At 37.1% G+C, this 565,000-nt stretch overlaps 17 protein-coding genes across 36 annotated transcripts in view; 8 read left to right on the forward strand and 9 right to left on the reverse strand.

Moving 5' to 3' along the window:
* Nucleotides 1-3,070, reverse strand: part of LOC137020960 (uncharacterized) — a 4,479-nt gene extending 1,409 nt beyond the window's left edge. Inside the window, exons 1-4 of one of the 2 annotated variants that reach the window (XM_067387109.1) lie at nt 2,883-3,070; nt 1,799-1,868; nt 1,031-1,188; nt 1-553 (exon numbers count right to left, since the gene is read on the reverse strand). The exon at nt 1-553 is cut by the window's left edge and continues 1,409 nt beyond it. In XM_067387109.1, coding sequence (XP_067243210.1) covers nt 1-553; nt 1,031-1,181 — 704 coding nt within the window. In that variant the 5' untranslated portion in view covers nt 1,182-1,188; nt 1,799-1,868; nt 2,883-3,070. Of the gene's footprint in view, nt 554-1,030; nt 1,263-1,798; nt 1,869-2,882 lie in introns of those variants that run through there. The other variant, XM_067387110.1, reaches the window with a different exon arrangement.
* A 3,004-nt stretch (nt 3,071-6,074) lies between these two features.
* On the forward strand, nt 6,075-25,229 carry znf362a (zinc finger protein 362a). 4 transcript variants are annotated; one of them, XM_067387764.1, is made up of 10 exons: nt 6,550-6,882; nt 10,841-10,904; nt 11,812-12,058; nt 12,136-12,261; nt 13,896-14,241; nt 14,614-14,838; nt 14,994-15,072; nt 15,421-15,579; nt 15,705-15,837; nt 24,677-25,229. In XM_067387764.1, the coding sequence occupies exons 1-9, from the start codon at nt 6,809-6,811 to the stop codon at nt 15,819-15,821; spliced, it is 1,437 nt and encodes a 478-aa protein (XP_067243865.1). In that variant the 5' UTR covers nt 6,550-6,808; the 3' UTR covers nt 15,822-15,837; nt 24,677-25,229. The 4 variants fall into 4 exon arrangements, with proteins under 4 accessions (XP_067243866.1, XP_067243867.1, XP_067243865.1 ...); XM_067387765.1 differs by lacking the exons at nt 6,550-6,882; nt 24,677-25,229 and adding an exon at nt 6,075-6,173 and having other exon boundaries at nt 15,705-18,646; XM_067387766.1 differs by lacking the exons at nt 6,550-6,882; nt 24,677-25,229 and adding an exon at nt 6,512-6,522 and having other exon boundaries at nt 15,705-18,646.
* Nucleotides 19,653-26,374, reverse strand: si:dkey-264d12.5 (coiled-coil domain-containing protein 30). The gene is made up of 13 exons (XM_067388822.1): nt 26,149-26,374; nt 25,988-26,059; nt 25,772-25,887; nt 25,078-25,139; nt 24,684-24,918; nt 24,528-24,605; nt 24,332-24,454; nt 21,292-21,483; nt 21,085-21,197; nt 20,213-20,354; nt 20,009-20,145; nt 19,812-19,914; nt 19,653-19,712 (listed from the first exon to the last, which is right to left on the reverse strand). The coding sequence occupies exons 1-13, from the start codon at nt 26,279-26,281 to the stop codon at nt 19,653-19,655; spliced, it is 1,566 nt and encodes a 521-aa protein (XP_067244923.1). The 5' UTR covers nt 26,282-26,374.
* A 7,565-nt stretch (nt 26,375-33,939) lies between these two features.
* On the forward strand, nt 33,940-39,114 carry emp3a (epithelial membrane protein 3a (MAM blood group)). Its single transcript, XM_067387111.1, has 5 exons — nt 33,940-34,050; nt 37,182-37,270; nt 37,461-37,563; nt 37,750-37,890; nt 38,064-39,114. The coding sequence occupies exons 2-5, from the start codon at nt 37,193-37,195 to the stop codon at nt 38,237-38,239; spliced, it is 498 nt and encodes a 165-aa protein (XP_067243212.1). The 5' UTR covers nt 33,940-34,050; nt 37,182-37,192; the 3' UTR covers nt 38,240-39,114.
* A 2,122-nt stretch (nt 39,115-41,236) lies between these two features.
* Nucleotides 41,237-53,224, forward strand: fam83e (family with sequence similarity 83 member E). The gene is made up of 9 exons (XM_067388823.1): nt 41,237-41,704; nt 44,286-44,432; nt 44,955-45,079; nt 46,425-46,859; nt 47,946-47,999; nt 48,103-48,150; nt 48,257-48,455; nt 49,286-49,468; nt 53,033-53,224. Exons 1-9 carry the CDS (start codon nt 41,237-41,239, stop codon nt 53,222-53,224), a joined length of 1,851 nt encoding a protein of 616 aa, XP_067244924.1.
* A 2,934-nt stretch (nt 53,225-56,158) lies between these two features.
* On the forward strand, nt 56,159-62,975 carry tnfrsf9b (tumor necrosis factor receptor superfamily, member 9b). Of its 2 annotated transcripts, XM_067387112.1 has the most exons (7): nt 56,159-56,431; nt 58,345-58,479; nt 61,346-61,483; nt 61,572-61,641; nt 61,752-61,864; nt 62,483-62,599; nt 62,699-62,975. In XM_067387112.1, the coding sequence occupies exons 1-7, from the start codon at nt 56,296-56,298 to the stop codon at nt 62,827-62,829; spliced, it is 840 nt and encodes a 279-aa protein (XP_067243213.1). In that variant the 5' UTR covers nt 56,159-56,295; the 3' UTR covers nt 62,830-62,975. The 2 variants fall into 2 exon arrangements, with proteins under 2 accessions (XP_067243213.1, XP_067243215.1); XM_067387114.1 differs by lacking the exons at nt 56,159-56,431; nt 58,345-58,479 and adding an exon at nt 60,406-61,082.
* A 776-nt stretch (nt 62,976-63,751) lies between these two features.
* Nucleotides 63,752-86,805, reverse strand: ccdc50b (coiled-coil domain containing 50b). Of its 2 annotated transcripts, none has more exons than XM_067387116.1 (12): nt 86,532-86,805; nt 85,565-85,660; nt 78,540-78,602; nt 78,316-78,439; nt 77,425-77,515; nt 69,337-69,439; nt 69,151-69,236; nt 68,128-68,187; nt 67,797-67,913; nt 66,822-66,931; nt 66,627-66,721; nt 63,752-66,543 (listed from the first exon to the last, which is right to left on the reverse strand). In XM_067387116.1, the coding sequence occupies exons 2-12, from the start codon at nt 85,611-85,613 to the stop codon at nt 66,398-66,400; spliced, it is 1,044 nt and encodes a 347-aa protein (XP_067243217.1). In that variant the 5' UTR covers nt 85,614-85,660; nt 86,532-86,805; the 3' UTR covers nt 63,752-66,397. The 2 variants fall into 2 exon arrangements, with proteins under 2 accessions (XP_067243217.1, XP_067243216.1); XM_067387115.1 differs by having other exon boundaries at nt 63,752-66,546.
* A 2,534-nt stretch (nt 86,806-89,339) lies between these two features.
* uts2b (urotensin 2, beta) lies at nt 89,340-93,458 on the forward strand. Its single transcript, XM_067387117.1, has 4 exons — nt 89,340-89,583; nt 90,812-90,937; nt 93,204-93,247; nt 93,348-93,458. Exons 1-4 carry the CDS (start codon nt 89,478-89,480, stop codon nt 93,456-93,458), a joined length of 387 nt encoding a protein of 128 aa, XP_067243218.1. The 5' UTR covers nt 89,340-89,477.
* Nucleotides 93,459-93,749: 291 nt separating this feature from the next.
* Nucleotides 93,750-117,220, reverse strand: per3 (period circadian clock 3). 5 transcript variants are annotated; one of them, XM_067387768.1, is made up of 24 exons: nt 117,150-117,204; nt 116,551-116,725; nt 113,222-113,736; nt 112,922-112,984; nt 111,842-111,999; nt 108,760-108,878; nt 107,231-107,432; nt 106,778-106,829; nt 106,212-106,351; nt 106,012-106,090; nt 104,272-104,378; nt 104,032-104,188; nt 103,838-103,946; nt 103,573-103,701; nt 103,385-103,493; nt 102,989-103,130; nt 102,021-102,157; nt 101,762-101,947; nt 101,365-101,622; nt 100,408-101,111; nt 98,877-99,069; nt 98,004-98,190; nt 97,437-97,587; nt 93,750-95,661 (listed from the first exon to the last, which is right to left on the reverse strand). In XM_067387768.1, the coding sequence occupies exons 3-24, from the start codon at nt 113,563-113,565 to the stop codon at nt 95,545-95,547; spliced, it is 3,843 nt and encodes a 1,280-aa protein (XP_067243869.1). In that variant the 5' UTR covers nt 113,566-113,736; nt 116,551-116,725; nt 117,150-117,204; the 3' UTR covers nt 93,750-95,544. The 5 variants fall into 5 exon arrangements, with proteins under 5 accessions (XP_067243869.1, XP_067243870.1, XP_067243871.1 ...); XM_067387769.1 differs by lacking the exon at nt 116,551-116,725 and having other exon boundaries at nt 102,989-103,127; nt 117,150-117,220; XM_067387770.1 differs by lacking the exon at nt 116,551-116,725 and having other exon boundaries at nt 101,762-101,944; nt 117,150-117,220.
* Nucleotides 117,221-118,791: 1,571 nt separating this feature from the next.
* vamp3 (vesicle-associated membrane protein 3 (cellubrevin)) lies at nt 118,792-131,979 on the reverse strand. Its single transcript, XM_067387772.1, has 5 exons — nt 131,896-131,979; nt 127,824-127,902; nt 120,786-120,944; nt 119,961-120,012; nt 118,792-119,809 (listed from the first exon to the last, which is right to left on the reverse strand). Coding segments are annotated over exons 1-5 (312 nt in total). The 5' UTR covers nt 131,898-131,979; the 3' UTR covers nt 118,792-119,789.
* Nucleotides 131,980-136,591: 4,612 nt separating this feature from the next.
* On the reverse strand, nt 136,592-377,344 carry camta1b (calmodulin binding transcription activator 1b). 8 transcript variants are annotated; one of them, XM_067387775.1, is made up of 21 exons: nt 310,323-310,408; nt 300,199-300,266; nt 246,502-246,637; nt 186,078-186,149; nt 160,674-160,827; nt 153,304-155,585; nt 152,391-152,517; nt 151,781-151,915; nt 143,970-144,139; nt 143,663-143,877; nt 143,484-143,562; nt 143,029-143,356; nt 142,384-142,808; nt 142,035-142,189; nt 141,697-141,943; nt 141,027-141,098; nt 140,917-140,937; nt 139,820-140,019; nt 138,989-139,063; nt 138,660-138,690; nt 136,592-137,088 (listed from the first exon to the last, which is right to left on the reverse strand). In XM_067387775.1, the coding sequence occupies exons 3-21, from the start codon at nt 246,619-246,621 to the stop codon at nt 137,056-137,058; spliced, it is 4,941 nt and encodes a 1,646-aa protein (XP_067243876.1). In that variant the 5' UTR covers nt 246,622-246,637; nt 300,199-300,266; nt 310,323-310,408; the 3' UTR covers nt 136,592-137,055. The 8 variants fall into 8 exon arrangements, with proteins under 8 accessions (XP_067243876.1, XP_067243875.1, XP_067243880.1 ...); XM_067387774.1 differs by lacking the exons at nt 138,660-138,690; nt 310,323-310,408 and adding an exon at nt 377,325-377,344; XM_067387779.1 differs by lacking the exon at nt 140,917-140,937.
* A 20,255-nt stretch (nt 377,345-397,599) lies between these two features.
* On the reverse strand, nt 397,600-457,513 carry LOC137021403 (uncharacterized). 2 transcript variants are annotated; one of them, XM_067387783.1, is made up of 5 exons: nt 457,429-457,513; nt 455,535-455,636; nt 440,904-441,007; nt 404,276-404,355; nt 397,600-397,680 (listed from the first exon to the last, which is right to left on the reverse strand). In XM_067387783.1, the coding sequence occupies exons 1-4, from the start codon at nt 457,445-457,447 to the stop codon at nt 404,293-404,295; spliced, it is 288 nt and encodes a 95-aa protein (XP_067243884.1). In that variant the 5' UTR covers nt 457,448-457,513; the 3' UTR covers nt 397,600-397,680; nt 404,276-404,292. The 2 variants fall into 2 exon arrangements, with proteins under 2 accessions (XP_067243884.1, XP_067243883.1); XM_067387782.1 differs by lacking the exon at nt 397,600-397,680 and having other exon boundaries at nt 404,219-404,355.
* Nucleotides 457,514-461,186: 3,673 nt separating this feature from the next.
* On the forward strand, nt 461,187-473,442 carry dnajc11b (DnaJ (Hsp40) homolog, subfamily C, member 11b). Its single transcript, XM_067387118.1, has 16 exons — nt 461,187-461,274; nt 461,949-462,078; nt 465,771-465,844; nt 465,955-466,056; nt 466,935-467,063; nt 467,146-467,268; nt 467,344-467,417; nt 467,490-467,679; nt 467,784-467,869; nt 469,294-469,410; nt 469,523-469,678; nt 469,791-469,860; nt 469,975-470,032; nt 471,198-471,340; nt 471,439-471,568; nt 471,643-473,442. The coding sequence occupies exons 1-16, from the start codon at nt 461,200-461,202 to the stop codon at nt 471,666-471,668; spliced, it is 1,683 nt and encodes a 560-aa protein (XP_067243219.1). The 5' UTR covers nt 461,187-461,199; the 3' UTR covers nt 471,669-473,442.
* Nucleotides 473,443-473,577: 135 nt separating this feature from the next.
* Nucleotides 473,578-483,730, reverse strand: phf13 (PHD finger protein 13). Of its 2 annotated transcripts, XM_067387784.1 has the most exons (5): nt 483,574-483,730; nt 482,818-482,858; nt 480,329-480,430; nt 476,196-476,886; nt 473,578-475,962 (listed from the first exon to the last, which is right to left on the reverse strand). In XM_067387784.1, exons 2-5 carry the CDS (start codon nt 482,854-482,856, stop codon nt 475,736-475,738), a joined length of 1,059 nt encoding a protein of 352 aa, XP_067243885.1. In that variant the 5' UTR covers nt 482,857-482,858; nt 483,574-483,730; the 3' UTR covers nt 473,578-475,735. The 2 variants fall into 2 exon arrangements, 1 of the variants encoding a protein (XP_067243885.1); XR_010895315.1 differs by lacking the exons at nt 473,578-475,962; nt 483,574-483,730 and having other exon boundaries at nt 476,749-476,886; nt 479,977-480,430; nt 482,818-482,855.
* A 2,075-nt stretch (nt 483,731-485,805) lies between these two features.
* On the forward strand, nt 485,806-489,435 carry fbxo2 (F-box protein 2). Its single transcript, XM_067387119.1, has 6 exons — nt 485,806-485,893; nt 486,394-486,458; nt 488,075-488,201; nt 488,407-488,502; nt 488,589-488,727; nt 488,955-489,435. The coding sequence occupies exons 2-6, from the start codon at nt 486,422-486,424 to the stop codon at nt 489,087-489,089; spliced, it is 534 nt and encodes a 177-aa protein (XP_067243220.1). The 5' UTR covers nt 485,806-485,893; nt 486,394-486,421; the 3' UTR covers nt 489,090-489,435.
* Nucleotides 489,436-490,487: 1,052 nt separating this feature from the next.
* Nucleotides 490,488-494,381, reverse strand: svbp (small vasohibin binding protein). The gene is made up of 3 exons (XM_067387120.1): nt 494,276-494,381; nt 493,538-493,670; nt 490,488-491,502 (listed from the first exon to the last, which is right to left on the reverse strand). The coding sequence occupies exons 2-3, from the start codon at nt 493,646-493,648 to the stop codon at nt 491,416-491,418; spliced, it is 198 nt and encodes a 65-aa protein (XP_067243221.1). The 5' UTR covers nt 493,649-493,670; nt 494,276-494,381; the 3' UTR covers nt 490,488-491,415.
* Nucleotides 494,382-504,212: 9,831 nt separating this feature from the next.
* The window catches only part of LOC137021845 (E3 SUMO-protein ligase ZBED1-like), a 125,116-nt gene continuing 64,328 nt past the window's right edge, over nt 504,213-565,000 (forward strand). Inside the window, exons 1-2 of the mRNA XM_067388824.1 lie at nt 504,213-504,269; nt 509,608-509,758. Coding sequence (XP_067244925.1) covers nt 504,213-504,269; nt 509,608-509,758 — 208 coding nt within the window. The remainder of the gene's footprint in view (nt 504,270-509,607; nt 509,759-565,000) is intronic.

Below are 565,000 nucleotides of genomic sequence, written 5' to 3' on the forward strand. Positions count from 1 at the left end.
CCAGCCCTGTGAACGCCACAGCTGTTGGGTGCTTTTTCTGACTCAACCAGACTTAGTGACATATGCATTCGCCCGAGGACAACATAGTCCGTTTTCTGTGTATCAGGTGGACTTCGAGACTTGAGCCGACCCAAACTCCCCGTCAAACTCAACAGAACCACCATTGCAGGAAGAACCCAGGATAACTCATCCATGTCGGGAATGCATGTAACAAGGCATCCGCCTCTTTTCAAACAGGCTTCCACAGAGAACCGCTCCACCGTCCAGTCATGGCTGCCGCATATTCCGCTCACAATCCATGCTAGAAGACATCCAAAACATCCGACTGTCCTTGAGAGACAATTTTCATTTTGCTCCAAGCGTCCCTCCGTTCGCCTGTCTTGAGGACGCAGCAGATTAACCAGCAACTCCACAGCAATCAGAGGCGGCGTCAGCAGCAGCACGACTCCATAGGCCTGGCAAAGAAAGAGCAGGAATCGAAGGGCGATGACATCCGAGGAAACGTAAAAAGGCGTCATCCAGGACTCCGTGAGCCAGATGTAGAGCAGAAACACTGGAGGAACAGAAAAGAGGCATCAAACTGATGAATTAAAGGGTTGGTTCACCCAAAAATTAAATTTGTCATTAATTACTCACCCTCATGTCGTTCCACACCCGTAGACCTTCGTTCATCTTCAGAACACAAATTAAGATATTTTTGATGAAATCCAATAATGAGTCCGCGTTCTGACGTAGAACCTAGAAGCTCTCGACATAAACGGTGTATGAGAATGCTGAAAACTGCAAAAGGAGATGGCTGATCTGTCAATGTCCATGCAAACTCATTTGAAGGTTCGTCTATGCACGCATATCACAGCAAAATCTGATCGGATTTCATCAAAATATCTTAATTTGTGTTCCGAAGATGAATGAAGGCGTTACAGGTGTGGAACGACATGAGAATTAATGAGAATTAATGACAGAATTTTCATTTTTGGGTGAACTAACCCTCTAAGTGGAAAAAGAGGACAATATTTGGGGTTCTGCTTACAGGTGACGGCGAGGTCTGTGAATAACAACAGGCAGCAGCAGCAAAGGCTGACCGCAGTGATGGTGTGTGTGACTACGGACGGACACAACAGCATGCTGCTCATGAGTTTGCACACACACAGACGGAGCGTAGCATCCAGAACACCCTCCATCTTCACACTTAGAAGACAGACATTAAAAACCCAGTGTCAGTTGATGTTTCATTAAAGAGTCATAATGTACATTCTCTTGAAGGAAGCTGATGATAAATGCACAAGTAGATTTTAAAAAGAAAGTCACATTGTACAGGACTATGTTTGAGGCCCAACATACATTAAAGTCAATATGAAATCAGATCTGTTTTCCTAATACATGGTACTGGTCTTATTGTGGAGGATTTATAATGGCATCTTATCTTTTTCCCCTCCAAAAGTGTTTAAAATGTCTTTGTAATGTTTCATCAGAAGTAACTTGTTCTGCCAACCAAGAGCGCCAACCAACAGGTGGCTGCATTTTGGGCTGGAACACCCATTTTTCACAATCCAATCAATTCCCAATAAGTAAAATCTCATTATATATATATATATATATATATACATGAATGACCCTGGACCACAAATCCAGTCATAAGTCGCATAGGTATATTTGTAGCAATAGCCAACAATACATTGTATGGGTCAAAATTATTAGTTTTTTTTTCATGGCAAAAATCATTAGGATATTAGATCAAAATTATGGGATGAGTTCAATCAATCCTACCACCACAGGAAATTATTAAAAAACAACTTACCTCTGATGAAGGATGACCTCTCAGTCCCCAGTCCCGTGTTTCTTGGGAATATCCCGGACGAGCCCCCAAACTGTTAGATCAAAATCTCAATAATAATAATAATAATAATAATAATAATAGGTAGAATATTTGTAATCCCAGTCATCAGTTAAGAAACAGTCGCCTCAACCCCTGCAATGTGTGGCAGCAGCAGCGCGAGGCCTCGGGAGAATGACCAAGCAGACACAGATCAAGTGTGGTACAAAGCATTCTCAGATTTATTCAGGAAGAAGGGTCATATTTAGATATAGGTAAAACAACAATCTCCAGGATGGCATGAGCATCCAATCATATGTCTTAAGAATCAAACCTTACCATGTATGGCATGTCAAGAAATATAATAACAAATAAGTAATGTATGTGCGTAAATGTGTGTGTGTCTACATCTTCTGGTTGTGTGTGAGAGTGTCAGTGTGTCCAAGGACTACTACTATTTGTTTTGTCTAGGTAGGTACATGAGCTGCACAATGGAAAAATCCCAAGACAAGAAATAAGAAATTATTTAACAGATATTAAGTAAAGATCATGTTCCATGAAGATATTTTGTACATTTCCTACCATAAATATAAATATATCTAACATTTATTTTTGTGTGTGGATATGCATTGCTAAGGACTTAATTTGGACAACTTTAAAGGTGATTTTCTCAATATTTAGATTTTTTTTAGACCCTCAGATTCCAGATTTTCAAAGTTGTATCTCGACCAAATATTGTCATATCATAACATACATCAAAAGCTTATTTATTCAGCTTTCAGATGATGTAAAATCGAAATTTCAAAAAATTGACCCCGATTGGTTTTGTGGTCCAGTGTCATTAAACTTTGACCAAAAAATGTGATATACATATGTGTGTGTGTGTGTGTGTATGTGTAATATATATATATATATATATATATATATATATATATATATATATATATATATATATATATATATATATATTCACACACATAACATAAAAGCATGCATATCAACATAATTTGGTTAATTGCACAGCAATGCTATAATTACAGGGCCAGTCCAAGCTGATTGTCTCACTCACCAGAAACCAGAGATGAAGTGATGTGGTAAAGCTTCTGACATCAGAGGTGCTTCAAGTGATGAAAAGCTGAAAGCTGCAGGTCCACAGTCAGACCTCCAGTGAAGAGAAGCTGGATGAACATTAGTCAAGGCAGTTAGGAGACACGGATCCCTACCTCAACACTTCAGCAGTCAGTCATTCTTTGTGAGTTTTTTTCACAGAGTGTGTGTGCATTTCTCTTTACCCTCCCCCAGTGGGACGTGTCTAAACATTCAAGCCCTTTTTCTTGTCTCACCTGGACTCAAAGCACGTGTCTGTGGAGAGGGAGTGTCAGTGTTTGGCTAGATCTCACAGAAACCAGTCCATCTGCTTCCTTCTGAAACACTTGTGTGCATGCTTCTTCATAATGCAGATCTCGTGTCTCTGACAGCACACATCACGCTTCATTGAACTTTATTTGACTGACAGCGTGGCAAACTCTAAAGAGCTCCTTCAAGAACGCTGTGTGTGGGTCCACGCACTCGTTTAAAAACACTTGAATCCTGGAACAGCCTGACTTAAACAGAATGGGCGCGTGCTGCCATCTATTGTTCAGATAGGAGAATGACAATCAACTAAGATACTAAAGAAGAGAGGAAATTATCAGAAACTAGGAATGTATTCACGATACGATTTGCTCACGAATTTTTAACAAAATGAGATTTAAGACAAATTATAAATGAGAAAGTGTCTTTTTATTATTTCTCAGACTAAATGTTGCATATTTCTTTGTGAAATTATGCTACAAAACTTAATAACTGCAGACAGGCTGCATGAGAATGCAAATCACTGTCTGACAGCAGGTGGCGATTATGGAACAGCTGCAATTCAGCGCTTCCTTGGTTACCGCCGTAAACAAAGCAGCGCTGCGCGCTTATAAACACTACTTTAAAATGCATTGTATGGAGGCAAGATGAAAAGAAAATACCATCTAAACTTTTCTGAACACAGTCAGTTCCTCTCAGATATACATTAATTAAACAGAATATTATTAATGTCACATACTATTTCTAGGATGGATAGTATGCCTATAGGCAACTTTCTCAAAAACGACAAATATTACCCAGAATGCAATGTTTTACGGTATATTACTCCTGTTTATTGCAATGCATTCTGTAAATTACAATGCATTCTGGGTAATATTATTTGTTGTTTTCAAGAAAGTGGCCTATAAGCTAGGCCACTTTCTTGAAAACAACAAATATTACCCAGGATGCATTGTTTTTACAGTATATTACTGTTTCAATCAAAAACTCTATTTTATTGTCAAAAACGACAAATATTACCCAGAATGCATAGTTTACGGTATATTACTACTGTTTATTACAATGCATTCTGTAAATTACAATGCATTCTGGGTAATATTATTTGTCATTTTTGAGAAAGTGGCCTATAAGCTAGGCCACTTTCTTGAAAACGACAAATATTACCCAGGATGCATTGTTTTTACAGTATATTACAGTTTCAATTAAAAACTGTATTTTATTGTCAAAAACGACAAATATTACCCAGAATGCATAGTTTACGGTACATTACTACTGTTTATTACAATGCATTCTGGGTAATATTATTTGTCGATTTTGAGAAAGTGGCCTATAAGCTTAGCTACTTTCTCGAAAATGACAAATATTACCCAGAATGCATTGTTTTACAGTATATTACTCCTGTTTATTACAACGCATTCTGTATGTTGCATTGCATTCTGGGTAATATTATTTGTTGTTTTTGAAAAAGTGGCCTATAAGCTTAGCTACTTATTCGAAAATGACAAATATTACCCAAAATGCATTGTTTTACAGTATATTACTCCTGTTTATTACAACACATTCTGTATATTACATTGCTTTCTGGGTAATATTATTTGTCGTTTTTGAGAAAGTGGCCAATAAGATTGGCTACTTTCTCGAAAACGACAAATATTACCCAGGATGCATTGTTTTTACAGTATATTACTGTTTCAATCAAAAACTATATTTTATTGTCAAAAACGACAAATATTACCCAGAATGCATTGTTTTATGGTATATTACTCCTGTTTATTACAATGCGTTTTGCAAATTGCAATGCATTTTGGGTTATATTATTTGCCGTTTTCCAGAAAGTGGCCTATAAGCTTAGCTACTTTCTCGAAAACGACAAATATTACCCAGAATGTATATTACTCCTGTTTATTACAATGCATTCTGTAAATTATAATGTATTTTGGGTAATATTATTTGTTGTTTTTGAGAAAGTGGCCTATAAGCTAGGTTACTTTCTTGAAAACGACAAATATTACCCAGAATGCATTGTTTTACGGTATATTACTCCTGTTATTACAATGCATTCTGTAAATTACAGTGCATTCTGGGTAATATTAACTGTAGTTTTTGAGAAAGTGGCCTATAAGCTAAGCTACTTTCTCGAAAACGACAAATATTACCCAGAATGCATTGTTTTACGGTATATTACTCCTGTTTATTACAATGCATTCTGTAAATTACAGTGCATTCTGGGTAATATTATTTGTCGTTTTCGAGAAAGTGGCCTATAAGCAACAAATACTACCCAGAATGCATTGTTTTTAAGGTATATTACTGTTTCAATAGGAAACGGTATTTTACCGTGTAAATTTGTTTTGTTTTTTACAGCTATCTTGAGACAGAAGCTCAGATACATTTTTTGTGTTGCTGTTTGTTTCATATATTGAGGTCACTGCATATCTCATAATACCATTTCTAGTATTTCAAGACAAAATAGCAGACTAAATAAAAACTAGTAAATGTGTTCAAACTTTTGTCTGGTAGTATTAGTGTATATTGTGTTGTTTTTTTTTTGCACATAGTATAACTACTCTATTCTATTCCTACCCAAATCAGATCTGTTTACATTCAGAAATAAGACATGTATAAATGGATGCAATTCGTCAGTGTTGCTACAAAAACAGTTCATGTCGTATTAATAGAAAATGCATATTAGATGTTCTTCGTGACTGTCTGTGATCTGTTAATCCATATCTCAGTGTCTTCATTTGAACTCCATACCCTGTAAATCACTTCCCTGACCTTCTCAGAGGAATTACAGTAACCCAAAATGATAACAAGTCATGGTTTTGAAGGATTTTCTGTTGAGGGCTCTGCTGTATGTTTGATCATATATGGTTTCGCTGTGCCTGCAGCACCCAGAAGTGAACGGCAGGCGACCCGGAAGGTCTGAACTCCCTCTGAAGGCAAAGCCGAAAGAACATCTGAACCTTTCATTAAATCTAATAAATCCAGCGTCGAGGGCTGTAAGGTATGTCTGTCGCTCTCTTTTCATCTTCACGAATGCATATAATTTTTTTGACATTTGCAGGATGCAGTGAAACGATGCTAGTTATCACAGTCATTCGAGTGAGCAAAAAAGTTCAAATAAAAGAAAAAAATCAAAAGCAGACGCGTGTTGCAACAATATTACCATCTGCACTCTTGTGCATAATTGCGTCATGATAGAAATGTTATATTTTCGCGGGAGGGATGCGCGTCTGTTTCCATCTGCGTGGTTTGTTCGCATCGCATGATTGTTGTAGGAAGTCTCTCGTTTTTTTTTCCTCCCGTTTTTTTTTTCTCTCCTCCAGCCGGGCTATTCAAACCTGCAGATCTAAGTAAACAATCATTCGCTCACTTAATGCAAATAATGCGGCGTTTTACGCGTCGCTCCTTTCATCTGAAATCACGCGCTTTATTTTTGTCGCTAAAAAAATTGGGATCTGCAGAATATGGCGCCCTGTCCTTATAAAAATAAGACAGGCTGCCATTTTTGTTTTCCTTTTGTCTGAAATTTTTAATAAAACTGTCTGAGAATGTGGGAGAGGCAGACACCGGGGACCTGCACTCTCAGAAGCCTCGAAATGCGTCCGTTCGCCTTATTGCGCGAGAGTTTTTAATTTGATGTTTGATCAAAGACGACGTGCTTTAATTGGGAATGATTTCAAGGATGCCGATAGAATAAAAGAAAAAGTTGAGTAAGTTTGATCTCAGTTTATATCGAGACTCAGAAACGGGTCATTCCTCGCTGAAATGTTTGTTTTGATATGTACATGTTGTTTAAAACGGTGCTGGGCGAATTTATATGCGTGTGAAATAGTTTTAAATGTCATAGGAGGCTTCACAGATTTCATATAAAAAAATAAAAAAAAAAAACTAGGGAGAAGTCTTTGTAGTTTCAGAGATTTAGACTAACTTATATATTTGTAATGCACCTCTATATGCACCACTTATATGGTACTTTCATGTTTTTGTGTGTTTGTTTGTTTCTTGAGGGACATTTACTATGGTAGTACCATAGAAATACTACCAGTGTACATGAATTTCAGTGGCACATTAGTTGATGAGATCTTCATAATAATTTGAGATACCCTGCAATGTTTATTTTTAGTGTGGATAAGCTATTTTGTAAATTTCAATGTGTTCATACTAGTATTTGGGTCATTGACGAATAAGGTTTTTAAACGTGTAAAAAAATATAATGGAGATATAATTAATTTTGAAGTTTTATTAAGTGTTAACAATGAGATTATGTGGTTTTTATAATAAATTAACACTGCTTTTGTCATTTTTTTACAAGATGGACAAAATTTGTCATAAAAAGTCATTTGGTTTAACCAAAATTTCGGTTTTACCGAATGACACTTTTGGTTATACCGAATGACAATATTTTCATAAAATGCTAACATATCAAATATTTTATATTTAGTACAAGTTTTTAAAATATTACAACATTTTCCATGTTTTATAGCGGTTGCACCGAATGACCTGATGTTTCGGGACATGCATATGAAAACATGAATTTTTCAAATAGTTAAGAGCGAGTTAGTTAATTTGCTTCCTGACCATGTGGTCCTTGGCAGGTGTCTGAATGATGCCACATCCTGTCACATGACTTGATCAAAAATGGTCCCTTTATATCGGTTACTCCGAATGACATCAATGAAATTCATTTTTCCGGATATTCTTTCTCATAACAAAGCAACGACTTCTACACATAATTTTAATAGCATTTTGCACTATGTTGATATATGATGCTATAAAATCATGCCAGAATAAAAAAAATATACATTCATTACATTTTAAGATATTTTAATCACTAATGAAATGGCTGTATTGGCCTTTGGACGGTTAAACCAAATGACCTTTTGACACTTTACAATCTTTAAAATGTTGCAAAATATAATTAAAACCTTTTGGATTCAATCTAGTTGTACTACCTTACATACTTTGGATGTCATATCTTTGTTTTCTATTATTATTAAGGGCTCTGGACAAAAAAAAAAAAAAAAAGACTCATCATGTCACTGACCCATTCATACAACTTTGCAAGTCTAAACAGTTCAGCACTGTACCTTGTTTTCACCTCAGTACTTTTTTATTAAATAGTAAATGATTCATTGAAGTGGTTGTATTGAACAAACAGGAACAATGACGCCGGATCCTTCCGCCCTTCTAATCTTTACCTGCTCGGTTGGGAGCGCTGGACCTTTAGAAACGTTTCCATACGGTGTGATTACTTTAGGCGTATCATTTTCATACATTATGTCTATGACACTGCGCTATGAATGTGTTGGCAGTGCTTATGGGTCTTGAGAGTGTTTGACTAAGGGGCCTTGCAGAGAAGTTCATTTACCGGAGCCAAAAATAATAAAAGCGATACGTCCAAATATATGAGCCCAGACCCTGCTGAATATTTCCTTAATGATGCTGAAAGGGTGTCTGTTTCACTTCCTGCTAAAACTGTGGGGTAGAGTTTTCACTTTTCCATATGAATCTGATGCTTTTACATGCAGTTGACATTTTTAGCTTCATATACTCAAATATTGCAATTTCCTTTTCTCTTTGTGACTTTCCAGTCAACATAGTTTTCAGATCGATTTAATAAAGTGCTTTCTGTTTATAAGCTTTCCGGTGTAAAAAATGATATGATCAATATGTCAAGGCAAGGTGTTAAGTAATTTCAGCTTCATTTTATAAGTTATATGAGTCCCAACTTTAGGTCAGTTTAATATAAATTTTAATATAATTTGAAATGACTTGACCAGCTATTTTGATTGCTTAAAAATATAAGGCAGCAACAGAACTTAAGTTTTAAAGTTGAAATAGGTGGAAATTTTCTTACAGTGTTGTGATAAGACCAACATAATTTGAAGCAGTTTGCACAGCACAGCAAAGCATGTTTACTCAATGTTTTTAAGCATTTGTATTTTGCCATAACAATGCAACAAGCAAAGTGCACTCAAAGTGTCTTGCATTAAGAAGTTGTTTGATTTTCCCAACGGGTGTCATGTTGGCATTTTTTAATAACCTTCTGTAGGTGTGTGAACAAACAGTGTGAGTTTGCTTGAAATACTTGTTCTGCGTTGTATCATATTCATACCACTGTGTCACGAATAACATGCCAATGCATTTAAAGTCACAGTCCTCAATTAATAAGTATTTGTGCAACAACAAAATCTTCTGAACAACGGCAGTGATTCTATGTCACTGTAATAAAGCTTTACTGTAGTGTTTGATCCGTTTGATTAAATCAGAATTATACCTTTTAAAGTGGAAATTAATCCTAACTGGTCATGTTGTGCATGAATGATCAGTGCATGCTTTTTAAAGAAAACTATTCTGTTAAATGGATAGTTCACCCAAAAATGAAAATTATCCCTTCATTTACTCAGCCTCAAGCCATCCTAGGTGTATATGATCAGAGATATGTTTAAAAATATTCTGGCTCTTCCAAGCTTTATCATGGTATTAGATTGAGATTTTGAAGCCCAAAAAATGCATCCATCCATCATAAAAATAATCCATACAGCTCCAATGGGTTAATAAAGGCCCTCTGAAGCGAAGCAATTGGTTTTTGTAAGAAAAATATCCATAGTTAGAAGATAGTCACATACACCTAGGATGGCTTGAGGGTGAGTAAATCATGGGATAAATTTCATTTTGGGTGAACTATCCCGTTAAAGGTACAATTTGTGATATTTTTTTCCGCTAGAGGTCGCTAGAAGCCTATTCAAAACAAAGGCGTAGTTTGATGACGTATTAACGTTACTGTAGTATGAAGTAGAGCAGGAGCGAGTGTTGCGGGAGCTGAACGAGGAGCTGGAGCGATTGATCAACACACGCCTCACGAGCAGCGGGACTTTTATTATGACACAGTCGCCGGCGCCGCTTCCGCTTTTCCGGTCATGAGTTTACGGGAGCTGTCCTTGTCGACAGAACCAGCGGCAGATGGTAAATAGTAATTATGTTCCATAAATAATTAACACAATGCACCATAAAACGTGCAAGAAGTAAATAAGGAACTGCTTGAAGCAAGCTAGTGGTTTGCTGGACGCTAGACTCTACTTCCGCATTTGTCCACGGCACTGTTGTCATGTGGTTTCTACGTCAGTAAAGGCGGTAACAAAGGTAACTGCGTCATTTACAGGCGACTGCACTGCCCCGTGTCACTGTTTAGAATGGGAATTTTCTCATGATTTACAGGTAGTTGAAAACATTAGAGATATTGTTAGTAATCAGCTGGACAAAATATATAACACTAGCCTAGTGGTTTTTGGATATTTTACTGCAAAAATTTTACAAATTGTACCTTTAAGCCTTAACATTTGTTTTTTTTTTCAATCTTTGAGCATTTTCTTGAATATAGTGTTTTATTCTTAAATATGGCACTTTTTGAAAATTAAATTGGTTGTGAATGTCATTTCTCAACATGTACTGCCATGAGCTGCTGTTTAATTTAAGTCACCTCCTTAGATTAGATCTGCATTTCTGATCGATAAATAATCCAAGGAGATCAGACCTAATCTATGCTTCTTTTTTCATTCATTCACACATGAGCCCAGAGCCTTTAGTGAGAATTTGGATGTTTTTACTTAACAGCGAATGATCTGAAAATAAAGCATCATTAATCAAGCATGACTGTGTGTGTTTCAGAATGGCAGAACCTAGATTTAATAATCCATACTTCTGGCCTCCTCCACCTTCTATTCCTGGTCAGGTAAGGAACACAAACATGCATCAATAGACAGACATAATTAATCATTGTCTCTTATCTAAAAAGAATCTTCATAGTAACACAATCAATAGTTTACTTTAGTTCTAGACAACCAGTCCTCAGAATCATTGCTGTTTAGTAACAGATAAGGGCGCAAACACTCGAAAGATTAGAGTTCTTCAAACAGTCAGATCTTTCTCTAGTCCATAAACACTCTTATCCCTGGAAAGTAAAGTAATATTCAGAAAAAAAATCTCATTTTTGTTCAGTATCATGTTTGATATACAAGAGCTTTTGTAATATAGTTTGATATACTGTATTATCATATAGTGTGATATAGTAGAATATGGAGCTCATAAAAGGAAAAATGTCTGAATTTTATTCAAAAGCCCAAACTGAGCAAAAATATGCAATTGCCGATATTTATATATCCAAAAAGAAAGAAAGATGAAATTCTGATAGCTTGATAGTCTTCATCACATTATAACAGATTACTTGTATAAATGCATATAAATATCATTTGTCACTCTGCAATGCTAAGTTTTTCTTGTGGGTGGAAACATGCAACACATTGATGATTAAGAACTGTACAAATATACATTCCTCAAAAGCCTGATGAATCATATTTGATATTCACATTTTAACATGAATTTTCTAAATGCATGGAAAATCAAGTAAACCTAAGGTGCTTCAGTCCAGCAATGTGCATCTTAAAATATTACTAGCAATATAAAAGTTATTTTTACGTTTACTTTGTAAGAATCAGTAAAAATTTCACAGAAATATTTTTAGAATTATACTATCAATCAAGGCATGAAGTCTTTAAAAAAAACCATGCTGGCTTTATAGGGTTAAACACAACTTCTGCTCATCATGTCAGAACCATCTGGTTGATCTTACTTTTTCCCAGTTGGATAACCTCGTGCTGATCAACAAGATCAAAGAGCAGCTCATGGCGGAGAAAATCAGACCTCCACACCTGCCGCCCACTTCTGTCCCTTCCCAGCAGCCCTTGCTGGTTCCACCCACATCCACAGAAGGCGGGCAGCACAATATATCAACGCCTAAGCTGCAGCAGATGCCAGGGCTCCATGTGCACAGCACCTCCCAGCCCGACATCGCCCTACACGCACGACCCGCCTCCAGCAGCGTCGCAGGTAAACCTTCTGCTGCATGAAACAAATCTGCTCACTGAGACACATGAATAATGCTAATTGTGCAATAACATGGGCAGGTCGTATTCTGGGTGACGTGAACTTGAATCTGGATGATAAGACTGCCATTAAAGCAAGAGGATTGTGGGAAGACTGGCATTTACGACAAATCATAGACCAGCCATCCAGAGTGAATCATCTGTCAGGTACGAGCATGTAAATTATTGTTATTGTTTAAAAGGGTGGTTGATTTATAATTTCACTTTTTTAACTTTAGTTAGTGTGTAATGTTGCAGTTTGAGCAGAAACAACATCTGCAAAGTTACGACGCTCAAAGTTCAATGCAAAGAGAGATATTTTCTTTTAAAGAATTTGCTGTTTAAGGACTACAACTAATGGCTGGTAGGGACTACAATGAGCTTCTTCCCGGGTTGGTGACATCACAAACCCCAAAATTTACATAAACCCCGCCCCCGAGAACACACAACAAAGGGTGTGAGGCCATGTTGCTTTAGAGAAGAGGAAGAGTTGTTGTAGTAGAGTGTTGTTGTCATGCCGTCATTTAACGCCGGACTGCTTCACAAATGAGGATCAATTCAACACTGGATTTGCACAAAAGATTAACATGATGACACATGCTAGTGGATGAGTTGAATCAACTCCACAGCAACTACATAAATTTATCCACTAACCATTCAGAAACGTCTAAAACTTGTAACTTCTTCCTGAGTCTCTCCATCAGTGTCGACTTCGGTTTGAACAATGTAAGGCTGAACACCGTTACTGACAATCCTCATTTTGGCTGCGTGAGATTCTCCAGCTTTGTTGATGTTGAGCAACCAAATCGTGAGCTGTTAAAGCTCCGCCCTCTTCTGGAAAGGGGGCGGGGAGCAGCAGCTAATTTGCATTTAAAGGGACACACACAAAAACTGTGTGTTTTTGCTCACACCCAAATAGGGGCAAATTTGACACGCTATAATAAATGATCTGTGGAGGATTTTGAGCTGAAACTTCACAGACACATTTTGGAGACTCCAGAGACTTATGTTACATCTTGTAAAAGGGGCATTATAGGTCTCCTTTAATGCAATTATTTTTTTCCACGGTATACTTAGAGGACCTATTATGCCTTTTTACAAGTTCATCTTTCTTTAGTGTGTAATGGTGCTGTCACAATATTCCTCATTTAAATAATTCCCGCCCAAGGCATATGCAAAATAAAGGGGCGGAGCCTGGTTTATCCCAAATGGCACCCTAAACCCTCACGGCCTTCCTCTGAGTCTGCACTTTCATGAAGTAATGTCATGGGTAAAGTCCTCTGCGTAGCTTGTACACATGCGGGCTCAGCTGAAGTGCGCATCGAGGGCGCATAGCGGCCGCAAAGGGGGGCGCTCGCAAGCAACCTTCTGAAACCTAAAATGATTAAAGGGACACCATATGGTCTTGTGGACTTAACAGACATGTGTACGCGGCAGCCATTGTAAGTCCACAAGACCGAAAGTGCATAGAAGTGTGCCATTTGGGATTCAGCCATAGTGTGTTGAAACTTGCGGTTATGTTAAGGGGCGAGACATTTCTCAAACATGCTTGAAGCGGTTGACCAATCACAACACACTGGTCCAGCTGACCAGTCAGAGCACATTGTGCTTTTCAGAAGGCGGGGCTTCATAGAAACAGGAACTAAACAGAGCGTTACTGACAGAATGGGAAGAGAGGAGCTGCAACAATGTCATATATGTGAAAAATAATGAATAAAACCTGTTCTAGTAGAGCCTAAAAACAACATCAAGACTTTGTTAAAGGGCATAATATAGCCTCTCTAATTGAGGTGTGTTTTCAGGACTGTCACTGGCGTCTTCTCGAACTGCCAACCACAACACGTCAGAGAGCGTGACACCGACCACCCCAACCACTCCAACCACCAGCAGTCAGACGCGTCAGGGCGGCGCTCCTTCCCCAAACCTCATCTCAGGACTGGCTTGCGGGCCGGGGATGGAGGCTTTCAAAAACAGCGGAGGACTAGCAGGACTGCTGGGTCCACCTCCCAAGAGCATAGGACGAGGTCGCAAAAAGATCAAAGCTGAAAACCCTTCTGGGCCGCTCTTAGTCGTTCCTTACCCAATCCTGGCCTCTGGAGCCGACCAATCACCTGTCAGCATCACTGCCAAAGAGGGCAAAACATACAGGTATAAATTGCATTTCATAATGATTTATGTTTAAAGGAACACTTCTCCCCAAAATTAAAATATTCTCCTCTAGTATTGCTCTCATATTTCATGACATTTATTACATGCATTTTATTTGCGTACAAATATGGTGTGTTAAGACAATATAGCATGGTCTACGCATCTTGATCTCTTGGTCCAAATCCAAATTGAATTATCTTTTCACTGTTATATTTGGCTTCAAACTGCAGTATATGTCATCTATATAGGTTTGCATCCACAAATTTCTTTTATACCATATACAAACAGTACTAACCACATAATAAACCATACTCCCGACTCCCAACCCCCATTTTCAAAATAAAAACAATAAAGATTTTTTACATTTTGCAGATGTAAAGTGTGTCCGCTGACGTTCTTCTCCAAGTCGGACATGCAGATACACTCCAAGTCTCACACGGAAGCAAAGCCACACAAGTGCCCTCACTGCACCAAGTCCTTCGCCAACGCGTCCTACCTGTCGCAGCACCTGCGCATTCACCTGGGTGTGAAGCCGTATCACTGCTCCTACTGCGAGAAATCCTTCCGCCAGCTCTCCCACTTACAGCAGCACACCAGGTACTTCTTCAGCCTCAGTTATATTTGATTTTTAAGAGCTCGTGTCGACAAACGTGCCGTGTACGAACACAAATGGCGATGACATGGTATTACCAGAATGAACTAGGATATTTTGAGATTGTAAGACATTTAATCTTGCTTTTTGCATTCAACAGAATCCACACAGGTGATCGGCCGTATAAATGTCTCCATCCAGGCTGTGAAAAGGCCTTCACGCAGCTCTCCAATCTGCAAGTAAGACCCAAATATCTCTTCTTTTGTAATCGTTCACATACTTCTTTCCCCGCCATAGACGGAATTTTCCGGCTTTCTGTGTTTTCACTGTTATACGGTAGGGGGTGCTATTTCTCATCTTCTGAAAGAGTACAGAAGCTCCGAATCAAAACACAGGCAAAAAAGGAGCAGAATCAAGTGATAAAAGCATTGCTTTTGCACATTGTAGTCTTTAGTTTTTGTTCAAAATCGTGCTTTTTTTTTATTGAAACTTAGCTTTACTTGCATTTAAGTGTTGATAAAAAAAGAAAGCATCTGCTGTCATCTGTCTGTCTGTGTGTATAATGAGATCTTTGTGTGTTTTTGCAGTCTCACCAGAGATCACATAATAAAGACAAGCCTTACAAGTGCTCCAACTGTTACCGCGCTTACTCAGACTCCGCCTCCCTCCAAATCCACATGTCGGCTCACGCAATCAAAAACGCCAAGGCGTATTGCTGCAGCATGTGCGGTCGAGCCTACACCTCTGTAAGTACTAGAGCTTTCATCGTCTTATCGCCCTGTGGAATATACCACTTTAGTGAACATATTCATGCAGTTTCTTAGCAGTATATGCAATATCTTTAATCTTGTCATATAATGTCACTTCCCAGGAGACCTACCTAATGAAGCACATGTCTAAGCACACGGTGGTAGAACATCTAGTGAGTCAACACTCGCCGCAAAGGACCGAATCCCCCAACGTTCCCGTTCGCATTTCCCTCATCTGAGATCCCCGGTCCTGCGGTCAGTCTTTCCCAACCTTGGCATAAGCAAGCGAAATCGCCTGTTCTTGGTGGTTTGACATTACTATTTTTTTTTGTGTGTGTGTGTGTTTGTTTGTTTGTTTTACTTTTTGAGAACATTCCAAAAGGTATTAGACTGTGTGGATAGAGGCTCAAAACACAGCAGCGATTTGGGAAGGTTCTGTTACACGCGTTCCTCTTCTGGAACTCATTGTTGAGTTGAGAGGGAACAGTCGGGAAATCCAAAGATGGTTTCACAGCACTTTCAGGCCACACAGGTTTGGCTTTAAACGTTTCTGGTCTGTTATGACAATAAAGGCATTGCTCTTGGCAGCTAAACGTTTGGGACTGTAGGTATTATGCATTATAAAATCAGAAGACATACGTTGTATGTTTTAAGCTTGGACCAAGTCCAGTACCTCCTCTCATATTTTTCTATAGTGTCTGGGAAAAATCCCCTTCTTTTGGGCAACTCAAAGTTGGTTTAGAGACCAATGGTCTTGTGTTTTGATAATGTCAATCGTAAAATGTTTTCATTTCCTTGCTTGTAGGGAAATTGTACAAAAAATAGCTTTAGCATTAAAGTAAACTTCTCAAGAGGACTGTTACAAATCTGCAGAGGACTTTATAGACAAATCTTAGTGCTTTACCAATTTGTTTAGTGGTCTGGTGCCAAAAAATGGAATATGAAAATGGCAGAAAATTCGGATGCTTCAGAATGAATACGTACAGCATTTGAATTTACACTTTATAAAAGTGTAAACCTGCGACATCTCAAACCCCGCGTTATGTTACGCATTTGTCAGCATGCATTTGACGTTGTAAATCGGTGAAAACTGCCAAGAAATGTCCGCAATCTTATATTTTGAATAAATAAAATGAAAGTTAAGATTTTTTGCATTAAAGCCATTATTTTCGTCCTCCCCCTTATTATTTAAATTGTGGAGTGCATTTGTAAGTATTGTAGAATTTGTTAGTATCTGTTGTAACACTTCACAAAAAGGTCTCATTTGTTAACAACTATTAACTAACATGAACTAACAGTGAGCAATGCATTACTTACAACATTCATTGATCTTTGTTAGGGGTCGACCATTATGTGTTTTTCAGGGCCAATGCCGATTATTACAGATCAAGTAGCGCGATAACCGATATTTTGAACCGATATATATATGTCTGGTGTAAAAATGAAAATGAATGTCAAATTTAAGAATAACAATGACGCTGTGTGAGTGCAAAACTTTCAGTGCCTTCAGCCCTCTGCGTTGATTGGCCGGACTTGTGACTCCCAACAAATCAGATGGGCGGTGGGCGGAGCTTGCTCTAGGCCACAGAGTGGTGAGTTCCGACAGAGGTGGCTGCATCAGAGCCAAATAGTTCATTTAAAAATTAATTATTTTATCTGAAAATTGGTTTTGAAAATGAACGACAACCATAAAAATGCTTAATATCGGCGCCGATAATCGGTCAACCTCTAATCTTTATTATACTACTGGCTGGGCTGTTGAATGCTTGAATCTGATTGGTTGACGAACGTTCTAAGGTGTGCAATTATTTTCACAGCTAAAGTAGTTCCAGGCAGGTCTTGACCGCATTACAGTTCCATATCACTTCGCCAAATGATTTCAGTTATTTCAAAAGTCCTTACAGCCTACAACCGCAATATATATATATATATATATATAAGCACAAACTTTTATTTTAGATGTGATTAATCAATTTGACAGCACTAAAATATAATAAATAAGATAAAAACAACAAATTATTCCCATGTTTTTTGCCACAAAATTACGTTTTATTATGTAAAGAAAGCACATGCTGTCTTTTTCTGCTCCCATGCAATCAAATTCACACACTTTATGTTAGTTAATAAAAATACAGTTGTTCATTGTTTATGTTAGTTCATGGCCCATTAACAAATACAACTTTTGCTAACATTAGCTCAGAATAATAAATGTTGTAGAAGTATTGTTCATTGTTAGTTAGTGTAGTTAACTAATGTTAACAAATGAAACCTTATTGTAAAGTGTTACAGTTATATTAAGCTTTTATTTTAATATTAAATATTAATATTAATTTGGAATAAAAAAATGAGGTCCTGTCCAGACAGTATTTATTACTGTATTACAGAAATGAGATTTATTTTATTTTCATTTATTTTTTCTTTTGGTTTGGGGGAATTTTTTGGGAAAATGCTCTTAATTGTCATAATGCAAACAACGGTCCTACAAACAGGCTTCATTTTCAGTTATTCAAAATACAATTTAGTATTTTTCATTTGATTTTCGGGGTGAAATGTAACGATTCAGCCATATGCCGTTCTAAATTTCACACAGGACAGAACAATATTGGGGGGAAAGAGCTGGATTATAATGTGGAGTTGCCCATGAGATTTGTGTAGCTGCATCGATGTCTAGAATACCTCCTTGGCTTATTATACATGTTTATACTTATTATCATGTTTAAATATTAACAACTAACATGTTAATTTTACACATTTTAAGCCTTAACCATTTTATCACTAGTTGTTTACCATCACATTTTATATATTTTATACCATATTGGTGTTTACTTGTGTACTCCGTACTTTTATGTAATTTTATTTCCTAGCATGAACATGCTGTAAATAAACTATACAGTACTTAAGTGTTAACCAGTTTATATAAAATGACTACATGTCTAGTTATTATAAAATATACCTTTTTAATTGTCTTGAAATGTGGTACTCTATAAGATTTGCCTTGGCTGCTACATGCAAAGTCAAGACACGGAGAGGGAACGGACTTTGTAAAAGTAAGCAAATAAATATATGAGAAAATTCTGTGTCGGTGTGTGCGTTTATGCATGCTAGGTTATCACAAATACTTATGATTATGAAGCGAATGCATTGATGTTGGTGAGACTTGAAATAGTTTTTCTGATGAAAACAAGCCGACAGGATATCAGTGTTAAACTGATCTTCATGTCACTGTCTGTATTATGACAAATAAGCAAAGCTTCTGTCCAATTAGAGCAGTCCACACTTCCTGTTTGTGAAATGCTGCTGATATACTCTCAGGTAAGCCAATAACTGGTATTCCCCAACCTTTGTTAAAAAGTGACTAATAATATCATAATAATGCTTAGTGATTTCTAGTATGTAGATAATCTAGAGTTACACATTTGTGACCCTGGAACACACAACCAGTCATAAGGGTCAATTTTTTGAAATTGAGATTAATACGTCATCTGAAAACTGAATAATAAGCTTTCCATTGATGTATGGTTTGTTAGGACAATATTTGGTCGAGATACAACTATTTGAAAATCTGGAATCTGAGGATGCAAAAAAATCAAAATATTGAGAAAATCAGCTTTAAAGTTGTCCAAATGAAGTCCTTAGCAATGCATATCCACTCACAAAAATACATTTTTGATATATTCACAGTAGGAAATTTATAACATGATCTTTACTTAATATCCTAATGATTTTAAAGAAAAATCGATAATTTTGACCCATACAATGTATTGTTGGCTATCAATACAAATGTACCTGTGCAACTTATGACTGGATTTGTGGTCCAGAGTCACATTTGTGTTCTGGTGTTGGTGAAAGGGAACTTAGTCAAATGTCAACCTAGTCACATATGAGCAAAAACAATCAGATTTGGACCACATTTACCTGCAGTCTGAGCATGTCAATGTTTTCACATGAGGAAAAGGCAAGGTTTTTTGAGATAATGAAGAAATAAAAGTTGTTGAGATCTTTATTTTAGAAATATTTATGTTTACAAAAATAATTTAAACAATTTACACTGTGAAGAAAAATGAAGTTGTTTATGTAGGAAGAGTGGTTTGGTCCTCGCCCTCTATGACCCGACTCTCAGCAGTGACGTCCTGCAGTAACATATGAACACTGATCATACACAACCTAAACCATTGATTGTTACTTTGTAAACCTGTAAAATGGATTTAAATGAATGTACTTGTACTTACATCACAACTCGTCTCGGCCAGTATCGTCAGGCATTCGATGTGCTCGGACATTTGTGCTGTTGCCTGTTGTAGCTGACCGTTTTCTTCTTCAAGGAAATTTATCCTGAGGAAGTAAAACAAGAAATGCAGTATGGATGGATGCATTGGAAAAATCCTTTCTATGAACAGTAGTCATGTACATATTCAACTAAAAGTACCTAATTTGCATAGAGGAAACTGTATCCAAAGCATTTTTCTGTGCCTCTTCAAAGTCGTGCAGCTGTAAAAGAAGATCTCTGTTCTTCTGAAGCAGACTCTCATTTTCTGATGTGACCATTGTCATCATGCGTGACGTCTGATGAGGAGCAAAGATCATCGTTTAAAAGTCACACACAATTTTTGAATATTTGAATATATGTTACCTTCTCCTCCTGTTTCCTGAGAATAAAAATCTCTTTCTCCAGCTCTTTTATTTTTTCATCACGCCACCCCGTCTCTCTCAGGTAAACCCCTCTGGCCCGGCTCAGCTTGTTTTTGTAGTGGATTCGCTTGTCGTTGTATTTACTGGAAATATAAAGCAGATAAATAAATAAATTGCACACTTTAAATCACTCGTTAAGGATGAGGCTCTCTGCAGTGTTGTTTTAGTGTCACTGAGATGCTAACTAAAAACTGCTTTTATTAAGATATTAAATGTTTTAATTTTAGTTACATTTTAGTATTTTTGCTGTGTTTCTTGACATTATTATTATTTTTTGTTTTTTAAAAAATATATTTATATATATTTTTAGTTATTCTAGTACATCACATTAAACTAAACGAAAATGAGAAATGTTTCATTGGCAACTAGCTAAAACAAAATAAGTTTAAGGATTTTTAAAATTTTATTTCAGTTAACATTTATTTTTTCAAATAACACTTTTTTATGGTTTTCATTTGACTTGGTCACCATGAAATCAAAATGGACCATTCTTGTTTTTTTTTTTTATGGAATATTGCAGTATTTATTATATTTGATTTATCTGAGCCAATTATTATTTATTTTTTTAATTATTGTGCCCTTATATTAGTTAATCAAAATAACCTTTTTACATTTCAACTTTTTACATCTCTTTTTACAGGGCGGGGCAACCTGTCAGTCATATGAGATCCACCAATAGCACCCTAATCAATTCCTCATTAACAAAATCAAGTCCCGCCCTACATTTTTCTTGTTTGAGAAGCTGTTTCACTTAGATATACATCACAATAGAGAAGACTATCGCAACTTCCGTTTCATGTCGACTCTCTGTACCTCTTCTCAGCGTCCACGCTAACTAGAGCTAGCTGAAGTTCGGTCCTCAGAGCGTCCGTCTCCTGTTGACTGCTGGTTAGTCTGTTCCTCAAGTCGTTAATGTCTTGTTGGAGCTGCTCTTACAGCAAACAAAAGATTCAGAGTTAGTATGCGAGTTAAAATTGGTTTATAAAACTAAACCAATCAATGTCAGATCTGCATCAGTACCCTGAGGTTTTCCTGCTCCACGTCACTGATGCTGTTCTGAAGCTGCGTGTTGTTTCTCCGCTGGGACAGCAGCTCTTGTTCGGTGGTGCTGAGGATGTTCTGGATGCCCTGGAGCTCCTTAAGCAGACTCTTCTGCTCCTCTGCGTCCTGCTGAAGCTGGACCTCCTGTGACTGGTGTAAAAGTGCGAAGACCTGAAGTGTGTGTTCAATGTCATAGCAGGGGTCCCCAAACTTTTTTATCAACGGACCCCATAAAATATTTACTCAAAGTACCTAATGAGAGTTTAAGTTCATATTTAAATAATTTAGCAACATATTTAGGGTTCTCTGATGTTTTATTTGGATTGCTTTTATTTTAAAGGTGCCGTAGAACGTCTTTTCAAAAGATGTAATATAAGTCTAAGGTGTCCCCTGAATGTGTCTGTGAAGTTTCGGCTCAAAATACCCCATAGATTTTTTTTTATTAATTTTTTTAACTGCCTATTTTGCGGCATCATTAAATATGCGCCGATTCAGGTTGCGGCCCCTTTAATTCTCGTGCTCCCCGCCCCCGGAGCTCCCGCTTGCCTTGAACAGCATAAACACAGTTCACACAGCTAATATAACCCTCAAAATGGATCTTTACAAAGTGTTCGTCATGCAACATGTCTAATCGCGTAAGTATAGTATTTATTTGGATGTTTACATTTGATTCTGAATGAGTTTGATGGTGCTCCGTGGCTAAAGCTAACATTACACACTGTTGGAGAGATTTATAAAGAATGAAGTTGTGTTTATGAATTATACAGACTGCAAAAGTTTTAAAAATGAAAATAGCGACAGCTCTCGTCTCCGTGAATACAGTAATAAACGACGGTAACTTTAACCACATTTAACAGTACATTAGCAACATGCTAACGAAACATTTAGAAAGACAATTCACAAATATCACAAAAAATATCATGTTATCATGGATCATGTCAGTTATTATTGCTCCATTTGCCATTTTTCGCTATTGTCCTTGCTTACCTAGTCTGATGATTCAGCTGTGCAGAATTCGACTGTTACGTAACAGTCGGTGTTATGTTGAGATTCGCCTGTTCTTTTAAACAAATGAGATTTATATAATAAGGAGGAAACAATGGAGTTTGAGACTCACTGTATGTCATTTCCATGTACAATTTCTCTTGTTATTCAACTATGCCAAGGTAAATTCAATTTTTAATTCTAGGGCACCTTTAAAGTTATTTAAAGGATTAGTTCACTTTTAAATAATTTTTTCCTGATAATTTACTCACCCCCATGTCATCCAAGATGTCCATGTTTTTTCTTTTTTTCAGTCGAAAAGAAATTAAAGTTTTTGATGAAAACATTCCAGGATTTTTCTTCTTATAGTGGACTTCAATGGGGACCAAACAGTTGAAGGTCATAATTAGTTTCAGTGCAGCTTCAAATTGTTCAACACGATCCCAGACGAGAAATAAGGGAATAACGTTTAGTGTCAACACTACTGGAATTATAATTGAGGTGAAGAAGAAGAAGGTGAAGAAGAAGAGAGCTAGTTCAAGATGAGCATTTCTGGTTAAAACTTAATTTTCAATTTTTTTCAGAAAATGAGTGATGGTTTCACTAGATAAGACCCTTATTCCTTGTCTGGGATCGTGTTGAACAATTTGAAGCTGCACTGAATCTAATTATGACCTTCAACTGTTTGGTGCCCATTGAAGTCTACTATAAGGAGAAAAATCCTGGAATGTTTTCATCAAAAACTTTAATTTCTTTTCGACTGAAGAAAGAAAGACATGAACATCTTGGATGACATGGGGGTGAGTAAATTATCAGGAAAATTTTATTTAAAAGTGAACTAATCCTTTAATATGTATGTATTAGGGATCTACAAACGTCTCATATTGCTGATTCTGAAACCAACTAAGACCTCTTTCAGGGTCTTTATTATTAACAAATTACTAGTTTTAACTCTAATTATAAAAATGAAGACATAACTATATTACTATTGTAAATTACAGTTGTACTGTAAATTTTTTTTTTTTTTTAAAGAATAACTTTATTTTATACTACGTTACCATCATTTATAGCTTAAATTCTTCACTTTTAAACATTCAAACCCTCAAGCTTTTAACATTTCAAATCCTCAAACTTTTATTTTGGCGGAGTGAAATGCTGTAAACTTTCTCAGAAATGATGCAAATGTGTAAAAGTGAACCAAGCACACATTGCACACTTATATAATTAAATAACAGCCTTTGATTTAAATATAATAGCACTCAGCTATATCGCAATTTCTAATTTGTTTTGATCAATTGTGCAGCCCGCTTTATTCATTTTAATTCACATTCAATTTAATCATTAGTTTTTTTTTTTAACTCACAAATTCCCTGTCATTCCCTTACGAACCCCCATTAGGGAACCCTGGGTCAGAAAATAGAGTGCAACAGTCAGGTTCTGTAAGTAAAAACTCTATTCATTTACTCCATAGGAAATGGATTTTTAATGATAACTTATAAGCCTTTAAAGACAGCCTTACTGTGAGTTATGGGGAGGTTAACTGCACTATTTGCTTCTGTTGAAGTCGTTAGCCCACATTATTTCAATGTAGTTTTAATATAATCGTGTTCAAAAACTACATTACCCATGATGCTGTACAGAAAACTCCACCAATCAGAGAGTTGAAAGAAGCAAAATGTCTCCCTACGCTCTGAAAATACTTTATTTATTATAATATATATGCATATTTTGCTATAAACTTAAAATATATAGCATTTCATACATATAATCAATATTTTTAACCGACAAGTTTTGTATTTCTTCATCGTTTTCTATTGTTTTAAGTACACAGTCTTGTACCTTTGTATGATTTTCAAATACTTTCAAATACAAAATATTATAAATCACCTCAAAGCTGGTTGGCTTGGTTCATGGCTAAACACTTGAAGACTTTTTTGAAATCCCTATGGGGAAAATTAATAGAAAAAATACTTCCGGAACCAAAGCTGCTGAAAAAGAAGGTGGGCATTAATGCACTCTATAGATGTTCCTTTACCTGGACCAAAGCTCTGGCCTGATCAATTTCCATCTGCGTGGTCTTTGTCAGCTGCTTGGTCTTCTGCTGCTCCTCCTGGAGGTCAAACTTCAGCCGGCGAACTTCATCGTCCAGAGATGACAACTAAAAAAGTCAGTGATTTAGTCCCTTAGCATTACTAGTGACCAAATCAAAGTTAAATCGCTCTGGTTGGTACCTGCTTCAGGTGTTTATCACACTGTCTTTCCACATCCTGCACCTCCAGCTCTCGTACCTTAGATACTAAATCTCTGATCTGTGAATGCACAAGACTCATGCATGAATGCATTAGCTATATTAAACTTGTGTATTTGTTTGCCTTCTCAGTCCTCACCTCCACCTGAAGGCTGCCGACGGAGGTCCTGTAATCGTCCGCCTGCTTCTCACAGAGGTTCTGGAAGTCTCGCACTAGCTGCTCTGCGTCCGTCCTCTTCCTCTTCTGCTCTTCACATTCGTCCACTGCCCTCCTCCGCAGGTCCGCCTCCATCTCAAACTCCATCCGCAGCTTCAGTGTGACCTGTGTCAGATCTTGCAGCATGATCAGCCTCTCCTGCATCTCGTCGAGACACCTGTAAATACATGAGACCTGAGCTTTCCAGAGGTTTGTCAATGATTTGATTGATGCCCAGGTGCACAACAACTGTCTTTATTCACATAAATTATATATATAAATAAGGTCCATTAGCATGAGTATGTTTATCGATTATATAGTCAAACTGAGGCCAAACCGTTTATGAATATCCACTTCCTGCAGCTTTTTGCCTTTGGATGTGCTGTCAGGAGCTTCTTCCTGTTAAAGTAAAACAAGATGAATGGTGCTTTGGTCATTTTTGTGGCATAATTTACTCAAGATGAATTTAAGTGTGCAAATGTTTTATAGTTTTATATATATTTATACACTACCATTCAACATTTTAGAATATGTAAAAAATGTTTATGTTTTTGAAGAAAAAAAAAAGTATCTTCTCACCATCATTTATTTGATCGAAAATACAGTAAAAACAGTAAATTGGTCATATTATTGCAATTAAAAAGAACTTTTTTCTATTTTAATATCATGTAAAATGTAATGTATTCCTGTGATCAAAGATGAATTTTCAGCATCATTACTCCAGTCTTCAGTGTCACATGATCCTTCAGAAATCATTCTAATATGCTGCTCAAAAAATTTCTGATTTCTTTATTATTATCAATGTTGAAAACAGTTGTGCTGTTTAATATTTTTGTGGGAAGTATGATACATTTTTTGTAAGAACAGTGTTTATTTGAAATCAAAATCTTTTGCGACATTATAAATGTTTTTACTGTCACTTTTGATCAGTTTAATGCATCCTTTCTAAATAAAAGTTTCTTTCAATGTGTGTGTGTATGTTTCCGGAATAATTATTTATTCACGTATCTTTAAATAGATGATTATCTTACCATTTCAAGCAAACTCGCACGCTCTTCCTGTAGTCTTTTCACAGCCAGCCTAAGGTGACACAATTCTTCTTCCTGTTTCTCATTTATCTCTTTTGTTTTTCGCAGTTCAGCAACTTCTAAAAAGAAAGCAAGCGCTCTGACTAAAAGAATTCAGACTAAAGGTGAATTCAGCTGAGAGGTCAATACTACTAAAGAGAAATGGGGACTTAATTATACCACAGCGTTTCAGTTTCTCCACTTCGTGTCGAAGGTGCTCAACTTCCATTTGAGCTTCTTGCAGCTCTGGTTCTAAAACAAAAGCACGATTTTGATGTCAGTATGTTCATGAGTGTCTCCCACTTTATCATCCCTAGTGTGAGATCAGTGAATTGATTTACCATAAGCCTTCTGCGTCAAGTGAGCAGACTCCAGCTCATCTGTGAGTCTGCGGATCTCCTTGTGGGCCATGGCGAGTCGAGCAGAGGCCTCATCAACATCTCGCTCCAGTTCTTGCAACGTCCGTCCCTTCATCTTGTCGTCCCCACTGCACTGCAGGTCAACCGCCTGCTACAAACACAAACACTCATTTAAGACATTTGACAGTGGGTATTTTGTGTATTTCATTAACCACTGCATGCTTTATAGGCGCTGAGCACGACAGGAACTTCTTCAAGAAATCCTCAACTTGCATGCTTGGAAAAAAAACATTCACAAGAAAAGGAATCAAAGGTTAGTAAAAGTGGTCATTGCGTCAATAAAAAAATTGTATACTGTAAAGGTTAGTAAGTGTAAAGTAAGTAAAAGTGTAAAGTTAGTAAATTGTATTGGTATTAAAAGTGTAAGTAGAAGAAACCAAAGGTTAATAAAAGTGGTCTGTGTGTAAATGAAAGGCTTTGTTCACCCAAAAATGAAATTTTTGCATTAAGTACTCATCTTCATGTCATCCCAAACCCTTAAGACCTTTGTTCATTTGCAGCTTTTTAGGTCCAGAAAGGTACTAAAGTCATCGTTAAAACCATTAACGTGACTACAGTGGTTCAACCTTAATATTAAGAAGCGGCGAGAATACTTTTTGTGCACAAAAACAAAACGAAAATAATGATTTTATTCAACAAATTCATCTCTCCCTTGTCATACTGCTATGCTATTTTCGTTGCAGAGCTTCAGTGTTTATGTCTGAATGCGGGCTCAGCATGGGCCGGTAGGGCTGGGTAAAAAATATTGATTTCTCGATTTTAATCGATTCTCATTTTTCTTAAATCCCAAGAATTGATTAGTCTAGTCTGTTTTCAGTTGATGAATGAACAGAATATGTAATATGCAATAATCTTTGTGCTTTGTTACTTTTTATATGAAGCAAAGTGTCAGATTTCAAATGACATCCATCTTATTATGAGATTCAAAAAATAAATACCGTTTTGGCACTGTTTAATGTGGCGCGACAGATCGCTTTAGCGCCTCAGTTAAAGAGAAGAATGTGAACATCCTCTCCTACGCTTTAATATCAGTTACAGCGCGAAATAAACATGCATGAACATCTGAAGGTATGTTAAAATATACAGTACAACTTACTTAAATCCGTATCATGTCTCGTGTAATCGCTCAATCAGTGCTTCAACCTCGCAAAGACGTCAATAAAACAGCTTATAAACAATGTCACGTAACGTCACATTTACCTCAGAAAAACATATTCAGTGACCATAAACTCATTAGTCAGCTAGAAAAGTGAACTCTAGAGAGCAGCATTCTGATAAATATAACTATGTACCGTTACATATTCATTATAATTTTTAATGCTCTTCAATATTTAATGCATGTTTGAATAAAACAGTTATGACAGCCACGATTTATATGTTTATATTTAAAAAAAACGAATTGGAGTAGAAATATGATTATGTAATTCTAAACTTTATTTATAATAAAATATCATTGAGATTAAGTGTCTGTATATAAATAAGTTAATTTAACCTTCAATATTATTATAGTAGCATCAACTGACTCTCATGTGTAGTTTACAGCATTAGTTGAGAGAGATATTTTTCCTCTAGAAAATTTGCCATATACTGTAACTGAAATACTACATCCAAAATAATCGATATCGAATCGAATCGAAAGCATGTGAATAGTAATCAAATCGAGTCGTGAAAATCTATGGTCAATACCCAGCCCTACTGGCCGGCCAATACTGAGCCACCGTTCAGATGTAAACACTGTTTTAAAGGTGCCCTAGAATCAAAAATTGAATTTATCTTGGCATAGTTGAATAACAAGAGTTCAGTACATGGAAATGACATACAGTGAGTCTCAAACTCCATTGTTTCCTCCTCCTTATATAAATCTCATTTGTTTAAAAGACCTCAGAAGAACAGGCGAATCTCAACATAACACAGACTGTTAATATGTTAATATGCACAATATTTGCATATGCCAGCCCATGTTCAAGGCATTACACAAGGGCAGGCAGTATTAACGTCTGGATCTGTGCCCAGCTGAATCATCAGACTAGGTAAGCAAGCAAGAACAATAGCGAAAAATGGCAGATGGAGCGATGATAACTGACATGATCCATGATATCATGATATTTTTAGTGATATTTGTGAATTGTCTTTCTAAATGTTTCGTTAGCATGTTGCTAATGTACTGTTAAATGTGGTTAAAGTTACCATCGTTTATTACTGTATTCACGGAGACAAGAGCAGTCATTATTTTCATTTTTAAACACTTGCAGTCTGTATAATTCATAAACACAACTTCATTTTTTATAAATCTCTCCAACAGTGTGTAATGTTAGCTTTAGCCATGGAGCACTATCAAACTTGTTCAGAATCAAATGTAAACATCCAAATAAATACTATACTTACGTGATCCGACGCATGCATGCAGTATGCATGACAAACATCTTGTAAAGATCCATTTGAGGGTTATATTAGCTGTGTGAACTTTGTAAATGCACTGTATTATAGTCAATAGTTCGGGGGGCAGGGAGCACAAGATTTAAAGGGGCCATGCGCTGAATCGGTGCATAGTTAACGATGCCCCAAAATAGGCAGTTAAAAAAAATTATTAAAAAAAATCTATGGGGTATTTTGAGCTGAAACTTAACAGACACGTTCAGGGGACACCTTAGACTTATATTACATCTTGTAAAAACTGGTTCTAGGGCACCTTCAACGATGTCTTTAGTACCTTTCTGGACCTCAAAAGGTGCAATGTTGTTGCTGCCTATGTGTGGATCAGATACCCTTGGATTTCATCAAAAATATCTTAATTTGTGTTCTGAAGATAAATGAAGGTCTTACAGGTTTGGGACGACATGAGGGTGAATACCTAATGACAGAAATCTCATTTTTGGGTGAACTAACCCTTTAAACACACAGTATACTGCAAGGTTTGTTAGAATCCACTTGAAATAAGACAACAAGAAGCAATACTAACACCTCTGAAATCACTCCTCCTGCTTTTTGTTGTGCATTTCAGTTACATTAATCAGGTTAATCGTTATAAACATACAGGCGTTAATTTCTGTTTACTCTGAGCTGCCTTTCTGAGTCCTAAGAGCCGCTTCCAAGGGCTCTGAACGTGTAGTGCTGACACCTTGTGGAGAGACGAGGAGGTATTTTTATTAAGTCTCTAATCATACATTTTGTAGTTTCATCAAAAACAGAAAACAATAATTAGGTCTGGATGCAATGTTGAAAAATGTAAAATATATTAAACTATATACAGTATACTCACATAAAGCAATATATACTGTATAGCAAATCTCAACTCCTTCATTGTTTGCATCGTTGCAAAATATAAACTATATTATCGTCCAGCTCCAATCTGCTTAATGATACTAAAAGGTTTAGAATATGATATCATGAATGTTTGTAAACCTGCTTTAAAACATGTATATAAATAAATTTGACTTAACATGTAGGAAAACCTTGGAACTGATTCTCTTACTTTGACCACATTGTCTCCATGATCCTGCAACGTTTGCTCCTTACGGACATCAGGATCACATGCGGTCTTCACATCCACATCATCCTGACTTTGTATTTTCTCCAGCAGGGATGCTCTGTCTGCGAGGAGGTAGGCCACCTGTTCGCTCAAGCTGATGGGAATAATATCAGCCAGACCTTCCTGAAGTAACATCTCCGAGACCTCGCTCCTCTGTGCCTCTGTACATATAGATTCAGATGTTATATGAGTGGTGAAGAGCCAGATTGATAGAGGAGAGAATTGACTGAAACACACCTTGCTGCAGGTGGATGTCATCCAGAGTAGCACGGAGCGTTATGTTTTCTTGTTCGAGATGTAAAGCCACAGAGTCTCGGGTCTTTGTGAGACTCTTAATGTGATTGATGTATTGCTGAACCTGAGAACACACATAGTCTCTATTTATTGTTTTCTATCTACCTAAACCAGGGGCGTTTCCTCTGAGGAGGCAAGGGAAGCAATAGGATGAGAAATTAATCCATATTACATATAAAACAACACAAATATTACAAATGATGACATTAAAAGAGCGCAAGTCACTCGTATTTCTAAAAGAACACTGCCCAACAGCGACACCCGCAGGTGAAGTTACAGCAGGAGTCATGCCTCCCTTTGCTCTCATAGAAAACCATTAGACTCCTAAATCATGCAGTGGATTTTGTGGGGGGTAATTGAGAATGAATGGGGGAAAGTCACGTGAGAGGAGGCAATGTCTCCATCATGCTATGATTGGATGTAATTGGTTATGATTGGCTTGTGCGATAAATCCCACCTCTTGTTTACGTGCACGTTTGAATGAACAAATGATGGCGTCAATGGGAAGACTAATTGAAAAGTAAGTAAACAGATCACCTAGTTAGATATCACCACTTTATATCACGTCAAAATCAAACTTGAAATGGACTGAAAACATGATTTTTAGTGCAATCAGCTTGGTGAAATTAAAAATACATCTCGTGTCTGTGACAGACGGTGTTTATGGAGCATGACTGATGATCCAAAATAGCCTAAGTTGACTATTAAAAAGAAAAACATCAATACACAAATAAAATATATTGTTTAAATTATTATTGCATGTAGTTATTATTTTGGAATGAATGTAGAAATGCTTAAAACACTGACTTGATGAGATTGACTTGGTTTTGATAAATAGAACATTACGTTGTTAATGTAAAATTACAAAATAGAATTGTATTTGGTCTCTTTTTTCGATGCAAGTAATGTTCATTTAACAAGGAAGATGTGTCAGCGTTAAGAGTAATCCACATGAATTTACATTTGATTCATAAAAAATTTAAAAATGTGCCTCCTCTGCACGCCACTAACCTAAACATCTCATTTTGTGTCCCGCAGGCAAATAGACACTCATATGGTTCTGAAACTAAATACAGGTGAGTAAATGATGATTTACCCCAACTCACCTTTTCAATCTCAGCAACACGTTCCTTCTGAAGATCTTGTATCTGTTGGTTGAGGGACTTCACGGTACTTTCACTGCTCTTGTAAAGCTGCCACAGCAGAGACAAGCGCTCATTAACGGAGGCCGAGGGGTCCAAACCTTCCTCCTGCAGCCGCTGCTCCATTTCCTGCAACATCTTCCCATCCTAAAACAGACATAAAGATCCATGTTATGTCTATCTATATGTGCCTGTCTATAACTGTATCCCAGATCTGCGTTTAGAATGTTTGCATCAAACACGTGATCTGCTCATGTTGTTTAAACATCCTTTGACAGCTGTTGTTGGAGATCGGAAGAGGTGGCGCACATGTGTTCGCTGTGAAAAGCTCCTTCTGAACACTTACAGACACACATTTACTAATTCTACCCTCTTTTGCATCTGTGATTATTTGAGACATTTGGTTGCATTATGCAAGAAATGCATCAATGTTGCATTTCACTCATAAAAATCACAATACAGCAAAGCTTATTTTAGTACTATTAAGATTGTGACATTATGTTTATAACAATTAAGCACTTTTTTTATTATTAAATCAGCATTAGGGCTTACAACATAAAGGCCTACTGCAATGATACAATAAATATTTATTTATTGCATTACAGTAAACATACAATAAAGAGAATAAGACATTTGTGCATTTGGCATGTTGTTTTAACATCCTTTGACAGCTGTTGTTGGAGATCGGAGGAGGTGGCGCACATGCGCACATCTGTTTTTCTCCTTTTAATCGACTTTGCGGTTTTCTAGCATGGAAACTTTACTACTTTCAGTTACATTTGTTTTTCTGCGAAAATAATAAAGCGAACGCACCAGATAGTACTTATATAACTTATAACAGACTGATATTTACCACAAAGCCAGATCGTGATGTGTTGCCCTTTAAAAAAAATCAGTAAAATGAGCGATTCTCCACGGAAAGGTTTATAAAAACAGATCTTACCTGTGCTGTGCACATCTCCTCCCGTTATTCAAAACCATTGAAGTTGCTTTTTAGCTATTGTTAAGAGTTATTATTGCCTTATAAGAGAATTATCACATCGCCGCTTATCCAAAGTGACTTGACTGAACTGTTTTTCTTTCATAAAACTGTCGCGTCCTTACAGAACTCTCAGATGTTCACTGTCGCATAGAAACCGATGTTAATGTATCACCACCTTCGGTATTTTTCAGAATTTACTTGGAATGTACGTTCATCAGCGACAGCAGACCGTGTGAGTGTCTTTGTGTGGGACGTCCTGCAAAAGAACCCCATAAACTCCGTAATAAGAAACGCGGTTCCCAAACAAGTATAAGGTCCAGTCTGCCTTTTACATGTAGAAAAGGTCATTTTAAGTGCATTTTTATATATATGCATGGTCTTTAGTCATTGAGGGAGGATGCTTTATTTAAAAAAATATATATATAAATATATATATATATATATTTTTTTTTTTTAAAAAATAATAATGCATCCTTCCTCACTAAGTAAAGACCATATATTTATATATATATAAAAATGCACTTTAATATGCATAATGCATAACAACACATAAAAACTGGTGTCAGTTTTTCATTGTTTTTAAAAACATTCATTGACAAAATGCATCCTTTTCATGGAATGACCCAGATATTAAAAGCATGTTGGTACACTCTAAAAAATGCTGGGTTAAAAACAGCCCAGGTTGGGATAAAAATGGACAAACCCAGCAATTGGGTTGTTTTGACCCAGCGGTAGGGTTAAATGTTTGCCCAACCTGCTGGACAGTTTTATTTAAACCAACTATTGTTTAAAAATTACTGTATTGCTTAATTAAAATTAACCCAAAGTATTTTGGAAATTAACATTTATTAATGTTCAATGAATAATTATTAAACAATAAACATTTATTAAATTGCTTATTAATAAATGTATATTAATAAATTATTAAATTTATATTAATAAAATATTAAAGCTTATTAATAAACATTCATCTTTTGTCTATTATTGTTGCCTCTAATTGCATCTGGTTTTTAATTTCCCAACTATTTTGGGTTCATTTTAAGCTAGCCATATCAATTTTTAAACAATAGTTGGTTTAAATAAAACTACCCAGCAGGTTGGGCAAACATTTAACCTAACAGCTGGGTTAAAACAACCCAATCGCTGGGTTTGTCCATTTTCAACCCAACTTGGGTTATTTTTAACCCAGCATTTTGTAGAGTGTACATAATAAAATATTGGATTAAATTACTAAAGATTCCTTTCTTCACATTAGAGTATTTAGCTTATTTAAGCTAACTAAATATAACCTCTTGAATGTACAGGACTAGATAAATTTAGTTTGAAACACTTCACAGGGGATTCATGGGTGTGAACTGATGTTTCTCTGGGTGGTCTGTGTTTCCTCCAACAGGAAACAATTGTCCAGATTGCTCCATGAGTTTTTAATTGCTTTGTAAACAGCACATGACCATCAATGAATTGAACAAGGCGTGAATACAATCATTAATCATCAAAGAAGTGTATAACCTTTGAAAACATATAGGCCTATATGCATTTAATTCAAAAATGCACTTTTTATTGCTAAATCTACTATATCAGAACATCACTGCATTGATTGTTGAGTAATTGTGTAATAGACTCTCTCTGGGTTTGGGCGGACACAAACTCAAGCCCATTTTTAGTTTGCAGAAACTACGTTTTTCTGGAGCTGTGAAGGAAACTCCTCCTCTAACCGAGCCCGCATTCCTTCCTGGACCGTTTTTTTCCCAAACGTGGGAGGCTGTGGAGAGAGTGAGTGTGTGGAGGAGAGAAGACAGGAGGAGACCAGCTGAGAAACTACACAGGACTTCTTGAGACGAACGTTTTCAGAAGATCTGTTGGTACGAGGACACAAGGTAAGCTGCATTTTTATTTCTTCAACAACAGACAGTATTTCCACACTTAAAAATAATCATTATAGAGCCTGATGTGCCATGGTTCTTCAGAAAACTTTGGATGTACTGCTGATGGTCTTCACTTTTACTTTAATGCATGAGACTATGAACCAATATTCTCATCAAGAATACTTCATTTCAAAAGAACCCTATAAAATAGTTCATATGCAAATAAATGTAATAAAAAACCTTTATTATTAAGAGTCAAACTCTTTATGTTCTTCTGTTTGTTTGTTCATAGAACAGATGTAGAAATAAGATGCAACCCAAACAGACTTCAAGATTCTGCAATCATACATACAAAATGTGTCTGTCCTGGTCTGTCGGAGGTGTTTCTGTAAGATGTAGCTTTTACGATTGGTAATTACAGCTCTTCTGTAGTTTAAAGAGCATCTCAGTAAAATCTTGCATGGCAGACAGAGTGACTAAAGAGAACGAACTGTCCGAATCGGTGCCAGGAACACATAACGAGCAGCTCCTGCATGTAAACATGGAGAGGTGGGGGCCGATTTAATGAAAACCATGAGTTAGAGAATGTTGACTAAATACGTAATCTTACGGCCACCACAAAGGGCCTCTTGGTCTCTATTTTGGAAAGAGATCTTACATGCAGTGCAAGTTCTTTTCACCGCACAGTAGTGACATAGAGGGTGTGGAATCTTGGGATCTGTGTGTGTTGTTCCTAGTCTTCCTTCCCCATCCCGATCCGTCACACACTCCTTAGTTATGAATGGACGTTTTGTTGAAGTCTACGTTCATCTTATGGATGGAAAAGTCATGGAGCGTTTGTGGTATAGCCGTGTTATGGAAACATGATGATGCAAAAGCGTCTAGCAGTGAGGTGAAAATTCATTTATAGGTATGATGCCAGTGAAGTATTATTACAGTGCTTGAATTAAAGTTCACACGCAAGTCCTACATTTTTTTCCTGGAAAGATGCTGTCAGCAAATGGCATAATTTTGATCAAATAAACCTCATTCAGCCTCTCCATGAGCCAAGAACATTTCCAGAGAGCCTCTATTTGGCATCATACAGTACATGTCAGTACAATTTGTTTTTTTAAATATTTTTATTCAGCAAGGATGCATCAAATGTGACACTAAAAAAACTTTAAAAACAATGATGTTCTTTTGAACTTTCTATTCATCAAAGGATCCTGAAAATCAAATGTATCTCAGTTAACACAAAAATAGGGAGCAGCACAACTGTTTTCAACATTGATAATAATCAGAAATGTTTCTTGAGCAGCAGATCATAATATTAGAATGATTTCTGAAGGATCATGTGACACTGAAGACTGGAGCAATGATGCTGAAAATTCAGCTTTGATCACAGGAATACATTACATTACAATACATTCAGTATTGCAATCTTTCAAAAACCAACCTTTGTACTGGGATGCATATTCTATGGAAGCTTGTGTCTGCCACTAAATAAAACAAAATTAAAAAGTTAATTGTAACTTTTTATCACACAATTCTGGCTTTTTTTCTTGCAATTGCAAGACTTCATCTCACAATTCTGACTTTATGTCTCAGAATTGTGATATAAAGTCACAATTGCGAGTTATAAAGTCAGAATTGTGAGATATAAAGATAGAATTGTGAAGTCAAAATTGCATGACAAAGTCAGAATTGTGAGATATAAAGTCAGAATTGTGAGTTATAAAGTCAGAATTGTGAGTTATAAAGTCAGAATTGCGAGTTATAAAGTCAGAATTGTGAGTTATAAAGTCAGAATTGCGAGTTATAAAGTCAGAATTGCGTGATATAAAGTCAGAATTGCGTGATATAAAGTCAGAATTGCGAGTTATAAAGTCAGAATTGTGAGTTATAAAGTCAGAATTGTGAGTTATAAAGTCAGAATTGTGAGTTATAAAGTCAGAATTGTGAGTTATAAAGTCAGAATTGTGAGTTATAAAGTCAGAATTGCGCGTTATAAAGTCAGAATTGTGAGTTATAAAGTCAGAATTGCGCGTTATAAAGTCAGAATTGTGAGTTATAAAGTCAGAATTGTGAGTTATAAAGTCAGAATTGTGAGTTATAAAGTCAGAATTGTGAGTTATAAAGTCAGAATTGTGAGTTATAAAGTCAGAATTGCGCGTTATAAAGTCAGAATTGTGAGTTATAAAGTCAGAATTGTGAGTTATAAAGTCAGAATTGTGAGTTATAAAGTCAGAATTGTGAGTTATAAAGTCAGAATTGTGAGTTATAAAGTCAGAATTGTGAGTTATAAAGTCAGAATTGCGAGTTATAAAGTCAGAATTGTGAGTTATAAAGTCAGAATTGCTTGATATAAAGTCAGAATTGTGAGTTATAAAGTCAGAATTGCGCGTTATAAAGTCAGAATTGTGAGTTATAAAGTCAGAATTGTGAGTTATAAAGTCAGAATTGCGCGTTATAAAGTCAGAATTGTGAGTTATAAAGTCAGAATTGTGAGTTATAAAGTCAGAATTGTGAGTTATAAAGTCAGAATTGTGAGTTATAAAGTCAGAATTGCTTGATATAAAGTCAGAATTGTGAGTTATAAAGTCAGAATTGCGCGTTATAAAGTCAGAATTGTGAGTTATAAAGTCAGAATTGTGAGTTATAAAGTCAGAATTGTGAGTTATAAAGTCAGAATTGCGAGTTATAAAGTCAGAATTGTGAGTTATAAAGTCAGAATTGTGAGTTATAAAGTCAGAATTGTGAGTTATAAAGTCAGAATTGTGAGTTATAAAGTCAGAATTGAATTGCCCTTTTCGGGCAATTCTGACTTTTTTCTTGCAATTGCGAGTTTTTGTCATGCAATTCTGAGAAAAAATTGTGAGATAAAAAGTTGCAATTACCTTTTTTACTTTTTATTTCATGACGGAAACAAGCCTCCATAGTATTAACATCAGAACAGAAGAAAATGTATCTTTCAGTTTGTGTAATCTCATTCAAGGCTGGAGATCAGACACTGACTGTATGTTTACACAGCACTCCGAATGTCGGCCACATCAGAGGCTTTATAAATCCCAAATGATTCCTCATTTTCCTTTGTGAGTAAATGAGACTGAGATGGAAGCTCTCAAACTGAACTTTTTTTTTGTATTTTCTTTTACCGTCAGAATCTACCAAAATGTCTTTCCTGTTGATGTTTGTGACCCTTCTGCATTTGGTCACCCTGGCCATGCTTTTCATCGCCACCATGGAGAAGGTTAGTCAGAATTCACTGTCACAAACATCAGTAGCTACTGCAATAAAATGTGAAATTCACTTTTATTTTGTAAAAGCATCTTCACATTGTTACATCTAAATTAGCATGTTTGTTTGTTGTTATACAAATGAAATGAATTTATTATTATTATTAATTTTTATGTATTTTATTATTTATTATTCTTTTTTAGTCCTGGTGGTCTTGGGGAGACATAGAGAACACGGATCTCTGGTATAAGTGCATGTATGACAACGCCACAGAAACCTGGTTATGTGCATCTGTCAGCGAGAACGGTGGGTAACTATGATAAATATACAATACTCGCATGAACTGTTAATAAAACACATGGACACTGATACTGATGAATAGAATGAACATGCATGCAGCAAACACAATGTACCAGTTACGTAATTTCATGACTTACTGACAGCATAACTACAACGTTGCATCAGTTTGTGTTGTTTCTTTGACTCTTTCAGAATGGCTGCAGTCAGTCCAGGCCCTCATGATATTATCCGTGGTGCTCTCTTCCATCTCCTTCATGGTGTTCCTTGGACAGCTCTTCACCATGTCCAAAGGGGGACTTTTCTACTTCACTGGCCTGTGCCAGTTTTTTGCAGGTAAGTGTTTTCATCAAATACTTACAAACTAATTAGGCTATATAAACTATAATTTTGTATTTATTTAAGTAGTACATTGATGTCACAATATTATTTCCTATATAGTTCCATATGTGCTGCCCCCTTGTGGCCACTTTCTCTTCTCACTCCATTCACCCTCTCCACTCTCACAGGTTTTGCAGCATTTGCAGCTGTTCTTATCTACACTTTTCAAAGGAGCGAGATTCTTCAAGATGTTCGGGAACTGAAAATGGGTCGTTTTGGCTACTGTTACATTCTAGCCTGGGTCTGTGTGCCCCTTTTACTTATTAGTGGCGCACTTTATGTGCATCTGCGCAAACGGGCCTGATTTTCTGCTTAAAGGGATAGTTCAACCAAAAATGAAATTTTTCCCAAGTTTTACTCACCTTCAAGCTATCCTAGGTGTATAAGACTATCTTCTTTCAAACAAGCACAATCGAAGATATATTTAAAAATATCCTTAGAAATTTTCCAAGCTTTATAATGGTACTGAATTTTTTTGAAGCCACTAGGGGGTTAGTAAAGGCCTTTTGAAGTGAAGCTCTGCATTTTTGTAAGAAAAATATCCATATTTAAAACTCAAATAAGTAGCTTCCGGCGGACTTTCATGATGGATGGATGCATTTTTTAAACAATGTTTTTGCTTCAAAATCATGCCCCCCATTCGTAACTATTATAAAGCTTGGAGAAGGATATTTTTAAATACATCTCTGATTGTGTTTGTCTGAAAGAAGATAGTCATATACATACAGGATGGCTTGAGGGTGAGTAAATCATGATAATTTTCATTTTTAGGTGAACTAACCCTTTAACACCACACATGTACTTTAGTTGTCTAGTCTTCTATGAGATTATATATGCTTATGGCTCTTCTTAGATGAGCCAGTTTATGATATATGGCTTATTGCTCTTTGTAATTTATTATTATCCTACTAGTTCGTAGGATCAAACTCCCAACATCTGTTTTGCAGCTTTTGGGAAGTTGCATCAAAAAATGCTGAATTTCCCATAGTGGGGAAACTGCTGCTTTAAGTTTAGCTGATAGTGGGATTTCAATACCAAATGCTTAAATCATGCTTTAAGAAAACTGGAGTGTAATAAACAGAAAAGGTTTCTAGATCAATTCGTTGGATTTCCAAAGTGAAAATCTCAGAACTGGAAACCTCAAACCCGTCCTTTTGCCCCAAAATTGAATATGTGTCTTTGTATTATTATATGTTTTTATGTATGCAAACTCTATAAATAAAACACATTTTATAAAAATCACCTCAGTAGTTGTTGTTTTAGGTTAGAGTAAACAACACATAGAAAAATATTTCAGCGCAACTATGAATAAACAAAGAATAGTGCTACAAAAATGCTACAGATCAAGTAGGATCAACAGGAACCTATCTTCTAGGAACTTGTAAGTCTTTGTGCTGTTTAAGTAGTTTAATGAGTTTGAATCAGTAATTATTATTAACAATCTTCATTGCTATTTGAAATACTCAAATATTCAATTTAAACTGCTCTAAAAAAAAAGAAGTATATCATTGTGTTTGGTTTTTGTGTACATGACTTACAACAACATACCATCGTACTACACATTATCTGCTTTTAAAAGCACTGCTGATTCTGTCTAAGGGACAAAATGAACGTTAGCATTAGACATGATAGAAGAGGTGATTAAAGAGGAATGTGTGCATTAATGAGTTGCATGGCATTCCAGTTACTTGTTCATGCAGAACCAAAAGGTGAACAAAGGTGAGCTCCCCATACTATCTTCAGGGGATTAAAACACATGTAACTTCTCCACACGTGTCTAAGCATCAATGCTTGAAGTGTATGATGTGAAAAGAGACCACTAGGCAGGTGTTGAGTTCCAGCCTCGCCCCCTTTTGACTGTAGCTGGGAGGGAAGGAAGGTCTCAATCTCTGCTCCCTAGAGAGGACTGGCTCGGCTGGTATAACCAGTCACAATAGAACAGAGAGGCACTCTATGTGTTTACTAAAGACACAAGAAAGACAGAAATCTAACCTTATGAGAGAGGACGAGGGCTGAAGGGAGACCAGAGTGTTTCAGAACATGTTTTGGGGATGGTTGATGATTTGCTGACTCAAGACATGGATTTGCACGGAAGCTAAAAATGGGCAGATCACAGCGATGACTTGTTGCTCGCATTGGCTGGTGACGAGGAGTAATTTAACACCAGACAGAGTGAGGCCATTAAGAATGGGAGGAGATAGCAGAGATATGTCAGAACTTGATGGAAAGAGGCGATGGACTGAGGGTGTGTGAGTGAGACAGGCGCTGACGGGTGAGTCTCAACTTTTAGTACATAGTCTGTTCTTGTTAAGTATTAACATAAAATAGATAAATAGAAATGCATGGATTTTAACACGCCCTTGTGAAAAAGAAGTACACATTTGCATACTTTATAAAGAAAGACTTATTTTTTAATAGTTCTGACACTTAATTGCATGTTAATTGTAATTAAAAGAAAATGTTGTAATAAGTTAAAATTTATGTTAAAATCAGAGTGCTTTTTGGCACTCTTAAGTACATCTTTAAATGTAATTTCATAATTAAATCTATTGTCTTTTGAAGTATGCTTAAAGTGTACTGCCGAATGTAATGTCAAGCATTTATGGTAAACTAAAATTTACTCTAAGGACATTTCTATTGAAACTATTGTCATGTATTTAATTACACATTTGTAGTGATGATGTTGCAATTACAATTACAATATACTGACTATCGAATAACACACTATAAGCTAAAATTATAATCATGTACTTCACAAGTCAACACATCAAAATTAGTGTGCTTCTTTAAAACACGGCAAAGGTTTGGCTTTAAAACTCACCTTTTAAATTGACAAAGTGAACTTTTTAAAATCGCTCTTTAAGTAAGTGGCCTTTTATTTATTTTAAATATGCATTTAAGTTTTGAAGAAGAACACTACAAGTGCACATTCAATACAATTAAGTGCACTTCTTTTCCACAAGGGTGGCCACAAAATCAAATTAAAGAGGTCTGGAAAAGGCTGGGAATGTTCTTAAAATCTGATGTTGCTATTTTCCCTCAAGACTGTCTTCAAGTTCTCCAAATCATGGCGACAATTCCTCCATGGAGTATCCTGCTTTTCTCTTGACTTTTGTTGGCTAAAAAGAGTTAAATGTCTTCAACGCATGAGGAAGAACCTCAGCTATTTGAATAATTCACCAACATCCTCCTCCAAGTAACTTAAGTAAGAGCAGCTGCCAGTTATTGTCTACACATCAACATGCAATTTTCCACGGTCATTTTTTTGTAGAAGATCTCCATCCATCATCGGGTTCCAATCATGTCAAACTCTCAAGAGCAGAGCCTCAATGAGAATGTCATCTTCACTCCATTGACGGAATCCAGTCCGGACTTCTTGCACTGCGAGGAAGAACGCTATTGTGTGGAAAGCCTGGTGAGCTCCGGTCCTGAGGCTTTCTACACCAAACTCCACCGGGAACAAGTCGGATCGTTCTTGTCCACCGGCGAGGTGAACCAGATCTCCAGCTGGGTCGAGGACTATCATCAAAGCGATGCGGTCCTGGAGGATGGAAATGGTGAGGTGGAGGTCGGTTCTGATGGGGACGACTTCTCTGGACATTATTTTCCCACAGAGTCTGACACTCCGGCACCATCCTTGGAACTAGGATGGCCAGAAAGGTACAACTGGATGGACATGGGTCAGGTTCATGTGTATACCAATCCTCCTTCAGAACAGGAGCCCTCCATACGGGTAGTCCTCAGGAGACTCTTACAAGGGGCCACTAGGGTAAGTCAAGTCAGCTTTATTTATATAGCACTTTATAAAATATAAAATACATTGTTAAATAAACAGAAAAATAACAGATGCAAACTTAATCAGATATGAGAAATTCAAATTCTGTTCTAAAAAGACATCAGTGTCATTATTCAGCTCAGTGTTGATTCAGTTCAGTTCAATGACTGTGTAAAGTTTGGCGATTATGAAACATGTTGCAAAATTCATCAATAATGAAACAATGTCAATTCATCAATAAAGCATCTCTAAAGGAGATAGTACACTCTAAAAATGTTAAGACTTTTAAATTTACACAGTTTAATTAATAATAAAATTCCATCAAATAAGGCACGTTCACACCGAGAACGATTGCGTTCACACCAACGAACAATAACGGTCTGTTTATTCTAAGCTCACGGGCTGCGGTTTTAAAGCAGAACTTTTTTACCTTCATAAATAGTTCTCTAAGTCCTTACGATGGTTAACTGACTTGTAGTGGTGTGTTTGAGGCGAGCACTAACCCCTCTGGCACGTCTACGCCAGAAAACAACACTTGCAAGTTGAACTGCGCCGACCCGACACAATCTCGTCTCATGTTCACGTTCACGCGAGAGTGACAAAATGCTTTACGGTAATTCCAAAACAATGTATATATTATGACTTTATAAGACAATTTCGAAAATTACCCACCTCCATCGAGATTTCTTGTACTGTATTTGCAAAACTACTGCGCTTGTGAACGTTGTAGTCATTTACGACAGTGTGATTCACTGAAGGAACCTGTAGGGGGAGCTTCGCAAATCTTACTGAGTTCCGCTTTAAAGTGTCTACAACATATTTTTGTTGCATTTAATCGTTTTTAACCAGCAGATGTCCTCAGCATGTTATGTTCCATGTGAATAGCTAGTGTAATCGATCTAATCTAACAGTGAATTTCGCTGACAAAGTCAAAATAGTTGAAAAAACAACGCCTAGTCTTTTTCACTGCAACTTCAAAGGAAGCAAGACAATGTTGTCGAAACCGGCACTGGATACCTGAGGTCATTTTATTGTTTGATAGCCTGATGATCTCATCTCCGTTAATACTTTTATTCCGAGGGTATGACCGATTGTTTTCAATATATCCATTTTCTTTAAAGTATCCTTCTTGAAAAGTGGATGGTGGCTTTTTCTGGAGCTCGGTGACCTTCTCCGCAATGTCGTCTGCCATTTTAAATACAATAGAATGGATTCTGATTGGCTGTCAGTGTTTTATTCCAACGATATTGTTTCTCTATATCAATATAGCTGTGGTGTGGACTGTGCTATTCTTTTAATACTTTTTAGAACGATTTTTAGAACTATATCTTTATTGTTATCTTTATAGTTATCATTCTTGCCTTTGTAATTGCGTAAGGATTATTCAACTCAATTTGATAGAATTTTACTATTATTTAAATTGCATAAATCTTTAAAAAAAAAAAAAAGGTGTAGGGACCTCACTCAATTTTACAGTCGGATTTGATCCTAAATACCATGGATTTTATCCTACAGTACATCAAAAGTAAGGAACAAATCTGCATTTAGCCTATAAAGGCAGAAACGGACGTGAAAGTGTTCTTATGCATACCCCAACTGAAACTTATTGGCCTCGTATACCAGTTATTCAATTCTTTCATGCATATTGTGATGTGTTTATGTAACATTTTTAACTACGTTTTAATAATTGCATCACTGAAATTAATCAATATTAATGATTTCCTGAAAATAATAATAATATTAACAGAAACCAGGCCATGTGCTCGTACGTTTTCTGATTTCCTTGGATTTCCTCGCCTATTGATGATGAGTGCCATACTTCTGAACTATAAAGAGATATTTGAAGACTTCAGATGCAAAAGCCTCTAAGAGCCGTCTAAAGTTTTCTTCTAAAATGAGCATTTTTATCAAGCTCGTATGTTTAGGTTCAGTTATTCCACTTTAATGGCAGGTCCTTTTCATTGCCATTAAAGTGAAATAAGTGAACATAAACAAACAAGCTTGATAAAAATGCTTATTTTACAAGAAAATTTCAGATGGCACTTAGAGGCTTTTGCATCTGAAGTCTTCATTTGTAGTTGTTCAGTAGAAAATTCAGAAGTTGAAAAAGCCTTTTCTTCTCTATTGTGACGTATATCCGAATGAAATGGCTTTTCGAACAAGAAAAAATGTAGGGCGGGGCTTGGTTTTGTCCATGGGGAATTGATTGGATGGTTTTGGTTTGCTATTGGTGGATCTCATGTGAATGACAGGGTTGCCCCGCCCTTATACCAGTAAATGCATCATCAGAGAAGATTAAAGATTACGAAAAAAACAATGACATGCACAGATAATTAATTTATAATAATTACTGCAATATTCCATTTGTGACTTTAAAATGACTGTGATTTATACAGGGAAATGCATTAAGAACTTTTTTTCTGCATATGGACGTTGTATAAATCATTCATAGGAACATTTCGGAAACTTTAATGTGTCAAAGCTAAAACAAGCCCTTAGTTGGTTGAATGCAAAAAACTAAGCTTAGCGTGAACCTGCAGGAAGTCCACTAGTTTTCTGCATTTGTGTTGGGCAGCTGATCGCCGTGGTAACAGATAAATTGTCGGACAAAGCGGTGATTGGTGACCTCCAAAACGCTGCATCCCGGGGGGTTCCGGTATACATCATCCTCAACAGAAGATCCGCGGAGGAGAACTGCTCTTCACATCAGCTTCAACATCCGGTGAGTGGATAAAATTATTATAGCGATCAATGACTCGAGCATGAGTTTGTGCTGGTTTTCCTGGTCCACTTATTTCTGTTGTGCGAGTTGTGACCTTTAAGCCACAAAACCTCCATGCACACCTTAACAGACTGAACTTTAGGCTGTTCCTCTAAACAAAAGATTTGGACACACCTTAGTGGATAACTCTGCATCTGTTAACACATGTTACTCTTCATCACAGAGTTTCTCTTTCTGTCTCTGTAAGTATGAATAAGAAGAACTCACAAAGCCATGGTGAACAGGTTCAACTACATTCATCCGGTGCAGATGATTGGCGTGTGGTTATGGAATGTTTTTGGCTTGGATAATCACTCCACATCTCTGAAACTGAACTGGAACTGACCTTTGATTGAAAGCTGAAAGTTTAGAATTTTCTGGAAACCAACTGAAAAAACAGTTGAGTTATGCATGGAAGATTGAAGATTGATTTTGCGATGTACTGTAGCTCATGGGAATCTCTTCCTTGATGACATTTTTCAGAATATCATGGTGCGCATTCTTGGAGGTAAAACGTTCCTGACGCATGACACGAAGATGGTTGTTGGAGAACTAAAGGACAACTTTGTGTTGGTGGATCTGGAGACAGTGATGTTGGGGAGCTACAGGTAAAGGATGGTTTCATAAGAGAGCTTGTAAATCAGTCGAGAAACACATTACCTGCAGTTGAACGACTTGCTCAAGGGAATAAGGGTGGGAACATTCTGGGATTTGGACCAACTTTTGGGTTGCCAGCTCATACCTTTAAAGACTATAAACCACACCACCCCTACATTACAGACAATTATTGAAATGAACACTCTGTGGGAACTTTTTTTTGCCTCTTTCACAGTTGTTAAAGTTCACTACTGTTAAAAAGTTTAGGGTCAGTAAGAATTTTTTTTATGCTTTTTTTTTTTTTTTTAAAGAGGTCTTATGCTTAGCAAGTCTGCATTTATTTGATCAGAAATACAGTAAAACTGTAAAATTATTAGGGATACATGATCTGCCACCATAATGGTATCGGCCGATATATGTTCATTTTTAATGTTATCAGCTCAATAAGAAAATTTGACAAATATATTAAAGCTGATAAATAATGGATTTTTTCCTCCATCTGACACTTCAGATGAACACTGTTCACCATGATGCTTTTGAATTGCTTGAAATATGATTGAAATCACTTCAAAAAGGAAAATACAGTTAAGTGAAACATGGGCAAGTCTGTCATATAGGCTGCATAAAATTATAATGAGAACGTTATAATGTGAAACTTTTGTCTTTGTAATCAGGCTCTCAAAAATTAAACAAAAATTTGTATTCAGATTTATCGGCCAATATATCAGTTATCGGCCTTCACATATAAAGAATTATCGGTTATTGGTATCAGCCAAAATTCTCATATCAATGCATCCTTAAAAATTCTGAAATATTATTACAGTTTATAGAACTGTTTTCTATTTGAATATATTTTAAAATATAATTTATTTCTGTGACGCAAATCTTAATTACTCCAGTCTTCAGTGTCACATGATCCCTCAGAAATCATTCTAATCTGCTCTAATTTTGCTGCTCTAAAAAACATGTCTTATTATTATTAATGCTGACAACAGCTGTTTAATATTTTTGTGGAAACAATGATTTTTTTAAATCACTTTATATGAGGAACAAATGTTTTTTTTCTTTGAGACAAGAGATATGAAATATTCAAACATATGCATTAAAACACACATCGCTGTCTGTCACAAGACATATGCATTAATGTTTGAATATGTGCAAGAATTAAATTTGAATGAGATTTTAATTTAATAATAATGTCTTTTCTTTCTAATGGTATCAAGTCTTGGAAATTTTTGCACGAGTCATATTGACTACTTTATTATAGTTGCTACACTTGTCTCTTCTTGGATAGTTACAGTATATCTAAATCCTTTATAATCTCTTGATTTTTTTTTTTTTCATTGTCTTGATCAGTCTTACCTGGAGCGATGCTCACCTGCATCGTCAGCTCGTCACCCTTATGAGCGGCCCAGTCGTGGAATCCTTCGATCGTGAGTTTCGGACCCTCTACGCTGCCTCACTCCCAATCCCAGAAGCATGGAAAACTGGAAAACCAGCAAGTGAACCCAAAATATATAATAAACTCACACCCCTGCACATAAACAGCTACAAAATTGAACTCGCCGAGTACGTCTCCAATCCTCCGCCTCCTCCTATGGACAGCCCTCTGGACTGGGAGGAGATGGGGGTCATCAAGAGATTCCCGGACAGCCCTCTTAGTCCTGCACCTGATGCTGCGGAGATGCAGTTTCATCATCGACACCACCTGGACAGACATCCAGGAGGATGGGAGGTCTCCTACAATGACTTTAACAGCAGACTGCTGCCTGGACATCAAGAGGAGGTTAAGTAAGTACAAAATACAAAGTTATTTGACTTTAGATATAATATTAGACAGTCCTGTGAGGATGACTGTGGTTTTCCTACTTCTTATAAAGCAATCACTACGAGGCTTAAGAGATATAACCGGTTTAGATGGAAATGATTTAAGCTGACTAGCAACTTTTCTCTATTTACAGATATGATACACACATATGTTTGCAATTTCCCACAAAAAGCATCTAAAATATAAACACTTATAATAGGCTTACTGTAGTGAGTATCAGGGTAAGACAAAAATGTGTTTTGGATGATGTATTGACACATTATTTAAAGAGTATTATTTTTTAACAAAAACAAGTAAAGTAGTGTAACTTTATAATAGAAAATGGTTAATGGTTTTTGTAAATTGTAATGTTTCACCATACAGTATTTATTTATGAAGCCTTTGTGAGCATAAGAGACGTCTTTCAAAAATGAACAAAAATCTTTCTAAACCCAAACTTTTGAGCGGTAGTGCATATAAAAGATGATCTCAATTAAAAATTACAACTTTAAACATAATTTGAAAAGATCAATCTGCATTAAACACCACCAATAAAACAAGAAACTACTGTAATTTGAAAGTGTAGTAATTAAAAGCAGAATTTGACTACAATTTTTTGCAATATTACTTTACATATTGCCACAAAATAAAACATAAAATGCAGTGGAGACATCACTTTTGTATAACAAAAATTTTAAATATATAAAATTATTATTGTAAAAGTCTTGTGTTCAATCCAACTTTAATGTGCAGAAGCGTATAACAAAAAAGACAAAAATAACAAAAATAAACATGCTGTAACTGAATGAAAGTTTTGAATGTATTTTGTGTTTTCATGAACGGCTTGTAGAATTGAATATACAGTTTTTTAAATGTGATGATTACTAAACCCCAACATGTATGACTCCATATTTAATATACAGTGTTACGAAATAATATTCTGCAAGCTGTGATAACTTTTAAGAGCACAATCTTAAAGCTGCTGCCTGTTGGATTTCAGAATAAGGTACAATATTTGCCCTTAAAAGGCAGTTTCTGTTTAAACTCACTCTGTCTTATCTGCATTTCAGGTTCAATTCTATGTTTCTGTCAGACTTTAGGCATCCAGAATATCAAAGGCAAAGGTCAGCATTTCTCAGAAGGCTTTTCATGTGAGCTCATAAGTATGGATGTATTGTTAGATGTGTTTGTGCAACATACATGCGCTTTCTCTGTTGTTTTCTATAGGTGGCATTACTCTCCAGGCGAAATGCATAGCAATGACTTGATGAACAGGTAAATACTACAACCGGTCCAAGAGAAAGACAGACAAGAGACAAACAAGAAGGCAATTATTTGAATAGATCTCTTAGAGAGTTGTGCTCATCTCTTTCATCCAAAGGCATCTGCAGACACCTGACAGAATCACGTATCCTCTGCTGAATCCTGAAAATGAGGAGAGGTATCCTGTGTACAAATCCCGCATCCACAGAAATGACATGACATCAGAGGAAGAGATGAGACGAGATTCTTTCCTGAGGAGGGACAGAGTTTTAGGAGATACGATAAACCCAGAAGGAGCCACACAATCCCATCTAAAGGTATGCTGCTATATGCAAGCAAAAAGGCACAACAGGCCTGCTTTAATGTGAATACACTCACAGATAAAGGGCGTTGTTACTTGTGTTAGGCACGAGGCGAAGCAGTGACTGTACTCACATTATACAGCATGGCCTCTCGTACCTTATTGCTTTTATAAAATGATTACCACACAGTATAAATATTAAAGGAACACTATGTAGCTTTTCGCCACTAGAGGTCGCCACTATAGGCGAGATTGAGCGCGGAATCATGGGAGATGTAGTCTTCACCTGAGATTATTAACATACTGTACTATGAAGCAAAGCAGGGCTGAGTGATGTGGGAGTAAAACGAGGCCGCTTGAGCGGTTTCTAATGAGAGAAGAGCGCAAAATGCCTCGAGAGCAGCGGAACTTTTATTATGTCACAGTCGCTACTTCCGGTCAAGCATATGTGGGGTAACGCAGTGCTGTTTATCATATTAGATACATTTAAAGGGTTAGTTCACCCAAAAATGAAAATAATGTAATTTATTACTTACTCTCATGCCGTTCCACACCCGTAAGACCTTCATTAAGATATTTTTGTTGAAATCCGATGGCTCTGCAATGAAATTTCCTCTCTCAAGATCCATAAAGGTACTAAAAATTTAAATCATGTGAGTTCATGTGAGTACAGTGCTTCAATATTAATATTATAAAGCGATGAGAATATTTTTGGTGCGCCAAAAAAACAAAATAGCGACTTATTTAGTGATGGCCGATTTCAAAACACTGCTTCAGGAAGCTTTGGAGCATTATGACCTTTTTTCATTCTTTCTGTTCTCTTTTCTGTTTTGCTTTCTTTCACAGAAGTCATCAGAACTTTCCCGGAGCAAGACTTTCAGCACTTTGAGTGACATTCTTAAACGGGTCAATGCACGTGCCAGTTCCTCAGGACAGACTAGGACAGAAAACCCAGCGCCAGGCATCAGCAAATCCACACTGGAGCTCAATCTACAGCGTTCAGACACGGCATCGACTGCTCGAACCACCGTAAGACAGATTGAGATTTCATATTTACATGCAGCTTATGTGGCAGAAGTTGGAACGAAACATACAATTAGCCCTAAATAGCCATAACTAAATATTTCTCAGCTGACATTTCAAGTCTTTTTCAATAATAATGGAAAATAATGGAAAATGCTTTCCTGTAGCTCAGTGGTTAGAGCATGGCACTAGCAATGCCAAGGTCATGGGTTCGATCCCAGGGATTGCACACATACTCAGATACAAAATGTAAAGTATAATGCAATGTAAGTCGCTTTGGATAAAAGCGTCTGCCAAATGCATAAATGTAAATGTAAATGTAAATGTAATGAATATTTTGAATTTCTATGAACCATATTTGTGCATGTTGTCAGTTATGACATTACTCATTCCTCATTGTGTACAAATGCACATGTTTACAGTAAATCAATGTACAACAGAAGCCTAGAAGAAATGTACTCTACATTTAAAGGTGCAGTGTGTAAATTTTAGCGCCATCTAGCGGTGAGGTTGCGAAATGCAACCAACGGCTCAGTCCACTGTTCACCCTTCCCTTTCAAAGCACATAGAGAAGCTACAGTGGCCGACACAGGACAAAAATGTCATCATCTGAGACAGCAGAGAGTAACCAGTCAAGCAAACATGCTCTGTAGAGCAGTTTGTCCATTTAGGGCTACTGTAGAAACATAGCGGCGCAAAATGGCGAATTCGATGTAAGGGGACCCGCGGTGTATGTAGATAGAAATGCCTCATTCTAAGGTAATAGTTATGAAAGGTCTTTATAGTTATACATAGTTATGTATATTATATTGCATTTCTGTCAATAGATCCTCCAAAATTTTACAAATTGGACCTTTAAGCCAGGATTTAAAATCACACTGTCTCAAATGTACACTACCGTTCAGACTTTATTTAAAGAAGTGAAAACTTGTGTTCATCAAGGCATTTTTTTTTACATTGTTACAAAACATTAATTTAAAATAAATGCTTTCTATTCACAATCCTGAAAAAAAAAAAAAAATGTATCACAGTTTTCACAAAAATATGAAAAACTGTTTCAACATAATAATTAGAAATGTTTCTTATGCAGCAAATCAACATATCAGAATGATTTCTGAAGGATCATGTGACACTGAAGACTGGAGTAATGATGCTGAAAATTCAGCTTTGATCACAGGAATAAATGACATTTTAAAGTAGCCTATATTCAAGTAGAAAACTATTATTTTAAATTGTAATATATGCAGATACATATCAAATAAATGCAGCCTTGGTGAGCATAAAACTTTCAAAAATGTTAACAAAAAATTGTACAGACCCCAAACTTTTGAACAGTTAGCCTGTCTGTGCAAATAATCCTATATTGTCAATGCAGAATCAAAAGTTCATTGTCCTAGAAAATAGCCCCACCCACATTTTACTGAAGAGTTCATCATGTATTCAAGTCAGGCACGTGCACACATAGACAAAAAAGGGGCTTGAGCCCCTGCCCTTTTTCTTCCTCGAGAGAAAGTGCCCTTTTTTCTGGGGTGCTTTTTTTTTTTTTAAATAAATGAATATATATTCCTGTTTGCGCTTAGCTTCCCTGTCAAACAAATATATTTACTGTGTAAAACAAATAATAATAAAAAAATACTATATCAGGTCGGCTTTGTCGAGTTCAGATCCCTCACTCCGCGACACGCCATTCATGCCCGCACGCTCGTGCGCGCGCGCCACGCCCCACTTCACCTCGAGTTTGCTGCTGGTTGATAACTTGTGACAACTATTCCCGCAAAAAAAAAAAAAAATGCAACTGCTGTCTGGCGATGAGAAGCGAAAAAGAAAAAAGCCCTAGATGGATGCATCCCGTGCATTTCTTTCAGGTAGGCTGAAAGAAAGTTTTGAAAGTTTTGTCTATTTAAGGGTTATTTATACATTTAACGCTGCATTAATAATTTGACCACAATCAACACATCTGCCTGATTTGATACTAATGAAATTTATGTCATATTATAATTTCAATCATTTTATTGTGCTATGCATTGCGTTTTGAACCATGGTAAAGATATTGGTTGGGCGTGTCAATACCAGAAGAGGAGCATTCCATGGACGCACATTCATGAACCACATTTTTAGACAGTTTGCTAAAGATGCATGGTTTATTTAAACTATTTAAAATCAAAATAAAGCTGATTCCCAGCTACATAATGCTATTCTTACATCTACACTATACACAGGATAATATGTATCAATAAAAGTTTAAACCCTCGCTCTGTCCATATATTCTTGTTGAAGAAATTACAGTGGCTGTAGCATTTCTATCACAAAGAAGTGGCCGAATATTATTATTTAACTAATAATATATTTTTAATCATGGTGGCTTTGATCGTGCTGTGCTGTCTAACAACAAAAATCAGCAGGCTTTTGTCGTCCTCTGCAGGCATTTGTTATAATATATAACGTATTAACAGTTCAGGAAAAAAAAACAAAAACAAAACTCTTGATGTGCTTAAATATATGCACACAAGTGTTATTTTGTGTAATTCATTTAGAAGAAATCTACAGATGCAAACAGACGGAGGGTAGTAGGCTTAAAACAAACTCCATCTAAATGTGTAGGGCTAGGGTTAAGTTTTCTTTCCATTAGAGTAAAAGACATGGCAGCAAAAATGGACCTTAACATTGTAAAATTGTAAAATCTTAAAATTGTCCACTTCATGAAAGAAGTATTCCAATAACACCAAAAAATTACAACGATTTATTGATTTGTGCAAAATAAACAAATTATTAGTGAAACTATGTCCCTCTCCTTGGTCCAGTCATTTATTCTAAATATATATCTACTTGAAAATAGTTGCTGTTGACTTCTCTTGTGATAAACCTAGTGAAGAAGACCATGGTCTCTGTGTGAACTGATTATTTTGTAGAAATCTGTGGAGTATAAAACAATTGAGTGAGTATCAGGGAAGTCAAAGTTGTCTTAATATATTTAAGGGTTCATTATTTTTTAAATAAATAATTATGAAAAGTGCCCTTTTTTCCACTTGAGCCCCTGCCCCCCAATATGTCTGTGCACGTCCCTGATTCAAGTCAATTGTTGGAAAGATCGTATTTACGAGCTGAACGCACATGAACGCCAACACATGTAGTAAATACGAGTGGGAAGCTGGGGATTTTCTTTAAGCCTAGAGTTTACAAGTTGGTGGCGTCACTGAGAAACATGGTGTAATACAACAATACTTGTGTAGGTATTTAGCAGTGACATTGGGGATTTTTATTTAGCCTACAAAAAAATAACCTGCCAGCACCAAATATAACAATTAATTCATTAATTAATTCATTAAAAACATAAAAAGTAGAAGACACGTGATGCATATTATTTAATCTTCATTTTCTAGAGTAACTTATAAAAGCTTCCCAGGAAGAGGTGGTTGTAACCCTTTATGTTCTACTGTGCATTTACTCATTTCCATTTATTTATGCACACCATATGTCATGATGTCTGTGGAAATCGACAAAAAGGCATGCTGGTGCACTCAACGCTTAATCATGCGATATATCTTTAAAACTTTTTCTGTTGTCTTTCAGAACTGTGACAATCTGCCTCTGACTCCAGCTCTGGCACTTATGAAAAAGAGAAACGATGATGTTAAATCGGGAATGCTGAGGAGCATGCCCAGCGTGTTTACATCTGGATTCAGAACTCCCGGTTTTGGCCTGCAGAGGGAGCCACCGTGGCGGTCCCCTTTCAGAAGCCATAGAAGTGAGGAGGAGCACTGATGTTATGCAGGAAAGCCCAGACAATGACATCAGCAGTGTTACAATAATTCCCACGTATTTAAATATGTAAATATTACTGTAATAAGCAGCGCTGCGTGTTAACAAGGGGAGTTTCCTGCTTAATGAGAATAAATATTCATCAGCAATGATGTCACACTTGAAGAATAAGTCTATTAACATATGCCTGATTTACATGTGTTATTGAAAGATGTGATGGACTCATGACCTATGAACTGTCATATTTTCTCAATGAAAAGGGGATTTTAAGGTCAAATGTTTATGCTGCCTACCTTCATTTATAAAATTGAATACCACAAATATTCTAATATGCACATTAAGTCATCATGAAATTATGTTTGCAGCCTGTTTTACTTCAGTACATCCATCGGCTGCAAAGGAAAGTTGCTTCAGAGGAGCAGATTATTACATTTTGATTAAAGATTACAAAGAAAGACCTTTATATCCTTTGAAATAATGTGCACTGATGAATCATTCCAAATATGACCAGGAAAGCGTAAGGATCAAATTTAATTTCATGTTGATTTTAAATCATTAGACCTTTCTGACTGGACGGGCTGCTAAGATTAAACAAAAAATAGTTTATTTTATGATAATAGAAAAATGTTTCTTAAAGGTACACTATGTAACTTTTTTGTTTAAAATAAATTTCAATGAGTCAAAATCATCAATACTCCTTTCAAAACGTGTTCTGATTCACTATGGTAAGCCTATTATTTTTTGTGTATGTTAGACCTGTTGGGATGGTTTTAGTGGGAAACTGTGTACATACGTCCCTCGTCTTTCGTCATATCCATAAATGGAGAAGTTGCTCTGACTAAATCCGGGGAATCACCCATTTTAACCCTCTGGAATTGTTCATTTGGGAGTCACACTTGTGTTGTTTGAAGTCAAAAGTGACCGAACAACTAAAATATAACTTTTTTTTTATTTTCAGTAAAATCAATGTAATATGTTTTTGTACAATAATATTTTTCCTTTTTTTATTTTGAGTTTTATGTTTTTATGTTACTAATGAATATTTATGCAATAATTATGACCATTTTTTTCCCCCTTGAAAATAATACATTTATTTATTTATTTTTTCAATTAAAGCTGTATTTCATTTTAAAATAGAGAGAAAGCCTTAAAAATCAATTTTTTGAAGGTATATTAGTGTCATAGGCTATTTTATTATGACCATTTAGCTTTTCAAATCAAGTCTTATATCTCAATATTTTTTTTTTTTTTATAAGTCAATATTTTTTTGTGGTCACATGGCAATTGCCGCAAAAGTCACAGAGTATTGTACGGAAGAGGATTAGGGCCAAGCAATAATAAAAAAATAAAACCGTCTCGAGATTAAAATTGTTAAATTTTGAGAAAAAACTTGTTAAATTTCGAGAAAAAAGTCGAAATATAATGTTGAGAATAAACTCGTTAAATTACCAGAAAAAACTTGTTAAATTTCCAAAAAAATGTTGAGATAAAATGTTGAGAATAAAGTAATTAAATTACAAGAAAAAACTCGTTAAATTTTGAGAAAAATGTCGAGATAAAATGTTGAGAATAAAGTCATTAAATTACAAGAAAAAACTTGTTAAATTTCGAGAAAAATGTTGAGATAAAATGTTGAGAATAAAGTAATTAAATTACAAGAAAAAACTCGTTAAATTTCGAGAAAAATGTCAAGATAAAATGTTGAGAATAAAGTAATTAAATTACAAGAAAAAACTCGTTAAATTTCGAGAAAAATGTCGAGATAAAATGTTGAGAATAAAGTCATTAAATTATGAGAAAAAAAGTTGTTAAATTTCGAGAACAAATTCGTTAAATTATGAGAACAATGTCGTTAAATTTCGAGAAAAAATTCGAGATAAAATGTTGAGAATAAACTCATTAAATTATGAGAAAAAAGTCGTTAAATTATGAGAACAAATTCGTTAAATTATTACTTTTTCCTCGTAATTTAATGACGTTATTCTCAAAATTTTATCTCGACTTTTTTCTTGAAATTTAACGACTTTTTCTCTCGAAATTTAAAGACTTTAATCTCGAGATGGTTTTAATTTTTTTATTATTGCTTGGCCCTAATCCTCTTCCGTAGTATTGTACCATTCTGATGAAGTAGCGATTTAAAAAAATTCAAAACATTTTTTTTTTTGGTCTAAAATGACCAAACAACACCAGATAGTTAAATAAATGGTGAGCAGAGGAGCATCTGCTGGTAAAAAGAAACTGCGACAGAGCTTATAATAAAACAAGAATCAACATTGTCTTGGCTTTTTGGAGATGGCGAGAACTGAGCGATTTGAAATGTTGGAAAAGCAACATGGAGATGGTGGCGTTTGTATTACTCAACAGGTGAGTAAGGTATTTAATTGAACAGATAAATTGCCATATTGTGTTCATTGTAAAGCATTATCTACTGTGTCTTTCATTATAGTAGTTTAGCGCTGTACTGGAATTTTTTTCCAAGGAAGTACCGTGTCTATTAATGGGTAAAATTATAGGTCCTTTCCATCTAAACTGGGTAATCTGGTTATATATCAGAGTCAAAGCACAACAAAAACAAAGTTCTTACTTTTTGTTTCATTTTTACTGCTACTTTTTGTTTAATTTTTAGGGCCAAAAGTTACAAATTGTAGTGTACCTTTAAATAATGAAACATACGGTGGATTGTAATTGTAAATGTGTAATCATTATATTATTATCCCTGATATAAAATGTATTTAAAAAATAAATAATAGGCACAGATTGCACAATGGTTGTAGTTCCCCTCTAAAATGAAATTAAAAACATTATTTGATTATTAAACATGAAGGAATATCCCTGCATTTTTGAACTGAATCATCATCATCTATGAAAAAACTGCTGAAATGTGATGAGTCACTTAGACATTTTAAGTATGTGTTTGTGTGTGTGTGTGTGTGTGGGGGTGTCTGACGTTTTGGAACTACAAATTGTGGTTCCTTGTGTGAGCGTTTCAGACTTTGTATAGAAGCAGATCACTTGAAAAGATCTTTATTCTCAGCAGAGAACTGTGTGTGAAACAGACAGACGTGTCGTGGAGGATGAAGCTGCTTCATGGACTGATCCTGGCTGTGGCTGTCCTGGTTCTGGCTGCAGGACACAGTGAGGAATCTGGATGTCAGGACTGGAATATGAGTGATGACCCCAAAATTGTGTGCTGTAAGAAGTGTAAACCAGGTGAGTTTTGCAAAGGGAGATTTAGCTCTGGGATAAAATGACTGATAAAACCCTGAATATAACCTCTGCATTGTCTGCAATAATAATAGTTTCTCAAACTCAACAGGATTGTGTGTGGCAAAAAAAAGGGCAAGTATAGATGTGATAAACCATGGATCTTGACTTTACCTTTGGGTATAAGTATCAAGATACAATATATTATAAGTTTATAGTTAAAAATACAGTGCTCCACAGGAGTGTTTCCATAGTAAGGATTATGATTGTGGATAGGATGAATTTGGAAAAAAAAACTTAAATCACTTATTGTAGATCTGCAAAAAAGCTGGATTTAAATGTGGCCATTGGTTCAGAAAGGTTTGAGAAACAATGGTCTATGCTTATTGTTTAATTGCTCGTTTTTTTTTTTGTTTTTTTTTTAGTAACATTAAGGTTTTGTCTCAACTGAAATTTTGTTAGGCCTACATATTTTATTACTTTGATAATATTAATAACAATGTGTTATCAAGCAACACTACAAATATAAATGGAAATGGAAAACAAATGAGGAAAAAATCATATATAGTATGTAACTTTGCGAACTGACCATTTTTGTCTGTCCATTTAATTTCAGGCATGCATAATTTTTAATGGAATTGTTTTCATAACAGGTTTGTGAAGATCAGATGGCAGAATTGAATATACAGTTATTGATTTGTGCTATTAATAATAATGTTATCAAGTGAACACAACTATGTAAATGTAGTCCACAGTGTTTAGCCTGTATTTAAATACACATGCACACTGATATAATGTGTGTCTTGTTTCCCCTCATGACACAGTGTGATCATGTGATTAAAAAAAACCACAACGCACAGCTGCTTTCCTCATACGCATTACTTTCGCTTTGGTTATCGTGCATCAGAGACGTATAATCTTCACAGGAAGGAAACTCACTCAGATGTAGGGTTAGGGTTAGTAATGTATTAGTATGTTATATATATGTTTAGAAACAGAGTGAGGTTCAAAAGTCCACTAGTGAAAATGCTTGTATGTTGCATTTTCTGTTTAACTGAAAGTAATCAAAATACTTATCATGACTGTTGGTGTGTCCATCTTTTGAATTAATGACTGATGACAGCATGATTAAGAATCTTGTGCTTCACTGCTCAAGGTTCATCTGTACAGTCACATGATCACATGATAGTCACTTAGAAATAGTGCATAATATTAAATATTTCTTGTTCATTTTATAACACAATGTTTCACACACACACACACACACACACACACACACACACACACACACACATGCATTATTTAATGAATTAGGAATCATTAATCTAAGAATACATATACTATTTAAACAACTTAAGTGTTAAAATTAGTAATATATCAGTATATTATTAGTATATGTGGAAAGTACATTAACCTCTATTCATAAATGTATAAAATAATATTGTTTATTGTTACCAAACGCATTAACTAATGTTATAATTTCACTCCCAACTCTTTCCTTTTGGTTATAGGGATAGTTCACCCCAAAATGAAAATGTCGTCCTCATTTACTCATCCTCAAGTTGTACTAAACCTGCAAGTGCTTTCTTCTTTTGAACATAAAAGAAGATATTTTGAAGAATGTTGGTAACCAAAACCCTATTGACCTCCATAGTATTATTTATTTATTTTTTCTATACGATGGAAGTCAGTGGGGTCCATCAACTGTTTGGTGACCAATTTTCTTCAAAATATCATCTTTTGTGTTCAGCAGAAGAAAGGTTTAGAAAAACTTGAGGGTGAGCAAATGATGACAAGGTTTTCATTTTTGGCTGAACTATTTCTTTAAGGTATGAAAAAGAGGACATGTCAGGGAAAAAGAGGACACATGTTGGTTTTCAGACTTCTAATCCCACTGTATGTGTGTGTGTTTGTTGCAGGAAACCGTCTACTCAGTCAATGCAGTTCAGACACAAAGGAACTGTGTACACCCTGTGAAAATGGCACCTTCATGTCCGACACAAATCTTGACAAAAATCCATGGATCTGTCCGAGGTGTGATCAGTGTATAGGAGGTACGGCATTCAGTATATATCTTTTTTTTTTCAACTGAAGCTGAAGACTTCTTCATTTTGTTTTTTTTCTTCAAGTGCTCTGACAATCACGATACAAATGCCAAAAATGCATTTGCTGACTGCAGGGTTGCCAGGTCTGTGTAACAAGACTAGACTATGGTCAGTAAAAACTAGCCCCAAACTAGCCTAATAAAATAAAATATCATAATATGTGCATACTCGCATACCTAAAATACATAATTTGCAGTCGCAAAATAATAGTAATAGTAAACATAAACATAGCCTGTTTTCATAAAGAAACTCGCTAGGTCTCAAAGGCTCCCTACCCTCAAAACACTTAACTTTTTAAGCACAGTTTTATCATTGGTAGAATATAAAATATTTCATCTCAAGCATTTCCGTCAAATATAATTTATACAATATGTCAAACCTTAATCCAGCGGCGGAAAAGCAAACCTCTGCAAGTTTAAAACACCTAATAACTGCAGACTTGGCAACCCTGACTGACCCCAGTATGCTTAGAGGTGTGGGCGGGTCTTAGGGAAAGGACCAATCAGGTAACAGCCTCAACCAAGTGAGTTTAAAGGGATAATTCACCCAAAAATTTAAATGCTGTCATAATTTCCTCACCCTCACTTCGTTCCTGACCCATAAGACTTTCAGTCATTTTCGAAACACAAATGTGGATACTTTAAATGAAATCCGAGAGCTTTCTGTCTCTCCATTGAAAGCTACGCAACTATCTCTGATGGTTCAAAAAGCTCATAAAGAGATCATAAAACTAATCCATATGAATTGAGCGGTTTAGGCCGAAGAGACACAGCTTTTATTTATTAATGTCATAAAAATTAATCAGCAAACAAACAGATGCTCAACCGTACTTGCTTGATGCGCGAGAACAAATGTGATGCGTAACACATGAATTAACCTCATTGGTTCTTGCGTGTCAAGCAAACATGATTAAGCTTCCATGTGTGCGTTGATGAATGTTTATATGTGAATAAAATTCACATTCAATCTGTTCCTAAATTCAATCTGTTCATCATATAAAGCTTTCGTGTGTCTTCAGAAAATTTTGACTAAACCGCTTGATTCATATGGATTAGCTTTACGATCTCTTTATGAACATTTTGAAGCATCAAAATGGCAGTTGTGTGGACTGTCAATGTAGGGACAGAAATCTATCAGATTTCATTAAAATATCTTAATTTGTGTTCCGAAGATGAGCGAAAGTCTTACGACATATGGGTGAGTAAATTATGGCAGAATTTTCATTTTTGGGTGAGCTATTTAATAATTAGGCGGAACTGGCGAGCTCATCGTTGCTTTCAATGATAAACTGTTGGCGTTAATAGACTGATGCAAAGGCCATGGAAATCATAGCTTAAAGGGTTAGTTCACCCAAAAATGAAAATTCTGTCATTTATTACTCACCCTCATGCCGTTTCACACCTGTAAGTAAGACCTTCGTTAATCTTCAGAACACAAATTAAGATATTTTGTTGAAATCCGATGGCTCCGTGAGGCCTCCATAGGAAGCAAAAACACTTCCTCTCTCAAGATCCATAAAGGTACTAAAAACATATTTAAATTAGTTCATGTGAGTACAGTGGTTCAATATTAATATTATAAAGCGACAAGAATATTTTTGGAGCGCCAAAAAAAACAACAAAATAACGACTTATTTTGTGATGGCCGATTTCAAAACAATGCTTCATGAAGATTCGGAGCACAAATGAATCAGTGTATCGAATCACGACTCAGATCGCGTGTCCAACTGCCAACGGCTGAAATCACGTGACTATGGCGCTCCGAACAGCAGATTCGATACACTGATTCATTTATGATCCGATGCTTCCTGAAGCAGTGTTTTGAAATCGGCCATCACTAAATAAGTCTTTGGCTGCGTCCGAAAACCTAGGTAACTGTCTTGCTGCCTCGGTATCTTATAAGAGAATGACTTGTATGGCAGCGTTTGTGCATGAAGGTACCTCACGAAATTGATTTCGGACAGACTTCTGAGGCAGCGTAACAGTTTAATGATCTACAGCAATATAGCGCGAGCTTTGGTGAGAACTAAACAAATATTTAATTACTACAGTAGTAATTTCTCGATAGAAATTATATCAAAATTGAAATATGTTGATCAAAATCATACATTTATACACAAACTGAGCAGCAAACGCAACCTTCGGACGCCATCTTTATTTTTCTAGCTCAACTGTCACAGAATGGAAAGCACAGGATTGTGGGATATCAAAGGCAGCTAAGGATACATCTATGCTTCCTTCAAAAATCGATCTGAGGAAGGTATCTCATGAGAGAGGAAGTGAAGCTAACATTGGATTCGGACGTGCCTTGATGCCTTCTTACCTTGAAATGTGTTCTCAGAAGGCAGCATTTTTCAGTTTTCGGACGCAGCCCGTATTTAGTTTTTTTGGCGCACCAAAAATATTCTCGTCACATGAACCGATTTAAATATGTTTTTACTACCTTTATGAATCTTGAGAGAGGTAATGTCATTGCTCCTTATGAAGGATTAAGGATCTTAATTTGTGTTCCGAAGATTAACAAAGGCCTTACGGGTGTGGAACGGCATGAGGGTAAGTAATAAATAACATTATTTTCATTTTGGGGTGAACTAACCCTTTAATGCAAGTTTGTGTTGGAGTATAATATTTAGGTATGATTTTTAATTTGAACAGCCACGTTAATTTAGACATGCAGCAGTATCGGAGATTAGCAACATTAGCAGTGAGAACGTGTCTGTTTCTGTGCTGTTCACGTCAAGCGTCATCAAAGTTTTGAATGCTGGAACTGTATTGTAAAAGTTGTGATAAAGTCTCGCTCCTCTCCTCTGCTTCAGGTGGCAGGCGGGTGAAGGAGAAATGCACCCCCAGCAGAGACACAGTTTGTGAGTGTTCACAAGGATTTCGATGTGGAAATGATAAATGCTCTAACTGCATTACCGAGTGTGGCAAGGGAGAGCAACCAACTGCAAATGGTACGTCTGGATAAAGATAACTGATCAGTCTTTTGATATTAATAACTAATATGCATCTAACTGCAAGGTCTTTCTTGTATGATTTCAGGCAAGTGTGAGCCATGTCCTTCAGGGATGTACAATGACAAGATCCATCAATACTGCGTGAACTGGACCAAGTATGATGCATTTCACATCTATTCATTGTTTCTGATATAGATCTGTCTGTTAAAAATGTTTTAGAGCTGATGAAACAAGCTATTTAAAAAGATGTTCTCTCAACCCACAGATGTACGCCTGACCATCAAATAATGTTCCCTGGAAGTTCATCTACAGATGTAATCTGTGGCCCTAAACCAGATAACAAACCAACAGCGACGCCGACAACTGATGTAGAAATCAGTACGTATGAAATCTGTGGGCGTGATAGCGACCATACTGATGACCCTGCCTGATATACATTAATTTTATGCCGGACTGCTTCACAAACGAGGGTCAATTCAATGCTGGATTTGCACAAAAGATGAACATGACGACACATGCTACTCGATGAGTTGAATCAACTCCACAGCAACTACATAAATTTATCCACTAACCATTCAGAAACGTCTAAAAGTTGTAACTTCTTCCTGAGTCTCTCCATCAGTGTCGACTCCGGTTTGAACAATGTAAGGCTGAACACTGTTACTGACAATCCTCATTTTGGCTGCGTGAGATTCTCCAGCTTTGTTGTTGTTGAGCTGTTAAAGCTCCGCCCTCTTCTGGAAAGGGAGCGGGAGCAGCAGCTCATTTGCATTTAAAGGGACACACACAAAAACGGCGTGTTTTTGCTCACACCCAAATAGGGGCAAATTTGACAAGCTATAATAAGTGATCTGTGGGGGATTTTGAGGTGCAACTGCACAGAAACATTCTGGGGACACCAGAGACTTATGTTAAATATTGTGAAAAGGTTTAATGTGCAGTATTTCTGACCATGACCTTTTCAAGTGATTCACTCATTGTTGCTCTTTGCTACAGAGGTCACTGCTATCCTTATCAGCTTTGGGTTCCTCTGCATATTAATACCTGTTGCTGTAATCCTCTTCCTGGCATGGAGAAAAAGAAAGGCCATCAATAAAGAAAAAAAGCAACCAGGTAAGCCTCATCAACCGTTTTCTTTAGTTATGCACATTTACCCAGCACAAAGGGTTTCCGTATCCTCATGCAGACATGTTTTTTGTGTCTTGTGATCAGAAGGAGAACAGACTCCAGGATGTCATTCTGAAGCGGGCAGCTTCTGTTTTCCTCAGCAGGAGCACGGCAGCAGCAGTCAGAGTTCGATGGACTCGCTGCTCTCACAGAGCATCGGCCCTTTAGAAGCATGAACATGTATTGTATTGTATGTAATGTATTGTGAACATAATTTGTAATTATCTGAGGATATGTATAGTGTTGCTATGTAATGTATAATTTATTTACTTAATTCTACTAGAATCCTGTTATTGAAACTGTAAATCATGATGTCAGTGACATTTTGTTGCCATTAAAGCAGTATTTTCATATTATGCCCGTGTTCTAGAGTACTTATTTACTTTACCTCTATGGGTCAAAACTTTTCCTTGAGAGTTACATGAACTTAATACTGGGGTTAATTTTTGTTTAATACATTATTGTGATTTTGGCGGTGTTAGGAATTGCATACTTCCATAGTAGGCGGAAAACAGTATGAAAAGTGTCCAAATTCACAGTACTCATAAAACAGTAGGCACTCATACTAGATTGAATTTACTTTTTTTTAGCGCTCGCAAAGTACTTATTCAAAATATGTAGTCGAGAGTATGCGATTTCGGACACAGCCTTTGTCCATCCATGTTCTACAACATGCATTGCGTGAAATGTTTTTTGCTCGAGGATCAAATTTGGCAAACTCATGTCTACTGAGAAAGTTGAACAACTGTTTGTTTTTTAATGACTTTTTTTTTGTGAAACCCTTTGTTGTAAAATGTTTTTTTATATATATTTAAAAAATTTAACAATATATTTGCATGTTTTCTGATGTTGGCCAATGGTCACATGACATGCAGGTTAAGAAATATCTCTTTTTAGTAAGCTTTTTTGTTTTATTTTAGAATTATGTTAATTTTACATTTTTATAATTTAATTTGTTTTGTTTTTTTATCAGCTCACGAAATTCTGATTGAAAACATTATTCTGTTGTGACTCAATAGATAATTTCAACAAGATGATGATAGAAGATTTGATGATAAATCAGCCTGTAACAAAACAAGTACAAAATTATGTGCTCAGATGACTTTTATTATGAAGACACACATGATGTTAACACATATTACGTAAAAAAAAAAGAAATCCTCAAAATATGAGACCTTTAAACTTTGTAGAAGTTCAGTCGCCCTCTAGCCTTTGAGATCAAAGAGGCGTTCAAGCGGCTGATGTCATCGCCACGGTGCACATGCACAAAAGGTTACAGTATGTGTGGGGGGAGCAGAGACCTCGGCACTGAAATACTGTAGGCTGTCAGGATGTGACTGCATTTGATATTTTAATTCAACGCCATCAGAATTCCCCTGCATAGCATTATTTGAAATCCACTGAATTTCCAAGTGCAAATCCCCTGAATCTTCACATTCTGGTAAAAGACTTCTCAGGGTCTTTTCTGACCTCTGACCTTTAGCATCATGTTGCGCAATACCATTAAACACTGCTCTTTTTTTAGAAGTGAAAATGAGGAACATAAATGTACAAAACAAATGTGGACTAAAACCCTTGAAAATGCTGTGAAATAAAGCAATTGTGCGGCACAACACAAATACAGCAGAAATAAGGCATTATATCCCTCATACAAACATAGGTCTATGGCGTATTCCAGTTGACCTGTTTTATTTAACAAAGATGTTATTAAAAGACTCCTATTAACCTGAAGATTAAAAAACTATATATTCAGATTTGTATTTAACCTCAAAAGTCTTGTGCATGATCACAGATTATGCTGCGTTCTATCCAAAATCACATGATATTTCCAACTTTTGACAATAAAGATGATCTATTGAGTGTTATCTTAACAGGTGTTTGATTGTCAACAAAGATGTCTCCTGGATATCTAATTATGAAACTTCACTAATAGGAAGCTGCAGTGATGACGTATTTTTGTAAGGCTCAGTTGACAAAACCCGATGTGATTTTTCCATTGTCTTTTGGGTTAGTACAGAAAATAAGGTCTTTGACCAACAAAAGTTTGTGATTCTTGATCCTTTAAACTTTTATGATTTTGAAGCCTAAATATAATTGGCAGAAGTGAAAAGCTAAACGTGGGCTATAAACAAAAATACACCATGACTTCAATGTTCATGCCATATTGTAATTACCATAATTACAAGATTTCAACTTGTAAAACTCTCTCAAAGTGCCGCATTCACACCATGTCGTAATTACTGTGGCAAAACTAACTATTCATTTGTGCCTAAATGAATCTGCAGTGGTCAGGTGGTACAAATAGGAGCTCTCAGAAAATTCTTGTAAAGTACAAAAAAGTTGTAATTATGATCTCTACGAGGACTTGAATGCTTTTTATAAGTTGAAATCTTGTAATTACGGTATTTATGGCGTGTATGCACCTTTTATTTAAAACATTTTCATCATCATTTAATGAAGGACTCAATGTGACTCATTGTATTTTAAAAGATTAAAAGTGAGTGTTTAAAATTAATTATTTATAATACATTTCCCTCAACAACAGGATGGAATCGCAGCTTTAGAGTCAAAGTTTGAAGACCAACTTCAAGTGTTGTTCCATTTACAAGTTGTACACTTTTAGAAGAAAAGGTTCTATATAGAACTTTAAAGGGTTCTGTCAGGCGCTTCAAGGGTTTCCATCATGGGATCGTTTTATGGATTTAGATTTAATACATTTTGTTTTAATTCCTTCTTTATTTAGATTAAATTTTATGAATTAAACAGCTGGTAAACTAGAAAAAATTGAAATAACACATTAAAGTGGCCCTGTAGTGAATAATTTTATCCCTTAAAACTCATCTTTGATCCCCAAAATGACATATTTAAAAGTTTTTTTCCTGTGAAAAAATGTGTTCATAGCTTGAATGTAATATTTAATATACACGGATCTATGAATATGTTAATTAGCCCCGCCTCCACTCACTCAGAGATCCACTCGGTCAACTTACTGAGGTAAACGCTGCACAATGGTATCGCTTTTTACAACGTCGGACACATAACGGTAATTAATATGATTAGCCTTTTGCTTGACTACGTTATCAAACAGCTAATAATGTGTTGCAAACCATGCTCCCGTTCTTCATCTCAGAGTCGGATAGCTGTCTTCTAAAAATCAGCATCTTTACAAACTTTTTTAAGAACTTAGAAAGGCTTATAGTTCATCATAGCATCGTACTATACATCATACACTCGCTATATTGCTAAATCACCCGATTTTTCATGTTAACAGAAAAATATACCGGGATAACCTTCACTTGAGACTTCCTTGCTTCAGATCGGTCATAGTTAATGATATGCTAAAGCCCGCCGGCACAGTGACGTGATTGGTTACAAGTTAGTTTGTAATGTCAGAAAAACCAGCGATTTCAAACCGCGTCTTTAGATCACTGCAGTTTTAAAGAGAAAATACTCAGCAATGGTGTTGACTTATGAATTTGTCCTAAATCATATTAAAAACACTATAGACATATAAACAACATTAAAAACTTGATTTTTCACCACAGGGGGTCTTTAAACATCTATATAGAACCCCAAAGAACCTTTTTTATCCTAAGAGTGCATGAATGGAACATCAGAGAATCACAGAATGAATCAGAGAATGTCTAACAACAGATTAGTCTGTGTCTATACAATTGATTATATAATACTTGTTTATTCACTCAAAAGACAGAACTGAGAGACTCTACTGAATTAGTCATTTGTTCACTGTTGTTTACAGTTCTCTTTCTTGTCTTTGGCTTTGTGACGTCCCGCTTTGTCGCTCTGCCGCTTAGTTGGTGGTATGAAGGTGGGTTCTGGTAAATAGTCATAAAAGATACTGTGCGGGTTACGAGGGGCCAAGCACAGACCTGCTGAGGAAACAGGAAATGGCTGCTGATGTGGCACAAATACAGTTATTGAACTTTCCTTTTATATAACAATGCATTGGTACCTGACGGGGGGCTGGTGGAAATTTGGCTCTCACGCTTTCTAGCCTTGAACGTTGGGTCCAGTTCCTCTGCAATGTTGTGTAAGTGTTGGTTTCGGCTGAAAAGAGATAAACAGGGCGCAAAGATATAGTAACGGTTGAAATGCGGTCTTGAGGAATGGCAGATTGTGTGTGATAATTAAAGCATGTGTGACTTACAGTGTAGTGCATGATGGGCTTGCTAGATGGTTTTCAATGCTGTAGTCTTCCTCTTCCACAGGCGAATGCAGTCCGTCTGAGTTCAGCCTCTCTCGCAACATCTGAAGAGCCTGAAATTCAAGACAACATGGTCCGGAAAATGTCCATTTACATCAAACGATCATGTGAAAGACACTGCAAATGAAAGGTCTATGCACACCATGAATTAAAGAGGACCTATTGTGCTTTTTTACATCTTTCTTTAGTGTCTAATGTTGCTGTTTGAGCATGAAAAAGGTCACTCCATAGGGAGTCATTCTCTATATCACTGTTTCTGAACTACCAGAAAGTCTTTAGGAAACAAAAACGTCAAAATTTTCTACATTTAAATAATTCCCGCCCATTGCATGACCAATCAGAGAAAAAAGTGCTTTTCGGAAGGAGGGGCTTCATAGAGACAGAAACTAAACAGAGCATTACTGACAGACTGGGAAGAGAGGAGCTGCAACAATGGAGAATATGAGGAAAACAAAGTGTTTTTTGAACATTCAAGCATGAAAATGTTTTAGTAAACAAAATTAAGACAAATTAGGTCCTCTTTAAATGTGAAAGTCAGCAAAATGCACACCAAATGCAAAATAAGCATTCTTGTGGTTTAATGTTAAGATTTCTTTCACCTTAAATACTCAAACTTATATACTGTAAAAAAAAGTTTTTTTTGAAGTTGAATAAAAATGATAGGAGTATGTTTTACAAGAAAATACTACTTCGGTTTTTTTGCTTCAAAATGTCATGTTTAATTCAGTGTGCTACATGCAGTTTCTTTGTAATTGTATACTGAAATTTTTCTGAGTGAAAAATGTTTTTACAACAAATATTTTGTTTGTTTTATGTATATGCATGCATAAAATCAATAAAATGTTTAGGTTGTGTTATCAAGTCCCTCATTTATTATTAGAGCTGTGTTTTCAATAAGCAGATGAGGTTCATTCAGACCTTCCTGGTTGAGGTGTTTCCTTCATCTCTTGGTTCAGCAGGTCTCGTCTGGATCTCTAGGTCTTGTGGCCTGTCTTTGACTCTCCTCTGGTGCCGCTGCATGTAGTGTGCGATCTCCTGATGAGCATTTTAGAGAGTTAGAGAGTTTTAGGGCAACATCACAGATGATATTTCTTTAAACATTTGAGAATCGAGAAGAAGTATGTGATTTGATGTACTTAAGTTATAATCTTCATTACAAGAAACTATGGAATTGTATATTATTTTTTTTTATCAATCTGTTTATCATCTGTACAGTGTAATCTTAGTTATCCTGAAGATATTTTTTTACCTCATCTTGGGCTACTTGAGCAGCAATGAAGTCCACCTCTGATCCAGAGCTGCGGGGAAACTGCAAAACAAAAGACATCATAAAAAATACTGTGTGTTGTTTTAGTAGTAAATGTATAATTTAGTTTTAGTAATTATTTATATACAATTACAATGTTTATTCATATTTAGAAGCTTTTATTTATATATTTTCAGTTTTCATTTTAAAGTTTATTTTAAGTTTTAGTAATTTTTTTTTTGAAATATATATTTAAAATATTTAGTGTTATTTATTTTAGTTTTAGCAATCTTAGTACTTCAACTTATTTAATTTGAGTTCATTTTTGCTTATGTAACAAAAAGACAAAAATTATTACTTTTATTTTTAGTATTATTTATATACTATAATATTATATTATTTATTAATATCTTAAAGTAGCTTTTATGTTTATATTTTCAGTTTTCATTTTAATTGTAGTTTACGTTTTAGTAATTTTGTTATATGATTTTATTATTTTTTATATTTCCATCTAGTTTTAATTTATTTTTAGTTTTAGTAATTTTAGTATTTGAACTTATTTTATTCAAGTGTTGCCAAAGCAACATTTCTAATTCTAATTTCTAAGTTTTTTCAAGGTCAAGTTTTTTTAAATTTAAGTAATCTAATATTTCAATTTTATTTTATTTCAATTACCAAATACATAAATAAACTGGTGAAAGTTAGTTAAGTACTGCATTGGCATTACATTTCAATTTATATTCAAATAAAATTTTAGAATTTAATTTAAAATAAAAATTTAAATTTCATTCAAATACTGTCAAATCCAAAGACTTAGTCCGAATCAAACCTGAAGTCGTCCATGCACTTTCTTTTTATTCTCTCTCAAAGCAGTAGACACAGGCACACATATACTTACAATCTCCAAAAACAAAGTAATACTGGTCCATGAAAACTAACCCCAGCCCGGTTCAAAAGCAGGCTCGGGTAGAGTAGCAGACCTCAAGTGTGCGTGTAAGCAAATAAAATATGTTCAACGTAACGTACATCTCTGCGAGGCAACATGTCCTCTTCCTCCTGAAGTCTACGGGCCAACTCGGCGTCCTGAAGCACCTGCTCCCAGATTCCCAACCCTGACGCAGGGAGAGCAGCTGTTAAAGACCAAAGCCTACCACAGTTGTGCAACATATTATGAATGTACTTACATTAACAACAACAACAAAAAACATTTACCTTCACATAGCGGAGAAACACAGCTGTTTTCATGGTGACCAGCATCAGCCCTCTGCCGTTTCATCTCCATTTCTTCTTCTTCCTGTAGCCGTTTAGCAATTTCCTGTTCAGAAAACAATTCACACCCAAATTCAATGATAAAAACGACTGATTCATGATGTGTTTCATTCATGATGTGCTGCTGTGAAGCAATAGTGTTGTTATTCAGCTCAATTCAGTTCAATGTTGATTCAATTCAGTTCAATAACAGTGTCAAAGTCATTATCCAGAGCAATTCAGTTCAAGTTTTGTTCTCATCTGATGGTGTCAGTGCGGTTAAACTGATAATATTAAACCCTAGCTGACCAAGCCAAAGACAAAATAACAAAACACATGCACCTAGTGGGCATATTTACAAGTAAAAAAGTAAATATTAGAAGTAAATATGAGATGGGATTTGGATTCATCAATTGGGTATGGATTAGATTGTAAAATATTTCTTTAGAATAACATACACAGATGCATAATTCACGACTTAAAGTTTAAGAATTTTGCTATGCACTTTTGTCTTTTTTTTACGGAAGAGGATTAGGGCCAAGCAATAATAAAAAAACAATCTCGAGATGGTTTTAAAGTTGTTAAATTTCGAGAAAAAAGTAGAAATAACATGTTGAGAATAAAGTCACTAAATTGCAAAAAAAATCTTGTTAAATTTCGAGAAAAATGTCGAGATAAAATGTTGAGAATAAACTCATTAAATTATGAAAAAAAGTCGTTAAATTACGACAACAAATTCGTTAAATTACGAATTTATTCTCATAATTTAACGACTTTTTTCTCGTAATTTAAGGATTTTTTCTCTCATAATTTAATGACTTTTTTCTCAACATTTAATCTCGACTTTTTTCTCGTAATTTAACGAGTTTTTTCTCATAATTTAACAAACTTGTTCTCTTAATTTAACGACTTATTTCTCTGAATTTAACGAGTTTATTCTCAACATTTTATCATGACTTTTTTCTTGAAATTTAACGAGTTTTTTCTCATAATCTAACGAGTTTATTCTCAACATTTTATTTAGACTTTTTTTCTCAAAATTTAACAACTTTAATCTCGAGATGGTTTTATTTTTTTATTATTGCTTGGCCCTAATCCATCTTCCGTATGTTTTAATATTTCTATTTAGTTTATTTTTTTAACATGCATTAAAGGGATAGTTCACCCAAAAATGAAAATTCTGTCATCATTTACTCACCCTCAAGTTGTTCTGACCCTGTATGAATTTCTTTCTTCTGCTGAACAAAGAAGAATGTATTTTGAAGAATGTTGGTAACCATACAGTTGATGAACCCCATTGACTTCCATTGACTTGAAAATAAAATAAATAATAATATGGAAGTCAATGGGGACCATCAACTGTCTGGTTACTGACATTTTGAAAAATATCTTCTTTTGTGTTCAGCAGAAGACAGAAATTCATACAGGTTTGGAACAACTTGAGGGTGATAAAATGATGACAGAATTTTCATTTTTGGGAGTACTATCCCTTTAAGAAAGTAAACAGCGTTCATTAACATTTCACACTGAATTTGGGCTACACTGCACAACTGACAGGCCAGAAGCGGCGTAACAGCGGCCAAACTGAATATATCTCTAATGCAAGAGGGTGGAGGAGAGGTGATATTCAGAATAAGACCTCAGACCACGCACACACACACACACACACATACACACACACATCTTGGTCTGAGTTAAAGATCACACAGCAGAGGTGTCAGAGTAGGCCGCGAAAGTTCCATCACGGAGTCACTTGAACAAAAGCACATCATCTTTCAGCGTGAAAAGCCAGTGACACCCCCACAGCAGTAGCAGACCAGACCAGCGGAAAGTACAGCTCACACACAGACACACACCTACACACACACTATACGTGTGACACCCACAGAGACGCTTCTCAGGACAGAGATCTGCTGAGTCCTTCAGTGGCCTCAGACCTCATTTGCACAATGACATCACGGAAGAAATCCACACAACGCATATGAGCACTGAAGCATTTAATGTTGTCAGCAGCTCAGAGAATAACCGTGTGACTGAGGATTTCACTTGATCCTGACCAGTTTCTGGCAAAATACCACATTAACCACAGGGATTGTAACTACAGTAATATTTCATATGGGTTTAAGCAGTTTTCTGAATTTGTTTAAAGTCAACATTAAATCTGAACTGGAGGAAAATTAACTAGTATTTTGGCAGAAACCATGCTTACCATGGTAGATTTTTACTGACACGTATAATGTGACATTGCTGTCCTGGTTTTGTGATCCTTTATGAACTAAATAGAGTAGGAGGCAATTTTATTTTATACACCAACAGCTTAAGCAATAGGAAATGGGCGGCCAAATTAAGGAAAGAAAGACAGGATGTGAGTTAACACATTAAAAATTACTTTTAAAATCCTCACCGTGTTCATTTTAATTTTAAATTTAAGATAATTTTTAGTTTGAAGTTCATTTTATGTGGTTTCCTTAATATTGAGGAAGAAAAAGAGACAAAAAAAAAGCATAAACTATAAAATATATACTTCAGTGGTCCACTAGAGGTCAGTATTGTAAAAAGGAGGTTTGTGCTTTACGGTCACACTATTAAAGGGCCAGTTCACCTAAAAAAAAATCATTTAATCACCCTCATTTGAGTCTTAGAAAACAAAACATGAACCATAAAGCAGACAATGAGGACAAATAATCACCATGACAAAAGATCACCTTAAAAGAAGTAAATATTATTAATTCACTATACTATATTTAATTAGTTTGTGTGCCAAACAGAGTGAAGTTTAAGGTAAATGATGAACGAATTTAAATTTTTGGTTGCACTTACTGTTAACATGTTCTCATTTGACTGTGTTTGCTGATCATCCATCAAGACAGTCCCTATTTTTGACCAACTGGATGTTCCCTAAAAGGGTTTTACCCACTATGAAGCATGTTGCATTTCTTGTAAACAAACAGAGAATTCCCCATGGGAAAGTCAATGTAATGCCTACACAAATAAACACACAACATCAGAGGATGCAGTTGTGTGGGCTCATGGGTATTCCAGTCTTCAAACTGAGGGTTTACAAAACGTGTGTCCTACAGACTGAACAGTTAAAGTATGTGTAGATAAGTTTTAGCAATCAACATGCCCTCAGCACCACGGTGAGGCATTTCTCATTGTGCGGCACCATGGTGAAAGAGTTTCATTCTGATGCCCAGCCTGACTGGCCCACCCTCGACGATACAGGCCTGAAGAACTCATGTGGGAATGTGTGTGTCTAACACACTTTTGTACAATCATACACACACACACGCACAAACACACACGCACACACACACAGTATAATAAGGGCCTCTCTTTGCCATTCAAACAAATGTAACACAAATATTAGATGAAATCGAACACAAAAATTATTGTTTTAATTTTTTTTATTGTGTGTATAATATATATATATATATATATATATATATATATATACACATATATACACACACACACACACTATTATATGGGTCAATGATGTGACAGGTCTTTTTTTTTTTTTTGTCCAAAGGCCTTAATAATAATAATAAACAGAGATATGACATCCAAAGTATGTAAGGTCATACAACTAGATCTCTTTTATTGAATCCAAAAGGTTTTAATTATATTTTGCACATATAAAGGCATTTTAAAGATTTTGAAATGTCAAAATGTCATTTGGTTTAACCGTCCAAAGTCCAATACAGCCATTTCATTTGTGATTAAAATATCTTAAAATGTAATAGATGTATATTTTTTATTCTGGCATGATTTTATAACATCATATATCAACATAGTGCAAAATGCTATTAAAATTATGTGTAGAAGTCGTTGCTTTGTTACGAGAAAGAATGTCCGGAAAAATGAATTTCACTGATGTCATTCGGAGTAACCGATATAAAGGGACCATTTTGGATCAAGTCATGCGGTCAATATCATGTGACAGGATGTGACATCATTCAGACCCCTGTAAAGGGTCACATGGTCATGAAGCAAAGTAACTAACTCTCTCTTAACTATTTGAAAAATTCATGTTTTCACTTGATCATACGCATGTCCCCAAACATCAGGTCATTCGGTACAACTGCTATAAAACATGGAAAATGTTGTAATATTTAAAAAAACTTGTACTAAATATAAAATATTTGACTGCCCTTTTGCCAGCTAGCTAGCTAGATATCAGCCTGAAAATATTGTCATTCGGTATAACCAAAATTTTGATAAAACTGTGTTAATTGACTATAAAAAAACAATAAAATCACATTGTTAACACTTAATAAAACTTCAAAATTAATTAAATCTCCATTATGTTTTTTACACTTATTCATCAATGATACATATTTATATATATTGTGCTAAAAAGCTAAATATAATGATCTAAATAAACTTGCCTTGCCAACAGTTTCTCTTTTGTGCTCTTGAGTGCGATGAGCTTTCTGACTTGAGAAGTTAGCATTGCTTTGAAATAGCTGAAATAGTGTTGACACGGGTCACACAGATAAAGATGTCATTCTAGGAAAATATCACCAGCAGTTATAAGAACAACGAGACACTGCCAAGATACAGATGGATACATTTAGCCACTACTGGAAATCTGATTTTACACCCCGAATAAGAAAAGGCTACAGCTTCACTGGACATTCACACTGCTGGACTTTGTTTACAGGCTGGCAGAAATACAGAAAGTCAATTACCAGTACAAATCTTTTCTAGCTCACTCAACTGCTCTGTTTGCAGTCTAATAATGTCACCGTTAGGCAGAAAGGACAGTCAACACCAGGTGTTCATGCAGAACGACTACAGCCCACACTAGGGAAAAAACACCCCGAGTTAACAAACAGAGCAGGTGCTGATGGACGTTCTCTTCGGTTGAGATACAGAGGCTGCAAACCAAAACAAAACACAAAAACATCACAAGACCTTGCTATTTTCTGTAAGCCTGTCCCAGTTCTTGGTGTCCTATCCCTGGAAATGACCCCGTTTTACAGCAAGTTCAAAATACCTCACAAATAAACTGCAAAAATACACAACCAAAGAAGACTACTGGATTTCCAGAGCAATAGTTAAAAAAAAATAATAAAAAAATCAACTAAACAATTACACTTGTGACAATCATATTTGCAGAAAGCACAAATTTTTATTAAAATGAGCCTAAAAGCACAAACATAAAACAAACATTTGAAAAGTTGTAATTACTGTATACAGTATATTCACAGTTTGTGAAAGTAAAAATATTAAATACAATTAAAAATATTATTTTTTTATTTATTTATTTTGTAATTTTATTTATGTTTTTTTTTTTAATTTAGTTTTTTTTTTTTTCAAATCTGGTCAACTTCATGTAAAAAATATTATTAATATTGCAACAAGTGAGATTAAAGGCAACAGTAGGAGGTTTGTGTTCCTAAAGTTTCTAAATCTGGAACTAGTGGACGAAAAAATCGTTAATTTTCACTTTTTCATTGCATTCAATTAAAAACAGCAAAGCCAAATACATTTCATGCATCACTATGTCTCTTAAAAATTATAATAATTATTAATTATAATAATAGTTCATAGAACCTGCAAATATTAAAAAACAAAACCATACAAAAATGGATTGTCTCCATTTTTTTTTAATACAAAAACAATAACAAGTGATATTCTGAACACTGAACTAGGAAATATCCCCAGTTTCCATTAGAGAAATCTGGTTACCTTCAGACAAAATCATTAATTTTCCATTTTTTCATTGCATTAAATACAAACTATTAAAGCCAACTACATTTCAGCCACTGTAGCTGTGCTTCAATCCACCTATTTGTTGCAAATTTTGGGATATTGCATAAAAAATGCTTTATGAAAACAGCAAGATGCGCATAAATTCAATTGAGGCAGATCATTTTTTTGATCCCATAAGAAGACGTGCATAAACTAGATCATAGATCCCTTGATGTGCAACAAAAACTGCCTCAACAGATGACTGGACTAACCAGTGGACCAATCACATTGCACAGCATCTCAAATGTTGTTTTAGCCATTCTGAAATGCAAAATTCAGAGCCCAAGTCTGTCATCAAAATGGTTGGGAATAATGACCTCCTGGAACTCTTTCATGAGATTGCGTTTCATCCGCATGCAAAGCACAAGTCATTTATGATGTGCGAAAAAAGAGCCACAGTGCAACAACAGATATTTTGTGCCAATTTCTCAGGAAGTGATGCTTTTGTTCTCTTGCACACATGGGATGGAAACAGTGCTTTATTCCCAAATGTTTTATGCCACATTCCAATTTTTGTGCATGAGTTAAATTTGCAACTTTGGATGGAAACAAAGCTAATGTCTCTTTAAATGAGTCCAAGTTCTAGTATAGACCATTACTTCCTCAAGACATTTTTCCAAAGGGCGGAACACAGGGCTCCAGACAGACGGCCTCAGAAAGCTTCTTGTAAATAGACTTTCCACAAATACAGAACCTCACTGTTCATCAAGCGGGACGTGGCCTCCCAGATGAGCGGTCCACCTCCTCAGTGACAAACCACTCATCACCCCGGAAACGCCGCAGACATCACCATGGGAACACTTTCAAAAACCACTCCTGACAACAATGATGACAAAGCTGCTCCTTTAGGCGACAGAAATGTCGCCCAACAGCTAAATAAAGGACACAAAAGAATACTTGAAGCCAGTGGATATCAGAGTGCAGGATCTGGGCCTCAGTCTTGTCAGTCTCTTGTATCTTTTATGTTCTTTATTGTTCTCTGCAAAAGCATCTCTACACAACCGCCGCCTCACACAGGTGTTTTAATCAGCTTAACATGAGTGGACAGATAATTAACAATAGAGCAATGAACAAACGTTTTGGAACTTGCCATTTGTATAGAAATGAATGGGAAAAATCACAAAGTTCAATATGGTGAATGTTTTGTGGTTCGATATGGTGCCAAATCATCTTTCTGATAGAGACGTTGCATGTTTTTTAATCCTAGAATGAGCATGGACCAGGTTTTTAGCATTATTTGAGCTAAATAAGCAACATTTTTTGATATCAAACATCTGATAATCATCAGCGTTGGGGAACGTTACTTTTAAAAGTAATGCATTACAATATTGTGTTACTCCCTAAAAAAGTAACTAATTGCATTAGTTACTTTTTATGAAAAGTAATGCGTTATGTTACTTTTGCATGTTTATGTCTGATTTTTTTTGTTTTTGTAACAAAAAAAGTTCTATTTTTGTCAAATGTGAAGGGCCCTTTCACATCAAAAGTGAAATGAATAAGCCTCAGGCTGAAGGAAATGCAAATTCAGGCCTGTACAGTAGAGGGCGCAGCTCAAATAATCAAACCTGCTGCCATTCTGGAATCCAGAAATATACGGTACAGGAAAAGAAGTAAATGACTAGATATATGCTCAAATTTAGTCTAGAACTAGTTTAGAATAAGCATCATGTTTACACACAGCGCACACATCTCCTCTGTACTCCCGAATTCTCTAAACATGGGAACAGGTGTCAGTCAATAAATGGGAAAACAAAGTAACTTGAGTTACTTATTTGAAAAAGTTGTTGTAAATTAAAAAATAATGCATAATAATGCAAAATTAATGCAAAATAATAACTAATAAAGTAATGCATACTTTACTAGTTACTTGAAAAAAGTAATCTGATTAAATAACCCACGTTACCTGTAATGCATTATCCCCGACACTGATAATCATTGAGTTATCGGAAGTTACCATGAGCATTGAAGCAGATGTAAAATCTTACCTTCATGCTGTGGAAATACAAACCAGAAGACAGAACACAACACGCGTAAAAAGGGGCGTGGCTACATAAGCTCTATATAGTAAGGCTACATAAATGCAATTCAATGTCACTATTAACAGTAAGAAACCACTTAGTTAGATTTATCAAGTGGAATACCAATAGCAACATCCAACCAAAACTCCCTAGCATCATGTCAGTGGGATGTGCATGGGCAAACACCACTCGCATTTACTTCACATAATGTAAGAATCTAGTTTTACAGTCTGGCTTTTTAGGTTTATCTTTGTCATGTGTTGATGAAACACACCTCATCCTCTTCCTCTCGCCTCCTGGCCTCCTCGGCACACCTCTGGAGCTCTTCCTGAATCATCTGTGCATATCTGCAGTCCTCTTCCTCCCTGCAAATGAGAGAGAATGTATTAATGATTCAGTATATGATTTGATATTTATAATATATGCTTTTTGCTTTCCTCTTTTGTGACGGTTGCAATATCATGTACACTAGCATTCAAAAGTGTGCAGTCAGTAAGTAATTAACACTTTTATTCAAATGATGTTTTAATTTGATCAAAAGTGACAGTAATAGCATTTATAATGATACAAAAGGCTTCTATTTCAAATAAATGTTGTTCTTTTGAACTTTCTATTCATCAAAGAATCCTGCACAACTGTTTTCATCATTGATAATAATAATAAATGTTCCTTGAACATCAAAGCAGCATATCAGAATGATTTCTGAAGGATCATGTGACACTGAAGACTGGAGTAATGACGCTGAAAATTCAGCTTTGATCACAGGAATAAATTATATTTTAAAAGTTATTCAAATAGAAAACTGTTATTTTAAATTTTCACAAATTTTACTGCATTTTTGATCAAATAAATGCATCCTTGGATGAGCATTAGAGACTTCTTTCAAAAATGACTCCAAACTTTTGAACAGTATTGTACATAAAAACCCTAAACAAGTCCATGCACCAAGTGGAAAAAGCAACTCTACTGAGTCAGGCTGATTTTACTCTGAATACAAGCATTTTTTCTTGTGTGTTGTTTTATACAAACTAATCAAGTTATCCAACAAGAATGAGTCAAGTCATCTGTTTTCCACAAAGTCATTTGCATATCCTAAATGTCTGTGGTTTTGTGGTGTTGCTGAGTGAGTAATTCGGGGCACGTGTCGAGGCCTGACGATGCTTACAGCTGCCGAATGTCTCGGTGGAGATCCGCTCGCTGTTCCTCTTCCTCCTGCAGCCTCCGGGCCAAACGAACATCATTCTGCACCGCCTGGTTCTTCTGGATGTTGGAGCTGTAAAACTGCTCAACTGAGATAAAAAAGTTGAATCAAATGGCTCATGGCCTATTTTAACCCAGTAAAATAAGGAAGGATGAGCAAGATTACAGGAAGTAGATGCTTATACTCACTTTCCTGCTCTTGAAGACTGTGAGCCAGAGCGCCGTCCTCTAACACAGAGAAACACTGGCACACTGCGCGGGGAAAAGACAAAAATATAGGCAAGAGTGTTAAACTAAATTAACCGGTCATTAAGGGTTCATTATAGTGATTTTACTCCAGTAATCTTTATAACACAGGACAACAGCAATGTAGCTGATACTAATGTTCAGTACATTTATTTGAATAATAAATTCTCTCATCAAGTAAAATGGTTCACTGATATGAAATGTAGTCTAAAATTCAAATAATTTTTTTTATTTTACACATTTGTCAATTTCATTATCATTGTCTATTGTATTTAACAGTTAAAAATGGCTTGTCAAATCATGTATTTTGAGCTAGAAATATCCAGTTTATAAACATTTTATTCTAATTTAGTCCATAATTTCAAGAGTTGTAGCATTTTAACAAGCAAACGTATTAATAAACTACCTGCAAATCTGCTTAAGCAGGCTCTGAATGTGCTGCAAACTGTGCAAAATGTGTTTAAGTCATTCTTTTCAGTGCTCAACTGAAATAATTCAAAATACCTTTATTTAAGAAAAGTCTGCATTATTTGCCTGGCAAAAATAAAATTACCACCAGCTGAAAGCAGGGCTTTTGTATACATTCATCACGGCTAGGGTTGTTATTGTTGACTAAAACTAATACAAATTGTTTTTGATAATTGAAATGAAGCAGAAATATCATAAAATATATATATATTAGATGAAGCTGCCTTTGACAACTCACTGAATTAAAATAGGTTTAAGCACTAAAATTACTAAAACTGAAAATAAAATTACAGCTAAATAGAAATAGAAACAAAAGCTAATAAAAATGAAAGAGAAAAAAAAAATCACAAAAATAAAATTGCTACACTTTAACTAAAATTTGCATATAAAAACAAAAGATAATTCAAAATATTAATAAACACCGTAATAGTATATAAATACTAGTAAAATATCTCTGATCATGGCAGTAGTAATTAATCAAACGATGATCAAATGTTGGAGAAGAGCATGCCATCCATAACGTGCTATAATTTAAAAAGGACCTTTATTGCCCCTTTTACAAGATGTAATATAAGTCTCTGGTGTCTCCAGAATGTGTCTGTGAAGTTTCAGCTCAAAATCCCCCACAGATCATTTATTATAGCTTGTCAAATTTGCCTCTATTTGGGTGTGAGCAAAAACACACCGTTTCTGTGTGTGTCCCTTTAAATGCAAATGAGCTGCTGCTCCCGCCCCCTTTCCAGAAGAGGGCGGAGCTTTAACAACTCTTCCTCTTCTCTAAAGCACCCCAACATGGCCTCACCCCCTTTGTTGTGTGTTCTCGGGGGCGGGTTTAAGTTAATTTAGGGTTAGTGAACCCAGGAAGAAGCTTGTTGTAGTCCTTAAAAAGTGATTTCTCTAAAAGAAAATTCCTCCCTTTGCATTGAACTTTGAGCGTCGTAACTTTGCAGATGTTGTTTATGCTCAAACAGCAACATTACACACTTACTAAAGTTAAAAAAGTGAAATCATAATCAAGGACCCCTTTAAAACACTTTCACCATTTTAATAAATCTGATTTGGATGTGAGGATTGCAGTGATGTTATAAAGCGTATCTTGGTAACTTATCACTCAAAACCGGCCTGCAAGATATTGTGCAAATTAGTCTTATTCCCATTATACCTGCTTGTCAGTTTGCAGCAATAAACAATGTTATCAGTTCATGCAATTCATTCTCTCGGACCGGTTTATGTTTCGGCCCATCTCTGTCTCTGCTCTACTAATAATGCCACACTGAGGCCCAAACAGGAAAACTACTGCCAAGCCAACTGGGTCAACAACTTTAACACAATGGCTCAGAGGAAAAGCACATAATGCCCAATAAGCTTAGAGGGGTGTGTCAATGTGATCGGCCAAAACAGCTCACTCGAATGCCATTTCTGACAGGAGTCCACTAAACGACTATTAAACAATAGAAACCTGAAGAAACACATCCAAGCAAACACACAACAGGCTCTGCTGAAGGTCAAATAAAACCCTGCACATTAAACAGACATAACATAACAACCCTCCGTCTCTCTCTGTCTCGTGTGGAAAAATCAGTGAGCTAATAAAAGCTCATGAACTATCGCACAAGCATGTTAAACATCAGAGTCATAAAATCTGACACTCCATTATTAAAGACAGGCCGTCTAATTACAGATCTGTCAATGCTGTAGCACTTTTAAAAGCTCACAAAGAAGCATATGACAATGTAACACAGCTATGCATTGCAACAAACAATCAGACACATGCAAGATAAACAACTCCGCTATTCTTAAAAAAGTCCTACTCTAAAGATGTGTTTTCTGAATTGGATTTACCGTTTTTAAAAATGCGCCTGCGTCCATTTGTCAAACGCTGTCTACTGTTGTGAAGCACATACACACACGCGTGTGAGCTCATCCTATATGTGGTGAAGATCAGTCCGTCACATTCTTATGTTAGTAAACAGCACTGGAGCTCAAGCAGATGGATTTAAAAAAAAAAAAAGTTAGGAAAAACCCCTCTTGGTTCTGCCGCACCTCCACCCTGATCCAGGATGGAAAAGCTGACATGGGCACTCTCAGGACAGAAGCTTGTTTCATAAAGGTTGGCATACTCATAGTTAAACTAAATGCCATGAAAAGGGTTTTTGTGCATAACAAGAGTCAATGTTGTGCAAGTTAAAATTAGAACCGGTTTTAAACCAGAAATAGTGACGTGCAATTCCTTAAAGAAGAAATGGAAACAGCTTTGATGCCTTTGAATGTAGACATGAACATGGATGATTGATTCAAACACGGTCTCTGATTAGATTTTATCACAGCTGTGAGGATGAGGGAAAAAGTAACAATAGTTATGAAAATAAAATTCAATGACTTTGACCTGAATCCTTAAAAAGCTGCAAGGATGTTTTTCCAAACAAGTTAAAGAATCATTAAAGTGGTCAAACACTTAATGATAAAAAGTTTGTGGTCCGTTATGTTTTTTATGCTTGCTAAAGCTGCATTTATTTTATAAAAAATATTGTAAAAACAGTAATATTGTGAAATATTATTAAAATTTAAATGAACTGTTTTTTATGTGAATATATTTTAAAATGTAATTTATTCCTGTGATGCAAAGCTGAATTTTCAGCATCATTACTCCAGTCTTCAGTGTCACATGATCCTTCAGAAATCATTCTGATTTGCTGATTTGATGCTCAAGAAACATTTCTGATTATTATTAATGTCGAAAACAGTTGTGCTGTTTAATATTTTTGTGGAAACCGTGATGTATATTTTTTCAGTATTCTTTGATGAACAGAAAGTTCAAAAGAACAGCATTTATTTGAAAATAAATCTTCTTTAACATTAAATGTCTTTACTGTCACTTTTGTTCAATTTAATGCATCCTTCTTGAATTAAAGTATTAGTATTTATTATGAATATAGGTAGAATGAATGAAAACCGGATGTGCATCCACCATGATGTTACTGTCACGTGACCAACCGCCGTCAGTTGTGTCACTTCACTGCCATTCATAAACCCTCTCCCATGGCCTCATGGGATAGTAGTAGGTCATCCGGGTACTTTTCACCTTCAAAGTATTCGGACATGTTACTCTTTTGGCATACTGTTTTTCGCATACTATATAGTAGGGAAATATTCGATTTCCGTTTCTGCTTTATATTTTTGCTTTAAAATCAAATATTTCTGACAGCCAAAGAAATTGGTGCCACATAGAGGTGAAAAGTGAAAAATTCGAATTTTGTTAGAATAAATGTTTATGAGGTGTAAGAATAAATAATGTCAGCCCTTAAAGAGACAGAAGACAACAAAGGGTAGTTAAAAGTTAACCACCTTTAAAATTAAAATTAGTTCACTTCAGAATTCAAATTTCCTGATAATTTACTCACCCCCATGTCATCCAAGATGTTCATGTGTTTCTTTCTTCAGTTGAAAAGAAATTAAGGTTTTTGAGCAAAACATTCCAGGATTTTTCTCCATATAGTGGACTTCAACAGGAACCAACAAGTTGAAAGTGCAGATGTCAGTTTCAGTGCAGCTTCAAAGAGCTCTACATGATCCCAGATGAGGAAGAACAGTCTTATCTAGCTAAAAAAAATACAAATTATTATACTTTTTTTAACCACAAATGCTCATCTTGCACTGTTCTGCGATGCGCCATGCAAGACATAATCACGTTGGAAAGGTCACTTGAAATAGGGCAAAAAAAAATCCATCTCATTTTCTCCTCCAACTTCAAAATCATCCAAAGTTTTACCTTTTTTTGTAAAGGTTGTTCGATTTAGTCTTTACACTTTCACTTTGGAAACATTTACTTCCGCCTATGTTACATGTGACTTTTCCAACATGATTACGTAATGCATGGCGCATCGCAGAGCATTTGTGGTTAAAAAGTATATACATTTTTACATTTTTTTTTAGAATATGAGCGATGGTTTCTCTAGATGAGACTCTTATTCCTCATTTGGGATCATGTAGAGCTCTTTGAAGCTGCACTGAAACTGACATTTGGTTGGTCTCTGTTGAAGTCCACTATATGGAGAAAAATCCTGGAATGTTTTCATCAAAAACATTCTTTCTTCAGTTGAAAAGAAATTAAAGAAATGAACATCTTGGATGACATGGAGGTGAGTAAATTATCAGGAAATTTTAATTCTGAAGTGAACTAATCCTTTAAGGGTGCATTTGTTAGGATAAGACAGTGGTCTGCCCCATTCGTTTGACCCCCTCAGCTGAGCGGAGGCCCCCGGGACAAACAGATGGTGTTATTCAGAGTCCACAGAAACAAAGAAAAGAGAGAAAAGACAGTAATCGGGACCCCTGGATGAAACTATCAAGAATTTATCCCTCGTTTTTTCCTGCATGCTGCTCTCCTCTCCCAATAACTCACTTTCTCCTGCAGTTCTTTGTCTATATTTGGCACGAGGAGCCGAAGCAGAAGCAGAAGCTATAAATATCCAACAGCAAAGTTAAGGGAGGTTCACACATGAACTCAGAGAAACAGGCCAGAAGCTCAGGAGCAAATATAAGGCCTTAAAATGCATTATGGGTAGGCATCTCACTGGGTTGGTGTTTATATAGTGTCCCGTTTCATGCACAGACAGTCTGTCTGCTTTCTAGGCCGTGTATAAGTTTATATGAGCAACCAAACAGCGCTTCCCTGTTCCTCCTGCGTTCTTCTTGTTTATAGACGTCTGATGTAAACTGATCTAAATACTCCTGCACTTGAACTCTTCACACCTCTTTCCTTCCTCCAGCTTTAGGCCAAAACGGGAGAAGATTGGAATCTCGACCCAAATCCTGTTGAAGAAACAGGAACACTGGGAAGCTCTTGAGCTCATCCAGGGCAGATAAGAGTGTGCGGACGCTCTCCAGCTCTTATCAACACCACACAACTCTGGCTCACTCGATCTGTCCTGATCTCACATCACATTCCTGAACGCTGATCTCATCTCCTACAACACACAACAGCAGCTCTGCCAAACCACATCTGAGACAACAGCAAACCTGCACAGGAATACTAACCAGCTGCTGATTAAGCATTCAAAAAGTTTTTCCCTTCATTTTCTTCTTTGAATACTGTCACTAAACTGAAAGATTATGGATAATTAGATGTACGTTTGCTGTGAATAAAAGGTTTTTGCAAGAGCATTTTCTTCCTGCATGCAGTAGCTGAGATGAACAGTTTGCAGATTAATCATTTTAGATTTACATGATGCATTTACTCAAAGTGACTGTTATTTTAAATTATTTATATACTTTATTATAGTATTTATCATTTTTTTATGCTTTTTTAAATTTTAGTATTTTTATGTACTTTTGTCATTTTTATTATTTGTTGTTTTTAAAATATTTCTATTAAGCTTAATTAATTATTATTATTATTTTTAATATTTTGTTAGTAATTTTAGTATTTCAACCTAAATGTTTTTATTTCAGTTAGTTGCCATGGTCAAGTTTTTTCATATGTTTTTCATCTAATATTTATGTATGCTTTATTTCAATTAACAATAATGATTTTTAATCATTTTAGGGTCCGTTTACACAAAACCCTATTCAATTAAAAACTTTTTGTACGTTTTGGCCATTGATTTACACGATAAAGGCGTTTTCGGGGCTTGAAAACGAGTTTTAAAGTGCACGTTTTTTTTAAAACGTACCATAATCATCCCTATGTAAACAACAAAAACATGAATTTCTTAAAATGGTGAAATAATGCGTGTTACATGTTCAGTCTAAAAGTGAAATCGCCATCTACTGGCCTGGCAGCAGAATACAGTGTTTCATTTTTAATCATTTCCACGGATCCTTGTGAACGTGGATTGTTTTGACAACGTTGTCGTCTGTATGCTGTATATCATTTTCACAAAACCTTTTAATGGGCCATGGAATATTTTGTTGTTTGAATATCTGAACTATATACAGAGATTCCAGCTTCATGCATTCATTCTTTTTTTTAACACTTGAATGTGGGTCCTTCAACACCCCCAAGACTTGCATAGTCTGATTCCTGGGTCGACATTTAATTTGGTAGCGTTAGGTAGTTTTGATTTATATGCTGCTGTTTAATGTTTCATGGTCGCATTAGTAAAATGCTTCTATCATTTGCTTCTGCTTCTTTTTAGATTGTTTTTGGATCCGGAGACTCTGTACTCTTTCAGAAGATGCGTAATGGCGCCCTCTAGTGAAAACATGGATTGCCAGTGTTGTTTGCCAAATTTCGACCCCCTGCAAAAAAATTACTAACCCCCTGCTTGAAGTTGCTATCTGATTACCTAATCTTAACCCCACCCCTACTCCAAAACCTACCAATACTAGGGGGGTAATAAAAATTCGGCACAACGCCAGAAAATTAAGTCAATGGTGGGGAAAGAGTTAACAACATTGCAACATGGAACAAATTTTTCTCTAATAAAATTACACTTTTAACATGCATACCTGAGGAGAGAGCAAAAGAACTAAGGATGCAAAACAGAAAAAACCCATACCGTCATAAACACCGGGCAGGTGAGATTTGTCGATGTCAATTTCCGCCATAACTGATTCCACACTGAGCTCACAGTCTCATGATGTTGTGAAGAAACCTGTGGCATCAAACAAACATAACTGACATTTATAGTTTTACAGGTTGCTAGTATCACTACTACAATTTCTTAATACTGTAAAACACTGGAAGCGATCAGTACGACTTCTATAACATGCCAACAGCTGTAATCTAATCTCCATAAATCCTGGAACAATAACACACATTGTGTCAAGGATAAATACGTTGGCAAAGTTCTTATTTCCTCTGGAGTTTGTTTCCCGTTTGTGAGACATTAATCTTACTTTGATAAGCTTAGGAAATTATGTTTGTGTATCAATAACAAAGAAATCACAAATATAGCTAATCTAATCAACTCACCAGAATTATCATCAAATATAAAATTAAAATGCATTTAGGGTTGAAATGCATGAAGGTTTAGCATTCAGGTTAGAATGACCTTGAAAGGAATATCTTAATGCAAACTGCTGCCAACACTTAAATTAATGCAAAACAAAACAATACAAAAGCAACATGCAATATTACTGTAATGTTTATACAATGTGAAATTACAGTAGTAAGCAGTAATCTTGAAGTGCATGAATTAAGGGAAGCTGATGTATTTTATCCAAACACATTAAGTAAGTTTTACACCTCAAAACAAAATGATCTGAACAACAAAATAATGTCCTTGAGTATTCTCACATGGAAAACTAGGTCAAACTTTCATTGTTAGTGTTGCAGTTTCTACATTCACTAAGAGTAATGAACCACACACAGTCAACTTAATATAAACATTTATTACATGTTGAATTTCTTCTTTTGTTATTTTGTTGAGTTGCACTTAAATAGACTTTATGCATGCATTGTAAACAACATAAACACTATAATATAAATGTGCTCCAGAAAACATGATTAAAAAACAAACTTACCCTCTTCTGTCACTCTAGACACGCGGAGCAGCTCCGTGAAAGTCTCGTCTCATATACATACACACACACACACACACACACACACACACACGCGCGCTTGAATCAGACGTGACACACAATATTACACAAACACTCGTATGACTGCAGTCTATCACAGGAGCACCTTCTCTCCAGAATGAGCCCTGTGTCTTCTGTTCTTCATGTTTAGGCAGTTTTCCTGACACACAATGACAGTTGGAGTTCGGCTACTACTTTTGTTCTCAGTCAAAACAAAGAGAAGCATGTGGAGTTTCACACGAGCCTTTCGCGCCGCCTGCTGGTCATTTTGAGGAATTGTTTCACTTTGGTTTACAAACATGAAACGGTGTCATTATTTTGGGGCATGTCTGCATACATATTATGCAAGTTTCGGGCCACTAAGGTTTTGTTTTAAAGAAATTAATACTTTTATTCAAAAAGGATGAATTCAATTGATCAAAAGTAAAAGTAAAGACTTTTACATTGTTACAAAACACAATATAATGTACACAAAATTCTATTTCAAATTAATGATGCTGTAACTATATAATCATTAAACAATTCTAATTTCACAAAAATATGAAGCAGCACAACTGTTTTTAAAAGTGGTTACTATTTATTAAAAATATTAAGAACATGCAATTTCATTAAAACTTTATTTTTTCAGCAAATTCATAAAGTGACTAGAAGACAGTCATAAGGCTTCACAGTAACTGGTGAATGAATATTTTATGCCATATTTTGTACATTAAAGTAAGGCATTTATTTCAAATAAGATAGTGCAAGCAAAGTATGCAAAACAACACTTTTACTGAAGGAAGTTTGTTAGAAGAAAGAACAAAAAGAATGGATAGAACTGATTATCCAGAGAGACAGATAGATAGATAGATAGATAGATAGATAGATAGATAGATAGATAGATAGATAGATAGATAGATAGATAGATAGATAGATAGATAGATAGATAGATAGATAGATAGATAGATAGATAGATAGTGGACGGACGGACGGACGGACGGACGGACAGACAGACAGACAGACAGACAGACAGACAGACAGATAGTAGACGGACAAATGACAGACAGACAGACAGACAGACAGACAGACAGACAGACAGACAGATAGATAGATAGATAGATAGATGGTAGACGGACAAATGACAGACAGACAGACAGACAGACAGACAGACAGATAGATAGATGGTAGACGGACAAATGACAGACAGACAGACAGACAGACAGACAGACAGACAGACAGACAGACAGACAGACAGACAGACAGACAGACAGACAGACAGACAGACAGACAGACAGACAGACAGACAGACAGATAGATAGATAGATAGATAGATAGATAGGATAAATGATAGATAGATAGATAGATAGATAGATGACAGACAGATAGACAGACAGATAGACAGACAGACAGATAGATAGATAGATAGATAGATAGATAGATAGATGACAGAAAGACAGATAGATGACAGACAGACAGACAGACAGATAGATAGATAGATAGATAGATAGATAGATAGATAGGATAAATGATAGACAGACAGATAGACTCATAGATAGATAGATAGATAGATAGATAGATAGATAGATAGATAGATAGATAGATAGATAGATAGATAGATAGATAGATAGATAGATAGATAGATAGATAGTCATCTATCTATCTGACAGACAGACAGACAGACAGACAGGTAGATAGGATAAATGATAGACAGACAGATAGACTCATAGATAGATAGATAGATAGATAGATAGATAGATAGATAGATAGATAGATAGATAGATAGATAGATAGATGGACAAATGACAGACAGATAGATAGATAGATAGATAGATAGATAGATAGATAGATAGATAGATAGATAGATAGATAGATGGTAGACGGACAAATGACAGACAGATAGATAGATAGATAGATAGATAGATAGATAGATAGATAGATAGATAGATAGATAGATAGATAGATAGGATAAATGATAGACAGACTCATAGATAGATAGATGGCTAGACAGACAGAGACAGATATATAGACAGATAGAGAGAAAGAACGATAAAAAGATAGAACAATGGATTGAGAAAAAGAAGGAAAGAATGATAGAATGATAGATGATATGACGATAAAAAGAATAAGATAGATAGACAGACAGATGGATAGACGGACAGACAGACAAATGGATGGACAGATAGAGATAGATGGATAGACAGATTAATAGACAGACAGACAGATAGATATAAAGATACACAGACAGAGGCAGATAGACAAACAGACAGACCAATGGATGGATGGATGGAGAGAGAGATGTTCTGGTTGCAGAGTCAGCAGTGTGTCCATCAGTGTCCATAAATTACATTGACGCAGCTCTGAGGCCAGAATAACTCTCACCTTTTTTTATTTACACCATTAAGAATATTGGTCACTCTTTCCGTCTGCCATTTCCAATCTGTCCCGTTTCTGAGTCTCTTAAAATAGAAGCAGCGGGGGTCGTAAGGATGATACACTTGAGTAACTGCAGTGGGCATCATGGGAAATAAATCTTAGCAGCCTCTTAAATAAATGAATTAAGCGGGCAATTTGCCTGCTCGACTCCATCCCGCAAGCTCTAACACAAAGTACCGTTTTCCCACCTGCGTCCGGGTGGGATTTATGAACTCGTCTGGATTACATCCCGTGCTGCCCATCCCTGACGCACAGACCCGCGCCTGTCTTTCAGTTTTATTGATCCATTCATTTATCCTCTGTGAATTTACAAGCACAGAATATGCAAAAGGTGGGAGGAGGTCAGTGATGGAGATGGAGGAGATGACATGGCCAGTGATGGAGGGTATATAAGTCCAGGACAGAAGCAGGACGGACACGTTGAGTCGAGATCTCCTGGCTGAAGTCGCACAAGAAAGAGTTTTTGTAAGTGTCATCATGATGTGTAAACTGTTTCTGTTTTTTGCTCTGCTTCTCATCATCCTTGAACCTCTGCTGGGGCATCCGGGTGTCCATCCGGCAGAGATGACCTACGCCAGGCCAGGTGAGTGCTCTCATCTGCTCTCCTTCAGGCTGATTCAACAACCTGAAAGCTTTTTAGGTTCAAATCTCAGGTTTCTTCAGGAAATTGTGCCTACTGTAACTCACTTTGGATAAAAGTATATGTTAAATGACTAGACTGTAAAAAAAAAACAAAAACATTATTTATGGGGGAAAAAAAAGACTTCATGTGCTAAAATATAAAAAAACAGTATGTAACAATATATAATGCGGTCAGATTTGATCTTTTCAAACTAAATTAATACTTTTATTCAGAAAGGATCCATTAAATTGTTCAAAAGTCTCAGATTTAAGCCTATTTATCAAATAATCATGGAAAAAAATGCATCATGGTTTTCACAAAAAAAATTAAGCAATGTTTTCAATAATAAGCAAGTATATTGTAAGTTTTTAAAAAATATGTTTCCAATTGATTATAATCAGAAATGTTTCTTGAGCAACGAATCAGCATATTAGAATGATTTCTAAAGGATCATGTGACACTGACGAATTCAGCTTTGTTCACAGGAATAAATTCATTTTTTAAAAATATATTCATATAAAAAATATTTAAAAATGTAATAATATTTCACAATATTGCCATTTTTTTACTGCATTTTTTGATCAAATGAATGCAGCCTTGGTGAGCAGAAAAGACTTTTCAAAAATATAAATTTTATCAACCCCCAACTTTTGCATGGTAGTTTATATATATAATATAATATAATATAATATAATATAATATAATATAATATAATATAATATAATATAATATAATATAATATAATATAATATAATATAATATAATATAATATAATATAATATAATATATAATATAATATAATATAATATAATATAATATAATATAATATAATATAATAAATTTAATATAATATAATATAATATAATATAATTTAATATAATATATTTAGTAGTATTTCTTTCATTTAAACCTAGAAATAACACACATATGTTATTTCTAGGTTTAAATTAAAGAAATACTACATTGTCAAATGTTTGCTATAATATATATATATTATAATAATTATATTAAATTAATTATATAGTATATATATATATATCTTAAGGATCAGATCAGGTACAAAAAAAGGTAACAACTGCATGATTTACTAGTCCGAGCAGACAAGATTCACAATCCAACAACTCAGAGCTGCGCATATCATAAACGTTCTTCAAGCCTGAGTTGTGTTCTCTGTCGTATTCATCTGTAGTTCTTGTAGAAGAGGAGCAGGTGGTCAGTCCAGAAGACCTGAGTTACTCGGAACAAGCGTATCTGTCCCAGGGTGCCGCGGGATTCGGTTACCCGTCCCTCATCACTGGAGACATCAGCAGTGATGGTGAGCTGTTGGTTTAAATATGCTCTTTGTTCAAACTTACAGGAAATCCACAGGAAAATTTCATTGCTTAGATTTTGCTCTGTCACAGATGCTTCTCCTGAGGAGAGCTAGTTGGCATACAGTGAGCTCAGATCATCTGATCTTGATGAGAAATGTTTGAGTTCATATTGAAATCCGTATCTTGGCAAATCAGAAAGCAATTTGAGACATTCAGAAACTCCAGCAGAGATACAGGTTACTGGGGTCTTTTTTCATCAGGAGAAATTCATTCATTGAGACACTTTACAATTTAATATGTTAACATGGTTCAGTCATGAGAATTCTCAGGATAGTTTGTAAAACTTTTTTTAATGTAAATAGAATGCATGCGGGTTTAGTCTTGGTCCTGCTGCAAAACAAGACTTCTGCTAAATGCTTGGAACATAAAATGAATGGAAACATATTTCTGCTGCTAGAGTGAGACTCCATAGCATTTCTAGGCAGGTGGAGCTGGGGAGGAGGAGGACAAGAAGAAGAATCTGCATAGTGCACAAAGAGTGCATTCGTTTAGATGCGTCATGGATACGTGAAACTGACTGGCTGAGAATATTACACCGAATTAACCAATCAGAACGCGAACAGAAAATACATAATAAATGTTAATAAATACTAAAATATTTTGCTCATTGTTAGTTCATTACAGGTCACATGAAGGTAAATTTTTCTGGAATAAATTGAAGGGAACTCATTAAGTCAATATGCTCTTTAAATGTAAAAGTCTAGGGAGAAACACATGAGTTTTGTTGGTAACACTTCAGAGTTATATTTTACTGTACCTTCTGATCACACTGCAAAAAAAAAAAGGTTTCTTCATCAGTAGTTTTGAAAATGATTCTTAAAGGAAGATGCATTTACTGGAGATACAAAATGACATAAAATATGAAGTCTATTAATATCTGCCAACAAAGCTCAGAAAATCAACTTAATTCAAATGGAAGTTTTCATAACTCATTGACAGATATTTCCTCTTGTTTTAAGCATTAAAGGGATAGTTCACCCAAAAATGAAAATTTGATGTTTATCTGCTTACCCACAGTGCATCCAAGATGTAGGTAACTTTGTTTCTTCAGTCGAACGCAAATTATGATTTTTAACTGCAACCGCTGCCGTCTGTCAGTCAAATAATAGCAGTAGATGGGAACTTCAACTATAACAGTAAATAAAACTTGCTTAGACAAATCAAAATTAAAACCTACGGCTCGTGAGGACACATTAATGTCCTAAGACACGAAACGATCGGTTTGTGCGAGAAACCGAACAGTATTTATATAATTTTTACCTCTAATACACCACTATGTCCAACTTCGTTCAGCTTCCTGTTAGTGAGGTCAAAAAACGCGTTCTGGTGACGGAAGTGATGTCTCGCCCATATACTTCAATGAGCGCGAGACATCACTTCTGTTGTCAGAGCGCGATCTGACCTCACTAGCCGGAAGCTGAACGAAGTTGGACATAGTGGTGTATTAGAGGTAAAAATTATATAAATACTGTTCGGTTTCTCGCACAAACCGATCGTTTTGTGTCTTAGGACATCAATGTGCCGTCACGAGCCGCAGGGTTTAATTTGGATTTGTTTATGGAAGTTTTTTCGACTCTTATTGTTCAAGTTCCCAATCACTGCTATTATTTGACTGACATACGGCAGCGGTTGCAGTTAAAAATCATAATTTGCGTTCGACTGAAGAAAAAAAGTCACCTACATCTTGGATGCCCTGGGGGTAAGCAGATAAACATCACATTTTCATTTTTGGGTGAACTATCCCTTTAAATAACTTCATTTTGTCCAGTTCTTTAAGATGCCATTTTACATTTGCATCTCAAGTAAATCATCTTGATTTAAGTACATTTAGATATTTGTATTGGAAAACAGGACAAAAATACTGAGGAAGAAAATTTTTTTTAAAATGTTTTTTGCAATGCATGCAAAATTAAATGAGATGACTTTATGAATTTAAGACTTCCTGCTCTGATTTAAGACATCTTTAAGGCCTTTATGTTTAAAGGCATATTAAGACTTTTAAAGAGCTTTTTAAGACCCGCAGAAATCCTGCTTCACGCATTAACTAATGTTAACAAATGAGACCTTACTGTAAAGTGTTACCAAGACATTAAACAGAAAGGGTGTGTTTATTGAAAAGCTTTTCTTATATTGATCCAGCCATTATAGGAACTTAAACACAGATGAGACTGTAACTCACTCTTCTGGCTTTATTCCTCTTCCTCACAGGCCTCAGAACTGCTGGATTTGTCCCGAGTCAAGCTGTAAAAGAAGTGAGTGATTTATTGAAGCCAATGACATCATTCAACATTTTGTCAAGAGAGACAGCGATGAAGTTTGATTTAAATATATTTACTTATGTTTGTCGTTCAGGTCTTGCTGGAAAAGCTGTTGTTGAATCCTCTGAGCCGTTTCCTGGGCGGCAGGAAGCAGTACCGCAAGCGAGGCAGCAACACAGAGTGTTTCTGGAAATACTGTGTCTGAATAAACACTCATGCACTTACATGCTCCTGCATAGCTGAGTGTTCTCATGCGCTTTATGTGTAATTCTCAACACTCGTGCACAAACTTTGTGGGCCTGATGCACTAAATTTGCAAAAAATATATTTATGTTTGTAGGAAAAATAGATGATTATTTATTTGTACATACCTGCTGTTGAGCTTTGATGTAAATAAAGTAAATATGTTTGAGAAAGAAGGGTTTGTTGTGTACACATGAAATACAAAAGTAGATAAATACTGAGAAATATGAGGATCATATCAAAGTCATTGTGTTTCTTTTATTTTTTTATTCATAGTTCTCATATGGTCAAAATATTTCCCTGAATTTGAGACAAAATGGCTTTTTTTTTGTATACATTTCATTGTATTTTGCACCTTTTTTTCTTAAAATACATTTTACTGCTATTTACATGTTTTCTTTCTAAAAACTGTACAAAATTTATCTGATCACAAAACTGAAGTTTGCTGTTGGGTACGGACTGACGGGTCAATAATCGGGCATCTGGCATCTCTTCGTTACTGCAACAACCTACAAAACAAAGGAACTACGTCTAATGTGACATCAGGAAACACGCTCACAATGACACACGTCAGCTCTGACATGTACACCTTTTTGAACACAACAGATCAATAAATTAAAAAAAGATGACAAAAACAAGGTTTGGTGAAAATAGTACGGTACGCTGCAATGAGTTGGTCTTTCTGGATGCTTTGTGATGGATTTGATCTACCAGTGAACCTCAGGAAACATGTTCAGGTCACAATTCACCAGAAATATTGCAAGAAAAAAAATTATATTCTATAAAAAAACATTTTTAGAACCATTAAAATGACATTGCTATTTTTGCATTACAACCAGCAAGCAGATTTTGCTCCGAAACAGACATGAAAATAAATGTCACAATGGCAATAATCATAATGGTCCTAGAATGGTCATAAACATTACATTATATTATATTATATTATAATATAATAAAATATATTATATTATAATAAAATATATTATAATATAATATAATAAAATATATTATAATATATTATATTATTTTTTTTAAATGATTAATTTCACTTTATTTATTTTTTTGGGGAGAAATGTGACCCAGTTATGTTTTTGACACCTATATACGCGTTTAACCATCAACCCAACAGACACAAAAGAAAAATGTCTGTATCTTTAGATTAGACACCATAACTTAAGAGTTTTATACCATAATAAGACATTGCTTGACATCGTTTGGTAGAAAAAATATTTGAAAATGAGAACAGAGACAATGAATAAACACGTAAAACGGATTGTAACAACACTGAAAGAGAAACTAATTTAAGGCCTCATTCAAATTATCCGCGTGAATTGGATGAACTTAATACGTACAGAATCTCATCCCTCTTATTACTGGTTTGCTTAATTGGGGTGTGAATGAACTAAACAGAAGACTAATTTGAGATGAAACGGTTAAGTAAAAGTAAACCTCTGGACAGTAAAACTGGGTCCAAATATCATTCGTTTCCATTCATAGATGCTTTTAGATTTTGGCCTCGAGTGCTAAAGTTCTTTAGGAACTGAACAGGATGCTGCGACATTTGGGATGTTTAATCAGAAACTCATTACAGGTACTTCTGGGAGATCATAAACCCTCCTGAGCCTGCAAGATTCAGTAGAGGACACATCATTAATTAAGAAAAACATTTTTCAGATTCGGGCAACAGCCTGAATACAAACTACACCGGTGAATGTGACATCACTACCAAAGTATAGTCCGATATTCACAGTTGTTGGGTCCATGGACTGTAACGGAGAACGGCATGGTCACGTGATGACCGCCGTTCACATGTGGAACTGTACATCTCCTGCGAGCGCACAAACTCACTCTGACGTGGTTCCTTTGAGTGCAGAGGTCTCGCCTCGTTCCGTGCCTTCAGGCAGGATTATGAGAGAGTGGCACACACATGTGGATGTCTCTCTCTTCCTAGGACTCCCAGCTGAAAGCAGAGGAATCCATGAGTCCCAGAAAGCCGGAGGTCCAGCAGGGCCTGCGGTTGCACTGATTGTCCATGCTGCGGAGAGCGGTCAGGTGTCTGTGTTGGGTCTGGCGTCCTGTGATGGACAGGAGCTGTCAGGAGTCGGAGGGTCAGCCTGAAGATTCAGTTCCTCACCCGATTCCATGGTGTTACAACTCACACAGCCCTAAAAAATGAAAAATAAATCTATGAGATCATGATCAGCACTAGATAAAAACTATGACTCGGGCTGATGCTGATGGTTGATATTATATTGATGTGTAATACAATTAAATAATGGAAACAAGCTAACATCCCTATTCAGCAAGGATGCATACAATTGATCAAAACTGTATTTAATAAGAAATAATAATAATCAGAAATGTTTCTTGAGCATCAAATCATCATATTAGAATGATTTCTGAAGGATCATGTGACACTGAAGACTGGAGTAATGATGCTGAAAATTCAGCTTTGATCACAGGAATAAATTACATCTTAAAATATATTGAAATAGAAAATAGATCTTTTAAATTGTTTCATTCTTTATGTAAAAGTAAAAGTAAACCCTCAGTGGACCTGATAACTGGTAAAAACTCTTGATATTTTGATGAACTTATATTAAATTAATTATAGAAAAACACTCGTAATTATTAATTTCTTTTAACATAAATATTTTGCACTTTTACACATTTACATTTGTTCATTTAACCCGTATTTGGAAATTTTTTTTACATTTTGGTAACAGAGTTGCAAACCAGTTTTTAAATAAATGTAAAATAAAATCATCTCATATATTATGTTTGACCTCCTGGTGAGGAACAAAAACATTTTTTGATGATAAATCATCTCACTGACTCTTTGTAGAGAGAAAAATAGAAATAAATAAAATTCAGATTCAAGTTATTTTCTACCATATTCCCGGAAAGGGTTACATATGGAAAAATTAACGATAAAATAACAATTGGTCTCGAGGCCATTTCATGTAATAAGCATTTAAATATTTAAAAAAATATTTTCAAAATTTATTTTTACTTAAATATTTTAAGTATTTGAATAATTAATAAAGCAACAAATCGGTCTCTTAGGGCCCTTTCAAATTAATTTGCACAAATATATTAATATTTTAAATACATATTTCAAAATAGTACTGTTCACGTCAATTTTTATAAGAATTTTAAGATTCTACTTATACTTTAATAATTAATAAATATAGTAAAATAATTGGTCTTTTATGGCCCTTTCACATTCATTTTTATAAGTATATTAATATTTTAAATAAATATTTCATATAAATTAATATTTTACAGTAAAATATTACCTTTCAAATACATTTTTACAAGTATATTAATATTTTAAATACATATTTCATATAAATTAATATTTTACAGTAAAATATTACCTTTCATATGACCTTTTATAATATTTTACATTAAAATATTACCTTTCACATATTTATTTAAAATGTTTATACTGAAAAATGTATGTGAAAGGTAATATTTTAATGTAAAATATTATAAAAGGTCATATAAAAAGGTAATATTTTACTGTAAAATATTAATTTATATGAAATATTTATTTAAAATGTTAATATACTTGTAAAAATGTATTTCATATAAATTAATATTTTACAGTAAAATATTACCTTTCATAATATTTGACATTAAAATATTACCTTTGAAATACATTTTTACAAGAATTTTAAAAAAGTAATATATATTTTGAATTATATTTTACTATTTAATATGTTACCTTTAATATTTAATATTTTCTTACCATATTCTCAGAAAGTGCTATATAATAATACAAATTTATAACAAAAAATTAAAAAAATTTTTTAAACTCTAAAAGTTTAGAGGAGAAACCCCCTCTTCTTTTAAAGCAGCCAGTTCTCAGTAGATGACTATGGCCAATATATAGATCTGTCATGTTTGATACTGACGTAAATGAGAAGTTCTTGACCTGTGTGTCGATCTCCTGTGGGACCGTGTGCTGATGGATCCAGGGATGAACCTCCGCGAGCTCCTTCTTCTGGTCCTGGGTGAACCAGGGCTGCATGGGCTGCATCAGAACCAGCTTCTCTCGGTCTTCTTGCAGAACCTGGGCCTGATCCCTGCGTGGACATCCACACAAACAAAATGAAACTCACTCACGCTGCCTAAGCACGCTGCTAGATGACACTCAACAGCACACTCATCTAAATACTGTTAAAACATCTTGAACTGGCGTATTCGCCCTCTCCTCCGTCCATAATCAGGTGCTTTTTAAAACGAGCCACCCCGTCAAGCTGCTTAACACGGGTCTCATTGTGTACCGTCACCTGGAGTCACCTACCTCAGGGCTGACGGCGCAATGAGACATTTAGCCTGATCAGAACTACCTCAGCGAGAGAGCCTGGCAGCGCTATCTCTTTCTCCTGTGGAAAGAGATGCTCAGAATGTCACGTTTCCCACAGGTTTCTCAGGGGAATGAGCGGGAACCCGGGAGGGAGAGAAAGACAGGGAGAAGAAGTTCCTCTGGGTCCGTTACCTGGGGCTGATCTGATAGGTCATCATGACGGGCTCTGGCGTCTGCTTGATCATGCTCCACAGTGGGTTGTCCACGTGCTTCTTGAAGGTGGTACGCTCCCTCTCCTGGGCCTCAGCGGACTTGCGCGCCTTTCGCGACGTGTCCGACGAATCGTTGCTTGCGAAGTACTTGCTGCTGTTGCTGCTGCCTGTGAACGTGAAATGTCAGGGGTCAGCTTAATCAAATTTTGTGTTTCACATGAAAAGGGAAGTCAAAGTGATTTTTCGAACAAAGATTATTTAAAATACTATTTCAGTTTGTCTACTTCAAAATGTCATGTTTAACATGTGTAATGTGTTACATGCCATTTCTTTGTAATTGTTTGTGAAATTTACAAGCAATTTGTGAGAGAAAAGACTTATGCAGGCTAGTTGAAACTAGGCAACTAATCCAAAGTCTCTTAAAGGGATAGTTCACCCAAAAATGCAAACGATCATTTTGCTGAAGCTAGTTATTATAGTTTATAAAGTTTCAAATATGGCTATTTTTCTTACAAAAACCCATCGCTTTGCTTCAGAAGGCCTTTATTAACCACCTGGAGCCGTGTGGACTCTTATGACAGATGGATGCAATGTTTTGGGCTTCAAAATCTCCATTATAAAGCTTGGAAGAGCCAGGATATTTTTAAATATATCTCCGATTGTGTTTGTCTGAAAGAAGATAGTCTTATACACCTAGCATGGCTTAAGGGCGAGTAAATTATGGGATAATTTTCATTTTTTGGGTGGACCATCCCTTTAACACCATCCACAGAAAGATGCTATTTTGTGGTAGAAGTGCGTAATTCTCTCCACACAACATTAAGTGTGATAGACGAGTGATTCTGAACAGCACCGGTATGGCTGGTGGACGTTCCATTAGATCCCAGTCCGGATCCGGAGCCCAGTGAGCCTCCCGACTCTCCGGAGCCACTGCCTGAGGCGTTGGAGCCGGTTCCTGAGCGGGCATCCTCCTGTAGCAATTGGTCAAGCATTTCGCTGGAGGTAGAATGGGTGTCCTGGTTACCCGAATCGCTGGGAGCATCTTCCTGTGAGCAGATGAACAGACAGCTGGAGTCAAGTGATTAAACTTCATTCCCACTTCAGCTTCTTAAGTAAAACTTCTTAGCAAAAATATACAATAATCATGAATAACTGGTCTAAGGCCCTTTTACAAATATTTCATATTTATATATTTAATATATATTCTAAATATATTCTACTAAATATTTCATGCATTCTAATAATAACTAAGAAAAAACAATTGGTCTCTTAAGGTCATTTCATATTTCTATTTTACAAATATTTAAATATTCAAATGCTTAAAATTTTAATTACATTTTAAAAATAATTAATAAAACAACAATTGGTCTCTTTCACATTTATTTATAAATGTTAATATTTCAAATATATTTTACTATTTTACCTAAAAATTTCCTTTCACGTTCATTTTTTACAAGTTTTAATATTTTAAATATATATTTTAATTAAATTTTTTCAGATATAATAATAATAATAATTAATAAAATAATTTATGTTATTTCTCTTATGGCACTTTCACATTAATTATATTACGTGAAAAATATACATGAAGTATACTAATATTTAAATTATACATCTATTTTTTATATTTTACATTAAAATATTACCTTTCACATTACATTTTTTAATATTTTTACATTAAAATACCATTCCCTTTTAATATTTTAAATATATATCTTATTTATTTTTCATTTAAATATTTCAGATATTTAAATAATAAAATAATTTATGTTATTTCTCTTATGGCACTTTCACATTAATTATATTAAGAGAAAAATATACATTAAGTATATTAATTTTTAAAGTATATTTTGATATTATATAATTATATTTCTTTTCATATTTTACATTCAATTTTTATTTTTATTAAATTTTTAATTTTTATTTACATTAAATTACATTGCTTTTTAATATTTTTACATTAAAATACCTTTCACTTTTAATATTTTCATATACATTTTAGCTAAATATTTTAAGTATTTTTATAATAATTGGTTTCTTACAGTCCTGTCACATAAATTTTTACATTTTTAAAAAAATATATTTTAAATACATTTTAATATTTTACTTAAATATTGTAAAGTATTTTAATAATAATAATAAATGAGAACAATTTGGACGCTAAAGGCCATTTTTACAAGCATTTTAATATTTAAATATTTTAATAATAATTAATATAATAACTTAATAGGAGGTCATAAAATCTACATGGATAACGATTATAAAAGGTATTAGCCACACACACTTTATAAAATAGATTAAGATGGAGTAAACCATGCCACTCCTCGGGGGATTTCAGCTTCCAAAAAGTATCTACTTCAACCTAGATCTCAACTGGGTCTCACCGCTTTGGCGTGGTGCTCATGCAGACTCTCTGGACCGGTGCTGGTCTGGACTTCAGTGGGTTTGGTCAGCTCCTCCTGGAGTAAGTTCAGCTGGATGGGTGAGCTGGAGCGAGAGCTGGAGAAGAGTGCCGTGGGTTGTGCTGCATCAAGGTCTTCCCCAAACCAAGGAGTGGGAATCGAGTCGACCTCCGCGGAGACATCTGCTGGCATCCCAACACCTGAGATGGTGGATCCTGGAGGATGTCCCTGCAACGGAGACCCATGTGGCATGTGGGGAACAGGTGGGACAAAGCCGCCCATATTGAAGGGAGGCTGGGGAACAACTCCAGGCGCTACAACTGGCATTCCCTGGAGGTACATGCCATTGTTGCCATTGTTGTACATGGGGTAGCTAGGAAGTAGAACAACCATCATGGGCTGCATGGGTTGGAGGTTCTGGACACCTTGGTCAGGCTGGACCCCCATGGGCTGCTGATCCACACCAACAGTGAAGTAAGGGGCCGTTTGCATGGGCACTGCCATGGGCGGCACAAAGCCGATGTTGGATGGCAGGGGCTGAGAGGACTCTGAGGAAGGCCAGGAGGAATGGGGCGCTCCTGTGGGTCCGGGATGTGACCAGTAGTTGCCCGGCTGGGAGCCGTAGCTGTCGGACGAGTCCTCTGGTTTCGGGCGCTTGTGTCTGTTTGGAGGTCGCACGACATCTCCTGAGAGCAAATGGGAAAGGATAATGGATACTGTTAATGGATCTCAACTCAGTATTATGGTGAAAGTGAAGAGATGCGTAGCCAAGTATGGTGCCCCATACTTGGAATTTGTGCTTTACATTTCAACCAGATTAAAAAAAATATAAAATATATAGTTATTTTTATAATATAATAGAATATACATTATCCTCCTTGGACAGTTGGACACCACTTAGACAGCGTTAATATTTGAGCTGTAACCACACACACACACCTCTGTGATGAGAATGGGCCATGCTGCTGTTGTCCTGTTGGAGGTAGGAGCTGTAGGGACTCTGCAGGATGCGATGTCGGAAACGGTCGACGAATTGCTGCTCCTCCTTCTGGGTATGAGCTGACAGCACCTCTTTGGTGAGGCCCAGCACGAGCAACTCCTCGGCTGCTGGGGAGGTGCTGGGGGCGGGGCGTGCAGGGGTGGGGGCGGAGTCTGTTGGCTCGCTACCCATTGGAGCATCTTCTAAGGCAGTGACTTCTGGAGGAAGAGAAGGGGCAGCTACAGTAGGACATTTACAGGAGTTCACTAGTGCTGCTAAAGTACTTCTGGACCTTGTCATCTGTCTATAAATTCAACACTTTTTGGGTCATTGAATGTGGTGTTAGTGTAAACTCACCCGACTCGGGCTGCGGTACATGCACTATAGTGCTGCTGTAGCTGCACTGACTGGTGACAGACACCACGCTCATGGCTTCCGTAGAGATCGTGAGGTCCGTGAGCGGCGCTCCCACTACCGCTGCAGTCGTGACTGAACCCGCAGACACCTGGCTGTCCAGAGCACCAGCGCCCTCTAGCGTAGCTTCTGCAGGAGAAAGACGGTAAGAAACTGTGTGGGGGTTTAGGTGGATACGGAAAGGATTGGAATGGACTCCTACCATCTGTGTTCACAGTGTCTTCATGTGCAGCCGCTGCGGGTTTATCTTCCTCAGACATAGAAGAAGAGGAAGAAGTAACTATGGACAAAGATTTGCTCTTTCGTTTCAGAGCAGATGTTGCACAGCTCTCCAGATATCTAGAGAACGAAAAACACAAACCACCATTAATGGATCATTGACTACACCAAAAATTACCAAAATTACAAAAACAACTTTTTGGATTTTATACATTTTAAAAAAGCTTTAAAAAAATCAATTAATTTGCTGGATTATCTAAAAATAGACACTAAATTGTCATTTAAAATGTAAACTTTCTTTAAATTACAAGAAAATTTTATAATTATATATATACACACACACACAATTTTTTTTTATATATTAAACATCATGGATTGCACTGCATTACTAAATTAAATTATTAGTATAAAAACATTATAGAATTATCATAGAAACAAGTATTTAATTGGATTATCCAATGATAGATATTAACAACACATTGTATTTCAAATATATTTTTTGTTTACAATTTCTATAAAAAATTACTACATAAAATATATAGCTATTTTTATAATCTATTCTTTTTGAATAAAATCTAATCTAATATATAACATTATGGCTTGCATATTTAAATTATTAAATTAAATAAATTATTAAAACAAATTACAAGCAACTATTTATATATATATATATATATATATATATATATATATATATATATATATATATATATATATATATATATATATATATATATATAAAAAATAAAATATATATATATATATATATATATATATATATATATATATATATATATATATAAATTTTTTTTATTTTATTTTTATTATTATTATTATTATTATTATTAATAATATTTTATTATTATTTATATATATATATATATATATAAAAAATAAAAAAATAAAAAAATAAAAATAAAATAAAATAAAATGTGCACCCGAATGCCTCACCTGATGATGCTGTCCACACAGTTGATCTGCTGATATGATGGAATGTGCGGTTGTTTCCGGGCTTCTTGCAGAGACTGCTTCAGATGATTTCTAATTTCCAAACCCCGACTGGAGTTAGGATGAACGCCTGCGCCCGCCACTGCTGGGAACAAATCAACAAATCAAATACAGTTCAAAAACGACTACACCATGATGAATTCACCGGGACTGACCAGTCTGGGTTTATATCTTGTGCTCCTAAATCAGACTTAAATTGAAATTACATTTATTAATTCACCATATATTTTCTCATGCATGTTGTATATTTTGGTTTACATCCATAAAATGCTTCCATTTATGCTCAAACAAACAGAGATGATTGAAGACCATTGTATAAAAGACATATTGTGTCCAGACCTGCAGTGGCTGGTCCTAACGGTGTGAGCTTCCTCCGGGAGTCGAGATACGCCTGCTGGCCCCAGTTTTTCACTTTATTGACATCAGCACAAAACTGCTGCAATGTCATCTACAAGACAAAAGATTCATCGTAAGGTCCCGTGAAACCAACATTCATTTGTCAATATTTCATGCACTTTCAGACGTACTGGTTCTCTGTGCGAGTCCTCCCAGAGGTTTCCGTTACTGTCGCTGGATGACGCCACACTGATGTAGTGCTCGTGAGAGCCGTTACTACCCAGACTGCCATAGCCACTCGATCCATTATTATGAACAGGCTGAGAGAAAGACAAATGCGATCAAAACGCAGACCAGCAGCTCAAATGTGCTTTACAACTGAAGCTGAATGTATTTTTTTTTTTGGCTGTAAAAAGGATTTTGTGTGTGTCTCTTGTGGATTTAGTGATCTCTCACCTGCAGGAAGAGCTTGTAGATCATGGCTTGCAGCTCTTTAACGTCCTCACACATGATTGGCTGCTCGGCGTTACTCCGTGCAGCAAAAACATCCTCATTCAGAGGTCCACTACAGAGAAGACACACATAAACAAGTGATGCTGTATGTGCAAATGTGGATATTTGAATACAGAAACAACGTGTGAATAACGTACGTGCGAACTTTGTGCCTGCCGATGATGAAGGCCACCTTACGGCTCCAAGGGTTGATGAAGCTGGACCAGCTGGAGTCCAGGGTGACGTAGTCGCCGTTCTGACACCGGAACCGGATGGGTGAGTGTTCGAACGGAGGCTGGCCTGCGTACTTCAGAACTGAGGGGATCATGACAAATTATATTAAAGACCATATACAAGACTGATGAAGACTTAAAAAAAAAAAGTCATAATGGATGTACTTTTGCGATGCATGGCCAACATGAGCATGCGATCGTCTGGATGTAGGCAGGTCAGAACTGAGGTACCGATCAGGTCCTGAGGGAGGTAGCCGAGCAAAGGCACCGCACTGCAGACACACACAACCAACTAATGAACAAGGATTAATTTCACAGGAACCGATTAAAGTATCATGTTTGAAAAAAAGTTCAAAACTTCATTATTTGTACAAAAAAGACTTTTAATTTCAGCGAAGAGAGTAACAAGATACTGAATTAATGAGGTCAGCAAAGCTGGAGCTACTTCACAGCCGCGCTGTTATATAAGAGCTGACATACCACCAGCTCATCACTGCAAAATAATCACTAACGTGAAGCTGAACGTTATTTGTTTATTTGGTAAACAGCCAAAGAGAACGTTTCCAACTTATCAACTTACAAAAATAACTTACTTACCTACTTACCAAATAAACAAGTGCATGGATAGAAATATTGGTTAGAGCCTAAATTATTATTATTATTATTATTATTAAATGAATAACTTAAAACTCCAGCCAAGAAAAATAGTCCATTACAACAAAGAAAACCATACATTAGCAACACGACGAACATTGCAATAATTGTACAGCACTATTAATAATAATAATAATAATAATAATAATAATGTTGCTCAGCTTTACTTTTTTCAACTCATAATAAAAATAATTGCTCAAATAATAATAATAAATAATAATAATAATAATGATAAAGATATTACACAGCATATTTTCAAACAATAATACTAATAACATTTGAAAATAATATTCTGTGTAATATTTATTATTATTATTATTATTATTAAATGAATAACTTAAAACTCCAGCCAAGAAAAATAGTCCATTACAACAAAGAAAACCATACATTAGCAACACGACGAACATTGCAATAATTGTACAGCACTATTAATAATAATAATAATAATAATAATGTTGCTCAGCTTTACTTTTTTCAACTCATAATAAAAATAATTGCTCAAATAATAATAATAAATAATAATAATAATGATAAAGATATTACACAGCATATTTTCAAACAATAATACTAATAACATTTGAAAATAATATTCTGTGTAATATTTATTATTATTATTATTATTATTAGAAAATAATGTTGCGCAGAGTATTCTTCTTCTTCTTAATAATAATAATATTAATAATAATAATAATAATAATATATGTGATCCTGGACCAGTCATACCAGACCCAAAACCAGTCATAAGGGTCAATTTTTTTTTTAAATTGAGATTTAAACATCATCTGAAGACTGAATAAAAAGCCTTCCATTGATGTATGGTTTGTTATAATATGACAATATTTGGTCGAGATACAACTATTTGAAAATCTGAAATCTGAGGGTGCAAAAAAAATAAAAAAAATAAATAAAATTTAAATATTGAGAAAATTGCCTTTAAAGTTGTCCAAATGAAGTCCTTAGCAATGCATATCCACTCACAAAAATACATTTTTAATATATTTACATTAGGAAATTTACAAAATATCTTCATGGAACAAGATCTTTACTTAATATCCTAATGATTTTTGGCATAAAAGAAAAATAAATAATAGTTGGCTATTGCTACAAATATACCCGTGCAACTTATGACTGGTTTTGTGGTCCAGGTACACATATTATTATTAATAGTATTATTATTTGAACACATAAGCATTCACCAAAGCTGCCGATTCCTTTAGTTTGGTATTTTGATGAAAGGTCCAAATCACTCACCGGTCATCCACTTCTAGGAACACACAGCCTGGAGAATGAGTTGTGCTGAATATGCGCTTGTCCATGGGAATGCGAGGGGCTGGAGACAAACAAGCAAGCAAACAAACCCAGATAAAAATTATTACATCAGAATTAAACTGAGGTCATGTGACAACCAACCGTTTCAGAATGCGGTGAGGTTAAAGGTCAAAGGCTCGTACCCTCATATCCTGAGATGATGCGTTCAGCGAGCGCCAGGCAGCACGGCTCTTCCTCTCCACTCAATCCCTGAACCTTCAGTAGGTACGGAGTGATCCGGAAAGGACAATACCGCATTTCTCCATCTCTATCTTTCCCCCCTCTGATGACACAAACACACATGTATTTAAAGACAATTAATATTCAGTAATATTACCAATTTGACTGCACTGACAAAACAGGATCAGAACTGGATGAACTACTATCTTCCGTAGAGCTGCTTTATAGCTGAATTGAACTAAACTGAGCTTAATAATGACAGTATTGTCTTTTACAGCTGAAACTGTTTTCTTTTCATAATTTAAGAACTGTGCAACATTAATACTGCTATTTTCTTGTTTATTACAGTGAAGCTGCTTTGAAACAATCTTGTATAACTAAATGAGTCTTGTCATATACTGCACATGTATTAAGGAGACATATCAGATGAGAATGAGTAATAATGCTGTATAAAGCGCAATTAAAAAGTCATCAGAAAGCAGGAATACAGTCATAAATAACTCTGCTATAATAAAGGTGAAAGACTGACCTGATTCGACAGAAGAAGGACTTGACCTGGGCACATTCAAACAGAACGGCCGCTACAGAGAGGACAGAAAGAATCATATTATTATGAGCTGAATACTTCAAAGCTGGTTAAAACGACCAGATTTAAAGGTATAGTTCACCCAAAAATGAAAATTCTGTCCTTTACTCACCCTCATGTTGTTCCAAACCTGTAAGAAATTCTTTCTTCTGTTGAGATATTTTAAAAGAATATGGGTAACAATATGGAAAGTCAATGGGGTTCATCAACTGCTTGGTTACGACATTCTTCAAAATATCTTCTTTTGTGTTCAGCAGAAGAAAGAAACTCATACAGGTTTGGAACAACTTGAGTGTGAGTAAATGATGACAGAACTTTCATTATTGGGTGAACTGTCACTTTAAACTGAAGGTGTGACATCATGACGATGTCACTGGTGGTTCTAGAACGACTCACCGTTGTCCGTTCCCACATTCCAGGGCGGCAGTCGCGGCTGTGCCGTGTGCGAATAAAACACGTTGACGTCCTGATGGTACAGCAGCTCCACAAACTTGGCAGATTCCAGAAACTTCCTCTTGCAGTGAAGCACGCTGGAGGCCTGTTCGGACGCGTAAACCACCTTCCCGGAGGCCAGAGAGAAGACCACCACAAACGTGTCCTGAGAACACCAGAGAACGGTTCGTGAACTCACAGCAAACACGCTCAAAGGGTAAAAAAATAACATTACAGATTTCACCATTCTTCCCCAGTTGAGTGATTACATTAAAAAGAGCAAAAATGTTTGGTATTACAAGTTTTCCAAAATGTTATGTTTAAACATGTAAATGAGGCATTATCTAATAAAATATGTGCTCTTCTGCATACATTTCCAGAACAGAAATCTGAACATTTGATAAAGCAGGTTCAGAAATATTTTCATTTTGTTGACAGAAATATTAGATATTCATATTTCATCACTCCATAAATCAGAAAATACTGTCAACAGTCAAAAAAAAACAAAACAAAAGAGGAAAACATTTTTATGGAAAAAATGTATAAAAATCAGGCAAATGATAAAAGAACAACCCCTTATATACATAGATAGGAATGAAATTGTAAAGTTTGGTATATGTAAGCGCTGCTGAAGTGGAGATTTCTGACTTCTGACAAAATTATTTTGAGTAAACAGCCTTTAAATGCAAGTGTATTTTGGATGTTTTCTTTCCACTAGTCTGAAAAAACACCTTATGACAAGCCAAATAGCCCAAAATCCCAAAATAGACCAGTGCATGAAAAAAATTATATTTTGGCCTTAAAGTCACCATGAAATCAAGATTGACGATTCTTGTTTTTAATAGAATATTGAGCAAAACAGTGTCTGGCCGCACACTGAATCCAAAAAAAAAAACTGAAGTCTAGAAAAATACAAAATGTATTATATTGCTAGCAATCTGCTGAAACGTCTGCTCCTCTGTTTTTAACTCACTTACACTTTGCACTTTATTGCACCATGCAATTGATATAATACATTTTGTATTTTTCTAGACTTCAGTCTTTTTTTGGATTCAGTGTGCGGCCAGTCACTTTTTTCTGTTTTGCTCAAGTTCATCTCACCTGAAGGAAAAAATCATTTTTTAACTGAGAGTGCAACAACTTTCTTTGTTTTAATAGAATAGTGCCATATTTAATATAAATGATTTATCTGTGCATTTTTTAAATTCATGTGCCCTCATAACCTTTAATAAAAATAACTTCCCATTCCTTTTAAAAGCCACATTTCTTCTCTTCTCTGATTACTTGTTTACTGGCACGAGGGCGGGGCAACCTGTCACTCACATGAGATCCACCAATAGCAAACCACAACCATCCAATCAATTCTCAATGGACAAAACCAAGCCCTGCCCTACATTTGTTCTCATTCTGGAAGCTGTTTCACTCAAGTAAAGACTCAACTTTCATTTCAATGTGACTTTAAGGGTGTCAGAGGGAACGCAGCAGGGACGTACCGTGTTTTTCAGCGTGTGTTCTGATGTGATTCCCTCCAGCTCCTCCAGTGTGCACACAGTAGCGTCCCGTCTCTCCTCCAGACCGCTGCTCATTAGTAAGTTGTAGTACTCGCTGTTTGCTGCAGGGGGCGGCAGAGAAAATGTCAAATGAGCTGAGCATGAGAGCCACAATACAGTTAATCAGTGTTTGGCTTAAACTACAGAGCAGGTGGCCAACAAGAGACTAACAGCAGATATTACAACACAAGACAGAAATTTCACATAGCATTACATCATAGACTGATTACAAACATTTATTTCAAGTGATGGCAAACAAAAATGAGCAGAAATCCGTATACATGTATGCACTGAAGAAAGCATATTATTAATGAAGCAAGAGCGTCTCAAGAAAAGGTTATCCCAGTATATTTTCCCATTGATATGAAAAATCTGGTAGATTTAGCAATATAGCGGGTGTATGATGTATATTACAATGTGATGATGAACTATATGCCTTTCTCCACTGACGTTCTAATGTGTTCAAAGCGTTTGTAAGGATACTGATTTTTAGAAGGCAGCTGTCTGACTCTGAGATGAAGAACAGGAACATGGTTTAGGTTACATTAGCAACACATTATTAGGTTGTTTGATAATGTAGTCAAGCAAAAGGCTAATCATATTAATTACTGTTATGTGTTTGACATCGTAAAAAGCGATACCATTGAGTAGCTTTTACCTCAGTAAGTTGACTGAGTGGATCTCTGAGCTCGTGCGAGTGAGTGGAGGCGGGGCTAATTAGCATATTCATAGATCAGCGTATATAAAATGAGGCAAGGGTGTAGAGTTACATTCAAGCTATTTTAAGGCATGAATACTTTTTTTTTTTCCCCACAGGAAAAAAAACGTTTAAATATGTCATTTTGGTGTTCAAGGATGATTTTTAAGGGATAAAATTATTGACTACAGGGGGACTTTAAAGGGGGGGTGTAGTGCTATTTCATGCATTCTGACTTATTTGCACTGTTAAAGAGTTGCATTCTCAAGCTAAACATGGCCAAAGTTTCAAAACACGAGTTGGACTTATGACGGAGTATTTCTGTGCCAAATCCACTACTTCAAGTTTTGATACAGGATTCAGAGAGTTTTTTTCGAGTGTGTCCTGTATGACGTCAAAAGCGAGCGGAATTCCTTGTATACGCACTTCGCCCTGATAAGTGTGCGCACACACACACACACACACACACACACACACACACACACACACACACACACACACACATACACACACACACACACACACACACCACTTGCAAGAGCAAGAGCACGCCCATCAACGCGTTTCATTAGGGACACGGAGGCCGAGAGATATTTCAACAATGGCTGTGTCCCAATTCAGGGGCTGCACCCTTTGAAGGCTGCAAACATCATCAAGGCAGTCTCATTTAAGAAAAATAACCGTTAGATAGCAATGTAAGAAAGAAATGACAGTATTTTACACCTCACAATGAATCAGTCAATTTGATTACGGTTACTTTTCTTAAGTAAGACATCGTTGATGAAGTATTCAGCCTTCAAATGCGATCTCCGGAGGACGCAGCCTCGGAAATGAGACGCAGCTCCTGTAAACAAAGGAGTGTGCTTTTGGTTGTGGGGGAAAGATTACCCTTTTCAGCTTCCCAAAGAACCCAGCATTAAGGAAACAGTGGATGAAGTTTGTTTTTTCGGGGCAGGAACGGAGTTGTGCATGTATGTTTGTTTGTTTCTGGGAATTCGGTGATGAATACTTTGTGAACAAGTCCCAGTTCAGCGCTGGATTTGCAGATCACGGGTGGTGAGTAAAGCTGCATCAGATGTCTGCGTTTTGTTGGCAATCGATGTGGAAGTGCATACAATGTAAACAACACAAACGCTTTCGTTCCCTTTGTATTGTAAGACTGAAGCTGGAATATCTGAACCAATAGAGAGGGCTACTCTTTGAGAAAACATTTGAACTCTCAAAATTAGCACCCCATCCGAGATGCAATCACACCTCAGTATTGCCTTTATCTACATTTCCTTTCCTTCACCCCCTCTTCCTCCATCTTTTCTCTCTACCTGAAATTCACCCAAAATCTATATGGTTTAATGTGAACAATAATCACACAATTAAAGATTAACATCAGATTGGCAGAATCTGCCAATTTCAACTTTTTGTCAACTTTTTGTGATACCCTCCTTTAAAATATTGATAACTCATCGTTTCCACCAAAATATTATACTACAGTTACAGTTTACCCATGCAAAACCATGCATTTACTGCAAACTTGCCATTCATTTATGACAAAATTGCTATAAATAAAACAAATTTTGCAAAAAAAAAACCTTGCATGCGAAAATATGAACTTGCTGCAAAATTTGTGGAAATAGTATAGCAGTATATTTTTGTAAGAGTAACCAAAAATGTATAAAATAACAAATTTTATGACATTTTTTTGTACAGTAGTAACAATTGCTTGGTGTTGTGGCAGAGAGATTTCCTTGCACAATTAACATTTTCAAATCAAACCTTTCCAAGTGAAATCAGGATAAAGACTTCCTTCAAGCATTTCAGAGAATTAGGTGTTTGCATAACCACACATAATATTGGCTGACATTAAGAAGCTACTGACAACAAACGAGTGCTCACAATATATCAGGCATGAGTGATAATATTTGTTTTGATACGGTTGCTACTACAAGGATCTATTCCTCAAAGGACAGGAAATACATCGCAGCTGCATTCTGGCAGGTTGGGTTTCACCATTATTTAACAACATGACGCACACGATGATGAGCTCATGCAGAAACTATCAGAATCCGGACATAATCACATGTATAATACTGTAAAACACATTTAATTCAGAGATAAACAAAACCAGAGCACATGAGAAAGAGCTGAAGAATGCGGACAGATTTAGCAGCGAGCGGCTCAGACCTGGACGCGCCCTTCCTGCAGACGCAGCAGACGGACTGTTACATAATCACAGACGTTCAGCTGCGGATCTAAATGTGTGCTGCCGGCTTTATGCTTTGAGGCACTCACCCAAAACAGTGTGTGTGTGTGTGTGTGTGTTTGTTTGTTTACCTTGCACTTGTTTGACACAGTTGAGCGCATAGTTCAGTGCCTCCACAGTACTGGCTTTACTGCGCATTCTCTTCTCAGACGGCAAGCGCTTCTTCATCTCCTGCACCGTCTGCATCATCTCTCTGTGCGTCTGTTCACGCCCATGCTCTGTCTGCTCACTGCACAAGCACACGTTTTGTTTTCATATCTTTTTGAAGAATTCAGATTCATTATAATATGCTTTATAATACTTAATATACACATACATTATAATACTTACTATAATTTAATCATATATGGAAGCCCACAAATAGTTGAAATTACAGTTATTTTTATTTATAATAAAGTTATTATTAAGTTAAATTACAAGAAGTCATAATTATGAGATACAAACTGATAATTGTTGAAAAAAAGTTGAAAAAAGTAGATATTTTGTTATAATTATGCCTTTTATCTCATTATTTTGACTTTGTCAATTTATTTCATAATGTCTATTGTTTATTAAATGTCATATTTATTTAATTCAATTTTGTGTCACAATTTTGACTTTTTATGAGATAAAAAACACTAATACTAAGACAATAATTATGATAAATTGACAAAAAGTTGAAATTATGAGAGAATAAGTCATAATTATGACTTTTTATCTCATAATTATTAACAAAGCATGATTTTGTTTTCTTATTTGGTGGATTTCAGCCTCCATAACTAGAATAACTATATGGGTATAGAAATTATCTGAAAAGTGGAGGGACTTTTAAAGACGAAATTTTGTAACATTAACATTTGATTTCATAACTAGCTTGTTTCATCCCTACAAACCAAACAAACTTCTTTGTCTGATGTTTTGCATTAAAAAAAAACGCATCTTTGTTTACAATAAATAACAATAACATCTATTTTATATCTAATGCAATGGCATGCAGAGATTTTTAGTATGACTTAAGTGTCCAAATATTTTTTAAGACCACTGTATGATCTTTGATATCAATGCATATCTGCAAATACAAATACAGTTGCATATGCAGAGTTGTGTTACTGTACAATAATTCAGTTTTTGTGTAAATATGTGGTTATGACGGTTTGGGTGGGTTCATTTACCTGCACGCTGTGTGGTGAGAGCTGTGAAAGCTGGAGGATGAGGAGCCGGTGGCAGATTTTGAGCTGAAGACACAAAGTACGAGAAAAAACTTGAGTCTAATTTGCACACAAAAGGACATGATCATGTGATTGCAAACAATAATAGCTGGTCTATTTGACAGTTTAGATTGGAACTGAGCTTTTATAGAACCTATACATGTTATACATCCTCAAATGGACTTGCCAAAGTTTAATTCTCATGGTTAGGGGTTTGTTCTAGTCACTAACCCTCAGTGTGAGCATTAATAAAAGTGATTGTACCTCTTAGTGCTTCCTGATCCCGTAGTGCTTCCAGGGCTGCAATTGGCCGAGGAACGATGACGTCGTGATCCAGCGACGCTATCGTTCCCGCTGCTGGAGTCATGACCACTGTTCATGTCCACATCCTCGTGCGTTTGCTCTCCTCCGCTCTCCTCACATCCCGGCGAGCTTTCCCCTCCGCTGGCCCTTCCTCGCTGCTCCTCGGCTTCCTCCTCTTCTCCTGAGCCAGATCTGGTTCCGCTGGTCCCAGGATCCTGCCTGCTGTTGGTTTGGGCTGCCTGCATGCGGGAGTCTGGAGGAGGGTTCTCCTCTTCTCCATCGGGAAAGCCGTCTCCTCCCGGCATTCCCTGCTGCAAGTTCACCTCCGACCGCTGCCCACCTCTACTGAAGCTCTGACACAGAATCTAGATGCTCCGCTGCTTTTGTCCACATTAACAATGATGGTCTATAGAGAAATCCATGATGACATTTCACTAGGGTAATTGGTGGTTATGTAGAGTCTTTCATTGAAAGAACTGCAAGAGAAACACACAGAAATATCAAATCCATGGAAAAATATATAGGTATCACCAAAGTGTTTTTATTATATTATATTAAATTATGTTATGTTATATTATGTTATATTTATTATATATATATATATATATATATATATATATATATATATATATATATATATATATATATATATATATATATATATATATATATATATATATATATATATATAAAAAAGTAAATATTTTCTATATGTAAATATATTTAAAAATTAAAATAAAATTACAAATTTCACTTTTTTTTGTGCCTATTTTAAATAATATATTTTAATCTAAAGACATTTACACTGTCCAAAATATGTATTAAAGAATACAATTTAGATTTACCCTAAAATGCATTTTAAGAGTGGAAATGTATGAGCATTTGAAGCTCTTAACATTTCATTTTCAATTTAGAAAATGTGTTTTCTTGAGCCGTGCTTTTTACAAATGTATATTTAGGATATATTTTAAATATAATTTGGCCATGGTACATCAATATGATGTTTTTTTTTTTTTTACGCAGTTCTGGATGTAAGCGGGAGGTTCATTTTGCCTCTGCCTACACTGTCTGGGAGAAAATAGTCAAGAAAACAACTTGTTGATTTCATCACATTACATCTCATTAACTGATAAATTTGGCATTATCGTATTATGAACATGAAATGTTGTTTTGCACATGCAGCACAAGATGGTTGGGCGTCATATCAGCTTTCACGCTCAAAAAACAACACAGTCCGCGAAGATTCATAACACATATTACACAACCGTCTGACTACATTCAGGATGCTTATGAGTGTTGCTTACACACCCGGTCCTAACAGTTAGGGTTAGTCCAACAATAAACATTTTTATATACTTCAATTGGATTGTCCAAAGTGCCTCACAGTAATCTTTGAATTTTTCAAATTTGTATATTTTATGCATAAAATGTGAGTGGTGTCTCATGCAAAACACGTCGACATGATGCGGTTACCATATTGTCAGAGTGTTGCTATATCTGATTTAAGTCTTTAAGTCTGATTACTTATAAGTATGCATCAGGCTTTAATACTTAGTGGTTTGTTCTTAGTTCTGATTTAACAAACACCACTCAATACCAAGCCAGAACATTGTAATTTTACTCTTGTCTGCACAGCAAAAAATATTTTTCAAAGTTGTCAGTAAAACAAAAATTAATGAATAAAATACTATTTCAGCTTATCTACTTTAAGATTTCACATTTAATTCAATGTGTCAGTGTTACTTGGCTAATTCAATTTACGGCACGCGGTTCTGACGTCTCACTTTCTGTATTTTAGAGTCATGACCCGTCTGTGTAATGACTGCTGCTTTTCGTACGGCGACTCTGACGCAGCCATTCTCAAAATAGGCAGAGTCAGAGTAGAACTAGGTCAGGTTTTAAAACTTGTGTTGGAAAAAAATAAATAAATACAAAGTACACAGTTAGAGTATTAAATAAACTGACCTCTCCGCTTATTTTAAGACAGACCGCTGCTAAAAATGGCCCACAATGACAGCGAATTGCTGAAATATGTCTATAATAAACTGTATAAAAATGTGTAACCCTAATATTTGGGACATTTAAAATAAACTAAAATATGAAACTCGATGAGAAAGAACAAGGAAGCAGTTGATGCTTTTAGTACATGTGAACATGATCACATGTGTGGTTATGTAATACCGGAAACATATACACATACATTTCTTTATCATTTGCATTTATGCACATATCTTTACAGTAAAAAAGCGGTAATGGATCTTTTACAACAGGTGATAATCTTTATGGATACTGCATACTACCGCGAACCATAAAGCTCTATATGTATCTTCATGAGTTATTGACTTTTTTCTTACATAATAAAAAACTAAGATAAACCTATATGTGTTCCATAGGACAGACAAAGTTAATTAACTGTATGGCAATTAACACTGGAACCTCTAAAAGGAGTAGACAGATTAGAAGATTTTAATCTGAAGTGTGTCATTTGTGCAACACTAGAAAAATAAAGACAGGTTTTTGAACAGGTTTCTGCTCCAAACTCACATCACTGGTTGAGTCAGTGTTGCGATATTGGGCTGTTTGAGATGCCAAAACTACCTAAAAGACTCAATATTTATAGAGATTTTTGTTTTTCCTCAGTGAAATCATCCAATGAATAGTTTGGACACTATTAGAGAAAGTATTTTACCATCAAAAAATAACTAAACACACCTTTAAAATGTTATAATTAGTGTACAAATGTCTCTGAAACTCAGACCCTCAATTGACAACTGATGGTTTGCGGTAAAGTTTTACTGTACAAAAGCATGTATAAACAGCAATATCTAGCTGATGAAAGAGTAAAAGAACAATTTTTAATTTATTATAGAAGCTTCCATGACTTTTCCAGATTTGTCAAAACTGTCTGATATTTCTAGCAGAAATAAACTTATGTCATTTTGAGACTATCAGCATTGGCTGATAACCAAATATTAAATTTCAGTAAATGTTGCACAAAATATTTGTTGCAAAAGCTGTACTATATCTGCTTCATTGCCTTCTAATTATAGGCATAATCCATTGAAAAAAATCCATAACAGTTGATTGCACATTTCCATGACTGAAACACTGACTGATATCATAAACCTTACTACACCTCATGCTGAAATAGGTTATTTATTCACAATAAACATCAATACACACTAATAAAACACTTTGTTGGCTCATTCATAAAACTCAAGTTCTTATGAATCACTTAAAGAAATAATAATGCAAATGTACATCATTTAAGATATAAGGCAACTACAGACCTCTGATTTCCCCACCATCACTCGTGGCCTATCCAAACATCCTTTGGGATGTACTGGAAGAACAAGCATCCTCCATAGGTCCCACATTCATAACTCACTTAACGAAAGCAATAGATAAAATGTTACTTTGTTACACTAATGCGCGCCTCCGGCATGCACATGCACGGCCACGAGTCTGCAGAGAGAAAGATATCATGCTAAAACCTTCAACCTGAGCCGTGCATCTCACACATACCTACCAACATCTCAAAAACAGAAGCATTTAAATGAGACATAAGTCATACAATTTAGTAGCTATATAGCCCAACAAGGCGAATGGGCAGTGCGCATGCGCACAGCTACACGCATAATCCAACGCGATGTTTCACTAAAAAACACAAACAGGTTAAGACTCATTTAATGTATCAGACGTGAGTGCTGATGATTGTATGATATAGTTCATTAATAATGTAATTATAATGTGATATACGTAGAAGATAACAGTAGAAGACTTGAACGCTGCGTTTCGTGTCTTATTAAACTCTCTTGAACATCACAGCACTGTTATATCACTAAATCTCTTCCGTGATTGAGATCAGTAAAAAACAATAAGCACTTACTTGATGTTTATTTCAATTTTCACTTGCTCCAGTTTGTCGTGCGTCCCTCCATTACTCCTCCGGAAAGCAACACAGCACCCACGTGAGTTTAGCCGCCCGGAGCCACGCCTACTCGACTCCCATTGGAGGGAGCGTTTCCCTTCGATTGGTCGAGGGGCGTGATATGACGTCACCCTAGCCGAGGATGCGGCTGGACTCACGTGTATTACCATGTTATACAACAGATGAAAACAATGGCGTGGCGGTGGAGATCTCGCGTGGTAACGAACCGATATAACACCGCCTTTCAGGGTTAAAATGTGTCATACATATAATATTTGGGCTTTATAATTTTGTTAAAAACTGCATTGAGGCGTGATATGCCATACGTTACGTCACGGGCTGGGAACTTTAAAGGAAATAGATCAGATGGCACATAGTCTACTTTTCTCAACCTCGTTTCGTTCATCTTCAGGACACAAACTGAGATATTTTTAATGAAGTCCAAGAGTTTTTTTTTTTAACATTTTTTATATCTACCATAGAAAGCAACTAAATTACCACATTCAAAGAAGTATTAAAGACATTGTTAAATAGTCAACATGACTGCAGTGGTTCAACCTTAATGTTATGAAGCGACGAGAATACTTTTTGTGTACAAAAACATTTTTTTTTTTTTTTACTTTACTCAACATTCTTTCCACTTCGTCAGTCTCCTACGCATTTGACATCGTGAATGCAGTGCAGCGCTTCCGTGTTTACATCCAAACGCCGGCTCATTATTGGCTGACGCTGTTCACGTGAGCAGCACGACGCATCTGTGATGCTGGCGCTGACATTTCATCCTACCCAGGCTTACCGCACTTGCGCACATCAATATTACATAATTTTTATCGTGATAAATAACACAAAATTAGTGTATTTGCATTATTGTAAGGGTAGGTTTACTTTTGGGGAATGTGTAGACTTTAATAAAGCACAATTTGATAAGTAGCATTTTTTCGCTATTGATTTATAATTGTTCTAATGATTAATGCTATATCAGATTGTGCTACCACTACTGTACTTGCATTATTATAAGGAAAGGTTTAGGTGTAGATGTTAATAACGCCATAAATCACGTTAATATCACGCTTTAAGCACAATCTGATGGGTAGCATTTTTCGCTGTCAGATTTTGCTACCCACTGTTTCAATTGGAGGTAGCAAAATCTGAAAGGGTAGCACAAATTGTCAGAACCAATACTGAATAAAATCATTATTTTTGTTTTGTTTTTGCGCACAAAAAGTATTCTTGTCGCTTCATAACATTTAGGGTGAACCACTGTAGTCACGTTGACTATTTTAACAATGTCTTTACTACTTGAATGTGGTAATTTCGTTGCTTTCTATGGGGATAAAAAAAAAAAAAAACCCTCTTGGATCTCATCAAAAAATATGTAAATTTGTGTTCTGATGATGAATGAACCAGCAGAAATGCAGTAGTGGACGGTTCAGTTGCATAAGAGCAGGAGGATGAGTACATCAGAACATCTCTTCTCCTTGATAAATGCAAAGCTTTAATAGAGTATTTGGAATAAAATTGATTTGCAGCATCATCTACTGTAAACTAATCCATGCAACCTTTGAGTAACAGCAATTTTCATGCCAACATAAGCTGAATTAAGGCTTCGGGTGAGTACTAAAGGATGTTAAATCCGTGTTTTATTGAGCCAACATGGGCAATTCAATACACTTAAGTTTGTAAGGCCACAGTATAGAATTGCACTTGTTTACAATTTATACACACGTGAGACATACAAAGAGATACATACAAAAAAAAAAAGCTCAGATAAACAAACATAAAATGTTTTGGCACCATGAGCAAGAGGTGAAGAAAACACCAAAAATCAATACTACTGAAATCTGATTAAGCAAAGATATTTCCAAGCAAACTACTTCTACGTAAGGCAATACAAATGCAGTTAAATTATTAGTGAATAATCACTTTAATCATTCAATAATATCTCAAACTTATATATAGCATTTTTTGTGCAGATATTCTGAGTAAAATCAGAGTGAAGTTCTCTGTTGTTACAGGATGGCAGTGGAGTTTGTCTACAGGCACTGATGGCACGTCTGTGGTTGTTCAGGAAAGGCTCTTATGTCTTGTTGGCACAGAAAGACTCTGGCACGGCCAAAACTAGAGTGTCTAATTATGGCCGTCCATTAAAACAGTCCATGAGGGATACATCAATGAGATCAGATGTTGGCAAATGGCTTTCACAACAAGAGTTTTGCCTGGTTTTTGGTCAACACGTTTTGGCCTCCAAATGAAAGTAGGACTTTTGTGGTTTTGGATCATATTGTAACTTGTTAACTTGCACACCGTCTAGAGTCAGTCATCATTCTGTGGTTTGCACAGAGGAGTGTGTTAGATATATTTGGAAATCGTTAGGCATTTTGGAACTTATTCAAATCCTATTCATTAAAAACAAAACCTAAAATAAGGAAAAAAAAAACAAAAAAACATGGAGGATAGTTTACAAGATATGCTTTCAGCAGGTTAGAACTCATTGGAAGAGCATTCATTCATTCCCTCTCTTCTTTCTGAAGTTGATACTCCTTCATATCCTAATCTTCTCCTCCAATCATAACCAGTTTTCTTCTCTGTATTGCATCATTATGATGACTGCGTCCAGACTGAAAGAGAGGGATTAAATTAGTTTAAAATGGACATAGTATACTTTCATTACAACACATTTAATAAGCACATAAACACTTAAATCACATGGTCGATGACTCATGACTCACGCCCCAGGAGTGAAGAGCCTATAAATACTGTGATACTCACTAACAATGATGATAATGATGATCACAACCACAGCTATCAAAATGGCCCACATCTGCAAAACAGCAAACAAGTTGTCATTTGGTGCCTATGATGACACTTTCAGGTCACTTATCCAGTTGTTATTTAATATATATTATTTGCTACCTGCTCTGGTAATTATCATTAACCTCTACTCTTTAATATTGTCTTTATATTTACTATATTTTTTTAACTTAAACTGTAATAACCTTTTGGAAGAACAAAAACTAATCTCACTGTATTTTTACAATAAGATGCAAAACAATCTGTTGCATATTAGTTTCTTTGTTTTTCATGTATGAGTTTATGGGAAACACGGAAAGTTATTTTCTAAAAATATCATTATAAATAATTATTATATTTATTTATCATGTTTTAAATATATTTATTTATTTACGTCACGTCAGTAACAAAGGGTTGGTGAAAACTGAATAAATGACAAAATTCATATAATTAACAAAAAAACTACACATTTCAGATTAATACAAGAAACTTTTTAAATATATCAGTTAAACACATCTCTGAATAAAACTGTTGTCTATTTACATTAAAAACATTTCAGTCCAGTAAAATATGTTTAATAGTCATTTAAATGTATTTAGTATTAATTTTTATATTATATATTATTATTTATCATTATTTATATCCATTCATTACAGATGCACAAAGAACAAAACTACAAACAACTGGGAGCAAATTTGTTGGAAAACTTATAATCAACTCTAAAACCTTGATATTTATTATAAAATGCATTTAAACTAAGTGAATGAATGATACGAGCGCTGAACTCTTGCGTCTCTGTTTTACCTTGCAGTTCTTCCACCAGTACTTCCTCTTGAGTTTGGCGGCGCTGGTCTCAAACTGGGAAGCACCGGCCTGCAGGGCATCGGCACGATCGTCCAGGTCAGAGAGCTTCTGGTCTCGTTCCAGGACCTTATCAACATTCACCCTCATGATGTCCACCACCTGGAGGAGGGAGAGTGCTGTTAGAGGATTGTTTCCTAGGAAAACTCTGCAAAAGTGATGCTACGGGCTGGAAAAGCAATCAAGGTCAAGGCATCTTGCCATGTGTGAACACAAACAGCTGTCTGAACACCAGAGGAGGTTTATTAATCAATTTAATGATGCCAGACTTTTGGCAGGATGGTGGGAGACTTCTTAAAACCAGAGAGGCAACAGGACCATGTACTTTAGTTGTCAGCGTTTCACACTAAAGAAACAGAGCGTCTTAGACAGAATGAGAAGTTTACAGCAACATTTGTCATTTTACTGGTAGTCCACTGAATGAAGAATTTTTGGGTATAATATGTTAGGGTGCGTTCACACTTGTCATGTTTGGTTCGATTAAAATGAAACCTAGTGCGTAGTAACCTAGTAAAATGAAACCTCATTTGAACATATGTGAACGCTGCCATCCGAACCCTGGTGCGCACCAAACAAGCGGACCGAGACCGCTGAAAAGATGGGTCTCGGTCCGCTTCCAAACGAACTCTGGTGCGGTTCGAATGCTATATGAACGCAACACAGACCAAAAACATGTAACCGAACCAAAAACAGGAAAACGAGACCCTAAAAAGGACAGAATCCTCACGCATATTGGTTTTTCTTGTCATAGACGCAAGTTTGCACATGACAGGCATAATATGCGCGTCTCCATGCAGCAGATCATTTGTGTGTGTGACGGATGGATTCCTGCCACTGTTTTGACTACTTTACACATTTTATAAGCTCTTCACGAGTTCCCAGACGGCCAAAATACCATCACATGCAGGCTATACACACCGCTACACACACACACAACAAGCGCGAGTTTTGGATGTTCGGTAAGTTCTGTCTCAAAATAGGCAATACGTCATAAAATCCGACCAATCAGGTTGTGAATGTATCCCTATGCCTTAAGGTTCAGTATCTTTTGGTTCGGTGATAAAATTGACAATCTGAACGCTAACCGAACCAGGACTAAATTTTTTTTTTTCTTCTTTGGTCCGGACCAAATGAACCGAACTACAAGTGTGAACGCACCCTTAGAGTTTACTTTATTTTGCTATCCTCACTTACATAAATTAACTATAGTGTCCTGCACCCACTAGTAAAAAATATAAAAAATTGTATCTAGTGTCTGAATAATTTTTGGTCTGACTGTAGTTACAAAAGTAATTCAGTCAAGAACGAGTGAGTTTTCTCTTTGCCTTTTGTTGTTTGATTAGTGTTATAGAGAAGGCAGCAGGAACATTAGGCTGCTGTCACTTTAAAAGCGTGCACAGAAAAACTGCAGCGTGTTTAAAGGTCCCATGACATGCCACTTTTTGGATGATTTTATATAGGCCCTTACTTATTTTATAAGTGGTCCCTAGTACTGTATCTGAAGTCTCTTTCCCGAAATTCAGTTTGGTGCAGAATTTCAGCCACTACAAGCCAGTCCCACAATGAGCTTTCCTCAGGACGTGCCGTTTCTGAGTCTGTAGCTTTAAATGCTAATGAGGAGGAGAGAGGCGGGGCAAGGTGGATGGTGGGTGTGGCCTTAACCAGCTTGCGGCCACGGTACCATGTGTTAATGTTGACAGTGGATGTATCACAATGGCTCGTAGAAATGCAGTCGTTCAAGCTTTCAGTTTGACCCAGAATCTGATTCGGATGGAGAAGCACCGGATGAAGAAGTTGCAACTCAGCGGCTACAGCAGGACATCTCTGAGTGGTTAGTTTAAAATACTGTGTTAGGATACGGTACTTTAGTTGTTATGCTGTTACAGTTATTATCATGTAGCTAATGCTAGTCTACATTGTTGGCTCTACATGTTGCTCTGATTTGCTATCGATCGCATATATAAGCTATAGACACTAACCAGCGCAACTAAATTAGTCCTCTGCCATTATTACAAATACCTTTTCGGATAGGTGTTGTTGTGGAAAATGTGCTACCATGCCAACATCATTTATTTGTTTATACATGTTATATTTCATATATCTTAAAAGTTTTTACAATCTTTCTTATTACAATTACATCAAGCTCTGCAATCTGGAAATATATATATCGCGTGCACCATAACACCAACAGCAGAACGGTTATCTAAACAACAAAGAAATGTACAACACTCGCATTACAGTGTGTGTATTCACACACACACTTGATGCTGTCCACCTTTACATTAGCGACAGTAACTGGGCTGTATTGGCCCACGTTGAGGAAACAGCAGTCGGTGAAATGTGTGGCGCAGACATACAAAACTATGAGATGTTGTATTGGCCCATTACCAGAGAAAATAAAATTAACCCACTGTTTCTTCATGAGCTTGAATGGTAGAATCAATAACCAATAAGTAGAATCGAATAAGTAGAATCGAAATGCACGTTTCTTATCAAATCACTAGTTCTTGGAAATTTGAAACTGCAACGTAGAACAATGTGTTGCTGGTTAGGGAAAAAAAATATCAGGACTGAAAACTAAATACACATTTTGTTTTCTGTCCAACTAGGTCAAGGTTAGATAAACATTTTCTCAGGATTATCCAACATTTGGGAAACCAGTCTTAACAGAGAGAGAGTTATCTTTGCCATCACTTTGCTATACACAGAAAATAGTATACTCATAAAAACTGACAACATTAACTTCCACATTTAATATTTTTTTCCTGGAAAATGGACCAGGATCAGTGATGACTCATCTTGTCTGGAGGGGAATTTTTCTACAATTTTTTTTTCAATAGAATGAAACACACTTTAAATGTATGACTGTGTTTGAAGAGACAGTATAAAAACTTTTGACTTGATGAGATTCTATCTATCGGTTTTCCTATTGGGATGAACAGAATTTAGTTTCATTTACAACACCGTTTAAAACTAAATTCACGGTTACACTTTGATCCACTTATAATAGAGTAAAAGGTATTTTTTTTTAGTTTACCATTATCTATTTGTGATTTATTATTTCTCAGAAGTCCTAGAGCATGACATCATATCCTGTTGCTCATATTCGGTCTGAACAATTCTTACATCTTCAGCAGAAGAAATGGAAAGCATAAAAACCCCCTGTTGTAACAGAATTACATAACAGTCAATGGCAACGGCACACAAACACCTCAGCCTCCTCATATGTGCTCTAGTGCTCCACAAACCCTGTTGCAGGATGAGGTATCTCCGCCCCTTTAAGAGAGATCAGTGTGGGAGGGGGGGGGGGGGGCAGCGTGTGCAGATACATGTTTCGCTTGCATAACCATAGTGACGGGGCGTTACATAACCGGCCTGCAGCCTATGAGCTTGCCCCAGACGGAACGAAGAAGCATGATGGTAGAGGTCAACAGTCGTCAAGTGCACGGAGACCTGCATATGTCCCAATATGATCCTCAAACAGAAATCATGAATATGACTGCGGTGAGCTGCAGAAGAGAAGTGGAAATACTGCTGACGGATTATACCGTGCTCTTCAGGGAGTAGTCACACAGAAAAAAGAGAGATCCACAGAGTGAAATGATCCACTTCTGTATCATTTAAATGTCACAACTTACCTTAAATCTAATTTTGAAATTCAATATACTGTCAGTTTAATGCGTCCTTGCTGAATAAGAGTATTAATTTCTTAAAATATTTTTTTTTACTGATCCCAAGCTGTTGAAAGGTAGTGTATACATACTTTTTAATTTAAATAAATAATTTATATAGATAATTTAAATATAATAATTTATATACAGTAATATAGATATAAATATATGGAAGCAAAGCAGAGCACCTTCTACAGGCAGAGAGAAGTAAACCATATTTATTTGAACAAACCACTAAGTGCACTAAACGTATATTGTACTCCTATACCACTACTAAAATTGAGATTGTACTACTATATCTTGTTCACATGGATTTTGGACGTCTTATGGATTTGACTGGAACAGAGCACCTAAAGGGACATGTTGTTGAAAAAAAATATGAGATGGAAAAAGAAAAAAATATTTCAATGGTTTAACATTCACTCACAAAAGTTTTCCATTCCCCCCAAAACACAAAAGCAAACACAAAGTTTCTCAAGGGAACACAAAACATTTTTGAGAGAATGCAAAAGCATCCTAGTCTTTAAGATTGTACATTTTAATATTAGAAACAGTGCTAATGGTATAAGTTAGATGCCAAATATATTATATATTCTTTTAAGATTAATTTATAATTCTGGATAATCGGGATAAAATAAATAAATAAATAAATACAGATCACGGTTCTCACATGATTCTGAAATCAAAACAATAGACAACTACATTTTTAGACAATTTACTTGAGGTACTGACAAAATGTTCTATTTATTGCTATAAATGTTTAAAATGTTACAAATGGTTCTATCAAAAAAATGTTATTTTAAATGCATTCGTTATGTAAAAAAATCACTCGAAATTAATAAATGAAGACTTCTTTCGACCAGAGTTTTTGAACAAAGCTCTATCAAATACATTTTAACAGTCACTTGTCGTCACCTAGCTTCAAAGGTCATTTACTAATTTTAAAATGGGCAGATCGTGATTTATTCTAGACGTTCTTTCCTTTTTTACACTGGGGTTTGTTACCCCCACATTATTATGTTTCTTGGCTCTGCGCTATTCCCTTCAAAGCAAACAAACCAGCGCACCTTTATTTGTTGCTTGGTGATGGACAGTTGTGTTGATGTAGGCCAGGAATGTGCAGGTGCTGCTCAATTCAGCTATATTAATGATTCATAACGAATCATGAGTTGAGTATGTGTGCTAAAACTGTGCAGATTACATAAACTTCGCCAGCAAACTGAGTGAATATAATGGCAAATCGGTAATGTTAGTAGCGTTATGTAAGTTGTGAAAGTATGTTTGTTTGGTGGAAATAACTTTTACAAACAACGTTAAATAAAGTCAGCCTAATGTCAGGCTAATTAATAGTCCCAAGCTTTACATATCAATACTTATGGCAATTAAATTAAGGTTATCATAATGCTGCTTTACGAGATTTTTTCATTTAGGCATGAGGGCAAATTCTGTCATTTATTACTCACCCTCATGTCGTTCCACATCCGTAAGACCTTTGTTCATCTTCGGAACACAAATTAAGATATTTTTGATGAAATCTGAGAGGTTTCTGTCTCTCCATAGAGATCCAACGCAACTATCGCTCCAAGGTCCAGAAAGGTAGGGAATTAAGTACTCCATGTGATTTTAAACTCAATTTTATGAAGCGACGTGAGTGTTTTGTTTGTGCAAAAAAAAATAATTTACCACTTTAAACACAATAATATTGATCTGCAACCCATGTTCACGAGAGCTGGCACTGTTGTGTGAACATGCTTTGGATAATATTATTTTGTAAATAAAGTGGTAAATCATGTTTTTTTTTGCACAAAGAAAACACTAACGTTGCTTCGTAAAATTTGAGTTTAAGCCACTGGAGTCACATGGAGTACTTTAAGTCTTTTCCCTACCTTTCTGGACCTTGGAACGATAGTTGTGTTGGATCTCTATGGAGAGACAGAAACCTCTCAGACTTCATCAAAAATATCTTAATTTGTGTTCTGAAGATGAACGAAGTTCATGGATGTGGATTGACACAAGGGTGAGTAATTAATGACAGAATTTTCAAAAATAAAAAAATGACGTCATTAATGACTCACCCTCATGTCGTTCCAAACCCGTAAGACCTCTATTCATCTTCAGAACACAGTTTAAGATATTTTAGATTTAGTCCGAGAGCTTTCTGTCCCTTCATTAAAAGTGTATGTATGGTAGACTGTCCATGTCCAGAAAGGTAATAAAAACATCATCAAAGTAGTCCATGTGACATCAGTGGGTCAGTTAGAAGTTTTAGAAGCATTGAAAATACATTTTGGTCCAAAAATAACAAAAACTACGAATTTATTCAGCATTGTATTCTCTTCCGGAGTCCTTTCCATTGAATTGATTCCATTGAATCCTTTCATCTGTCGGTGTTGGTAATGCACTTTTACATTGTTGTTTTTGGCGATTAGGACATCCGCTACATGAACACTTACGCAGCGTTTAAAAAAAATATAGCAATACCAAAATACAATGTAGAATAGCTTGAATACAGCGTGCGTCTCCCTCAGACTGTAAACGAAGCTCGGGTGGAGTCGTGAACCCGGATTGACAACAGACCCGGAAGAGAATACAATGCTGAATAATGGAATCAATTCAATGGAAAGGATTCAGGAAGAGAATACAATGCTGAATAAAGTCATAGTTTTTGTTATTTTTGGACCAAAATGTATTTTCGATGCTTCAAAAATTCTAACTGACCCACTGATGTCACATGGACTACTTTGATGATGTTTTTATTACCTTTCTGGACATGGACAGTATACCGTACATACATTTTCAATGGAGGGACAGAAAGCTCTCGGACTAAATCTAAAATATCTTAAACTGTGTTCCGAAGACGAACGGAGGTCTTACGGGTTTGGAACGACATGAGGGTGAGGCATTAATGACATAATTTTCATTTTTGGGTGAACTAACCCTTTAATGATCATCAGACTCTGATGTTGAATGACAAAATAACACTTAAATTTCGTACAATACACGATTGAGTACATATTCAATCTTGGCACCTAAAAACAGAAGAGTACAAACTTGCATTGTATATAACTGTAATATTGTAGTCATGTCTGCACAGGGTGGAGTCTCAAAGTTCAATTAAATATTCAATGAGCATTTTAGTCATTGTACATCCTGTTACCGTCATTACTTGTCCTGAAATTGTGTAACTGTTCACATCACACAGGAACCATCCCTGAGAAGATCACATCACACTAAGAGACGTAAATTAAGTGGACTATTTCTAGCCATCCACGAAGAACACTGGGAAACGGTGTCAGGTGTGTCCTCTTACCTCATCCACCTGTGCCTGCGTCTGCTGCAGCCTGCGGTTACTCCCTGCAGAACCAGAGCCATCTGCACCCGGGGCGGACCTGACACAGAGAGAGGAGAAGGTCTTACATTAAATTAAAAGAAAAAAAAGGTTTGTCAGGACAGCTGGAAAAGTCCAGGCAAAAAAAATGGAAAATCTACTTGAGCAGTCAGTATTAATTTTTTTAAGTGAATTAAGCCTAGCATAACGTATTCATTACTGCCACTAATGTGATATGAGCTGTGTGCTTTAGTCGGAAAGCATCTGTTAAGCACATAAATGTCCTGTTATGTCATACTAATAGAAGTCTAGTGTGACAAACAGCATGTGATATTCTACTGCCACCTAGAGGTTGACTGACTACATAAATGGAGTAATTACAGGTTTGATTTAGCAGGGAGAGCTGTTAAAACTACACTAAATACACGTAAACAAAGATAAAAAAAGACTAAAGTGCTGTTTTCAGTCAAACATAGCATACAGAGGATTTTACAAGAGGAAGTTGAGTTCATAAACTCAAAGTGAACCACATAACAGGAACAATGAAGAAGCATTTGACTAAAACCAAAAACAGGAGGTATCCACCTTAATCCTACGCCACATGATACTTCCCGCAAATTATTCGTTTAACTTCCATTAAGATGTAAACAGTCAGTGAAAGGCATGCTCTATGAATGCAATAATACAGATTTTTTTTTTTTTTAAAACTAGGTACAATGAGATGACATTATTCTACTCACCCTTTAACCATTGAACATTAAAAGGACATTTAAAAGTGTAAAAACATCAACAAGGTACTTTCAGCAAACCATGAAATTTCCCAAAAGCACGATTCATTCCACAGCAATAACAGGCGGGTTGAATATTAGTAATATATATCTGTATGATGCAACATACGTTGCCTTAATCAAAAATTTCAATTCAATTTCAAAGTGATTTCTGTCATTTTGACGGATAAATTCTATTTACCTGTGAAAACAAACCTGGAAAGATTTGAGGAGGAAAACGAGAGATTCTTTGTGTATTCTAGTGAATTATCTTCATATGGTAAATTAAATCAGGAGAACAGACCACAATTGTGCAGTATATGTGGTCCTTTTTCATACTATTACAGCAAAATGCTAAGGGAAAAAAGAAAATAATCATGAGAAAAAGAATGCAACGACTGAAAAGTTGTTTTAGATATTTTTGTGATAACATGTCAAGTTAAAATACCAAACGTTACTCTCCTGATGTCTGAAAATAAAACAAAGGAAAACTGACAGCTCATTCAGTCTGATGTATAAGCTTTATTTGTAGGGCAACCTAATGAATTGAAATCATACAATCACTTCCAAACCGGAAGTGCCATCCATAATTCAAAACACTGTAGGCTCGTCAGGAATAAGGTGGATAACTCACTCAACAAGCTCAAACGAGTTTATTAAAGGAACATTATGATGGATTTAGGTGTGTCAAGTGCTCTGTAAACATCCCAAAGCACACTGTGAACCAGTTCATAATGAAAAGTCCACTGAAAATGTCATCTTTTTTGTTTTTTTGATTTACAGCAGTCCCAAAAACGGAAGTCTGAACATCATCGCATTATTAGATATCAAAATTTCTCATAATTAACCCTCAATTATGACTTAACCTGTCTGTAAACCAGAGTTTATTCAGAGAGACACATGTAAAAGGTAAACCCTGCATCTCCATACAGCACAGTCATGCACTGTCTGAAAAAAATGTGCAAAACTTGTACCCTTAAGGGTACAACAGCTTCTCACTGGGGCAGTACACTTAAAAGGACAACTTTATGCCTTGTCAACTTCTAAAAGGTGTATTTCAGTACTTTAGAGTAGTGATATGTACCCTTAAAGTACTATTATGAACCTTTAGAGGGTAAATAAAGTACAAAGATGTCTGCAGTCACAAGCAGTTGTTTTGCAAAAGCAAATGTGTGTGAAAGACCTTAAGATGTATATAAAACGATGTGACCGCACACTCAAACTGCAAATAGTTTATTTACCAACAAAATACTTGCAAGTTGAGTGTGCGGTCACATCTTTCTATATACATCTGAATTCATCTCTCCTGACTGGCACCTCAGACGGCAGTGCGTTTGTTTCTTCTTCTAAAAAGTGAAAGACCTTAAGCCAGGCTTTAACTCCTGTCCAATGCTGAGGATAAAGAGTGACGAAAGGAGACTGAAAGAGAAACATCAGGACTCAATATAGAGCAAAGAAAAACACACATTCCACACCAAGACGTGAAAGGTACCGTAAGCCTCGTCCAGATCATGTGACTGTGGCAGAGATCTCACTGAGGAGATCCTCTATAAGACACAATACGTGGTGCTTTCTAAATGTAAATTGATCTCTATTTATTAGGGGTGTAAATCATATGTTTACACAAAACTCAAAACATGCTTTTTCTGTTTCATTTTGCAAAAAAGTCATTTTCTAACTCAAAAATGCAACTAAAAAACCTGTATCCCAAATGAGTCATCCAGAACAAAAATACACTTTAGTTTTTTGTTAAATAATAAAAAAAAAAAAAAAGTATGCATTGCATTGCATTGATACATCATATCGTTATTTGATTGATGCATCGACCCATATCGATTACAAGTAACTAAACAGATGATTATTGGTTTATCTTTAACTCTCAAATCTGAAAACTATTCCACTTAAACTATTACATTTCCAAATAATTTTATAAAAAATTCTGTCCAAAACGGTAAACTATGTCCAGCGTTAAACATCATCATGCCAACAGCAACATCCAAGGCATAAACTGACACACACGCAACAGCTCAGTGTGTTATTCTCAGCATCACTCCCATCACGGACAGTGTCATCGGTCTCAATGTCCTGAGGTTATCGGTTTATAAGAGCTGTTATTATTATACAGCAGCTTAGCATTTCTAACCTACATACACAGCACAAGTTTCCCTTGTTTATTGCAACATGACTGAAAGCTGAGGAGTTTAACCACTGGATGACTTTTTACATTTCGGCACTGATCTTTATCTCTGATTCAGAATAGAACAAACACCATGAGGGTGAATTAAATAAAGATCAACTCTATAAACATGAGTTTCCTAACTTGTACAATACAGCAATAAATGGTGAATACTTCATAACTAAGTTTCATTAATAAATCAATAAACATAATTACAAAACCAATACTTTAAGTGCATTTAATATGAACATAACATTAATTTTAAAGTTCATTAGAGGATGTTTATATTATGTGGGGAAGGAAATTATTCATTTACTCATGTTAAAATCCGGAATCAACCAAGAGGTTAAAATATACCTTTAAATAAATATGAATATATTTATTATAATTAATATACCCGTATGTTTATACTGATTATAGTACGTCACCAAAAATACCAGTCTACAACATTCAATCAAAGCATATTTACTGAACTGAAATAAAGGCTGTTGAAATTATGTGAAATCATTCTTGGTGAAGTTAATTTAACTTTAATTATATTTTATTAATCGTTATATAATAAATCTAACGTATACATTTCCGCCGCAACATTGCTAACGGCGTATTGCATCCGCATTAAATAGTCAAAAGATAAATTTATATAATTTATAAACAACGAAGACAACCCAAATATGATATTATAATTGTAAAATGACTGTATTTAGACTAAGTTTAATGTTTCAAAGTTTTTACAAACTTTGTTGTCAGAAAAAAACTGTTAGCCGTTAGCATGTAGCGGATATACGAACAGTCAAAAACTCTTTAATTAACTAACAATAAAGTTCACTGTTGGCGTCATTTGCGCCAATTACAACTAAAAGAGACTTAATTAAAACGTAATCCATAACCAAAAGTGAATAAAAGTGAATATGAAGTCAGGAAGCTAACCTGCTAAGCTAACCTGTTGCTTTAGTCGCATTCACACCCATTAGCACAACAAAACAATTACAAACACACCCAGAAAGAGTGACATTCAGATATTCATAACCATGTAAAACGAGATATTACATATATATATAGGTATTTAAAATCAGAGAGCTCGTACGAGGAATATTAGTGTAGTTTTACTTACATGTTTGTTGAGTTGATGTTTGATGTGTGAAGGCCCCGCTGATACTACTGTGAGCGCGTGAGAGTGCGTGCGCGTGCACAGAGAAAAATTCCAGAAAGAAGTTGAAAGTTACTTTTCATATTAATATTTGCATAAAATAATAATGAATATATAGATAAAACCATAGAATACTGTATTGTATATTACTATAATTTATAATATAGAAATAAACCTACATTTAAGTAAAGTTGTAATGTAATGTATAAATGAATATATAGATAAAAAAACTTATAGTAGGTATACTATATATTTGCTATAAAAAAATATATATATATATATATATATTAATAAATTTAAATATATGTGTGTGTGTGTGTTTATAATTAAAATATTAATTATTATATTAAGTATAGTGGTGCAAACACTTTTTAGCATTCCAGTGATGAGAGGAACCGAGATTGTGTTTGTGTGAACTGCTGGTTCATAGGGAGTTCATAAAAGTTCCATCATAAAAACAAAGAAAAGTTGCAGAAAAAAGGGACAGAATGAGAAACATTTCTCTTTTAAGATTTTATTTTACAGCAGAAATTATATAAAGCATTCAGAAAACATTTTTCCATATTTTAAGGGCAATTCAAAATGTTTTGCATGGCTTCAGCAGCTGAATATTTATTTATTTTTATTTTTTTAAAACATATCCAACAATTCAGTGATGCTCTCACATGCACAGTTACAAAACAAAAAAACAAATTAAATGAAATCAAAGTAAATAAATAAAACTCACAAGAAGGACAGAAAGAGGGAAACGGCAGAGAAAACAGAACATGAGGCGAAACTCATTGGAGGAGGAAGAGGAGGAGGAGGAGGATACGAAGGGCACAAAGCATGAAAGAGAAAGAGAGAGATAGAGATAGAGGGGAAAACAGAGGTCTAATACTAGCTTCACATGCAGAGTGTTGAAAGCCCACTGCCCTGTAAGAAATATGGGCTCATATTTTATCTTTTTTTTTTTCTTATCTTCATTTTAAAATGATGAAAACGTGCATTAGGGCTGGGAAATATGAAATCAATGTCCACAGACCACTGAACACCTCTCTCTGTGTACCTGTAATTGCATAAGAGGAAGTGAACTAAGCATGTCCCAATTTATTTATTTTTTCTTTTAAATGTTTTACTTATCCATATTCCTTCAACCCAAAGAGCTCAGCTAAAAAACAAAGTGTTTATTGCTCTGTACTTGTAAGTGAAAAGCTTATAATCGAGTGGTTTTTCGGTTCAGTTTAAGCCTAACCTGCATTTCCGGAGTTCCAAAGAGAGGATTTAGGACATCGTACAAACTTCCAACTGCACCAATAGTGTTTTCCCTCGTTCAGCTGCTAAAACCTTCACGCGTGCTCACGTGGTCATCCGTTTTCATACACGCACACGCTTATAACGTACCAGGGCTCGGAGAGGGAATTCAACTCGGATGGTGAGCTGTACAAAGTGCATATTTCTCTTATCTGATGCAAAAATACAGAAAGCATGATCCGGTCGAGACGTAGGATGCACGTGTACTGAGCTGTTTCGTAGGAGGACGGGATCTCCCACCTTATTCTGAAGGTATTTGGCGCTGAGGTATACTTATCATGCATTCCCAATCCCATGGGGATATGGTAATACTAAATGAGCGATGATACCTGCACGAACAATGATACCTGCTCAGTTTTGGAAAAATGGTCTAAAAACTCTATAAACATACACGGTCTATCCTGTTACCCGAGTGACAGTCTGTCTCTGAAAGCAGTGGTTTGTAACAAAGTGAACGTTGTAGTAACGTACAAACGAATCCCAGTGGTTTCTCCTGTTGATTCTGAGCTGAACCTGGAGACTTAACCTAATCTAATCTAAACTAGTCTCCATGCTAAACACCCTCTCCCTGTTTTAGCACCCTGAGTAAAACTACAAAAGGGAGGCGGATTTTTCCGTCCCCCAAGATGAATGACCCAAACAGAAAGTTACTGAGATACATATACCCGGTGATCCATAAACAGCTTTTCCTGGTGAATTCTGACTCTCGCTTAGAATTTTCCTGAAGTTTATCGTTGGATGAATAAAAAAAAAGGGCCAACTCGCCGGTTGTGCTCCGACTTGAATCTAGCAATGGTTTCCGGATGAAATTATGAGCACGTCCTACTTTCCTGGCCCAGTTTCGATCCGACATGGAAAAAGAGAAAGAAAAGTACACGAAATGAAAGAAAGAATGAAAGCATGCATAGTGTGTTACTGGGTCGCTTTAGCATCATTTTTGGACACGTAATCTGAGAATGACTGGGGGACAAAATGGCAGGTGCCTTTACTCTGCATCCACGTATAAGGAGTGAGAAGGGTGCGAGAGGAGGAAATAGACCTGGGCTCCTGTTTGGACAGTAAAACCAGCCTGTAGCGTTGCATACCATTAAAAAAAGAGCAATTGGTTCATATCGACTTCTTTAGGAACACACTCCTGATATTGGTTGAATGTTTAGGCACTTTCTATAATAATACTGATATTGAGTCTCTGAGATCATGAGGAAAATGTTTTTGTGGGGAATTGAAATACAACTATAATTCAGCAGATAAGCACCACGTTCTTTCCTCATCCTTCCTTTTTTAACAGGCAAAATGTGCTGGTGTAAGTTAAAATGATGCCTCTCGTCAGCTGAAATCGCTTTGGAAATTCAGGGGGTCGATTAGTCTCAAATTTCCTTTTCAGAGAAATTTGTGAACAATGTGGCGCTGACATGAGCATAAAAGAACAAAAAAAAAGTAGAAACGAAATCAATGTGATTTTGCGTGACTCAACCATGGGGTTTTTGAATGTTGGTAGCAGCCCCCCAAGAAATGAAGAAATTCAAAATAAGGCTATGAATAAGAGTAATATGAACACATGGCAGTTGTAGATTCAGTGTTTTGAGCTACATTCACAATACTTATCCTTATTCACTTGATTCCTGTTTGAATGTGGCATGTAAGCACGTGTGTGGGAATCGCCTGCTAGAAATAACCATTCACAACCCTCAAATCAATATCGTTTTTAATTACATGACCTACTTTTGAACCTGCTAACTCCATCCAATACCATTGTTCATGTGGAGATCAAGTAGATGATAAAATGTGAGAACACTTTCGAGTCATGTTATACAAGACAAAAACCGTGGAGACATTTCATCCTCTGTATCATAGTTGTAACTGTTGGGTGCGTGAGTGACTGAAGTTTGGTCATTCAATACTAGTTCTTCCAATAACCTGCTTCTCAATGGAATAGCTTATTTATGTTCTGTAGTACTGGATTGACTGGTCACCAGTGGTAATTCTCACTAACCCTGAAAAAGAAAGATCCAGTTGCGTCTGACGGATTTGTTTGGCTCTTCCGCTAAATCTACGGTTTTATCGTGAAATCATGTCATGCTTCAGAGAATGTTCTGTGAAAGAACATTTCCAACAGAGTCTTATAGTGAAGTTGCTCAAATCCATTGCCACTACATTTTATCTTTACATTATGTTCAATGTCTTAAAGTTTCATGCACATGGCTCCTTCTTCGCAACCAATATTTACAATATTTACATACAATACAACCGTACATCTTGGGTGTTCAAAGAAAACTATACAATAGATTTTTTTTTTTGTTCGTCTCTTAATGTGTTATAATCCAATTTATGAATAAAATACTATATATTCTTAAATACAATCCTCTTCGGAAAAAGTTTCTGGCTATCAATGTTCCTTCACCCATCTTCAATATGTACAGGGACCACTCAATAGTCAAAAATAAGGATTTTTTTTAAGCTTCTGTATAGGGACCCTTCAAAAAGTCAAGAAGTCAAGGCAATGTTCAGTGAAACTCCATGGGTAAAAGCTTGTGGCGGCTTTCCGGAGCTCTTTGAAATCAACAAACAGTAACAATGAAGAAACGTTTCACAACACACACACGCGCACACGCACACACACACACACACAAATGGAAGATAACCTTTGCAAATATACGTCTGGCGCTGTGGCAACAATTGATAGTACAATTCACATTAAAAAAGGTCTGGAGATTATTTAAGGTTTTAAAAACAATGCAATAATGCTAAAGGCAAAAAACAATAATGTAAATAAATGAACTGAACTATATATAAAAATAATGGTCTTTATAACAATATATTTGGAAACAAACAGGCAACATAGGGCTGGGCTTATACGGGCTAGTTTGATGGTGCCACAATATCACCAATATGAATGAATGAAAATAAAACACAAAACATTTACGTCAGCATGCAGGAGCGTTTCGCTCAAACACATGCACGGTATCCAGATTCAATTCAACAAACACGGGACACACAAAGTCAGGCCAGCAAAAATGACATTAAGAAAAGGACCCATAAGAAAGTCGAAAACAGTGCACACGAAACAGGTTACCCAGAGGGCTTTGCTTCAATTCCCCAAGTTGTCGTCAGAAGTCCCCTAACCCCCATAAAGACAAAGGTAAGACACTGATATTTCAAACCCAGCATTTTTGCCCTGACCCCATCTACATTCATATGAAGGCTTCCCTTTGAATGAACGGACAGCATTTGCAAAAACAAAGATTCGTGGAGATTTCAAATACTCTGCATGCATATGGTCACTGAAATGAGGCCTTTTTTTTTTTTGGTTTACATTTTCTAGGTTTTGTTCTTTTTTTCCCAAACTGATTGTTGTATTTTTTTTTCCTTTCAAAATATAAAAATGTAATCTGAAGCAGCTTCCAGCATGACGTTTTTTTTTTTTTTTTTTTTTTGCCTTCTGTCTGTTCGTGTCGCGTGATATTTTACAAGCGTCGTCGGAATAAAAAGCCTTTGCTCCTTGGTCTTCGTTCTATTTTTTCCTTTTTTGTAATCTAAAAAAAAAAAAAAAACTATGAAGAGTGCAAAAATGCCATGAAGATAATGTCATATTTCCCCAATAGTCTTGATTTCATTTCATCCGTAGCGAGAAAACACACAATGCAGGAGCAGAATCAGTCACAACGCTGCTAGAGTTCGACCGTCACATTTCCGATGATCTTCCGTGTTCCACTTCTTGAATAATTTTTGCTTTTTTCGTAAATTGTTCATCTCTTGTAAAAACGCAATGAAGAGGAAGAGAAAGAGTCCGCTCGGAGATGTTACATTGCGACGGTGCTCTTTGCGGCGCTCTCATGTTCCTTGGCCTTTCTCAATTCTTTCGCCCTGAAAATAGACCAAAAAACAGAGTATTGCAGAGTTAGCCTGATAGTTCACAAGCATTCTGGGCCCTCAGAGGAATCACAGACCAATAGCCAATACACCTGCCAGTTTCATTAGTGTATCCTCGCTGGAATCAGCAAAGAACAACAAATACACCCCGCTATTAATGACAAAATTCCTCAAGGAACACAGGACACAAATACAGCGGCTTAAAAAAACATTTAGACACTTAAGGCACACTTAATGTCTGAATGTCATTGCATTCGATAACAATAATATCAAAGCAATAGTCATTTATTTTAAAGAAAGATAGCACACTTTTCAAGCAGAACAGAAGGTTTAAATAATTAAAACAGCAGATATACTCTTTAAAATGAACATCTGTCAAACATTAGTGGAACATGTCCTTAAAGTCAAGGCAAAAACGGCTCTGAAAACTAGCTCAGAATTTGAGCACATATGATACTTGGTTTTGCATCTAATCCAATGACATTCACACATTTTAAGTGTGATTTAAGTGTCCAAATACTTTTTGGCTGCTGTATAGAACAAATGTCTTTTAATAGAATTGTGGCATTTTATAAATCTGTGGGAAAAATTATTTTCTTTGATATCTACTTTTTACATTTAACAGTCTATAATCAGATAAGAAAAAGCAAACACATATTATTATTATTATTATTATAAATTAATAAAAACCTCAGGAATAGATCCCTGGCCTTTAAATCCAAAGTAAACCATCCATCTTAACACTAATATTATAGGGTCATAACCTAGAAAGTGTGACAATACATAACTCTACAATTCATGCACAATACATCACAGAAATTACATCAAATTCCTAATGAAATATTTATATTTGTCATCATGTTATACTTCTACAGTATCCAACATTTTAAAGACATTTTAAACCCCCGAACACATCTTTAGCTCACAGTTTGACCCCGTCCCACCCTCAGCCCCCAAATCAAGCTTATAAAAGCTGAAAGAGATGTATAAAACAGGCAGCCAGGCATTCAAGACATTTCCTCTTCCATAGAGAAAGGGATGTTATTTCAAGCATGCCCTGATAGAAGCAAGGCCTCCATATCTTTAGCATCATGCAATTGCCAAATGCACTACCCAGCAGTCCTTAGTGTTGTCATAAGCATCCTCATTACACGAGAGATGGAGGAGACTTTTGGGAAGATAGAGGGATCGAAGGAGAGACAGAGAGAAAAAGAGACAGAGGGAGAGAGAGAGAGAGAGAGAGAGAGTGCTTTGTTAGTTTTGCCATTAATGCTTCAACTATATTTATTTGTTAGTTGGATCCATAGTCCTCTCTCTCTCATATAAGGCTCAGTCAACTCGGGCTCCAGTCAGCCGTCATGCATGCAGGCATAAAGCAATAGAGAAAATAAGATAAAAGATTAGAGGGAAAGAAAGGACAGATAGAGTCATAGGGAACAGTAGAGTCTGAAATCAAGGTACATAGACATAGAAAACGGAGAACTAGATGAAAGAAAAGGGAGAGACAGGGAGATAAAAGAAGAGAAATCAAGGGGTACGAACTGATTTACTGAGGCTGCACTCACCCGTTTGAATAGTCTATGGTCCATCAAGGGGCTTTGCATAAACAGCAAAACAACACCAGACAGCTATTAGTACACACTGAGGTACGGGTTGGGTTGAGGAAATGGGACCAAACACAACAGGGCTTTCTAATAGAGCCATGAAAACACCAAGGTTTGTCTGTTGCTATCCTATGATTCCTGGCAATAGTCTCGTTACCTTTTTAAATGGCAGGCTATTAAAAACTAAGTCATCTTAAAGATGCAAGTAGTGTGAGTTGTGTGCAAGCTAGAAGAACATCAGGGCCGTAGGAACACCATGCACCTGGTGGAAGTTCTCGCGCTTGGCCTACCTGTGACGGCACCGCAGCAGAAACCGCATGATTTTTCTGGCAGCCTGGTCTTGTCTCTTGGTCAGTAAACTGCTTCTAAAACAAAATGATCAGCATGAGTGATTATGCACACTGGCAAGTTAAACCAGACATTTCTAGAAGAAAAATGCATGGACAAAAATCTCTGCTATGGCGAGATGCACCCTAATGCTTAGGATTAGGGGTTTGTTCAAATCCTTAACTCCAAGTATACAGAAAAAGTAATAAGCTGCTCTCCCAGAAAACATCAGCAATTAAGGATCAAACTGCAATTGCTGCAACAAGTTGTGCAACAACAAATGGCATACAAAAATAACGATGCTTCTATGTGGACTCAAACTGTTAGTGAAGTAAATTATTTCCTAGGGTCTGACTGGCGCTGTTTCAACAACAGATTGTCTCTTAAAGTAAACAGGAGGGTTTTGAATGCTGCCATTCTTCAGGAAGTTGACTTGGCAGTGTGTCACATTTGAAGTGCTGGGACGTACTTAGTTATTCATCCAAAAAGACGGTACACTTTAGACACTTTAGGAACAGTCCCTTAGTAGTAACTTGGGGTGAAATGATACTCAATAAATGTATAAAACCTCTTGCAATTTTAATGCCCTTCATTTATTATGCAAGATTAATATAAAGAAGGGAAGTGTTGAATCATTATTTAGTTCATGACTTAGCTACTGGAGGTGCCAAAGTGCTCACACCAGGTACAGTGTGGGTTTGTTACACCAAGTTCCTTTTATAAATTCTGATTTGTTATACACAAGGCCATATATTTTTAACCACTAGGTTTGCCCTGTACCAAATGCTTTGTACCTGAGTTTGTGCTGCACCAGTGCAGCTGCAGTGGCTCGGCTGCGTGGGTTCGGCCGGCCGAGCTCTTTGTAGCTGCGGTAATATTGCTGGATCAGCACGGCTGCCCTGCGACTCTGCTGGAACTTCTTCTGTTCGTGGTAGCTGCGGAATTTACTCTGGATAAGGATGGCGGCCAGCGTCATCTTCTTATAAAGTGCATACTGCCAAGAGGACAGAGAAAGAAACTTGTGTCACATGAGAGCGAAAGAAAGATCTGTAGCCAAATATACCATTAGCCACTTGGCTATTGCAAAACAAATACCCTTCCCAAACTTCATCATCAACATTATATTAAGCCGTGTTTCTACTGAAATTACCCGGAACAATTTGTCCCAGGCACTACCACCCCCCCAGACCTGTGGCTGTCTGTGTTTCCATTGTGGTCTAAAGTACCGTGAAGACTAGGCAAATTAGGCCGGTGACGTAGGACTACACGCGATTTTCTAGTTTCTGCTGGATTTCGTCCTCCGCATGTAAGCTTAATAAAGCCTGAACCTCGTCGTCGGTCCATCTGTCATATTTTTAAAAGTCCAATAATCAGCATGTTTAGCGCCCAAGTCCCACCGCCGAAAGTTCCTGAACTTACTACCTAGTACTAAAAGTACTACCTCGTGAGCAGGGACTTTCTGAGGGGGAAATTTTTAAACTTCGTAACTTCATTTAGACCCTGGTCCCTGCGGTCAAGTAACACGGCTTTTGATGCCATGTGGGTGGCTGACAGTTGCTTAGTTGTTTTCAGCTAGGTCATTGATAAATGGTAGCTTACTGGCTCAATTCAGAAGTCTCAAGATGTGGATTGTGTCCCTCCTTCAGTGCAAGACTATGGATTTTTTTTGCCCGTTTTACTGTTTCATAAGTCAGGATGTTTGGAAAAGTAGCTAAATAACTAATCAGTTCTTAGCAAGCTGCATGACTTAAGCTAGCATTAATCTTTGTAGCACTACAAGTTTGTTCAAATCCATAACCCTAAGTATAGGCAATAGTAATAGTGATAAAGTACCACTAACAAACTTCCAGTTCAAAGCAGTATAGGTTATAAATGAAGCAGGAAGTGTTACCTTCAAGGCTATCCATGTCAGCTTGAGGAAGAAAGAGGAAGGCATTTTTGTAAAGCCTTTAAAAACTGACCATTCAAAAGTGTACACTGTTTTTGAGTGTCTCGACTTACCTGTTTATACCTCTTATAACAGCGCTGAATAACAGCAGCTGCCAGTTCCTGCTGCTCCCGAAGCGGACGACCCTGCAGGATGGGGGAAGAGGGGGATAAGGTAGGGTGGAGAGGACAGGAGAGAGATTAGTGTTCACAAGGAGGCCTGCAAGGCCACAGAGATGATGCCATCTGATTCCTTTTGTGCCTGGCCAAGGTGTCCTCTTAGACTGGCAAAGTTGCGTCGATATGCTCTGAGACCTGGGAGAAGGTTATTCCTCAGAGCACGGCGCGCCAGCGGAACACTGGGAGAAATCTGCCCTGAACAATCAATGTGGTGTGGACTCAGGGATATCCGCGCATCCCATTAAGACAGACAGATAGATAGAGGGAACAATGCAATCATTCCTTATAGCAAGGCCATGCTAAGCTCAAGCAAATTTCCCCATGCTTGTCAACAACACTGACCCTATCTTTGCCTTTTGAGCGCACACCACAACAATCATATCACCTTTCATGTCACAGGACTGCAAAGATCTGGATTATTATACCTTAAGTTATACCAGGAACTCCATACAACACAACACAATACACCAATGAAACCGGACCATCACGAACACTGGCAACACACCACTAATAACCTGCATAGGTGACACCTGGTGACTGGCACCTGGGTGAAGCCCTGCCCTACCTTGTACTTGCGGAAGGTGTTCTGGACCTGGCGGGCTGCCTCGTAAAGTTCTCTCTGTTCAGGATCAGACAGGGCCAGCTGGGTCAGGTCACGTTCCTCCTTGTTGTGGGAGGCGTTGAGAAGTGCAGTCCATTCAGCAGGGGACTGAAAGCCAAGCTTCCCAAGAGGACCGTCTAGTTCCGGTTGTCCTCCACCGTGGACTGGGGCCAGGCCGGGAGAGTGAGTTAGGGGCTTGTTAAACAGGAACCTGGGAATGATTGGGAAAACAATTACATACAAGAACCCAAAGAGATTTTAACTATCATTCTTGAAAATAGATCAACTTTATGATGAATCACCTCTCTGCATCACCAAGGTAACTGGCCAACCAGCTCATAGTGCTGCTGACTCCAACACCATCTAGTGAAGTGTCTGATGCAACAAAGTTTTCCCTCTTGATGCGGTCAGACGTCGCCTCAATGACTTCCTCCGCTAAAGTCATCATGTTCATGTTCTGAAACAAATTATTAGGTACCTTTAAAATTGCACCAGTAACTGTAGAGTGGTTTACAGGACACACAAGATTGCTAACATTGCCACTGAGACACTAGACAGAAGCCAGTACTTTTGCATGATCTGTCAGACTTATAGCACTACAAAAGAAGCAGTTTTGGCTACTTGTGTCAAAGTACCTTCTCCAAGCCTCACCTGCAGGTCTCCTGTGTTCTCCAGATCCTCTTGGCTTGTACGCAGATCAGAGATTGTTCCTGCACTAGCAATTTCTCTTAACCTCAGTCTGTTTGCGAGCCTTTCCTTGCCAAGTCCTACAGTTGGCACTCTGCGTCCCGCAGCTTGTCTGGAACCCCAACGCCCACCTCCACAAGTTGAGGCCAGCTTAGTCTGAGACTGCTCACCATCTCCCTGCTCTTTCTCCACAGTACCTTCCCTCGGTTTGGAAGGGCACGTTTTAGGCTTGTGGGCCTGTTCTTCTAGTCCGAGAGGGGCAGAGCAGGATTTGCTGGGCCGAGTTTGAAGGGTCTCTGGGTTGGGTTTGTGTTTCTTGCTCAATGGGGCATCCCCGTGACTAACACTGCTATAGAAACTGGATGGTTCCGACCTGGGTCTCCTTAAGTCTGCAAAGGTATGAAGAAAGTGTCTAAGAGAAAGAATGCTTCACCAAGTTGAATCACTCAACCTGACCCATCTCCTTACAAAATACTAATTTGTTCATGCAAGTTCTTGCTATGATTATTTTTTTTAACTTTTTGGAAGAAGAGCAAACCAACTCAACATGCACATGAAAGACTTTTGAAGATAGACAGTCCAGACAGAATGAAAGATTCCAGTTCTCACCTGAGCTGGAGCTGGAAGCAGAACTAGGGATGCTGCTTTCTTTCAGCCCAACTGAAGATGTCTCCGTACCCCAAACATTCATCCATCCCTCTGCAGCTGAGGCCTCAGTAGATGGTGAGAAAGGCATGCTGGCAGTTGTAGTCAGTGCTCCTGACTGCTGCTCCTCCCTCTGTAGGCTTTCCAGACACTCGGCCAGCTTAGTGTGGCCACGGGATCGGGCTATAGCCAGCGGTAAGCGACCCAAAGAATCTGGGATGGCCAAAGCTCGCCGATCCCATTTATACAAAACCACTGCTGCTTCCATATGACCCAAAGCGCAAGCCCACATCTGAACAGAAGAAAATTGATTTGCATTTCATTTGTATGCCATATTCGGCCCCTTCTGTATGAAACAACTCATTGTGAAACTACTTGGCATTGTGATTAAGGTAACATGATCTATTGTGAATACTCACTAGTGGGGTACAAGAAAAATGATCCACGTTTAGAGGATCAACCTCAAGTTCCAGGTCAATACTGTCTGCATGCTTAGTGCTGTGAAATCAAACATCATAGAGCACAATACAGAACAGGTGAATGATGTATATGCAATATATATGGGCATTTAGTGCCAGTATGCAATCAGTATACTCACCGCCACTTGATTAGTGTTTGAATAAGGGTGGTGTAGCCCTGGGCAGCTGCCAGATGAAGAAGAGTCATGCCCCGGAACGTTTTGGAGTGGATCAGGTGCTTGGACTTGGCCCAGCAGGCACGGTTCATCATCTTCTCACAAACTACCACTACACGGCTCTCAAAGGAGCTGCCAGCCGGACCTTGACCCTGGCTCTGACCCTGACCTGGTGAGAACTACAGCAAACAATAAAGAACCAAGTCAGTTCTAATAATCTAATGGTGATATCCATTATTTTGGAGCAAGAGAGTGTAGCTCAAAATGATACCTGTGCCTGTTCCGAATTGTTTCTTCCTCCTTCTCCACCTCCTGTTCCGGTTCCTCCGCTCTCAGAGGGTCCTCCACCGCCCTGTTGCTGCTGCTGCTGACCGGCCATCTCTGCCATCCTTCGCTCCATCTGCTCTAGGCGTTCCAGGATGGACATTCTGAACTGGTTATCTGCTTACAACACAAGGAGAACACGGGTCTTATTGTGCACGATTCACCACTGCATGTTATTCCTTAGAAAAAAAAAAAGTTTGTCTTTGTAATCTTTCATTGTTGGCTGACATCACCAATGCCATTTATAGGTGCGTGTATACACACTGGCAGCACTGGTTCTACTAGGTATTTCAACTGCAGTATTCTGCTGTAGCTTGTGGAAAATCACTGGTATGAATAGCAAAACATTAGCCCCGTCCTATATTTTTTATATCCTGTTTAACTCAGAAAATAAGTCAATTTAAAGACGTAATATGTGTTGCAAATTTCACTTCAATATCCTATATGGGTCAGTTATATGATGCTTATTTTTTTATTATGTTTTTTTTTTTAAATATTTACTACAAATAAGCTGAAATTATTTTATTTTTTTTATAAAATGAAATTCTTAAAAACAGTAATTTATTTATTTTTTAATTTTACAAAACCAACATAAATACAAAGATTACATTTATTAGACATTTCTCCTCTTCAACATCTCAAACATTCATCAGTATTACTCACTGATCCATGTACATCTGTCCATATCAAATAATATCAAATGGTAAAAAAATGGTTTCCAGCAACTTGCAGGTTCTTGTACATAAGCTCATAATATATTGTTTTGTAACATCAAGGAAAATTTCTTGCAAATTCCATATTGACACCAGTTCTGTTTCACACACAGTGATGAAAGTGAATCAAATTCTAATGAATGGACAGACACATATGCATTGGATTCTGTATTTTTCCCCCACAAACATCCACCCTTGCAGACAAAAAGAGCAGCTCTGAGTGGAGCTCCAGTGCAGCTTTGTTCAAACACTACTGCAGTGTTGGTGCAGTGCAGATGATGTCATTTCCACCTGCTGCTGGCTGGCTGGCTGGCTGTCTCTCTCTCTTTCTCTCTCTCTCTCTCTCTCTCTCTCTCTCTCTCTCTCTCTCTCTCTCTCTCTCTCTCTCTCTCTCTCTTTTTCTCTCCCTCCACTCAGAATGCGGCACACGTACGCTCATGTAGGCTGGGGGGAGGGGAAAGGGGAGGAGGGACCAAATTGCTCTACAACGGGGCTGTGACATAATCAACGCTCTACTACACCTCCAGCAGCCTGGAGACGACCAATCAGATGCCAGCAGACCAGCCAGGCAACAGAACACTTGAAAGCTTTGTGTCAACCCTAAAACTGTTGAGGGGCAGCATTTCAAAACAGACAGACCAAACTCATGTTTATTAATGCAGAGATGGGGAATATGTTTACGGAAAATTGATGCAGCGAGATTATTTGCTTTGGCTGTATTCAGGTGAATATATAAGGTGAATTCAAGGTAATTGGACCACTTTTTCGCAGTAGTTTCAATGTCAAAATGTGGCCCAATTTATCAGAATTCCTATACAAAAATCAGCTTTTAAGACATGCCAAAACAAACCAATGCATGCAAAAATCAACCATCATACAGCTTTATCAGTTCCAACAATTAAGTTGAACTTTTAATACGAACTTTAAAAAGATCAAGATTCCTCAAAAAGCTTTAAATACACATCAAGCTGTTGTTTACAAGTATATTAAAATTACATCTTGTATTTGTGTGCATAAATCAGACTTCCCGATTTCCTAAGCAACCAACAACAACCTTCACTAACACAGACCAATGACGAAGCTCATGCATGAACTAGCCCAAAGGAGTCCAAAAAAATCCCCCTAAACAGTACTAAACAGACTGTGCCAATCTCGGTTACCGTTTTCCAGAAGATGTTACATCAGCCTTGGTGCTTCTCCTTTGGCCTGGGTATCTCTCCTGATCAAGCGGACTTCATGTGGTTGAGCACAAGCCTTGACTGAAAGGACTAAACTCTCTATTCGGTGGATGTTTGAGTATCTCATGGTAATATCCTAATGCAGAGAGCCCAAGCCGGTTTCTCTATTTCATCACAGTTGCATCATGCTCTTGAGAGTGGGGGCTTCTGCACCACTTTACAGCTACAAGCGCAACAGGGGCTCAAAATCACTCACTTGTTGAAGATCTGTTGCGGTTTATTGTGCCTGAGATTGGTAATAAAGAGACTACGAGCTATACAGTCATCAGAAATTAAACAAGCATTTGACAATGAATCCATATGGCTAGGACATTAGACTGCACCTGCTGGCAGTCTTGTTTTGCATATTAGGTAAAAGTGCAAAATTAGTGCAGAATGCAATTTCTTTTACAGTGCAAATGCATGCAGGCCAGTTTGGAGCACTGATTTGGAAGAAGCACCATACTACCATGATATCGAGACTGTACAGCATTGCTCCAACAATGCAATCCAAATATCTTTAAAATCATGAAAGTGCATGAATCTACAAGATGCATTTGCATTGTTGTGACACTCTTCTCCATCATTTGATGAAAAACAGCTGCCACCTCTTAAATAAAATGTCATTTATAGCCTGCAGATTAATGACAATTATACAGCATTAAATAAATGCATCTTAAATATCTACGTCAGAAATAATAACGTGGAGACAAAATAAGATGTTTATGATGGTCTTGATTACTTATTGAATACTGGATGATTGCTATATAGTTTTTCTCCTGAGCATATCTCTATATTTGTTACATCTGAGCTCAGAGAGCATATTGACTTTCTTTTTTATTTTTAGGGTATAAAATAGACAGAGCTCATGCTCTGCTGAGCATTTCCACAAGGATTTGCTTTAAATCTATAACAGACTGATATCCTGTTTAAGCCCATCACTAAATGCATCGACCAGAAATGGAAAAAAAACGAAATCACACAAATGTCTGTTTTGACAGGATTTAACTGATAATGTGCAATGATTTTGTCTTAAGGGGATTTAGCTCAGCATGGACTCAAAGCTGGGATAATGCTGTGGACATTGGTAGATCTGGTAGATCATGACCCAGGAACAGGTGCTCGTTTTGGATAGAATTGGACAGACGCGAGGCTGTTATGATAATGCCATTATTTCTCTGTCAGTCATAAACCCAGCACTGATTATTTTTATGAACTTTCCTCATCTAACCTGAAACATCTCTTCTGCTTAAAAACAACTCAACAGACCATGCCATTTTAGCAATTTGAACTCGCGTTCAAGGTCTCTGATCTAGATTTTTAAGATATGTACAGCCTCAAACCAGAACTTTGGAGAACTCAGACAAACAAAAGCTTCACAAAGACTTTGAATGTTGAAAACTGAAACACTTCTGTTTTTACGTCCTTATGTTTATGTATATATATCTGCAAGTAACGGGCTTTCAAAAACAAATGGTTTCAAAGAGTTTTACTGCACTTAAAATGAGGGGTTGACCGATATGTGTTTTTCAGGGCCGATGCCGATTATTACAGATCAAGTAGACCGATAACCGATATTTTGAACTGATATATATGTCTGTTGTAAAAATGAAAATTAATGTCAAAATTAAGAATAACAAGATCTCAATGGCAAAATTAAATTATTTTATTGGCAAAGCGGTTTTGAAAATGACCGATAACGACAACCATAAAAATGCTTAATATCGTGCCGATAATCGGTTGACCCCAAAATACTCAATGTACTGTGGTCAATATATCCATCCAATGAATTTTGCAAAATGTGTAAGATACTGCTGACAATGAAACTGACTGAAAAATTGCTACAGAGAAAAAAGCTTACAGATGAGCATCCGCTTTGAATGACCATTACAAGTCAACACACACACACACACACACACAGAGCACAAAATAAAAACACAGAATCTCCACAGAGGGTTGTGTACTCTAATTACACATGGTACTAAAAGCCAGCACTACACTGTACTTGCTCAGGTTATCCAGACTGGTTCAGACTGCTTGGAGAGTAGACATACAAACAAAAAACTGTTTAATCTCAACCGAGAGCACAAACAGCACGGACGGGACAGATCTGTGTGGGCGCTCCATTAGCGGACTCAAGCCATGACCGTAATATTCCTAGAATTCCACAGGAAATCTCATCTAAGCAGAACGAGGAACTTTGAACTGTAGATTTAGGGTTGATTATAGTGACCTAGTTACAAGTTTCCTTGTAAGGGCATGTAGGCAGGCCAGCAAAACAAGAATACAGAAATGACTCGGTTGGGTTGAAATCCTCTTAGACTTATAATGTGATTTTAGTATGTGTAGATTGTAACACACAGTTGAGACAACTAATAATAATCTTCGTAATAATAAAGGCCAAAGACAAAAGCAATAAGTTGTCAACAGGTTGGTAGAACAATTCTAATAGGTCTGTCAGCAAAACAACACTGCATCTCACTATTGCACTGTAGATTTCTGAATAATCTAGAAAAAAGGTCAACTTCATGGCACAGTATATTCGTCCTTTCCCTCTGGACCGCTTATCTGAAGAAGGGCAACAGTCTGATCCTCTCAGCATCACTGTCGCTGTCCACTGCCTGTGGTGCTGAAGACAGACGCACTACACCTGACTGACTCACTGCAAACACATGCTTTACAAAGGAGATCTGGAGGTCTCTGAGAACACTGGTTGGTTAAAGTTTACAAGCCTTTACGTACAGTCTGACCTGGTTGTATTACATGAGAATTCATTTTAAGAAACTTCCATGTTGCATCTCTGAGTCTATGTAGTAATTATTTCCCCATGAGCTCTCTGAAACACTGCCATCAGGACAATGAAATATCGTTCCACAGGAGAAAATGCTCACACTGCTGTTGGGAAACATCACAAACAAGGGAAAGAATACAGCAGGACACATAACAAAGGCACTGACACTTGGAGCGCAGAACTACAGCCTTTAAATAGCCCGTGCAATGTTGATCAAGTTCATGTTAGTATAAAAAGAATCATGCATACTAACCCGAATCAGCCAACGTGTTGTCTGTCACTTACACATGTTCTCTCTATCCAGCGTCAAACTAACCGCAGGAGCCGCTTGGCACCGGAGCCAACAACAATAGAACAAAGTGTAAGTGCGGAGAGTGTATGGAGAGAGATAAAGACCCCTCGTCCCCCTCCTCTACACCTCCTCCTGTTCCCTCCCCATCCCTGCTGCCGATGCTTTATCTTCTCCGCTCGCTCATGGAGACGCGGGGATTCATCCGCCGCAGGTACGCGCTTTACGCACCGCTTTACGCGCAGTCGTGCGCCACCGGCTGGCTCTCCAGACACTCGCAGGCACGACAGCCCTTCATTTCCAACGGAAAACATTCGATTGCATAGAAAAATGTGTAATTTTCGTTTGTCGTATCTTTTATATCGCTAATGCTCTACGCGTAACAGTCATTTGTCTTCAAACGGCGCTCGAGTTTTGCGTATCGCATTTGATTTTTGATTTTGATTTTTTTAAACGTGCTTGGTTTCATAGCGATTTACGACAGCATCTGGACCTGAAGTATTTCGCTTTTGGTGTTTGACTAAAACCGCGCGTTTTGGCGCGAATCTGAAGTCGTGTGGTGGTTGGATGTGGACGTGTTTTTCTTTTGGGAGTGGCAGCGAAACACAATGGAGCCGCTCTGATCACTCATATAAGCGCTTGGAACAATGTGCCGGTCGCTCACACGGGTGTTTTGCGACAAATCTGTGTCAACAGGAGGCAGGTTTACTGCTCTTGCCCCTCTCAGCCTCTGTCCTGTGGTTTAGTACCTGCAATGCTGCAGATAAACTGTTTTTCTCCTCTCTGCATTATGACAAATCAGGCCAGGCGGTGTGTCGTTCAGCGCCACGCACATAACGCGCTGGATGCACGTAGACAACATGCTGGGAGACAGCTCCGATCACTCTTTTTCTTTATATTCCCAAATTTCACTTAACACCTAACTATAATATACTTCACATCGGGATGGCCTCAAATACATCTAGAGTGTAAATCGCTGAAGCTGGGCTGAATGTCACAAAGAGATATGAAACAAAGCTTATTTCTAAGTTCTTCAAGATCAGTTCACATTATTTGGACAAATAAACACAGTACCCCCCAGTGTAAAAACAAAAAACACATCAAATCCTCATTACTGTAATGTAAAATGATATATTTAAATGGTTAAAAGTTCAGCTGATTAAAGTGAATGATTGTGTCCAGACTGGATGGTTTTAATTACTCCATTACAGTGATGGCAATCTAATGAGAACTATCTTTGAGAATAATGAGAATTAAAATCAGAGACACACTATGAGGTTTTTTTCACAGTAAAATTGAGGACATCCGGGGAAATGTGTTTAATTGTAATTTTTATGCAAAATATAAATTTTCTTTTAATTCTGAGTGAATTTAAGGAGTTTCCCCCCCTCCTAGCTTTCTTATTGTTTGCAGTTTAAAAATACACTGAATATGAAAAAACCTTGAGTTTTTGTAAAGGCACTATAAAAATAAAGATTTTTATTATTAAATATGACCTATATTTCTTTGTGAAATTCACCCTCAGAAAATCAACAACAAACCATGATTTTTTTAATCACAAAACAAATCTATATAGTGCTTATAACCTAACAAGTATATAATATATGTACACACACACACACACACACACACACACACACACACACACACACACACACACACACACACACACACACACACACACACACACACACACACACACACACATGTTTGTTTTTGTGAATTGTGGGGACTTTCCATAGACTTCAATGCATTTTACACTGAACAAACTGTACATTCTATCCCCCTACCCTGCCCCTACCCCTAAACCTAACCCTCACAGGAAACTGTGCAAACTTTTACTTTTTCACAAAAACTCATTCTATATGATTTATAAACCCATTTACATTGTGGGGACCGCTGGCTGGTCCCCACGATGTAGGTGAACTCAGGTTTATATTACATCATGGGGACATTTGGTCCCCACAATGTAATATAAACAAAAGCACACACACACACACACACACACACACACACACACACACACACACACACACACACACACACACACACACACACACACACACACACACACACACACACACACACACACCATATAGACATATATACTGTAACTGTATGTGTATATGACAATGACAAACACTGACAATGATGAAAGACAGAAACATAGACCATGAGTACAAAAACAAATTAGCCTGTCTTTAATCAGTCTTTTAAATTTTTTTTTTTTTTAACCAAACATAACCTGGTTATACAAGTATACAAGGATTCTCCAGTGTCTAACCCAACGGATGTGGATGGCATTCATCCTTGTAGACCTTAAGGTGCTACAGAAGTAACTGGCCAAAGTCAGCCAGCTCAGTTTAATTGCCCCCCCAAAGAACATAGAACAGAGTCTCTGTGAGTTATTTTTATTATCCTTTTAAATTACGTAAACACTACCTGGCCACCCATTCAAAATGCAGACAAAACCAATAGTTTAACAGCAGCCAAGTCTTCCTTTATGCACCTGCTAGTCATTTGAAACACAACTTGAAGAAGTATCTGCCATCAGCCATCAAGAGATTTTTCAGACAAACATATGCAATGCAATGCAAATGCAAATTAAACAATTCACAATGCATGAAATAGATTAAACTTCCATAATTTCATTACTGTTTGGCTGGAAATAAACAATGCAAAATGATAAAAACCCACAACTGTTTAACAGCAATACATGATGTAACACAAGGTAAATCTCAAACGTACCGTCCAGTGAGAGCCAGTCGTGTTGAGAGGAGGGCAGGGCAGGCAGGGCACGGGCTTTATACTCAAACACCACTGAGTTGGAGATTATTTGACTGCTGGCTGCCACCTGCAGGGTCACCAGGCCTGTGTCATGAGCTTTGAGAGGAAAAGAGACACAAATCAAGAATTTATTATGTGCAAAGAAAGAGCTTTCAGTTTGCACTTTTGCAATCCATTTACAATGTTAAGAGTGATGGCTCAGAGCGTTTTTGTTTTTATTTATATATTTAGTTACGTAACAGTGGAATTTTAATGAGTTCTCTATGACAGCTGTTAAAAACAATCCTTTCTTTGTTCACAAAAGACCACATTATATATTTACGGACTACAGTATATATAAAGACTTAACACATGTAGGTCATTTTTAGCATGGAGAAGACTCTAAAATCAGATGTTGGTTCGGGAGCATTTGGCATACTGACTGGTGCTTTTTTTTATCTTTATTTATTTTTAACTTTATTTGATGCCTTTGGGATGCTGAAATGTAGCAGTATCACACTTTCCCTCAAAAAGGACAATTGTAAAAGTGTATATGTACATGCAGTTAGTATATGTGACTGTGATGAAATACCTGGGCAGTAGCAGCGTAGCACCCCGGGCTGGATGAGAGAGGCTGGAACTGTTATCTGATCAAACAGGCAGGTATATTCACTGCTGGCCTCCTGCCATGGACCGGTGATCAGAACCTTCACCCCGCCCTGAGAAACATACACCAATATTATATATAAACGAGCATAGTTACATTTATTTAACCTATTAAAGCTTGCAAAAGCAACAACATCCTTGAAATTGATTGTATGCATTTACTGCATGCTTATACTGTTAGAATTTAGATCTAGATTCTTCATCTAACGTATTTTGTTGGCCTAAATTTGCATTCATTTGAATGTCAGTACACCACAAGAAAACATAAATTACAATGCATCTCTGACGATATCTATTTCTAACAAAGAAAAAATTTAGGAGAGCTGAAGTGTCGTTGCGTGAGGTCTGATATCCCTCTGTCTATATTTGTCCGGCTGCTTCCTTGCCAATGGGCATGTTAATGATAGGCTGAGCATGTGTCTCATGTGGCCCAAGGGCTTCTGGGACAAATAAATGCGTCACTTGTTGTAGAGAAGACCTTGAGCTTTACATTCAGACCTCACAAGACTCAAATCTATTCCTGTATTAAGCAGATTGTGGCTGATTTCCATATGAATTGTGTGCTTTCAGAACTCCAAAGAATTAGAAAATGACCATTCACAAATCCCTACATGTTCCCTGCCCCTTGTTTCTTTATTATTAGCTACCAATAATAGAGTACTGATCATTTTACTATCTTTGATTTCAAAAGATTTTCCCACCAAATCTGTTCAGAAAATGCAGTTTCTGTCTGGTCCTGCACATTTGCCTGCATCTCTGCTGCCATCTGGTGGCTATACTATCACACATCTACAGCAGTTGAGTTTTTTTTTAGCTCTGCAGAAATGTCACAAACTCACCTCAGGATAAGACCACTCTGGAGAATAGTCCGTCACCACAAACAGCCTTCCGGTAGCCTGTAACATTGCCATGTTCCCATGTGCCACGGCTGCCGACACGGCCTCGGCCACCTGCATGTATGATAGCTGTCCTGCCTCGCCCGCCACCGCCCCAGCCTGCGTGGACTGCGGGCTGCAACAGGGCTGCAGGCAGAGGTCCGAAGAATTGTACCCTCTCGCCCCATGAGCTCCTTCGTCTGCACCTTGTTGCGCAGCGGTTCCAGAAGAGACCTGCCCCTCTGTTCCTGAATGGGTCATCAGCTGATGACCGTAGAGAGCGCTGCCGCCCGGCACTACTGCCGTACCACTTCCGCCCTCCACCGAAATGAAGTCATTGATGAGATCTGAGAACTGATTCCCAAAGGAAACATCAAAATGGTCCAGGTTGATCTCCATGGATCCTCCTCCATTGGTTCCACTGCTGCCCAGGCTCTGGTGGGACCCTACGGTGCTGAAAAGCCCCTGCACCAAACCGGCTCCTTGCAGGAGTGGCTGGAGCTGTTGATGGGGGCTGTTGTTGGTTCCATTTCCCTCGGTGTCGTTGCACAGAGTTCCACTTTCTGGCCTTGCGCTCGCTCCTCCAGATCCCTGCCCGACTCCACCACCTTCTGTTGGCTGCTGAAGGTAGTGCTCTGCGCCCCCTACACCCTCGTTTTCTCCTCCTCCACCAGGTTGCAAGTGGTCCCCTGGTTTCATCAAACAATCGGAGTCCTTCTCTTGGACGCCGCCTCCTCCTTGTTCTGCTCCTGCTGGCTGGTCCAAACCACCCACTTCTTCATGCTCCTGGCCTGGTGTCGGAAAGCGGTTCTGGTACTGCAGAAGCTGGAGCGACCCAGCCTGTCCATTCTGTTCGTTTGGAGAGCCGCCGTTGCAGTTAGAGGCAGTGTGCTGGCTGGGGTGGGTATGGTGATGGAGATGTCCGTTGGTTCCTGTCGTGTCTGTCTTGACGACAGACAGACCCATGTAGGCATTGGAGTCGTGGGAGTTCTGGGTCGAACCAGAGTTGTTCTGGTGGGTCTGGGACTGTGGAGAACCTTGCAGAAAGAAGCTGGGGGAGTGACCCTGGTGGGCCAAGTGAGAGCTGGAGATAGCTTGTCCATAACCTGCTGCTGACATAACACTGGACGGATAGTCTTGCTTGGCATCAATGGCGCTGAAATCCATCTGCTCGAGTGTGGTGCTGGGACTGAGTCCACCTCCAGATGGCAGCAGTGAACCAGTGGGCGTCAGAGCCAGAGAGTTTTGGCCAGAACCGCTGCTTGAGGAACCAGAGATACCGACGGCATCGCTCACCACTTCTCCAACCTGATAGCCACCCTCTTTAGCCAGCTGTTGTTCAAATGACGTGTCCTCCGTCTTGATGTTCTTCACCAGAGAGGGGTTAAAGCCGTAACCGTTGTCGCTGAGTGGTGGAGAACACCTCAGCCCTCCGTTGCTGCAGCTGCTCCCGTTGCTCTCCTCGGTTTTCAGCCCATTTCCTCCATAGGTCTGACCTTGCTTGGGGTTGTTGAGGAAGCAGTCGGGGTCAAAGTTCATGTTGGTCTCGGGCAGCTTGATATTCCCGGCTTCCAGGTTACTAGACAGCACCAGTTCTTCAGACACGCTGGCTGAAGACAGCATAGCAAGTCCGTCTGTGGACCCTGCATCTGCCAAACCCACTCCCACCGCTCCAGCAAAGGCAAACTTGTGACTGTCGGCTGTCACTGCTAATACTAGACTGCTAGAGGCCGTGTCAGCACCCAAGAGGTGAGCGTTGGGGTCTACAGTAGGAGACATGCTATAGACAGGGTCTCCAGAGACCTCTGACATGAATACAGTGGCGGACTGAGACAGGCTGTTCATTACGGAGGCTACGTGGCCCATTCCTGTCACTACGGGACTGTCGGCCATATCGGGGTCAGAGTTAAGCCCACTGCTAATGGAGACAGGTGAGCTCTGGGTGGTATCTGGCACTTCCACCTGGTTGGTTGAGGACACCTCCATGCTGTTCTGGTGAAGCAGCGCCGGCTTGTGCACCTTTCCGTTCCTTTTCTCTCGGCCGCCTGTTCCACCAGCACCATCGCCCCCCGCCCTGCCATTTTTACTCCCGCCGTGGCTGTGCTCCGTCTTTCCCTCGGACACATCGTTGTTCTGAACCTCGGAGTGGGTGCTGCTGTAGGCGCCTCCGGTGCGAGGGTCCACTTTCGGGGAGATGATACGGTGTTTGGCACTGTTGCATTTGTGATGCAGGCTGCTCCCAGCACCTACAGAAAGAAGACACATTTTAAGTTATGCTATAATATTAATGTAACTATAAATACTGACAAACCATGCATTTTGATCTATTTTATTGGCTTATGATTCATGGAAAGAGCTGGACCTCTGTATACTGTACCACAGAAATGCTAAATGCTGATGTTTATTCTATGGAGTGTTGCTTAAAATGCATAACAAAACCACATAAAAAATAGATATAAATAAATATTACATAATTAAATCAGAAAAAAATCATAATGTAAATAAATAAATGAAACATAATATATACGAATACATAGAAATGAATAAATAACATATTGCTTAACAAATACACATTATACAAATATTAAATACGAAATAATAATATTCAATTAAATTCTAATGTTAGAGAAGTGGTTGTATATGATTTTCTCTTTTAAACTATAACTGACAGGATTTGTGATACAGTACAGTCCAAAAGTTTGGAACCACTAAGATTTTTAATGTTTTTAAAATAAGTTTCGTCTGCTCACCAAGGCTACATTTATGTAATTAAAAATACAGTAAAAACAGTAATATTGTGAAATATTATTACAATTTAAAATAACTGTTTTCTATTTGAATATATTTCTCAAAGTAATTTATTCCTGTAATGCAAAGCTGAATTTTCAGCATCATTACTCCAGTCTTCAGTGTCACATGATCCTTCAGAAATCATTCTAATATGCTGATCTGCTGCTCAAGAAACATTTAATGTGTACAATTGTACAAATATTTGTGTACAATATTTTTTTTCAGGATTATTTGATGAATAGAAAGTTTAAAAGAACAGTGTTTATCTGAAATCTAACCTTTTGTAACATTATAAATGTCTTTACTGCCACTTTTGATTGATTTAATGCATCCTTGCTGAATACAAGTATTCATTTCTTTAATTTCTTTTCAAAAAAATAAAAATAAAAATTCTTACTGACCCCAAACTTTTGAACGGTAGTGTATAATGCTACAGAAGCTTTGTATTTCAGATAAATGCTGTTCTTTTGAACTTTCTATTCATCAAGGAATCCTGAAAAAAAAAGTACACAACTGTTTTCAACATTGAAAATAATCATAAATGTTTCTTGAGCAGCAAATCAACATATTAGAATGATTTCTGAAGGATCATGTGACACTGAAGACTGGAGTAACGATGCTGAAAATTCAGCTTTGATCACAGGAATAAATTACTTTGTCAAATATATTTAAATAGTACACAGTTATTTTAAATTGTAATAACATTTCACAATATTACTGTTTTTTTACTGTATTTTTAATTAAATAAATGTAGCCTTGGTGAGCAGATGAAACTTCTTTTAAAAACATTAAAAATCTTAGTTGTTCCAAACTTTTGGACTGTACTGTATGTGGTGGAGAAAACTTGACAAATTTCATCTAACTATCAATAATTTCAGAGAAAATGAATGCATTGATTTCATAATATTTTAAAATATTTTTGTTTAATGTAAATGACATTACTGTGCAATGCGTGTAATTTTTGGTGGAGAAAGTTTATACTCAGTTTAATTTTACTTGACTCAATCGTGCCATCTACTGGCCATAATCTATACTGAACCTGAAATTATGATGGAAAGGGCTCTCAGTAATCTACAGCAATGTCCAAATTTAAATAATACACTGGCAGATTTCTATTATGAAAGAAGATGATAAACTATACAATCATACTGTTAGATAAGTTGCTTAATGGCTGTCAATAAAACTCTTATGGAAAGAGAAAAGTACAGAATATAGTAAAGAAGACATGTTTCACATAGTTTTATAGACAGGGCTTCACCTAAGCCAGGATAAGGCCTTAGTTCAGTTAGGGTATTTAAGTAGCTTTTTATAAATGTACACTAGAAAAAAACATTACTGGAGTGCATCTTGAGACAAAAAAATGGCACTGAATTATTTTAAGATATGTCAGTACAAGTTACTTTCAGTTAAAACAGCTCAAACATGCATTTTAGTCTAGGACTATCTTAAGCCTTGTCTGTGAAACAGGGATAGTGTGCATATTGAGATATCTGACTTTTGGTAACAGAATTATAGGATTGTTGAGACTTTTTTTTTTTTTCAGGAAACAAATCTGAAAGGCAGGAGGCTATTCGATGAATCTCATTACTGCCTATTGAGATATTACAGAGATGTCATTTCACGCCCGTTTCCTTACCCAGGTTTCCCGTGCAGAGGCAGTTGTGAGTCCGGGGAGGTGGTTTGGTCTGGTGGCTGTCCAGAATTTGCTGCACGAGCTGCTCTGCTGAGAAGCCAGTGCTGCTATTCCCATTGCTGCAAGTCCACTTGATGCCATGAACTGCCAGGAGAGAGGAGACACAGACGTCAGCCAGACAGCCACACAGACCAGCACCTCGCCAGCACTTCCCTACTGAAACTGCAGGGGAGAGACAGCCTAACTTCCCCTACCACTGTCTACAGGGCTGTCACTGTCACTCATCATGGGCCGAATCCATCAAATGCTTATGGAACGTGATCTGCCTTTTCCTACAGAAATGTCCAGGCAACCAAAAATTGTGTTTGTAGTAATGCACTTGCAATGAAAGTCTATGTGGGGAAACATTCTGGAGGTAAGCATTTACATGACACCTTTTTTTTTGGGGCATTTTGGCCATTGTTTTACACAACAGCTGTGATTTGGGACCCTGGAAATGCAAACTGTTTTTTAAAAATGGTAAAGCAAATGTTGTCTATAATGCTTTACTTCCTTTTAACTTATGAGACAATTTTGAAGTGACAGCAGATAATCAGGTGCTATTTCAGATCACCCCAAACCAACATGGCCAGCCTGATAAAGCAAAACAGTGAAACACTGACATCTGCTGGACATTCTCAGCTACTACAGCTAAAACACTGACGATCAATGAATGGTTTATGTTACAAGCCTGAACCAGTCAAATACCTTTTTACTCTATCTGTGCTGTTTCATGTGCAGTATGTTTTAGTAATGAGGCCCCGGGTGCTGGTTTAATGAGATGAAAGCATCACAGAGCTATATGAGCAGAGTGACAGTTACTAAAGCCATCTTATTTGCTTCCTCTAATGTTGATAGAAAACACAGCATGGAACCGTGCACTTCATCTACTGAGAGCATCATTTTTCATCTTTCAGTCCAGAAATAAACATCACAGTCATCTGACACAATCCAATTAGAGACACTCAGAGAAGAACTTCATGATTTTAGTCAATACAAATCAGTTTGTCTCAGAGACAGAGAGAGGGAGAGAGACAACACAGTTGCTTACATATGCATGATATGTGTGTGTGTGTGTGTATATATGTACACTAAAAAATAACTACAAAAAAACGAAACAAATGTATTCTGAGTAATATTATTAGTTGTTTTCAAGGAAGTAACCTATAGGCTACATTCTCGTAAATAACAAATATTACCCAGAATTCATCGTTTTTACAGTATATTACTTCTGTATATTGCAATGCATTCTGGGTAATATTATTTGTCATTTTCAAGAAAGTAGCCTATAGGCCTCTTTTCTTAAAATGACAAATATTACCCAGAATGCATTGTTTTACGGTATATCACTGTTACATTGGAAAATGGTATTTGACTGTATAAATTTGTTTAGTATTTTTACAGTAATTTTTTTAGAAAAATAACAATTAATCACGACTAATCGCATCCAAAATAAAAGTTTGTTTACATAATATATGTGTGTACTGTGTATATTTTTAACAAATATACTATATTTATATATAATATAAATTACACACACACACACACACATATATATATATATACACACAGACACGCGCAAACATGTAAATATTTCTTAAATGCATACATGTGTGTATATATATATATATATATATATATATATATATATATATATATATGCATAATAATTGTGTTTACATATAAATAGGTGTACTATGTATATTTTATATATATATATGCATTGTGACATTATTTTAATGACAATTAAGCACATTTCACACTTACATTATCATTCTGTTATCTGTTATTAAAACAAACAAGTTTATAATATTGGTATTATTTATATTGTAGTACTGAATTTGATTCATGGGTGACTTAAAATATATTTCAAAAATAATTAAGAATCGAATTAAAATCATTGAGAATAATCAGAATTACATGGAAACTCAAACATCCAGTCACATTATAGTAAAGAGGAAGCTGGGTAAATGTGCTTAACTGACATAAAATAAAATAATCTTAATTTTCTTTTTGCAATACATAAATTATATTGACATTCTTCTGCTGACATTTTAGGATACTTTCACCTGAATCACACATATCTAACCAAAATGCCCTTTTTATGCCCCAGTACATATATAGGTCACATCAAGGCCACATCTTATCTGAACAGCTGGCATCATTCAAAATACATGACTGGTAAGAGCAGTCAGTCAGCCACTTCAGATATTTGAGTTCTCAGCTAAAATTCCCTGTGATTTCCACCTGTCACCAGTAGGTGGCAGTACCGCACCATCATTGAGCTCAACTCTCAGAAGGTCATTCAAAGAGATGATGATGATGTGAGAAGCGTTCTCCTGCCCTTTCAGCGCTGCACTACCACATCATGAAGTTAATGACTCATTGATGTGTGTTCAGATTTAAAAGTCACTCTAACATTACAGTGAAATAACTGCTGTGAATTTACAGAGAGTGTGGCAATGTGTGAACACGAACGCTGGCTTAAACTCAACTGGTTTTGTGAAGTTAAAAGCACAAGAACACAGAGGATGGGTGTCGAAATGATTTGGATCTTTTCCTGACATGCATCTGTAATACAGATGCACCCCTCTGAGAACTAAAACGCATTTGGACACTTTAAAATGTCGGAATGCCAAACAAAATATGAAAGCAAATGCCACTTGTTTTGATATTTTGTTATCTAATGGAATGACATTCAGATATTTCAAGTGTGACTTAAGTGCTCAAATACCACAGTAGAAACAGATGAATCTTCTCTGGTATAACCTTGAATATATAGCTATTAAATAAATACAGTTTTTCCCCTCTAGTAGACATATTATACTATATTCATACTAAGAACAAACTAATACTGTAGTTTTACACTCACACATGGGTTTGAGCTGCCCGATGAGCTCTTCCTTGGTCCATTTGGCCCACTCTTTCTTATCCGTGTTGATGGAGCACAGGATGGGCCCACACGGTTTCCCACAATCCTCTATGGCGGGCACGTTCAGGTAGTGGACCAGCACAATGTCAGGGTTCTAAAGAGAGAAAAAGAAAGAGCTGATGAGATGAAAGACTGCATTTAATGAGGGAAGAAGGAAGTGAAGACAAAAGCGAGTTGAAACTGACACAAAAGGAGAACAGCGACAGAACCAAGTTTCTGCTCAAAAGAAAGTCTGAACATTTTTTTCATTGGGTCTATGGAGAAGATTTAGGAAACATGTCTTGAATAAAACATGGTAAACCACGGCAACCAAGTGTATATTGAAATGGTACTCTCACATATACACAGATACACATACTGGAGATTTTTCCTCACAAAAACCCAGATTTAAAATAATCATCATAAAATGCATATCAAATGCAATGCATATCTAAATAAAGAGTGAACATTTATGTTTCATGGCATGAAACAAGATACTTGCGGTGCGTCTGAAATTGAATACCTCCCTACTATATAGTATGTAAAAAACAGTACACCAAAAAAGTAGCATGTCCGAATTCATAGTATTCGAAAAACAGTAGATGAAATGTCCCCGGATGACCTACTACTTCTACCAAGGCTGCATCTGAAATCGCATACTTCCCTACTATGTGACAGAAGTATGCCTGAATTCACAGTACTCATAAAACAGAATGCAAAAAGTACCCAGACGACCTACTACTTCTGGCAAGATTCTGAAGTGTGCATATGATGACTTTACTATCCTATGAGGCCACAGGAGAGGATTTATGAATGGCAATAAAGCGACGCAGCTGATGGTGGTAGGTCACGTGATCATGACAACGTGGCAAACTGTAGTACGTCCGGTGTCATGACAAATCGGTGGCCATGGCAATCAAGCCATAATTTTGTGAAATTATATAAAAACTTAAAGGTGTGCTCACACCTTGTCATAATTACCACAATTATGAGATTCCAACTTGTAAAAAGAGTTCACGTCCTTGAGAGCTCCTGCTTGTACCACCTGACTGCTGCAGATTCATTTGGCCGTTGATAGTGTTGCCACAGAAACACATAATTCCCAGTCGGAGGATGTGAACAGTTGTTATCTTAAAATGATGGTAATTACAACATGGTGTGAACGCAGCATAAAAATATAGTATTGAATTGTCCATATTTACAAAATGTATAATCTGAGCCAATCATAAAATGCTAGCTATGAAATTATGGAATGAATGGAATTATTACAAAAATCAGTGATGAGCTGAGTAATAATGGAAATGACATTTTTTTGGTTCTGAACAAACTACGGAAGAGGATTAGGGCCAAGCAATAATAAAAAAATAAAACCATCTCGAGATTAAAGTTGTTAAATTTAGAGAAAAAAGTTGAGATAAAATGTTGAGAATAAAGTCATTAAATTATGAGAAAAAACTTGTTAAATTATGAGAAAAATGTCGTTAAATTTCAAGAAAAAAGTTGAGATAAAATGTTGAGAATAAACTCATTAAATTATGAGAATAAAGTCATTAAATTACGAGAAAAAAGTCGAGATAAAATGTTGAGAATAAACTCATTAAATTATGAGAATAAAGTCATTAAATTACAAGAAAAAAGTCGAGATAAAATGTTGAGAATAAACTCATTAAATTATGAGAATAAAGTCATTAAATTACGAGAAAAAAGTCGTTAAATTATGAGAACAAACTTTTTTCTCGAAATTTAATGAGTTTTTTCTCGTAATTTAATGACTTTATTCTCAACATTTTATCTTGATATTTTTCTCGTAATTTAACGAGTTTATTTTCAACATTTTATTTTGACTTTTTTCTCGAAATTTAACAAGTTTTTTCTTGAAACTGAACAACTTTAATCTCGAGATGGTTTTATTTTTTTATTATTGCTTGGCCCTAATCCTCTTCCGTAAAAAACCCTTTCATGGCAATTTGTAACTATTTTATGTTTTGGCGAATTCATAGTATGTTAGTATGAATTAGTATGAATTTGTACAATCTGCTTACGCCCAACTGACAGTTAGGTTCAGGGGTGGACCTTTTCTCTAAAAATCATATGTTTCCTTATGAATCACAGCTTATGATTCAAAATTGCGGCCACATAAAACCCTTATGAAAACCATGTAAAACACAGATTAACCGATTAAACAGATTAAATATTTTCATGATTTGTTATCACAACATTTTTTCTTTTTGTCAAATCAACTTGAATAATTAATATGGCTCAGATAACATAATATCTCGAGTTTCTGTTGGTTAAACCAATCGTCTTCATTGTATTAAAGGGTTAGAAAATTCTGTCATTAATTACTCACCCTCTTGTCATTCTACACCTGTAAGACCTTTGTTCATCTTCGGAACACAAATTAAGATATTTTTGATAAAATCAGATAGTTCACTGAGGCCTCCATTGACAGCAAGATCATTAACACTTTCAGATGCCCAGAAAGCTACTAAAGACATATTTAAAACAGTTCATGTGACTACAGTGGTTTAACCTTAATGTATTAAGCGACGAGAATACTTTTTGTGCACCCAAAAAAAAATAAAAAAATAGCAACTTTATTCAACAATATCTAATGATTGCCGATTTCAAAACACTGCTTCATGAAGCTTCAAAGCTTTACGAATCTTTTGTTTCGAATCAGCAGTTCAGAACATGAATCAAACTGCCAAATTCACATGATTCGAAGCTTCATGAAGCAGCGTTTTGTAATCGTCCATCACTATTGTTATCATTATTTAGTTTTTTTGGCTCACAAAAAGTATTCTCGTCGCTCATAACATTAAGTTTGAAGCACTGTAGTCACATGAACTGTCTTTAGTAGCTTTCTGGGCATCTGAAAATGTTAATTATCTTGCTGTCAATGGAGGCCTCAGTGAGCCATCGGATTTTATCAAAAATATCTTAATTTGTGTTCTGAAGATGAACAAAGGTCTTACGGGTGTAGAACGACATGAAGGTGAGTAATTAATGACAGAATTTTCATTTTTGGGTGAACTAACCCTTTAGCTCAAATTTTTAATTTCAATGAACTCAAAATTTTAAGGCAACAAGGTAACTTTTTAAGTTAAACCAACAATTCTTTTTTACAGTGCATGGTTTTGCAATACTAACCACAGTTTAATCATGTAAAACTGTGGTTGTACAAATGGTAATCAATCTGCCAAAAAACATGGTTATTACACTTTATTATATGAAAAAAACATGGTTAATTTTCATAAGGGAATAGTTACGTTTTCTCGAGAGATCAGGTTGGAATTCATCTGTGATGCATGATATGTATGCAAATTGACAGATACTGGGTGCAGACAAATTAAATTAGTTATCAAATAAAAACTTTTGTATGAAAGTGTGCTTTACGGAAGTCCACAGGGCAAAAAGTGCATATAGTTAAAGAAACACCCATATGCAGCATCCATAGAGGAAGTGAAATTAACCCATTCAATTACAACTCCATCTGAACACACACACCCCAGAGAATCTCAGCCACGGTGGAGGAGCAAACTCACTAAACGTCGGGTCTGTGAGATGTTTTGCGTTCGTTGGCATGGAGGTGGGAGTCGTTAATTGGCAAGCACGCGTGAAAACACAACAGTCTCCCATTCTTCGCCCGAACTCCCCGGAGCAGATGCCCCCAATTAACTTCTAAGTATTTACCAACATCAAAACACCGCAATTCATGCCGGCTCAGAATTACGGCCATAAATTATCCTAATTGACAGCGTAAGAGTAATAGGTGTTGTTTAAAGCTCAGCTGCTATAAGCACAAGTCGTGGGTGTGAAGGGGATACGTGGAGCTTTAGGGGCAGAAATTCAGCGGCTTTGAATGACTAATCAAACTGTAGCGCATAGATACACTCAAAGGACACAGCTGATACATGTAGCTAAACGAACAACAGAAACAGCCAGGAGTGTTGTACATGTTGTGTTAGAAAGTGAGATAGTTGGAGAAACTGAGTCAGTTAGGGTTAGTTATTCACCAACATATAATTTTTCTCCCAAAAATGATCTAGTTTATAATTGGGGCTGAGTAAAAGCACATCTACATGAATGGTGCGGGTTCTCAGACAGAGAGAAATGTGGCAGCGGCAGCAGCTTGAGACATTTTTGAAGCTTTGTCAATGTTAAACTGTCAATAAATTTCCCCTGCTGCCACTTACTTACCTTCTCTATCAATCTACCTCCACGCTCTCCCACCCTAAACTCTACAGCGACTCGAGTCACACCATCTGAGCTAATCGATGAGATACAGGCCAGAACTTGACTTTGAAATCAGTTCCTTTTGTCTTCGCATCACCTTTGGCTTTTAAATAGAGCCAATCATTCGGCGTTCTTGACCGAAAGAGTTAGTACGTCTCTCTCAGTCTCCGTGAAAGATGGAATCAACTTTCTCAGCGTCTGTCCGGCGGCCCCATTAGCATTTTAATATTGCAGCGTTAGCGACCAGATGGGAGACGGAAAAGAGCTAACACATTCAGGGATGCATATTTCAAGGTGTTTGCACAATACCTTTGGTAGATTTAAGGAAAAAAAAGATTTCATCACAGTCTCAAACAAGAGAGAAATTGGATTGCATTATTTGTTTGCCTTTTGAAGGCACGATTATACTGTTTTGTGCTAAAACTTCTACGCCAGCATATTCACCACCCTGCACTGTTTTTATCAGCAAGAACTGGAAAGGGGATGTAGTTGCTCAAAGGTGTCAAACATAATATGTGCAACAGAAGGGTTAGTTCACCCAAAAATTAAAATTCTGTCATTTATTACTCACCCTCATGCCGTTCCACACCCGTAAAACCCTACGTTAATCTTTATTAGTCGTTATTTTGTTTTTTTGGTGCACCAAAAATATTCTCGTCACTTTATAATATTAATATTGAACCACAGTACTCACATCAACTGATTTAAATATGTTTTTAGTACCTTTATGGATCTTGAGAGAGGAAGTGTCATTGCTCCCTATGGAGGCCTCACGGAGCCATCGGATTTCAACTAAAATATCTTAATTTGTGTTCCGAAGATTAACAAAGGTTTTACGGGTGTGGAACGACATGAGGGTGAGTAATAAATGACAGAAATTTCATTTTTGGTGAACTAACCCTTTAATGCAATGCAATTATGATTTCAAAGAGTATAAGGTGAACTCAGGTTGATTTGGGACATGTTTTTCCTAGTCATTTCAATGGCAAAAATTGTCAGAATCATTTGATTTTGTAAACTATTCGATACACACAATCTTCAAATATAGCATAGGCCTAGGCTATATCTCAAACTGGCTGTCAACGTGCAAAATTGCTACAAATGTAACATAAGAGCAAGAACAAAATGCATGCAACTTAAATACTCAAGAGTAGTCAAAAATGCAAGTCAAACTCACAGCAAACAATGATGGTGCACACAGCATTTATCTTAAACAGAACCGCTCTGAGACGGCAATCATGAGCTTCTCGCGGGCGAACAGTGTGCTTTGCCCGCTGCAACCAGCCTTTGCCATGTGATAAGCGCACTACTATATTGCGATTTTATTTTCTCTTCGATTAGTGGTGTTTTAGGTTCATTACAAAACTGTGGCGGGACAGATTAACACTAGAAGTCCCAGAGAGCAGCCATTTGGCTTTTCTACCTATAAAACCCACAGGACAGCCGATGGGCTGGAAGGCTTTAGGCTAATATCCTTAATCAGCTGTGAACAGTTGCTTTTGTTATGTAAACAATGTGGGGCCATGCTGAGCCACTTCAAGGAAACTTGTGTTTCACTTTGCCATCTTAGGGAGAAATCAACACACATGTTTTGTTTTTTTTTCCTTTGTTGCTGAGATCTATTGATAAAAATAGTACAAAATAAAATAAAGAAACCAACCATTTGTACACATATTTACAAATAATATTAAAAAGTGAGTGAGTACATTCCAGAAATCACTCACAATCCTGGCACTGCCTGGCAATATATTATAAATACATTTTGTATATATTCATTATATATTAATCTTATATTTGAAATACATCATAAGTCCATTTTTAAAAGTGTTTGAAAGGTGGGTTCAAGTGTACTACAAGTGGTAACTAAATACATTTTTCTATACAGAGATAGTATGTTAAAAGCACATTTTAGTTCAAATTCATGGTGTCTCAAAATAGCACAGTTGAGTACACTTAGATGTTCTTAAGATTATCTTAAGAAGTACTAAAGAAGAGCTTTTAGTATATTAAGTACAAAATAAGTGCATGGAAATAGAGCACTGTACATTATAGAAGTGTAAAAGTGTACTAAAATAAAGTGTATTTTACTGCACTTTTTTTCACTGGGTAGACACTCCAACACTTTCTGTTTGCATTAAGATTATTTTTATTACCACACTGGCAGATATTGATAATTTTACTTAAGTAAAATGCACTTAATTTAGATCCCCCCAGGAAACAAGACTAAATATCATATATAATTTTCTCATATAGAAAATCCATCTTGATTTAAGATTTTTTTTTTTTTTAATTTACTTGAAATAGGATAAAAAAAATACTTAGTATGAAAAGCATGGTTGCAGTGTGAATGAGTGAGTTAACTTTTTAAACATCACTTGCACTCCCTCATTTCAGGGTTAACATACTCAGAGTTTTCACTTAACCTCCTTTCTGAAACCGGCCCATGGTCAATCAAGTTCTCTGCTTTTAGCAGGTCTCCCTCCCCCACACATACAAACAAGCCACCAGCAACCATTCACACACACACCCCCAACCCCCCTGCAGATTGCTCAGGTAATGACCATATTTACACATGAATTGATGCTAATGATAGCCAAAAGACTAGCCAGTTAGCATCCACTTGGCTAAAGGAAGGTTACAAATCTCTGGGACTTCTAGTGTTAAACCATGGCAGGTCATCTTTGTAATGAAATCAGAAATAAACAGAGTGCAATAAAGCAGGATTATTAATCAATTTAAAAAGACTATTATTCACCTCATATATGTTCTTTAAAAGTCTTCGATGTAAACAGCATTTTAATCTCTGGTTTGCATATCTTACAGTCGACTCAAGTGAAATATCCACTCATGTACGTCCTTTACATAATCAATAGGTGATCTCTTTTCGGCGAACAGACGTTATAAAACAACACATGGCGGTAATGAACAAATTTAGTTTGTGATCTAGTAAGAACAACTCACTGCATTGCTTCAATGCAATACAGGCTCGTGACTCGTCAGAACCCAAAACAGAATGTAGCTTTTGGTATACGCTACACCGCTACTTGCTGGAAAAAATAGTTAGGTACTGGAAAAGCTAGACTGTTTTACAAGTAACTGAGCTACTGACAAGCTACTGAAAAATGTAGTTGAGCTAGTTGCGTCGCAACTTGTAGCTACTGCCCAACTCTGCAAATTGGCCAAAATATTGAATAAAAAAACAATAAATGGATGTGAAAGCAGGGGGCCGGGAATCAGGGGGCCTTAGCAAACTTCCAAGGGGGTCTCAAAATGACACTAAACATCCTTACAACAAGGTATATTAACTTAAGAAGCAAAATCTTACAAACTCGATTCCAAAAAAGTTGGGACACTGTATAAAATTGTGAATAAAAAAAGTTAGAAATTGAATAATTTAAAAATTTCATAAACTGTAGAATAAAGATAACATATCAAATGTTGAAAGTGAGACATTTTGAAATGTCATGCCAAATATTGGCTCATTTTGGATTTCATGAGAGCTACACATTCCAAAACAGGTAGCAAAAAAAGTTGGGACAGGTAGCAATAAGAGGCCGGAAAAGTTAAATGTACATATAAGGAACAGCTGGAGGAACTTATTAGGTAAATTGGCAAAATGATTGGGTATAAAAAGAGCCTCTCAGAGTGGCAGTGTCTCTCAGAAGTCAAGATGGGCAGAGGATCACCAATTCCCCCAATGCTGCGGCGAAAAATAGTGGAGCAATATCAGAAAGGAGTTTCTCAGAGAAAAATTGCAAAGAGTTTGAAGTTATCATCATGTACAGTGCATAATATCATCCAAAGATTCAGAGAATCTGGAACAATCTCTGTGCGTAAGGGTCAAAGCCGGAAAACCATACTGGATGCCCGTGATCTTCGGGCCCTTAGACGGCACTGCATCACATACAGGAATGCTACAGTAATGGAAATCACAACATGGGCTCAGGAATACTTCCAGAAAACATTGTCGGTGAACACAATCCACAGTGTCATTCGCCGCTGCCGGCTAAAACTCTATAGGTCAAAAAAGAAGCCATATCTAAACATGATCCAGAAGCGCAGGCGTTTTCTCTGGGCCAAGGCTCATTTAAAATGGACTGTGGTAGAGTGGAAAACTGTTCTGTGGTCAGACGACTCAAAATTTGAAGTTCTTTTTGGAAAACTGGGACGCCATGTCACCCAAGTTGTTATCAGCGCTCAGTTCAGAAGCCTGCATCTCTGATGGTATGGGGTTGCATGAGTGCGTGTGGCATGGGCAGCTTACACATCTGGAAAGGCACCATCAATGCTGAAAGGTATATCCAAGTTCTAGAACAACATATGCTCCCATCCAGACGTCGTCTCTTTCAGGGAAGACCTTGCATTTTCCAACATGACAATGCCAGACCACATACTGCATCAATTACAACATCATGGCTGCGTAGAAGAAGGATCCGGGTACTGAAATGGCCAGCCTGCAGTCCAGATCTTTCACCCATAGAAAACATTTGGCGCATCACAAAGAGGAAGATGCGACAAAGAAGACCTAAGACAGTTGAGCAACTAGAAGCCTGTATTAGACAAGAATGGGACAACATTCCTATTCCTAAACTTGAGCAACTTGTCTCCTCAGTACCCAAACGTTTGCAGACTGTTATAAAAAGAAGAGGGGATGCCACACAGTGGTAAACATGGCCTTGTCCCAACTTTTTTGAGATGTGTTGATGCCATGGAATTAAAATGATACATTTTCTCATTTTAAACATTTGATATGTCATCTATGTTGTATTCTGAATAAAATATTGAAATTTGAAACTTCCACATCATTGCATTCTGTTTTTATTCACAACTTGTACAGTGTCCCAACTTTTTTGGAATCGGGTTTGTACAAAAAAAAAGCTTTTTGCAAGACAACAAGAAGATTTTTTTTTTGACTATCTTGCTTGAAGGATGTTAAGATGTTTACTGGAAAACAAGAAAAAAAAAATTGATTAGAAAAATGATTTTTTTTTTTTTTTTTTTTTTGCAGTGCACACATTTTCCAATAGTTTCTCCTCTTCTATCTCTTCAACCTTCACAGAAACTGTTGCCCTCTTTCTTGAGCTGTCACTATGTTGCACATTTATCTGTTATTGTTGTAATGTTGATTACAGTTTCACTTGCACCTAAATGTCACATAAAAAGCAAACTGAGTGGGTTGTATCACGTCAGTCAAACCTCTTCTTGTATCAGGAGGTTCTAAGTGCATGTCATTTTTTTGATGTTTCAGATGGTTTTACTCTGTCAAAAGATCACATTTCTCCTAAATGACGTGCTGACTCACCCCAAAAGTTTCCTTGTTTTTAGAACTGTATTTTGTTAATGATTCTCACTCCATTTCTCTCCGGTTCACTTCCCAATGGTGCAATATTGCTGTTGCTCATGGCAGTTTCAACACATGGCTGTAACCTGGCAACAAGCCTTGATAGATACACACACTCTCACACACATGCACACAAATACACATGTTTGCATGATGTGTGGCCAGTGTAGCTCAACCATAAACTGCTTCCCATCTCATCAAAGTTAATGAAGGTAATAAATTAAGTGTATAAATACTCTCTCTCTCTCTCTCTCTCCTTCCACACAGGTGGATCTTGCATTACAGGCACGTCTGTCAGTTTGTAAATGTCTGGAGTCGTCTCACACCTGCTGTACTTCAGCTGTGTGTCTCATTCAAACTGCTGCACAGCAAACACACATTCAAAAACACAAGCAAATGCAATATGAATAAGAAATAGTACCAAATAAGAGCTCTGTGTGAGAAAAAGACTTAAATTTAAGCTTTTATGCACTGAAAATGTGATACTTTTATGGCGCTCGACAGCTGGTTCTGTCCCACTTTCACTGTATGGAAAAAATCACGACAAACTAGGGCTGCACAATTAATCGAATCAGTGTACACTGATATATCGAACGCACACGAAACACCAGGGGAAAAAAAGCAAAACAACACCAGGACCCGCCATTTTCAACAAGCCGTGCACACAGCCTAGTGCTGTCAAAAATATCTACATTTCTATATGTATCTATACTGAAATATCAGAAAGGATACCAATACTCCTTTCGCAGGATTGCGCATACTTATATTCATTCCCGCAGATTTTGCGCTCACAGGAAGCGCAGACAGATAATAAAGCCGCCTTTGACATACAAGCGCCAAAATAAGCTCTTTTTCGTGGATTATTAATGCTCAAATACACTCAGAAACAACGTCACAATGCCCATGGCTCTGGTGAGTATTAACGTAAAACAGTTCAGGAAGAATGTGTCTGTCAAATCTTAAAGGGACAGAAGCCGAATAAACATGCCACTCTCTACAAAAGAATAATAAAAAAAATCACTTACTGCTCTTGACTTATTAACTTCTGTCACTTTAATTGATTAATCTGTATTTAATTTTTACAATGAAGATTATCCAATGTTATTTTACATTTGATTAATTTGTTTCTTTATTCAGTTTCTTACCTGATCACTACTGTTATCACTACTAAAGCAGTCTATTCTGTTGTATTTATTTGTGCTGTTAGTAATTTGTTCATTTTTTCTTATTTTATTAATGTTAACTTTTTAAAAAAAAAAATTCAATTTACCATTTGAAATCAAGCAGGTGAATTTCAAGGGAATAATCGACAATTATGATTTTTGTCATAATCGTGCAGCCCTACGACAGACTATTAAAGTTGGCATGAGACGGAAGTTGCGATATTATTTTATTCCCTATTGCACTGTATATACGAATGAAAATGCTTTTCGAATGTAGGGAGGGACTTGATTTTGCCCATCAGGAACTGATTGGATGGTTGTGGTTTGCTATTGGTCGATCTCATGTGAGTGACAGGTTGCCCCGCCCTCATCAGAGAAGAAAAGAAATGAGGGAGGGGAAGTTATTTTGATTGAAGATTATGAGGGAACATGAATTTAAAAAAAATAATGATGTGCACAGATAAATAATTTATAATAAATACTGCAATATGTCATAAAAAAACAAGAATTGTCAATTTTGATTTCATGGTGACTTTAATGTTGAGATGAACTTTTCCTGTGCCACTTTTGATTTAAATGTGAATCAGACGGGTCCAGATACAGCGTCTGCACAGTGTTTGATATTCTGCAGGCATGTCGCTGTGCTCATGCATGACTTCTATCGATCATACAGTCTGTGTGTGATTGGAATATTGCCTAAACTGAAAGAGTGTGTGTGTGTGAGTCATAGCTGTATGCATTGCATATTGTGTCAGTGTAAATGCACGGAGTGTGTGTTGTACTCTGGGCTGTGTTTAATAGCTGCCCTGGACGCAGTGAACATGATGATGAATGTTCCAGTGTGTCCATCATTAAGCTGCTCTCTGCCCAGGGCACACACACACACACACACACACACACACACACACACACACACACACACACACACACACACACACACACACACACACTACTCATTTCAAGGGCAATTTCCCTTCACTTGTGAAGGGCTTTACGTGTGGACACAGAAGTGTGTATTGTAACCCATTAGGTTTTTCTGCATTTAAAGTGTGAGTGCGGCCCGTCTTCACTGACCTGCCCAGAGGCTCCTGACATTGATATCTGCACTATGTCTCAAATCACTTCATCTACAAGCTGTTTGCTGTGGCTTTCTTTAGATGTTTAGGTTGTCTAAAGTGTTGCTATAAACTATGACATTAAAACATGAATGCACAAGTTCACAGAGAGATTTTGAGAGAATAAAGAGCCTAAAGTGCTGTATTAACCCTTTGTTGCATGAAGTTGGATTGAAAATGGACAAACCCAGCGATTGGGTTGTTTTAACCCAGCAGTTGGGTTAAAATGGGCAGTTTTATTTAACTCAACTATTGTTTAAAAATGACTATTTGGCTGGCTTAAAATGAACCAAAATAGGTTGGAAATTAAAAACCAGACACATAATTACTAGAGGCAACAATAAAAATCAAAAGGTGAGCATTTATTAATAAGCAATTTAGAGAGATATTGAGAGAATACAGAGCCTGAATTGCTGTATTTAAATCATTAAACCACAGACAAACTATTTTGTTTCTTTTTGTTTCTTTCTACTTCAATGCAGTAATATAATTATTCCAATATTTTTATTATTACTATTATTTTAAAAATGATGCATTTTGACCAGTGGCAATTATTTATTATATTCATTAATTAAAAATACATATAAAGAGGATAGAATAGAATTATTGGTAAAGGTCAAAGGTCATCACTCATAGTAGTTTAGTTGTATTATATCCTGAATGGTTGAAATGGCTTTTTAAAGATGACTGTAGTGGACACCAGCATCAGAGGGTTAATCATTTTTTGTCACTTTTATTTATACGCACAGACCCACATGAATACAAATGAACACACATGCTGCGTTACTGACAGGCATCTGCCACGGGGAATAGAGACGTCTCTTAAGCAAATGGAGATGTGCAAGAGAGTTGAGAAGATCTACTGTGGCATAGCAGGAAATTAATTGAGGACATCAATACAGCATTAATCATTAAAACACGGATGCAGAAAAAGCAAACAAGATGCTTATTCAAGAATGTGAGAGAGACAAAAAAAATACAGAGACAGAAAAATGTGATTTGTGTTTGGGAAAAAGATCATTTTTTAAATTATATAAGTATAAATGATAGCAATGAATTTCATGTATGTAAAGGAAGGAGGATGGCTTTCACGACTGTATTCAGTAAAATAAAAATATGTTAAATATATATATTTATTTTTCCTCTAAAGTTTCTAAGAGTCTCGTATAAGAGCTGAGCGGACGTGTCTGTGTTTGATGCAGGGATGCAAACAGGTAAGGGGGGAAAAAGGTGAGAACATTGTGTGGGGCGGGGGCATGCTCTGAACAGAATATTTTAAAGATATTTGCTTTACATGCTCATTTGTAGTTACTTTAAGGGATTTTTTTTTTTAAATTATTAGTACCTTGTATGTCCAAAACTGTAATTTTTCACACACACAAAAAAAAAAATTGTTGCAACATTTCAAGAAAATCAAGATTGAATAGGCTACATTTGGTCAAAACCTCATGTTATAAAAAGATGAAGTGCTATGGCTATTTAAGACAATATTGGCTGATTAGACGGTAATACTCAGCTCTCTCTCTCTTCACCGTTCCCACATCTCAAAACACCCCATAAAAACACTTATTCATTGGATCTATGCAAATCCCATAAGTGACCTATTTTGATCTAAAAAAAAATCAAATCAAAACAAAACAAAAAAACACATCTACACACATCTATCTTTGCACACAAGCTCTGAAATAATGAAAAGGCTTACAAGCGAGCATCAATCCTTGTGTGATTTGAGTGCGTGTGGCCAAAGTGTCCATTTATAACTGTCTCTGAAACACACTGAGGTTCAGAGGAGAGAGGAAGACTGTTTATATCTTTTAAGAAAGCGATTTTATCACATTCTTAACAAGTATCATCATACAAACAAAAAACTTTAGATAAAGATCAATCCACCTGATAACAAAGAGTGTGCAATATTAAAACTTGCTGTCAAAGAATATATATATATATATATATATATATATATATATATATATATATATATATATATATATATATGATTATCAGTGGTTTTTGTCTTTTGGCACTTAAAATCTACTGCTTTTATTGGAAGACATATACATATATGTTTACATATTGAAATGTACATATTGTTTATCATTATATGACCTCTGTTTGACCTTCGGTTTTACTTTACTCATTTCTTATCATTTGTGTTTGTGTTCCACTAGATTTAAACAGTGCAAATGAAGGAGAAGAAACAGAGGGATGAGGAGAAGCCGTTCTGCAGTCTTGCTGCACACGGACACCGGGGGAATGCTTGAGAAACAAAATGCTTACCGGCCTAAAAGAGAGGCTTGGTTGTGTGACAGCGCTTTAATTGCTTCATTACTGTAATTAATTTGCTCTCTTTTCAATTAGCAGCTGGGCCTTTGTGATGTTTTTCAGCTGTTATTTTCTTCTGTTTTCTTTCATTTGCTCTCTCTTTCTCTTTCTCTCTCTGGTCTCGTGGGAAAGACCTGAAGTTGCTTTTCTCCAAAGTGAAAGTCCAGAGAACCTTCTAGAGCAGTGACTGTAATGTACTGCTCATCCTCCAACACATCTGCCTCCCTTTCACTTTCAGTTTTATGGAGTTTTATTGCCATGACCAGAAATGAATGTGCTGCACATAAAGCTTCACAGTTTTTCACAGAAATTCAGTGCCTACCAAATCATACAATTCCACACATCACTCACACCTTACATGTTTATTTATTAGTGAACGTGACGTTCCTACATCAACATCTTTGTTGATCCTGGAAGAATATTGCAATCAACCAATCATATTTGAGGGACAACTTTACAGTTTATGTTAAGTTTAAGCTTACAACCAGGGTTTGGTGCTTCTACATCAGTGTTATTCAACTATCATTTCAGGGATAAGCTATGGATTAAGTTAAGGAATGTTGTTCCAAGATCAACAAAATACGTTGATCCAAGAACATGTCTTACTTGGCAAAATCATGGCAACCTTATTTATTAGTTTTTTCCTTATTATGATCACATTTTTAAAGGGCTCTGAATAAATGAAGTTAAATAAATGGGTACAATACATTTTTATTTGCTAATTTGATAATGCTTTCAGATACCAACCATATTTACCGTATTTAAATCCACAAAATTCCAAAGATTTTCACCCACAATCAGAAAAAAAATATAAACTTACCAATAACATAACATTTATTATTTCCAATCTTAGCTGCTAACAATACAACAACTTTAAATAAATAAAAAATAAATTATATAACATTTATTTATATAATTATATAATCAATATATTATATAATTATATATAATCAATTATATGTATATATAATCAATAATGTAATATAATTTATTAATATAATTCAATTGTGTAATATATATATATATATATATATATATATATATATATATATATATATAAAATTGTAATTGTATACAATATATGTATAATATTATATATGTATAAGTTTATGTATAATATTAATAAATTATTTCTATAAAATATAATATTAATTAATATAAAAATAATACATTTATTTATATAATACAATTATTTTAATGAAAATTCTGTTATTTTAATGGAAATTATACATATTATATATATATATATATATATATATATATATATATATATATATATATATATATATATATATATAATTATATAATTGTAATTGTATACAATATATTTATGTATAATATTATATATGTATACGTTTACATATAATATTATTAAATTATTTCTATAAAATATGTAATATTAATTAATATACAAATGATACATTTATTTATATAATACAATTGTTTTAATGAAAATTCTGGTATTATTTTCAGGGTAACACTTTACAAAAAGAATGAACAATACTTCTACAGCAATCTTAGTTCATTTTAATTTCAACTTTTAGTAATACATTTTTAAAATCCAATGTATTTGTTTGCACTGTGAACTAACATGAACAAACAATGAACAGCTGGATTTTTATAAACTAACATTAACAAAGATTGATAAATACTGTAACAAATGTATTGCTCTTTGTTAGTTCATGTTAGTAAGTACATTAACTAACGTTAACAAGTGAGACCTTATTGTAAAGTGTTACCATTTTAAGTACCAGTAATTCAAAAGAAATACTGGCTAAAATAATAAAAATGTGCAAAAATGTGAATGAAAGGCCAAATTAAAATAAAGGTCTCGTGCATGGCGCCATTCTGTACGGTTACACCAAGACCTTTGTGCTCCATGCTTTCATTTTTAAATACAATGCATTTAGCTTGAATTGTAGGCACAAGAGATATCTAGCATCCGCCACGTCTTCCCGTTTCTATAGCCGGGCTGGTGAGGGTGTCTGTGGGTCAGAGGCTGACAGCTGAACACACTACCTTCACCAGCCTGTAATCAGCTCCAGACCTGCTCGGCTTCAGCGCTACCTCAAGGCCTTTCAGGAAGGATGTATTATTTAATGGGCCATGAGCTCTTGCTCCTTGACATATGCTGTTCTTTCTTTGTCGGTCTGTCTCTCAAACACACACACCTTCTCAGAAACTACCTCTCCAGCACTACTTCCAGATGAAACCTGCCGGACTTTGAAACACTGAACCCACCTTGAGGTTTTTGTTCGAACAATGCCATAATGGCTGTTCCTGTCTGAGAGGTCAAGGGGAAAACAGCACTAATGGCTCACTGGCTCCACAACACGCCACATTTGTCTCTGGACCTCCTGTGAGTGGAGGTCACAATCATCTCCTGAGGATCTGTGGATTTCAACGAATGCATGTGTGTGTGTGCTTTTCACCGCTCTCAGGTTGGCGGGCACAGGAAGTCTCAGTTCTCCTCAAGGACTTGATGAAAAAGCTTCAATATGTCACGGAGTGTTCAGACGGAGGGCTTAAGGGTTGCAAAGTCATGGCTTTCACTTTTCAAGTTAGTCTTTTTGGGAAAGAATCACGCTGAACATCAAAAGGAAACGAATAATGCCTAAAGTTTCATTGCCCACTGTGAACTTTTGTTCTGAAATACTTATTTTGAAGCATGTTTGACTATTAAAAGCCTCCTATCTTTGATATAAAATGTTCTGATGAATGCAATGTTCTTTCCTCTATTTCCTATTGAAACAGGAAGTCTGAGCAGAACATATTCAAGTGCTTGAAATAGCTGATTTCCTTTAGTTAACTTGCCACTTCTAGTCATTTGCAGGTTGTATCAGTGTATCAGACATTCTCATTGTACAGAGCCTCTGCAAAAATTAGCATACTGTACGTCCCCTACAAAAAAGATGAGTCATCAATATTTTGGCCCATTTTCACAAAAGGGACAGACAGTAAAGTTTAGAACAGGAACATCTATTAAGAAAGTAAACTGGGTCCTTATTGATTTCATCTTTTAAAAAGGTGTTGAGGGTTACACATTACAAGTAACTTGAGTAACGAAATCAGATTACTTTTTCAAGTAACTAGTAAAGTGATGCATTACTTTTTCAATTTACAACAAAATATCTAAGTTACTTTTTCAAATAAGAAACACAAGTGACTTTTTCACCTGTATTGACTGACAGCTCTCCTGTCCCCATGTTGAGAGGAATAAGGTGTTGTGTGCGCTGTGTGAACATGATGGTTATTGTAGTTCTAGACTAAATGTGAACATGCATTTACTCATCTCACTTGCACGAAAACATTCAGTATTCCTCAAAATGAATAAAAACAATGCAATCTCTGAATTTTATGCAAACCTGTAATAAAAACTATATTAAATTACAAAATATACTTTATGTATTTAATCTCACTTTATTAACCAATGTCTTTGCTGCTGACCTTTAATGATCTAATTCAACCACACTAATAAGCAAAAATGACTTTAGATTAGATTTAAAAATAAGAGTGTTGAACTTTCTTCGCCTGTATCCTATTCTTCTATGATCCAGAATGGCAGCACAGCTGAAAGGTTTGTTTGAGCTGCGCCCTCTACTGTACAGGAGTAAAGATGCATTTCCTTCATCCTGAGGCTTATTCATTTCACTTTTGGTGTGAAAGGGCTTTTACATTTGCCAAAATAGAACTTTTTTGTTGTTATTAAAAAACAACGAAGTAAGCCCATCCCAGGTGAGGAAAAAGTAACGCAAAAGTAATGTAACGCAGTACTTTTCATAAAAAGTAACAAAGTAATGCAATTAGTTACTTTTTTGGGGAGTAAAGCAATATTGTAATGCATTACTTTTAAAAGTAACTTTCTCCAACACTGGTTATAAATATGGAGACGTGTGTGTGTGTGTGTTTGCAGTGGAGCCGAAGGTGAATGTTAACGCTGTATTAAGTGTAGTTGTGCAGTGTGTCCAGCCGAGCCTCCGAAATACTCCCTAATGCCCGGCGGAAAGAGCAAATGGCTTCGCTTTACTCAGCATGAAATGGAAGTGAATGGACGGGTCAACTGCAATACAAGAATGTGGTCACAATTTAAACAGACTGTCAAAAGACACAAAATCAAAAAAAGGTGGTTAAAAAGAAAGAAAACGACGGAGAGAATGTGGGGAGAAATAAAAGCGTCTTTCTGCATTTCCTCGCAATGTGTGATTTGCATTTTTCAACATTTAATGCTCTGTAAGGTTTGTTAAAAACATTCTCACTCATAAAGATTCAGATGACACACATGGTAAACAGCAATCATGTCACCCCCATAAAGGTTTCAGACGCCTCTGCAGACTGCTGGCAAAAGGCATGGCTGAATGAATAAATAAAAGGCTCTTTTGGGGCCGTCTGTAGCCTCCGGTACTGAGAGACAAAGAGTAAATAGTCTAGATTTTGACTATCACAAGACTGGTCAACACTGCAGCTTATTCGGCCCATAAACCTCCCATTTAGACAGGAAGAGACCAGCATATAAAGTGACAGGAAGGTATTTCTTTATATATTTTAACTTTTTAACAATAGGAAAATACTTCATTTTATTTTTTATTTTAACCGGTTAAAAACAGAAAAAAAAAAAAAAAAAAAAAAAAAAAAAAAAACTTTCTTATTATTGTATTCTTTAAGTATTTTTAGCAACCAAAACATTTTTTTTCTTTATTTTTCTACTTTTTTCATTACATATTTAAATTTTTTAACAACAGAATTTTTTTTTCTTTTATTATTAATTTTAACATTGTCAACAACAGAAAAAAAATATTTTTCAATTTCATTATTCATTTAAATATATATTTTACAACAGAAATAAAACTTGCTCTGCTTTTTATTATTTTAACATTTTAAAAAATGGGGGAAAAAATAACATGTCATTCTTTATTTTACAGTTATAATAATACTGTAGGTTAAACAAATTGTGGGTAACACTTTATTTTGATGGTCCACATTCTACTAACTATAAGTAACTTTGCAACTACATGTCAACTAACTGTCATTAGAATATTAGTAGACTGTCTGACTAATATCTACACCTTATTTTGATGCTCCCCAACAGACATTCAACTGACTATAAGTAACTTTGCAACTACGTCAACTGATTCTACTAACCCGAACCCTAAACTAATAGTCTACTAGAGTCTATTAAAACTCTAATGGGAGTTAGTTGACATGTAGTTGCAAATTTACTTATAGTTAGTAGGCTGTCTAAAGTGGACCATCAAAATAAAGTGCAACCTAATTAGGATCCTGTGGGCTTTCAAGTTTCTAAAACTTTAAGTGACAAATGTGACCAAAGTACAAAGACTGACCTTGACAGGTGTGACTGACAGTCCCAAATGGTGTGTGTGTGTTTAATTTATCTGAGAGCACGTGCGGTTTTCTACACGCCGTGACGGTTACCAATCACTGCTGTGTAACCTTGTGAGTCAGTTTGCTCTGCTGGAGCATAAATCAACGAGCATCTCTGAGCACTAACACACTCCTGCCTCTGTTCCTCTCGGATCACAGACTCCTCAGCTTCCTCTTTACATGTGCAGCACAGCACCACACTTCGTGTGTATATCCATCAGTTGACTGCTAACTGCTTAAATCTTTAATCATGATCATATCAAATGGCTAATATAAATATTTAATGACTGGTTTTGTCATTTATATTTGACAAAACTTTCAATATATGCTGACCAGAAGGGCATGTGTTCCTCCTAAGGTTTCTTCTTCTTCTCATCCTGAACATTCAGAGATGCCTTGTTCAGAAATCATCATGCTTATGACATTACAAACATGATTTTATCAACTTATGTCCACCTACATTTACACAACAACACCTATTCTGCATCATGGCCTGTCCTGATCAACATTGTGACGTCAATTATGCAAACCATACCTTTCAAAAGTTTGGGGTCAGTAAGATTTTTTAAGAAATTAATATTTTTATTCAGCAAGGATGCATTAAATTGACCAAAAGTGACAGTAAAGTCATTTTTAATGTTATAAAACACGTCTGTTTAATGTAAATGCTAATCTTTTGAACTTTCTTTTCACTAAAGAATTCTTAAAAAAAGTAAAAAAGTAAGAAAAAAAAAAACTGTTTTCAACATTGATAATATCCAGAAAATTTTCTTGAGCAGCAAATCATTATATTAGAATGATTTCTGAAGGATCATGTGACACTGAAGACTGGAGTAATGATGCTGAAAATTCAGCTTTGATCACAGGAATAAATTACATCTTAAAATATATATAAATTGTCATAATATTCCACAATATAACTGTTTTTACTTTATCTCTGATCAAATAAATGCAGCCTTGGTGAGTATAAGAGACTTCTTTCAAAAAAAAAAAAAAAAAAAAAAAATCTTACCAACCCCAAACCTTTGGCCGGTAGTGTATGTGAGCTAATCACAGGTCATTTACATGTATTAACATCCACAATCCCGCTCTTTTGCCATGATAACAGTGGCTTCTTTCTGATTGCTGGAGCTCTTCACACCTCTTCACTATTAAAGGTGCCCTAGGATTAAATATTGAATTTATCTTGGCATAGTTGAATAACAAGAGTTCAGTACATGGAAATGACATACAGTGAGTCTCAAACTCCATTGTTTCCTCCTTCTTATGTAAATCTCATTTGTTTAAAAGACCTCCGGAGAACAGGCGAATCTCAACATAACACCGACTGTTACGTAACAGTCGGGATCATTAATATTTATGACCCCAATATTTACATATGCCAGCTCATGTTCAAGGCATTACACAAGGGCAGCCAGTATTAACGTCTGGATCTGTGCACAGCTGAATCATCAGACTAGGTAAGCAAGCAAGAACAATAGTGAAAAATGGCAGATGGAGCATTAATAGCTGACATGATCCATGATAACATGATATTTTTAGTGATATTTGTGAATTGTCTTTCTAAATGTTTTGTTAGCATGTTGCTAATGTACTGTTAAATGTGGTTAAAGTTACCATCGTTTCTTACTGTATTCATGGAGACAAGAGCCGTCGCTATTTTCATTTTTAAACACTTGCAGTCTGTATAATTCATAAACACAACTTCATTCTTTATAAATCTCTCCAACAGTGTGTAATGTTAGCTTTAGCCACGGAGCACTATCAAACTCACTCAGAATCAAATGTAAACATCCAAATAAATACTATACTTACATGATCCAATGTATGCAAGCAGCATGCATGACGAACACTATGTAAAGATCCATTTTGAGGGTTATATTAGCTGTGTAAACTGTGTTTATGCTGTCCAAGGCAAGCGCAAGCTCCGGGGGAGGGGGAGCACGAGAATTAAAGGGGCCGCAACCTATATATCGGTGCATAGTTAACGATGCCCCAAAATAGGCAGTTAAAAAAATGAATTAAAAAAAATCTATGGGGTATTTTGAGCTGAAACTTCACAGACACATTCATCTTTTAAAAAGAAGTTCTAGGGAACCTTTAAATATGATTGTTAGAAGTCTAGAGAAGTTCAGACCATTACTTAACAATCTCAGAGCTCACAGTAGGTCTGAGCCGAAGGGTTTATACATTATCACAAAAAATCAATTTCTCTATGGAGTAAATGAATGTGATTTTTACCTCAGAACCCCACTGTTGCGCTCTTTGTATGCAGACATCATCCTGCGATATAACATTAATATGTAGCAAGCGCTGCTTCATAAATCAAACGCTGCTGATGATAATCTGCTTGTGATTGGGCAGGTGTGCCGGTGTAAAGATGAAAGTTTTAAGTGTTGTGAATGTGTATGGGTAGGTTTATGCTCTCTCTCTCTGTGTAATGTGGGTGGACTCGCTCTCTCTGTAATCAATCATTCTTACCTGCCCAGCTGAGCTCAAGCCTCTGTAACTGTGAGAAATCCGACAGCTTAGATTCGCTTTATCACCGCTGAGTTCTTTTGCTCTTCTCACATGATTTCTTTCTCTTTTCTCCTTTTATGGTTTAACATTATGTTTTCATCCCTCAATGACCTCCATTTAGACCAGCACATACGCGTACACACACACAGTTTTATTGGGACTTTCCATAGACAACGATTTTTATACTGTACAAGCTGTATGTTCTATCTCCTAACCCTAAACACAACCCTCACAGAAACTTTCTTCATTTTTCAATTTTCAAAAAACACCATTTAGTATGCTTTATAAGCTGCTTTCCTCATGGGGGCCAAAAATGTCCCCACAAGGTCAACGATTTCTGGTATTAATATCCTTGTGTGGACACCAACCTTTTAAAAATATTTTTCTGATATACTTGTGACTATAAATTGTGTTATGCAATATATATATATATATATATATATATATGATAGATAAATAATAATTTTATTTCACACAACATCCAAAACTGTTCCTAACACGTCCTCTGACTTGCTTTTAATATAACTTCTGTTATTGAAATGTAAATTATACATTCAAGATATAATATATAGAGTTAAAACAGCTTAGTATATGCACTTTAAGATCTCTCAACCTTATGTTTGGCTTTTCAAATCTCTTCTTTTCAAATGAGATATGAGAGATGCTGTGATTTTCAGCGATCCGACATCAGTGATGTTCACCAAATGCAAGTTTCCTTTTGAAAAATACAGTTTTACTGCATTTCTTTTCTTGTGCGAGTGTGTTTCACATGCAGTGAATTATTGCCCGTCAGCTTTGATTGATGGAGTTTGTATGCTGTGTTAATTTTGCTTCTTTGCGTCTCTCGGAGCAGGAAAAACTGTGGAGACACAATGAGATCAGTGTTTTCTGTCCTGTGTCTCTGTCACTGTTATTGTCCATTGTCAGAGACAATCAACCACTGTGAGTTTCTGAGGATAACAAGAGTGCTATTTTGATCCTGAATAAATCCGTTTTTGAATCAACCAATGAATTGGTTGAGGGAATGATTCAAATAACTCACACATAAAGTTTTTGAAGCTCCAAAAAGTGCATCCATCCATCATAAAAGTACTCCATAAGACTCCAGGGGGTTAATAAATGCCTTCTGAAGCGAAGCGATGGGTTTTTGTATTAAAAATATCCATATTTAAAACTTTATAAACTATAATCACTGGATTCCGGCAATGCATGAAGCCATGAATGAATCGTCACGCACAGAGACCTTGCACACTGAGTCCGATGCGTAAAAATTAATGCGTTGCGCAAAACTATACAAAATGAACTCTTCAAGCAGTGAGCATGATTTGTTGTCTCCTCTCTTCTTAAAAAGAGAAAAAGAAAGAGTAAATATAGGGTCAATTCAATCCCGAAATGAGAGTTTCACCTCATCAAGGAGCTGTGTGATTATCCCGAGCGTTTCAAAGTTTACTTCAGGATGTCAGTGCCTCAGTTTGATGCTTTACATCTTTATATTCTGTATCTTTGTATTCCGCACGTTGTTTGTCATTCAGTGCTGCTGTTTTGTGCTGTAGAAGACGTGGATCAACATGTCAGATGGCATTCGGGATTTTTGCGTTCATGTACGGTGGCTCTGAATTGTCAAAACGTCTCTCAAAATGTGTGCCACGGATGCGAAAAATGCAGAAAATCGAACCTGATCCGAATATTTTTTTGACGGACGAAAGTTTCGGAGACAGTGTGCAATGCAAATTTATTTTTTAACGTGCTAAATTTTCGCATGCGAATTTCGTACTCAGTGTGCAAAGGCCTTAACAAGAAAAAGTGTTAACAAGAAAGTCGAGTTCTGGAGTTCTGTCCCATGCATGACGTAGTGCCTCTTCTCTTATATCAAAATCCTCCGACATTTTTACTAGTCCTTGAATCGGTGGTTTTGAATGATTCGGTTAAGGGAATGATTCAAATGACTCGCTCATAAAAACAGCCACATGTTTCATTACTGAATGAATGTTTTTGAACAAATTGGTTGAAGGAAGACTTCAGGTTTCTCACTTATTTGTTTCATTCCCAAATAAATATGTTATTTTGAATCAGGTAAGCAAATGATTCACTCAGAAAGACAGTTTGTGTAATCTACATAAAGAGTCACTGTCGACAGCCTGCCTTTCCACAAAAAGTTAAAAGTCCCAGTGCCGTTGGACTGTTATATCAGCACTACTGGAATGACTAAATGATGTCTAAAAGCAAAATGTGTGCATTTTTAAAATAAGCATAATAATAATAACACTTTATATATGAATCGTCTGTTCCTGAAAGTCCCCCAAAGCGTGGTTTTGTCAGATTTAGCTCACTTCTGAAGGCAACTGTGTCCCTAAAGTATAAACCCACAAACTCACACTTGCTTTTCCATCATGGTGGGGATTTTCCATTGATTGTTTTTATACTGCACTAATAATATTTTTTATCCCCTGCTCCTAAAGCTAACCCTTTGCATTTTTATATTTCCATGAAGGCATTATTTAGTATGTTTATTAAGTCGTTTCCTCATGGGCGCCGTTTGCTGCTCCACACAGTGCAGATGATTTCAGGTTTTACTATCCTTGAGGGGACATTTGGTCTCGATAATGTAGGCAAAACCTGACACACACAAATGTACAACAACTCACACCCACCTCATACACATGCTACAGGCTGCACGACTACTAATTCTACCAGTTAACTAGAGGTCTACTAGTTGGCGAATCACCGTTTACCTCATGTAAATGACGCAGCATGCAGCATCAGCGGCCCGACGGCCAGCTGGAGACTGATTCCCGCACCGCTGAGATGATGTGGGTGAGAAATGAAAGCTTGCACATCTCTGCTGATGCTGCTTGCGGTGCAAAAACCTGCACGTCCCGCTCGCTTATGGTTTCTGTCAGTCTCCAGACAACACTTAGGTAGTTTCACGGGTCTCCGAGTGGTTCACATTGATTTAGGCTTGTATGTGAACACCCCAAATGAACTGTGTAGTTCACTTATAAAGTGCCAAATAGAACAAGGACATCTGATCTGTGACGTGACAACAGGCCCAAAGCATCCTCTAGAGGTAGAACTGATCGACTAGTCTGTACGACGACCTCTGGCTGCTAATATACTTCGATAGATGACTCTCGATTACTGCCATCGCTGTCAGACTGTTCATGCATTTAACAGAGAGAGACAGAGGGCTCAAGACGACAGAGTTACTAGCTACAGGATGGCAATGAAAGTTGTGTTTTTTGCATCATTTAGTGTTAAAGAGGAAGTGGCAGAGCTGAACTCTTACCTGCAGCAGCCAGTAACAGCGGCGGTGGAACGTGGGAATGATGGAGGAGTGGACATAGCAGCCATACAGACACTGAAATAAAACACAGAGCTCACCGTCAGTTCAACACTGAGAATAAACACACAAACAGCAATAAATGACACAAGCATCAGCACACTCTTAAAAATAAAGGTTCAGAGGTTCCATTAAGAACTGTAACGTCCATGGAACCTTTCCATTCCGCGAAAGGTTCTTCACAGTGGAAAAATGTTCTTTCTAGGGTTGTCTTCGGTACCGAGTCAATACTGACATTTGAAAAATGTGACGATACCAGCGTTTCCCCCTGGCATTTTGAGTGCTGTCGAGTGGATTCTTAAACACCTCTGATTGGCCATTGTGTTCAAGCGCTCAACAGATATGTCTGTGATTGGCTACAATGATCAACGCTTCAAAAACATGTTGCAAAAACACCCTTTTACAACCTTTATTTTTAAGAGTGCGGAGTTAATAAATAAATGACACAACACAAAACATTAGCACAGTAACTCTATGAACCAGAGTACATATCACAGCTCTGTACTGCTACAAATCTGAACAATGAGGAGAATAAAGGTTGTTAATCATAATATTATACACAAATGCTTTCTTGTTTCTTCATTCTATCATATAAAAACTACACAATCCTTCCTTGAATGATTGTTTATAACCAGATAAAAATATCCAGTGGGTCGTAGTGTGTGTGTGTGTGTAACTGGTGTCCTTCATATCAGGTCAATAACAGGACGACTGTAAGTCTATTTACAGCACTGGATTACGAGACCTGTCTCAGATCTTATTGTACATTCGGCTGGCTGAATTTTACAGGAATGAAGCTCGTCTCAGCGTATCACCCCCCCCCCACACACACAGTAATCATGCATAAAAACCAGTGTTAGGGAAGATACAAGCTACTCATAAATTGAAATAGGTCAATTCACAGTCAAGTTATTTTTAAGTGACAAACTACAAGAAAAGAGTAGCTAACTATATTGAATATTGAAGCGAATGAGGGATAATACAGTATCTTGATTAATGTATAGCAATCAGAAGAAATATTTAGATTTCATTTGTGCCGATATTTTCTGACACAATAAGTATCTAATTTAAGGTGACAGCAAGTCAAACTAGAAATCAGAAACAGCTGAAGAAAAGATTTATGTTGCAGAAAACAGAAAATATGAACAAAATCCCTTTGTTCCACAGTAAAATCATTATTTTTGAATGCTGGTAACCGGTTAATAACATTATTATTAAAAAAAAAAAAAAAAAAATTCATAAATCTAAATACCATTTTTTTTGGCAAAAAAAGAACACAAAATTTGCATTTTGCGTTCAGCTGTGTTTGATGTCATGTTATTTCAAAGCTTATTAGCACAATTATGAACAGAACTTTACTGATTGTTAGTTACTTCCCAACACTGATTACGATGCACGTAGCAAATCAAGTACAGTGAAAGTGTGTCGTCATCTTCCCATCAGCGGCGCGGAGGTGTTTGGTTTCAGTGGGAGTTGTGCGAAGGTGTTTGGTAACAGTGAGATTAGGAGATGACAGCGTCAGAGGGCATTATTTGCCGTCTGGGCCCCAGACAGATGCCAGAGGCCCACACGCTGAGCAATTAAAGCCTAATTACATTCACACGATTAGATCAGCGCCACCGTCGTGTCTGAGACACGCTCCTACGCACAGTAACGTGCTCACACACACAAACACACAAGCACAGGCGCCAAGGTGCCTTTCAGTTGGGTATATCGGTGCTGAATTGGAGGCTAATATCTGAATATCTCCTACAGGGGAAATATGAGTCTTTTCCTCATTCTGCCATACAAGGTTTTCTCAGGACACTGATATGTTGTTTTCATAAGATAAGACAATGAACCCCTGGGAGAGGCTTGCTGCTCATTTTTTGAATTTTTCAAATGGTGACAAGCGCACTACACAGTGTTATTTTAGTATCATAATAGTTTTTATGAATATTTTGAATTAGTTTTTATTTTTATGTTTTCATTTTAAAGTTTCTGTTATTTTAGTACATCAAGTTAAATGAAAATGAGAAATGTTTCCTTGCCAACTGGCTGAAATAAAACAAGTTTAGGTTTTTGTAATAATTTTTTTTTCAAGGTAACAAAAAGTTTTTTTTATTATTAAGGTTTTAGTTTTATTTAAAAATAATAACCCTGGCGTTTTATTCTCCAAAGTCGATTTTTTACTGCATGAACTTTTAATAATTATGAACCTCAAACCTCTAAAAATGTTAAAATATCATATGCTGACATTTTCAGTGATGCTGTATGTCAAGGACATCGAGGTCACATTAAAACTAAAATGGATTCTCACACTAAGCTCATTATGGACAACAGAATTTTTCAAATTTGATGTACTATCTAGACAAGCTACACCACAAATCTCCCTCTCCAGACCATTTATTGAAACTAAGCTGAAAAAAACATGCATCATGATAATGATATCAGAATCATGAGCACATTTACATATGACTGGCTACATTTACATATTAAGGGCTATTTAGTATTCAGCAGCTTGGCGTGGGCGTCGTTAGTTTCCCATTACACATGTGAAGTGGTTAGCCAATCACAACAGAGGTCATTTACAGTCGTAAAGAAACAGCAGCAAAACAGCCTGTTTAATTCCCAGGTCAGATAGGGTGGAAAACAAACATGAAACACTAAATTACACCTTCTTCTGGTGAAAGAAAACTTGACTAACATTATAAGTGGAGTTGGGGGGGGGGAGATCAAATGCTACAAAAGTGTTGAATATGAGCCCTTTAAATGATGCAAAAATGCCTTTGATACTAATTTTCTTCATGCTGGGTTAAAAAAGACATCAAACAGTAAATTCAGGCTAAATCTATAGCAGAGCACAGGAACCATGAGTAAAATAAAGTCAGAGAAGCATAGAAGAATCTTTCAGACTCTGATGATTCTGGGCAGAAAGTGTTTGTGTTTAACTAACTAACTGACTGACGGACTGACAGACTGACTGACTCACTCACTGACTCACTCACATTGACTCACTCACTCATTGACTCACTCACTCACCGACTCACTCACATTGACTCACTCACTCATTGATTTACTCACTCACTCACTCACATTGACTCACTCACTCATTGACTCACTCACATTGACTCACTCACTCATTGATTCACTCACTCACTCACTCACTCACTCATATTGACTCACTCATTGACACACTTACTCACTGACCGACTCACTCACTCATTGACTCACTTACTCACTCACTTACTCACTCACTCACATTGACTCACTCACTCATTGACACACTTACTCACTCACTGACTCACTCACTCACTCACTCACATTGACTCACTCACTCACTCACTCTGGCTCACTGACTGACTCACTCACTCATTGACTCACTTACTCACTCACTGACTGACTCACTCACTCACTCACTCACTCATTGACTCACTTACTCACTGACTGACTCACTCACTCACTCATTGACTCATCTACTCACTTACTGACTGACTCACTCACTCACTCATTGACTCATTTACTCACTCACTGACCAACTCACTGACTCACTCACTCATTCATTCACTCACTCACAATGACTCACTCACTCATTGACTCACTTACTCACTCACTCACTCACTCACATTGACTCACTCACTCATTGACTCACTCACTCACTCACATTGACTCACTCACTCATTGACTCACTTACTCACTCACTCACTTACTGACTCACTGACTGACTCACTCACTCATTGACTCATTTACTCATTCACTGACCAAATCACTGACTCACTCACTCATTGATTCACTCATTGACTCACTCACTCACTCACTCACTGACTCTATCTATCTATCTATCTATCTATCTATCTATCTATCTATCTATCTATCTATCTATCTATCTATCTATCTATCTATCTATCTATCTATCTATCTATCTATCTATCTATCTATCTATCTATCAACTGCTTAGAACATACTATACCTTCACAGATGCTAGTATGCACTAAATTTGTGTAGAGGCTCATATAGTTTGCTGTCTAAAGCGGACAACTGTTTTCAAATGTTTTGTACAGGAACGGGTAAACAGGTCAGTGTGTTTGAGAAAATAAGTGTTTATCTACAACCTGCTTTATCGCTCTGAACTTTAACCCAAAGCCCCACTGAAATAAACCATCAAACTGTCCTCATATCAGCAGCGAATGACCATGAGCCTGGACAGATAACCACAGGACAGAGGATGCTGCGTCTGCAGAAACAGGAGGAGAGCAGTGTGCTGCCCGGCACGGGCGGCTCGCAGGAAATACCAATGCTGCGGTTTGATGCTGATCAACAGAGACAGATCAGAATGAAACTGATGGGGACAGGCCCTGCCGGACACACATGTGTGTGTAAGAGTGTGTGCCGGTCACGTCTCTGCCTGAGTGAAGACATGCTGTCCGTTGATGTTAATGGCGATCCGTCGTCAGGGCTGGGCGGAGGGCCAAAAGCATTAAGCGGAATCGAATTCCTCCAAACTAGCTTTAATCAGCAGGTTTTTAAGGTTAGAATTACTCTCTCTCTGAGCCAAGGTTAAAGCACACAAGAGTCAGTGGCTGGAAAAAGAGATGATGTCACGGTTGTGTGTGTGTGTGTGTGTTGTTGGGTTGTGCACCATTTAGAACTGAACTGAGAATATCTTTCAAATTCCAATTCAATTTCAGAATTTGAAGCGAGGTAGCAAACAGGATTCTGAATTACAACACATACGCACATTTGAATTTCTTACAGATAAAAAAAAAAAATATATAGAATGCTTAATTGGTAACACTTTACTTAAAGCGTTTATAATGCATTATAAAAGTATTTTAATGCATTAATTATGGCTTGTATCGCACCTTATAATGCATTCAATGAATAATTGTAACTGAAGTAATAATACATTATAATCAGTGCTTGACATAACCTTTTTTGCTTACCACTGTGGCTAGTGGTTTTCCAAAGTTACTAGCCACTTAGCATTTTCACTGGCCACATGGGGGAAACTGCCATATAGATATTTTAATATTATATCATAATTTGTTAGTAGGTATATTAGGCTGCTGTCACTTTAAGACCTGACAATAATTCCATTTTATGCAGAAATTACACACTTTACCTTTATATCAATTCCAGATAGTTCTGTAGATTTTAGATAAAATGTGATCAAACCTGCAGACTGTCTTGGGTGTATGAGTTACTGAAGTATATTGACATGTTTGTCTTTCATGCGCCCTGTGTGGACACCCAGAGCACTAAACTCTCCAAAAGCATCATCCAGAGAAAGACAGAACAGAGCGAGCACTGGAAAGAGAGAAAGCCAGAGGCACTATACTCATGTAAACACTTCTGTGATTAGAAAGAGAACTGTCCATTTCCTAAGGATGCCAGTCAAAAAAAAAAAAACTCGGTTTACAACAATCATTTTATCCTGGGGAAATTGCATTGGAGCCTCGAGCGCTGAATACTCGCATTCAAAACATCCTCTGGCTAAAAATCCTTCAGTCTGTCAAGAGCGCCTCTCTTTTATCTAATCGTACAGATGCACTCTTCTCTTCCTTTTCCTCCCTCTTTCTCTTATCTCCCTGCCGAGGGTGGATTTTTATCGGCCGGCGATAAGGGTCATCCTGAGGCGGGTGTTATTGGAGGCAGTGGAATGGGTGAGGCAGAGCCATTGAGAGTCTGAAGAGGCACCAAACCGAATCCCTGCTGATTGTGCTGACATACAGTTAGCACCTGAGGGGGCTGCGACTCAGAGGAGACTACTGATGAAGAAGGACAGATACACCCTTCTTTCTCCTCTCTTTTCATGGCCACTACCGAATCAAACATCCCCAGGACAGTTAGCCACAGCTCAGGCTTTGTAAAGCAATGAGCAAGTCTCCTCTCGGTCATTTCAAGTGTCTGGATGGACTATTAACCTTTGGCAAGAATGACGATGAGCTAAAAGCATGGAAACGTACACCATGAGAGCAACAATGGTTTGTTTACCAGACAAGATTAAAGGATTATTTCACCCTCCAATTAGTTTTTTTTTCCCCTGTGTACAAAAACAATATATTCACTCTGCTTTTTTCCATATAACAAAAACATTACTACAGGCTATGCCATTAAATCTCACAATGCATAAGCATATTCAAACTTGTTGTATTCTTTAAACGATAACCAGTTATGATATAATAGTCATTACATTAAATGTTATGCATAATACCAACCTATTTAAAAAAAAAAAAAATATATATATATTTATATTTTTCATTTTAGAAAATATATTTATAAAAAATAAAATATAATGAAATATTATATATTACTACAAATGACTTTAAAATATGATATATTACTCATTTAAATGATATAGATAATAATATAAATGAATACATTGTAAAACAATTAAATGTGTGTATAGATATAATAATAAAATATAGTGTATATAGTATATACACAATAAAAAAAATGCAATTTTTTTTGGATTATTTTATATTTTATTTATATAATATAATATTATTGCGTGTGCATATCATAATATATTTCATTTACATTTGGTAATTTAACAGAATATATAATTTTATATATTAATATATTAGTTTTTATTATGCATATCATAATACTACTAATAATATAATATTTTTGTTATGAACTTGCATTTATATTAATATGTATTTATTTTTAGTTATCTTTTTAAATATCTTTAACTTTATTTATATAAGCTATATATATATATATATATATATATATATATATATGTGTGTGTGTGTGTATATATAATTTCTTTTTGGAAATCTTGGGTTTATGTAGACTTAAGCAGTGCAAAAAATTCACACCACGAGTCCTCACAGATCTGTTTGGTGTCTTTATAAAGCCACCCAGCTTCACTCCTGACCCCACACGTCCCAGCAGCCATTAATAATGTAGACGCACCTAGATGAGGACGTCGTCAGCGGTGTAGGAGCATTACTTATAGATGGACATTAGCCCAGGAAATAGAGCAGAGGACGAGGAAGAATCATCTTTACGGTAAAGGTCAGTGGTCTTCCTCATTCTGTCACTTCCTGTGAGAGCGTGCCCTGCTCACCTCATAGACCCTGCCCTCCAGGATCATAATCATCGGAATTGAATCTCGCTTCATTTGCGCTAGATCTAATGTGCTTCATCCTAAAATTGTATGAGTATCTGGGGCTGACGGAACCCTTGAGAGCACTGTACGCTGTTAAGGAGAAAGAAATGGTGCAAACTTTTTTTGTTCCCAGGGCCTCAGCTTCAGGTGGTCAATAAGGAAAAGCTCTTCTTAAATTCAGTTCAGCTATAAATCACAATTAACACATTCACAGGTCTGACCCCTAAATGATCTGTCTGCCGGCTAATATTCCCACTGCTCCTGCTGAAGGAAGGGACGGGACAAAAGTGCAGCCCGGAAAAAGAACAACAGAGCAAGAAAAGTAGGACGAGGGAATGATGAAGAGTGGAAACGGTGGAAAAGGGCAATAGAGAAAGAAAAAAAGAGAGAGGTAAAAACAAAAGAGCAAGTGAAACACACCAGAGCAAGATTGTGTTTGTATTGCATTGTGCGGCCATCTTTGGCTGTCTTGCTGTTTTTTCTTGGCATTGTGTTTTAAAGACACTAGCACAGATCAATCAGCCTTGAAATCAAAATTACAACAAAATCCATTTTATTCAATGGAAATCCAGTGATGTACAAGTGCCTTTGGAATTATGAGTGTTGTTTTAGAATAATTAAATAACTGTATATTTTTAGTTTCACTACGACTGCATATAGTTAGAAATAAAAGATTAGGAACTTTAGTTTAGGGTCCAATCATCACTATTAACTAACTATCAACTACGACTTTTGCCTCAATAAACTCCTGATTTACTGCTTATTAATAGTTAGTGAGGCAGTTGTTAAGTTTAGGTATTGGGCAGGAATAACGGATGTAGAATATGGTCATGCAGAATATGGCATTAATATCTGCTTTATAAGTACTAATAAACAACCAATATCATATATATGCTAATAAGCTAAAAATGAGAACTGGGCTCTAAACTAAAGTTACAGATTTTTTAAATTGGTATAAAATAGACACAAGCTGGCTTATATAAAAAAATAAAATAAAATAAAAAAGTTATTTAAAAACATAACTAAAAAATACATACACATATTACTAAAAATATAAAATATTATGATTCATATATGTTTATAATACATAATAAAAATGAATATGTTCATATATAACATTACATATTCTACTAAATTAATAAATGTAAATGAAATATATAGTGATAAACACACATAATATTATATTATACCGAAGAGTGAAATTAATTAAATGAAATGAGTTTGTTTCACTCAAATAATAATGAAAGTTCATTGTACTTAATAGAAAAAAAATGCATGAACATGAATTTTATTGTAGTAAGCAGAACTTAATATAATTGAGTTACAGCAGATTTCTAAATCCCAGCATGCTCTGCGTAAAAATAAATGTTTTGAGTATTCTGAAACTGAGTTTCACAGTGTATATAAATAAAATATATTAAATTTGTAAATAACATCATTTTATAGCTAATAGTTTATAGACTAGCTCTGCTAAATGTCAAAAAACAAAAGGGGTGTCCTAACCAGACTGCTTTATTGATTATAATGTGTTTTAGTTTTGATGGGTTGTGACATGCCTCACATCTACTTTAGTGTGTGTGTGTGTGTGTGTATACAAGGGAGTGTAGGCTGAACACTAACAGCTTCCTGCCAGATTTGGGATACATATAGAGAGAGAGAGGAAAATAAAGCTTCATATTTCATTGGCGTAAGAGGAAAGGATGGAAAACACAATTTCTTTGGGCAGGGGCTCAGCGCTGATAAAAAAGCTATTTGTATTCCACAGTCATTCGGAGACTTTGGCCTGTTTGGCGGCTGCATATTTGTAAACACGGGCCCTTCGGAGCTACTTAATCTTTCAGTACACAAACACCGAGCGCCATGAAAGAGAGAGACGCAGCAGAGGAGGTTTTATACGTGTTGCATGGTAAAACTGCTTAAATTTTCTCTTCGGTTTTGATGTACAGCAGTGGAGGAGCACGCTGTGATGACCGCGCTCCAGACAAATACAAACACAACCCGCTACGTGCTGAAATACAAAGCTGCGGGTGAACCGTGTGACTGAAATGGCCTTTCATGAAGCGTCTGGGACCAGTAAGTCACACACTCACAGGCATGACTGCTGATTTCTACATGAATGCACACACGCATGGACTGCAGAGGTCAGCGTGTGTGTGGGTAATGGCTTGCATGGTTAGTGGGGCGTGATCGAGCCAATCAGAGCTCCACCTGTCAGCAAGCAACTCTCCGGCCCATGGGTACAGCCCCCAGATGCTCACACAGACACACAGATACATAAACATATACACACTACCAGCCAAACACGCACAAGCCAGACTATACCACTGGTTAATATGGAGCATTATGCAACATGATGAATGAACATGCTACGGTGTTTTATGTACCATGTGCAAAAACTGTTTCCTCTTGATACACCTGAATAATTAATAAGAATTTGCTACATCTGTACATAGAGGGAAATTTTATTGCTCAGATGTTGCTCTTTCATAGCTCAGAAGACACAATGGAGGTTCATTTAAGTATCAACAAGGATTCTAATGTCCCAAAACACAAATAACAATGGCTGTTTTTAAAAAAATAAAATAAAATTAGCTATAAATGAGTGTGGAAATTATGTCCGATCATTTGATTTCGCAAGAATTTGAAGAGAAAAGTTCGATTTAAGACTTAAGACTACATTTTATTGTAAATCAACAGTTGTGTGTTTATTGTTAACTACCACAAACTATTAACAATTTTTTTCGTTAATTGAAACAAGTGTCTATTTACGTTGTGTCTATTAGCGTTGTCAAAAGTACAATACCAAGTTGGTAATGAAATTTTAAAAATGTGACGCTTTGTTGAGCGGATTCATAAACACCTTTGATTGGCCATTGTGTTAAAGCACTCATCAGATATGTCTGTGATTGGCTACAATGATCAACGCTTCAAAAACATAATGATGCTCTTCAATGAACGCTTAAACAGACGAATGAAATCCATCTAATAACAGAATCAGTGTTGTGAAGAGTAAGGCAGGTGGAGTTAGCTTTCGAATCTGCCTTTTCCCATCACATATCAGCTAGGAGTAGCGTTTGTTTTAAATAAAAATTAAGAAAATATTTGAAAAGTGGAAATCAAGTGCCTAATGCATATTTATAGTGGGGAGGTAATGTCAAGTAGCATACAAGTAATGCTATGATTTTAATAAATGTAGTTATGCACTGAATATGTTGTTATTACTGCCTACTGTTTAATAACATACTACAACACACTAAGGTGCAAATAGTATCTGCCACTATTTAGTAAGTATCAACTATTTACAGTTAGTGCAAAGAAAATACTGCCATTTTCACTTAGTGTAAATAACATCTATTGCTAGTTGTACTTAGTGCAAATAGCCGCTGCCTAATTTAAATAAAGATTAAGTAAAATATAAATATTAGATGAAAAACATAAGCTTTAAACAATGAAATATTGCTTTGGCAAAAAAATGAAGGATAAGATGTTTAATTTGAATTGAAGATAGAAATATTGACAAAAGCACAATGAAATTGCTAAAATTTAAACTAAAATTGAAAGTGAAATATAAAAATAAAAGCTAACTCAAAATATTAATAGTTTAATAGTATATAAATACTACTAAAATAAAACAGATCTGAGTTTAAAACATTGTTGCTATCAGGGGCGGTTTCTTCATTAGGGCAATAGGGCAACGCACCACCAAAGTGAGAAAGGGACGAATTTTTCAATCACATCAACCAAAGTTACGCTAGCTGTCACTGCTAGGCTGTGTGTTCTGCTTCTGGATATAGTCCAATCAGCATCGAGTCACGCTCTGTGGAGTACCGCCTCTTTTTGGGCAATTTCAGTCTGGCCGAGATTTGCCCCGACTACTCCCATAGACTTCCATTCAAAGAACTTTTTTTTCGAACTGCAGGCACTGCAATGCAATCTCTATGGGTTCCGGGAGGGCTCGCACTAACGTGCTTTCGTCATCATACGTAACCTTAACTTGTGTAGCGATTGGTGAAAACAAACATACCTCCATTAATATTTTTCTTTAAGATGAAGTGACATCCAATAATTTTCTCAGTCCATTATTTACATTTCACAGATATATTCTCCATCTGCAAATGTTAGAAAGTCGAGAAAATATTTCCATTTTGCAGCCAGGCGTGGACGAGTCTTCAGCAAGCACAAACTTCCGTGAACGAGCGCCGCCGCGCGCATGCGCGCCAAACAGACGGAGTACAATCTGAGTCAAATACATTTTGCTAAAAATATTTGTAGTTGAAAATTTGTTTTTATTGGCGAACATAATTATGCCATATGTACAATTTCGAAAATACAACTAAGTGTATTTGTACTATAGCAGTAACTGTGTAAAGTGACTGTTGTAGGGTATTCAAAATAATAATAATTGGTCTGTTCTTTTGTTTTTATTTATTTTCATTTTTAGTTGAGTGTATTTAACTTCTGCTTTAAAAAACATTTTGATTTTACATTGTAAAGTTACAATTTGGCCTAATGTTATTTGATCCATACTACACATTTCATGTTTGTTTTTATAGCCTTCAATATGAACATTGTTTCTAGGACAATATTGGGCAGGATATGAAATACATTTTTTTTTTAATTAAATACAGATTTTTTTTTTTTTTTTTTTTAGATCCCAGTCCTATGCATGCCTTAAATACAGAATTTTCCATGTTTTAGATTAGTAATGATACATTATTATATCACTTGTTAAATGATTATTTAACAATTAGCCTATTAATTCCTGCATTTCTATTAATTCTATTTCTTAATTGTGCCCCACCAAAAATTTTTTGCACCAGCCGCCACTGGTTGCTATCTTTTTAAAAACTTTGATGCATGCGAGATTGCTGAGGTCTTTTCCTCAGGAGAAACATCGAGATGCAGATGATTAAAGCTCTTCATTTAATCTCAGCGTTGTGTGGGAGAAGCACTTGAGATCTCATTTGTGATTGCTATTGGTTGTTTCATGGAATGAACTGATACAAAAACAACAACAACAACAACAACAGAAAATGACATCAACAACGCAAACTTTTTCTTTGAGATGTTCCGAACATCACCATCAAACAAAACACAGAAAACACTGCATACCCAACTAAATGAAAGAGTACAAATCAAAGTAGACTCCACCAGCGTTATTTTCCTGGACAATACGGGAAGAGAGTCTAATTAAAAACAAACACGAGTCTTATGGCGGACGACGCGCGTGTGAATGGGGCCTCATCGATCTATGTTGACGCCAAGCTTCAGCGAGACCGCTGGAACCAGACACCAGGAAATGTAAGAACGACGTGAGAGAAAAGAAAAAAGAAAACTCGCCGAGAAAAAGTACCCTCTTTCCGCTCGGTGACACAAGGGATTACATCCAACCTCTTTCAGACGAGCCGCATAGGAAATTCTCTTGTATTCTCGGCTTCCTCTTGCTTTGCATGACAATGTGGCGGCTATCTAATCAAAACCAAACAGCGGCAGGGAAAGAGAGAGAGAAACCACTTTAGAAAGAAAGGCAGATGTGAGGAGGCAAAACTGAGGAGGAAGAAAAAATAACAGGTATGAGAGGAAAACAAAAAGGAAGAGGCATCGCTGGAGTCCCTGTAGGACCAAACACACACACACACAAACACACACTCACTAAGTGGATGTTGCTGGCAGCTCAATGAGCTCAGTTTGCAGCTGAAAACCACAGTTAGCGCTTCACTGCTGTAGTTTCCTCAGGAGCGGTTCTCTGCTGCTGTATCTAATTCTCCTCCAAAACACTGAAACACCATGTAGTTACCCATAATTCTACATGCTGGGCGTATTTCATTCTCCTGTTCCATGTCTCAGCCTGGGGTTTGGGGAAAGCTGGCTCTATATTCTTTCGTTTTTTCTTCTAAAATGCTGATGTGGGTGATTTTTTTCAATGTTAAAGTACTTTTTCTCACCATTACCTTCCTAATTCTAACCTTTGGCTCAACCAATTGTGTGCACTGAGGGCGGGGCTAATGAGACAGGAAGTAGAATGGGTGAAGGCAGTGTTTGGATGAAAATTATTTAATTAATTTACTAATATATTTGCCCAAAATTTTACAATTATGAATGCAAGTTTAAAATAACTTTATGGCTTTGCTGACTGAAATAAGGCAACAAAATAATGTTACATTTTATTCAATAATACACACTCCAAAAAAATACTGGGTTAAAAACAACCCAAATTGGGTTAAAAATGGAAAAACCCAGCAATTGGGTTATTTTAACCCAGGGGTTGGGTTAAATGTTTGCCCAACCTGCTAGGTAGTTTTATTTAAGCCAACTATTGGTTAAAAAAATACAGTATTTCTTGCTTAAAATTAATCCAAAGTATGTTGGAATATTAATATGTTTAATAAATGAACATTTATTAATAAGTTTAATGAATAATAATTAAACAATAAACATTTATTAAATGGCTTATTAATAAATGCCCACTTTTTGATTATGATTGTTGGCTCTAGTAATTATTTGTTTGATTTTTACTTTCCAACCTATTTTGGGTTCATTTTAAGCCAGCCATATATTCATTTTTAAACAATAGTTGAGTTAAATAAAATTACCCAGCAAAACCGCTGGGTTAAAACAACTCAATTGCTGGGTTTGTCCATTTTCAACTCAACTTGGGTTGTTTTTAACCCAGCGTTTTTTTAGTGTAATAATAAAAATATTTGAGTTATGGTTATGGTTTATGACCCTATTTACAGTACTTTCCAATACATAATGCTAAAGCAATGGCAAGTATGATATTGCTTTTAACAGTTCAATAAACAAGAAAAGAATCAGTGATGCAGTGAAGATTCATAAGATAGCCCATTCATTTTTTAACTAATCTTTAAAGTGAAAGATTCAATGACTGACTCATAATGGCAGAGGATGGATTCAGATTAGCATGCTACTTTTACTTTTGGTATTTCTACCATATAAAATACAAAATAGGCATTTCATACAGAAATTAGTATGCTACATTAATATGCTATTCTGATTCCAGCCAATCACTATCTGAATGAACCAGTGTTTTGAATGAATCTTTTGAGTGAATATATCAATGACTCGCTCGTAAAAAGTCATTTGTTGTGTTCTGAATGAATAATTTTTATTGAATTCATCGACTTAATGAATGAATTAGTGACTCACTCATAAATATAATCATTTGTTGCAATCTACTGGTGTAACCTGCAGAAAGAGTTACTGAAAAACCCATATCACTAATAAACAGACTGACTAAATTATTAAATCATACTCATTTAATAACCTTTTTAACTCCAAAATACATCATGTTGCGAAAGTGAAATCGGTCGCAAGTTTCACACTGAATTTAACACCTACACCACCCCACCCAATAAAGCTGCAATCTGTTTTAAGTGTAAAAGGCAGGCGGTTAATGGTACTGTGCCAACAAATGACAAAAAAACTGCTGTGTGCTTCTTTACTCATTCCACTCTGAAGAGCAAATTTGCTGAGATTTGAATTAGCTACTGCTATTTCCTGGGGCAATGGTGCCGTTGTTTAAATAATTAAAGATAATAACGTTAAGATTGTGACTCGGTTAGCACGCGCTGCTCATTGCGTTGATGGCTTGATTTCGCCTTCAGCTCCACCTTATTCTGATTCTGTTAAAGACAAAATCCACTGATGTGGAACAAGCGTAAAGAAAAACCAAAGTCATTTTATTTGAGAGTGATAGTCGCTGGATCGCTAATACATCTGTCTTTGAGGCCGGTGGGCAGAGCCGTGCACGTGTGCGTGTGTAATTACACAAAATGTGTTCATTAAGAGTGCCACAGGAATTTAAAAAAAAAACCCGAACAAAAGCAGCTTTTGACCATTAACCTCACATGCGCGCTCATGACGGCACCTCGAGTCGGCGTATGTGGGTCCTATGTACCGCTGCCAGAGCAAACAGATGGAGGGAGAAGGACAGCCAGAGGTGGAGAGCGACAGGAGGGGTAAAAACACATACAGAATGGAGTACTTGTAGAACAGACGAGGGAGAGAAAGAGAGTAAAGGTTGCTACTGGTCAGCAGACAGATCTGTAATAATTAAATCTAAGGGGAGAACTAATGAAGTTTCTCCCTCTCATCAGCTGTGAGATGATCCCGTGAGATAATCACGAGCGGAAATCTGTTCGTCTCACTTACAAATCCACTGAGGTTGATGGGAAGTGACAGAATGAGAAACAAGATTTCTACACTTTCTGAACACAATGTGAGTGGTGCATGTCTGTGCAAAGATTATGAGTGTTATTAGTATGATTGCCTATACTGGCCAAAAGTCAAAAGAGGCCAAGACCACACCTAGGTGGTTGCTAGGGTGTTGGTAGGGTGTGTTCTAATATTTTTGCACATTGCTATGCAGTGGTAGATATAATGTTGGGGGGGAGGGGATTGCTAGGGTACTCTGAATGTTTGTTATGGTGTTGCTAGAGGGTTCTTGGTGATTGGTTATAAGTTTGTGAAAAATTCAATTAAAGGGATAGTTCACCCAAAAATGAAAATGTGATGTTTATCTGCTTACCCCCGGAGCATCCAAGATGTAGGTGACTTTGTTTCTTCAGTAGAACATGATGATTTTTAACTCCAACCGTTGCCGTCTGTCAGTCAAATAATGGGAGTGAATGGGAACTTGAACAATAGGAGTCAAAAAAACTTGCATAGACAAATCCAAATCAAACCCTGTGGCTCGTGACGACACATTGATGTCCTAAGACACGAAACTATCGGTTAATGCGAGAAACCGAACAGTATTTATATAATTTTTTACATCTAAAACACCACTATGTTCAACTGCGTTCAGCACTCGCTTAGTGACAGCATGCAGCAGTGATGTCTCGCGCTTATACTTATTGATAGAGTTCCCATTCACTCCCTTTATTTGACTGACAGACGGCAACGGTTGGAGTTAAAAATCATCATTTGTGTTCTACTTAAGAAACAAAGTCATCTACATCTTGGATGCGCTGGGGGTAAGCAGATAACATAAAATTTTCATTTTTGGGTGAATTATCCCTTCAATGTATGAATCTAAATTAGCCACATAACAGGAAATTGAATTTGAATCACATAGTTCTAGTTTTTAGCAATATATGAAACGGTAATACAAACCACAAACCAACTGACCCGCCGGGAGTTTGATTGACAAGTGATCTAACCAATCATAACGCCAAATCCGCCATTTTAACTGACAAAGCAGTCAGGAGTTAGAAGATTAACCTCACTGGACTGGAACTTGAAAAATGGTGTGGAAAGCGGTTGAAACAACATTCCCTCTGATGTTCATTCATGTTTATTTGATGCTATAAATGAACAAGTAGGAAGAGATGATGGGTTCACGAGCCGCTTAAGCTGAGGCACTACAGCGATCTGTCACGACACGTTAAAAGAGCCAAAAAATGGTTTTTATTGTTCGAATTTCTTAAAAATTACACAATTTGAAAGCTGGGACTTTGTTTAATATCATAAGTAACCTGCTCTGTCTTGTCTGTTGACGTGTTGTCAGTATCCTCTTTGCTCCGTGATGTATTTTTCACTCTGTGTGGCGTGACAGCACCATGGCTTGTTGGACAAAGCAACAGTAACTAAGGGGGGGCGGGTCTTTGCGAAGGGTCAATTGCAATTCAGGAACTAAATTGGAGTTAATTAGTTAATTATTATTAACTAAATTCTGAATGGCACACAACCCTGGTTAATAATCAATCTTCAAATATCTGACATTCTGCAGTGACATCAGTGAAGCACATGCATTTGAAAAAGCAACACGTGTCAAACATCTTTCCAAACATGAGAAGTATTGCTGAACCTCTTGTCCTACAAAAGACAACATTTAATAAAATCTAGCGTTAGCGTCAGTTCTGGCAGGTTACGTCAGTCAAGCTTGCATCAGCTGACTCCAGGTGACTTGCGTCTACCTATAGGAATACGACGCCTATTATGGCAATTATATATAAGCTCCTCAGTATTATCAGCAGCTATTGCATTTCTCAGGAGCAAATTACCCTCCTCCATCCCCAGCTCCTCCTCTCTTCAGTCAGGATTGGCCTTATTATTTCCCCTGAATCAGACTAATTCTTGAAAAATGTGTATGTTAAATCATGACATTTAATGATATTTAATGATATTATTATGATATTTGACGATAGTGTTCCTGACAGAGATGTTTTTACTCCAAACTCACTTCATAAAGTCAGCTGAGTGTTTGAAATCATCCTTCTGTGAGATGATGTGGCTTCTTAAACAGAATAAGGAACACAGCATATTATTTCATTATATTCTATACAATGATGAAGGCTATGTCGATTAGCATTGCATTATAAATATACTTTATTATCATGAAAATACCCGAGAAGGCTCGAAGAACTCAGATAAACCATATATTGTCGTAGTTGTGTGTTTATTAATCATTTTTAACCAATCAAAGCATTTCAATATTTTGTTTATTCAGCTACAATGATAGCGTGATGCCCATAGAGATCTCCTGGAACAACATTATCTTCTTCGGGGCATGTTTGGAGTTTCTGCGCGAGAGCGCCCTCTGGCTTTCAGGTGGTGCAGCATTTAATACTCATCACAGAGCCGTGCTGCGCATTAAAAAAAAGAAAAAGAAACGCGATTTCTGTTTAATTTCCATTAATCATGCAGTAAATCCTACTCGAGTAAATCCTATGAGCAAATCAGGTTTTTTTTGTCCATTTACTGTAAAAATTCTTCTGTCTGATCTTCTGTCTCTGCAACAAACAGCATCTTTTGACGTATCAACTATGACTGTACTCATCCTGCATCTATGAACTGAACAGTCAGGGTGAGTGATTTGAACAGACCCCTGACTCTATAAGTGAGCATTGGTAATAGTGATGATGCCGTAGCGAGAGCTAAATGAACGCATGCCTCTAAGAGTGTGTTCGTGCAAATAGCTTATGTCCCACTCGCTAAATCTACAGTTCCGTGTGTGACCTTGAACAAAGACACCCTCAGCATTCTCTCTTTATGCCAGCTTCTCCCGCTGGGTAACAAATGGGCCAATTCCCATAGGATTCAGCCGTCCGTCTCATGTCACCTAACGCCCGTCTCTACTTTGGTCCCCTGCCATCCGCCTCTTTTATTACCCCCCCAGGGAAAAGAAAAGAGTCGCTGAGAGTCACCCTGCTCTTGGGCCAGGCAGGACGACAGCCAGAGGCGATCCGACCACCCTCCGAGACGCCTGTCAGAAAGATCCGCTCACAATCCAATCCCGAGTACAGCAGGATCCAGGCCAGAGAGAACATTTTTAATGTTAGCTATACTAGGACATTACTCATGCTGCAGGGAAGAATCGGTTCTATACTAAACCACGATTCAGTATGTATGCTTGAACTGAAGTTCAGCTCGACCAAAGCAATTACGGTAATTCTTCTAATGTTCTTGTAGCTTAAACAGTGGAACATGTTGCAAGAAACACCAAGGTCATGGGTTTGATTCCCAGAGAATGCACAAAATGATAAAATGTATAACTTGAAGGAAATGCATGTTGCTTTTGGATTGCATACAAAATAAATTAAAATAATATAAAAAAAAATCATATAATAAAATCCATAAAATATAATATGATAAAATAAATAGATAGAATTAAATTAAATAAATACCTATATAATATATAATATAATAAAATAAATACACAATTAATAAAATAAACAAAAATGTAAACTAGATAAATCTATTTTATGTAAATAAATAAATAAATAAAATGTAATATAATAAAAAATAAATCCATATAATATAATAATAAAATAAATAGATAAATAGTATAGAATTAAATAAAATAAATACTTAAATATTATATAATATAATAAAATAAATACACAATTAATAAAATAAACAAAAATGTAACCAAGATAAATCTATTTTATGTAAAAAAAATCAAATAAAATGTTATATAATAAAAAATAAATACATAAAATATAATATAATAAAATAAATAGATAAATAATATAGAATAAAATAAAAAAACTTAATTAAATACATTATAATAAAATAAATACCTAATTAATTAAATAAACAAAAATGTAACCAAGATAAATCTATTTTATGTAAAAAAAAAATCAAATAATATAATAAAAAATAATTACATAAAATAATAAAATAAAAAGATAAATAGTATAGAATAAAATTAAATAAATACCTACATAAAATATACTATAATAAATACATACTTAAAAAAAAAAAAAAATGTAACAAGATAAATCTATTTGCTTAACACCCCTAACAGTGAAGTACAAAGCTATAGCCGAACTGAAACGATGATCACAGAACCATGATACAAACCACATCATGTAAAATTGGATCCACTGCACCTCTGTTGCTTTTAAAATCTCCAGCTTCACAGAAACATTGTTTTAATGTTACGCTCTTGTTTAACTGCTGTTGTTAATCAGCTGTATTGATATATATCTGATATATGGAAGAGGTGATGTATGATTATTAGGGGGCCTGCATCCGTACCGTAAGTCTCTGGTTTATGAGAGGTCTTAGACATGACACTTACGACTTGTTATATCACCATGAGGAATATCCCCTGCCCTACATTTCAATGCCGGCGACGCTACGAGGACAAGCAAGGACGTATTTACAAATACACAAATGTACAGCTGTCCTATATATGCCAAAAAAAGTATGTAGAAAAAATAGAAGATAAACTGTACACACTAATCTCTATCTTACAGACACACACACACACACACACACACACACACACACACACACACACACACACACACACACACACACACACACACACACACACACACACACACACACACACACACACACTGTCAGTAGCAGGGGACAGGGACATTAATTGGACTGGGCCTGGTGGGTCCTCAGGCTGGTGTCCAGGGTCTCGGTCCTTCTTAGCACTGATCCGTAATGAGCCAATTATCTGGCTCTGGCCCGGCCCGGCCCCCTTTATAAACCTTTGTTTACTCCAATTAATTATTAACACACCTGCAGTTCTGGTGTGAATCAAATCAGAATAGACTCCAGGTTAAGGAGTCCCTGAGGTGGGACCCTTATTAAAATGTTGCGCTCTGTTTTTCTTGTCATGGGAAACTCGTTCTTCGCAGGAGACAAAGAGGCCGGGCCAGATGTTTCTCCTTCTCTCTCTCTCTCTCTCTGCCTCTTGCTTTTCTAAAGTTCACACAGGCATTCTGTAGTGCGTACAAAACAGCCATATAAACACTCAGAAAGTTCTAGTAAATTTCACAAATAATTAAAGAAATGGCAAGTAACACATTGAATTAAATGTCATTTTCTGACTAAAACTGAACAAATCTTTTAGAATGAATAATTTTGTGAACTGACTCAAAAGAATCATTATAACCTAAGAGTTCAATCTTCAAATATGTTACCGTACACCTGTGTGTTTGTGTATACGTGAGCCCGACAGAAAGTAGAAGTGATGACAGAGTAAACACAGGTGTTGTGCAAGCTAGGTTTTCATTTGGAGGGAAAGTGCTTGTGTTCAGAGAGCCGCAAACGCATTTCTGTCTGAGATAACGTTTCTTCCTGCTAGAAATCAACTTTTCTCTCTGTTTTCACACTCTTTATTTACCCTGCCTGCCTTTCTCTCCACAAACACACGTCTTCCTCTCTCCTTTATCTGTCTCTCTCTCTCCACCTCAGGCTCTTGTTCTTTAATGGCAAATTGAGACTCTGAGTCTGTGGTAATTACTCTCACAACAGAGAAAAGGTGCAAAAGAGACAGAGAGAGGGCGAGAGACAGGCAGAGCTGCTGTGGAATGCTGATATGACACACAATGTCACCTTGCCCCTCTTGAGCTGTACACTGAGCCAGCGAGACGGAGAACGAGCGGGAAAGATGGAAAAGATGAGGAGAAAGTGGAAGGTAATGGGTTCTGATAGTACGGAGGGGACTGTGTGTGTGTGTTTTGGTGTTTTAATGCACATGTGTGTGTGTTCTTGATGGGAGGGGTGTTTGTGGAGCTGTGTGACAGAATATGAACCTCCTGCTGAATCAGACAGACGGAGGAGAGAGAGAAACCTGAAGGGGTTTTTATCTATTTTTGTATATAAATGTTATAAATAAAAATATTTGTTAAAAAACACACATATAAAGATAATATCTACATTTTATAGAATGTTAATGTTAAAAATATTTTTGTAGGGTATATATGGAATAAAACAATTAAAATTATTTATCACATTTATTTATTTTGTATTATTATTTATCTTTTCACACTGCAAGTTCACACTCAGCTAAATTATAACAATTAAAATTATTTATTTATTATTTATTATACAATTAAAATTATTTATTTTTATAAAAAAAAAAATTATATATATATATATATATATATATATATATATATATATATATATACACACACACACTACCGTTCGAAAGTTTGGGATCGGTAAGATTTTTAATATCTTTAAAATAAGTTTTGTCTGCTCACCAAGATTGCATTTATTTAATTAAAAATACAGTAAAAACAGTAATATTGTGAAATATTATTACACTTTAAAATAACTGTTTTCTATTTGAATATATTTTAAAATGTAATTTATTCTTGTGATGGCAAAGTCGAATTTTCAGCATCATTACTCCAGTCTTCAGTGTCACATGATCCTTCAGAAACAGTTGTATACAGAAACAGTTGTATACTTTGTTTTCAGGATTCCTTGATGAATAGAAAGTTCAAAAGAACAGCATTAATTTAAAATACAAAGCTTTTGTAACATTATACACTACCATTCAAAAGTTTGGTGTCAGTAAGAATTTTTAAAGAATTTAAAGAAATTTATATTTTTTTTCAGCAAGGATGCATTAAATCGATCAAAAGTGTCAGTAAAGACATTTAAAATGTAACAAAAGATTATATTTCAAATATATATTTCGTTTGAACTTTCTATTCATCAAAGAATCTTGAAAAAAAATATTGTACACATTAAATGTTTCTTGAGCAGCAAATTGACATATTAGAATGATTTCTGAAGGATCATGTGACCCTGAAGACTGGAGTAATGATGCTGAAAATTCAGCTTTGATCACAGGAATAAATTACTTTGTAAAATATATTAAAATAGAAAACAATTATTTTAAATTGTAATAATATTTCACAATATTATGTTTTTTATTTTATTTTTAATTAAATAAATGCAGCCTTGGTGAGCAGATGAAACTTCTTTTAAAGTCATTAAAAATCTTACTGATCCCAAACTTTTGAACGGTAGTGTATGTATGTATGTATATATATATATATATATATATATATATATATATATATATATATATATATATAAAAAAATATATATAATTATGATTTTAATATCACTATTATTTTGTAAAGCTAAATATTTCTCTCATCACATTCAATTCACACTGCAAGTTCACACTCACTAAAATATCATTTCTTTGGCTGTGGTGCTGTAGATTCGCCAGCTCTGAATATCAGCTCAGGAAACATTGAGCCTGTCAGCCACTGATTTGAATCCAGTTTTGTGATAATGCCAAACACTTCAGTTTAATCCTCAAAACCTGGTCACAGATCAGCGCTGCAAACACTTCTGCTTTGATTTTCATCTCACCTTATTCCTTCCTGTTCTCAAGGTCATAGCGTATTGTAAAAGTCAATAGAAAATCCATTCACAACCCAGTTTACTTCAACAAGGTGACATATTACAGAGAGAAAACAGAATATAAAAAAATGTAGGGCAGGACTTGTGACAAGTGTGAAGAATAAGGGCCAGATCAGGACACAAGTTTGCTAAAACAACACCTAAAGAACAATGCAACACCAAAAACAGATATTGTGTCGTCTTTGCAAAAACAAAGTATGAGCAGTTTAGTCCAAATCACAAACATTATGAGCCAGCTCTTATAATGAACCTGTCAAAAATCAGTTTAATTGAATTATTCTGACAAATAGTTGCTGAATTAATCAGATTAGCTACTGAATTAACGTGACGTTTACTAATGGAATGTTTTAATGACGTAGTTCAAGATACAAGTCTTAACAAAATAATAGTCTTCAGTCTGGAAGCCTGCTTCTGCCTCAGAGTAAAACATAATTGTGCCTTTTAATGTGACAATATAATGTTCTTATTTTTAAACATCTCACAATTTTATTTTGTGCTCTGAGGCAGAAACAGGCCTCCATAGTTTAGTAAGGATTAATTATATCGGGCTTCCCTAATGCAAAAACAGAGATCTGTAGGAAACCCTGAAATGAAGCATGTAGCACATAAAACTAATGTCCTGTGTTACTGTGGGCCATTCCAGACCACTGTCACATGACTGAAAGATGAAATCCATGGACTGAGGTGTGTGTGTGTGTGTGTTTGTGACCCGGTCAGGGTGTTTTATCTGTTGCTCTTGGTGATCTGTGACACATATGAGATGCTTTCAATTTTCTGCTTTGTGCCCCTCTGTTTTATGAGGCCCTCTACAGGAACAGAAAGCATGTTTCTGGGGGGGTTATGTTTAGGGGTCGGGTTAAGCAACAGAAAATATCATTATCCTGATATAAAATCAATGGAAGTCTATAAGATATCCTCACTAATACAGTCAAATAAACGTGTGTGTGTGTGTGTGTGTGTGTGAGAGAGAGAGAGAGAGAGAGAGAGAGAAGGTCTTCATCCTTTCGTTTATTCCCTCACATAAATGTCAAGAGGGGGAGTAACAGGGCACAGCTGTTTTTTTTTTAATTTTTTATTTTTATCTGTCCTATCGTTCAACAACAGAGATTTATCTCCTTTTTCTCATCTCTCTCTGTGTGTGTGTGTGTGTATTGTTTGTTGAGGCTGGATGTTGAGATCAGGTCTTCATAATCCCCATGTTTATCTCCTCACATAAATGTCAGGAAAACAGCAACAATGTTCTCGCTGCTCTTGATGTGAGGAGGTTTGTGTAAATGATACACTACATATAAAGCAGCATCACAGGGCTTGAGGAGCTCTTTTCAAATTGCCTCTTTTTCTCTTTGACCTACAAGCCACTTGGTCTGTCCTTGAACCAATACAACACACAATACCTGTACCCCATCCAGAGAAAAGTGATTATTTCTCAGAGGTTTCTTGTTTATGCTTCTGGGAATTCTGTTATGCTTCATTTAATTACAGACTTTGCAGTGTTTCACTTAAAATTCCTTAGGAGTCGTAAAAACAAACAAATTAGATGTTTACATAAAATAAAAGTACAGGGATATTAAATTAATGTAGACTACATATGCTTTCATCTGCACATTTTGAGACATTTTGAAACTGAGAAATAAATATATAAGTAAGAGACTCAAGCAAAAGACTCCATTTGCTCTCCATTTAGGAGAAACAAGTGAGAAGCCACATATAAAAGGATGCCATTTTATTCTTTAATTTAATAAATAATAATACAAATAATGCATAATAAATAATGACTAATATAATTAATAATATGGCAAATAATGATCTTTAATAATTTTAAAGTTTAGTTTATATACAGTATATTGTTTAATAAAATAATTTATTTTCAAACTATACAAATGAAATATAGAATGTTTACATATTTAAAATTTTGAAACTATATATTTTATTATTCTATATTGATTTTAAAAATAAATATTTGACTTGATAATATAAATAATTAAAATTAAATAATTCATAATATAAATATTATAGTATATTATTTCGTCAAATAATTTATTTTTAAACAATACAAATTGAAATATAGAACATTTGCATATTTAAAAATTTCAAAATATATATTTATATTATTATTCTATATACATTTTAAAAATAAATAATTATTTGACTTGAAGAATAATATAAATAATAATTAAAATATAATAATTCTATTAAATATATATGAATTATTTTAAAAATATTTTTTCAAATATGTAATTTAAAATGATTACGCAATAATATATATATATATATATATATACATATATATATATATATATATATATGGGTTCACTGTCATTGTAAGATATCCTGAACAAAAGAGCCATAAATCCAGCCCTGCTGACAGACAGAAAAAGGGAATGAAATCAAGACGGTGAGTGAAAGAGGGAGATATATAAAAAGTGAAGGAAATAAAAGAGAATTAGAGAGCCATAAATCCTGCAGATGAAATAATAACTTGCGCACAAAAAGCCAAAACTGCTCTCCGAGGACAACGAGAATGAGGCCCGCGAGATCACACTGCACTCCAGCCATCCCTTCATTCCCGTTCATCCGTCCGCCCCTCCGCGGGGCTAAAAGAGATCTGTGGTATAAAGGCAGGGGCAGATCTCCAGCTGTTGGCTGACTTTGGGTGGTTTATTAGCTCCTGAGGCGGCACCGGGCCTGTCTTCAGAGAGATAAGCCTCCTATCCTTTTCATTGTGCCTCTCAGGGGCGTCTTCTACCACATCCCACCCCTGCTGAACCTAAACCAGCCTCCTCATGCAGGTCCATCATTATCTAACTTAATGGCCCCCTTATCGGTGCTTGATTAATCATGCCTGGCAGCGGGCTGGGGAGGGACAGCTCTAGAGGTCTACAGGAGAGCAATGGAAGGGGCGGAGCCCGGCGGCCCACGGGCAGGTGCTGAGAGCAGAGCAAAGATAAATGCGGTTGAGAGGGAAGGCCAGAGTGGTCAGTGGGATACGGAGGCACGATTGATGTCTGGACTGGGGAAGCACGAACGGTTTAATGATGCTTGGAAGGGTCCAGGCTCCAGAGAACACTGGCAGCGCTGCACACGCTTGGCAGGCTCAGGGGCATAAACAGCGCTAGCGCGTTGGTCACTAAATCTAAGCAAGCAGCTGCATCAGTGGGCCAAGTAACACCTGTTTGGAGCCGCTCGGATCATTTGCTGTCCGAGCTGCATGTAAATTCAAGCAGCTGGAGTCAAACGGGCTTCTTTGTGATTCTGCCTCCAACAGGAAGCATCTGTGGAGAGCAGAGGTGGTGTGACCTCTCAGCCGTTCCCTTGAAACCGCGTTTACAAAACCATCACGTTGCCATCACATTGTGACAGCATCCATCTTTCCTGGTGTGAAAGCCCTGAAAACTAATAACTGGTTCTTAGGGTTGTTGTCCTGCAAATGTTCAATGCAATGCTTTCAGGCTCAAAAAGCAAAACAAAAATCTTCTATAACCACTTCTATAGTCTATAGCCAGACTTTTATCAGTATAAAGTCTAGTCAACATGGCAGCTTATTCTGTTCAAGAACTGCACAATTATTGCATACGCAATATTTTGTATGTTGTGATCAGTGTCAAGTAATTTGAGTTGCATATGCGTAATCAGATTACTTTTTCCAAGTAACTAGTAAAGTAACACATTACTTTTTCAATTTACAACAAAATATCATGTTGAGAGGAATAAGGTGTTGTGTGCGCTGCGTGAACATGATGGTTATTGTAGTTCTAGACTAAATGCGATCATGCATTTACTCATCTCACTTGTACGAAAACATTCAGTATTCCACAAAATGAATAAAAACAGTGCAGTGATGCAATCTCTAAATTTTATGCAAACCTGTAATAAAAACTATATTAAATTACACAAATATACTTTATGTATTTAATCTCACTTTATTAACCAATGTCTTTGCTGCTGACCTTCAGTGATCTAATTCAACCACACTAATAAGCAAAAACGACTTTAGATTAGATTTAAAAATAAGAGTGTTGAACTTTCTTCACCTGTATCCTATTCTTCTTTAATTCAGAATGGCAGCACAGCTGAAAGGTTTGTTTGAGCTGCGCCCTCTACTGTACAGGAGTAAAGATGCATTTCCTTCATCCTGAGGCTTATTCATTTCACTTTTGGTGTGAAAGGGCTTTTACATTTGCCAAAAATAGAACTTTTTTTGTTGTTATTAAAAAAACAAACAAACAAGCCTGGCCCAGGTGAGAAAAAGTAATGCAAAAGTAATGTAACGCAGTACTTTTCATAAAAAGTAACTAACGCAATTAGTTACTCCCAGCATTAAACAGGAATTGGTTTGTTTTGGCTTCACAACAGTAACAATAAAAAGGTGCATTAATAGATTCATTACGTAAAACTGCATTCAATTTATCTCTCACATTATTACAAAAAATTGTATTTCAAATAACTAGTTTTTTTCCTCTCACATCAAAGAATAATTAAAAAAATATTAAGAAGCACAACTGTTTTCAACATTGATAATCATAAGACGTTTGATTTTCTTGTGCAGAAAATCAGCATATTAGAATGATTTCTACTGTTACTTTCGTGAAGCCAAAACAAATTCTTAAATGCTTATCTCCAAAAATTTAGACTCTTTATTAAATGTATCTTCTTTCTACCCAATAATAGAGTGAGGTAATATGTATAAACCTGAAGAGAAACTTTAAAATACAATTAGATTTTAATTGTGTAGTTATTTTGAAAACCCCTAGACTAAATGACATTCATCGCTCCCTTACATTACGTTCAGGTGTGATGGATATCTTGCTTACTGACTACAAAATATTAAAACTCTTAGATACAGATCTAGTGTCTAGTCTCACAGTATTCTGATACCTTAAAAACACAAGTTTGCTTCCAGGTAAACTAATAAAAAACCTGAGTCCTGGAAATTGCATAGAAACCTGCCAGTAAAACTGAAACCACTACATCAAACCAGCTCGGGCAATTTTTTGTTGTATGCACCAGACGGTAAAAGTCTGTGGGCGTGACGTCTGAGATCGAGACAAATACTTCTCTCTCTTTCTGTCGCTTTCATGCATATTTTTGTATGGATAGCATGGCTAAGCGTATCCTCGAGTCCCGTCCTTTCTCTTTGACACATGCTTTTCTGCAAAAACTGTGATCTTCTTTAACAGATTCGGCAGACGCTTCAGACTGAAACATGCTCATTCTCCCTGTAACAATTGCTTTTCATTGCTCTGCATCCAGAAACAATGACTGCATTAATTCCCAGTGTTTCATTTTCAAAAGAAGTGTATTTAGAGGAGTGTTTAGCTGTATATGAGTGTGTGTAGGTTATGAACAAGGTGATGTTTTTGCTTTCTGCGACCTCTTCTAATTAGAGTGATTATGCGCTTTACTGGGCCGACGCACGCTGCCTGCCTGCTAGAGGTCAGGAGAAGAGATATTTACTTAGAAAAATGGCAGCACTATAAACAGACTCGGGCTCCGTATTTACCGTTTAACCTCTATAAACCTCAGCACTCACTGACACAGAGACTCTCAGACATGATCAGTGTGTTTCAAACAAAACGTACATGTATCTGCGTGAGGGTGTGTGTGTTACATTCATCTATGTAGGAAACTATTTCGAGAGGCTATGTGTGTGTGTGTGTGTGTGTGTTTTATTGGGTGACTCACATGCTTCTTCCTCAAGGGTGGTCATGTGGACTTTAGACACCTAATTTAATTTGACGTGAATGAAAACAAGGTTGTAGGATAGACATTATACTGTGAAAAGAACTCTGGAAAACATGAGATTGTGAAAAGGAGATGTAACCTAGGACCTTGAAACAGTATGAACACTGAAAAAACCTTGTTTGCATTCACATCAAATTAAATATGCTTTCTATCCTAAATAACCAAATCTAGTGTACTAACCTGCTGTGAATTATTATGTGAGTGTATGTTGTAAAATAGTTTCTTCATAAGTGATCTTGTAAGAGATCAATTAAATGAGCATTTGAGAGAGAGACAGAAATAGAAATAGAAGCTGAAAGTACTGCAGGATCGTTTGAGTGATAATATTGTCTGATAAAGTACCAAAGCTTTCCAGAAAAACTAACATAGCGCTTCAGGGAGGCTAAATATATTCGCTTTCACTCTGTGCCTCTCTTCATCCCTCTCTCTCTCTCTCTTTCTCACTCACACACACACACACACACACACACACACACATGTTTGTTTTTGTGAATTGTGGGGACTTTCCATAGACTTCAATGCATTTTACACTGAACAAACTGTACATTCTATCCCCCTACCCTGCCCCTACCCCTAAACCTAACCCTCACAGGAAACTGTGCAAACTTTTACTTTTTCACAAAAACTCATTCTATATGATTTATAAACCCATTTACATTGTGGGGACCGCTGGCTGGTCCCCACGATGTAGGTGAACTCAGGTTTATATTACATCATGGGGACATTTGGTCCCCACAATGTAATATAAACAAAAGCACACACACACACACACACACACACACACACACACACACACACACACACACACACACACACACACACACACACACACACACACACACACACACACACACACACACACACACACACACACACACACACACACACACACACACACACACACACACACAGGATGTGTCACAAATAATTAGTGGTGTTTGTTAAGACAAGCATCTCTATTAGCACTGCTCATACTTGGGGACAGTGATCTGAACAAACTCCAAACCCTGAATATTAAAGGGGACCTATAATGCCCCTTTTCACAAGATGTAATATAAGTCTCTGGTGTCTCCAGAATGTGTCTGTGAAGTTTCAGCTCAAAATACCCCACAGATCATTTATTATAGCTTGTCAAATTTGCCCCTATTTTGGGAGCAAAAACACGCCGTTTCTGTGTGTGTCCCTTTAAATGCAAATGAGCTGCTGCTCCCCGCCCCCTCTCCAGAAGAGGGCGGAGCTTTAACAGCTCAACAACAACAAAGCTGGAGAATCTCACGCAGCCAAAATGAGGATTGTCAGTAACGGTGTTCAGCCTTACATTGTTCAAACCGGAGTCGACACTGATGGAGAGACTCAGGAAGAAGTTACAACTTTTAGACGTTTCTGAATGGTTAGTGGATAAATTTATGTAGTTGCTGTGGAGTTGATTCAACTCATCCACTAGCATGTGTCATCATGTTAATCTTTTGTGCAAATCCAGTGTTGAATTGACCCTCGTTTGTGAAGCAGTCCGGCGTAAAATGACGGCATGTCAACAACACTCTACTACAACAACTCTTCCTCTTCTCTAAAGCAGCCCAAAATGGCCCCGCCCCCTTTGTATTGTGTTCTCGGGGGCGGAGTTTATGTAAATTTTAGGGTTAGTGATGTCACTAACCCAGGAAGAAGCTTGTTGTAGTCCCTACCAGCCGTTTGTTGTAGTCCTTAAAAAGTGATTTCTGTAAAATAAAATATCTCTCTTTGCATTGAACTTTGAGCGTCATAACTTTGCAGATGTTGTTTCTGCTCAAACAGCAACATTACACACTTACTAAAGTTAAAAAAGTGAAATCATAATCAAGGACCACTTTAATCTCCGGTGACTGCCCAGAAAGCGACCTTATAGCATTGTGCAATCTAGTTTAGTAGAATATTGAGTATAAATAAATATTTATGTAATTTGAGTATATTTTGTGGACAACAGTTGTGCTCTTATTAAATTGCATTATATTGATATTTGATCAGACACTTGTCATTGGCCATTAACAAGCTCTAGTGTTCAAGTTTTCTGTGCAGGTTTTCTGTAATTTTCCCCTATTACAGACTTTGGCCTAAATCCTTTGTGAACCCCTAATGCCACTTCAAAGAGGTGCGCGGGTGAGAACAGCGCCTGCCACACGATACTGATGTGAAGATGAAGGATGAGAGAGGAACCGCGAGGAGAGGCGGTCCTTGTTTGATCTGCTCCTCTTCTTCTCTATTTCTGTCTGTTCCCAAACACTCCTCAGCCGGTCCCAGAGAGAGAAGGATGAGGAGGGGAAACACAGACGCGCACATGCTGTACCCAACATCCCTTACAATATTAATGACACTATCCTGATGTGAACTCCACCTCTTAAAAGAAAAGATGACGGAAGGTCACGACATCCCCACTCTGCCCTGATGTTTGTCTGAGTGGATCTGACATGCTCACACGGCACATTGAACTCAAGTGGCTTCAGCTGCTCCATTGGAAAAGGGGGCAAGAGCCTCCAAAATAATGACATTTGAACTTTTTTTAGATCTTATATGTGGATATTTGTATATCAGACACAACACAGTCTTACATACACTTAGTTTTCAGCTTATTTTGACCAACGAGCACCCACTTAGTTTCAGATTCATGATTATTTCCGAAAATATGCTGAAGACAAAAACATAACTGGAGAGACCATTTGCACTATATTTGAATATCAACAAAATAATAAATCGAGCTTTCAATTCAAACTCAAAAAATGAATATTAGGCAAAACTTTGATGTATATTTGGTATTGAACCAATAAAAATATAATGTTGGTAAACCAACACAAACAGAATTAGATTGTTGAATGTGGCTTATGAGAGTTGCATATCATGTGATGGGAAGTTCTTGAAACAATAATTAATACATCAACAATGAACATCTTTATCGCACTGATCAGATCACATGATCAGAAATCATCATAATATGCAGGTTTGTTAATCAAGAAAAAATTCCCATCTCGTCATTTTACGCCAGACTGCTTCACAAACAAGGGTCAATTCATGACGACACATGCTAGTGGATGAGTTGAATCAACTCCACAGCAACTACATCAATTTATCCACTAACCATTCAGAAACGTCTAAAAGTTGTAACTTCTTCCTGAGTCTCTGCATCGGTGTCGACTCCGGTTTGAACAATGTAAGGTTGAACACCGTTACTGACAAAGCTGTTTAAGCTCTGCGCTCTTCTGGAAAGGGGGCGGGAGCAGCAGCTCATTTGCATTTAAAGGGACACACACAAACGGTGTGTTTTTGCTCACACCCAAATAGCGGCAAATTTGACAAGCTATAATAAATGATCTGTGGGGGATTTTGAGCTGAAACTTCACAGACACATTCTGGGGACACCAGAGACTTATATTACATCTTGTGAAAGAGGCATTATAGGTTCCCTTTAAAAAAAACATTTGAATATGTGTAATAAATAGAACAGAGGAAGAAAACTCAAATTAATTTACTTTGTTCTAATGAATGCACGCAATTATAAATACAATATAGTCATCATAATCAATAATCACATTCTGTAACCATTGAATTATTGTTATTATTAAATCAATGCATCACAATGCATGAATGCATTTTTACACCGTCTGATATAATTGAGTGAGGGTATATTCCTACAAGATGTTTTCAAACACAGCTAGACAGAGCACAACAGAACAGAACACAACGCTCTATGCTTTCTGAACTATTTTAAACTTGACATGCCATCCTAAAAAGTAAAGTGCATCACTTTAAAAACAGAGACAGCTAAACAAAACATCCATTTGGCATATATGTACATAAACAATTACAAAACAGTGCAGATAGAACACGAGAGCGTGTCTAGCAGGTTCAAAGCTAAACTAGTTCTCCAATCACTATCTCTTTCCTCATTCCAAGCTGTTGCAATGCAGGGTTAACCAGAGCTCTGTCAATTCATCACCTGAGCATCTCATTCCTCAAACACGTCACTTTTCACACATCTTTTATTATCGTGTCCCTCTCGGGGGAATTTCTCTCGCATCAGTTTTCGTTTCCATTTCCCACCTCAAGTTAATTTAATCTGTTGCCTGAAACACAAGGTCTGTTTTCTGTTAAGCTCTGGGAAAATGCGCTGGTGGGTGTCAGACACTCATAGAGGAAAAGCCAGCTGAATCAACCGACTATCTATATGACGCAGGCTGCGAGACGTACCGCATGTTTAAATATAGTGTGACCTGAGGAACTAGAATGGTGGGTAATTACCAGCACATCAAATAAACAACGACACTAGTGAGCTTGAGTCATTCAGTCAAAGTTCTGTTCCAACTGCATTTGACGTAGTTTGGCAAATCTAACGGAGCAAAGCGCTTCTCAAATGCATTTTTTGGGAAACACTGTCTTCACACCAATGAGATGAAAATGTTCCTGTCTCTCACGCCCCCTTTTCTATTTTCTGTTGGAAAGAACAGGAAGAAGGCAGAGGGCTCTGTCGTCATGTTGATTGGAGGCTGGATTTGTTCTAATGTAGGCAGCTCTTCCTGATATGTATAAAAAAAGCTCCAGAATCTTGGAGAGTCACAGTGTGTTTTATCTGGAGTCTGAATCACCTTCATCAATAACTTCAAGTGTTCATTATTCTACTATGCCTCAAATCTTTTTCTGACACATTATGGAGCTACAAGTACCTACCCACAGACTTCAGTCATGTTAGATGCCATATTTTGAAAACGAGACTGTGAAGGATAGAAAGCTGTTCAATGGGTTGCACTGCTGTGTAATGAAAAACAAAACAAAAAAAAAAACCATAAAAAAATAAATAAATCAGTGAATAAAAACCATCTATTCCTAACAGACCTGTTTCATTTATGTCAAAATACGATATCTACCCTGATTAAATTCAAGAAAAGAACAAATAAAATAATAACAAAATAAATAAAATAAAATGAAATAAAATAAAAAAAATAAAATGATGTTAAGAAACGTTTCTCTTATTGTTAAAGAGATTTGCCTCTCAATTTTTTCTCTAGATTAAATTAAATCAACCCTAACCAAGGTCCATATGGAAGAATAATCTAAATATTTAAAAGAAATAAAATAAAAAGATTAAATGAAGGGCAAATTCAATTTTCTGCTGTCTATCAAATTTAAGACTCTCCAAGATTCTGGAAAATAAAATAAAATAATGAAATAAAATGAGGTTAATACTGAAATAGAACGAAGTTATGATCTGATCTCAACGTCACTGTCACAGTCCCTGTCCCGCTGTAATCATGAGGTCCTGATTGGATCCAGTCTGATTAGAAACGGAACCACGCAGCCTGTTAATCGTTCATGGCGTCAGGCCAGAGCTGAGTGGACCTATTCCCTCCTCGACAGGCCCCAGCCGGCACAGAGATGACAGCCGCCCAGTAAGGCCGACCGGACAACATGTGTCTTCATTAATTTAATTAGACTGAAGCGGCCGTCTGCTACCACGGCGTGCCGTCCTACTCTCTCTCTGTCTGTCTTAATGCCAAACGATGTGGGAAAGCCTGATTTAAAAAATCAGTCCATCGCCCTTTAATAAATAAAGAGAAATTAAAAAATGGTCAAACTTCAAATTGGCTTCATATTGAGGTTTACACAACTTTTACCTTGTTTTCCAGTACAAAGATGTAAATATTTTTTAAAACAAGATAAATTTACAATATACATAGATAAACAAGATAATTTTTTAGATTCAAAACAACATACAGTAAAATATTTATTTAGGATATTGAAATATATCATGTTTTTACGGAAGAGGATTAGGGCCAAGCAATAATAAAAAAAATAAAAACATCTCGAGATTAAAGTTGTTAAATTTTGAGAAAAAACTCAAACGTCAAAATAAAATGTTGAGAATAAACATTAAATTACGAGAAAAAAGTTGAAATAAAATGTTAAGAATAAACTCGTTAAATTATTAGAAAAAAGTCAAGACAAAATAAAGTCATTAAATTATGAGAAAAAAGTAGTTAAATTACGAGAACAAATTCGTTAAATTTTGAGAAACATGTCGTTAAATTGAGAGAAAAAAAGTCGAGATAAAATGTTGAGAATAAACTCGTTAAATTACGAGAAAAAACTCGTTAAATTACTAGAACAAATTCGTTAAATTTTGAGAAAAATTTTGTTAAATTTTGAGGAAATAAGTCGAGATAAAATGTTGAGAATAAAGTCATTAAATTACGAGAAAAAAGTCGTTAAATTATGAGAACAAATTCAAATTCTCAATTTAACAAGTTTTTTCTCAAAATTTAACAAGTTTTTTTCTCGTAATTTAACAAGTTTATTCTCAACATTTTATTTTTGACTTTTTTTCTCGAAATTTAACAACTTTAATCTCGAGATGGTTTTATTTTTTTATTATTGCTTGGCCCTAATCCTCTTCTGTATGTTTTAAATATATTTAGGCATTTTTTTGATGGAAAAAAAGGACAAAAACACTGAATAAGAACATTATTTATTTTGAGTGTATCAAAGGGGCTCCATAAACTCAGACAAGATGGGATCTGCAGACTTCACATCTGCACTGATGTTTGGGGAAAATCTGCAGATTTAAATATGGTAAAATGTGTCAAGTGGAACTGCTAGGTGAAAACATTAATCAGATCCACCTCAATATTCAGTAAACAAACATGCTGGAGGATGTGAAGAACAGATTCAGTGTGGGCCTGCTGATCAGTGTCAGAGACTAATTACACAGGACTTCTTTAGGTTCTGCATATCTCGAATTTACACACGACCACACAAACAGAGAGCATGACATACACACTCTCGTCTCTCACACACAAACACACGAGGCGATATGTGTGTCCCAGCGCTCTCAAAGGGATTAGCACTAAGCGTCCGCTCTTTCCATCGGTCGTGCCCGTGAGCTGCAGGCTTGTTCTACGACCTGTTAGAGGGCCACAAAATCCCAGACATCACGTAAACTTATCAGAAAATAAGATCTGCACACTACCCTGCAGCCTTACACAGATCCGCAGAGCTGGGGAAAGTTTTTAAAGGGCGTCACACAAACACACACACAAACACAACCTCCAGCCACCTTCAGGTAACAATTCGTCCAGAAATCTGAAAAGACCTTCGCTGTGACTTCTTTCCATCACTCTTTCTGTGGGATCAAGGGGTTGGGGAGGAAGCAGGACAGCTGTGGAAGCAATGTTGAATACAGCGAGGTCAATCAGCCTTGTCGGTGCAAAAGTTTTTAGAGCCGTTTGCTAAAGTAAGCATCATGGTTAATACTGGAGGGCCCTGCAGTGATAGCCATTTTATTTTCTCCCAAACTCCGTGTTTTCTGTTTTAATCTTTCTGAATTGCATTTTATATTGTTTTATTTAACTTTGAATAATCAAAAGGATCAACTGAAAACTCTTTCAATGTAATAATGTATTAAACTTTTAACAATAATAACAACATAATATCCACAGATACCCATATCGCAATTTGATTAAAGGATTAGTTCACTTCAGAATTCAAATTTCCTGATAATTTACTCACCCCCATGTCATCCAAGGTGTTTATATCTTTCTTTCTTCAGTAGAAAAGAAATTAAGGTTTTTGAGGAAAACATTCCAGGATTTTTCTCCATATAGTGGTCCAAATATCAGTTTCAGTCCACTATATGGAGAAAAATCCTGGAATGTTTTCCTCAAAAACCTTAATTTCTTTTCTACTGAAGAAAGAATAACATAAACATCTTGGATGACATGGGGGTGAGTAAATGAACTAATCCTTTAAGGTTACAGAGTGGAACAAACCACTGACCCTAAGTATTGCCAACTCTTTATTATCGTTTTAAAGAGCAGTATAGATGTTTTAACATGTATTAGCTGGTTAAATGTGAGCTTAAAGCAAGCAAAATGTGTGCATCTAGAAATGTCCAAGAGTCTTTAAAGCTGCCTTCCGTTTATCTGTGACGGGAGAAGAAAGGTCACGCAGTGGGCAGCAATTAGTTGTTCTACGGTATGTGCCGCCTGCACACACGCCTGCGTCTGGGTGGTTGTTTGTATGTGAAGGCCAGAACATCCGCTGCCTGTAATTAGTTAGTCATTTTTCCTCTTCTCCTGAGAGTTTGTCTCCTTGAGAGTTTCTCGAGCGCTCCTGTCAGTCTGTCTGGCCCGTCTCTATGACGGACTCCTCTCCCACCTGTCTGTCTGTCAGCGGTGAGTGAGTGAACACGCCGCTGATGAGCTCTCCGCGTCAGGGAGAGTGATGGGCAAAAATATATAGCGGAAGAAGTTTAGCGACCTTCATGAATATTCATGGAGAACGTACGATGAATATCATTGAATAAAACTTTTACACTCAAGCAAAGTTTTCCCCGAAGTCCACTTACAAAATTACTCAAGGTTTCCAAGCATCAAAAACAGTGGAAATTGAGTTTTTCATGACTATTCTTTGACCCTGAGAATTAAAAAGGCTGCAACTGTTCCTTCAAGACATTTTTACCGTAGTAAATGATCTTTGCTATGATTGGATAACCTCCTTGCATATGAAATGAGTAACAATACTTAAACTGTGTCTACACTGCAGCAACCATCATGACGAATGCAACCAAACAAATTAGTACGCTTAGACATTTGGAGTATGTAAAACTTAAGCACAAATGAAATTTGAGATAATTTTGAGATGAGTTACTCACATATAGTGATCGCATGTCTTCAGAAGATTTAGCTTATAGCAAGTTGCATGAACTACTTTCGTGGTACTTTTAGGCTTTTTGCCATTTTTCAGCACCACCAGTCCTTATTCTTTTAGAATATTCTGCACTATTTATCTTTTTTCTTTTATCAGGTTTAAGATGTGAGGGTAAGTAAATGATGAATTATTCCTTTGAATAAGGTAGCAGGAAGTAGCTTCATTTCACAGTGCAGCAGACAAACTAATACAACACGGACCATACAGTTTTGTAGGACTCGTCTGATAGTATGCTACAATAATCCATCTAGGATGACCACAGCCTGGCGTCCATAAGGACAATCTATCCCATGAGCCCTCGCTGCGAGTCCCAGCGCAGCAAAAGCGGGCACAGACGCACACACATCATGAGAGCAAAATGGGACAACAGAACTAAACTCCTGCACGCTGCCTTTCTGGGCCAGACGGCTAAGATTCAATTACCGCCAAGCCAATTGGATGGGTTTCAAGCGAGCGAGAGACAGAAGGGGGAGGGAGAGGAAGAAAAACTACACGCATTACATATTCCACCCTTTATGAGCTTTCCAAATGCCTTTTCAACTGCCATTTCTTCCGAAGGCGATAAAAAGCACTTTAGATCTGAATGCAAAACTTGTGCGTTCACTAAAACGGGGCCGACGCAAAACAAATGCCAACGTCAGAGCTAAAATAGACTGTGACAAGTGCATTAGCATAAAAAGGGACGGCGTAACATGACACGGTAAATGAATCGCACTGGAAATACAAACAGCGAGACACTCGCTCTTGTTTGGCGACCGGAGATACATCAAGTGCAGTTTCAATCGAAGCATGTTCAAAACGAGATTGAATTTCTACGGCGGGCGGGTGTGATGTTAGCAGAGCGAGAGAGAGAGAGAAAAACATGAGAGAGAACGAGTGCGAAAATGGAGAGAAAAGGGAAACAGGTATCGTCTTTCTGAAAGGTCAGGCAGTCTCTCTTTCCTAACACAAATGTGCTGGCCTTTTGAAAATTTCCTCAGACGCAGCTGAAGTTCGCAGTCAGTCGGCCAGTGGCAGGAAGTCGTGACCAAACCTGCAGGACGACTGTGAGGATTTCTGGGTAAATACCATCTTGAAATCGCTGATTAAGACAGTGGTCATGAATGTCCCTTTATCATGAATTCAACAATAAATAAAATAGTTCAGCGTATGCTATTGTAACCATCATTAATGACATTTAAAAATCATAGTGTTATTGAACAGTGTTTTGATGCAACAATATCAGTGCTTCCCACAGGTTTGAAATATACTTGCGGTGGTAGCCGGGCGAAAAATCCTCCTATTAACCACGGCACAAAAATCTTCTACTACATGTGACAAACAAATAATGTGTGATTTTTAACAGTATTTTTATTTATTGAAATTAATTTTAATTACATAGCATATTACATTTAATTACATACTAATATTATGCATTATTATGCATTGTAAATTATGCAAAATTACAGCATTTAAATGGTTCTCCTTTTCCTATGTTCTCCTTGTGTCTCTCTCAGTGAATGGGACACAGATTTTACTGGTAAAATTTATAAAATGAATAATATGTGTTAAATAATGTTCTTAGTCTTTTCTTCCTGTTGGGGAGACTACAATAATTTACTATGAATTAAATGGAAATCAAATCAAATCAAATTTATTGTTTAACCAAAATACAAATAATGCCCAAAAGAAAAAGAAAAAACTTAGCGTGTGACTTTTAATTATAAACAAGCCCGAAATACACCAGGACTCTTATTTTGAAATGTCTGTACTATTGCAGGCTGATCCTTCAGATTCTTATAACCGTATAAAACATTTTATATAAAGGCCATAAAGTAGACTTTGTAATAATTCATCAACTTGAGTTCATTAGCAATCGCTTGGCATAAATCTGCGCTTTTCATTGATTGAGAATCACTTTGAAGCAGACTAAAGCGCTGTTGCGCGTAGAATGCACAACAGTGCCGCCTTGTGACTTTGCAACATGCAGCGGCCATTTGAATGTTAGCGGGAGTAAACAGTTCTGACGCACACATAGTGAGCAGGTACGAAACGACTAGTTATTCGATTGCGGATGGTTTCATTATCTTGAGCGGATATAAAAGTATAAGAGGATAAAAATAATAAAAGCAAAAATGTGTCTCCAAATATACTTGGGCGGCTGTTATTATAAGTGGGCGGCCCGCCCAAGTAAAGTCCATGTGTGGGAAGCACTGAAAAACATTCATGATCACATTTGGAATTGATGAATTGACTCACTCTCAATTCATAATTGTGAATTGGCCACACCCTCCACAGGAAGTTGACCCGGAATGACTGGAAAAGGAATTCACTTTGTTGCGAATCAAAGAAATACAACACAGATAGGTGTTTTTCCACCCCAAATTGTGAATTGGGGCAGTCGTGGCCTAATGGTTAGAGAGTCAGACTGGTAACCAGAAGGTTGCGGGTTTGATTCTCAATACTGGCAGGAAATGACTGAGGTCCATTAAGCAAGGTACCTAACCCCCAATCACTCCCTGGGTGCCACAGCAAAATGACTGCCCACTGTTCCAGGTGTGTGTGTTCACTACTCTTAATGTGTGTGCAATTAATGCAGAGGACAAATTCTGAGTTCGGGTTAGCATAGTTGTCCTTCACATGCCACTTTCATTTTTTTGCACACAAGTTAATTAATTGAATATGATGAAATTTCTGTAGGTGGCATTTTAAACATGCATTAAGACCTATAAACCTTCAAAACTTTCAAAAAAGTACTTTTCTACAGATTATTATAATTTTTTATTTTTTTTTTAAATCTACATTCAATTGTTTGCTGGAATCAAATCGGAATTTAAGAGACAATATTAATTAGGGATGTGCTTGAAGCATAAATCCGAATTCGAAAAAGGTGCAGAAAATGCTCATTCTGCGGAGCCCCTAAAGGAACATGGTTAGGCTTGCTGCGGTAGTCGGTTACATTACAGTACATCATGATTTCACTCATCACATGAAGATAGTAAGGAGAGATGACTGACAAGACGATGGCGGAGGATTTGGAAGGCAACATACAAATAGACAAATATCTTATCTTGTAAAATGTGTGGTCAGTACCGCCGCTCCCTATACACACATTACTTGTGATCACGAATTGGAAAGTGAAAGTAAAAAGCGAGCGTGCATCCAAAAACGATTGCAATATAGTCATAGTTGTTCCCTAATTATATACAATATGATTACCCAACTATATAATTATGAGAGAATACGAAAGCATTGAAATATATATTTTCCTCTCATCACATTTTCCATCCCTTTAGAGGCTCCATAGAATGCGTAATTTCCTTTCCGAACATACTATTTGGCTTTGGGCACATTCCCAATCAATCCTGAGCCACAGGCATTTTAAATTTTGTATCATAATTCCAACACAACCAAACTACAAATGACTCTGAACTCAAATAAATACAAATATGATCATGAATGCAACAATCTACCTATAACGAATACACCGATTTCCTCTGCTTGCATTTAATGATGCTTTAATTTTGGCTTGCTAGATAATCCCAACACAGCCAAACCGCAGCTCAGATAAACATAAATGTTTGCCCCAAACTGCTCAAAATCCTCACCTTTGCGTTCCACATGACAGCTCGCTGCCAGACATGCTGGCTGAGGCAGTTTTTCCCTATTCGTCTCAGCTTGGGAATCAATTCAGCAGGGAGGATTTCCTCTCATTACCCCCGCAGGGCTCTGGGAGCGCAGCTGCCCTCCGCAAAAACCTGGTCACGGCGGAACCGAGACGGTTAGCGAGGAGGATGAACCTCGGTGGACCCGCTGATGTGTGTGAACGTGTGGATGAACATTACATGTTAAAAGCAGTGCTATATTTATGCTTGTATGGAATCAAAAACCTGCCTAACTGAGGGAATTCAAGCCTGTGCGTCTCTTTCACCAGCAGATGCTGCTGTGCCACAACCAGACAGCACCAATCCTCCAGACGAGAGCCCGTGTGTGTCCGTCGCCTCCTGTGTGTATCGGTGGGATGTAACGAGCAGCTGGGGAGATGTGGGCTCTCTCAGATTACGCCTCACTCTATAATTCTGTCGGATGTTGCAAACGAATCAGCAGCAGTTAATAGGAGTAACGACCTTGACAGTGAATTCCTGCGTCCTTCGCTGCGTTCCTGCCTATATGTGTGCCATCCTATTAGATTGGCCATAAAGCACATGTTTCATGTAAATCTAGTCATGAATAAACGAAAGCTCACTCAGTTATACAGCAGATGCTGCTCTGTAGGTTCTATGAATGGACGTGTACGGGTCAATGTTTGTGCGAATGCAGGTATTGCTTTGCAGTTTAATGAAACTTCTCTGCGTGTTGATGTGACGCACAATGTGTGTTGAGGCTGCTGTGTAGGAGGCGTTTGTGTTGTGCTCTGTAAATGTGAAGAACACAAGGACGAGACTCAAGGTGTCACTCCATCTGGACTGTTAAGAGTCATGAGAGCTCCATGATCCTCATATTCCGTTAACACTAAAGGATGCTTTTACTCAAGGATGCATTAAATTGATCAAAAGTGACAGTAAAGACATATATAATGTTATAAATGATTTCTATATCAAATAAATGCTTTAACCTTTTCTATTCATCAAAGAATCCTGAAAACAAAATGTATCCATGGTTTACACAAAAGTATGAAGCAGCACAACTGTTTTCAGCATTGATGAAAATTAGAAATGTTTCTTGAGCGCAAATCAGCATATTAGAATGATTTCAGCTATCAGGCAATAATATTTGCCAAAGAAAAAAAATATTTCACAATATTACTGTTTTTACTGCATTTTCGATCAAATAAATGCAGCCTTGGTGAGTATAAGATACTTCTTTCTAAAGCATAAAAAACCTAAACTTTTGAAAATGAAATGAAAATTGCATCTAATTACTTTTTTTTTTTTTTTTTTTTTTGCCATCATTCGTGAATAATATAAGTACAAGTCATGCATGTTATTAGTATACTATTAGTAAATGTTGTGACTGAATACGTGAGTCAAGACATGTAAATGTATGAATATATAAACATGAGGAAAAAAAAAAAGATTCATTGTCTTATTGTAATTTTTTTCTTAACCCAGAAATATCATATTATGCAAGTAAAATGGGCTGTGAACACTTTTTCATTTTGATTTTAAAGGAACAGTTCACCATTAAAGGGGTGGTTGATTATGATTTCACTTTTTTAACTTTAGTTAGTGTGTGATGTTGCAGTTTGAGCATAATCTGCAAAGTTATGACGCTCAAAGTTCAATGCACAGGGAGATTCACTTTTTAAGGACTACAACAAACGGCTGGTAGGGACTACAACGAGCTTCTTCCCGAGTTTGTGACATCACAAACCCTAAAATTTACATAAACCCCGCCCCCGAGAACACGAAACTAAGGGAGTGAGACCATGTTGGGCTGCTTTAGAGAAGAGGAAGAGTTGTTGTAGTAGAGTGTTGTTGCCATGCCGTCATTTTACGCCAGACTGCTTCACAAACGAGGATCAATTCAACACTGGATTTACACAAAAGATGAACATGACGACACATGCTAGTGGATGAGTTGATTCAACTCCACAGCAACTACATACATTTATCCACTGACCATTCAGAAACGTCCAGTTTCATTCTTAAAGTTGTAACTTCTTCCTGAGTCTCTCCATCAGTGTCGACTCCGGTTTGAACAATGTAAGGCTGAACACCGTTACTGACAATCCTCATTTTGGCTGCGTGAGATTCTCCAGCTTTGTTGTTGTTGAGCTGTTAAAGCTCTTCTGGAAAGGGGGCGGGAGCAGCAGCTAATTTGCATTTAAAGGGACAAACACAGAAACGGTGTGTTTTTTTCTCACACCCAAATAGGGGCAAATTTGACAAGCTATAATAAATGATCTGTGGGGGATTTTGAGCTGAAACTTCACAGATACATTCTGGACACACCAGAGACTTATGTTATCCTGTAAAAGGGGCATTATAGGTACCCTTTAATGTCTTTCCCAAACCAATTTGACTTACTTTCTTCAGTGAAACACAAAATAAAACAAATTCCAGAATGTCTACAGCTCTTTTCCAAAATGAGGATTAGGCCCGTTGAGCTCCAAAATATTACAAATAAAACCCAATAAATGTACAATTATTACTCACTGAAAATCTTGCCTGCAAACCATGGCAATAATGTCAAATGTCATCGATTCTCACGTGTTTTGTCTTTTGTAAGTAAATGATTTAGAGGTGCACTGCCCCTTTAAGAAGAACAGTGTTTCTCAAGTATCCTGCAGGTTTTAAAGAAGCCCAGTCTATTAAACAGAATGAATAATGCACCAGGCTTAAACCAAATACTCTCTTCTCTTCCACAGCCTCATAGCGAGAAAGAGCGACAGACAGTGAGAGAGAAACAAAGGCTGACACCTCGTTTTCTCCCCTCGAGACAGACATGATCTCTCTTCTCACCCACTGTGTCTCAGTCACGCACTTCTTTCTGCCTTTTGTTTATTTACTTCTCCTTGCTTTCCTTTCCCTAATTCTTGTGCTATCTTCGACTTTTCCTTCCCTCTGCATTCCCAACTTCCTCTCCTGTCGTTCTAGTCTTTTTGTGGCTGCAGGCAGGGTGCATTTTCATACATTTCCATTCATAACGAGAGGGTAACCATCCCCTGGGCAGACAACTTTCTACCCTCTTTCTTTCTAAAATGTCTCTCTCTCTCTCTTTCCTCATCTCTCTCCTCACGCAGGTTTGATTCCAGCTGTTGATAAAACAATGCTGGCGCGTCTTGGGAGCAGGTGACGCCGCCAATTACTCCGCAATTACCTGGGTAATTATGCAAACTCGGAGCTCAAAAGGAGGGAAGCGTGTGCCGTCTGCGAGCTGTTCGAGGGAACGGCGAGAGTGCGACGCGTGTGCTGTGTGCCCATCACCAGGCCAGAGTCCTGCTAAAACGTGCTTAATTAGAGCAGAGAGAGACACTTCGTAACATTCAAACTCCCAATTCATCAGCTAACAAACAGATGTTGAACTAGACGAAGAGGAGGAGACCATTATGATCTGCAGGTAGGGACGGTGGTTATGGTCGAGCTCAGAACAGATGACAAGTGACATTGGGTACAGGTTATATTTCATCCCTAAATAAAAATAAACAAATAAACAAATCTCTTTTTGTAATTCTTCATAATTTTTATATTTATAATTTTATATAATTTTCTTTCACATTACAGTAATGAGAATGACATTTAGCAAAATGGTTATAAAAAGGTCTTTTGTAAGAATAATACATTTTACATTTATAAAGTGGGGTAAAATAATGACTTGGACATGATCTTGACAGGTTTAGTGAGATTTACCCATATAATAAAATAAGAATCCACTAATAGTGAACACGGCGTAGCACTGTCGTTTTGTTTGATTGTCATGACATTAAGACATGTTTGATGATGATAAGATTAGCATGGCCGTATTCCCCAGCAGCCTTTTGGTCTGGTGTCAGTTTTTTTGTTCCTTTGTTCCTAATCATTTTTGGCAGCGTAAGACTCTCGAAGTGAAACAGTGGTCTGGACTACTGGACTAGTTGCTTCATCTCACTCTGGGCAGAAATTCAAGACAGGCTTCTTGGACTCTATGGGTTTACTGAAATCAGACAAAAATAGCACATATGTGGTACCACATCAATACCATATACAACAGACACAACTGAGAAGATTGAAGAATATAAAAATCAATGGGCATATTGGTAATGGTCAATAATAACACAAGTTACTGGCACTACTCTTTATATGCCAAGTTTCAAAAAGACTATAAAAATGATCAATCTTTTCTACTATATTGTGTGTGTGTGTGTGTATAATATATTATATATATTAGTATATTAGTTAATATATTATATATTAGTGTAAATTATAATTTTACACATAATATTAAAATTATATATTTATATTAATTAAATGATTATTATATTAAAATTAATCATATACTATTAGTAATAGTAGTATTATAATATTAGTTAAAAATTATAATTTATAATTATACATTTTAAATAATAATATTTTTACTATATATATATATATATATATATATATATATATATATATATATATATATATATATATATATATATATATATATATATATACTTGTTCATAAATAGGTTATTTGTATAAATGTAAATTTCTGTCCTGAAATTTTAAATCATCACTATATATATATATATATATATATATATATATATATATATATATATATATATATATATATATATATATATATATATATATATATATATATATATATATATATATATATATATATATATATATATATATATATACTTTTTATATATAGCTTACTTGTCCATATATTGGTTATTTGTATAAACCTACATTTCTATGACTTGACATTAATACTAATACTAATAATAATAATAATAATAATATTTTTTACTTTTTTATATACAAGTTACTTGTCCATACAGTATACAGGTTATTTGTATAAACTTAAATTTCTGTGACTTGACATTTTAAATAATAATAATAATAATAATAATAATAATAATAATAATAATAATAATAAATAGGTAATAATAATAATAATAATTTTTTTTACTTATTTTATATACAAGTTACTTGTCCATACAGTATATAGGTTATTTGTATAAACTTAAATTTCTATGATGGTGCATCCCTGTTTAAAATCCATCTTAGACTAGAACGTGTACAATGATTTTATGTTCTGCCTATAGATGCATCTAAACCAGATTCTGGGTCCCTAAATGAGCATCCTGGGCTGTAAACTGAGGCGACATAAAAACAGCCCACTGTCAGGATGACTGGACACTGACGAATAAAAGAACAACAGGTGATGACTCACCGGCCGCCAGTGAATCACTTGACCATGCTCATCTCAGGACAATTTTCTCTTCCATATCATGTCAGAAGCTCAGCAGGGAAAACCTGTTTGCGGATAATCACGCGTCTGCTCTACCCGAACCGTAACGGTTACCATAACGACAGAGATTGACAAGAGGTCGTCGAGTGGGCTGCACTCAGTTGACCTGTTGACCCCTAAATCAGAGGACTAGCGGAGCAGCACAACCCAGTGACTCATAGAGCAGGATGGTTCAACGGATTAAAATTCAACATTCCTCCTTCTCGTACCCAGAGCCTTTGAATGCTGCAGGTTCATCATTAGTCCTGCAGTCAATCACTGAAAAATATATTTAAGCAGCAAAAACAATCTGTGACAAGCAGACACGGGAGCGCAGGGGACAAGGGAGGCTTGTATGCAAATGTGAATGCGTGTTTCCCGTCATGGCTTTTTGTGTGTCACCTTCTGTTGTCTGTGGATTTGAAGGATGCAAATGAATGTGTTTATGCAGGAGGCAAAGGGCGGAGAGGGAGAAGTTTAGGGATGTATTTGCTACTGTATGGATGTGTGTGGCTCTGTTCTGTGTGTTTGAATGGCTTCCCAAGATACTATATGGAGGGAATTCATTAAAAAAGGATACTGTCAGTGTTGTTTTAGCACCCAATTAACTAAAGAAATTATACACACTGGCTCTTTAACATGTCAAAAATGCTCCTCGGTGCAGGTCTGGATCCATGCCCAGTTCTAACGCTCTTCACCACCACTTGATTGTTTAGTGAATCCACCCCCATGTGTTTTCAATGTGTGAAGTCCACAAGTCTTCATAACAGAAGAGAATAAAAAACAAATAGTGGCATGTAAACAAAACCGGAGCAGAAAAACAGAGAGAGAGAAAATTCAGAAATAAAAGGTGGATATTTCCACTGCACTCCACAGCCAATGTGCAGAAATTAATTGAGTGAAAGAGATCTGCTGTTTAAAGGTGAAACAGGTTACAGGAGGAAGTGAAACAATTGTTTTCTGTGTGCCTGAAGCTGTGTATCTTCCACTCGAGTTCTCTCACTCCATTTCTCTCTCTTTCTTCCTGACTGCCCTCACATCGTGTTTAAACACATAAAACTGATAGTTTCGGTCCTGGATGCTGATTGGACAATACATCAGTGTTAAAAAACAGTGTGTAAAACGAGAGTTCAGAATTCTGATTGGATGAGAAGTGTTTAAAGAGGCTGTAAAAGCACACTGTACCACAAACAGATAACTCTTTTGATCAGTTTAGAATCATTAATGAATCATTTAAAAATCCTCTCACACCCACAAGTTATCGGTTTGAATCAGTCTGTTGAAGCCTTCACTGAATCAACTCACTGAATCATTTAACCAGCATTTGACTCTCTTTCAGATCTTTTTTTATCATTACATCAGTGATGTCTTTTTTAATAAAACAAGTAAGTTTTGTGGATTTAAGGACACTTAAAATATATAATTATTTTATAATTAACTTAATATATACAATTATATATTAATCTGCTTATATAAAACTGACCGGCAACCGTAAACAACATAACTAACTATATTACTTGGTGACAACTGTTTATTCTGAATACATCATCAAACTCATCAGACTCATCAAAACATCTGCTTCTACAATATCTATTTGCTTAATAATATAACATTTCAATGCAAATTTGTGTTGATATTATTTATTTAATATTTGCTATGCTATTTTATGATTATAATCTGACAACACACTTTATACTGATTAGATACGTGCATTATAGTATTTATTTGTTTTGTTATTATTATTATTATTATTATTATTTATTGTATTGTTTTATTGTTGTAGTATTTCTTGTATTGTACTGTCAGAACGGTAGTTTCTTTCAGGGTTTTCCCTCTCCGTTTGGCATAAAACAATGTGTTCATGGTCATCCAGCTTGAAATGTTGACTACAACGTGGGAGGTTTTCAGATATTCCATCTCTCTTTGCAGCTTTGGTTGCAGGGATACAACTCTGGCAGTGGGAGCGAATACATTTTTTTGAGTAATCAACTTTAAAATTTGTGTTTAAGCTACAAATTATTAAGTTCCTCTAACTCAATGTAGCTTGTTGGTTGAACGTAAATTACTCAAAGTTTCATAACTCAAAAAATATATGCAAACAGTTGCATTATTTTATTTATTTATTGTTTTTTTGAGCCAAAACATTATTTTTAGAGTGTGTACAGGGAGTGCAGAATTATTAGGCAAGTTGATTTTCTGATCATATTTTTTTTCCAAGCACATTTTACCAATTCCAATCCACATCAATCTTAATAACTACTATAAATATTGTTTTTAATCATTTATAAGTGATATATAATTGTTCATGAAGGCTGGAAATGAAGAATGCCCTATATTCAGGTGTGCAGAATTATTAGGCAGGTTTTCTTTTACAGATAAAATGAGCCAAAAAAGAGATTTAACTCAGACTGAAAAGTCAAAAAATATTAAATACTCATGAGAAGGACGCAATACTAATGTAATACTAGAAATTGCAAAGTTAAAGCATGACCATTGGACAGTGAAATGTTCATTGGGTCAGCGGGGTCATACAAAAACAGCTGGAGAAGAAAAGACACGTTAACTGCAAAATAATTAAGAATTAAGGTGAAGAATTAAGTGTGAAACCATCAGGAACCCTTTAGTCTCCAGCGCCACCATTTCCCAGTACTGAAACCTACCTGGAATCTCCAGGAGTGTGAGGTGTCAGGATCTCAGAGACTTAGGTTAGGTGAAGAATCCTAAAAAATGACCCGCTCTTAATAAGAATCACAAGCTGAAGTGTTATAAAATACATGAAGACTGGGTTTTTATAGGCCTTATAGACAGACAGCTTGAGAGTGACTCCTGAAGGACCAGCACCACATCCTCTTGTACCACTGTTTGAAGAGTTTATCTTCCAGAATCTGGCAGTAAGTTTTGGAAGATCATTTAGTCCATCTCTGCAAGATGGACATTTCAGGATAAGAGATGGACTAAAAGTGAACTCCCACACCTTACTGCCAGATTCTGGAAGATAAATTCTTCAAACAGTGGTACAAGAGGATGTGGTGCTGGTCCTTCAGGAGTCACTCTCAAGCTGTCTGTCTATAAGGCCTATAAAAACCCAGTCTTCATGTATTTTATAACACTTCAGCTTGTGATTCTTATTAAGAGCGGGTCATTAGTATAGGCAACCAAGTGTTTTTGAAAGCCCATTTTGCCAGCGGTGAAGCCCCCTTTAAGGAATCGCTGACATAACTCCTGATGCGAATGCCTTGTATCACTTCTATCCTTTGCAGAGAATTAAAGGGTTAGTAGTAATGCAAATTCTGTCATTAATTACTCACCCTCATGTCGTTTCACACCCGTAAGACCTTCGTTCATCTTCATCATTGATTCGGAGTGCGTATCAATCTGCCAAAGTCACGTGAAGTATTGACATTTCGAAACACTTATGACGTAAAAAAGCCTTGTTTACTGAAATCACTTATTACTGAAACAAAAGATTTGTAAAGCTTCGAAGCTTCATGAAGCAGTGTTTTGAAATCACCAATCACTAGATATTGTTGAATAAAGTCATTAGTTTTTTTGTTTTTTTGGTGCACAAAAAGTATTCTCGCCGCTTCATAACATTAAGGTTGAACCACTGTAGTCACATGAACTGTTTTTAGTAGCTTTCTGGGCATTGAAGAAGGAAATGATCTTGTTGGCGATGCAGGCCTTACTGAACCATCTGATTTTATCAAAAATATCTTAATTTGTGTTCCCAAGATGAACGAAGGTCTTACGGGTGTGGAATTACATGAGTGTGAGGAATTAATGACAGAATTTTCATTTTTGGGTGAACTAACCCTTTAAATCCTATAATACATTGCAACAAGCTCATTTAAGATGGTGGAGAAAAAAAGAGAAATATTGATCATTAATATTATTTTAATTTGCATCAATAAAACTCTTTATCTTACCCAACATTTTATGTACTGTACATCCGTATGCTTACTAAAGACTCTCACTTTTAGCTTAGCAACAAACTATTTCAATCAGTTGTGAGTCGAGTCTCCTGTGAGTGCTATTTGCATGATAACTGCTGTCTGTAGAGTGTTTTAAATCTGTCACATGTGAGTTAAGATGCTCTCTTAGAAGACAGGAGCCTTTTTAGGCAGCAGACAGCGAGGCAGCTCACTAGGTTTTGGATCAGAGCTTAAATTAGCACACAACATAGCACAACCCTGAATGCCTTATTGCCTAATACCTCTCCCCCTCTCTCTCTTTTCGTGTTCTGTCCTCCGGAGACTTCATTTTGCACACTTGCGTGAGCTGCACGTTTTTCCTCTGTGATTTACGCATTGAAAGACCACTTTGGATTGAGAACGTAATTCTGTTTTTGTGTTTCACGTCAGATGTCTGGCTGAATGAGTCAGTGTGGCATGTGTTTATGAGCGTTTAGTGTGTTTACTCGGACGGGCCTTCTGAGCTCCACGGATCAACCGTACATGTTCGGGAGGGTATTAGCGGCCGCATGCAAGCGTAACCTGCCTGTCATGCCACAAAAACACGAAGTGAAAAGCCCGAAAAGCGACTCAATTTGCCGCTCTGTAGGAAAGGCTTGTTAGATTCTCTGAATCAAAGAGATGCTGAAGAAAAAGTCTACAGGAAACATATAGAAATAAAATAAAAAAAATGACACATACTGTGAAATAGTAGTTTTTAACTAGATTTTTAATATATATATATATTTTTTTACAATGCTAAAGTTTGCTATGCTGCTGCTAAAGTGTTGTGTAATCTGATTCACAATCAAATTACTCTTATGAGCTGGTTATTTTAGGGAATCATTCATAAAATTAACTCACTGAATCATTCAAAGCAGTTATTGAACCAACATCTGACTCACTTACAGAGCTGTAATTTATTATTACTTGAGAGATATCCTTTCATAAAAAAGCATGTTTTTACATGAAACATGAAATTACATGAAAAATATAAATAATTATAGTTATTTAAAATAATTACAATTACCATTATATATATATATATATAGTATATATATAAAGTATATATATATATATATATATATATATATATATATATATATATATATATATATATATATATATATATATATATATATATATATATATATATATATATATATATATATATATATATATATATATATATATATATATATATATATATATATATATATATATACTTTTAATTATATATTTTTTTTTCATATTGATTTTTTATTATTCTATTTTATTTTTATATATAGACTAAAAGGAAACAGATAAAATAAAACTCACACCCTTTTACATTAACCCTCATAAAGTATAAACGATGCTGATGGTATAGAGAAGAAATGTCTGTATCAGTTGCTCTTTTAGAGGATACAGTGATAACGTATATAGGTTCTCTCTTCATTTTATACATTGAGTCATAGACACACACAACATTCACAACACACAGTACACAAACTCAATAAAACACAGACATGACACACAACACAACATCAATACTGGAAGGCCACACTCACACACACACACACACACTTTGAAGGATAAAAGAGCTTGTGGCCGCGAGCCAAGAATGATCTCAATGGCTCCTTCAGCCTTTGCAGGAAAGAGAAGCATATCGATTGGGTCTCAAGGCACCGCCTGTATCAGCGTGTGCGAGTACACATATATTTACATATAGGTGAGTATGTGTCTGCGTGCAGATTTTGGATGCATGTAAACCCAACCTCTATCTGACCCTAAAAAGGATTGTTCAGCAAGATTATTATATTTTGTCTGAAAAACAAAGAAAATGGACTCCATTCAAAGGAGAGCGGAAGAGCAAAACATGACGGGGAGATCACAACAGTCCATCACAGAAGACTGACCCTGATTGATTGAATAAAATATTATTTCCCCACCCTCGATTAACCCGGGTGAGTCCGGTGTGATTGCATCTTTTTGTTCGGGAAAACACGCTGGCTGCCATCCGTCTTATCGGACTTACAGCCGGAGACAACTTTATACGTCTCCGACCTCCTCCGCGGGCCGGACCAGAGCCCTGCGTCACGGCTGGGGATTGATGCTATGCTTATTGAACATAACGGCGAACCAAATTGCCTCTCTTGCTTTTAAACTGTGAATAATGCAGGAGCCACATAGTCCTTCGAGCATAGATAAATAATCTATGGAAGCTTCCTGTTGGGTTGAAGCTAGGAGAAACTCAGATGCCCGAACACACCTTTAATAGTCTTCAGATCAATTGCTTTACATTCAAAATCAAAGATTTAAGTTTTACATGGCAGACAATAAAAAAAATAAAAAAATCTCACAAAAATTAGAGGGCTATAATGCCCCTTTTACAAGATGTAATATAAGTCTCTGGTGTCTCCAGAATGTGTCTGTTAAGTTTCAGCTCAAAATCCCCCACAGATCATTTATTATAGCTTGTCAAATTTGCCTCTATTTGGGTGTGAGTAAAAACATGTTTTTGTGTGTGTCCCTTTAAATGAGCTGCTGCTCCCGCCCCCTTTCCAGAAGAGCGGAGCTTTAACAGCTCAACAACAACAAAGCTGGAGAATCTCACGCAGCCAAAATGAGGATTTGTTCAGCCTTACATTGTTCAAACCGGAGTCGACACTGACGGAGAGACTCAGGAAGAAGTTACAACTTTTAGAATGAAACTGGACGTTTCTGAATGGTTAGTGGATAAATTTATGTAGTTGCTGTGGAGTTGATTCAACTCATCCACTAGCATGTGTCGTCATGTTCATCTTTTGTGTTGAATTGACCCTCGTTTGTGAAGCAGTCCGGCGTAAAATGACGGCGTGACAACAACACTCTACTACAACAACTCTTCCTCTTCTCTAAAGCATCCCAACATGGCCTCACACCCTTTGCTGTGTGTTCCTGGGGGCAGGATTTATGTAAATTTTAGGATTTGTGATGTCACCAACCTGGAAAGAAGCTTGTTGTAGTCCCTACCAGCCATTTTTTGTAGTCCTTAAAAAGAGATTTCTGTAGAAGAAAATATCTCTCTTTGCAACAACATAGTAGCACATCAGCCTGAGCTGATAATTTGGGGGAAACGGTTCCTCTTTTTAAGAAACTTTGGATGAGATTAGCTTTGACAAACACACAATATGCTGTTTCATGTCCACAAAAAGCATATGAAAGTCAGGGAGACAGAGTTAGTGAGAGACGGAACTCAATGACAAACACAAGTTGACAGCTTCCAGCACCATTGGCAGCTATCTTTTCTTTTCCCGCTCCAGGAATTCCCAGAAGTTCTAGCAATAATCCATACGCTTTTATTTTTCTACTCTGTACCTCACAAGCTTTCTCAGTGTTCTCCTCAGAGGCTCCCCCACGATCGTCTTACTCATTCACAAAGTTTCTTTATGGATTTCTGCCTCTATTTCTTCTCCAGCCTACACACCAGGGACTCGGGGTTCGATACACCTACCTGCTGTGAGTTCCAAATTCATTTGAGCGGATCGCGAGGAAGAGGAGGATTGGTGTGGAGAGAATCATTGAGAGGAGAGATCAGCACTATCACAAACACACCTGCTGAGTCACTCCACTCAAACTTCTGGATTCCGGCTAGTCTAGACCAGGCCTCTTACAAATGCTTTAAAGTCATGTCGGAATGACTGGAATTACGTCACGAGCGCAGGTAGACACTCTCGCAGTTTTTCTGACTCAATTAAACAATCATGGCAAAGTTGTAACAGTAAATATCGACCGAGCAGTTGCGCTTCTATGCATTTTGTGTACTGTAGATGAAAAATAGCGATAAAACTTGCTGGAAAATGCTACTCATTTAGCTGGTTTATGAGGCGCCAGGCTAAACTACATTTCCCACCATTCTTTATGGCTGCATAACAATGATAAAATACAGATAAAGCACCAATTACACACCTAATGTACATCATTTACTGTTTTTGTTGTTGCATTAGCACTAAAAAGCTTCCTGTCTTTGTCAGAAAGTAGAAAAGAGTGAAAAAATGAAGCTGCTCATTGAGTCCAACCAAAATCATTGAAGCCACATCACATCATAATTATGACTTCTGAACTTGTAAGTAGGAACTTCCCAGGGGGAATTGAGTCTGAGGTTTTAGTGCATGAATGCATTTAACAAATTTTGGCTTTAAGAAATGCTGGAAAAACCCTGTGCATGTGGATGAAATTTGTGTAGATCACGAGCTTGCTAGTGACTACAGCTTGTTGATTTGTTCAGCTGCATTATACTGCATTTCAAAGCATTACATTTGTGTAGGGCTGTCGTTAACGATTATTTTGGTAATTGTTAGATTATTTTGACGATTAATCAAGTAATCAGAGATTTTTTGTGGTAATAAAAATAGAGCTAAGCAAACAATAGCCTTTAAAATGACGTAAAATACGTATATAATAACAATGAGGCAATAATAAAAGGTTCAAATAAAGTATTAAAAGCAAAATGGTCTAATAATGCAGTTCATGGATTCTCGTCAGTTGAATGTGCCAGCATTTTGCCGGTTACTCAACACAGGTAAATTGCAATTGAGGATTTTTTTTTATTTTTTTTTTATTTAGTAATCGAATTTAATCGAGGAATCATGACAGCCCTACATTTGTGTTTACGAACCATAATGCTAACAAAAAGAAATACACTCTGAGACAACAAAACCCCCAATGGTTTCCATATGAATCTCTCTTTCACAGACTTTCCAAGCAAAATACGTGTGATTACTAGGTAACCATATTAGATGGGTTCTCTCTCTCCCCCTGCTGGCTCGGAGGTCAAAAAGACATGGTCAGTCTCCCTCCCTTAATTAAGCAGCATTGGCCTGTATGTTTCTCCACTTTTCTCTAGGCATTAGCAGCCATTCTAATAGCCTTGATTTATTCCTGTTGGTTTAATCTGCGAGTCTCCAGGCGAATGGAACAGCTCACACGACGGATGCACATCTGTTACATCTTCGGTCTTATGCTATTCGGGTTCGGGGTGTATGTGTGTGTCTACACACAACAGATGTGTGTGTACATTCAATCATAATGCACACAACAGAGACTTTATTTGCCAGACGACTTGGGCTGGTGGAATTGGTTTCCACGACAGTACACACGCTACGGCACGTGTGTCGCACGGAGTCTGTTAAAGCAAAACGAACTAAACTAAAACAAAATAATAGGCTTAAATATCACAACTGATGAAAAAAACAATAGCAAATGGCACAAAGCAAATCGGATTAAATAGAGCTATGGGTAGAACAGTTTGCCTCACTGCAGGAAAATTTCCACGAGACTGTGATACTAAAATATTCTTTCCCTCTGCAAATAACCAAGACGGTCTGTTCCTCATGGGTGAATCTCACAAAAAAAAAAAAAAAAAAACAAGTCTAGGGCATATTTCAGCACAAAATAAAAATGAAGGAATAAATAAGTTGAGATTTTTTTTAAATGAATTTTCTCAATGTGAAAACTTTTCATCCTCATTATAATTTAAATACATGTATATTTAAAATAATTAATTTTAACACTGCATTATGGTAAAATTACCAAAGAAAAGGCAAAAAAATAGGCTTCATATGACCCAGACCTGTTCTGGTGAGATTTGGTGACACACACACACACACACACACACACACACACACACACACACACACACACACACACACACACACACACACACACACACACACACACACACACACACACACACACACACACACACACACACACACACACACACTCATCACGTCCCCACTGGCTTCAGTCGCAGCTCCATCATCTTAGTTTCTTTTAATAGTGAAACTACCTAACTGCTGCAATTATCCTCTCTGTCGCTGTGACTACTGCTCCCATGGCTACTGCCACCATCGCTAGGTAACCAGGGACTCTGGTGGATGCTGGTAAATGGCTTAGTTCTTTATCAGAGCAAACAGAGTGAGTGGAGGGATTGAGAGAGTGTTTTAATGTGTGTTTGGTGTCTGGAGGGCAGGAATGGCTTATGATGGAGAGCTCAGGGGCAGGTTTGGGCTTGATTTCTGCGCCTTTATAAGTGCTCTGGTGACCTGTTTCCCAACACTGCTGTTCAAGTACCTACTGCATGTTGTGAGTTTGCAGTCTGAATTAAATGTGGTGTCATTAGTGCTGTGAATATTAACACATTAACACATGCGATTCATTTTTTCAGTTTAACGTGTTAAAAATATTTAACGCAATTAACGCAGCATCCGTTTTTTCCATCATCCTTTTGCTAATGTTACATTATATGATCATGTTATCATTCATTCAAGTGCTATTAAACCATTCAAGCACTATAAGACACAAAACTGCAGCGCTGTCTGTGAATCTCCTGTCTCTCACACACACACACACACACACACACACACACACACACACACACACACACACACACACACACACACACACACACACACACACACACACACACACACACACACACACACACACACACACACACACAGAGCCGCTTCAGACAACACACCAGCCAACAAAAACAAACACAATTTTGCAAAATTCCAGTTTTGTCGAGTATCCTCAAAAGCAGAGTCTTAAATGTGTTAAAGTCTTAAATGAATGTAAAAAGAGTTGAGAGAAAATAGGATGCAGATCCGTGTTATGTGCGGCAGGTCTTAAAGTGACAGCAGCCTAATAAACCTGCTACAGTCTGACATTAATGTTAATCAAAGAACAAAAGACAAAGAAAATCACTCACTGCTATTAACTGAATAACTTTTGTAGCTTTAATACAAATGAATCTATATATAATTTATAAATTATGCAGTACAGTGTTTGACAACTTTATTCAATTTCTGGATATTCCTACCTGTTAGATCAAATATTTAAAATATACTAGTTGCGTCCCAAATAATGCACTATACACTATGCACTATGCACTCATCCATGAAGTGCGTGAATTGTTAAAAGGTTATTTTGTCATTTAACAACGGAGTCCGATCCTCCCTTCCCCTCCACTACGTAATTAAAGCTGCGACAGTTGTGTGCACAAAATGTCCAACATTCCACACTTTGTTTTTTTACGTTAATTTAGTGCATCATCCGGGTATTTAAAGTGTACTTTTTCTTTTTGGAACTTTCAGTGTGAATGCACTACTGCACTATTTATACTTAAAAACGTCATAGAATAGTGTATAAGTGCGCAAATTGGGATGCACCGACTGTCTTTATTTTGTGTCTACATTAATTTGGAGATTAAATGTGAAATTATTACAATATAAAAATATTTAATGTTAGGTGCGATTAATTACAGAAAAATGTGCAATAAATATAATATAATATAGGATAATAATATATTAATGTCCTGTATTCATGTCCCAGAAATGAGTTTTTGCAGGGTGGGATATCTTTAATAGAGGTTAGTTTTAACAGTTTAGGGACTGTTGTAAAAACATGCTGTTTAAATCTAAGGATCAGAGAAAGGGTGTAAAAAGTAGATACAAAGCTAAATTATGATTATTTAGTCTAAAAAAAACCTTGACAAAAGCAAGGAGGAAAACATGCTACAAAATGAATAATATTTTCCATTTAAAAACTGCAGAGATGCCCTGCAGAGCCTTTTCATTTCAACTCCATCTCTCTCGCTCAAGCCTTTAGGCATTTGTGTCATTGTTACAACCCAAAATCCCCTCAGTGAATGAGTGTTTCATAGAGACGAAATAAAACACATTTGAATCTGATTTAAGTCCTAATGTACGCTAATGTATCCTACTTCGCTTGATTGGATCCAGAAATAAGAAATGTGCTTATTGGTTGAACACAGACACAAACGGCCTGAAATATGTGTATCCCAATATAGTGTAAAAATGCAAATTTCCAAAAGGATGAATCTCTGGTAATAGTTCTGTTCTATGATTTTAAATCCTAATACATATAATTATGCGGCCAGCAAACTGGAAAACAAACCAAAAGACTCGCCACCGTTGCCCTTTCAGCCCAGTGCAGGTGAAACGGTCATCTGTCAGAATGTCGTTGTTCATTCAGACCTGCCGTCCATCCAGACAGAAACATCTTGTATGATTATTGATTCAACATCAGCTGTCCACCCATTTTCTACCCTGTTTTCAACATGTCAAACAAATTTGGAGGAATGATCCGCATTGAAAAATGGCCCAAGGGATGTTCTATAGCAGAGTCTGCGATCGGCACCACACATAATGCTTTTCACAGACGGACAAATACACATTTCATGCCTGTCATATTTCCTTAGCTTGTATTGAATTGTGTTAAACAGCTAAAGAATTACATTTGCCTGGAAATTATGTTTTAAAGAGATAGAATAGAATATTCTCTGATCGTTTACTCATCTCCTTAAATCTTTGGAACGACATGAGGGTATTTTCATGCTGCTCAGTAACAAAAGCATATAGTGACCAGGGGCATTCAAGCTCCAAAACAGACAAAAAAGTACTATAAAAGAAGTCCATAGAATTTGTTTTGAATTATTCATTATAAGAACCAGTCCATAAGAGTCATTTGTTTGTACAAACATTCAAACAAGGGACTCCTGTGAGCTGGTTCTGTTAATGTATGTGACTCATTTTGAATGAATGAATTAAAAGAACCAGCTCATTTTTAAAGGGATCGTTCACTTAAAATGATCATTCTGTCATGCTTATTCACCCTCATGTTGTTCCAAACAATTAAGGAGCTCTCTCAATGCAACATAGTCATTCATACGGAAGCTTGTTTCCGCCACTAAATAAAAAAATAAAAAAGGTGATGGCAACTTTTTTTTTGAGTTTATATCTCACAATTCTGACTTTGTAAGACACAATTGTTTATATCATGCAATTCTGACTTTTTTCTCATAATTGTAAGTTTATAACTCACAATTCTGACCTTATAACTAATAATAACTGACTTTATATCACGCAATTCTGACTTTATAGCATGCAATTCTGACTATAACTTGCAATTCTGACGTTAGCTCGTAATTCTGACTTTATAACTTGCAATTCTGACTTTATAACTCGTAATTCTGACTTTAGATCATGCAATTCTGACTTCATAACATGGAATTCTGACTATATATAACACAATTCTGACATTATAACTCACAATTCTGACTTTATATCACACAATTCTGACTTTATTACTAAAAAAAGAATTGTGAGATATGTGAAGTCCTGGCAGAAACAGGCTTTCATACAGTAAACCTCCAAAACAGACACACACACACGCACACACACACAAAAGGCACAGTGGAATTAGTCCATATAAATTGTGCACCATATTCAGAGTCTTCTGAAATCATACAATGGTTTTGTGAGAGGACAGGCCAACATTTAATCTCATTTGCACATATTCAAGCTTGTCTTGTGAAGACAAACGTTATTGTTTCTTGCATGTCATAATCATGGGATAACTTTAGAAGATTTGGAATATAGCACAGGAGTCATATGGACTAGTTTTATGATGCTTTTTTGTCATTTTTTTTAGTTTGATAGCTGCAGGTCCCATTAACTCACATTTGGCTCAACATTTCATTTTGTGTTTCATAGTCAGGGGTTTGGAATGACAAATGTAAATAAACAAAGACAGAACTGTAATGTTTGGATCCATCCCTTTAAAGGCTACACATGCCTTCTAAATGTCTATCAGCAATGTTTATGCATTAAATGTTGCCTCCGTCTGTAACCGGCCTCATAAAGCTCAGTCAGATCAGGGTGTGCGGCTCAGGTGAACGACTCGTGTAGGCAGAGCATCAGAGGAGACCGCCGCGGCTGCACTCATCCGTAGGTTCGTTCTATCACGGCGCTAAATCGGCAATGTGCTGACATTTCTCTTCATTAGAGGCAGTGAGCAGGAACGCGGGGACCGGAGACATGCTTCATTACGGTTCTTCATTTAAAGGGGCCATGCCTGAGCTGACACATTAGAGTCATCCGCACAGGGACGCGCCGCGGCCAGCGGTGCGAGGGGAGGGCTGTTTTCTGGAGGGGTTCAGATCTTAGAAAGGTCATGTAAAAATGGACAAACACACACACAAACACCATCCTCGCTCAACTTAAACCATAAAATTAGCCAGACAAAAAAATACCAGCACCAGTTTGCTCTTCAGTGTTTGGGAAACCTGCCTGAAACAATCATATTTCCAATCCATTTGGTGACACAAATGCCAGATGCACACAAAACCTCCAAACTGAACATATAAAAAGGTTAGTCACATAGTTTGACAGTCTGCGCTGAGGTTTCCCACTGAGGAGAGATCGTATCACATTACTAATAGCGAACAGCCTCTCACCTCGACTCCCTGCACTTTGAGCTTCATGTGATCCTCCCGTGTGGTTTTCCCATCTTTCCTCTTCTTCCAGCAGTAGCCATCTTTTCTATACTTCACCTTCTTCCTGTTGTAGAGGATCATAGACCCATTCTGCGGCCTGAGACAGAGAGAAAGAGAGAGCTTAGATGACACTGACACCGTATAAGAACAGGGATTTGTTTTAGTATGAACACGAAAGGCTCTGAGGGAAAACACATACTTTAATGTAGATGGAATTTAGAAACCAGAAACAAATAAGGTGTAAAAACGTGCTTGAAATTGTATACATAAATATGTATCATAAAATAATACAAAATATATAAAGTATATATCAACTTAGTACGAAATATCATACAATCTGAAATATAAGCACAGCATTCAGAGTAAACCAACCTCCTTTAATTTATACACTCAAGGAAGGACTTCCCCAAAAATAATTCATAATTCCACCTATAATAATAAAACACTTTAACACACCAATGACTTGAGCCTCTATCGCTCAGAGCTGATGTGTGGAAGGTACAGCTCATTATTATCATAACCGTATCGGAGATGGAGTAAAACACGTTAGCTTGACGGAGTGCTTTCCAGACCGCAGCGGTGCAGGATTAATATCACATTGAGGCCCTTTATGTGGCCCGTCCGTTCCCATTTATACTGGAGGTTTATTGCCAGCTCTGCATTTGTAGAGAATTCCTCTCTGCCCACTTCTTGGTTTGACACAGAAACAATCGGTCTTGGGACTGTATTTAATGTGAATTGGTTCGATGAATGTTTATAGGTTGTGTCTTGTGCATTGGCTGGTTCTGCTCATTTTTCACCGGTGACGACCAATGCCATGGGAACGCTTCTTGGGTGCTGTTTGCCAAAACAAATGAAGAAGGCTGAAGTTCCCTGCCAGAACATGAAACCAACTCAGAAACCATTTATGGGAGAGATGCTTTTGATCTTTGGTGTGTAGTTAGTTTGGGGATTTTTCTTTCTTCTTAAAACAGTAACACAGGAACAGGAAATGTTCAATGAAAACTGCATTTCTGGTACAAGCACTAAGGGTAAACAGATATGGAGCATTTGTGCTATATAGCTTATCCGTGCTCTATTCTCATATGGACTCCATTTCCCACAATTCCCCACATAGGAACTAATCACACACTCACACCTGTTTCCCATCAGTGACACTTTATAAGCTGCACTCAAACACACACACACACATGGCTGAGTATTGTTAAGACTTGTATCAGACCTTGTCTCCGTGTTCCTTGCCTTGCCTTGCCTAGCCTGTGTTTTTGACCCTGGACTGATTCCTTGTTGATGATTGTTTGCTGCCTGCCTTGACCTTTGCCTGTGTATCGGACTACTCTTTTGCCTTGCCTTCCTGTTTCTGTTTGCTGGTGTTTGACCTACTGCCTGTACAATTATGCTCTTATGAATAAAGCCTGCACGTGGATCTCCATTTCTGTTGCCCCGCTCCCATATGTTACAATAAGAGTATCATGTGAATTAGTGATGGGCAGATCGAGGCTTCATGAAACACTGAAGCAGCTGAATCAAATGTGCCGTAATGATTCAAGGCTTCGAAACAATCTGACACCTGTCTCCACGGTGACCCCTAGTGGTCAGAACAGTGCAAATGCAACAAAACTCAGGCCAAACATGCGTTAAAAATACACTTTAACCAATGTATTTCAAAAGTTTTATTTAAAGTAAAATCAATTAAATGGAATTAACTAATCATCTAATAAGATTAAATATAGAGTGTCTGTATAATTTGTGTTCTTTTATCAATTTTAAAGGCTTGTTTCTTTGTTCCATGGCTCAAGCTAAACAGGCCAATAAGAGATTAATAACTACCATTATTCATTTTAATTATTCTAATGTATAATTAAAACATGTACAACTGTATAAAACTGATCAGAGATCAGGTAAAACCATAGGGTAAAGCCCCACGTGACTTTGGCAGTTTGATACACGCTCCGAATCACTGATTCGAAACAAAAAGATTCATGAAGCTTCAGAGCTTCATGAAGCAGTGTTTCGAAATCGGCCATCACTAATGTGAATCCATGTGAATCCCATGAAATATATAAGAAATTATATTTTTCTTATCGTCACCTTGTAGTCAATAATTTTATCTATTTAAACTCATGTTTGATAACCAAAATTATCGTGCCTTTAAATAGCTTGAATGTAACTCTACACCCTTGCTTCATTTAGTATACATGGATCTATGAATATGTTAATTAGCCCCGCCTCCACTCACTCGCACGAGCTCAGAGATCCACTCGGTCAACTTACCGAGGTAAACGCTGCACAATGGTATCGCTCTTTACAACGTCGGACACATAACGGTAATTGATATGACTAGCCTTTTGCTTGACTACGTTACAGACGGCTAATAATGTGTTGCTAATGTTACATGACTCCCTTGCTTTTATAGTGCTTAAGTATCATCAAAATATATACCAAAAATGCAAAAAGGTCCTAAAAATGGGCATCTTTTTTCTTTCTCTTTTGATTTTGTTGTGAAATATGACCTGTAAATGTTTTCATGAGATTCCTCCATACAGTGAGTGAGTATAATTTCTCAGGAGTGGAAATTCAAAGAAATGTGTTTCCCCATTAAGACACAGGTGAGCATTTATCGAACGCTTCTCAGAATGCTTAATATTTTAACAGGACTATTTATCGTGAGTGTGTTCAAGCCATTTGCATGGCTCCTTTTCCTCGGGACCTTTGGGTAAGCCATTTTCTTTTTTAATTGAAGGCAGTTTGTTCCAGAAAAAAAATGAAGCACTTTAGCAGGGGAATGTGAGGTGGGCCCGGAGCAGATTTGCGAAAAACAGCCGGAACAAGAGCGCTCTTCTGCGTCCTCTGTCTCTCTCCTTCTCTGTGTGTACTTAGGCGATCCAATTAATCTTATCAGAATTATACATATTTATACATGGAGAGCAGGGCAAAAGGAATGCTAACCATTCCGTTATCACACTTGGATGACAGGACGCCTCTTCTGTTTCAGAGACGTAATGTACCAGACAGAAATGGAAAATATGGGCAGGGAAGAAATGTTCTTCAAGGGATGTGGTTGGGAATACCGTCTTATTCAATGGGTGGTATATGTTTGATTAAACATAGGCAGTCGATACAACCGTGTAGGACTTCAACAGAGCTTTAGATGTGTGTATAATGAATAATAAATGGGATTGTAATGCTTTAGAACGTATTCATAATACATCAAATCTGTAGTAGTCGCACTTGAGCGCAGACATGTTTTAGAAGGATATTATAATGCAATCGTGGAATAACTTTACAGGCCACCCTAATTCACAGCAGGTGTATTTTTTTAAAGACACCAATTATAATAAAATATCAAAGGGCGAAATTGCACAGCGGCACATACAGACACCACATTCCGGCAATGTGTTCGATTTTCCTCATAGCAACCTAGGAGACATTCAGGAAAGTTAGAAATTCTCTTCTTGCCACAGGTTTCTAAATTATTCATTTTTACTTAGTTCATTTTACACGTAAATAAGGTGTCTGTGCTGTGGTGGTGAGAAAGCTTTCTGATGAAGCTCGTATACACCCGAAAGACACTGTGGAACTAGCGACGTAATTATAACGGTAAAAGAGAAAAGCAAGGCACAACACTTCAGTTATGAATAAGCCAAATTCGGAAGGTTCCCACATTTGCACAAGTGATCTCCTGAGAAAACAAAGATAATATACAGATGAAAACGAGCAGCTTTCTGTGTCGTGGTGCAGCAGTTACACAGTCAATGCATCAGAGCCATGGGCATGTCACAGTCCTACTCCTTCCTAACACTTCCATTCCCTCTTTATTATCCTTCAAAGAATGAAACAAATACTGCTTACTAAATACTGAACACTGTGCAGTAGGGATGCAACAATACAGTTAGCCCACGGTTTAATACATACCTCGATTTTTTATGGCTTGGCCTCGGTTCTGATGGCTTGACACAACACAGTGTTTTTTGTTATTCTATGCTTAGGCGAAAGTAACAGTAAGAGGTTAAGGAGAAAAAATACTATTTTTTTATTGCAGTACTCTTTCTTTATTTTACTTAAAAGCAAAAGAAAAAAATCCAATTGTACACATTTCTAGTGTATTGTATAATATAATCACGTTACAAAAGAACAAACGGCTCAGACCTGAAGACTAGAGAGGTGAATGGCTTTTAAAGCAAATTCTATTTAAGTGCTGATCAAATTGGCGCAAGAGGTCAAATTGGCATTATTAGCTAGGTTTGCTAGTAGATGATTATACTCACCCTCAAAGTTGTCGATATAACTTAAAATGTTTAATGCCTTTCTCCTTTTACTGGTCGGTATGACAGCTGACAGCCTCACAATGCGATGGACATAATTTACAGTAACCTGGGGAAGTTTTTGGAAGCAGCGACACTAAAAAGTAATCTTCTCCTCAGTCATTTTGACAGCTCTAGGTAAGGAACAATGGCAAATCCGAGAGAAGGAAAAAGAAAAAAAAACGCAATTCACAAGCGCATATTGAACCCTGGATGTTGTACAGAATGGTTCAATATTATTGAGAACTGTAGTATCCTTACTGTGCAGTACTGTATATACTGTAAACTTATTTTTTTTTTTTTAGAAACAGTAAACGAAAAATACTTATTACCCTATTGACACATAACCAACAGGTAATTACATTTATTTGCCATTCAGCTCTCATCTTTTGATATACAGTGGGTACGGAAAGTATTCAGACCCCCTTAAATTTTTCACTCTTTGTTATATTGCAGCCATTTGCTAAAATCATTTAAGTTCATTTTTTCCTCATTAATATTTATTAAAAAAGAAAAACTGAAATATCACATGGTCGTAAGCATTCAGACCTTTTGCTGTGAGATGGTTCTACACCTTCATTTGAGTGAAGGACTTGATTAGGAAAGCCACACACCTGTCTATATAAGACCTTACAGCTCACAGTGCATGTCAGAGCAAATTAGAATCATGAGGTCAAAGGAACTGCCTGAAGAGCTCAGAGACAGAATTGTGGCAAGGCACAGATCTGGCCAAGGTTACAAAAAAATGTCTGCTTCACTTAAGGTTCCTAAGAGCACAGTGGCCTCCATAATCCTTAAATGGAAGACATTTGGGATGACCAGAACCCTTCAAAGAGCTGGCCGTCCGGGGGAGAAGAGCCTTGTTGAGAAAGGTAAAGAAGAACCCAAAGATCACTGTGGCTGAGCTCCAGAGATGCAGTCAGGAGATGGGAGAAAGTTGTAGAAAGTCAACCATCACTGCAGCCCTCCACCAGTCGGGGCTTTATGGCAGAGTGGCCTCTCGTCAGTGCAAGACACATGAAAGCCTGCATGGGGTTTGCTAAAAAACACCTGAAGGACTCCAAGATGGTGAGAAATAAGATTCTCTGGTCTGATGAGACCAACACATAACTTTTTGGCCTTAATTCTAAGCGGTATGTGTGGAGAAAAGCAGGCACTGCTCAACACCTGTCCAATACAGTCCCAACAGTGAAGCATGGTGGTGGCAGCATCATGCTGTGGGGGTGTTTTTCAGCTGCAGGAACAGGATGACAGGTTGCAATCGAGGGAAAGATGAATGCGGCCATGTACAGGGATATCCTGGATGAAAACCTTCTCCAGAGTGCTCAGGACCTCAGACTGGGCCGAAGGTTTACCTTCCAACAAGACAATGACCCTAAGCACACAGCTAAAATAACGAAGGAGTGGCTTCACAACAACTCTGTGACTGTTCTTGAATGGCCCAGCCAGAGCTCTGACTTAAACCCAATTGCGCATCTCTGGAGAGACCTAAAAATGACTGTCCACCAATGTTTACCATCCAACCTGACAGAACTGGAGAGGATCTGCAAGGAGGAATGGCAGAGGATCCCCAAATCCAGGTGTGAAAAACTTGTTGCATCTTTCCCAAAAAGACTCATGGCTGTATTAGATCAAAAGGGTGCTTCTACTAAATACTGAGCAAAGGGTCTGAATACTTAGGACCATGTGATATTTCAGTTTTTCTTTTTTAATAAATCTGCAAAAATGTCAACAATTCTGTGTTTTTCTGTCAATATGGGGTGCTGTTTGTACATTAATGAAGAAGAAAAAAAAAAAGAACTTAAATGATTTTAGCAAATGGCTGCAATATAACAAAGAGTGAAACATTTAAGAGGGTCTGAATAATTTCCGTACCCACTGTAGGAAATATGGGTAATTTGCATGTTTAATCCAATTTTATCTAAACATGTCTTAAGTCTTGGCATGAGTCAAGACAAGTAAAAATGCAAAAACCCCCACCACACTAGAAATGAAGGGCCATGTCAAGCGCATAGCACTGTGGTACACATTTTGAATATGCTCTGTTGCATATTCCGCATTATGACAAACATATTAGGTCTAAAATATACATATACTACAGAAATAGTACAAGTACTTTAGTGCTAGTATGAATAGTACTATTTTTGTTTTATTTATTGGCCTTTTAACTAAATTTGGCCATGTATGGAATAGCATACTATTATGTGAACATGGCCATAAAAAAATAAAGAGTAACTGACACTTATATACACAAAAGAGACCCAAATCAAGCCTTATCTGAACATCACAACACTTGACTCGAGCACCAGGGCATCTGATGCCTGTTAACAGACAGCAGCTCCTCGTGTGTGTACAGTCACGCTGGCATTTAGCCACCTAAAGGACTGGTATTCCATATGGTGCAGGAGCTGATCTGTTTATCCTTGCAGGAGTCCTGCCTCTCTCTGCTTGTTTTCATATCTCCTCACCTTGCCTGTTGATTTAATAAGCGATAACAGAGGTGGCAGGCGGTAACAAATCACCCCCCATGTATTTTTCCACCTGCCCACCCCTCAATGTCAGCAATCACAATCATCAATCAATCACCTGATTACCATGGTGACAGGACTGCGCCACACACGGAACATGAAAACACATGTGGACGAGCACATGCGCTGTCGGTGTGCTGCTATCGGATGTGGTCTAATGTAATTGTGGATCTTATTGAACAGAATTTGATTTCTGCTGTCTGAGGGCGTGTTGAGGTTTTTCTGGAGACACGATTCCATCAGTTTTCAAACGTCTTATTGAGATGCGTTGCTAATCGCAGCTTCTGATGGCAGTGGAGCAGGGTTTTGCGGCATTTGAAACTGATCTGAGAATACGTTTAAAAACCAATTTAATTGCTGAATTTGAATTCAGTTTGAATTGAGCTAACGAACAGGATGCAATTCAAATGTGAATGTTAAGAAGTAGAATTAAAATGGTCTGAAATTCAAAATTGTATTCTGCTTCTGCTTCAGGTATCACAGTCCCGACTGAAGCAAAAAGGTGATTGTGCCTTTTTGATAGACATACCCAGGTTATGGAATTACCTACCGCTTACCATCCGTGGCACTATGTCATTTTGTAGTTCTGACGATGTCCTATTGCACACTATTGGACATGAGTTTGATCCTATTTTCATGCTTAGCATTACAGAACGCTGATCTCATCAACACTCACATGAACCTGGAGCTTTATTCGGTTCGGCTCCTCTGTCTTCGTCTGGCTAAAACAGACGGGGGTCAGGACAGTGATGGGTGGAGGGTTTCGTCTACGTCTGATTGCCTCCAAACAAGAAAACTGATGTCCCTACACGGCTTATCGGAAGAGCGGACCCGGAGGATGGCTTGAAAGGGTATAAATAAAGGCCTGTCTGTCTTCAGGAGCCCACAAGTGGATTAGAAATTGGGTGTTTGTTTGTAAGTCTGGCGGGGCCAGTGGGATAAGGAGGGGGTCGAGTCTGTTGCCTTATCTCCAAAAAGCAGAGAGCACCAGGCTGCCTGGGATCAATAAGGCGACCACAGGCAACAAGCACTAACCTTAAAATGCACAGCGCCCCCAGACCGAGCAACCCCAGTGTGCATTTGGTCAGGGTGAGTTTTCCAAAGGGCATGGAAAGGCCACAGCATTCATGGCTGAATAATTGCATACAGGAGTTGCGGCATAGGATGGGCTTCCCGATCGTCTCGTTTTCAGGCTTTCCCTCTGGGGGTTGGAGGTTATCAATGGTGGTGGCATTTGGAGCTGTGGTGTGAACAGTAATGGAAAGACGGCGCTGAGTTTCGGCCCTCGGGGAAAATCGCATTGAGGCTTCTGCATTGTGTTAACTGGATGAGTGTGAAAAGGGTAAAGCCACGGAAGCTATTAAACCTAATTAAATCATTACTAGAAACATTACGCCGCTTATGTTAGAGATGTTTTTAAACCGTTTTCTTTGCCCTCAGGCTCCAGCATACTCTACTTATGACCCCCACCCCCCCACCCAACCCCACCCCCCAGGAAAAAAATAAATAAAATGAAAACGACGTCCAACAGTGAGGTAAACAAGATTTGCATTTCCAGAAGGAAACAGCAGTGCTTGCATGGCAGCAAAAGCATGTTAAAGCTAAGGCCGCATTTAGAGCTGCTTTGCTGTTGACACCAGGGTTCTGAAAAATTCAGAACTGGCTCACTTGCAATTCATGAGTGTACATTTTAATTGGCAACAACACACAGGAAGTCGAACTGGAATTTGACTGACGGGAAGATAGATGGATGGATGGATGGATGGATGGATGGATGGATGGAGGGAGGGATAGACAGAATGATAGATAGAATGAAAGATGGATGGATGGATGGAAAGAACAATAGATAGATAGATAGATAGATAGATGGCAGGATGGATAGATAGAATGATAGCTAGAACGATGGATGGATGGATGGATGGATTTGCAAGTGAATATGCAAATATTACAAATGGTACCACCATTATTGGTTAGATTTTGGATGCCAAATATTAAAACAATAAATGTTTCTACATTGTGAATTTAATTTATTCAAAAAAAAATAAAAAATAAAATAAAATAAATAAAAAATATGAATATGGCAAAAACAAATTGCATTAAAATACATGGTTGGATCTGTAAGTGTTTGATGTGATGTAAACTAATGTTATCTTCAAACTTTAATCTTACATTTCTTTAAGTATAAAAACAAAGGGGAAAAAAGAAGAAGAAAAACCTGCCTGAAATCTTGGTTCCATTACTTCTATTAAGCTAAAAATGTTTCTCACAAACATCTCAGAGTTGACACTGGCATTGTTGCATGAAAAAACAAAGAGACACAAGACACCTAGAACATTGTTACAATCTCATCACACATTCCTGCACAAGATCACGAGAGATATGAGAAAGAGCGAGAAAGACACATGATCTGTTTCCCTGCATGGTCTCCTCCGTGTTATCTGCTGTGGAAGGGACAGTATGCGGTGGGCCGCTACACGGGGTTAATTAAGTTATTGAGGTGCAGGACTACTCATGAATACATCAGCATGGAGGCTGTGGACTATCTGTGTTTGTCAGGGGCCGGGGCTGCTACCTGTCCATGATTCCACACACACAGGACGCTTCACCCCCTCCTCGGTCTCTCAGCGATCTCCACGCCCACAGGGAGTTGAATTAATTTTCACCTGACCGCAGGGTATTACAAAAAGGCAGCGTGGGAAGCATGGCATCTTTGAAAAGGAGCAGATCTCTACTCTGTTGTTATGTGGAGGCAGCTTCCTCGCTGTGTCCTGACGGTGTTGTGTCCTTGCGCTGTGCTGTGCGACCGGAACGAAGAGGAACGTGCCTTCAAAAATCAATCAAAATCAACACATGCTTCAAAGCAGCTCGATCAAGTGCTTCCCTGCTGAACCACTGCGTCAGGGCTGGAGATACAGTACACTGCCTGAAACAGTTTTCGATTATCGTTTCTATCACACTTGGGCCAAATGTAACCAAATTATAGGAAATTACAATAACTGTAACGTTATTACATTTACGTCTGTCTTAGTTAATGTTGCTAACTCAGTCAAACTTTCCGTTATTCTTTCACTGGTAACCAACAGAGAAGTGATCAGATGTGTATTATCTTACCGAATTATACAAAAATCTTGATTAACATTGCATTTATATTTAGAATTTTCTAGTTGCTTTAAAGGGGACCTATAATGCCTCTGCCAAAAGATGTAACATACAGCTATGGAAAAAATTAAGAGACCACTTAACATTGATTTCTGTACTTGGAGTGGTCTCTTAATTTTTTCCATAGCTGTATGTTACATCTTGTGGCAGAGGCATTATAGGTCCCCTTTAAAGCAACTAGAAAATTCTAAATATAAATGCAATGTTAATCAAGATTTTTGTATAATTCGGTAAGATAATACACATCTGATCACTTCTCTGTTGGTTCTTAATTTTTTTCCATAGCTGTAAGTCTCTGGTGTCTCCAGAATGTGTCTGAAGTTTCAGCTCAAAATCCCCCACAGATCATTTATTATAGCTTGTCAAATTTGCCCCTATTTGGGTTTGAGCAAAATCATGCCGTTTTTGTGTGTGTGCCTTTAAATTCAAATGAGCTGCTGCTCCCGCCCCCTTTCCAGAAGAGGGCAGAGCTTTAACAGCTCACGCTTCAGTTGCTCAACAACAACAAAGCTGGAGAATCTCACGCAGCCAAAATGAGGATTGTCAGTAACTAGCGGTGTGACGAGATCTTGTGTCGCGAGACTAAAATGTGACGAGATTTCTCATCGAGGCGAAAAGTAGTCTTGTGATGTTGCCATGACAGAATGGTTAGGATGAATAGGAAAGAATATGACACCGGTACGTTTACATTGCGCCTCCACTGTCATTTTGCTTTGTATTTAAATAAAAAACATTTAATTAAGTTGGATAACGCTTACCGCCGCTCCATATTCACAGAGTATGCGCGATCACGAAAGTGAAAGTAAACACAAGTGCGCATTCAAACGCGATTTCAATACCCCACATTTTGAAAGCGGCTCCCTGATGCATGCAGATATCTCTCAATATGAAAGCTATCTTAGGCTGGGCAGTGTAGTTGTAACCATCTCTTAGCTCTGTATCAAAGAAAAATTTGGTCTTATTTGCACTTTGAATATTGAGAGAGTGCGATTATGGTTGCAATTATTGTAAAGTGTTACCATAAAAATTCTCTTAATGTTATTAAGCAGAAACAGTAAGGTTTCATTTGTTAACATTAGTTAATGCACTGTGAACTATCATGAACTAACAATGAATGACTATTTTTATTAACTAACATACACAAAGATTAATAAATACTGTAGCACATATATTACTCATTGTTAGTTGATGTTGGTTAATACATTAATGTTAATAAATGAGACCTTATTGTAAAGTGTTACCGTTTTTATTTATACTGTTTTTATTTCTATGATCAGTTTGTGGAAAGTAGTTCAGTTAGGAGGTCAAAATCATGTACAGTAAGGTCTGAAGAGACTGAAATCATACAGAAGAGAAGTCAGTCAGTTGAGTTTGTGGCAAAACCTTTTACAGTGCTTGAGTATTGTTGTCTTTTACTGCATATGATAATTCATACTCAGAAAGTAGAACTGAAATGACATTCATTACAAGATGATTAGTTAAAACATTTCAAATACACCTGCAGAATATTTTTTGTAGTCATGTATTTCGTCATCTTGTCTCGTGAACTCAATCTCGAGTCTCGTCTCATCTCATGAGATACCTCTCGTCACACCCCTATCAGTAACGGTGTTCAGTCTTACATTGTTCAAACCGGAGTCGACACTGATGGAGAGACTCAGGAAGAAGTTACAACTTTTAAAATGAAACTGGACGTTTCTGAATGGTTAGTGGATAAATTTATGTTGAAGTTGATTCAACTCTTCCACTAGCATGTGCCGTCATGTTCATCTTTTGTGTTGAATTGACCCTCATTTGTGAAGCAGTTTGGCGTAAAATGATGGCATGACAACAACACTCTACTACAACAACTCTTCCTCTTCTCTAAAGCAGCACAACATGGCCTCACCCCCTTTGTTGTATGTTCTCGTGGGCGGGGTTTATGTAAATGTGTTTATGTTGTAGTTCTTAAAAAGTGATTACTATAAAAGAAGATATCTCGTTTTGCATTGAACTTTGAGCATCACTTTTCTGCAAAAAAAAAAGTGTATTCCTAAAAAAATATATAATTTGCTTACTTTATATCGCCTACATTTATACTGCATTATCTGTCAAAACACCCCCAAAGCCTATCATTTATATGATCTTTCTCAAGACTTGTCTATGCCATTTGGTGCCAACACAATATCTAGCTATTTATCTGGCTCTGACCCTTTTTAAACCGGTTCTAAATAAAGTACAGTTGCTGCTGGTTAGCACCCCTGTCTCCCTTCGCCTTGTCTCTGTCCATTCTCATTCCAGTCTCATCTCAGTCTCACACCTCTGTAATTTCATATCCATCATTAAAAGGCTGTGGGAGAGCAAGGCTCCGCTGGTGGGCCCGGCTATAAAAAGCATTCCACAGACGAGTACCTTGCCTTCCATTTCCATCTCTGTTGTAAATTGCCAATTTCTGGAGGCTTGACAACATTGTTCTCCCGACAAAGAGTGAGGTGAAGACAGCAGCTTATTAACCTAGACTCAGATGCGCCCACTGTTCAGGTTAATAACCGCAAAGCGAAGCGTCCGTGGCCTGTTGGGAGGGGATGGGAGCGTGCCGAGAGACCGCCGCTGACGATCATGCGAGAGACAGGCGGTAGAGCAAGAGAGCTGATTGCAGTGAGATTAGATTCATCTTTTGAAATGATATGAGAGGCGTTGGATGTATTTTTTTTTTAGGTTTCATCCCTCTGAGCTCACTCTCTTTCTCTCTCTTCACGGCTGTGTTTCTGTGTGTCTGTGTTGTGACGTGCAGCTCGTACAGTGGCCTCAAAATGTATTTGGACACTTCAAATCAACACAAAACAGCATTCACAGACCATTTAACTTCCATAATGTGATGCATTTCGAGAGACGAGAGAAAAAAAATAAGGTGGGATTTCATTTTATGCATCAGAAAGTGATTGAATTGTGAAAAATGGGCATTATATACAAGAATGGAGCCAGACCAAGGCCTATAATACCAGGAGAAATCTAATGCAATGACATTCAGGCATTTTTAAGTGTGACTTAAGTGTCCAAATACTTTTGGGGCCTCTGTATGTATTTTCCATTCTTCTTCATAATACTCTTTTAATATTCTTTCTGTCCATCCTCTTGATACTGATGGTTCTCCAGTGAGAGGAGCAGAAAGAAAAAGAAAAAAACAGAGAGAAAGAGAGAGAAGAGGGTGTGCGCTGTGGCTTTAGTCAGTCTAGTGTCTCATATTGTTCCCATCAATAAATTGGAATGGATCGGCCCTCATTTTTCTATGTGGAGACGTGGTGGGCAGGACTGTTCTGTCACTGCAGCCCATTGACCCATACTGTACATCCTACACTACACACACACACACACACACACACACACACACACACACACACACACACACACACACACCTCATATGACGCACACCAGCATCTGGGAACTGATGCTGACCCGACTCGAACGGTCAAGGAGAAAATAACACCGACAGAAAGAGACAAAACAAAAAAAGAAAAGGGAAATGACAAAGACTGAAAAAGGCCAACTATCCGATTTTAAGCATTTCCATAATCAGAATAATGACTGTAACAATAATAATCATTTATGCAAAGCTTCTTCACGATTTAATCGATTGCTTTGTTTCGAGCTATTTTACATCTAACGGCTCAGATTAAAAATTGTTGATTAAATGACTACAACAAAAAAAGTAATTTATGCAAACACTTAAATCTCTCAACTAGTAGGTCACAACACAAAACTGAGTCACAAACTCTGCAATATGTCTGTCTCTTGGTAGAAGCCAGTCAAATATGAACAGGTCGAGCGACGTGCACTCATTCTCAAAAACCATGAACAAAACTACACAGGATAAAAGAAAATGTGACACTGAATACAGCTTCATTTGCAGTGAGGATAAACAGTGGACTGCAAACCACACTATGTTTTGTGCAAATAATTATTTGCTGTAATAATGATTCCTATTTAATAATATATTAATAAATTCACATTTTTTATGCAATAAAAAGGTTGGTTCTGTGTTTGGTTGCTGCATTATATCCAGTGCAAAATTTCAGTCCTGAAGCTTGAGAACCACGGATTTACGTTATTCTGCCTGTGAATACATTGCTTCCTGATATTAACCAATTAAAAAGTAGAGATGTGAATATTAGGGGTGCAACAGTACATGTATTCATCCCGAACCATACGATAAGTACATCACAGTTCACTTCATGCAGTTAGATGACGAATACAGTCACAGGTGATCCACACTCCAATCCAGAAGAGGGCGCACATGGTAATACAACGTTGTTTGCTAACTGCCACAACAGGAAAAAGAGCAGAACGGTGCATACGCGAATGACTTGAGTGCTTGAAAAACAAAGTCCATTGGGTAGTGCGCACCCGTCGAATGCGTCTTTCTGTGCTCATGGAAAAAGAAGAAAATATTTTAAAAAGGCTCATGCATTGACCTGTGCATGAAACGCAAAAAAAAAAAAAAAAAAAAAAGTATAGGAGGGTTGGGCTTTAGCTTTGAATGTTTAAATAGAGTTTAAGTGAAGAAAACTGTAACACTTTTAATGCACAAGTTTTATTTTTTCATTCTTTTTGTTTTGACTTTTATAATACAAGATGCTTTTCAGTTTTGCAGCTGAATGTGACCAAATACCTTTTGTTTTTTTTATCAGTCCTGCAAGAGTTTATTCTGTTCACTGCTGTGCTTAGTAATACATTATAAGAGGCTGTACTGTACCAACAAGGGCACTAAATGCAGCTAGGTGGGACAAACTGTGATTTGCACTACTGTCTGTTCAAAATAAATGAAAATAAAACTAATAAATGTGGATTTGTTCCTTTATCCGGTAACACTTTAGTTAGGGTTTAATTCTCACTATGAACTAGTTTCTTATTAGCATGCATAATACTAGGATATTGGCTGTTTATTAGTACTTATAAAGCAGATATTAATGCCTTATTCTGCATGACCATATTCTACATCCTATAATCCTACACAACTGCTTTACTATCTCTTAATTAGCAGTAATTAGGGGTTTATTGAGGCAAAAGTCATAGTAAATAATAAGTTAATAGTGAGAATTGGACCCTAAACTAAAGTATGACCTTTTTTCCTATTGTACACAACCGTGACCCCAAAAGCGAGGTACATACCGAACCGTGACTTCTGTGTACCGCCACACCCCTAGTGAATATAATTACAATATATGAGTTAAACCAGTAATACTCTACAAACAATATGAAGAGATCGTTGTCAGTGTGTCTGCATACTCAGAAATGACTGGGCAAAATGACTGTGCATTTGTGAAACAGGACTATCAGATGAACAGCTGACGGGATAAACAGGAGCTTTAGGGTGACATGTGTCTCTAAGACGGAGCACATCCAAACAAATCTCTTCTATCCCAAAACAAATCCCTCCGATACAACAATGATACATATTTTTCAACCAGCTGTCAAGTGAAACTCTGGACATTACTACTGCTTTTCCTCAGGCAAATTGATAGACATTCGAAATTTAGCATAGGAAATCTGGCATCTGAAATTTGGCGCAGCTGTCAACACACAAACCCTTTCCTTAAGGGTTTATCTAGATTTAACGCTGTTTGACGAGCACTTCATGAATAGTTTAGAGAGCGCTGTGGTGGAGCTGTAGAAAAGGCTGACGCAGCGAGACAACGAGAGCTACACCAATGAATGAGGTACATACGGACCCACCATTTATCAGAGACCAGCAAGATAAATAGCGCTTGCAGTGGAAGAGAGAGAAAGAGAGAGATAGATACTTCCTCTTTGTCCAGTTGCTCATTTTGGGAGACTCTGACTTATAAATACTGCAGCAGTCGAGGGCTGGATCATCTGCTCTCGCCTCATTCCAAACCCTCACCACAAATACCAGCAGAGACATGCATATCAATGAGCGCTGCATCATCCCAGCAGTCACTCATGGTTCACATGCTTTTGACCCCCATTTCCTGGATTCATCTCCCCAGTCAGTGGGAGGCCACTTTCAGAGAGATTTCCTCTCCTCAGCCCCCTCAATACTCACCTATCTCACATTCTGATGATCAGAATGACGTCTGGGACACTTATTCTAGCCAAGAAAGAGACAGATATGGAAAGTGTTTTTATGTGCAGTTCGTTTATTTGAATTGCGGTGCAGAATCTCTGTAAATGTTTGTATAAAAATGTAGATGCAATCTTTAGAAAATTTGACTTATTTATATCCAGCCAAAAGCAGTTGGTGCCCTAGAATCAAAAATTGAATTTACCTCGGTATAGCTGAATAACAAGAGTTCATTACATACGTTGAGTTTCAAACTCCATTGTTTCCTCCTTCTTATATAAATCTCATTTGTTTAAAAGACCTCCGAAGAAAAGGCGAATCTCAACATAACACAGACTGTGACGTAACAGTCAGAATCATTAATATGTACGCCCCCAATATTTGCATATGCCAGCCCATGTTCAAGGCATTACACAAGCTAGTATTAACGTCTGGAGCTGTGCACAGCTGAATCATCAGACTAGGTAAGCAAGCAAGGACAATAGCAAAAAATGGCAGATGGAGCAATAATAACTGACATGATCCATGATATCATGATATTTTTTAGTGATATCTGTAAATTGTCTTTCTAAATGTTTCGTTAACATGTTGCTAATGTACTGTTAAATGTGGTTAAAGTTACCATCGTTTATTACTGTATTCGCGAAGACAAGAGCCGTCGCTATTTTCATTTTTAAACACTTGCAGTCTGTATAATTCATAAACACAACTTCATTCTTTATAAATCTCTCCAACAGTGTAGCATTAGCCGTTAGCCACAGAGCATATAGCCTCAAACTCATTCAGAATCAAATGTAAACATCCAAATAAATACTATACTCACAGGAATCGATGCATGCATACAGCATGCATGACGAACATCTTGTAAAGATCCATTTGAGGGTTATATTAGCTGTGTGAACTTTGTTTATGCACTGTATAACTGCACTTATAGTCGAGAGCTCGGGAGGGCAGGGAGCGCGAGATTTAAAGGGGCCGCGCAGCCTGAATCGGTGCTTAGTTAATGATGCCCCAAAATAGGCAGTTAAAAAAATTAATTAAAATAAATCTATGGGGTATTTTGAGTTGAAACTTCACAGACACATTCAGGGGACACCTTAGACTTATATTACATCTTTTGAAAAGACGTTATACGGCACCTTTAATGGATATGTAACAAAGTTGAAAATACTACTACTCTACGGTTTGAGGTCAGTCAATGCAAGGATGCATTCAAATGATCAAAAGTGACAGTACAGACATGTATGACACTAACCAGACATGTGATAAAAGGTATCTTTCCATGTTAATCAGAGTTTTTGTCCTAACTAGCCGCCATGGCGACACGTGATGATTCTATTTTAGAAACGGTTTCTATTTTTTTGTGACGTCGCGGATGGGACAACGACACAGTGTATGGCAATGATAATCTAAGGTACTGTTTTTACGTGCTTTATTTAATGTTAAAAACATCTAATGTGAGTTTGAATATCATTTTGTGTGTCTTTTATAGCAGTACTGAAAGCAACAATGGACAATTCACCTCAGATCTCAGGAAGCAAAAACATTCAAACTGTCAACTCATTGTGAACAGACAATTTATTCTATGACAAAGATGTTTCAGTAACTCAGTATGTATGTTTAATAATGTTAAAATGGAGCAATATTGCCAGCAGCTTGCTGAGAGAGCCCGCCCCACACGCTCTGATTGGCTGTGATCTTTGATTGACATTATCACATCTCATTGTCGCATCGCGTCTGGTTAGGACACAGTGTAAGGTTACAAAAGATTTTTTATTCGAATATAAAGATTCAAATAAATGCTGTCCTTTTGAACAAAAATGTATCTGTTTCCACAAAAATTATTAAGCAGCACAACCGTTTTCAACATTCAAAATGTTACTTGAACATCAAATCAGCATATTAGAATGATTTCTGAAGGATCATGTGACACTGAAGACTGGAGTAATGATGCTGAAAATTCAGCTTTGATCACAGGAATAAATTACATTTTAACATATTTACATTTACATTTATGCATTTGGCAGACGCTTTTATCCAAAGCGACTTACATTGCATTATACTATACATTTGTATCTGAGTATGTGCAATCCCTGGGATCGAACCCATGACCTTGGCATTGCTAGTGCCATGCTCTAACCACTGAGCTACAGGAAAGCTAAACAATAAACATATATTAAAATAGAAAAAAGATTTGAATCCAAAAACCTAAGTTTAAATGCTTTCTCATGCAAAGACGATGCAGGACACAAATAAAATAAAATAAAATAAAATAAAATAAAATAAAATAAAATAAAATAAAATAAAATAAAATAAAATAAAATAAAATAAAATAAAATAAAATAAATAAAATAAAATAAAATAAAATAAAATAAAATAAAATAAAATAAAATAAAATAAAATAAAATAAAATAAAATAAAATAAAAAAAATAATAAAATAAAATAAAATATGTTATAAATCTTTTGGGTCGAATCAGTGGTTCAGAGCACCAAAATCATGTGATTTTAGCAGTTTGACACGTGATCCGAATCATGATTCAGCATAGAAGAATCATAACGCTCCGAAGCTTCATGAAGCAGTGTTTTGAAATCGGCCATCACTATATGAGTCATTATTTTGTTTTTTGGCACACCAAAAATATTCTCTATATTAATACTGAATCACTGTACTCACATGAGGGTGAGTAATGAATGACATTATTTCCATTTTGGGGTGAACTAACCCTTTAAGACAAAAAATAATATGTATTAAAAAAATGTAAAAAATAAATACAATTAAATTATTTAATAATCTATAAAATCAATAAAAACCTGTGCCTCATACTCTAGGACTGTGTGTAGTGACTTAGGTGGTCCATGGGTGGGTCCAGGTCACCTGCAACAATCTGACACTTTACTTTCACACTACCACCAGAACTATAACTTGTCGTACCTACACGTCGTAAATCAAGCATGAAATTGTGTGCAGGTGGGCACCACAGGTGGGAGAGCAGTTCCGGCGTGGAGAGCGCCGCGTGGGGCCTCTCCGGCGGAGGACGCGGCCAAATCTGCTGAATGTCTCATTGCGTTTACAGCTGTCACAGCCACGCAGCTGGGTGAGACACAAGCCCAAAGACAAGAGGCTCTTTCACTGGAGGCAGTAGTTAAACTTTCCCTCTCTTTGTCTCTCAGCTCCTCTTCTATGAAAGAGTGTGTGTGTGTCGCCGCAGGCCAATAAAGCACCTTTTTTGGTCCCGCCGTGTCAGATTTACGCCCCTCGTTAAGCCAATGACACCTTCCACCCGTGTCAGCCCGTCAGAATGGCACGGTGCCCGTCTCATAGGGGGCGACATGCTATTAAGATTACGCCTCATTAGTGAAGATGAGGCGGCTGTTGATGAAAGCCACGAAAAAGGTTGCGAGACGTACAGACGCTCAGCTGGCTTTGTCCAAACAAACAGCATGTTCCATACGACTCTCCTCTAGACGTAGCAATAATTTGTTTGTGACTTCCGGACACCTGTTACCCACAATTCAAAGGCTATTTGTGTCTCAGGCGATAATGGGGAATCCTGTGGAGACGGAGGCAGATTCTGGAGTGTTCTTCTGCCGACATCTCACACACCTGGTGGAGCCACACACACACACACACACACACACACACACACACACACCTGCATCATACGGTATAGATGCTGCTACTGTCTAGTTCTGCTAAACTAATGCATTTGCCCTTGAGAAAAAGTTGTTCGCACCAATGGAGTCTCTTGGGTGTGTGTGTTTGAGGGGTGTGTCTGAATACTGTGAGAGAAAATGTTTCAAATAAACTCATTAGCATGGCTAGATGAGGTTGAAGACGAGCAGAATAAGGAAGTGACCACAATGTGTGTGTTTGTGTTTACTGCTCTGTTTATGAGATGGAGAGTTACATTCTACTGAAGCTGAGGGATAAGAATAGCATACTTACTATCAACTAGAGATATAATAATAGTATGTATACTGTGAACAGTACCATGCATACTAGGACTTTGTTAGTAAAAAATGTGCAGTATTCAGAAGAGGTTCTCACTGTGCACAGCTTTACCTTCCACTGCAGTGTGACAAGTGGCTGAGTAACAAAATAAAAGTCTTTATAAAAAGTCCCCCTGTTAAGTTTTTAATGTTGTTTTTATGTCTATGTGGTGTTTTTAATATGATTTAGGACAAACCATGTGCAAATTCATAAGTCAACACCATTGCTGAGTATTTTCTCTTTAAAACTGCAGTGATCTAAAGACGCGGTTTGAAATTGCTGGTCTTTCTGACATCACAAACTACCTTGTAACCAATCACGTCACCGTGCCGGCGGGCTTTAGCATATCATTAACTATAATCGCTCTGAAGCAAGGAAGTCTCAAGAGAAGGTTATCCCGGTAGATTTAGCAATATAGCGAGAGTATGATGTATAGTACGATGCTATGATTAACTATTTATGCTGTGAACTAAGCTACATTAGCAACACTAATCATATTATTTACCATCATGTGTCCGACGTTGTAAAAAGCGATACCATTGTGCAGCGTTTACCTCAGTAAGTTGACCAAGTGGATCTCTGAGCTCGTGCGAGTGAGTGGAGGCGGGGCTAATTAGCATATTCACAGATCCAAGTATACTAAATGTAGCAAGGGTGTAGAGTTACATTCAAGCTATTTTAAGGCATGAAATTTTGAAATGTCATTTTGGAGATCAAAGATGAGTTTTAAGGGATAAAATTATTGACTACAGAGGGACTTTAAAAGAAAAAAAAGAAAAAAATTAAAAACCAGAAGAAAACATTTAACATGAGTTGACACCAGTGCAAAATACTACTGTTAGAAATGTGTATTGATGCATAAATAATTTACATAAAAGTACTGTAAATAAATAAATAAAGATCAAGGAATTCACCTGTTATGAACACAGATTGTCAGAATTTCCTTTATCTACTAAAGAACATATCACTTGAAGCCAGACTTCCAACTTAAAAACTCCAGGAAAATCTAAAATCTAGGAATTTAGTCTGTGTTTAGTCTGTGGTCAGTGATTAACTACTAGCTAAGTGTTAAGATCGCTTCACTAGCTTTAACACAATCTACTCCTCGTGGATTTCATATGTGATTGGTTATTCTCAGCAACCCTTTGCACGTTTGCCGGTGGAATATGTTTGCGCTGTATGATTGAGTATTATAAAGCAGAGCAGTAGGGGTGTCATATATTATTTGGCACTGGAGTGCACACAGAACAACCCCAGACGTGAGAATACCTAGGGATTTGTCTAACACAAGTGTGCCTTTACCTGTGGATGGGATTATCTCTGCTGCAGGTGAGTGGATTCAGGTATAGCCATTATGCTTACTGTCAGTGACAGAGGCTTTTATTGGATGGGAAGGGTAAGAGATAAAAGTTCAGCACGGGTCATTAATAGTAGATTTCTGCATATGAATTTAATTTATGGGCCTTACATATATATATATATATATATATATATATATATATATATATATATATATATATATATATATATATATATATATATATATATATATATAATATACGGCCCATAAATTAAATTCATATATATGCATAAATGTGATGGCAAAGCTGAATTTTAATCAGCCATTACACCAGTATTCACCCACATGATTCTTCAGAAATCATTTCTTATTATTATCAATGTTGTAAATTCTTTTGCTGCTTAATATTTAGTGGAATATATAGTCATCATTTACCATTCTCATATTGTTATAATAGATGATATGACCATCTTATCATTTTTGCATGAATTACAATTATTTTTTTCTTATATATATATATATATATATATATATATATATATATATATATATATATATATATATATATATATATATATATATATATATATATATATATATATATATATATATATATATATACATACATATAAACTTTACAATCAAACAAATTGTTTTTGCTACTGTACCTTTAACACTTTTATATGAGCCTATATGTAAATGTGAAGGTAATTCAGTGAAGCTAAAACACAGAGAATGCCTCTAGTGGAGATCCATCTTCCTTTCCTCAGGATCTCAATGAGTTAATGAGAGAAGGAGAAAGGAACTTTCTGGCAAACTTTCCCTGCATGCTGTCGTCCACTGAAGCTGGATGTGATTCAGAAACATCTCTCTCTCTCTGGTCTCTGAACACATTTCTATTCCACCTGTGTGAGGTCTCGCAGATAGAGTCACAGAAGCAGAAACCATTGTAATTACTCTTTAATTTATTGACTAATGGCCTCAGCCTCCCCTGACAGCAGCAATTGTTCTAATGTCCTGGCCACCACGACACTGCTCAAGTCCTCTTTAGGCAGCGTAACTAAAATAATTTATCATTACAAGCACATTAAATTGAAACATATAGACCATAACTGCTGTAATTTATATTATTTTGTCTGTGTGTTTTTTATTCTCTGGTTCTTCCGGCCAAAAAGTGGCTGATTGCTCACCCGGGTGGAGCTGGACGCATCCGTACACCCCGGGCTTCAGGGCGGATGACATGGATGAATGCTGCTTGAGAATTTACAGGAATTTTAGGACGTGCCAAAATGTGTCTGGAAGGCTGCACTGCATTGATATTTCTTCATCCACACAATTTTCACAATTAATTCCATCATTTTGTTTCATAATTAATGATTTTCCATCTTCTCTCTGCCACTCAGAATTAAGCAGCCTGTTTTCACCTGTATGTTACACAGAGCTAAATGCCAAAACTACAGTCTCAAACTTTCAGCTTCCAAAACTGTTTCCAACTGTTTCTGAAGATAATTCCCGTAGTAGGTGTGCTAATTTTGGGCCAGATTTGCCAGTTGAGTCAAATTAATTTTTGGTCTTTATAAACTTTATAATCTTTACTTTCTTAAGAAGTAAGGTTTAAGAATCTCCTACTCACATTGTACTGTTCTTTTAAGAGTTAGTTTACCCAAAAATGAAAGAAATGAAAGCAAAGATGCATTAAATTGATCAAAAGTAACAGTAAAGAAATGTATAGTCTTACAAAAGATTTCTATTTCAAATAAAAGTTCTTTCTATTTATCGAATCCTAAAAACACAAAATTATTAAGTAGCACTGTTTTCAACAATGTTTCTTATGCATCAAATCAGCATATTAGAATGATTTCTGAAGGATCATGTGAGTAATGATGCTGAAAATAATCACAGGAATAAATCACACTTTAAAGTGTGAAGTTACTTTATATCGCAACATTTCACAATAATACCGTTTTACTAATTTTTTGATCAAATAAATACAGCCTTGAAGAGACTTATTTCAAAAATCTTACAGATCTCAAACTATTTCCAGCATATTTGGCCATAAATGCCACGTTTTTAAAACAAATGTGAAGTTAAAAGATGTTTAACTTTTAAAAGCACGTCTCGAGGCACCTGCATTCTGTTCCGTTCTGTTGCATCTTGCTGATTTTGAATGCAACAATGAATTTTGTGCAAACAGCGTTCAAAATCTGACTGCGGTGATATGCTCGGCAATTTTACAACCTTGCAAACACAAGAAACGCATTCTCTCAATCGCTTTCAGTTCACAAAACATCATGTAGGTTAATCATTTTGAACATATGCATATGACTTTTCTTTATCGTACTGTGAGCTGGTGGAAATTAAAGGCAGCTTTAGCGATAACAGCCCGCTGTGTTTGGAGACACTGTGTGCGTAAATCAAGGACGACCGACAGTCGAGTTCATTCAGCCTAACGTCTCTGAACAAGACAAACAATTCTCAGCATCCCCGCTTCTCTCTCTTTTTTACAGGCGTTCTATATCCCTCAGCTTCTGTCTTTTTTCGCTCTCTGCCCCCCGATTTGTGGAGCTGATCGATAGAGTGATGCAGACGTTGCCGCTGAGGATGACAGAAGTGGCTCGTCCCCAGAGAGGAACAATAAGGACGAGTGCATCCCCCACCCTGAGTGTTTGCTGGAGCTACAAATACGCCAAACATTATTTCAGCACGATTCTATCTGTGTTTGTGCGATATCGGGTGTGTGTTCGTGGAAATATGCACATAAACACAACCCTAAAGAGAGAAAGGAAAGATGCAATGTCTTTGTGAGCAATAATTCAAATCTCTGAATGTTGCCACATGCTGCTGGTACGTCACGTCCTATAAAGATATTGCTGCAGAATAAAACAGCTAGGCAAACTAAGTCTTTGAATGCACTTTGAAAAGCACTTTCAAGCTACATAAAGTTTAACATGAGCTCTACAGCTGCCAAGCCTCAAGGTTTTTCGCTATGCTGAAACTTTGAATGGAGCACAAGAGATGCGAAGAGCGAGAGAGAGAAAGAAGAGGGGTTGAGACCGAAACAAACAGACAGAATGGGCTGTGAAAGTTGAAGAGAGACCGAGTTCGGGTCTGGTCATCTAAGAAAGACACATCCGTAAGGCTCACAATTTATTTCACAATCTTCAGGTCAAACTTATTGTGCCCTTGAGCAATACTTCATGCTCACTGCAGGGGGCAGCCAAACACTGAATCTCTCTACATCCCCTTCATAAGCGTCTGATATTGCTCAATTCTAGACACAAGTACATCTGCAGCTTTCAAATGGGGTCTGTATGATTAAAAACACACCACCTATCAAACATAACCACAAAGACTATCAAAAATCAGTACTGGCAATTACTTCTTTTTTTTCCTCCCAGACTAGTGCCTTCAGTCAAAAAGGAAGCTTTTACATTGTGATTTAAGAGAGAAAATATTTAGCTTAGTTTATTTTTAGCAGATGCCTTATCCATAGCAACATATAAATGAGAATAATACAAGCAGAAGGTAGACAACAATGCAAGTAGTGCTACAATAACACATCTGAACTGAGTGCTGGATTAGTAACACAAGGCAGAAACTGAGGGGAGGAATTAAGCTAGAATCGAACTCAGACTAGCTGTATGAGCACCACAGTATAGATGATTTAAAGGATTAGTTCACTTCAGAATGAAAATTTCCTGATAATTTACTCACCCCCGTGTCATGCAAGATGTTTGTCTTTCTTTCCTCAGTCAAAAAGAAATTAAGGTTTCTGAGGAAAACATTCCAGGATTTTTCTCCATATAGTGGACTTCAAAGAGCTCTACATGATCCCAGCCGAGGAATAAGGGTCTTATCTAGCGAAACGATCAGTCATTTTCTAGAAAAAAATTAAATTTATATACTTTTTAACCACAAATGCTCATCTTGCACTGCTCTGTGATGAGCCAAGCATTACGTAATCATGTTGGAAAGGTCACAAGTGACGTAGGTGGATGTACCGATCCAGTGTTTACAAAGCAAACGTGCAAAGACTAAGTCAAGCGGCCTTTACAAAAAAGGTAAAACAACAATGTTGGACGATTTTTAAGCTGGAGGAGTAAATGAGATGGAGTTTTTCATCCTACAGTGGTACTTCCACCTACATCACGCGCAACCTTTCCAACCTGATTACGTAATGCACGGCGCATCTCAGAGCAGTGCAAGATGAGCATTTGTGGTTAAAAAGTATATAATTTTTATTATTTTTTTAGAAAATGACCAATCGTTTCGCTAGACTCTTATTCCTCTTCTGGGATCATGTAGAGCTCTTTGAAGCTGCACTGAAACTGACATTTGGATCTTCAACCCATTGAAGTCCACTATATGGAGAAAAATCCTGAAATGTTTTCCTCAGAAACCTTAATTACTTGTCAACTGAAGAAAGAAAAACATAAACATCTTGGATGACATGGCGGTGAGTAAATTATCAGGAGATTTTAATTCTTAAGTGAACTAATCTTTAAAGTACATGCATATAGGTTGTGCATCCCATCGGATAGGCAGTGACCCCTCCTCCCTCCTGCAGCTGGCTGTGTTGATGGATGTGAAGCATATGGCGTACGGTACGTAACTCTGCGTGTGCAGGGTGGAGCGGGCTGAGACGAACAGCTCAGCAGAGGGCATGAAATGTGCTGGACGTGAACTGAATGAGAGAGCTCATCTTCTCTCCTCTAACCTGCGGAGTCACCCTCTCCATCTCCTGCTCACTAAACCCATCTGATTTCTTCTCCTCACACTGATTACTGCTTCTGCCTACAACTATGAGTCCCCTTTTCTACTTAATATCATAAATAAAAAAAGGAGATTTTGCTTTTTTTTCAGCTAAATGAGTTTGAGACAATTTACAACAATGCATTTAAACTAAACTACAAAACTCCTTGAAATCAGTACAATAAGCACATCAACAAGTTTGGGGTCAATAAGATTTTTTTTTTTTTAATCGATCAAAAGTGACAGTAAAGACATCTACAATGTCATAAAAGAATTCTATTTCATATAAACACTGTACTGTATTTCTATTTGAGAATCCTGAAAAAATGCATTACAGTATCCACAAAAAACATTAAGCAGCACGGTTTTTAACATGGATAATAACAAGAAATGTTTCTTGAGCAGAAATCAGCATTTCAGAATGATTTAGACTGCAAAAAGTTTAGCCAATCATAACAGAAGTAATGTACAAGTCTGGAAACGGTACAATATCATGAGGATTCAAGGTTCAAAAAAGTATTGAAACCAAGCTCCAAAAGGGTTAGCAGAGCAAAGATGTTGATTTCACTTGGGAAGGGGGTGTTTCTTAAAAAGCAAAGCAACAAAATAAATAAATAATTTATTCTAAAGGTCAGAGAGAGGGTCATGAAAAAAACAAAAAACAATACTGGTTTTCATGCAAAAACAAACAAACAAAAAACTTTACTAACATTTTAAGAAGACCTCAGGGTAAATAAAATTGCCAAAAACTAGAACTGTCTTTAAGGCCAAACAGAAAATGTGCCAATTTTATAATAAGGGTTAGAGAGAGGGTGGAAATGGCCTTAAAAAAAAAAAAAAGTAAATGTGGTAAGATTTTCTTATTTTGTTCCTTCATACTCTTTTTTTCTGCCCTTATTATCGCTCTCTTTTTTTGTCTCCTGTGCCTTCATCTCTTCCTTTCCTGCTCTCCTCTCATTCTCCTGGTTCTGGCAGGCAGGAGTCATGATGGCAGCTCCAGAGAGAGCCGTGTGTGACTAGCAGAGCAGCAGGTGAAGGGGATGTGGGACACTGTGTGTGTGGTTCTGGAGCGCACAGCTGGGCACATGTGGGAATGTGTCTGCTTGTCAAACATCGTTAACACTTCCTGGCTAGAGGCCGCTCTTCTTTTTGCTTATTTCTTCTGGTTTTTGAAGGAGAAGTCGTCGAGCTGGTGTCTTTGGGGTGATGACCGAAGACAAAGAACGACAAAACTGGAGCTCCGCTGCTGCAAGGCACCCTGGGAGCAGGAGGGCTGCAGCTGTGAGCGCAACCACAGCCGCTGTGAAAGTGTGCGACCCAGCGTGGGGTCGCCCGCAGCAGCATGTGTGCTGAGACAGCAGACGAGAGAGAGAGAGACCATATGATCCCATCATACCCTCCTGCAGAGAGGCCCGTAGAGAACACAAACACACTCCCTCTCTGTTCTCTGGCTTGCACTGAAGCCATTCAAGTGATGCTGGTTTTACACATTGCTTTTTGCGTTAATAAACTCCAGTACTCAAGAGGGCGATATAGTGTCCTGTGCCATTAAACTAGATGTATTAACTAGATTAAAAAAATAAAATAAAAAAATAGTGCGCCTGGACATTTAAAAATTAAAACTGGCTCCAGAACTGGAAAATCATGAAGAGGAAGTTATTTAACTGCAATTCAAAGAAAATTCAATTCGACACAGGCAATGCATTCTGGGAAATGTCATGCTATTCCATCCATCCATCCCTCTCCATCCATCCCTCTCCATCTATCCATCCATCCCTCTCCCCATCCATCCATCCATCCATCCATCCATCCCTCTCTCTCTCCATCCATCCCTCTCTCTCTCCATCCATCCCTTCCTCTCTCCATCATCCCTCTCTCTTCATCTATCCATCCATCCATCCATCGATCCCTCTCTCTATCCACCCATTCATTCCTCTATCCGTCCATGCATCCCTCTCCATCCATCCATCCATCCATCCATCCATCCATCCATCCATCCATCCATCTCTCTCATCCATCATCCATCCATCCATCCATCCCTTTCTCCATCCATCATCCATCCATCCATCCATCCCTCTCTCTCCATCCATCCATCCATTTATTCATCCATCCATCCATCCATCCTTTCTCCATCCATCCATCCATCCATCCATCCATCCCTCTCTCTCCATCCCTCTCCATCCATCCATCTTCCATCCCTCTCTCCATCCATCCATCCATCCCTCTCCATCCATCATCTCCATCCATCCCATCATCCATCTCCATCCCTCTCTCTCCATCCATCCATCCCTCTCCATCCATCCCTCTCTCCATCCATCCCTCTCCTCATCCATCCATCCATCCATCCATCCCTCTCCATCCATCATCCATCCCTCTCCATCCATCATCCATCTATCCATCCCTCTCTCTCCATCCATCCCTCTCCATCCATCATCCATCCATCCATCCATCCCTCTCCATCCATCATCCATCTATCCATCCCTCTCTCCATCCATCCATCCATCCATCCATCCCTCTCCATCCATCATCCATCCCTCTCTCTCCATCCATCCATCCCTCTCCATCCATCATCCATCCATCCATCCATCCCTCTCAATCCATCCATCCTTCTCCATCCATCCATCCATCCCTCTCTCTCCATCCATCCATCCCTCTCCATCCATCCATTCCTCTCCATCCATCCATTGATCGATCCCTCTCTCTCCATCCATCCATCCATCCAACCCTCTCTCTCCATACATCCATCATTGATCGATCCCTCTCTCTCCATCCATCCATCCATCCAACCCTCTCTCTCCATCCATCCATCCCTCTCCATCCATCCATTGATCAATCCCTCTCTCTCCATCCATCCATCCCTCTCCATCCATCCATTGATCGATCCCTCTCTCTCCATCCATCCATCCATCCAACCCTCTCTCTCCATCCATCCATCCCTCTCCATCCATCCATTGATCAATCCCTCTCTCTCCATCCATCCATCCATCCATCCATCCATCCATCCATCCATTTATTCATCCATCCATCCATTCATCCATCCATCCTTCTCTCCATCATCCCTCTCTCTCCATCTATCCATCCCTCTCCATCCATCCATCCATCCATCCCTCTCTCCACCCATCCATCCCTCTCTCTCCATCCATCCATTCCTCTCCATGCATCCATTGATCGATTCCTCTCTCTCCATCCATCCATCCATCCATCCATCCATCCATCCATCCATCCATCCATCCACCCATTTATTCATCCATCCATCCTTCTCTCCATCATCCCTCTCTCTCCATCTATCCATCCCTCTCTCTCCATCCATCCATCCATCCATCCATCCATCCATCCATCCATCCATCCATCCATCCATCCATCCATCCATCCATCCATCCATCCATCCATCCATCCATCCCAGTACAATTAATTATTCATTTTAATTCTTCTTCATTGCATCTAAATTTAAAATGCTATTCTTCATGGTTTTCTACTTTAATTCAAATTCAGAATCTAAAATCTGAAAACCAATTCAATTTATTTAGGAGAATGTATGAAGTGTTGCTTATCTATAGATATTTAGATATCAGGATAAAAAAATAAATATAAATTAATTAAAAACAGGATTTTTTTGTATAAGCATGTCAAGATTATTTTCAAACTGCTACTCTATCATGACACTTGATGACTTGAAAAACAAAAAATCACTGTAGAACTAACCCTAAACCAAACCAAACCTTAATCCTATCACTATAGTAAGTACATTATTTAATATTACTCAGTACTTAAATGTTTAATTACAGTGTAACAAAGACATCTTAAATAAAGTGTAACCCAAAGTTGCAGTAATTGCTGTTATAGCACCCCTTGTGGAAACTGAAAATGCATCACGTTATCATTTACTGACAGGTTTCTTACCGCAGTGAAACATGGAAACATTTGCATATTGCATATCTTAAAACACAGTATTAATTTTTGAGTGAACTGTGGTTTTAAAATGCCTGAAAAAGTAAAAACGAGCCTTTCTATTTTCCTCCCCAATGCCCTTCTCTCCTCAATGTGAGCAGCAGTCTAATCATTCTCTCTGCGTTCGTCTCACACACACTCTCGCTGAGGGCGGTTTGTGGCAGACGAGCGGTCAGCACCTTTAAAACACACCGGTGCTGATATGATTCATCTCTCTCCCGAGGGTTTCACAGAGCGGCGCCTCACTTTTCCATGATCACGGAGGCGGGTTCCACCTGCTTACTGATGCTCATCTCCACCAATAGGAGTGCGAGGCCTTCTCCAGACGCTGCTATTAGAACGAAGCATCATAATCGCCGTCTCCCACCCGTACGAGAGTCTGACTCGCGCTGCAATCAAAGCCGGAGTCGAAGAGAGAGATTACGAGGAAGATGTGATCAAAGCACGCAGGGAGCTCTCAGTGGCAGACTTGGTAAAAGCCGATTTACCTGTTTATTTGTTTACCCTGATCCCTGCTGGAGATTTAATGTGCTCCGGAGCCCAAATCTGCTGCAGGAGGATAATGGGGTCTGTGCAGTTGCTGGCCGGGATGGGTGGATACGTGCATGGGTTTCGCGGAGTTGAGAAGGGAAGAGATGTAGACGAGAACTGAAGCTTAGTGGAGATAACTGAACCCACAGTGGGTTTGCAACACACCGCTCAAGGCATTACACCACAGTGTGGATGAGAAGTACGCTTTCCAGAGAGGATATTGTGCACAAATTCAGGGCCTGAAAGTGTTGTAGGCATTTAGAGGCGTAAACTGCAACCTAAAAACCTGAAAGATACCAAGAATATTCCAGCGGCAGGAGGAGGATAAAACAAAACCACATGTTCAGTTAAATTCAACATGAAACTGCATTTTAGTTCAGCAATATGATGTACTGAGACAAAATGTTATCCATCTGAAATAGATGGATCATGAAAAGTGCATGTCTCTACCAGAGTTTCAGTCAAATCTCATCCTGAAACATCACCAACACATAAATCTATCTATCTATCTATCTATCTATCTATCTATCTATCTATCTATCTATCTATCTATCTATCTATCTATCTATCTATCTATCTATCTATCTATCTATCTATCTATCTATCTATCTATCTATCTATCTATCTATCTATCTATCTATCTATCTATCTATCCGTCTGTCTATCCGTCTGTCTATCCGTCTGTCTGTCTGTAATGCACAACTCTGGCCAACACCTAGTAAGTGAAAAAGTGAAAGTGGATTAGGTGACATTGACTGCAAAGTTTTTTTTCAGATTTACTACAATGTAAATGGCTTCAGAATATGCCTCTTAAGACACCACAAAATCCAACAGCACTCCTTGGATATTATAAGTAAAACTGCTGCATTATTTTGAAAAATAAACTTTGGAGGCGGGTTCATTTGTTTGTGAGAGTCTATTGTACTGTATATGATCGTATGTGGTTTTACAACATAAACGGTGCTTAGATTGCATATGGACGTTGGTCATGGGCATTATACCCAAGTGTGACGGATTGGATTCATCTCGCGATGAAGGTATGCAGTCCAGTTTTGATTTTGCGTGTTGTCATTTGCACTCCCGACACAATATTACTTTTGCTGGGGCATCTATATCATAAAACAAACACCGCAGATTGACAATAAATCCTGAAAACATTCTAATTATAGAGAATTTGTTATCATTCTCAATATTTTTAGACAGTATTTTCTAAATAGTAAATGTATACCATGGTAAGCAAAGTGGCGTCAATCCCGCAGTCGGGGCAGTGCGCCTCAAGAGGACTGAAAGACCAGAAATGTAAACAGGTTGATTTTGAACATGGATCAAGCACTGCTAGTAATACAACCTTGTTTCTAAACCCCTCAACTCTGCTTTAAACTGTCAACACACACAAACAGTAAGTGAGCGGTCAGCTCAGCTCCTCTCAGCATGCATCACGCTGATCTAAATGACATGAAGTGGATGAAATCAGAGACTGTAAATCATGCTTAATGATGCCTGCGGGCGGTAGCCTTAGGGGGAGGCCTAACACACACACACACACACACACGGTTCTCACATGCATGCATACAAAGACAGCAAGAGAGAGGAAAGGACGTGTTTTATTTTGCCCTCGCCCACAACTAAAACAAAGAACAGGAAGTGTTTGACAGATGACGCCATCCTCAACCTCCTTTCAACCCGAGACGATCAAGGCCTTGAATTCAGTCCATCTCAAGTGATCTGAAATGCTTTCTTCTGCATATGTAATATCATCTTTCTGATGGCTTCAACACTCACATTTTTGCTGCAGTTCGTTAGTAGTGCTTACCAATTACTTCAACTAATTAACGACCAAAGGAGCTTCATGTGTGCATAAATAATGCGCTGCTGTCGTCATCAGCGCTCCGTCTCCGTACTCCCGGCAGTCCAACGGTTTAAATCATTGAAAAGAAAGTGGGCTGAAGGGGAGGAGGATATGAGACACCACAGAAATGGGTAACGAGAGGGTTTCAATATCAATGAGAAGCCCAGACGGAACCTGCTGACATTTTTCACATTTTATGTTCTGATTTGTAAATGATTAGCATTCATATTCTACAGCGAGTTCTGTGTGGGCAAGGATGAGACAAAAAAGGGTCTGCTGATTTTCAGATCGTAGCCAAAGCAACCCAATCACCATTAAAGGAGGAACAGACAGAATTTCCTCTGTGTAGCAGAGAGACTGGTACCTGACATACAAATGAAAATATTCACCAGCAAGTCATTCATTTTTAAAGAGAGTTTGCCAAATATCAACAGGAGTGCAGACAGTGAAGCTCTTGTGTTCCACAAAAGACACAACAGTCACGTCAGAAACTTGCAAACAACCATCAGTATAGCACAATGGTGACAATGTGCTAAATGCATACAAATATCTGCTTGTATATTCATTGAGCTCTGAGCAATAGAATTATTAGTGGTGCTCATGACCATTACAGTACATGTACAGTACAGCGCACATTTAGTGTTAGTGATCTGAACAAACGTTGCTAAATTTCAGTGCGTAACTGGTTCTGGATCAGACTGACGATTTGCAATTTAATTGCTGCCGGTGTGAACACACTTTTAGAGACAACATATGGGCCATTAATCCCTGCCCATTTCCTGGGACCCCTGCTTCATGCTAAGTGCCATTCTGCTCCACTTATTATATTTCTATGGTTTTGTACTGTGACATGACTCTTATTCATTCCTCTATGAATAGAGAGACAGGAAATGGAGCTGTTTACATTTCTGTCTGGCCCAGTCAGTGGGAGGCTGAATTTCTCCTCCCCGTCTATTGATTTCAGCTGTTTCCATGTTATACTGATATTAACTGTAGCAAGAGATGTTATGCTCTAATTTAAGGCTGGCTCACAAATACTAACATTTTAGCTTTAGACTTAAAGTGCCCCTATTAGCCCATGCTATATTAAAGGTTCCTTATTTAGTTTTGGAGGTCTCCTACAATAAGTTTACATGCATCCAAGGTCAAAAACACTTCAATTTTCTTATAATATTTATGGAACATCACCTCATATATCAAAGAGTCTGAAAAGGGTTCGGTCGAAGATTCTGTCTCTCTAAACCCCAGCCTACTCTGAAATTTTCTAAAAAATCTTATTTAAAATGCATTCAAATAAAGTTCTAAGTTTGCTGTTTGTTTGTAGAACTGCACAATTTGGTCAAACATGGTGTGATTATATATCAATATGACTATATGGTGGTAATAATAATAATAACAATAATAATAATAATATATTTTTAATTTTTAATAATAATAATTTTATGATGGTTATTATTAATAAAATTAATATACACATTTATGTTATAGGACAACTTTAAAATTGCAATATTAATATTAATGGCTGTCCTAATTTCTTCATTTTCAAACATTAAAGCGTCAAGCTTTATTTTGGCGGAAGACCTTAAAGCTTGCTGTCAACAGCTGGTTTATAAAGACTTTTCATTACAGGTTTGGAACGATGATTGCTACATGTTATAAGCACCCTAAAATACAACCTGTGCACTAAATCTTATCTTGATAGCTTTGTGTGAGAAACAAGTCGTTAATCTCTGAAAATCACACTCAGCAGCTTTGTTCTCCATTCACATTCATTGTAAGGAAAAGAGAAGCTTGTACAGTCTGCTTTAAATATCTCCTTTTGTGTTCTATGGAAGAACAAGACATGAGGGTGAGTAAAACGATGGCAGTTTTCATTTTTTTGTGGGCAAGAAAGAGAGAGAGACCGAAAGAGACGAGTTGGAAGTACTTTCGTAATGGGCTGCCCAGCTCGTCTCTTATGTGTGTGTGATTTACTTTGTCAGCAGACACTGTGGCACTAGGTGGTGTACTGATCCACAACACTCTCTCCGCTTCCTCTTTCCATCTCTCCCTCACTCTCTCTGGAATGTGGAGGCGAATGTAATCACAAAAATGTGTTTGATTAAATGGAGTGAATGCCCCTGACAGTCAAGTCTGGAGACAGACGGAGGGATGCAGCCTCCACCAGAGCAGGAAGAACGGCAGACTGGGGAAATCACTCGTCTCTTTTAGAAAGCACCAGATCATTTCTGTGTTTTCCCCCCTCGGATCACATCACAACAACCTCTCCCACCACACTTACCCATCGCCTCCTTCCCTGCATACGATCTTCCTCTTCTGCTCATTCTCAGTCGTGCCAGCATCATCGCAGGAGTTCTCGCTAGCAGTGGGAAGTACAGAAAATCACAGGCTGTCGCCAAAGACTCATAAAGTGCCGCGTCAAACGAGGTCAGCAATTAATTACCTTAAATTAAAAAGCCCCTCAGCGTGGCGATGGAAAAGACCCCTGCGCACGTCAACAGCTCCATCTGAGAGAACTGACGGCGGGACGGGAAAGGCCTCGTGGAGCCCGTGTAGGGGTGAGGAACGGGACATTCTGATCTTGTTGATTGAACGTCGAGTAGCAAACACTAAGGGCTACGCTGACATGCTGCTCATTTGCAGGATTACAGGAGAGTGCTGTCTTTTTGTCGAAGCACAAAATACTGCCAGTGTCGAATGCACTCATGTGACGCTGAACAGAAGATAATGCCTTGCATTGAGTTCGGACTGTTATGTTATTGTTGCGCATACAGAATGCATGTTTGAAGTGAGATGCGGAACAGTGGAATAAAATCAAACAAAACAAATAAACATGCAAGGTCAAAAATATCATTTTTTTTAGTTCAACTTGAAGCCACAAAAATATTAAACAGCAAAAACTGCTTTTAACATTGATAATAATAAGAACTATTATTAATATTTGAATACCATTAATTATTGATAATAGTTAAGCACCGAATTAGCATATTAGAATGGTTTCTGAAGGATCATGTGACAACTGAAGTATCACAGAAATATATTTACTAGTAACTAGGGTTGTGCAGTATACCGGTACTGGGAAAAAAAATATATATATATTTTAGTTAAAACAGAACAATATCATGATTTTGCTCATTTATTATAGCTTGACAAATTTGCCCCTATATTTGGGTGTGAGCAAAAACACGCCGTTTTTGTGTGTGTCCCTTTAAATGCAAATGAGCTGCTGCTCCCGCCCCCTTTCCAGAAGAGGGCGGAGCTTTAACAGCTCAACAACAACAAAGCTGGAGAATCTCACGCAGCCAAAATGAGGATTGTCAGTAACGGTGTTCAGCCTTACATTGTTCAAACCGGAGTCGACACTGATGGAGAGACTCAGGAAGAAGTTACAACTTTAAGACGTTTCTGAATGATTAACAGATAAATTTATGTAGTTGCTGTGGAGTTGATTCAAATTGCACACTAACTAAAGTTAAAAAAGCGAAATTATAATCAAGGTCCCCTTTAAGCACAAAAGCTGTGAAAAGGAACTCAATTTGGAATGCGCAAGCTCTTTGAGAGGCGGATTTATGTGTTGCACGCAAACAAAATGTCTCTCAAAGAGTGCGCAAGTACTGCTAAATGATATAAAATCGCTTGAACGTGGGGAAGTGACTTTTTTGTCAGCTATCCTGAAACACGAGCGAAAGTGTTGTATCGCAGTGCAAGCTTACTTTTAGTGCAGATGCAATGTCATTTGAATCCAGAAGCCATTTGCTCATTTTGAGAGAGGAAAGATGCGGCTGATTCACTCACGCTGTTTGTGAAATTACTTCTCTCAAAAAACTCATTTGATGTGATAGTCTGATAAATGTTTGTGGTATTTCCTGCATTATAAACGTGAAACCCTTGGGAATGAGTAAAATTATGTGCAATCCCGCGCCAAAATTCAGACCCTGTATGGTATCGATTTAATACTGATACTACGGTATTAGATTGTGGTACTGTACCGAAGACAAAATTGTGGTATTGAGCCAATAAGAACGTGGATTATACAAGCTTTTTGAGCAAATTGTACTGTGCGAACGTTACCCTTTTGTTGGCCTGTGTTGACTCAGGGTCAAGCGTGGCATGATAAAGGTCAGTGTGCTGACGGATTGCAGCGATGGGTCGGGCTTTACTCACTGGAGGACGCCGAGGTCATACACGGTTCACACACATAAGTGCTGATGTGATCATAACTCTATCAGTCTGGAGACGACACGTCTGTGGGATTTCAGGACCATGGACAGCGTTACCGAGAGCAGACAAACTTAGCACTAAAGATACACAATTTACCCTAATCTGGGCGAAACACCTAGCAACTACCCAGAATATACTAAAACTGTACAGGAACCAAAAACCACTCAGAAAATATATGAACAAGTCCACACTAGCAAATGAAACAATAATGTGCATAAATAAATGAAAAAATCTGTAATAAATCTCCCACTCTATAGTAATGTGATTAATTTAGCTGCCGGTCGATGTCTGGCATCAATATCACGGTTTGAGGGTTAAACTTTTATGACAGGACGGCAATTATTGAAAATTCTACGGGGTCTATAAATGTTGCTGCAAATTTTCCTCTGACCTTGGATCAGATGCCCGAGTCCTAATATATTCATTACTGCTCAGTCTTGCATGACATTATTTTCACACTTAAGCAGTTTTACTCCTAATGTTTGCCAGGATAATTTGTGAATGGCATATTATGAGATGTCTGTGTCTTTGAGGATCTTAAGAGAGCTCAGCGTTTGCCAGATATTAATGTTTGTATGTTTTATCATGTTCGAACAATAAGTCACTCCACGCGACTCGATTATGCCACCCATTCTGACAAAGGTGTCGGCTGCCAGGATTGTTAATTAAATCTCAGTAAAGCCATGAATCGAGGGTCATTCTAAAAACTTCATTAGGAGTTATGAATATTAATTTTCCAATTTAAAACATCATCCAACAACCCTTTTGACTTTTTAAACATGCACAAGAAAAAAATATACTGCATAATTAATTAACTATAGATTTAGATTAATTAATGCAATGATGAAGAATTAATTGAAGTCAAAACTCTCCATCATTCCTTGTTGAACGAGGCCTACATGTGCATTATCAGAAGCGCCTATAACCACACACACTTGGGAAAAACTGGTTTCGAGAAGACTAGGACAGCTCATTTAATCACACCCTGAGCGCTTTGGTCTCATTTAAAGGGATAGTCCATCCAAAAATGATAAGTATGTCATCATTTACTCCCCTTTGTGCTGTTTAAAAACCTGTATGTCTTTCTTTCTTCCGTGAAACACAAATGGAGATGTTCTGCAGATTGTGTTGATCTTTCGTGTGAATCGGGACTAAGGATTTCAAGCTTCAAAATAAGGACGCAAAAGCAACATAAAATCATTATAAATGCAGAATTGTGCTCAATATTCCAATATAAAAGTTGTTATTCGTTGATAATTTCCCCCTCCACTGAGTCGTTACCCATTGCAACTGAGTCACTGAGTCAGTGAGTTGAACTCAAGAACCGAATAGAATCATTTGTGAACAAATCATTCAGACTAGTGTTGTAAACCGATATAACAAATTCACTGAAAAGATCTGAATGTCTCAGTGAGAGCTGGGGATAATTTAAAAACTTTTTTGTGTGAATGACAACTTCCAGCTGTTTTCCATCTATGGGTTTTAATGTGTTTTGAATCCTTTTTGAAGCTTGAATGCTTCATTCACAGTCCATTGTATTGCACAGGAGAAAAAAAAAAAAAAATGCATGGAAAACAATATTCAAAATTTGTGCCCTGCGGGAGAAGAAAGTCATGCAGGTTTAGAACGACATGACTAAATGATACATTTTTGGGTGAACTATCCCTTTTAATAACTAACACATTCGAAAGTTATAAACCCTAGCAGAGTGTCCTAACCAGATGCAACGCAATAAGATTCCAGCACCAAAAGATCTGTCTGCCCACACCAGATGCGACGCGACTATGAAATGTGATAAAGTCAATCGAAGATCACAGCCAATCAGAAGAGCGCGTAGGCGGGCTCTCTCAGCAAGATCCCAGCACTCGCAAAGAAATGTATATACATAATGAAATACATAATCAAATTCATGAATATCACACCATTTTAATATTATTAAAAATACATACTGAGTTACTGAAACAATCTTTGTCATAGAATACACGTGTCTGTTCACAATGAGTTGACAGTTTGAACGTTCTTGCTTCCTTTTATTTATTTTGAAGATCTGAGGTGAATTGTGCATTGTTGCTTTCAGTACGGGGATAAAAGACACACAAAATGATATTCAAACTCACATTAGATACTTTCAGCATTAAATAAAGCACATAAACATAACCTGATATGATCATTGCCATACTTAGAGTGTTGTAGTTCCAGCCGTTCCTGCCTATTTTAGAAACTGTTTCTAAAATAGAATTGTCGCGTGTCTCCATCGCTGCTGGTTATTTCAAAATCTCTGACATCTCTAACATGGAAAAGTGAGATTTTATCGCATGTCACGGCCTCACGTCTGGTTAGGACACGGTGTAACACTCGCCTCTAAAAGCTGAATACCTGCTATTTCAGGCTCAATATTTCCAAGAAGCTTCTTAGTTTCTGCTTACCATTAAATGCTAATCACTGTGGTATTTCATTACCGCTTTTTAAGTCATAAATTCAGCTCTTTTTTTCAGAGCAGATGTACTCTGGCAGACACTCACTTCATCCCTAGAGGAGGGACAGTGAGTTGACGTCTGTTCTGCAAGTGTTGCTAAATAATTGAATTCAGTCTTTATCACCAAGAGACACTGAGCCTCACAAGGGTGATCTGCCCGTGAGCTTTACCTCTCGCTCGCCCATCTGACACATTCATACACACAGAAATGTATTAACTCACAGGCTGTGTGTCCGAAATCGAAGGCGGCTGCTCAGTCAGGCAATGATTTTTGTATGAAGGCACTTCCTAAGGCTTCCAAGGGAACATCATGTCACGTCTAATGATCTCTAGAACAAATTCAAGTGAGCTTTAGGAATAACCTAGTGAATATTTAATGACTACAATGGTCATTTTTAACTATAAATGGAATTATAAGATTTAAAAAAAGAAAAAAATTACATTTCTAAATTAATTTACTTTCAAATGCTCCATCAAATGTAATTTTCTTTCAACGGGATAACATACTGTACAGTAACTGAAAAATGAAAAACTGAAAACTGAATTGACCTTTAAGCATTAAACCAAGGACCTTTTTGTCAGCTAAATCCCTTTGACCCAAAACATGTACTTGAATGTCCTCCTGAGATTTTATCCTAACATTTCAACAATTTAACAACACATTTGCACGTTGCATAGTATTTTAATTTATATTAGGTTGCATGTTCAGTACTTCAAGAGTGCCAAAAATGTCTAAAAGATGTGGAAAAAAAATATTTGAAAACTTGACCTGATCTGTGACTCTCAGTGTGCCAAACACAACACGAGCTCTGATGACGGACACATTCAAGGCTGTGTATTGCGTATGGCAGAATGCATTAATGTGTTTGTTTATGATGGTTTGTTTTGGAATATTCATGAGCTCGGGGCCGACAGAATCAGGTCACCCGGCACTCAAATCAAAAGATGTAATATGACCAACCGCACACCAAACCAACGCGCACAACTTCAACTGTGTGAGTTTCGTGTGTTGTATGTTTTATAGAGGCGGGAATCTCTCGCTGTTCCTCTTGATGGTCAATAGTGTTCACGGACCACACGGACGTATCGCTGCTCTCGCCAGCGTGTGCTCATCCTTCACATATCTTCTGCTTGCTGTGTTTTCTCTTTTCCAATTCCGTCAGATTTCTTCCTCTGCTCTTCCCGTATGGTTCAGCGCGTCCTACACGGCGTCTCTCATCCATCATCTCTCGCTGCTCTCCTCCGGCTCCTGTCTTTTTCTCTCTCTCTCTATTTCATATTGACATGTTGCCACTTCCCAGACCCCTCTCGTTTCATCTTGCTCAACTACCTCTCGGACGGACCGCTTCACTCAGGCCCACCACCCTCCCAACACACACATACACACGCACACACACACACACACCTCTAACTCATATCTGTGAGGACACAATAAATGGACTTCACTCACAAAGTGCAAGAGGACCACAGTAATATTGTAAATGGAGAAACAGACACAGACACACGCACACACACTAAGTACATACACAGAAGCCCACATCCACACACACACACACGCACACAAGCACACATAAATGCATAAAAACACACATGCACAAAAGCACTCAAACACACAAAACTGCTCATACAGTATATAAACACAAAAACAAAAATAAATATTCACACGCGCGCGCACACACATACATGCACACTAGGGATGTCCAGTAAGTAATAGTATCAGTTTTTCTACGTCATGGGTAGTGCTCAGCACTAACTCACTGGTTTCAGAGTACTTTCTGACTGACGGCTGCTTTTGTACTCTCACATGCACTGTGTGCACGTGTAGATGTTCGCATGCACTTTATAATGAAAATGCCCATCTTGGCAGGTTGTTAACGTGAACACAGTCCGTTTGTCTTCAGAAAATGTAGAATAAATCTGCTAAGCATTAAAATATCAGATATGCGCATGAGATTATGTTGTGAAATGCAGCTTGAAACTGCTAAATTATATTATATCGTAAACATTAATCAAACAACAATATTGACAAGATAAAAAGAGGAGGAAATTAATCACTTGCTAGACTTGACTTTTTGTTTTTTATTTTACAAAACAGCAGAAATTGACTTTTTTTTTTTTCTCCCATGCAAAATAAGAAATTATAAATAAAAAAGTCTGAAAAATTATTTGGTTAAGTACTACCACATCCTAGTATTTAACTTCCCTCTGGTGGGCCATTTTTTAACCAAAACGTTTTGTTTTGTTTTGTTTTTTTTACAATTTTTTACTTCATTGGAATGGTACAAAATTTGGTAAATGTTTTGGCACTTGCTATGTGAGCAAACAAAAACTCATAGACATGATTCGAAAAGGTTAAATAGTCCTGAAAAAATAGTCACACTTTTGCTCCTCGTGGTCAAAACAGAGCGAATTGGAAATAAATGGGAGATGAATTTCATCAAGTGAAAACTTTTGGTACTGCGCTAAACAAAATCTTACTGAAAGCTCATTTTTTGAGATATCAAGCTCAAATTGGGAACGCAACTGGTTTAGATCTATGGTTTTGATTTTTTTTTCTTTTTTTTTTTGCAATTTTAGAGTAAAACATGTTTTTGAAAATATATATTTCATATAAATATTGAAAATAGCATATTTGCATTTTTCATTACAATAAACGTAAAATTCTGTAACTTTAAGTTAACTTTTTTAAACTTTTTTCACTTCAGCAATAATTTGCCAAGTGTCGTCTTTGAAAAGAGATCAAAATTAAGTCTGTGCTCTAAAATTAAGTCTATGCTCTAAAGCATTCAAAATTTATGATAGTTTAAGTTGGAAATTTCCTTTTCAGGTCTATGCTCAAAAAGTGAATAAATGGATTATAACTACAGCATAAATATAATTGAAATACCATAAATCCCCTAAAAATACAAAATATTAAATAAAAAACATTATCGAACTAAAATATCATACATTCATTTCATTGAAATAATAAAAAATAATTTAAAAAAATTGTAATTTTTGTTAAATAAATAAGTTTATCTTTTTTTATGGAATTAAAATTGGTATAAAGAACCGGGAAGTATCACTGCTATTGGTTTCAACTACTGAACGTGACAACGCTAATGCAAACATTCACACATGCACACACACACAATTTCTTTTCCTGCATTAATAAATGCCCAGTGTCTTGCCAGAAAGCATTAGTGCAGAGCAGAGAGTCTGTCTGCCGCTGCAGCGCCAACACATGCAGCACTAGCGGGAAGAGCCAGAGGAGCTGACGTACCGTCTGAGAGACGGCCCATCGCACAATTTATTATGGCAGGCACGCGATACACAAACTGCTACATCTCCACACACACAAACACAAACACACACACACACACACACACACACACACACACAAAGCAGTGGTTTATTTCCAGGAGGAATAGAGCGCTATGTTCGATGAAACCTTTAAAGCTCACTGTTGTTATTTTGGTGTTTTAATAAAAGGCATGTCCGACAAACTGCTCATTCGGGATTATGTGAAGGCGCTCAAACAAGAGGTGGGCATCAAAGAGAAACTGATGTGTGAGAGCTTCTTTATTCAGTAGATGTGTGATGAAAATGACTGGACCATATCAATATTATTTCATCATTCCGCATGTCAAAACATCTCAAAACGTTGTGTTTGTGCATTTCAAGTAAAAGCATCTCCACGTCTATCACAGATAATCCCTGACAATCATCGGCTGTAACTCACCAAAAATCATGCAGTGCAGACCAGATCCAGACCTGATTCAGACTCACACTGTCAGCATGAGCACCAAAGCTCAATCACGTAACGCTCATGCATTAACCACAAGGTCTGAGAAATTCTCAGCTTGGTGTTTGACAAACTAAAGCATTCCTAGAGCTCAAACAGCAAAGCAAGCCTCTAGCAATGCCAAGGTTATGGGTTTGATTCCAAGAAAATGCATGAATTGAAATGGAACAGTTTATTGAACATTTAAATAAAAAATCTATATAAAAAAGTTTGTATAATTTTTGTTGAATATCATATCTGATATCAGCTTTTATTGCTCATATAGTATGATATTGGAGAATATGCAGCTCGTACTTTTCACAGCTCATACAAATTGCAAAAATATGCATTTTGGCGCAGTATATGGCCAAAAAAAAGCAAGATAAAATGCTGATAGCTTGTAATGTAAATCTTTATAACAGTACAGCAATATCAGTTTTTGCACTCTATATCTTCATATAACGTCTTAAAATGCTTATTTTTATGATCAAAGCTCTGAAATGATGATTGAGAGAAGTACGAATAAACATCAGTCAAAGGCCTGATATTTCGTATTTGACACTCATAATTTAACTATAATATATATATTATATATTATATATATATATATATATATATATCGTGCCTAACAATGCTTCAGTCCAGTTAATGTTCATCTTGAAATATTAATAAGAATATAAAAGTTATTTAAAAGGGATAGGGTTCACCCAAAAATGAAAATTCTGTCATTAATTACTCACCCTCATGTCGTTCCACACCCTTAAGACCTTTGTTCATCTACGAAGCTTCAAGAAGCAGTGTTTTGAAATCGCCCATCACTAGATATTGTTGAATAAAGTCATTATTTTGTTTTTTTTGGTGCACAAAAAGTATTCTTGTCCCTTCATAACATTAAGGTTGAACCACTGTACTCACATATTTATGTGACCAGTCACAGAAAGTAGGGACACAAGTCGGTTCTGGGGCATTTTGAGTTATTCACAAATTCTGAAAGTGTAGTCTCCAAGCTTTCCAACGATGTGTAAAACATGGAAATCTGATAATATTTGGAGAAGTTGTGGCCATTTGAAGATAGGCACTCAAAAAAGCTCATAGGGCAGAAAATGACCTAAAGATTTTGCAGTTCTCGCCTGTTCTCACCCCCTGGGAGTGACAATAGGGCTCATTTACATCTCATTTAGATAAGCCATACCCCTTGTAAAGCTGCATGGTTACATAGCAACGACAGACGCAACGGGAAAATCAGACCGCATACTATTAATAATAAAGGATAATGTGCATTGTAAATGTCAGTAATTTATCTTTTTTGACATTAGAACTTTTTGAACAGGATTCTGTGATAACCGTATAGTCCTGATTTAGACCTCAGTTAGCGGTTAGACCTGGTTTGAGTCAAAGGATTAAAAAAATATTGTACATTAAACTCTTCAATACTTTTACTTTTGACTTAGAACACACATTTTACAGCTACGGATACTTTATACTTTTACTTACGTAGGAATTTAATCTGATACATTTACTATTACATTAGTAAATCCTTGTTAAGAAGTAGTAACTGGCTAAAATTATTAGCGTCACATTCAATTCAAGAATAGTAAGGTTTACATGAGCTAAGTCATTCACACCAGTCAATTCAAGCAGTTGAAGCGTTATTCAAATTAACATGATAACATTACCATCGAAAAGCGCATTATAGTAATGGGGGTTTTTGGCAAGTGATACGATGCTAACGATTACAATTAAAACGACAGTCCTGAGCTAGCTAATAACAATAGACACATGAGATAACGTGTAGCCTACGTGTTCTTAGAATGAACACAAAGCGACAAACTTTGATGTTTATGGAAACTCACCCCATAAGAAACAGAAAAGATCTTGTTGCCTCCAATGAAATAAGTTGTTCGGGCACACTTTCTCTTTGTCGGGGTCTTCTTTGTGGATGTAACCATCTCCGAAGTTTGCACTATGCGTCTGTTTGCCTCTAAATGTCTGATAATTTGCATGTCCTGCCACTCTTTTTCCGCAGCTAAAGAATCCAGCCGTATGTTGTACTTCAAAACATTTTTGGTGTAACGGCCACGGTTCAGCTCGTCTGCGATATTCTTTGCGGCGTCCATCTTCATGAAATTTTGATATCAGCTAGAGCCGACCAGAGCGCTGCATAAATAAGTAGCCACGCTTCCCTTGGAGAGCGGCGGCAATAACAAAAGAAACAAAAGCCGGCGTATCCGATTCCAGTATGGAAATACAAACAGACAATGACACGCCCCTACTGCGAGATAGAATCTCTGAAAAACAAGCCGATTTCAACCTCAAAATGTACGTTTTTAAATATACCAATACTGCTATCTAAAACACGGAGATGCTTCTTCATGATCTCAACTAACAGATTCTGCAAAATTTTTTGAAAAAAAAAAACGCTTCTTTCTCAGTTTGCTCAATAGTTGTGCTGCCGACTTGTGTCCCTGGTTTCCGTGATGGGTCACATATATCTTTAGTACCTTACTGGGCATTTGAAAGTGTTAATTATCTTGCTGGCAATGCAGGCCTCACTGAGCCAACGGATTTTATCAAAAATATCTTAATTTGTGTTCCAAAGATGAACAAAGGTGTTACGGGTGTGGAAAGACATGAGGGTGAGTAATTAATGACAGAATTTTCATTTTTGGGTGAACTAACCCTTTAAGTTTACTTTATGAATATCAATGAATATTTCACAGCAAAGAGGCGTCAGACATTTGTGCATCAAATATGATACAGCAGGATTTATAGGGTTAATGCAATGGTATGGAAGTAAAATAATGCCAAATGTTTTTGAAATAAAAAACGTGAATACAGAATGTCGTAACTTTAGAGACGGTCCCTAAATTTGCGAATATCATAATCAAACGTTCAGCGTCAAATCAACTTAATGCCAGTATCTGCTTTCTTGGAGCCTATATAGTCTAACCTACATCACAAATGAGGTGCGAGTTTGGTCTTTTATATCACTGTACGAGTCCATTAAGCTGTGTTAAGAGTTTATATGTCCTGATGGCAGCTATGACGGATGAGGGAAGCCCTAGTATTACAACACAGCGCTGCGATACAAAGTTAAGGAAACTAAACAACAGAGAGAAATATATGTCTATCTCAGATTTAACGTTTGATCTATACACCAGCATCGGGCAATAACGTTATCTTGTTCACTGTAGAGAAAGCTGTAGCTACACAGGGAAAGTAAGCGTAAATACACTGAATTAAACATAAATGCAGCTTTTGTGTCTTTATCAGCTTTTCTGCATTTATACTGGCCCTGATAATCATCACACATTCACTTACCGCTTGCTCTAATTCTGTAAATCCGTTTTTATGAATGAATGACTTACTAGCGTTGCTTTGGTCTTCCTAAACAGCCGCTAGCGGCACCTGCTGGTGAAGAAGACCAACAGCAGATCGAGATGATGCATCGGCACTCTACTGCTCTTCCTGCAGTTCCCGGATGTGAAATGTTGAATTTTCTGCCGAATTTGAGCCACTGAATTTGTGGAAGCGAATTTGTAAAGTGAAATAAAATGGACTGAAAATTGCTAGTCGAATTTTATAGGTTGTATTTTTAAACAGAATAAATATCTTGGCAGTGAAATTTGAAATGTGAATATGAATTATTTAATTTTTAATAATGAAAATGTGTGTGAAATATTTTTAATTGAAATATTCACAGCTTAAATATACGACTGTGTTGAATTTCATCCCATAAAAATGCAAGCCTTAAAAATACAGTGCATCTAAATGCAAGTACAGCTAATGTAATGCATATTTTTTTTTTCAGTTAGAGCAATTCAACAAGCTTTTTATTTCAAAAACATTTGGCATTAATTTACTTCCATACAATGTAAGGTGCTTTGGTCAGAAAGGTGTAAGGTCAGAAACATGCTCTACACAAGTAAACAATTGTGACAAGCACCCCTAGTGGCAACACTGAGAATGCAACACACACTTGAATTGCATTATGATTTGGGTTTGGCTACATTTTGGAATACAGGACAATTCAGCTGATTTATGTCTAACTCTGTCTCTGTTGTAATTCAGATAATTAAACTGGCTTTTACACGAAGAAGCCAGCTCAAAATGCTAGAAATCCACAGTGAGAGCATTTATATATATATATATATATATATATATATATATATATATATATATATATATATATATATATATATATATATATATATATACACAATGAAAGAGTTCAAAATTAATTTGAAATCTATGCATAGTAATATGTAACAATGTAGTTTAAGCTCTGAAACTACCCTTTCATCAACAACAGTAAGCAGGACCTTTTTTGGCTCTGAGGTTCAAATTTTCCCAACTTTCTGACACTCTCATCGCTCGCTCGCCGCCACTGACAGCCCCTGCTGCTCGGCTCCCATAGAGAATGAATTGAAAACATCCGCTCAGCTCATCTGACTTTGCACCAGTGGACACGTGTGATAAAAACAAAGCAGAAGATGAAGTGTAAAGCACTCTTTAGACTATCATCACAGTCATGTACAGTGTGTCGGTATATTGAATATATTCTGTTTGTGTCTGGAGCTGCCAGTAGGTGTGTACATCACAGAGAGAGAGCAGATCAATCTCTCTCTCTATCTCTCTCCTGGCTGAAAGTCAGATAAAACACATGCTGACTCACAATATATATGTGTGTGTGTGTATTCCTGAACGTTGTTTGTGTGTCCCTCTGCCCAATCAAACTTCTGTTATGGATCAATTACCTCGACTTTCATGTTTGTCAACTCCGATGATAAACTGATATAGATCATTAGCGCTTTAATTGGTCGATTGTGTACCTTTAAGAACAAATGGGGAGAATTGACGCGCAAAGGTCCGTTCGGCACAAGCGCTTTCTATTCTAGTTCTGTTTAAAATTCACCACGGTACAGACGGATCTTCTCGGTTCACTGGCCTACAAAGTCCACTACAACTCGAGCAGGAAACATGCACTCCTGAAGACGAGCGGACACTTTCTCCTCTGCGTCCTCCCTGCTTTCCTTTCCCTCTGTTTATCAATTTTCTCCTTGTTCTATCTTCCATCGCTTCGGTTTCAAAGAGCCCTGGGTGCATTTGCACATGAATGAGCGTGTGGTGTTTAATTACGACCTCAGATGCACTCCCCTCGCGGAAGAGAGGAGAGACACATGACACAAAGCAGATCAGCCAAATTAAACTTTGACAAAACGGCAGCGGGCATGCATTGGTATTCCTCAGATGTCATTGTTTTGATGGGAAAGGGCCCTTTATGTGTTGTTCTTTAGAGAGAGACTGAAGGAGTCTGGGAGCGACTGCACAGCAGACTAGGGGAGAGAGAAAGCACAGAAATTCAACAATATTCATGCTAAAGACAAGAAAAAAAAATTGCCAATGGGATAAGATGTTTTTTCCCCCCTTTTGAATTAAATACCCATATTTATCCCAATGGCAAATCATTTTTTTCTTGTTTTAGCCTGAGCTACTCAATTTTGTTAAATTTCTCTAATAACAAGACTGAATATCGCCATTTTGCTACACATAAAATAATCATAGTGTATTTTAAAGGGATAGTTCACCCAAGAATGAAAATTCTGTCATCATTTACTCATCCTCAAGTTGTTTCAAACCTGTATAAGTTTCATTCTGCTGTTGAACACAAAAGAAGATATTTTAAAGAATGTTGGTAACCAGACAGTTGACTGAAGCAATTGACTTCCATAGTAGGGGAAAAAATACTATGGAAGTCAATGGGGCTCATCAACTGTTTGGTTACTGTCATTCTGTAAAATATCCCCACGATGTAATATAAACATGAGTTCACCTACATTGTGGGGACCAGCCAGTGGTTCCCACAATGTAGATGGATTAATAAACATACTAAATGGTGTTTTTGTGAGAAAGTAAAGGTGTGCACAGTTTCCTGTGATGGTTAGGTTTAGGGTTAGGGGTAGTGTAGGGGGATAGAATGTACAGTTTGTACAGTATAAAATGCATTACGCCTATGGAAAGTCCTCGCAATTCACAGAAACACAGCATGTGTGTGTGTGTGTGTGAGTTCAACAGAAGAATGAAACTCATACAGGTTTGGAACAACATAAGGGTGAGTGAATAATGACAAAACTTTCATTTTTGGGTGAAAAATTTTTTTTTTTCATTTTTTCATTTAAACTATCCCTTTAATGGTCCTGCCATATAACAAATTAAAAGTACAAATATTCTAATTAGTCTCTCAATTATTATGAGATCACAAAAACTACATTAAAATCTTATATAATAATAACAATAATGATAACAACTTATTGTTGTTATTGTTAATATACATAATTTTATGATTACTATATAATATTAAAATTATTCATATAATTATATTTTGATAAGAATAATTGCATAAAGTATACCAATTATTATTATTATGTAGTTTTAGTATATATATATCAATTTTTTAAATTGAGATTCATACAACATCTGAAAGCTGAATAAATAATCTTTCCATTGATGTATGTTTGTTATGATATGACAATATTTGGTAGAGATACTACTATTTGAAAATCTGGAATCTGAGGGTGCAAAATAAATTCAAAATATTGAGAAAATCGCCTTTAAAGTTGTCCAAATGAAGTTCTTAGCAATGCATATCCACTCATAAACATATTTTTTTTTTATATATTTACGGTAAGAAATGTACAAAATATTTTCATTGACCATGATCTTTACTTTATATCATATTGATTTTTTGCATTAAAAAAAAAAAAAAAAAAAAAAAAAAAAGATAATTTTGACCCATTTAATGTGTCGTTGACTATTGCTACCAATATATACACGTGCGACTTATTACTGGTTTTGTGGTCCAGGGTCATATGTATATATATTATTATTATTATTATTATATTATAATATTATGTAAATATTATATTATGTAATATATATATATATATATATATATATATATATATATATATATATATATATATATATATATATATATATATATATATATATATTATAATAATATTTACATAATATAATATATAATAATATTAATCATGTTAATAAATGTTTAACATTATATTTTGTTTTAATAATTTATATTACACAATATTATAATTTATAGATAATTAATATTTAAGGATGAGCAAAATGCTGTTTAAAATGTCACATTGCAGAATTTCAACAACATCAAATACTAAAAAATAGCTGCTAAGCGGAATTAATAATGCCTGGCTGAGTGAACCAATTATTCTTATAACTATAATTCTTATAACATATAATTTGTATATAATTCTTACAACGATTAGTATAATTCTAAGTAATAATTCTTATAACAAATATTTCCTGTTATTAAATTCAGAAACGTTTGGAGAGAACTGTATAGATTGAAGGCCCTGGAGTGCCGGAACCTCAAATACAGAATCCCAGGAAACACTGAGGCTGCCGCAGACGTTTATAGACGCTTCAAGCTTCTTTAAATGGAAAGTGGGCACACATACACAGAGTGGCGGCAGTGCCAAGATCTGCTAGGCATATAAAGGTTAACATGCACACATATGCACATGCCAGGACACATTTATAAATACAAATACACAGAGCAGGAACGTCTAGCCAACTCACACAAAGCACATATGTGTGAACAAATAAAAGCACTGAACGAATATTAGCGCAAATCGACAAATGACAACAAAAATACATCAAAGCTGGCCTTAAAGGTCTTATCGGTGCTATAAAAATAAATTAATATCCTGAGATGAGACATCATGAGTGAATTACCCAACCTATCTTTTCATAAAGAGTCATAACTGAGATACAAGCACTCTTTTAACTTCAAATTAATACGACGACAATCACAGCAGTGCTTTCATTGCTTTAATTATATTACGAGATGAATGTGTGTGTGTGTGTGTGTGTGTGTGTGTGTGTGTGTGTGTGTAAGCATTTAGGAGTGATGTCGGCTGTGCATCTCCACTCGTCGCTTGCAGTGTGAACTCACACTGGTTGTGACCCCTGAAGACAGCCTGGAGTCACACAGGCTTCATTAAGAGCAGGAAAGCACTCGCTGCACTAAACAGCCATGGCAAATTGCAGACTGAAATCAGCGGCATTATGTAAAGGCAGGCCGGGGGCGGCGAGGGGCTGTGTGTGAGTGCATGTGTGTGTGTGCGACTCAGTGGGAACACTTGTGTTTACATGTTTGTTTGTGTGTGTGTGTGTAGAGGACAGTTGCCCGGCAGTCTCTTCCCTGCTGCTCTGTGTCCTGGTGCTGTCACACACTGCGATCATATCATTAACGCTTCATCGTTAAGCTCTAATTTGGATGCACTTTTCTCATGTGACCCACATAATGGGGGCACACAGATTCTCTCTAAAAGCAAAACATACTGTTTTTTTAAAGGTACATTATCGTTCAAAAGTTTTGAAAGAAATTAATACTTTTATTTAGCAAGCACACATTAAACTGATCAGAAGTAAAAGTAAAGATATGATATTGCATAAGATTTTTCTTTTAAATAAATGCTGTTCTTTTGAACTTTCTATTCATTAATCCTGAAAACGTTTCACGGTTTTCACAAAAATATGAAGCAGCACAACTGTTTTCAACATTGATAATAATCATAAATGATTCTTGAGCAGCAAATCAGCATATTAGAATGATTTCTGAAGGATCATGTGACACTGAAGACTGGAGTAATGATGCTGAAAATACAGCTTTTCATCAGGAATAAATTGCATTTTAAAACATATTCAAATAGAAAACAGTTATTTTATAATGATATAATTTAAAATATTACTGTTTTTATTGTATCGTTTTGAATGTATGCTTGTTTCCGGCATAAATAAAAAAATAAAAAAGGCAATTGCGACTTTTTATCTCACAATTTGGATTTTTTCTTGCCATTTCGAGTTTGCATCTCATAATTCTGATTTTTTTTTTTTTTTAAGATTTAAACTCGCAATTTCGAGTTATGAATTCAGAATTGCGAGATAAAGTGAATTCAACTTGTTTCTTGCAATCACACAATTCTGGCTTTTTAACTCGCAATTCTGAGTTTATATCAGAATTGTGAGATATAAACTACATTGCATCTTATTCCTCAGAATTGTGAGTTTATATCTCGCAATTTTGACTTTACAACATGCAATTGCAAGAAGGAAAAACCTCTTTTTCCCCTCACAATTGAACATTATAATACACAATTGGGAGTTTATATCATGCAATTCTGACTATTTCACACAATTCTGACTTCATATCTCGCATATATCTCGTTTATATCTCACAATTCGGAGAAAAAAAAAAGTCCGAATTTTTTATTTCATGGCGGAAGCTTCCACAGTTTTGAGCATCGGTGAGCATAATAGACATTTAAAAATAATCTCACTGACTCAAACATTTGAACGGTAGTGCATATAAATTTAGTATTGCAGTAACATGCTTTTAACTCATTGTGTAATCTTTTTTATCGATTTAAAAGGATAAACCTATATCTATACACTTAAGTCTCACTTAAAAATGTCTAAAGGTCATTGCATTTAGAATTATCTGTCATGTTTTTATAAATTGGAACGGAAATGTTTCAGTTAACAGAACCTCTGTAATATGTGCAATGCGAGCTAATCTCATGCAATTCAAAAATGTGTATGAGTAGTTATTTTTTTCGGCTTGAAAAGTATGTTTGTGCTTCTTTCTTCAAAATAAATGACGCTTGATATTTTGTTATCTAATGCAATGACACTCAGATATTTTTATGTGCAGCTTAATTCCTAAAATATATTTTGGGGGCACTGTGTATGTGTCTGTGTGCCTACGTAAAACACAAACAAATCAAAAAGCATCTTATGAGTCATTTGGTATCTGATGTCAGAGCTGAATCACTAAATACCGTTACACAAGAAAACGAGGTTGTTTCTCAGCTGTGTGCTCAGTAAAGCAGCTCTTATTTGCCTCTTCCGCTCGCTGTACTTACAAATGTGAGTGTACACGTTCGGTGAATGACAGGTCCAGATGCTGGCCAGGTAACCTCTGTCCATGTAAACAGCTCCTGAACCCGAAACCCCGTGGTGATTTGTCAGCCCACGTTTTCCCTTTCCCTTGATTTGCCTCCCATACAAACCCTTGCTCCTTCCACAGTTTTTTGAATAAATCCAAACTTATCTTTCTGGACCATTGCAGATAAGCATGCCAAATTGCTCTTTTGACACCATTGGATATTTTCATCTTTACACACAAGTTCCGTTAGTCATGATTAAATTTAATTGCACGGCCTCGTATAGAAATAAACTGCACTGAAAACATTTGGAACGTCAAAGTTTAGAATTAATCTACGTGCCATTTGGTCGCTCTTGACGTGTGCTACATATATAACCACATATTATCTTAATTTGCATTCATCATCATATCACAGCTGTTATCTCTCTGGATAGATATAGAAACTGGCATTAAAAGTAAAAAGCTTTTTCATTATCGATGCTCCGTAAATCAAGTAACACTGTAAATTTCGTGCTGAGCCCTTATCACCGTAGGGTGATGTTCTACCATCTCACCACATTACCACCCACATTAATGGCATTGGTGAGCAAAGACAGCATTAAGCTAATAGACCTGGCCACATCTTGCATTATAAATAGTCATTAATATTCCATTATCTGTCTGCACATGCCCGTGAAATGTGCAAGAACTGGCAGCTGTATTGAAATGCACCTTTCTGCTTTTCAGGTAACACTGTACTGTACAAATGAAACAAGGAAACGCCGTCACGCGTGTCATCTTACCTGGTTTTGGGGGACGTCGTCAGCCACTCTTCATGTTTTTCAAATGTTATCAAGTAGGCTGCAATCTCCTGCAACAGACAGAATAAAGGAATATTCAGGATTGTGCTCTTTTCACTGTCTAAAACGTCTTAAAAATGCTAATTGCCTAGTTCAATAACATTACAATGTTAGTGTTCCATTATCAACTGAGATATCAGTTAGGATCAGCTTTATTTTCAAATTTAATTAAAAATAAATAATAATAAAATAAATAAATAAAGAATTCCTAGTCAGCACACATTCCACAATCCCTTTCCCCTCTCCTCATCCCGTTATTTCCCGCCCTTGAGTTTCCACTGGTCACACAATAAAAAAAAAACAACCAAAAAGTACCATGTACTATCAGGTATTCTTGGAAATACCTTGAAACACCAGGGTTGAGTGCAATTCAAATACATTTAAATTCATACAAATGTAATTTTTAACTAAAAAGGCAAAGTTTGCCCAAGTTTAAAACCTTAAAGTTTAATGGTTTATAGGCCTAGAATGATAGATGGATAGAAGGAACGATAAAACGAACATTAGAGCGAACAAACGATAGAATGAAGGAATGACAGAATGAACAAAAGATAGAACAAATGTTAGAGTGAATGAACGTTGGAGAGAACGAACGTTAGAGCGAACGAATGATAGAACAAACGTTAGAGCAAACGAACGATAGAATGAACAAACGGTAGAGTGAATGAAATGAATGAATGAACAAACTAATGATAGAATGAACGAACAAACAAATGAATGAAGGAAGGAATGAACAAATGAATGAACAAAAATGAAAGAATGAAGGAATGAACAATTGAATGAAGAAAGGAATGAACAAACAAATGAATGAAGGAATGACAGAATGAACAAATGATAGAACAAATGTTAGAGCGAATGAACGTTGGAGAGAATGAACGTTAGAGCGAACGAATGATAGAACAAACGTTAGCTCAAACGAACGATAGAATGAACAAATGGTAGAGCAAATGAAAATAATGAATGAACAAACTAATGATAGAATGAACAAACAAACAAATTAATGAATGAAGGAATGAGTGAACAAATGAATGAACAAAAATGAAAGAATGAAGGAACAAACAAATGAATGAAGGAGTGTACAAACAAAAGATAGAACAATAGAAAGAAGGAATGATAGAATGAACGAATGATAAATAGAACAAACAAGTGATAGAACAAACAAACAAATGATAGAACAATGAACTATAAACGGACAAACAAATGAATCAAGGAACAAACAAATGAAGGTAACGAACAAATGAACGCTAGATAGAACAAACAAACGAACGAATGAACTATAGACAAATGAACAAACAGACAAACAAAAGATCAAATGACGGACGGACAGACAGACAGACGGATAGATAGATAGATAGATAGATAGATAGATAGATAGATAGATAGATAGATAGATAGATAGATAGATAGATAGATAGATAGATAGATAGATAGATAGATAGATAGATAGATAGATAGATAGATAGATAGATAGATAGATAGATAGAAGGTTACATGTTGCCCTTGATGTTATCAGGCCTATTAAAAGTCCTAAAACCAAATCTGAGTGTTACTCTCTCTCAGGTGTTGTAAAATTGACCAGCCTTCCTCTTATAAAACTAGAGTACTCAATTTAAACACCACAAAACACGGTCATATAAACTTAGTGAGTGTTGTCCAAGAACATGATCTTGTGAAAAGAGGTTTTGAGCATTAGTATGAGTAACCCGTCCTTCTCCATGCCGAGATACAAGAGTTGCGGATGTTTCTAGATGACCTGACGATGACCATCATTCATCCGTCGCTCCGGGATATTCGTAAAGTGTTCAGACTACCCGCTGAGCAGCTGTCAGGAGCCAGATTACACAGCCCCAAGGGCCGAATCACATCTCGAGCCCTACAGCCAATCAGCGTGGCATATCGACTCTCAACTCGTCTGACAAGTGGCAGATCCTGCATCGTATCGTTGTGCAACCACCACCGGAGCGCTTAAGACAACATTCACGTGCACATGAGTTACTTGTGCCTGAATTCTGAGATCAGTTGAAAGACCGATCTCATTTTATGCACCAGTGGGCTCATTTTAGCAAAGCGTGAGGAGAATGAGTGTCTGGGCTTCTAGAACGCAGAGACAACGTACGTCACATATGTGTTAACAGCTCTATCACAGTTGTTTGTGCTTTATATGAAGTAGAATGTGGCTAAAGAGAGGGGATTTGGGTAACAAGTGGTGCACGTCTACAGGACAGACACATCAGGACGCTCTTCACAACAGAGAGGAGGGCAGAGTGTTCGGCTGACAGTCACGCGAAAGATTTGCTGTGTATCTACATGCGGCCATATGCTCTCTTGGCTCAGCTCTGAAAACAGGCAGAAGGCCCAGGGAAGTGTATTGGAACACAACTGGCAATGTTCTTTCTTGGTTTCAATTTAGAGAAGCCAACTTGAGCAGTGCCAATTTAACCCTGCTGCCATCATTATTGAAGGCAAAGAGAAAAGAAATGAGTAGTGCATTAAAGAGCCAAGAGGAAAGAGGACGTGTTCATAAACACAAGTGTCTATACTAGGGTTGCGAACCTTTCAGTTCCTGAAGTAGAATAGAATTTCAATTCAGGATTTAAATCAGATCAAAAAAGGATGGCAAATTGCAATTTGAATTTAGGAAAGATTAATTAAACTGAACTGAAATCCATATTGTGAAAATGAACATTCTGTAATCCTTTAGTCACTCTCATGCAGTTCCAAACCTGTATGACTTTGTTTCTTTGATGGAACAAAGATATTTTGAAGAATTCTAAACTCAACTCTCACTTTTTTCATAATTTTTTTTTGTTCCACAGAAAAAAGAGATGCATACAGGTTTGGAATGATATGAAAGTAAGTAAATGATGACAGATGATGACATTTTTGGGCAAACTATCCCTTTAACTAGAAAGGAAGGTTTATCAAGACAAACATCGACTGTTGGATGGATGCCAAGGATCACCAAACAAGAGGTTACAAACTCCACACTAATTAGCCAAAAACAAGACAATAACACTGAGCAAAGGAAAAATCCAGCTGGCATTGTGGAGGGTGCGATTGTAGACCATTCGATTGGGTAATCTGCTAGTTTTATCACTCGAAAGTAGTCAGATACGGCTTCTGATGCATGCCAACCACACCAGTGGCTGCTTTCATTGTTTTTTGTGATTTTTCATAAAGCGTTCCATTATCTTATGTGACCGCAACACATACTTCTTTGTTATCCTGTTTACCGCTGGGCCGGGGGTCTCTATTCTCACTGTCTGATTGTTTGCTATGCTGGGACCCTGGGAGTGTCCTGGCACTGCCTCTGATGGACTGAATGAAAAACAATGACCCGCTGTAATTTGGCAAACAAGCATCAAGACAGATACAGAGCATCGGGGAGCCGGGCTTTTGTCAAATTCTGTTTATTAAGGAGTCAATTCTCAGCGGCTCGCTCGTCTTTACTGTCCCTAGTTTTCCTCTTTTTCCGATAAGCTTGCTTTTTTGTGCTCTATGCACTTTCCCAGCACTCCTCCCCTCCTCTTTGCTCTCATTGCCTTATTATTCCTCTGTTCCGTGCTCCTAACTCAGAGCTGTAGTCACCAAAGAGATTATATGACAAAGTCATTTTGCATTGAAATGAAGATGAAGGCCTCGGGGCTTCAGCGTTCTGCCAGAGAACATCCCTTCCTCATTCCTTCGCTTCTCCCTTTCCCCCTCCCTCTGACTTCCCCCGAACCCCATGGGCCAGTCGTTCGGTTTTTTAGCAAACCTGCTCCAGGCGGCTCTTTCCCTAACCTGCAGTTAACCTGAAGGGCGGCGCCGACGCCTCATTCTGACTGCCAATGAGCGCCTCCAAGTTTGCCACTAAGGAGCCGACAAATGTGAAACTCCTCAAAGCTCTCTTTAAACTATAGTAGGGGGTAAACGGGAGTCAAGAGAGGTGTGTGAGGAAGAGCCAACGTTCCAGACGAACTGAAGTGTCTTCTTCCTTCCAGACAATGCCTCTCTCTCTTTTTCTCTCTCTCTGGCTTACGTCTTGAATGCTTGTTGCTAAACTTTATGAAATGCAAATCGGCCTCCTGTGAAAATGATCTTTGAAACACTTCTAACAATTCAACACCAAAGGAAGACATGAGCAAATCCTGCTACCTGTTTCAAAAGGCCAGGCCTGCCATCCGTCTCCTTCTGTTGTTCCCAATATGAAAGAGAAGAAGTCGTGAACAATATGACTCTCTGACAGGCTTATTTAAGAGAAGCGTTCGAGCCGCAAAACAGACACGATGGAAAACGTGTGGATTTCGCGTCACCGTCGAGCTTGTGAAAAAGACGTAACGACTATCGAGTTCAATTACTCCAGCTATTAATTCAAAGTGTCAGTCGCTTTTTGATGAAGCGCTTTGTTTAAATGATCAAGCTGGCCCGCTTGAGCTGAGGAGTGCCTTTTGGTGTTTGACCATGGGTAACACTTTAGAATTAGTCAAGGCAAAAATGCCAATTGCATCAAAAAACAAAAATCAAAGTCTTCTGCTACAAGATCCGTGATGCGGTAATACAATATAGCAATGACTGAAATAATTAAAAAATGTTAAGGATGGGCATCAGAAGCGACAGCTATGATCAATCATGAAAACATCATATGAGGCTTTGTTTGTAATGGTGAGATTGGTTACAGCATGATTTTTGGTGGTACTTTGCGGTTTGATTCATCATGAGCTCCAAAACGGCACAGAAAGCAGGTTTTAAAAACATTTTTAATAGAACTATGCCATATTAAAACTAAAATATTTTAAATAAATAGTAAAACTTATTAAGATGAGTACAGTAGACTGCCAGAAGAGCTGAATAACTCATTGAATTGAACAGTCTTGACAAATCTGAAAAACACTGCCCATCCCTAATACACTGCTTGTAAAATGTGATCTTACATCTCCGAATCTCTGCATAATTCATATTAAGTTTCTAATTTAGGCTGAGATGGAGGCCTTGGAGTTCTGCTGAGGGTCATCCTAAAACCGACTCTCATTTGACCAAGCTCGAATGCACTTTAAACCCAAACTGCTCCCTGTGGCATCGTGAAGAAAACCGGAGAGAGTCCTCATTCTGCTGAAAATATTCTCCTCCACAATTTGCTGCAGGGTGAAGAAAATTTTGCATGACAGATCCTTTTTGAATACGTGCCCTGATTCATTAGCGTAAGACTCCATCACACTTGGTTCCTGCCATGGTCCCCACAGGTACCCTTAAAACCTGCGTTACATAGATGGCTGGCAGTTTCCGAAATGAATATTAGTCAGAGCGCACCCCGCTGAACTGCGCCGGATGTGCTTAAACCAACACTCAGACATTATCAAGCGGCAGATGTTACAAAGTGGTACAGTCAGCTCCATTCTGAGCACACCATCACTTCCAATCTGTCTAACTGTAGGGTTCCTTAAGGGCAGCCTGGTCCACCAGCCTGGAAAGTCCAAGGTGTGAAGACACATACATATGCACTACATATTGATGAGCATAAGAGACTTCTTAGCAAAAGAGAAATCTTAATTATTCCAAACTTTTGACAAGTGTAGGATAAGATGGAGGACTACAACCAGGGCTTGACATTAACACCCGCCAACCGCCAGATGCACGTGGATTTCAGCAGTGGCGTGTAACGAAATCACTCCTACTAGCCAATTTGGCAGATTGAATCTTTTAAAAAGTCATCTGAAATAATAAACTAAGTGCAATACTGTCAAAAATATCGATGTCTCGATGCATATCAATACTGATATATCTAAAATGCTTCCAATACTAATTTTCCGCAAAATAGATACACGATACCAGCTGCTCTTTCTCTCTCTCTCATTTCTCCGACAGTGACTTGACACACAAACCCGCCTCCCCGCTCGTTTAATTTTCTCTGGAAGAATCTTGTTTGTGTTACAGGGCTTGAATTTCAGCATGGGATTGCGCATAATTTTACTCATTCCCGCAGTTGTGTAACAGTATAAGAGATCCGTGTGTCAGGTCTTAAAGTGACAGCAGCCTAACATGCCTGCTGCCATATTATGAGATAATATTAAAAATATCTATATGGCAGTTTTCCCCATGGTATCGATTTCAAAATTGTGGCCAGTGAAAATGCTGAGTGGCTAGTAACTTTAGAAAACCACTAGCCACAGTGGTTGGTGAGCAAAAAAGTTAATGTCAATCCCTGCCAACAACTACTTAAAAACTTTAAAATCAACACCATGAATGTGCTCTTCTAGGCCTGCATGTCACCGAGATGTCCTCAAGTGTGCTTCCACATGTTCGCGCTTCAAATTGAAGTGTCTTTCTCTTTCCTCCCAAGGTCAGAAGCAAAAAAGCGATGAAGTCCCCCCAAGAGTCTCACTGTCATCTCAATAATCATAATCAAACTGCTCATCCACAATCTTTTACATTGTCTCTCCACCCACTCAGTAGATGGGACGTCACCAAATCACAGAGAGCAAATTGACAATCCACTTTAAAAAGTGGGAGAGGAAATTGAGCCATTAATCATAGCGCTCGTGTCCGCCATACCGGTCCTTGTACCGTCCGCATGCGCACACACAAGCCAAGACCGACACGACACTCCGGAGTCTCTGTAGCTTATAGCAGAGAAAAGATAAATGCTTCCTTTAACTGTCATTTACCAATGTCTCTCTTGCACTTTGTGGAGATGCCGCTCCAGAGCCCGGTTTGATTAGTGGATGTGTGTGGTTGGGCCGTCCAGACGATGGCTCAAGGAGAAAGACTCCGGCGAAGGTGCAGAGGACATCATAGTGATCTAAGATTGATGTTCGCTCAGTTTGGCAGAGGACTGGAGAAATGTACTGTGGCATACTTTAAAAGAAGTCTGACTGGAAACACTGCCAGAGAAGGGCAGAGAAGGTGAGAGGACCATTAGTGGGGATCCAGGTCATAGAGAGGTTCTGAGTCTGGTCCTCAAGGAACCTCCATCTCAGTGTTTTCGGACAAACGAAGAACTAAGTCAAGTGATTTAATTAATCAAGGGCTAGTTGCAGTTGTGTTAGTACACCATTGGGACAAATTTAAGGGGTCCTAAGAATAGGAGATGAGCAGGACAGTAAGTATGAACAAGTGCTTGTCAAAACATTTTACCTTAAAAGGACAATGCACCCAAAGACAGGATGATCTCCTAAGAGTCTAAAGTCAACATGAAATCAAACTTGCCCCCCTTTACATTCCAAAGAAAACTTTTAGTAAAAAATAACCATTAAATAGCTTACTCTGAAACCACTTTCCTTTTCAGATTAATACCTATTGTTTTTCAGTCACTCTGTGACGTGGTATTGAAATCACGCTTCACTTGCGTTTTACTTTCACTTTCGATAAGATAAGTCATTTGTCAGATGCTTAGGCTCTGTTGTGCAATGAATCCTCCGCCATGGTCTTGTCAGTCATCTCATCACTTACTATCATCAAGTGATCAGTGAACTTTGATTCCTGCTGCACTACATATGACTTTTCACCTCGATGAGAAATTTTAATCACACCCCTAGTAAATAATACAAAATAATAAAAATAAAATAAGAGAAAAGCAACAAGCACAAGTGAAGCAACAAGAGAAAAAAAGCAATTTTTTAAAGGAAAGAAATATATTTTCTTTGAGAAGGAAAGAGAAGGAAATACATTTTATACATAAAATGTGCTTAAATAGTTTCACGAGTTAAAAAACACTGAAATATATTGTAAATAATTTAAAATATGAAAATGAACAAATAAATAAAAAGGAAATGCATAGATACGTCTTTACCTGCTTTTAAAAATGTGAATGCTATTTTAAATATCTATTCATTTGTCTATTTATCCCTGATTTTTGGAGCATTATGGCCAACAGCTGCTCCACCCGATCTCATAACCTTTAGACCAACATCAGCACAGACCACAAACAACCATTCAGGTTGTTTTAGCATTAGATGCACGAACAGATCTCCAGCTGTTTGATATAGAGAGCTGGCAGGCAAACCTGTCACCTCAGCACAGAAAATAACTCTCGCTATGCGGTTTGAGAGACGTGGAGGGCCGATAGGGGCAAGCGGGCTAAAGTTCTACTTCTGTTGTTTTTATATTTTTGCAGGTGTGTATCCCAGCAGACCTTGCAGCACAGCAGCTGTTTAAGGTTAGCCTGCACCGCTCAGTTCCAGCTGTTCAAAGAGATGTAAACATTTGTGTAGAGTGCGATCAGTCACGCTGGGTGATGATGTTTGTTTTGGGTCATTAATATTAATATATGACAACAGGTTTCAAGACACATGGCTTTTATGAATTATGAAAGAACAACGAGACCGAGGAAATTGGATTCTGCGTCTATAAAACATAACCTTTGTATAAAAAAAATAAAAAATCATCTGCTGGGCATCATATTGTGATCAATTTGTGAGCAATGCAGAAATGAGGACTGGAGATTTTATATGTCCATATACTAACTTATATCTATGCATTTGATTTTTTTTTTTTTTTATCAAAAACAACTTACACTGCATTTTACCAGTTCATGCATTCACTGGGGAATTGAACCCACAACCTGGGGCTGCTATAACATCATGACCTACCTTTTTTTTTTTTTATAGATAAGTTGTTAAACTACCATAGTAGTCTTGCAAATTTAAAAACTACAGTGTCAGAGTGGCTTCACCGACACTTATTCAAACAAACTTGGGTTCCTTTATACATATTATATGTGAATAAAACATCTTCTAAATACACACACACACACACACACACACACACATATTATATATATATTATATATATATATATATATATATATATATATATATATATATATATATATATATATATATATATATATATATATATATATATATATATATATATAAAAATGAAATAATTAAATAAAATAGGTATTCCTGTTGCTTAACTGGTAGAGCAAGGTGCAAGCAATGCCTATGGCTTTTATTACCAAAGTAACCCAAGGGTAAACTGCAGATTAAATGCTCTGTAAGACACTTGCATAAAATGCATACAACGTAAATGCAAAATGGTGGTGTAGAGCTTGAGCTGTCACTTTCTCCTTATTCCTTCCTTAGACTTTCTCACATTTAACCAGTCTCTTTCCTTTGTCTTCTTAAATGCTTTTATTCTCCTGTTCTCTCCCTTCATCTTCTCTATTCTCTCTTTTGTTTTGCAGTGGCCTTGTGCCCCTCTTGGGTTATTTGTTTGTTTTGGTCAATTGTAAACCTCAGGCAATGATAAGAAGAGGGCGTTATTGTGCTGGAGAGGCAGAAGAGAGAGAGAGAAGGAGTTAGAGAGAGAGGTGGGCTGAAACCTGGCACTTAGCAAGATTGTTTTTCCCTGTCCAAGTGCCAAGGCTGCTGACTTCCCTGATAAAAATGAAACTATCATTTGCTAGGATGTTATCAGATAGTCAAGAGCGGTAGAGAGAGAGAAACAGCCAGAAAGAGAGACAGAGAAGAGGGTCAGCCATTAATGAAAATAGCGGCCACATTATTATAGGTGATGTGATTTTCCCATTACTGTGTGCACGAGAATTATTCAGTTTAAGGGATGGAGTGTCGCCTACGAGTGACATACTCATCTACATACTACACACTCATCAAATATCAATCACAGAATTAATCTCTGCGGTGTAATTGATAGGTTAGATGTGTATGGTTTATTTACAACCAACAACAGCGACAATAGCAAACAGCCTTCAAAAGAACCACTAAAAATAATCATGCTGGTTAATTTTTTTGTCAATAAGAAGCCAATTCAACTAATTAGCCCACAGCTTTCACTAAAACAGGGATATTTACAGATGGAAAAACTTAAATCGCATTACCTCATCCAAGCAATGTTCCCCATAATTGCAAAAGCCTAAAAGTTTTTAATTTGTTTTGAACTTCTCCATTTGTTTAACTCCCCACATGCACAGTGAAGCAGTAAATAGTTCACTCAGATCATTCACATTACAGCTCGTGCGCGAGACGGACAGCGACGGCAATTAATAGCCGCCTCTGCAGATTAATTAAAACCACAAAAGCAAAACAAGTCACATACAGTAAAGCTCCGAAGAAAAAAAGACCCACAAAGCTAAAGATCACTCAAAACAAGACGTTTCCTGATTGTTCACCGTGCCGTCGGCCAAATTTGGATGAACAATGCAGCTCTTTTCTTCATTTTATCATGAGAGAAAAAGCACAGTCAGGGAGGAAACTGCCACCATCCACACATGTGCTCCACCTTTTGTTACTACGAGAGGGAGTGAAGGTCATATCCCAGGCAGAAGCTTCCAGGAGCCGCCCCGACTCTGCCAGCGAGGCCCCGGTGGGGAAGGAATGATGGAACGTTTCATGCTTCCTCCACGACACGTGGGCCCCAACCGGAATACATGATCCGACAGAGACAGGAAGGAGGAGAGACGCGTCCTCCGCTTGGGCTCACCCGGGATCTACTCCAGAAACGCAGTGGCACTCGTCCTCGCCAGGGATCGAGGCTGCTGCTCGCGCTCGATTGGGGACACAATGGAATATTGAATTTCCTCGACTGGCTGCGATCTGAGATGTGCTTCCAAGCCTGGTGATGCCAGATCAGAGGTGCCACCAGGTTTATGCTACAACTCACTGATAAACTAAAAATGCATCCAAGACACAGACAAGCACACAATTCTCAACGCGTGCAAGGCTGTACTGCAATCATGGAATATTGGTAAAGATATACTTTAAAGGGTTACTTTACCCAAAAATAAAAACGGTTCCAGCGGGTTAACAAAGGCTTCTGAAGTGAAGTGATGGATTTTCATGAGAAAAATATCCATTTTTAAAAATGTATAGCTTCCAGCAGATGACCGTACGCATACTGCACAAGTCAACTTGCGGCAAATGAGTAACCCTTCCTTGACGCGATGTAGGATGCAGGATACAGGAGAATCGTAAGCTTAGACAAATATGGCTGGGCAACTGACTCAAGCTCTTCTCTTATTTCGAAATCCTCCAACATTTCTCTTTAAAATTTCTAATTTTAGACTTCCAATTCATGATCCTTTGTGCTTCCGTGTTCGCCAATACATCGTAAATATTTCTCCGATTGTGTTTGTCTAAGAGAAGATAGTCACCTAGGATTGCTTGAGGGTGAGTAATTCATGGGATCATTTTCAATCTTGGGTGAACTATCCCTTTAAGTCTTATTTGTTGATCTACATCTGCCTTGGATTAGTAATTACAGGCTACTTGCTTTATTTATTTATTTTCAGTGCCAACAAACACATTCAGTAACACTTTACTTAAAGCCTTTATGTATAATGCATTATAAAAGTATTTTAATGCATTAATTATGCCCTGTAATGCATATAATAATGCATTATACGGTGTCATAAATAATTGTAACCACAGTTAATACATTATAATACACCTCAAGAAAGTATAAATAAAACAGATGTAACAAGGTATCTGTGAATATTATAATGGATTTTAAGTTTGCCTACAATTATTTATGAAAACATATAATGCATTATAATGTAAATTATGTATAATGCATTATAAAAGGTATTCATAAAGGCTTTAACTGAAGTGTTACCACAAATTCTACTATAATTTCAGCTGCCAATATGAGTGCAGTACTCTCATTCTGTGAAAAACATGAAAAATTCTACAGCACTTCATATTCTAGGTTTAGGATGCCACAACAAAGACAGAAGAAATTGAAATGCTTTTTTATTCCTGAATCCATTAGGCTTTGTTCCAGGATTGGGCAAAATTCAGAATTTAAGAATTGGCTCTGGTTCAACTCCTGATTTAACAATAATTTAATAACACATTACGTGTTCTTCCACCCTGGAAAATAAAAATGAAAAGTTAATTTAGTTATACACTAGTCTGTCTAACTATAAGGCCAATTAAACCTTAAATAGTCTTTCATAAACTTTCAAAAAAAAAAAAAAAGGCTTTGTCAAGCCAACACAGAAACTTTTCTTTAAAGTATAATCACACTAGTAACAGTAGAATTTGATGTTTCTGTTAGCTATTTGGCATGAAAATAAAACAATAAATGATGATCTACAACATGTTTCATACCAAGGCCCCACTGGTGAACAGAGAGACAGAGCCTTGTTACACAATGTATAAATTTGCTATTGTAAATACAATAAATGTTGCATTTTAAGCCTGGCCTATATTGATATGAGTGTGGTGCCATATTAATCTATTTACATACTTTATTATGACGTTTACAAGGCAATAATATTAATCATTATCTAAGTACAGGCTCAAAAACATGTACATTAAAATTAATTAAGTAAAATTCTAATGTAATGTAGGAGGAACAATGAAATATTAAGCTGAACTTCAGCATCTTATCTTTAGCTTTGGTTGAAGTAAACACGTTTAGCACATTTTCATTTTTACACGAAACAAAAACTTTTTTGATCTAACAATAATTTGCATACCCCCTACTGTCCCGCCATGAACCCCCTATGGGTCAGAGACCCCCTGTTGAAGCGCCCTGAACTACGGGATGTTGTTTTGTTCTTACGTCTGATTATTTACTGATTATTACATCTGAGCATTTCACTCATTTTGTTTATGGAACACAAAAGATTTGCAGGCGGCGGCTTTTAACGCAGCTTTCCGTTTATACTCTACAGCACACAATAATAGCTCAGCACTGCGGCTAATTAACCTGACTAACAGTTTGCCAGTTCCCTGACTGTGATAAATGGGAAAAGTTGATGGACAATGTGAAGTTCCTCTCCGCTCGCCTTTGAGATGGAGGAATCATCTCACGTACCGAAACCCTGCTGCTTTCCCTGAGGTCATGAGTTCAGTTTCCAACCATTTGAATCGTATCAAAACCTCCTGCCCTCATCTTCCACTGAGTGTGCGCTGTAAGAACTGAACTCCATCTCCGCAGGAGCTGTCCATCTGCCACAGGTACAACTCATATATTATTGCACCATCGAAATCAATGGCTGAAGGCTAGAGAGATGAGCAGACGTGCAGATGATGGGCACAGATGAAACAGTACCTATGGAAGACAAGCAGACAGATGCCGATGAACTCTGCTCATAGAAAGCCAATACAAATAATCTGGGATAAAGTGAGTTGTGCACTCTGAGAGAAAGCTTGAACAGTATGCCTGGGAATCGAGAACAGATTCATTTTAAAAACATATTACTGAAATGATTGTCATGTTTGATTCTAGAACATAAAATATGTAACATCAGAGCCATTGTCGTGATCAGTGTTTGTCTGTGAATGTAAATCGACAAATCAACTCACATGATTCATTGTTCCTTTGATAAGGCCCGCCTCAGAAATATTACTAACTTTTGCTCTTTTTCTACATCAATGGAGGATCTCTGGGTTTAGATAGTTTGCAATTGCAGCTTTAGATTTGCAGATGAAATGAGGGGTAAAAAATACATAAAATGCATAAAATGTAATGTAAGGTCACTTATAAAGTAACACAAAGTAGCCAAATAAAATGCAAGTGTGTGTGTGTAATATAATATAATATAATATAATATAATATAATATAATATAATATAATATAATATAATATAATATAATATAATATAATATAATATAATATAATATAATATAATATAATATAATATAATATAATATAATATAATATAATATCTTCTATTCTGATTCCACAGTGGTCCCAGTTTCTAATCATGTTCGGTATGATTTAGCATTTTAGTTTAAAGGAAAAAGGCAGATAAAAACTCAATAATTTACAATAATTTTTAATAACAATTAACCACATTCTACTGAAATATCACATAAATCTCCTGTTCAATCCTACAGGTTGTTCTGCTATCATTTCTCACTCAGAAAATCTTTACATTGGAGGCAGATCTTCACAAAAAATCTTTGCAATCAAGAAGTATACGAAAAATAAGAGTTGTTTCCCAAACACAGTCCGTTCTTTCTTCCTCAAAATGTATTAACAAATTCATTAATACTTGCTAAGTGGAATCTACTAACCTACTAAACTGTTCCGATTTGATGATATGGCTTTATGTGTTGATGTTATGGCTTAATTCTACTCACTAGTGGGAAAATCTACTGCCTTTTATGATAAATCTGAAAGCTTATACACTGTAAACTTTAACGCTCAAAATAAGTAATTGGTTTGAGTAGGGCAAACTCAAATTAAACAAATTAGTTCAATCAAATGAACTTTTATGAGTATTTAGAACTTTTTTTTGAGTTAACACATTTTAAGTAACACACTGACACATTTTAAGTAATCTGAATTGTTTCATTGTTTTGAGTTTTATTAACTTGTTTTTTTTTTTTTTTTTTTTTTTTTTTTAGACAAACTTAAGCTTTAATTTAGACAAATTTACCTCAAACTGGACTGAGATTTCTATTTCCGAGCATGCTTTGCCATGACACTGGAAAGGGAGAATAAATGCTAAAATGAATTGTTATATAATGTTTTTGTGCAAGATTAATGTTAAGTGGGCAATTTAGTAGTGTAATGCTTTGCTATCCCAATTTAGAAGAGTTTCTGTTATGTGTTTGTTTTTGTTTTGTTTTTTTTTTTGGTGAAAAAAAGAATGAGCTTATTTTAGAACAAGTATAAGATAAATGTTCTATATTGCTGTACTCTTTCAGCAATGCTAGCTAAATTTCCACTACTAAAAAAAAAAGTTGAGATTACATGATAATTTAAAGTTAAATGTAAGAATGAACTTACTCAAAAATTTCAAGTTAAGAGCAATTAAAGGTGGGATTTTGAAAAACACTGTTAGACATTGTTGATATTTGAAATCAACCCAAACAAACAAACAAACCCACCCCTCTCTTCATTGCTCCACCTCCAAAACTCACACTCCAATCCTAACCACCCTGCTCCGAGTCAGTCTTGAACCCCGGCCCGTCTGCTGCTGGCAGGAAAGGCGATTGCACTAACAATGACAAACACCACATTCTCTAGCGGGAGTCAGTGTGCAGTGGTTTAACTGCAAAACTCTCACTATCTGGCCTCTGTTATGGGCTGTGTTTATCAATGCTTCATGAAACATAAAGCACAGATGATGAACGAACGACAAGGAAGCACAAAAAATTAATGTACAGTACACAAGATTAAATACAAAGTGTTCATTGTTAGTCGCCAACAGCACAAACTCAGTGTTACTCACATTTAAAGCGGTTACAAAGCAGCCTCCACATCTGTTTTCAGGCCTTCCCACTTAGCTCTCTCCAGCACTGGAAAGCTTTTCTAATATAAACACGGGTCCTAAAGCGCTTGCCCAGTCATAAACCTTCATTCCAGTGATATTCTTTTGAGCTCTTTTGTATTGTGTCCCATCTCTCGTTCTGCAGTTTTTTATTTTCAAATCTCTCTCTTGCTTGTTCTCTCTCCTCGACCATCATACGCCCCATAATGCTGATTGATTAGACGTTTGTTGTTGGTGTCGGTCCAACTAACTTCCAAACAGTGTTTTTGAAATTCTACTGAGTCCTCCTTTAAAGTGCACAAGTACAAAATTGAAATCTGCCAGTTCTGCTTACTTGATCTTTGAATTTCTGAACTTTGAAAAATTGATGTAACTGATTACCTAAAATTTTTTGAGCTTTGCCAACTTATTCGGGTTTACAGTGTAGGTCAGTGTCAAAAACTAACATTCCTCCCCCTTCCCCTCACCGGTGCAGCTCCTCTCTGCATTAATTTAATCTCAAATTGCGACTCTGTTTGAGTCTTGAAATTTTCCAATACTTGTGTGTCTTTCTTCACCCTGCTCAATGAAACCCGGCACAGATTCATCTTTCCCTTAATCAGAGGAGCGTGACAGGCGTTAATTAAGGTGTGTGTTTGCCCTGTCAGAACGTCAGCGGTCGGCCGCTTTTGTTTGGCGAGGCAGCCCGGTTGTCAGGCTGTTTGGCACGGCTGGAACTTGGTGCTGATGTGGCAATAAAGGAAGCAATGTGGCAGTGAAGGTCGCCAGGGGATGGCTGCATATTCAGAAATGTTTATATAATATGCAAGTGTTTGGTTAATATACACTATTGTTCAAAAGTTTGGGGACGGTACAATTTCTTATTTAATGTTTATGAAAGGAGTCTCTTATCCAAGCCTATATTAAAGTAAAACAGTAATATTTTGAAAGGCAATAATGCTGAATTTTCATCATTATTACTCCACTGAATCGCTGCTTAATAAACATTTATTATTATTATCAATGTTGAAAACAATTGTGCTGCTTAATATTTTTTATAGAAACAGATTTTTGGATAGGTAGAAAGTTCAAGTGAACAGCATTTATTCAAAGCCGATTTCTGTATCACTATAAATGTCTTTATTGTCACATTTGATCAATGCATTGCATCCATGCCGAATAAAAAAATAGTTAATATTATATTATAAATTATAAAAAAATAAAAATAAAACTTTCTCTGCAGTCCAAGATGCAGCTCACATTAACCACACACATTCATGTCTGGTCATTTTCTGGTCCATTTCAGCTGCTTTTATGGCCAAAACGGATATCTTAGGAACCACTGAAGAGACTCAAAATTTTGAAACATGATTTAAAAATGAGTAAGAGGGCTGTAAGTGATTAGGAAATCTCCTCTTTCATCTAAATTAAAGAGGAGTGCTGGGAAAACGAGTACCAGCTTTGCTTTCATGAGCGCTATGCCTCTCTGGAAATGTGTTGAGATGTTTTGCCCTGATATAACAGTTGCATCACTCTCCTGAAGAAAGACTAATCTATTTATTATGGCTATTATTACTTAACCATGAGCGATTTTTACTTTTGGTCTTGTTTAGAAAAAAAAATGTGTAGCAAGGAAGTAGCAAATAAATAAACTTGTAGAGTAAAAAGATGTATTTGAGAGAGAACTGCAGCCAAGGAGTAATATAATTCCCCAACATGCATCACGGTTACTGACTGCTGCTACAACGCTCAGACAAAAACACAAGAGCACTGAAAAGTGCCTCATTAATCCAGCCCAAAGCACCCGAGAAAAACATCTACACACTGGCCAAGATAGAGAGAGATTACAAGATCAGGTACTAATTACCAGTCATCTACCAGCTGCCAGGCATGGTCAAGGTTTCAGTGCTTGTTTTAATGCATCACTTGACCAAGCAACTATTTTGATTAAATACGGAATTAAATTGTCATAAATGCAAGACCAAAAAAAAACATCGAATTAGCTTTTGATAATCATTACTTTGAGTCTTTTATTGCCTGTCACATATAAATTCTGTTCTGAAACGCAGTATCCTGCCTCATGCAAAAGCAATGAAAAAGAATTTTTTCCTACCATCTCATTTTTTATTTACTTTTTTCCATCATCAAGTCCCTTTAGGAGCTCCATACACAAAATAAATAAATAAATAAATAAATAAGTAGCACAACTGTTTTCAACACTGATAATAATAAAAAATGTTTTCTGAGCAGCAAATCAGCATATTAGAATGATCATGTGACACTGAAGACTGGAGAAATGACGTTGAAAATTCAGCTTTGCATCCCAGGAATAAATTACATTTGAAATATATATAAAAACAGAAAACAGCTATTTTAAATTTCAATAATATTGCACAATATTACAGATTTTACTGTATTTTTGACCACGTAAATGCAGCATTGGAGAGCACAAGGGGCTGTTTACAAAATGTTAATTGCTGCAGTCTATTTAAAATGTTTAATCAATTTCAAATAATTTTGAATTAATGATTCAATGACTCAATCATAAATACTTTGCTTGTTTTATTACCGGATGAATCATCATTTTTGAATGAATCTCTTGAATGAATGATTCAACGATGACTTACATTTTTAAGTCACTTTTTGCCACCTACTGGTGTAACTATGCAATTGATACAATCTTTGTTTGAAGTGCAAGTTACTTTCAAAAGGATTTTGCTCTAGTTTGATTGTTATCGTAGACATCAGTGATTATATCCAAGCTATAAACATTTTATAACTGCTCGCTCAAACACAGATTTGAATGTTCCATTGTGATTTTGTCAAAGGTTTAATAGACATTGATGAATCGTTGTCATTTAGGAATGAGATCACGTGGGTGTTTAATCTTTCAACGATTAATCGCACAGCTCTAGTTTTGGTTGTTCATTTACACAACAACAGCATTTTGAGACCTGGAAACGGGTTTCAAAATGCATTTTTGTCTCTGTGGATACTACAAAATGTGAATTTGTGAAAAACTTTTACGTAATACTGGCTAAAATAGCCTATTTTTTTTTTGATTAAGATGTTCATCAATTGTTGGTATAATTTAATGAAATATGAGTATATTTATAATCAACATTTTGTCTTAATTTTTCACATTGTGCTTATTTTTAAATTGACAGGTTATTCTTTTGACTTAAAGGATTCATGTCGCAGTAGAGTTTGCCTATGATGTCTTAACACACTGTCTAGGTGGGCAGCTCACTAGATTCCAGAATTGAGCAATAATGTTCTCTTTCTGCAGACCACATGGATCCATCATCGTAATGAAGTGTCATGAGTGTGTCAGAATCGTGTTACATGTGTCTCGGGTGCTGGCTTCCCACAATCACGACTGCATGAACATATCTTCCATTATACAGTGTAAACGATGATGCTCCAAACCTTGGACGCTTCACTGTATCTGATGAGAGATAAACAATATTGACTTCAGCCTCTGAAATGATGCTGTTCTTCATAATCAGGTTAAAATCTTCAGGGCACAGAGAGAGAGAAAGCAACAGAACTTACTTTTTTTCTCAATTTTAGCCTCACTTGCGTGCCTTTTCAGCACATTTGACGCTTTTGCTGGTGGCGAAAACTCGTGAGCGTTTGGGAATGACTTATTTAACAGATCACATTTCTTTCTCTGTCAGCAAAAAAGGAGTCCCTCTCAGAGAAACAAGGCAGAGGCAATGTGCTGTGAAATCTAGGGTCATCCGGAGACAAATAACTTGAAAAGGGAAAGGGCAACAAAGGACGTTGAAATAAAGAGACCGGGCTCTTTCCAATAATTAATTAAAGCACTTTCAACCATGCAGGAGGTGCAAATGGGAACTGCATTGTGCGTTCGGGCCTGTAACAAAGCCGACTTCAGTGCTGCTGTCATGGCACTGTCAATAGATCTCATATATCAACACTTGGCTTGAAAACGTAATCGCTTTCAATTTCGTCCAGGCTTGGGGTGTTATTGATTTAAAATCCGTCTGTTCTCTTTCTGGACTTCTTGCCGAGAGCAACGGGAACGATCTACACGCGTCTTTTTGGATAGCTGTCAAACCGAAGACCCTGAATGAACATGCAACTCTTTCCCAGTTATGGGTGAGCACTAAACCATTGTATGCACTGCAAGAGAAAGCTGTAAACTCCAACCCTCAAAATAATTAATTAGTTTGAGTAGGACAAACTTAAATTAAACAAATTAGTTTAGTCAAATCAACTTTTATGAGGATTTAGCACTTTCTTTTCCTTTAAAGTTCACAGAAATTATATATTTTAAGTAAACTGAACTGTTTCATTGTTTTCATTTTTATTAACTTATTTTTATTTCTTTATTTATTTTTATTTAAACAAACGTTTAACTTAAACTGGGCTGGGATTTCTATTTCCCAGCATGCTTTGCCCACAGCACTCAAAAGGCAGAGTAAATGCTAAAATTAAGCGTTATATATATATAATTTATTATTTTTTTTTAATCAAGGTTAATGTTAAGTGGGAGATTTATTAGTGATTACTGTTTTGTTACGCTAATTTAGAAGTTTTTGTTAATAAATAAAAATCTGTCAGTACTGCTTACTTAAAATTTGAATTTCTTTAATTGATTGCCTCAATTTTTTTTTCTTTTTCATTTTGCCAACTTATTCACGTTTACAATGTGAAGTGCATTAGTAAATGTGAAGGCAATAATATAATTACAAGCAAATCACATGCCAGTATATTCATGGCCAACTCTGAATAAAGCATCTTCTAAGACTAACAAGTTGAATAAACCATTTTCGTAATTGTTTGTTTTATTTGCTTGCACTTGTTTCTGTGGCTTCTACTAAAGATAACAAAACCATTGCAAGTGCAATTTAACAACAATTTAACAAGCTGAATAAAACAGAGCACAATATCGATTTTTTTTTTTGTTTTAAATCCTGATCAGATCAGGCCAATAGTTCAGATTGTACTTGCCTTTTCTAATGATGTATGTATAAAATGTAATGTATAAAAATGTCTTTAAACAAACTAAATAAATAATAAATTTATATTTTACACAAGTGCTATTGTCTTTAAAAAATAATACCAATGTCTTTCTGACATAAAAATGCTAATAAAAATGTCAATAAATATATTGTATTTTTTTTTTTTTAATGATGTATAATAAAAACATATTTCTTTCTGCCATATAAAACTGTTAAAAATAAAACACACTTACATTTTTCATTAAACACAAATATATTAGGTTATGCAAATATTGCTGGAAACTATACAGCTATAATGAAGCTCCATGACAGCTATAAATACATAAACCCAATTTTGCAGCATATAATAACATACAGTGATTTGTTTATGATTTCAGCCCATTCTAACAGATGCTTCCAAGACAATCACAAATCATTTTCACAAATGTGACATGTTAGCCAGCTAAATTACATATTTAAATCAGCAGTATTTGCAACAATGTTCAATATTTCACAAAGAAAAACAAATGTTTACCCTTGCAAGGCATAAAACTCATGTATATAATCAAGAAACATAAGACAGAGTGGCTTTTGACCATCCTTACAGTTGATTCCTAAAAAACAATTTTCAAACATTTATGTTTAGATATACTCCAATGGATTGCACTTGTAAACCAAAAACAAGGCAGTCTATTTTCATTTATAAACCCTGTCAAACTCCAACTAATCGATATCAAACAAAACAGACCATCGGTAAGGTGATGTATGTGTTTTGGGAATATGAGCAGTTGTATTAGTAAAGGAGTTCGCATCGGACTGTCTCCCTGTGGTTGCAGGCATTGCCCGAGGCGTTTCAGTCTTCACTAGTCAGTGAGAGCTGCAGAAAGGCAGTGTGTCCTCACCCATCTGCCTCTGCGCCATAAAAAACAAATACAGCAGCGGTGGTGTGGAGTAAGCTAGCCTTCAGAAAGAGATGCAGACGTTTCAATCACACTTTTATCCAACCTTTTACTTTCATACTTCTCTCAAGCTCTAGGAATATATCTTTAGAGCATGTCTGCATTGGGACTTCACAGATGTGAACACACACATGCACAAACATTGTTTATGGTTAGAGAACATAGTAGTTGGTTTATCTGTTGAAATACCCAACACACCCAGCTCAGCATGATTCAACCCACTATCAGAGCTGATATTCTTCAAGTCAAACTGAAGCCAAGTTATATCTGTTAAGGTCAACATGCAGCACTCTCACAACCAGTTGTAGTTTAATAATGTGATGAAATGTGGAACAAGACTTTATCCATCAAGATTTTACCCATCAGGAAATGATCAGATGGTGAAAGTTTGAATGAGGTGAAAGTATGAAAACTAAGAAAGATTTGGTGACATCAGCAGAAAAAGATGGCTCTTTTATATGCTGTAAAAAAATGAATGTGATTTTAACGTAACGTTACGGGAAAAAACTGTAAAAGCTCTAACCATTTTCACAGTAAAATGCTGTAAATTTTACAATTTTCATAAGTAAAAAAGACAAAATCAATGTATAATTTACAGTCAAAATCTGTAAACTGATGTTCCCTCAATTCCCTGTGTGACACTCCACATTTGAAAGTATTTTGTTTAAATAATCACGTTTGTTAATAGTTTTTTTTTTTTTAATCAGTTATGTATATTAGGGTTTTATGTTACATCTTCTGTTGTTTAATGAATGTTTATTGCATTATTTATGTATTGTGGGTTACCATGATGCTGTTTTGCGTTTGCGTGAATGACTCTTTGCACCTTCTGTATATTAGTATATACTTCAGCTCGTGGAAAAGCTACTTGTGATGTACTCTGATTCTTCATGTGGCTTTCTCTTTTACATGCATTATTATGGTGGTTGCCAGTATATGTTAAAGGTGCAAAACAGATTTTAGTAGTAGTGTGCATTGTTTAATTTATTGGCTTACATTCAAATTATCTTAAATTACTGTTTTAAACTGTAAAATTTACAGTTTGTTCTATAAAAGTGTTTACAGTTTTTCTGTATTTTTTATAAAAATTATTCTGGCAACCTCAGCTGCCAAAATTATTTTGTAAAAACTATAGATTTTTTTTTTTTTTTTTTTCAGTGTAATCACTAATGATTAATTCACAGTAAAGGCCTTTCACACCAAGGATGATTACTTTTTCCAGCTGATGAATGATAAAAACATTGACAGCCAATCAGAATCCATCCTGCTTTAATGAGCTTGAGCATTTAAAGTGGTAAACGACAAACTGCAGCACGTGCTTATAATAAACAGAACAATATCGTTGGTGTGGACGCTAATATAAAGTAGTTATCACTATAGTTTATAGTTCTCGGTGTGAAAGGACCTTAAAGGGATAGATCACCCAAAAATGAAATTTCTGTCATTAATTACTCACCTTTAGATGACTTTTGTTCATCTTCAGAACACAAATGAAGATCTTATTGATGAATCTGAGGGATTTCTGTCCCTCCATTGATAACTACGCAACTGACACTTTGATGCTTCAAAAAGTTCATAAAAAGATCGTAAAACGAATCCATATGAAGTGAGCGGTTTAGTCCAAATGTTACATGATGAACAGATGTTTATATGTGTTTAATGTTTATGTGATTAAAAGCCTAAATTAAATCTGTTCATCATATAAAGCGATCGAGTCTCTTCAGAAAAGATGAACAGATTTAATTTAAAAGCCTAAATTAAATCTGTTCATCATGAAAAGCGATCGAGTCTCTTCAGAGTGATTAAACCACTCAATTCATATGGATTCGTTTTACGATCTCTTTATGAACTTTTTGAAGCGTCTACTTTGACTAGTCTACTTTGACATCTGTCTATGGAGGGACAAAAATCTCTCAGATTTCATTAAAATATCTTCATTTGTGTTCCGAAGATGAACAAAAGTCTCACAGGTTTGGAATGACATGAGGGAGAGTAATTAGTGACAGAATTTTCATTTTTTGGCTGAACAAACCCTTTGAGACTATGGAACAAGTAAATAAATAGGAGGAACAAGCAAATAGGATTTTGATTTCCCAGCTGGAGGTGAAAAGAAGATTTTCCACGATAAGTCAACTGTTAAAAAAAAAGAAAAAGAAAATGGTAACTTTCAGAAATGCTACTCATGGCTCTCTTTGACTAAGCATTTCCACAAATCCATATGTAGCTTCAATGGCTGATCTCTCCTAACAGTCTGCCATATGGACATATGAACATATTTACTAGCACCAATCTGACTGTTTGAGATGCTCAAACAAGCAATAATCTGAAACTGACACAAACTCACAGTGTTTACACTTTTTGAATGTAATCTGCACAGTAAACTAGAATAGAATAAATAATTTACAGAAAACCATGACACACCTCACCTTAAACACTAAAAGTCCAACATACAATACCAGTTTTATGTAAATGCACTTACAATTTACTGCTGGTTGTATCTGGTTTGGTCACACCAGACTGAATATGTTTCATGTGATCTTGAAAATCTTTGAATCTAAAGGTTGATTTGGAATTATTATTGTAGACATATATAACCCAGAAATAATATAACATACATATGATTATGAGTCAGCATATGAATATGATCATGTGGATTTTGCTATAAAACTTACATTTGAAATTAAAACTTGTACCAAACAGATAAAGGTGAATGTATGTGTGGAACAGCTCCACTCAGCACAACCTGCACTGTGGAATCAACCGCTCCTCTGAGCCATATCACGACCGGCAACAGAAATCATATTTCAAAGGCCTTGCATCTTCTCCAGCCAAGTGCAGCCAGGCAAGCGCTTTACCCATAACCCCCTTTGTCACAGAACACTTAGTGTGACGTTCTCCTGTGATACCAAACAGTGATTCAACCATATGTGTGTTTCCCAAAAAAGGCATTTCAACGCCATCAGTGAACTTTGTTCTGACTAACGGAATGTGCTTCTAAATAAAAACTCTATCAAATGAAAATTCTATCATCATTTACTCACCATCAACATTCTTAAAAATAACTTTTTTGTGAGTGTGTGTTCCGCAGAAGAAATAATGTCATTCAGGTTTGGAGCAACATGAGTGTGAATAAATAATAAAACAAATTTTCAATTTTGGGTGAACTTCCTCTTTTAAAGTAATCCTTGGACCATTTTATCTGTCCAAAATCTCAGAAACGCAATTTAAATTGTGTTTCATTCTCTTTCTTTTCTATATTCAGCAATGAGCTGAATTTAAATAAGTCACCTGACCTGGAAGACAAATCAGCTTTCCCAATCTCAGTGACAACAGACAGAGCCATAATGTACTTTTTGATCTTCCGGCTCAGCCGCACCATTAACCGCGGATGAAATTTGCTCGGATTCAAGTAAGACAGGAATGACCACAGGCTGTCTGTGCCCTTGTCTGAAAACGGTATGAGTGAAACATGAAATATTCATGTAGTGATGCACGATATTAGGTTTCAGAAAAAGCTGGGAGAGAAGGTGGCAAATAAGACACGTCTCTCCGTGTCCGTTCATTCCCATAAACCCCCTAAAAATCATCTCCCATGTACTACCCGTCACCATTTCCAACATACGCCCTCTACCAAAACCCCGGCTTCTCTTGGGATTCATTTTTGCATCTGAGGAGGACTGCGCGCCTGGAGAATGTCTGTGCGGAGGAAACCTTGCAGAGAGCGTCTCATTGGGGGCGGATCTCCTCCGGGACCGGCGTCATATGAAAACCGTGGCAGAATCATGCCCGTGGTCGATACTCTACATTACCTGTGCAAGCAAGACGTTAGCGATGACAGCAGGATTCCTCCAGGAGATTCTTTATCAATAAATCTCACTATATTTGTTTATGGCTGGCTGGGAGACAAAAGTAGACGGAGGCGAAGCGACGACCGATACCTGGCAGTGAGACACACGGACTAACGCATCCATTTTAATTCTCGCTTTCATCTCAGTGAGACAGAGGACTCTGGAATCCCGGAGGGAAGCCACATCATCTCTTTGTCACGACCAAAGTCAGCCCTAGTCACTAAGATCTATGCGACGTATGCCCGGCGCCCCGGGAGCCCTTCGCAGAGCTAATATTATTCCAAATCCAAATGGCTTTGAAATGCAAACGCACACTAATGCCTTTTGCATGCCAACTGTTGCAAAGCCTCTTAATTGCATTCTTGCTCGGGTCTCTTGTTTACACACGATCTGCAACATCCCATTTTTGGCAGCGACCGACAGCAGAGGCCTCACAAGACAAGCCTCACAGCCCACACAGAGAGAAGCAGTTCGACCAGACATGAGGAAATGAGAACAAGGTTATTCGGGACCTTCTGCATATCTGCTTTGTTTGAGACCTTTGAAATACTTGCATCCAGGAATAAAAACACTTTGAAAGCTGGATAAACCTTGTACAGTGCTTGATGAAACAACACATTAGGTAGGAGTCAACGGTGAACTGAGAAAAATACAGAGTAATCGATTATATTTTAAATTAAAACTCTCAAACATTGGTCAATGACATCCAATAACTACTCTCAGATCATGTTTTAAAAATCTTCAGATTGATTTTCTAAATCCCACTTGTTTCATGAAAAAACAAACAATTCTTAATACATTTGTTTCTCAATATGTTTGAGGTCGCTAAGACTTTTCATAGTCTAATCCGCTCAACAAGGCTGTGTTTACTTGATCAAAAATACAGTAAAAACATTAATATTGTAAAATATTATAAAATGGCTTTCTGTTTTACTACGTTTTATAAGTGTGATGTCTTCAGCGTCACCTGATCCTTCAGAAATCATTCTAATATGCTGATTTGATGATCAAGAAACATTTATTTTATCAATGTTGAAAAACACTTGTCTATAAAATAAAATAAAAAAAAGTGAAATTATTAAAGGATTAGTTCACTTCAAAATTAAAATTTCCTAATCATTTACTCACCCAAGATGTTCATGTCTTTCTTTCTCCAGTCAAAATGAAATTCCAAAAACATTCCAGGATTTTTCTCCATATAGTGGACTTCAATGTCTAATAATGGGTTGAAGGTCCAAATGGCTCTACATGATCCCAGACAAGGAATAAGGGTCTTATCTAGAGAAACGATCTATCATTTTCTAAAAAAAAGTATTTATTTTTTTTTTTTTATACTTTTTTACAATAAATGCTCACCTTGCACTGCGATGCGATGTGCCAGGCGCTTTGTAAAGGGTGCTTGACTTAGTCTTTGCATGTTCGCTTTGTAGACACTGGATCGGTACTTTAGCCTACATCACGCGCAACCTTTCCAACATGATTACGTAATGCGCAAAGTTTTGGATGCTAGTGCAAGATGAGCATTTGTGATTAAAAAGTATATAAGTTATTTATTTTTTTTTAGAAAATGACCAATCGTTTCGCTAGATAAGACTCTTATTCCTCATCTGGGATCATGTAGAGCTCTTTGAAGCTGCACTAAAACTACAATTTGGACCTTCAACCCACTGGTAAATGTTGAAGTCCACTATATGGAGAAAAATCCTGGAATGTTTTCCTCAAAAAACTTATTTATTTTCAACTTCCTTGAAGTTCTTGGCAAAAAGTGCCCAACAAAGTGCACAGAGAATTTTTTCACATACAAATTACTACAATAAATTGTTCTTGGGGGATCTTACTAAATCAGGGCCATATTCTCATTTTACAGCTATATCCACTCCTACTCCTCCTGTTCAATGCCTCCCGCTGGAGTTTAACTGTGTGAATGGTGACCAGGAAATGACCTAATTTCAGCCATATAGGACAGTTTCCCATCCACAGATTAAGCCTGTGTGCTGAATTACACCGTCAAGGGCGACTCTTCACTGAAATGCTATTTAATCTAGGAATAGGCATAATCTGTCTTGGAAACCCACCCATGGAGTTTTAATTAAATTTCATGGCAAACATAATAGCATGAATACCTCTATTCACAAAAGCCACGGGGGAGGTTTTATTAAAAGACAGCTAACCATGTCAGGTCTCTTCGCTTTAACCAATAACTGATTTTCCATTGTTTAGAGGTGCTAGAGGTCAGGTAATATGGCTGCTGTAAAAAGCTGACACAAGCATATGCCGAGGCAGCAGACGCTGTCATGTGCCGCCCACATTGTCTGTGTCCGATGCTATAAGTGGTAGAAAGAGGACGTGGGGTTAAGTGTATGGCATGACGTTATTGTTAGCGTGCTCAAACCGATGCATATGTCATTTAGATGTGTGTGCATGAGAGCACCCGTGAGAAAGAGTGTGCTAGTCAGCGTGTGACCAAATCATCACCTTTTGCAGCCAGGTGAAAGCGGACCAATCAATCTCCAGAGATCACCCCTCCCTCGCACACACTCTCCAGCGAGCCCATCCGTGCGCTGTGATTGGACACGAAGACTTCTGCCGTTTGACCTTCAGCATGGTCAGCAGGGATCTTTCCCTTCGCCCGTTAAACTGAGATGAGGGGGCGCGTCACATCTATCTCTGTCAGCCACCGGCACACTAGCTATTCATCAGCATGTGGCCGACAGCAGAGTAGCATGAGAACATGCTAACACACAAGCCCCTCCCACTTTAGAAGTCTTTCCAAATGTCTCTAATTAAAATAAGCAAACATGTCAATTTTAGCCCACCACATTTAAAAAACGAATCTCTCGTGTCCAGCCAAAACCTAATTGCCGTGCCGGTGTTGCAAATCTCTTGCAATGCACGCAAAACAAATACATCAGAAAACCATTACATGTATATTCATGAAATTGCAGACCCTGGGATCGCTCCAATCGATAGGATTAACTAACAAGCAAATGCAAACAAAGCACTTTGTAATCCAGTCCAAACACAGCATATTACATCAGCTTTTTGTCCGCCATCCAAAATCAAATGACAAATTATATTGACACTGATGAGCACCTCCTCAACTGAACCCTGAGGGAAGAAAGTTCCTCTCTGCTCCAATCAGAAATATCTATCATGCAAACAATGCACAACAGTGTAGCTTTACCAACAGCAAACTACTTTTTCCAACAAGAAGCAGTATAATGTGACAAAACACTAAATCACTATTTTTAAAGGCACAATATATTACAGTAGAACGAACATATTCCTCGCAAAAATTTGGCCCCACTTTATATTAGGTGGCCTTAACTACTATGTACTTACATCAAAAAATAAGTACAATGTACTTATTGTGTTCATATTGTATTGCGAAACCCTTCTGTTGCTATTGAGGTGGAGTAGAGGTAAGGTTACGGACAGGTTTGGTGATATAGGTAGGATTAAGGGTGGGTTAAGGTGTAAGAGATGGGTCAACAGTGTAATTATAAATGTAATTACAGAAGTAAAAGTTGTAATTACATGCAGGTATTTTTAAAATGTAAGTACAATGTAAAAACATGTATGTGCATTGTATCAAATGATAACCTTAATGTAAGTACATAGTAGTTGTCACGATTCCTGTCAATTCCTGGACTTCAATTCCCATAATCCTCCCTGCCAGTCACATGCACACATTCCACACCAATTATCAATTGCCATATATAGCTGAAGCACATTATCTGGACTATTTAAGATTCACTCACACACCACCTCATTGCGAAGTCTTGTTTAACCCGTGTTGCAATTCTGAGCATTATTATCCTGTCTGCCTGTCTGTTACCGTTCCTGCCTGTTACCCGTTATCGACCGGTTGCTGCCTGCCTTTGACCCTTGCCTGGTATTCTGTTCTGTGAGTGATATCTGCCTGTCCTGATCTAGTGCCTGTGTTCTGACCACGATTCTGCATGTCCCTTGCTGTTCCTGTTTGACCCTGCCTGTATGACCACGCTCCATTTTAATAAAGCTTGCAAATGGATTAAGGCCACCTAATATAAAGTGGGACCTGTGGTTTCTTTTATAGTGATGAAAATTAACTCAATGAATCAGTTAATTGACGTGATTCATGTAAAATCAGCATTTTAAAATGATTTCTGAAAGATTTAGTGACACTGAAGACTGAAAACAGTTATTTTAATTTTAAAATAAACATATCACAACAGTTTTTCTGTATTTTTTTTTTTTTTTATCAAATGAATGCAGCCTTGGTTAGCCTAAGAAAATGTTCAAAAACATTAAAAAAAACAAACCCAAACTTCGGAGTGGTGGTGAGTGTGTGAAAGTTAAAGAGATAATTCCCCCTAAAATGAAAATTAAGTCATTAATTAAGTCATTATTTACTCACCCTGGTGTTGTTCTAATGCCATATGCCCTTCTTTCTTTTATGGACCACAAAAGGAGAATAAAAAAAATAAAAAAATAAAAATAATCCATATAACAGCAGTGAATAGTGACCAGCATCAATCTTTTAAAAAAAGACATCAAAGTATCAAAGAGTGATCCCATGTGACATGTGTCATACATTCCAAGTGTTCCGTGGGTATACGATAGAGTTTGGTGAAAAACAAACCAAATTTAATGTATAATTTAACAAAAATCCTGACTTTGGCCTTTGGTTTTTTGTGCTCGGCTACGCACACATTCATGAGACTCTATTAGCACTACGGTCCACTCTGTCTCGTCCAGAAAAAGCCACAAAACTTGTGAAAAATCAAGAAGAATAAAAATGTGTCATGACAGTGGCTGGCAACTTTTTTTAAAAAACACTGGCGGGGAAAGATTTAAGAACCTTAAGGCCCTGTTTACACCTGGTATTGAGATGTGTTTTGGTTGATCAGATCACATGTGCACAAGAGATACACATACAAGTCTACACCTAGTGTTTTAATCCGTCTCTTTTGTCCACTTTCAACCACTTCCTGATTTCTTCGAGGGGATGGTAAATGTATGGACTTTTGATTTAAAAGGCGAAACAACCACGCACGATTAGCATATGAACGTGACCGGAGACTACTGGAAAACATAGAGAGAGCATCAGCTTTCGCTTCTACACGCTGAACATGGTAAGTGCATGCTAGAAACAAAAATGTTTAGAGAACATTGTGCTTAGTACATTTTTCGCCTTCAAACCAAACTTATGGCTTTAAATGGCAAAGCTTAAATCCTGTGTGACTTGCGCACTTGTGGTTGTTCGAACACTTTCAACCACATGAGCGTCCACACCATGAACGCAATCCAGTAGAATGTTTTCGACTACTTCTGGAAATGTTCGAAAGTGGACAAGCTGTACACCTGTATCCAGCATCGTCCACTTATGATCTGATCGACCAAAACGCATCTTAATATCAGGTGTAAACAGGGCCTTAGAAACGTTAATGCAGTTAATAGTCTTTGTTTAGTAGATTGTATTGCATCAGCTATTTCTCAAACACAACTGTGGAAACCAGAACCTAAAAAAAGCATGTCCTCATTTAAAATATTCATATTTACATATGGACACACATGTAGAGCAACCTAAATGTGCTGTGTTTAATGACAACAGTAGCTCATTACAAAAGCCGCCTGAAGTCTCTACTGAAATGCAGAAATTTAAACACGCTGTGCACATTTATGAAAGATTTAGGGGTTTGAGAATGTCTTTTTTAAGCTGCTCTGGCAAAGCAGTGTCATTGGCGTTGCTTTCGAACCATAAATCTTTCCTCTAATCAGATTTTTAAAAAGCAGCGCAACATTACATCATAAGCAAGCTTTTTTGCTCATTCCAAAAGTGCCGGAACGGTGGCTTCTGTTCTTACTGAAAACATGCAAATACCCAGAGACTGTAAGACTGAGCGTGCTTGTGTTTGCATACGCGCCTGCCTGTGTTCATTATGAGATGTTGTAAAGGACATTGTTATCCTGCAGGAGACAGTCAGACATAAAGTGCTGAGACACACTGCTAAAAAAACAGCACATACCGCTCAAGATGAAGCACTTAAAAAACAGATTTTAACTCATGCTGGAAATAATAATATTTACATTCTTTTTTTACTGTTCCTCTCTCACTTTCAGCTCACAATATCGCCAGTTCCCAAGAGGCTGCATTCGAATGTCTAGAGCGATAATTTAGCCCAAATGTTACTTTGACAAAGTGTGCAATAAAAGCAAAGGGGTTTTTTTTGTGAGAGACGATCACAAGACGTATTTATTTTTAATTGCTACGTGTCCGTTGCTTAATTTGAGGCTGATAAAATGTTTCTTTTTAAAGGATGAGAAAGAAAGAAAACAAATGGAATTGCATTAACTCTGGGTGGGAGGCGAAGCAAATGTGAGCGCCGTGTGGATGTGGCAGAGGGGATTTTGCAGGCTAACAGAAGAATCGCAGCACTTGTAATCCGCTACATTAGACGCACTGTCAAGCCACTAATAAAAATAAGCCAGATATAGATCAAGCGCCCATGATTTATGACATTTTAAAGCCCTCTAAATCAAGTAGTGGATATCTGTTTGCAGTCTGTCTCTAGATTCCTGCTTCATTTGCAGTCCTGTTCATAGGCGTACATTTAAAGATTTTGCATGTAATGCTGGTAAATTGTAGGTAATTAAAGTAAAGCAAAGTGTTTGAATTTAATAAACCAAACATACATGAAAATCAATAACTGTAAATGAACACTGCACACTAGACTGGATATTACCATACATATCCGCTTAGTATATTAGCAAAACCCTCCGTACTAACACGACTCGCATTACAAGCAAAAAATCAAATTTACATGAATTTCAGGACACTTATCCATTTGAGAACATAAACAGCCTAACTGCTCTAATGTAAACGCAACTAAAATTAATTGTCTGTTATTAGTCAGTTCACCAATTTTAAAATTCCCTGATATTTTCAGGTTTTCCATTGCAAGGCTATTCAGTATGAGACGCCAAATTGAGGAACCAAACAACCTTCTTGTTGCTTGTCACAATCATGGTTGATTTAGACAATGCCAAAAATGTGATCCAAAGCTTGTTTATTTATCATTCTATGCCTGATTATGCCCCAAATGTTGGTAATCTAACCATTGTGACAACAGCACCTGGTGAAAGAGAGCAGTTTAAGTCACAAAGCACTGAATGTTAAATGCTGTTCTGTTCTTGCAGCCTTTTCTTGACCTAACCAGAATTTAAAAGAAAGGCAGCATAATAATTTAATAGCTATTAAACGTAAACAGCAAGTCTGGCTCCGTCTGTGAAAATATATTATTTACCCCTGCAATTTTAGCCCTTCCAATGTGTTTAAAGCACTTGAAAACGCAACTTTAAAACACTTGCCAATTGCTGCCCCTTAAGGACATTGTTTGAGCGCCCTCAGACTGACATTTGGATAATGAACAAACGTGTACAACTAAAAAGAGGAGACTCAACAATCCAGAGCTCAGCGATTCACCAGGCCACTTGTAGTAACATCACATCTACACTAGAAGCATTGAAGTCGGACGTCACTAGCAACAGATCAATCAGCCTGTTAAGATCAAGGCACACTTTATTCAACAAGTAAATTGTTTTTTACTAGGGTTTGAAGGAAATGACGTTGGAAAGGTCACACATGACGTAGGCGGAAGTCCCACAGTAGGCAGAGAAACTCCATCTCATTTTCTCCTCTATCTTGAAAATCGTCTAAAGTCATTGTTTTACTTTTTTTTTCTTTTTTTTTTTGTAAAGTCTATGCATGTTCGGTTTGTAAACACTTGCTTGATATTTCCGCCTACGTCACACATTACCTTTCCAACTTGATTATACAATGCGTGGTGCATCCCTGAGCTAGTGCAAGACGAGCATTTGTGGTTAAAATGTATTTGTGTTTTTGTTTTTTTTGACAGATCGCTTCGCTAGATAAGACTCTTTTTCCTCGTCTGGGATCGTGTAGAGCTCTTTGAAGCTGCACTGAAACTGACATTTGGACCTTCAACCCTGTTGAAGTCCACTATATGGAGAAAAATCCTGGAATGTTTTCCTCAAAAACCTTAAAGGAATAGTTCACCCAAAAATGAAAATAACGTCATTTATTACTCACCCTCATGCTGTTCTCAGACCTTTGTTCATCTTTGGAACACAAATTAAGATATTTTTGATTAAATCCGATGGATAGACAGCAATGGTACTTCCTCTCTCAAGATCCATAAAGGTACTAAAAACATATTTAAATCAGTTCATGTGAGTTCAGTGATTCTATCTAAATATTATAAAGCGACAAGAATATTTTTTGTGCACCAAAAAAAAAAAAAAGACTTTTTAACAATATCTAGTGATGGCCGATTTCAAAATACTGCTTCAGAGCGTTATGAATCTTTAGAGTCGAATCAGTGATTCGGGCTGCGTATCAAACCGCCAAACTGCTGAAATCATGTGACTTTGGCGCTCTGATCCACTGATTTGATTAGTAAAGCTCCGTAGTTTCTAGAAGCAGTGTTATGAAATCAGCCATCATTAGATATTGTTGAAAAGTCATTATTTAGGTTTTTTTTTTGGTGCACAAAAAATATTCTCATTGCTTTATAATATTAAGGTTGAACCACTGAACTTGCATGAACTGATTTAAATATGTTTTTAGTACTTTAATGGATCTTGAGAGAGGAAGTACCATTGCTGGCTATGCAGGCCTCACGGAGCCATCGGATTTAATCAAAAATATCTTAATTTGTGTTCCGAAGATGAACGAAGGTCTTACGGGTGTAGAACGACATGACGGTGAGTAATAAACAACATTATTTTCATTTTTGGGTGATCTAACCCTATAATTTCTTTTCGACTGAAGAAAGAAAGACATGAACATCTTGGATGACATGGGGGGGAGTAAATTATCAGGAAATTTTAATTCTGAAGTGAATTAATCCATTAAATTGATCAAAAGTGACAGTAAAGACACTTGCATTTACTAAATGTGTAACACAAAAAAAGCATCTAGTGTGGCCATGAATCAGCTGTGGGCTGTGAACTATAGGTGTGGCTCATTGCCTGGTGATCATTCAGCCTTTTAACCTGCACGGTCATGGACTGTGAGTGAGGTAGAGACCCTCCGGTCTTGCTCTGATAAGGCCCCTCTTTTTCTTCAACGCTCCATTGAGAACTAGAGCCTCCGCGGGCCCTTTTATCAGCCGTGTGAGGCAGCGGGAGGAGGGAGGTGAAGACAGAGGGTTTGACAAGCGTTGACCTCCATTGACAGGTGGCCAGATTGAGGGGCGAGATTAGCTCCACTCTCCAGCTGAAGGGAGGGCAAGCGAGACACATCAGCCAGGATGAACGACCATGCAGTGCCACAGTGTCATGCCTGGTAGCCCTAGAAACCTGGCAGGAGAATACATCACAACAAGAGGTGTGCAAGCAGGGACTAAAACCTTCTTTAGCCCTATTTGGACAGGATTAGTTTAATATGAGGAGCTAATCATTTTCAAAACTTATTTTAATTGGACCTGTTCCTGTGCCAAAAAAGATTACAGTGACTTTCACTGTTTACAAAATGAAAAATAACCACATGTAATACTAGTGCAAATTGGGAATATGCTCTCAACCATCAACATATATATTTATTTAATCTATAAACAACTGTTTAATAATGTGTGGTCATTACTCCAGTCTTCAGTGTCACATGATCCTTCAGAAATCATTCTAATATGATGATTTGCTGCTCAAGAAACATTTTTAACATTTATCAATGTTCATATTTTTCATATTTTTATAGAAACTGTGATTCATTTTTTTCAGGATTCTTTGATGAATAGAAAGTTCAAAAGAATAGAATTTGAAATAGAAATCTTTTGTAATATTATAAATGTCTTTAATGTCACTTTTGATCAATTTAATGCATCTTTCATGAATAAAAGTATTAATTTCTTTAAAGGGGTGGTTCAATGCGATTTCACTTTTTTAACTTTATTTAGTGTGTAATGTTGCTGCTTGAGCATTAACAGTATCTGCAAAGTTACAAGGCTGAAAGTTCAATGCAAACGGAGATTGTCTTTTAAAGTTATGGGATTTTAATGCCTTATGCCCCCGGGAACACACAACAAAGTGGGCGAGGCCATGTGGCACAGCATGTGGAAGCAGAAGAGTTGTGTACACCGGACGCGAGTGGCACGGCGCAACGCGTCAAAAGATAATAGAATTATATTATGGAAATGACATACAGTGAGTTTCATTTGTTTAAAAGGCCGCTGAAAAACAGGCGAATCTCAACATAACACCGACTGTTACGTAACAGTTGGGGTGTACGCCCCCAATATTTGCATATGCCAGCCCATGATCAAGGTATTACACAAGGGCAAAACGTCTTGATTTGCACAGCTGAATCATCAGACTAGGTAAGCAAGCAAGGAAAACGGCAAAAAATGGTAGATGGAGCAATAATAACTGACATGAATTTTTTTCGTTAGCATGTTGCTAATGTACTGTTAAATGTGGTTAAAGTTACCATCGTTTCTTACTGTATTCACGGAGACAAGAGCCGTTGTTATTTTCATTATTAAACACTTGCAGTCTGTATAATTCATAAACACAACTTCATTCTTTATAAATCTCTCCAACAGTGTAGCATTAGCCGTTAGCCACGGAGCACAGCCTCAAATTCATTCAGAATCAATGTAAACAATATAACAGTATACAATACTCACATAATCCGATGCATGCATGCAGCATGCATGACGAACACTTTGTAAAGATCCATTTTGAGGGTTATATTAGCTGTGTGAACTTTGTTTATGCACTGTTTAAGGCAAGCGCGAGCTCCGGGGGCGGAGGGCGTGCAATTTGCAAATTGCGTATTTCGGAGGGAGCGGCTTCATAGAACCAGGAAGTCGAACGAGCCGTTTGAATGACAGTGGAAACAGAGGTGTAGAATAAAGGTAAAATATACAGCTTTTTAAAAAAAAAAAAAAAAAAAAACGAAGCATTAAGACATGTTAAACTGTGCCCCAAAAACACAATCATGCCTAGAAAAAAAACACTGAACCACCCCTTTAAAAACATCTTACTAACCCAAAACTTTTGGTTATAATATATACTATATAATAATATAAATAAATATATACCTAATTATAATTAAAAGAGACAAATAATATTGTACTACTTGACATTTTGTCCAATAGTCCCAGCTATATAACATAAACATAATATGTCCTGTTTAATTACTTAGTATAGCTAAACAATTTTGTGACAGATCAGTTACATGAGACGGCAATGTGTAACTGCAGTAGGTTTGCAATTTCTATAGGTTCTCTCATCCTGTACGAATAGTCAATAAACATTACAGACGTCCACTAATTCCTTTACAGAAAGCTAATCCCATCTGAATAGAGCTTTTTGAGAGCAGCTCCATGGTTAGATCTCTACCTCTGTAAAAGAAGATGGATGTTATAGCTGGAGTCAATGCGATGAGGTTTGAGTCAATCTCTTGGCTATATTGATTTAAAATGATTTAAGAAAATACAGCAGGCTGTGTCAAATTTAATTTTCCAATATTGCTTTTCAGCGCTGTCTGATCATCCGTGGCACGTGCCATTTAGAAGCGTTCTTAAGGTAATTAGTTTTGTTTCTTGCCGGGAAGGCTCCTTGACCTCACTGTCATAGTCGCCAGCATCAAATGGCTTACTGAAGAACAGAGCAGCAGAGCCTCTCGTCTGCAGCCAAAGACGTTTGAACTCGGCTCCGCCTCTCTATGGGAGGTGGATGAATCACGGACGTCAAGGCGTGCAACAAGTGCAGGCCGTTTTGTGCTCGAAAGATCTCCCGCCGTGCCAGGGCGTCTTTGATGATGTCTATCGCAAACTTCTCGAGCCTTACATAAAAGAGCTCATTTCATACAGGAGCCCGGCACCTGCTTGGAAAAGTACAAGACGCATTGAGTTCTACAGCAGTTTAAAGCTACACTTCTCTGAAGTGCAACAGCCAACAACATCCCTTAAGTATCGCAGGAAAAAACAACAACAGAAAGAATGGAAGAGAGGAACATCAAAGCCAGGAGCCTGACTTAAGTACGCTATTCATCATTCTCATTGTCATTGCAGGTGACGCTCTGCTGAGAAATGCAGTTAACACGAGAGCGAAGCTGTTGGACTGCCAGAACCGTGCATCAAATTTGCGAGCTCTCCGCAGTCACGGCTCAGGGCGTCTGAGTCATTACGCTCAGCGTAATTTGAAATTAATTTAACTTCTGCTTTAAAATACATAGGACTTTCTGTCTTCTCCATGGTGTCGGCTAAATAATAGCTTAAGACTTTACTACACAATCATTTGAGTTGCCATTTTTCCCTGTGATTATTTGCAGGAAAATGAGAAGCGGAGGCCTGATTGAGAATTAAAATCTAATCGTGGAGCTCCAGTCTGGCCGTCGCTGATGAGCCGGTGGCTATGCATCACTGACATCAGCCCACTCCCCTGACTTCTATTACTCTAAAACACAAGCTCTGCTTATCTATTTCTATTACCCCTTAGCTGTCTTTTCCCTTTCTGACCTCCACTCCAACATTTTCTTCATGGTGCGAGCAAGTCTGATTCTTTCATTTGAATCCTTCTAGATGCATCACTCTTCATCAGACCTCTCTGTTCAGATTACTCTGAGTTACACATGCGGTTCTGTCTTCATACTGTAGATCTGTAAAAAAGCTTTAATTATGCATGATAGTAAATATATGAATGTCATTGCACTAGACAGCAAAATATCAAACCAAGCGGCATATGCAAACAAATGATGCAAGAGCCTTTCTCAGAACAAACTTCTTTTTATGAAAAGTTTTGTTTGAAAAGTGTGCTTGGGCTAACTTTATTCAAAGTAAGTGCTGTACAATATAATGCACATGAATTATCCATTGCAGGTGGATCTGGGGAAGGTGAAAGGTTTCTGAAAGCACGCTGCAACTGCTACAGCAAATGCATGACCAAGTGTTTGAAGGTTGAGCAGGGAGATTTTTGGCTACTAATACATCAGCTGTGCCCTACAGAGAATGATGTGATTAAGTTAAGAACCTATCAGCCTGTGCAATCTAGAGTTTCATGACAGAACTTTGTATATATCATATCTATATAAAATATATAAATATACAGTGCCCTCCACAATTATTGGCACCCTTAGTAAATATGAGCAAAGGTGGATGTGAAAATAAATCTGCATTGTTTATCCTTTTGATCTTTCATTCAAAAAATTCACAAATTCTAACCTCACATTATGAAATAAATGCCTTTCTCCAATACATGTTGGCTACAATTATTGGCACCCCTATAAATTCTTATGAGTAAAATATCTCTGAAATAAATTCCTATTCATATTTACATTTTTTAGCACACCAGGGTGACTAGGAGCATGAAATTGTCCAGCCATAATTCCCTGTTCCACAGGAGTATAAACATGAGGAAACACAAAGGAAAACCAAAGAATATAGTTCTGATGTGCAGCAAAAGATTGTTGAGCTTCAAAAAATAGAAAGTGGTTGTAAGAAAATAACTAAAGCATTGAAAATAGCATTTCCACTATCATGGCAATAATTAAGAAGTTCCAATTAACTAAAGATGTTACAAATCTGCTTGGAAGAGGACGTGTGTCTAAATTGTCCTAATGTGAAGTTAGGAGGAAAGTTTGAGTGGCCAAAGACTCTCCAAGGATCACAGCTGGAGAACTGTAGAGATTAGTTAAGTCTTGAGTCTCAGAAAGCCATCCCCACAAGTTGTTCAGGAGGGTTTCAAGAAAAATCCTCTGCTCTCATACAGAAACAATCTCAAACATATTCAGTTGACTGGAACTTCAAATGGGACCGGCTTCTATGGTTGGATGAAACTAAAAAAAGAGATTTTTAGCAGCAAATTCACCAGATGGGTTTGGTGCACACATGGATAAAAAGTACCCCATGCCCACGGTTAAATATACTGCTGGATCTTTAATGTTGTGGGCCTATTTTTCTGCTGGAGGTCCTGGACATCTTGTTCAGATACATGGTATCATGGATTCTGGCAAATACCAACAGATGAAAAATCAAAACCTGATTGCTTCTGCTAGAAATCCAATAATGGGCTGTGGTTGGATCTTCCATCAGGACAATGATCCAAAACAAACATCAAAACCAACACAAAAATGTGTCACTGAGCACAAAATGAAGCTTCTGCCATGGTCGTCCCAGTTCCCTGACCTGAACCCTAAAGAAAATGAGGGGAGTGAACTGAAGAGAAGAAGCACCAACATGGAGCTGGAATCTGAAGGATCTGGAGATTCTGCATGAAGGAATGATCTCTGATCTCTTGTCAGGTGTTCTCCAAACTCATCAGGCATTATAGAAGAAGACTCAGAGGTGTTATCTTGGCAAAAGGAGGTTGCAAAAAGTTTTGAATAAAAGGGTGCCAATAATTGTGGCCAACGTTTTTTGGAGAAAAACATTTATTTCATAATGTGATTTCCCCCCACTTTCAATTATTTTCCTTCAATGAAAGGTTATAATTTTGTTAATTTTTTGAATGAAAGATCAAAAGGATAAACTATGCAGATTTATTTTCACAGCCGCCTTTGCTCATAATTACTGAGGGTGCCAATAATTGTGGAGGGCACTGTATCTATTTTGTAAATTATTTACAATTATATGTCATTTAAAAATAAAAATAAAACAAATAAGAAAAATAACAAAATACCTTATGGGTTTCCAACAAAAACAGACATACAGCTAAGATATCGACCAGGACTTTTTAGTCTGTTAAGAGAAGCAGAAGCGTGATAACCCTGACATAAGACAGGCACTGAGGATGCTCGGTACATTACAACACATTTAAAGCACAATATCTATGCATGGGTCGATGCATGTCAGGAAGAATGATTTACTAATGAACCGGTTTGGGCTGGTGTGAGAACTAGATCCTCTGGGTGTAAAGAGCTGATATACTTTTGCTCGAAGGCCTAAGAGTGTAGATGAAGGCCTTCACTTGCTTTAATCATTTATAGGCACACACAGATCATGATTGCGATGAGAACAGGTTTGTCTGTGATGGAGACAGGGAGATCCTCTAGTTGAAACAAAAGTTTTGTTGACTTGATCACACTGATTGACAGCTTATATTCCTCATGCATCCAAACATATAGCTCCCAATCTGAGGCAAATTCAAAAAGAAAGGTGCACCAAATTCTTTTATTTCACTGGCCAAATCCAACAGTGGTCTTGGATAACTTTATACTGATGCAGTTTCACACAAAAGCAAACATTGATTACTGATGGCATTGTAGAAAAATATTTGGAACGGCTCCTTTTGGTCAGAATGCAATCAAGGCCAGTGGTCATATTCCTCTGATAACCACACTCTAAAAAATGCTGCGTTATGTTTTTTGTTTTAAACCTTGTTGGGTTATTTTTAATATATATTACGCTCAAAGCTAACGGCACACCGGCACCACCATGGAAGTTTCACCTCCTGCAAAACGAAAACGCGACCAGGTCTGAAAAACGTTGCGACACCGCTGTCAGATGTAAAAAAATGTTGCTATGCACTTCACTGACTATAATAGGAGCACTAATGTTCTGTGTGTTTGATGGGTTAAAACTTAAATGTCTGACAGACGAGATGGCACAAGGTAAAGATGTTTTTGATGTAACTTTTCAAACATGAATATATAAGACTGTCATTTAATGAACTGGAACTGCTCTTGCTGCTCCTGTTACACCTTAAAATGTTTACTAATTTTTTTTTTTATATTGGTAAAAGACTGACTTGCCATTTAATAAAAAGTATTGTATATGAACTGTTCCTGTCCTATATATAGGCTTACAGAGATTTTTACAGTGCATTTTTATTATTTAAAATGAAAAACCTCCAATATCAGGTTGACTGACCTAGCACTATGTCAAAAAACAACCCAGCAAATGGGTTAAAGTATAAAACTGGGTCAAAATAACCCAAAATGTTTTCTGTCAAACATTTACTCAGTACTGGGTTGCTGATAATTATTTTGCATAATCATTTTAACTCTATGAGAATAAGGAAGTCCACACTACAATTATAGCCATAACAACACAAAATAACAATATCATTGGAATCACTTTCAGAACATTTTTTTTTCCCAGCTGAAAACTGATTAAAAACATTACGAGCCAATCAAATCAGCATCCACTCAACTTTAAAGAGCTTGCATATTTAAACCAGCTGACGACATAACTGTGTGTGCATGCTTATAATAAACAGAACATAATCGTCCTTTGATGTGGATGCTAATATAGTTATCGTTGTTGGTGTGAATGGACTTTTACGATTTCAAATATGTAAATGCATGACAAATTGCTTGTTTAAATAATGGCAATGTAATATAAAACTGCATAACATCTGGAGGTCGTCATGAGGGTTTGTGCAGAGCCACTACATTATGTTGGTCTCGTTAGTGTTTATTCAAGGTTATTGTAGCAGAACCACTAATGGCCTGTTCATTAACACAACAAATCATATTTAATTCTGACCAGGGAGCAGACTAGTTAGGAAAGACTTGTATTCACCCCAACATTACTTAATATGGAATGCTGAGTCAATGTGGATTGACTTTACAACTACATCTCCCAGAATGCCCTTCTGTCATTCCTCTGGGGGAGGGTTAATGGAGGGGCTCATTAACCTTGGGGAGTTGCTTTAAATGCCAATAGTTTTAGCTGACACCACAAAAGAGAAGCAAAGAAAAAAAGGGTCTCTCCTTTCCCCACTGCATGCAAATCACTTTCTCAAAAGGAAATTACTTCCCGAGGGCTGAGCGCTATTAATCTAAATTCTGTGGTCGTCAAATTGTTGCACATAATAATATATAAGGAACGGCTCATGATGTTTATCTCCTCTGACATTCCATTCTAGGATGAAAACATGTTTTTCAGCCTCTGTTTCTTCAAGTACATCAAATGTCGGTTTTCTTGAGTAGTAATGCATTTCCTGTTTACCGCCACGATGACGGCGAGGGTGATTCTGAATCTTTGTGCGTGTGCATCTTACTTAAAAAGTTCAATTTTCAAACACTTCCCAATCACACTTGCTTAAAAGCTCCACTTATTTAAACTGCTTTCCGTCTATTCAATCAGACACACATACATTACTCTAATGTAAATTATACATCACAAGCAGACCGTAATAGAACGGAGATTCCTGACATGGAGATAATTTGTCTGGAATTCCATGGAGAACCTACTCAGCCCATTCTCTCAGCACAGACGTGCATCACCATGAGCGCTGTTTAAATTAAAGTGCCAGGGAGACATGGATGGTTAAATTATATATTACATGCCACTGTTGTGTACTCTACCAGAGTAATGAGCCACTGCACTCACTGCTTTATGGTGCAATGGATGAGACCGCTATAATGGCTGCTGATGTAGCATCCATGTGTAGTACATGCAATATAATATGGTTTCTACATGATGTAAAGCTAAAAAATTCAAATGAAGGTGGTCACAGTAAAATCATATTGCTAGCAAACGATCAACAGGCTTGAATGACAGAACTGTCCATAGATAAAAGTAGGAATGCACAATATATATTGTTGAGCATTTTTATTTATCTGTACTGTATTTTCAGATTTAGATATTCTAGCACTAACTAAAATGGATAGCAATAGATCAAGACAATGATTTAACCCTTAAGGAACACAGTCTCTTGAAAAACGCTGACCCTATTACTGTACATAGTGTGTAGTGTGTTTTAAATTTGATCTATTTCTTTTTATATTTTAAGAGTCATTTATCCGTTATAATCCATAACACAATAAGGTAAATTTTCACAATAAGGTTAACAATAGCTAATGCATTAGATCGGGCAGACCAAACCGCAAGTCGTAGAGACTTTGACAGATGGTAGTACCCTCCCCCTCTACAACGTCACCAATGCTCACCCCAATTGGCCTGATGGTGGCGCTACAGCGATCAAAAGTACGTAATGGCTTATAAATCCTAAAACGTCCTTCGCAAACTCAAGTGTCTTATATCATTGAAATCCTATAGTTTTAGTAAAATAGTTTTTTGCACCACCTGGAACCAAACCAGGGCAGAAAGATTCTCTAGAGTCTGATTGTCAATAATTATTACAAAACAAGTCAAAATTTCGATTCACTTCCAAAACGTTTGAAGTGGGCATAGCCACTGTTACTAAAACTGATCTCCCTCTTGAACGGAATGAGATAATTTCACCAAATTTGGTACATCTATGTATGGGCTCAATCTATGAACGTTTGAAAAGGACACAGCGACTGGCCACTTAATCATATAAAATAAAAAAAAATAAAATAAAATAAATAAAAAACGAAAATGGCTATAGTTAAGCAACAGTCAGTCCGAATGACTTGAAAACTGACATGCTGTGTCTTTGTCCAAGGTGCGGCAATTTTCTATTTTCTAGGGCATTCGAGTATCTAGAAAAACACGGCCTCTGTCGCCAATGAAATTCGAGCAGCTGTCAGACAAGGTTAACAGAGACTCACTGGGCCTGTTGAGAAATTAGAAAGAAATAGGCTACTGAGGGGCGCCTTTGCATTTTCACAAAAATAGAGGATCGCATATTACACGATTTTTTGCACATGCCCACGACATTCATACCATATGGTAGAAAATATGCCAACTTTGCCTCTAGGACCACCGCTGTCAATCGAGTCTATTCGTTAAATATCCAAGATTATTTAAAAAAATCTACTATTGTGAACTAGTCCTAGGTTTTTGGCTCTACCTTGATAAATGTTAAAAAGCTTTAAAACATATGTTGCCTTAGTAAATTGCCTGTATTGGCGGTAAATGGTCTTTTCCATCTATGATCTATGTGCTTACAGGCTTGCTAAATAAAACATAATACTTTTTTACTCATATGCTTAAAAGGCCTTAAAGCGCTTGAACCCCATTAAAGGTGCTGTATGCGATTTCTCAAATTTGTTGTTGAACACTTGCTATTTGAAATCAACCCAGACAAACCCACCTCTCTCTTTATTGCTCTGCCTCCAAAACTCACACTGCAATCCTAACCACCCTGCTCTGAGACGGTCTCGAACCCTGGCCCGATCGCTGCTGACATGTGAGGCGAATGCACTACCAATGACGCTAAACACCTCATTCTCTAGTGGTTGTCAATGTGGAGTGGTTTAACTGCACAACTCTCACTATCTGGCCACTGTTACACACGCAATGCGAGAGTGGACATCTGTTTATCACAGCTGATGTGCAATAAAATGCGTCACGAAAAATGATGAACGAACGACAAGGAAGCACAAAAATGAATGTACAGTACACAAGAGTAAATACAAACAAGAGTTTGTTGTTAATCGCCAACAGCACAGCAGCTCCAGACAATCATGACACCCAAACCCAGTGTTGCTCACATTTGAAGCGCTTTCAAAGCAGCCTCCGCATCTGCTTTCAGGCCTTCCCGCTTAGCTCACTCCAGCGCTGGAAAGCTTTTCTAATATAAAAAAGTGCTTGCCCAGTCATAAATATCACTTCATTCCAGTGATATTCTTTTGAGCTCTTTTGTATTGTGTCCCATCTCTCTTTCTGCAGTTTTTTTTTACCCTTATTTTCAAATCTCCCTCTTGCTCGTTCTTTCTCCTTGACCGTCATATGCCCCTTAATGCTGATTGGTTACATGTTTGTTGTTGGTAATGGCCCAACTAACTTCCAAATAGTGTATATGAAATAATACCAAGTCCACCTTTAATTGCTGCTCGTAGCTAGATTTTGTTTTTATGCATTATTATAAATAAAAGCATTAAAGAAAAAATGCATTTAAATGCATTAAAGAAATATTATATTATACATTACATTATAATTATACATTAACTTAGATTTTAAAAAATGCTGTAAAAGTATTTTTTATTGTTAGTTCATGATGCCTAATACTTCAGCAAATGTTAATGATTTAAACCTTGTTGTAATTATCAGTATCAGGCAGAATTTCACTCAGTGCGTTTGCAATAAAACCTTTTAATCAAATACATCTTGGTAGCATAATATTACTAGCTAATGATCAACAAGCAAGTGACAATGTGAAGAACTTGTGTTATCTATCCCAGAATGAACTGTACCTCTGTGGAGTTTCTTTCAGTTAACTCAACACAAAGTGCCTCTCCAAACCACAGGGAAGCCACGGCGCAGTGGGAATCTTGGCAAACATTTAAAGGTCTTTTCTTTTCATTACTTATCAGGCTGTTATCACATTAGGCCTTTGGTTGGGAAACTCTGGATAGCTGATCGCTATCTGTAGACCGTTAGCGAGTAAACGCCAACATTTTGCTGCGTTGGCACATGGCACGAGTTTAAAGGTTTGCCAGCGATTACAGTGGCAATCTCTTTGCCCCATCAGGTCTGAAAATTAAAACAGAGGAAGGGAAATTGGATTTCCAGCTCCTCAAATCAGCAGGAGCATCCTCCCTTTTGTCTTAAGGACATTAGCCAACGAGTCCCTCCTCTCGAAACATCCATTAATAACATGGGTGAATGGACTGGCACAGGACCCAAGACTGAACGGAGAGAAAGAAAAAGGGACAGAAAGCATAAGAAACTCAGAGAAGCCACCCTTCCCATGCCTCACTTTATAGAACATCTATAATCCTTTGCATGATGACCAGTGTGGACAGCAGAATCTCTTCCCTGAGGCATGATGATTAATGTACAACTGAACAGGCCACGGAAGATGATAGAAGAGCTTGCTGAAGAAACAGACTTGACACAGGAACCCTGGGAGATGGATTGTGGTAGACATGTGATTCTTCCAGAGCAGACCACAGTCTGTATTTCTCTGTTCTCTGTACTCGGAGCCCCCCGGGTGATGTCAGTCAGCTCTTCTTTTCCCTTTCTCATTGTCGCTAATTTTGGGTGACGTTGATGCTTCTCGCACAGCTTGGAACGCGGTTTGTCACTCTAATGAAGTGCTTGGTGGGAAAAGCACCTCTGGTCTGATCTCTCAAGGTGACAGAGACGCAAGAAGCCGTTCTGCAAACAGCCTATCCTCAGAGAGAATCATCACAATGTATGCGCACGTATGCATGAAAATGGAAAATGCATTTGTTTGCAACTTCACAGGAGAAATCCCAAAACTCTCGATACTTCATCAAAGCTGGATGAAAAATGTCCTGCCAGTGTAGTCGCACAGCTTTCATGACAACCAACAAAAACTGCATCAAAACATGCTAATAACTAATTAACTTCACGCAAGAAAAAGGCACACTGGAACAACCAGGGTTGGATAAGATTCAGAACTGAAGAATTTGCTCCTACACCACACAGGGAATTGAACTGGAATGACAGGAAGAACTGCAAATCTAAGAAATTGAACACATTTTGGGAAATCATGGACCAGATTTACTAATCAGGGCAAATTAGCGTGAGAGCGCAATTCGAATTCTTGGAAAAAAAAAGTTCTGCGCATAATCTACCGACAACGCACAAATTAAAGAACACAGACAAAGCCAGATCATTTCCATAATGAACAACGCAATCTATCAAGTGCAGCGCAGATTAGTGTCTGGTTTAAGACATGCTTTTTTTGGGATGGTAAATAATGGCACAAATACCAGTAAACTGACAAACCTTAGTAAATCACCTTGATTATTTAAATACTCTCCTCCCATTTTGAGTCTGAAAGGGAAAATCCTACAAATGCATATGCAATAAGATCAGATGCAAAAATAACAGTGTCCACACCTTTTCAGTGTTATTTTTTCACTGCGTGCCATTAGTAAATCCTGACAGTAGTTTTTTTTAATGCCAAAAGAGGGTTTGCGATGGCACAATTTGATATTTGCACACTTACGAATGTGATATTGCTTTTATAAAAGTTTAATAAACAAAAAAAGTACATATTGAGTAACATACATAATATACATAATATTATTATTTACTTTGTCTGTTTGAGCTCCAAAAATAAAAACAGATCCAAAACATAATAGTGAAGCTCCCCAATGAATCAGTGAATCAAAAGGATTCAATGACTCAATCAGAAAGAAAGTCACTGGTTTCATTTCTGAATGAGTCTGTATTTTGAACAAATCATTTGACTAAATGATTCAGTGACTCAGTCAAATTTCTTTCCTGAATTAATGAGTCTTTCTTTTTTTTAAACTTTCAAGGCTGTCAAGACAACAATCAAAGTTAGCCTTGACAAACACAAAACCGCAGTTGAATTTCTTCAACTTCCAATTCCTTTTAACAATCAACTTCAGTTACGCATCCTGATTACTACTTCAATCCAAATTCTTGATTCAATTCGGAACATTGCATAGAATGTAAAAGAGAACCGGCTTCTTTCGTCCTGTTCAATCCACCTCTTCGGGTCGAGATTCCCGAGGGCCATAAATCTGCCACAAGAGGTTGATCTCCATATTCGTTTGTTGGCTACCCATGTGTGAAAATGTTAATGAGGGTTATTATAATCCAGAAGATGCTCACGTTTTGCAAACTCCTCTGCTTTTCTGCTTACACACAACTATTGGGTGGCATCAATCTTCAACCGTTGTTGTGCTAATAATAGATCTAATCGCTGGAGTGGCTCTGATACGTCTACAAACCTCTCTCTCTCTCCTTGATTTTTAAATGGACAGCCAGAAGCTTGTGCCAGGGAAAAGCCTAGTAAAATTGTGAGTAAATAAAATAGTTGCCTGGCTTCAGATAATGTGTCACCCAAAAACATTCAATCAGAAAAACAAAGAAGTGACTCATTCTCAAGCTTACATAATCCACAAATACTCAGAATTAAAAGAAAGCGTTTAGCAGTCGTTGTATGTGTCATTGATTTGTTTTTGAACTTGAAAATGGAGTTTTTATTCCCATCAATGCTTTCTTGGTCTTGCTAGATAAAGATTTTCAGAATCTCACTTTGATCTCCACCTAGGATTAGCTCTCCTCTGGATTTATGCACACCGGGAAATACTCTCACGCACACACACCGTCTTCTCTACGTTGTCTTTTTCTACACCGTTCTTTCAGTGCCGATATTATCAGCCGTACCTTTAAAAAAAAGTGCACAGACAAGCAACACTTAGCTTCCTCCACTCTCGACCTAAAACTAAACAGCAGAATAATTACTGCCGCTGAATAATACATGCCGCATTGCAAAGCAATCAACATGCCAAAAAACGGGCCCCGGTTTAGTGCCGAGTGGCAGAGAATTCTGGGGGATATGAAGGTTTCAGTCGATACAGTAATAAAGTCAGGTGAAGGTGTGTAGGCTTTCTGCATTCCTCCTACTCTCTTCCTCTCTCGCTCTCCACTGTTTCCTCATTCCACACATTTACAGACTCCTTCCTTCCACCACCTTTTTATTTCTTTCATCCCAAAATTCTATTTCACCACCGTAACCAGACTTCCCGCTTCTCTTTTACAAGAAACTGATGAATCTAATTATTTTTTTTTTTTTTTACAATTCGCAGGTGTCTAGGTGTCCACCATATTTCTGATAAATCTGCTAACCAGGTTTCCCAGCGAAACCTGTTGGAGTGTTCTCTTTCTTTTGACGAGAGCCATAACAAGAGTCCTCGCACAAGAGGTGTGTTAACCCGAGGATCCACATTCTTTCCAATTACGCTTTCCCAGGCAGCACAGCGTGGCCTTCAATTCTGTGGCACTTACCCACTGCTAGACTTCAAAGGAACGGCGGCATGCAAAATGAACACCACTGTGCAAAATGTACAAATGCTGGCACAAACGGACGGCCGCCCTGCGCACCTCGCCCAAAGTGCAGTCGTGTCGCGTGTTCTCATCAAACACCGCTCTAGAAAATAATATAAATCCTTTCAGTTTGATAGACATGATCACATTGCATTATGCAAAAGTACACTGCAAACATAATCCTTATCCAGGGATTACTTCAGGAATTCGTCAAAATCCTCCAAACTTTCTGTGATAGCTAGTTATCCTTAAGAAGCTTGCTGAATGCCGAGATAGATTTGGGGGCGAGATCAGAAAGTTTAAAGAAACATAAACTGAAATCTATTAATCTATTTTGTCACAGACAATTTTATGGCTGGAACAAGGTACTCAGATGACTTTGTCTAGTCAATTTTTTAAGTCAGCATAAATGTATCTTCCAATAAAAAATATTAAATATAGTTAATGTTAAAATAACAAAATTTATCATTACTCTGTTTGGTACTGGAGTGCCAAACCTGCTACAGTTTCACTATAGACAGTCAAGCCAAAAAGTACTTTAAATATATATTGCAAACTTTTGATTTGTTTGACTTTTAAATTGTGTTGCTAATTTATAAACATGTGTGTGTGCCAATTACAATAATTCCAGTAATCTCCATTAAAGGATTAGTTCACTTTCAAATTAAAATGTCCTGATAATTTATTCACCGCCATGCCATCCAAGATGTTCATGTCTTTCTTTCTTCAGTCGAAAAGAAATTAAGGTTTTTGATGAAAACATTCCAGGATTTTTCTCCATATAGTGGACTTCAACTGTTACCAAAGGGTTGAAGGTCCAAATTGCAATGGACTGTAATGGTTTCAATGCAGCTTCAAAGGGCTCTGCATGATCCCAGCTGAGGGATAAGGGTCTTATCTAGTGAAACGACTGGTCATTTCCTAAAATAAAAATAAATATACTTTTTAACCTCTCGTTAAATGGTCATCTTGCAGTAGCTCTCTTTTTCTTCTTCTTCTTCTTGAAGAATTCCGGCAATGTAGACACTCCTAAGTGTATTACTGCCCTCCACAGGTCAAAGTTTGAACTAAATTTCATATACCATATGCTAGAGCAAGTATATAAGAAGTTTTAATTTGAAGTTTTAATTTGAAAGAGAACTAATCCTTTAAAAGCCAAAAAATGGTGATTCTTGGAACTGGCTTGTAAACAAAAGTTGTTAGCATATAATTTAGATTTTAGAATATAATATAAAAAGAGTTTGAACAATTAAGAAAAAAACGTAACAAGGATTTTCAATGGCTTTTTACGAACTGTAAAAACAGACGATCATGACTGATCAAACAAGTTACCCAAACATCTGCCATTGGTCGGGAAAGCTGACAGTTCCGCCCCCAAACTCATGTCATTGGTTGAGTCAATGCTGCTGCTGGGCTTGCTGGTATTCTCATATAAACAGGGAAGTCAACCAGGGGAAACAGCATATAAATGCAAATTCAACAGAGAAACTATTTTAACATTGAAAAATTACATCTGTTTTTGCTGTAGTAATAAAATTGTCATTGACTACTGAAATATTCTACAAAGTGAGCCCATTTGCAATCTTTATTCTTGAAGGTAGAAGTTAAAAAGGAAGAAAAAAAAATGCTTCTTTTATGGATGATAAAAAAAAGGAGGCAGTTGAAAGAAACATTCAGATGTGAACCCCATAGCCGGGGTGATTGTTTGCAGAGTCACTGAGCTACAGTGATCTGGTCTTTGTTTTGCTTTTCACTCCTTGTTGTTTGTGGCGGCTCACGTTTTTTTCCCTCCTGCGTGCTAATGAGTTTTCCCTCTCTCTCCAGATGCAACCGTGCATTTGAGAGAGTGTGTGCGTCGCAGCTTGTATATGTGTGTTTCTCTTCGTATGCGTCGAACCGCTTGTTGTGTTTGCAGCGTGAAATGATTTGGCATTCTAACAGTGCGCCTCCATCTCTCGCTCTCTCTCGGTTCTTGCTCTATCAGTGTCTGCCAAGGTTTTGTGACAGCTCGGAGAAGACTAGTCAAACACAATTTTCTCATTCATCTTCCTGTCATTACCATATTTTAATTACTTTTTTTTTTTTTAAAGAGGGCCCAGGAGTTAAATAAATCAACAGAAAGAAAAAAAAGATGTAACACAGGGGGTTATCACCAGGTTTGTTGTTTCTAAGGTATAATCGTATGACAATGAAAACCAGACTCATACAGAACGCAATAAGTGAGCAAGCTGCGCTGGAAGACAGCAGTGTTTAGATATAATGGCTTGGAATGGCTGGCGTGACTTCAAGGAATGGAGAGGATACTCGTCCTGTGATCCCTCAGAGGGGTCAATTGGATTTTATTATCCATAACATTCCGTGCACCTCATTTGACAATCCACTCATGGGGTCAAACCCACTCTCCCTGCCTAATGGAAACAGTCATCGGTAATGAGTAAAGCGGTTTAATAACAAGCTTTATATTAATGCTGGGCCTAATGAATGAGCGCTGAAGCCTTTTCCCCGCTGATTACTAACTGATTACTGGGATAGTACTGTGCCAACATCGTTAATGTCTGAATAGCGAATTTCTCCGCAAATGGCTATAACACAAGCTCGACATCCTGTGTGCCGGAAATAAAGAAGCAAAACGTAGACTTTGGCAAGATGTCAACACAGTAATGAGGTAAAAAAACACCAGACTCGGATAACTGATATAGAGGTAACATCATGCCTGGTTCACTTGATCAAACTACCAAAATCAGTTGGTCAGATGGTGGATGGATTTTCATAGTTGATAAATAGCTGTTGTTGTTGTTATTATTAAACTATAATAGCCTAATATATAACATAATACATATTACAATAAACATCAACAATGACAATCACATTAATATTAATTAATATTACTAACAAAACTTTATTATCATTGTTGCTGTTGTTGTTTTTGTTAATAATAATAATAATAATAATAATACATATTATTATTATATTATTATTAAAAGGAATGAATGAATGAACAAACAAAGATGGTATCATAAGTTTATATGTGTGTCCCAATTTATGTACTTATGCACTATTCTATGCTGTCAGACTGTCGATGCTGAATAACAAAATAACCTTCACACACTACACGGTTGAGTAAATAGTGCATAAGTACACAATGTAAACCCTAACGCTCAAAATAATTAATTGGTTTGAGTAGGGAAAACTCAAATAAAAAAAATTAGTTTAACCACTTTTATGAGTATTTAGAACTTTCTTTTTATTTTGAGTTCATGAAACAGACACATTTTAAGTAATCTCAATTGTTTCATTGAGTTTTATAAACTTGTTTGTTTTAATTTAGACAAACTTAAAATTTACCTCAAACTGGGCTAGGATTTATATTTCCCAGCATGCTTTGCCATGACACTCGAAAGGAAGAATTAATACTAAAATGAAGTGTTTTGTTTGTTTATTTTGTGCAAGATTAATGTTAAGTGGGAGATTTAGTAGTTTAATGTTTAGCTATGCTAATTTAAAACAGTTTCTGTTATGTTGGGTTTTTGGGAGGGTTACCATTAAGGCATAAATGTTCTCTATTGCCGTACTCTTTCAGCAATTGTTATGCTATGCTAATGTTATCAAAGCATTGTTATCAGTTAGCATTTGCTGAATTAGCTAGTTATAGCTAGCTAAATTTCCACTACTAAAAATTGAGATTACATGATAATTTTAAGTTTAATGTATAAATTAACTTGCTCAAAAATGTCAAGTTAAGAGCAATTAGAATGTTTGAGTACAAAATTGAAAAATTGAAAATTCCTAGTTCAGCTTACTTAAACTGAATTTCTTAACTTAAAAAAAAAAAAATGTGAACTGATTACCTCAAATTTTTTGAGTTTCGTCAACTAATTCGGGTTTGTATAAGTGCATATAGTGCGTCATTTGGCCTTATCTTTCTTTTTTTGTACTTGTACACCATGCAATCCTAGCACAACACAGCACTTCTACCATCATCGAGTTCTCCTGCATGCAAAAATATCAACAGCAGCCCTATTTGCAGAGGCCATGCTCAGAAACCTTCTCCACTAGTGTCACTTCCCCATTGTTTGCTGGCCTTGACAACACTTGACTTGGCCTTTTCGACAGAACAGGCAGAAATGGGGGCCTGACGATGAATCATGGATCTGTACCTGTTAAGAGCTCCCATGTCTGGCCATCATATTAAAAGTGCCGACGAGAAAAGGTCACAGATAGGGGCTGAGATGAGTTATGATACAAGAGCTGATTCACAGATGATTCAACTCCCGGTCACAATTATAGCATGTCAGCATGACACACACACAAACTCACACACAAAGCAAGCTGACAGCCTTTAACAACAAGCGAGGAGCACGTTCCGGAAACTCATGAGTGGCTAATTTTCTCTGAATGACAGGAAAAGACAACGTTAGATATGAACATGCAGCATACAGAGACTTTTCTTTGTTGACTGTGTGAGTTTATTTAATGAACCAAACAACAGCTTTACATAAATGTCAGTTCACAAGCTGTGTGATGGTTTAAGGATTTTACTGCTGTTATTATTATCATTAAGGCAACCATCACTAGAACTATTGCTCAGACTATAAACCTACAGTGTGTATTAATTAAATGCATACACCATTATTAGTTATATGGACATGAATCAACACCCTAGCAACTACCTCATAGTAAATCACTAAAAACCACACAACAATGCCCTAGCAACTATAACCTAGCAACCCCTTAGAGACTACAAACTTTGAATATTGCATAGGAAACCCATATAAACCACCAAGAATGCTTTAGTAACTGCATAGTTTTGTCCTAGCTCTGCCCCAGAATAACCTAGCTACTGCATAGCAACACCTTAACGTCCCCCTAGAGCAGTGAATCTCAACCTTTTTTGAGTCATGGACCCCCATCATATTTGTAACCATCCTCAAGGACCCCAGAATAAAATTGGCTCGTTGGTATCATTAATGTCTTTGTGACAACCAAATGCAATCAAGTATAATTTACTACTACTATGTTTGTTGACTTGTCCTAAATTTAGTCATATTGTCAGGTACATTATATATAATAGCTTACCCATGTACGTCAGGGATGCTGATTCCATACACATTTTTAAAATACAACTTAAGACATACTTGTTTTCTATGGCATATCCCTCTTGTTTTTTTTATTACTGTTAATGTGTGTATTACTATTATTAAAATTGTATTTATTTATTTTTATACTTAGATGTTGTAAAGCACATTGGTTAACATGTGTTGTTTGAATAGTCCTATACAAATAAAGTTGACATTGACATTATACATATATTATCTTCCTCTTTTATGGAAACATGTCATTGTCAAAATATACAAAAATTAATATTCAGATTTTTTATAAGGACCCCCTGGCATTATGTCAAGGACCACTAGGGGTCCTGGTTGAGAAACACTGCCCTAGAGTACCCTCAAAACCATATTTCAACTAAAAACCTTAGAGAATACTTTAGCTGTATACAGTATCAACAACCTAGCAAATACCCAAAATACCCTAGCAACCTCATAGCAACACCCTAGCAACCACCTATAATACCCTAATCACAGCCATCCCATTTTCAACACTGTAGCACAGAAGTGACATGTTTTGTATGCACAATCATTTTCCTTTAGAAAATATAAAAAAAATAAAATAAAAAAAATCTAGTAATTATTCAAGGTAGCAGTATTGGAGATTTGTATTATTTCACATATTTGGGAGGATTTATATAAAAAGATTTGTCTGGGTACAAACAAATCTCCTCTACCAGACATTTTGGGCCTTATCATACACCCAGGCGCGACACAAGTGTTTTTTTGCTAGTTTCAGGCTGAAGCACAAAATACAGCCAATTTCCAACAGTAAAATACTGTTATTTCAATAAACAGTTAAATCATGTAAATTTACAGCTAATGGTCTTTAAATAAAGCACTTGCAGTAAATTTACAGCATTTAACAGTAAATCAAGAAAAACGGTCTTGTGCTGTAAAAAGGCATGGCATCTTCAACACGAGCCCTTGCTTCCAGAAAGCAGAAAGCAAGCGGTCATCGGAATCTCTTTAAAACTCTTACCATCTGAGTCTGCTAAAGAAGAAAACTGCTCAAGGTAAGTTTATTTCTTTGTTGTTATTTTATTATGTTGCACTCAACTTGTAAAATCGTATTTTTCGTGAGATATTTTGGACTGTACTACTTGGCGCGAATCGCGTGTTGCGACCAGACAGACAGTTCTCAGTGAGGCATTTCACTAGTCAATGTTCTCCAAACTCCGATTATAATGCTAGGTTCACTAGGTTTGAGAATAATTGATGACGGGACGCTGAATTATTTGAAAAATAATGCACATCCGAGGTTATAATGCAGCCATGACTCCAAGCGCAATCCATCGGCCCGTCGTCAGTTATTCCTCCTCGGTCACCACACCTCAAGACATTGTTCAGATGTTGTATTTCAAGATATTTATTCAGGTTTTCATCTTTAAAACGATCTTGTGTGTAATTATTTCTTACACATCTGATACCAAGCCTCCATTGCTAATTCAAAATGTAATTTTAGAGCTAGTAACAGAGAAGCTGCTTCAAGAACAGAGACATTACTAAATCGCAACTAAGAAATGGCACAAAGCTTTTTATTTGTGAAACTGTTTTATTGATAATGTATTGATCAATGTATGTTCACGTCCATGTGCGAGTGTGTGTCTGCAATATATGTGTGTGCGTTTGAATGGGATAATCAGTGGGAGAATGAGAGTAGGCTATACGTTCCATAGAAAATAAAACATGAAAAAAGTAAATAAACAGTTTTTTGCTATATTTGCTTGATTTTTTTTTTTATTGTGGGTGTTGGCTGTTTTGCTGTTGTAGGTTCTAAGGAAGTGCGAGATAACTGAAATTGTTTGGTTAAGTGATAATGGAACTGTAATGCGGTCAAATCCTCAAGATGCCTGGAACTACTTGGACCTGCCAGGAACAGCTGTAAAGAGGTAATATTGTGAAAATTATTTGGTTTTCTTTTATAGGAACCCTTAAATTGATTTACATGCATTTCCGATTTAGTGAGATCAGAGTATTCTTGCAAACACATGCAGTATCATCTTTGCATTTTGTGAGGCAAACGCAAATTCACATACATGTTTCCAGTTGCATACAGAATACACCACAGCTTACAGACACTCACTTAATTATTCACTCATCAATGGCTAACTGGAAAACACATTATCACTTCCTTTTACACACGGCTAAATGGTCTTGTCATGTCTTGGCCCCTGCTTCTGTTAAGATGATATTTTGTCTTGTTTTCTCCACTGTAAAAAAAACATACACCTTCATTTATTTACTTTATACATTTCTAATTACGTTAATCTACTAAACAGTTAATTTTCTGTTTAATTTAAAAGTGTTTCCAGACTGTATATGATGACTATCTTTTGCCATGTGCTACATATAGTCACTAACATTTTCTTAATATTTTCCTCTCAGACCTGGGCATGTTGACCAGTTTCAGCAGACTTCTTGCTAGATCCTTCCAAAGTTGGTGTGTTGTATTTGCCTTTTTCCTATTTTATTTATTTATTTATTGTCTCTTCTTAAGGTTTATTCACACACTAGTTCCTCAGTCCATTGGACTGTGCAATTTACACTTTTCTCTTTGACGTTTTTTCCTCCTAAAACTCTTATCATACTGTTTAAATATAGAGCAGTATAGTTTCAAAAATAAGCATTTTCATGGTATGCAGCTAAAAATCTTGAATTTCTTTTTAAAAACATTTGTGTTCTGCTGAAGAAAGGCAGATGTACACATCTGGGATAGCATCAGGGTAAATGAATATTGAGAATTTAGTTTTTGAACAAATTCTTAAAGGTATTCTTATTTGTGTTGGTTAAATCAAGTGCTATTTTCTTTTTTCTTAACTTATTGTTTGTGTTTATGCTGAGATTCAGTTTTTGTCAGTTTCAACCAATTTGTCAATGCCCATTCTGCCTGTGTTTTAATAAATAGCAAATGATGTACCATAATCTATTTCTTCTTTATTTATTTACTCTCCATTTAGTTAAATATAGTTTGACATGTCTGTACACATTATATACTATACTAAAGATTTTAATTATCTATTATGTAATGTATTTTTTTTTATTGTAGAATTATAAGTGTAACCATTGCTGCGAGTACTTTACTGTGAAATTACAGTACAGCGCTAAAATGTAAAACGGTATTGAAATGGTAGAATTACTGTAAATGGCTGGAACCACAGCTGTCAGTATTTTACTGTGAAATTACATCACAGAAAAAAACAGTGTTGAAAGCATAAAATTACGGTAAATGGCTGAAACCACAGCTGCCAGTACTCTGTGAAATTACAGTAAAGCTGTAAAATGAACAACAGTATTGGTAATGTTGAATTACAGTTAACAACTGTTAACTGGAAAAATGGCGTTGAAACCGTAAAATTACGGTAAATGGCTGGCAGTATTTTACCGTAAATTTACAGGGAAATTTATTTTTCTTGCCCAGCGCCCACGTGGTTTAAATAGCAAATTCATTTGCACCCATCTGTTCACCCATGGGCGTGCTAGTCTGAAAAGAGGTGTGTTCAGGCACATTGTTGGCGTGTTGCTATTTTGAGGCAACTGAAAATGACTGTGCCATTAATCAACTGAAACCTGGTCTAAAGTCAATGGCGCAGTTATATAAAGGGTGCTTTAGTAATATGTACCTACAGGCGGATGAACAACATGTTTGTTACACACACAGGGACGTGCAGCAGCACACAAACATGACAAATATTAAAAGTAAAAGGATTACAATGTAAAAGATTATTATTGTGTACATAAAGATAAAAATGGCTACTTGTCATAATGGATAGTCATTGCATGTCAGAATTACCTATTTGCAGTAATGACAAATGAAATTGGCTAAATATTTGACCAGTCATGGCAATACACACATGTATTTTAACTGACTCGTCAGGTTGAGGATGTCTATATTCTGCCATGTAAATAGCGTATCCAGCATGGTGCAAGCACACATGGCTTTTAAAGGGAATGAGAGATGACACTCTGATTGGTTTATTGCATGTTTCACCCAAAACACACCCAATTACTCATTAAAAGACTAGGTACAACCTTTTTGCACCATGCGCCTGGTGCGCCGACCATTTTCTCCGTCGTTAAACTAGCCATAGTGGATTCAGACACACTCTAAGTGCACCGGCTGTGATCGTTAAAATAGGGCTCTTTGTCTGTAAGACATCCGTGAGATTATTTCCACTGTAGCACATTTGGAAGTTTACTATTAACTTAACAAATAATGTTAGTGTTACACCAAAATATGTCTGTTGTTCATCAGTAAAATCAGTAAACAGAACTAAACATGCCCATACAGACAAACCACCGAACGATGTTGTAAGTGTCAGAGTTTGCAAAAGCACTGTCAGTGTGTACATAGCTATTAGGCTCACACTTAAGCAGAAGTGTGGAGAAAGCTCTCACGCTAATGCACACATTCACGAAGCCGCTTGAGGTGAGAAATTGCTCACATCACATTTTCGCAATAGGGGATTCCTTTAAAAGTCTTTTCCCCCCTTTTTCTCCTATCAATCAGGTAGCGTTACATTGCTGGTTTTCTGAGTCTGCCACACAACAGGAGATGAATAACAGAATTTGAACACAAGAAAAAATAATTTCAGAGCCGGAATATTTCAGAGAAACAGTTAAACACAACATGAATAAAAGTTAGTTTCATGATAAATGTCTCTGTCTAGACATCAGTGCATGCTATTCTAAAGAAAAAAAATATTTTTTAGGATGAACACTGACTTGGGCCGAAAGAAAGAAAGAAAGAAAGAAAGAAAGAAAGAAAGAAAGAAAGAAAGAAAGAAAGAAAGAAAGAAAGAAAGAAAGAAAGAAAGAAAGAAAGAAAGAAAGAAAGAAAGAAAGAAAGAAAGAAAGAAAGAAAGAAAGAAAGAAAGAAAGAAAGAAAGAAAGATGCAAATGTCATTTCATGTTGAAAAGTTATATTTTTTAGCACTATGCAAAGAACCCAATGTTGCATTGTATAGTACATTCATATTTTATTTCCATGGTCAAACCGAATACAAAAGAAGGCTTATTTTTTGAAAAGGCCTTTCAGAAAAACCAAGGTAAGGATTTTTATAAATTTTTTATGACTGAACTGTGGTGGTTTGAATTTCTGTACAGTGTCATTGTTATGACGACACCTGATCAATATTGAGTTTTCAAGTATGGTTTTTAAAATACTTGCTACATACTTTGACGTAAACTATGTTAAATATTATATGTAACAATCATACACTAGCATAATATTAGTGTAATATATAAAACTATTTTAAAAAGTATAGTGGTATATATTATAATTCTAACTTACTCTTTCATATAGTTCAGTCAGACACCAGGCTATACTTCTCTGAAATGTCATAACAGTTCAGAATCCTAAACATGATTCTTCTATTAAGATTCATGTAAAAAAAAATCTGGAGTAACCCTGCCTGCTTTGTTCTATTTTTCCACATCCCTGTGCAAAAACAAGCTGGCATCTCTGCCGTTGTTACCCAATATACTTTTTTCCCCTCAAAATAGATTTCATCTCTTTATATTGAATCTGTCTTGTTGTGTTGTGATGTTTCCAGTGGACCATTATTTAGTTGCTTACTCAGGGATTCTCTCTACACATTTCTAATCGGAGACACCGGCGCTCGCAGCCTGTTTCCAGCCCAAATAGGGCAATATTTCTAACAACATTGTGGCTCAACTCTGATTAAAAGGAGGGATTTGTCCTTTGTAGGAATAAAAAAGGAATATAGTGTGAAGTGGTCAGGGTCAAGAGCATCTGGCCAGACGCCGTATTTCATAGAGAGTCAGGTTCTTTCCGATTACATTTTATCAATTCTGCATCTTATTTTGTCTTAGTTTAACTTTTGAATTGCATGGTTTTATTGTGCTGTGAAGTATGTTAAGCGTAAAGAAAGACTGGACGAAAGGGTAACGAGTGAAGGTGAGACATCATAAAAGTTAAAGAAAAAGAGCCGTGCCACAGAGGGGGACATCAGAAGATGCCAATCAGAAGGCATTTTTGGGTCCTGTGGGGCCTACAGTGAAGTGTAGCTGAAAGTGAAGGGAAGGACATTCATGCTTTGCCAAATAATGATCAAACAGGAGGAAATTCACTAGGGCAGACCACAGCTGAACACACACTTTCATACAAACACACACTTGCAGCAACAAAATTAGCAAGTGTCATTCTCTTCAGACACAATTATGACTCTGTGAGTAGAGGAAGAAATGAAAAACAAAAAGTAAATGTCACTATCTTCACTAGCTTTATTATTTGTGTATTGCAAAATAGAATTTTAGCATCTGCTGCACTGCTTTTCAGCCACTGCAGGATCTCCAGTGCCATAACGAGAAGTGAACGTGGATTGCAATATGAATTAATTGTGATGAGAGAAAAAAAAAGACTATGTAATGCAAAATAATGGGAAACAACATGTTTTTTAAAGGAGGGGAGAAATTCGCACAGCGTGACCAGCATACTCTAATTCACAAGCAAATGACGCACAAGGTTCCAGTTTGAATCACTCTGACAAATCGTTCACTGAATAAAACGGTTACTGAATCAACATCTGACTCACTAATTGAAAACTGCAAGTCATTACAGACAGACAGACAGACAGACACAGACAGATAGATAGATAGATAGATAGATAGATAGATAGATAGATAGATAGATAGATAGATAGATAGATAGATAGATAGATAGATAGATAGATAGATAGATAGATAGATAGATAGATAGATAGATAGATAGATAGATAGATAGATAGATAGATAGATAGATAGATAGATAGATAGATAGATAGATAGATAGATAGATAGATAGATGGCCACAGTTTGATATTCAGAAAAATAAATGCAGGACAATGTGTCAGCAACAGGGAAAGACAGCAATTTCCAGCTTTGTGTTTCTGATAAATGTTTACATGAGCCTCAGAAAGAATACGCAATTGCAGTTGAATGAAGAGCATTCATCTGGGGAGAGTGGACTCTCAGTATGAGAGGACTCTGGCAGAGGCCAGCTGGCATGACTGAAACTGGACGGCTATGAGTGCGTCAGTCCAACCCCTGGAGCGAAGTTTCTTGGAGTCTTCTCAAAAAGATGTCTTGTGTCAATCTATCTCAGTTAAAACAGCCTCATTATCTAGTCTGGAGTTGCAGGAAGCTGCGAGGAAAATTTTAATTTAATGTCTTACCTTGGATTAGAAGAGAAAGTGGAAGAGGTTATTGCCATCATCAGAGCATCCAACGAAACAGCAAAGAGGAAAGAGAGAAGAAAAGAGAAGGAGACCAATTAGTAAATGGCAATAAATATGTATAATGGGGGGAAAACATGGTGCTAATCATGGCAGGATTCCTGAGCCCACAGCATTCTGATTACACATGCAGATGAGAGGTTGTTTAGTTTGTTGGGAAACAACCTTTGCCAGCCATCTTAGAATAGAACAAGAATAGGTCCTGGTCTTGTTGTGAACAATTCATTGGTGATTTTACTTAAAGGATTAGTTCACTTTGAAATGAAGATTAGCCCAACCTTTACTCACCCTCAAGCCTTCCTAGGTGTATATGACTTTCTTCTTTCTGATGAACATAATCACTGAAATATTAATAAATATCCTGACGTATCCAAGCTTTATAATGGCAGTGATGGGGTTCAATGAGTATGAGCTGAACACCATCCACATCCATGCATCATAAATATGTGCTCCACATGGCTCTGTAGTGTTAATAAAGGCCTTCTGAAGCAAAGCGATGCATTTGTTTAAAAAAAAATAATTTAAAAATTCATATTTAAACAAGTTATGAAGTCGAATGTAGAGCTTTCGCCAGACCGCCTTCCATATTCAGCGCATGCAGAAAGCGTAAACCTCTCGCAGTTCAAAAAGCTTACGCTACGTCATGTGCCTTCCATATTAACTTAAGGAAAAAGTGTAATTGACAAGACGCCAGTTTACATTTGCTTCGTAACTTGTATACAGAAGGCAATTTTTTTCATTGACATCACTAAAGTCACGATCCACCCTACATTTTTTTCTAATTCCATAGGAAATATGTTACATTATAGAAGTAAAACGAGCTGCAAATAGCAATTTACACTGACTTTAAGAGTGCAAAAAATAAATAATTTTAATTGTATTTTCAGATGTATATGGGAGTATAAAAGGCCCTGTACAAGGTCATGTGTTTGAGAGTCTCCTTGAAAGAATTCAAACAGCATCTAAAGATATCACTAAAATGTGAGTTCGGCAGATCGTGTCCATGCTGAAAGTTTTTCATCTATTTTCCTCGAGTGTCTATGAATTTCACATGTGTGCCGAGCTTTCGATGAGTTTTACATAGAACATCGCAGCACCTGTACACCAAAAATAGCAACCTCCTGAAACAGAGCCCAAACTCTCTGGTGGTCCTCCTTCTACTGTAGGTGCAACTGAATAAGACGATGTTTAATGTTCTGGTATGGGCAACGGGGTTAGCTCAGAGACTCTCTTCGACCCACACTGGCTTAGATACATGCAATATTATTCTCAACAAATTTTATTTTCCATATGTGGCTATTTTAATGCAAAACCAAATACATACCGTTCAAGAGTTTGGGGTCAGCATTTTTTATTTTTATTTTTTATTTTTTATTTTTTTTAAGAAATTAAATTTTTTTAAGCAGAACAGAAGAAATATAAAAGAATCTTACCGACCCCAAACTTTTGAACAGTGTTATACAGTATATAAAAATAATGTATATAAATGCAAATAAGAGATATTGAGCTGAGATATTACTGGTTAATATTTTTAATTTCCATGTATGCAGCCTTGATGACATCATCTGAAAAGAAAAATTATTTCTGAGCTGAAGAGAAGGGGAAATTATTATATTCTGTGGTAAGATAGGTTAAAAACATCTTTATCATAATTGTAAAATAACATGATAACATGCACCAATGAATCGTATACAACAAGATCAGAGATAGTTACAAAAATAAAGTGAGTAAATTTTGATTTTGTATTGTGAGGTTATACAAGATTACTAATTATATATATATATATATATATATACACACACACACACACACACTGTAAAAAAACAATTGTTAGTTTAACTTAAAGTTACCTGGTTGCCTTAAAATTCTGAGTTTATTGAAATTAAAAATTCAAGTTAATGCAATGAAGGTGATTGATTTAATCAACAGAAAAATTTTATGTTATCTGAACCACATTAATTATTTAAGTTGATTTGATATATATATATGGTTATACAAGGTTACTAGTCGGCAAGAAATCAGGAAGAACACTGAAAAGTAAGCAAAAGAGAAAAAAGTTCTGGTGATCGATTTGACGTCACAAAAAAAAAAAAAATTCACTCATTGAACATGGATTCTCAACTCAAATTTGTTCAAGAACTAGTTTAAGATTAGAGATTAAGATTATTGGTTAATCACTGGCTGCAAACCACATAAAAGTTTGAAAATTAAAACAACACTGTGAGAGTAAAGTTTGAATGCTCCATGAATTGTGTGAAAGGACTGTATGTGACCATATGAGATAAAGTGCAATACTTGCAAGCGTCACTGAACAAAACAAGCCAGCTTTCAGAAATGAAATGTTTTTGCTATAGTAAATCTACCCGCATCAGCTCCTCCTCACGGCCCAAGCGTTCCTTCTACCCCCATTTTGTAGAGGTGGTTAGGCCAATTTTAATTCATCTCCACTCTCAGGAGGGTTTGTCCCTGTGCTTGGCACCAAACTCCACCGTGTACTCCATCTCCATAAAACCAATCCATTACTAACAGGGCAGGCCACAGAGCGGCCCCCTCACACCCCGCTAAACGCTTGTGCACTCTGCCTCACTTTCTCGTTTGTGTTTCATTTCACACTCTTTCAGGCTATTTTTCTTGTGCTCTTTTCTTGAGGGAAAGAGAAAGGCTGCGTGTTTGGGAAAGGGGGAACGTTATTGGTTCTTTTACAAATAGCATGGCAAAAAAGGCACTTGAGATAACACAAGCGAGTGCCTTTGGTGTACCACTCTCTCTCTCGCCCAATGAATAAATGAATGAATTAACATGACGCTCAGGCCTCGGGGTCCCTTTGCAACTCTCCTAAAAGTGGAAAGTCCTGCCCCTGTGCCTCTAAAGTCACCAACGACGTAAACACACACACGCACGCACACAAACCTCCGATTCAGAGTTATGACACATACACACACAAGATTTATGACCCACATCAGAGCATTTGCAATTCAAGAGTTCAGAACTCTATTTATTAGCAACACTCAGCGAGGAAGAGAAGGATAGAGAGAGAGAGAAAGTAGTAAAGGACATCAGGAGGTATATCCTGTGAGAAAGAGGATGTTATTCTGTTTGTGAGAAGGCACATCCTCACGGGGATGAGAGACGGCTCTATTTTTAAAGAGCAGCTTTAGTGCAAACAGCCTTTCAGAGAGAAAGACAATGACCGAGAGAGAGACGCCTAATGCCATATCGCCAATGTCCTACTCTGTCACCTCTGTCAGCAGTACTGGGGAAAAAAGATAGAAAGAGAGACAGAGAAGACACTTTCTGGGTGGGCGTTTGAACGATCGACCGCTATGAACTTTAGCCTCCTGAGAGAAAACAGCATTCTCACCTCACCCACAAAATCAACTGATGTGCTGCATTTGGTTGGGAAGCACAAGGAATTGAGTCCGATTCAGATTCCAACTAACGATTCTTTTAGCACTCCTGTTCCTCAGATTAGCTGGTCCTACCTAGAGTACTGTGAAAAAGTAAGTGCACCCCATGAAAAGGACATTTTAGGACAAACAGATTGTCATTTCTCCAATACAATAAATGGAAACATCTATGGAAGCTTGTTTCCGCTAATAAATATATATTATATACTATATATATATATAGAAAAGAAAAACGGTAATTGTGACTTTTTATCTCATAATTCTCACTTTTTTCTCAGAATTGCACAATATAAAAAAATATGAAGTCACAATTTTTTCCTTGCAAGTCAACTTTTTTCTTGCAATTGCGAGTTATCATCATGCAATTCTGACTTCAGCCCTATTCGCACTGGATTAGTAATATCTGGGGACCTCTAGTCATTTGTAATAATTGCAGAGGTTGTCTGTGATCTTAATCTTGTGTGAATCGGCCATGTCTGTAATTTGTAAAGTAAAATTCCCCCGCAGTTGACCTACCATATTTTGCCGAACACCGAGGTCCTGTGATAATATTAGTCCTGTGCGAATGGGGTCGTTTTTGCTTCCTGTGCGCCTTTTTAGCATCTTTCGCAAAGAATGGAGGCTGCGCTGGAGTGTTTTGATAGTATTTTGGGTGCTGGGTCATATCGCTATACACCATACAACTATACAATTTGCAGAAAGAGAAAGCTGAAAACCATCAGAGGAGCAAAAATAAAAAGAATGATTAGATGGATGATATGTATAGCATTATGCGGTAATGAAAATTCTTCTGTTTATGATATATCATACAGCTAGACCTAGAACAACAAGACATTTCCAAGCAATACCAAAATAGTGCGCAATCAAGCGAGGGGGTTCACATCATGATTCAAAGTTAATGTGTTACAAATAAATCAAGCATAAAGCTTGAGCTATTAGATTTTAACCTGGTGAAATGTAAATGACATCATATCCAGGAGATAAGTCAATAAATTTGAGTAAAATCACAGGCTTCATTTATCCCGTGCAAATGCGGCAATCGAAATTCAGATGTGGTGTAGTTTCTATTTCTATTTATCCCCACTACATTAACTGTCTAAAATTACAATCAAGTACAAATTAGTATACATAATTAAAAAGGAAGGACACACTTTATATAAACTTCAATGAATTTGTCTGGTTTGGTCATAAGCATCGAAGTAAATATCAAGGCAAGACTAAAAGATCCGTCTAGACCGGGAAGTCACACCAAATTCAGAGCAAAAGCAGAGAATAAGTGTCATCCTTCGGTATCATCAATTCACTGTGAAAATGCACCAGACTATCATAATACTAAACAAATATGATATACATGGAGGTCATAAACCACCATTTAAAAGTTTAAGGTTAGTGAGATTTTTTAATGTTATTTAAAGAAGTCTCTCTAAGGTTGCATTTAATCAAAAATACAGCAATATTGTGAAATAATATTGCAATTTAAAACAACTATTTTATATTTTAATACATTTTAAAATGTAATTTATTCCTGTGATCAAAGCTGAATTTTCAGCATCATTACTCCAGTCTTCAGTGTCACATGATCCTTCAGAAATCATTCTAATATGCTGATTTGATGCTTAGTACTTCTTTTATTATCTTTATTATCTCATCTTTTTTTTATTTTTATTTTATTATAAGTTGAAAACAGTTATATTCTTGAGGAAAATATGGAAATACATTTTTGCAGGATTCTTTGAAAGTTCAAAAGAACAGCATTTATTTGAAACAGAAACTTTTGTAACATTATAAATATCTTTACTGTCACTTTTGATCAATTTAATGCATCCTTGCTGAATTAAAGTATTTATTTCTTTAAACAAAAAACTACGAAAAAACTACGATCAGTAGCACATCTTAAACAATTTGTATTTATATTAATGTTTTTAATTATATTAATTTAGAACAAACATAGCAACCCTAGTCCAGCCCCTCCAGCACCTCTAACCACCGCTCGTCCCCTTTGCACACTAAAAAAAAAAAATCTTCAAACCCCTGAGGATTAGCGAAACAGCTCTCCTCGTCATCAGAAAGAGGGATTTTAATTTCACACTGTTATCAGCGCAGAAGCAGTGTCACCGCTTCAAAACCTTCACCGTGAACTCTGCGGTGAGCGGAGAGACACACAGCCGCTGACAGCACTCAAGCGCTCACTATAAAGGCAGTCAGAGAGACCCAGAGGGGAATCAAAGCTGAGAGATGCGTCTGCTCTTTCTGGCTCGCCCTGGAGAGAGAGAGAGCGACAGCATGTTTTTTGCATAGGGTGGGTTTTCGTGACTCGTTCACACGCACACAGATGCACGGCGCTCTTTATGGCTGCAGTAATTGAACTAACTGATGTGATCTTTCACAGGCCTGTGTGCGGGAATGAAACAGCAAGCCACGCAGAGGGGACACAGTAATCCTCTGTAGGTCAAAGAACAGAGGCAATGGAAATGAGGATTCCACATAATAGAATCCCAAACAATCGCTTAAAATTCAAGGATGCGCTTGCGCTGTGAATCAGGCAGCAGAATGCCGCCATATGGACTAACGTAAGCAAAGCAGCTTTCAAATGCCTTTCTCTTCTCGTCTGTCTGTCTGTCTCTCTCTCTCACACTCCTCCATCAAACGCAGCTTTGGACCAAGAGATGCGACCACCAGAGGGAGTTTTGAAGTTTGTTTGAAGAATTTCAGTTAATTTCACCTCAGAACTTGTTCTCGGAGCACCTACGGAAAAATTTCCCCATTTCCTGTGTTTGTTGCCAATCCTTTGTGGAACTCTGAAAGCTATTACTCAGATGTCTCCTGCAGCTGTTAAGAAGACAAAAAAATCTCTGCCTTTCTTTTTGCCTTTAGAAAGTGCTGGACTCTAATCAGCATGGAGTAGAAATGCACAAATATAGAAATTTGGGGTAACACTAAAAACTACTTATTTATTTGGCTCCTAACTAGTGTAAATATAAATCAGAGATTCAGAGATCCCACTAATGAATTTTCAATGACTTTTCAAGTCGTTTACCAACACAAAAAATGTATTAAATATATTTGAATATTTTTAAAATCATTGTTTTTTTTTAAAGGGGACCTATTATGCCCCCTTTCACAAGTCTCTGGTGTTCTCTGAATGTGTGTGTGTGAAGTTTCAGCTCAAAATACCCTGAATACAGATTTTGTAGAATTACAGAATTTGCCCCTATTTGGGTTTGAGCAAAAACAAGCCGTTTTTGTGTGTGTCCCTTTAACCCTGTAAAGCCCACTGTTGCAGAATTACAATATCACTTTCGAAAATTAAAAAAAAAAGCCTGCAAATGTTTGTTTTTTTTGTTTTGTTTTTTTCTCAAGACCACATTTACATAGTTAATGGGTTCTATTGTTTGTCCTCACAATGCTATTGGATAGAAAAAGTGTTTATAGGTCCGGTCATCTGGCCATGAACTCACTCTACCTGCAAACTTCGCGTTGAGCTCATCTCCTTTTTTTGCATGACTGGATGTCATCAAGGTTCAAGTAAGTAAAATTCCTTACATATTTTTTTGTGTTTATTACAATGTCTAGAACATATACATATATAGTCATTTTGGAAAACATTCATCAAATTTGATTTAGAGCTTGTTAAGTCCATGTTGTAATTCTACAACGTTGGGCCAGAGTGGTAGTCAAAATAGCCTGTGCTTCTTACACATTACATAAGGACACTGCACTTCTCACATGGTCACAAATTTAAATTTAAACTGTTAGATGATTCATTTGAACTGAATTAGTACTTAGTTTAGCTTATACCATAATTAAACACAGGAATACATTGTATGTGAAACTCCCTGTATCTTTGTAGTTTTTTAACTTCTAAATGATATTGAGATTTTTTTATGAGTGTTGCCGAAGTAGCAGTTTATAGCATTAGGAGAGCGAAAAACAGGCTCTGAATGTTCTGGATTTTTGAGGGGGGAGGGGGGTGCCCGTTGCATTGTTCAGGGACAGGTGTGAATGGTCTTGAATATGAACCTGTAAGTGCTCTGGGGGGGATGCATGTGTTCTTTTAGTATGATAAGTAGAGAGCATAATAGGCCAGCCAGACAGTATTGTTTGAATGTAGTAGTGGAATTTTGATTAGCCTTTGCATTGAAATTATAATACTTTGGTGGATAATACTTAGATCTCTAACCTCGACACATGGTCTACCATCCTGTCTATTCTTTCAGTTTAACTACTACAATGTAAGACCCATATTTTTACTTTTTCCATTTCAGAATGCCAAGATGTCATCGGACCACCATCCACTGGAGAGAGAGGACGCTGCAGACACTGCAATAATGGATACACAAATACACTGTGTAGCAAGTGCAATGTTCGCCTGTGCTTCTCAGATGAAAAGAACTGTCTTAGGGACTATCACTGCAAAACACAGACTTCATTCAAACCACACTGAAAGTGATAGAAGAAAAATGTTACTTCAAAAGTTAAAAAAGTGAAATCATAATCAAGGACCCCTTTAAATCATTTTACAGAGATTGTGGTGAAGGATTTCCATATGTAATCAATACCAATCCTTAAAATGTAAACGATTAAATGATTTAAACAATCAATATTATTTGTGATAAAGTCTCCCAAAAGACAGAATTAATGGTCTGAGATTTTAATGCAGAAATTACCAAGCCTGGAAATTGTATTTTTAAAATTTCCTGAAATTTTCCATTGACATGGGAACTCTAGTTTTTTTCCCCTCAATAAAAATAACTGTTTATACCAGAGGTATATACCTAGAGGGCCACAGTCCTGCAAAGTTTAATTTCAACCCTGCTCCAACACACATACCTGTAGATTGACGTTGAATAGCTGAATCAGGTGTGTTTAATTGGAGCTGAAGCTAAACTCTGCAGATTGTGGCCCTCCAGGAACTGAGTTTTGCACCCCTGGTTTATACTATAAATGCTCAAATCCAAAATGAGAAAACAAGGCATTAAAGCATACAGAGTATAGCTCTTTAGTACCTGCCAATAACATACCCAGCTATAATTAACACCACTTTTTAGCTATTTTAATTTGATAAGGACAGTGTGAGAGAGAGGACGTCACTCACCCCTCTCCAACACAACTAGAACTCTAAAAGAACCGCCTCATGCTCCATTAGCTTCATTCCATATTTGGCCGAGCTGCTTCAACACATTATCATTTCAGTCCCGGAGTCCTGTAGTTTGGCATTCAGGATGAGAACTCAGGGGTCTTGAGAGGGCTACTTTTAATCAGGCAGTTTGTGTGGTACTCCAGCTGGTAGCGCATGAGCCGCGTGGCTAAACCAAACGCAGGCACAGAGACCGTCCATCCGCCCAGGCGATCGCTGATGAGCAAAGCAACCTGGTCATTAGCTCTGATTGGCTGCCACGCCTTCATGCAAAAATGCTGGGAAAGCTGCTTTTCAAGCCCCAAAACACAGGTGCACCACGGATAGATCGTTTCTCTTTCTCTCGATCCATCTGCCCTCTCCCTCTCTCTGAAAATGGGAAATAGATGAGGAGATGCTTCCTGAATAGTTTATCAGAGGCATGGATTGGCATCCATTGCAATCTCAGCAACAATCAGCAGTTCTTCCAAGCACAACGTCCTCATGGCTCTAACCAGACAAAACATGACAAATTTTAAGCGTCAAGTAATTTTTCTGTCCTCACTGAAAGCAAACTGATGTGGAAGTCCATTTCCATCTCAAAAGGAAAAAAAAAAAGTAATTATGGGATGAAATTTACATTAAAGTCTCATTGTAAAATCATAACTGAGATATGAAGTTGCAATTGTGAAACAAAGTAAAAAATAAAGAAATATAAAGTCACAGCTACAGGAGAAATTGAGACAAAAAAAAATTCCATTCAACTTACTATTTGTATATGTAAATCTAAATGTTGCAAAAAAATAATACTTTGAATGCACTATAACGCTGTCAAAAGCATAATGCATGTACATGCCCACGATCCATAGTTAGGACAAAATTATTACGCATATTAACATGGAAGGATTTATCACTTTATTCTGGTGTTATTGATGATAAGGCAAGCACACGCCTTCATCTCACACAGGTGGCATCGTCATACATAAATTACTGTGCATCTCTGCTTATGGCTTATCTCAAATGGCATCCATTAAGTAAATCAGGTTTAGTAACAGCAGACTGTTATATGTTAGCCCCTCACTGATTTAATGCATCCATATATGATCCAATTAAGTGATTCATGCAAAATGAATCTATCAGCCTGGACGTAACCAGTACAACCATTGATCAGTACCAAAGCATGCATGTGCCGAGCATAATATTAAGCACCAATCTGTACTAAACGTAGCTCTGACTTCAAATAGGGAGTGTCATAAAATAACAAACTCGAGTGAAAATGTCATTTTAAACATTCACTACATTAAATCCAGCTCAATGTAATCAACATAACATCCATGCAGGTAAAATAGATCTCACGGTCACACACTTCTTTAGATAATGGAAAAGCCTGCACTTCTCTTAAGCATTCTAATTAAAAGAATCTCAAGAGGAGGAGAATTATAAATTATTAAAGCTCCATAGACAAAACACACACATACACTGGACATAGGAACACATTAGCAAAGCTCCATGCTAAGCTTCACTGTCCTCTGCTTTAATTGGCTTATTAGTTTTGCTCTTCTATCCTTTTAGCCTGATTGGCCCTGTTTTAAAAGCAGTAGGGTGAAAACAAATGCAAACAGGCCCATAACGGGGTCTATAGCTTCAGTGGTGTGCACGGCACAATGTTAATCAGTCCTCTGGGCTAAAATAAGGTTCCAGGTGGTATGGAACACAGTAACCTCTACAAGGTTCAGTTTTTCTAATGAGGGCATTTTAATCTCTTAACCACAGCAGTGAATATTTTAACACACTCCCTCTCTCATTCTATCCCTACCTTTCTGACGGCATACATTCAGGATACGGTGTGAGGTGAAACGGATATGCATTTTTGATTAAGCTGTGTGTAATATTTATCGAGTTATGGCGAGTATGAATCATTTTAATTGTGCTGGTGCTCTGCAGGGCATGTCTAAATAAGGGATACTCTTACAACGGCTCCATCTCTGAATTATTCTTTCTTCGTCTCTCCCTCGCTGCTCATCCCTTACTCGCTCTCTGCCTCACCGTGCCGAAGAGAGAAATAAAGAAAGAAAGATGTATAGTATGGCATTACTGGGCTTATTAGGCAAAAGCAAACAGCAAATAAAAGCTAATGATTGTTAGTGATGTGCTGTAAGGGCTGAGCTCCACAGGGTCGGCCGTAGCTTTACCCTTGCCATGGGCGGCACTTCCACCTACATACTAGAGTAAACTAGAGAGAGAGAGATATGAAAAAAGGCATAAAAAATGCATTGGAAAAAGAAAAAAAAAAAAAGACTGGATAATTTGCGATTCATTTATGCGAGGTTAAACACTCGGTTATTTTATTTTACTCTCCAAGTCTTCAATAAAACCATACAATCAGGAAAAATTTCTCTAGAAAATAAAGTACGCAATAAAAAAAAACAAAAAAACACACTAATAACCCTAAATCCAGAAGCCCGCAATTTGCAGATTCTACAAAACATCTATTTTCGGCCCATTAACAAATTAGGCATCGCTTCTACGTTCAGAGATTTCATCGTCACCATCAGCGTTGATTGAATATGTCATTGCACGACTCTGCTCATCATTAATAACACCATTAAGAGTCTCCGTCGAGATCAAACAATGGCAGAAAGCCTAACTGCATCTTAATCAGCAATATTAAGCATATTCACAAATATGCAAATATTCAAATTTAAACAGTGGCATTATTTGTATACATAATTGCCATTTCCAAATGACGGTAAACACTGGATGTGGCATTTTCTTGCAAGACAAATTGTTTTGATAAGTTATTATTTTGTGCTGAAATGAGAAAATGGAGGCTTATTGCTGCTTGTTTGTTGATTTATGAAAATCCCAAAGAAAAGTCATGTTTTTTTCATGAAGTGCTGGGATATTGGGTTGAGTGCGGGTCGGGAGTGATACCAAATGGGCCGGGAAGCAATTGATGCTAATTTAGAATATCACTAATTTGAAAATATGCCACGGAGCTAATCGAAATTCTATCTTGGGAGGGGGAAAAAAGAGTGGAAAATAAATACACAACTGTCTCGTTTGATCCAGTTTCAGGAAAAGGCAACAGAGCAGTCACAGAGAGAAAAAGGACCAAATCATTACCCTCTAAGTTGAAAATAAACTTTTTACTGCCTCAGCAGTGCCAGGCTTTATGGAGATTTTATAGATGTTTCCGGCATACTAATGAGCAGAATCTGATGATTCGATGGTCATCACTGAAATTCAAAAAGATTTATTGGTAAACACTATCACGTAATAAAATAAATCCATACAGAATGTGAGTCCCGCGACACATCCGTCCTCTTGCTGAAACTGACCTGGCTGCTGAGGAACAAATCTGTGATCGAAGAACATTTTGTGATTGCAATCACTTAATCACAAACTGTTTGCCGTCATTTTATGAAAGACAAGAAAGGAGAAGCACGTTATGAATAGAAAATGATAGATAAAGAGCGGAAAAAGAGGGTGAGGAACATTAGTTACTCCTGCGCTCTGTCCTTAAGCGAATGACAGGAAAGTGCTAGTCAAGGTCAGGCCAATAGATGGAAGGTTAAAAGGGAATTGTGGGGGATGGGTGAGCTGATAAAACCTCCGTCAGCAGGAACGGCTGCTACAGTCTTTTCTGCCGGGAATTCTTGGTGGACATCTTTATAATTACCTCTTCTGCAATTACTTAAAATCCAATTTCATTCAGTCAGTAAACAATTCTGCTTGAAGTTCAGGAATAAATAATAATTAAAACAGTAATGGATAAATAAACTAAATATTAATAAATAAATGGAAATAAATTAAACGCAAACTATTGTCCCACTCTTAATTTGCACAAAGTAGTCATTTAAGGCTTTTATTACTTAGCTTCTAATTTTGAATTTTGATTAGAGTGTGTCACAATTCAATGTGCCAGGTACTAATCAGCAATGAAATAAAGTAAATAATGATGAATAAAAAAGTGCTACATGCCAGAGTGGAGAATAATAAAAAAAAACATATTCTAATGGAAATGAAGATGAATGAATAGCATGGATGGTTGACTATATTCTCCACCTCCGCAGACCCAAAGATCCAGCAACTGGAGGAAGAAAGAGTGTGTGACGCAGACGCAGTCAAGGGCATGTCAGACAAAGAAATAAAAGAAACCGAACAAACGGCATGCAGTGTCCTGTGCAGAGAGATGCACAAACATAAAGCCAGCCAGAGAGAAACTATTGTTGCTTTTCACAAACTTTGTTTCTCACTGTACAATGCTCTGTGGGAAAGCTTGGCGTTTTTATGCGAAACGTGTCAAATTGATTGTGCTGATATTTGTCAGAAAGCAACGAATGAGAATACTCATTAGACACCAAGGGCCACAATACATGCTGACTCAGCATTATGTGGAAAATATACAAATTTTCAAGAGGAACTGTCAAGCAGCACAACTCAAATGGGACAGGACATCCTGCTTCATTTTTCTCTAACAGATTCAGCAAACACAAACTAACCTCTGGGTTTGCTGCTGTTCGTGAGGGCTTAACAGGATATTTGCCCTCTTAAATTGCACATTCCAGATGCAAACTAAAATGTTTACTCAAACAGACGAGACTCTGAAACCGACTGAATAGAGCTGGAATGAGATGATCCCTCTTTTTCTTTCTTTCAGCCTTTCGACGCTTTACCTGCACGTAAGCAAGTCCTAAAAACGCACTCCTGGTTTTTTTTTTCTCTGTCGCTTTTCTCCTTGCTGTCAGTGTTCCCAATAACGTCTCAGAGAGATTGTGAGGCTTCTCTTGAGCTTGACTACACAAACACAACTAACAAAGTTTGTTGGCTCAAAGTCCCTATTTCGGGTCGTAAGGTGTAAGTGGCAGCACATACTGTACGGATCTGCTTCATGTCTTGGCAGGAGAAGTGCTTTTGATCCGGCTGCTCTCTGGCATACTTTGTAGCATCCAAGTTTGCCTTCCTATATGTCTCATCTGTCTTTTCCAATGGGAGACAGGAGGAATTTTTGACCTGTTGGCCTTGGCCAATTAATATTTCCCTTTTGGATGCATACAACAAAAAGTCTTAGAGACAGACTTTAAATTGACACTATTCACATCTCTGCCTATAATTATATCCAACATTTCTGCCACAGTAATCGCCTGAGACTTCTCCTACAGCAACCGAGCACTGCAAATCACCTAGTCTCTTCTCGAAATCACCTCTCCACATGATGTTGTGACACGGAATGACACACTGGTGACAAATAGCGTTCCAAGAACAAAAACCCACAGCGTCCTCCTTGGAACGATGTCACGACACAGTTACATAAAAGTTTACCTCCTTTTCCAGGACAACCTCCTACCCCGCAACACCCCATTGTGCCTCCTTTTGTTCCAATAATCACTTGGAGGCTCTCTTTAGCTGCTGAATCATCCAGTCCCACACACAGAGACGCTCATGCTCTCCTTCACTAGGGAAGCTCTCCAGCTCCTATATTCAAAGCAGCCATCCTACTGATATTGTCAAGAGGTCGTACATTTCGATCTGTTCTTAGGTATGTACGTCTGGTAAAAATACCCTACTTGGTAAAACGAGAACAAAACAAAACTACACATTGAATCAGCATTTAGCCTCCTGGGAAGGAATGTTTTCACAGGCCACACGCTCTGTAAATTATTGGAATTAGAATTTTTCCCATTGTTTATCTCATTTTATGGGAGTCAAACATTCTGAAAAAGGTGTCTAATGATTTAGCAAAGTACATTCATCATGAATAATGGTTTAGTCTTTCTCTTTGAGATTAAGGTGATATAAATGTTTAAATGGTGATATAAATAAATGTTTTCTATATATCTTAATTATTGTTGATGTATTTCATTTTTCCAGGAGCTCATAGCTTCTACCTTAAAATTAAATTCTAACAGTGTTTGTAAATTAATTGCACAAATGATTACATTATTTGCTAACTGCATTCTTCTAATATTGTAATTTTGACATGCATTCTCTGTAAAGCTGCTTTTAAACGATATGTTTTGTGAAAAGCTCTATACAAATAAATGTGAATTGAATTGAATTTAAGTTTTCAAATGGCTTGGAGTATACGGTTGTGTCAGGGCCATTCTCAAAAAAAATGTTGATTTATCGACTGAAGCTTTGTATTCAATTCAGTTTTCTCACAAAAATGCTGATGGTAAGAATTATTACTAATGTCAATAGTACTCAACTTGTTTTGTATTATTCTGTTCCATTTCACAAATTAAATGATTGATTTATTTAAATGTATAATAAAATATGTAATTATGAATAATTATATTTAAATATTCTCATATAAAATAACATTTCTAAGATGGTGTCCATATCATCTCCAAACATATCACTAATCGGACAAAACACATTTTTTGGTTCCCAGAGATTCTTAAAGGCACAATATGTAAGATTCTTGGATTTAAATGTCCAAAAACAACTAGAACAGTGTTAGATATTTTGTTGACTTGTGCACTTACATTATACCAAATTTTTCTAAGCAATGTTTAAATCCAGAGAAATAAGCAATTTTAACCAGGGGCCAGTTGCATAAACTTAGTCACTATATTAACACTGTGTATTAAGAACTAGTTTGACCAACTTGCGTTAACCAAGGGGTAATCAATGTTATTTTTCCAATTCAAATTACACCAATCTACCTTTTTATGTAACATACTTTAAAAAATTAGGACCACTCTTCAAGAAAAACATTATGTCTTAACTTTTAAGACTAGTCTAAGTGGTTTATGCAACTGGCCCCAGGACACGGAACATGTCCGTGCGTCTCTTATCAATGACATCATATCCACGTTAACCTCGATTTCTATTTTTTTTGTAGAAACAAAAGATGCTTTAATATATTATATATTTTATTAGACAAGGGAAAAACTGTATGGATACATTTATAGACAGAATACTAATAATTGTTATATAGCTCAATGCGTTTAGTCTTATTGTATGATTCTTGTTTTCTTGATATATTAATATGATATTCTAATATCGATCTAGCTTACTGCAGTGTGCAACAAATGTCTCGTAGCAGTCGCCGAGCAAACGCACAGAATAGAGTTATAACATAATTTTCAACACACTCAAATGTATCCAATATGATAAACAGCGTTGCTTTACCCCACATACCCTTAACCAGAAGAAGCAGAAGCGGCGACTGTGGCATAATAAAAGTTTTGCTGCTCTCGAGCCGTGTCGCTCACGTCTTTCATTAGCAATTGCTCCAGCGGCCTCGTTTAGCTCCCACAGCACTCAGCCCTGCTCTGCTTCATACTACAATAACGTTAATACATGAGTTCTACCCGAGTCCTGTCCCGTTTCTTTTCCACCGGCTGTAAGGTGAAAACATCTCCCATGATTCCGTGTTCCATTTCCACGTCATCAAGCTATGACTTTGTTTTGAATAGGTGACCTTTAGTGGCAAAAAATTACATACTGTGCCTTTAAGTTCTTAAAAACTGTGGCTTAGGGGTTAGCACACATACTCCGGTGTTTTGTGCGACGCTTATGTGGGCGAAGCAAGTTGGACCCTGACAATGATACAACATAGGTCATTTTCCAATCCATTCTTGCAATTTCACTCATTAACTAACCTCATCTGACTCACCTCCTTCACTTCCTCACATTGCCTTTGTCGATCTGATGTCCTTCCCTCCCACCTCTTCCCGCATCTGGTTGAGCTCCCAGAGGACGCTGAGATTGAATGGCGTGATAAGGTTAACGGGAGAAAGTGTTCTCATTCTTTAACACCCCATCGCCTTTCCTCTCCCACCTCCTAAAGTTCAGTAATAGGAGGCCGCTAACCCAGTTACCCACGTTGCTCTGCTGTACAGCTAAAGGCTAAAGCGAGAGCAGCGGACACATTAATAGCAAAAAATAGCTCTCCGGGGACACAGCTGGTGAGAATCTCTCTCCTACGCCAAACTCTGCTGGAGTTTTCAAAAAGCTTTATCATGTCCCTGCCTCCTTCATCTGGATGCTGGTGAACGTCACCTCCCACATAACTCTTAGCAGATTACAGTTGACCGCAGGGTCAGGAGGAGGGGGAGATCTCCCGCACTTTCCCTGGACAGACAAATTAGGTGACACAATGTGAAAAAAGGTGGACTGGATGGATATCTTGACTTATGACCTTTAGATGGACAAAGCAACTCTCAGAAGCTTATCATTCGTTTTCAGGACCTTTGGGAGTTTACAAATCTGGCTAATATTGCACATCGGCTTTGTCTGTATTTTTAATAATGCTCACTGCCATGTCAAGACACACTGCTTTTTATAGCACCAATCTAATGAATAGCCTTCAACACTCTGATTTCTAATTTCATGCATTTTCTCTCCACAATCACTCTGCACTCACTCCAAACAGCATTCAAAAATCATTAATCGCAATGTGACTGATTTATATTACCTCCTATATCAATAAAAAGCTCGCCAGGTAGTTGACGTGGATGTCAGGCTAGTCTCAGTCCTTCGTGGGGTAGATCTGAATGAAGACTACATTGAGGAGAGACAGCCATAAGCGTTGTTAATTATCCTTTCAGATCTCTGCTGAAGAGAAGCAGGGAGAAGACAAGTGTGTGATGACTCCGGCCAGTCTCCAGATCACCTCTCACTTCACCCAAAACTCTGCTGTCACTTTTGTTTCCATCACTCTCACCGCCGGGGCACAAGTCTTTAACTAGTTCTTCACCAGGCTGAATGCAACTACACAACTTAAAGCTAAATGTTTTTGAAGTCTGATCATTTCAAACTGCAGTTGACATAAATGATAAACATACAACACTAAAATATTACAAAGTATAGAATTATAAAACTAAATCAGCCACATGTGTATGTTCAATAAAATGCTATATGAAGATTATTCATTGTCCGGTTTTCATCTAAGAAGCCAAGCATGATCACACAATATTACATGAAAAAACATTTTTCAGGGCACCAGACAGTGACTAAAATATTGCATTTTGTCACCTTTTTTTCTGCCAGGTTGACTGAAAGTAGGAAAAAAGTAGGAAAAGTCTCATAAAAAAAAACAAAAGTAAAGAGCGCTCATTTTATACTCACTGAAGCTGTCGGTCAGTTTAGTATGGTACATTTAATAAGAATAGAATATTTAAATTTTTCCCTATAAAAATGTTTTTGCACGTTACTGTTAAGTTAATTTTATCTGCATCTCAATTCAAGCTTATTGCTGCCAAAAGCATGTCATTATTATTAGTAACAGCAATATTATTAGTAACAATATTATTAGTAACAGCACTTGTTAATGCAAAACAATGGTAATATGATTAAATTACCTTTATGATTTACCACCAAATCAGGTGCTGGTGCCATCTTCTGTAGAACTTAGTGGCACCAGCGCCACTGCTCTCAAATGTTAGTCTGGAGCCCTGTATTTGGATGGAAATTTAAGTGGGATACAGAGATGTTTTTAGCATTGTTGTGTTTTGTAATACAAGATCACAGTCAAAATAAACCCAATCAGATACTGTGGCACCAAAAAAATATTTCAACACTTAAGCCACACTTAAAATGTCTGAATGTCATTGTATTGGATATAAAACATCAAACCAAGTAGATAGAGATACAGTAGGACTGCATGATTAATTAATCGAGAAAAGCAAAAAAACATGATTAAAATACAATTAAGCATAATTGTCTGCCATATTGTCCCTCTGCTTATTTACCCAAAAAACATTTTTCATTTGACAATTCTTTGAGAACAATTGTCATTATTAATCAATCATGATTATCATTTTTGAGAAAAATATCAGTTTTGCCATTATCGTGCAGCCCTAAGATGAAGACATTTGCTTTGATACGTAGTATCAATGACATTCAGACATTTTTAAGTGTCCAAAAAACTTTTTGGGATTACCGTACATCATTTTTATCTGACAGTGGTGAGAAAACATTAGAAACACAGCTTTTGTTAGTCGTTCAGCCAATCTCTTCCTGGCAGCATTTCAGGACTGAGTGCTCCATTTACCTTTCCATCAACCCTCAACTCTGAGCTGCTGTTTGTGCCAAATGTGCCAGCAGTGACTGAACACACACACACACACACACACACACACACACACACACACCTGACTTAAGGGATAGATATGGAAGCAAAGCTGTGTGTGAACGTCTGCATGGCATGTCCTCACATTCCCTGAACATCACGATTCCTCTGGCTCCACATTAACTCGAGTTATTTAAAGAATGGTGAGAGAGGGAGAGAGAGAGAGTGAGAGAGAGAGAGAGAGAGAGAGAGGAGGGATTTTTCGTGTGCTCTGAGCGAAGGGGATTTTGAAGATGGAGCCAAAAACTTGTGCGTGTCCTGTGCGTCACAGTGAAACCTCTGAACTCACAGGAACAAGGTACGAAGGCATACGATGACAGAATCATGGGACAATGCTCAGTGTACCATATCCCTGGAGTTCTAAAAGGAGGAAAAAAATGAGCAGAATGATCAAAGATTGAGTGAATCGCTATTTTCTTTTGATCATAATTAGTGCTACAAATGACGATAATACCTCAAATCAAGTGGTTTGTCAAAGAGAGTGTATTGTTACATTTCTAATTCTATTCCTAGAATGTCAGCCATGACCTGAACAATCCAACTTTAGAACAATGTGCTAAAAACCCTTTAGAAATCCAAATTTCTTTCAATAACTGGAACAGTAAAAGACCGGAAAAGGTAGAAACAACATGATCAGGAAATTACACAAGCCAGACTTCAACAAGCATCAACCACATAAGCTCTATGGCTCAATGTGTCAAACCATCACAAATTAAATGGAGCTAATAAAAAAATATAGAGCCATATCTCGCTTATTAATAAAGAAGCCTTTGCTTAAACACTGTCGACAAATAAAGGAGATTTCCTCATTTCCACACCCATTTGTGCAATGAATGTTTATTGTGTAAAGAAGAGCCACGAGGTGAATATTTGTCATCAGAAAATACTAGAAGTCCTTGTCGCTAACTGCTCTGAGTGGGTGTGTGTTTTCTGTGTGATCCGGCTGCGTAGGAGTGCACAGAACAAATGCATAATAAACAAAATTCAAACAGGCACCCAGACGAGACTGAGCCGTTCATTTCTCATGCCTACTGCTGCCAGCGGGACGCCACGCTTTACCATTCTAATGACACTGAACCAAAACCGGCCACCGCCGCTTCATGTGTGCAAGCTAGAAAAACAGGAAAAGCAGAGACAATGAAACTATTGGCTTTACTGAATAACCCAGTGGAGGACTGAACTAAAGCTGGTGTTGGCACATCTATTTTACATGCAAACACACACATACATTCAGGCTGCAAAACGACCAGAATACATTGCAAAACAGGTTAATACATTTATCCAATTTCATTGTTAGCATATATATATATATATATCTATATATATATATATATATATATATATATATATATATATATATATATATATATATATAGAGAGAGAGAGAGAGAGAGAGAGAGAGAGAGAGAGAGAGAACATATATGTAGGTGGTTGGCATTTAATTAAGTACAAAACATGGAAAATGTCTGAATTTTGACTTAAATTTATTCGCAGCAGGGTGCTAGTACCCCGTACATCCCCCACCCCAGTCACAGTAAGCACATCTTTTAATAGTCCTGACACCCAAACGGCCATGTCCGTGATGCACTTTTAAATGTTTATATCCACAGTAGCAATTAAAATCCCCCTCTTCTCATCTCACGATCTGGGGGCTAATGAATTAAGCAGTTTCTTCACAGAATCAAGGCCACTGGAGATTGCCGTTTGCCAGCTGAGGACAACATGTACAGTAATTGCTGCCTGAGAAATGGTGCAACACTCACTTTTTGATACTTATGATCTACAGTTGTACTACAGTGGCACTACAGTAAAATGGTCAAGATGCATATAGTGTCCACATAAATATATGCCCCATAGTCATATCGTCCTATTGTCAGCCTGTGAGATCGCAGATAAATACTAATTTATTGGCTTAATAATGTTTTGTAGACCATACATTAATGATAGTGGAAAAAAATCTTGTTAAACAAGTTTTTGAAGCTGCGTTTGAAGCTGCTTTTGATTTCTATCAATAACTGAATATTGTGAATATTGTGGTGTGTTCAGACCTAAAGACTGTTTTTAGGCCTATATCATTTAAGTAATCATTCTGTAGAAATTGTATTGTTATTCGCATTATTAAAATGTTGTGTTAATGTGCTATGGAAATATGCTATGGTTTGACAAATCGACTTGAATTCCATAACGTTTTGTCGGCATGGTCTGAGGATGATCTGATTCAATTTTAAATAGGAGCAACGGCCTAGGTGGAGTTCAAAAAGGTAGGTTTTTCAGACAATTCAAATTGGCAGGTTAAGGTCTTGTGTCAAGGAATCAGAGGAAAAAAAGAATTTTGTTTCTAGCCCTTACGGTTCAAAGGTTATTAACTAAAACGTGAGTGCAACTTTGGACAGCTGGTGGCGCTAGAGGGATTGAGTTTGTTTGTTTATTAAATTTCTACGCCATTTTAGCATCATGGCTATTTACATGGCAAACACAAAGGTCAATGTCATCCATACAATTTATGCTATTATATAAAACATTTTAACTAACCATAAGATAGAAAATCTAAAATACATTCAGGTGATACATTTTGAAATATGCATGTTTCTGAATAAAAGCATTTTAGAGGGATTGAGTTAGAGACTCCAAATTTGCTATGGGGACAGTTCAGACTGTTCTCTATCTGTGTGCCAAATTTCACAACTTTTTACCATATGATTCTATGGGCAGCCTTAGACATCCAGAGCAGAAACGGATGAATAATAAGAACGGCAACGATTACAATAGGTGCCTTCACACCTTTGGTGCTTGGCTTGGCCTAATAATTTAATACACTCATGGAAAAATGAGCCAATTATCATCTTGATATTGTCAAAGGCATCAGTGGTATCTCTGACTATCAATGCACGATACTAGTCTACCAACACGACCCTAACACATATTTTTTACCTTTTTGCATATCCTGCAAATGACTGGTAAATTCTAAAAACCAGCCTAGATAATTTCAAGCTCTGAAATTACAACAATACAAGAAAAAGAAAGCTTTTCTACAATTGTTTTCTTTAGCAGATTTCTAGAGTTCAGTTCAAAAATGTGTAAACCCAACATATTCAAAATATCTCCCCATAACTGGCCAACAAAAACAATCACAACAAAAAAAATTGTGTATCACTGAAATGTGTTTAAATAGAGGTTTAAAAAGTGTGAACCAAAATTGTATCTGTCAGCCCTGTTCCACTGGGCCATTTAAAAGTGCAACCTTTGTATCTATTGCCGGTTTTGGCTAGGAGACTATCATTAAAACATGCTGAAGCATGTCTTTAATTGTCATTCATAAATTCCCTTCATGGGTGCCTGGTTTAATGAAAACTGGGCAGAATGCCCCTCTCTTAAGAATCGTGTTATCCCCAGGTTCATAGCACACACTCCTATCCATGAGCCAAAAGTGGATGCTGCTGGAGGTGCTGAGATTGCACTCCACTGATATTTCGAGAAAGGCCTGTGAAATTAGACCAGAAGAGTGCAACCTTTGGTCAGCAGAGCGGTGTAAGGCATATGCTTAGAAAGTTCACCTCTAATAAAATGAGGTGTCAAGCAGCTGTGCTTTGTTGTAACCTAATAAAAAAGGCAGTTATGAGTACTTTACAGAACATTGTTTCTCTAGAAAATCCACCCAACCAATACTAAATCTTTGAACATTGGGAAACATTAGCTGTTTTATGTCCTTGCAAATTAGCTATCAATTACAATGATATGAGAATGAGCAAACTGCAGTTAAGAAACATTCGGAAAAAGTTGAGAAAGTTGTTTCGCCAAAAGGTCCATCTAGAAATGCCTGGTCCTCTAAAGGGCAAGATCAAATACAGGCAATGCTGGAGCTAACGTACTCGTGAGCTTGCCAAGCTCTCCTGGAATAGGAGTTTCCCACTCCAGTGATTAATTATTGGAAATGGACGACAGCTGCCTCTAATTAATCTGCAAGGCAGGCGGTGTGGTGCGAGATCGTGCGTGGAGAAACCACTCCTGCCGTTTATGACTTTTTCATAAGAGGGCTCATGTATAATGGAGGTGAGTAGAGATGAAGAAGAGATGAGAGCAAATGAATGGTGAGGGAAAGCTTGTTAGTAGGCCAGTTTGACTGCTTCGCTATCCCTGACAGACCCCTGTTAACAATTTATGCTCTGATCTATTTTTCTCTATTTTATCCATTATCTGAGTGGATAGGTGCACTTAAGACTTTCCAAAGCTGTTCGCCAAGCTTTCAATTAAATTTCATATTTGAAATCTGAATTGAAATCTGAGAAAAACTGTCTCATAAATGTTGTTTCTAAACACTCAAATCATGACCAAAAAAATGCATTTTTCAGGCTGGATCAAGCTAATGCGTGGGGGACTCTATAGGAAGCGTGCGCCTGACTGTTTCTATAGGAACCGGAGCTACCAATCGGCGTCTGGCTCTTATTTAGAAGGCAGGACTTATTCTCACATATTACAAATTGCACTCTCTCTCTCATTCATAATAATATGAGTGCTCTGTTATTCTATATATGAAGTCTTTGATTAAAGATAGTAGAACAAATACTACTAAGGCATATAAACATTTCACAATTTGGTTTTTTCACATTAGTCATATTAGGCATCAGGACAGTGAGAATGTAAAAGTTATAATCTAATGTCACGATGGAAAATATTCTTAATGACCCTGAAAAAAATAAGTCAAATCTTTTTTCTTCCATTTTGTGGTGAAATATGACCCGGACATAAATGTTCTTGACGGGTTTAGTGAGATTCACCCTAGGAGAAATATCTATATGGTTATAAAAATACCATAACGTAAACATGAATGCCCACACACACAGCAGGTATCGGTGTTGATGAGGAAATGCCCTCCAGCACAATGCTGGGGTCATTTTTTTCCATGGATACAGAGCAGACTTCTGTGTTTCCATAACAACGCTATGTTGCCATGAACACCTTGTGAGCATGTAATTAGGTGCACTTGTTTAGCTCCATAATCGCTTCATTCAAGCCTATTTTTGAAACCCAGTGTTTTCTTAATTACTTGTCTCTAAATGTGGACATCATTTTTTTTCCCACCGGTGACTCATTTTTAACACCCCCCCTCCCCACACTTAGGCTAATTAAGCTAAACACTGTGTTAATGTGACATGATGATGAGAGAATGCACCAAAGCCTAATCAAGTAGCAAAACAACAAGACCATGCAAACGATCATATCCTATTCATTACAAGAGGTGAGCGAGTCAAAAAGTGTAAAAAATTCCTGTGCAGATTTCCACCCATAGCAACTCAACTACAGTTCAACAGATATCACTTTTTTGACCAATACAGATACAGATTATTCTTGTATAATTGTCCAATAGTCAAAATGCAAAACTAATTTTTAATTAGTTTTATTTCTGCTCTTTGCCACAATAACTAAATAATAATTAGACTGCATCAATAAAAACACAATATGCATTATGAAAAGTATTTATTATTATTATTATTATTACTATTATTATTGGTGATGGTAATTGTTAACAATAGATTTGTGAGCATTTAAAATATTACAATATTTTGACAAAAGTATGCAAAAATTATATAATGGCATAAATAATAATAATCATATATGATATAACAAGTTTTGCCTATTGTTTTGCAAAATATTTGCTTGTCAGTTCATTTTCTTTGATCTTTGATTTGGGTCTAATTATTAAGCCACACATTTCTTGCTTGATAATGAATAGCTATTATTTATCAAACTGCTGTTAGGTAATTATGCAAACAATACATTAAATAAGTTCTGGTGCCCAGGGCTTAACAGTAACAGCCGCCATCCCGCCAAATGCGGGTGGATTTCAGCAGTGGCGTATAATGCAGTAACGGATTGAATAATATATACATTTTTCATTTGTAGCCTTTTAAAAAGGCATCTGGAATAATAAACTAAGTGTAATGTAGTGTTGTCGAAAATATCAATTTTTCAATACATATCAATACTGAAATATCTGAAACCCTTCCAATACTCATTTTCCTCAGAATAGATACACGATACCAGCTGTGCTTTCTCTCACTCTCCGACAGCGAGTTGACACACAAACCCACCTCCCCTCACTTACTTGTTTTATTTGCTCCAGATGAATATTGTTGATGTTACAAGGCTTGAATTTCGGCTTGGGATTGCGAATATTGCGCATAATTTGACTCATTCTCGCAGATGTCTCGCACATAAAGCTGCCTCTCAGTACTAAACTGAGTTCTTTTTTACAGCTTATTGCACTTAAAAAGTCAAACACACACAAAATAATGCCAAAACGCAAGTATTCACAGTCAGTTATGTTTTAAATGAACATAAACAGTTGATAAAGAAAACATATGTGTAACAGTATAACGGATCTGTGTGTCAGGTCTTAAAGTGACAGCAGCCTAATATACCTGCTGGCAAATTATATATTAAAAATATCGACATGGTTTTTTCACATGGTATCAATGTCAAAATTGTGGCTAGTGAAAATACTGAGTGGCTAGAAACTTTGGAAAACCACTAGCCACAGTGGCTGGTGAGCAAAAACGCTAATGCCATTCTTTAGAGACCCACGAAATTGTGCGATTTATTGCTAAGTAAATCTGATCAATTGATCAATTTAAAAAGTGTGAAAACTGTAAACAATATTTGTCAAAACAAATATCTGTCTCTTTCTTATCACAGCACTTGGAAGGCATGCAACATGTGCCAGCGTCTTTATCATGCTCAACCAAACTGAGCAAAGTGTTTTTCTTCACAGAAGACTTTCAATGCAATGACACTGTACAGAGAGAAGGCCTAGGGGGAAAAAAGGATGTCCTCTATTACCTTACGTGTCATTGGAGGGAATTCACTACACAGGTAGGAAGGGAAATACGCAGCGGTTGGGTTTGTGGCTGGGGGGGCTGTGATCTCAGCATGGAAGGGAACAGCATGTTGTGTTGCTCCGGGAAGGACTGGGATTGGGACACGAGGAGGAAGGGAAGACGCCACGGGATGCTCAGCCGCAACAGACGGAGGAGAGTTGCGTCAGAGAGCAGATTCAGGAACACAGTGAAACTAGGACTGTGGGAATTGGAAGTTGAAGTAGAGCAAACAGCAGTGAAGTATTGCACACACGCACACATGCACACAGGTCACGTACACACTGCAGCTAAATACAGTTGTCACACCTCCAGAACCAGTGCTTAATCTCGTTCTGCACACAGAGTTCGCTCATTTATGGTATTGACAACTGAATTCTAGAACTGGATTCACTCCTGAAAACTTAAAGTAGTGACAACCATATTAAACTCATGGTGCATGTGCAGAACTGAACAGAAAAACTAGCTCAGAATTGTCTGATAATTTTGCTGGTTTTGCAACAACAAACCAACCTGGAAGCTTTAGTAATGCTGAAGACCTGAAGATGCATCATTACGTCAACCATCACAGTTGCATTTAGCCTGTGTCTCAACTACTCTGACCACTTAGCAGTTAGCCAAGGGGAAATCTTACTTTTGGATTATAAATAGACCGATCTACATTTTTACGTGACTGACTTTAAAAAATTATGACTAGTTTATGCAACTGGCTGCAGGGTTGCACACCAATTAGAACTAAACTGAGAATTTTTTAAAAAAACCATTAACTGGGGAATTTGAATTGATGTAGCAAACAGGATGCAGAATTCCAATTCAAATTTGAATAAGGAAATTTGAAATTCAAAAGTAATTTAACAGATTTTTAACTACAAACATGGTAAAAAACAAAAGGTTTAAAGGCATTATGATACACAATGTTTGAAATGCCACCAATTTTTCAGTAAATTTTTCTTATTATTTATTAAAATGAACATCTTTGAACTTCAAATGAATGTCTTTAAATTGCACTACTGTCAATTTCACTTTCAGTCATTCCAATTCAACTACCTGTGGGGTTTGGCACATTCAATTTAAATTCACACTCATGAATTGAAAGGAAGCCAATTTCTCAGTTCTGAATTTTACACAATCCTGTCATACACAAACAAAATTATACTTGCAAACCAAATCCAAAATGGTCGCAGAGTTTAATAAGGACAATGAGCCCATTTGAGGATATAAGGACCCACACAACTTATTTCAGAAGAAAAAAAGGTGTCACTACATCCTGGCAAATTCTGTGTTGCTAGAGGGGAATGTGACAATTCCGAGGCAGGTCAGGGAATTCGATGAAAAACCATCACAGTCTTGGAACTAAATGGGTTTGAGGCACACAGCTGGTGAAGTCTCTCTCTCTTTCTGCACTTATCTATTTTCTCCATCTTTCACCCTGGCGGGACCTTTCGAAGAGCAAAAGGAGGGGAAAAAACACAAGGAGTGAGCTAATAAGCACTCTCAGTGGTCCCAACTCTGACATGTAGAGAAAGGTCATTCCAGATATATTTACTTATAACAGCACAATGCATTATGGGGACGGCACTCATAAAATGCAAAGAGTATACAATATAATTCACAGCATGAGGGAAGTGCTTCATATCTCTGACAGCTTTTGCATATGTGATTGCAATTGAGTATCCAGCGCCTTGCCTCGTTCAATCAAAAGCCTTTAATTGAGCACGGACATTAAAGAGAGGAGCATCTGCGGGATGTCCCCATGGTCAGCGCAGACCCCGAGATGAGCTTCTATATTAAAGTGTAAATATTCGAACGGTGCCATTGCTCAAACAGCTTGTCTGAACCAGACCAAGAAGTCATTTGGTTTAATGCTTTAAGATGCAGACCCACCACAAGGGAAATTGTCTGGTGACAGCCACTATTGCTCTTAAAATGCTTCCCTGCCAAGAATCTTAAACCCATCACCTGCTATGAAAGCCTCCTAAGGGGAGCGTGCTGAGAATTTCGACCAGATGGATATCCGGCGCCAACCGGAGCACTTCGGATACAGGTCGAGTCGAGCGTTCCTTGAATGTTTTGTCAATGTCGACTACTTTGCCAAGTGAAACAGCAGCCCGGGCAATTGCCTTGCGAATCATGAATAAGTTATTGAGAGGTTTCCTTGGCGATAAGGTTCACTGACATCTTTTGGACTGTGCGATAGCTCATGCTAAACGGGAGGGGATGACGGATGGTGCTAGCCTTAGATAGCTTTGTCAGTGTCACAGCCCCCGTTCCCTGCTGGATCCCGAGCCGCCCGGACCGGGCGGCACCGGGCACAGAAAGAAGCACGTGGCTCAAGTGTCTGGAGAGACACGGTGACAAAAAGCAAGCTTTCGATCTCCTAACTCAAATAACTACTTGCCTGTATCCCATATATCTCCGTGACCTTAAAGGAAATGACAGCTCTCATCAGGGAGTTGGTGTCAGGTCAAAATACAATTGTTTTTTTCCTCTTGCTACCCTTCTCCTCTACCAATGACAGAGAAAATGGATGTTTGTCGGCAGGAATTCACCATCTATATAATGACGCTCTCACTTTTCCTTTCAAGGCTGGACTGAAACTTCATTTTAGACGCATGCAAAATGTATACAGTTAATTGCCAAATGTCCAGTGCTGTGTAATGACTCACCGCCTTAAAGACCAAACTAAACACATTTACAACCCATTTTACTTTCATAAAGTGTCATTTTTTTCCTCCTAAAACACTTTTTTTGGATTTTTGCTTATGGAGGTTGAAAGTCAAGTTCACCCTCTGCATAAATACAAACTTTCCTAATCTATTTCTATTTTCTATTATTGTTAACCAGCATTTTCAAAAATACCATGCCCTGATCATGCACAATAAGATCAGAAATTAGTATTAGGAAAGTACACTCAGGTTGCACAAACAGTTCTGGTCCATATGTGCAATCTGTCAAGGTACAGGAACGTGTCTTTCCCTATAAAGTAGCACGGATGATCAAAACATGGGGAATATCGCCTGGAAATGATGCATGGCTGTTTGGGCTCTGTTGCATGCAAAGGAGTCCAGACCTTTGTCCCAGAGCACAGAGGGGTGTTGGACCAGCGCTCTGCTGATCACCAGAGCTGAAAAGCCTCATGTGAAATGGCCATGTCAGTGGTTTTCTAAACAAACTTAAATGGAATCAGTCAAGTCTAATGCACATCCTTTATATATATATATATATATATATATATATATATATATATATATATATATATACATATGGGCCTTTAAAGGTGACCCCATTTACTTTCTTAATACATTACTTGGTCTCAATCATCAGTACACATTGTTTTAATGAAAAAAAAAAATGTTTTCATAATCTTTCATCAAAATTTATGAAAACTGTCAAATCAAATTTCAAGCATTTTAGGCATTCTAGCCTTTCTTTATTTTACAATAATGCAGTAATTATTATTAGTTAATGTTAATTTAATAAAGGTCATATAATAATAGCATTTTTTTTTTTTTTTTTTTTTTAGAAAAGAGAGTGTTATGTTTTGGAGGGTGAACTTGACTTCAATGTCCTGGTTAAAAATATTTCCCAAATATCAGTAGCACTGCAAACTTGAATTAAAATCTGGGTCTATTCTGGTGTGTAATGTCCAATTTCAACAATCAAATAACTTCCAGATTGACAGAATCAGGTTCAGAATTTTTTCAAGGTTTTCTCTTTTTTTTTACTATTGAATATCATGTTTCACTCAGAAATACGACACATTACAGATGTAAAATGGGTTGAGAAAGTGGTTTCATATTAGTGCAACTCATTCAGCAAGCTACAATTCAGATAAATGTCCATTTGCAGATGTACAGACATCATAATATCATATATATGCGTATCTGAAAGCTATAAATAATGTGAGGTTGCAATTAAACATTCTAACTGACTTAAACAACTGATTTATTACTTGAAGATGTCAGTTAAATAGAGATTCAGAACAGCACACAGCTAGAGCCTCATGATGAAAGTGGAACAAGCTCTCATAACAATAATGAAGTCACGATTTTATTACAGCCCAGGTCTGATAACACATTGACGCCTGAATCTTAAGTAGCTGTTTCTAACCCTTAAGCATTTGGCTAATCATTAAAATCCCATACTTTTCACTACCTTGACATATATCTTTTCAAACGCTTTTCAATACAGTTTGTCCATGTTTTTTTGTCCCCAGCGTAATGTTAAAAACAGAACTACTATTATTGACAAGCCAAGGGTGAGATATCCATTTAGATTTAATTAAACTATATCTATCAGTCGGATCAAAGTCGAGAAATTCAATACGGAACGTATCTGACAGGTCTTTTTTATTCACCTCTCTTTCTCTCCATCCCATCTCCTACCACTTATTTTCAGATTAGGGTCTCAGTTTTCTTTCAAACACTATGAATCTTGGGCCGAAAGTCTTTTTTTTATTCTTCTTTACCAATTTTCTCACACTTTGCAGGGTGCTTGAGAAACTTGACAGACACTTGGCAGGCTGAATGCCCCTCGCATCAAGGGCTCCTCTTTCATCTCCTCAAAAACCTATAGGCTTTGTTTTGGTTGTTTTTTTCCTTCTCTGTTCTGAATCTTTCAGATAGCGAGCCGGTGTGGGCAGGCATGAATCAACCGCTCGCACTGTGACTCAAGTTAATCATGAATAATTGGCCAGGGCTACTAGTGAGGCATATGCTAAGAATGAGTGACTAATTATGCCTTTGGCTAGATGCTAGTGACCCCTCAGCCTGTTTGAGGAGTCGCAGCACGTTACTAATATGGGGGAGAGGTATAAACAAACAGGAATCCGGCTGTTTAGCTCCACTTGCCCAATTACAAGGATCCAATTAGAGAACAGCATCCCAGAGCCAGTAATACAATTTATGACCAAGGCGGGGATTTTATCTGCGAAAACTAAGCACACTAGTCGTAATCTCAACAGCCACGCCATTTTTAATTTGGCGTATGGACTATTCTAGGCCTTTTGCACACTGTGAACTCATTTGGCTTAGAAAAAAGAAAACTTAATTTATGATGCTGTCAGCTTTCACTGCACTACGTCTAGATGTTTTTGAATGTGAGAACAAATCCTATGTGAACAGCCACTAATTCAAAATGTGCAAATAACCTTCTAATGCTAAACCTAAAGCTTTTTTCTCATTCTATAAATCATAATATTATAAAACCCTAAAGTCAAAATAGTTTCGACAGGATTTATAATTCTCAACAGATCTGCAGAGCAAGGCCGTAACCAAGTCTTGAACTTTTTTTTTTATTATTAAAACAAATTATATAATTAAAAGATTAAAAGGGATTTAAGGAAATAACAAAAAAAGAAAAAAAAAAGAAAAAGAAAAGAAAAGAACGGTAAAAGTTCCAGGCCTACTGTACTTAAGTAATCAATTTAAACTAGGCCTATTTGCAAATAATATTTAAAAAATATATATATATTCAATCTTATTTGTGTCTTTTAATATGTCAAAAACGCAAAAAATCTCTTGTCTTGTCACATTCGGTTATGAATGAATCATATTATTTTAATCAAATAATAGAATGTTTTCAATTCAAAATGGTGAAATTTCATAATGTTGAGTAGTCTGCAACACTGAATATTACTGTCAATCGCTGAATATTTCATAAAACAGTCGTCAAATATTAATGTTTAGCTACTTATTCGCCACGTACTCTTCCACTGCTAAAACGAAAGCGTTGCACTGGAATTTGCACTTGTCTTCTGTGAACAGTAAGCCCCGCCTTCTTTGAATTTTTATTGGCCAGCTCACTCATTCTGACAGTGATGAGCGCTGTTAGGCAATTGGGGGAAATTTAGCCATTTCTAATCATTGGGGGGGGGCTTGTCCAGCTGCAAAGGTTGCCAGTGCAAGTGACACTCAATCCCTGTAAATAATCATTAGAACATGACTATGCATAGTGCTTAATAAAGAATAAGTTTCCTACCAAACCATCCAGCATGTGATCTTTATCCAACACTTCAATGCTTCCAATGTCCCTCAGAAAGACTGGGCAAAGAGCAGCTCCATCTAAAATTGGAGCGGTGCTGAGTGCCAGTTGCCAAACTCAGCGGGATGCTTTTAAGGCCTGAGGCTGGCACGATCATCTCAATTTTTTATTATTTTTATTTATTTATTTGTATTTTTCAACTGCAGACAAGTGCGTAGCAGTCTGCCAGTCTCTGCACACCCAGACAAAACTCTGAGTATATCTGGTATTCTAACACACTAGAGTACAGGGCACAGACACTGTTTTAAATACAGACTCAGGAGAGTTTTTGTTTGTTGGCTAATTAGCAGAGTGCCGACTGGTTTTTCAGCCGGTATTGTTATAATTGCAGCCAGTTTATGCCGCTGACCTTTTTTTCAGTTGCATTTTCTGCATCTGCAGTTTTTATTGGTGCAAATTTTATGCAAGGACATGTTTTTTAATGTCTTGCTTGGTAATGTTGTTTGTGTGTATGTGAGCTGTGTGTACCAGAGATCAGAGGTGTAAAGAGTACCTGGAAACCATACTTGAGCAAAAGTACAGCTACCTTACAGCAAAAATTACTCCATTACAAGTTGCAAGTCACCAATTCCAATACGACTTGAGTAAAAGTCTTAAAGTATCTGATTTTAACAGTCTATTTTACTCGTGCTGAATGTAGGCTCAAAGGTGCACTAGTCCTCAACACCTAAGAGACATGCAGTAAAAATAAGAAACAATTGATTTGTAAGATGAGAAATCATGTTTATTTTGAACACCTCAATATTGCAATAAATCAAGGTCGACACAACAACCTTTAAAAAGTCTACAAACTCTCAAGTCTCAGTTAAGTTTAAGTGCAAAAAAGGCCATGTGTAAAACAATATCCGTCAAAAAGGTCTCGTCAATATAGTGGATGTTAAGTAAAATTAAATAGTCAATGTCTACTTGCACTAGATGTGCTAGGCCTCATCACCAGCTGCAGTCATGACCTCATATCCTAAATCAAGCACATGCGATTCAGAAACCTGCTAATGCACTCACATTCACGTAAAATAGCCTTGCTGACAAGTTTGGGTGAGTAAAGGAGTTATTTTCCTTGGAGTCTTTCTTTGAAGACGTTAAATGATCATTTCTGCACTATACTGACCATGCCTTCACGACACCATTAAGGCTCAGACTCTATGCATTTTTTGGCCTTCAGACTTTGCCTTGAATGAGAGTTTCAATTTCCAAAGAGAAAGACTGTGACAAGCAGGGCAGGGCAATTGCAGGAGCAAGCATATAGCAGGTGGAACAGAAAGCTCGCTGCCGTGCTCCTGGGTCAAGGTGGGGTGGCTGCCGTCCAAAAGGTAGTGGAGGGGTCGCCGCCATTCGACGTGGGACTGAGCCTGCTGCCATCCGCCATAAAGGGGAGGAGCAGGGAACAGGGGACTCGCTACCGGCTGCCCTCAGCGGGAGGAGCCATAGTCGGCCGACAGAGGGTGAAGGAGGATCGAGCCGTCAACTGAGCGTCCAGTACCATCGCATGGCACCGCGAGGAAGAGCCTCTCGGCTGGCTGAGGACCGAATGGCAGTGTGTCCGGGAACCGGACCAAGATATTTTTTTTCCCTCTCTTGACTCTGTCGCTCCTTGTGCTTCCGTCACCTTTTCTCTCGTTTCATCTGTCCTTACCCCCAGGCGCTGCGGCCGCTGAGACTGGCTCCCAGGGGAAGTAGAACGCAGTTTCGTAAGTACTCCCCGGCCTGCGAGGGGCAATGGGGGTATGTGACAAGCAGGGCAGGGCGAGAGCCATGAGGGAACGGTGCGAGGCCGGTGGCGTGATTGCTAAAGAGCATCACCTGCACTTGGCACCGGTCTCGTATCTCTCACGGAGGAGCTCCGGAAGCATAAAAGGAGGAGCAACGACACTGAAGGATGAGAGAGGACCAGGCCAGGATTTTATGTTATGTTTTGTTATGTTTGTGTGCCGTGAGGGACTGCCGGCATTTTACTTCCGTTTTGTTGTTGGTTTATTTTATATATTAAAGTGTTTGTGAACGTTCGTCAGTTCCAGCCTCCTTCTTCCCGTATATATGACCTGCGTTACAAAGACATTGACGGTGACTATGAAAAGTGCCTCCTTCTGCATCACAGTACCTTTAAAACACAAGAAAACATTGCATAGAAAGACACAACACATGAATACTTACACTACTAAAGCAATCCAGTTGTATGTGTTTTCGACTACTTCTGGAAGTGGTAAAAAATGGACAAGCTTAAAACATTTTAGACCCTGTTAACAACCGTATTTAGCATTGTGCGCTTATGATGCGATCGACCAAAACACATCCTAATACCAGGTGTAAACAGACCTCTAGTGTGACCTCTATTGAAATTATTTCTCTACATAATTGATTCCTATTTTAGAGCATTCCAGATCTATGTTCCATTGGTTTTGAATGCTTCCTATGTAGGGAGAAGGAAGTGAGGCAGCTCGCCAGGTTTTCAAACACAGCTAATGACTCTCTGAACAGTTCAGAAGAGACCGACTGAAATCTAATAAACCATCTTTGACAGACACACAGTACTTGAATGGGCTTCCAAGACAAAGAAAAAGTTTAGAGGTGATGGCAGCAGGTGTCACCTGTCCTAAAAGGATGGTGCTGAAAACTGCCCTTAATGAAACAGGCCTTTACAAAGGGCCAAACAAGAACAGTGCTTATCCAGCAAAAGCGCTGTTAGATGGAGTGTAAAGTGCACACATTTTCCATGACGCGACAGTAATGAGGTTTTATATTGGTCTGGCTTCTAACTCACAACCCAGTGGTATCTACTGCTGCTTCTCCATACCACTTCATCTCTGTCTGTTTCTCAGTTCATCTGTACTGCCAAAACGGACCGGCTGAACACACATTATGCACCAAAATATGTCACTTTCAAACCTAATCAGATTTCCCTAGCTCTGAAGTTAATGCACAAAGCAACATGCTGCATTTCATGCTGGATTTTAATCGGTATATTATTTGAACCACAAAGACATGCAATGCAATGCAATCCTTCGACATAAGTCTAAAGCTTACCAAAGTCTCATCGCTTAGATAATAGCACACCTCTCTTCAACAAGTCCCAGTAAAAGAACAATTATTTCATTACCTGTATTAAATAGGGGTATGACGAGATTTCTCATCGAGGTGAAAAGCTGTCTTACGTTATTGCCATGATGGAGTGTGAGGGTGAAATTATGATAAGATATGCCACCACTATGTTTACATTATGCCTCCACTGGTATTTTGCTTTTTATAGAAATAAAAAAAAAAACATTTAATTCAGTTGGATAAGGGTCACTTCAATCCTGTCCAGCTCATCAAACACGAGCTGCAGAGTCGTACGTAGTGCAGCAGGAATCAGAGTTCACTGATCACGTGACAAGAGTAAGTGACGAGATGACCACGGCAGAGGATTCATTGCACAACAGAGCCTAAGCATCTGACAAATGTCATATCTTGTAGAATGCGCAATCATCACCGCCACTCCCTATTCACAGAGAAAGCGAAAGCAAAAGTAAAATGCGGCTCCCTGATGCATGCAAATATCTCCCAAAATGAAAGCTATATAAGGCTGGGCTGTGTAGTTGTAACCGTCTCTTAGCTCTGTATCATGCTTGAAGAAAAATTTGGTCTATTTGCACTTTGAATATTGAGAGAGTACTTTGATTATGATTGCACTTATTGTTTGCACTTAATGAGACTAAGAGAAATCTGTTATTCATTTGTATTTATACTGTTTTTATTTATATGATCAATCTGTGGAAATGGGTTCAGTTAGGAGGTCAAAAGGCTTATAAATCATGTACAGTTCTAACTTCTAAGGTCTGAAGAGACTCATATAAAATTATATTGAAGAGAAGCCAGTCAGTTGAGTTTGTAGCAAAAACCTTTTACAGTGCTTGAGTATTGTTGCTTTTACTGCATATAAGAATTCATACTCAGAAAGTAGAACCGAAATGACATTCATTACAAGATGATTTGTTAAAACATTTCAAATGCACCAGCAGACTATTTTTCTTTTCATGCATTTCATCATTGAGGTTTTCTTAAAAATACTGTGTAAAAATCTCGTCTCGTGAACTCAATCTCATGTCTCGTCTCACCAGCTGACTGTCTCGTCACACCCCTAGTATTAAAACATTGCAGGGTTTCTGTCTGCTCTTTTGGTTTACATCAGCCTCAACTAGTTTAAAGTTGTGTAATACATCAACTCATTTATAAAATATAAATAATTAAAAAACAAAAAACACTTGTAAGAGCCTTTCAGTAGCTGCACCAGTTTAATAACACGACCTCATTACTATATGACATTATTCTTCTGCTTTTTGCAAATCAGGAGTCAAAAATCAAATCGATAGCGCAGCACCGGGAGATTAAATTAAGCATGGCACAAACTGATTAGCTCATTTCATTTTGTTTCAGAAACTCTGCCAGCCCGCCATACAAGCAGATGCTACACACGTACAGCCTGGAAAACTCGCTCAGCATTCCTCCTCTCTTGACCAAATCATGGACCCACATGTGTTTGGGCTCACAGCTGTTCTTACGAATCTATCTGCAGGGAGAAAAAAAACACTAATTTTTGCTGAAACATGATGAAGTGTTGCCTTAAGTATTAATAAAGTGTAGGTAAGTCGTGTGCATTAATCACTGTCTCTGCGCAATGGTGTTCCTCAAGGGTCCGTCCGCTGAATCTCGGAATTTATCCGATTCTCCAGCCGGCCCTGATGAAACACAGTCCATATTACGTGTGCACATGCAAATTAATGAATAAAATAAAAATGAAAAGCAAGGACTCTAAAGCCCACCAATACTTTATCATGGTCACGGTGGCCGTCAGACAACAGGCTCCTCGGGAGTCCACCTCACCGCCGGCCAATAAAGAAAGCCGACATGGTGCAGATTACTAAATGATGCTCCAGCATACATAATAGAGATCATGTAACATCTCAAACGCACAGTTTCTCTCTGCACACTAATTAAATCAATGGAGAGACCTGGGTGAGAGAGAGAGAGAGATTGGTTGGTGAAATAATGAAGCGCTTTAAAAATGATCTGTGCTACTGTGGGGCCCGCTGGCCCAGACAGACTTGAGTCGAGGAGGGATATGCAATATGCAACCAAATAGGCAAGGTATATTAATCTTGGCATGCCTCTGAGCTCCGGCTAAATGAGATGGTCCCTGTGCAACTGCCTCAAATTTTGATTTTTTCCCCCCACCCTCTTTTTACCATAGATTGGTGTCCGTAGCCTTCATTGATTTAATGTTTAAAGCTCCCTTCCTCCCCGTACCTGGTTTGGAATTACAATGGAGTCTGACAAAGCAAACTGATGAAACTCTGTATCTTCACAAGAGGCATCAGCGTGAAGCATGGAGATGGATACCCATGCAAATACATATTCCTTACAGCTGTCTGGCATCTCAGCACGCCGCCTGAGGCGAAACGTACGCATGTTGGATACAGACAGCCTGGTTTACTGTCATAAGAGTCATTTAGGAGCTTTAGGACTACATCAAATCTCGATTTCTGACATCTTTTGTCACAAAAGGCGTGTTTAATGAGCTAGGATTCTCTTTTTAGACAGATTTAGTTATTATTTCCATGATTGAACATGACCGGGGTTTGTAAAGATTACATGAGCTTTGAAAGCAAAGAGTATCTTTCATGTGCACAGTATTTCTGATGGTTCTCACAAGAGTCACTCGTTTTTTTTCTGAGCTCAAAATAAATATTTTATATTTGGCAAAGTTGCTGAGCTGTAGCGAGTGAGGCAGTCCTAACACACGGTTTTGTTTGGTGGGGGATGTAGTCGAAGGCGCTTCATCATTAGAAGCGATCTTATCACATCACGAGGGACCTTGCGCTAATATTTGATTTCCTCCAGCTTTTCTGCCCAACAGAGCTGGTTATGACTGGGCATATGCATACATCATAACATGAAACTCAATAAATAATTATATGCTTATGCGCTTAAATGCACTGAATTTTAAAAACTCGCTGTACAAAACCAAACTGAAATGTGCTTTCCTGCATGAGATTAAAAGATTGTCATTTCAGTTTCTGGCGTCATGAACAATTCGTTTAAAAGTCGCATTAAAATACTTCAGCCAACATAGATCCTGTTCCTAGAGATCTACCATCCTGCAAAGTTCAGCTTCAGCCCTGATCAATCTCACCTGAACCCCTGGCATAGATCATTTCATTGAAATTTTTAATCAGGCATTGTATAGAGCATAGGTATTCAATTAAACTTCTAAAAGGGTCCAGTCTCCATATTTCCTTTCCAGCGGGGGTCCGGAAAATACTTTTTTGGATCAGTTATACATTTCCATCGGGGCAGCCGTAGTACTTTGTAAAAGAGAAAAAATCTTAAACACTCAAAATAGACATCAAAGTTGAGAATCTTGGGCCCCAAGAGCCAAAGCAGTGATGTCTAAGAATTTTTACCAATATTTACCAAAAGAAGTAAACATTTTTCACAACTGGATATGGATATAAAAGGTCAGATCAAATGTTTTATCAGGCTATTTTATGTATTTATTTATTTACTTTATTTGCTTTTACATGTATGGCACATGAAAACATACTGGGGTTACCTCTTAAAAAAACTATGGGCCATTTTTATATTTTGCTCAGAGTAAAAAAAAAAAATTATAAAAACAACGTACATAATCTAATAAGCAGAACTCTCATCATGAGCACAAAATAAAATTAGGCTAACAAGTAATTTCATTTTTTTTGTCTTCCCTTGTCATCTCTAAATAATTTTCCAAATTATAAAATTGTTTATTATGAAATACTCTTAATATGCCAATTAATAAAGCTAAATATGGGAAGAAAAAAAAAAACATCTAAAAGGTGCATGAACTTAGTTGTAACAAACCTGTTTGGTTAAATGGTCAGAGGCATATGTATGACTGATAAAAGGAGGAATTGCATTTTGCTGCATTTTCATTTATTGCAGCGTTTTAGCAAAAGTATCTTGACTAAAAACTTTGAAATACTAAAAAGTATTTTTCTGCTCACTGTGTTTCTGCTGTTGTTAAAATAATCATGTCACTTTATGGCTTTATTGGGAGAAAGCAAATAGCTTGAATAAAGTGTGTTTGGCTCTAGATGAAAATATTAGAGGATGTAGCGCAGAAAGATCATTACAGTAAACGACCCCAAGGGCTTATGGTGTGAACCGCTCCTTTGTTTTGACATGCTGCTCACTTTAATCTGTAGAAATGTTAAAATGGCGCAATAATGTCCCGCGGTCCGGATGGAACTAAGCCGAGGTCCACAATTTGAATAACTATTCAAAGTTATTTCAGCCAATGGGATCGCTTTGAGGTCTTCAACAGGCAAACTTCAGTTGTTCATGACATGGGCACCACATTGGTACAGCTAATCCTGTATTTGAGTATGAGAGCTATAGATTCATATGTCTCCAAACAGGGTCAGAGCAAACAAACCTCTGCTACCGCCGCTGAGAGAAACACTTGTGACATGCTGTTATTGACTCTGGCTTACTTATATGTTTTTCCTTTCCTGCTAAAAGGTTGAGTGAGGTACTTGCCGATGATAAGACAAGTAGTATATCACAAAGATTTATTAAATCCATCTTCCCCCGGAGAGAGAACAAACACAATGTGTACTATTTACCAGAGCTACTCAAAGAGCAAAGATGAATGATGCGGAAAGAGCTTCCTCTCAGGTAAAAGGCAGATAGTATAGTGAACAGAGCAGGACATTGTAATCAAAACTATCTGACCTCTATCTGTAGTGCCGTACACTGGAGGGCCCAGTCCGATGGGACGTATACGTTGAAAAGAGGACATCAGTCACATGGGTCAGTCTGACCTAACGACTTAGTCTTTTGAGGCTGTATTCATATAACCTTGCTGTATGGCTAAGTGTCCGTGAGGAAAGCGTTAGAGGTCGAGGTGGATTATGAAGGAACCGACCCCGGTGTGCAGCTTAGACAAATCTCTCTGATCTATTGTTCAAAACGCTTGGTGTTCGTTTTGTGACAGCCTCTATTTGAAAACTATCTGCACCAGTGCTGCGGCATAAAACAATGGGGCAATTTGTTTTACCTTATCTCGCAAATGAGCGATGCACCTTCGAGTGACAGCATCTTTATGCTGCATCGTAGCAATGCCGCAAAGCGGAACATTAATACACAAAGCTAATTGATGGCAATTGTAAGTAGGTGCACGGCACAGTGATATTGGAGAGGCTTTGAAAATTGTCACAGGAGAGGGTTTGTATGGGGCTGATGATTGTGTGGGAAATAATAGCTGGCTCGGGGTCTTGGCTGTTTCTAGGTGTTGTCGGAAATTGAAAACTGCTGAGGCATTTCGACATCAACTCCTCGTATTATGGAGCGGCTTTCTGCATGCAGCGTTATTCTGCAGCCCTTTCTCCAAATGCTGAACTACCAACATTTACCACATAAAATTAATCAGTAATGGACCTATTTAAACAACTAGAAAAAAGTGATTTCTTCTAATATTTGAGCATGAATGTCATGAAAACTTTTCACAAAAAACCCAATAAAAGAAAAAAAAAAAAAGAAAAAAAAAAAATATTTTGCACTAAGAAATTAGTTTCTTTTAGGACCATTAATGCATTTTGCATTATTTTCAAAATGAAAATGAAAATAAATTATCCTGAATCCTGAATTATCCTGAAAAATATCTGGATGTGTTAATTTTGGGTATACTTGTAATTCTCAATATTCTAAAAAGTGATTCACATTACTGTAATAAAATAGATTTACAAATTTTACAGTGATAATTATCTTAAAATATTATATTATATTAAATTAAATATATTATATTTATGTTAAATGCAGTACTGATATAATTGCGCAAGTGTAAATAAATTCAGTACAACAAATAATATCATTATTTATAAATACTTGATTTGTTTAATTGCCATAAAAATAACCACAAAGCCTTCAAATTCTAGTAAAATAGACTATTATTTTTTTTCCACTATCTATATATATATATATATATATATATATATATATATATATATATATATATATATATATATATATATATATATATATATATATTATTATTATTATTATTATTTTTATTTTTATTTGAATTTGGTATGAAATATGGCCCATGAAAAGTTTATAAACGATTCAACCATGAGCATAAAATAATAAAAAAAAAACTACCGAAATTCATCTGATTCCTGACTGAATATTAAACCATGTCCATTTAGACCAAGAAAATCTGATAAACTATGTACAAAACATAATTAGCAATAATTAGCAATGTCGGAAAGCATAATTTAGGACCCCACTGATTTAGGTTTTGTAATTAACTGTTCTTAATTAAACATGATGGTAAATGGCATCAGTGGGTTTTTAATACAGATGCACTTGGCTTAATAACATCAGTAAAGCACTGTGGTCTACCCTTTACTGTACCTGACACTTAATTTTCCTTATGAATTCAAAATTAATGCAGAGCTTAACATCATGACAAATTGGTGTTGCATCGCCAAAACAACTGTACCGATCCTTCCTTGGCTTCCTGAACCCTCACAAAAGAGGACAAGCTAGCTGTCGTACTGATGAGCGCCCTTGAATCCTCTTCACATCATAATGCACCTGTCACGCTGGCCTCATGTACGTGACGGCAGATCTCAGAGCAGATAAAAAACAGCTGTCTGGATCGCAGTCTCGATTGTGTTCACAGGACAGGCCTGGATGCGGAGGTCAGACCCAACGAGGGCTTATTAAGGTCAGCTGTCACACCCGTGTGTGTGTTTACCCATCTGCTTCAGTGCGAATGGGATGCTGCTTTGTTATCTGGACGTTTAAGGATTGGGAGACAGTCAGGAATTAATGAACTATAATCTCTACAGCAGGTTAGTTCAACCACTCTCGTCAGCTTTTACTATAGTTCATTGCGCCGTATTAATTTACATGGATATCAATAAGTGGTCTATATATGTCAAATATATAATCAAATTAAATTGAATAAAATGGCATAGATTTTGGAATTTAAACTGATGAAAATAAAATGTATTTATATGTGTGCGTTATTTTGGGCATTAGGTTTTTTAATTGAAATTAGCTAACAACCAATTAATCAGCCTTTATTTTGCAATACATATATATATATATATATATATATATATATATATATATATATATATATATATATTAGGGCTGGGCGATATATCGAATGCTTTTGTCATGTGCATTTCGTCAGTAAAGGCGGTTCCCTGATTGCCGCTAAATCGCCATCACCTGTTTTCAAATGAAGAGGCATTTAATAGACAGAGCCGTAGTTCACTGATAAGCCACGCAATATCGCGTTCAATATCGACAGCGATTCATATCGATATTGAACGCGATATTGCGTGGCTTATCAGTGAACTACGGCTCTGTCTATTAAATGCCACTTCATTTGAAAGCAGGTGATGGCGATTTAGCGGCAATCAGGGAACCGGCTTTACTGATGAAATGCGCGTGACAAAAGCATTCGATATATCGCCCAGCCCTAATATATATATATATATATATATATATATATATATATATATATATATATATATATATATATATATATATATATATATATATATATATACACACAAACACATTTATTTATTTATTTTCAAAATCCTTAACGCGTTAAAATAATTTAACACATATTTAACACACAAAAAAGTATGGAAGCATGTGAAATTGCGTCATAACGTAATTTACGTCACACAGTTAGATGATCTTAAAGTCCATGGCAGAGAGAATGATTCATTCCAGTCAGTGTCTGTTTCGCTTTAAAACACAAACTCTCTGTCATTGTAACCAAAGAGCGCGAGCCCTTCCGCATCGCTCTGTTCCTGTCTGAATGGAACGTCGAAACATCCCACCTGATCGCACATTGTATTTATGCACAGACGCATTTCAGTACATTCACATTTTTTTCACACACATTCAGGATAATGTTTGGATTTGTCCCATGTATGTTGCACATACACTGTGAAATTTTTTTTTTTTTTTTTTTTTTTTTGCTGTGATTTTTTTTTTTTATGCTTTGGTATATATAAATGTATGAATTATATGAAAAAAATATTTGGTTATTTGGTGTCCTTTTTTGGAAAGACATCTAAATTTATCTTGAAAAAAGTTGAAAAATACATAAATATATATATAATATATATATAAAATACATATATATATATATATATATATATATATATATATATATATATATATATATATATATATATATATATATATATATATATATATATATATATATATAGAGAGAAAAATAAAGGCTGATTGGTCGTTAGCTAGTATCAATTAAAACCTAATGCTCAAAATAATGCACAAATTCCATCATAGAAATTAGGTCTGAAATATATAGAATGAATGAATGAATAAATAATTAAATAAAAGGTTATTCCTTCTATAACTTTAAATGTGGTTTGGAGGGAGGAAGGGTACATATTAACATAAATAAATAAAACAACACTGATAGACATGACTAACTAAAACAAACATAGCAGGGAAATTTATAATAACAAAGAATCAAAGATGGGAGAAATAAAAAGATGAAATGGTTACCAAGGTTATGATGGAGGTCAAGGTTCAGATGGCGAGTTCAAAAAAACGGGGAAACCACAATGGCAGATGTTCTGTCGTCTCTGAAGGAAACAAAAGTACAGGGAAAATAAATGAATGCAGCCGTCATACTGGCCAAAGACAGCTTTATGAAAACAGGCGGTCCAGAAGGAGCAGGCCTACAACTGAGATTAGATGTCATTAGCACAGCAAGATAACAAACAAACATTGTCAACAATAGGTCAGTTAGGGAGGAAAGTACTTGGTGCTCAAAAGGGAAAGCAGCCTCATTAGCTCAACACTACATTTAAATTGGCTGCTTCATGAACACAAGCGCTCTGGTCAATTTATGCACGTTTCCGCCTTTTGTCCTTCCCATGCTACATATGCTCCACTAAACCATTATAAATTACCTTTGAGATTTACTGTAAGAAAAGACTCTTTGTTTTTCATTTTAAACCCACTGAGAACATTAAAAGTTACTTATCGCATGGATATGCCTTTTTTTCCTCCACATTGTTCAAACATAATGAAATTAACATAAACTACGTTCAAGTCTAATCAGAAATTGCTCCTCCAACAGGGAATACGCTGCTTGATGTAATTATTGAACTCGCCTGGAATGTTTTGGGCTTGCGATTATTTTCCGTTTTTAATGTGTTTTTAATTGTAGCTGTGTTCTTATCTTCCCATGTAGATTAGCATCAAGCCATTCATTTGCAACCACAACGGAAATAACAAACCGACCGTGTGTTCGGGGCGCAGCCAGCCCACCTCCCGGACACGGTCAGGCCTTTGATTTCAGGCCCGGCGTGGATCCGCATGCTAATGAACACTCGCGGCAGCTAAAATACGATTACCCAGAGCGCAGCTCCTACGTTTTCCAGTCCTGAAGTGCACGGCAACTGCAAAAGAACAATAAAACAACCCAAGACTGCTAGCTGGCATTTTTCGCCCTCTCTTCTGTTTTGTCACCAGTGAAAAGCCATCAGCAAAATGAGATAGTGTTTACAGGGCGAGCCGGATGAAAAACAGCTCCAGTAATGTCTCCCGTTCAGTGGACTATAAGTGTTCCTCGGTGATACGCGGAGAAGCTTTAATGGGAAGAAAAAAAGACGAATGCTCTCGCCATAATTACAACGGTTTCTGTGTGCGTAATTGTGATGCTTTCTTACACCCAGACAGAAGTGCTAACAAAAGCAGTCTATTGTTCTTGCCCCTTGAACAAAAATCCCCCCTCATCTAATGATTCAGGAATCTCATTTTCCCGCACCTAATGATTGTGAACAGAAAAGGTTCTGCACAGTAATAGCCCGCTTCGTTGTAAATAAGCACAGAAATAATCATGATGAGCGAATTATTCGGATCCGGCGACTAAAACATAAGCAAAAGCAAGATTAGCAGGTGTCCTTGAGATATTTTTTCACCTCGCAGCAACTGGGAAAATAAAAAATCAGCAGAGTACACAAAATTAAAGCAATAAGGAGATGTGTTCCGTACTTCCCTCACATACTGTAAGAACTGCTGAATCATCCGTGCCGCCCTGCCTACTACTATTCGTTTCATTATCCCAACAGCGTTCATTAGAATCAAATGCATGCATATAGTAATTTAAGAAACGATCTGTGCCATAAAGGTGGTTAGAAAGCATGAAAATGAGAATACAAGTGCTTATGCTAGGCTGATGGGAGCATCCTCCCTCCAGCAAGCTGCACTTCAACGATGTATATGTTCAAATTACTCTCCCACTTACCCTCCGACCAATCTCCAAGATTGTATTAGGGTGACTTTTACAAACACGGACTCCGGATCAGAGAAGACATGAACATTCATCAGCACGGGCCTCTCACGTGACGTCACGTGAGAAGCTCATTTTAGCCCATGCAGTTTCTCAAGTACAAGAGCACACGGGGCGCAATTACCCGTCCTTTGGGAAATACACTCTGAATAGCTCATCAATACTTGTTACTTCTGTACGACACCGAAGCTAGATTTATTCATTCCCTGCCTAAACTCCCCCGGATGTGCACTTTGAGCACAGCCGTTGTGGGGAAGCGCTGGATAATTAAGAATGTTTGCTGGGTTTATCTTCATGGTTTGACAGTGTGTGCCTCTCTTTTACCCAGCAGTGCTTGACTTTAACAGAGAGTGCTAAAGGTGTTTTAGCAAAAGGAATCGAAGGGTCATACTTAAAAAGGGGCCAAAAACCCCAAGGCATTTTGGGATATCTTCCCAATACGTGACCTGACTCAGAGAATGCAAATCGCCTTGGGGAGTGACAGCAAGAGCTGTAGGTCAAGATGGTGAGAGATGACCCATCTTGACTAGACATGTGTCTGCCACAGAGATGAATCTCAAAGGGTCTGGCTTTCAAAAGTGGTCAGTACGTTCATTGTGGCCATGAAGAGGTGAGTGACCTTTAAAATCGTGCTGAAATCGACCACAACCAAAATAGATGGAATCCAGAAGTAAAAATCCTATTCCCTGTTCCTATTCCCTCCATAAGGGAACTGATATTGAACAGTAAACCATTAAGACAGCTCAGAGATTGCTAATCAATTGTATATGCTTTTGTTGAAGCCATCAGACATGCATTATTTCAATTTGTATTAAATAACAGCAGAATTACTGGTGAAAAACTGCATTACCCATGACTTTGATAAGTAATCTCCACCAATCTGAGAATCAAAACAAGCAAATTACGCCAAAATAACTCTGTAGCGCCCATTCCCGCCTATAAAGCACTGTGAATGACATAATAGACATAATAAACGACTACTTAGTTTACCAGCAACAAAGAAGCTCTATCATGGTCTAGCATGTAAGGGTGCGTTCACACTTGTAGTTCGGTTCGTTTGGTTCATTTGGTCCGGACCAAAGCAGAAAAAAAAAACATTTATTCCTGGTCCGATTAGCGTTCAGATTGACCGAACCAAAAGATACCGAACCTTCAGGCATAGGGATACATTCACAACGTGATTGGTCGGATTTTATGACGTATTGCCTATTTTGAGACAAAACTTACCGAACATCCAAAACAATGCTGTTTTCTGAGGTAAATGTGCTCGTTGTGTGTGTGTATTGGTCCGTAGCCTGCATGTGATGGTATTTTGGCCAGCTGGAAACTTGTGAAGAGCTGCAAAGTAGTCAAAACAGCGGCGGGAATCCATCAGTCACACACACAAACGATCTGCTATGTGGAGACGCGCGTCTGATGCCTGTTATGGGCAAACTTGTGTCTATGACGAGAAAAACCGACATGCGTCCATTTTAGGATTCTGTCCATTTTAGGGTCTCGTCTTCCTGTCTTTGGTCCGGTTACATGTTTTTGGTCCGTGTTGCGTTCACATATCATTCGAACCACACCAGAGTTCGTTTGGAAGCGGACCGAGACCCATCTTTTCAACGGTCTCGGTCCGCTTGTTTGGTGCGCACCAGGGTTCGGATGGCAGCGTTCACATATGTTCAAACGAACCGCATAAACCAAGCAATCGCACCAGGGTTCGATTTAATCGAACCAAACATGACAAGTGTGAATGCACCCTAAATGTATGTTACCTGAACATTTCAGAAGGGGCATTTCAGACTTAAAATCCAACTATATTCTGGCAAAATGGACATCTGTTTTGGTCCCACAAAGACCATAGATGTTAGAAAGTTATTGTATTTTAACTTGACCTGTACCAAGTACACAATAATATAGCTTAGCTGTCCTCTCAGACAGTAACTGCAGTACTCAGAGTGCCATATAGAAGGCAATTCACCGCACAATAGTAGCGCTATAAAAGACGGATTGTGAAACTCTGAATCTATTCCTGATCGTATGGAGAAAGTACTGTCACTTTTAGAAGGATATAAAAGAGCTCTAAATCCTAAAGCCAAGTGAGTGGAGATATGAAGTGATGTGGCTTTTGTCGCTTGGGGTGGGGGGGACTGAAGCGACCTGTCTGTCACTTAGGACTGGTACTTCAGGTCATGCTCTTACTCCTTGTGTTCTTGAGAAGACAAACGCCTTGCCTAAAAGCCATTTGATGTTTCCCCCCCCCTCGTTCTCTCCCCTTTTTACACAAACATGATGGAGCTTATTGCTAAAGACCAGCATGCAGATATTGTCAAGAATAGACTCAAAATGCTTCTTGTGGAAATAGACGGTGTTAACCCCATTTTCTCATCAGTTGCACATCATAAAGAGCTAAACACAATACACCTGTATATATTACCTTGCATCTGAAAAAAATGTACTAATAATCTCAAGAATGTTTTTAATATGAATGTTTTAATTAATAATAACAAAAAAACCAACAAATTAATGGGTGTGTTAAGAACTGCAACCAAAAACAGCTTTACACTCAACAAGAAACTACATTTTTATTATTATTAAAGGGTTAGTTCACCCAAAAATGAAAATTCTGTCATTAATTTCTCACTCTCATGTCATTCCAAACCTGAAAGACTTTCATTCATCTTCTGAACACAAATGAAGTGAGAGCTTTCTTTCCCTCCATTGACACTTTGATGCTTCAAAAAGAGATTGTAAAACAAATCAATATGAATTGAACAAATTTTCTGAAGAGACATGATTGTTTTATATGATGAACAGATTTAATTTAGTATTTTATTCACATATAAACATTGATCAGCGGACATAAACAGAAGCTCAACCGAACCTGCTTGGCGCGTGAGAACAGGAAGCTCAAACGTGCTGTGAAACACGAGAATGAACCCCATTGGTTCTTGCATGTCAAGCAAACATGCTTGAGCTTCTGATTACCACAACTGATGTGTGAGTTGATGAATGTTTATATATCAGAAAACTTGGACTAAACCTTTCAATTCATATGGATTATTTTTACGATCTCTTTATGAACTTTTTGAAACGTCAAAGGGGTAGTTGCATAGTTGTCTATGGAGGGACAGAAAGCTTTCAGATTTCATCAAAAAGATCTTCATTTGTGTTCCGAAGATGAACAAAAGTCTTACGGGTTTGGAACAACATGAGGGTAAGTAATTGATGAGATTTTTCATTTTTGGGTGAACTAATACTTTAACAACAATATTTTTTTTTCAACAACAAACAATTTACTTTAAGTAGAAAATTTCAAGACAAAGAATTTGCACAAACCACTTTACTCTAAATAAAACCAGTTTACCGATTATCACAGGGACTTGTGTCCTTCTCGACCATGAAGATTGCAGATAGTCACTTTATTGTCCAGACTCAAAGACACAGACTACATTTTAAAAAAAAGCATGTATCAGCAAGGCCCTCTGACCCCAGAAGAAACTTAAAATCCTTTCCAAACAGCCGCAGTCTGGGGCTTGATCAAGGCTTAAAGCATCACACCTTGTCACAGGAACACAGTACTCAGGCTGGATGGGAGAGGACAGGCAGGTTATGAATTTGAGATTGAGGTGGCATGATTTGCTGCTCTCCACACTGTTAGAGTCCCATCAACCTCCTGTACATTATTAATGGAGCGCCAAGGTAATGCAAGGTTGTCTTAGGGGTTTTTTAATCATGTAAAAATTGCCCTGACAGCATGGCATCCATTTTCTAAATGAGAACCGGTTAGCTTAAGAGCCTAGGTCACCGCTCACAGATTGCGTCGAAGTTGGAGCTCAAATATGTTTTTCAAGGAAAAGACAAGAACGGAGCTGGTACTGATGAATGGACTCACTGCGTAGTGGCTCACTGAAAAAAAAAAAAAAAAGAAAGCCGAATTGCAGCTCTCCCGTGTTTTGTGTTTTGTTTCTACATGGCTATCACTGACAGCATTCTCGTGTTTCAGAGGATGCCTCACATTCTCTGAGAACTGCCAACATGTGTGCCTGGAGGCCTGAAGGCAGGCAATTTTAGCACTGCGCTCAGAATCAATACTCTATCTCACTGTCAGAGTGCACCGCACCAATCCTTCAAGGCCCCCGTTATTTATATTGTTTTAGCCCCACAGTCGCAAAAAAGGCACTGATGATGAACGCTGTTCCTCTCTTGCTCTCTCCCCGTAAGTGAAAGAGCACAGGAGGGGAGTTAAAGGTTGGTGGAGGCATTACAGTGTAATGCCCCTGAAAGTGCTGTTTCCCACAATGCCCAGCATGTGCGAATTCATTTTCTTTTCTTTTTCTTTTTTTCAGCTGCAGGTCACAGGTTCCTGACAGCATGCTTTCTATGCGTTCATTCAACTTGACTACAGGCTATATCCCTCTTAAACTTTCTTTTAATCGTTTTCAACCATTATCGTCATCATTGCAGCATTTCATGTCAAGAATCCCAGTACTACCGCATAAATGTTTTGAAAGGACGATTACATGAAATCTCTTGCTATGCACTTAGACATAGAGTGACTGACCTTTTCTGACATGGAGGTTTCTGCAATTGACCTTTTGCAATCTTAACCTCTAAAAAGGCAACAGACATTTGTTTCTTTAGGGGACTATTAATGATTTGACATGTCTGAATAAGAGTAGTGCTATTTGAAATAATCAAATGGAAAAAGTTTGTGTGAGATCATGTGATAAATAAGAAAGTTAGTGGATATATCACAAATAATAAAAATGGTAGTACTGGTATTTTCTTCAGAAAATGCTTATGATGATCGACGGCATTAGGCATTAGGTTGAAAATAAGAGATTTTTCCTGTAAATCATTCAAAACAACAATACAAGGTCAGACTAGCTTTAAATAATGATCTCTTCGTTCCAAAGCCAGAAGGACATCAAGTCCAGATCGCGAGGGACTCCAGCTAAAACTCCTCCTCTGTTTCACAACAGTCCCGGCAAGTTCCATGACATCAGCTCAGCCTGCCTGTCTGTGAGCAGCTGAAGGAGGAACAAATGAATAATAAATAGAGAAAAGAAGGAATAAATAAATAAAAACAAAGCACCTCTGCTCATCTTTGAAGTAAGGTACAGCTCAAGGCGGTAGCCAAAAATATCTGGGGAGAGTGAGAGAGAGAAAGGGGGGATATACACGTGTCAAGGGCTGTTCAGACACAGTGTTCCAACAGCTGAGGATGGAAGAGCTACATGGCCTCATTGCTGCAAAGCTCTTAGCTCAAAACTACAGATACACTGATGGCCTGCGTCGTTGTCTGAAAACTAAACAAATACTTAGATTAGGGGTAGATTTGGTGTAGTGGGGGGTTTCGTCGGAACCCTCTTCACAGCTGTGTGCTCGGCGCAGTAAGGCGACGCTCATGATTTGGCAGACTGTTGCGCCAAATCGTTTGGGTGAAGCATTCGGTTCACCCACAGCTGACTGCTAGGGTTGTTTGGCATCATACATATGCAAACTTAAACGATGAGTGAAAAAATGCGCATATGGAGTCAAGCACTCTGGTCTGTGATGTGTGAATACGTTTTGTGCTATTCCCAGCACATCTACAAGGCTCATTTAAACATGGGGCTTATTCTGTAGCATTTTGAGATGTCCCTGGTGAATTTCACAAAAACATGTCCCATGAATGCACGTAACCTCAAATAAACAAATAAATAAATAAATAAAATTAAATGAATTCTAGGGCTTCCCCCTCATAGTTGACTAATCGTTAGTTGACTAGAAGAGGCTTAGTCGACCAAAAATTATCCAGGTGTTTGTGAGGAGTGTGGAAAACTCAGCATATAGGCTACTTGCCTCACAGAGATGAGAAAATTATCTATAGAAAGCTTGAAATGTTTACTTTTAAACAAATTAATTCAAAACGAAAAGAAATACTCTCTGCTTATGTAATCCATATGAAATGTGTATTTCTCTCGGTAGGTGCATTCACTATACTACGGAGATGACGAGGCAGCATCATCAACTTCATCTTTGCAGCTGACACTGGCTCAGAAAACACTAGTTTATTAATAAATAATCAAAATGACTCCTTGATATTTTTTTCTGACACATTCATAAATAAAACTTTTGCTGGTGCTTTGCAGCAAGCTTTATGCGAGCGCTTAAACACTTAAACGCTCATTATGGTTTAGTATTCTCCTCAGTATATATTTATAAGTAATTAATATAAACATGCAATTAGTCGACTGGCTTAAATGAATCACTATTAGTTGACTAGAAAAATCTTTAGTCAGGGGCAGCCCTAATAATAAATGCACACATAAATATTCTTAATATATCATTTTTAATTCAAATAAAGCCAACTGCATTTATACCACGATGAAAGATCTTCTTGAGAAGTTCTGTGAGATTCACCCAGGTCCAAATGATCACATTCACCTTTTGTCAAGCAACATCCCCAAAAGCCCACCATCACACACTTTAAAATTTCACATTCAAAATTTCCTTGGGTTTAACATTGTTTAGTGTCAAATTAGAAACTGCAAGATAAATAGCTTCTGTGGAAGGTAAAAATAGGCAGTATAATGTCTAAATTTCAGAATCAGCAGTGACAGCGGTAGAAAGACAAAAAGCTAAGCGTTTTTGTCTCTTATGACTCTTGGTTTTAGGCTTTTAAAAAGAAACTTCTCTGAGATAATTAGGCATGAGAAAGTAAAGAGAAAATGATACTCATGAGTTAACTTGTCCTTCGACAGTCAATCAGGCAAGCACACACCCTCACTAATGATGTCTTGCCAACCATGATAGCTCTTGTTAGATGCAGAGAAACATCACACACTAGACCTTTTCTGCTGTAATAGATGTTCTATCCAAAGAACGGTGAATATTTCACAGTCTCTGGGATGTAAACCCACTTCTAATGTTTCTTGATGAAACATCCATGTTCCCTCACAAGAACAAAGAACATGTAACAAACCCAATATTAGTGGACGGTGTTTGAGGAAGCAGATTGCAACAGCAGTAGCATTCTGTTCCACGTATGAAATCTCTATGATATGGGTAAACATATTGTCATCGTCTTTTATCTTCTTCTGCTATAAAAGTCGTCAACACCCACCCCCCCACAATAGACTTGTCCATCAAATCAAAGGCAAGAAAAAGCCTTCATTCAATGACTGCTGTCACATAGCAACGAGACAGCCTTTGAGTGTTCTCAGACGCAATTACTGAGGCGGTCTTACTACAATTTGTTTCACAAATACAGACTCCCACATACACAAACACAGTTTTAGTGCATGTTTATATTTTATGTATGAATATGTATTGATTGCTCTAACAAACCAGCCAAAAAATAAGCCACTTCATCCAGTACAATACACACAAAACAGTTTTCTCCAAGCTCAGAAGTCATTTAACAGAACGCTGTATCTAAAAAGTAGGCATCAAGTCTATGCTGCCTTCAAAGATTCCTCATTTTAACCAAATGTGATAAAAGTGCTAAATGACTAAATGCAAATGTTAATTTGAAGGCAGCATTGCATGTATCCTTTGTGGAGATGGTTATCCCGGAATGCACCAGTTTAGTAAAATAAAAATTGACAGATTGACAGAATTGAAAATGATTGGATACCCTGTAAACCCTAATGCTCAAAATACTTTTTTTGTTTGAGTTGGACACACTTAATGTGTATTTAGAACTTTCATTTACTTTTGAGTTCACAGCACTGACATATTTCAAGTAAACTGAACTGTTTTATTGTTTTGAGCTGTATAAACTAATTTCTTTTCATTTAGACTAACTTCAGTTTACCTTGAGTAAACCTTAAGTGTTATATATTGTTTTTTTGTGCAAGATTAATGGTACAGGAGATACATGTTTTAAGTTGCTGTACTCATCCAGTAAGTGCTATACCATGCTATTGTTAACATGTTAACAAATTAGCAAGTTGGCATTTTCTGAATTACTTTGTTATAGCTAGCAAAATATTTACATTGAGATAACCTGATCAGTTTAAGTTAAATGTATAAATTAGTACACTTATATATTTCAAGTTAAGAACAATAAAATAATTACAAAATCTTACTTAAAGTTTGAGTTTCTTAACTTGCATTCTCATTCAACTTTTTTGAGTTCTAACAGCTTATTAGGGTTTGCAGTGAAATAAATAACTCATTTGATTTGCAAGAACTCAAAATAAAAAAAAAACTCAATACTTCAAGTTAGGCACAATTAAAAGTACTACAAACTCAAAACTTGATAGTTCTGCTAACTTAACAACTTAACATCATAACAGATTACCTCAAAATGTTATGAATTAGCCCAACTTATTTGGTTTTACAGTGAATCATCCAATATAAATGTTATATTAGAAGTTATGTTTGTGCGGTATTTTATTGTTTAATAGAATTTCACATTTTTAATTTACCAACATTTTAACGTCATGTTGAGCATGTGTGGAGTTGCTTCCCTATATTAATCACTTCAATGAAGGTTAGGATGGAGCGTTAGAAGGGAACTTTCTATTTAGACAGCAGACAGCAAGGTTTAAGAGTTTGTGTACATATGGATAAATGCATGCTTTTTTGTCCCCTTCATATGAGCTATTCCATAAACGAGTCATTTTATTTCAAAGCCTCAGCCAAGCTCTGTTATAAAACACACAGAGGCACTTTTGACCTGTTGTGTTTATCAAGGCTGAAATGCACTCAAGGTTATAGACTCAAAACACCTCAATTACAGCGGACCCTCTCTGGCCACGTATGTGAGGTTCTGTGAATGCTCTGGGCATGAATATGTATGGAAGAGGTCAATTTAAATCTGTGTGTTTATGTGCACTCAGCATCTATGAGCGCACACCATGAAAAGGTCATTTCACGTTCATTTCTTTGAAGTCAGGAGCTGTTTGTGTCTGTTTAAATGTGGCTCAGCTCACAGGAAAAAAAATACTATTCAAGGGGCAGAGGAGAACCTTTTTCAGTCTAATGCAAGGGGTTTGGACCATTTACATGACAGCGGTTGTCCTCTGCGTAAAGGTGGTAATTGTGTCCTGCGGGTAGAGGGGCACGGGGAGGGCTGGTCATTATGGGTACAAAAACCTGTCAGAAAAAAAAAAAACATGCATTACTGTTTGATAGATGGTTTCCACAGAGATAAGCCTCCACTTCATTTCTGCCTGGTAAAGGTTGACTACACTATTTTAAAATATCATACACCATAATTCCCTGAACATTACAGCAATACCTAATGAAAAATTAATTTAGGAAACATTTAGGAAACCTATTACTTTAAATGTTTGAGGATTAAACAAATAGGGGATATAATATTTAATTTGTCATACTGACAATCACAAAGCAAACTGGAAACATTTTGAGCCACAAAAGCTTTTTTGTTAAAATAAATGAGTCATGCATCAGTCTCAGTAGCCAAAACAAGTCCTGAACGTGATATCTTAAAGGCTAATCCAGTCTTTGGCCCTTTCTTCCAATGGCCTGCAGACCCAAGAGACAAAGTGCCAAAGTTAACTTATCAAAGTTAGCCCAGGTCAAATCCCCCTCCATCTATTCCACTTAAAGATACTAATCTCTACACCTCGGCACTGATTAACGGTTGCCATCGCACCGTTTGCATTACAATCAAAAGAGAGAAGTGCGTATGCATCAGCATGCAAAAGCGGAAGGAAATCCATTCATTCTGGTCTCCAACAAATCCCTGCCACATTCATTACTTCCTCTTCAGATGAGACTTCATTAAAATACTGCTTATCCACGTCCAGACGGACTGATGCATGCACAGGGCGTTGAAGGGGAAAAAACATATCTGTGATTATTATTTTATCGATGAGTGTTATTAATATTAGGCGTATTCCCTCTTCCTGCTCTCTCAATTTTGAAAGCTATATTGACAGAGGATGTCATCAGCAAAAAATTCAAATTAATTTACATTCATGATAAAAATAATGGCCTGTAGGGACCAACAGAACTGTGAGGGATTAAAACAGGAAAAGGGGGCAGAATGATAATGGATTATGGAGGAAGTTGCAAAGAAAATGTGGAGTTTTTTTAAGAAAAAAAAAAACAAAACATTCTGCATAAATACTGTTTTGACTTCAAACATGTTAAAGACCCCCTGTGGTGAAAATCAAGTTTTTAGTGTGGTGTTTTTAATATGCTTTAAGACAAAACATGTGCAAATTCATCAGTCAACACCACTGAGTATTTTCTCAAAAACCCCTGTTTCCCACCATCACAAACACGTAACCAGTACCGTCAATGTGCGGGCTTTTCTCCACTAACTTTCTATGATGTTCAAAGCATTTCTAATGATGCAGATTTTTAGAAGGCAGCTGTCTGACTCTGAGATGGCAAATGGAAACATGGTTTGTATCACTAGCAACACATTATAAGCTGTTTGAAGCCAAAGGCTAATAATTTAAATTACCGTTATGTGTCCGATGTTGTAGAGAGCGATACATAAGACACACTCTGATACACTTTCTGATTCAGACATATAAAGCTAAATTAATTCAATATTTCCACGTGCCATTCTGTAGCGTTTACTAAAGTTGACCTAGTGGATCAGGTAGTGAGCTGGAGTGATTGAGTGGAGGTGGGGAATTCATTGAATGCATATTCATTGAATTAATTGAACAATCAAAATTTTTATTATTCATTTTAAATGGGCAAAAAATTATCCCAAACCACTTAATAATAAGACTTTCTTTAAAAGAATTATGGCTTTTCATTTCATCAGGATTTATTTCTTCATTATAATATCAGGACAGTTGTTAAATCGACAATTTGGACTTATACCCTGAAAAACAAATATCATGATGCCTTTTAAACCAGAAATCAAAAATATGTTTGGCACAGAAGAGCCATATTCTAGTCATTTTAAATATGAATTTTAAGTGCATTTTTTAATAAATGAATGGATCTGGACCGAAAAAAAAAGAACGTCATTGACTCACATGCCAAACATAATATAAATTAAATAAAAAACTTGAGACCACTGATGTTTCTAACAAGAGCAAATTGTGATGAGACAGATAAGCACCTTATCTCTTTCTCGAGGAATCATGATTTCCAGGATTCGATTTTGACTGCTGGCTGAAGGGGATGGCAAAGACAAAAAGGGACGCGACAACTTGAGCTTCCAATGTGATGGCACCCTATCACTCAACAGGATAAACACACTGCCATGTTAACATGCTGCTCTGATAGGTGACTGCGTGACAAAAAAAACAAGCAGGTTTTTCTCTTTGGAGAAACGAGTTCTGAATGCCAATGAACTGGCAGTGCACAACCATGCTGAGAGGCTGACTTATTGGATGGACCACAATAAACCTCATTTGATGTCTTTATCTGTCCTTCTATTGGGTCTTTTCAAAGGGGTTAGTGTTTTATGCTTGATGTTACAAAGATCCGGGCTTGAGGTTGATCTGTGGACACCCCTGCACCATCTGCCTCTCTGCTTGTCTCCTGCCAGTGGATTTAAAGTGCTGTGGAATCGGTGTCTTTACGAGTCCTTTAGTCAGCATAATTCTCAACGACCCCTGAATTATGTGCAATTATTACAACTATTGCAATTAGCCCACGCCACACTTTATCCCCCCGTTTTCCCTGCGTCAGATAATTATCCTTCCATGTCAAAATCCTCCGAACCTGACCTCCGAGTATCTCGCTACCCTCCAACCCCTCCATCCAACCACAGGGTGTTTAACTATACACAGAGAGCTCATTGTCTTCGGTTTGTAGCAGAAAAACAACATTGGAAAAAGAAATACCTGATAAGTACTCCCTGCAGGAAAAGGGTTCGCTTCAAATTGTACCTAGAGTAAATGGCTTTGATGAATAGGGGTCATTGTGTTACAGCTGCTCGTGCTAATTACTCGATTTTCTGAGTTATTACTCGCAGATTTCTCTCTGTGAGCTTCTCTAATACAGCTCCGCGCAACCTCTTAAGAAAGAAGAAACCATGCTTTGTTTTATCCGCTTCCATGGGTTTCACTTTAGTAGAAAGCAAGACTATAGATCTGATCTCTTCCAAGGCTTCTTCGCTTTATCAATCAGCTGAACAGTGAGGTCAATACTTGAATTTGTTAAGTGTGTATGTGCTTTGAGTGCTGTATATAGATGTAGACGGCAGGCATTTCCACACAGCTGCATTGGCAAAATATGAATCTGGTCATAAAATTGTGTGAGAGAACAATAATTTATGGCGTAAAGCACAGACGGCTGCAGTTAAGCCGGCGAAACGAGTCTTCCCCATCGAAGATAATAGTATCACTGTATTATAGTGAAAAGTCACTCAGATATAAAACGAAGGAGTCAAATTATTCCTGCCATGAATTTAAGGAAAATACTAATCTCACAGTTCCCGACGCTGCTGAACACGGCCGCGCGGCGCAATGGCTGAATAATAAGATCCGACTGCATGCGCAAACACGCATTTTCACATGCAGATCCGCAAATTACACGCTCCCCATATTATTCATGACACCGTGCAAGAGGAGAAAGATATTGAGTTATCCTCTTATAAAAGCTTAGATGAAGTAATCAGACCCCGTCTGTCCTTATCGCTCTGCTACGGTCTGCACGTCACTGAATTTTGCTATTTTGTCTTTTTATTATCCCACACTCTGAATTTTCCCTTCCATCTTATTTCCTGAGGTGGATTCACTGATCCACAGCTGTACTGAAGGTTATTTGAGTTTGCCTGTCGCCTAGGGATATCCAATATTCACATTTCTGTTCCCCGCTGCTCCTGTTGACTCTCTCTCGTGGGAAGTGAGAATGTGATTTCTGCCTCGTGGCCTGCCGCCGGGCATCAGATTTGACTCAGAGCACTGGAGATTTCTGCTCTGTCTGCGGCCCATCACCTCTGCCCCCGGGTGTGTGGAACCGCTATTTGTTTTCACGTCGCGGGGTTTTCCAGTCCGTGGGAGCTGGCGAGGCTCCGGGGATGGAGATGTCTCTGAAGTCAAAATACAGAGACAGAGTTTAATACGAAGGTGTTACTAAAGGACATGATTTCTGAGAGTCACACAGAGAAGAGTACAAAGAATCCATTGGTTATATATTTGCAGTCAGAAAGCAAATAATGCTGATGAAATTGTAGTATAGAAAAAAAGGAAGATTGGGCTTGCACACTGCTTTGGCACTTTGTGTTGTGCATTCAGAATGTGCCATCCTTTCACCCTCGACAGCACAGCAAGTTGTGCTTATAAAACTTATCTTCCAGTGGTCGATAAATAGCATGAGGGAAGGATATGAGACCTCACATATGACATTCACAGGAAGTGCTACGATCACCGGTGCATTTTAGCACTATAATAGAGCGGGTAATGTCCTTCAGGTGCTGACTTCTCATTTTTTTCTACACTTTAATGTCATCCTCTGAGTTGTTGTAAAACTGTCATGGAGTGGAGCAGTTAGAACAGGCTGTTCAGAGACAGGTGTTCTCTCGAGCCTCTGGCTAATATTCCCTCCAAATGCATTTAGCAGTGGGCTCCAGATGGAATCTCGCTTAAAAAGGAAGCAATACAACCACCAACCTGCTTCCCGTGCAAAAAGAAAGGATAATCGTAATGAAAACCACCTCAAGAAATGTAGACAAAGCACTATATTGGTAAAAACATTTCTCTGCAGCTCTTCAATTTCTAGCATTCAGTAGTACAGGGATTTTCCAAGTTTTTGATGCAAAGGACCCCCATATATGAAGAAGGAACTCCCTTCCTAATATACACTGCCCGGCCAAAAAAAAGTCGCTGATTGGATTTAAATAGGTAAATGCTTAAGAGTATATGACTGGATCATTATTGTGGTGATTATTATGTTTCTAGCATGTTATATGTTTGGAAACAGTTCTTCTAACCCTAATTGATTTTCATTACTTAACCATGTAGGAAGACACATCATGGCCATATTCCAGGACGACAAAAGCAAAATACATCAGGCTCAAATTGTAAAAGAAAGATTGGGAGCATGATCTTGACCAAAAATTGCTGCACCTCTTGATGGAAATAACATCACAACATTTATTTCCAACAATAGTTGCATCAGTTTTTGGTGAAGATCTTGTACCTACAATGCAAGAGGTGAGCACTCTATAAAGTCTACTCCAGCACATCCCAAAGACTTTCAATGAATTTAAGGTCTGGACTCAGAGGTGCCAATTCATGTGTAAAAAAATTATTCTCCATCTCCTTCCCAACCGTTCTTTCCCAATTTGAGCCTGATGAATCTTGACATTGTCATCCTGGAATAAGGTCATGATGTGTCTTCCTATGGTTGTTTAGGAAAGTTTAATCCCAAACACTGACAGTGTGAATGTAGCAATATGTATTGTTGTATATGTATATCATTATTTTTGTAATTTGAATGAATGATTTAATTACTCACTCATAAAAATGACTTGTTTTGTTCCTAAATGAATCAGTGTTTCAAATTAATTAGTTGAATGACTGATTCACTGATTATGCCTACTGGCGACATGATGTAATCTGCAGAAAAAGTCACTGAAAAATACCTATTTTTCTTCACATAAAATATATGTCATTATTTCAATAATTGTGATTAATCTCATTTCTTTAAAAAAGCAGAATTAAAAAAAAAAAGGAAATATCATTACAAATATCTTAAAAATAATCTATTAACATGTAATTGATTTCACAGAACTCACTGAGCCGCTCTGGGGTCCCAGACCCTAGTTTGAAAACCCTTGCTTCAGTCACTCCACACAGCTGTTCTGACTGATCAGCACGTGATCTGGCATATAAAAAGTCACCGGCTGCTTTCATGCCCCCCATCCCCACCCTTACCGGCCATGACATGCACCTGTTTTACATAGTCTTTTATGGACTGTGTAAACCGATCAGAGGTGGACAGCACTCTGGGGGTGATATCAGATCACTCTATGGCGCAAGCTTGTCCGATCAAATATTGAGCATGAGTGTGTGTACGTGTTCAAACATGAAGAGCTGAAGAGAGATTTATCTGCTGAAGAAAGTGTCTTTATTACCACCTCTGATGGAAATCACACTTCCAGGCTGTGCTGGTACGGACAGAAATGGCATCGCATGTACTTATGACTAACGATCTGACTTTGTGACTGGGAAATGACATTAACGTCCATCCTTGAGCTCCTCTATTGAATGTATGTGATGCATACGGGGAAAAATAGCCGAGCTGGTGCCATCTGCTACCCTAATGAACGATGATGATGATGATCTCTGGCAGCTGAGGGTCTGGACACCACCCTGACCGCCAATAAGAACATCACACACTCACCTATAGCTGTAGGCGTGAAAAGTTTTGATGACTTTAAGCACAAAGGACTCTACTACCCATTAAAACGTATGATTGAAGCACTCACCACCAGGCTAACTTTCCTAATGTTCCTTAATTAGCTAGATTACTTGCCGTGAAAACACAGCACTGAAGGGAGCTAAGCACTCCGCATTGTTCCTGGATAAATGAACCACTGATAAACACTCTACGCGGCTGTTTACATGGGTGAAGATCCAACTTCCTTTTTATGAATCATAATATCGGTATTTCTCCATTGAAATTCCAGGTGCCGCTTTGGTGTCCTGTGCCGGACGGCTTTGATCAGCATATCAGAGCCGGGTTTGGCTTTCATCTGTGGATGAACACTTTGGCCAAGGGGGAAATTTGGATTGAGGTTCATCCGGAGCCTGGCTACATCCTGCCTTTGCCTCCCTCCTGTCAACTCTGCATTAATTCCCCTTGCGCTAATCCTTTGTGCGAAACCTCAGCAAGAAGTGCTGACAAATCCAAGCCACTAGATTGCGTGTTGTAGAGTGGTACACACCTTGTAAAGACGAGGAATAAAGAGTAAAAAACAGTGTCACCATTCAATAAAGACACAAACTGAAGAACGACAGAGCTAGGGTACTCTATTCTCAAAAAGCAGAGATTAGCATCGCAAAGCTCTCTACTTTGTTTGTTTTATACCTGCTGATAGAGTGATTACGTATTTATCTCGGCACAAGCCTCCACTTTATTCTGTTTTCACTGCACATCAGGCGCCGGAGTGAAGAATTCTCGTTCTGCTCAAAAGCCTGAAGGACTAATTAGCAATTATTACTTGGCACTCGCAAAACACATGAAATATTTCTCAAAGTAGAAAGAAAGGGATAATTAAAAAATAAAGAACGATAAATTATACATACACTGAAGTGTTAAAAAGAGGCCCTCCGGTGCTGTATTTTCAAGTTGTGCCCTTATGAAAAACTAGAGTTTATTCTTGTAAATGAGAGCGATATTTTTTTGGACACTGCTACAAGTCAAATGTCTATTGGCATGGTTATGGCCACAGGCAGCCCTCGAGCCGCCGGAGACCCTGGCCACTATGGATTAAAAATAAACGTGCAAGAAAACACACAGACGAGTCTTCTCTCACAGCCCTTCACTGTAATTAGGCGAGGGAATTCTGCTTCCTCATTGGCAGCTTGTAGAGCAGATATTGATCGACTGTGGCCACAAACCAAACAGAGACAGGAAGGGAAAAGAGCTGTGGGCTGCTCTTTAAAATGATAATAATTATAAAAAAAGAGGAAAGTTTTTATTGTTGAAACAAAAAAGCTGAATAATTCAGGGCTGGAGACACTCTGATAAATGGTGTAAGTGGAAGACGTTGTATGATTAGGACCTTTGGATCTAAGCCCTGGTGTTTGTCTGAGCGTGAAAGGAAGATGCAGACCATAAATTTCTTGAAGGCCTAGACACCTCAAACATAACAGCTGTGGAGGGCTTGTGGGTAATGTTTGAAAGTTCGCCATGTTGTTCGGCACGCACTCAAAGCGATGGAACGTATGAGAGCGGCGGGTACATTTGCCAGGTTTGTCGGGGATTACTTGAAAATAGAAACCTTCAAACTGAGAGTTCGGGGGTTGTTCTCTGCTTTACTCCACACGAAGCATTTATATTCCGCCCTGTCCATGAGCATACAAATAGCCACTTTGTCACACCTAACGTGATTACCAGGATTTGTGGGTGTACAATGATGAATGCAAGCAAATACAGACACACAAACATGTGGATTAATGCTCGATCAGCCTACCTCTCTCAGATTTCAACGTGTGGTCTGCCTTTGTTCTAAACCAACACTCATCAATGAGCAAAGGGGATCTTACAAGACAGAAAGAGTCGAAGGAGATTTACAATTTAACCAGTTCTACTACAATGGCATGACCCATTTGAAACTGCATTGCAGTCTTGATCAATTGTATAAAAAAAATGTCTTGGAAAACAAAAGTCTTGAAACAGAACAGAAATAGAATTTGGTCATACTTGGACACATCAAATTAATTAAGCAAACATAACATAGCACAACAGTAATGGCCAACTTTTGATAAAGTATTTTTCCAAGTTATTTTCACCATAGAAGAAAGTAAGGACTCTAACCAGCCCTGAAATAAATCATGACATTACACACATGGTTTTAAAGCAGAAAATTATTTGAAAAATCAGACAAAAGACAAAAAATGAGCATAAACTACATTGCAAATTGTGTTAATAAAAAAAAAAAACTAATAAAAGTACTGATTTATAGCCACTTATTTATTATAAAGTTTAAAATGAAAGAGAAAGTGACATCTGAAGGCCAAGAAAGATAACCCATTCTCGGAAATTGTCCTTTGCATTTAACCCATCCTAATTATTGCACACACACTAGGAGTAGTGAGTAGTGAACACACACACTGCAATCCCAGGACACACACCCAGAGCATCAGGCAGCCATTTTGCTGTTGCACCCGGGGAGTGATTGGAGGTTAGGTGCCTTGCTCAAGGGCACCTCGGTCATTTCCTGCCTATATTGAAAATCGAACCTGCAACCTTCGGATTACTAGTCTGACTATCTAACCATTAGGCCATGACTTCGCCACATGATATATTTGAAATGCAATATATTTGACGCTTATTGCAGATTAGTCAAATACATACAATTATGAAAGTTGTTTAAGATGGATGTAAAGAAATTACATCATTTGCAATGCTTCATGGGACTGGAAACTAAAACATTTGAATTCACACTGACTTTGGCTTCTACAGAAGCAAATATCATCAATTAAAATCAATTTCTTTATAGAGAACATGAGCAGAATATTTACTTCCAGAATCTGACTTTGGAAAAAAATACTTTCTATGTAATTTGAGAGAGAGTTTATGTTGTTGTGCTGTGTCCTTAGTTCATGCCTGGCAGCAAGATTTGATGGGAAGGAACCCTGACAGCCCCATGTAAAGCAGCCTTCACACTTTCTTCAGTTATTCCTACCTCTTCATATCTCTCTACTGAAATGCCACAGCGCCACGTCTACGCCTTTACATATATTTTGAGCAAAAAACAGAGACCTCTCTCACCAAAGAGACGAGTCGCAGCGATGAATTACACACTGCTCCCGTTTGATAAGTCAAGTCAATCTGTGGTAATTAACAGTGGAGGGCACGGCAGGTACTCCTTCTAAAGGGAAATATCTTTTCTTCCTCCTGCCCTACGCCCCGCTTCTACACAGCAGTGAGGGAACACAAGCTGAGGGAGGGCTATATATCTCAGGTGACCTCGGGGGGCCTTGCAAATTTGTTCACCACCTACAGCATAACAGATTGAGGGACATGCCATTTCCCCAGATCAACTTAATGGATTTACCTTCTCTCCTAATTACTACGAACTGACATTGGTTCTGACATACACGCAAAGTCAAACACACCTCTACTCCCGGCTTTTGATCCTTGAAATCACATATTTAGTATCACAAATCAATGGTTTCCAATGGTATCACAGGTGAAAAGGTCATTTGAGTACTTCTGGACCTAAACAATACTGCAGTGGGGAAATAAAGACTTTAAAAGAAGCAGTGTGCTCCTCTTTTCTAATGGCGGTGAACATCTCTACACCAAACAAACTAACCTTTTCATTGTTTGAAATCGCTGAGGCACCCGAAACATACACTAATTATGTAAACATGACTTTGAGAAATGCAGAGCAGTGGAGAAGCCACGGTAGCTATGAATTTCCACTTAAATGTATACGTAACAAAGGGCAACTGTGTGCATGGGTGTGTGCGTTATAGAGATTGAAAGAGTGTGTTGCACATTGGGGGGTATTCAGCAGAATTTTAATGAAGCCTCAAGGTTCTGCTAAAGGACAGCAGGAAGGGAAGATGGAGAGAGGAGGCATTACAGCACAGAACAAGCAGAATGTATATATATATGTATATATATATATATATATATATATATATATAGATATATATATTATATATAGATATATATATATATATATATATATATATATATATATATATATATATATATATATATATATATATTATATATAAATATTTTAGGGGTGTAACGGTACGCGTATTCGCATCGAACCGTTCGGTACGAGGCTTTCGGTTCGGTACGCGGTACGCATTATGTACCGAACGGTTCGTTGGACTAATTAATTACATTTAGAAAATAAAAAAGTGTGTGAAATATAATGTTATGCGTTCAACAATGTAGCCCAATAACCCAAACGACGTAACAGGCAATGCCCCTGACACCCCCGAAGAAAAAAAAACACCAACTTAAATGTTTATGTTATGCTGCGTTCACACCGAACGCGTCTGGGGCGTCTGGAGCGTCTGATTTACATGTAGCTACTCAGTCAGGCGCTCGCTCACTCAGTATGCGCTGAAGGCTCTTTGCAAAATGGCTAATGTGTTTAACACATAGACTGTAAAGGTTTAACAGACCAGAAATAGAAGATCGTCCAAATAACCAACAGGTCTGGTGTTTGGGTGCACTTTGGATTCCCTATAAGCTATATAACATTTTTTTGTTTCATCCCTTTTGAGCGTGAGTTTAAAATATTCGAATCTCCCCCCAGAGTGAGTTTTTTTTTAATGCAACCGTTATTTTAGAACGTTTTCCTTTAATGTTTCCATAGCGACGCGTCTTGCGTGTCATTAGCGCTGAGCGCAGCAACAATAACACTGTATTACAGATGGATCGCTATTATTTTGTTTTTCCTTGTTTATTTAAAATATTCACAAACTTGCTTACCATGTTATCAACTATCTGATATTCCGAGCCTCAAATATGTGTAAGTGAGTGTGTTTTGTCGTTTAAAAGCCTTTTATAAATGATATTTATCTTGATCTATAACGCGAGATGGGCGCCGCCATCTTAGTTTGCCCCACAGTTTCCTGAGTCCTGTCAGTCGGATTTACAGCAGGTGAATTCATCATTTTCTCCCGAAATATAAGCAAGTAAGTGGCTGGTGAACTGGAAGAATAATAGAGTAAACTTTGTAGTTACTTGGGCCCATTATGTGTGTCTGATATGAATAAATATCGGCAAATTGTATATGAATGGATTGTTATTGCTCCTTCCACTGATGTCTGACATCAGTGTGCATTTTATAAACTCAAAATATATTGTTTTAATGGTGCTTATGCGTATATAAATGTCTGAAATCTGAAAAGAAACGTTATGTGACGTCGCTGAACGTTCGAAATCCCTTATGTGGGGACTGTACGCCCAGGGGCACTGAAATAAAAATCCCATATGTGGGACCGTACTGCTCAAAGTATGCTGCTACGAAAACACCATAGAAGATGGGTAAAGTATAGCTCCATCATTGTTCAATGTAAAAAAAAAAAAAAAAAAAAATCATACTTTGTTAGTTTTAATAAATAAAACATAAAAAAAAAAAAAATCAAGGAAATGTATCTGCTAATTTTTTCTTTTTGATGTATCTAAAACGTACTGAACCGTACCGAACCGAACCGTGACACCAGTGTATCGTATCGAACCGAACCGTGAATTTTGTGAACCGTTACACCCCTAATATATATATATATATATATAGAAAATATTCACTCTTAAAACATAGTCTGGGGTTATACATTTGAGTGTTGCAAATCAAGCGTATAGCATTAGTTCTGGCAGGCCACATTAGTCAAGCTTGCATCAGCTGACACTCAGCTGGTTCACATTGACCTATAGGAATACGATGTCTATCACCACATTCGTATATATATGGTCCATTCAGTATTATCAGCAGCTTTATCGCATTGCTCAGGAGCTAATTACCCTCATCCGTCCCCAGCTCCTCCTTCGTCCAGTCAGGACTTGACCTTCTGATATTTCTTTTGATCAAACTCATTTCTTCAATTATGTTACATTAATTATTGTCATTAAGAAAATTAATGATATTGCAATACTTGGTTCTGTTCTGTTTACCCTAATGGGGGGTTATCCCTGCTCTCCCTGCTCTTATCCATGCTAGGCTGCATGGATAAGCAGGGAGTTTTTGCCCAGAACAGAACCATACCGCCAGTCCAAACTGTATACTAACTGCCAGTCATCTTTGACGATAGTGATCCTGACAGAAATATATTACCAAATACTAAAACATTCTGAAATCCATATACACTTTTCACTGAAAATGTTGCAAAATAGAAGCATTTTCAGTAGTGGTCTCAGACTTTTGGACCCTATTGTATATGGTTGTGGCTCATGCTAGGAGCAAAAGATTATCTCACTGAATCACTCATTTAAAAGGATTTGATTAGGGGTCAAAGGTTCTGATTTAAGTCTTTCATTCTAGTCTACCATAATCCTATCTAATAAGCCTCTTTAATGCAGCATAATTATATTATGCTTGTACAGTGGAGAATTTATGAAAGCAGAAGAAGAGTAATTTCCCCTGGTGTGGACAACCAATAGTTAATGGCTGGTCAGTAGCAATTACATATAAAATATTCAAAATCAAAACACACCTACTCCTTCTTTATTATGTTTCCACATTTTAGAATAATAGCAAAGTCAAAACTATGAAATAATCATTTAGTGATCAAAAATGTTATAATTTTAGATCTTTAGCATTGAATTCCATAATTATATATTTATATAAATGTAAAAAAAAAAATCAAAATGAAAAATTTTAAGATCATGAGCATATACATTCAGTCAGGTGTATCCAACTTTACTGGTACCTTTCTACAGCAAGAAAAGTAAGCCAGGGTTGAGTCACTATCTGCGTTAACTCTGTGCCAGCACTGCATTCAGAGAGTGTGTTATAAAATTCGATAAACACAGCTCTGTGAAACAGCATAGGGAAATGACGGCCATTTTCAACACTCTGAAAATGAGGGAGGCAGCAAAAACACACCCAGTCATCTTTCAGGTGACATCCTGTGTCATGGAAAAGTGCTTTCTCGTCTCAATGCACACATAGGTGCCACATGGTTATGGTTGTAAAAGCACAAATTCTAAAGGCCCAGACATCCACACAAAGTGCCTCCGGCCTCCAATTTCCAAGTTTCTTTATGCTTGTTGCATTAGTCATTTGCTGGCAAGCATCCGTGACAAAGGCGGTTGTTTATTTCACTCCTTCGCATCTTTATGCATGTTTACTTACACTTTATTCCTAAGAACCCACCAATGTACAGCAGTCAAAGTTTACATGTTAAAAAATATGTTGGTTTTGACTTCCTAAACCCATAACGCCTGCAAATATGACCTCTGAAATCTCACCTTCCTCAGCTTTACATGGGAAGTCTGCACCTGCTTTGAATCTAGCAGAAATAGAGTCTCAGTCACCATCCATCCATGTCCTTCAGGGTGGATATCTCACTCAAGACAAAAAAAAAAAAAAAAAAATAAAATAAAATAAAGAAAACTCAAGTTAGTTCAGCATCTCGTTAACTGTGAGCAGCAGACCTCACCTTGCCTGACAAGCCTTTGTTGGGCCGAACCAGCGCCGAGTGACAGGCCCGTTAGCCTCCAGTCTGGAGAATTTTGTCAGGCTGCCAAAGGCTGAGCTGCTACATGATTTGCAGAACTCATAAATGCTAAGCAGGGATAAGGCTGTTGCCACTGTTGAGACTGGACAGGGTACCTGCTCAATGCTAAAAGAGATCTCTTTATGGAGAGCCAACCCGGGCCTGTCAACTCAACACATTCTCAAAGGCAGAGAAAAATGATGACTTTTATAAAAGTCGTAAAACTGAGGAACCGGCACAGTGAATACAGTATAAATTGAACCTTGCAAGAGTCTTAGCAGAGGACACCACTTTTTATTTCCCAACAAGCAAGACTTTTCTGTTTTTTTCTGACTATGCAGGATATTTGAACTTGAATAGATCTACTTAAGCTCAAAAATAAATAAATAATAATAATAATATTAATAATTTGTCATTTAGCTGCTACTTTCATTTAAACTCAGTTAAAGTACAGTTACTATATGACATGGACAGCCTCTTTAAAGCAACCTGGGGTTTTTTTTGCCATCGCCTGTGGAAGGATTTAAACTTTCAAAATTTACAAACTTCACTGAGGGATTAACGGAAAGTGTGGCTGGGAACATTTTGATGGACCCTGGGCCAAGGAGTGACACAATGCAAGCAAGTGTCAACAAGCAAGTGTTACAAGCAGAAAAATCATACTCATTACAATTAATGAAGCAATCTACACTGAAAGCATCCGTTTGAATTTCTGATGGGCATTGTTCAGTCTTATTACACTATACAAATATCATGTGTGTGTTTTCTATGAGTTCTCTTTGTTATGCATGTTTAACTCTCTACTCTTATATCAAATACTGGCATGTGGTGTTTCTGCTGTCTTAAATCTTTTTTTTTTGTTTGTTTGTTTCTAATCATAACACTTCAGTATAGGGAACATGTATTCTCTATTAACTACAACGTTTGCCTAAACTAACTCTTAATTTACTACTTATTAATAGTTAGTAAGGTAGTTTGTGTAGCATTTAAATTTAGGTACTGGGTAGGATGCATAATAGGTCATGCAGAATAAGGCTTTAATGTGCTTTATAAGTACTAATAAACTATCAATATACTAGTAATATGTACTCTAGTAATAAGTAAACTAGTTAAAAGTGAGAATTGAACACTAAAATAAAGTGTTAACATAATTACATTTTATTTTTAATAAATATATTATTATTATTATTATTATTATTATTAATTATAATCATATATTTAGTGAACACACCAAGAAAACGTGCAGCTTCTATACATCCAGTGTAGACAGATTCAGTGTAGGAAATGTGTTAGGCTTCTTTAGGGATCCCCAAAAAAAAATGCTGTGCCACATGAATTTAAGCTACAGCTCTTCCTTCAACCACAATGCTCATACTACTCTTGACATTTGCTTAAGGACATTCAGAGAGCCTTTTAGTCCTAAATCCCCAGACCAGTCACTTGACATGACAATTAAATGTGGTGTTATCAGATTAAATGGCTGTAGAGAGTGGCAGCAGTATCTGACAAACCCAGTGTTCACCTGTCCATCACAGGGCTGAAGATGAGCCCCAATAGAGAATCCCAGAAAATCCATGTAAAAATTACCACCATCATTTACAGTATATGTGCTTAAAGGATATCAGAGGAAAAGCAGGTAAGAGCTCTGCAAGAAAAGAAACAATGCATCACTCAATGGGAATGTGCTCACCATCACCCTCAATCCCTTATTCCTCATAAACTCTCCATTGTGGTTTACAGGAACCCCAGTAAATGACCCCACTCTCCCTCTCATGCACTCAAAGCATTAAGTCCGTTTCCTCGCCGGCGATGAACTGCGATCCATCAACACGGCGTGTCAGGAGGCTTGCGGATAGTAAAGTCTTCATTGGTGAAGATGGGAGCTGCTTGTTGACTGGCACTATTCAGCATAATGAGATTTGACAGCTTCCCCCCAGCAGCTGTAGTGCATCACAGCATATGACTGAACGGATGCTCTCGTTCAATCTACTGGAGTCACGGAGGTAGTCGAGTGTGAATGGATCATATGTTAAATGTTGGGGCCGCAGCCGCCATAACAGCATTACCTGAGCCTTCCGCTTACATAACGCTCAAATCCATTCCGGCGTTCAAGCCGCCTTCGTAAACATCCATGAGGAGTGGTGAGCAGGCCAACGCAATCAAGGGTGGAAAATTGAGAAGTATGAAAAACCATTAACTTCTCTGACTCCACACCACCGTACATTTTAACAACTTGACACCACGCCAGTCTATAGCCATTTGTCAACAACCGGAGGGGGCAAGGCCTCTTTACAAGAGAACAGCAGTCACAAGAGTTGCTGTTAAATCCCTCCAAAGGGCAGCAGAATGTTTGTGCTCCATCCAAGAGGCCACTGGGAAGACTGACAGAGGAATAATTAGTTGGATCCAGCAAGTGCCAATCATGGAACGTGTGAAGAGGAAACGCCCTTTTTTCTCGTACATTTGTGAGGGATGGATTTCATGTAATTAAATAACATGAAAGTCTGTCCGGCATGCTTTAAGAACAAGCCATGCGGGCCATTTTCATGATTGCACGAGCTGCCAATATGCTGTGGATCAAAGCGAGAGAGAACAGTCACATGTATGGAAAAAGAAAATGAATAGGGAAGCAAGCAGCACTCACACATCTCACACACACATACAGAAACTCACTCTGTAAATAAAGCAACAGTCAATTACAATGGCCTGGCACAAAAGCCTAACCCAGTGGTTCAATTCAACGGGGAGAAATCTATCCCTCTATCCCTGAATAATTTTACACCTCAGTGCATACGAGACATGAAAAAAGGGAGGGGTTATGGAGCGAATGAAGGTAACGTGGGATTGGAGACAGGAGGAGTGAAGGGGAATGGAAGGGAAGCATACAGGACTGGTTGCTTCAGATGCAGGTGAAAGTACACAAGAGCTCAGATTATATAAATGGATGGACCACCACAGATCATCTGACCTCACAGTAAGTGACAGGTTCATAAGAAAAAGGCAAGAAAAATCGCATTCATTTAAACCTTGCAATCTGACTGGAAGGTAGATCTTGGAAGTCAAAATGAAAAAGCTCTCACTACCAATTTAACTTACATAATGTCATGTAATCCTTTTAGAAAAATAGGACAAGACTTGATTTTTTTTTTTTTTTTTTTTCCAGTGGAGATTGATTAGACTGTAGAAAGTATGTATCAGGGGTTTTAAATATCAAAAGCTAAAATATAAAAGTTCATGTATAAAGAAAGACCCACAAAAAATGTTAGAAGAAAAGTAATTTATATGAAATATTATTTATATAAAATATGTAAACAAAAATTTAAGCGCATAATTCCTGACAGTAATATCAATTTAATATGTTTAAAAAAAAATAAAAAATCATAGAATATTAAAAAAAATTAAAGCTCAAAATACCACACAGATCATTTATTATAGCTTGTCAAATTTGCTTCTATTTGGGTGCGAGCAAAAACACACCGTTTTTGTGTGTGTCCCTTTAAATGCAAATGAGCTTCTGCTCCCAGCCCCCTTTCTAGTAGAGGGCGGAGCTTTAACAGCTCAAGCTTCGGTTGCTCAACAACAACAAAGCTGGAGAATCTCACGCAGCCAAAATGAGGATTGTCAGTAACAGTGTTCAGCCTTACATTGTTCAAACCGGAGTCGACACTGATGGAGAGACTCAGGAAGAAGTTACAACTTTTAAAATTAAACTGGACATTTCTGAATGGTTAGTGGATAAATTGATTTGAGTTGATTCAACTCATTGACTAGCATGTGCCGTCATGTTAATCTTTTGTGCAAATTTCTGTAAAAGAAAATATCTCCCTTTGCATTGAACTTTGAGCGTCGTAACTTTGCAGAATGTTGTTTATGCTCAAACTGCAACATTACACACTAACTAAAGTTAAAAAAGTGAAATCATAATGAAGAACCCCTTTAACATTAACTTTTACAATCATAAGCAAAAACAATACAGAAATTTATTATTATTATTTAAAAATTATATAATATTAAATATTTCAAAAAATATATGTTAAATCCTTTTCCTGCTGCCAATTTGAAAACATTTGCTCTTTTTTTGGAATTACATGCATCAATAAATCATTCACAATAAGACCAGGAAAGTGTATAAAGAAAGTAAATGGGGTCTTCAAACATCCCTGCAGTATTACTCACAAAGCAAAAGCATTCCGCTGCCTATTTTGCCATATACTGTACATACACACAAGCACAACAGAAAGACACACAAAAATTGAGAGATGCCTAGAGTGTTTCACAATTCACCACATCGGTCAGCGCACGCTCGCTAGCATCTTTCCGCATTCCTTCATGGACCTACAGATACACCTATACCACAGACTGACAGCAGCCTCTCTTCGAATTACTATTCCGATCATGATCCAGGCACCTTCACAAATCAGCTCCTTACAGCCCAAAGCCTCCCCGTTTGCAAAAACAAAGCAGCGTGACCTTTCCTTTTTCCCCTCATCGCCTCCTCAGCGGCTCAGCCTCCATTTCTTCAAACATTTGCCTGCACAGAGTCATCTTTAATTACCACGACGGGGGTGACGCGTTCCCCGTCCCAGACGCAAAGAGGAAATAAATGTTGTTGTTTTTTGCCTCTTCATTTCTACTAATCAGGGAGCTTTGCTCTTCAACTCGATTGGGAAATACTCTCAAAACGGGACGAAGAGCAAGCAAGAACGAGAGTGAGAGAACGCAGGCTTCTGCCTGTACTGACAGTTTCAAAAAGGAAAAAAAAAAAGTCTGCATAATTTGTTTCCACAAGAGGAAATGTATTAAAATAAATCTCATAAACATCAAGAGGACTGGCTTTTTTTCTGGCTTGAAGAATGAAATCAAACTAATCAGCATTGTGCTAATCCTTTCAAGGAAGCTGTAATCCCCGGGATAGCGGGACATGGCTAAACCCACTCCGGAGGGGATCCGGTGGATTCTTTTTAACAAGCCTGATTACGCCAACAGAGCATCCACATGTCAGAGAGAAATAAGGGCAAAGTCTGTTTGTGCAGATGTGTCATAATCATTCAGACTCACTCACAGTCCAAGCAAAAACACAGGGTACTTAAACCGATGACTATTTGCAGTGACAACACAATTTTTAATTGTGATATATATACATATATATCATATATTATATATATATATATATATATATATATATATATATATATATATATATATATATATATATAGATATAGAGAGAGAGAGAGAGAGAGAGAGAGAGAGAGAGAGAGAGAGAGAGAGAGAGAGAGAGTTAAAAATCTCATGATTTGGGGTTCAAAATTAAAAATAAAATTAAAATAAAATAATTAAAATAAAGAGTTAAAATAAAAACAAAATTAAAAGAAAAGAAAATAATACTTTTTTCAACAAGGACACATTGAATTGATCAAAAGTGACAGTAAAGACTTTTACATTGTTCCTTAAAAAAAAAAAAAAAAATTCAATCAATACTGCTCTTTTGAACTTTCTATTCATCAAAGACGCCCAAAAAAAAGTATCATGATTTTTTACAAAAATATTAAGCAGCACAACCATTTTCAAATGTGACAATGACAAAAATGTTTATTGAGCACCAAATCTGCATTTTAGAATGATTTCTGAATGATCATGTGACACTAAAAACTGGAGTAATGATGCAGAAAACTCAGCTTTCCATCACAGGAATAAATTAAATTGAAAACAGTCATTTCACATTTTGTAAAAATATTTTACAATACTGTTTCACTGTATTTTCAATCAAATAAATGCAGCCTTGGTGAGCATAAGATACTTATTTCAAAAACATTTTAAATGTCTTACTGACCCAAACTAATAAACTGTAGTGTATGTGCTAGTCAGAATCTATGTGTTGTTGTGAATATGATCTTTACTTTAAAATGTACTAAAAATATAGACAATGAATAGCATACTCTGACAGATGGAGATTGTATCTCAACTACACAAAAACCCACCATAGCTCTGTTATAACTGTGTATGTGAACATACTGAGTGTGAACGCCTCCTGAGACTCTGAAAAACAATCATGAAGCAGAAAATCCAGAATGTAGATCCTAAGTTAGTCCTTTCCCTGTCTGAATAAGCACAAAAAGGTCAAAATTACAACAGATGTGGTGCTTGCTAAAACGACATTATTTGTTGTAATGGAAAGTGAAGCGGTAAACCTAGCTTGTTTGGGCGACAAGAGACCCTTCCACTCCATAGAAGCCAAAGGTGTGCTTATACAAACACAAACTAAATTTACCAGCATTCCCTTTAGGGTAAGGGTTGACTAGTAGCATCTGCTTCCTTTGATTATGTGAGGAGAAACTTAGGCAGAGCGGAAAAGAAAAGGGACCCAGAGGAGAGGGGTAGGGCCAGCTAAGATTAAGGCAGTGTAACCACTTTTCTGGCACTTATCACAGGGGTAAAGCTGGATCCGTGATGCCAATATCTAGATCAAGAGCACACACACACACAAAAATGCAAGGAGGAGAAACTGAGAGATTTAAAATAAAACAATCATGCCAGGGGAACTCGACAGGACAAGGACTCGCATGCAGCAGCATTTTTCCGTGCTGCTTAAAACTTTTAGATGCACAGTTTGTCATCTGGGGCAGATTATGGTGAAATGCCGCAGACACAGCATCTCTCTGTAAGTGTGTAAAGGGGTATTCGCTATAGCCAACGGCCAAGGCTACTCAAGATGTTTAAGCGTGCTAAAATGGGAGAATATTGTTCACCTTGACAGGTTTTTCATCCCTGCTGCTAGGGAGCGACTTATGAATCTTTTGGCGATATCAAAGCCATTTCTCTGGCTCAAACATGGATCGTCCCTGCGATCTACATTATAGAGCAAACCCACAGGCTTCGGCATTTGCAAAGTCTACAAAACATGGGGATTTTGTCATTGAGTCAAGGTAATACAATTCAATCTTCAGCTTACCAGATCAGCATGTAAGCTCCGTACCCATCCTCAGTGTTTGCGCCTACGTTCGGTACACACGCATTGTGATTTTCCACGCCCTCCTTTATCCTGGGGAATTGTTTCCCTGAAGGTGGAAGAAGGTCTAACAAAGAGCTTAGATTGGTCAAACAATGACAAAACCCCCTGCACATCTCTCATTCAGTCTTTTCTTTTTGGAGCGATTGCCATATGCTTGACAGCGAAGAAGAAAAAAAACGCCCAGGCTGAAGGACACTTTGTCAATAAGTAATACCCACGCTGTATTAGCTGCATATTTAGCCATGAGAATTCATCTAAATTGCTTTCAGACAAAATCATTTAGCAAAGCCTGCTTCAGAATGCAACGGCGAGTCTTCTTGTGACATTCAACGGGGAATGTGAACTTTGGGCTTGTTCAGATCAAGGACAGTCTGCACTGAAGTCCTGAACAACGTTGTGGAGGCGTTCGTCTGTCTATTCAGCATTTTCATCACCATTTCCTGACCAAATCGTCAAAAAACAAAATGATTCTTGAGACCTGTTTCAACTTACCTTTGCACTGTGATTATTTCAAAATGTTCTACAGATGATTTTTTGGCATAATATTCTCTTGTTCGGTAATAACAAAGCTTTTCTAGAAACACTCAAGGACTCCCAGCGGTGTGCGGTAAAGTATAGGAGAGCTATCAAACACACACACACACACACACACATGCTTTTTCTAGGTATTTAAAATTAACAGCAGGGGGTGTAAAGCAACTGACGGCGAGAGACAGAGCAAGAGAAAAAGAGATAAAGACAGGAATTGACTTTTTGCCGTCCCCCAGCGTTCACCTTCTTCTCGTGTTCATTACAACACCATTATCGTTTTGATGTTTTTCCCTCCTTTCCAACATGCTGTCGGTTTCGTTCTTTAATGTGGTCATTCTGCTACACGAATTTTTCACCTGAACACGCGTCCGTGTCATTACGTTCAATAAGGGTCATTTCCCGCAAGGAAAAGGGAGAGGTGGGAACGTTATATGGTGTGACTGACAAACACTATATAAATTTAGACCCTCTTCCCAGCTCCCAATCCGAGAAATTATGCTGTAGGTGTGTGATATTTCCAATGCATGCAGAAAAGCACAGGCTCGGACATGAGCTCTGCTTGTTTGTATGACCTGATGTCTCATTCGGCCCTGCTAGAGGCCTCATTATACCTCACCGCTGGTCGTTGGGAACATGGCATTCAGTCTGACACTGGAGCTGAAGGAGGAAGAAGTCAGTGCTGTTTAGGAACTCGTTCTCATTAAGAGCTGTGTGTGTCACTAGGGAGACTTTCTCCTCCTAACAGCCTCCAAAAGTAGCTCCGCTTCAACAACGGCCACACAATGTCTCCATCTGCAGGGAGAGCTACTCCTCCTCTTTCCATCTTTCTTTGCCTGTCCACATTGTCTGTCCTTCACTGTTTTTTTTGTAATCTCCATTCTGGTCTGTGTTTGTTTAAACAGTCAGATATGTTTAGCCTGGACGACGACAGGAACAGTGAAAGCAATAGCGCTACTGACAGTAACAAGTTCCTCATCCTGCGACGATGCAAAATTGGGAGCGAGTTGCTACAGTCACGAATATGTCAGATTTGGCTAATGCCCCTGGAGCCAATATTTCCTGAGTGCATGTTCACCACAAACAGCAGCTCTTGAGGGACAGGTAATCATGGATGATAGAACTGAGCATCGTTTCTATTTTCCATCCCCTCACAAATTATGAGGGGTTAAAGTGAACATGAATTGATATTCGTAACCTATTTTATGTTAGTAATGTGGTGCACTTCTAAGTAAATCTACAGAAAATTTTAGTTTATCCATCAGGAACTGATTGGATCATAAAAAGTGGTTTCGATATTCAAATTTAAAATTATTAAAAGAATTTAAATTGAACCATTCAGCTAACACTTCGAAATAAAGATCAATACCTTTAGTTAATGGCACATATAACATGAAATAAAAATAAACTTTCATAGCATTTATTAATCTTGGTTAAAATTATTTTTTTGCATTAAATAGTGGTAAGTTGTATAATTTAACAATGTTTAATGTATTATGAACAAACATGATTTAACAATTAATAAAGTATATTTATAAAATAACATTAATTTGATTAATAAATAAATAAAAAACTAAAACTATTAAAAATCATTTTAACTTTTAATTTTAAAAAAAAGTTTAATTAAAATAAAATATAAATATTAGATGAAAAACTTAAACATAAACAATTATTTAGCAGTACCACATTGGCAACTAACCAAAATAAAATGAGGTAATGAAGTAATAAAATTAATAAAAATGAAAAAAAAAAAATAAAGCTAAAAAGAAATTTAAAGAACTAATAATGACTAAAAGTACTAAAACAAACTAAAATTTAAATGAAATGACAATGTTAGTTTATCATATCTTTATTGTTAACAAATCAAATCTTATGGTACCGCCTTCTTTATCCAAGTTACGAAGAAAGTGTAAACTGGCATCGTGTCAGTTACACTTTTCCGTAAGTTGAATAGGGAATGCGTAGGATATAGCATAAGCTTTGTGATCTGCAAGAGTTTTACACTTCATAACATTTTTTTTTTTTTAACCAAATGCATCTCTTCGCTTCAGAAGGCATTTTTTAATCCCCCGGAGCCGTGTGGAGTACATATTTATGATGGATGGATGTGGATTGATGCACTTTCTTCAGCTCATACTCGTGACCCCTGTTCACTGCCATTGTAAAGCTTGGATGCGTCAGGAAGGATATTTATTAAAATGTCTCAGATTGTGTTCATCAGAAAGAAGAAAGTCATATACACCTAGAATGGCTTGAAGGTGAGGAAAGCTTAGGCTAATTTTCATTTGAAAATGAACTAATCCTTTAAAAATAGGGTCAATTTTGTGACAAAGTGACAAAAGGCCAAAAATACAATGCAAAAAAAGTTCACGTGTAATCGCTTCTTTGATGCGAAACAAATACCTATCGCTGAAGTTCTCTTAGTGAACCGCTTATGAGGCTGGTTAGTTTTCATCAGCATGGGGTCAGATTATGTTCCTCTACAATGGTACAATTCTAAAAAAAAAAAAAAAAAGAACTATAAAGAGGTTCTGGGGAGGGTGAAAGAATCTTTAAAAACAGTTGGGAAACTTTATAGTCTAACTCTTTGCAAGTTGAGAGAAAGGGAGTGCGGAGGCTTTGACAGAAAGCACAGAGGGACAGCCACACTGCTGGCTTCCCAACACTGAGGACGCACAAATGAAACAGAGAGAGTGAAGTATCAACCTCTCTGCATCTCTTACCATCATTTCTTCAACTACAACACAGTCAAGCACAGAAACAAAGAAAAAACACCTGCATTCCCCAGATCAAACTGCACTTTCAACTATTATCGTAAATAAACGTATATGTGCAAGACATCAGAGGTTTCCTCTCTCATAAGTTATAGCAGTTTTGAAATGGAAATGAATCTGAAATATTTTGAAAGGTCATGGCATGCATCTACTGCAGCATCTCCATCATGCTAAAGAATTTAAGGCAGAGCTAAAAAATAAAAAAAAACAAAAAAGTTTGTTTGACTTTGGATAACCTGCTGAAAAAAGCTTCAGTGTGAGTCCACGGTTTAGACTGCTTTAAAACATTATGGGCAAAAAAAGATTAACAATGTTATATCAACCAATAGTAACAAGACAGTTTAGAAAAAAAAAACTAAAAAAACTTGTCAGCTATTTCTTTAACAAGAGTTTTAGATCATTATATGTCTTGTAATGGTATTCCTTCAGAAAATCAGAACAGCTCAATACAAATCTCATCTCTAAATTTGGCAGAGTCCACAGTAGCAACTTTCAATATGTTAAATTACCCACTTGAGACTAGATCTCCCATTTTTAAAAAATGAAAACTGATCTGGTGCATGTTCAAGTGATGTTATACTTTGGCAGAGAACGAGACGGTAGGAGGTTTGTGTCAGACTTTAGGTGTGTTGTGTGGAATCGGTCCAAACAGGCCTAATCTCTGCTGAGTGTGTTTGTTTGTCTCTGAATGTCAGAACGCCTTCGGGCCAGTAAGACAAAGTTCAAAGCAATGCAGATACACTTTGTATACAGTCCAACAGTTAGATAAATCTGACACAGATTTACAGAGGAAATCAAAACATTGCAATGTGTCAGTCAACAAAACTGTACATTTCGTGAGAAATCGTTCTGTCTTGGTGGACAACTAATATTGGCAAGTCTTTGCAAAAAAAATACTATATTATATTATGAGAATCAGATTATATTTCTCATATATAATGTAGACTAATATAATATTGTCGCTGTTGGGCTTTTTTTTTTTTTTTTTTCATTAATCATTACTATTTGTCACCCTTTATGTCTGTCTGTGGGTTTTACAAATATTTCACCAATGAAAAGTATTAAAAAGAGCATGTGACTAAACCTCATAAATCCTGTTGTTAAAACTTCATCCGCCTCTATCTTGAATGAAGTGTCACATACATTTTGGACCATCTCTGCTTGTTTGCAATGCAAGGGTACTGTAAATACAAAAAACTGGTTCTTTGAATAAGTGCAGCACTTTCTTCCTCAAAAATGCAATGGTCAAAAACCTAGTAACTCCATTTGAGCTTGATTTTGATAAAATTTTAATAATATAATGACACATGCAAGTGTCACAAGAGCACATATAAAGCCACAATATTGACAATGTGGTGTTTAATTATTCGAAAAATACAGTGTTTTTTTCCATTTCCTGAAAAGTAGCATTTTAGTAGATAAGAGGTTTCTGCCCGACAGTGACGATAATATAATATAATATAAAATAATATAATAATATTGACTGCAATGTTGATGTACTTCTGTTTAGCTGGGTCAAATCTAGAAACTCAACTCCTGATTGGTTCTCTGTTTATGAACAATTAAAAATCAAAAAGTTTGCTGTAAAACAAGAAAAAAAACAACCAACAATACAATTTGCATAAAATAAGCATCCAATAAAAAACATTAAAATGTGAACATTGCATTATAACATATGGACAAACAAAACGGCAAACTCCTGTGGAACAAAAAACGTCAAAACTACTGATGGAAGCTTTTTACCTCGTTGGTGTTCCAGCGATGTCTCTCCTTTGGCAGGGAGGAGCATTTGGGAAGGCATTCCAGAAGCTTCTTGGGCAGGTAGATTTTCAAATGTCCATGTTCATCTGTGAACAAGACAAAAAGATTACTTAATATGGGGAGTGAGCAGGATTATTGAAACAAAGCTGTGGTGCTCTCCAGGGTGTAAAACACTGGGAGCTGTTCTTTTTTTTACACAATGATCCAATCATTTCTTTTTAAATTACTGAGTTGTTTGAATCCAATATCACTATTGCTCAAGGGACTCCTTTCAGGAAACTTCCATGCCCAGGTGTTATGTTTGCAAATAGCTGTGACAACCTTTTTAGAAATATAAAACTATAAAACAGGCACGAGACCTCAAAGGGGGAGCACTCAGAAAGCAATGAAGAAAAAAAAAAAAAAAAAAACTTAAGATGTTACTGTGAAATGAAAGGGAACATATTTGGAGCACAAGGCGTGCAAAAGGCTTTCATCCAGAAATGTCGTGATTTTGTTTTCATTGAGTTTTTTTTAAACGCTCTCATTCTCTCTCTCTCCCTTATCATGCCAGAGTGCCTGCTCAAATACATAACAACAAAATTGGGCAACGGAGCAAAAGCATTTCAAGGTTATTGATAACCGTTTGCATCAAGGGCTCAGGCTTCTTAAGGAACTCAATGTTTAGCCCTGTGGGAGAAGGTAGTTCCATATTGCGTGCTGAGCCTGCTTATGAATATAAAAAAAGGGAGAGAGAGACTGAAAAAAAAAGGAGAACGAGAGACTGACTGAGATTTGTGGAGTGTGTCCTCAGTAAAAGACGAGAGAGAAGTGAAAGAGACGCAGATCTGAGTGAGATGAAGCCCATGTGTCCATAGAGACACTGCTTAGCAACCACTCCCACTCTGGTATTAAGGACAAACAGATAGCCAGAGGGAAAGAGACAGAAGAGGGTTAGATCACTCCCCTGTTCATAGTCTTAAACCAGAACCAATGCACATTGTTAGTGCTTTACCTGCGCATGAACTCAGACCCACATAAATAATTAAATTCAAAGTCCATCAGGTCGTCTTTCAAATCACCATTCAAAGAGTTTAGTTAAACAATTGAGCCTGAAACAAACTCTATGTATGCTTGAAGCTTTGAAAGCCTGAATTTCATAATTTGTTGGATTCCGATTCTGAAATGTAACATACTATATTGCAGTTCAAGTAACCATTGCATTCTTAGAGTTGCCACAAGGGGCACTAAAGCATAAATGTCTGCATTTACATTGACTTTTCTGCAATGACAACATGATGAGAAACTTACCATAATGTTTAAAGCAACTAACCTGAATTGTCTGAATTTGTCTATCTGCATAATGTGTATCTGAATGTAATCTGTAACCTTGTGACATTCAAGAAGAATAGTTATTTTCTGGCTCAGGAGATTTTCATGAATTTTAACCTTTAACTGTAGATGTTTCACCTAAATTTCCTAAGTTAAGCAACTGTTGTATACAATAAGTATGTAGAGGTATATACGATGAACATGAATTGCACAGAAGTGTTGGGGAAAGTTACTTTTAAAAAGAATGCATTGCAATGTGTTACTTCCTAAAAAAGTAACTAATTGCATTACTTAGTTACTTTTTATGAAAAGTAATGCGTTACATTACTTTTGCATTACTTTTTCCTCACCTGGGATGGGCTTACTTCGTTGTTTTTTAATAACAACAAAAAAAGTTTTATTTTGGCAAATGTAAAAGCCCTTTCACACCAAAAGTGAAATGAATAAGCCTCAGGAAATGCATATTTATGCCTGTACAGTAGAGGGTGCAGCTCAAACAAACCTTTCAGCTGTGCTGCCATTCTGGATTAAAGAAAAATAGGATACAAGAGAAGAAAGTTCAACACTCTTGTTAAAAAACGTATCTAAAGTAATTTTTGTTTATTAGTATGGTTGAATTGGATCAATAAAGGTCAGCAGCAAAGACACTGGTTAATAAAGTGAGATTAAATGCATAAAGTATATTTGTGTAATTTAATATAGTTAAGTATTACAGGGTTTGCATAAAAGTCTGAGATTGCATTTCACTGTTTATATAAATTTTCAGGGATTCTGAATGTTTTTGTGCAAGTAATATGAGTAAACACATGTTCACATTTAGTCTAGAACTACAATCCCATCATGTTCACACAGCGCACACAACACCTCTGCACTTTATTTCTCTCAACATGGGGACAGGACAGGATATTTTGTTGTAAATTGAAAAAGTAATGCGTTACTTTACTAGTTACTTGAAAAAGTATAATTCAAGCATTCATAATGCGTTACCCTCAACAATGAGAAATAGAGAAGTAATCTGCGATTACTTAAAAACCTGATCTCACTGGTATCTAGGAGAAACTATTGAGTTTCAAAAGATTTCACTTGCGATTTGCCTTTTTATTTAGCGCCGTCTCTCTCTTGGCAACAGTTATGTTGGGATCTAATGACCATTTCACATTTTAAATTGGAAGATCTGTGGCTGTTATGCTCCATCTAAAGCAAAGATTTAGAAGAAAAACACACAGTACATTCGCATAAGACAATGAATAAATGAGCGGCTTCTCTTGAAAAGTTTTTCTCTCTTTCATTCCAAGTAACTCGACTGGGATGAATTATAAAAGAACGAGGCGTTGAGCAACTTATTTACAGGATAATTAAGACTAGACTATATATCCCTTCCTATTCCTATTTGTCATTTCTCGTCTCTTCCTTCATATTGCTACATGCTTTGGCAGAACAAGTGAGCGATTCTGAAGACTGCCATTTAGTCTCATTGTTCTGCATCAAAGTAAGGGGCTTTTAAATTATGCTGACTCTGACGACTGTGGCTTTAGAGGCAAATTTTAATCACAGAGTCAGTCGCCGTCTGCCAAGCGCTGCCTTAAGCGTTTGCCTTTCTCTCTCTTTCACGACCGTCTCCCAAGAGTAGCCAATGAGACGCAGAGCTGAGGGAAAACGGCTTAACAACAAAGAAAATGAAAAACAAAACAAGGCTACGCACACGCTGCTAATACTCACACAGATATAAATAATGTGTGGATGTAGGTGGTAGAGAAAGATAGAACAGAATAGAGCGCTGTGGACTCTTTGCTCCTTCTCATGTAAACAATTATAGGTGCACACAGGCATGCGCACCCACTATAATTAATTATGAATGTATTAAGATGAATCGCTCCCGTTTCAAACTCTACTGACATATAAAAACACATTCACGTTCGACACAAACACCAATCAACATTCAGCGCAAATGCCAAGGCGCCGCACCCGCATGTGGCCCTCGTCTAACTGATGTCCGACTCTTGATCTGAGGGAATCTTTGAAAAACACCTATCAAACCTGCCCTTCAAAGTAATGTCAAGCATCAGAGAGTCTGGTCTAAACCGAGGATACAAAGGTATAGCATAACTTAACTCTTTATCATCTCACCATAAAGAGCTCTTTTAAATTCTTCAGAAACTCCATGTCAGCAGCCTTGAGATAGGCTAAAGTGACAGATAGATAGACTGAACTTTTCTACAGGAGGCATTGGAGGTCACTAAATACGGAACGTTCTAGGCCGAAATAAGTGATGAATGTGACTTCTGCGCAAAGGCACTGTGGGATCTCTCACTGTCAATAAGCAGCATGTTTGTACAGATCCCACATGTGACTTTTAGTGACCCCAATAAGAACAACAACACTGATGGTGACAGAAAAGCCCTAAAGGCAGTGGCTGAAAAGCAGCTTTATTTTCACTGAGAGTGTTTACATGACAAATGAGCCGAAACATACTATTCACTAAGGTGATAAATGGTTGGTAAGCATCGGGCATGGATAAACCATAGGGCCGAGCCAAAATAAAGTTTTCCAATATTCCCTATTTTTGGAATTTTTCTGTCATTAAATCATGTTAAAAGGCATCAGAAATGGAAGGATGAACAAAGGTTTTAAAGTTCCTCAGAAACCTAGGTACTACTGCACACACTCAACCTTCCTTACAACGTTGCATATTGTAAAAAAAATTAAATTAAAAAATGATTAAAAAATGTTTGCACTACAAATAATAATTATTCATGGACTGTAATTTCTGTAAAGCTCTATTTTTACCCATAACTACAATGCTTTTTATGTGTCTATAAAGTGACAATGATATCACAAAAGCAATTAGAGAGCAGTGTCTTTATTTTTTATTCAATTTTCTCTTAAAATTGAAAGACTCTGTTGATTAAAGACCCCCTGTGGTGAAAATCAAGTTTTTAATGTTGTTTATATGTCTATGTGGTGTTTTTAATATGCTATAAGACAAACCATGTGCAAAATTCATAAGCTAGCACCATTGCTGAGTATTTTTTTCTCCTTAAAACTGCAGTGATGCAAAAATGCAGTTTGAAACTGTCCTTGTTCTCTAAGTCACAAATATGTTGTAACCAATCCCATCAACGCACAGACAGGCTTTAGCATATCATTAACTATGACCGCTCTGAAGCAGGGGGGTCTCAAGAGAAGCCAGGTTATTTTAATTTTTTTTTTTTTTTGTTAATATGAAAAATCAGATACCTTTAGCAATATATTGGGTGAATATGATGTATATTACGATGAACTATATGCCTTTCTCCACTGACGTTCTAAGTTTTTCAAAGCGTTTCTAAGAAAATATACTGATATTTAGAAGGCAGACCGAGATGGCGAACCGGAACATGGTTTGTGCAACATTAGCAACACATTATTAGCTGTTTTATAACGTAGTCAAGCAAAAGGCTAATCATATTAATTAGTGTTATGTGCCCGACGTTGTAGAGAGCAATACATAAAACGCATTCCCATTCTGACACATCAACTTGTAGACAAGCATGTATGTTCAAACATATACGCCTATGACTGAATTAAACCAGTTTTCCACTTGCCATTGTGCAGCGTTTACTACAGTAAAGTTGACCAAGTGGATCGGGTATTCTGAGCTTGTGTGATTGAGTGGAGGTGGGGCTAATTTGCATATTCATAGATCCGTGTATACTAAATGAAGCAAACAAGTTATATTCAAGCTATTTTAATACATAAAGAAATTTTGCAGGAAAAAAAAGTTTAAATATGTAATTTTGCTCATCAAAGATGAGTTTTAAGGGATAAAATTATTGACTAAAGGGGGACTTTAACACAACCACTGTGTGTGTGGGCCTCATAGTTTTTAATCTCCTTGGAACAATACAATCCTGAAGAGGAAACCGATAAACAGGATTTATAAAGAACAATCATCTGCAAAGGTGTCTGTTGAAATGTTTTGACATTTCTCGCACACATTCACAATTAATGCCTTTTAATTGAGCGGACAGATCTAAATGGCAAAACAGGCTAACTGTGCAAAATGAGTTCTCGTATTCTAAATCTGCAGAGCTACATTTCTGTTCACCCAAGGCAAGCACAAAGAAGGTTCTCCCTCTGAGGATTACCGCATATCTGCGTTCTTTAATGACTCTGTAAGCATCTATCGTGTGCACGTACATGGGTCGGTCTCAAAACAGATGGAGCTTCGCCACTGCAAAGTGTAAAAAGACAAGAATGGACACAAAAACTTTCCACACCTCATCAGCCCAATGTCACTTTTTAATGAAAGCCGTCTCTTTTTCCATTAAATTGTCAGCACTGACGGACATTTTCTGTTTGCATTTGTTTATTTGTAGACTGTATTTTCCACGGAACGCCATTTCACCTGCCGTAAGCGGTTTTGTCTCAGATCGTGGCGGGGTGTACGCTTCGAACACTCCTTTAGAAACTCTTCAAATTAAGAATGGTGCAATGACAAATGCTCTGAGAGCGGCAAATCTGCTTCAGAAGGCAAATTTGGAGCCTGTCTGAATAAGTAGAGGGTGACATTTACAGATTTGATTTTCTCTCTACCTCATCATATAGCAGACACGAGCCTGCACAAGGGTCGCTGTAGTGTCTGCCATGACTTTTTGATCCCATTTTGCAGAATGTGGGCTTTGGAGGAAATGCATTAAACTATCCTGATATAAGAACAGATTCAAGAAAAAATTGGAGGTCAAGTAAATCTAGAGCCATTTCTGTACAACAGATAGTGGCATAGAGGACATCTGCAAAGACAACAAAAACCTAAAAGAAGTAAATGTTATGGAGATCAATTACGTCACTTTCGCTTCGCCTCTGTTAATGGATCGATTTTGGCCCATCTGTCATATTACAGAGATGTTTCACCAAGGACCGCAATCTGTCTCGTGAGAAATGTTCCAGAAAATCAAATCTCATAGCCGTTCGCATCTCAAATGAAACTTTAGATTATAATAAAAAAATGCAAATTGCAAACCAGCATGCTATAGATCTACTCATCAACTGATTAATTTTTTAGCTTGTAAAAAAAAAGCCGTACATATAATAAAACGGAAAGAAAAACTCAAATCCTCCAGTGAGATGAGGTGTCAGTTAATTATAAAACTTTGTATAATAAAGACTGAAAAATGCTGGGAAAAGCAACATTTACAGCTCCCAGTATAGATATTAAGGGGTGTCTAGGGAAATTTGAGATTTTTTCCTCCATTTTTTCAAACAAAATTAATGTGACAGAAATAAGGGCTCATTGCACAGTAGTTCCAAGCAGAGAGGGAGAAGGATGGGACTGCATGTTAATTCATCAATGGCGCTGGTAAACTTTTCAAGTGGTCTTCCCTCAACTGCTTTATTAGCCACATGAGTTGAAGGCAGGCTAGGAAAGAGGGAGGTCTTTTGACTTTCAAGTGGAAGTAGGAAAGGCTTTGATATGAAAGACAGCATAAGAAAGGAGAACGCAGCGGGCTGACATGGTCTTTTACCAAGCTGGCATTCCAACCTCCATACTACAAGCCTCCTCTGCGCCTCTCTCCAGGGAATTGTGCACTGCATGAAAATCAGTGGTATAGTTATCTATATGCTAATTTCCATGGGACGAAAGGTGAATATTCAGACATTGGAGTCACACCCACAGCGTTATCCATGTCTGGTCAAGCAAAACACAAATAGGAAGACCATAACATAAGAAACAACTTAAACACATGCAAAGACCGCAAAGATATGCATCTAATTTAATTATTAAGTTCATGTTGTGATGATGAACTGAATTTTACAGACCCAAAGTAGGGCTAGGCAATATATCTAAAAATTTATATATCTCAATATTTTTTTCAAATTTTGATGATATTCAATATTTTTGCATTTGCCCTCGAAAGATTTAAAAAGGATAATTTTTTTGCCTCCCATGAAAAAGACCCAGCTATCCAAATATTGTTTCCGCCGGTTCCAAGCCTCTACTCATTTCACTTGATACTATCTCAGCAGCTGTTTATGAGCACTATTTATTCATATTACACATTTAAGCTAAGCTGTTAAAAACTAACGGTGTACACAACAATTTAAGTGCTCATCATGGCGTCCCGGACACAAATATTTTAACGATTTATAAGATGAATCACTGTTCTGCCATCTGGGATTTCAGTATGAAGATAAAGGTGAGGACACATCACATCGTTTGTTTGCTTTTGGCATCTGATAGAGCATTTGGACCTGGAAGCAGCAACGCCTGACATCATGCTTAACAAGTGGATTGTTATGAAGTACATACTAGGGTTGTCAAAAGTACCTTCTTCGGTACCAAATCAGTACACAAATTTTAAAAATGTGACAACACCAGCATTTCCCTCTAGGATTTGGGGCACTGTAGAGTGGATTCGTAAACACCTCTGATTGGCCAATGCGTTCACGCACTCAACAGATATGTCTGTGATTGGCAACAATGGTCAACGCTTCAAAAACATGTTGTAAATAGACATCTTTGATGCTCTTCACTGAGCGCTTACTTAATATATCCGGTGATAGACTCCTGCTTTTAAACGCTCCCATGTTTATCTGTGTAAGTACTTAGTGAAGAGCGTCAAAGATGTCTATGACATGTTTTTGAAGCGCTGATCATTGTAACCAATCACAGACATATCTGTTGAGCGCGTGAATACAACAGCCAATCAGAGGTGTTTAACGCTGCATTCACACGGGGCGTCAGCGTCAACGCTTGACGGAGGGCGTGTCTGAAGCTTGTGTTGACGCGACCGTTATAGTGATTACAGCCAATCACATTACTTTCCGGTGTTGCACGAACGCAGTTGGCTAGCGACTGCTCTAGGGAATTTGCACAGGGCCATCTGATTGGATGACGCCTGCGTTGGCGCTTGAAAAGTTGAGAAATCTTCAACTTCTGCCGCTTGCAATGCGAGTGAAGCAACGCTACGGAACCCACAATTCAGTTCGGCAACGCATGACATCACCCATTCAAAGTAAATGAGAAGCGTTAACACCAACGCCTCGTGTGAATGCAGCGTAAGAATCTGCTCAACATTTTTAAAATTTCAGTAGTGACTTGGTACTACCCCGATTACATACATTTTTTATTTAGACAGTGACCACTTACTCTTTTTTTTTACTTAATGAACACAAATGGAACATTTAAATTATTTACTTAAAATATACAAATATAAGTAATCTTCCTACAAAAAGTAAAAGGGAAATTAAATTGGTTTTATGTATTTATAAACATAACTTTTAACATTACCACAATATTCATGATATTACCTAATTTTATAATGTCACAAATATATAATATGTATGGCCCAGCATTCCATCAAAACTACCTTTGACCGCTTTGGGCTACATCAACCTCAGAGCAACTACAGTTTATAAATCCACCAGCAGATAAAAACGCCACATTCTGCTGTGTGTATGAGAGGCAAGATCTTTTTCTGTATGCAATAAAATTTCTATTGAATTAGCAATGACTTGAAGGTTTGGACGATGTCAGTCAAATTGATTTAGCATCTACTGAAGCGACTCAAGGTCATGGAGCTCGGAGCCAGACCTCGTCCAGAGAGAGTCTGCAGTGTGAACACTTTAAAGCAGAAGGTGTGGAGAGATTCTTCAACAAATCTGAGGAAAAGTCGAGAAGGAGTGCTGCCGTGACCTCCAGCGCTGGTCCTCCTCCTCAAAACCCTTTGAGCCAGAAAAACATGTGAATCTTGGTGCTAATCTGGGGTTTAACGGCTCATCTTTAAAAGGCTTGACATTGAAGAGCTGTTTTACTGTATCTGTCATGGCAGCTTGAGCAAGCATCACTTCAGAGAAAAGAGCAAAGCTTGTTTTAGGATAGGATAAAGAGGGCTGACAAAAACAGATCTCAAATCGATAGTGTCCTCTTGCTTTTGTGCCACAATGATAGGATACCTTTTCTTTGCACACTTTTTCTTTTTTTCTCTGTGATTTGAAATTCACTAGCACCAAGGATGATGTTGACTGAATTCTGATCAACTCTGGACCACACTGTATGCGATGCTTTATCATAACTAATCATGCTCATATAAAGCATTTTGACAGGATGATTGTGTGATCATGATCCTCATCATAAAAACCATAGTGACAGAGTGGACATAAAGAAGGGAATATGAGGATAAAAGAATGAAAGGGAGGATGATAAATCTATTTTTCCCCCACAGGGAAACGGCCTGACAATGATTCACATTTCCTCTTAACAGAGAATAATGTGCCGCCCGAAAGCCATTAAAGGAAGCTTGTGTCCGGCCAGAGCCATGACATCATTTGGCACGCTGTTTTACCACCTTTTCTGATTCAAATGGGATCTGGGTCCAACTGGTCAGTTTCAATTTCACTTGTCCCTCCCGCTCCAAGATCAATACCAATCAAAGCAGTGATTGCTCTATTGTTCTGCTTAATACTACAGCTCCTTCACTGGCTCCGGGCCTTCATCACCATCAGCGGCCACATCTGCGCCATTCAATAGATCATCCGCCAGATAGCTATCTGGCATTTGGCTAATGAAGATTGTTTATAGAGAGGAGGTTATAAAAATGTAAAGCTTCTCTGTGGTTTTTACACATTAAAAAGGTAAATTAATGTCACTGTCATCTCCCTGCATGGGAGCTGTGTTTTGATGGAGTTTGGAAAGTTACATCTACTCATACTTGTCTTTTTTTGTTTGTTCTTTCATTTCTCTGGTAAAAGTCCAAGGTCTGAATTCATTAACATTCTTAAAGAAAACAATAATACGTTCATTAGGGGAAAAAAAGTTCTCAACTATTTTCTAAAGAAACATTTTAATGTTTTCTAATGTTTTAATCTTTTTCTTAAGAATAAATCAGACATTGTCTGATTGTTTTCTAGCATGCTCAAATAATACTCAAAATTTTAAAACTAATAAATCTTAAAGGGATAGTTCACCTAAAAATGAAAATGATCCCATAATTTATTCAGCCTCAAGCCATCCTAGATGTATATGACTATCACACAATCTAACACAATCGGAGTTAAAATATCCAAGCTTTATAAAGGGAGTGAATGGGGGGCGAGATTTTGAAGCCCAGAAAAAGTGCATCCATCCATCATAAAAACGATCCATACTGCTCCAGGGGGTTAATAAATGCCTTCTGAAGCGAAGCAATGCGTTTTTGTTAGAAAAATATTCATATTTAATACTTTAATAACTAGCTTCTCGGTAAACGGCCGATTTACAGTGAAAGGGTAATCCAACTTTAGAGCAAAACAAAACACTGTTCACAAATGAGTCTAAAATGAGATATTTTAAAGAGAAATATCAGAGGATTTTGATATATTTCGTCCTATTTGTTTGAACTGTGAGAGGCGTCTAAGTTTACGATATCCTGTGTCATACATGGTCATCTGCCTAGTTATTTTAGTTTATAAAGTTTATGGATTATGGATTTAGTTTATGGATATTTTTTAAGTATAACTCCGATTGTGTTCGTCTAAAAGAAGATAGTCAAATACACCTAGGATGGCTTGAGGGTGAGTAAATTATGGGATAATTTTCATTTTTGGCTGAACTATCCCTTTAAGGACATAAAAGCATATTCGTCAAGAATTTGAATTATCCTAGTTAATACACTTTATTCCTGAAAAGAATGTTTTTAAGTTAGAAACCAAGAAAATAATAAAATTCTTCTGAATTATATTTTCAAGAATGTTTTGTGAATCTGGCCCCTGGTGTTTAAATATAATCAGAATAATGCTGCATGGAACTAACTCATATTGATTTAATGTTTCTTTCAAATGCCTAATGAATATTGATATCTATATAAATGCATTAACTGTGTACAAGAAAGGGATAAAATAGCTTTCGATAATACATTTTTCTTTTTTAAAAAATTATTGTGCAATCTACAGAAATATAAAAGTAATATAAAAATTCACTACTAGATAATATGCAAATATTATATAGACATTCTGAGGCATAAGATAAATGAAGTGATAACAAAACATATGCTTCTGACATGAATTATAAAACAGAAGCAGTTCCTATAAACAGCACACAAATAGGCAAACACCAGCTTGAACCATTGTCTTACACCTGGACGCATAAAACCAACATGCAAATCCATGCAACACTGACTACCAAAGGCATTCAGAGACATAAACAAGACAGAGGATATGAGAATGCTCAAATACACATGGACTCAATCATGCAAATGAGTGTATGAATACAAATGGATAAAGAGTTGAGCTATGCATACAAAATGCACTTTAGAGTTCTGGCAAACAATTTGGTCCTGTTTTCTGCCCTACCCGAGCTCTCTCTCTCTCTCTCTCTCTCTCTCTCTCTCTCGCCATCATCACAGTAACAAAAATTGCATATTATCATCACTATGCTCTTCAATAGCTTCTTGTTTGAATCATGTACTGAATGTCTGAGTCTTTAGACGACTCATAATAACCTCATTTCGGTGTTAATAACAGCACGGTACACGAAAGCCATTTACACGGTGTGAGCACCGAAGCCAAAACCACATTGAAAGTGAGAGATTGGATAGCTAAACAACATCCTTTCACTCTAGGTGTGATTTTGTCAAAGGTCTCCAAAAACAACAAGGTCAGCTTCATTTAAACCTGCTGGACCTAAAAGGAAGCTCTGCTGCACTGGCTCAGTCGTGACTTGCTCCCTGAAACGAGTAAACTGAATGTATGCTGGCACGCACAGATAAGGCATGATTGTTATGAAGAGTGGCATAAGCCTGCGCCAAGTGAAGCGTCACCGGACGCCCGACACGCTAGAGCTTGGCACAATTACCGCCAACTGTTTTGATAACGAGAGATGTTATGCAAGCAAAGAGTTCAAACTCCTTCAAGACAGGAGGCCGATTCTGTGATAACCTCACTTTCGTGTCTGAGTGTCCCAGGAGACCAGCGTCTCTCTCTGCTCTCTTCTTTGGTAGAGCAGTTCAGTCAACTGTTTGCGTCTCGGCAACACGAACAAAACCTCTCATTATTTGCAGGATCTCAATTAAATTTTATCTTAGCCAATTTAAAAGATCTGTACGGCAGCAACTTCTCTCTTAATTGCTAGGGTGTTTTTTGAAAATAAAGCCTTGCTGATAAAACACTGAAGATATGGGATACTGTGTTTGTGACAAGAAAGCAAATGAATGCACTATCATCCTTCCATTGAAGTCAAGGGATGAATATCCCTAGGTCTCCAGAGGCTAACTGCTTCTTGTCTATTTACTCTTGTCCAAGAAAATATTCAATTGAAAAAAAAAATTTGCAAATTCATGTGATAGCAAAAAACTTGGTATGAATTGAACACACATAGGCCTAAAAGTGAAAAAGCTGCACATCTAAACATATTCTAAAGAGATTTGATGATGTGCATTGTGGCTGCCTTAATAAGTGGGTGTAGTTCATCTGGGGATTTCCACTGGTGGAGTAAAAAAGGCTATGCTGGACACTAGGGAAGAGGAGAGGGGGAAGGAGAGGAACGGCAGACCAGGATTCCTCCCAATTAGCTCACTTCGACATTCTGGTTCTGTCCCAGTTGGCTCCCAAAGCTTTTCTTGGCTCAACAAAGCAAAAGAATCAGACTGAAATGGGGTCCATGAAGAGGGCTGCCTGAACTGGATCTCCTTTTATCCTCACATTCCGACACGTCCGGGGATTCAAGGCTCACAAGCAACATCTACCACTGCATTATAAGAACCATCGTTTTTACTCGAACCACAATTTACTCACCCCGATGTCATCCAAGATGTTTATGTCTTTCTTTCTTCAGTCGAAAAGAAATTAAGGTTTTTGAGGAAAAAATTCCAGGATTTTTCTCCATACCGAGGACTTGAAGGTTGAAGGTCCAAATTGCAGTTTCAGTGCAGCTTCAAAGGGCTCTACATGATCCCAGACGAGGAATAAGGGTCTTGTCTAGCGAAACAATTGGTCATTTAAATAATAATAATAATAATATTCATACTTTTTAACAACAAATGCTCGTCTTGCACTGCTCTGCAATGCGCCATGCATTACGTAATCAGGTTGGAAAGGTCACGCATGACGTAGGCAGAAGTAACGCAGTAGGGCAAAAAACTTTGACTTAGTCTTTGCACGTTCACTTTGTAGACACTGGATAAGTACTTTCACCTACATCACATGTGACCTTTCCAACGTGATTACGTAATGTGTGGTGCATCACAGAGCAGTGCAAGACGAGCATTTGTGGTTAAAAAGTATATACATTTTTAATTTTTTTTAGAAAATGGCAGATCCTTTCACTAGACAAGACCCTTATTCTTTGGCTGGGATCGTGTAGAGCCTTTTGAAGCTACAATGAAACTGCAATTTGGACCTTCAACCCACTGTACCCCAGTAAAGTCCACTATATGGAGAAAATCCTGGGATGTTTTCCTCAAAAACCTTAATTTCTTTTTGACTGAAGAAAGAAAGACATAAACATCTTGGATAACATGGGGGTGAGTAAATTATCAGGAAATTTTAATTCTGATGTGAACTAATCCTTTTAAACCACCAAGAGCCAGCATGACCAGAGATGTGTATCCCTCCAGCTGCTAATTACACTGTTAGCCTTCAACAACTGGACAGCAGAACTCCTGCCACTTAGTGTCCATGTCGGAGTGTCTTCATTAAGTGAGTGTCTCTTCGAAACAGCCTTGATCACTCAGTGAAATCACTGAGAACGGCTGGAGAGAGAGAGAAGCACAACAAGAACACACCCTCATCCACACCCACGCAAACCAACGCCTGAGCTCTGCTCAAAGAGCGTTGTGCGTTGATTAGCCATGACAACGAGCTGCTGCTTCCAAAAATATGCTGCTCGTTCCGGAGCAGCATGGCCACGCATGAATAAACATCATCTGTAATGGAGCTGAATGAAAATGAGACGCTGGCCTTTTTTAAGCTGATCTACCAAGAATGGCCTCTCCCTACCGACACCCTGCACTAAAAGTCACCTAGCAGCTGAATGTTGGCTTATTACAAATTGCTTTGATAGAATTTGCTAAGCTCTTGAACCTGGTAAACACACCAGGAAAACAACCATTATTGTGCTGAAAGCAAGGTTTTAGATCATATGCTCTAGAGACACTGAAGTCTTGTAATAATTTGATCCTTCTCTGGTTTGTGCTCTGGTAATACTATAAAAACACTGCTGAAGAACTATACCAGCTGCGACAATGAGGTTATACAGTATGTAAACGAATGGGCAGAGAAGATGAACAGCATTTCATAACGTTGTCATGTTTTGAGGGATGCAGTGGAAAAGGAAGCCAGCTCTCTTACTGTTGTTGTCTGTGTCATCGCTGACACTCTTAGGAGGAACGTGGCCGGTGTAACCGACGGCGGTTCTGTACATTCGATCCGGATTACGTATTTTCTTCAGTCCTACAGGGGACACAGTGGGGGAAGGGAACAGTGAGGGGAGATGGTCTGTGGGTACAAAAATACAAAGCCCTCTACTTTCTATTCATGCAGAGGTCATTAATTGCTTTTACTTTCGCCTTCTGAATGACTCCAGCGCATTATGATTGTGATGTTGCCATACATTTTTTGCCCTTCTGCAACTGATTGGTACATGCACTAGAGGTCAAGAGGTCATTTCAGGTTTATTTTAAGTTCAAGAAAAATAGCTGCCATCACACTTGCATTTGTGAGTTTAAATTAACTTTTTCAGCATCCACATATTGCATACAAGATGTGTATGTAGGTGTGCAATCAACTAGGCTGGCGAGGAGCTAAATCTACATGTTGAATCATACCACATGATTAGGTTCTACTAATTTCTGCGGCTTACTGGATTCTTAAATGCAGTTGGCAGGGAAAAGCCTACTTTTGAGCATGGATGCACAACATTAGCATGGAACTGGGAATAAAACTGCTGCTCATTAAAGCGATAGTTCTACCAAAAATTAAAAAATGTCATCACTCACCCACCCTCATCTCATTCAAACTTGTATGACTTGAAGAATGTTGGTAATATTTTTAGTTACTATTGACTTTTATTGCGGGGACAATGAAAAAATAAATAATCTTTTCATGTTCCAAGAAGCAAGTTATACTACATTAATTTCATTTCTTGGGTGAACTATCCCTTTAAGTATAAAGCAGCAAAGTCTGATGCTGTAAGAAACACATAAAGCAAGCCATAAAAAGCATGCAAATTACTGGAACTGAAATCTAAACTAGCACTTTAATTTCTCCCTGTTGTCGCCTAAACGTTGGTAAACATTATGCTCATATTGACTCTTTAACAGTGATGGCCAAGGATTTAATACCGGAACCACTGGTAAACTGGACACACTGTGCCTTCTCCTTCCAGTTGGCTAATCAATCCTTACGATCAATCATTTAGAAAAGGTCTATTGGGTCAAAAGAACTTCTTCAGACAGAAAGAGTAAAAGTGGGAGACACAGCAACAGAGAGCACGGCTTACTATGTTCACTTAGCCAGGAAAACTTCAGAGCAATTCTACACAATCCAATTTGTTTGGAAGAGCTATTAGTATCAGCTGTATTTTTTTATTTATAAGAGTGCTGCTGTTTGCATCGCCAAACAAATCAAAAACACCCAGGAGGTTAATTTTAAGCAAAACCACACAGTGAAAATTTCACTTCTCTGATAAATTAGTTAAATTGAGATTTGATAAGCAACCAAATATGTACAATTGAGCTTACACAGCCTGCAGTTGTCAGCACAATACAGGTGAGTGGAAGCACGTATGAGAGAGAGCAAAATAATGGATGAATGGATGGAGACACTCTCATGCACTCTCTAGCCAAAGAAATATTCCAGAACACGACTTTGAAAACATCTAAAAGCTGATGGGGAGCACATCCTTGTATGCAAGCTGCCATCATCATGTTGGCAAGAACCACTGGAGAATATGCTTCCTGTGTGGAGGAAAAGAATAGAACTGATCCAGGAAGCTGGCGAGAGCAAAGACTGTCAGATACAAATGCGTGACACAGTTTTAGGCCGTACAGGTCAAAAGAGGCAATGTTTTCTCCTGTTCTGTGGCAGCTCAAATGGGTAAAAATAGCCTAGAATCTTTCTGTCCCCAAACTTACGTTACATTATGACACATTTTTCTTTCTGAGAAGTAGAGCAAGAGCAAAGCGTTACCTGACTGGACTTACATAGATTAATGTGCACAACGAAACATAAAGAAAGGGAATACCTTTTTCTGGCCAGGTCATCTCTCAGCAATAGCAAAAATGAAGATATCCAACAACAAGCGGGAACAACAGAACTGTGCTATTGCCTATAGATCCGAAGTATACCGAGTAATTAATACTTTCTTTCTAGAAGATAATTCTATACGTTCCAGAAACAGCACACATGCAAGCTATACTGTCCCACACAGGCACTCTGCGAGCTCACCCAAATCACTGAGGGCAACTTTGATGGAATTCTTTAATAGGCAAGCTTAGTTATCACTCTTAGTTCCAATGTGTGTAAGTTGGGGGGTTGAAGGGGGGGGTTACTGATTTGCACAGCTCAATAGCACCACCATGTGGCTGTTACGAACAAAAACTTCCTTGACTGATTTGATTTAGAAAAAAAATTTGCTGAATAAATAATTCAATGTTGACAAACTCGTGGTTGATATTTTAAGCTATTCCACGGCTAATTATTGAACAATCAGCATTTTCTTCCCAAGATGCTTTAGAATCAAACTTATGTCTGACAATTTATTTGGCCCCTATAAAAAATTACGTTTTCCAAAAAAAGGGATCAAAGTAAACAGGGATTTTGAAGGCGAGGGAGCGTCTTGAGGAGCTTAAATTATTTACGTCTTCCTTCAAATTCGTTATATAATAAAAAAAAAATGCATATATTTTAATCTCAAAGAATTTCATTAAGACGTAAGGGCCACATTAAAAGCATCCTCGAATAATGATATACAAGACGCGCTCCGTTAATGCAAAAAAAAAAAAAAAAAAAAAGTGAACTTAGGTTCGACTATATAAAAACTAGTCATAATTACACTGAAAACAAATGAACTTGGTTTTAGTCGCTTTAGGAAAGAGCAGAGACGTACCTTTCATTTTGCTGCCTCATTAAAATTCCGCTTCAATTATCCCAGTGTCCTTTCCAATCCAGTTTCAATGTGTTATTATCTAAGAAAATAACTGCTGACAGCTTCAAAACAGCAGCGGCCAAACAGTCACAGTTCTGGGAAAATATTCCACACAAGACTGAAGCATATCGAGCAGCTGTCGGTGGGTTCAGTCACTAAAGGGGGGTTCTGGTGGGGGTGGAAAGAAATCAATCACGTTTTAGAGCATCACCATAAATCTGCATTTATCGCTTTTGGAGTTAAAAGCGTCGCCCTGCTCAATGCGAAAGAAAAATGAAGTAGTTGACCGCGTTTGACTTCACGGAGCTCGCTTGTTTGTCAGCCCACGGGGAACGTGGATGCGGTGTGGAGGAATCCCACTCTGAACCATACGCGCGCGAGTCATTTCACGCGTTCATTTCGTCTGATGCGCTCATGTGCGCGTCTCAGTTATAAGAAAAACATGTTTCTCTTCATCTAACGAAGGCTGTGGCTCGGCTTGACTTGGATGCGTGTGACTTTGAAAAACCTCTGTGTGCTTTGAGATGAAAGGAGTCGCGTAATGAACGTAACCCGTGATTACCTAACTCCGTTCCCGTTATTTTAATAGCCGTCTCTGAGATGGCTAATCCCATCAGCGCTTCAGCTTTTTTGCCATTTCGTGACAAACATAAGCTAAGCGAAAATGTCACTGACTTTCTCCGTCGCGCATCCTTATCCTGATCGTCATCATCTGGAGCTTAACGCTGATAAAACTGCGAAATGAAAAATAATAATCTTGTTATTTCTCTCTTACCTTCCGGCTTGTTTTCGGCAGCCATTTCCCCTCCGCGCGCCACATCCTCCTCCTCCTCCTCCTAGCGACCGGGGGGGTACCACGCGCGTTCACGGCGAGGACGCGGCTAGAGGAGGGGGCGAGAGGCGGGAGGCGCGTGCGTGAATACGCGTTAGCTATTGGCCGCAAAGTGCCATAAATGACAATGGTGCTTTCGGTGATGCTTCATGAATTTGCGAAATCCATATCCCCATCCCTTCCACGCCATTGGTGAATTGATTTTATTTAGGAGACACCTTTACAATGCAGCGACCAATAAGGTTTTTGTTTTTTGGGGAGAAACCTGGACTATAACATCATACATATATGAATCTTTCCAACAATATATGCTTGAAAGACACCCATATCCGTTCTGCCCACCGTGACAGAACTATTTTATAACACTGCTAATCGAGATACGTGTCCGGCAGTCTAAGTACTAATAACATGCCCCACTGTGTCATATAATTAGATGTTAACAGCCATGTTAGAGCCGTTAATCTGCCACTCGTGCTGGAGATGATTGTGAAACGAGAATGACATGGACGTAAGCATGGAGGTTTTACTCTAAAAGGTTATTGTATTGCAAGTCAGCAGTGACGCCACAGAAAAAAAGAAAGAAAGAAAGAAAAAACATCTGTATAAGATGTGTCAGGTCGTGCGTGGACGCTCAAAGCTCGTTCATGAGTTCTTGAGCGCTGTCCACTCGTGGGTGCTGAAGGAGATGGTGCTGAAAGAACAGCTCCACTCATCGACCACAAATGAAGCCGAATCACAACAAAACAGCATGTAGTGATTACTGCCAATGTATTTGTAGTTTTGGGACGATGACATCACTATATATTCGTTATTAATCATATTTATTTGTATTATTAATAATAAATAAAATATTTATTTAACATTTATACTAATAAGATGTATCCATAACATTAACCCAACGTGATTATTTTACTTAAAGGGCTAGTTCACCTAAAAATGAAAATATTATAATTTATTACTCACCCTCATGTCGTTATACACCCGTAAGACCTTCACTCATCTTCGGAACACAAATTAACATATTTTGATGAAATCCGAGAGCTCAGTGAGGCCTCCCTCAAGATCCATAAGGGTACTAAAAACATATTTAAAACAGTTCATGTGAGTTCAGTGGTTCTATGTTAATATTATAAAGCGACGAGAATACTATTTGTGCGCCAAAAAAACAAAAATAACGACTTTTCAACAATATAGTGATTCGGAGCTTTACAAATCGAATCAGTGATTCGGATCTCCTATCAAACGGCAAAACCGCTGAAATCACTTGAGTTTGGCGCTCCGAGTCACTGATTCGATTCGTAAAGCTCCTAAGCAGTGTTTGAAATCGACCCATCACTATACTGTTGAAAAGTCGTTATTTTGTTTTTATGGCGCACAAAAAGTATTCTTGTCACTTTATAATATTAATATTGAACCACTGTACTCACATGAACTGTTTTAAATATGTTTTAGTACCTTTATGGATCTCGAGAGAGGAAATGTCATTGCTGGCTATGCAGGCCTCACTGTGCCATAGGATTTAATAAAAAAATATCTTAATTTGTGTTCTGAAGATGAATGAAGGTCTTACGGGTGAGGAACGACATGAGGGTGAGTAATTAATTACATTATTTTCATTTTTGGGTAAACTAACCCTTAGCTAAATAAAATTTTTGGAAATTTTCATCCTGATGAAATCTGCGCTCTCCTTCTTCCAGAACACACGGTGGCAGAAGAACAAATGGATCCTGAGCTTCAGCCATAGACGAACTGGCAAATTTACTATGGAGAAGGCTTAGCTCATTAATATTCATTTCGTCGTACTGACGTTTCCTAAAGCGTCTATTACACATATAATACTTAATATTCATGAGTCAAGCCTTTGCTGAAACAGTATTCGCCAGCTCACAACAAACCCCCTAACGTTACCTTCCAACGTCATTCTTTCAACAATCAAATGGAACTACTGACCGAACGTCACATTGCGTAATTAATATTCATGAGAGAGGCCTTCGCCTTAGTAGGAATTTGGGGGAGGGTTTTGGGACACTGGGAACATGGCGGCTGCCTTGGAAATTGAATTGGAAGTAGATAACGAAGATTATTATTCTCTGCTCAATGCCAGGAGAGAGGTAAGGAAGTGGATAGGTTTTTAAGAGACATTTCCATAGCTAAGCTCTGCACAGAATGAAGAGGGGCGTGCAATTTCTCTCATTAGGTGACACTGTCCTATAAGAGATATTCATACAGGCTGTCATCGTATACTGTAATATGCCGGCTGAATTGGGCTTGTAAGTTACTCGTTTCATGCTTGCACACCTTTCTAGCTGTATCTGTCAGATTGCTATGTCAGCTATTAGGGTGTTTATTTATATTTCGCATGTACGCACTGCTTATGTAAATGGCGCATGTAGAGCTTATCTCAGAACAGCCCATTACTTATTATTAAAGCTTAAAAAGCAATACTCTTCATAAATAACCTAATAAAATAGGCTCAATCAAACCTTGTAATGTAATTATACCTACCATAATAAAAAAAAACTGCTTGCTCTTGAGCTCGACCGCTATTCCCAGAGAGCCGTTTATTGCCTCAAACTCTGAGGATGTAACGGAAATGTTCGCGTTTGAGTTTAAATGCAAAAGCGCGCCAATGCGTGGTCTTACCTGGGCAGGATAACCAATCAGAAGCCTGTTGTCAAGGTGTGGTCAGTGCTGTTGTTTTTCAACGGCTCTGGGTTGACGCTGCTTGATAATATATCATAAATCTGTCAGTCTATCATTTATTTATCTATCTTACCGTCCACAGGCTACTCAAGAAGAGTTGAAGGCGTCGTACAGGCGTCTGTGTATGCTTTACCACCCTGACAAGCACAGAGACCCTGAGCTAAAGAGGCAGGCAGAACTACTATTCACCTATGTACACCAGGCATATGAGGGTAATTATCATAACTATCCCCAGGACTATCATCACCGTTTCAGATCACAGATTAGAGGAATAATGTCATTATTTTCCTCAGCCACATGTCATTTCATTGTATGCTGCTAGGTTTTGATTTGTTTTTGTGAAACACAAAAGGAACAAAATTGGTACATTGATTTTTGAGGCTTTTAAATTATGATCAAAACCTTGCTGAAAAACATGTTGATTAATAATTCATACTTTTTAGTTAGTAAAAAGAGTTTTAGTATAATTGTAAACACGGGACCCCTTCAGGTTGTGGTTCACATCTAATTGCTGTGAAATCTTTAAAGGGTTAGTTCACCCAAAAATGAAAATTCTGTCATTTATTACTCACCCTCATGCCGTTCCACAACCGTAAGACCTTCGTTAATCTTCGGAAAGCAAATTAAGATATTTTTTGTTGAAATCCAATGGCTCCATGAGGCCTGCATAGGGAGCAATGCCACTGAAAATCTCAAGACCCATAAAGGTACTAAAAACATATTTAAATCAGTTCATGTGAGTACAGTGGTTCAATATTAATATTATAAAAGGACGAGAATATTTTTGGTGCGGCAAAAAAAAACAAAATAACGTCTTATATATTGATGGCCGATTTCAAAACACTGATTCATGAAGCTTCGGAGCATTATGATTCTTCTGTGTCGAATCTGCGGTTCAGACCACCAAAGTCACATGATTTCAGCAGTTTGGCGGTTTGACACACGATCCGAATCATGATTTGATACGCTGATTCATAACACTCCGAAGCTTCCTGAAGCAGTGTTTTGAAATCGGCCATCACTATATAAGTCGTTATTTTGTTTTTTTTGCCACACCAAAAATATTTTCGTCGCTTTATAATATTAATATTGAACCACTGTACTCACATGAACTGATTTAAATATGTTTTTAGTACATTAATGGATCTTGAGAGAGGAAATGTCATTGCTGGTTATGCAGGCCTCACTGAGCCATGGGATTTCAACAAAAATATCTTAATTTGCGTTCCGAAGATCAACAAAGGTCTTACGGGTGTGGAACGGCATGAGGGTGAGTAATAAATGACAGAATTTTCACTAACCCTGTGAACTAACCCTTTTTTTTTTTTTTATGTAAGAATAACTTATATTTCAAAATGGACTGGAAGCAACTTATGTTTACTTGACTATACATAATTGAAATATTATACATCAGGCTTTTGACGAGCAAGTACTTGTCTAAACCATCCTTGTTTTGTATTTGCATTATATATTTTGCCCCCACAATTAAAACTACAGAGATTTGATCATAGAACTAAGCATTTAACATAATCTTAATCAGACATTATTGGAAGATCTTACTTTTTGAACATATAAATAAGAACATCTGCACTGAAATGCATATTTTGGGCAAAATCTAGATTCTTTTCGTTTTAACGTTTTTTGTTTGTTTTACTTTTAGAGTAGTTAAAATAATTAGATTATTAAAGGATTAGTTCACTTTCAAATAAAATTTTCCTGCCAATTTACTCACCCCCATGTCATCCAAGATGTTCATGTCTTTCTTTCTTCAGTCGAAAAAAAAATTAAGGTTTTTGATGAAAACATTCCAGGATTTTTCTCATTATAGTGGACTTCAATGGCCTCCAAACGGTTGAAGGTCAAAATTACAGTTTCAGTGCAGCATCAAAGGGCTTTGAAAAAAGCAGAATAAGGGTCTTATCTAGAGAAACAATCTGTCATTTTCAGAAAAAAATACAACTGTATATGCTTTATAAGCTCAAATGATCACCTTGCACGTGCTTCAGCTTTCCATATTCTTCAAAAGGCTTACGCTGTCTGTCCTACACCTTCCCTATTCTACTTACAGAACGAACGCGATGGCAGTTCCGTTTTTTCCATAAGTAGAATCCACTATAAGGAGAATAATCCTGGAATGTTTTCATCAAAAACCTTAATTTCTTTTCAACTGAAGAAAGAAAGACATAAACATCTTGGATGACATGAGTGAGTAAATTATCAGGAAAATGTTATTTGAAAGTGAACTAATCCTTTAAAGGTGCCCTAGAACGTTTTTTCACAAGATGTAATATAAGTCTAATGGTGCGTTCACACCGGACGCGAATGAAGCGGTAAGCGCGAGTGATTTACATGTTAAGTCAATGCAAAGACGCGAATTGACATCCTGCGGCGCGATTCGCGCGAATTGAGCGATTCGCGCGAATCGCGCAAGTTGAAAAATCTGAACTTTGGCGAATTTCCGCGCCGCGTTAACCAATCGGGAGCTTGCTCTAGTAGTGACGTGACGTAGCGAGCTGAGGCAGAAATTCGAAACAACAATGGAGGACAAAATCATCGTCGCTGTACATCTTCATACATTTATAGAAACAAATAAAAAGGATCGTGTTTGAAAGAAAGTGAGTGAGGAGGTCGGGCAATCTGATAAGTTGTAAAAAACGGTCTTTACTCAATTTGAGCTATATATATACATATATATAAATACATATTAAGACTACAAGCCAACTAAAGACGACCAATTGAGCTTATTCGCTGTAATTTACAATTATTTCCCCACTGACAAGTTGTGTTTATTCAGAGGAAGTGTGCAGAAAGCAGTGGGAGAGTCTGGGACACATAAAGGAGCAGGAGAGCCCCTCTCATGACGCGAATTCGCGTCTGTTGTGAAGGGATTTTCACGCGCGAATGAAGCGAATGTCACGCGCGAATGAAGCGAGTAAACTCAAAATGTTCAAGCGTCCAACTACGCGCGAATAGCGTGATTTATTCGCGCAAGTCGCGTCTGGTGTGAACACAGCATAAGGTGTCCCCTGAATGTGTCTGTAAGTTTTAGCTCAAAATACACCATAGATTTTTTTTAATTAACTTTTTTAACTGCCTATTTTGGGGCATCATTAAATATGCGCCGATTCAGGCTGCGGCCCCTTTAAATCATCACACTCCCTGCCCCCGAGCTTGCGACTACCTTAAACAGCATAAACAAAGTTCACACAGCTAATATAACCCTCAAATGGTTCTTTACAAAATGTTCGGCATGCATGCATCAAATCATGTGAGTATAGTATTTATTTGGATGTTTACATTTGATTATGAATGAGTTTGATAGTAGCCTATGTGTGGCTAACGGGCTAAAGCTAACATTACACACTGTTGGAGAGATTTATAAAGAATGAAGTTGTGTTTATGAATTAAACAGACTGCAAGTGTTTAAAAATGAAAATAGTCTCTGTGAATACAGTAATAAACGATGGTAACTTTAACCACATTTAACAGTACATTAGCAACATGCTAACGAAACATTTAAAACATTCTTATCACTAAAAATATCATGTTATCATGGATCATGTCAGTTATTATTGCTCCATCTGCCATTTTTCGCTGTTGTCCTTGCTTGCTTACCTAGTCTGATGATTCTGCTTTGCTCATCAAGACATCCTGTCCTTATCTAATGCCTTGAACATGGGCTGGCATATGCAAAATTTGGGGGCGAACATATTAATGATCCCGACTGTTACGTAACAGTCTGTGTTATGTTGAGATTCACCTGTTCTTTGGAGGTCTTTTAAACAAATGAGATTTACATAAGAAGTTTTGTTATTCAACTATGTCAGGGTAAATTCAATTTTCAATTCTAGGGCACCTTTAATTGACATTTTTATTTGACTTTCATTATTTGACCAATGCTTAGTTCTCAGTGACCCACAATCCCGAGCCATATATGACATATTTGGGAAGAAAGGCCTGGAAGTGGAAGGTTGGGAGGTTAGTTTTGTTTTCCACATTGACAGTGTTTTGTATAACTAATATTTGTATTACTGTGGTGCATGTGATACTAATGACACGACTGCTTGCTTGATCCCTGATATCTTTAGGTGGTGGAGAGGAAGAGAACTCCTGCAGAGATCAGGGAGGAATATGAACGTTTGCAGAGGGAGAGAGATGAGAGGAGACTCCAGCAGAGAACAAACCCTAAGGTGGACATTCCAGACCAGAATGACAGCGGGAGATAATGATGGTTTTTATTACCCGAAATGCAGTTTTATTTCTCTAAACCTTCCGGTTTTATTGTGCTCCAACTGATGCAATTTAAAAGTTCTTCTAAAATTTGAAGCCAGATAATATCTGTCAAATCTTTGCTTGATTGTTGAGGAATAGATATTTTAAGACTGCTTTCTTGCTTTATTATTTTTGTTTATTTATTTTGGATACCTGCACATACAGTTTGCTCATTGTATTTTATCAAGCAAGTTTCTAACACAGGGCGCATTCGATTCGTAAAGCTCCGAAGCAGTGTTTTGAAATCGGCCTTCACGAGATAACATTGTAAAGTCATTACTTTGTTTTTTTTTGCCGCACAAAAAGTATTCTCGTCGCTTTATAATTTAAGTTAGAAACACTGTAGTCACATAAACGGGTGTAGAATGACATGAGGGAGAGTAATTCATTTTTGGGTGAACTAACCCTTTAATGATGGTGGTGCTGAAGTCTTGCAACCGTGGTGTAGTTCGATTATAGCCTACATTTAACTTTTTACTTCTGCTGATCGTATTTAGGCTTCAAAATACTTGTGAAGATTATCATGATGAACAAAACATGCAAGAATCAAACTTTTGTTGGGCACAGAGCTTTTTTCTGCAACAATCCAAAAGCCAATGGAAAAATCCTATTGGGTTTTTGTAGAGAGAACCAGGTTGATACGAACTTACGAGTTGGCTGCAAAAAATACACTTCAGCACTCTATTGGGTTTTTTCTATATGGATGGCCAATATTAATTTTATTTATTTAATTTGGTGTAAAAACTCTGCAGAATTTGTCTTGATTGGGTTTTACTCATATATTGTCTTCATTCAGGGTACAATAAGTGTTGGCATAGATGCAACAGACCTCTTCGACCGATATGAGGAGGACTTTGAGGATGTACCAGGAGGAGGTTTTCCCCATATTGAGATCAACAGGATGCACATTTCCCAATCCATTGAGGTCAGTATGGACAACTGAGCATTTCATGATGTCACCACCATCTCCCTTGTGCTCTATAGTCATGCATGTTTATGTTTGGCAGGCGCCCCTAACCACTTCAGATACCGCTATCCTCTCTGGATCTCTGTCTACGCATAATGGCAATGGAGGAGGAAATATAAACCTTTGTGTGCGGCGTGTGACCTCAGCGAGGGGCTGGGGAGAGGTGAGACTTATTCCAACACACCTCCAGGTTTTGTGGTGGTCCGGTTCTGATGTTCTTCTTTGTGTGTGTCTTAAGCTGGAGTTTGGAGCAGGGGACATTAGAGGACCTTTGTTTGGGATGAAAGTATTCCGTAACGTAACTGCACGATGGTAGGTATCCATCTGTGTGTGATAAGTGAAGTCTAATTTCTGTGAATCTCATTTGAATTTTGTGTCGCGTAGCTTTGTGACTGCCCAATGGGGATTGCAGTTCTCCTCACGTGGCGTGCGGCCCAGTGCCTCTACAATGATGGCTCGCCACCTGGACCAAAACACTATGGGCTACCTGCAGTGGCGCTGGGGAATCCAGTCTGCCATGACCACCAGCATCGTCAGGGACACTAAAACAAGTCACTTCACCCTGGCCCTGCAGGTGAAGCCCTCACAGGGGTATATTGACGATGGCAATTTGTTTCATTCAAAACAAAGTTAATGCATTAAGAATGCAATTCATCTGTTCTTATTCCCGTTCTTCAGCTGGGAGTTCCTCATTCCTACCTGATGATGAGCTATCAGTACAAATTCCAGGATGAAGACCAGACCAAAGTCAAAGGTTCCATCAAGTGTGTGTTTTACCTATGGTTTTCAATGTGCAATCTGTATACACTGACTTTAAAAAAAATATATATATATATATTTTTTTTTTAAAGAACTCTTCTGCTCACCTAGGCTGCATTTATTTGATCTAAAATACAGTGATAACAGTTATATTATAGAATAGTATTAAAAATTCAAAATAATTGTTCTATTTAAATATATTTTAAAATGTAATTTGATCAAAGCTGAATTTTCAGCATCATTACTCCATTCTTCAGTGTCACATGATCCTTCAGAAATCATTCGAATAAGCTGATTTGCTGCTCAAGAAACATTTCTTATTATTATCAATGTTGAAAACAGTTGTGCTGCTTAATATTTTTTGTGGAAACCATGCTATACATTATAAATATGTTTACTGTCACTTTTGATTAATGCATCCTTGCATAAAATTTAATAAAAGTGTTCATTGCTTTAAAAAAAAAAGAGTACTTTTAACTAGTAGTGTACAGTATATACCAATACGTTCCTTTTATATATGAAACAGATCTCATGAGCAGAAATAATTTTTTGCCAATTAGATAAAGGAACATTAGTAATAAACAACAGCATCTACCTACATATACTTTACAAAAAGTTTTGGAAAAAACTTTGGCAAAAAGCATGGAAAATACAACAAACACTTTTGAGTGGTTGTGTGAACACATTGCTGAATAAGTAGTGAAAGAACTTAAATCAGAGATGCTATTGCTAATGCTGTCTTAACAATATTATGCTAAGAAGTGGGCATGAGGTATCCCTGGTGGGGAAAATTCCTTGAGGCAAGATATTTCTTTAAGAGCATTGCAACAAACATCTTAGCCGTCACCCTTATCTAAGTGTTTATACTAAGCATTTTGCGATAGTTTCTGGCAATAGAGAAGCAGTTGCTATCATTATAAAATCTCCCACAATAAACAACATAACAGACCACTGACTTTAACATTTAACATTTACTAAACTATAAAACTCTACTACAATATTTAAGTTATAGAGATTATTAAAGGGGGTCTGACGGATGACAGTGTCCTAAAATTCGAGCACATTGTTCCTAAGAGTGCATGCACACCGATCGCATCCAGCTACAAACACCGGAGGATGCTCAAAATCCTGCCATGTTACTTAAGGGAACACTTAAGTAATTAGGGGAAAATAATTAATGACAGCTTTAATGTTCTTTAAATGGACCATTTGGTTTTTTCTTGCAACCCATGTTTCATTAAGGGTACCTTTAACCTTAAAATTGGGGGGGGGTTTAACTTAAGGGCTTTCAGGCAACTTAAGCCATTACATATATTAATATATATATATATTAATATATATATAATATTACATGTATTTCCCAGCCCTAGCTTTATAGAGGTAAAAAGTTCCTATGTCTACCCTGATAACTCGTCTTTGTATCCAACAGGACTGGGTTTTTTGGCACCGTGGTCGAATATGGTGCAGAGCGTAAGATCAGTCGCCACAGTGTTTTGGCTGCTACCGTCAGCATTGGTGTACCCCAAGGAGTCTCCCTCAAAATCAGGTTAGCACTGACTTGACTCAACCACAATAAGCACAGCTCAGCAGAACAGCAAACTAAACTCAAGCTGCTTGTGGGTGGTCTATTTATGATGGTCATTTTCTTCTCTCTACAGGTTGAACAGAGCCAGTCAAACCTACCTCTTCCCAATTCATCTGACCGACCAGATTTTACCCAGCGCTGTGTTTTATGCCACTGTGGGCCCGCTGGCCATCTACTTAGCTGTCCAGAAGCTTATTATTATGCCTTTTATACAAGCCCAGAAGGAACAGTGAGTTATTATCCATAATAACTGCTCTGAAACCGCCCATTTTCCTGAAACCCCTGTCTTTACGTTACCTCAGTTTCTCTGATGAAAGGCCTAACTATTTGGTTGTTTACAGGGAGTTGGAGAAACAGAAGGAGGATTCTGCTTCAGAAATTGCTCGCAGGAAGCAAGAAGCTGAAGCTGCTGTGAGTAAAATAAATACATAGACAACAATGACTGTCTCTCTCATGCCAACACAAACAACCATTTATCAGGACAAATATGTTGTTACCTTGTGTTATTGTGTCTTTGGTTGTCAGGTTTTGCTGATGCAAGAGTCAGTGAAGAGAATTATTGATGCTGAAGAATCTAAAATGGGTTTGTGAAAGCCCATACATTTTTTTATATATATAAAATATATATAATCTATATATATACATTCCGATAGATACAAATTAAGCTCTATGGACAGCATCTGAGATATACTGGCAATTACCACAGAAAATCATTTCCATTCATTTTAAAAAAAGCAAACATTGCCTGCACCATGAAAAAAAAAATGAAAAAGCTAGTCGTGTCTTTTTATCTCACAATTCTGACTTTTTTTCTCTCAATTGCAAGTTTATCTCTCACAATTCTGACTTTTTTATCAATATTGCGGGTTATAAAGTCAGAATTGCGAGTAATAAACTCACAATTCAGAGAAAAAAATATAATATTAAAATAATAAAAAATTATAAGATGCAATTGCAAGTTTATATCATGCAATTCTGAGAGAAAAGTCAGAATTGCGAGGAATAAAGTCAGAATTGCGAGGAATAAAGTCAGAATTGTGAGATAAAAATTTGCAATTACCTTTTTTATATTTATTTTTTTATTTAGTGGCGGAAAGTTATAAAAAGAAAGTTATTCAAAAGTTATAGAAAGTTACCCAAAGTTATATCCAATATTTATACTCGCATAATAACAGGATATAGCTGATAAACTAGTATCCAAAGATACCAGGGTACATGATGTAACAATTCATAAACCTTCATTTACATGGAGTTCAAAAGTAATTTCTGGAAAGGCTATGGAAACTTCTTTTATTAATATATATTTTTATAGTAATGCTCAGTTCTAAAGTACTGTATTTGTTACACTAGAAATTGCTTTTTTGTGCAGTCTCTAAAAACATTTATTTTTTTATTTTTTTACAATTTATAACAAAATTAGCATTTTCATAAAAATAAAAAAAATCATCACAAAAAAAAATAACATTTTTATTTTTATTAAATTATATTATTTGGTCAGAAAAACCATTCCACTCCTAAAATGAACTTTACAGCTCAAATAATACACATTTTTGTCTGACAAAATTAACACATGCTTTACTGTTCTACTGTAGGTACATTTCTGTACAGAATTTTTGTTTAGCAAACTCTGGGATGAGTGGAAACACTGATGGTACTCAGCAGCCTGCTACACACTGTTGTCCATACAGCTTAATTTATTCTGAACATGGAACGTTTTTTGTGAAATTATTCAAATGTTTTAATTCTAGGTCTCATCATTCTAAATGCCTGGTATGGCAAGTTTGTTTTGGACAATGGTCAGAAACGTGAAAAAGCAGAGGTCATCGACGTGACCGTCCCACTGCAGTGTTTAGTGAAAGACTCTAAACTCGTTCTTACAGAGGCATCAAAGGTTAGACACGTAAACATCAACTGGTGCTTTACATCGGTGAGATGCTTAAACTCTCGCCAGGTGCTTCCCATTAATTAGTTCTGTCTCGTCTTAATCAGGCTGGCTTGCCAGGGTTTTATGACCCGTGCGTCGGAGAGGAAAAGAGCCTAAAGCTGCTGTACCAGTTCAGAGGTGCAATGCACCAAGTCTTGTCTGGAGACACAGAGCCTCTTAGGATACCTAAACAATGTGAGTACTATGGAAACAAGCTGGAAATGTTTTCAAAAAGATGGTTAATTCTAACCTGGTCTCTTTTCATTCAGCTCATAGAATCACTTCAGAGACGTAGGAGTCTTCTACACATTGGAAGAATGGACAGATGAACTCAATGGACATCAAAGGAACATAAAGGGACAGTCAGACGTCAAGTGATCCGAAGGGCTGCTCCTCTTCATTCCACGTACTCACCCGTGTATCACCTTTGTGTTGTCTGTTTATCTCAAATCCCTTAACATATATCGTGAATGGGTCAAACACACCTTAACATCTCCTTAAGATCTGGAGTTTTAAGTCAGACTTTCGACGAACCACCTGAACCCGTCTGCAGCTTTGATAGCTGTCTGTTTTCAGGTAGTAGGAGGTAGTCAAATATCATATCGCTCAATCCATCAGTCTTAATCAGTATTAATACGACACTATCTGAAGATATCTCCTGGATAGTACAGCAATAAAAGCTCCTGTAACAAAAAAAGGTATAGTTCACACCGTAATGAAGTGCTGTACAACCAGTGGTTTAATAGGACTGGTATTGATATTATTTATTGATAATGTTTTTTGACAGAAAGGTTTGCAAGTTTGTACACTGGGCTTACGAACAGATAATCTTAGGCTCACACTGCCTCTAAAATCAGTACTGTGGAAAGCTGCTTTTTTTTTACTATAGGAACATGATTTTAATTTCTATTTGGATAACACTCATTGGGTTAATATTTATATTTTCAGGTGAATCTCACAAAAAAAAAAATGGTTGGCAAATTCTAAATGAAAAAATGTAATTCTCATTACTATAATCTAAAACTTTTAATTTATGTGATACATTAAAATCTGAATAAAATGTCCAATTTTCTTAAATTGAGGTTTTTTGTATTACTGTTGGATATTGACAGTTAGGGGAGGTCATTTAAAATGGACTTGCAAGAAATCTCATAAATACAAGAAATCTTAAATAATTTTCCTTATGCAAACTTTATGCAAAATGGATTCACCATTTCCTCCATATCAAAGATAGTTGTGCACCGTATATTCTCCAAATTTAAAATACTCAAAGTCGACATTATTACTGTACAGTCAGAGCCAGTGAATCAGGAAAAAAAAGACATGCTATTATTTTGTCAGCATTGTGGTTCTTTGCATCTGGACATGGAAAGCAGCTTTCCCCTTCTCAGTTTATAAAAGTTGAGTTGCATTAGTTCTACTGACTTGAAATGCTTAGATTGTGCTACATATGTAATGTATCATGATTTGATTGAGGGGTTTAAACATTGTTACAAATATAAAAGCATAGCATCAGAACAGTAATGATTCGTAAATTCAAATGATCCTCATTTGTGCAACTACTCCACTGAACTGTTCATTGTGTCATTTTAGTATGCACCTTTTGTTTTGGTTTTCTTAATTTGACATTGTGTTATTAGTGCAATTTGTCATGAGTGGGCAATACCTACCTAATTTGGGTCTGTAATAGATGTTTATTTGTAACAGTCTTTCCAGTTCTACCTTTTGTCTCGGGCTATAAGGGAAAAAAGTCATTTCAACATCAAGACATTTTATTGTTGTAGCAGCAACAATCTTCTCATTCAGAAGTGAAAATAAGGCTGAATTTCCCCAATTCCTGGGTCGGTGTTAAGTACATGGACTATTGACAGGTCATGGCATCATTTTGGTGTGATTTAAAATTGGCCCTTTTGATGTTCTCTGGTTTGTTTTCCAGTACTGTCATTACACCTTGCACGTTTCCTGACTTTTTAACATAGCTCTTGTTCAAGCCACATTTTGCAACTCTGAAAGAAACCCGTGTTACATTCCTAACTAATGCAAAACCTTACAAATGTATTCATGTTATGTAATCGACCTGAAGAACAATTTAAACAATAAAAAGTGAAGAAAACTACATTTCATCTGACCTCTTCAGTTATTTTGTTTAGATATGTTTACAGTTTCTACATAATAATAACATGGCTCACATAAAATCATCATCTCTTTATTTACAACAGTTTACATGAAGTTTCACAGAAACATCTCTCTTTTCATTGGACTCAGTCTTTATCCCTCAACATAACAGTGAGAGCTCAAACTCTAGCGGTTCTTCTCGCGCACACAAACAGCCCTGAAATATTATCATACTACATAAACATAATTGTACAAAACAAAATGTACAGAACCATCATCCATGAACCCTAAATAAATGGTTACAAAAAAAGAAAGCACCAACGTAAGCAATTATATTTACAAGCGAAACTTTTTTCCACAAAACAATGAAAAACTAGCTTGTTTAATCTAGGCCTGCAAATTTCCCAGTATTTCCTCAGATGGGAAGACAAATTGTACCCAAAGTAAGTGTTTAAAGAATATCCAGTTTCAATATGCATCCCAAAAATATCACTGTGGAAACTGTCCACTGACTCGTTAGAAAATAAGACCAGGCCAATTTCACAACTATGAACGATATTTGTCTTAATTTGACATTAACATATACCAAACGGTTCTGAAAATATCCATACTGAAGGTGCCAAATCAATTATCTTCTCTGCAGTGTTTATATCATCAATCAGAACAGTACATTCTAAAATGACAGAAACTCACATGAGATTAAAAAAAAAATTCACATAATGTCCTCAAGAACAAAAGTTTTTTGAAGGGAGTGGAACAGCTAATAGGACACAATCACATTTTTATCTGAGCATGCCTATGAACATGAAACCAGCTTAGACTGGTCACAGTGGTTAGCAAGAAATACACCCTCATGAATGATTCCTTCTATTACAAGCTCTGCCAGCAAGTTTTGAAAAGCAAAGATTTGTAGACCAAACATACTATAGTACAGTGCTTTGAATGTTAATATGAATACTACTAAGTAAGCCATAAGATTTCAACATATGCAGGTAAAAAAATCATTTTCCTTTTGGCAGTTAAGTAAATCTCACAGAACCTGACAAGAACACGCCCGGGTAATATTTCACCACAAAATGTGACTATTTTCATGACAAAAAAAAATAATAATAAAAAAAATATAAAAGGATACAGAAAGTTACTTTCTTACAGTCACGACAATAAAAATGGAATCACCACTGCGAATAATTGGAATAAAAGCAAAATACCCAGAAACATTACTTGAATTTGAAAAAAAAAAAAAAAAAATGTAAATGTTCCTAAAAAGAGCATAAATTAATACTATTTTTAGGAACATTTAAAAAATAATAATATCTACAAAATGAGGTGAAATGTAACCAGGATGTTTTGTAAGATTTTGAGATTCACCCAGTAAAAATATCCCTTCCCTAACCTGTAATGACTATCAAAAAATTCACATAATTAAAGTATTTGACACCTAAATGCAAAAAAAAAAAAAGACATAAAAAAAAAAAAAAAAAAAAAAATCAACCTGTTTAGTCAAAAATTACAACATGCAAATTGTTCAATAAAGGGCAGAAAAGCAGGAATTATCAGACTTTATAAATCAAAATGACACATATAGTATAAATCAAAATGTCACATATAGTCTTGTTGTCACCAATTTGTTTCCATGTTCTTTAAAATGAAAAAAGAAAAAACACCACAATGTAGCATGAACCGTTTCTGATGTTTCACTCCAAAGCATCAGTGACTGCTGACGAAAACTTTGATAAACATTATCCAACAAACAGAACTCTGTGCCTCATACACATTTGGGGGGTCTCAGAAAAGATCCACACAAAATGATGAGTCTAAACACCTTGAACACTAATATCTTATGGTTATTTCATATAATATACATACTTTAACAAATACACATAGTTTTGAAAGCTATAGGTTTAAAGGGGCATCTCTAGCTACCACTTTGTTCTTAAAAAAAGTGCAATCCGACACCCCAATCCCTTCTTTCCAGCACAACTTCGATAGCGTAATACCTTCGGGCGTGTACCGTCACAGCTACAGCCGACCATACGGCGGAAATCTGCTCTCATTAATGCTTCGTCTGAGTATTGATTGCCTGACGCAAACATTTAAGAAGGTGAGAAATATTAAAAACAGGAACAGAAAAAGTCACACAGGTAGGTCAGCGAGCCCTTCCTCTTCCGTACTCATTCAGTCTCGTCTTCAAGAAGACACTTTTATGAGTTTCTGTACGTGTGGATGGGCGGAACGAGAAGAGCGGCATCAGTCGAGAAGGTGTTTTCGAGAGCCCACTCGTGAGCGATTGGAGCGACGAATGTCAAACTTTGAGTCTTTGCACCTCTGGCAGATGTACGTCTCTGGGACGTTGGACTTGCGGATTTTGGCACATGAAAGGTGGATCCAGGTATTGCACTGGTTGCATTCGATCATCGCCCGCCCGGCGAACGGCTTCATGCAGAAACATGTCACTAGGTCCCAAGAATCATCATCTGCAAAGAAAAAGATAGTGAATTCAAATATATACATTTGAGATCAACTTTTATCAATGCCAGACTCCAAGAGGAAACGATTGTGACCGTAATCGTATATATAGTAATACGAATACAAACTACTTTTGACAATGCCAAACTCCAAGAGGAAACTATTGCGATTGTAATGCGACATATACTATTGCACTCTACTTTTGAAAATGGTAAACTACAAGAGGAAACCTTCTGCTTACCTGAATCAACCATGATGTCCTCATCGTCTGCCGATCCATCCTCATCTCTAAACACCACCTGTTTTCCCTGGCGAACCACAGTCCTTTTACCAGGAAAACCTTCAACTTTCAAGACTAGGGACTCTTCTTTAAGTTGCGAGGGTTTCTCGACATCCACCGACTCTGTACCTGAACTTTTAAAACCATCCCAGCATGGACGGCCAATATCAGGCTCCTCTTTGCACGTTGCGGTGCCTGGTGAACTAGAGGCAGGTTTTGAACATGTGACAGTGTGCGTAGGGTGGTCACTACCCATACCAGCGGTGGGTATAGAGATGCTGAGGTAATCTTCTGGTTCTTCTTTGATGGTACATCCAAGATTGGCGATCTCACCTTCAGCACTGGGAGGAGTAAATGGAGCGAAAGATCTCAATTCCTCATCCTTACTCTTCCTCAGCTTCTTCTTCTTCTTTTTCACCTTGTCGGCCTTCGATCGACCCTCCAGGAGAAGACCTGCTGACTTAGGACGCTTCTGGGGCTCTGAATTCTCGCTCGCAGGTCTCTTGAATCCAGCAAAGCTCTTGCGGTTTTTGGGTGGGGGCTCGTCCGGGGACGAGAGGCCACAGCCCAGCCTCTGGTTCTCCCATCCGTCACTGTCTGCAGTGCTGCCGGTGCTGTTAGGAGGACTAGAGCTGTTCCTCAAATGTGCCTCCTGTGGACAGCAATAGAAAACACTGTTTTAACCACCAATGCACTGAATTTCTTGGACTGAAACATCGGTCTGAAGATGAGCAAACAGTGACCAAATAACTTCACTGCATGTTTCAATAAGACTTGTGGTGAAATTAATAAACAGAAAATCACCCACACGCGCAAATCCTGCTGGTTATGGTGCAGTATTTGTAATGACAAGAAATGCAGACCACACTGGCGCAAGATGAAAATGCCTACTTACAACAAATCAAGCTCTCTAAGATGGAACATTTCACATTTTGCAGTCCGATAGAGACTAAATAGAAAAAATAGTGCCTCGCACACCTGAAACATTTGTAGGTGTGCTGGTTTGCTCAAGTCTGAGGAAGGTTGATGGACAGAAGCATTGTTAATAAAAGTTTGAGTAGTGTGCGGGATATATTTTGAGTCTGATGAAGGCTAAGATGTAAGAACATGTAATAGTGAAAATCTCAGCAATTCTTTATTAGATCAAATCACCAGTGTTTTAGCACTAAAAGCCAAACCATTTCATGAAAAAAGTACATTAACGCCAACAGACACTGACTGGGAAAAAAAAAAAAAAAGTCTATCACAAACCAGGGTAAGAGAAGCAAAGTGCCAAGCAATGCTCTTGTTGAGTCACTCCTAAAGTTAATGGCTACCACCTAAGAAAAATATAAATTACGGGTCATCAGAAATGCAAGCGCCTGCACAAAGAAATCCGAGAGTGACTGCACGCTGTAAAAATAAGGCAAACAAATGGCAGGTTTATGAACTTCCACTGTATGTTCAGAGAATTTAAAAATCCTCCCCCTCATTTTGCTGTCAAACCTTAATCAGCTTTCTTGGTCACGACTAATGAGCTCAGAAACACATGGATCCCACATCAATGGTGGATTATTTTGGAGCATTTCTCACGGGTCCATCTCTGTCTACACTTACTTTTGTTTATACCCTCATTTACTCTGTTTCTTTGTTATTAAAGCCATCATTATTCGTGTGCTATGAAGTGCTATGTCTCCTTTGTGCTGAGTAGCCTGCGAAAACAAAGCAAGTAGTAAGCAAATAAAGAAGAAATGATCTTTCCGAAAACAGACTCTATAAGCTGAAAGGATGTGAAAACACATATTATGTTCCAAAGCATAGTGAGTTGCCTACCTAGGCATCATTTCAGACAGCAGGCATATGTTGGCATGAAAGCTGTTCCAAAAAGCGCTAGCTTCAAAAATATCTTCACAAAGACAGCATAACCAGAATGCACTGCAACAAGCTCAATCAACATGGCAGACCAAAAGCCTAAAGTAGGATATTTCTGTCATGAAAACTCAGAGTGTTTGGCATGGTAATGGATATGACAACGTTGATATGTTCGGTCTTGGCAGAACAGATCTGCTACGCTGCTGCTGCAGAGCAAGTACGGGACTTGCTACTGCCAATACATACACGACACGCTGCTGTGAGCAAGTAAGACATGCTGCTGCTCAACAATATAGAGTGCCTCAGGGATGACGCATTTTTGTAGGCAAAATCCGGAAGCGAGTTAGCATTTTTGGACTTTCGGTTCCAACGCCGTAAAGTCTATGGGTTTTTGCTAAATCGCCTGAAATAAGGTCTGTGGTTAACAAAGCCTCTAAATACTTTCACGTTTTGATCTATGATATAAAACAGACCAGTTATAACCCAATTGTGATTTTTTTAAACTTTTACTGTGACTTAAAATCGGCGGTTGCTAACAAATTTGCTAAAAGGGACTACTTCCTTTGGCGGGGGCTTTAGACATAATCATTAAAAACGGACATTTGGACAGCATTTCTCATGAAAACGTTGATAAGTATTCATACACAGCGCATATCATAATCAGCGAGCATGTTTGTAAATAAAGTTGTTTTTTTAAATACAGTTTGAGGAAGCTTGGTGGTGACGATGTTGATGGTGTGCTGTAGTCCGTTTATAGCCTACTGTTAGCCTTTTATATCTGACGACATTATTTAGGCTTCAAAATCTATAAATGTTGTGTTCACTTGTAAAGATTATCTTGATAGACAAAACGTGTAAGTGTCATAACCCTTTGTTAAACACAGAGCTTATTTTCTGCGATTTTCCAAAAGTCTATGGGAAAAATGCATAGTCTTTCAACCGAGGGAACCCGTGCGCCGCTAACTTCCGGGTTGGCCTACAAAAACGCGTCATCCCTGGGGCACTCTATAGCGTACGTGAATTACCCATAGCAGATCTATACAGGTGGAGCTGGGGAAGGTGGGGGGTTTCTGAAAGTGCGCTACATTGCTAAGGCAAATGCTGACCAATATGTGAATGTTGAGCAGCGAGCTCATTGGCTACTGATACAGCAGGAATCAATCAGCTGTGCCCTATTGAGAATGATGCGACTGCAAGCAGATTAAGTTAAGGACGTATCAGCCTGTGCCATCTAGAGTTTCATGACAGAACTTTGTATTTCTACTAGATATCGGCAACTTCTAACCATAAAGTGCTCAGAAGATGACCTGGAAATAAAAATCCAGTTTGACTGTCAACAAAAAAGACAAATAATTCACTGGGTTTTACACACCAATTTCAATAAATGTTTAACAAACTGGTTTTATTATCATAAAGCGTAAGACGTTTGACTCTCCACTGCTTTTTATTTACTTAAAAGTGAATGTTTACAGTACATCTACCTGGGTGCCACCATGTTATTGTGACATCATTCATCCTCACTGACTATTTGGCAACCTATTTTACCCAATATTTGTTACATTATTTCATTTTAAACAACATGCAAGTGTCAACTGAGAGTTGAGTGTCCCATGCACTTTATTTCAGCTCCCCTTAGAAGGCAGCGGCCTATGTAAACAGCAGACAGCAAGACAGCTCACTAGGTTTTGGAACACTTGGAGCTATTATCGGCCCTCATGCATTTCCCTGCAACAAAGTTTCCTCGATTTAGCCTCCATCCATTTGAAGGATCCATTAAAGGGAAGACCTGAAACTGAAGTGTTTGTGGATGCACACACACTGCTGTTGTGAAGAATGGCACTTAGAGACAGGGTCTGAGATGAGAATGAGGAGACTGGAGTGGCCCTCTTACCCTGGGAGGGAGGGCTGAGGTTTTTTTGGAGGGAGTTGTCTCTCAGCGGCCGTGACATAAGAGCCACCACCATTTCTGTGGATCAAACAAGAGCGTCAGCAGCAAAGCAGCTCATAAGGGGTTGTGCCACCAAAAAAAAAAAGAAAAAGCACCCAGTGCTACACCACTGCCAAGGATAGGAACCTCTGGAGGTCGGATGTGTCAGATCGTTGAGCGATCTTGAAGAAAAGCAAGGCCGCTTCACCCTGCAACACTGACAGCACTTTCTAGCAAATGTACAAGCACAGTAAGTATCATTTTTACCACAATCTCCTCACAGTTACATCACTGAGACAGACATGATAATACTCACCTCCTGTGGATATGGAATATAACCAGCATATGCCAGCACAAATGTGCAGAACTTGTTGAAATCTTCCACTGTCCGTTTCCGCTTAAATGTTGAACTGTAGCCCTGCAATAAAAACAGAGTCAATAATGAAAGTAGTCATTTCATGTATACTTTTTTTTTGTTTATTAAAAGGTTAATACCACTTTTAAAGCACCATTTCACACCTTTTAAAAGGATCGATTAACATAGCTTTTAGCATTCGATTATGCCAAATTGCAGTGCTAAATGTTAAGCAAAAGTCAGCCAATCAGAAACTAAGCAATGCGGCCTCATTGAATATTCATGCATTTGTGCAATCACAGAGCACTATTACGCACCATGTTAAACAAAGTTTGAAAGTGTGAAACATGGAACAAAACAACTCAGGATTACATTAGTTGCAATGTGTCATTTCTGCATCACTAACGTCACCGAATGGATAAAAAACAACAACAACAACTAATGAATGCTTTCAAACAGGTAGTGCCACCCCAAACACAAGGCCATTAGTTGAGTCACTGCTGTTTTGGGCTGGTCATGATGTTCAAACAAACATAATGATTTTAATGGATTACAAAGTCTAAGTTTTCACACTTTTCAGGAGAATCAACATAGGACAGCTTACATGTATTTGTTTCTGTACATAGAGTGCAACAGGTTACAAAACAAAAAATCCCATACATTTTCTCCAGAGAGGAACAGATTTTTAACAATAACCTATAACCCTTTGAAGACAGACTAACTGTAGCAATGAGGTTGTTAATTGATGATCATTGCTTTTATTGAGGCCATCAGCCCACATTATTTCATCTTATTTTTAAAATAGTCATGTTAACAGAATTCCTGGTCAAAACTACATTTCCCATGATTCTGGAAAGAAATCTCCACCAGAGAATCAAAAAAAAAAAAAAAAAAAAAAAAAAAATCAGGCCAGGATTAGTTCACTTCTGAATTAAAAATTTCCTAACAATTTACTCACCCTCATGTCATCCAAGATGTTCATGTTTTTCTTTCTTCAGTTGAAAAGAAATGAAGGTTTTTGATGAAAACATTCCTGTGTTTTTCTCCATATAGTGGACTTCAATGGACTCCAAATGGTTGAAGGTCAAAATTACAGTTTCAGTGCAGCTTCAAAGGGCTTTAAACGATACCAGACGAGGAATGCAGGGGTCTTATCTAGCGAAACGATCAGTCATTTTAAAAAAAAATGTAAATGTATATGCTTTATATAAACAAATGATCGCCTTCCAAATGCTTCCGCCAAAACCTTTTCTATTCTATTCTAGTCCCTATTCTACTTACGGAATGAACGCAGCGCCAGTTCCATTTTTTTCGTAAGTAGAATAGGGAAGGTGTAGGACATACAGCGTAAGCTTTTTGAAGAATATGAAAGTGTGTTTTTGGCGGAAGCACTTGGAAAAGGCGATCATTTGTTTATATAAAGCATATACATTTACGTTTTTTTTCAAAAATGATCAATCGTTTTGCTAGATAAGACCCTTATTCCTCGTCTGGTATCATTTAAAAGCCATTTGAAGCTGCACTGAAACCGTTTGGAGGCCACTGAAGTCCACTATAAGGAGAAAAATCCTGGAATGTTTTCATCAAAAACCTTAATTTCTTTTCAGCTGAAGAAAGAAAAACATGAACATGTTGGATGACATGGAGGCGTGTAAATTATCAGGAAAATTTTATTTGAAATTCACTTATTATCCTTTTATGTTAATTCACCTTGTAGCTGGTTGGTTTGGTTCATTGCTTTAAACCCCTATTGAAAACTTCCAGAACTAAAGCAACTGAAAAAGTGGATGGGTGGTACTTCTAAAAATTTTCAATATATAAAAAAAGAACCACGTACTTTTAACTCTAGTTAATGAAAGCAGTGCTTTACTTTCCCAACCAGAGGTTGGGGGAGTGAAGCAATGTGCGCGCATGCGCATTCGCGCACTGGCTCTGTCAACTGTGCAAATATTCGACATATTGACAACCACGAGTAAACGACACATCACCGTCATTCAGTTACACGATCGACACCAATGTGAATTCGACTGATATACTGAAACGTCTTTTGCATCGACAAAACTACATGTTTGAAGTAAAAACGTCTCCGATCTCCTTTATTTTAATCAACCTACATCGCATCTAATGAGTTAGCCAGCCACTGCTAATGAGATAGCCTAAAAACAATGACACTTCCTTTTATGATTTTAGTTATTACCAGACATCAAAGCACTAAAATAATAAAACATGCATTTACAAATTTACAATTTTCGATGCGATGATGATCATACGTTGCATACAGTTTTACACGAAGCAAGCCTATTTGAGCTACACATGCAACGATGATTAATAAAAAAAAATATATGCATGCAGAAATACTGAGAAGACACAACAACAACATCATCATCTAAAACAATATTAATAAATATATCATCATATCTGGGTATGAAATTACAAAATCATATTTTTACCTGTGTGTCAAACGGACAAGTCGTCGAGCTGTTGTCCATTTCTATAATGTAAAAAAAAACTGTTTAGGTTTATGATTACATTTTCTACCACATGCGATTCACATCATAACACATATATCGTCATAATATCACACAAAATAATAAATAATATCGAATTAAACTTTGCTGTTTGCACTTTTAGTGATGCCTATGTGCATGCTATCACTTATGATGACATCTGACTAAAGCAAACAGTTATTTAAAAACCGTAGAATAACTGTTCAGTTTAATCGATCACTAAATAGATGTTTTTGGACTAATGAAAAAGTTTTCAAATGGATTTATGAGATTATATAATGCATAGATTCACGTCACATATCTCCACAGCTACTGCAAAAACACATTTAACTCCTCTGACTACTTTATATATTCATCTTCACATCAAAAGACAGGTATGAAATGTTTATGGGTTGTTTTATTGAAAAAAGAAAAATGGTTTTTAATCTTTTTGATGGGCAGTCCTCGAGCTCAGTTAGCCTGCTAGCACTACAGGCATGATCTGTTAAGTTTAACAACACTATATCATACATAACACACCAATTATGACCAATATCCAAGATTACACATCTAAATCCTCATCTAGCTCGAACTGTAATGTCTTTAAACAAAAGTTGATCCACTTTTTTCTTCCCCTGCTGAAACTTGCTAATTGGCTAGCCGTCACGCTAACATTGTTGTGACTGATGTTTGTGTTTATGATGTTTTATTCACGTTTACCTGCTGCTGGAACAAAGATAGTGGACCACGCGACGGTAAAAAGGTGGATAATTATCCTGGATCGAAAAACAGGCGATGACAGTGGCAGGAGTGATGGAAAACAGTGATGATATATGTCCGAATGTGATGAAGATTTGATGGGTGAAACCCAGACAGACAGAGCTGCTCATTTGCCAAAATAAAAGTCCCCCTTTGATTTATATGAATCACCCATCTACTGGTCAGTTTACAGGTCAGAAAAATAATATACACTTAAAATGTGTATATTATACACTTAGAATGACATTAGATAACAAAAAAATCAAACCAAGTGACATTTATTTTAAAGAAATATAGCACAAACAGACTTTTCAAACAAAACAAAATAAGTTTGTTACTGTTAAACGTCTGTGACTTGAGCATCTAAATTTTAAGTAGAACTACAGAACAATATTGTTTACATTTATTTTACACTTTAACTCTTTTCAGATTATGTTTAGATATTTTTAAAGAAAAAAATACTAGCAGAAAATGTCATGTATCACTTGCCTAGCGCTGCAGTCTAAACACATTATGCATGCAGTCTAATTTAAACGTATATTTACACATATTTTGGGAACAATAAATTCATATATATTTATATAATAAATTATATAAAGTCATGTTTCAGCATCTTTAAGTTAAAGAGATGAGATCTGAATAATCACTAAATGAGTTAATATACCATGATTTGGAAAACACTGACATGTCACTGAATAACAACATGACTCATACTATTATTTTTAATGCCACATTGTGATCTATACATTAATATCTTAGAAACCCTTGAAACAAGAACCAAAATCAAGGAGTAGGTTCTTATTTTCCCATCATCTTCCCTTTGAATTAATGAAATACACTTTATTGTTTTGAATTACATTTGTGTTGGACTCAAGGTGTTTACATTGACAAAATCATTAAAAACATAAAACATTTAAAAAAACAGATTCAACAATACAAAAATAGTAAAATAACATTCATAATTTAACATTTTAACTGAAATACCTAATGACAGCTGAACGATCAGCTCAAATGATCAGCTCACCAATTCACTTAATCTCAAAAGTTTTATTAGCATTACTGTATTACATTATTTCACATGGGGTCATTTTAAACAAATTATAGTACTTATAAAAGTAAACATAAATATGAAAAATGTCTGTCTCAGGTAACTAATCTCAAAATTTAAAAATATAATTCTGTATTTGTTAGTAATAATTGCAAATCATTCTTCCATTATGCAAATATATTTTTGCAAAACGTACTGGAAAAAAAAAAAAACACTTAAAGGGGTCATGACATGTGAAATCAAATTTGCCTTGATCTTTTGACAAGAGGTCTTTGTACCATTAAAACATCTCACAAGTTTCATAGCTTAAAACATCCTCCTCATTATAAACAAAGCATTTACTTAATCAAGCTCCAAAAACAGCTCCTTTTGATATTGCGGGATCTGTGATGTCACATTGGCAAATACAGTTGCACATGACTGCCTCCAGAGCAAGACATTGATGAATAGTTATGCATCATTGCACCATAGGCCCCGCCCACTAGCACTCAGTCGCTTAATGGCTGACATTTGTCTACCTTTTGACATCTCGTCAAAAGCAAATAGAACCCATTATAATCACTGACTCTGTCTACACTGATACAGTATACATATGCACGTTTAGTTTCTGACGAACTCGAGTCTGTCGACAACAGGACAAACTGAAGAGTGAAAGAAAGAGCGCATTGATGCATCATTTGTGTCTCTGTACAGACTCAAAATGTATCCCAGCTTCGGAAAAAAGTGGATAGTATATTTTAATGGCATCCCGGATCACGTCAGAGAATTATGTTTGTTCGGAGCATTTTGCTTTGTAAATGAGGCACAGCCTAATATAGAGTTCACAAAAAAACTTTTACTGAAAGACGAACTGTACAAACTGTTTTTTTTTTTTTTTTTTTGCACATATTTGTAACATTATTGTAACAGTACTGAGTAAATAAGTATTAAGTAATAAGTCGATTATTGCAGTTCTCTCAACCCTTCAAGGACAGGCTGTTGAAGCTTCTGTTTTCTGTATGTCAGCTGTGTTTTTCCTCAGTATATTTGAGTGGCATTTGTGCTAATGTGCACATGTGCCGTGCTGTGCTGTGCAGAAGTGTCAGGGGCTGAATATTGCTGCTGATGCAGGACGGCCCATGTGCCTCATTCTGCCAACCAGAGAAGTTCTGCAGAGGGATCGGGTTACAGGAAGCTCCCATCCACCACCAACACACGCAGCACTGGGCTCGACTGAGTGGACGGACTCTCACTGTAAGTACTGGACTATTTATATGACTCGTTTGCTTTTTATGCGTGTGCTGTGATGCATTTACTTTACTTTATTTATGCGCGGAGACCTCTTCCTTATGCTAAACATGTCAGCAAGAAACACGAGTCCGCTCACTGCCGAGAGCTAAGCTAGAGCTCATGTATACACTGTTTTTACTTATCAAATGCCTCTCATTCACATGAAAAATAACACTGCTGCTTTTGGTGAAAGATGTCGGCTTTAGCACTGCATTGATAGTGGGCTTTAATTTATGCATTCTTACACTATGGTTTCCTGGCGATGAATGTCCTGAAATGCATCAAGCACTACTGCAGGATCTGGGAAATGGAATCGACCTCTGGCGTATGAAAGACAGAAAGGATTGCGGATGTATAAAAGATAAAAAATACAAAAGTCACAGCAACTAACAGTTTGAAAAGTGTTTTATTTGTAAAAAGTGTCACTCTTTGCACTGTTTTATCTTCCCTTTTTCTCTCTTGAGTGGTTACAGGAAAAGCAGATTCAGCAAAATGTCTGGAAACCTTCTGAAAAATCCTAATGGAGATGGTATGTTATATTTATATATATTTATTTGCACTGCATTTTTAGGATAATAATACTTTTACTCAGCAATTGATCAAATGTGATGGTTAAGACATTTCTAATGTTATAAAAGATTTCTATTTCAAATAAATGCCGTTTATTTGAACTTTCTATTCATTAAAGAATCCTGAAAAGTGCATCACGGTTTCAAAAGTAATATTAAGCAGCACAGCTGTTTCCAACATTGATAACCCCAAACTTTTAGGTAGATTTTAGGTTACGATGCATAAGGGAAATCAACTTGCCATCACTTTAATCACCTTTAGCTGTACACAACAGCCTGTAGTGTGACAAATTAATTTTAAAAAGTACAAATATTCCATGAAGTTTGTTAAAGGTGCAGTAAGTGATTTCTGAGATTCATTTGAAATCTTTTAAAAGAAACACACCCCTTCCTTCATTGCTCTGCCAGCAAAAATCACCAAAACGCAATGCAGGAGTGGATGTCTCTTTTTCATATTTGAAGAGAAGCAAAATAATGCTTCACGAAAAATATAATGAAGATGGTGAGCGAACAGCAAGAAAGAACAAAAAATAAACAAAATACACAAGTATATACAAGCAAGAGTTGTTGTTAGTCGCCAGCAGCACACCTGTGGGGTATTCCAGAAAGCAGGTTATGCGACATACCTGGGAAAGTTTACTCAGGTTAAGCAGATAATCTCAACTTTCAGTTCCGAAAATGAAGGTATCTTTAAGGGTGTGTAAGTAGCTAAAGAAACTTACAAAATAAAATGCAGATGGGTCAATCCATCTCTCTTATTTAATTTAAATATTTAGCATTAAACAAATAATATAATTCTTGCCTGCAGTAATAAAAAAAAAAAAAAAACAGATTAAAAAATGATTGCACAATTGCACCGTAGGTGGCGATATGCACTTAGAATATTAATTAGCATTAAACAAAAGAAGAAAGGAAATGGTATGACACGTTTCTTCTTAGCGTCCATTTTCATAATGTCTCCTGGATTCGGCGCTCAGTTGAGAATGTCTTTATGTGGTCACCGTTAACTCTTGAATTACCGTTAACTCATACTCCGGGTTGACTGAACTTACTCCAGACCATGGTTTTGGAACCTGCATGCCTCGTGTAAGCAAGGTTTAGGTTAATCAACCAGGAGTTCAAGGTTTATGTGACAGTAAGTTAACCTTGCTTTCAGGAATACCCCCTAGCTCCAGACAAACAATGACAATCAAAACTGTCCTGTTACTATAGCCAACATTACTACAACAGCATACGTCGGTTCTGTGAAACATAAACATAGCAAAACCAATGTTATTCATGTATAGAGCAGAAACAAAGCAAACTTAGGTCTTTCCAGCACTGATAAGCTTTTCTAATATTAACACGGGTTCTGCTTCTGCTACAAGCATGTTGTGCTGCTGTTTGATCCACTTTCAACAGCGTTTCTCAGAAATTGCTTACTGCACCTTTAAAATGATGTCATACTGCACACATAACACAAAATTAAATGAAAATAATAGTTTCAGAGGAAGTACAACTCATTTGCTATCACATTCCAGCTATAAATAAAATGATCACATCAGTACGGATATTTTGTCCAATGTATTTTCACCAGATGATCTGGATCACTGGGAGTTGACAGAGAACGGAGGCGACCAGTGGCGGACCGAGGACATGCCGGGGGACTGCGGACACATTTACAGTGATGAATTAATCACTAAATACTTCTGCACCTCTTTTGAGTAAGAGAGAAACAAATGGTTTCTAAATAGACAAGGGTGAGGAAAATAAGGGTGTTTTTTGTCTTTAAAAGAACCGGATGAAAAAAGGATCCATGTGTGTTTCACTCAACACTGTCCCTGCTTGTGTTTCGGTGTGTGTTCATTCATCAATCATACATCTGTGTCTATTTCATACATCTGTGTCTATTTCTGTCCGGTGTTCCAGGCCCTGTCTAAAAAGACAATTGATTGACTTGCTGGCAGAGGGTTACGACCCCGAACATTTAGATATTGCACAGCCAGCTGTCAATGTGGAGGACTGGTAAGCCTTGATGATGTGGACATAATGGCGTTATGAGTTTTTTATCATCACATGTCCATTCAATCATTTCTTTTGAATGCGTGTAGGTACTGTGGCAGAACAGACTGTGGGTGCATTTATAAGCTCACCGTGTCCCTGCTTGATGAAGGCCAAGAAATCATTACTGAATTTAAGCCGGATGAAGTGACCCTTGACCCTGACTGCGATGACTGCTCTTGGAGAAAGGTACGAGTGCTGCAGAATCCAGTCCAGTTTTACTTAACACACTCACTTAAAAGCTTTAAAGAAATGAATAGGAAAATAGAAAACAAAGTGACCTAAAGCTGTTTATTGTAATATAGTATAATAGCTTATACATCATACAAGTATCTCTTTATTATATTGCCTGCCATTATAATTCAGTTCAACACAACTGTGTGCATGCAAACACTGTTTTATGACTTCTGTCATAGGTGAGCCACACATTCACAGACTACGGCCCGGGCCTACGCTTCATCTCTTTTGAACATGGCGGTCAAGACACCAAGTTTTGGCAGGGCTGGTTTGGAGTGAGAGTCACTGGGAGCTCTGTTACCGTGGACCTCTGAACACCAATCAGACAAAAATACTGATTGCCTAAAAAAATATTTCCTCGCAACTTCCTTTTATTTTTGCACATGCTGTACTAAGTGTAATACTAACAGATGATTAAACCTAATGCTAGGCATTTAAAAAAGTATCTGACTAGATTATAATTCATTTTACTTTATTTTTTTTTATTTTTTTTTAGAACGTTAGATGCTTCTAATTCTGTTCAACCACTAACTACCTCTATATGCTCCTGCAAGCTACATGGTTAACTTACATTAATAATGCACTTTTAATGAGGCTTCAATATGCAATTAGCATCTTCTAATGTGGTTTAAAACCTACATAGGTTTAAATCATTCTCATGCCACATAAAAAAAAATATATATATATATATATATATATATATATATATATATATATATATATATATATATATATATATATATATATATAATAATAAACTAATGACAAAAACATTACCTGTTCCTGACCTTCCTTTGTCAAAAGATGTAATAATGCATTTATGGGTTTGCATTGAAACATTTGTGACTTGGAAACTGTGGCAACATCAAATGGTATTTTTCATCGGGTTGCAAGAGGATAAGTTCAGGTCTGATGAGGTAATGGCTAAAACCTCAGGCACACTTTTTCCCAGACCTTCTGTTTCTGTGCCATAAGACAGTCCCCACTGAGAATTCAACTTACATTTGTAGTTGCACTGCTTTTGAAAGAAAGAAGCCTCTTAGGCTTACCAAGGTTACATTTATTTGATCAAAAGCAAAAGTGAAACAGTAATTTTGAAATGTGATTTATTCCTGTGATGACAAAGCTGAATCGTCTGTATCATTACTCCAGTCTTCAGTCACATGATCCTTCAGAAATCATTGTAATGTTTATTTGCTGCTCAAGAAACATTTCTTACCATTAGCAATGTTGAAAACAGTTGTGTTACTTCCTATGTTTGAGAAAACAAACATGTTCCAGGATTCCTTGATAGAGAGTTAAAAGCACAATATGTACATTTTTAGATTAAAATATCCAAAAACCACTAGAACAGTGACATCATATCCGCTTTACCCATTACTGTTTCCAATTTGATTTTATTAGATAGGTGAGCAACAGTTTAGCTAGCTATTATATAGCTAATCACCAAGCAACGCCTTTGTTTGAATAAGCGACCTCTAGTGGTGAAAATTTACAAAGTGCCTTTAAAAACAGCATTTATTTAAAATAGAAATCTTTTGTAACTTCTGGTCAATTGAAAAGATGTCCGCTTTAGCACTGCTTTGACAGTGGGATTTAATTTATGCATTCTTTCACTATGGTTTCCTGGCGATGAGTGTCCTGAAATGCATCAAGCTACTGCAGGATCCAGGAAAAGGAATCAAACTATGATAGAAAGGATTGCTGATGTTTAAAAGATACAAAATACAAAAGTCAAAGCAACTAACAGTTGGAAAAGTTTTTTATTTGTAATAACTTACTATAGTAATAACAGTCAATTATGCATAGTTGTATGCAACTAATCCAAACCTTAACCCTAATTATATAGCAAGTACATGTAGTTTATTATTACTCAGTACTTAAATGTATAGTTACAATGTAACAAGGACGCCGAAAATAAAGTGTAACCCGATGATAATCTGGGGTTAAGTGCAGTGTGAAAAGCCCAAAATGATCTAACATCAGCATAAAGTAGCATGTTTTGCACTGAAAAACTCGAGGGCATTTAATTTGACAAAAGCCCTTCTATCAGCGTATACTAACTGTGGGATGCAGGAAAATAAGGCTCAGAGAAGAAAATCATTTTATATTTTTTTCAAGATTTATTAATAACTGCTTGTGGTAAAAGGAACAAACCATTATTAACGTATGTCACAAATAAATTATTGATAAACTAAAAGAGAGACAACTGCATCTTATTTTCAGTTCAGTCAAGAGGTTTCAAGATTTGTACAATCATATATAATGTAATACTCATTTTGGACAATGAACATTGCATGTCATATAAAATATTACAATTAACAATAAAAAAATGAAACTGAACAGATGTTTAACATCCTACAAAGTAAGTGAATGTCTTTTCACAGGATGGTTCTCTGATAAAGATGATGATATTTTTGGTTTTGTACATACTACCCAATGTTTGCGATGTGATTGTACACTCAGATTCAAGTTCTGTGTTTGTGCACCAATACAGCCATGCATTCTCCAGCGTTTAGCTTTAAATGACGGGGGCTGAAAGAAGTGATTATCATAATGTTTACAATAATACAAAAATATGAGTAGTAACATCGTAACGTAACCCTAACCTGTAAATGTTTGCCCTGACATGAGTTTTTCTCATTCCGCTTGTGACTGCATCTGCTTGCAGAAGGCCTCGAACTGCTGCTGTTCAAGTTCAGTCATGACTTTGTTCAGGGCGTAAATCTGGAATACACCACAAACAGATGAATTGATCAGAAATTTGCAATTTAAACACACAGAATTCAAGAGACTGTTTTTTGAATTTTTGACAAATGAATATGAAATATTTAAGTCTGCACGATTTGAGCACTCCAGTGTCATATGATCCTTCAGAAATCATTCTAATATTTTGATTTGATGCTCATGAAACATTATGATCAATGTTGAAAACAGTTGTGCTGCTTCCTATTTTTGTGGAAACAGTGATGCATTTTTTCAGGATACTCTGACAAAAGAAAAGCATTTATTTGAAACCAAAAACCTTTACTGTTACCTCTGATCAATTTAATGCATCATTGATGGATAAAAGTATTCATTTCTTTTGGGAAAAAAAAACATTGTACTGACTACAGACTTGAACGGTAGTGCATTTACATTTAAAAGGAAGAAATGACAACATGAATGTGAAATATTTAAGTATGCACTATTTCAAAGTAGGGTTGCAAAATTCCAGGAATTTTCAAAGCTGGAAATTTTCCATGGGAATTAACAGGAATATATGGGAGTTAATGGGAATAAACAGGGAATTTGCAAAATTGCAGATTAGCCTGAAAGTAGTTGAAAAAAAACATCTTGCAGCATAATTTTGGTTAAAACAACCATATTTAATGCAGTTTTAGTTGAATTTTTACCCTGCACATTCCTCAATCACATTCAGACAGCACACTACTTACTGCAGGGCTATTGAGGAAACACCCCCTGCATGCACTGTGCATTCCCCCAATCCATAACATGCACATTTGATCACAAATACAGAAAAAACTGTAATATTATGAAACATAACTACAATTTAAAATAATGGTTTTCTATTTTGATATACATAAAAATATAATTTATTTCTGTGATCCAAGCTGAATTTTCAGCATCATTACTCCAGTCTTCAGTGTCACACGATCCTTCAGAAATCATCTAATATGCTGATTTATTATCAATGTTGGAAACAGTTGTGCTGCTTAAATTTTTTTTATAACCTGTGATACTTTTTTCAGGATTTTTTGATGAATAAAAATGTAAAGAACAGCGTTTATTTAAAATAGAAATCTTTTGTAACAATATACACTACCGTTCAAAATTTTGGGGTCAGTAATTTTCTTTCTTTCTTTTTTTTTTGAAAAGAAATTAATACATTTATTCAGAAAAAATGTGTGAAATTGATAAACAAGTGATATTTAAAGTGATACTGTTAGAAAAGAATTCTATTTTGAATAAATTCTGTTCTTTTTAACTTTTCAGTGAATCCGGAAAATAGTATTACAGGTTCCAAAACAATATTCAGCAGCAACAATGATAATAACAGAGTATCAAATCAGCATATTAGAATGATTTCTGAAGGATCATGTGACACTGAAATAAATAACACATAACAATTGCTGCAATAAAAACATATTTATTTTACATATTTACCAAATTAGAACTAATTGAATGCGAAAAATAAATCACTGTTATTTCATGTTATGACCAAACTAAATTTTTATATTTGTTTTTATATGATACATTTTATATAAATATTATAAATATTATAAATTTATGTACATTTCCCAAAATTTCCAAATAATTCCTATAAATTCCTGTTAAGTTTCCAAAACTCCCCAGGTTAAGTACCCCTGAAAATTTACCGGAAACTTTCCGCCCCTTTGCAACCCTATTTCAAAGTCACTAAATGCAAGTAAAAGAGTGACAGAATAGAAGCACAAGACGCTTGTTGAAACTCTCAAAACATAATCATCAGGTTTTGTTCATGTTTTTCTGTTATAAGAATGACATACTAAATACAAAGACATTCTGACGTTTAGATTAATTGTTTAAATAAACAAACTTTCACTCAAATTGTAAAAAAATTATAGCAAAATACTGGTAGTGAATTACACAACTGAATTACCATCTTTTTTTGATTACTATCATAAGAGGTAAACTTAAGGCAGGATTTCCATGCAGAAATCAATCAAATAGGACTATATATAATCATCATCAGTATATGAGGATGAAGGGGGAGTGTCACCTCTGCTCTCTGTCTCTGCTTCAGCTCCTGTTGGGCTGATTTCTGTTTGGTTCTGTCTCCACGGGTCGGCGTTTGCTGTTTCTGTTTGTCTTTTCGACATGCTGGCTCCATTTTAACATCAGATGGACACAATCTGGAGTCAAGAGGATATAAAAGTCACAAATTAAGCAATTCGGTTTTTCAAACTGCCACAAACCCCCAAATATGATCCTCATGCGAGAGACAAAATTTTATCTATATAGTTTGTGTATACTGTGATAAATTAATATCATTAACGTCAAAATATTATTTGAATTATAAGTCTAAAGTTACATTATTTCATTTTCTACTACTGTTAGATGTACTGTAGATGTATTATTATTTTTTCTCTCGTTCATTTACTTTTTTATTTTTCATTCTTCTATTTTTTTACACTGTTTTTCTCTAAACATTACCATCGAATAAGTTTCATTTCCTGTGGATCCCTGGACACCAGTTTAGAAACAGATCGTATAGATTATTAAATAACACCATGTGTGGAAGGTTTATTTTTATTTCTATGATTAAAATACACAAAAATAAGTGCAATACATCTCATTCGAATAATAAGCCACAAGTTTTCTGGCAAATAGCATAGCTACTAAGTCCTGTCAAAAATGTGAAACAACATTGTTTATTATCAAACCGCACACTCATTCTGTGAAGACTATAAGATATGCAAACAAAACGAAGAAAATAAAATGTCTAAGGGAGTCTTACCTTATGATTTCTAACGAAAACAATTCAACAAAGATGAGGCTAGTTTGGTTTAGCAAGTTTGGCGTCACTGATAAATAAACCCGGTTAGAAAATGAAGCAGCTACAAGGTTCCTATTAACGTTCCGTTCCTAAAAGGTTTTTATTCAAACGTCCAATTACACAAATGTACCTTTTATTTTATTTTATGCATAAAATCTGTAACCTCAACTAATATAAACAACAAAAACAAAAATATAAATAAATAACCAAACAAACGATTGAACTGTATTAAACTATTAAACTATTAAATAAACTGCATCCAGGTGCTGTAACTGTAAATATGTATAATAACTTATTTGTTTATGCAGATTTTTTTGTTTATACAGTTGCAAGAAAAAGTAAGTGAACCACTTGCAGAATCTGTGAAAATTTGAATAACTTTAACAAAATAAGATAGATTATACAAAATGCATGTTATTTTTTATTTAGTACTGTCCTGAGTTAGAAAAAAAGAAAATTTTATTAAATTTATTTGTTAATTTATTAAAATGACCCCGTTCAAAAGTTTCTGATCCATTGATTCTCAATACTGTGTGTGGTTACCTGATGATCCACGACTGTTTTTATGTTTTGTGATGGTTGTTCATGAGTCTCTTGTTTGTTCTGAGCAGTTAAACTGAGCTCTGTTCTTCAGAAAAATCCTCCAGCTCCTGCAGATTCTTCAGTTTTCAAGCATTTTTGCATATTTGAACCCTTTCCAGCAGTGACTGAATGATTTTGAGATCCGTCTTTTCACACTGAGGACAACTGAGGGACTCAAACACAACTATTAAAAAAGGTTCAAACATTCACTGATGCTCCAGAAGGAAACACGATGCATTAAGAGTCAGGGGGTGAAAACTTTTTGAATTTGAAGATCAAGGTAAATTATCCTTAATTTTTCTTCCAGAAAACATGCAAGTATCTTCTGTTGCTTCTGAGGGGCAGTACTAAATGAAAAAAAAAAAAAAGAAGATATTTCAACAAAATAAGAAAAATTGGGACATCTTCATCCTGTTCAAAAGTTTTGACCCCCGACTCTTATTTATTTATTTATTTATTTGGGGTTTTTTTTGGTCAACAAGCGAAATTCCATTTGCATCATTTTGCACAGGAAAGCATGAGACTCACAGGTACATACATACAATTGTTCATATGCATGTACAAATACATAACCAAAATAAAATAATTACAAGATCATTAAAAAAAAAAATAGAATAAAAAATAAAAATAAAAAACAAGATGTTTACACTCTTATTGACCAAAAGGTGTAGGCTGAAGCTAAAGCTTATTATGCCTAACCTTAAAGGTGATAGAGAGGATTTTTTCGTCGACTGAGAAACCAAAGACTGTTAGTGAGTTTTTGAAATGAGTGCATGCGGAAGAACAACCCCCCTCCTTCACAGCTCATTTCAAAGGAACGCCTCCCAAAACTCATGCATGAGTGCTGGAACACGAGTGTTTACCACCGGCATTCGCTGTGTCATGTTAGTGGATTCATTATGTCGGACTCACCGCAGGTAACTCATAATCTGCAGTTGTTACTCCTGACAAAAACATTGCATGTGGCGCCTGTGGAGTGTGGAAAGTTACTGGAGCGCGCAGCTGCGCTCGTCTCTCACAAGGAACATCATGGCAGTGATTGACAAGCCAGAGGGCCAATCGTTTACGTGATGATCGCGTAAACGATTGGCTGATGTTTTTAAGGCCCTACCTCTTGCATAGATGATGTATATTAATATTATTCCTAAAATATATTAAAATAGTCTTTTATCAGTTAGTAAAGACAGTTTCAAGTAATATTGCAAAAATGTTTAAAACAAAACATCCTCTTTAGCACCTTTAACTCCACACAAGCAGCACTAATTGACATTAATTTAATATGACAATATAGGATATTCTCAATGTGTATTTAGAAGAACATGCATTATTATTATTATTATTATTATTGTTATTATCATCACTACTACTACTAACATTATCATCACTATTCAGTATATCTTTTCATTACCAATCCTTTATAAAGTATTTTAACTCTTAATGCATCGTGTTTCCTTCTGGAGCATCAGTGAATTTTGAAACTTTTTTAATAGTTGTGTTTGAGTCCCTCAGTCGTCCTCAGTGTGAAAAGATGAATCTCAAAATCATTCAATCACTGCTGGAAAGGGTTCAAATATGCAAAAATGCTTGAAAACTGAAGAATCTGCAGGAGCTGGAGGATTTTTCTGAAGAACAGCTCAGTTTAACTGCTCAGAACAAACAAGAGACTCATGAACAACCATCACAAAACATAAAAACAGTCGTGGATCATCAGGTAACCACACACAGTATTGAGAATCAATGGATCACATACTTTTGAACGGGGTCATTTTAATAAATTCAGCTTTTTTTCCTCTTGTCGACTATATATAAACATCTTTTATATAAAATATCTTATTTAGGACAGTACTAAATAAAAAATAACATGCATTTTGCATGATCTCTCTTATTTTGTTAAATTTAATGGTTCACTTACTTTTTCTTGCAACTGTATATAAACTCCCTCACTGAATTCATTGAAAATGTGTGACAACTATCCCAGGTCTCCCCTATTAGTTACATTAAAGTATAAAGTATTGTATAAATGCATAAAAAACATTATAAAATATAAATTAATAAAACATGCAGTGTCATGCTAATGGTTTAGTTTTTTAGGCTTATTATTAATTTGGGTAACAGATTTCATGCATTTGCTTCTCGCAAAACTTAAGGCAACCACAAGAGGTCGCTCTTCTACCGTTATTAATGGTTGAGACCAATGATAGAATTGCTAACACATGAATTATGTCATTTCATGGCATGCTTGCCTTTTAAAACAACAATTTATCTGAAAATTGTTTACTGTGTGTATTAAATTATATTATCTAGATGTTATTTTGTTTTCATTTAGTAACAATTGGACAGTTACTTCAGTATCAGGAGACTAGAGAACCAAATTTGACTCATATTATCTTACATACCAGCCCCGAAGGCGCTAAATCATTCAGAAATAGTAATAAAAACATTTCACTCTAGTTTTTACCTCCCTGCCACTTTGGAATTTAAATGTATTCCAATGTTTCTATTAAATTACTTGCGTGACATAATTTAAAAGCTCATTTTATTCTTTTTAAATACATTTTTCCAGAGCAGGCCTGTCACAAGAGCTGCACCAGCAGTTATTGTTATCCTCACGTATCAGATGACGACAACACTCATATGTCATCAAGCAGAAAGACAGAAAACTGAATGTGGAGTTAAAAAGGTGTCAGGTTGTCAGACACAAATGGACCACCTAGGAAAAAACTGCTAAAAGCCCTCGGCGAAGGCCGACAGATCATCATTTACGTAAATATTGGTTAATCCGATACCTGGCAGGGCCTGATGAGGCATAAAAATGTCAGAGACTATAAACTATCCCGTTTGGATTGTGTCGGTAGAGTAACAGAGGAGTCATATAATTGTAAAAATGCCCCGAAACAAGACACGTGTGTCAGTGATGGGTTTAGTTCAGTTTGGCCATATATGATGCTGTACTTTTATGAACCCTCACTTGACGCTCATATAGCTGTCCTCATGTTTATGCCCTTTGGCACTCCTGTGCCACATGAAATTTATCATGGCACATTCCGATGTGTTTTCCTGGATTCCATCCCCAACACAGGAGAGCACTCGCTTCTGTAATAATATCCAAGGAAGAACAACTGATCCTAAATGCAACAGACCCCCTCCGACAGATTTTCCACTGAGTCTTAACCCGACCTTTAGCGCCCTAGGAAAAGCTGGCATGTGCGAGGGAGTTCCCATGAGCCACTGCCACAGTCTTACGAGAGGTCTGCGGAAAGCCAGCCTGAACAAACTGAATGCGGTGGGTCGGGAGGTGCAGTAATAAGCCCGTCACGCCAGACTGTTGTCAGACGCATAAGAGGAGCTTTGCCCACCGTTCTTGACCGTGTGTTCTTACCGACCAGCACACCCCATTGACTGGAGCAGTAATTCAAAGTGATTTGTCTGTTATCGAGATGTCCGCTTTCACTCCAGAGCACAGTTCATCAGTCAGATGCATGATGGGATTCCATCTATGAGTCAAGATGGCAGTGGAAAGCAGCTTGTATACATGAAGGGTGTTATTTGAAACTGTGATTATCCAAATACTGGAGGCCCACAACTTTTGGATGTAGCCTATGCTATTTGACTGAATATATATTTGTCATCATTTCTTTTTTAATTCAATTTTTTTTTAATCTAAAGGTTTATGCTCAAATGCCTAAAATGTAAAATATTTAAAAATGATTTTAAAAATATTTATTTTAAAATATATTTACATTTTAAATTATATTTATTAAATGAAATTTTAAATTATATTTATTATTTAATATTTATTTTCTTTAAATATTTTTTTAATATTTACTTTTAAAATAATTCATAAAAATATCAAAGATATGTATTTTTTTAAATATATTTTTTAATATTTGTGTTTTAAAATAGTTTAATAGTTTATCTTTTTTTTTTACTTAAATACTTTTTAAAAATATTTTATTTGAATTTATTTGTAATATTTATTTTGTTTTTAAAATTGGTTGGTTGGTTGAATAGGTTATTTGGACCATATACTGAAGAAAAAGCTTCAACAAGTGTGCATGTGAACTCCTTCAACAGCGTTTAAAAATGTATATAAATGTTTAAATGTATAAATGTAAGAGAAAAGACATAAAATAAGCTATATAAGGGGCTGTTTTACATGGCACAGTTTTCAACTAAAAATGGAAAACCTTTTATGTGTTTTGGCCGTTCATTTGCACGACAACAGCATTTTGAGTGCCTGAAAACACAAGCCCGTTCAAAGTGCACGTTTTTGAAAACGATATCGCCATCGTCCCCACGTAAACAACAAAAACACGAATTTGTGAAAACTGTGATGTCATGTGCATGCGTATTACATGTTCAGACTACAGGCGCATATTTTTCTTTCACAAAGTGACATTGCCAACTACTGGCCTGGCAGCAGAATACAGCGTTTTTAGACGTTTTCGTGGTTCTGTGAGAATGGGGGCCGTTTTGACAATGTTGTCGTCTGTACGCGAAAAATGTGTAAACTTTTCCATTTTTAGTACATCGTTTGCATGTTTGCACATATTTCCATATTTCGATGACTTTACTATTATCCAAAAAAGTGTAAAATAATGATTAGTAGGTGTGTCTCTGAATGTTAAACAGAAATCTGTTTAAGAACAGAAAAGACAGTCTTATGCAGAAAGGCTGGAACACCCACCAAGGCTGTCAACAAATACTGACGAGCAACTCGAGTTAAAAATAAAGAGGCAAAGGAAGCAGCCTTTAATAAACATTTCATATTGCTGTCGCCCTACACATAAGACTTTAGCCACAGCAGCATCCAGCATTGGCTCGAAAACCCTTCCAGGCTGCCAAAGAAACGTAGCACCACATTGAACTTTTCAGCACTAAAAATAACCTCCAGAATGAATGATGCCCAAACTGAATGGCAAACTGAGGCCTGTTTTTTCACACCTGTAATGCGTCTGACCACTAGAGCCGTCCAGCAAAAACAGTGGCATTGTTGGGCCGAGCGGAAATGATTGCACCAGTTTGTGGGTTAGCCGTGGGGTGGCAGCATTTTTTGTGGATGTGCATAATGGGTGTTGTAATCGTGCGCAGTAAATGCCACAAACCACATTAAAACAGTTGTGCATTTTTGAGTCCATCTCAAGTGACATCATCAGAGCCTTTCTGACCTGTCCTGGACATTCAGAGACATCAGGGATTTTTCTAAGAACAGCGAGAGCATTTCTTCACAGGACAGAACAAAAGAAGCATTGTTACTGGACCGTGCTCAGGCTTGTAACAGGCAAACACCAGTTAAATGTTCATTAGAGAGTTTTAATAAGCAAAACGAGAAACATGTTTTCCTTCAGACTTCTTGGAGAGATGAAGTTTGACATGCGTGAGACAGATCTGTACTTCACGGCCTGATGTTAAATAAGCAGTCGCTGCGGCACAAAGTCAATCAGCTCTTTCACTCGACTCAATGAGGACTTCTACCTGAAAAGACCTAATTGTTTTTACATTAAGATTGATATAACTTGTTTTATGGCTTTACATTCTTAGCAAAGCTAAGAAAATGAGTGCTGTTTGCCTGAGCAAAAATTACCACCATGATGCTAGGATGATGGGGTGGTTGTTGGGGATTTGTTATTGTGTTCTGGGTGTTTTTAATGTATTCAAAGGTGTTTGCTAAGGGTTTTTTTGATGGTCTCCATAATCAAAAGTACCACCTGATATTCTGGTCTCTAGATAAGTCTCCGGTCCCTCCTATGTTTTTGTCTACCAGGTAAAAAGTGCAAGTCTGATCGCAAACTTCTTTTCAACATGAGTCATGTTTTGAGAAATCATTCATGTCCTTAAATGCTAATATATTATTAATGGGTTAGTTAAAAAAAAAAAAAAAAAAAAAAGTCATCAATTGGGGCTTTCGCACCCAATAGTTCTAGGGACTGGAACCACTAGGATAGTTCCCTGGGAACTAATTTCTCTCCAGGGCCATGTTCCTGATTGCATTCGCACCGGGAATAGGAACTCTGAATCGGCCGACAGCTGCATCTTTAAGCACGCACGTCCTGACTTTACTGAGTTAGATGCGTTCCTGGGTCAACATATTTTGTTGATCCTGAAACAACATTCCAGTCTGAAAATTTAGTCTTAATCCTATTCCTACCCCTAAACCTAACCCTACCCATCAGTTATCCCAAAAATCAGAGGGAAATGATAGATGAATAACACTGATGTAGGAGCACCAATTCATGATTTTAAGCCTAAACTTGACCTAATCTGTAAACTTGTCCCTCAAATCTGATTGGTTGATTTGAATGTTGTACCAGGATCAACAAAAATGTTGACCCAGGAACATGTTGAACTCATCAGGTTATGCCTTTAAGCACGGCATTTACCAACGCTAAAAACCAGTGTATGCCATGATCGGAGCTGTGTTTGTTGTGTGTCGTGGGTTTCGTGATAATGGAAATGGAATGTTAATGCATATTTACGCAACTAAAAGAGCAAAAAGTGGGAATGAGAGATGAAATCTCTTTTCCATGTTCGTCAAGTAAATATGTTTAAAAATTGACAAACAGAGATAATTTAATGAAATCTGAGAGATTTCTGTCCCTCAAGTGACAGCCCACGCAACTACCACTTTGTCACTTCAAAAATTTCATAAAGAGATCATAAAATGAATCCATATAAATGGAGTGGCTTATTCCAAATTTTATGAAAAGACTTTTATGATGAACAGATTTAATTTAGACTTTTATTCACATTTAAACATCGATCAGCGAACATAAACACAAGCTCAACCGAACCTGCTTAATGCACGAGAACAAACCTCTCGCAGAAGCTCGAACATGCTGCGTAACACGAGAATGAAACTCATTTGTTCTTGCACATCAAACAAACATGCTTGAGCTTCCGATTACCACAACTGATGTGTGTGTTGATGAATGTTTATATGTGAATAAAAGCATAAATTCAATCTGTTATTCATATAAAGCAATCAAGTCTCTTCAGAAAATTTGGACTAAATCATTCGGTTCAATAGTTTATGTTCTCTTTATGAACTTTTTAAAGCGTCATAGTTGTAGACTGTCAATGAAGGGACAGAAATCTCTTAGATCTCTTATTTGTGTTTCGAAGATGAACGAAAGTCTTACAGGTTTGGAATGACATAAGGGTGAGGAAATGATGACAGAATTTGCATTTTTGGGTGAACTATCCCTGGACCTTGAAAGTGGTGGTTAAATTGCTGTCTATTGATGAGTCATATATCAAAAAATATCTTAATTTGTGTTCCGAAGATGAACGAAGGTCTTACAGATGTGGAATGACATGAGGGTGACTAATAAATGACAGATTTTCATTGTTGGGTGAACTAACCCTTTAAGGCACAATCATGAAATCTTGCCACACTTATAATACTTAAAGCGGAACTCAGTAAGATTTGCGAAGCTCCCCCTACAGGTAGGGCCCTATAAAATCCTTTTTATTTTTTCCCAAATTCTGTTTTATGTTTTCCCAAATTCCATTTTCTCCGTTTTAATTTTTCTGGATTCCGTTTTTTTTTTCGTTTTATTTATTTTTTGACTCTATTTTAATGGTTAAATTAAATTTTAGTAATCAAAAAGCATGTCTAATTAATTGAAATAATGAATCTTGTCCAATTTACCAACAATTTAATAAAAGTTTAAGAAAAAAAAATAAAAAATTAGGGCCCTATGATAAACGTTTTATTCTTTCCCCTCAACTTTTACCTTTTTACTTTTACCAAATTCTATTTTCTGGATTCCATTTTAATGGTTTAATTCCATTTTAATAATCAAAAAGCATGTCTAATTAATTGAATTCTTAAAAACAACAATATTTATTAATTATTATTTTTATTTTTTTCCCAGAAGTTCTGTTGTGTATTTCAATTTTTCTGGCAATCAAATGAACACATACCATTTACTTTATCTTTTAATCATGAAATTAAAGTTTTTTTTGTCAAACAATGTGCTGCACAACAGAGCTTTACTGTTAAAATAAAAACATGAAAGAAACACTGAGATTATTGTTTAAAAATATGTTTTAATAATTTATTGTTCAATTAATTTATCTAAATTCTACTGTACAACAGTAATATGTTTCTGTCAAGTTAAATCGAACTTTTATTTTGACGGTTTGCCTAGAGCTTTGAGTTTCTATGTGTTTATGACGGTAGCAGTTAAATGCTGATGAAGTGACTTTCAGAGCAGCTCTGGAGATGAATTTGTGCGTTCATATAGTGAGGCGACAGAGGACGAAAACACCGTGAGCGCCGCGTGCGCCCGCGCGATTGTGTGTGAGGCGGTGTGAGGTAAATAAAACTGCGCTTCCGCATCATTCATTTCAGTCACCAGACATGCAGGATTCATGTTTAAATAGTCTGTTTGCGGTTTAATATTCACAGACACTAATCTATATCGCGATTTAATTTAAGTGTACTGACCTGCTTTTAATCCATTCATCAAAAATTTGACAAATTCCGTGACATTCCGCATTATACAGTAAATTCTGTTTTTATGAATGGATTCCGCGATTCCGTGATCGCGGAAGTTATAGAGCCCTACCTACAGGTTCCTTCAGTGAATCACTGTCGTAAATACTCCAAGTGCAGCTCTGGACTACAACGACTACAACGCTCACCAGCGCAGTAGTTTTGCAAATACAGTACAAGAAATCTCGATGGAGGTGGGTAATTTTCGAAATTGTCTTATAAAGTCATAATATATACATTGTTTTTGAATTACCATAAAGCATTTTGTCACTCTCGCGGGAACGTGAACGTGAACATGAGGTGAGATTGTGTCGGGTCGGCGCAACTCAACTTGCAAGTGTTGTTTTCTGGTGTAGACGTGCCAGAGGGGTTAGTGCTCGCCTCAAACACACCACTACAGCTCAGTTAACCATAGTAAGGACTTAGAAAACTATTTATGAAGGTAAAAAAAGTTACTTAGTTCTGCTTTAACTACACTCTAGTTCCATGGACAGCGATATGCAGGAGCTCATGCAACTCTTCCGCACAGCTGCCGCTCCCACACCCATTTTTTTTTTCACACACCGACACTGGTCATTGGCCCAGCGCCCGAGCGACACTCTGGTTACTTCGTTTAAAACGCAAGGTTTCACAGGTTTGCGTGTGGCAAATATGGATCTCATTTTATATGTATTATGCAAATACCGCCTTGGCTGGTGCGAATGGCCCATACTTTTAACGTAAACAAACCGTCTGGCAATAAATCCTCGCTTGTTATTTCCTCAGTTTCACTCCCCAGACCCAATTCTCAAATACAAGATCTGCTTGTTGAACACGATGCCCTCCCCCATTCCCCCACGTCGACTCCCAGCATCTTCAGCAGCGTCGCTCGAGGTGAGGGGGTAGAAACAGTCAGTCTTTTAATTTGGCTTATGACAGCCCCTCAGTGTGCGCACACTGGCAAATCCCCGACTTTTAGACCGGCCTCTCAACCACGACCTAGTACTCATTACTACTGTTTGTTTTGGCAGCGGCCAGATGGTACTTAGGAGCGCCGAGCGGCGCAAGTGTCCCCGCCAACACGCGATATTTATGTTAGGGAACGTGGACACCGGTTTAGTTGAGATAGAATCAATAATACCTTTTAACGCAGGTCTGAAACACTGACTCTTGAGTACTTTGTGTGAAGCCGAGTGAGAGAGAAAGGAAAATATATACTTCGGGAAGCAAATCAACCATTTTTCTTTTCTCTCCAAGTGTAATTTGGACCCTGACCCTCCTAATTTTCAGTCTTGGGCCGCTTGCGGATTGTCAAATTGCCTACGCTTTGGAATAACGTATTATGTTGCTTGTCGATATGTACCAAGAATGTGATAAATAACAGTAGCATTCTTGGATGTCTGCAAGGAACATACCACCAGTTATGCATACCTCCACACCATCATCTGACCTCAGCACTAATGTGATACATGACTGATCAGGTCCTCAAATAGTGTTAACGCTCCTCTAATGAGAGTCCTCCGTTTATCTCATGTGCTGGAAGAGCCACTAATCCCAAAATTAGTCAAATGAATTACCATCCATCCAACCCACCCAAAACAAGTTGAGCTGTTTACTATGAGGACTGAACAATTCAGAATGATCATTCTGAGAAAGTCAGAACAAAATATGGAAAGCTTTAGAGATAATTTAGTCTTTTTTTAGACTCGTTTTTAAGCTATGAATCCTTAAAATAAGATTTATTTACTAGACAAGTAACCCTGCATATGATTTTAAGGCTCATTCTCAGAGAATGTATCTTTAATAATGCATTTATCTTACTGCACTGGCAGATCGAGTGAAAATATCTGCAAGTTAGAATTACTAGAGAAGCAAAATGACAAAAAGATATTAAGTCTTGTTTTCTGAAACATTTATCAAAATGAAGTGGCGGGAAAATCTGCCAATGGGGTTAGAAAAATAATCTCAATTCAAAGGGAAAATAAGTTTACATTTGCTACCCCACTGGCAGATTTTGTTTCTTGTTTTACACATAACTTAATTTTGATACATTTTTCAGGAAGCAAGACTTGATGTATTTTGCTTATCTAGTAGATCTGTCTTTATTTAAGAATGTTTAGATATTTGTACTGGAAAACTATGAAGCCCCTAAAGAGAAAAATATGAGATGGGATAGAAAAAAAAATGTTTCAATGCTTTTGCGTTCTCTTGCAAAATTTTTGCGTTAGCCAGAGAAACTTTTGTGTTCCCTCGCAAAACGTACCCATTCCCTTGCAAAAACGTTTGCGGTCTCCTGAGAAACGTTGCGTTTACTCGCAAAGTACTCAAAAGGTTTGCAAGCGAAGGAAATGTTTCTTGGGGGAACAGAAAATATTTGTAAGAAAATGAGGATTAGGGCCAAGCAAAAATAAAAAAATAAAACCATCTCTAGATTAAAGTTGTTAAATTTCAAGAAAAAAGTTGAAATAAAATGTTGAGAATAAACTCGTTAAATTTCGAGAAAAAACTTGTTACATTTCGAGAAAAAAGTTGAGATAAAATGTTGAGAATAAAGTAGGGCTGTCAAATGATTAATCGAGATTAATCACATACAAAATAAAAGTTTGAGTTTGCCTATATATGTGGGTGTACTGTGTTTAATTATTATGTATATATAAATACAAACACATCCATGTATATATTTGAGAAATATTTACAAGTATATGTATTTATTTATATTTTTATATAATTTATATTATTTATAAATAAATTTTTTTGTACATAAATAACATATTTCTCTTAAATATATACATTAATTTGTGTGTATTTATATATACATATTATTTACAAACATTACTCACACATATATTATGCAAACTCAAACTTTTATTTTGTATGCGATTAATCGTGATTAATCGTTTGACAGCCCTAGAATAAAGTCATTAAATTACGAGAAAAAACTTGTTAAATGTCAAGAAAAAAGTCGATAAAGTGTTAAGAATAAACTTGTTAAATTTCGAGAAAAAGTTGAGATAAAATGTTGAGAATAAACTCGTTAAATTACGAATTTGTTCTCATAATCTAAGGACTTTTTTCTCGTAATTTAATGACTTTATTCTCAACATTTTATCTCAACTTTTTTTCTCTAAATTTAACAACTTTAATCTCATCATGGTTTTATTTTTTTATTATTGCATGGCCCTAATCCTCTTCCGTAGAAATACAAATTTTCCTCCCATCTCATTTATTCTTATCATCATGTCTCTTTTGAGGCTCTGTAGAAAACGAAAAAAAAAAAAAGCTGAGTACAATTTTTTGTCTTAATATCAAATGAAAGTATCTTGTTTTAGGCATTTTCAGATATTTTATTTTCAGGCTGGATTTGAACCTGCAACCACTGTGCCACCATCTAAAATAAAGCGTGGGGTCGTAGGTTCACGTCTTAGAGGGACAATTGACAAAACTATTTAACCTGGACTGTTTCACCACAAACCAGCTGTGCAAACAAAAAAGCAGGGCTCTGCAGGCCGCTGGGGATACAGGTGTAATTCAGAAGAATGAATAACCACACTGTGGTCAGGACTGGCATCTGACCCAATGACGTCCAATCATGAAGTGCCACCACACCACAGACCTGTATACAAACCTCCAGATGTTCATAATATGCAAGTCACGGTCAACATTTGATTGGATTGTTTGCTTTGTTGCAACAGCATGCCAGATCTCATTTCAGCAAGGGATTTGATTCCAGGTTAACTCCAGAGGGATTGTCCCTGGTTCTTCTTTTGTGAGGGGTCAATGTTTGGCTGGTTAGCTTCATTTTTTCGCTCCTGCTGGTAGATGCTATTACTACACTGTGGCACCTTATGAGGGAAAAATCATTCTCCACTGACACTTTATTATTGTGCCCCTATTGTGCTATTTGAAAGGTTCCTAATTTAGTTTTGGATTTCTCCTACAATAAGTTTACATGCTTCCAAGGTCAAAAAACACATACATTTCTTATTTTTCAAGGATTCGGTTAGAGTTAGAGTTATACGTTATTGTCGTTTTCAGGACAATGTCTCTATAAATCCCTCCTTTCTGAGCGCCTACTCTGCTCTGATTGGTCAGATGGCCCAGTCTGATGTGATTGGTCTAACGCTTAACAGTGTGTGTCAGAAATGAAACGGCTATTACCATAATTTCAGCTCTGATACTAAAATAACACTACTTCACACATGACATGGGGGAAAAAAAAATATGTATATATATTATTGCTACTTATTAATTTGTAGTTCTATCTGATTAATCCATTCCCTCATTTTAGTGAAATCGTATAGCCATGTTTGATTTATTATTATTTTTTTTTATTATTTTACAAATTATTTCCCTTGTTTTACATCTACGGAAGAGGATTAGGGCCAAGCAATAATAAAAAAATAAAACCATCTCGAGATTAAAGTTATTACATTTTGAGAAAAAAGTCGAAATAAAATGTTAAGAATAAACTCGTTAAATTTCGAGAAAAAATTCAAGATAAAATGTTGAGAATAAAGTCAATAAATTGAGAAAAAAGTAATTAAATTACGAGAACAAATTCGTTAAATTATGAGAAAAATGTTGTTAAATTACGAGAACAAATTCGTTAAATTATGAGAAAAATGTCGTTAAATTTTGAGAAAAAAGTCGAGATAAAATGTTGAGAATAAAGTCATTAAATTACGAGAAAAAAACTCGTTAAATTTCGAGAAAAAAGTCAAGATAAAATGTTGAGAATAAAGTCATTAAATTATGAGAAAAAAGTCATTAAATTACGAGAACAAATTCGTTAAATTATGAGAAAAATTTAATTAAATTTCGAGAAAAAAGTCGAGATAAAATGTAGAGAATAAACTCCTTAAATTACGAGATAAAAACTCATTAAATTTCGGGAATAAACTCATTAAATTATGACTTTATTCTCAACATTTTATCTCAACTTTTTTTTCTCAACTTTTTTCTCGTAATTTAATGAGTTTATTCTCAACATTTTATCTCGACTTTTTCTCAAAATTTAACAACATTTTTCTTGAAATTTAACAAGTTTTTCCTCGAAATTTAACAACTTTAATCTCGAGATGGTTTTAATTTTTTGTTATTGCTTGGCCCTAATCCTCTTCCGTATACATCAGTTGCATCATGGTCACAATATCTTTTTTCCCCCCTGCCTGTTATGTGTGGGGCAAAAGTGAATTCTGATGAAATAAAACATTTTATGCAAAATATGAATTTTATGATATTAAAATAGATGGTATATGCTTTACCACTGACAAAAAAACAAAACAAAACATGAAATAGAGATGAACTGTTGATCTTTGAATCAAAACTACTGCAGGATTGAAAGGAAACTAGTGATTTTATTATTTATTTTGCATAAAAATAAATATGCATCAAGCTTCAAAGTGGAAAAATAAAGTGTATTAGCAAAGTTGTGTATAATGTTAGTAACTATTTCTACTTCTGCTTATTTTAACACTTAAAAATGCTAAAAAAAAAAAACAAAAAAAAAAAACACTAAATACTGTTTAAGTAAAATGTATTTATTATAATGGGTGATATTTGTGAAAAGTTGCAGTACCACTGATGTCCATTAGAGGCACCCTCTCTGCCAGTCTGGTGTAAAGGTTTATTGACACTGAAAATATCACCGGCCGGGTCCCCTGGGAGTGGTGGGTTTGCAGACGCCAGCTGTAGTGTTAAGACCAAACAGGACTAATTGAAGGAGAAGCTTACATATTCTGCACTGTGTGGCTCAGGGGTGCGATTGGCCACAGCAGCGGATGCCGCTGGCAGAAAAGTGGCTAGCAGACTCGGCCTGAACCAAGAGATGCATCCCAGGGCATGGAGGTTCTTTCAGCTGTAAAAAAATAGCACACATAAGGTTTCTGAGTGAGATATATAAATTACATTAGCAACAGATGAGGTGAATGAGCAAAGCAGTTGAACTAACAGCCCATTTTTAAATGTAATACTTGATAAAACATTTGTGTGAGAAGGAGAGAGAACTAAATGCATTTATGGAAAAACTGCACACAGGATAAGCAATATATTTTGTTTAGATAACATTAAGCCATACCTCAAATCTCAAACAAAATATGTCATGAGCACACACAGGTGTTAGCGATCTGTTCGAAGCTTCTTCACAGTGAACTGCTTTAAATGCTGGTAAGTGTTTGAGTTGCACTTTTCAACATGTTATCTTTCTTTTCTCCCCCTCTCTTTCTTTTCTCAGGATTTTTACGTCTGTTTACGTAAGCAGAGATACATGTTCTGGTATGCCTGCCGCCACGGTGGTGGCGAAGGTTTCATGGGTCGCAAACTGACTGCTGTAACAAAAATTGGTTATCCTTTAACGCTCATGCAGCTTATCAAAATCAACTACGGTATGTGGGTTTGTTCTGTTTGCATTGCTGAACTCAACTGGTAAGTCATAACAGCTGCTGTCACTGTACTTCACTCTCAAGAAAAAGGGTATAAAAGCTCTCACTGGGACGGTACCCTTTAAAAAGGTTCTAATATGTACCATTTAGGTACTAATGTACACTTTTGTACCAATATGTACCTTTGAAGTACTTATTTGCACTCTTTGAAAGTGTACTGCCCCAGTGACAGCTTTTGTGCCTATTTTTAATAAAAAATAATGCACAGAATTCATTGTGTTAATCACAGAAATCACAAATGAAAGTTTGAGTTTTATTTGACGTAGTACAAATCACTTTTTTTATTTATATTGACATTGATTTCTTCCCCACTTCTGCTGTAATATGGCAATATTTTTCAGTATGAAATGAATTACAACCTTGGTTATGAAAAAACGCTTTGCGAGAGAGCTGCCAAGCCAGAGGCCAGCTATGTGTGGATCACAGCATCTGGGCGCTGTTCAAAGACACATACCTATCAAATGCCCTGTGAATAGTAAAACACATATCAACTCGACACTAGACAGTCCTCTGGGCCAAATGAGCAGGAACTTTCAGAAGAAATCTTTCCTTCAATATCCTCATATAGCATTCAAGGCACATACCCAGCTAACAAAAAATGTTCTAAGAGCATTTTGCTAATGTTCCCATTAAGTTATGAAAAATATATTTCTGAATGTTCTCTGAACGTTCAAAACGTCCAGTTTTTTAAAATGTTTTAAAAACATTTTTTGATGTTTAGAGAACATTCCATTTATTATTCTTCAAACATATTGGGAATGTTACTTTACTCTACTGTTCTCGGAACATCCTGAAAGAAGTATTAACATTTTTAAAAAATGTTAGATGAAAATCCAACTAAAGTATTAAAAAACGCTCTATGGACGATGTATAAATAATGTTTTTTTGCTAACATTTTGAGAACATTATAAAAGACCAGTGCTATGTCCAAAATCTGATCCGAAATACAGCACTCCAATAGTGTAGTAGGTCCAAATATATAGTATTCAGAAAACAGTAAGCAAAAGTACCCAGATGACCTTCTACTTCCGCAGAGATTCTGAAGTGCGCATTCGATGGACACTTTACTATCCCATGAGGCCAAGAGAGGATTTATGAATGGCAGTGAAGCGACGCAATTGACCGTTCACCGGGAGTTTGATTGACAGGCAATCTAACCAGTCATAATACAGAATCCACCGTTATGTCTGACAAAGCAGTCAGGGGAGTTAGTAGATTAACGTTGGTGGACTTGAACTTGAAAAATGGTGTGTACAGACAGGGGCGCCTGCAGGATTTTATCTCAGGGTACACACAGAACACACCCCCCCCCTTCCCCCCTCCCCCTTCTGTCCGCAAAACCTGATTAAATCAATCCGTGAGTTGGTGGAACGATCTAATGCTGTACAAATCGAATAATCGACTGTCTCTTTCATGTTCCCTATTTAGAAAATCTGATGCATGTAACTGCACTCTAATGTGCTTGATGCTTCGTGAAATTTTTGTTTTGTTTTGTTTTGTTTTTTACGTTGTCTCTGAGCAGCTTTGTTCCGAAAAGTGGTTATTGTTTTCAGAGAAACGAAGCGTCGCATTTTTTCCAGTCAAGTGATTGCGTGTCAGAATGTTTGAATCCAGACCACTATGGAAGTTCAAGTCCATTTACTAAACATTTTGAATATATAAACCAGTAGCCTATACTACATTATCATATGTTCTGTCATACAGTATTTACAACAAAATAACAACACAATTTACTTGCCTCAAACAACTCAGTATGCATTAGTATTATTATTATAATTATTGTTTTTTTATCTATTTCATCTATTGCCAAATTTAATATGTGAATTATATTATTGAAATAAACATTTAGCGTCGTCAGGCTGTTTGTGCTTAATGGATAAAACAGCGGAATTGCGCATTCAAGTTTATGGGTGCTGTAAATTTTACCTGCCACAAGATGGCACTGTTTTTGACACTTTTGATGCTTTGAAACCATAAACCTTTCCCAAAACCTTTAGAGAAAAGCTTCATTTCTTCAACTCTACTCAATAGTTTTAGGCCATTTTGCAAATGTTTCAGTCGAATTTAGCTGTTTTAGAGAACGTTTTTAAACATTAATTATTTGTAACGTCATTTTTCATATGTGGAAAAAAAACTAAACTAAACTAGCCAATCAGATTTCTTTTCACCCATATCCCCCACGCCCACCTATAGACGCACATACACACGTTTGACTTTACAACACACAAACGCACACCTTTATGTATTCTCATTCTCTCTTAATATGTCGAGTGTACGCAGATAGATTTTAATGATCAATTTAAAAATTATGTAAAAAATAAAAACTGCATTAATTAGCGCCCTCTCAAGGTATGCGAAACATCATTCCTTCTGATGTTCATTCATGTTTATTTGATGCTATAAATGAGCTAGTTGGAAGAGTTGATCAGTTCACGAGCCGTTTGAACTGAAGCGCTACAGCGATCTGTCACGACACATTAAAGAGCCATAAAATGGTATTAATTGTTTAAATTTCTTTAAAAATGACAAAATTTGAGACCTTGTTTCATATCAAAAGTAAGCTGCTCTGTCTTTTCTGTCGATGCATTGTCAGTGTTCTCTTTGCTCCGCAATGTATTTTTCACAGCTTGAGATGGTGTGAGATCGGCATTGCTTGTCGGACATAACAACGGTAACTAAAGGGGGTGGGTCTTTGTGAATGGTCAATTGATGCTGGTAGGTCACGTGACAGAACAACATGGCAGATGTAGTGTGTCTGAATTTCATTCATACTACCCATATTCATACTATTTATGTTGTACCTACTCAGTATACGATTTCGAAAGCACCACAAATAACTTTGAACAAACTTTCTATTAACGTTAGGCTACTGGAAGAATATTCATATGCAGAAAACACGTTAGCTAATGTTCTGAGAATGTTCCTTGTTAGCTGGGATAATGTTTGAAGCATTAGCATGACCCTTAGAAACCAAACTCAGTGCTGTGTGATGTGCCTGAAGCCGAATACTATGTTCGGAAAGGGAATGCTGCATTCTATGGAGACCATAAAGGGAAAAAAATATGAAATGGGAGAAAAAAATAGATTGCAATGTTTTTGCATTCTCTTGCAATTATATAGTTGGGTAATGATATTGTATATAATTTGCGGGCATCAGGGAGCCGCTATGAATATGCGGGGTATTGATATCACTTTAAATGCATGCTCACTTTTTACTTTCACTTTCCAATTCGTGATCACGTGTACTCTGTATATAGGGAGTGGCGTTACTGACTACACATTTTACAAAATATGACATTTGTCAATGTTGCGCACCAAATCCTCTGCCATTGTCTTGTCAGTCATCTCTCCTTAATATCTTCATGTGATGAGTGAAATCTATCCATGTCCCTTTAGGGGCTCCATAGAATGCATTTTTCATTTTTGTGCCTTTCCGAATTCAGATTTAGGCTTCAAGCACTTCCCTACTCAGTGAATTTGGTTTGCTGTAGAATGTTCACACGTAGTGCTGCACAGTTTAACACCATGATTTACTTGACTTCGACCTGTTCAATATATAATTTAGTATCTTTTGACTGAGTTGCAAAATTCCTTTCATTGTTACCATCTTGACTGTTCGACCATTTTCGCAAAAACATGATGTAGATGGTGTTTTTTTGTTAGTCATGGTCTCTTAATCATCAGCGAACTCATTTGTTTTGAAGTGTTCTGCAAAAAGTAGAGAACAGAAAGTGCCCAGGTGTGAAAAATACTTTGGCCGGATATCAACGCTTTGGTCATGCATTCACAGATGTATAATATCCTACTTAAATACAGAGAAACATCAGTAAATGTTTGCAATATTTGCCTAAATTTTGCATGACATTATAGTGTAATTCAACAAAATGACCAAGAACAAACGAAGCTGTGATATTAGCTATAACATACACTATTGTTCAAAAGTTTAGGTTCAGTAAGATTTTTTTTTTTTTTGAAAAAAAAATAGAATTTATTATTAGAACTTTTAATTGATTAAAAGTAACATTTACAATGTTACAAAATGTCTTTTTCAAGTAAATGCTGTTCTTTTGAACATTCTATTCATCAAAGAATGCTGAAAAAGTAATAACAGTAATGCTAAAAGTAATAATTTGTCAGTATTACTGTTTTTACTGTATTTTTGAACAAATAAATTCAGCCTGGGTGAACATAAGAGTCTTTTAATCCCAAACTTTTGAACGGTAGAGTACAGTGGGGTTAAAAAAAAAAATCATTTTGAGTGAAATGTGCATCACTAATACCACAGTACCTTCTTGTGTCGTATAGCGTGAATTGAAGGCAGATAATTTGGCACAAAACCGTTAGTATTATGAAATCTGAAGTGAAGCCATTAAGTTAATGACCCGGGTAACTTTGGCTTTGAAGGATGCCATCAGTCTCAGCATATACTACTGTTAAAATACTTACATGGATCTTTTAACTGTCAGGGTCTGTAGTCTGTTGGTCCCTGGTACAGCGAAAATAAAGAGCATTTGTTAGCCAGAAAGGCAACATCCAAAGACCTGGATAATATTAACATAATCAAATAACGAATGTCAGCTCAATACACATGCCAAACCACTATGATAAAAGTACTAGATAGGAACTTCTTCCCTAAACAACAAACTGCCCAATGACAGTTTAATGGTTTAATCTGGTTTAACCACACAGTGGGACCCAAAAAGTCTGAGACCACATTGAAAATCCAGGCCTTTTGTAATTTAAACTTGCATCTAAGTACTATATTGACTTGAGTTGTTCTCATATGAATTTGATACATATTCCCCCGGTTTCACAGACAAGGCTTAAGCTAGTCCCAGACTAAAATGCATGTTTGAGCTGTTTCAGCTGAAAACAACTTGCATTGACATTCCTTAAAATATGCCAGTGTCATTGTTTTGTCTCAAGATCAGTAATGTGTTTTTCTAGGGTATGTTTATAAAAGCTACTTAGTTGAACTAAGGCCTAATCCTGGCTTAGTCTAAGCCCCGTCTGTGAAACTGGGCCTTATTGTCTTTATAAAAGCAGTTTTATGCATCTGATGGAGTACAAGTACAAAAACCGGTGGATGCAACCCTTAAAAAGAGAGTAAATGGCAAGAAAAAGATAGAGAGAGAGGAGTGAGATGGCCTAAATCAACCCTTGCCTCTTAATTTAGCCAGCATTCACAGAGACATCATTCATGGCCGTGTTTCTGTGCTCCATGCAGTTTGCTCTATTTGCTTTTAAACGTGTGGCGGAGACCTGGCTCGCACGCCCGAGTCCGATTATAACTTTATATTAGGATCCGAGGGGGAGTCAATTACAGCCAGTCCTGTTTTATAAATCAGGGCGAAAGGAGGAAGGAGGGGGAGCAACTAGCACAGGGCCTTCTTAATGCAGATTTGTGAATCCTGACTTGTTTTATTGCTGTTTGAGTAAGTTTGCGGTTCATTTCCCATAAGCCCTCTGCTTTATTAATCAGCTCACGGGCATTCAATGTATATCATCCCAGGAGTCATGGAGGTTCTGTGTGCTGCTTTGCAGTTGTTGAGAGGGCAGAAAATGAAGGGAGACAGGGTGGACAAGGTCAGTTTGTGACAAATGGACCTGGAAGGGAAATTTATCATATGGCACAAATTTGACTTACAGTTTGAGCAAAATCAAGGAAAGACAGTCTACCAACCTACAGTATGGAGCTGTTGGAAAAGAAAAAAAAAAGAGATCTTACCCAACAAACTGCACAAGTGGTTGAAAACCGCTAATGAAATAGAACGTTTATACAGAAGTCTAATGATTAGCAGACTGATGGGGACAATTCCTCTTGTAATTCAACGGAAATGAGGACGGTAACTACCCAATGATTGCAACACACTGCAAACACTCTTCTTAAGCTCTGTCTAAAGCCTACTGAGCTGTCTAGCTGTCTGCGTCCTACATAGGCAGCATCCTAACTGAAAAGGTAACCAGCCTAAGCTAGTTTTCTGGTCCTAGCTGGTCACGAAGGCTGATTTTAGAGGGTTTTTTGAGCACATTTCAGTTAGCCAACTAGAAAAACCAGCCTAACAGCAGCATGGAGAGGCTAAACGACCATTTTAAACCAGCTAAATTAGTTTTAAACTGGTTTAAGCTATTTTGACAACAGGAACCTATTGACAATAATTTTTTTTTTTTTCATGTTTTAAACTCACTTAAAGCTTTAGTCCGTAAGTTTTTGCCTCTTTGTCACCATCTCTGTTTGAAATCTGCAACTGCAGTTATTTGCGGAATTATCATCTTTACGTGGGTTGTGCGTTGGCACGGCTCCTCAGCACAGATGCCTTGACTAGGGTATTGTTGTTGTTTTATCTGGCTTGTGGTTTTAGCAATTTATTATGTTTATACTGTTTATGTGTGTTAATGTTGTACTGGCTTTGTCATGGCTGTCCAAGATGAATTTCCCAGCAATGGGACAATAAAGTATATTCTATTCTATTCTATTCTATTCTATTCTATTCTATTCTATTCTATTCTATTCTAATTTATCAATACCAAAAAGAAGGTCTAAAAAGGAACATACAGTCGGCTGAAACCGGACACTTTATCAGGCAATAGTCAGTACTGGTCAAGAGGTTAAGAATTACAGACCTTCCTACAACCTTTGACAGAACCAATTGTGGAAATGCCTTTGCGAAACATAGCCAAAAGTATCCAATTAGTTAAAGTTGGACCTTTTTATGACATCTGCAAGAGTTAATATTTCTCATAACTGTCATTTACACTGACCTGAGTGGTCAAAGTTCATTTATCAGACTGACCGCCCCATAATTACCTCGCTGTCTCACTGTGAGCGCTACCTGTCAATCTCACAGACTGACAGGTCAGTGACCCAATAGACCACAGACATTTCCATTTCCCACTGGAGATTAGGGAGTGGGACATTTAATTGCCCTCAAAGCGTTTACTGCACCGAGTAAACAGGCTCAGGCATTTACAGTGTGGTATCTTGACTTGTGTTTATGCCAAGAGTACTTTGCGTGTGCCCAAAGTAGTGAAAAACTTGATGAGGGAAGGACAGTGCCAACTATACAGACCCCAAATGCTGCTCACGCTGAGTAAAATTCTGCTTAGGTGAATAATATATTCAATTATTCACCCATCTTTCCATCCATCAGTCAAAATGCCTGTGGTTTGGATGGAGAAGTGGACGATTATGGGTGGGTGTAAATACAGGCCCTGTTCCATAGTTTCGCTTTCACTGGATTTGTAATGATGATCGGGGACGGCATTTCACCTTCGACTAAATAGCATATTAAACTTTAAAGTCAACAACAAAACTGACTTAATTAACAAACATTTTTGCTCTTATTATTCACAATTCATCAGTGCACATTATTCCAAAAAGACATTAAATCTCTCTCTCTCTCTCTCTCTCTCTCTCTCTCTCTCTCTCTCTCTCATATTCATATATATATATATATATATATATATATATATATATATATATATATATATATATATATATATATATATATATATATATATATATATATATATATATATATATATATATATAAAATATAAAATATAAAATATATACGTCACTCTCGACCTTTCCAACGTGATTAGTTGATGCGTGGCACATCGCAGAGCAGTGCAAGACAAGCATTTGTGGTTAAAGTATATCATTTTTATTTTTTTCAGAAAATGAACGATAGTCTCACTAGATAAGAGCCTTATTCCTCATCTGGGATCGTGTAGAGCCTTTTGAAGCTGCATTTAAACTGCATTTTTGACCACTATATGGAGAAAAATCCTGGAATGTTTTCCTGAAAAACCTTAATTTCTTTTCAACTGAAGAAAGAAAGACATAAACATCTTGGATGCTTGGATGACATGGGGGTGAATAAATTATCAGGAAATTTTAATTCTGAAGTGAACTAATCCTTTAACTAGTTGCTAATTAGCATGCATATTATTGGCTGTTTGTTAGTACTTAATAAAGCATATATTAATGCCTTATTCTGGACCCTAATCTAAAGTGTGACCATATATATATAATTTTTTTTTTTTTTTTTTTTTTTTTTTGGAGTAAGTTTTACAAGAAAGTACTATTTCAGGATTTCTTCTTCAAAATTTCACATAAAATTGTGAAATTTACAACCAAATTCTAAGTGAAAAGCCCAACTTGCTAGCAGCCCTTTTAATTTATATTTCTATTCATCCCTTTAATGTATTTTGTTTTAAGAATTTTTAGACAATTTATCTGGAAAACAAGAACAAAATACTCATTAGGATTTTTTTTTTTTTTGCAGTGCACTTGCATGCTTGTTCAGCCGACATCATTCATCTGCTGTAGCACTGATGAGTATGTTTGTCACTTTCAGTAGGAGTGCTTTAAAAATAAAACATACAGAGAAATTGTGATCACAAATATGCATAACATCACCGTAAGGCCTGTATGTGTGTGTGTGCATGTGTATTTTACCCCTGGGGGGCCCGCGCCTCCTTCACTATGCATTGGAAGTGGGGTGAGCCATGGGGGCTCTTTTTCATTAACGTGAGTGACAGAACGCGAGTATGTGTGGCGAGTAGAACATCAGGTGCTCTTCGCCACTCCATTCAGCAGAGCTGTTGATACGGGCGAACTTGACGGGCGTAACGGTGAAGTGAGGGTGGGGGGCATCACATTCTGACCCCCTCATTCTCTAAGAAACTCATTTTCTTGTTGCGCTTGGCAGGGTTTCAGACTTCAGACCACAATTAGTGGACTAATGCGATGGAGCATTCATTATAGTGTTCTATATGGATTGCATCGTGCTGATAACATCTTTTGGCATCGATTCCAACCTCATGATGAAAGAGAGCAATGGAGATACACTTATCTGATGTGTTGTTTGCCGTTTTCAACATGGCTCAATGCAGAACGTGGAACTTTCAAGCAGCTGCTGGTAAATTTGGAGGGCATCTTATTTCACCTTACCTTCAAGTTCAGTGCATCTACTGCGTTGAGCCAGACGCATTTCTTCCTGATATCAGATCTTGGCCATGTGGTCTCGCTTCTCATCGCATCTGCTTCGGATTGTCCATTCCCGCCAAATCCCGCCGTGGCACAGGAGATCATGTAAAGAGAAAAGATGTGACTGTGTGGTTCTGTTCAGTTTGCACGACATTCAGTGTAGTGGGGTTTTTTTTTTTTTCAGTTCACATGTTGTAAGCAAAAGTCAGGGTTTCTTCCTTGAATTTTATGAAATTTTTGGGAAATTGCTTTAAAAAAATCATTGAATGTAAATATTAGGATGTAAATAAAATTTCCAAAATGAATCGCTCACATTTCATCCAGTAAGAAGACATGCACACATTTATCAAATAAATTGTGCATCAAAAAATCTGTTAGCAATCCCTTTCATTTCAGTCCTGTCACATGATCCACCAAGAAATGATACAAACTGCTAAGATTTTTTAACATTTTTGAAAGAAGTCACTTCTGCTCACCAAGACTGAATTTATTTGATAAAAATACTGTAAAATTTTTATGTAATTGAATTTATTTTATATATTTTATACAATATATATATATAAGCAGCTGTTTTCAACATTGATAATCAGAAATGTTTCTTGGGCAGCAAATCAGCATTTTTGAAGGATTTCTGATTTCTGAAGGATCACGTGAAAACTGAAAATAAGTAGTAATGATGCTGAAAATTCAGCTTTGCATCAATATATTCAAATAATAATAAAACATTTTAAATTGTTTTAAATTTTAAATTCTAATATTATTTCACAATGTTACAGTTTTTACTGTATGTTTGATAAAATAAATGCAGCCCTGGTGAACAGAAGAGACTTATGTCTTAAATTCACTGGAAAAACATCAACTAAAATAAAACTATAATATAAAAAATTGCAATTAAATTCCTATTTTGCATGCATTTTTGATGGTCCACCAACTGGACGAGCACCAAGCCAGCACTAACCAGTAGGGCTTGGACAATACATTTATTCTTGATTCTGATATTTTCTATCTTAAGTCGATTCTGAGCTGAGCTTAGTTTTAACAGCAGATGGCGCTCTAAGCTAGTTTTTAACCGCACACTCAAATGCTTATGAAGAAGAGTGCTGGAGAGTGCGTTCAGTTGAATCATGCAAGCGGTTAAATACTCTTTCACCTCGGTTTAGAATGCTTTTATGACGCGATTTTAATGTAAACACTGCCTACTGCAAACACCTTTGTAATTGACTTAAACCTTTTCAAACTTTATGAATGATTATTTTAGGTTTAAGTGGTGTGTGTGAAGTAAATGAATGCAGGCAGAGTACGGGTGTTTCTAAAGCACGTATCTGCTGTTAAAAATAAGCTCAGAGTCAATTCGAGAGAGAATCGCGACACATTGGAAAATTCTTTGCATCGAGAATTGTTGTATTGTCCCATCCCTATTAACCAGCATAAACGTTCTTGCTCATCTAAGCTGTTCTGCCTAGGAGAGATTCATCGAATCTGCATATGTCTGGCTTTTCTTTAGAGGGTACACACCTTTTCTCTCTTAACACACCCCATTTTTATCAGACCAGAGTTTGGAGGGGGGATCCATTTGGCATGATATGTAAAGCCAAGACGAACGAACATATTGTTTCTAACACTATTTTTACAGGATACGCCGCCTGACACATGTGCGGCTAAACGATTCTCTACCGCGGAGTAATGATGCTCGCTGTGTCAAGATTTAGTCAGCTGCGTCTGACCCCAGAAAACAATAAAAGCAGAACTGATGAGCTAATAGATCAGGTCAGGTAAGAGCTGGCCAACAGCGCGCAGGGCTTCTTCCTCCCTCTCTCCGGTCCTCCGACCGGGCGCTTGGCGCGAGACCGGCCTCACAGCTGGTTATCGTTAACGTCTCGGCATGCATGACCACCTGTTATCAATAAACTCTTGCGCTCTCTCCCTTTTTCTCAGCTCGGTCTGTCTGCGGCGCTGGCTCATCCCAGGGAGTTAAAAACACCCCGTTGCTCTCCAAGGGACCACATTCCTCCCTGTACGTGGGAATTAATCATGTGAAAAGTTGTAAGCCAATACACATTAGTTTATGCTTGATGAGCAGGCAAATGTATTAGCCGGTGTGCATGTGGACGTAAAGACCCTCGGGATGGAGGCTGTTGTGAAAGACAAACTCGCTCTTGTAAGGAATGAAAGATAAACGGCATCAAGACGGCTGGAAAGAGAAATGGGCTGTTCCTAGACCTCATCCCAATGGACTTCCTCATCATCCTAATGGCAGATGCAAAAAATACTTTTTTGAATTACTATCGTCATTAAGAATGGCTGTATTCGGTGTATTAGATAAATCGATAGATCTGTTTCCGAAGTTAACAACAAGATGGTTTGCATCCTGAAACACTCGTAGCGTTTAGCTAAATCGAGAAGGGCGTCCGTTGCAATAAACCAACACGTGTTTCTGTGCAATGCCGTGTGGCTCGTCATAATAGATGGAAAAACATCTGCATTTAATGGCCATTTGTGGAATCCCAGCGTTTAAATCTCCATTTGATTACACGGTTTTCATATCCTCAAATATTTAGTTTATTTAACAATCAATAAGAAGAGGATAGTTTCATCATAGTTCATTAATTTGCTTCTGTTTAAAGTTGGGTTTGTTTAGATGTCAATGAGAATCTGGCTGTTGCACTTGTGCTCTGATACCAGCGGTGACATGCTTCCATAAACGGACCCTTGAGGGGCGACATTCTGATTTGTAAACTGTTGAAGCTCTAAACACTGTTGGGGAACTTAGAACTGTAGCAATGAAATCAACTGTTAATGAGCATAAGGAGAACCAGAGTCAAGTGCTTATGAAGGTGTTTATGTTTGTAGACATGAATGGAAACTTAAAAGTAAATACCTGATGCCATAGACGAACCTTCAAACAACCTGCACTGGTGCTTTGAAAATATTCTCATGTGCAAAATCAAGAACTTCCTCTCCAAAAAGGCATATAGCCAACTCTCAAGAACACTATAGACTATGAGACCAAAGACTGAACATGCAATAAGCATGCACATGACGTCACCGTTTTCACAAATTTTTGTTGTGTACATGGAGACGATAATGGTATAGTTTTCAAAAACTTGCATTTTCAGGCCCCCAAAATGCCATTGTCACGGAAATAAACGATCAAAACGCATAAAACGTTTTTAATTTTTAGTTGAAAATGGTGTCGTGTGAACGGCCCCTAAAGGTGATGATACATGGGGCAACTTTTTGGGGCAATTTTGCTGAGTGATGTTGCTTGGGCACTTTGAGCATGGGCTATCTGGAAAGTATCTATCTGGATACTTCAGATCAAAATTTGTTGCCCATTGCTCGAGAACATTGCTCAAAAAGTTTCCCCGTGTAACATAACCTTAAGAGTCTTTTCAGGAAGCTACACTTTTACCATTAACAGCAATTCTTTGACATTTTCAAACATCAGCAATCAGAGTTTCTCTCTGGGGTTTATGGGATTGATTTACATTTGTCTCCACCAGTTTCCATTTTTGGATTTCTGGGAACATGTCCTGCTTAATCTAAGCAGATATTGTAGCTGTTGCATATCATAGCAGAATTGCATTATCTTGGAAGCCACCGAAGACTCCCAGTTGTGTTTGGTTGGAAGATTCAATGTTTTTCCTCAAGCTTTAGAAAGTCAAATGCTCTCCTAGAGGTCCCTTTGACCATTTTTATTTTCCAGAAATAGCAACTATTCATTTCATATGTGGTGGTTTATAAAGGCTTCTTTTAGATTAATGTTCTTATATTCACCACTGATTATTGCCTGACGAAACAGATTGGAGTTTTTATAGGATCAAGAACAAGTTTGTCAGATACTGTCATGAAGAAATGAGGGCACCGTTCATTGAGTCCAGCTCACTGTAAACTCTCACTGTTAAATCAAGCAGCTGTACAGTAATTACTTCAACAGTCTGTGCCTTAAATTAGAACCTGAGGTGAATGTAGCATTGAATGAATCCAGTCAATGCAGTATTTCTAATACTAGAAATGGTATGATATGAAAATGCCACAAATGAGACCTCTTTAATATCTTAATTGTTTCTCCTAGACAGCAATGAATTCAAATTGAGAGCAAATAATCTTAAATGTATCTCCTCTACACTTTTAGAAGAGATCTAATCTAATAGAATCCTTTATAAACCAAATATAAAATAGTCAGGAGTTATATTTCATTTATATGTACTGCACATCTACGTGTTCTGAGCTATGAAAAAGCAGAGAAATTACATCGTCTTCTGGGTTTCTCGTCTTCTGGCTTTCCCTCTCACCTCTATTTTCTCTAGCACACTGACAGTGCGTCATGCTCACCTTAGCAGCTTGAAAAGACAGAAGAATCCCAGCTGAGATAAGGCAGATACTAGCCTGCTAGGGGTAAACTAACAGATAGCGGTAAACAATGTACAGTGTCTTTGGCCCCTGCTCCAGACCCAGGTGAGGCCTTCCTCTGCCCCTGCAGGTGAGCCAGCGAGGGATCTTGATAAGAGGATTCGTTTATAAAACATCTTCCCAACAGCTGTGCAAGACGCTTGGCACAAAAATGCTGCACTTAGTCATTAACACTAAGGGTATGATGATGAATTGGCTCTTCACTTTCGTTGTCACGGGCCACAGGGAAGTATAAAAGCTGGATCTGGATTTAGGGAAGATGTTAAAGGAAGACAGTTAATCACATTTAAATGAAAACACATTATATAATTTAAAGTGCATGAATTATATCTCTAATGATAACCAAATGCATGTTGAAATAGGTACTTAAAAACATGAAAAAACAATCTATAATTTATTTAAAATATTATAACATTATATATATATATATATATATATATATATATATATATATATATATATATATATATATATATATATATATATATATATATATATATATATAAATCCTTTTTATATTATTTGTAAATGTTTATATTCCTGGATCAACAATATGGATTGGTTCTGGGTAGGGTTTGAGTTTATATATTATATAGATCTAGGAACGTGACTGGATTGCTAGTCAAAATAAAAGACAATCTAAATGTTTTACAGGGTGGAGATCTTCTCAAACGTGGAGTACGAAGTCTTCGTGACTTTCAGCTTCACAAACAACATTCTCTGTCTGCTTAAAACTCTCTTGGGATTTTCTAACTTCACTACAACATCAGTGATGCTGTACTTGACTTGTGAATGTGTGTTTTTTTCTTCTAAGAAGCACACACTTTTGGAATAATTATGCTGACGAGGTGCCTGAAACATTCCAGTTTTAATAAAGCACAGCTCTGCCGAATAGTGAGCAAAATATTCGGAGTGACAAAAGCGTCTCGATGGCAAAGTCAAATCACACTGACACGCACAGAACCACGCATGATTAAATCTTTAATCAGAACAGGATGTGCTGTGGAGGAAGGCAGACCAACAGATGTGTGATCCAGTTCGGATCAATAGAGGATACTGTGTCTCCCCAAATCAATTAGCTAGAGGTATACAAAAGCTCTCTTTTGATCAGTTTATTTTTGATGTTTCCATGTTTTTACCTTTTTTTCCCCAACATCAACTGGTCCATGATGGAAAGTGACGTGACTTTAAATGCTCTGATCTAAAGTTCTAAGAGTCCACATTTTTAATACGTATTTATATGTATTTTAAGGCGTAGCTGCTTTTCTATTTAAATTATATATTCAAGAAGTGTTTTTGATCAAAGGTAGTTGCCTTTTTGGAGTCAGTGGTTTTTCATTTGACTATGACTAAATATGTGGCTTCAGTAATAAGTGATGCAGTGTTCATGTGATGAATGATTCTGACCCGAGAGCTCAGTGCACATGGTTCCTAATGTAAATCCCCAGGAACTTTGCATCAACTGAGATCCAAACACACTGACAATTTGACTGATGAATTATACACCAGAAAAACACATTATAAGATTGGTCTGTAAATAGAAAAACAAAATCTACAGCACAGGCCTATTTATTAAGAACAGCACGCCACACCATGATGCAACTCGTACGTAAGGAAAACCATCTATAGTGACTGGAGTTTTTATGGCAAGGAACTTCACACAATTTTAGGGTGAATCACTTGAAATCTCTCAAAAAATTTCTGGGTCATATTTCAGCCAAAATCAACAGAAACAATAAAGAAATATTTATTTTATAAGACTATTAAAATCTGTTTCCATTGTGATGGTGGATGGATGGATGGATTGGTAAATGATTGATGGATGGATGGATGGATGGTGAATGGTGGATGATAGATGCATTATAAATGGATGGAGAATGGATGGATGGATTGATAAATGGTGGATGGATGGTGGGTGGATGGATGGATGGATGGATGGATTGGTGGATGGTGAATGGAGTGGTGGATGGATTGATGGATGGATGGTTATTTTTAGTTATTATATTTATAGTTATAATTTAGGAATGAATGTAGAAATGCCTAAAACACTAACTTGATGAGATTGACTTGGTTTTGATAAATAGAACATTTATTACAATACATTGTTAATGTAAAATTACAAAATAGAATTGTATTTGTATTTGGTTTCTTTTAAAGTAATGTTCATTTAACAAGGAAGATGTGTCAACGTTAAGAGTAATGCACATGAATATACATTGATTCATAAATAAATAAAAATTGTGCCTCCTCATTTCAGAACACCACTGCACGCCACTGAACTGTACATAATCACAGGCTCAGTAATGAGGCCACACACACCGAGACACACAATTCCATTTGTTGTCGGTTTATGAAAACAAATGTACCGTGTGCAAATAGCAAAAAATTTGTCAATTGCAGTAGCATCATATATCTCAATCATCATCTAATCAGTGTGAAAAACAGCCTCATTATCCAGATGTATCTAGAGTTACTTCAAAGAGAACAACCATCCTGTTTAGTCTTTGCAACTGTGCACATTAGCTAAATTATATAGCTTATTAGTTGGTCTAGTGTGTTTATTTCACGTGGTAACGGGCAATTTTGTGTTCTAATTATAACATGAAGCTTTCTGCTGTAATCATGTGTTTTAGTGCACAACTTAACAGTTTGACATGTGAAAGCCAGCTGTTCAAACACTTAATAACAGCTGGTGTTGAAATGCTAAAGTGAGAATATTCTTTAGCTCGCTGATCCAAGATGATTCCGAAAACCTTTTGGATCTAAAGATCCAAAATCAATTCAACCCCTGGCTCAGCTGTTGAATGAGGGTTTTAGTTAAAGGACACTGTAAACTTTGCTTAAAGCTCTCTGTGGGGAGTGAAACATACCAATGTAATCAGTGAGCTTTGAACATCTACTCTTCCTTTTGATACGTCTGAAACAGTCAAAACACGGGCTTACAGCAAACTAAGTTTGTTGCATTCACTGACAAGCCCAAATTTAGACTAACATTCCCCACAATTCAAACTTTCCAAAAAGTATTGAAATTGCCATTTGCTATTGCTCTCCATGCCTTTTAACATTTGATTAAATCACATCTTTTTATTAGTAGAGTGGGAAAATATACCACATCATTAATTTTAAAATAAGATTCTTTTTCCAATAAGAGCGCAATCAAACCCGTTTAAATACTTTTATGTCATTCTGTGGACCCTTGAAAGTTTTCTGAGGTCCTGGTTGAGAACCATTGCCAGTTCTGTTAACTTTTGCTTACTTAAAATAAACGCCTCTGCCATGTTTGCCTTCACTCACCCCATATGATCACACATTTACATATCAGCATATTCATTATTTATCAATTTGGCCTGCATTGATGTACATCACCAGACTATGCAGGTACACAGAAGTCATTTGCACATAGAAGTCATATAGAATGCTGCAGGGATGATGTTTAGCCAACATGTGGCTAAATGGGATATACTGTAGGTGGTTAAGGATAATAAAAGTCATCACACTGAACAGTGAACTCATCTACGCACTAGTAACTTTCACAGCCTTGTGTTAATAATGGTGCTCTTGCACACTATACAGTCCCACTTTCTATTAGGTGTCCTTATGTACTAACATTTAAAATAATCATTTGAAAATAATCATACAATGCACTTATTATGCACATACATGTTTTACATTGTACTTTTGCTTCAAAAATACCTGCATATAATTACATATGTAAACAATTTCTCTATAATTACATTGTTGACTCTTCCCTTACCCCTTAAACCACCCTTATAGCGAACCATACCACCAAACCTGACCCTAACCTTACCCGTGTCCCACCTCAATAGCAGCCAAAGTGTTTTACAATACAACATGATCACAAGAAGTGCATTGTATTTATTTATTTTTTTATGGAAATACATAGTAGTTAAAGACACCAAATATAAAGTGTGACCACTCAAACATGTTTTTAAACTTAAAGGGTTAGTTCACCCAAAAATAAAAATTATGTAATTTATTATCGTATTGTTATATCGTTCCACACCAGTAAGACCTTCGTTCATCTTCGGAAGACAAATTAAGATATTTTTGATAAAATCTGATGGTTCAGTGAGGCCTCTATTGCCAGCAAGATGAATAACACTTTCAGATGTACAAAAAGGTACTAAAAACATATTTAAAACAGTTCATGTGACTACAGTGGTTCAACCTTAATGTTATGAAGTGATGAGAATACTTTTTGCGCACCAAAAAACAAAATAATGACTTTTCAACAATATCTAGTAATGGCTGATTTCAAAACACTGCTTCATGAAGCTTTACGAATCTTTTGTTTCAAATCAGTGGTTTGGAGCGCAAAAATCACAAAGCCTCGTTTACTGAAATCACGTGATTTTGGCGCTCCAAACCACTGATTCGTAACAAAAGTTTCGTAAAGCTATGAAGCTTCATGATCTGCAATAATTCAAAAGCCAATGGAAAAATCCTATTGGGTTTTTGTCGAGGGAACCAGGGTGATGCAGCACTCTTTACAGGTACAGTAGCAAACCAGCAAGAACAAAAATGGCCATGTAAAAATAATTACGACTGTTGTGGGTGCATGAAACTTTGACTAACTGGACATCAGGGAATACAATTTACTAGTTACAAGACTAAATTCCCAGTAAACCATGCAGTGATGCTACATTACGAACAAGGCTGATGGTTCATGCACCTAAGCAGCTCTTCCCGTATCCAATGCATTGTGTTTTTGAGGAAAGACAGATGCAGTTCTGTAACCGTGACTTACATACAGTAAAAGTTTTCCCCAAAGCGTTTTGAGGGCATGCGAGTCGTCCATATGTTTAATATCGCTGGGATGCTTTCACGTTTTCGCTGGGAATTGAACTTGAACTTGCACAACATCAGTCTGAATTCTCCCCATTACGTTTTAGAGCCCAAACTTAAGTGCAAAATGTAATCTGGAGTCAGTCTCTTTTACGCAGGCTGCAATAAAAACACAGCCGTGGCTTAATGCCTGCCGTCTTCGTAAGGCAGGATATTGCTGAGCTCTGAGTCTCTGGAACACCTCAACGTTCAGTTTATATGGGCCTGTGTGCTTTCGTGCCGAGGGGCTGATGGTTGAGCAGTGTGAGTGTCACGGTACAAATCATGACAACAGCTACGCAGTTTAAGATACTTGGTATTTATTGTCGTCTATAAAAGTGACTTGATGGGATTTTTAAAGCTTTTATTGACTTCTCCACATACAGAGACGACCCTCGTGGAAATGTTTGTCTGCTGGGATCTGGAATGTTCTCTGGGCTCTCTGCTTCACACACCAGGGGGCATCTCTCATAAGACACCTTATCCTTATTCCCTGTCCACGGCTTCTACAAAGCAGAAATCTCATCAAGGTAAACCCCTTAAGAACTTCTGCTGTGTCCTGCATAGTTTCTCCTGCCCTGTGGAAGTTTTGGATAAAGTATAAATAAATATGAGCTGGAATTTTTCGTTTGGACTGTCAAATTAAATTCCTTTTTTTCCTGAGCTAAAAGAATGACACTGAAATCTCTCAAACTTGACCTCTGGAAACCTCTCAAAGGTTGTATTGAAAATCTCAGAGCATGTCATAAATTGGTATATCTTTTTATATATATATAAGCCACCAATTTGAAATCCATTTGAAATGTGTTTGAAAAATGAAATCCAGTAAATATCCACCTAGAAACCACCCAGAACATCTTAGGAACTGCATAGTAACACCCTGAAAACTGCCTAGAGCACCTTAGTAACCTCATAGCAACACCATAAAAACCACCCTACTCACCACACACTGTAGCAAACACCCTAACATTGGGTTAAAACAACACAGCATTTTTAGAGTGTACTAGAACACCCTAGTAGCCATATAGCAACACCCTAGCAACCTCATAGAAAAACTTGAACACCCTTGAAAACAACCTAGAACACCCTAGCAACTGTATGGCAATGCCCTGAAAATTACCTCAAATACCCTAGCAAACACATAACAACACCCTGAAAACCACCTAGAAAACCCTATAACCACACAACACCCTGAAAAACACCTAAAACACCATAGCAACCGCATAGCAACACCCTCAAAACAATCTAGAACACCCTAACCACACAACACCCTGAAAACCACCTAAAAACCCTAACAACCACACAACACCCTGAAAACCACCTAAAACACCATAGCAACTGCATAGCAACACCCTCAAAACCATCTAGAACACCCTAACCACACAACACCCTGAAAACCACCTACAGTGAAACACCATAACAACCACACAACACCCTGAAAACCACCTAAAACATCCTAGCAATTGTATAGAAATGCCCTTAAAATCATCTAGAACACCCTAACCACACAACACCCTGAAAACCACCTAAAACACCCTAGCAATCACACAACACCCTGAAAACCACCTAAAACACCCTAGCAACCACACAACACCCTGAAAACCACCTAGAACACCCTAACCTCACAACACCCTGAAAACCACCTAAAACACCCTAGCAACTGCATAGCAACACCCTCAAAACCATCTAGAACACCCTAACCACACAACACCCTGAAAACCACCTACAGTGAAACACCATAACAACCACACAACACCCTGAAAACCACCTAAAACACCCTAGCAATTGTATAGAAATGCCCTGAAAACCACTTAGAACACCCTAACCACACAACACCCTGAAAACCACCTAAAACACCCTAGCAACCACACAACACCCTGAAAACCACCTAAAACACCCTAGCAACCACGCAACACCCTGAAAACCACCTAGAACACCCTAGCAACCATACAGAACACCCTAGCAACCACATAGAACACCCTGAAAACCACCTAAAACATGCTTGCAACTGCATAGCAATGCCCTGAAAACCACCTAGAACACCATAACCACACATCTTGAAAACCACCTAGAACACCCTAACAACCACACAACACCCTGAAAACCACCTAAAACACCCTAGCAACCACACAATACCCTGAAAACCACCTAAAACACCCTAGCAACCACACAACACCCTGAAAACCACCTAGAACACCCTAACCTCACAACACCCTGAAAACCACCTAGAACACCCTAGCAACCATACAGAACACCCTAGCAACCACATAGAACACCCTGAAAACCACCTAAAACATGCTTGCAACTGCATAGCAATGCCCTGAAAACCACCTAGAACACCATAACCACACATCTTGAAAACCACCTAAAACACCCTAGCAACCACACAACACCCTGAGAACCACCTAAAACACCCTAGCAACCACACAACACCCTGAAAACCACCTAGAACACCCTAACCTCACAACACCCTGAAAACCACCTAGAACACCCTAGCAACCATACAGAACACCCTAGCAACCACATAGAACACCCTGAAAACCACCTAAAACATGCTTGCAACTGCATAGCAATGCCCTGGAAACCACCTAGAACACCATAACCACACATCTTGAAAACCACCTAGAACACCCTAACAACCACACAACACCCTGAAAACCACCTAAAACACCCTAGCAACCACACAACACCCTGAAAACCACCTAAAACAACCTAGCAACCACACAACACCCTGAAAACCACCTAGAACACCCTAACCTCACAACACCCTGAAAACCACCTAGAACACCCTAGCAACCATACAGAACACCCTAGCAACCACATAGAACACCCTGAAAACCACCTAAAACATGCTTGCAACTGCATAGCAATGCCCTGAAAACCACCTAGAACACCATAACCACACATCTTGAAAACCACCTAGAACACCCTAACAACCACACAACACCCTGAAAACCACCTAAAACAACCTAGCAACCACACAACACCCTGAAAACCACCTAGAACACCCTAACCTCACAACACCCTGAAAACCACCTAGAACACCCTAGCAACCATACAGAACACCCTAGCAACCACATAGAACACCCTGAAAACCACCTAAAACATGCTTGCAACTGCATAGCAATGCCCTGAAAACCACCTAGAACACCATAACCACACATCTTGAAAACCACCTAGAACACCCTAACAACCACACAACACCCTGAAAACCACCTAAAACACCCTAGCAACCACACAATACCCTGAAAACCACCTAAAACACCCTAGCAACCACACAACACCCTGAAAACCACCTAGAACACCCTAACCTCACAACACTCTGAAAACCACCTAGAACACCCTAGCAACCATACAGAACACCCTAGCAACCACATAGAACACCCTGAAAACCACCTAAAACATGCTTGCAACTGCATAGCAATGCCCTGAAAACCACCTAGAACACCATAACCACACATCTTGAAAACCACCTAAAACACCCTAGCAACCACACAACACCCTGAGAACCACCTAAAACACCCTAGCAACCACACAACACCCTGAAAACCACCTAGAACACCCTAACCTCACAACACCCTGAAAACCACCTAGAACACCCTAGCAACCATACAGAACACCCTAGCAACCACATAGAACACCCTGAAAACCACCTAAAACACCCTAGCAATTGTATAGAAATGCCCTGAAAACCACTTAGAACACCATAACCACACATCTTGAAAACCACCTAGAACACCCTAACAACCACACAACACCCTGAAAACCACCTAGAACACCCTAACCACACAACAGCCTGAAAACCACCTAAAACACCCTAACAACCAAACAGCAATGCCTTGGCAACCACCCATAGCTGCAGCCTCATCAATGTAAAAGTCTAGTACTTCCTGTCACATTAATAATATTCAGAGGGTTTTAGCTTCAGCTAAATCATTTGGAATTTTAACTTGAGTCAAGCTGCTTCAACTCAAACAATTCTGCTGACAAACACTGTCTCAAAACTGACAGGTACAGCACAGAGATCTGGAATATTACAGTGTGCTACATGATCCATGCTGGGATCCCTGTCTATCAGTCATGTTGACCTGTGACAGATTAGCCTGTCATATGGGACTACACTCTTCACAGTGTGATTGGCAATAGTACCTGACTTTATTCTTACTGCATCTGTTTCTAATTGTATCAGAATAACCGAAGAGAGAAGACCAAGAGTCCCTCTGGAAACTTGAAGCTCATAGGGTCATCTTTCTCCTAATATCCTGCACAAGATGCAATTCATCCATAAGTCAAGTGTGTTTAACAGAAAGTGTGTTGAAATATGTGAACATCATTCCTCTGAAAACTAGGCTGGATATAGAAATGAAATCATTCTAATATGCTGATTTGGTGCTCAAGAAAATTATATTGACCCCAAACTTTTGAATGTGTGTAAATTTTTTTTGAAAAAGAAAAAAATATATATATTTATACATGTATATAGCCTTTCAAAGTATTTGCCTTTGTCCACAAGCGTTCAACGCGTGCGCACTACTTAGTGGACTTTGGTTTCAAGCGCTTAAGTCATTCACGTATACGCTGTTCTTCTTCTGCACTTTTTCCTGTTGTGGCGGTTAGCAAACAGCGTTGTATTGCCGTGCCCGCCCCCTTCTGGATTGGAGCCTGGATCACCTGTGACTGACTGTATTCACCATCTAACTGCATGAACCAAACCATGACATCCGTACCGTAGGATCCGGGGTGAATACATGTACCGTTACACCCCTATACTACACACATTCATACTATATAGAATGTACTTGTAAAATAATTACTTTTACTCAGTTGCTCAAAATAAGTACCTAATCAAGTGAGTATGCCATTTCGGATGCAGCAATTGTGTAAACGTAGAGCCGCAGAGCCAAACATTAAAAAATAAATGTTTGTTGGTGGTCACAATATGAGATGTCAATTAATTGATCTAGTCGTTTCATAAATAAACTCTTAGTTTCACTCCCCGTTCATTGAGCGCACAGCAAAAACACATTTGTTTGAAAGGAGGAAAAAGCCCTGCTGTTCAACACAGAGTACTGCTGATAATGATTAGCTGGTTCTGAAACCAATTCTGAACAATACAAGTTCAGAGGAGTCACTTAAGTGATGTGGGAAGGAAAGTGTTTTCACGACCGTGTGGAGGAAACATTCCAAGACAATGAAGTCTGGATTGGAAAAAGACGACAGAGGCGTGCGGAGCTCAGCGAGACTGGTGCGATGGGCCGGGGCGCACATTCCATGGCATCTCGCGTGTCCTCGCCGTGTGACCGCTGGATCGCAGCGCAGTTTTGCGGTTGGGATTCATTAATGCGACCGGCCAGACAGTCATCGCCCCGATGATTGGTCGCATCATTGCTGATGGGAAATGATGCGGATCAACCTGATTGTTTGAGAAAGAAACCTTTCTCACGGTTATGAGGAATAACAAGTCATGACCTAAAATACTTCATAAAAATCATAAAAAATGTATCTTGATGCCGATGAAAAGACAATCAGCTCGTTCAAGTAGTTTAGCTGCCAATCGTTAGTCCTTGAGAATCGGGTTTTTGGCAAAACGTGCAAATCGAAGAGAAATAATGATCTTACTGAACTCCAGCAAGCAACAAAGCACTAGAGCATTATGGGTAGACGTATGGCACTCTTCTTCCACTCTCTGTGCCTGTTCACTACACATTTGTGTTTAATTTGATGGCAAGGGGAGAGAGGAACAGCTTGACGAATGAGGCTACAGTCTCTGTCATCGCTCAACACGAGGCTGGTGTAGTCCTCACAATGGCCTCATTTTCCTAATAATTTCCAGTCCCTCATAAAGAGAGAGATTGGGAAAAACACCCAAGAATGGGGAAATAATCCACCATAGCAGATTAGCGTTTAAAAGGCACTCTGTTGGCCTGACACGGGTCAATGCGGTCATTCCAGACGCAGCCATTTCAGATGCTGAGGTCAATTTCAACCTAGTTTTAATGGAGAAATAGACAATTAATAACATGTAGGACATAATGTCAAGCAAATATTCAAGCTCAGTGGTTCTTTATTGGTGGATCATGACTCATGACCCAAAAATGGACAAGTCTCTTTTTAGGGGCTATCCAACTTAGTTTGGACAGCAGTATTTTTCAGTTTAAACATTTCCAATATTTCCCATATCTCTCAAAGGTTGTACATCCAATCAAATTCTACAGAATTTGTGCAAATTCAACTGTTACTCGGTAGAATAGTCAAATTAGATGGACAACATGGATAAAACTATGTAAAGAAAATACGACCAAGACTACATTAAACATAATTTAAGGCATATTTCACCCAAAAATGAAGATTCTGTCATCATTTACTCACCCTCAAGTTGTTCCAAACCTGTATGAGTTTCTTTCTTCTGCTGAACATAGAAGATATTTTGAAGAATGTTGTTAACCAAACATCTGATGGACACCATTGACCTCCATAGAATGGAAAACAATCAACAGTTCTTGTGTTCAACAGAAGAATGAAACTCATACAGGTTTGGAACAACTTGAGGGTGAGTAAATGATGACAGAATTTTCATTTTTGGGTGAACTATCCCTTTAAATAGCTTGTGTCAAACAATTAAGCTTGTTTCATGTTAATAATTTTGCATATTATTGGGTCTATAAGGTTTATGGTACTATTAATAAATGTCAATGTTTTACTGTTCAATGTTTGTACAGTGAGTCGCCATTTGATGTGCAATGTAAAATCTGTGTTCTAAAGCAAAACCAGTTGAGAACCACTGCTTTACCAGAAGATTTTTATCTAATGCAACTTACAGCATTACACCTGTATTCAACCTGAGGTTAGGTATCTTTCTTAAGGACATATAGTGACCAGTCACCATCCAACCACTAGTCCACACTAGTGACTGTTTGCCATTCCCAACAGGATATTCAAAATGAGAACATATAAGATATATTTTGTAATAATTGTACAGTTTTCTGCTTGCTTTCAGGTCAGAAACAGTTAACATGTCATATATCATCTTAGAGGGTAAAAAAAGAAATATTGCATTGTGATTTTTTTTGGACAAATAAATGTACATTACAAAAGATTTCTTGTTTAATTTTAGTTAGAAATGGACAAATACTACTAAGACAGCAAAATCAAGGCCAGGTTTTCTTGCCTTCCCTCGAGTCACTACATTAAGCTGCTATTATTTAGAGCTGTTGTGTTTGATTTGGATGAGAAACATCAGATTCGAAGAACAACTGATGTAAAGATGTTTCTCTGCAGGCAACTTGCATTTTGATGTTTAAACCACAGATGTCGCTGGAGAGCTCAGAATTCCATTGTGCAACTTTATAATGAGAATTTAATGAGAAGCACCACTGAGAAAAATTGGAATTAATAAGTGTTTAATGAGAAGAAAATTGTCATGAAATTAATCATCCTGAACTGGCTTCATTAGAAACTTGGGCATGTTTTAATGAGATGTACCCATAAACCTGCACTTGATCCTATTACCATTTTCTCCTGGCACAGTCTTTTGTTTTTAGCACACATCTGTCCATGCTGCGTGACATGCAGTGTAATTTCGGACCATTAAATGATGTTCTTTCTAAATGATCATTCCTGCACATTTGCCAAAAGTTAAAGTAGTCCCGTACTGAGGTTATTAATGGCCTGTGATGTTGGTTTGATGTGCATTTATAAGTGTTTTGTGGATTCTTGGTTTGACCTGAGGGCTGCTGATCCTGTAAAAGATCTCTTTTCCTTTAAATGAAGTGAAGATAAACTCTCATTGAAATTCAATCCTGTGAAAATCCTCAGGGCGTAAACAAGCCGGTCCTGTTGGGGGCAATTTTCACCTCGCAAAATAAACCAAACTCCATTACAATAAAGCAAGCAAGTGGAACATCAAAGAGAGCGGGGGAACAGCCATGAAGTAAGCGGGATAATAAAATTAAAGTAAATCGTGCAGGACATGCGATTCTTAAAAGGTGCAAATGATTACCAAAGAGGAGGCCTTGTGTTCGGAAAAAGGAAGTGGAGAATGCTGAAAATTAATGGAGCTAAAACTGACAATAGTGCAGTAATTGCATGAACAAAGATGCTGCCTTAAAGCGCCACAAAATGAGTTGCTCCTTCTAGAAGAATCTGCCGTGAATGAAAGCAGAATTGACGTTTGTTGTTGCAGCTTTGCAAATAACAGGTGTGGCAGTAAAAGCATGAAAATCACGAATGGAAAACACAGTGAACGATGCAGTGGATGTGCAGTGCGTTAAACTTTCACCCACTGATAAAAGCGCAGTTGTCACGCAATGCAGGATGCAGGGAAGAGCATGCAGGCATATCGTCTCAAACAGCAGCCGGTCGCTCCTGCAGCCTCGGTCTCGCTCCATTGATAGTTGTCAGGTTTCAAAGACCACTTTGGGATGGTTTTGCAATCATTTTACCTATCATCCATACATGGATATTGACCATGCCAAACTAGAAGATGTGAGGGCTTGTTCCTCTTCTCTTTTAGACTTCAATGTAAGAATTCACTGAAACAAGAAAACAAGCACAGCACCATACATTTCGAAGTGATATAGGTTTGTGAAACATTTTACAAGTTGCTCAGTCTGATTTGTGAAACATCATCTGGTTCACCATACCAAATCCCTTCATAAGAACGATTTATTCATGAAGTTCACCTCACTGACCTAAAGATTGTTTTACCAATAACAAAAGCCAAAACAATGGAAAAATAGCTATTTGACTACTGGTTAATAGACTGTGTGGCCTACATGACGTCTTTGGAACAGAAAAGTAGTTTCAGTTATTGCAAAAGAACAGAACAAAACAAAACAAAAAAAGATTACAAAGACAAACATGTTATTTAGTTTTGACTAACATGCCTCAACAAATCATATACATTGCTGTTCAAAAGTATGGGGTCAGAAATTTTTGAAAGAAATGAATACTCTATTCAGCAAGGATGCAATGTATTGATCAAAAATGATGAATGTACTTTGAACTTCTTTTCTTGAGCAGCAAATCAGCATGATTTCTGAGTTATTGTGTGAGACTGAAGACTGGAGTAATGATGCTGAAAATTCAGCTTTGACATCGCAGGAATAAATTACATGTTAAAATATTTTCAAAGAGAAAACTGTTGCTTTGAATTATAATAATATTTCACAATATTACAGTTTTTGCTTAATAATAAATGCAGCCTTGGTGAGCAGAAGAAACTTCTTACCGATCCCAAACTTTTGAACAGTAGTGTACATTAAGACCAAGGCAGCATGAAGCAGTCTGAAAGAACGAGGTGATGCACCTCCATTTTTCCTGCATCCATTTTGAAAGTCTCATCACATATGTTAGTACGCCTACGTCATTTCCAAAGCAACCCATGGAGATAGGTTGGTTATGCCTGGATACATAAATCTTATTTGATCATTTGCAGTTAAAAGTGTGGACAGTCTGCCTGAACAGATCTGATTTGAGAGAAAAAATCTGATTTGCCTGCTGTCTGAACATAACCAAATTGAAAGAGAAAAAGGCTTGAGCATATCACCTATGTTTGGGAAGCGTTTGACGGTCTGTAATGCCTTGAGTGTTCATTGTAAGCAGCCCCTTCAAAATTACAGGATGTGGATTTACCACAGTGACAAGGGCACAGACACCAAGACATCTAATTTTAACTGATTGGAACAAGGATACAAGGAACAGGCCTAAAGAATAGAATCTTTGTGTGATCCTCTGAAACGTAATTCCAATCCCCGAATTAAATCTTTTCCAGGATCAAGTTTCTGCTTGGATCCTTTAGTGCTTCCATTTCTATATGAAATGTGAAGAATTTGAAGATACTAATTCTCAGCTGGAGGCTGTTGGGTGCAGGAGGACTGAGTGAAACATTCAAGCTAATGACACTTGAGCTACAAATATGAACAAACGTTCTTCCAGTAACATTAATAGAATGTTGGTTCAAAGTTATCTGGTCTTTATTTTTTTATCGGCCCTCAAGAAGGCCAAACCTGTATGAATTTCTTTCTTCTGCTAAACACAAAAGAAGATATACTGACAAACGTCTGTAACCAAACAGTTGATGGACTCACTGACTTTTTCCATAATATGGAAGTTAATGGGTTCTATCAACAGCAGAAGAAAGAAACTCATACAAGTTTGAAACAACTTGAGGGTGAGTAAATGATGACAGAACTTTCAGTTTTGGTTGAACTATCCCTTTAATGTTCTCAAAACGTTAGGTCAAATATTTTTTTCCTGTTTTTGTTTTTTTACCGTTTTAGTTGGACAGTCGTCTAATGTTTTTTGAATGTTCAAATAACATTCAGTAGCATTAAAATAAAGTAATGTTCCCATAATGTTTGCAAAATGATAAAATGGAATATTCCCTTAGAGAATATTCCGAAAAAATGAAAATTCTCTTACCAACATTCTTTTATATATATATATATATATATATATGTATGTATATTGTGTTAAACAGATGAAAGAAACTCATACAGGTTTAGAACAACTTGAGGGTGAGAAAATGATGACAGAACTTTCATTTTTGGGTGAACTATCCCTTTAATGTTCGTATAACCAAGAAAGATTTTTAAAACATTAAAACAAATAAATAGACTTGTTCAGAGAACTTTCAGAAATAACATTTTCAGGACGTCTTAGAACATACTTTTGTTAGCTGGAGATCAGTTTCCTCTATTGCATACATTGGTCTAGCTTTTGAGATGCGGAAAAATGTCGGACAAAGAATGAAAATATAAAACTGATTAATTATTTAGCATGTACCCATGTCCACACGCAAAAGAAGCATGTTTTGGGTGCCGGGCATCATATTGTATTGCGGCCTTCTTCAAACCAACCGCATGCACGAAACTGATGGCGCAAAACTTGTTTGTTCGCATTCTTTTGTGAACAAATCATTCAAATCATTGATTTGAAGAGTGATCCTACAAAACATCTTCTAATGCAAAGCTTGAGATCCATGGAAAGCCAAATACCGTATGACATCTGCTTGTGTGACCCTTCGCCTCCGTTTGCTTCATCCCGTCTCTTCTGTGGCTGTGAAAGGCAGGAAACGACAGTCTCATGGTCAAAAAATGATGGGTCATAAAATAATGATTTAATATTCTGCTTCACGGTAGTGACAGGGTGTGGAACTGACTTTGATGATTGTTGAATAGGCAATGCTGTCGTGAAGGGGCTGTCGTGTTTGAGGCTGGATATTAGCATGAACTTCTCCTCAATCTGTTCATCATGCACAGAAGAGCATCAACAAACCCAATGAACCCTGAGCAGGAATGGTAGGGCAATGTTCAAGGTGAAGTAAATGCTGAGGAAAAACTATTTACCTGGTTTACATATGATTAATATATGGATTTTAATTAATTCATTGGACTTTATACTTTTTGGCTCCACTGAAACTTGTAACATTGCAAAATCTTGAAATATGAAAACCCTAAGAGAAACATGTGCATTTACACTATACCGTTCAAAAGTTTGGGGTACATTTTTTTTTATGTTTTTGGTCTCTTATGCTCATCAAAGCTGCATTTATTTGATCAAAAATACAATAAAATCATTAATATTCTGATATATTATTACAATTTTAAATAACTGGTTTCTATTTGAATATATGTTAAAATGTAATTTATTTCTGTGATCAAAGCTGAATTTTCAGCATCGTTACTCCAGTCTTCAGTGTCACATGATCCTTCAGAAATCATTCTAATATGCTGATTTGCTGCTCAAGAAAATTATTTTTATTATTATTATCAATGTTGAAAACAGTTGTGCTGCTTGATATTTTTGCTACATATTTTTTGATGAATTGAAAGTCAAACAGCATTCATTTAAAAAAAAATGTAAACAATGTAAAAGTCTTTACTGTTACTGTTGATCAATTTAATGCATCATTGCTGAAAAGTATCATTTTCTTTAAAAAAATAAAAGGTCATCGCAAAATAATAAATAAATGCAAAGTAAAAATCCTATTCTTGATGAGTGTTTTTGTCTAATTGTCCAATTAAAATATAGAAATCCCTGAAACATTGCAGGATAAAAAGATAAATTTACTTGAGAAGCAACACTGCATAAGATATTAAAACATAAGAAAGTGTATTTTGTCTTTAAAATCTGTTAAGTCAGCTAAAAAAAGGCTATTGCTTATTAATATCTTGCATTTGTTGAGATCAAGTAAAACCCATGTTACACTAAACTACAACAACACATAGTTCAGAAGGGAAGTGTGTGTCTTGGACATCGGTCTCTTTACATCATGCTGAATTGTACACGATCACACAACAGGCCTGAAAGTGGACACAGAGAGCCTTACGGGGCTGTTGGCAGACGTGCCACACACTTTCGCCGGTCTCAGGAGAACCTGGGTGGGCAGATAAGTGATCTAGACACAGAAAGAGAGAGAGAGTTTTTAACCTGTGTTATTGCATTCTTCTGTCTAATAAAGCCCCCGTCTCCCCCACACACTCGCTTAGATAAGCAGCGTTAAGGGTCTGTTTGTTTAACATCTAGATTTAAAACTGGATGTCTTAAGTACATCTCAGTTAAAAGGATTGCTGACGTTATCTGACAAGGCCAATTTAATTATCTGTAACTGTAACGTCGTGTTTACAATGAGAGTGAGTGATGGGATGCAACAAAACTAGATCGCTCTCATTATGTCACGCTGCAGTGTAAACAGTGTCAAGGGTTCATACTGACAGCAATCTGCACTAACCAGAAGTCATTCATTTTCAATGAGAGTTGAGCCAACAGTAATGCTCACATGATCAAAATATAAGTCAGCATCACGTGTATTATTTGCAGAGAAGGCGATGCTAGAATGCATTGTGATGAACAAAGTGAGGAAAATGTCTGCGTTATTGTTGTCATACTTAGTGATTTAGAAGTACACTAAAAGTCTCACCAAGGCTGCATTTATTTGATCAAAAATACAGTAAAAACATTAATATTGTGAAATATTATTACATTTTCAAATAACTACTTCCTATTTGAATAACATTTAAAATGTAATTTATTCCTTTGATGCAAAGTTGAATTTTCAGCATCATTACTCCAGTCTTTAGTGTCACATGATCCTTCAGAAATCATTCTAATATGCTGATTTGCTGCTCAAGAAACATTTTATTATTATTATTATTATCAATGTCGAACAAATTATCAGTATTGGAAACATTGATACTTTTTTAGGATTCTTTGTTGAATAGAAAGTTCAAAAGAGCAGCATATATATTTAAATTAGAAATCTTTTATAAAATTATAAATGTCTTTACTCAGTTTTGATCAGTTTAATGCATCCTTACAGAATAAAAGTATTATTCATCTAAAAAAAAATATATATATATATATATATATATATATATATATATATATATATATATATATATATATATATATATATATATATATATATATATATTTATCTTACTGACCACAAACTTTTGAACGGTAGTGTATATTAATCACACTGTATTCTGGGAATGTTTTCAGTTTTTAAAGATACATGCCGCCTTAGAAACTGGTAAAAGAACGAAATCTAATTATGCTTCTTACCTAATATGATTATATTATACACTGTAAAATTATTTTTTGAAGATTATTGCAGTGTTTTACAAGAAAATTTCAGTCTTTTTTCAAAATTTCATGTTTATTTCAATGTGTTGTTGTTTATTTGTAAGTTTTTATGAAATTTACTTGAATTTTCTTAGTGAATTTTTCTTCCAGCATAGTAAAGAATATAATTATGCTTACAATCGTTAGGTTTTTAGAACATACCCAATATATCTAGGCTCTAAAGGGACATGGTGAAGAAAAAAATATAGAATGCTTTTACGTTCACTTGAAAAAGTTTTGAGTTCCCCGCAAAACGTTTGTGAGTGAACAAAATGTTTACCGGAGGAACGCAAAAGTTTTGCGAGGGACTGCAAAATCATTTAAATATATTTTTTCGTTCCATCAATAGTGTTCTTTGCGAGTAAATGCAAAGTTTTTTCACACCGTGAAAAACAATTGTTGGTTTAACTCAATAAAGTGAGTTACCTGGTTGCCTTAAAATTTTGAGTTCAATAAAATTAACAATTTGAGTTAATACAATGAAGGTGATTGGTTTAATCAACAAAACTCAAAATGTTATGTTATATGGCCCAAATGAATTAAGTTGATTTGACAAAAGAAAAAATGTTGTGATAACAAATCATAACAATAAGTTTGTACAGTGCAGGAAAGCTCAAAACATTTGCGAGAGAACACAAAAGCACAGACAAATAATTTTTCCTCCCCATCTCATATTTTTTTTCCTTCACCATGTCCCTCTGTAACATATCAAACACTCTCTGATCGTATAAAAGCAAGGTTGTTTGTTCAGTAAATGGTAAAAAAAAGAGCAGAGTTTATTAGTGGCCCGATGAGGTGACTCAATCTGTGCTGCAACTGAAAGCAAAACAGACATTATCAACTGCAGCCTTTTACACGGCTTCCTGGCAGGCCTCTCCTGGGGAAAAGTGTGTGCCGTTCACTCACAGAAAGGATCTCTACGGCCTGACATAGAGAACGCTGTAATTGGTATTTGTGGCGAGAGGCTGGCAGCCAAGGCCTCCCATCTCAAGTACAAGATAAGGATTTCTGCATGCAATTACAGCTAATGCCGCATTTAGCGAAGCACGGAGGATGGGGTTTAGCGGGTACATACCTAGAGAGCGTGCTGGAAAATACAGACCACAAAGTCACACAAACACATACATGCAGTACGCATCCACGCACATTAACTCAAATGCGTGCGCAACAATTTTACAGCTTTTTCATGTTGAAACACACCCACACATACAATAAAAGGTGTCACTTTTAAACTAACCGTGCTGATTGTTTATTTGGCATTTGGGACTCTTTCCTAATGGAGGTTTAGGGTGGGCTGCCAAAATGGATGAGAAGGGAGAGAGAAAGTCTGCAAGCAAGAAACATGCAACAAAACTAAAACCTTCTCATTATTATCAATGATACCACATAGACTGCAAACATGGTTTTCTTAAGAAATTAGAAATGCAACAGACTATGTTTGCAATACTTAAATCAAGAATCATTTACATGAGAAGCAAAATTACTTAAGATATTAAGTTTTGTTTTTTGATAAATTGATCAAAATTAAATGAGCTTATGCTTTTAAAAAATATCTGCCAATGTGGTAAGAAAGATAAACTTAATTCAGAGGGAAAACAAGATTATTTTTCTTACCCCATTGACAGATAATGGACAAGCGAGTCCTGCATCTTGCTACTGTTGAATATTTTGTTTTATACACCACATTATAGTAGTCAAATGGGTTGTAAATGGCATTTCATATTAACAGTTTTCACATTACATAAGCAGTGTGGTGATACATAGTGGTTTCACTGCTGAGCGTATTTTTGTCTGCTGTTCCATGCTAATAAACCCATTTACTGTATCAACACAACCTTTTGCGATATTGTGAACTAGAGTGAAAAAAGTGAACTACTCACCTATTGTTGGTCTGAATGGCACACAAACACTATCAAAGCTATCGGACTAAAAGAAGAAGGAAAAATGATTTTATGCTGTATATAATGCTTTCACTGCTGTCTCAGCATGTGGTGTGATTGAAAAGTGCATGCAGTGCCGTGTTTCACCAATGGGGGGCAACAGGAGATGAAAAAAACTCTTAATGTCTGTCAAAGAAACACAAACATGTCAACTCGGCTGCAGTGATATGTTGCCTTTTTATCTTATGAACGAAAGTAGTGCAAAATACATGACTGTAAAATTCATTACAGCGTAACTCAGTAAATGTTGTATTGGTGATGGAGCACTACCAACAATAATGGACTCCATTATGAAATCAAACTACCAACATACACCTGCAATAACTTCTTTTGGTGTCTGAATTTGGAAACCATGAAGAAAATGGTGAGCTGAACTGCTATCCAAGTTTTATATAGTTCTATATACTCTAACTTTAATCACTTGTTTCAGTTGTCTATTTTTATTTTTCCCCATGTTAACATCTGAGTTGATGTTTAAATTAAACATGACTGAGTCGTTAAAGAGTTGTAAAAGGAAAAGAAAACACTTTAAAGGCTTGCTCATTAAAAGATCAGCCATGGCACGTGAAGCTTTGTTTACAACAATGAGGCCAGGAGTAAATAAATGCTGGGGGAAGCAGGGGGTTAATGTGTCTGTGGTTTGGCTCGATCTGCCGCCCGGAGCCGGAGTCAGAACATCATTAAACCTAATGGATAGGATGTGGTTTCCCTTTGGAGCAGCGCAGTCGCCCCAGGGAGAAAGACACGCTGCTCAGGTGAACAGAACCTCCCTGTAATGCTCTGCCATTGGACCGTGGAGGCGTCCAGTCACTCTACTCTTATGATCTGGAAAAGAAACTGATTGGTTAGCTGAAACGTCCAATGAAATTGAGTAGATCTTACTAGACTGTGATCTTTGGCCATCAAATGAGATGCATCACATACTCTGTGGTTTTTCATGGAAGGCATCTCCAAGGGAAATTTATGGACTGATGAAAGGTCTTATGATGAAGTTGAAATCACTTTTAGATAGAGTTCATTAAGGTCATCGTAGACGTTGTGCCACACATTTGATGAGATACTGTGTCAAGGTTGCTGTTTCAGGGCTCAGTTGATTTAAATATTGATGTTTTTTTCTCCAAAAATACATTGGCAGAAATAAAAAAACACAAATTAGTTAAATGTTGACATACAGTATGAAAATAGACAACTCAGGTTCAAATGAAAAAAGTGCCTGTGGCGTTATTTCTGCAAAATCATTTTACGTTGATTCTTGCACGTTTCTGAAAACAGATGCTGAAACAGATGAACGTGAATCTGGCAATGTTTTATCACGTTGGTTGCTGCGCATATAGCAGCAGCAGTTGAGCCAATCCGCACGGAATTGGGTTACTTTTACACTGTTGCCGCTGGTTGTTTTTTTCAGTCCGCAGGTTGAGGCGATCAAGATGTAATAAAAGTTTCTGGTGTCTCCAGAAGGTGTCTGTGAAGTTTCAGCTCAAAATCCCCCACAGATCATTTATTATAGCTTGTCAAATTTGCCCCTATTTGGGTTTGAGCAAAAACACGCCATTTTTGTGTGTGTCCCTTTAAATGCAAATGAGCTGCTGCCTCCAGCCCTGTTTCCAGAAGAGGGTGGAGCTTTAACAGATCATGCTTCTATTGCTCAACAACAACAAAGCTGGAGAATTTCAAGCAGCCAAAATGAGGATTGTCAGTAACTGTGTTCAGCCTTACATTGTTCAAACCGGAGTCGACACTGATGGAGAGACTCAGGAAGAAGTTACAACTTTTAGAATGAAACTGGACGTTTCTGAATGGTTAGTGGATAAATTTATGTAGTTGCTGTGGAGTTGATTCAACTCATCCACTAGCATGTGTCGTCATGTTAATCTTTTGTGTAAATCCAGTGTTGAATTGACCCTCGTTTGTGAAGCAGTCCGGCGTAAAATGACGGCATGACAACAACACTCTACTACAACAACTCTTCCTCTTCTCTAAAGCAGCCCAACATAGCCTCACACCCTTTGTTGCGTGTTCCCGGGGGTGGGGTTTATGTCAATTTTGGGGTTTGTGATGCCATTAACCCGGGAAGAAGCTCGTTGTAGTCCCTACCAGACGTTTGTTGTAGTCCTTAAACAGCAATTTCTGTAAAAGAAAATATCTCTCTTTGTATTGAACTTTGAGCGTCGTAACTTTGCAGATCTAATAGCAACATTACACACCATCTAAAGTTAAAAAAGTGAAATCATAATCAAAGACCCCTTTAATAATCGATAATCTGCTGCTTTAATCATAATTTGTGTGAAAACTTAATAAAAGTTGCTGGTGTTTTACTGCCACTGCTCATATTAGCTGTAAACGTCAATCAAAGGTGAGAATAGGCACATTTTTGGGCATGGATAGCATAACTTGGGTCATTTACACCTGAAATAATTGGAAAAGTTCATAAAATCTCTGACTTATGATTCCACACTTTAGTGCCTTCTTAAGTCAGGCACAGTTTGAGACTGTTGAGATCTGAAACTCTAGACGAGACACGTGTGAAACTATTGGGGTCTTCTTCTCTGAAGAAAATCTCATTGCTGTCTAAGAGAAATAGTTATTAAAGAGATCTCATTTCCTATGGGTATGGGTAAATGCTAAACTTGCTGTTAAATACAACATGACAGTCTGTTATCAGGTGATTTTTGGATGATCACGGCCCTCGTTCAACATGAAACATGAGGATGTCATTTTTTTAGGATCGCATGCCCCTGAACTCTCCGAAAATGCTTTTCAGAGAATTTATAGCAGCAGGAAAGATGTACATATTTTCATGAAATGCACAAACCGCGAACATCACACATGTCGACAAGAGTGAATTTACTCGTGCTTGCTTAAGCTCGCTGTGTCGAGACCGCACTCACAGTTTCAGGACGAGAAAGGGTTGACTGGACGCTTGACAAATTGTACCCTGTGCACCAGGCCCCCCAGACACCCATATGACTTACATTGTCTGTGTCTTTTCAGCACTGGAGAGGCAGGGAGTGTGTTGGGGCGAGGCGTACTCTGCACACACACACTCACCCACTGTGGGAGGCAGAAAAGGGGCTGTAACAGGGTTGACGGCTGCTGGATTATTTTCATTTCCATGGAGTTCTGCAGTGCGTCTTATTGTGTCTGCTGCATGTTTTTGTGTGTGTGTGTGAACACTATCAGCAGCCTTTCCTGGCCCGTGGCCTATTCGCACAGTGATTCATGACAAAGGTAACTGTGGCCAGCCCCCACAATGCTTTGCTCCCCAGCTCCCAGGCAACAGGCGGTTCCCCTCTCCCCTTCTCTCTTAGCTGGGAAATACCTAATGAGTTTTTACAGCCAGAAATCTGGCAAAATTTACGGTTATTGTGATAACCCACGAGTCCAGCAACAATTTAGGCAGGCAGATATATAGCTGTTTTAATAAGGGCTGATTTAGTGTTATTGCTGCTAAAGGATTCCTTTCACAGTAATAGTTACAAACCGCCCCCTGTGCAATTAAATCGGTCGACTTGATGGAGCACTTTCAAACATTGAGTAGGACGCTGCTTTGTCCCAACACCTCTCTCTCTCTCTCTGTCTGTCTTTCCTGGTCTTGTCTTTAGCTCTTGTCTTCTAATTTTATGCACAACTTGGATTTTCAACTTGGATTTTTTTTCTCTTAAACATGGGCAAAAAAAAAAAAAAAAAATATATATATATATATATATATATATATTTAATATATATTTGTATTAGTCGTATGCATATTAAATATATATATAAAAATATGCATACGACTAATAAAAAATATATATTAAATATAATTAGAAAAATATTTTTAAATAAATACAGTTAAATTATATAAAAAATGTAACTATTTTTATATATATATATATATATATATCTATATATATATATACTGTATATATAATCATAATAATATATAATAATAAGTTTACAAAATGTATATATTAATTATAATGAAAAATATATATTAAATAAATACAGTTAAATTATTTTATAAAATTATTATTTTATAAAAATGGTATATATGAAGTAAATACAAATACATATTTACAGTTAAATTATATACATACACACAAACAAACACACACACACACACACATATATATATATATATATATGTGTGTGTGTTGAAGTCTAATACCTCACCATTTCACCAACAGCTGTTTTCGCTGTCCTCCTCCTCCTTTGCTTTGTATCCGATTTATTCCCACATTTGAAAGTGGGCCAGATCAGAACTGGAAATATCAGACTGAATATGATTTGTGCTGTTCACGTTGTCATCCACACAACATATCTGTCACATGAGAGAGAGAAAAAAATATATATACGAGTCTCAAAAGCTATAAAAATAAAATATATACATATAAAAAAATACAATTAAAAAGAATCATAATCTCCATGGGATATGTTAAATTAGTGCACTAAGCAGAAACCGACCACATGCATGCAGAAATAAATACATATATTCAGGAACGATAATAACTGCAGTTCACATATCAAATAATCTTTTCTTGCAGTCGTATCCTATTCTCGATGGAGCACAAGCCAAATGTAAACATATTTGTTTGATTAATCTCTCCTAAACCTCCTATGTAAAACATGCCACCTCAGAAACGCAATGAAGTCACGTCTGGTCAAAATTCCTTTGCTAATTTCTAAATGGTTTGGACACACAAAAAGACCCTGCTAAATCTTCATTTTGGCATGTCTAATAATGTTTATTATATTTTGTCAGGATTTAAATATTGCTTAAAGAATTTGCACATATTTCCACTTAACATAGACGTGCAACAAATCCTAAACCCAGACGAACAGAAAATATAGTTTTTAATCAAACTAACAAATCAACATTCAAGCTTTGTACTTTCAACCGGTGACTGATGCATAAACCCTCCTTGTATTTTAAAACACTGATGAAATCTTTCATTGAGGTCCTCTCGCTCTAATTTGCTCTGCGGAGCATATAGCAGCACAGATTCATGAAAATAATGCCATTCCCAGAGGTGTAAAAGCAAGCAGGTTAGCGTAGAGCGGAGGGTCGGAGATGTTTGTTATTGTACCCTTAAAACGTTAAGGTTCTCTCTTCTCGGCCGCCCGTGCCAAGTACAAACAGCCACTGAGCCCCAGCAGAGACCACTTGGCAGCGTGCTGAGTGGTAACTCAATATTATTAGCTGCTAATAGAGAAGAGGAGGGGGTTCGGTGAATGAGTCCTGACGTGATGTTTATGGAGCGGTGAGAGAGGGCAGGACGCTGTGGCTGTCAGGTGAAGCCGTGAAGGCAGGTTTGACTCATCACAACTGGGAGTAGAAGGCTGGATGGGGTTGGTTTGGGAATCCTACCTATAGTCTGAAAAATAAAGGCTCCAAAAGGGAGTTTTTGCAGTGATGACATAGAAGAGTTATGTTCTTTGGAGAACATAAATAGTTCTTTTATGTCATTGCTACCTTTTATGCAATGGAAATGTTCAGTGGATGTAAAGGTTCTTCATGGAACCATCAATGCCAATAAATAATCTTTATTTTTAAGAGTGTATCAAGATTGTAGAGGTTCTTTAATAGCATTTTAGGTTCTGCAAAAAACCTGCAAGAACTATTGTGGGGTGTTTGTTTTTCTAAAGAACTAGAAGATAATTTAGATGTGAAACTTCAGTGAACAGTCCATCCAAAAATGAATATTCTGTCATTATTTATGCACCCTCATGTTGATCCAGACATGATTTTTGAAGAATACTTTATATGGTTTTGTTTATGAAAGTCAAAGGGACTCCAAATTCTCTAAAAAGAACATAAAAGTAGCATAAAAATCCATCCCAGCTACCAAAATATGATCTAAAAACATTTTTTACTAACATTTCTGAATGTTCAGTTTTTAATTTTTTTTTTTTTTTTTTTTTTTTTAAATTAAGTTACATGAACATTAAGGGATCATTCCATTTTATAATCTTGCTAACATTATGGGAATATTACTTTTGAATATTCTCTAAATGATCTGAAACAAGTACTGTAGTAGTTCTAAAAATTCAATTTAAAAAAACTGTACTTTTTATATTTGGATGGAAATCAGTTCTGATGACAAAGTATACACACATTTTCCAACATATATATACACACTGAAATGAGTTTTCCCACACCAGTCTGTTAATGGCACACAAAAGTGTGTTTGGTTGCTTTACATGTGTCAGTCAAACAATATTTTTCTAAAAGGGAAGTTTGTAAATGCAAAGTGAATCAGACTTTATGCCATATATAAAAAAATCTATTGAAAATCTTTTTACAAGTATATAAAGTAAATTAAGTGAAAAAAAAAACGTTTTTTTGAAAGCTCAGATAAATGATTTCCGAGTTTGATTCGCCATACTTGTTAATCTCCCATCAGACCCAGTTTTTGGTGATTCAGTGTGACCCCAAAGAACCGGACGCCATCACCCTCCAGGTGGATCCCCTCCGCGGCGAGGTCGGCCCATCTGGCTGCGCGTGTAATTGGTTCAGGTTTATTGCGATTTGACTTTATTAAGACAAGCGTGGAATGCACAGCCCTGATGTCAGTAACCAGAGAATGAGAGGGAGGGAGAGAGAGAATAATCAAGAAGTGGACGAGAGGACAGAATGCCCTGTAGATGAACTTCATAAAGGTCATTTCAGTCCTTCAGCTCATCTAATCTTTGGAAATAAAAGGATGTGAAACACTGAAGGTGTGCGTATGGGCCGGATCCAGAGGATTACGCCACACTTACGAGTTGAGGAGGACCTTGTCTGAGAGTCTGAAGACGGTAGCCTGTTTTGACTAAATGAGTGAAGTTATGAGGTGACAGAAGACTCAGAAACACACTCTCCCTTCACTTAATCAACGCCTCCGCACAATGATCAATAAAACAAACTGGAGCACACAACGCCTCAGTTTCATAAACTCTGGGCGGTTGTGTGAGTGTAATGACGGCTCCGAGTGATGGAAGAGCTGTTAAACTGTGAAGTGCAGAACCGTCTTGGGCTCTGGGTGGTATTCTGGGTCTGGAGGAGGATGAAGAAATATCTGATGAGTCCAACATATATCATTAGCTCAAATAGGACAAGCAATGGTACATTTTACCTCACTGTTAACATAAGAAAATAGAGAAAAGTTGGTTCAAATAAATAGACAATAAAGTGCACAATTTCAGGACCACTAGCAGCTCCAAACTGAACATAAAATACAGTAACATGCACTGATTTATTGTGCGCAATAATAATAAAATTCTGTCATTAATTACTCACCCTCATGTCGTTCCACAGACCTTCGTTCACCTTCTTAACACAAATGAAGATATATTTGAAGAAATCTAAGACTTCTGTCCCTCCATTGACAGCTACGCAACTGACACTTTGACACTTCAAAAAGTTCATAAAGAAACTAATCCATAAGAATTGAGTGGTTTAGTCCAAATTTTCTAAAGAGACTCGGTCGCTTTATATGATGAACAGATTGAATTTAGGCTTATAATCACATGTAAACATTTATCAACTCACACATCAGCTGTAAACAGAAGCTCAAGCATGTTTGCTTGACGTGCAAGAACCAATGAGATTCATTCTCGTGTTACGCATCATGCTTGATCTTCTGCAAGAACCAATGAGGTTTGTTCTCACGCTTCAAGCAGGTTCAGTTGAGCTTCTGTTTATGTTCCCTGATCAATGTTTATATGTAAATAAAAGCCTAAATTAAATCTTTTCATTAATTTGGACTAAACCGCTCAATTCATATGGATTAGTTTTACAATCATCAAAGTGGTAGTTGTGTAGCTCTCAATGGAGGGACAGAAATCTCTCAAATTTCTTTAAAAAGATCTTTATTTGTGTTCCGAAGAACAAAAGTCTTGCGTAATTGGAACAATATTAGGGTGAGTAATTAATGACAGAATTTTCATGTTTTGGGTGAACTAACCCTTTGAATAGGGTCCATATGGATTTCATGTTCTCTTTAGTAGATAGTGATGAAAGTGATCACCATTTCCACAAAATTTTTAACATTGATAATAATCATAAATGTTTCTTGAACATTAAATCAGCATATTAGAATGATTTCTGAAGGATCATGTGACACTGAAGACTGGAGTAATTATGCTGAAAATTCAGCTTTGATCACAGAAATAAATTACTTTTTAAAATATATTGAAATAGAAAACAGCTATTTTGAATTGTAATAATATTTCAAAATTTTTAACTGTATTTTTGATCAAATAAATGCAGCCTTGAGCATAAGAGACTTCATCCAAAAACATTTTAAAAATCTTCCGATCCCAAACATTTAAACAATATTGTATGAGGGAAAAATACTAGTAAATCGTAAAAAAAAAAGAAAAAAAAAAAAAGAGAGATCTCATTCTCATTTTACCTGGTAGGTCAGAAACAAGGTCCTGGAAACCCACTGTTCTCAGACTCTCATTTGTAATGTCCTAAACCTCTTTTCTGGCTGTCTGCACAAGGCACTAACAATCCACCTGTTGGAGAGTAAGACGATACTCTCCAGAAGCTGCGACTGTGAGTTTTAGAGAACGCACCCGCTCGCTTACGGCCAGATGGTCTGAGGGCCAGTGAGTGAGTTATATTATTTCTCATTACAGCTCAGAGCTCACAGATGAATGATGCTTGGATGTGGCTTGAAAACATAGAGTATGATTCATTTAAATGATACACTCAATCCTTCACTGGGCCATCTCGTCGTCCTCCACCCAGATTTGAAACGACATTGACCATAAACAGAGGAAATGAAGTGAAGAAGCTTATGTTACCACAGCTAATATTATGGAGGTATATCAAGGTCAATCACATTTAAAGAGTGACGCTCAGCTAAACAAAACTAAATCGCCTATAAAACATCAGATTTATGTTGGCAGTGATTGCCGAAAAATACATCCTGCTCATGTGTCTTCTCTCAAAATAAGGCATAAATCTGAAACGGGCAAAACTAGTGACTTTTTACCATACAAAACACAGTGCATTAAATAAAAAGCTTCAGTGAAACGAAAAATTGCTCGCATAATGTTCTCTCCAGGTGCTTGAGCTAAACTCCCCAGCTCTATACGTCGTGTGACATCTGGACATATGAAAAATGATGAATCAATAGCAGCCTTGAATAAGCACCTCTATTTATTGAAGCAGAAGGCACAATAGCGGTGTTGTTGAAACGCAGCTCAAAACTTGACCACACGGGCCCCAAATGAATGAGAACCTATTCACAATGTGTTTGTCCTGGCCAGAGCCTCCGTTTGACCCATCCATCAAGCCAGCTTTAGTTTGTCACACAGCTCTATCCTCTTCAAAATCAAACATATGGAGACTTTCACAAATATCAACGCAAATGGAGCTTGCAAAGTTGTCTAAAGCGCATTAAGAGCTGCTTTTAGAAAATGCACTTGCATTTGAAACTAATGAATGCTGGAATACATTTTACTTTGACCGAAAAGGAAGGTCTTAAGGCCCATTCACACCAAGGACGATAACTTTAATGATAACGATAAATATAGTTCTAAAACTCATTCTAAATATAAAAGAATAGCAGAGCCCACACCACAACTGTAACAATAACGGCAGCGAGAAATGATATACATTTAGAATAAATAGAATGATATCATCCCCTGGTGTGGGCGCTAATATAGTTATCATTAAAGAGGTCTTTATAGTTATCGTTCTTGGTGTGAACGGGCCTTTAGTCAGGATAAAGTCTAGCCAGCATGATCTTTGTTACCTTGACCAAGAACAGTCCATGTATTGTACATTGAGTCCTAAAGCAATGCAATTACAGTAAGGAATTTGTCTGTCCATACTGAAAACCAAAAAAATCTTAAGAAATGACATCATCAAGTCACATGATATTAAATATCACCAAAAATAACAATAATAAACATCATTAGTCATAAATAGTATGAGAATATATCAATTACAATCACATTTGAGAGGAAATTAATGTAAAAACATAAGAAATAATGGGTTTAACATTAACAAATGTTTAAAAGCATAAAAGAATTGGACATATGTAGATTGGGACCCAGAAAAAGCCCTCAAAAAGTCTTTATATATATATATTTATTATCATATCCCTTATGGAAATATAGTTTTAATTGTAAAAATCGAAAAATAAAAACAGACACAATGGAATTAATGGATTAGATCACTTCAGAATTAAAAATTTCCTGATAATTTACTCATCCCCAGGTCATCCAAGAAAAGAAATTAAGGTTTTTGAGGAAAACATTCCAGGATTTTTCTCCATATAGTGGACTTCAACAGTTACAGTACCAACGGGTTGAAGGTCCAATATCAGTTTCAGTGCAGCTTCAAAGAGCTCTACAAGATCCCAGATGAGGAATAAGTCTTATATAGTGATAAAAATAAAAAAATAAAAAATTATATACCTTTTTAACCACAAATGCTCATCTTAGCTCTGTGATGTGCCACACATTGCGTAATCATGTTGGAAAGGTCACGCGTGACGTAGGCGGAATAAGATAAGACCCTTATTCCTCGTCTGGGATCTTGTAGAGATCTTTGAAGCTGCACTGAAACTGACAATTGGACCTTTAACCCGTTGGTAGCCGTTAAAGTCCACTATATGGAGAAAAATCCTGGAATGCTTTGCTCAAAAACCTTAATTTCTTTTTGACTGAAGAAAGAAAGACATAAACTTCTTGGATGACATGGGGGTGAGTAAATGATCAGTGAATTAAACTTCAAAATGTCATTCAATGATTTGATGCCATGAATCTCGCAATCTATGGCAAATCAGCTCTAACTAAACCAGATGAAATTTCAGCTGGAATTCAAAGACATGCTGATGGTTTGGACTGTTCGTGTTTCAACCCATTGCATAAGTTACACATGAGAGTCTCTGTCACAGTCAAGCAAGACCACCAAGATGCACCTCTGTGAAAGTCCCTCTCTGCAAGATCTTTCCTAAGCTCAAGGAAATCCCAAACAAGCAGAATGAGAAACAGGTGATGAAATCATGGGAGCTGGCAGCCAACCGCTGCTGTTCAATGCAATATATTAAGTCCCAAAACCGAGTGCTCTAAATGCAAAGGAGTTGCGTGCCTTCTTCAAATATTGCAATGCACAGTTCATAAACTAAATCTTTATTGGAGAACCTATTTCCCATTAATTTGACCCTTGCAAGATGCAGCTGCATAAACCAAGCCACACGTGATGAACGACACCAGCTACCATCAAGTCCTCGCACTAAAGACATCAGTTATTATTTCCTCAGAGAACAATTGGTGCAAAGCCTGCAATAGCTCTTAATAAAACGCCCTAGGAGTTCTGAATGACAGAAGAGAACCTGTAAACCTCACCATGCAGTTGCATAAATCTGGAAGCTGTGTTTTCCTGCTCAAGCAGCAGACAATTTATGCATCCTTGAGCGGGAGCCAAGTCATTTTAGCAGACATATCCAATACAGCAATAAAACTTCACCGCTCAGGTCCTACGCAACCTTAATTTATTACTGTCAAAAAGTTTAATTGTACATTTCTTTTGCAAAGAGACATAAAACATCTTATCTTTTGAGTTAAAGGAATCTTATGGCCAAGCTAATGGCCCATTAATCAAATGGCAGGAAGATGCTACAGTGTGGAGTGCTACCATCTTGTGTTTTCCTACAGTGATGCATTGCTGAAGTCATGCATCATGAATTGTTGTCAGTATTACAGGGTGAATGGTCAACATAATTGATTACCCCTAAGTAATTTTATCTAATGACATAAACGTCCTCCAGCTCGCTATAGATTTCTGAACTGGATAATTTTGAATTATGAAATAAAATGACCTGACCTCACTGATGACTTAAAAAGATCCTGGACTGAAGCTTCATTTGGGTTTAATGTTGTCCTGCAATGTTTGGAACAGAGCCTAACAACGTATCAAAAGAAATGATGAAATTACAAAATAAACTTTGAGGCTTCGTCTAATGGGAGCTAATAAGCTAAGACTCTACGCTGTTGGGAAAAACACTAGAGCTATGCAATTTAATTAAAAATGTGTTTATCTGGCGTGACTTTTGCCGTTTTTGTTGGATTCGTATAGCGAACTGTAGTTAATGATTCTGGACGTGTACGCTTTCGACAAGAGTGAAATAAGTCCTGGTTTAAAGTGATGTTATCGTTACTGAAACATGCAGTTTTACATGCCCTGAAATCAAGAAATTATAAAATGCAATAATTGTAAATGAATGCAGAGATCTCAGTTCGCCCTTGACCTTTTAAGCAAGATGATTGCGGTTACAAAAAAGCTTTTTGTGCATTCATAATTGGCCGTTTAAACGAGTGTGCTGGCTGTTTAATTTGGGACTCTGTCCAGGGTTGCTCAGGCTGGAATGAAGATTGACACTTCGGGATTAAAACCAACATCAAATTAAATATAAACACAGAGAAAGCTCAGAGAGTTAGTCGAGCGTAATTAGACAGAGAACAGCAGGAGGTTCTTATCCAAGATTGCCATGCTCCATTACAGAGATTTTTACAGAGTCTGAGAAAATAAAGATGTATAATAGAGAAGTACTAATTTGAAGACCCCAGCTTCTCTGCCTGTAATGAGATGTGTGCTAAGACTGGGTCTTGGAGGAAAAACTGCAGTCTGGTTCAAAAAATTGAGCAGCTTTGACTGGTCTGAACTACAGTTTACCACTAAAATTAATGCAATCAGCATTTGCATTTGTCTACCGCAAATCTTTTTCAAACGATAAAGATATAGATCATTTCTGCTACAGAAATGAGAATCAGGAAGGTGATCAGGCCTTCAATGATTTCATTACAATAATAATAAAGGGGACCTATAATGCCCCTTTTATGTAATATAAGTCTCTGGTGTCCCCAGAATGTGTCTGTGAAGTTTCAGCTCAAAATCCCCCACAGATCATTTATTATAGCTTGTCAAATTTGCCTCTATTTGGGTTTGAGCAAAAACACAACATTTTTTATAAATGCAAATGAGCTGCTGCCTCCAGCCCTGTTTCCAGAAGAGGGCGGAGCTTTAACAGCTCACGCTTCGGTTGCTCAACAACAACAAAGCTGGAGAATCTCACGCAGCCAAAATGAGGATTGTCAGTAACGGTGTTCAGCCTTACATTGTTCAAACAGGAGTCGACACTGATGGAGAGACTCAGGAAGAAGTTACAACTTTTAGAATGAAACTGGACGTTTCTGAATGGTTAGTGGATAAATTTATGTAGTTGTTGTGGAGTTGATTCAACTCGTCCACTAGCATGTGCCGTCATGTTCATCTTTTGTGCAAATCCAGTGTTGAATTGACCCTCGTTTGTGAAGCAGTCCGGCGTAAAATGATGGCATGATAACAACACTCTACTACAACAACTCTTCCTCTTCTCTAAAGCAGCCCAACACGGGCTCATCCCCTTTTTTGCGTGTTCCCGGGGGCTGGGTTTATGTAAATTTTGGGGTTTGTGATGTCACCAACCCGGGAAGAAGCTCGTTGTAGTCCCTACCAGCCATTTGCTGTAGTGAATTGCAGTGAAATCGCTATTTGATAATCTTTATAACTCGAGTGACATTCAGTTGATTGGAGGAATTACAGGCTGAAAACCAAGCAGGTGACATGAATTTCTGTTGAACTTTGTATTTTGTCTGTATTCTCAGGTGTGCATAATTCTAATATATATTTCAAGTTAGCATTGCACCTGCATTATTCTTGCTAAATAGATGAAAAAAATCTTTTATCGACTGTAGAAGAGCCGTACTAAAGATGACACAATGCTCTCTGAATGTAAGATCGGTCCGATGGTGTAATTACTCCTGCTGAATTATGAAGCTCTTTTGACCTGCTTTCCCCCTACAGTTGTATAGCTGTCTCATTGAGCCATTTGAAATTCCTCTCCGCATGGCCAAGCGGACTGCAAATTTACATTTTCCACAAGGAGCTGAACATATCTCTAAACTTGACGATTTCGTCTGTAACCCCAGAGGTTAACTGGCCTTGGTCGGAGCAGTTTGCCAGTGCCAAACTCCTGGGTTTGGCTGTAATAATTTAAACATAGGTTATGGAGTAAAGCTAATACGTTCCAAATGGGCGTCCTGCAACTTTTCATTTTTGTGATGTTTACACAGCTTTGCTGGTCTTGAGTAACGAGGCTGTGGCTCAATGAGATCTGAGCGCAGTCTTCCTGATGGAGAGACACTTTACACTGGTATGAAAGGGCTACACATGCACTGTAAAAAATGACACTGAATTACAAGCCACTTGATGTTGAAACTTACATCAATTTACTGTAATAGCTCTTCAATTATTTTATGGTTATTTACATTTTTACAGTAATTTGTTGAGAAAACAACAAATGATCTGGCTTGATAAATAAATAAAGGAACGAACAAACAAACAAATATGCTTTACAATTATTTTATGGTTATTTACTTGTTTAACAGTAATTTGTTGAGAAAACAACAAATGATCTGGCTTGATAAATAAATAAAGGAACGAACAAACAAACAAACAAACAAGTTTTACAATTATTTTATGGTTATTTACTTGTTTCACAGTAATTTGTTGAGAAAACAACAAATGATCTGGCCTTATAGTAAAATCAAACAAACAAACAAATAATAAAACAAACATAAATAAGTAATAAAACAAATATAAATAAATAATAAAACAAATATAACAACAAAACAAACATAAACAAATAATAAAGCAAATATAAATAAATAAATAATACATACATAAATATTTACAGCAAAATCAAGGAAAGCCAGATAATTTTCTCTCAATCACTAAACAAATCACAGTAAAAGGTAACATAAAAGTGCAAGTAAACATAAAATAAATACTACAATTTCACTGTAAAAAACACTAATAAATCTTTTACAATCTTAACGGTAGTAAATATTGGCATTATCTAAACCATAAATTTAATCACATAAACTCATTGTTAACCTATAACTATTGTTATATAGTTTAATATCTTTTCAGCTTTTAATTGATTAATTATTATCTTAATTAACAAGATAAATCTTCCTTCATGTTTTGTGCCTGACAATGAACTGGCTAGAAATGCGCAGGTTCTCATAGCTGCCGGCTGAAGCAAGATGAAGATGACCATTAACAGAGGGAGTACAAATGCTGACACATTCATAGCCACAAATATCCAGTGTGGCCATATAGATTACAGACATACCGCTTTTTATAGCACTGTAGAACCCTTTCCAAAAATGCACCAAGATAACCGCAGTTTCCGTCAGAATACCACAGGTAGTACAGTTAATTTTACTACGTTAAAACTATGGTAACCACTGCCATCAAAGAAGTCAAAATGAAAGAAAGACTTTGAGAGTGTCTTACACTGTTTAAAATATATCCCATATTAATTATAGTTTTACAAGGTTAACTGTGGTATTTTGCCAAGAACTATGGTAACCATGGTCAATTTGAGGGACAAAAAAGATCTTGAAGACCCAAAAATGAAAACCATCATCTACTTACCTGCATGCCATTGCCACACCAAATTATTTTATTTCCTCTGTGAAACAAAATAATAGGTTGGGTCTTCCAGAAAGTCATACAGATTTGGGAAAGCATGAAGGTGAGTGATCATCACATGTTCTATCAAACAATACACCAATTTATGTTTGAATTGAATTGTGCCTGTTCTTACTGTAAATCGCATCAAATCGACTTCATGTGCTGCATAACAAATGACGAATTAGCTGATCTGATTTGCCCTGAGCTCGGAGGTTCATAATATGGGCATTAAAAGTGCAGGTCTGCATGTTTTTATCTGAGGTTGACTTGGCATGGTCATGTTGTGGACTAGTGGCTGCCAACCTAAATATTCACACTCTGGCACCCTCATACCACCGTCTCTCTCTGCTTAGCTTGCAACGTCAAAATGTTTTTAAAACATTGTTTTTACTTCCTCTGGCTCTGCGAGTGCTGGATGGTGTTGCGGTTTCAACAAGCAAATTTCAGCTGTGTTGTCATGTCGCTCTTTCTTCGTTCACTGCTAATGTGCCACATTGCGAAAATGCATGAGCAGGTGCTGGTGTTTGTACACACAAGTTAATGTGGATGTAGGTTCAGTCCAAGTTCAAGATGTTAGAGCTGATCGTTTAGTTTGGCGTTATGCCGATCTGCTCTAGAAATGTGGATTTGGGGCTATGTTCATTCGATCAGTCACATTTTGCTGTGGATAAAAGCCTATGCTACTGTACATGAATAAATGTAAAATATAAATAAGTAAATTAGATTTGTACATTTTCTACCTCAAAACATGTGCGAGAGTTGTGATAGTACTGAGTCAGTAAGTAACCACTAAAAACACCCTAGCAACCAGCCAAAACAGCATAGCAACGACCTAGCAACACCCTAGTTACCAGACAAAACTATCTAGAAACTGCATAGCAACACTGAAGGAGACACCAAGTCATATTTTGAGACCAGAATTTCATACAGTCTTAGGCCAGTAAGTAACCACTAAAAACACCCTAGCAAACAGCCAAAACAGCATAGCAACCACCAAGCAATGCCCTAGTAACTAGCCAAAACAATCTAGCAACTGCATAGCAACACCAAGTCATATCCTGAGACCAGAATATCATACAGTCTTGGGTCAGTAAGTAACCACTAAAAACTGCATAGCAACACTGAAGGAGAGACCAAGTCATATTTTGAGACCAGAATTTCATACAGTCTTAGGCCAGTAAGTAACCACTAAAAACACCCTAGCAACCAGCCAAAACAGCATAGCAACGACCAAGCAACACCCTAGTTACCAGACAAAACTATCTAGAAACTGCATAGCAACACTGAAGGAGAGACCAAGTCATATTTTGAGACCAGAATTTCATACAGTCTTGAGCCAGTAACCACTTAAAACCAAGCAACACCCTAACCAGCCAAAACCAGCCAAAACAACATAGCAACCACCAAGCAATGCCCTAGTAACCAGCCAAAACAGCATAGCAACCACCAAGCAACGCCCTAGTAACCAGCCAAAACAATCTAGCAATTGCATAGCAACACTGAAGGAGAGCCCAAGTCATATTTTGAGACCAGAATTTCATACAGTCTTAGGCCAGTAAGTAACCACTAAAAACACCCTAGCAACCAGCCAAAACAGCATAGCAACGACCAAGCAACACCCTAGTTACCAGACAAAACTATCTAGAAACTGCATAGCAACACTGAAGGAGAGACCAAGTCATATTTTGAGACCAGAATTTCATACAGTCTTGAGCCAGTAACCACTTAAAACCAAGCAACACCCTAACCAGCCAAAACAACATAGCAACCACCAAGCAATGCCCTAGTAACCAGCCAAAACAGCATAGCAACCACCAAGCAACGCCCTAGTAACCAGCCAAAACAATCTAGCAATTGCATAGCAACACTGAAGGAGAGACCAAGTCATATCCTGAGACCAGAATATCATACAGTCTTGGGCCAGTAAGTAACCACTAAAAACACCCTAGCAACCAGCCAAAACAGCATAGCAACCACCAAGCAATGCCCTAGTAACTAGCCAAAACAATCTAGCAACTGCATAGCAACACCAAGTCATATCCTGAGACCAGAATATCATACAGTCTTGGGTCAGTAAGTAACCACTAAAAACTGCATAGCAACACTGAAGGAGAGACCAAGTCATATTTTGAGACCAGAATTTCATACAGTCTTAGGCCAGTAAGTAACCACTAAAAACACCCTAGCAACCAGCCAAAACAGCATAGCAACGACCAAGCAACACCCTAGTTACCAGACAAAACTATCTAGAAACTGCATAGCAACACTGAAGGAGAGACCAAGTCATATTTTGAGACCAGAATTTCATACAGTCTTGAGCCAGTAACCACTTAAAACCAAGCAACACCCTAACCAGCCAAAACAACATAGCAACCACCAAGCAATGCCCTAGTAACCAGCCAAAACAGCATAGCAACCACCAAGCAAAGCAGTTTAGAACAGGATTTTGATGTGAAAAATAATAATACAATACATGTGTATGCCATATGCAGTTCTCTATACGGTCATGTAAAGCACTTCAAAACATAAATGCAATAAAATTCATTTTAATTTCAAATTGTGTTGCAGAACCATCTGTTCAGCTTTTATTTATCTCTGCCACTGTTTGTCTTAAAGAGCTTGTTGCTGTTGTTAAGCTAGTGTCATCTCTCTAAAGTGCATGTGACATCACTCCATGCCAGCCAATCAGACCACCCAGCTGTAAATTTCCCATGCCTGTATCACTATCATCATTTCCTCACATGTCATTGTTTTGCAATATACCGTTTCTATGACAGCGCAGCAGCAGAACCCGGAACAATGTCAGGATGACAGGATCAGGTCAGCGGGTACAGTGGTGCAAGGCTCGGGAACCCGTATTGCACAGGCATTCCCAGGAACTCCAGCGGCCCTGCCTTGCTCTGAGAACGGCAGCTCTATTTCTGCAGCGTGACGATGACGAAGATGTGCCCTTCCACACCCAGGATGCCCAGACCACAACACAAGGAGGCACCTTTCCTCCTTCGGAGTGCCAAGCAAAACTCCAGCAATGAGAACGTGCAGAATGAAAGAGAATTGTTCCCTACAAAATGATGAGAAGAAGAAAAATCAGGCTACAATGAACCATCAGCATCATTATATTTCCAGTAACAAAACTGTCTGGAACTGGAACTGTAAAGAAGTATTCTATTCTCATAATTTATTTGATCAAAAACACATAACAGTATGTAAATACGTACATATATATATATATATATATATATAGATATATATATATATATATATATATATATATATATATGCTTTGCCATTATGCGAGGAATTGACGGCTTACATAAAGACAATATCTGAGCCATCTTTAGAAATTTTGATATTACATAATACTAAGATTGAATCAAACCAACTAATACCATAAAACATCACAGAATCCTTTGCAAAAAATTCATAATTATTGCTTTCAAACAATAGAATATTAACATTCACCATGTATACTGGAAGAAAAGTTGAAGAAATAACATCAGAAACACCAATCACATTACTAATACTTACTGCTGTTGGTTTCCCTCCAAAATGAGGTCACTTCCTGGAGGATGATGTCATTATGATCTGCCTTTTGTTAAAGGGATATTGGCAATGACAGCAGTGCTGTTTCTTTGCAATTAAAAAGAGATATCACCAACAGGACAGAAAGTGATTTTGTTGAAACATGGGAAAAAAACTATACAATAAAACTATACAATTGGTTAAAACTCATACAGGTTTAAATTCCTTTTTAATTGATTATTAAATTGTTTAATTAAGGTGTATACATGCTAGTTTCCATGACAGAGTTCATGATAATTTTTTCATTACAACTGGAACTGACAGTTTGCTAAGTTTCAAGTTCCTTCGGATGCACTAAGTGTCCGAATTCACTCGCTCCTTTTCATTCACTCCTTCGAGTGGACTATATAGTGGACTAATGTATTTAAATAGTGACTGAGGCTATAGGGGGTGATTTCAAACACATGCAGCTCATAATTTCTCCACCACTAGTGGCATCAAATGGAATTGCATTCTGTATTCATTTAGTCATAATTTCAAGTCATTATTGGAGTGTCATTATTTTAAAATTACTTTTGCAATTCTGTTTGGTTAGCACGCTATAAAATTCTGCATCCACATGTAGTTCACTTGATTTTGGCACATGAAAACACACAAATATATCCGACAGAACCCATTTTAGTGACATATAACAGATAAACAAACATTTTAAAAATGACGTCTTCCAGAGGAAATCACACACACAGAACAGACGTTTTGGCACTGATGCTGTGTTATCAGGGCCTGAGCAAATTCCAAACTAACAGACAGACAGGGTCTAAACTTCTGAAAATGACAACCATCATGATGCAGCCCTTTCCTAATGCATTTTGACTTGGTGTATGATTTAATTTTTAAATGGATGTTTGGCAGCCACAACTGGGAGCATTTTCCAGAGTGTGTGAAATGACAGCGAGCGTCTGGAGAGGTTGACCGCATCTCTGCTGACATCTGCAGAGCTGCTGAGAGGAACTAATAATGTGGGACTAAAAGAAATGTCCTTTCAGTCAAAGTAAAGCAGTTTCATGTGCATCGCAAACAGCATTATCATTATGCTGTCTGTAGAAAGCAGTTTTTTCCTTTCAGAACACACAGAGAGGATAATTGTATGGTTGAGTTAACGTTAATGAGCTCTGGCAGTCAGTCTAATGGACAAAAAACATTCAACTTTATTTTTAAAAGCAGGAAAAAAATAAATAAATAAATGTTTTTATGGAAATGTGCATGGTGCATGACTGCAAATGCCTGGTTGGTTGGCATGGCATTGCTAGGTGGTTACTTACTGGCCCACCCCTAAGCTGAGTTGCATACCGAAGTTTAATAGTTCTGGCTGGGGGTTTGTTCAGCCCTGGGAAGGGTCAGAGACATGGGAAGCTCTTGCTTCTTATCTCGGCGTGTTGTTGGGAGTTTCACAGCTGGGCATTGCTGCTGACGCTGTCATTTCCGTCTCATTTCAGCCCAGGATATTACTCACAGCGTCAACAGACTGGAGGGAAAAATGGAGATCAGCGCAGCGTGTGCGGGCTGAGTGACACCTGCCTGAAGGGGCGGGGCTTCCTCTAGCAGCATCTATTCGCCTTATTCTTTATGTAGTAACTTGATTGTGTTGAGGCTTCTGGTCTCATTCACTTAAAGTTAGTTTAGCTCTATAAAAATGGTCTGTTATGCTGCTTGATATTGCAAACTGTTATTTGTTATAATATAGTTTTAATTAATTATCGTAATCAAAATCAAACCGCTTTGTGGCGCAAATTATTTGACCATTTACTGCATTTTGTTTTTATCCCAGTTTACTATAGCAGCTAATTAATTGGAAGTGCCCACACAATCACAGAAAATAAAATAATTAAATAATACTTTAAAAACTAGATAATGATATGAAAAAAAAAACCACATACATTTTATAGATATAATCAACAAATAAAATGAAATCACCAATTGTGACAGTGGAACTTATTCAATTATCATGAGCAATATAAATAAATTACATTTTGGAATAATTAAGGTTATTTCACAATATAACTGTTTTTACTGTATTTATGCAGCCTTGGTGAGCATAAAAGACTTCTTATAAAAATTTAAAATCTAAATTATTCCAAACTTTTGACCAGTAATGTATGTGTGTGAATAAATGTGACAATTTGAACAAATGTGATCTTTTAACATCTTTAATGACTTAAAAATCTAAGATTTGAACAAAATTGATAACACAAAAGCTTGAAAGCTTTAAAACAAACAACAACAACAACATTAAATGGATAGTTCACCCAAAAATTAAAATTATTTTGTGATTTACTCAC

Source organism: Chanodichthys erythropterus, chromosome 6 (assembly GCF_024489055.1).
Source record: "Chanodichthys erythropterus isolate Z2021 chromosome 6, ASM2448905v1, whole genome shotgun sequence".
Lineage (NCBI taxonomy): Eukaryota > Metazoa > Chordata > Actinopteri > Cypriniformes > Xenocyprididae > Chanodichthys > Chanodichthys erythropterus.

What these genes read in the sequence shown, in the direction of transcription:
- dnajc11b (XM_067387118.1), top strand. Translation starts at nt 461,200, where the DNA reads ATGGCGGCTGCCTTGGAAATTGAATTGGAAGTAGATAACGAAGATTAT. An exon ending in TGGAAGTGGAAGGTTGGGAG is followed by an intron (nt 465,845 to 465,954) that starts GTTAGTTTTGTT and finishes TGATATCTTTAG; the next exon opens with GTGGTGGAGAGGAAGAGAAC. An exon ending in AAAGTCAAAGGTTCCATCAA is followed by an intron (nt 467,870 to 469,293) that starts GTGTGTGTTTTA and finishes TGTATCCAACAG; the next exon opens with GACTGGGTTTTTTGGCACCG.
- uts2b (XM_067387117.1), top strand. Translation starts at nt 89,478, where the DNA reads ATGATGTGTAAACTGTTTCTGTTTTTTGCTCTGCTTCTCATCATCCTT. An exon ending in GATGACCTACGCCAGGCCAG is followed by an intron (nt 89,584 to 90,811) that starts GTGAGTGCTCTC and finishes ATTCATCTGTAG; the next exon opens with TTCTTGTAGAAGAGGAGCAG. An exon ending in TGGAGACATCAGCAGTGATG is followed by an intron (nt 90,938 to 93,203) that starts GTGAGCTGTTGG and finishes TCTTCCTCACAG; the next exon opens with GCCTCAGAACTGCTGGATTT.
- si:dkey-264d12.5 (XM_067388822.1), bottom strand. Translation starts at nt 26,281, where the DNA reads ATGAAGGGACGGACGTTGCAAGAACTGGAGCGAGATGTTGATGAGGCC. An exon ending in GTGATAAACACCTGAAGCAG is followed by an intron (nt 24,455 to 24,527) that starts GTACCAACCAGA and finishes TGACTTTTTTAG; the next exon opens with TTGTCATCTCTGGACGATGA. An exon ending in GTTTCCTCTATGCAAATTAG is followed by an intron (nt 19,915 to 20,008) that starts GTACTTTTAGTT and finishes TTACTTCCTCAG; the next exon opens with GATAAATTTCCTTGAAGAAG.
- phf13 (XM_067387784.1), bottom strand. Translation starts at nt 482,856, where the DNA reads ATGGACAACAGCTCGACGACTTGTCCGTTTGACACACAG. An exon ending in CTTGTCCGTTTGACACACAG is followed by an intron (nt 480,431 to 482,817) that starts GTAAAAATATGA and finishes TTTTTATTGCAG; the next exon opens with GGCTACAGTTCAACATTTAA. An exon ending in GGACATCATGGTTGATTCAG is followed by an intron (nt 475,963 to 476,195) that starts GTAAGCAGAAGG and finishes TTTTCTTTGCAG; the next exon opens with ATGATGATTCTTGGGACCTA.
- camta1b (XM_067387774.1), bottom strand. Translation starts at nt 246,621, where the DNA reads ATGATCCTCTACAACAGGAAGAAGGTGAAGTATAGAAAAGATGGCTAC. An exon ending in CAGAGTGGTCTTATCCTGAG is followed by an intron (nt 152,518 to 153,303) that starts GTGAGTTTGTGA and finishes TATGTTTCTCAG; the next exon opens with GGCGGGGTGAAGGTTCTGAT. An exon ending in AGAACACAGGAGACCTGCAG is followed by an intron (nt 142,190 to 142,383) that starts GTGAGGCTTGGA and finishes AATTTGTTTCAG; the next exon opens with AACATGAACATGATGACTTT.
- ccdc50b (XM_067387115.1), bottom strand. Translation starts at nt 85,613, where the DNA reads ATGGCGGAAATTGACATCGACAAATCTCACCTGCCCGGTGTTTATGAC. An exon ending in CACCGAGACATTCGGCAGCT is followed by an intron (nt 77,516 to 78,315) that starts GTAAGCATCGTC and finishes TCTCATTTGCAG; the next exon opens with GGAGGAAGAGGACTGCAGAT. An exon ending in GAAACACCTCAACCAGGAAG is followed by an intron (nt 66,932 to 67,796) that starts GTCTGAATGAAC and finishes CTTGAATTTCAG; the next exon opens with GCTCTTCAGATGTTGCGAGA.
- per3 (XM_067387767.1), bottom strand. Translation starts at nt 113,565, where the DNA reads ATGCCGGGAGGAGACGGCTTTCCCGATGGAGAAGAGGAGAACCCTCCT. An exon ending in CATCATCTCAGGATATGAGG is followed by an intron (nt 106,091 to 106,211) that starts GTACGAGCCTTT and finishes GTTTGTCTCCAG; the next exon opens with CCCCTCGCATTCCCATGGAC. An exon ending in TCTACAAGCTCTTCCTGCAG is followed by an intron (nt 103,702 to 103,837) that starts GTGAGAGATCAC and finishes TCTTTCTCTCAG; the next exon opens with CCTGTTCATAATAATGGATC.
- tnfrsf9b (XM_067387112.1), top strand. Translation starts at nt 56,296, where the DNA reads ATGAAGCTGCTTCATGGACTGATCCTGGCTGTGGCTGTCCTGGTTCTG. An exon ending in TACTGCGTGAACTGGACCAA is followed by an intron (nt 61,642 to 61,751) that starts GTATGATGCATT and finishes CTCAACCCACAG; the next exon opens with ATGTACGCCTGACCATCAAA. An exon ending in GACAACTGATGTAGAAATCA is followed by an intron (nt 61,865 to 62,482) that starts GTACGTATGAAA and finishes TCTTTGCTACAG; the next exon opens with AGGTCACTGCTATCCTTATC.
- svbp (XM_067387120.1), bottom strand. Translation starts at nt 493,648, where the DNA reads ATGGAGCCAGCATGTCGAAAAGACAAACAGAAACAGCAAACGCCGACC. An exon ending in AGCAGAGACAGAGAGCAGAG is followed by an intron (nt 491,503 to 493,537) that starts GTGACACTCCCC and finishes GGTGTATTCCAG; the next exon opens with ATTTACGCCCTGAACAAAGT.
- znf362a (XM_067387764.1), top strand. Translation starts at nt 6,809, where the DNA reads ATGTTTGATCAAAGACGACGTGCTTTAATTGGGAATGATTTCAAGGAT. An exon ending in CACCTTCTATTCCTGGTCAG is followed by an intron (nt 10,905 to 11,811) that starts GTAAGGAACACA and finishes ACTTTTTCCCAG; the next exon opens with TTGGATAACCTCGTGCTGAT. An exon ending in CAGAGTGAATCATCTGTCAG is followed by an intron (nt 12,262 to 13,895) that starts GTACGAGCATGT and finishes GTGTGTTTTCAG; the next exon opens with GACTGTCACTGGCGTCTTCT.
- emp3a (XM_067387111.1), top strand. Translation starts at nt 37,193, where the DNA reads ATGTCTTTCCTGTTGATGTTTGTGACCCTTCTGCATTTGGTCACCCTG. An exon ending in TCATCGCCACCATGGAGAAG is followed by an intron (nt 37,271 to 37,460) that starts GTTAGTCAGAAT and finishes ATTCTTTTTTAG; the next exon opens with TCCTGGTGGTCTTGGGGAGA. An exon ending in TGCATCTGTCAGCGAGAACG is followed by an intron (nt 37,564 to 37,749) that starts GTGGGTAACTAT and finishes TGACTCTTTCAG; the next exon opens with AATGGCTGCAGTCAGTCCAG.
- vamp3 (XM_067387772.1), bottom strand. An exon ending in ACTGGTGGAAGAACTGCAAG is followed by an intron (nt 120,013 to 120,785) that starts GTAAAACAGAGA and finishes GCTGTTTTGCAG; the next exon opens with ATGTGGGCCATTTTGATAGC. An exon ending in CATCATTATCATCATTGTTA is followed by an intron (nt 119,810 to 119,960) that starts GTGAGTATCACA and finishes CCTCTCTTTCAG; the next exon opens with TCTGGACGCAGTCATCATAA.
- fam83e (XM_067388823.1), top strand. Translation starts at nt 41,237, where the DNA reads ATGTCAAACTCTCAAGAGCAGAGCCTCAATGAGAATGTCATCTTCACT. An exon ending in CACATCAGCTTCAACATCCG is followed by an intron (nt 44,433 to 44,954) that starts GTGAGTGGATAA and finishes GACATTTTTCAG; the next exon opens with AATATCATGGTGCGCATTCT. An exon ending in CCACACAATCCCATCTAAAG is followed by an intron (nt 48,456 to 49,285) that starts GTATGCTGCTAT and finishes TTTCTTTCACAG; the next exon opens with AAGTCATCAGAACTTTCCCG.
- fbxo2 (XM_067387119.1), top strand. Translation starts at nt 486,422, where the DNA reads ATGTCTGGAAACCTTCTGAAAAATCCTAATGGAGATG. An exon ending in TACTTCTGCACCTCTTTTGA is followed by an intron (nt 488,202 to 488,406) that starts GTAAGAGAGAAA and finishes CCGGTGTTCCAG; the next exon opens with GCCCTGTCTAAAAAGACAAT. An exon ending in GCTGTCAATGTGGAGGACTG is followed by an intron (nt 488,503 to 488,588) that starts GTAAGCCTTGAT and finishes GAATGCGTGTAG; the next exon opens with GTACTGTGGCAGAACAGACT.
- LOC137021403 (XM_067387783.1), bottom strand. An exon ending in CGATGACACAGACAACAACA is followed by an intron (nt 441,008 to 455,534) that starts GTAAGAGAGCTG and finishes TCTTGTTCACAG; the next exon opens with ATGAACATGGACATTTGAAA. An exon ending in ATCGCTGGAACACCAACGAG is followed by an intron (nt 404,356 to 440,903) that starts GTAAAAAGCTTC and finishes TGTTTCCTTCAG; the next exon opens with AGACGACAGAACATCTGCCA.